Here is a 576,716-nt window from a genome sequence, read left to right as displayed (position 1 = left end):
CAACATGGCTGCTGGGAAAGTCTCTTGGTGGCTAAGGCTTCTCACCCAGCTGTTTCCTTCCTCCTCTGGTCTCTTCCCCAATGACGCTTAAAGACCAGAAGAAAGATAAGAGCAGCAAAACACTTCCTTTCCACGTCAGTGTGCCTGCACAATTACCCGCGGACCTTCTGAGGGGAGAGTTGTATCCCGGAGATCTGGCTTTTCATGAATCAGAGATTCCCACGTGTGAGAAAATGCAGTGGTAGCAGCAGACACCGCATCCGCGTCTCATATGTGGTGACTGCCGAGGAGGCTAGTCTCTGAGTGTCATGGGCAAAGACCACCTTCTGTGAACATGCAAGAAGATAAGGAAACTCTCTTGTCTAGATAGGAAGATAAAGCACATACACACACACTACATACACACATCATAGCACACAGACTATACAACATGCACCAGATACATTCACACACAAACATATACCATACCACACACACAGTATACACATACACACTATACCACACACACTGCATATACACACACACCACACCACACACTGTATATACACACATCACACCACACACACTGTATATACACACACACCACACCACATATACTGTATACACACACACCACACCACACACACTGTATATACACACACACTGCATATACACACACACCACACCACACACTGTATATACACACATCATACCACACACACTGTATACACACACACCACACCACACCACACACACTGCATACACACACACCACACCACACACACTGCATACACACACACCACACCACACACACTGCATATACAAACACACCACACACACTGCATACACACACACATCACACCACACACACTGCATACACACACACACCACACCGCACACACATATGCATAGCACAACTGTACATACACTTACGTTACTGTTTTCTTTTAAGTTTTTAATAGAAAACTAAAGAACAGAATACAAGATAAAAACCTGAGGTGGCTCGCAAGCTACCGTAAAAAAACTCCTCCACCGCTTCCTGGCTCAAAAGGACTTCTTCTCCTCCAGTCACCTCTATCGCCAATGAAAACCTTACTAATTGGATCAAAACACTCCTCTCGATTGACTAGGGAACTGGTGACAGAATTCCTATAACAAACATCATGCTTAACCGCACATGCATATGCGACTTCCTGCCCTGCAGAGCCCGGAGCATCTTCCAGAGCCTTCTGATTTTGATATTCAGTTTCTCTCTGCCTCTGTAGTCCACTATGACCAACCCATGCTCATGCTCACACTGAGTTTTCTGTAGCAAACCTGAGAAAACTCCCATGTCAAGTTCACTGACTAGAACCCGCCCCTCCCCATACATGCCACATCACACCATATACTACATACAGCAAACACACATATGGGCAAACCACACCTGTACATCTATCTGTACAAATGCCACAATATAGACATTCAGACACACACACACACACACACACACACACACACACACGCACTACACTCACCAACACATGCCTCCACACATCATCACAAATGCAGATTCTTTAGAAGGACACAGAAAGTGAGTGAAGAGTTTTAACCTTACATTCATGTGTAAAACTAATCAAATGGCTGGTTCAAAATCAGCCCAACTTTAAAGTTCACCTTTTATTGTGGACTATTCGCACAGCTTTGTAACAACATAATTCAGGGTAAGATTTACTTCACAGGAATTATCACAAATATCATGGGGGAAAACAATTTGAATTATAATTTCCATAAAAGGAGAGACCATCATCACTCCACAGAGCTTGTTTTGGTAAGGAAAAGAATGACTGTGACTGGGTATCTTTCTTGGCTGTGTACTAAAATATTTTCCTCTTTGAGACCTCATCCACTGATTAGTACCATAAATGTTATCTCTACTCTCTGTAAGTTTTATAAAAATGTTACAAGACAAACTCTTAACTCAGACCTTTTCACAGACAGAGAAAAGGAGGGCAGGAGGAATTCCAGAAATGCTATTTGGACAGGAAAGACTGAAGAAGACATGTTAAGCTGTATGTCTGACTCCACCCAAAGGTTGTAACTGCTTCAGAAACAGCACGGCAGTTCCTCAAAGCTCCAAAGTGGAGCCACAGTATGATACAGCAACCCTACATCAGAGCGCGTATTCAAAGAAAGTGGAAACAGTGTCTCAAGGAGACATCTGTTGCAGCAGGTGCTTACCGTGGCCAACAACTGAGAAAAGGCCCAGGTGCCATTTGGCAAATGAATTAACAAAGAAAATTAAAATTCTTAGGACAATGTGTTTTAAGAAGGTAAAGAAAATGTGGTGTGTACGTACAGTGGAGTATCACGCAGCTTCAAAAGAAATTCTACAGTGTGTGACAAAGTAACTCCCATACCAATTGGCTCCCGATTGGATAAAGAAAATGTGGCATGCACATAGAGTTAAATAGTAGGCTAGGATGAAAACATCCTGTCAACAGGGATGAGCCTGGGGGGTACGATGTTCAGCGAAACAAACCAGGCTTGTTTCCCTTCCTGTTAGTCATGAGCTGTGACCTTGCATAACCACTATTGGCCCCAGAGCTGTGTTTTCTTTATGGATAAGAAATAGGCATTTGCCTTTCAAGTCTTGCAGGTCTGCTAGAAAGAGTCTGACTGTCAATCCAACATTGCTTGGTGAAGCCTATCACGACAACAGGGATAGAGGAAAAATGACCAGTGAGGACATGTGCCCATGGATGGAGACAACATAGCTTCGCTGCATGTTCAGGCCACAAGACACTTCTTATGACAAGACACTTGAGATATCTGCATTTAAAAATATTACTGATGATTAAAAATATCTTCTAGTGTTTCTTTCCTTCTTTCCTTTTAAAGCAGAAAGAGAGATTACTTAATATGGCCACACTGGGAAGAGGGGAAAACATAACTGTCTCCCCTAAGTCCATCACTGGGACCCTAACATGAGGGGTTCAGCTGTGGGTCAAAGCCCCTATCACCCCGAGATCCAGTACCACCTACTGTATGCACTATATCAACATTATTTTTCCTTGTCTCTATAATGAAAACGAGAATGGTGGCATTTTTAAGATCTGTTTCCTGCATGTGCTTTGTGCCCACAAAACCTTTAACTCAACCAAAGTTTTGTTCTTGTGCATTCATCCATTCTCTGTGGCTTTAATGAGCTCGGTGTTAATGAGGTCTCACAGTCAAAACAGCCATGCAAGGCTGTGAACAGTGAGGGGTAAAGGTGGGAAATAATTAGTGTCTATTTTAGGTCTCTGGTCTGTCAGTGTCGGCAGGAAGAGAGGGGACAGGAACAGTGTGACGAAGGAAGGACACAGCCCGGCAGGGAGTGGGCTTAGTTAATTTACCCAAGCTAATCTGCAAAGGATGGAAAGTGGAGCCTGGAATAAAAGAACAAGCTTACACTCATGTGTCGGTGTTTTAACCACTGAGCCTATTTTATCAGAAGCTTGGCTTTCAGGCTTTAGAAAAGGAAGTCTGTTTGAAGATATTATTTATGCTCCATGTTGGAACTTTTTAAAAAAGGTATGAGATGATTTATTTGTTTCATAAACTCTTTTTCGCACTTAACCAAAACCAAAATGTTGATGCTACAAATAGAAAATTACAATAAAATAGGGAGGAAGATTGTAAAGGAACATTTATGAGGTGAGAGCAACATTAGCTTTTTACTCTTGATTTTTTTCCAAAAAAGTCCAATGTGGTCAAGTTTATTCACTCTTATTGTTTTTCCAGTGCTATACTTATGTACAGTTATAACTGTAAGCCTTACGTGATTTTGTTGTGGATAGCCTGACATCTTAACAACTGAATCTAGCTAATTAGCAAAAGTGTTATCTTACATGGTCATCATTGAACATGTGACATCTTGGCCTTACATTTTTTCAAGAATCCAGAGTATCCTCTGACCAATGGCTGTAACATTTATTTTTGAACTAACCATTTATATGACTTCTTAAAGTGGTACTATTTCCAGTTAAGACTACAGATAAGCAACCATATTTAAAATGGTGTATTTCAAATAACCCTGTGCACTAGAGATGAATATAAAAATCAATGTTTAGACTGAATCTAAAAGGAGAAATGCTAATCTAAACATCATGTGAGCATTGCATAGAGCAATAGCCTTCTGAACAAATCACAACCAAAGATAGTAGGAAGTGAGATAACTGTCACCACTGAAGTTTCTCAAGATTCATTTGAATTTGATTCCTAACCTCACTACACTCATTCCTTGAGGGTTGAACTCTTTTTTTTTTTTTTTTTTTTTTTTTTTAAAGACTGTTAGGGCACAATGAATGTGCCCTAACCTCCTGTAAAATGTATAAAAGCCCTTGTGCAAATGCATGATGGGAGTTGGAATGAAGCAACCTGGCAATCATGCCGACTGCTTTTAGAATGTATGACTTTAATGTTTCTGAGATAATTCTCCAGTCATAGTGGAAGATCCTAATTTCCTATGATAGTCACACAGGCAAATAGTTTCATACAGGACCCTATTTGGTTATGCATCCCCTCTTGCCATGCATTTGGCAGCCCAGGTCCCTTAACTGCATGCATACCCCTCCCTAAACAATGCACCTAGCAACCTCAGACTAGGTCACCCATCAGGCTAAAAATACCCAATCTCTGAACAATAGTACACAATTCCCTGTCCCTAGTAACAATCAAATGTAGATATTTTCTATCCAAGTATATTCCCAATATATCTGAGTGTGAAAAATAGGAATGCTAATCCAGTCTGAACTGGTTTTAAATGCATTTTCAGGCATTTAAGGCAAAACTGTCCTCCAATAAATATATAGGCAGAACTCTCTATTTACCATCTTATGCCTACATGTAAGTGGGTGTGCATATGATTAAAATCAGATACATTATGGGAAAGAACATGTGCATCAGAAAAATGATTGCATGACCTAATCTTTCAATAAAAAGGAAAGAACTACCCTCATTACAGTAACCAACCCTTCTTTATTGAATCCCATAGAAGAAAACCCTGGAAAATAGTTTGGTCCTTTGTGTCCTCTCACTCTGGGACCCACTGCCAATCTTGACTATGTATTCCTCTTTAATCTGCCCAATAACTTTGCTCTAAATAAAATTGCCTTGATTTTTGTCTTTTGTTTTTTGTTTTTTTTTTTTTTTCCTGGTAAATCTGTGTGAGCCTTTATTTTCAACTGTTTGTAGGTGATGTCAAGAGCCCAACCTGGGGCACCAGTAACAATAGGGTTTTTAATAAAACCTACTTAAGACTGTTCAGCAAGCTGTCGCCACCAGCAATTTTAACTTCCCTGTACGCGTGCCCACTGTGCTCTCTTCTCGTACCATGCACAAGACACCGGGGATGAATTTGCAGCCATTGCACGACAGTGTGCGACTGAGCCAGAATCCAGGGCACTGGGAGTCTTTGTCCCGTCTACCCAGCCTTCCCTGAGTTACACATTCACCTCCACCTAAGAACTGCTCCTACAGGAAGCTGCCTAGGAAGTAATGCCTTTATCAACACACGTCTCTGCATGTTTCAACAACTCCTTCTGTTTATAATCATAGAAACAGTTTAGGAACAAAATACAAGTTTCATTTCCAGTTCCTTTCTCCATGAACTGTTTTATAGCCCTTTAGATGTCTGCTCCCATAGCCAGCACCTCCCCTGGCTAATGATCTGTAGACACAGCTCATGTCTCGCTGGAGAGTCACAGTGAACTAACTGCCAGTGTCAGCCTGCTACTTCTCACACTAGGGTAGCGAGACAAGTGCGGGCAAGCACCCAGCATGTCTGACTGAAGTGAAGGATCGACTGTGCTCAACTCCTAAGGTGAGAACTCTCAATTAGCAAGAGAGGGGAGGGGAGGAGAGAAGAGAAGGAGAAGGGAAAGGAGAGGGGAGGGGAAGGAAGGGGGAGGGGATAGAGGAGAGAGTATGGCAGGGTAGGGGAGTGTAGCCTTAAGTTTCTCCAGTCCTACCAGGCCCATGGTCCCACAGCCGCTTATAAAATAATCACTCAGAGGCTTAATATTAATTGCAAATTATATGGCCTATGGCTGAGGTTCCTTACTAGCTAACTCTTATAACTCAACTCAACCCATAACTGTTAATCTATGTATTGCCATGTGTTTCGTGGCTTTACCTGTGTCCCATTACCTGTTGCTCCTTGGACAGAAGTTTGGTGTCTCCCCCACTCTTCTTTCTCCTCTCGTGATCTCTCTTGGAGTTTCCCACTGGCTCCACTCTACCCTGCCATAGGCCAATGCAGCTTTATTTATTAACCCATCAGAGCAACACATATGCACAGCATACAGAAAGACATCCTGTAGCATGGAATCTTAAAGAGTCTTACTAATAAAAACAAACCTGGGGCCAGGTGTTCCGGTGAACACTGAAAGATCAGAGAAACAGAACAGGCCACAGCCACCTCACCTCGCCAATTCCTCAGCTGATCCTGTTTCCTCAGACTGGAAGCCTCTGTGTCCTCATCCAATCCTCATCCAAATGGGTCTCAGCTGAACTGCTTCTCGAAAGTCTAAAGCTTAACCAGCTCTAGTTCCTGGTCCTCATGCCTTATATACCTTTCTGCCTCCTGTCATCACTTTCTGGGATTAAAGGCGTGTGTCACCATGCCTGGCTATTTCCAGTGTGGCTTTGAACTCACAGAGATTCGCATGGATCTCTGCCTCCCAAGTGATAGGATTAAAGGCGTGTGCACCACCATTTTCTAGCCTCTATATCTAGTGGCTGTTCTGCTCTCTGACCCCAGATAAGTTTATTAGGGTCACACAATATTTTAGGGAACACAATACCACCACAACATCCCTCAGTAGGGGAGGGGAGGAGGGGAGGATGGAGGGGAGGAGATTTACGTGTGTGTATGTGTGTGTGTGTGTGTGTGTGTGTGTGTGTGTGTGTGTGTGTGTGTAATTTCTGTATCTGAACTTCAGGACAGACTCCACACACAGTTTTCTACGTGCCTTCAAAGTGCCATGTCAGAAGGTTACTGTGTAAGAATCTGAATACATATGGATCCTCTTCACTCCATGGCAGCTCACAAAACAGCCACTTCGGCTTTTCTGAAAGGCTGAGGATTGTGTGTTTCTGTTGTGAAGTGGCCATGGGAGAACGCTTTCCCCTCTGCCACTTACCAAGGTACCATCTGTGTTGACTCCTTTCGGGGACCACTGATGGCTTGGGGGCTCCAGCCACACTTGCAGCCTGAGGGACTCTCTTCAGTTTTAAAGGAGAATCGTCACTGAAGGCCACAATTCTGCAGAATACTGTCTTTGCCTCAGCATCACTCACCATGGAATCTTCTTTAACCATTGACGCTGGCCAAGCCTTTCCAGTCCGGGGAAGATGGCGCCTGCGACTTAAGCAGTATTCCCCAGTGACTTGCTGCCCAGAGGTGCTGTGTCCTCCTTCAGACTCTGGGGATTTGCTAGCTCGCTGCTGCATTTTCCTGTTTGTGCTACATAGATTAAGAGAGCAACAACAACACAGAGCTCCTAGTTCAGCAAGCATGTCTCCTGTGCCTTCATTAATGAACTATATGGAGTCAAACAATTCGGTGTCATTATGTTACAGAGTTTGTAGCTACAGGAGTTCTTGGGGTTTCCAGGTGCTAACCTAGCTGAAGGCTGTTGTGTGAGCCCTGACTGAATTTTCAGGATGGTTTTTTGTGTCATACATCCCAGCTCCCCCAGATGTTGTTGTCTTGTCTCAGATGATTCTAACATGCTCATTCTTGCATGAATGTTCACACCACAGACACAAGGAAGCTAACCTCAGCTTGAAAAAGCAGGATTCCGGTCCTCCTGGTGTTTGCACAGCCCCCACTTTCTTCACACTCAGAATTGGCTAGTCTCTGGCGGTGAAGACATTTCCAAATGCAGGATAATTAGATGCACAAGTATTTCTTAGAGGGAACTTGAGAAGACAAGAATACACCATGGTAGAGAATCCCCTAGAGAAACCACTGTGATAACATCTAACAAAATCTGACATTCTACTGTTTCTATTAAAGCCAAACCCCCATAAATTTACATGCATATTTATAGCTTCTATGTGTTACAGAGAAAGCAATATTTCCTTTTCTTTGTGGACCTTCCACACTTCTGCCTCTGTAGCTGAGAACGAGATCAATACTAGGTTGCAATTTGTTACTGAAATTTTCTAGTCTCTAAATCAGCTAGCTAAACTTTGATTCATTCCACTCACTCTTACCTGGAAGGGGACCCCTGCTTTCCTTGTCAGGTGCAGAGTGCCTACCGTGGAACTTAAAACAACGGGGCAGTCAAAGCCGACGCCTCCCGTCCCTCCCTCCTTCCGGTGTCTGTTGTGCCTCCTCTCAAATGAGGGACCAAGCCAGCTCTTTCCATGTGAAAGAGTCTTCCTGATTTAAAAACAAAAAGTGAAAAAGTGAACGGAAATCCAAAATCCTTATGAGGTGAAATAATTACCATGAAGAAAGAAGTCATGTTCCTTGCCTGCAGTGAGGAGGGCTCCATTCAAGGTCCATGGAGAACCTGGTCGTGGAGAACCTCACTGGCCGGGAATAAGGTTCATTCATGTGTTCCATTCTGCAGTCAGAGCAGATTGGTACCCACGATCCAATGTCTGCCCACAGTTTGTTGCTGTGATGCTTGTGAGCTAAGAATGATTGTTACATTTTTAGTGGATTCTATAAGAAAGAAGAGAGCAAGTGTCCAAGCTCCTTATCACCTAAAAACTTGGTGAGTGTACCCTTGCGTCCTATCCAGTTTCTGGACTCCTGACTTAAGGATTGGTGTTGCTGCCTTCTACACAGTCTCTTCTCTTGGGCGCTCACAGTCTGGACATTCATTAACTTTTCACCTTTTGCTGAATCCAACTAGTAGCCCTAACATTTGTCAGCTGGAGGAAAGAATATGGACTGAAGAGTTTTCTTCACAAGATGTCCTATTAACCTGATGGTGTAGCTGAGTTGGAATACTCCTCCAGGGTTTGTTAACACAAAAGCAGTTCATGATCACTAGAGTAGTCTCAAAGGAGGGAACGTGGACTTGCATCTTGTAAGTGGCCACCCATAGGTTCTTTAGGCCTTGATTCCCAGTTTACAGGGAGGGGAGGAGGGAGGTAAAGGGGAGGTAAGGAGAGAGAGAGAGAGAGAGAGAGAGAGAGAGAGCACCCAAAGTCAAGTCTTTACCATTCTCACCCCAAAATTAGACCTACCACTTCTCACTGTAGCATTGGCAAGAGCTGGTCGTTGATCAAACTTCTGGATGCAAGGGGCTCTCGGTAGGGTATGTCTCTCTTTGACCTTTTGTGGGAAAAACGTAAGCAAGTACAAGTGCATAATGAAGTTTCAGATAGGAAGCCAAGCTTAGCATGTTAGGACAGGGATTATGAAAGCTGTCTGTGGTGGTTTGAATGAGATTGTCCCTCGTAGACCCAGATGCTTGAACCCTTGGTCCCCAGTTGGCGGCGCTGTTTGGGAAAGATTGGGTGGCGCAGCCTTGCTGGAGGAAGTACGTCACTGGGATGAGCTTTGAACGTCCATAGCCTCACCCTACTTCTAGCTTCCCCTTCCTCCTTCACGATCGTGTGGAGCTGTGACCTCTCAGCTTCGTCCCCTTACTGCTACGCCTCCCTGACATAATGTCCCTGACTCTTGTCCCTCTGAAACCATAAGCCAAAAATAAACTCTTACACAACACCTGCGGTCATCGAGTCTTAGCACAGCAGAGGAAGAGCAGCTAACATTGTGTCACCAAGAGAGGCTCAAGGTAGCGGGCTGGAGCTCCAGGGACAGTCTTCCTGAGAATCTGTGATCCAGGTGGCTGAGAACTTGAGGTCAGGTAGCCATGGTTAGGACTTTGAAGCAAGTGATCACTCATTACTTACTGTTCTGTTTTCCCTAAACTGCCTGATGAGTTCTGTGTGCAGGGAACTTAAACAACAGAAACGTATCTCCGCACAGTTTTTGAGACTAGCAGCCAGGATAACAGAACTTAGGGAGACTCTGAAGGAGAATCCCATCCTTTTGCAGTCCTTGCCTTGTGGTAGCATCACTGAGGTCTTGGCCTCATCTTTTGTCCTCTCCTCTTTTTATATGGACATGTAACTTTGGGTTTATGGCCCATCTTGTCAAATTCCATCCTCTCAAAATCTGTAAATTAGCTGCTTCTTCAAAGACCCCTTTCTCCAAATAGCTCACAAGTTTCAGGGATCTGTACTGGGGTGTCTCTTTTGGAGTGGCTCTCATGCAATCCAGTGTGATTACTGTTTTCAGGACCCCTCTACTGTTCTGAAGATGGCTTGATTTCATTTAATCTTATAACAGACCATTGAAGCATATTTTATTATCTTGTCCACTTTGTGAATAAGGAATCTGAAATGAGGAAAGATGAGGGAATGTCACTAGTACCTCATAATTTTTCAAGCACCTCATAGTATCCTGCACTGAGCTGCACTGGACCTGATAAACAACCCCCACCAGTTCCCCTACATAATCAGCAGGCTTTGCAAAGTGCTAGATATTTCTGAGCCTTGGTTTCCTCCTCAGTAAAACACATACAGAGGGGCTGGCAACTTAATGGCGTGAGATGGTGCTTTGTAGAGGCCCTGGCGGGTGGGGAGCAGCTGCGGTCCTCACCACCAGCATCAGTATCAGAGTGAAAAGGTCACTTTGAGAATGGCGCAGGCAGGCTTTGAAACATTCTGGGAATGTTTCTCTTCTACAGGCTCGTGACGGCAGTGTACGAAAGCGACTCCTCGGTGGCGTGGTGAAGCACCGGGCTGCAGGGGGTGGAGCTTGTTAAGCAGAGAAGCTGCTTGTCACACTCCTATCAGTGCCCCAAGCAAGACACTTGCTCAGTAAGCATGTACAGAGAGAAGAGTGAGGGGAAACCAGTGTTTCTGAAAGAGGACACTATGGCCAACACTCTTACATGCTCCCACCTCCTTACTGGTACATGATTCTCCAAAAGGGGAGACCCCAGTGATACACAAGGATTCAGTCAAGCTGATCCTTGACTTCTACACCACCAGTTCTTCCCAGGAAGGCCCAGATCCTTAGTAACTCAGCTCACCTGAAAGCCACTATGATTCTGTAAGGCTCTGTAGCCCATCATTGTCACTACCCTGCTCCTTCAAGGCCAAGGTCAGCTGAAATCAGTGGGGATTGTTACCTAAAGACCCCTGTTTCTTCAGAGCAAAGAAACAGTAATTCCATCATAGCCTTGACTTAGACAGGAAATCCATTAGTAAATGAAGAACCTGAGGCAAAAAAGAGTGAAGGAAGATTTTTGGAAAGCAGTATGAGTGAGGTATGAAGAATACGGACATTTGGGTGACTGTCAAAGTGTGGCCTGTTAACCACAATTCATGGAGCTGTGCCAAGCACAGCATAAGGTTATTGTGAAGCCTTGATAGGTGAAAAGGTGTGTGTAGGTGATAGATACTAGACAGATACATGATACAGAGATCGATAGATGATAGATAGGTGAATATATGTATATATATATGATAGATGAATGCTACAAGGATAGATAGATGCATGATATATAGATAAGTGATAGTTGATAGATGAACGATAGGCAGACAAATGATAAATAGAAGACTGACACACAAACAAGTGAATGCTAGAAAGATGGATGGACAGATAGATGATAGAAGAGAAACAGATAGTAACAGGCAGAGTTAATTCTCATTCTGCCACATTGTATCCGGGGAAGTTCCCATGAGCTGTAGCAGCATGCTAGGACTCCGTTTCTGGACAAAATTAAATTATTCAGTGCCTTATCTCATAAGATTTCTGTGAGAACTAAACAATAAGGCCTTCAAATTCACGTGTGTGTACGAATACACACATACACACACACACACACACACACACACACACACACACACACACGATGTACAAGTGAGCTTGGTGCAAGATTGATAAGTAATCTTCATAAAGTTCCTTTGCCTTGCCTTTCTCCTTGCTCTTTGGAAAATGATGTAATATAGTAGTGACTACTTTTTACCTCTTTGCTATGTTAACACCCGCTCATTCTCTCTCCTTCTCTCTCTTTCTGTCTCTGTCTCTCTCTTTCTGAGCCTCATGCACTCTTACAAACACCCTAACATTACCTTTATTTCTATTTTGAGACACAAAACTGTTCAGAGGCCTTGAATTTTTTCCTATACCCAAGACAAGTCTCGAGATTTCTGTCTTCCTGTCTCAGTGTCCCTAGTCATTGAGATTACAGTCCTAATATAGAACTGCATCACCAGTATGGGTTCCAGCTTTCTTTATTAAACCCAAACAAAACAACCTCGCAATACACAACGTCAGTTTTAGGATCAAGCTGTGGCCCCCTAATTGGCCTCTAATTGCTGTGGGATGTTCTGTATGGCAAATGTGTTGCTCTGATTGGTTAGTAAATAAAACACTGATTGGCCAGTAGTCAGGCAGGAGGAAGTATAGGTGGGACAAGGAGGAGAAGAATTCTGGGAAGTGGAAGGCTGAGTCAGAGACACTGCCAGCCGCCACCATGACAAGCCACATGTGAAGATGCCGGTAAGCCACGAGCCAAGTGGCAAGGTATAGATTTATAGAAATGGGTTAATTTAAGATATAAGAACAGTTAGCAAGAAGCCTGCCACGGCCATACAGTTTGTAAGCAATATAAGTCTCTGTGTTTACTTGGTTGGGTCTGAGCGGCTGTGGGACTGGCGGGTGACAAAGATTTGTCCTGACTGTGGGCCAGGCAGGAAAACTCTAGCTACATCTGATCATGTCCACCACCCACCATCCCCACCATGCAAAGAATCATCTGGTATCACTGTCAGTGCCTACCTCCTACTGGGCAGCACCAGGAATAAGCTCTGTTTCAGCTTTTCCAGCCCCCTTAGGGCATCCATGTAGCTACCTTCTGAGAGTAATTGTCCTTAGCTGCAGCCATAGTTACTTTAAAGACAGAGTCCTAAGCATGAAGGTCCTGGTTCTTATTTTAAATTTCTGCTTCAGGCATCAGCTCTGGGGCCTGTAGTTGTGACAGCCTCCTGCTGTCTCCATGACTTCAGGATGCTCGAGGAATCCGCGACTTGAATGCATTACTAACACACTCTTGAGGGGCACCAACACATTTCAGTTAGTGGAGCTCGTTTGCTAATTTGTACAGAAACAGAATTAATGGAATAAGTGAAGCGAATCTCATATTTTTGCAGGTTGAATTCTGAGATAATTGTTTTGACTGATCTGCTCTGAATTAAGCGAGGGAAGCAGTTCACACTGAACTAGTCATATACAAAGGTAATGCACATATGCTTCTCATTTTGAGCTTGAGAGAAAAACAAAAACAAACAGATTTGGCAAACCATAGCTTTGGACAACCACTCACAGGATAGCTCAGCTAAGAAATGAGCATATGGTTCAGGGAATAAGGAAACCAGCTCAGGGTGGGAATAAGACTTCCTGGCTCAGAGATTTGTGGCTGCAAAGTGTTCTTCCCCCCTGAAACCAGGCCAGTCCCTTGAGCTTTGCAACATCCCATGCATGTGGATTTTTCCCACCAGCATACCCACCCCACTGCCCACATAGGTCAGCTCTGCGTGGGAGGCAACAGGCTCGCTCTGTACATCACACTGCAGGTTGATGCAGTTCACAGGAGAGTATCTCTTTATCGGAATTTTCCCAGGTGCCTGCCCCGAGAAAATCCTTCCCAGAGTCCCAGGGAAGACCCTATGTCCAGCGTGTGGTTAGCTGAGGGAAAAGAATCTATGTACACCATATTCTTTTGTCCGTTTACTTTATTTCTCTATGACAAAATTCTATCTGTACAGCTTCAGTTCCACCCTGGCATTCAGTTCCTCTCTGTCCCTTCTTTTTCTGTCCCCTCATAGCCCTAGTAGTAACTAAGCCCTTACGCTTTCGATCTCATCTTTGTTCCCTGTTCCTTTGTCCTCCATCTCTTCTCCTCTCCTGACCTGATTCAAATCCACCTACAGTCTGCAGAACTTTTCCTTGCTCCTCACTCCTCAGCCTGAGCCAGTCTGCCTTACCATCTACAGAAACTCTGCCTTGTTCTCCTCTCCCTGGCCACGTGACTCTGCTTGGACCAGGAATTCTGCCTTAGCCTTCACTCACACCTGGCTATGCAAAAACCCTTTGTTCTGAGTCAAAAACAAACAAACAAACAAAAAACCTGGAGTGCATCGTGAAGAAGGAGCCCCACATGAGACACTGGCCCAGGTGCAAACCCAAACTTGGGGTGGGCCTAGAGGAAGATCTTGAGGTCTCTGTCTCCTCATCTCTGAACAAGTTGACTGGAAATAGTCATTGTAGGGACCCCTCTCAGTATAAGCCAGTTATGGGGGTTGATAAATGTGAAAAGTTAATGCCTATTTATTCCAAAGAGTCCTTTTGACTACTCAGCACATCGAAGTGGTTGGCTTCTACCAGAAGTACACATTTCAGCCAGAAAATCCAGGCCAGCTGACTCCAGAGAACACAGTCTAGGGGTTCCCTCACATTTAAAGGAGGGGCTAACCTGCTGTGGTAGGTGGGATATGGGTCCTCAGCTGCCTCGTCTCTCTCTCTCTCAGGCTCGGGAGAGAGTGGGCATCTAACCCACTCTTCTGTCTACACTGTCAGGCGGTGCATGCTTCTCTGTGGGTTCCGGCACAGGCCCGATTGGGGAACACAGCTTCCTGCCCCCGAAAGGTGAAGTAGAATGGCATTCACAGAGTATCTCAAGGACCACCCTTGTGGATACCATCTGGGTGCTTATGGAAATGCCCACCTAGTCTCTGTGGACTCGACCAGACCCTACATTTGTAAGATCCTCAAATGAGTCCTTTGCACATCCAAGTTCGATATCGCTGGAGGGACGGGAGGAGTAGATGGTGCAGCCCCTGAGCTTTCTGTCTAGCCGCTGGCAGTGACACGGAGCCGGGAGGGGAGCGCCAGAGCATTTTGCACATTCTTGTCTTAAGGAGTCCACCATGTTGTTTCGGACTTTAAAGAAGTGGTCCTAGATGTGGCGTGAGTAGCAGGAAGGAGAAAAGGCACAGGTGAGCCCACACAGCTGGAGAGTTTTGCTAAAGACTAACTCTAGATCCCGCCCCCCTGGTGCACGGACTCCTGCATTGGAGACTCCGACATTGCCGTGGGTGAGGAAGCTGCAGGCTGATTGTCTACTGCCTCCTTGGCTTTCCATTGCCACGTGGCCAGGGCAGTAACCTTACAGAGGGATTACAGCTCCCAAAACAAAAGATAAAACTGGTCTACTGCTGTGGGATGATTTGTATGTCCTGTGAGAGCCCTTCTTGGGTTCCTTGTGGCGTTACCCAGCAGGTCCGTATAGAGGATGATTAGGACCATGGGCCTGAGTGCAGGTGTTTGAGATGGTCTGCACTTGGCTGTGCTGGGGGATGGTCTGTATGTCAAGTTGTTCTGATTGGTTAATAAATAAAACCTGATCGGCCATGGCTAGGCAGGAAAGATAGGCGGGACTAGCAGAGAGGAGAAATAAAAAGGACAGGAAGGCAGAAGGACTTGCTGCAGCCGCCGCAATGACCAGAGATGCTGCAGCCGCCGCCATGACCAGCAGCCTGTGAAGATGCCGGTAGGCCACCAGCCACGTGGCGAGGTATAGATAAAAGGAAATGGTTAATCTAAGATAAAGGAACAGTTAGCAAGAAGCCTGCCACGGCCATACAGTTTGAAAGCAATATAAGTGTCTGTGTTTACTTGGTTGGGTCTGAGCGGCTGTGGGACTGGCGGGTGGCAGAGATTTGTCCTGACTGTGGGCCAGGCAGAAAAACCTCAAGCTACAGTCTACTATGGGACTGTCAGCCAAGCCTGGCACCACCTGGGACCCTGGGGTCTGAGTGTGTAAGTGTTTGCTCCCTCTGGGAGATGCTGAACGTACAATGGCCCAAATTGTGAACACAGAAATCCCTTTTCCTGGTTGGAACAACAGTTGAGATTTCATTTATAAAGCAATGCAAGCCATCTATTTCCCCAGAGCACAAAATTTGACTCACTGGCATCTGCCATGTGGAATGTACATTATCTGTAATCCCACCCTCTCAGATCTGCATTGCCTATCAGCTGGTGCCTGAGCTCCCTGTATCACTGGAAATTCCATGTGAGGTTTTTACATGGATCCTGTAACAGCTCTGAGTTCTCCCCCACTAAGTCTGCCCCTTCTGCTTGTCCCTTGGACCCCCTATTCTTTAAAAAGGTGAATTATTGACTACACATTGTTGAGCAAATTTTCCATAGTTCATATTGTCTAGAATGACTTACAATTCATCGATCAGTCCAGTCCTAGGGCTGGTCCATGATCAAGGGCTGGAACAAGCTTGTCTGTTGGAATCCTGACTCAATCCTCCACAGACTTCCTAACTATTTCCTTAGGAAGATCTTCACAGGAAATTGACACAGAAGGGAAATTAGATGCTCTATTGTCTTCCATTCCACCACCCCCAAGAAACCAGACTCCTTGTGGTATGCTGATGTTTGGTTTAAGAACCGCCACAGAGGTGACAGATCTGCCTCTTGGTGGGAGTCCAATCAGAGCAGAGCTCCAAGCACTGTTGTCATAAAGCTGCAAAGCAGGAAACCAAGTGAATGGATTCCAAAGCCATGACTTCCGCCAGCTGAGGGAACACATGCCCAGGAGGGGAGAGGCCCTATGGCACCAGGGGCAGGGATGATTGTGCAGCCCCGACAGACATCATGCTGCTTCTTTCTTCTGTGTTAGGAGTGAGGTGCAGCTCTTCCCCGGTGCGGATCTCAACAATTTAATGAAATAAAGCTTGTCTTTCATGACAGGTGTTCCTTATGGCAGCTCTCGGGACATTACTTCTGTAAAACAGTTGTAATGTTTGAGAAACAGCATTGCCTTTGGGCTCAGGCTGCCAATGAATTATAACTATAAGAATAAATTGTATCATTAGACTGAGTCTGTTTCATAATCTCATTTGTTAGCAGCAAGTGGGGCTCATAGTCATCTTGGAGACGAGAAACAGAAATGTGCTCTGTCTAATGCATTGAGTCTCAGTGATGGAGTTGGTGGTAGTTCATCCTAGGCAGCCTCTGAGAGGGTGAAGAAAATATTATCAATAACAGAGGTTAATTAATGTATCCAACCACACACACATCTGGATGTTAGGCCTTCAACATTGTGCTCAGATCCAGGGGTAAAAAATATGGGGGTTGGGGCTGGAGAGATGGCTCAGTGGTTAAGAACACTGGCTGCTCTTCCAGAGGACCAGGGTCCAATACCCAGCACCCACATGGCAGCTCACAACCATCTGTAATTCAGGTTCCTCTGGATCAAACTCCCTCACAAAGACATGCATGTCAAACACCAATGCATATAAAAAGAAAAAAAAAATACGAGAGTCATGATCACTGCATGGGGGAATTTAAGGACTTTAAAATATCCAGCTAGGGGTTGTACGTGTGGCAGTGATTCATTGTGTATAAGATACTCCTGTGTCAGAGCAATTGACTCCACTGCAGGGGGAGTCCAGACAGAGAAAACAGAAGAGCCAAGAGTGTTATGGTCATTTTATCAAGCAGAATATAGCTGAAAGGCTACTCATTGTCTGGTAGGCATTGAGACACATGTGGTGAGTTTTGGTAGAAGAAGCAATCATAAGCTTGTCATGTGGCTTCTGTGAGACTTATTTTTACAAGAAATTGGGAACGAATTTCCACAAAATACATGTTCTGTTTCTCTACAGTGTTGTCAAATGTATTATCAACATATTCACCTTTGTTCTCAGGTGTCTTGCAGGACTTCATCTGACTTCATCTTCTCAGTGGAGAATGCTGAAGCTTTGTCTTTAGAGTGTGGGTCCATTTCTGTATTCCTCATGGCAGGGCTCCTCAGCCTCAGTGTGATTGATATCTTAGACTGGAGGACTCTGCTGTGTGATATTTTGTTTGTGTTCTGACAAACAAAGCTTGCCTGGAGATCAGAGGGCGGAGCTAGTTACTAGTTAACCATGGAGGCCAGGTAGTCGTGGCACACACTTTTAATCCCAGCTCTTGGGAGGTTCACACCTTTGATCCCAGCACAATCAGGAGGTGGAGACAGGATCTCAGGCCCTTTCAGTCTGAGAATCTGGAGAGGTAAAAGTCACTAGCTCCTTTTCTTCTCTGATCTTTCAGGTTATTACCCCGATCTTTGACTCCTGGTTTTTATTGATAAGACGAATTAGATTCATGCTTCAGGACTCTTTGTGGTTGTGCAGAGCATGTGCTTTAGGACACAGAGAAGCATTGCCAGCGTCGACCAAGCGTATGCTGGGAGCTCACACATCCCTCCCATTCTCACCACCCAGAAAACACCGGTGTCTCATGGGTGCCGTTTTGCTTTGTGACAAGGTCTAACGTGTGACTCCGGTTAACCTTGAACTACAGTGAGGGACCCAAGGTGCGAAGGCTGTAGCAGGCCCAGTTCTGCCCTAACGGTCCAAGCCTGTTTCAGGGGCTCTGCAACTTTAAACAAATCGTTTCCAAGAAGTGGGGGCGTGCTGTGGCAGCAGAGGCGGCACCCAGCACAGCACGGCAGATTTTCATCAGGCGGGTGCTCACCGCGCTTCTGTGAACACCGCACTGGGGAGCAAGTCCCCGGACTCAGCACCTTGACCAGTCCTGCGCCTCTCCACTGCTGCCTGGTGAACAGAGAAGGAAGGTTCTCTCCCCAAGGCTGAGAGCAGCCCAGGGCTGTGGGTGTAAAGATAAGTATTTAAAAGGCAGCTGGAGAGCATGACCCTCGAGCAACAGAAAAACAGTAAGTACTAACCTAGGGCCTAGGATCCTCACAGCCATGAACTTCTGACCAGGATTACAGTACCAGACATGAATTTCCCTCTAACACAGCAAGCCTCAAAGCCCAAACGGAAAGTGACTAGTTGCCTCATGAGAGTCAGGCCACCATGCCACCAGTGTGTATAACCTCCCTGGCAGGTCCATCTTATGGTACGAAGAGTTGAGTGCTAGGTAAGATCACGGATATATTTTTCTTGTCCAGCAATCCCCACATCACCTTCAGGCACTAAAAAAGCTGCATCCGGGGCATTTTAGCTGCGGCCTAGTGGGCAGTACAAGGTGAACACTACCACGTATACCTGTTTGCTCTTATTGGCACTAAAAGACTCTTGGTGAAGGTGAAAAGCATTTATAGTGTTTAAAACTTTTATATCTTCAAAGGGAAAAGCTCCAGAGCCTAATAATTCTGTAGAATCTTCCTAACAGGTACCAAATGATATCAACATAGTAATTTTTCCTGTGTGACATGAGACAAAAAAGTGAGCATAATACTTAAAAGTTGGACAATTCTCCATTGGGAACACATGTTTGGTACGGAAAAGTGCTATAAATCTAACATTGTAAGTTTTATGTATTTCCTTCTCACTAAATAATTCAGGAAAGAGAGTTTCCAGGGAAAACTACTTTAAGGAACTTTCACTAAAAGATGAAAATAGCATTTCCAAAGCTTTTGAAAATATAAAAAAAAACTGTTTCCTTGAAGTAAAATATAATACAATGTTATATTAGGATACAAGACTCACTAAGCAATTTCTTATCCAACACAGGTGCTAAAGCCTGCACAGTTCAGCTGTCTTGGAAGACAGGTTTTATGTCTCAGGCTGTTTCCTTCCTTTAGAAGTCATGCCATGGTTCTCTGTCTCCTAGATGAACACTTTCAGTAGATACACAATGCTGTGTATTCAATGTACCCAGAAAACCTGGCGGCCTGTGGATGCCGCATGTCTATTACTGCCTGTCGGTGCATGCATCTGATGGCCATTCAGCCCACCTTGGTCCCTGTGATCACATTGGTCATGCTCACATGCTGGCATCCTCAAACCCTGAGACCAAGTTGCAAAAATTCTGCTGTTCAGTAGTTCAGAGTCACATATGTCTCAAAAGGCAAAAATGTATTGTTAATGCTTGCATTAACCACTCACAGAGGTTTTGTGGTATACTGAGTGTCTGAGGAGAAGAAATCAGAAACACTGGCTGACGAGTAATGAGAGGTTAAACATCACTGTGTGGGGCGAGTTCATTAATGCCAGAGGATCCTGGGGGTGGTAGTAGAAAAGGAAGCAGCCATGAATGAAAGTAGTGGCAGGCGAGGGTGGTGGGAGACTGCTCTTGCAGATCCTGACGTGGGTGGAGAGCTTCCGGAGGCGAGAAAGAGTGAAGGGGCTGGGTTAAAGGACCAAGACATGCTCCACTTCTTACGTCACGATCACCAACACGGTGCACATGTGCAGACAGGACAAATGAAGGAACACACAGGGGACAGTGGCTAAAGCTGATGGAGGAGACCCACAAGGAAACTGGGGAACCATCCATTCATGGCAGCCTCAGAAGAAACAGGCCTGATTGTGTTCTGTATTTACTGAAGGCAAATTTCCCAAGCTAGGGAGTCACTTAGAACACATGACAGCATTCATAATGAACTGCCTATATTAGAGCCAAAGCCAAGAAAAATATCTTCTCAAGAAGTAAAATGACCTTGTTTCTCCCTAGGACTTGATAATACATGCCAGTCACACTAATTTTAAGTTTCATGTATTTTCATATTTCTTAGCTCACACCCATGAGAAATGATGAACTACCTATCGCTGCCTACAACAGAAAGAATTAGCAACAGCGGCCTTTAAATTGTGTGAGAAACTTCTGGGGAACTTATTTGTTCATGAGAAATAATGCTGAATATTTTTATAGAGTTACTTTCATTAGGTATATATACTTTCAAATTTAATTATAACTTCAAAATTTCAATGTACTCCTGGGTAGTCAGCTTCTATGACTATGGCATATTACCCGAGGTAATCAATTTACGGGGAAGAAAGGTATTTTTGGGGGGGTCATGGTTTCAGAACTTCAGCCCATGGTCCCCTCATCCTGTTACATTGGTCCTGTGATGGTAGAGAATGACTGGAAGCTGGGAGTTAAGCAGACAGATAGAAGGGTCAATATCCCCTTCAAGGGCATGTCAATGGTGACTTAGTTTACTACCCTGGTCCTCACCTCTTGAAGGTTTCACTAGAGAGCCCTAAGGAATGTAATCCAACTCTTCAATAGTAGATGTAAACAAAGAGTTAACCCATGTTGTATAATGCCATCACTGAGTTATTTGATAGTTGATGATATTTTGGAATAATTATGAATTGTGATACTGGACTACTATTGCAAATATGACTTATACAATTACGTTTAGTCCAAACTGTTGTGGGCTGGGGAGATGACTCAGTAGATAAGGCATTTACTGTGCAAGCGTGAGAACTTGAGTTTGAATTCCCTGCATCCATATAAAATATGAGCCTAGCAGTGCAAGCCTACAATCACAGCACAGAGGAAAGGATACAGGTGGATCCTAGACCTCGCTGGCCAGCCAGCTCACCAAAATAGGGATTTTTTTTTTTTTTTTTTTAGAGGACTTGTTCAAAAAATAAGGTGGAAAGCAATGGAGAAAGATACTGGAAGCCAACTTCTGGCCTTTGAACATACATGCATGAAAGCACATATATGTCACTTTTACACACACACACACACACACACACACACACACACACACAACAAAAACAAAAACAAAAACAAACAAACAAACAAAAACCCCAAAAAACTGTTGACTATTTTTAGACCCCTGAATCATGCCTCATTAAGCTGGATTTTAATAATACTTGTGCAGACTAAACATACTGAGAGATAAATCAGATTAATAACCGTATCTTTTTATATGTAGTTCTAGTTATAATAAAAGCCATTACATTTTTTTTTCAAACAGAATGAAGAAACAGATGAGAGTATATAAGCACTTGATGACTCCTTAGGTATTGTAGCAGCATTTCTCTTACGCGTTGATTGACTGCCCCCTGCTGGCACCCTTTATGTTTTGTGTGATTATTTGTGACTTAATGTAATCCCTGGCATTGGTAATGAATGAGTCTCAATATCTTATGACACATAATTAACATTTCCCCATTGCAATAATTTGTCAAAATTCTTCAAATATTCATTTGAGAATCATTCATTTATGCATTTGACTGAATTAAACTTCTCATGAATCTATAAATACATTGAAATCTCACTGGTGACTTGCATCCAGAAATAGTTGCATAATGTTTATGAAAATACACCACACAACAGAGGCACCTGCGTGCCGGTGGTTACGGTATTCACGGTAGCTGAGTCTTTGAATCAACTTAGGTGTCCATCAGCAAAAGAGTGGATAGAGAAAATGTGATGTAGACACAACAGAATTTTGTTTATGCACAAAGAAACTGCAAGTTATGTCCTTTCCAGGGAAATGGATACAACTAGAGATTACTATGTTAATCAAATTAAGTCAAACTCAGGAAGACAAATTTTACATGTTTCCTCTCATCTATGGAAATTACACTGTAGTCAAAATACATATGATCACATGTGTGTATGTATGTGCTCAACATAAAAATGGAAGCAAGTCTATTGAGCAACAGAGTGGCTACTGAAAAGGGAGAGGAGTAGGAAGAGGAGGGAGACATGTGGAGAACACGGCCAAAGTACATTTTATACATGTATGAAAACTTCCTTATACAGCCTAGTAATACCTATAATGAATATATGCCAATAAAAGATTAACCACCACAGTGTCGCAGTGTATAAAAGAACAACAGAAAGACAGAAAACGTAAGCATGACCTACAAGATAGACTGTTAAAAAGCACATATTCAATAAATCACGTCTGATGTGAATTTTGGTGGCCAAATAGACCTATATTTAGGAACATGCCACCTTGTTGAGACAAATACTTATATAAATTCTGTCTGCTTTCTTTCTGTGTTTTTCTTTAAATTTCAGATGGGTAATATACAAAATGATAAATGATAAAGCAGCAGTTACTGTGTTTTGTGATGACATCTTTTTCAAACATGGCATTTTTTTGCTGTATTAAAACTCTTGAGTGAATACCATAGACAAGGAAAGGGAAGCCTACCCCCGAAACACCTTTGGCACTGTGCTGACATTACATGGAAAATCAGATTCAGATAACACAATCATGGTGAAAAATACTCATTTAACATTATTTGTGTTTTCTTATATTCCTCCACTATTCTCCAGATAGAAAGTATAGTATTTTTAAGGAACTGTTTTCCTTCCTTCTTTCCTTCCTTCTTTCCTCCCTCCCTCCCTCCCTTCCTCCCTCCCTCCCTCCCTCCTTCCCTCCCTCCCTTCCTCCCTTCCTTCCTTCCTTTGTGTGTGTGTGTGTGTGTGTGTGTGTGTGTGTGTGTGTGTGTGTGTGTGTGTGCTGCATTTATGTGGGTATTCAAAAGGCCAGAAGAGATCATCAGATTCCTCGGAGCTGAAGTGAAAGGTGGCCATTAGCCATCTGGGAACTGAACTCGAGTCCTCTGGAAGAACATCAAGTGCTCTTAGATGCTGAGCCAACTCTGCAGGCTGAAAAATTGTATCTTATATTTCAAATCTATATAGCTTAAGAAAAATTTCAACATATATGGTTCCCCTTGAAATTTCATTATAGTTCTGCGCACAGTTGCATTTATTTACTAGATGTCAGAAGAGAAAGATGAAGTATGGTCCTGTTGTACAAATGTTGACCAGGAAGAGCTGTTGATTGTTTTATGTGGAGTAAAGCTTAAAATACTCCAGAGACCTCAGAACATGTACTTGCACTTCCTTGATAGGAACCCTCTTTATTAGGGGGGTTTCTTGACTCATGGAGACATACACAGGCTCACATGAGTGTTCAGGGACAGCCTAGCGATGGCAAAGTTGGAATAGCACACCCTAAACCACAGAGTCATATACCTAGGAGTCAGAGAAAATTACAGAGACTTTGGAGCTCTCCACACTATGAGATTTGAGGCTTCAAGTATTCTTTTCTCATAGAAAGATGTGACATGCTAGCATCCAAAGATGCCTGGTCTTTCAATGTGGCATCACATTGATGGCGAATGTTGACCACACATCTCCAAAGGTATGGTCTCTACTATGGAGACTACCAGGACTAGACATTCAATAACATGTATATATTGTCTACATATGATCAGATACGTATGTTTTTAAGAGCCATCATGTAAAAGTAAGCGTTACCGGAATTAGCAATTCTGTTCATGTCTTCAGAGCATCACTTGACTAGAATTTGATAGAGCTGAGGAAGCTGTGAAGTATTTAAAATGCGACATGGCTTATGTTTTGTTTCATCTTCCCATATGCCCAGATATTGACAATCTGTCATACACACAGAAAATTTGTAATTAGCCAGATTTCCTATAACACGAGGAACACAAATCCCCCCAATATGTGAAAAGACAGCTAATCCAATTGACAACAAACAGAAGGGGTGTTGGGTATGGATTAAGGCGTCTTGTTTATTTAATGTGATTCCTTTACTTTTTTTTTTTTTTTTGAGGAGATCCCTGATGGTGAAACCATGATGACTCTGTGCTACTGGATCCTCTGGGACCCTCAGCGTGCCGTGGAGATGCAAAACTGGGAGAGAGGGGTGAGAATGGCGTGCTCTGTACAGAGAGAGGCTGGGCAAAGTGCTCTGGTTGAAGTACTAGAGCTGTGTCTCAGGGCCCGTGTTGCATGTGCTACAGGCAGAATTTAATAGAACTCCATCATTGGGGATCTTCAACCACTGTAACGGCCCCCCTGACAGGGTCTCATTTCCACTCCACAATGGAAGCACAAATGTTACTGAGTAGACGACTAGGACCAGCTCACTAACTTCTCCCTCCCTTCCACTTCAGTAATCTCATGTGGCAATAGTTGCAGTCCACTGAACATTAACCTCGTATCTAGATGGACATCTGCACGTGGACACCCCTGGAATCTCAGCCAGCTGCCCAGTGTCATTGCCCCTGATGCCATGACACAAACTTGCTTACAGCTCCAGCCCAAAGGACCTCCCAAAGGGTCCTCCTGTGGCCTCCAGATGTTCTCAGGTTACAGACTGGATACATAGCATCATCTCTTTTCTTCATTACACCTAGAGGATCATGAAGTAAGCATGTTTTAGCTAAGTAGCACATTTCCATGGTGACTACATTTTATACCGGTGTTCCTCTGTCAGCCTGTATTCCCTATTTCAGTGAAGTAAATTAAAACTTAAATTCTCTGTAAAGAACTTCCCAGTACAACTGTCACCACCACCACCACCCCCCAAAAAAAGAGAAAAGAGGGGCTAGAGAGATGGCTCGATGGTTAAGATCACTTGCTGTTCCTACAGAGAGCCCAGATTTGGTACCCAGCACACACATGGTAGCACAACCTCCTGTAGCTCCAGCTCTGGCAGATCTGATGCCTTCTTCTGGCATCTAGGGACACTACATGCACATGATGCACAGCCCATACATGCAGGTGAGGACTCATACACATACAACAAAAATAAATGAATCTTAAAAATAGAATAATAGGATTAAAATACATATATAAATATATATGCCAATAATATAAATATAGAGACATCTATTTTATATTTTATAATTACATTTTATATTTTATATTTTATAATTACATGCATATTTTTCTTCTGTGGCATTTTATTTCACAATTTCTTCTCATTTTGAAATGATTCATAAAAATACAAAATTAAATACATTTTGGTACACACTGCCTAAATTCTTTTAAAATTATTTGGTATTATCCTGATGAAATGCACTGGAAAACAGTAAAGGGAATAATTAAATAATTAAAATAGCAGACAGGACAGACACAGAAGGGATCTTAGTTACTGTTCTATTGCTGTGAAGAGACACCACGACCAAGGAAACTCATAGAAGAAAGCATTTAACTCGGGGATTTCTTGTAGTTTCAGAGGGTTAGTCCATGACCATCATGGTAGGGAGTGGCAGGCAGATAGCCATAATGCTAGAACAGCACCTGAGAGCTTACATCCCAATTCACAGGCAGCAGAGAAAACGAGTGAGCCGGGCCTGATGAGGGCCTTGGAAACCTCAGAGCCCACCACCAGCGACACACAAGGCCACAACTTCTCCAACAGGGCCACACTTCCTGATCCTTCCCAAAGAGTTCTACCATCTGAGGACCAAGGATTCAAATATAGGAGTCTGTGGGGGCCTCTCTCCTTTAAACCACCACAAAAGGTGGCCTAGGCAGCCATGTGTGCAAAACTTCAGATGTGGAAGAAAGAGAGATATGAGCACCAAAAATAAAAAAGAATGGATTTAAAATACCCTCAAATAAAGAAGACATGGATAAAGGAATTGTATTAGAAAGACCCGTTAGGGTCCAAGAGAAGCCCCTCAGAAAGACCAACAGTCACGTATGCAATTTAGCAAGAGCGTTTATTATTTCCAACAAGTTTGAGTGGCAAATAGTGACCCCCAAAGAAGGTCACAAGCTCCATTTAAGTGGAGTTGGGGCAATTCCAGGGAGGAGGGATTATTCCAGGGCTGATTGGTGGGAGGCTCTAGTGGTTAGGGGCTTATTGGTGGGAGAGGGGAGGGAATGCTATTTTTAGCTAGCAGAAGGCTGGAGGGCGCCCGCTAAGCCAGCAGAAGGGGCTGTGGAGCGCCTGCTGATAGGTTGCCCTTAAATTGTCGTTTTTTTCCTGAGAACTGCTTGCTCAGCTCTAGCCCATTCTAGTGAACCGAAACTAAGGCCTGGTCTGTGTCAGGGCTGCTAGGGGATCTGTCATGGCCCTGGAGTGACCCCCAGGTCCTCTTAGACCCTGAATAGTAAAGGGGACATACATACGTGGTGTGTATGTATATATAGAGGGATGGATTAAGGTTTTTAGTTGGGGTGCTAAATAAAAATTAGTTCAAACCAAGTTCTTCTTGTGATGCCACACATCCCCAGCTGGAATAGAAAACAATCTTGCATTAAGCTTTTGGTATGCTTTAAATCTGACATTTTTGCAGTTGGTGCCATCATATTGGGAATTGTGAAAACTTTGGGAGGCAGGGTCTGGCTGGTTGAAGTACTGTGCTGGGTGTGGGTCCGTAGGGACATATTACTTCTTGAAACTTTCTGGCTTCAGCCCTCTGAATCCATGAACCAAATAAATCATCTTCCTTAAAGTTGTTTCTGTCAGATATTTTGTATATTTTGTCCAAAGCCAAATAGGTAACGAATACAGTCTCCCAGGGTTGCCAAACAAGCCAAACAAAGTAAGGGCAACTAGACAGATTAAGACAACTTTCTTTTCCTTCTCACAGTTCTGGAAGCAAGGAACTCCAAGCCAGGGGTGACAATATGCACTCTGAAAACTTCAAAGAACTCTTTCTTCCTCTTGCTAGCTTGTGGTGGTGGCTGGGAGTTCCAGGTCCTCCTCAGGTTTCCCTGCATCACTTTGCTGTCTGCATTCCTTGTCACAAGGGTATCTGACTTCTTCTGAGGACATTAGCAGTATTAATTTATGAGCCCACCCTGCTCCAGTATGACATCATCTGAACCAGTTGTATATGCAGCGACCCTATTAACAAATGAGATTCTAGGTGTTAAGACACCATCATATCTTTGAGGGCTTCCCTTTAGCACATGTAAACTATATACTGCCTATAAGAAGCAGTGAAGAAAGGTCAGAATTGCCCCCTCTCCCTCACCCTTCTCTTCTATGATACTATCACTTGCTCTCTTGCAAGGTAAACTCCTGCCTCATGGCCAGACATCTGACGGAGGAATGGAAATACTGCAGAAATATAACAAATGTCGCTTAAAACAATATCTCATTGTGAGCACAGAAAACTTCCTCACAAAGATATGAGAAATTAAATAAATTTATTAACGAATACACATTAAATCAGAATGTGACTAGCATCACAGGATCTCAGCTAAAACAACTAAAAAAACAGAATGAAATTTTGCATTTTCCTACAGACAAGCAGACACAACCCACTTCTTTCATGTTCTCAAAAATAAACAATAATGATTCCTCAAGTAAGAAGATTTGAAAACACCATTTGTCAGCTGTAATGTATTATAAATATGCTCAGTAATTGGGCTGGCCATCTGGATAGACTAATTGGCTCTTACCCAAATGAAAAATGATCTTCTTATATCTTTATGGCAAAAGAATGTTTGGGAGCAAGGTACCCACTAAAGTCAAGATCCCATCCTCCTAAAGATAATTTCAAGCAGTGTTCTAGCTTCTTTGATGATTCCATTTCAAACAAACAACTTCGTGGCCCTAAAGTTCTTCAGAAAGACTTGCCTACACTTCAAAGCTGTGGAGAAGTTTGTTTACCTTCTCAAAAGAGTTACAAATACATCAAATAGAGAAAATGTTTTCTAATGTAAACTCAGTGAGAAAAAGGATAGAGTAAGTTTCTAGCCTTATTTTCAGCAGGGAGAGTGAACTTCATAGTCTAATTTGCATTTGCCTTTCTAGAGGTACTCCAAGAGTGGCCTCGTGTGAAGACTGCAGCTTCCACGAGTCTCATTAGTGCCACAAGGGAAAGTGTGTGGCTCCTTCCCAAGGACAGGAACTCGCCATTTTCACCCACTCACTCACCTTCACATACATTTTACGAAAAGCACATTCCCTGTCTTCTAGAGGGATATCTCTTTCTCACGAAGAACAATGAGTAAGTTGTTTGTGTAGTGATCCAGTGTCAGATCACTGATGCTGCCTCCATATCAGTCTTTGGTGAAGGTATTGGCCAGCTGATATTTTGGAAGACAGCCCCATGTGCTATGTGCACCAGGGTAGATGTCGTTAAGTCTGTATTTTCCCCAGAAAGTTGTGTGTTTTCTTTAAAGGTTGTTTTAGTTGGGGTTTCTATTACTGTAACCACAGCAACTTATAAAGGAAAACATTTAATTGGGGCTGGCTTACAGTTTCAGAGGTTTAGTCCATTATCATCATGGTGGGACATGATGGCATACAGGCAGACATGGTGCTGGAGAAGGAGCCGAGAATCCTACATATTGATCTGCAGCTAACAGGAAGTGAACTGTCAACCACACTAAACATAGTTGAGCAAAGGAGACCTTCAAAGTCCATCTCCACAGTAACATACTTCCTCCAATAAGGCCATAACTACTCAAACAAAGCGACACTTCCTAAAATTGCCACTCCATTTGGGGCCATTTTCTTTCAAACCACCACATTCCACTCCCTGGCCCCATATGCTTGTAACATATCATAATGCCAAAATGCATTCAGTCCAACTTCAAAAGCCCCACAGTCTATACTAGTCTCAAATTTATTTAAAAAAATCTAAAGTCCAAAGTCACTTCTGAGATCCATGCAATATCGTAGCTATAATCCCCTGTAAAATCAAGATCAAAAAGCTGATCACATACGTCTAACATAGAGTGGCACAAGATATACATTACTGTTCCAAAATATAAGGGAGGGAACATCGTGAGGAAATAGTGGAACAAAACAAGACTGAAAACCACCTGGGCAAACTCCTGAACTCTGCATCTCTATGTCTGATGTCAAAACGCTCCTCAGCTCTCCAGCTCCTTTCAGCTTTTTGACTGCAGCAGACTTCTTTCTCTTGGGCTCTTTCCACTCCCTGTTAGCAGCTTTCCTTAGCTCTGGCATCTCCAACATGTTATAAGAATTCTGCCACCAGTCCACTAGCCAATTGAGAGGAGAATTTTGGTCCAAGAGGTGGGGCTTTCATTGGGATGGATGTGACCAAGGGAAGAGGCAGAGCAGAGGCGTGTGCAGGCCTTCTGAGCAATGGTGGTTGTTAGCCGTGGCTTGTGATTCAGATCAGGTTCCCCTTTTGTTCTTTAATATTTAATATTTCACAGATTTTTTGATGATAAATAAGTTATACAACACCAACATCTTGGGGTCTCCAAGGCAATCCAGGCTTCATCTTCACAGATTCATGCAATGGTCTCTCAAAGCCTCCATTCAGGGACACTCCTGACACATGCCTGGCCTCAGTGGATTTCCTTAGTTGTAGAAAGAAAAACCCTTTCTTCTCTCCTTAACTCCAAAACCACATGGCCAAACCTGACAAGTTCTGCTGCTTACTGGGGCTGGAACATGGCCCCCTCATTCAATTACATCTTCATCAACTTTCTGCTCTTGATGGTTTCCTTCATTGCCTAAGCTTGGATGTCCTGAAACTGGATTCATAGACCAGGCTTGCCTCAAACTCAGAGGTCTACCAGTCTCTGCCTCTGGAGTGCTGGGATTAAAGGTATGCACCACCACACCTGGAGCTAAGCTTTTCATTAATTCATTTTCACAAGTTAGATACTTAGCTGGGTGGGATCCTGCCCTGAGGTCACCACTCCCTTTATTCCATTTCTGAATCTGTTTACCTCCTTGACACAGGACTTAGCTCTATTCTACTTCCTGGTGCTCCTTTTCTCTTCAAATTGTATATTTTGTATCTTTCCTTGCTCAGCTTGCTCTTTGTCATTATAGATCTTCATTAGAGTTAATATTAGTAACTACATAACAAAGTCTATACTGGGCTGTTTTGAAATTTCCTTTGCCAATGAGTTAATCCAAAACTCTTCACTTTAGCCCCAGGCTGACTTTTCAGACAAGGGTAAAAAGCGGCCACATTCTTCACCAAAATATCTCAAGAATGATCACTAGGCAACTTACTAAAATTCTTCTCCTCTGAAACATCTTGAACCAGGCCCCCACAGTTCATTAAATCATACTCAGCACCAATGTCTTCCATCCCCCTAATAGGGTGACCCATTAAAGAGCACTTAAATCCTTCAACTGCTTTTCTAATCTACGGTTTCAAGGTCCATATTTCTTCAAAAATGGTCTGGCCTATCACAGTAATACCTGATTCCTGATAACACTTCTGTCCTAGTTAGGGTTTCTATTGCTGTGAAGAGACACCATGACCACAGCAACTCTTATAAATACATTTAATTGGGGTGGCTTACAGTTTCAGAGGTTTAGCCCATTATCATGGAAGGACATGGCAGCATGCAGGTAGACACGGTGCTGGAGAAGGAATGAGAGTCCTACATCTTGATATGGAGGCAGCAGAAAGTTAGTTGTATCACTGGGTGAAGCTTGAGGACAGGAGACCTCAAAGCCCACCTCCACAGTGACTCACTTCTTCCAATAAGGTCTTACTTACTCCAACAAAGCCACACCTCCTAATAGTGCTACTTCCTATGGAAGCCATTTTCTTTTAAACCACCACAAATGTCAATGTGAAAATTTCTTTTCTTTTTAAGTTTAAGTTATTGATTTAAGCCATCTCTTCTTTATTTCTTTATTTCTTTATTTTACAATACTATTCAGTTCTACATAATAGCCACAGATTCCCTTGTTCTCTCCCTTCCTGCCCCCTCCCTTCCCCCAGCTACCCCGTTCCCACGCCTCCAGATCAAGTCTCCCCAAGACTGGATTGCCCTGATAGACTCAGTCCAGGCAGGTCATCCCCTCCTCCCAGATTGAGCAAGAGTCCTGCATAAGTCCAGGTCTCAAACAGCTAACTCATGTGCATAAACCCATCCAAGGACTGAGGAATCTGGATGCAGACATCACGGCTAGGCCCTGGTGAGTGCTGGAGTCTAATTAGTGAGAAAGAGGAGGGTCTATATGAGCGAGAATTGTTGAAACCAAGGTTGGATAAAGCACAGGGACAAATAACCAAATGAATGGAAACACATGAACTATGAACCAAAGACTGAGGGGCACCCAACTGGATCAGGCCCTCTGAATAGGTGAGACAGTCGATTGGCTTGATCTGTTTGGGAGGCATCTAGGCAGTGGTACCAGGTCCTGGGCTCGTTGCATAAGCCATCTCTTCTTATGAACAAAGGGATGGAAGATTGGTGTAATGGTCACCATTTGATACAAAAGAAGATGCGCTTTCATGGTTCACACACAGAGTAATGGTCCAAACAAGTGCTGTGGTGCCTTGCTGTCTGGGGGAAGGTCCAGGTTCTCTTTACTCGTCTTCCTAGCCAGTCAGAAGTCGGTTTACATGAGGGTTGTAGAACAGGGTATGGTTACCATCTCTCCAGGGGAAGGGCTTGGTCCTGATGTGGAGATGGAGGTAGGCGACGAACTCAGCTCTCTCGTGTTCTCCGTGCTGCAACTTCAGGAAGGTGTTGAGCATGCTCACTCCCATCCCCGGCAGTGCCACAAAGTAGGTGAGGGCCTTCCACATGCGAGCTGACGCCCCCCCTCTTCGCGGTGGGCGCCACTCGACATGGACTGCCCCACCAGTGGGAGGGCCCGGCCCAGCGGCCCAGACACCCAAGACGCACACACCACGGCCACCAGCTTGGAACTCAATGTAAAAATTTCTTGCACTCAAGCCGGGCGGTGGTGGCGCACGCCTTAATCCCAGTACTCGGGAGGCAGAGGCAGGCGGATTCTGTGAGTTCGAGGCAGCCTGGCTACAAGTGAGTCCAGAAAGCGCAAAGCTACACAGAGAAACCTGTTCGAAAAAATCAAAAAAAAAAAAAAAAAAAAAAAATTTCTTGCACTCATAGAAACCTATGTAAGGATTTAACTATATGTTTATCTATGACAAGGTATTATGTGTGGAGTAGCAGAGGCACCCAGAAAACACTAACATCAGCACTGTCAACATTCTATTCTTGTCCTACTCATGAACTCTGTCTTAGTCACTGTTCTATCACTGTGAGGAGATATCATCAGTAAAGCAACTTATAAAAGAAAACATTGAATTAGGAGCTACCTTACAGTTTCAGAGGGTTAGTCCATTGTCATCATGTAGGACGCAGACAGGCATGGTGCTGGGGCAGTAGCTGAGAGTTTTACATCTTATCCACAGGGGCAGGCAGAAAGAGAGAGGGAGGTGGGCTGGTGTGGGGTTTTGAAACCTCCAAGTCCATCCCTAGTTACACACCTTGTCCAACCAGGCCACACCTCCTAATCCTTCTCAGACAGTTCCACCAACTGGTGACCAAGTCTTCAAACATGAGTCTATGGGAGCCACTCTCATTCAAACCACAGATCCCCTCTATGATCTTACTTATTTAGTGTATGTATTCAGCATATGCAATGTGTATTTATGTTTACAAGATGGTGTCACACACACACACACACATGTACACATGTGTGCCCATGCATATGGAGGCCCAAGGTTGTTAGCAGGTGTCCTTAATCACTCTCCACTGCATAGACTGAAGCAGACTCTCTTAAATGAGCACAGAGCTCACTGATTTGAATAGTCTAGCTAGACAGCTTACTCCCAAAATTCTTGACTCTGCTTCCCATGCATTGGGATTGCAAGGGGTCGCCACACCCATTGGGCATTTAAATGGGTGCTGGGGATCTAAAGTCTGGTCCTTGAACTTACATAGAAGCTATTTACCCATAAGCCATCTCTGCAGGCCTGGAACCATATTTTAAGCATTATTTTCAAAATTCAAATCATGCTTCCAATTGAAATGTTTTGACCTTGTTTCTTTAGTAGATTTTAACTACACAGCAGAACATCACCATTAGAACTTATACTTTAACCCACACAAGCTTTCAGAAACAGCTCAATTATTTAAAGTCTTCCCTGAGGACAATTACAGGCCAGCGTCAAAGGGACTTGGATTAAACTCACGTGTGTAGACTCTGTATTATCTGTGACACTGAATTATCCACAGAACCCACAGCATGCATTTGTTGTACTGTGACCATCAGGTTTTAAAGAACTTCAAGTTAGGGGTCAAAGAGAAATCTACATTATTCTGCATAGCATTTGTTTATGTAGAACAAGTATCCAACAGTGATTGCAGTAGCTTGGTTTTGTCAGTAATGTGCCTGGATGAATTACCTAAAATGCTTCAAAATTGTAGAAGTCTTTCCTCTGGACAGCTGTGCTTGACAAACTAGTCACAAAGCCGGGTGAATAACAGAGTCCATACACTCTCCCTTGTATTTCGATCAGACTTTCCACTAAATTACAATTCCCCTGGGGTCTATCACAAGCACTGTAATATGAATCAATGTTACTACATTGCTATATTAAGGGATATCTCGCTTTGTGGAAATTTTCTTTGTTTGGTCTTACATGTTTCTATTACTCTTACTGAGAATTCATAACTTATTCAATTAAAATTACCCACTGTTGAGGTTTATGTTTTAGTTAGAATTTTCTCTATAGAAGCCAGGCTTGGCAAAGGACTGGCATGCATAATCTGAGACGGTTTCCAGTTGAAGGAAGATTTTAATGGACTCTGCTACGTCACATTTGCTGATTTGGTTTCAAAACTTAATATACAGTGAAAGTGGATAAAGAATGTTGGAATTATGCTAATAGGGCTATAACAGCACGTTTCCTAAATGAGATGAGGACTTGTAATTAGCCAAACATCTAATCTGTGATAGCAAGCTCAGGAATTTATCAGCTGGACCTGAAATTACTAAAATCTGAGATCAACCAGTGTTTCCTTTCTTCCCCAACAATTCCATGGGGGAAAAAAAATACATACATAGAAAAAACAACCCAGACAATATGTATTAGATTAACATTGTGCAGTGAGTTGTTAAGTTAGTAATAAAGGCATCATCCATTCCATATCTATTTGCAAACAAAGAAGGAAAGCTTGTGCCTTCCCTGGCCCTGTCTACATATGTGTTCAGATGGCATAAGACTAAAACTTTCAAAGTATTTTGAGAAAAGCAATTTCTTGGATTTCTATCATTACATCTCATGTCATGTCATAACAACATCACCAGTGTCTGCTGAAGTAGTTACTACATCTTTGAAGTGTGACGACTGTTAAAGACTCATCAGAGAGTCTGCACTGCAACTCGGCTTGCTGCTCAGCTCACGCCCATCCACCTCTTCAGAAGTTCAAATGGGAAAGTGAGCCCATTAACATTTTGTATTTCTCGGTTAAAGTCCTAAAAGCCCTTCTTTGTGCAGTCTAGATCTATTCTTTCTTCTTATGTCCCAGTTGAAAATAGAATTATAGAAATTCTTTAGTTGAAAATAGAATTATAGACATTCTTTAAAGTGTATCTCATATCGTTCTCTTTCATTGAGAAACTAGTTTTGAATATCTAATGTATGTGAAACTCATTAGAATTGCGTATTTGATATAATAATGTTTTCAAAAGGCTATAAAATGTGTAAATTTATATTTGATGAAAATAAGCTTTTGCCTCAAGAAGATTAATTTCAAATACAAGTTCACTTTTTCATTCCAAAATAATTGAAAGAAAAATTAATTTGTTATTGTTTAATTCTGTTCCATAAAATTTAATGTGCTGCTGTTAAAACCAACTCCATTAGAGTTATTTCTGCCAGGGGTGAAATGACGAATACTGAACAATGGACAGGTAGGAATGTGTGCCCGCTGCTGCTGTGGTAGAGCGCACCACTGCCCAGCTGGGGTGGCAGACAGCACTTCGGGGTTTCCCTGCTGTGCTGAAAGCCATTCATCCCAGAACCAATGTCAGCAACTCACAGTCTACGAAACAGCTCTCGTCAAGGTGAAACTCTCAGGAAAAGGATTAACAACAACAAATTCGTGTCCTTTCTATAAGCTTGGAAAACATAGGGCTTCAGAAATAAGGCAATAGCAAAGAGAGCAGAGAGGGGACAGGAGAGCAGAGAGAGAAGAGGAAGGAGAGGAGGAGGAAGTAGGGAGGAAGGAAGAGGGCAAGAAGCTGGGGGGAGAGGGAAGGAAGGAGAGAATGTTGGGTTTTTTTCTTTGTCATCAAGATGACATTGCTGGAGCATCAAAATGCAAAATATTTTGTTTCATTTTTAGCTATGCCTTTCTATTATACATAGTTAAAATTTCAATTTTTCTGAAAGAAAAAGGAATCATAGCAAATATTAAAAGTAAAAATACAAAACCCCAAATACGCCTTATATTTAAAAACACTGTCTTTATAAAACCCGAACAATGTGAGCTACACACGTGCCGACAGGAAGCCAACAGTAGCCGTCGGCCAGCCTGAGTTCCTTCCTCACACTTGAACAAGTTGGCCTTGCCCAGTCTCTGTTGTCCCAGATCTGTCTGACCCATGCAACCAATTTTAGGGCAGGGACGGAATGGAAAGGACTCCAGCAACGCACCCAACAGTAAGAAAGTCGCATCCAGATGTGTTGCATCATCGCATGCTGCCATTACTTAATAAATCGGCCTGCAGTTTGGATTCTTTTTGAGTTGCTTGAGTCTGCAATGTTCTTCATATTCTCAAATAAATTTTTCACAGGGAAGCAACACAGTAAACAACATCTCCTTACTCAGTCTTCACACCCTGTAGGGACCCACCAGCTCAGGAAACAAGGCAGAGATTGTGCAAAATGACCACAGTGGGAGAGTTACCATGGTCTGGTACTAATACTGGAAAACTAAAAAAAAATCTAAAAACATTATTTTTAATTAATTTCTGGATTTTGACCTTGAGAATCAGCCTTCAAAGTCTTAGAATTTTTATCTACTTTGTATTACTAAATTTTAATTGCCAGGTTGTCTTTTTTAAAACAGATTTATATTGAGTATATATGTGCATATGTGTGTGGGTATGTGCAGATGTGTGTATATGTACATGTGTTTAGGTGTGTGCACAAGTGTGTACCAGTATGTGATGAGGCCAGAGGCATCAGATCCCCTAGAGCTGAAGTTCCAGGCCATTGTGAGTCAGCTGACATGGGTGTTGGGAACTGAACTCAGGTCCTCTGTAAGAGCACAAAGTGCTCTCAGCCACGAGCCACCTCTCCAGTTCCCCGAACCACACTGTCTTGAAAAGCAGAAAGAAGTTGAAAATGTATCAATTAATGTGTGTCTAACTTTACCACCGATTTCTAAGGTATCAAACATACTCATCAAGACCAATGTAGTATCTCAAATGGGCAAAGACACTCCCACCAAGCCTGATCGCCCGAGTCCAAGCCTTGGGACCCACATGGAGGAAAGAGAGAATCAATTCACACAAGTTGGTCTCTGACCTCTACATGTCCATGGGACAACCCCAAAATAAATAGATGAATCTAATAAAAAATCCCACATACTCCTCCACAACTTCATAACAATTACCATCTGTGCTTAATTTAATGTGGAAGGTGTTGCTGGAGGGCTTCTCTCCAGGTTCCACCAAACCCCGCAGTCCCACAATCCACGTATAAAATAATCACTCAGACGCTTATATTGCTTACAAACTGTATGGCCGTGGCAGGCTTCTTGCTAACTGTTCTTATAGCTTAAATTAACCCATTTCTATAAATCTATACCTTGCCACGTGGCTGGTGGCTTACCGGTGTCTTCACATGCTGCTTGTCATGGCGGTGGCTGCAGTGTCTCTCCCTCCTTCTTCCTGTTTCCCCAGTTCTCCTCTCTCTTTGTCCCGCCTATACTTCCTGTCTGGTCACTGGCCATCAGTGTTTTATTTATATAGAGTGATATCCACAGCAGGAAGGACAAAAGTTCTTTAAAGTATTAATGAGTAAATAAGTACAATAAACATCTATACTCAGAGTACAAAAAAAGTATTTTCAATATTTTAACACATTCAGTGAATTTTTGGAAGCTATAAAGTTTCATTGCATTTTATTTTGTAATTAAAATTTATTTTATTATCTTTTTATTATTAAACGTTATTTTATTTTTAGTATGTGTGTGTGCGTGAGAGAGAAGGGGGGAGAGAGGGGGGAGAGAGAGACAGAGAGAGAGAGAGAGAGAGAGAGAGAGAGAGAACATGTACCACAGCATCCATACAGCAGTCAGAAGACAACTTTCAAGAGTCAATTTCTCCTTCCATCATGGAGTCTAAGGTTCAAACTCCAGCTGTCAGCCTGCACTTCAAGTGCCTTTTCCTGCTCCGCTGTCTTCCTGGCCCTAACTTTTTATAGATTCATGATTGTTCATCTTAAAGCATTCAAAGGTGTAGCAATACATAAGGCAGAAATGAGGAATTCTTAGCATGTATTATCTTACCATAGAAAACAAACATTCCAGAATTTATTTACATGTGTTAGAATTCTTCACATATGCTATGTGGTAAGTTCTGTGTTTTTTGGCATGCTCCATATATAATATATTTACCAAAAAGAAGTGGTTTAGTGTACATTTTACATTTTTTGTCTTAATGTATTATTTACAATCCGATTATTCTGAGTACAAATCTGATGCTGAGGTACAATTTCTAATGGGCATAACTGGGCATTTGAAAGTATTCATTGAGTTTTCATGCAGTTAGCCCTCTTGGGAGGCTCAGAGAACTTGTGGGTTGCAGTGAACTCTGGTCAACCTCCATCACCCACGCTTCCATTCACTCCACATACAGACCGTGATGTATTCCCAAAAGTCAGTAGCGAGAGCAGGGACAAAGAATGCCTTAGTTCATAGGAGCTTACGCCATGGAGCCTCCTGTCTCCTACATCTCTGGATCTGTCTACTCATTCCCAACCATAGTAAAAGGATTAGGTCATTCTCTCACCTCCCACATGTGCAGACTTCCCTGCTGTTCATACAGGAGAGAAAACCTCCTGCTCGGCAGGATCAGACACAACAGCAGCCCTGCAGAATGGTGATCCAGGATCCCCTTAAAGGAACACTGACTGTGAGGTCTCCGAGTGGCCAGGCAGTCTCTTAGAGAATGTGGTTCTAACTAACACGCCACACGTAAGACAGCTCAGTTTCTTCCGTAAGCTGCAAAGCCTGGCTTACCACCCTTCCTCTGCATCATGACTCAGAAGTCTGCTTTGCCCCCTCTGAACACCTTTCTTTTTATCCTCTCAAATGTTGGCTTGCTGGCAATCTTCTGTTTAATGTTGCTAGTTTAAGAAGCAGTTCGCTGTGGTCCTCAGTGTGGGGTAGAGACGGTGACTAAGTTTCATAAAGCTTTCTGACAGTTTTGGAAGTTGTGTGCAAAAGCAAACAGGGATTTTAAGCAACCTCCATGATGAAAAACAGAAAAATAAGAATGTATAGAGGCGGCGCGGACGGTAGGGGGCGCGCGCGCCGCCGGGCTCCAGCTCCGCTTTGTCGCGGCGGAGAAGAAGCGGAGAGGCGGGGTGGGGCCCTCCGCGGCCCCCGGAGGGAAGCCGAGGGACGGCCGCGCTCTGAGTCAAGGGCCGCCGTCGCTCGAGCTCCGGAGCGAAATGGTCGCCCGGGCCCAGGCCCAGGCCCAGGTCCAGGCCGCGGGGCCGCCGCGTGTCCCGTGAAGGGTCGGGCCGGGCCGGGTCGGGAGCCACGCGGGGGAGAAGCAGCAGCAGCTGGGGTGCCGGCGAGCCGGAGACGGGGACACCTGTGGCCTCCCCCACCCCAACGACGGCTCCTCTCCGGTCTGCAATCCAGGCCAATGTGCAATACCAACATGTCTGTGTCTACTGACGGTGCAGTAAGCACCTCACAGATTCCAGCTTCGGAACAAGAGACTCTGGTGAGACCGAAACCATTGCTTTTGAAGTTGTTACAGTCTGTCGGTGCCCAAAAGGATATTTATACTATGAAAGAGATTATATTTTATCTTGGCCAGTATATTATGACTAAACGATTATATGATGAGAAGCAGCAACATATTGTGTATTGTTCAAATGATCTTCTAGGAGATTTGTTTGGAGTGCCGAGCTTCTCTGTGAAAGAGCACAGGAAAATATATACAATGATCTACAGAAACTTGGTGGTTGTAAGTCAGCAAGAGCCCTCAGACTCCGCACATCCATGAGTGAGAGCAGGTGTCAACCTGAAGGTGGCAGTGATCGGAAGGACCCTGTGCAGGAGCCACCAGAAGAGAAGCCTTCCTCTTCAGATCCAGTTTCCAGACCGTCTACCTCATCCAGAAGGAGAGCAGTTAGTGAGACAGAAAACGCAGATGAACTGCCTGGTGAGCGACAGAGGAAGCGCCACAGGTCCCTCTCCTTTGATGAAAGCCTGGCTCTGTGTGTGTTACGGGAGATATGCTGTGAAAGAAGCAGCAGCAGTGAGTCCACAGAGACTCCTCAAACCAGGACCTTGATGATGGTGTAAGTGAACATTCCGGTGATTGGTTGGATCAGGATTCGGGTTCCGATCAATTTAGTGTAGAATTTGAAGTTGAGTCTCTTGACTCAGAAGATTATAGCCTGAGTGAAGAAGGGCATGAGCTCTCAGATGAGGATGATGAGGTCTATCGAGTCACGGTGTATCAGACAGGAGAAAGTGATGCAGACTCCTTTGAGGGAGATCCTGAAATTTCTTTAGCTGACTATTGGAAATGCACCTCCTGCGGTGAAATGAATCCCCCGCTTCCACCCCACTGCAACAGATGTTGGACCCTTCGTGAGAATTGGCTTCCCGAAGGGAAAGGGAAAGATAACAGAGAGATCGCCGAAAAAGAAGGCTTAGATGTGCCTGATGGAAAAAAAACTACAGTGAGTGACTCTCAGGAGCCGTGCCTTGAGGAGAGTGATGATAAAGAAGGACATACCTTCCAGTCACAGGACAGCGAGGACTGCTCCCAGCCCTCCACCTCCAGCAGCATTGTGTACAGCAGCCAAGAAGATGTCAGAGAGTCGGAGAAGGAGGAGACACAGAACAGAGGAGAAAGCATGGAATCCGGCTTCTCTCTCAATGCCACTGAACCATGTGTGATTTGCCAAGGGCGGCCTAAAAACGGCTGCATCGTTCATGGCAAAACCGGACATCTCATGTCATGTTTCACATGTGCAAAGAAGCTAAAAAAAAAGAAATAAGCCCTGCCCAGTGTGCAGACAACCAATTCAAATGATTGTGCTAACTTATTTCAACTAGCCCTGCCCATAAAAATAGAATTATATATTTCTAACTATATAACCCCCCAAATTAGACAACATGCGTTTTATTTTTATTTGCATTTATTTTTATCTACACTAAACTGAGAAAAGTGTCTTCGTCCACTTAAACTTTGTTGTATAATTGATCTCCTTGAGGGTATGAATAGTGACTTTCCTTCTTTCAGGAAAAGTTCACTTGATTATATTTACATTTGGGTTTTGATGTACTCTGCGTTGGCTGTGTGGCTCCTTTTTTATTTTCCTTATGTTTTAAGTAATTTCCACTTGGAAGGACGGTTGGAAGTGAAATGTGTCCTCTCCAGCTGCAAATGATGATGGGCCCTTTCTGAGGATCGACTGCATGAGAAGCATTTGATTTCCTTTTTTCCCTCTGTTAATAAAGAACATTTAATTTATTTAGTACCTCTCACGTAAGGAGTTAGAAGCTGTGTGAAGGATTGAATATTTAAGTTTTTGAAATTCTGAAACTCCTTAGTTCTCTAGTGGCTGTAGGCTGGAGAGATGACTTGGTAAGGCACTTGCTTGTATAAGCCTGATGATGTAAATTTGATCTCTGGAGCCCCTAAAAAGGGGAAGAAGGGAACCAGTTCCACAAGTTGTCCTCCGATAACCACACGTGCCCCATGTGCACACAATTTTTTTTTAAAGGTACGAGTTGTATCTGGTGGTATGTAAGTAAAAAACATGCACCGTATTTTCAAGTGTGTTGTCATACGGAGTGGAGCAGATGATGATGCACTGATCTCTCAGGTGGAGAATTCTGAGGCCCTTAGAAGCACCTCCTTGGACTTAGCCCCATAGTTCCCGATGTTGCCTAAGTTTCAGGCTGTACTTAGGCTAGGTGTAGAAACCATTCAGCAGAGAGACTAATTCAGAACATGGATAAAGAGAACTCATTTTAAAACATGCGTAGTATTTTAAAATGAATTCTCCATGTAGATTAACCTCTTGAATCATAAGAAGAATCTTTCCCTTTGCTTGAAGGGCCATGTATAGAAGGGGCTCAAGTATAGGAAAATAAAATCCTCCGGACTATAAGTTTAGAGTAACCAAAGGACAGTTTTGTGCTAACCTTGTTGATGTAAGCATCAAAAACAGAAAACACTCCTTGATGAAGTATCTATCACATAAGTAGGAGAATGGCAGGAGTGACTGCTTCAGTTTTGGCTCCTGTGACTCAGTGAAGCTTCACTCTACCAACTTGTAATTCAGAAATGATATCCTTGGGGATTACCAGTTTGCAAATGTTTATTTAGGTGTGGTATACATTATTTATTTGCAAATAAATGATTTATTAAATATTTAAAAAAAAAAAAAAAAGAATGTATAGAGGCATCTGTCTGCATGTCAAAACAAACAGATTGAATCCTTTGTAATTTTCACAAGAAAGGATATTTTAAAAACTATCATAGACATAAAAAAAACATAGACAGTTGCTTACTGAAATTTTTGCTTATCTCAAAATAAAAGACATAGGGTTTTTCCTGTCTGTGCTCTTGAAAGAACAAAATCTGATTAAAACAAATGAGGCATTTCATAGGCAGATGAAACATGTGGTGTTATCTTTTGAAATGTGTGTCATTATCGTCTTTTTAGGGTTGTCGCATAATGCTTGTGTTCATGGTGGTAAGCAATAGATTTGAGCAGATGCTTCTTCTGGAGTAAAAGCAGAGATTTGAGATAATGTCCCTCTGAGATAAATAATTAGCACATTTGTCTAAACCTGAATTTCTTCTCCAGATCATCCGATTTAAATTAAGATTTTTACAGCTATGTACAGCAATAGACATAGTAGAGAGAAATAAATCCCCAGTAATTATTACTATGATGTATGGGACAGGCACAGAGTTACACGGACATAATCGTATCACGAAATTGTTTCTAGAATCAATCATAAATTTCAATCTGTATCAGGCCTGCATCTCAGAGAATGGCCACTCCTTTCAGTGAATAGCATATATAGACACAGGGCTGGGAAATGATGGACCAATCAAAATCTGCTTAGCATCTTCCCAGTGGTTAATGAATCACATTCTTGACCCTCCCCCAGTCTTCCCACTGGATTCTAAAACAATGCAATTGTCCCAGAGAGAACACAGGACTGCCAGGTACCATTCTCTGTGTCGTTCTGTTGTTAACTAAGTGATCTTAAAAATAAAAATGTACTGATGGGCCCTGAGATGGCTCAGGAGGTAAAGATTCTTACCACTGAGTGACAGGAGCCTTACAACCTGAATTTAATCCCAGGGTCCCACATAAAACTGCAAGGCAAGAACTAACCCTACACAGTGATGTTCTCTCACCTCCACATGCACACTGTGACATACACAACCTCCTGTGACCCATAAACACACCACACACACACACACACACACACACACACACACACACACACACCACAATATACAACAAAATAAAGGTAACATAAGGTGGTAATAATGAGTGAATCTATGAATCATGAATGAGTGAGTCATTAAGTTTGAAACTAAACTGTAAACCTGGATTAAAAAATGATAGTTTTTAAAGGCTGGCATTTAAGGCTCAAAGACATATAAATCAGTGTGTTCCAAAGAAAAGAGGGGATTATGTATACATGGTGTTTCGCTTTCATTCCATAACAAGAAAATTACTAAAAGGTCAATTATTATATATTGTTAACCTTTGTTACTACCAGAGGCATGATATGTTTCTCTCCTTAAAAAACGAGAGCCTCTCACTTGCTTTCTTGTTAGGATCTGCATGAACACCTGTAGCTATTACTATTGTGAAATACGTATTACAGGCTAACTTCAACTTACCTTTTGAAGTAATACAATTTGTTTTGTCTCCACCTTTTGGAGGGCTTTGGACTTTAGACTACATAGATGCTTGAGGTTTTTTTATTCTTACAAGCCCTTCCCAAAGCACACTACGCGCGCGCGCACGCACACACACACACACACACACACACATTTTGTCTAACTCCCACATCTAACTGTATGCAGGGGAAGGCATGTGCAGGACAGAATGATGATTTCACAAGTCAGCAAGGCTAGGCTGTTAGACCTGTTAATGTAACCAAACAGAGAGGTAGGTATGCTGTGAACAACACAACAGATACCGTTGATCAAATCTTTGTCTCGGCTGAGCTTATGATGGATCCATCCCTCAAGTGAGTGTTATCCAATCTGCTGCAGGCATAAAGAACAGCACAGAGACATTTCTGAAGACTGCGCATCAGGTGGGTTTGTTTTGTTTTCCTCTGTGGATTTTACACCACCACTCTCCAGTGCTGCATTGGCAATTTACGGAAGGCATGCGTACACATGAGATCTGGCCTTTCACATCTGTAGGTTTCCCCTCCATGCATTTAACCAACTTTAGGTTTTGTGCATACTATATACATTTGCATGAATATCTGTGTGTGGCATGAATGTGAATATACATGTTCTCATGTAGGTGAGTTTATATGCATGTGTGGAGGCCCACGGTTGACATCAGGTGTCATTTTCATTTGCTCTTCCTTGATTTACGAAGGCAGAATCTCCCGATGACTCCAGAGCTGGCCATTTCCAGTGAGTCTAAATAGCCAGCTTCCCTTGTCTGTTTCTCTGCCTACCAGTCATTCTGGTTTTACAGAAAGAGGATTTTGCAGGTCAGGGTCTAAGATTGACTTGTTGGGTCTTCTGCTTCCTGTGTCACAGGCTATAGTCAAGATGTCTGCTGATGTCCCTCATCTGAAAGCTCATCTGGAGAAGAAATTTTATGTCATCAGCAACACTCAGTTCCCGGTGAACTAACTGCTGGGGGCATGTCTGACTTTCCATGTGTCCCCCACAGGCCACTCATGACAGATAGCTCACTTCTGGAAAGCTGACAAGATTCTCTCAGCAGACAGATATTACAGCCTTTGGAAATGTGCGTATGGGTGTGCATATCTCAGCATCCTTTCTACTAGTAGTGTCTGCCCAACTCCTGGACAGACAACTGGACCGGTAGCATACACTAGGGGTGAGGAAGTGAGGGATCATCTTAACAGTATGGCAACTACAAAAAGAACAGCATCTCCTTTTCCTAAAGTACCCTTGTTGGATTCAAATAAAAATTGTAATTGGGCTTGAAACACTAAAAAAAAAACTGTAAAGGATTTTCATAGTGTGTTTTTACTCAGTATTTGTCACAAATGTATCCCTGTACCAAAATAAGCTAAAAGACACAGGATAGAAACATGTCTGAGTGTAGAAATGATTTCTAACTGACTCATCGGGAAAGTTGTTATAGTTGTCTTGAATGGTTCCTAGACTGACTTCTATATCATCACAGACATCAGGGGAGCAGCCAGTGCAAGAGAGAAAAGTCCTGCCTTCCCTCTCTGGTGCAGTACACATCTTCTGGGCCTAGTTTTGACTGCAATCAGAGGAGGCAGAGCAGATATCTAAACTGATGTAGTTCTTGTACTTGCTGACACAGCAAGCTGAGCCTGAACTAAGCCAAGAAGGGACCACGTGGATGAGTCTTTGGGATCAAAGCCTATTCCAATTTGACCAAGACTATGAATTGGCATGACGATCTCAAGGTCAAGAAGAGAAATCACGGTCAGAGTGGGGTGAAATGTGATCCTAATTAGTCTTATTAAATAAAAACCCAGAGTCAGATATGGGGGGTGAAAGCTGAAAGATCAGAGAAGAGGAGCAGCAGCCACTAGAAACTTCTTACCCTTACGAATCCTCAGACTGAATGAGGGGCTGGGGGCTGGGATCCTATCTCCACCTGCTGCATTATATTCCTGTCTCCACCTCTCTAGTACTGGGATTAAAGGCATGCCACCCAGCTCTGTTTCTCTTTTAGACTGGTTCAATCTCTTGTAACCCAGAATGTCCTTGAATTCCTGATCTTCCTGCTTCCTCCTCCCAAGTGCTGGGATTAAAAGTGTGCACCACCACTTCCTGGCATCTATGGTTAACTAGTGGCTGGCTCCACCCTCTAATCTTCAGATAAACTTTACTTGTCAGAACACAAAATATCATTACAACAGTGGAGATCATCTGGGGTACCAGGCAGTATCCTCACAAATCCTCAGATGTTGATTTTAGGAACACAAACCTGATTGTCACTTAATTCGCCAAGGTCTAAGAACTTCCAGAACTGAAGGCCGTGTCTGAGTCAGCCAGTGTTTGAGGATTCTCTTGACTATTAGAGCTAATTCTGGAAACCATGTTCATGGATGTATCAGTGTTAGTTACATCACCTGACTAAAGATTGGTGTGTCATACAGAAGGACCAGGAAATGAAGTGAATAATGAGCTCTGAGCAGTGCAGGTTTTGACTTTTAATGTTTCTTACCGATACAGGGAGGGGATTGCTTTGTGAGGTATCATGGGACACTTGGCCTCGTTTGTCTGCCATTTTCTGTAGCTGATACAAATCACTTGGAACTGCTATAAGCTAACTTGTGCTTCTTAGAATAGGGCTGTGGGCTGCATGCTGAAGTTTTTGTTTTTCCAAGCTGGTTTCTTCCATTTCCTCTTACAGATCTTGTGTTCTCCATTTTCTGTTCCACTCTACTTGTAAACTAGCTAGTCCCCCCATGAGTTCATCTCTTTTCTCTAGTGTTAATTACATTCATAATGTAATTATTGATCTCACAATGAGGGGATGAGGGTACGAATGAGGGAAGCTTACATCTCCCTGGGCACCTGGCAGATGTTCAGCGCTGTTAAAATGGTGGTTAGAGTTGTGATAAACTCTTGAACCATATCTTGTACACACCCTTCAGATGTGTATAAGCTAAGGTATTGGGGGTGTCATCCTTTGTTTCCCCAGTTAGCAGCTGTTAGAGTCGCCATTGCTGCCTTGACTACTTAGAACCAGAAGACTATCAGTCTAACAGCCAATCAGACTACACACTTTTATGCCAGCACCGGCCATCTGGAGCACTCCTCGGATGGCTTGAGACAGGTGCACAAATGGCAGCTGATTGTCCTTGCTCCAGAAGCCTGGAGCCCTCCAGCCAGGGCTTCGCTATTCCAAGCCCAGATGAACTCTCGATGAGCCTGCGACCATTTCTTCCTTGGCAGTCATTGCACTTCCTTCAGCGGTCTCCAAAGCGTCTGCTCGACAAGCCTCAGTGAGTGCGATTTGTGCCAAGAGGCAAGGATGTGCTTGTCTCCAATCAATTACAGTGATTGCTCCAAGATCCCCTTCTGGATATATAAATAGGCTCTCTGGCTCACTCAGGGACTCAGAGGAAGACACTCGCCTGTATTGTCACCACGGTCTCATGGCAAGCTCAGCAAAGGCTTCCCTCAGTGGCGTTTGCTCGGCTCCTCTCAAAAGTATAGGCTGAGCTGGCGACAAGAGGAAAGCAGCAGGCGAGGCAGCTCAGGGAGCAGGGCGGCAATGGCAGAGGTGGCTGAGCTGTTGGGTCAGTGGTGCCCTCAGCTGGCCTGGCAGTGCGTCCTCACTGAAGTAGAGGGCAGGTGGTGACCATGACGGCAGGCACCCACCTAGGTAGCAGTCCACAGTGTCCACTTCCGGAGCATCCCACCAGCTGCTCTGTCTTCCATGCAAAATCCCTGCAGAGGCAAGCACCTACAATAGTCCCGGTAGCAGATGAGTTGTGGGAAAAGGCAGGCAGTCAACAGCCCCAAGGTGGAAGAAACAGAGAGCGGCCAGCACAGGAAGAAGAAAGGGCACAGACGAAGGAGAGAACAGGAGAAAAGCGTAACTCTGAGATTAAGGAGCATTAACAACTTTGTCTTGTTGGCTCCTGTACCAGCAACTGGTTATCCATCATCATGAGAGTATCAGCAACATCCCTGAGTCGGGGTCCGGGCTACATGGAAGTGGGAAGAAAGAACTCCATCCTTCCTCAGGAAGAATGTATCCTGGGTACATGTGGGTCCCTTGAGCTTCCCAGGGGATGTACCTGCTCCACTCTCAGAACTCCCTTGTCTAAGTGCTGGCTGCACTTTGTCACCTCCTTAATAAGGATGCTCTATGGGAGAAGAGAAAAGAGCATCGTATCAGAGAGCCGGAGTGAACACCACAGCAGTCAGCCGATCCAGGTCAGTATCAGCCGTGGTGAGTCATGATGATAGCGTGTACCTCTGACACAGCAGGATGAGCATGGCAGTTCATTTCTCTAGTCTCCCCAGGGGACTTAACCCATGACCAAATCAGAGTCAAGCAGCGAATCATTCACAGTGAATGGCTTTCTATGAAACACAGGTAGGTTCTCCCCCAAGATGAAGTGCTTCTTACAAAACATCAGGTAGGTCTATCCTCCAAACTCTCCGCATTTATCAAAAGATAATCTTGCAAAACAACTAGTAAGCATAGAGTTAAATAAAAATCAAGAGGGACCATTGCTGCAGTGGCCCTCTCAGTGCCCAGTCAAGATGTTTTACAGTAATCATCCACTGCTTTTGTCTTTTACAGTCTTTTGTTTTTTTGTTTGTTTTTGGTTTTTTGAGACAGGGTTTCTCTGTGTAGCTTTGCGCCTTCCTGAACTCCTTGGTGCCCAGGTTGGCCTCAACTCATAGAGATCCACCTGCTCTGCCTCCGGAGTGCTGGATAAAGCTGCGCCACCACCGCCCGGCTGTCTTTACAATCTTACTGCCTCCTCTTCCTCAATGATCCCTGAGCCTTTGGAGGGGAGTGTGGGTCTGCCCGTGGTCCAGGGGATGGCCCTACACCCATGTGTACAGGCAGCACTAAGTGGACTCAGCAGGCTTGTTAGGAGGAGAAACTGTCGGGAGTATAGGGGAAGAGGTGAAGGAGAGAGTGGGTGTGCATTTGATCAAATCTCTTACATTCATGTATGAAATTCTAAAACAGACATTAAAAAAGAGGGATGTTAGCTCTGGATTCCAGCCTTTTAGATGTACCCTCTTTGTGTGGAATCAAGTTAGGTAAATTATCTCCACTGGGATAATCTTGACCTTGGAGATGTTTATACATAAGCAACTGTGAGCATCTATCTCTACCCAAGCCCAGAGTGAAGCTAGATGTATAAGATATCCTTTGCACATTTGGCTTCTCTGAAGAGAGGCTTGGAATGCCTATTAATTGGCATTCTATCAAAAGCTAGAATCAATTGAGGTAAATAAATAAGCTTTGTAAGTGTAATAAAAGTCAGAAAATGCCTCTCACTAGACTCTTCCACTGTCGGGAATTTTTTTTTGTGCACCAAATTGAGTTAATGTAAACTATTTAGCCAGGATGCTGAGTTCATCTTGAGAACATTAATCTTGAATGTGATAAGAGAGAACAATGAGCCAGGATGCAGGACCCCTTGTAGCACATCCAGGCATGCAATGGCAGCCCAGCTTCCAGTCTGCTCCATCAACACCATCCTTTCTGGCATTGTGACATGTGACACTGAATTGCATCTTGCTTGTCAATAGAATATGTCACAGAGTGGGGTGGCAACAAAAGCAGGCAGCTACTTAAAATTTGGTGGGTTTTCTATGTGGATCCTGTACCATCTTACTGTTTAGCCTTCGAGGGGTTAGTGTGAGCTCTCTGTCAGTCATGCCAGGCTTCTTCAGCTGGGCCCTCTCATATCCACATTGTTGTTGTGGCCATGGCTTTGCCTAATTTGAAAACTGTGAAGGATGCTGGTCTTACTACAGGCCACTCGTTAACAGATGTAAGGACAAGCCAAGTCACCAGTTGTGGGGAGTGGAGCAAGGTTCCAAGACTGCTGTTGGACAGCTGTTAAGTTAAGCGCAGAACTAACTTAAGCTTCTTCTTTTGTATTTTCAGAGAGATGGTGCCCAGATACATAGTTTCTAATAGTCAAATCATTAACTTTGTTCAAAGAGTTTTGGATAATCTCTCTGACTTTCTAGAAGACTTTGCAGGTTTTGTTTTGTTCAGGTTCACAACAAGAATACAAGCTGCATTTTCCAAGAAAGAGAAGGAATGAAGTCTTCATCTGGCCTGGCTGATCTCCTGTGGTACTCTTGGTGAATTCCACTTTTATGGACCTAACTAGGTCGTTGGAGTGCTCCAAGAGAGCTGCTGGGCCATTTCCCACTCTCTAAATTTATACTGCTGAGTCAATACTTACCTGTTTGCCTTTGTCAAAGCCAGTTTTTCCTGTGTTCCAGAAGCCAAACTGGAACCCAATTCTAAAAACCAAATCTTACTTTGGAAATTAGGGAAAGTTGATTTTTAGACGTAAATTATATTAAAAGACCATTAAGATGATCATTATAAATAAGTGTGGTAACCTCAAATTACAAGCTCCTTGAATAAGATTTTTATTTATTTATCTTTTTGCTTATTTCTTTTTAACCAAACACGTGACTCTACTTCATGTCCTGGCAATAAGGGGAATTGAAGATGTTGTCTTTATTTGGTAATTACTGAGGCATAGACATTTTTTTCTTTTATTGTTTGAGAATTTTATACATGCATGTAACCAACCCACCTCTTCAATTCCCTACCTTCTAATTCCACTGCCATTCCCTCAGAGTTCATGTGTCTGAGTCATACCACATTGTCTGTCTGTATTGAGTGAGTACCCACTTTGTAATGTGAGTTCACCTGTCAGGATCACTGTTGTCTGTCAGGATCACTATTTAGTGTTGTCTGTCTGTATGTGAGTGAAGGATCACTATTTAGTGTTGTCTGTCATCACTATTTAGTGTTGTCAGGATCTCTGTCCCTGTCTCACTCCCCAGGATCACTATTTAGTCTCACTATTTAGTGTTGTCTTCTCACTATTTACGGATCACTATTTACTGATCGATCACTATTTAGTGTTGTCCGATCACTATTTAGTGTTTCAGTCTGTCCTATTTAGTTTGTCTGTCTGTCTGTCTGGTGTTGTCGACATCACTCATCCTATTTAGTGTTGTCAGTCTGTCTGTCTGCCTGTATGTGTGGGTAAAGGATCACCGACTGGTGCTTGGCAGCCTCTGGGGGGGTCACATCCCTAAAGAAAACTCACCCTCCTTTCTCAGCAGCCATCATTTGCCAATATCTTCTTAGATATGGGTGGAATTTCACGAACCCCTCTGTTATCCACACTTGGATTTTGGTTGACTTGATCTTGTGTAGGTCTTGTTCACACAGTCACAGCCACTGTGAGTTCATGTGTGCCACAGTCTCGTCATCTCCTTAAAGTACTGTTTTGTAAAGACATCTATTCCCCCTGGTCCTACAATCCTTCCACTCTGTCTTCTATGATGATCCCTGGGCCTTGGGGGAGGGGATGTGATATAGCTACCCCATTTAGAGCTGAGAACTCTACAGTCTCTTCTCTTCATGTTGACCATTGTGGGTCACTGTATTAATTGCCATCTACTGCAAAATGAATATTCTCTGATGACAGTTGAGATATGCACTAATCTAAGGGCATCAAGACAAGAACTCAGGGGACAGTATATTACTATGTCCATTTATCAGAATAATAGAATTAAGTTCTCTCCTGAGGCCTATGACCTAGAGAGCCATGGGATTTTTAGGCCCAGTTAATGGTAACAGACATGAGTTACATATTGTGCAGTGGGCTATAAATCCAACCAGAGAGGAGTTGTTTTCTCACAACATTCATACCACTGCTGCACCAGCTGTCGTATTTTGCTAGGCCAGTTGTTGTTTTGGCTTACAGAGTTCATGGCTGTGTAGATTGTTGGTGCATTTCTCCTTCAGTAATATACATAGACTCTTTAGCACTATGAAAACTAGCCAGTACAGATAAGCTACCAAGTAAGTACCATCTTAATGTCTCCTTGTCCTGTAACTCAGATAATGTGGTGTCTTCATCAATATGTTCTTGTCATTAAGTTCTGGAGGGCAACCAAGATCAGTGTCAATACTTGCAGGGTTTAGGGGTGCCTGGGAACTCCAGTTACCAGCAACTTATAGAAAAATAACCCCTTCCTGACACTGGGTTTTTTGTTTGTCAGTTTATGGTGTCTGAGGGAGGTATAGTCCCCTTGGTATAGACTAACTCTATTTAAACCTCTTTTACATATGTATATGTGTAAATTTTAGTAAGCTCCAAAATAGTAAGTAATTGACAAATAAATTAGCAGGGTATAAAAACAGCACACAAGAAATCACTAGTCTTCCTGGACACCACCAACAAACACATTGAGAAAGAAACCAGGGAACCGATCTCATTCACTATAGACTCCAAAAATAAGCTGGGATAAAACCAACCAAGGGAGACTTTTACAGTTAAAACTTTCAGATCTTTTTTCTTCATTCCTACAAAACCTTCCCAGTAACACTTGCACTGCCTAATAGGTCATTAGGATTTAGCCATTTCTTACATCTTGGATTGAACCTGGGGGTTAATAACGTAGGAACCTGGTGTAGAACATTCCCACATCTCCATCAGGCACACTGGATAACAGTATGTCCGTCTCAGGACCATCTTCATTGCCACTTGAATCACGTGTCAACCATATACTCCATCTCTGACATGTATGTGATGGTGTTTCTTGGCTTTTCTTAAAATCAGCGGTCTTCACTAACTGTTTCTATCCTTTCCCCTCAACACCTCCAACTCCTCTGGTGAAGGGAGAGGAAGTAAATGTGCTCAATACTGAGGTCATTGTTATTCAGGCAGCATCCCCAACTGCTTAGGAAGCTGAGGCTTCCTTACAGCTCTGTGCAGATGAAGTGCGGTCCACTGTGCTTCTCATACCTTAATATTCAGTTGTGGTTATCTAGGATGTCAGCAAAAACCACAGTAACAGCCCTTTAGTGACCACAGTCTCTGAAGGACGCTGTAATGTGGTTTTAACAGCTGTATCACACACTCTAGAAGCAATATCTTCACTCAGTGATAATATTCACTTTTCATCACTAGGAAACACTGCTCTGAAATTAGGCCATCGTCCCTTGGAATGGAGTATTTGCAGACTGCTGGGCTTCTTGCGGCACTGGAAGCCTTATCCCGTTGGCTCACTCACGTGGACTGTTCAGACCAGAAGCAACTCTAGCTGAACATGAAGAGGCCGCTCTGCGTGGGGACATGAGATTGACTGGAAATGCTTTGCCTGGGTCTTTTCTCATTTACGTCTTAGACATTTATGACTTAGTTGCATTTGTGAGTAAAACAATTTTTAACCATTTTCAGAGGAACAGCTTAATAGTTTCAAGTGTTTTCAGCTACCGTCAAGGATTTTCTTCTGAGATGCAGGGCCAGTGAATAAAACCTCCATTCTGCTTACAAGGTACAAGGCAGCGATCTCTGAAAGGAAATCACACACAGAAATGAACCAGCAGCTGCATAGGAACTGCAAGATGTCCTCCTGAAGCCCAGTAGCCCCGACTCACATTCAGAACAGTTTTAGTCTGCAACCCAGATTAAATTTTCACAGACGCCTCATGCCCAGCACGTGAGCAGAGGGCTTCTGTTGTTTGGGCCCGGCTTATACCCCTCTACTCTGAACTGGACAGACTCCAATCTCATTTGGCATTATCTTTTGGGAATAATTCTTTCTTGAAAAGATCCTTTCACCTTCCTTTTTATTTGAAATAGTCAGCCCTTTTCTGTCACAGTCCCGTGCGTTGGGACCTGCTGTTTGCTTTTGTTCTCATCTGTTTCAACCAAGTACTAGAGCCTCACGTGTAGTTCTGGGCATCCTGATTGTGAATATGTTTTACTTGTCCCTACAAGGATAGAAGGGATATAAAAAATGAGCCTCCATCTCTTTATCTGGGTTTCCTATCACATACACTTCTCCAGTTGTTTAGGCTTACCTTTAAAAAATGTCATTAACACTTCCGTAAGTTGTAACCTTTTTCTTGCTCTGAGTAAATGCTCCTGTCCTCTACTTGAAGTCTATCTTTTTTTTAAAAAATTTATTTATAATTATAAATATAATGAGAGAAGAAAAATGTCATTAACACTTCCGTTAGTTGTGAGACCATGTGGTTGCTGGAATTGACTCAGACTCTGAAGAGCAGTCAGTGCTTACCTCTGAGCATCTCTCACCCCGAAGGCTTCTATCTTATTAATGACTAGAGAGGCCATCCCCATCTCAAAAGTATTTGCTAATTCTATCATCACCTCGATATTTAAGGAAAAATCAACAGTCTCAGGATTGGCATACATCACTGTCTCAGAATTCCTCAATATAATAAGTGTGATACTTTAACTTTTAAAGTATTATATTTTTAATACAATTTTAATCTTTAAAGTATTATATTCTATGCTTTGCATGTACTGAAATTTTGTTCAAGACAAAAATATTAACACAAGAAGTCCCTCCTCCTTTTACTGTTGCCTGCTGACTTGCCTTGCTGTTCTTCACATTGCTCCTTAGATTATAAGGAATTATCTTATTTTTTTTTTCTGGAGCTTTTGGAGAGTTTGAATTCACAAAAAGAGATGAAAAGGCTTTGAGGTCCCTGTGAAATATGATTATGCTAAAGCCAAATAGATATTTTTAAATTCTACACATCACATATAGCAATATTTACTGAAATTTCTCCAGGTATGTCTAACTTCTCTTTCTGGCTTGAGCTCTCACAGCAGACAGATCTTGGTGTGCACTACTTGAAGTAGTGTTTGCTTACTTGATATTCTCCTGAGACTGTTTGGTTATCAAGGAGAAAATAAGCAAATCCCTTTCTGGACCAACTCTTATTAAGGTCAGGTAGTTCAGAGACTGTGAAGCATTGACTAAAGCTAGAAAAATGATACAGCTTATCACCTATAGCAGTTTAATTGAATAATAAATGAATATGTTTGTTTCTGGCCTGTGGTCTAGAGGCTTCCAAAGCTGGTTATTTTTATCCTTTGCACTGAACATCTACCATGTTTTATTTCAATGAATGAATCACATACCGTGAAGGGTTTTTTATAGTGGAAATGCTGATCTAAATTCATGATCAAAGAAATATTAAGTGGACAGTTCCCATAACAGCATATGTGTGTTTTCTTAGCCCTTTACATTCCAAAATTCTACCCAGATTCACTGCACACCTACACACAAAATGGATTTTAATTTACTAAATTTGAAAATCACATGGATTTCACAGTATAAAAATGAATGTTAAAATTCATCCATGTAGTATGTTTTCCCCTGAGGAGCCATCACTGGTTAAAGGCTTTTATTATAATAATCTCTTGTTTTTTTGGGGGTGGGTGGTTCCAATTTTTCATGACAAGGTTTCTCTGTACAACAGTCCTGGCTGTCCTGGAACTCACTCTGTAGATCAGTCTGGACTCACAGAAGGATCTGCCTGCTTCTGCCTCCCGAGGGCTAGGATTAAAGGTGTGCACCACCACTGCCCGACTATAATATCTGGTTGTGTTGAGCCTTTACCTACATATTTACCTCTGGAAGCTGCTACACTCCGTGTGCCCCTTGACCGGCCTCAAAGTGTCTGAGCTTCGAACAACTCCAGCTGGAGCTCCAGCACTGAGGAAAGCCAGCAGGTATACCTAGGCAGAGATACTTTATAAATCACATATCCTCATATAATTTTATACTCTGAAGTAAGATTGGTACAAAGGGGCTCATGATATAAAACAGCATGACCATACAATTTTAGACAGAAAGTACTTAAAAGTTTGTTAAACATGCTGATGATAATAACTACACATCTTCACTTAGTTAGAAATGTGCTGTGGGATTATAATCTAATTTTCACAAAGCAACATTTCATACACAATGTCCTTGGGCATGGGATTGTGAAAGGTAAAGGTTACATGGGCATGGTGCATACAGGATTTTTGAATAGTCATGTCAGGCACAATACGAGATGACAAGAAATTGGGAAGCCTTGTTGCCACTGGCTCTGTCTCTCTGAGGAAGGCCAGAGTGATAAAGGAAGCCACAGAATCGGTGTGAGCTCCTGAGGTGGGAATCTGGACCGCCCTGAGGTACGTTCCTGTATGCACATGGACTCGATGCCAGGGTATAATGTTGCTTGTGTCACTGGGCACTAACAGACCCTCAAAGATCTACAACCAGTTCCCCAATTACTACTTCTAATCTTTGTCTGCAACAAAACCAACTGTTCAAAACATAGTGCACGAATCCTGCTTTTAGGGTTTGAATGGTATTGGATTCCTTCCAAATTCATGTCCAAGTCTAAAGACTAACCCTAACCCAACCCCAGCCCTAACCCTCAGAATAGGACTTTATTTGGAAAAACAGCCATATAAAATAATAAGATATCATGACAGAATATCAGGCCCCTAATCTAATGAACCTGTTCTTCACCAAAAGGAGTATTTGGAAAGACACTCACACATGCATACCTGTCCTGTGAACATAAAGAGGGTTCAGGTGATGCTGTCAAAACCCCGTCTTCAAAGATCACTAATAAACCAAGAGTGAGGGTCAGCTTGTGTGTTGGCACACAGCGGTGTCTCTAAGGCACAGTCCTCCTCCACACTGTGATGCCTTCATGTCTCCTGGACCTGACTCAGATAATCTGGAGAGAGTGTTGCATCTGTGTATGAGGGAAGTTTCCTTTTGTTTAATTTGGAAACACCTCACGCTGCAGTGGTTCTGTTCAGATCATTAAAAGCAGAGTGCCGTGAAGCGTGAGTTCCTCTCCCAATTCATCACCGGCTTTCACGTCTGTCACTCTCTGACAGGGAGCATCTGTTTTGGAGCCTTGGGGTCCCACCTCCCCCAGAGCCTCCTGGCTGGAGGGCAGCAAGTCTCTGCAGACACCAAATGAAGCCAGGGAGCTGCTTCCTCAGCAGCTTCTGCCTGAGCACCCTGAAAACTGAGATGGAAGGAAAAGCAACCAAGGGAGAGAAAGGGAGGCCGCTGAGTCTGCTGGAACCCACACAGCACAACCCCTGAGGAGCATGTTAACCGGAAGTGGCGGGGGTGGGGTGGGGTGGGGGTGGGGGGGGTGCTAACTGGTGGCGGCTCTGACCATATTCAAGTCCATGATTTCCTTGAGAATGATGTGTTATGTCCACTAATTAACCAAAGGTTTTATACATCAGCATGAAAAGTAATTCACAGATGACAGAAAATGTTGAAACATCCAAGTGACTAGCCTATAAACCACCACCTCTGATCCCTGGAAGCTTCAAATGATAAAACAACAAAAAAACAAAACAAAACAAAAACATAGGATCCTGCACATGCTGCAAAATATTCCTGTGGTGGGTGCCCAGTTTGAGAAGCTCTCTTGCCACAGCAGCTGCAGATTCTTAATGAGCACAGATGCATTCTCCTGTAGTTAATACCACTGGGCCTGAGGTGAGCCGCATCCTGGCTTCTAATTACATAGACACACATATTGTTTTATAAAATTTTCTGAGCTCACAGATGGAACCAAATTGTACTTTCTTGTGTTTGTTTTCAAGTTTGTTTAATTTTGACTGTGAGATGTGCACCTACTTAATTGTGGTGTTTCTGTTACCAATACTGTAAACTGCTCAGAAATATGAATGTGCCACCATTTAAATATGTATTCCATTACAGACTGTCACTTCAGTCCCACCCCCTATAACCTTGGGGTAGTTATGGGAAAGACTATAGCTTTCTATTATGTCTTTTGGTGAATAAATGGACTCATCTTCCTTGGAAATCAAAGTCCTAATAAGAGAATCGCTTTTCATGCTCATGTTCTAGAGCTAAATTCTGCACAAAGTACAACATATGGAGAGAATAGGAACAAGACTAAGGCCACCTTTTCCCTGCTGGAGTCTGCATCTTGTTGCCATAACAACCCAATCTATAAATTAGTGCCTAGACAACTGGTCAAAATAGGAGTGTCCTTAATAAAAATGGAAAATAAATCCTCAAAAATGCAATGTAAATGTTAATCCATTATCTAAAAGAGCTTTTAAAAAAAGAAATTGGACTGCTTCACCCATTGGTGAAATATAACTCCTGCATAAAATTTTTTAAAAATTATTTTTTGAGCCAGGTGGTGGTGCACATCTCGAATCCCAGCACTTGGGAGGCAGAGGCAGGTGGATCTCTGAGCTTGAGGCCTGCCTGGTCTACAAAGTGAGTTCCAGGACAGCCAGGGCTGTTATGTAGAGAAACCCTGACTAGAAAAATACACACACACACACACACACACACACACACACACACACACACACACACACACACACACACACACAATGAAACTGCTGTGGGATGTCTTTCTGTATGCTGTAAATGTGTGTTGCTCTGGTTGGTTGATAAATAAAGCTGTTTGGCCAATCACTAGGCAGGATAAGGTTAAGCAGTGCTTTCGAACTGGAGAGAGGAGAGAAGAAAGGAGAATATGGGAGACACCAGCCACAGACTGGTCACCAGATGCCCACAGACTGGTAACACCATGGCCACGTGACAACATATAAATTAATAGAAATCGGTTAAGTTATAAGAGCTAGCTAGCAAGAAGCCTGGCCTTTAGGCCATACAGTTTGTAAGTAATATAAGATTCAGTGTGTTTACTTGGGACCAAGCAGCTGCCAGACGCAGGTGGAAGAGATTTGTCCCAACCATGGGGCCAGGCAGGACTGGAGAAACTTCCGGCTACACAAATCTATTTTTTGAGATTATCATATAATCAGACCCTTCCCCCTTCTCCAAGCTCTTTTTTAAATGCATGGCCTCTTTTTAAATTAATTCCTGCTACATACATATATGAATGTGCACATGTGTTTCTAAATACATAAATATAAGCGGCTCAGTCTATATAATGTTATCTGTATGTGTGTTTTCGGGGTTGACCACAGGCAGGTAAGGGGTGCTGAGAGCAGGAGAAACCGTCTTCCCGATGGAGGAACACACAAGCTGGTTATCCAACACCAATGGTCAATCCTGAAAACTTTCTAAAACACTTACAAGCAAATGTTGAAAATATAAATCGTTTACAAATGCAAAACCAATCCAGGCATGGTGCCCAATGGCTGTAAATCTGGCACCTGGGAGGCTGAAGCAGAGGCTTGAAATGAGTCTGAAAATACCATAGACTACATAATGAGTTCTGGGCCAGGCTAGGCTTCACTGTGAGATCCTGTCTCAAAATGTAAAGAAAAGCATATGTTAATAACAAATAGTTTTAATGTGTACAATTAATATCTTCAGGCTTTAGAGTGTATTCGTGTTTTATTTTACTTACAGAATAACATGTAATATCTTCCTACTTATAATGCAATAGAAGCACCCAGAGATGAAGGGAGACCAAGTTTATCATTTACTCTTTCTACTTCACCTCATTAGTAAATTAAAATCTTTCTCTAATGGAACCACATGTAACAGCTAGTGTGACTTTCCAGGGGACTGGGTTCAAGTCCCAGCACTTACTCCCAACTGTCTGTAACTCCAGTTTCAGGGGATCCGATGCCTTTCTGCTCTCCATGTACACAGGTATACATGTGGGCAAAACACCCGAGCACATGAAATAAAAATAAATATTTAAAAAGGACATATAAAAGAGATGAACATCATATATATGCTTATTTTTATGTATCATATATATGCTTATCTTTAATAACAAAATAACTTTGCAGTTCTCTTAGTGGATTGTAGAGCATTCAGCTACACTTCATCCTGTTTAACACCTGCATAACGAAACAGAATATCAATTATCTCAAATTTCAATTATTTATTTATCAATCTAAATTCAATTTTACCTAGTTTGTGATTATACAAATGGAATAAAAAGACTTGGAGTACATATGCCTCAGCCACACGTTTTATCTGCCCTGCGCACAGCTGCGCCTGTCTGTGCACACACACTCACAGAGAAGTAACTAGAAAGAAAACCGTATCATTTCCACGGCTGATGTAGCAAACTGCAGGGTGGCTTTGAGCACTCAGGAAATGTTGCCTTCCCAAGAAAGAGACTGTGCTGTTACCAAACTCCAGACTCTGGTGAAGATTCCAGACGCACCAAGACAACAACTGCTAACCTTTATTGTAAGACAAAAAGTCATTTTTTTTCCTATTCATTTAACAGAGATGCTTCCTTTTTAGCAAGGGGACCATGAGCGGAGGAGGCATCTGAGTCTGGACCTTCAGCTTCAGAGGGGAAAATGTTCAAAAGAGAAGGATGGGGTGGTTTCCCAGGACTGGCATTGGGAAAGCTGTCAGACACAAAGGAGACCCCCTCACACAAGCGGCTCCATTCTGTCCCCTGTGCTGTGCACTTCCCACAGGCAGTGAAGCTTTCGTGAATGTCTTCTGACTCTCCGCTTGAATGAAGACTCCCTAACCTTTGCACTGCCAGAGTTCCCTTTTTCTGCAGCAGATAGATTGTGACATGTCTACAAATGAAGAGAGAAAATTGAAGTTCTGTTCTTGTCTGTGAGGTTCAACAGACCCTGAACTCTTCAGCTAAAAAAGAAAAGAAATAGCTCACAAACACCTAGACACACACAAAAACAATCACTCCAAGAAGATATTTTGGATTGCCAGCAAATTCTCAGCCTGGTCATCGCACCAAACTGCTCTCAACAAATGTACAAGTGTCTGCACTTGGGATGTGTGGAGCACTCTAATTAACCCCGACCACTCAGAAATAGTTGAGTTCTTTAAAGTCTGCTTGCAACCTTGTATTTGTGGTTTCTTTTTTTTTTTTTTTTTTTTTTTTTTTTTTTTGGTTTTTTCGAGACAGGTTTTCTGTGTACTTTGCGCTTTCCTGAGCTCACTTGTAGCCCAGGCTGGCTCGAACTCACAAAGATCCACCTGCTCTGCCTCCCAAGTGCTGGGATTAAAGGCGTGCGCCACCACGCCCGGCGTATTTGTGGTTTCTTAAAGGTAGAGGGGGAAGGAGGGAAGGAGTCTGTTGCTGGTTATCTGAGGTCAAGAATCCTAAACTTACCTAGTGGCTCACTGACCAGATCACCAGAGGGAGCAGCTTGAGGGCATTCTCCAAGAGGTTAAAACAACAGCACTTTAAGAAACAGGTGAAGAGCTGTGAATGAGGGCATGGAGCGAGAGACCACCATGAAGATGACATTCTCCCTCTGAGCCAGCCTTCTGTTGGAGGCACGGCGAGGTGTGGAGAAAGTCCTAATCCACTAAGAGAACTGCAAAGTTATTTTGTTATTAAAGATAAGCGAATTTGGCTCATAGAATTCTGGGTGAAGTGCTCTTTCCTTTGGCCCACTGCTGAGTCAGGGCAGGAAATCTGATGGGGTACATGGGCTGCAGGCATCATAATGACAATCAAACCTATGTCGGCGTCATGAAGAAGCCACAGGACGGGCACTCACATTAGCACATGCTATCTAAAGGTGACCATGGAACTCTGTAATATAGGATGTCCTTCTGTACATTGCAAATATGTGTTGCTTTTATTGGATGATGAACAAAGCTGCTTTGGCCTATGCAAGACAGAATATAGCTAGGCAGGAAAGCCAAACTGAATACAGGGAGAAAGAAAGGCGGAGTCAAGGAGACGCCATCCAGCCTCCCAAGGTGCAAGATGCCAGCAGACCGTAATACCATGACCGTGTGGCAATACATAGATTAGTAAGAACTGGTTAATTTAAGCTATAAGAGCTAGTTAGTAGTAAGCCTGAGCCAGGCCAAACATTTATAATTAAGTCTCCAAATGGTTATCGGGAATTGGCGGGCAGAGGAGAAACTTCCGATTGCAACTCTGTCTCGGTTAGTTTTTTTGTTGTTGTGATAAAATGCCACGACCAAGTCACCTTAGAGAAGCAAGGGTTTAATTTTCCTTGTGGTTCCAGAGCAATGAGTCCATCATGGTGAGGAGGTGCGGCAGCAGAAGTGGGAAGCCGAGAGCTCACATTTCAACCGCAAACAAAGCAGAGAGAACAAACTGGTACAGTCTTTAAACTCTCAAGGCTCACCTCGAGGACATACTGCTTCCAGCAAGGCCACACCTCCCTAACCTCCCAAATAGCACCACCAACAGGGGACTAAATGACCAAACATCTAAAACGTGTGTGCGTGCGTGCGTGCATGCGTGCGTGTGTGTGTGTGCGTGTGTGTGTGTGTGTGTGTGTGTGTGTGTGTGTGTGTGTGTAAAAAAAAATCAGATCCTGAAAGTTCTAACAGAAAAAACAAAATATAGATAGTGATTTGAAGTAATTTGAAGAACAATTAGTTCAACTGAGTGCCTGTGTTTCTCTTCCCCTTTCACGTCCTCAGTGGAGTGATAGTTCCACAAACAAAACTTCCCTTGCACAAGGTAACAATCTTGTTTTCGTAGGCAGTATGAAGATTTCTGGCTCCACTTAAAGAGTAAACTCCTGTGAATTTTTAATTCTTCAAAATACATGTTGTGATCAAATTCAAATCCTGTGTACACGTAAAAAGTGTCTAAGCTAGAAAAGAAATGAATTTTACTATTTATTCATATATGTATATTTCAGATACATGGATTTGAATGAATACCATTTTTTTGGAAGTTACATCTTCCAAAAATATCCAGTGGGTGCTCAAACCTTGCTCTCAAACACCTCCTTTGATTTTGGAAGAGGACCTGGCTCTAGATTACATCTTCTCACCCATCTAGGTTCCTGATCAAGACATCACACCACTGAGCTTGGACATAAGGTAGTGGCTCTCTGTTTGTTATTTTTTTCCAGATCATGTCCTTCTTCCCAGGTTCACTGAACTCTGACCCTGTGCTATTTCCTACTAATCCCAGAACAGTACCTTCATTTCTTGAGGATTTAAAACTCACACTTATTCTCCTGAGGAAGTCTGGGAGTTTCTGCATGTCAGGAGCAGAAGGTCAATTGCGGAGGCAAAGGGTAATAAATAATAAACATGGTTCTGATGGCACATCTCCACCCCGTTCAGCCACAGCCAGGAGAAGGCAAGCGCCAGCAGCTGCGTGCCCCCCAAAAGCTCCTGCACTGAGGTGTAGTGATTCCTACAGCATTTGTTACCCTTGTGTGTCTGTCCTCACTGCAGCTTCTTTTCCTGAGTCTTCTGTGTGACTTTGCAAATTCAGGGTGGTGTTGACACAGGCAAACCTGCAAGCCCTAGGCTCTCCCAACTGACAAGGGGATGAGTCAGCACATCTGCATTAGTTTGCAATTGTTGTACACACTGCTGGAAGCAGCAAGATAACCCTGTAGGGAGACCTGATTTAAAATTCACTGCATCCTGGTTTGTTGATTTTTCTCTAATTTACTGAATATTTCCAAGAGTGGAAATGAATGTAAATCTGGTTGTTGCTCACAATAACCCACAGGCCACCAGAGCACCCTGCTTTATTTTAAGTTTGACTACAGTTGAAACTGCACCCCACGTCTTTTGTTAAATGCAAATATATGAAGGGGAGAAAAAAAAGGATCATAGATTGAAAGAATTCTATGTGGATTGTTCGGAATCTCAGTGATGCTAGGTCAGAAAACCCCCAAAGGACGCTGAAAGTAGAGATGGAGAGCGGGGAGGGGGTGGATTTGGACATAACATTTTACATCTGACTTAGTATCTGTGCCTTCTCTTTTCATGTATGTTTGGTCTGTTGAGTAAGATATTCATAGAATACAGCTTTATTATATGAATAAAGATATATGAATAAAATACCATATCATAAAGATATTATATGAATAAAAATATATAATAAAAGATATAACCGGGTAAAATAATCCAGACTAGCATTTCTCTTTAAAATTAGTATTTTTTTTTTTATTTTTGACAGTACCATACTTGCATATGACCTGCTGTGATCCATTCACTCCCATTGCCCTCTCTCACCCTCCCGCTCCCACCAACATCCTTCTTCTTCCGGTTGTCCTCTCATCCTCATGCCTCTCCTTTCCCCCCCCTTTTTTTTAATAATCTTGCTTTGAAGAAGTTTATATTCTAAAAAACAAACAAAAAACTAAGAAGATGTTCAAAGCAAACTTCCCAAGATCTTCACCAAGAATACAAAGGCCACAGAGCTCGGAGGGACTGGGCAGTGAAAAACTCTGCCTTCCAAATGACAGATGCATATGACGATGGGACAAAAGGCCCAAAGGTGCCAGGATGCCAGGAGACCAACAGTCGTTGCAGAAGATCACTAGACACAGGGCATGGACAGACATGGAAGAGACATGTAACCCCGCAGCCCAGACCAGAGAGTTCAGGGTCTCATGGAAGTGAAGTAAGTAGTTCTGGGCATCCTCAAAACTACATACTAGACTTAACTTTGATTGAGTAATTTAAACAAGCATACATTTTAAGATTATTAAACAGCCGCGAGGTTGTATTTTGCATTGGCCTCTCTTTTACCACCCCCATCACGATGACAGAAGCCAAGTGTAGAAATGTCTTCTAACCCCACCAGGAACACTGAAAGCCATGCCTTTCCCTGCTGAGGTGGGCTCAGGGTATGCCTACTAAAATAGAATTTTAGGGCTAGAGAGATGGCTTAGCGGTTAAGAGCACTGGCTGTTCTTCCAGAGGTCCTGAGTTCAATTCCCAGCAACCACATGGTGGCTTACAACCATCTGTAATGAGATCTGGTGCCCTCTTCTGGCCTGTAAGCATGCATATAGGCAGAACACTGTATACATAGTAAATAAATAAATCTTTAAAAAAAAAAAGAATTTTAATATGGCCCAAATCCTTACAATGTAATATTTATAGTGTTAAACCACTTAAACATCCACGAATAAGCTAGAGGCATGAATAGTATCTCTGAGTACTTGTCGGAATGACCAAACAGAAAAGAGACCCAGAGGAGCAGACAGTCTTCCATCAAAGAGCAGAGCAAACACAGCTTATTCCACACCAAACAACAGCACTCATTCTCCCTGAACTCTAAATGTCATTACTTAGCTTAAATCCTACGCAGTAAACAGCCTTCAACAAAGGCAAAAAAAAAAAAAAAAAAAAAAAAAAAAAAGGAATCGTCTAATGTGTTCTATGACCAAAATAGAATCAAACTACAGTCAACAACAGAAAAACAAGAATCTCTCTCACAGTGGGAAATTGGCTGCATGGGGGTGGGGAGGGAAGGGGAGGGGATGGGGACACATTACTAAACCATTCATATCTAAAACGAAAAGTCACAAGGGGGATTAAAATACATTGAAATGAAAGTAAAAATGCAGCATACCAAAAGTCCTCAGGAGCAGCCAGGACAGAGCTGAGAGCTCTGTCCAAATCAATCCTGTATCAGAAGAGAATGGAATTCTTAGTAATCTTAGGTGCTGATTTAAGAAAGAGAGGAGTATAATGATCCCAAAAGTAATCCTACATAAAGAGGAATGAACAGAGTAACAAACAGCAAAGCTCTAGACAAAACCAGAGCAGTAAAGAAAGATTGCCTTTGAACAGAAATATAAACTGAGCTGTAAAGCAACATGGACATTAAAAAAAAAAAAAACCGTAAGGGAAAGACAGACCCGCAATGTCAGGAGTGTCCACAATCCATGCAAACCCTGCATCTAACTGCAGAGTAAGGAGATGCTTTAAGCAGCTCCACTTACACAGCGTTGGCAATGTGTTAATCAGCCCAAGTTCTCTAAAAGAATGAATAACTGAAACTCAAGGAATATGAAGTATGTACTTTGAGTTGCCATACAACTACTAAGGATACTCAACTCAGAACTTCGGATGTTGCACAAAAACAAGACCCAGGCTTCTAGATCTTGACAAGTGAGTTCTACCAGTCCTATGCCACCTCCAGGAAACAGAAGAGCAAACACGATCCAAAGCCAAACTTACCTTCACACCAAAACCAAAAAGTTACCATACAAGAAGAATAGCAAAAGCCCCACTCATGAACAAAGAGGCAAAGTTTAACTGGATGAATCTAGCAGTGTAAGAATAATTGTACAGCATAAAAAGTGTGGTTTATTCTAGGGATTCAAGATTGTAGATTACTTAAAAATCAATCAAGGACCAGAACTTCTAGGGCAGTGTCAGAACACTTAGGAGCTACTGATTTCATTCAAATCCCTGGAATTATCTGAGACTCAGAGGCCTCCACCTCTGGCCACACAGAGACTTTAAGCTTATAAACTGAAGGGGTTTAATTTGGCTTTCCCCAAATTCCTCTCCAATCCTACATTCTACACAACCAGATTAGTTCTGTGATCCATGAACATGCATCTTTGACACCTTCTTTCTAGAACCCATGTGACTCGAGTTTCCTCTATTTATAAAGTAGATACAGTGTGTGGTTTGCTGTGGTCATTGGTCCTTGGAGGAAAGCAAGTGTGTTACTGTAGGTCATAACATTTCACAGACTATGCCTCATTCACTGGTACATGGCCCACTGACTTCAGAGCCCATCTGTGAATTGCCTTGCCCCTTCTTGCCTACCATGTCAACTGCAGAGATGGGTGCAGGTGTGATGACTTTGTCTGTCCTCCTGGTGAAAATGGAGGACAGAGTGTCTGTCATGCCTCATCTTGGGCAAGTGGTGCCAACAAGTGTGGTGGTATTGTGTTCCCCAAAATATTGTGCATGCTAATAAACTTATCTGGGGTCAGAGAACAGGACAGCCACAATATTAAACATAGAGGAGAGGCAGTGGTAGCACATGCCTTTAATTCCAGCATTCCAGAGGCAGAAATCCCTCTGGATCTCTGTGAGTTCAAGGCCATGTTGGAAACAGCCAGATATTGTGACTCACGCCTTTAATCCCAGAAAGTGAGCCTTTAATGCCAGGGATGTGGGAGCCCGTTCTTGGGTTCCTCGTGGCTTTACCCAGCAGGTCTGAATAGAGGATGATCAGGACCACAGGCCTGAGTGCAGGTGTCTGAGATGGTCTGCACTTGGCTGTGCTGGGAGAGGAGGTCTTTTGCTCCACCCCTTGGTGTCTCTATAAAAACCCTGGGCCAGAGACAGTCGGGGCCCGTTGGAATAGGTTCCAGGCCATCTTGAGGCTATCCTTTATTTTCTATCTGTTTATCTCCACGATATTCTCCGCAATAAATCCTTCTATCTAATATTTCCTGCTGATCGCACTCAAGAAAACTCTGGGGAACTGTGGGGGTGGTGGGTAAACGCCCCACACAGGAAGTGATGGCAGAAAGCAGAAAGATATATAAGGCGTGAGGACCAGAAACTAGAAGCATTTGGCTGGTTAATTTTTTAGGCTTTTACCAGCAGTTCAGCTGAGATTCATTCGGGATGAGGACTGAGAGGCTTCCAGTCTGAGGAAACAGGATCAGCTGAGGAATTGGTGAGGTGAGGAAGCTGTGGCTTGTTCTGCTTTTCTCATCTTCCAGCATTCACCCCAATAACTGGCCTCAGGTTTGATTTATTAATAAGACCTTCTAAGATTCTTGCCACAAGCAAGAAATAGATTTAGCTATCTGGAGCCTTTGTTGGTCTTCTTGGTGAAGAAGGAGGGCAGAGCATCTGTGATGCCCCATCTTGGACAAGTGGGGGAAATCAAGAAGAATAAGAAATAAGTTTAGTTATCTGGAACCAATAAGACTTTTAGGATTACCAGTGCTGCAGGCCTACTTTATTCTCCCTGGTACTAGACAGCCAGCTTCTGAATGCTTCTCCTGGTTTGAGCCTGACTGAGAGTGTTTTAGGGTAGTGGATGATGATGGTGGCAGTAACTCTGGGGGGATAAGTCTGTTTGATTTATGAAGAATGGTTTTTAATATATGACAACTCTAGGCATGTTTATGACCTCATTTGGTCACTGTGTTCCTGATTTTCCAGTTTTGAGCCTGAGAACTGACAACATTAGGTTTTTTCTTAGAAATATGACCTTCTACTGATAGTCTACAAATCTGGAGTGAAAGCTGATTTTGCAATTCAATGCTTGGTGAATTAGGCTTGAAGGGGATAATTCAAGGAGAAGTTTCACAAAATAGAAGTCTCCTGACTCTTTGAGGATTTTATAGCATTAAGTTTAGTGTTTTGTATTCAAGGCTTTTGATTATTCAGCATGTATAGCAGTGAACAAGGCAGATAACTGGGATAATATGCAAAAATACATGAAAAATTAAGGCAGTATTGTAGTTTGGAGAGCTGCTAACAGAAATTCATTACTAACAAAGAGGGTTGTCATAAAAGTTCAAAGATAAGGTAGCCTTCAAAGAGATGAGGGTAAACAAAGATGGATGAAATGAAACCATCTCTGAAGTTGCCTGAGCTGCTGAGTCAGAACTGGGAGGTTCTTCCACCCTTTTTGGAGAGCCAAAGGCCATCCATCCTCAGGACATTGTCTACTGATGTCATCCTGGACATATTCAGTGTGAAGTCACAAGTGTCCTCTTCAGAGCAAAGCCCTATCTAGTGCTCCTGCCATTTCTAGCACAACTATTTTGTCCTATTGTCTCTGGTTCATGCACAGCCAAGTCCTCCACTGAGCACTGGGATGACAGCAGTGGCCCTGAAGGCCGTCCTGCCTCACGACACCTCCTGTGCAGAAGATAGAAAGATAACACTAACTACCAGTGGGCTGTGAGTTGTGCTTCTGTGATTGTTTTTTCACTGTGAACTGTATGTATTGAAATGAGAAGTAACATGGTAAAACAGATGGAAAAATCATCTTTATAATGTTGAAAAGCATTCAAGGGCAGCAAGGGAGGACGCAAGGGTAGGGATAAAGATGTCAAGTTCACTTGGTAAGTAAGGTCAGATAGACACTGTGTCCACAGAACAGTCTAGCAAAAGCATTGTCATTTTCTTTTTTTTCTTTCTTTTTTTTTTTTTTTTTTTTTTTTTTGCAAACTTTCAGACATATATAGAGTCAGTAACACATCCTTCTCTCTATATTGGCATGTGTTATTAACATTCCAGATCTTGCAGTGCATCTGCATCCCCTGTGTACTAAGACTTAGGATGAGAAAAGTCAACAAGACATAAGCCTTGCTGTCACCTTATTATGAAGAGACTCAAATTCGTAAGACCTTTGTTGTGGTTTAAATAGGAAATGACCCCAATAGGACCATGTTTTGAATGTTTCTTCCCTAACCTATGGCATCTGGGGACAGATTATTGATTGAGTATATAGAAGGTGGGACCTGGCTGGTGGAAGGGGGTCACCAAGGAGAGCCTTTGAGAATAATACGGGGCCCTGGTTCCAGTCACTCAGTTTCCTGATCCACCATGATGCGAACAATCTCCAGCTCACATTCCCACCACCATACACGGCCATTTTGCCATGCTTTCACACTCCAATGAACTAAACCATGTATAAAAATAAACTGTTCCTCCCTTTGGTTGTTTTAGTCCAGAATTTGGTCCTGTCAATAGAAAAGTAACTAAGAACGAAGACTAGCACTGGAGGACTAGTCACTGCTGTGATAACCTGACTAGGCATAAAGATTGTACACGAGTCAAGGCCCTGAGATCAATGCCCAGTGCTGTCAATCAGCCAATAAATAAATAAATAAATATCAAAAGGATAAATAAACAGCGGTTTTTAGGGCTTTGGAACTAGTTTGCAGAAGGGATGAGGGAGAGTTTGGGAGTGTGGCCTAGAGAAAGGCAGGATGCTGTAATCTCCACTCAGCGGATGGTTCTGATAGGAGTTTGGAAGACCAGAATGCCCACAGAAGTGTGGGCAGAAAGACTGTGCCCACAAAGGTCCAGATTAAGCAAGGACTCTACTGGGAGTTGGACTGAGGCCGTTCACGTTCATCTGGCAAAGAATCCGTCTACATTTTGCCCATGCACTGAATATTTAAGAGAGGCTGAATTCAGCAAAAATGGACCAACTAACTTGGCAGGGGAAATGTGAAGACAGCATAGCATTAGGCTGAGGCACGGTTAGTGCTGGCTGATTATAGTCTGGTTTGTAGTGAGAATCAAGAGCAAACAGTAGAGTACAAAGTCGTGACAACCATACAGGGTGGCCAGGAGAGTAGAATAAATACAATTAAAGTCGTGACCAAAGCAGTTATGACTGCTAAAGAGAAGTTGGAGTCTTTGTAGAGACAACAGGGAAGGTGTTTGAGAACAAGACCCCAGGATGTAAAACTGAAAACTTTCCTTTGAAAAGAGGGATGCACGGGCTTTGCTGTGTGAGCAAACCCACCCCGGGAAGGCATTTCCAGGTTCAGCTGTGCAGTCACTCAGAAGCCGCTGCAGTTGTGGCCTTGGGAAGAACAGCTGCCTCTCAGCTGTACCATCCATCTGGCATGGATTTTGAAAACACACGGTAATGCAAGAGTTGTGGGTCATGCAGGCTTACATCAAGATTTTCATGAGAAGCCGGGCGGTGGTGGCGCATGCCTTTAATCCCAGCACTTGGGAGCAGAGCCAGGCGGATCTCTGTGAGTTCGAGGCCAGCCTGGTCTCCAAAGTGAGTTCCAGGAAAGGCACAAAGCTACACAGAGAAACCCTGTCTCGAAAAAAAAAAAAAAAAAAAAAAAAAAAGATTTTCACGGGAGCCTGGGAGTCCAAACAGTGTGCAGCAGAGTTGGGTTCTTGGCACGTAGCCCTTGAGGGGCTGATTTAGGAAGCTGTGAATGTGAAGCCTAAGTTGTAATGGAGACGCTAGGGTATTGGATGTGCCAGGATGTAGGATGTCTGCTGAAGAAAACTGCAGGCGATGAGTGTAGCTAGCCTGAGAGAGAGGTTATGTGAGTTGCAGTTTGTAGGGTCCTAAGCATGGAGCTGGCCAAGACCACTAGAAAGAACATTGTGATACCATGTGCCCTGCATGTTGGAAATGAAACATAGAACTTAATATTTTTACTGCTGGGTTTTGGTTTTGCTTTGGTCAAATCTGTTCCTGTTATCTGCCCTCGTATCTCCTTTGGGGATCGTAATACTTATGCTGTGCTGCTGTACACTGTAAGTAAGTTTCTTTTGTAGTTTATAGGATCTCCCAGCTAAGAGTTTGCCTTGGGTTTCAGCAAAGCCTTTGGGCTTTTGAACAGTGTTGGAACCTTAAGACTTTGGGGACTCATGAAGGTGGACTGAGTGCATTGTGCATTATGAGATGTCCGCAGGAGTTTGTGGGCCGGAAGCAGAAGTTGATAGTTTGAACCTGGAATACTCCCTGCAGGCTCATGTCTTGAATGATTCTTTCTCTGCGTGGCTGTGATGTTTTGGGAGACCCTTTGTGAGATGAGGTTTGGCTGACAGAGCAGATCACTGAGGGAGAGCTTGGAAGGTGGTAGCCTATTCCTTGCTCTCAGCTCTTCCCTGCCTTCTACTACTACAATAATAGACTCCAGCTCACATGTCCACCAGCATGAAGGAAGGAAGGCATGCTGCTGTGCCTTCCTTCAGAATGCAGGACAGAACTCCCTCCAAACCATGAGTTAATACAACTGCTTCCTTCTTTAAGTAGTTTTTCTAGGAGTTTGGTCACAGTAATGCAAAACTAACTGACATAGCCTTGAAATAAAAAAAAATTAAACAATATACAGCTAAGCTGAGAGGTGGCTCAGCAGGCGTCAGTTTTCTTCAGTTGATTAGGCACTACTCATCCTTCTCAACAGGGTCGTTTCTCAAGCCAGGGAGTCCACACTGGAGCTCTTCTGCCATGCAAGGACACCTAGGCAAAATCATCTGTGGGGAACATTCCCGTACCAGAAACCAGCCCAGACTCACACCTGATCTTGAACTTCCTAGTCTCAAAGTCTGTAAGAAATAGACTTCCATTTTTTAAGAATGACCCTGTAAAATCCATGGCCTGTTTGAAGGAAAGTGGATGGGGGTATACAGGAAGGTTTTAAGAGAGGAATCAGAAAGGAGAAATGTAACTACACCATAATCTCAAAAATAAAATAAAAATAAAAATAAAATATACCAGAAAAAAAAGGAATTACTGTGGTGGTATTGTGTTCCCCAAAATATTGTGTACTTAATAAATTATCTGGGTCAGAGAACAGACAGCCACTAGATACAAAGCTAGAAAATGGTGCACTCACACCTTTAATCCTAGCATTCCAGAGATAGAAATCCTCTGATCTCTGTGAGTTAACCACATTGAAATAGCAAGCATGTGACACACGCCTTAATCCAGAAAGCCAGCCTTTAATCAGGAGTGGTAGACAGCAGAAAGATATATAAGGTGAGACCAGAAACTAAAGCATTTGCTGGTTAAGATTTTGCTGGTAAGATTCAGGTTTGAGCAGTAGTTCAGCTGAGATTCATTCGGATGAGGACTCAGAGCATCCAGTCTGAGGAGACAAGACCAGCTGAGGATCCGGTGAGGTGAGATAGCTGTGGCTTGTTCTGTCTCTCTGATCTACCAGCATTGACCCAATAACTCGCCTCGGTTTGATTTTATTAATAAGAATCCTGCTACAATTACCCCTTCTGAGATGTTCAGTCACAAATAACTAAAGCAGCTAATAAGACTCGCGGATCTCAGAAGAAATAGCATTCCCGGCAGATCACATCTTGGAGGTTAGCAAAAGACATTCAAAGTGAGCCTGTATTTGTTTATGCCACACACTTTCTAATAATACCCACATCGACAGACAGACATCAGCAGAGAACTGAGCACAGGGATGGAAGGGCTCAGACGGGTCTAGGTTCCATTAGAACAATCTCCTTGGAATGGATTTCTTCCTCTGTGTCAGGTGTAGCCTACTCTGAAGAGACTGCCGTGAGTGTTTACCTCTAGGAAGTACTTTGCAAATCAAGCACTCATTCGAATAGACACATTGTGCTGCTCATTTGTTATAATTGCATTTGGTACTCGACTGTGTTAAACACCCTACCTCCCTTCTGTGACCAGGATTTGCATTATGACTTCTGCTAAGTTCCTGTGTTTGCGTGTCGATGAAATAAGTCTGAAATCCTCATATGGAAGATGGTCTCCTTTAAATTTCTAAGGCAGCATTTGTGCTCAAGCACTAAGCAATGAATCATCTCTCTATGACATCCCATAAAGAGCGGCAATGTTCTGTAAATTTATTGATGTTGCTGTTCATAGCATCAGTAGTGGGATCAGACTGACCGTCAACTCACTGCTTTTGTGTTTTTATTACCCAAAAATACATAATCCATTGACATAAATTAGAAATTTAAGTTTAACAAAAATTTCCAATAACCAGGTGTTCGTAGCTATAGATGTTCACAAAAAGAGATCTTAAATATCTGAGATCAGGGCAAAAATATAAATTTTATAGGAGACATCAAGTTGTGTTATTACAGTCTTGGCAAGTAGAGCATGCATTGATAAGAAGGTCAGCGCTGGCACGCTAAACTAAAGGTGGATGTAAAGTTCCTTTTCACCACGCATTCCAAATGCCTGTTTTCTTAGTAGACAGCTAACTTTGACCCTTTCTAGTATCTAGGCCGGGAGGGTAAGGTAATTAGATTTTCTGATGAGGACTAGTGAAGACAGGGAGCGGTGTTTCAGTGATCACCACTGATTATAAAACTCAAAATAAAAGATTTGTTTTATTTATAATGTATGTGGAGCGGTGAGGGGTGAAGGGGTAGGGGGTGAAGGGGTAGGGGGTGAAGAGTTAGGGGTAGGGGGGTGAAGGGTAGGGGGTGAAGGGTAGGGGGTGAAGGGGTGGGGGGGTAGGGGGTGAAGGGGTAGGGGTGAAGGGGGAGGGGTGAAGGGTAGGGGTGAAGGGTAGGGGGTGAAGGGGTGGAGGGGTGAGGGGTGAAGGGTAGGGGTGAAGGGGTAGGGGTGAAGGGGTGGGGGTGAAGGGGTAGGGGTGAAGGGGTGAAGGGGTGAGGGGTGAAGGGGTGAGGGGTGAAGGGGAGGGGTGAAGGGTAGGGGTGAAGGGTTAGGGGGTGAAGGGGTAGGGGGTGAAGGGGTGAAGGGTAGGGGGTGAAGGGGTAGGGGTGAAGGGGTAGGGGGTGAAGGGGTGAGGGGTGAAGGGTGAGGGGTGAAGGGTGGGGTGAAGGGGTGAGGGTGAAGGGTAGGGGTGAAGGGGTAGGGGTGAAGGGGTATATGCACACAAGCACAGGAACATATGCAGAAGCCAGAAGAGAGCTAGATCTTCTCTACACACACACACACACACACACACACACACACACACACACACACACACACACAGACAGACAGGCAGAAAGCTTTTTAATAACTTGAAAATAAAGGCGTGCATGTGTACTTATGTATGTGCAGGCCAGAAGTCAATGTCAATCACTCTCTGTTTTACTGTTTGAAGCAAGGTCTTCTCTTCTGAGACATATAGAACATTACTATTTATACACTGTCCTACTGTGCGACTGCACACCAGAATGCCTTGCTTGTGTCCAATCATAACTTAGGACCCAACCTTTCCCAAACCTCCTCTTCCAGCCTCATCAGCATCTGGTGAATGTCATCTCACCCTCAGGTTCTGTGGGATCAACTCTTCAGGTTCTGTACGAGTGAGACCATGAGGTTCTCTGTCTGCTCCTAGCTTATTGCACTCAATGTAGTGATCTCCAGCCGTTTTGTCACAAAGAACAGACTTCATCCTTTTAGATGGCTGGGTAGTAGTTCATTATGTTATAAACAACATTCTCCTTACCCATTCATCACTTTTTGGAAATTGAGATTGTTTTCATTTTGGACTGAATAATGCCGCACTAGGTTTGGGGATAGAGTCATGTCTTGGGCATGCCGATTTCATTAGCTTTGGATATATGTGCGGAAGTGGTGTTGCTAGATCAAAACACATCTTTTACTAATTTAAAAGAATAGCATTATATGCTGTACAATTACTGACCACAACAGTATTAAATTAGAAAAAACAAAACAAAACTTCTTGATAATATCCCAACTCCAGATATTTGTTGACCAGACACAATTCCAAGTTACATGTGGGTCAAAGATGAAGTCACAGGAAACATTCAGTTTAATAAATAACAACAAAACAGAACTTTAGCTGTTTTATGCCTTTAAAGCAGAACATGGAAGAAAACTTCAATCTTCACTTTCTTATGTGAGGGAAAAATAAAATATTCAAAGAAGTAGGCTAAGATAATGCCTTACAAGTCCAGACAAGACAGAGAAAATTGAGAGCCGAGTTCACAGATGGAAGAAAATGAGAAACATGAGCAGAAAACACAAAGTAAAAACTAAACTCGATGGAACCAGCTCTGGCATGTAAACACAGTGTAAGCAAGTTATCACCTCACATGAAAAGTGGGACAGCTGAAGAGACTACAGAAGAATGATGGTTCTCAGATCCATCGCAGGAGTGAGGTCACAAAGACATTTCTGTACCCCAACTTGGCGAAAGATATTTGGGTACATGAAGAAAACATGCCAGAAATAAGCAGACGCTCCCAGAGGGCCCAGGACCAGGTGAGAAACACCTACACTGTGGCTGAAGGTGAGTGAGCCTGGGAGAGAAAAACTCCACAGGGAGCCAGGCATGAGGAGGCCACAGTTTAGTGTCCTTCCTGGAGCAGTTCCACATTCTCATAGTGAAGATGTCAGGAAATGCTCACTCACAAGCTTAGCAGCAGAAGGTGACAGGAAGTTCTCTTCTATTTAACAAGCCCAACCCCAAAGATTCCCCCGTTCATCAGAACCTAATCCACAGCATCTCATAATTAGTCTGGCGAAGGGAGAGTCCCAGCTCTGAGTCCTCTCAGCCCTCCTAGGCCTCGTAAAGGTGGAAAGCTGTTGGAGAGGCAGTGGTGAAGTTCACAGCCCAGAGCCACAGCTTAGCAAGAGATACAGACCCCGAGACACCAAGACAGAGATGGAAATATGCCTTTCAATTGTTACCTAGCCGATATCTCATCCTTGTTCCTCATCAACACAGTCCCATTTTACTAGGCAAGCTCTCCCCATGCAGTGTCTAATTTGTCTGGAGCAGATTCCACTCTTCCTTCGTCCTTCTCACTCCTTAGAGCCTTCCCAGACACCAGTGCGCTCACTCAGTAACATCTCCTAACTTCAGTATGGCCCACTAGCATTTCAACAAGTCAGATTCGGCTTGGCCCCGGTGCTAGTGGTGAGCTACAGAGTGGATGCAGTGAAGCTTTGGCCAGTGGAATCACACAGAAAACCTTTCTCATTCTCACAGGAACTGTCCTTCTGGGGTGGAGTGTGAATGATGAACGCTAGAACTGCAGCTCCCAGCAGCCTCTGTCTCCAGGAACACAGCCCTCAGAAGACCTGAACTGTGTATTACAGGGCCTGGAAGCCAAGCTCTCCCATAATTCCACAAAGCAGGAGCAGCCATTGATACCACCAGAGTGTGGGTGGTGGATTTTGCCATTGCTCAAGGCACTTAGGGCCAGCTGTCAGGAACTGAAAATACCACGGAGGAGAAACAGGTTGCTGGTCATAGCTGCACAAGGTCACTTATAATTAAGTTTATCATGCTCCCAGCTAGATCTGATTCATTATAAGGAAACAAATTATGCTGGAATATATCAGTCTCCAGTTCCTCCTTTGTGAAGAAAAACAGCCAGAGTGGTGTTGAAAACACTCCATTTGGAAGTCAGCCGAGGAAGGCCCTCCAGAAATAAAGGGAAGTGAAATGACTTTGATAGAGTGTGGTATCATTTTAAATTGCATACAGTGAGTTCCTACAAGTAGCCATTTATAACAGCACACAAAAATATGCTGATTCAAGTTTGCTCAGGGTTCTGAGAATCTTTTGCGCATCTTCCCAAAGACTGCACTAAAAACACTACACGTGGATGGAGTGGTGTGTTATAAGTTGCTGATCTTCTGGCAATGTGCCCTGAGCCTAAGGTACAGCAGTTGTAGTACAGATGTATTGGCTGATGCCGAGCGCCCAACAATTCATTGTCCATTATTCTGGGGGCTTCAAATGCAAGCTCAGGATCCCAGCATGGTCAGGTTCTGATGAGAGCTCTCCCTCAGGCTGGGGTATGCAGATTTCAGGTTGGTTTTTACATGGTAGAAAGAGTGGTGTGCTAATGACTCTCTATGGTCTCTTGAATCAATCTGTCCTGCCTACATTGGGGAGAGGTACAAACACCAAGAACAGAGAGGAAGTGCTAAGCTTCTGTGGCTATTTGTGTGACAGCCTTATCCTAAGCCTCCTTAATGAACGAGAGTGCTGATCTCACTGGGTGATGCAGAAGTCCAGGTGGACAGGTAAACTGGAGGAAGGCCTGAGACTGGGGAATGTGCTGCTCCTGGAGCCAGAAGCTAGGACTGCAATCCTTTTCCAGGAGGATGCCAGTTCCAGCAAAGGCCAGGTGGTTCTGTGTGCTTTTTAGAATTGGAAGATACATAAATAGTCCCAAGAAGTGAGCCAGGGCAAAGAAGAATCAGCCACCAAGCTCAGCTTCCTCGACAGGTATAGGAAAGCGGCTCGTGGTGTTCCTCCCAGTACTACCATCCTACAGAGCACTCCCTTCCCCAATTGATCGCAGTCAACACAAGCATATACCTTTGTTTCATATATTCTTATTCATTATGTGGAAGGAACACACAAAATGGCTATAAAGAAATACAAAAAAATGTACACAATGGAAAGCAATGGCCCAATCTGATGAAACTTTGACATTTATTACAGCACAAAATACATTTATTCTCACTGCATCAACAGCACAGAATTATAGAAAAATTCTTTAGTGACCATTATTATTTACAGAGCTGCACATGTTCAGAAAAAGATCTGAAAAATCAAGAATGTAATGATTTGTAAGAGCCGAATTGGCGTGCTCTGGTTTAATGTAATGCAGTCTGAGTCAGCACCATCAGACACGACCTACAGACAGCTTACAGACTAAAACTGACAAGCAACTCTTTCAACTATATACATTGCTCTGATTAGATATTTAAAATGAATTCCCCAGTTTAAATGCATCCCAGATGCAAGATATTGAAGGACACTTCTCATCACTAAGGAACAATGAATGCAGCACAATTAGATGCTTTGGCAAGAAAGTTTTAATAGATTGCTCAGATTCTATGGTTTCATAGAAATGATATTTGTAGTTTAGAGTAAATTCTGAACATAATACAATCAGTTGTGATATTGAGATTTTATGCTTAAATATTGATCTAAGACATATGATGCTAGTTGGAAGAATAACTGAGAAAAGTATGTCTTTGAGTGCACAGCTGTGGCATAGCAAACATGAAATCATTTCCCTGAGAAGCTGGCAGGAATCCTGCAGATTCCATTAAAGAACACAGAATGGCAACCTTTTCATTTTGATAAAGAGGATGTTGCAGTATCATGTGACTACATTACATTAGCAGGTGCTAGAACTGGTACAAGGCTGTCATGTGCTCTGTAAGAAGAAACCTACACATATCCCCTGACCCCTGTCAAGATGAAATTTTGCCTGGCAAAAGGAACTGTACAAATGTGGCTAAAGTGAGCATTCTGTTACTCTGGATTGTCCAGATAGGCCCAAGGTAATCATGGGAGTTCTTGTTAGAAAGACGTCAGGTTGAGCATTGCAAGATGATGACAGCATGGGACTTTCCAGGGCTTGGTCTACTGTAGAAACACCAGTTTGAACTACTGCAGTTTTCCACGTGTATTTGTTACTTTTGTAGAGCTGTGAACAAAATACAAATAAAACAGCACAAAACACAAAGACGAACAGATGGAACTAGGGGCCATGGAGGTTTAATAGCTTGCTTAAGATATTAATGTAGTGAAATGAAGCTTGTTTCTAGCCCACCTTTTCAGACCACAGACTTCGGCTCTGACTGAGACAGTAGCAGCACACTGCCTGCATCGCAGTCCCTGAATCCAAGACCAGCAGTGACGCACAGGACAAAAATCCCAGCCTGTGCAGCAGAGGCTGCCTCTGCCACCGCGAGAGTCAAATGTGTGACAACTTATCAAAATGTCATACTATCTCAAGACAAGGCAATTTAGATCAGTTTGGGTAATTTTGGGTGGGGGAGATAATGTTATTGCCACATTTTTAAAAATATTTTTCAGCTCAATATGTGGTTCTTTGATATATAGCACTCCTTCCCGCATGGGTTCAGCACTGGGGACCCTTTTACCTTGGGGCTCACAATTCCCAAGTGTCCCACCTGCAGCAGTGTCTACCTACCGGAAGAGTGAAGTAAAAAGGTTACCTACACATCCCAGAAGCCTTAGCGTGAGTTATTTCCTACAGCCTATTGCTCAACACCAGCACAGGAAGTTGTAGCCTGGTCTGTTGTGGCTGCAATCTCATTTCCATAGGAGGGGAGAAAGCATTTCAGTGGCTGCCTGGTAAGTTCAAACACAGACTACAGTAGGAGAAAAGGTAAAGGGCAGTGGGAGCTGCCGTCAGTCTCAGAGTGTTGCCGAACTGTCCATCCACTCATGGCCAGGTGTCTGGGCATTGATGCACCCGCCCAGGTAAAGTACAGACTGCAACAGGCAGCATAGAACTGTTTGTCCAACTATGGTAATGATACAGTGGGAAGAATTGCTTCCTGCAGGAATCTTTCTCACAAGAGAAAAATGGTGGATATTCTTCCTTTTTCCTTACTTCAGAAAGGAAAAGAATAATTCTGCCCTGACATTTTCCTTTAAGGAAGAAGTCAATTTCTCCTAGTTCTAAAGACAGCCAACCCTGAAGACAGTGGCAAGCTGCCTACCAGCTTCTCATACTTCTATCTATTAAGGATCAGAAATCTGGTTTTGTAATAGGGACAAACATGAGTTAAACTTTGAACAGTGTTTATATAACAGGTCATTGTTATGGGAACCATCTCTACTTTCGATTCCAAAAGAACTACGCTTGATACAAAACTCTACCACACTTTACTTAACTCCTGACAAGTTATTTTGTCTCTGACTTCAGGTTCCAATCTTCACAACAAACATCATCATCTCAACAGCCTTCACATGTCTTTGGGATTCAAAAGCAGCAAGCAGTGCATTTTTCAATTTGTCTACAGAGAAATTAGGTCTTGACATAGGGAATGCTGCATTTCCATGGACCTCCTATTCTGTAATGGATTGGACTCCACATCGTGGATTCATTCAAATGACGTTTAGAGGACTGGAGCAGAGCCCTGTGCCGAATCCAAGCCAAATTCTTAAGAACCAGGATGACTGTATTATTGGTTTCTAAGAACATCCACCGGACAGGGACGACAAAACTAAACACAAGGGGCCAAAAGATCAGATCAGATCAGCCTGCAGCATATGTTGTGCTGGGTGCATCATCTCGCTTAACCCGAAAGGGCAGGTCTCCAGGAATCAGAGAAACATGGCTGTAGCATGGGGACAGGATTCTGAAGCATGATGCCCACCAAGAAGACAGAAGCAGAGGAATTAGGAGATGGAGGAGCCCCCAGGGTCTGAGCTGCAGTGTCCAGCTGTGTCTGAAGCTAGGGTCTTCTGTTCCATGCCTCTGTGCGTTCTGCTACCTCACGCTAGCTTGAGCTACATTTCTGGTGGGAAAAGGACCCTTTCACTCCATCTATCTCCTCCTCTGTCCTGATTCAAAAAGTACCTTTGCACAGTCCTCCTTAAACTGCTAATGAGTCTGCCTGCCATCCCTGGTGTGGGGAAAGTAGGCCGAGTGCAACTCACATAAAAGTATCATGTGTAGCACACTGGACCATGGCTTCCAGCAGAAGAAGTCTCACCCTGCCCTGGGTTGTACATAGATTCGAAGTCTGCACTTAAACATATGAATGATCACTCCTCTTAGAAGTAAAATTAATTCACTCATGTCTTCTTCAAGGCATTTGTTGTCTCGTGTTTTCATTCATGAAAAATAAATCTGTGATTCTAGGAGAAGGCTCCAAGTCCCACAATGTGGTTTTATATCAGGGAAGCAGATATATCTTGTCTTTAATGGCAAAAAAATTGTCTTCCGTGAGACGTTCCAGTGAGAGTGCACCTTGATCCTGTCCTGTGGGCGAGGGTAGAGATGAGACCCCAGAAAACAGACACTTTCCCCGGTGTGCAGAAGGTTTCTGGCTTCCCACTGCAAAGCCCCGCGCCCCCCCATTCCTGTCCCAAGGGTCACATGGGCACGGCTTCCTCTGGGTCCTCTCACACAGCCATTTGTTAGAGTCAATTGACTCTCCCTTTACACTATCAATTTAGAAACACTGATTACGTCTGAGCCTCCCAGACGGGAGATGGTTTCATGTTGGTAAGAAAGTCACCTGGTTTATAGGTGCTGCCTGTATTCCAGACACACATGACAGCCGGTGTCGGGCTCCCAGGGGTGATTTAGTAGCACATCGAGGCTAAGTGGGTCCACACAGAAATTCACGCTGTGCTCTTTCATTTCAGGACTGCTCCTCTGGTATTACTTTCCTCACATTAAAGAACCTTAAATCTAATGAAATGGGCCTCCTTCTCCCTCCTTTCCACACCCGTATTTATGATCATATTACACGCAGCATCAGTACTCCTTATGCCTCTAAAATATGACCCTGCCTTTCCTGGTGGCGGGAATATATAATTTCTCCCTCTGCTAGGACCTAGCATTTCAAGTTGAAATGAATTGAATATTTATAGGCTGCATTATTTTCACTCACAACCAGCTCTGTGCCAGACCACCTACTGGTAAGAACAACAACTTAATTAAATTACTGTTGTAAATTATAACTACTTATGAACACTATTAAAGCCACATTCTGTGATGTGTTTTGCTTTCTTTTATTTTTCTCCCAGCCTGGGATGAAGAGGATTGAGTAAATAGATTTCAGGATAATCAAATTGTTCTTTACTTTTCTATCCCATAGTGGCCTCTCTTAGTCTGTGGAGTGGTACTGTTAACGGCAATACCTTGGCTAAGTAATTTATACAGCTCTGTGAGCTAACTTTTCTCAGACATGGAGACAGGGAAGTCCACTGCCATCTGGTGTCCCTTTGAGGGTTGTTAGATCCTCATCTGGTGGAAAGTGGGAAGTTGAACCCCTCCATCTCCCCTTTATGAGGCTATGGAATCCCCTTACCTAGGAGTCTGCCTCCAATACTCTCAACAGCTACAGCTCCTAATACTGTTACTTAGATGATTACATTTCTGCATAAATCCTGGAGAGGCCAAAGGCATTATGCCTGCTGATCAGTTAAGCCAGAGGCCTAGCCATAACCACCTCTGCATTTTTTTTTTTTTTGAGCTGTTGGAAGAATAAAAAGGAAACACACTTGGGACAGAAAGTGCCAGTCATTTGTGATCATCCTGAACTTGTGATGTCCTGTTTCACCTGCACGTGACCAATGATTAGCCTCGGGTAGAGGATTCACAGTGTCTCCTAAGAACTGCGAGCATGGTAATCATTGCATCTGGCAGTTAATGATGCCAGCAATCAACAGAGCATGCAGTCATGCATTTTCTTCCTATAAGAGAAGAAATACAACAAAAAGAAATCTAGACTTGCATAGCACAAATTCAATACACATTCCAAATACTGAAACAAATCCCATACTCTACTATGGGAACTAATCAAAGAAAGTCATAGGGCTTTGTGAGGGATACATTCAAGAGCCCAGAACAGTTTTTTTTTTTTTTCTGTTGTTATGGGTCTTCAGTCACTACTAGGTAAAAAATTAGGGATGCCAAGATGGGATTGCCCAACTATGCAAATTTCTTAAACATTGGCTTCTACTTTTCTGTGTGTTTAAAAAATAAAATTAAAATTTCTTTTAAATTGGGTAACATTCTGGGGTATATTAAAGACAGCTAATAGTCACATTTAATAGTGTAGAGGGGAAACCAGGTTTGACAGAAGCATAAATCTACAGCAAGAGAGGCAGGCTCATCAGGATGACACATGGCAGTGTCCTCTGTGACTCTTGAGGACAACGGCTTCAAGGTTTGCTATATGTGCTTCTGGTGTGTTTATTTTTATACTGTGGTAAAGCATTAATGCATATCAAGTGTCCATAAGAAATAACCAAGAAACCATTTTTAAAAGCTAAAATTACAATGGACTCAGCTTTCAGACTCCTTGGTGCCAAAGTCCAGTAAGACATGCTGGAAGAAATTTTTGTTGGCTTGGAGAGAAAAGTGTAGGTAAGAGGACCTAGGTCTCCCCTGACCCCAGATCCCCAAGGGCCATCCCTAGGAACTGTGGGAGACTGAATGTCTTTTCACCACACCCAATTTCTATTATCACAGTTTGCCAAAGTGTACTTACTCAGCCATAAAGGCCAGGTGGCTAAGGACTAAGAGTCTCTGTTCTCTCCACTGGTCCATCCTAAAATCATCATAGTTCTCAGTGTCTGGCTTCCTAAGGTGGTGTGTCTAAGTGTGGAATGCCATGTTAACTAAGGTAGAACTAAAAATACCCCCAAGTAGAAATATAGATATTTTTTCCAGTCTGAGCACAGCTAGTATTCTTGGGGAGGGCTGACCTTCAAAACTATCTGTCTGTGCTCCTGGGAGATGTGAGGTAAGAGCAGGCATACCACCCTGAGAGCTGATTCTCCCACATTTAGGGGATGTCTCCACCACTTCATTGTCAGGTCCATAAATATTCTAAATGTAAACAAATCTTCCCATGTGGTCTCTTCCCTAAGGGCCCATGGGGAATGTTTTCTTGTTCTAAACTTTGCTCCTAACAGAACAATATCCCAGAAACATAAGAGTCCATGTGAATGGTATACATATTCAGTACATAGACGCCATCTCCATTTAGGGAGAAAAAAGATATCTCCTCCCTCCCCACCAATGGACCTCTTAGTGTGGATGCTGATGAGACTGTTTTGCTTTGGCTCATCTCTGCTGCTGGCCAAGTACTTTATGGTAGACCAGTTCTCCTAAGGATGACCATATAAACCTTAGACAGAATGTAAAATATGACTCTACAAAGAGACTGGAGGATGTCAAGAGGGCAAGTACTAGAAAGGATGCACAGAACAAGAAATGGTTCTGCACATGGTTCCGTTTTCTCCTTTCCTGACCAAAAGAGCCTGCAGGCTGCAGGAGTGGCTATCGACACACTAGGGTGGGTTAAGATGTGAAGCGCTGCCACAAAAGGCCCGTATATTGAACTAATTGTATCATGAGGGCTCTGACTTCATCAGTGAACTATCCCACTGATGGATTAATAATTGGGTGACATTTTAATGGCATTATTGAGCTGTGGTTAAAATTTTAGGAAGTGAGGGCTGCCATGAGGAACTAAGTCCCTGTGGTGCGCCTTTGGAAGTTATCTGGGGTCCACCCCGCTTCACTTGAGATTCTCAGGACAAATTGTCATGGATGACATCATGAGAGAGACTGCTGCAGAGTAGACTGCCAGCAATAAATTTATTGCACTGGGTTAAAATTGTGATTCCTGTATGGTGTGCTAAGGCCATGTTGTTTTTACCGCACGATAACTTACCAGAAAGGATGATATGGGAGAGGATCTGGCTGAAGGAATGCCTACCCAGGGAGATGAAGATAGACAGTGTGAGCACAGCATGGTCATCACTCCCCCAAATCAGAAGTGGCACTTCTAATGTCCTTCCTGATGTGACAAGACTCACTTTCCCCTTCAGGAAGGGAGAAGCATGAAGTACTGAGCACATCACTGCTGTCAACTAGTGTGGAGCTAGCTCATTCTAAAAAGCCATTTGTACTTTGTTAAACACACAATATGCAAAGAGGCAAGGCAGTTCAGTGGTTATAGGCACTTGTTTCATGATCCTGGAGACCTGAGTTCAATTCCCAGGACACATGTTAAGGTGAAAGGAGGGAGCCAATTCAACAAGGCTGTCCAATGATCTCCGTGTGTACTCTGGCATGTGCACACCCCAACACACACAATAGCATTCAAATTGTTTTAAATGTGAAGAAAGAGCTCCATTCTATGCTCTTAACAGGAAATAGAATCTTACTCATCACGACATTACCATTTTTGGTGCTTTCTAGAATCCATGAAATGTATCCTTGCATCCTTAGGTTTACACAATGAACCATGAGTTCCGGGAGGGCAGAACTTGCTGCCATCATTGAATCTGCCAACACTCAGGAGATGATGCTTTTCTAGGAAAGGTCTCATATGGAGGCTTCTGCATGTAAAGTATTTGCTTTGGATCCCCACCTGTCTTCAGCAGGGCAACAAACAACCATTTAAAGAGAAAATTCTTCCAGAACTTTTGAAGAAAAACTGTACATGTTTGCTCAAATACACAATTGTACATTGCAGATCTTCTTTCCGAATTGTTGATAACATGTACTTGGCCCAGCCCACCACTGTTAATGGATAGTCCCATTGTTATAGCACTCCTGGTCCTCTGCAGTACCCATACAACCCCAACCCCAACTGTGACAGAACTCACTTTGATGTCTTATACACAACCCAAGGAGTTGGGTGAACTGATTGATCTTTTGTAACTCAGCTGGAAGCCCCAGCTTGTCAGTGAGATCCAGCTACTAGAACGAAGACAATAATGAACAGACATAACAGCAACAGACACATCAGCTTCTCCGTCGTACCTGTCAGTGCAGAACCCAGGCCATCGTCCGCTTCGCTTGGCTGAAATGAGATGGGGATTTAAGGACACGAGTGGCCATGGCAGAAAAGGAATCCGTACGGCTCCTCACACATAGGCTTATATGTTAAAATAAATGCACATCTAGGAGACCCCTCCAGGACACACACTTTACTGGAGAGAAAAGGACTCTAAATCAAGCTCAAGATGGCCAGGTGTCATCCCTGCCCCTGCCTCAGCAAGGTTGCTGACCTAGACATTTTCTATGCCACTTCCTCCCCTTCTTCTCTAGTTTCCCCAAGGATGGACTGAGAGGGGCCACTAGACCAGCTCCAAAGACAACCAGATTTTGGTATTATGTTTATGAACCAGGCCAGGGCCAAGTGAAGGTCCTGTTGAGATTAACATAAACAAGACATTGATATCTTCGCTACTTTCTTACTGCTATGAAGAGACACCAAGGCAACTTGTAAAAGAAAGCATCTAGTTGGGCACTTGCTCACAGTTTCAGAGGGTGAGTTCTCATGCCATGGGAACATGGCAGCAGGCAGGCAGGCATGGCGCTAGAGCAATAGCTGAGAGCTGTAAGTTGGAGACAGAGATCAGGAAAGACTGGTCTTGCTGTGGGTTTTTGAAACCCCAAGGCCGGCCCTCAGTGCCACACCTCCTCCACCAAGGCCACACCCCTAAAGCTTCTTCAAAGCAATGAGACTGTGAGGGCCATTCTCATTCAAACCATCACGACTGGTGAACTGCCCAACACGGTAAAGGAGATGCTTTTATCTAGCAAAGTAGTTAAAATGAGGGTCATCAGTTTGGCTTAGCAGGTAAAGCCCTTTCAGGCCAAGCCTGACAAACTGAGTCCTGGTAGAGCTGACTCCTGAAAGTTGTCCTCTGGCTGTGATATGCATGCATGAACACACACACACACACACACACACACACACACACACACACACATACATCCATTGATTCCTTGGTGTTTATTCTGTCTACAGAGTTGCAAATTGTCTCATTAGGTGAAAGCCCTGCTGGACTTCCTTTGGGCTTTATTCTTCTGTTGGTTTCTTTGTTTAGTATCACTTCTATTTCTAAAACTCAGGACTCTCTAAATCCCAGGACAGGTTGCCTTTAAGAACAAAAATCATTTTTGCCATCAAATCCATTTCCCCACAATTCTCCTCTGGCTCCTATCACTTCCTTGTCAGCCACCAACAGATCTCTCTGTCCCAAAGAGGGACCGAAGAGATAAATCTTCACTTTGAGCAAATGTCATCATTAGCCTTTTTCAAAAGGCAAAAACATAGGAAGCCACGTTGTGTCTGAAATTGGCTAGTGGGCCGTGTCTATTAGTCAGACACATTCCCACTGGACAAAGCATGCAGCCAGCCCTCCATTCAGCTCGGAGCTCAGAACTGAAGGAAATGAAGCTGGAAGCTTCCCTTTTCCCTTCCCTCTCTTCAAATATCAGAGCATAGCACTGCTTTTTAAATTTGATTTTAGTTTTCCTGGGGGCTAAGGGGCAGAGCCAAATACAAATGGGCTGCCCCAAAAGAGCTGAAGATGTTTTAAGAGCAAAAGTCAAAACTGAGAGGGAATCTGATCTCTGCAACCTTGAGGTGACAGATTAGCCAGGAAAGCAACCAGACATGTGGTGCTTAAAAACACACCTTTGCTGTGTCTTAAATACTTAAAAACACACCTTTGCTATGTCTTAAATACTTAAAAACATACCTTTGCTGTGTCTTAAATACTTAAAACATGGTTACACATTTTTCCCACATCTATTAGAAATATAGAATTCAATTTTTGTTTTTGTTTTTGTTTTTTGTTTTTCGAGATAGGGTTTCTCTGTGTAGCTTTGCGCCTTTCCTGGAACTCACTTGGTAGCCCAGGCTGGCCTCGAACTCACAAAGATCTGCCTGCCTCTGCCTCCCGAGTGCTGGGATTAAAGGCATGCGCCACCACCGCCCGGCAGAATTCAATATATTTTAATTATATCTATTCCAATAAATTTCTCCTGTTACTTCAACCAAACAGTCTATAATTGTATCAACCATATCAACCATTTTTTTCTTCATTATCATTTCTGCTCGGTGATATCTCTGGGCATAGTTAATTGCCTATGTTTATCTTATCTGTCCCATCCACCTCTCAACACCTGGAACTAGCGTGAATTCAGCTTATCCTTCCTTCACTCTTGAATTTCTGAACAGCCTGCCGCCCAGACTTCCTCAAACACATCAAGAAATGCTTGGCAAGTAGAAAATGAATATGATATTTGCAAACAATAATATCGTCTACTTGTGTGCTTACATATGGGTTGCAGGCAGGCACTTTTCAGTACATGTCCACTACATGGCTTGTGCCTGAAGTCAGTACACTAAAGACCAATATTCTAAAGAGTCTTTGAACTCTTATTTGTCTATCTGAAGTTTGGGGTCAGTCACAAGACAGAAATAGTTCTACTATATTCCTGTCGCTTCCATGAACAAAGCAGCTTTATTTACTGGTTTTTGGTTTTTTTGTACTATAAAGAAGAAAAGAAAATACTACTACAACAAGTAATTGGGAAGTTATTTTGAAATTAGAAAAAAAAAAGGCATATGAGGATCTCAATAAAACTTGAATCTTCAGGCACATGTGAAATAGGATGACTCCAATCTTCTCTGCTTTATTTTTTTCTTTCTTTGTACATGTTCCTTGTGTCCAACAGAAGGGTCAAACACAAGGACACGGTCCAAACAAACCCCAATACACGTGCTTGGAACAGCAGCCTAAGGAGCAGTTTTCACCAGAGCTGTATCTTCACGAAGAAGAAAGCGCGTTTGCAAGAGTCAAGCCTTTGATTGCTTTGTGTTTATTCTGAGATAGGGCCTGGCTATGTAGCTGAGGCTAGCCTTGAATTTGCCCAGAGTGCCCTTAAAATCCAGATCCTCTTATCTCAGTCTCTAAAGGTGCTGGGATTTTGGGTGTGTGGCAGCTCACCTGGCCTTTTCCTACCTTTTCTCTGGCAGCTTCTCCTGCCCTCCCTGTTTCCTGACACCAGTGCTAATTTCTCCACTGACCGCTGAGCAGAAAATAGGGATCAACCCAATGGTTTGGGGGTGGGATGAGCATATTCCTCTAGTAGTGCCAAGAAAGAGGTGGCTGTCAGGACTGCATAATTCTAGAGTCCCCGAGGAGGAAGAGGAGACGGATGGACGGCTGTAAGCAGGCACAGAAGTAATGCAGAGGAAGACAGTGTGACATGGACAGAGGCAGGCACGTGGGCACGCGATGGGGGCGGAAGCTTCCGGAACTGATAAATCTCTTCTACACCCCTCCCCGCTAGGCTGAGATAGCCATCCTACAACTTTCAAGGTGTTCTGAGGTGGGGTGCAGTGGGAGTGGGGGGGGTATTCCTATTTAACAGGCATTGGGAGACAGCATTTTAAACAATAATATCCTGTTACTAGGATATGATAAAGCCATTAATATATGATAAAAGACTCCCAAATAAAACACTGCATACAGGTCTTGTGAAGATGTGACTGACTGGCAAAATGATGTCCCCGGTTACAAAAACCAGGATGACCTAAGTGACCCTAAAGGGAAATTTTCAGTGAAAAAGCTTTGCTCTGTTCTTCTAGTTTCTAAGAACAAGTCACAAGTCAACATATAAACGGACAAAGTACCCAGAAGGTCTCTTGGAGTTCGGAGGACAGGAAGGAGGATGGTTCAATTCATTTCCCTGAATTAGCCAGCCACTGTTAGGTTTCAGACACAAATACCATATGTAGAGGAGTTAGACCCTTCCTACTTGGAATGAAATAAAATCACAAACAAAGCTAACTCCATAGATTCCCCCTCCCGTGTTCACACTGAGGATGTCTATGTAGCTAACACGTGATTCAAGGAGGTGCCCCATCTATTCATGTTGCAGCCTGTCTATTGCTCAACCTGCCTGCTGGTCCCAGGCAATGAAGAGGAACGCTCTGATAACGGGCAGTGATGTGGCTAGCAGCTGCTGCGAACTCCATGTTTTACCTGGGGGGGATTTATGGATGTTTGACAGGTATCAGTGCAAGTTTGAACAAATGGGTTATGAGCAGATAACTTGTGTACTTCTGCCTGACTTGAAACATCAGCACTCAGACCTGGGAACATTTTGAATCTAATGAAATGATTTGAATGGCTCTAATTTTCTCAGAGTAATACAAATCCCTCCAGCAGTCCATTAAACGCAACAAGGAAAGCCATTATTCTCTTTTATATTCAATGCGACACGTTGAAACTTCTAATGTCTCTCCTCAGTTTAGAACATTTATTATCTTTCTTTGACTCATAAATTTGTTTCCTAAATTAACATTGCTTTCATTTTCTAAGTTTTCATTTTTTTTTTTTTTTTTAAGAAATGGCCTTATTTTTCTGGCTGAGTAGTCACTTCAGTAAGTTCTGGGCTTGACTGAGAGACCCTGCTTTAAAGAATAAAGTGGAAGAGTCACTGAAGATGATTCCCAACACCACTCTCTGCCCTCCATATGCACAGACATGCACACACACACACACACACACACACACACACACACACACACACACACACACACACACACACACGCATGAAAGCACAAGAGTGCAAGTGGGTGTGAAATGAAAAAATGAAAAAAAAAAAACTTTAAAGAAAGTAGAAGCAAATGAAAAAATTCTATATATTAACGTGTAGGTCATTTCAGTTCGCTATTCTTCCTGAATTTTGAAAAACATGAAAGGCAAACACTGCCAAGCCCAAGGGGAAGATGGGATGATTCTATAATCAGGGAACAGATTCCCAGCTAACTATCCACAACAAGAGGTCTTGACACCACTGTGCCCATGGCCACCAAACTCCTCAGAATGGCTCACTCTTAGATATCAAGAGACAAACCGCAAAGATACATGATGAAGGTGATGGACGGGAGTCTACCAGGAAACAACAAATAAAACCAGGAAGCAGGAAGACAGCTTGGGGAACAAGCAGGTGGAGTTGTGTAAAAATAACTGCCTCAGAGAGATAAGGAAAGATAAGGTATCCTAAAACAAAAATAAAATGTTTGGAGACGAAAATATTTTCAAGGAAAAACAGAGTTTCCAAAAATCAAAAAGAGAAACTATCATATTAGTCTGGGATCTCAACATACCCTGCCTGCTGGACACAGCCAGATCAGATCCAAAGGGCTGCTGAAAATGGCTTACTCCAAACGGTGCTTTTCATTCCTTCTGTATTTATTTTAATTGAATAATTTAATGTAGCCTTACTAAACGAATGTCAGGAAACTATCCTTACATTTGCTACATTTTAACATTTCCCACACTCGGAAGTCGGGCCTTTCCACCAATGTGGGGTTGCGGGGTACAGCTTCACCTCGCCCTGTTTTGTTTGAACTGGAGGAGGTCTCTAAGACACTGGACTGAAAACGTGGGGTTTAGTAGTCTATGTAGGGGTAAGAAATTCGTGTTTATGATCTCTAAATCATGGCTTCAATCTCAGAAGTTTTTTTTTTTTTTAACATTTATTTGATAGAAAGGGGCACAGCACACACACAGTGTGTGCACAGAGGTCAGAGGACAACTTGCAGGGGTCAGTTCTCAAACTCAGGTTATCAGGACTGATGGCAGGTACCTTTACCCTCTGAACCATCTCAGTGTCCTTACTTAACATTTGTGTGTGTGTGGCATGTGTGTGTGGCATGTGTGTGGTGTGTATGTGTTTGTGTATGTGTGGTATGTGTGTGGTGTGTATGTGTTTGTGTGTGTGTGTGAGTGATGTGTTTGTGTGTGTGTTATGTGTGTTTGATGTGTATGTGTGTGTGTTATGTATGTGTGTGTGTGTGTGTATGTGTGTGTGTGGTATGTATATGTGTGTGTGTATGTGGTATGTATGTGTGTGCATTTGTTTGTGTATGTGTGTAGTGTGTGTGTGTGATGTGTTTGTGTGTGTGTATGTGTGTGTGGTGTATGGGATATGTGATGTGTATGTGTTTGTGTGTATGTGTGTATGAAGGTGTAACCCAATCTGAACTCGTTTATGGTGCTCTGTTCTCCCCCTCTTCAGCATATTCAGCCAGCATTTATGACTATAACTGGCTTCAGAAGGTTTTGGTCCTTGGGTATATTTAGGAAATATTCTGAAATCTTTTATTTTTTCATTTCACTAATACAAATTTCTTATGAATCAGAAATTTCATAATTTCTATGAATGCAAGAGTGATTTCCATAAGGGGTTCACAGTAAAGGTACTGTATTCTTCTTGGACCCTGTGGCCTTGAGAGGTCAGAATAATATAGTATGGTAGTCTCAATTCAGACATAACACATTTTGTCTTTTCTTATTAAAAACACTGTTGGAAAACTAGATTTCCAAGCTCAAAGTCTATAAAAGTCAACGTGGTAACTTGAATGAGAATGGCCCCCTTAGGCTCATATGTTTGAGTACTTGGTCCCCATTTGGTGGAACTGTTTGGGAAGGATTAGGAAGCATGGCCTTGTTGAAGGAAGTGTGTCAATGGAGGTTGGCTTTGAGATTTCAAAAAGATCATGACATCCCATTGTGTGCCTCTCTCTGGCTCCTGCTTATGGATCAAGATGTGAGCTCTCAGCTATTTTTGTCACCCTGCTTTTGCTCTGCCACCATGGACTCTGACTCTCTGAAACCACAAGCTCAACTAAACACATTGGCTTGGTCATGCTGTTGCGTCACCACAACAGAAAAGTAATTGAAATAGTCAACAGGTTTTGATGTTATACATCCAGCCCTGTTGACATATAAAAGAGTTTGTAGGACTACAGGTGTCGGTCAGGGTTACAACTCCAACACTGCATGCTCAAGTTCCACCCGAAACATCACTTACTGAATGAGCACCAGGAGGGCTCAAACAGTGAAAGGTTTCCTTGAAAATCAATCATTTTTTCAATCCTAGCTGTCACATAAGCTTATATAGAGCTATAAAAATGTAAGTGACATATCAGGGTCTCCTTTAAGGAGACCAACTGTTTCATAAACAGCCCAGATGTGTGGTTTCAGACAGTACTTTGAAGGCTACACAAAAGCAGCGTAGAGCAACTTTCTCCCTTTGGAACCCATCTGAGCACAAAAGGAAAATTCCAGTGTAACTTAGCAGATATAATAATCGTCCCCCATGTTACAGGCTACCCTTCCATTCTGGTGCTTTTACCTTCAGTGGAAACAAGTGTCTGTCTTACTTTGATGCACACCACTTTTCTACTTTGGCTTTTGTTAACTGTGATTTTGGTGTCAAATCTGTTGAGCCATCTCCATACCCATATGTATGCATGCATGTATTAAATAGATATGTACACAGTTTATATAACATGCACACACTTTTTCATTATCTACACACACCTCTGTATGTGCTAACGCCACTGTCTTTCATTTCTGCTTATTGCTCTTTTTCTTGGTTCAGGTCATGTTTTCCTGCTTATTTTCATTTTAACAGATGTGAGTGCATTGCAGAAACTGACTTTTAAATTGACTGGCATAGTATTTTTATAGAGTGGTGAACTTTGCCTCAGTACTTGGCCAAGTGACTTTAGATCAGTCTGGTTCTTCTTGGGCTGCTCTTGAGCCTTATTTTCATGCATCTCTGATGACATTTGAGCTATAGGGATTAACTTTTAATGTTAGCGTTCAGTCAGAGTTGTATCAGATGAATGTGCTTTCTTGTAAGCCTTACATCTCTGATAATAACGGCTGTACCTCCTGTTTTAAGAAAAGTTAATAGATAGTAAACTCAAAATTTCCTATTCTTCAGTGTTAATTACCACCCTCCTGAAGGTCGCCCTCCTTAGTCTTGGCTCACTCTTCATTCAATTATGTAAGTCAACAAAGCATACCAAATTAAACATGGGAAACAAAATGTTTCCTCAGCATGACCTCTCTGCCTTTATTCCAATTAGCAATACTTCCTGTTTCAATAAAAAAAAAAAATCCGTTAAAAGAATTTAGGCTTTTTTAGTAATAGAAATATGTGACCATATCTTTTCTGTGTTTTTATCCCCTGGGTATGTACTGTAGTGTTACCAGAGTGAACTGCACAGGAACAGTACTTTGAAGGCTACACAAAAGCAGCGTAGAGCAACTTTCTCCCTTTGGAACCCATCTGAGCACAAAAGGAAAATTCCAGTGTAACTTAGCAGATATAATAATCTCCCCTGTCAACCCCCTTCCTGATGCATCTGTCTAATGGTAGACATGGTGACATGGTATCCACTTCAGACTGTCAATGTTTGTAAGCATCAGTGTCAGAGTCTGCCAGGATAATGGCAGGACTGAGTATGTCTTCCATCCATCCCCTCAGTCCTTTCCTCTCCATTATTCCAAAAATCCAATTTGTTCTTTTGGGGAATTAAAAGGCGCAAGATCCAATCTCCACTTGGACTGGGTAATATTGTTGATTCCTAATGCCTTGGTATTTTCACAAAAGGTAACTTTCTCAGGCTCAAACCCTTCTACAGAACAACAATAGGTGAGTCTTTACTTCTATCACTCTGCTGCTGAAACCCATTTTCTGAAAAGCTCCCAGAAAACAGCCTGACTAAATTGTGAAGTGAACAGTGATGGGATTGAGATAAAAGTGAAGTCAGGGAAGACTCACCCCATGTCCTCATTTCTGGGTCAGCAGTTGATCCTGGCTGACCCTGTCAACACAAGCCTGTCCAGAGGCAATGCCCAGGCTCCTGACCAGTCCAGAGGCAATGTTCCAGGCTCCTGAACAAGCCCTCCTCTCCTGCTTCCTTTTTCCTTTCATGTAATGAGTGATATGTCTCCTCTGGACTTGCGAGTGGACACAAGTGGACACTTGCTGGATGCAGATTCCCCAGGAGTGTGAATGGATTTGGAGGTTATGTGGATGCTGTCAGTCCCTGTCTAGGGTCATTGAAACAGCTCATCTCTGTACCCCATAGCCAGCCAGCTCCCCTGGGAACCGCTCCATGTAACTACGCTCCACAGAGTCTCCATTGCAAAGGAAAGGGCGATCCACAACATGACAAGGATGGGCAGCCAGCGGTGAGGGATGTTTGTTGCAACAGAGATGCCCAAGCCCTTACAGGGTTCTTCTTGACCCTTCTGGATTCTGTCCTCTCGCTCTCCATGGACATGCTCAGCTCCTATACACCTTCTCTCTTTATGACCTTCCTCTTTGTAAATGGCATCAGTATCCCACTTCTGGTCTCTAAGTGACACTTTGTCTGAATTGCGCTGCTCCTGGGTGTGAACATCTTCCCTTCTGCACATGCTCAGTTCTTTCCTTAGCTGGTGAGTGACCAACTGTTCCCACATCCTGGGTGGTCGGAATCCATAAGAAGTGCACAGCAGAGTCTCAGCATGCCCTTCTGTGTTTTCCTGCTGGGCTGTACAGAGAGGAGCCAGCTCTCCCCACCACATGCGGACTCACCCTGCTCTGCACATCTGAGGACATTCAGCACAGGGTTGTGGTGCCTATCCAGTCAAAAAGCTTGTTCAAAATTTGAAAGTACTTACTTTTAGATGAGTATGACTGTGGCATGAATCTTAAAACATCTTATAATAAAATCAAACCCGAGGCCAGTTATGGGGTGAATGCTGGAAGATCAGAGAAGCAGAACAAGCCACAGCTACCTCACCTGACCAGTTCCTCAGCTGATCCTGTTTCCTCAGACTGGGAGCTTCTGAGTTCTCATCCAAATGGATCTCAGCTGAACTCAAAAGCCTGAAAGCTTAACCAGCCAAAAGCTTCTAGTTTCTGGTCCTCATGCCTCATATATCTTTCTGCTTTCTACCATTACTCCCTGGGATTAAAGGCTCACTTTTTGGGATTAAAGGTGTGTGGCACCATGCTTGACTGTTTCCAATGTGGCCTTGAACTCACAGAGATCCAGAGGGATTTCTACCTCTGGAATGCTAGGATTAAGGCATGAGTGCCACTATTTTCTAGCCTCTGTATCTAGTGGCTGTTCCGTTCTCTGACCCTAGATAAGTTTATTAGGGTGCACAATATTTTGGGGAACACAATACCACCACATATGACTTTTAGATAAGTATTGCTTATTAGGTGAATTATCATAAATATATCTTCCTTAGACGTTACCCATCAAAAGATGCATACTTAGAGAAAGGTACTCTATAAGGTTTTATTTTGCTAAATTATGTTTATCTAAGTAACTACTACCAGTTCCACCACAGGGATACCTTTGGATGCCATCAGCCAACATTATAGGACAAATGGCCTCCACTTTGAGAGGACAAGAAGATGTCCTCTCAAGATGGGCACAAAGAAGAGAAAGAAAGAAGGAAGCATTCTTCAGTGAATTGGATTCAGTGAATTGATCTTGGATTTTGTAAAGGGGTTTCTGGAACTCTCTATGTGCACTAATTCCCCCTCCCACTAAAAAACAAATCTCCGTTCATTCATTTCATAGGCTGCACTATAGGATGCTGTTCGTCCCCACACCCACAGATTACTAATCTCATTTAAATTTTATCTCCAGTACATTCGCCAGCATCCTTTGACCCAGTTTTGAAGGAGCACTAGAGTGTGGTGCACCACAGGGTGTCCTCTTTTGCCTCACAGACATTTTTGTGTGCACCATACATCCATTGACACGTAATGTGTCTTTGTAGGATCCTGACACACAGCCATATCACCAGAGGATGCTGCTCTTCTTGCTTGGTTCTATTTTCCTCCATCCATAGGTCTGGGCTTCACAGAAGTAAGAACAAAATCATCGCCAAGTTTTATTACTCCTCACTACCATACCAAACCCTTTCTGCTTCTACTGAGACAATCTCTCGTGCAGAAAAGTTCCTTCTACATGCTGCCTGGAAGCCTCAGGTCATCCCAGGTCTTGTTTCTAGGATTGCATGGGAAAGAGACTGTCCATGGTGCCAGATGTTATTGGTGGCATCTTCATATTCATTGTTTTTCATCTCCCCCCAATTCCCTACACTCTATAACTTCATCTTGAAAAACATAAAGACAATATGAACATACTTTAAAACTTTTGGTAAGAACGTGCATTAAAACTCATTTCCAACTGATAAAAGAGCTGTGAAGTTTATCTTGTATGAGTTCACTCCACATGGAATTCAGTAATGACACTTGAAACATCATCACCAGCACCTTAACACTCCAGAGGGGCTGGGATGACATACCTCATACATGGTTTTCAAAAGAAATAAGGGAGATTACCAGCAGGCTATGTAATTGGTTGCGTTATAATTTTGAAGCAGATAATACGAACACTTTGGCTTAGTGTTTATTGAATTAAAACACAACTTTGATCAATTTAAGTAATTATTAGTGACACCAACAGGGAAAAACAGCATAAGTAAATTTCAAAGTGGCAATGGGTCTGAGAATATTTTATCTCACGTGGAATCCACTGTGTAAATATTTGGTTTTACTGCCTACGCATTTTCTAGGTCTGTTTGCCCATCTTACAGCAACTGTGTCTCCACAGCGGGGATGCCTTTAATCCCCTTAGTATCTTTAGCATCATTTCTCACTACCCCATGGATACAAGAATTGCCCCCCTCCCGCCCCCCGTTTTCCTCTAATGTTAATGCTAATTGCAGTGAGAATCTAACTGAACAGGTTAGTGGAACATCTGGGCAGGAACAGAGATGCTCAAATGTGCATTTCAAGGGTCAGAGGCATAGAAGATGGCCCAGAGGAAAGTGGGAAATCTTGAAGGGGTAGCTCAGGGTCCTGGTAACAGTTGATGTCTTTCTGGCAGAGCCTGACTCACTGCCCCAGGATTTTGTAGAATCCAGAGCTCCTATCATTTAGGTGTGACAAAGCCCTCAGTTTCCATCACAGCTCCAGGAGGTATTTGCAAAACTTCTTGTGAAGTTCTCTTCCCACAGAAGTACCTGTGTGCTGTAAGAACTACTGGGTAGTGATTAGTCTAGTAGGAAAAAAACGACCCTGAACAACACAGGGGATTCAATTATGAAGATTTTTAAATGTCAGTCTAGAGTCAGATTCCTAATGAAAACCTGGCAAACTGTAACCAGAAATAACACAGAAATTAAACTGTAATTGATGTCATTTAATACCATGTTCCTCACAGAGCAATTAAATTACTTGGCGCAGCTTAGGAGTATTAGTCTTTAGTTGTCTTTCTGCTAGCAAAAGGAAATGCAAAGAATCAGAGCCCTGCAGAAATGAGAGCTACAACCAGTGTTCCCAGAGGTTTCAGCAGGAGTCTCAAACATTTCAGTAAGGCAGGGCATCTCTAGGACAGAGGTACTAGTGAAGGCGGCAGACTGAATTTGGGGACGAATAAGTCACCACAGAAGGCCTGGGTGAGAGCACCCCAGCACACATGGGCAGCGGCGGCACAGTGATGGGGCAGCAAACAGTTCCACAGATGGTGGAGACACTTAGAGCTCACGTTACCCTAAACCAATCACACACAGTGGAGACACTTAGAGCACAGCTCACGTTACCGTAAACCAATCACACACACTGTAGAGACACTTAAAGCACAGCTCATGTTATCTTAAACCAATTGCTCTCTGTAAAACAACAAACTGAAACATCAATTACATACCGTCACATACCTGTGAAGATGAGGGAAATCCAAAATACCAAGGCTACCATGGTTCCAAAGATGTGTGGCAAGAGAAATTTTTGCTCACTGTTGGTTGTGAAACAAAAAGCAAACAGCCACTTTTGGGAGATAATTCAGTGCTTTCTTCTAAAGCAGAAAAAGAAGATGATCATGTGATCTATAGATAATATTGGGTTTTACCCAACTGATTTTAGCATATCTGGTCTTACCAAAACTAGTACAGGTACAAAAGCTCATACTATCATTTTCACAACTATCCAGATCTGGAAGTGACCGAGATATATTTCAATAGATTTAGGAATGAAAATAACCAATTCCACACGATGGGATATTGATCCACAATAACAGGAAATGGGCTATGAAGCAATGCAAAGGCAAATCGTTAAGTGAACAAACTGATACACAGCCCTCACTCAAGCAAATAACCCCCTTTCACGCTGTCTTAATTAGGGTTTCCACTGCTGGGACAAAACACCATGACCAAAAGTGAGTTGGGGAGGAAGGAATTTATGTGGCTTACACTTCCACATTGCTGCTCATCACTGTGGGAAGTTGTCGAGGCATCTAGGTATGATTGTCTTCCTCTTGAGTGGACTTTACATCCAATTAGACAGCTGTTGGTTACCACCAACATGTAAATGCCAACATGTTATTGAACCTTCACAGATATCTTGCTGTGCTGGTCATTGTTGTGGTTTGTTATTAACGGACATGATATCACGGGAGGGCGAAAACTTCACAGGGCCCCACCCCTAGACAAAGAACTATATAGGCAACTAATGACTGCTGGGAGAGGAAGAAGTTCGCCTCTCCCAGGGACAGCGATGAGCCCTATCTTAGTTAAGGTTGTGTTGCTGTGAAGAGACACCATGACCATGGCTACTCTTACAGAAGAAAACATTTAATTGGGGCTGGCTTACAGTTCAGAAGTTTAGCCATCATGGAGGGAAGCGTGGTGGCATTCAGGCAGACACGGTGCTGGATAGGTAGCTGGGAGTTGTACAGCAGGATTGGCAGGCAGCAGGAAGAGCAAGTATTCCACTGGTCCTGGCTTGGGTTTCTGAAACTGCAAAGCCCCCTCCCAGTATCACACGTCCTCCAACAAGGCCACACGTCCTCCAACAAGGCCACACCTCCTCCAACAAGGCCACACCTCCTCCAACAAGGCCACCTCCTAATAGTGCCACTGCCTATGAGTCTATGGGATCCATTTTCATTCAAACAATCACAGCCTCATTACTGGTTATTCCATACAAAGTTGTCAGCTCTGAAACCATATACACACAAATAACAAAGAGTCTCAGCACATTGTATTTACATATTTGTGTGTACATACATGCACAGTTATACAGATGTAACAATAATCAAAGAAAAAGAGGCCATCAGTTTGAGGGTGAGGGGGATGGTAGGGATTGGATGAAGGGTACCTAGGAGGGGCTGGAGGAAGGAAGGAAAGGGGGGGAAAGTGATGTAATTCTCTTTTAATTGGAAATATATTTTTTCAAAATTTATACATATGTAACAGTGGAGACTGGAGAACATCCTCCTGGACCTTGCACCTTGGTCCACAGAGCTTTACCCTTGAGTCATCTCTCTTGTCATGAGTTTTGCTTTTTGATGTAATTTTTAATTGAGCTGATACTCTTCTTGACATCATATGACATGTCAAGTGAGAGTTATGTTACATTGTGGGGGACTGAGTTATCTTTCCCCAATGTAGTTAATTCTTGTGTCTATTTTTATGGCATTTTTCTGCCAGTGTGTCTGTGGGGGCATCTACATCAGTACCTGCCTATGTGTTTTCTCTACCTGATAACTAAGAAAACAAGCATATTGATAGAAGAAAATAGCTTTCAGTTACCTATAGATGGTATTTTTATAACTGGTTTTAATAAATAAAGTAATAGAAAACAGTATTCTAATTTTTTCTTTCATCCAAAAATAATATAAAAATTAATGGATTTAATTTTGATATTAGCCTAATGTTTACAGAAAAAAATTGGGCTGAAAACATAGTTACCATATATTATTTCTTCCCAGAACAATTTTTTCTATTATAAGTCTTTTCTTAATGTGGAATTTTTGTTATAAATGGTCAAATAATATCAGTACATTGTAACTTACCAAAGTATCTAATACATTATTTTGATTCCTTATGCCGTACAGTCCCCAGGGTTTTGAGAAATGTGCAATGTCATGCATCTTTAATTACAGCATCAGATACAATACTATAAGTCACCTGGAAGAAAAGCGATGCAATGTAGCTCTCTCGTCTAGGAAGACTTTGATCAGTCACCTTGTGCCTAGTGGACAACTCTGCATCTACCACCTACTTTCGTTTTAACTTCAGTACAGTGTTATTTCTGTGAAGTTGAACATGTGAAATCTGCCATGTTCACTGAAAGACATGAGATACATGCATCATCCAAATTCATTTCTTCACATTGTATGGAGCAGAAACACGTGTGCCAATCAAAGTCTATTTCTCAAGGGAAATAGTTCAGTAAGTGAGATCCTCGCCACACAAGCATGAGGACCTGAGTTTAGATCTGCAGAACTCTGATAAAGAGTCAGGTGACATGCAGCTGTAATCTCAGTGCTGGGGAAGCAGAGGCAGGAGGATTCCTGGGGCTCAGGGCTGTCCAGTCAGCCTATCTCAATCAGTGAGCTTCAGTTCAGTGAGAGACCCTGCCTCAAAACATACGGTGAAGAGCGAAAGACAAAGACACCAGATGTCAGCGCGCGCGCGCACACACACACACACACACACACACACACACACAAGTCTGTTTCTCAATGTCTACATATTTACAGAATCAGAAGGTCAAGTCATCAACAAGAACATGCATTAAGGCCTATTCTTAACTTTTGTCACATATCCAGAAATGAGTAACAATTTTCTTTTGTGTTTATTTACAACAATTATCCAACAAACTGCCACATGTCGATATCAATTGTTAATGAATAATATATTTTTCTCCTGGGCACCTACAAATGATCTGATGTCACTCTGCAGCTAACCAATGATCAAGACTCAAACAACAGAGATCTCAAATCTCAACCCTTTCTTTTTTTTTTTTTTCCTAGACAGGGTTTCTCTGTGTAGCTTTGCACTTTTCCTGGAACTCACTCTGTAGCCCAGGCTGGCCTTGAACTCACAGAGATCTGCCTGCCTCTGCCTCCTGAGTGCTGGGATTAAAGGTGTGCGCCACCACCGCCCGGCCTCAACCCTTTCTTTAAGTCCCTGATCTCTTAAGATAGACCTTGAAACTCTTTTGCCTTGGGCAGGAAGAAGTAGGACGAGGTGGGGCTGGTTGTTAGGGCTGGTGAGGGACAGCTTTCTTACCTTTCCACTTGGTCGGAACCCTTTGCTGTACACCAGGGAGACAGAATTCAAGAAAAGGCTTGCCAGTTAACATTAAATTGCATAACACATACAGCTTTCAATTGGTTTGGTACTTTCAATACTTTGCATAATCAGCATTATAAATATTCAAGATTTTTCTCTGCAGTAAGGAAGGGATGTGGAGTCTACCTACCCACATGCTAAGACTGGCTCTTCAGCACATTCCTACTGTGCAGGAGGGCCATGTTCCAGGCCCACATCATGGCAAGTGTTGGTTATGCTGCAGCGCTGCCCCTCGTGGCTGGTCACCACCCGCGGCGACCATGCTGGTAGAGCAGCGTGCTGATTAAAAGAATCATAGCCATGGTTACCTTTTTAGAGCTTTATTGGGGTGGGGGAGAGAGAGAAACAGAGACAGAGAGACACAAAAGGGGGGGAGGGAGAGGCGGCACCGACGGGAGGAAGGAGCAGAGAGGAGAGGGGACAGAGAGCCCACAAAGGGCTCACCCTGTTTTTAGGCTGGGAAGCTGGCGAAGGCTGATGACGTAATTAAGGATCAAATCCTTACAGCAAGGAGCTGCATCGAATGTCATGGAGTCTGGAAGTCAGAGTAAGGCCGGTTTCAATGAAGGCTGCAGAACATGGTTGCATCTCTCATTGTCTGCTCTCTGTTCTCGGTGTTCACCTCACAGTGATGACAGTCACTGTCCCAGACCACAGCAAAGGGTCTCAGTGGATCAATGGGCAGGTTCAGGGCAGGTGGAATCCCTGGGCAGAAAGTAATCCAAGTATAAGCAAGCTGTTTCGAAGAACCCAAGTCACCCAAATTGTGGAAGTTGGGAGATTGGCAGCAGTCATTTTCTTCATTCTACGAGTTACTATGGACATTGTGTGAGTGGGGTCTCAATAGAGTATGACCGGATACATCCAAAGAACAAAGGTGCTCAACTATCCAGAAACATTTACATTGTGAGTAAATTATAATTGCAAATAAAGAAAGGGGAAAGAGGAAAGGAGAGGAGAGGAGAATAGAAAGGAGAAGAAAGGAGAGAGAGATGTTGGGAGGGAGGAAGGAAGAGAGAAAAGAAAACAAGACAAAGAGAAATGGAAGAGAATCCACTTGTCAGAGTTGGCTGGTCACAGTTATAAATGCCACACCATGACCAGCGATGCTTCTCAGGCCACTCCAGCCGTGGTCTTGAACTGCACACTGAGTTTTAACCCTGCGCTCTACAGATTTTTGTTTTAATGGATGTGAGTTCTTGCAAGCATGGGCACTGCTGACTTCAAGTGTGCCTGCAATGCATCATGCCTCATTGTGAGACCCGGAAGCGTGGAGAGTCATGAAGCTCAGGCCTATCAGACCAGGGGAAGAATGAGAACAAAAATACAAAAGCCGCTGGAATTCATTGGTGTGATCAAGGCCTACCAACCGACACTGGGATGGGCCTTCTTCTGAGACACAGATAAGTATTTCTTTCATTCCTGTAAAATCATGTTGCACTGTCAAATTCCTGGGGAGGCACAGGAAAGATATCACCTAGTAGATTATACCCAGCACTGACTACAAAAGTCTTATCAGGGGAAATATATCTCTCTTTCCCTCCCTCTCTGTCTCTGTCTCTCTGTGTCTCTGTCTCTGTCTCTGTCTCTCTCTGTCTCTCTCTCTCTCTCTCTCTCTCTCTCTCTCTCTCTCTCTCTCTCTCTCGTCTTTCAAGACAGAGATTCTTTATGTAGTCTTGGCTGTCCTGGAACTCACTCTGTAGACCAGGCTGGCTGTGAACTCAGAGATGTGTCTGCCTCTACCTCCCCAGTGCTGGGATTAAAGGCATGTACCACCACTGCCTGGCTGTATTTCTCATTTTATAGCATTCCAAATTCTCACTTCTCTTTGGGCTTATTTCGTTACTAAATTGGAGACCATTTATCTATTTTCCAAGTCTCTTCCTACACATTAGGTTCCCAAGAGAAGAATGGCACATATTATAACAGCAAACAGAAAATAACTCACAAAACTGTTGATTTCAAACCACAAGACAGAGAATGTCAGCCATGTCATCAATGGAGGTGAATAGACATACAAGTAGAATTCATTTCCCACCGAGGGCCACATCACAATACCTCTGAATTTTTTTTTTTAGGTAATTCATCACATTTCAGGTGGTCAGACTCCCTTCTGTGTGTTGCATGTGTGCACATGGCTGGTACACTAGCTGCTGCACCTGCTTCTGTCTAGAGCATTCTTCTTGCGTGGCCCTGACAGTAGTTGAGATTTCACACTACAACATGTTCACCAGCTGAAGGTTTGTGCTGAGAGAGCTTGGAACATAAGAAATTATGCCTGGCACAGACTTCTATCCAGATCTGACCCAAGTCCCATGGCAGAGACCATCCTGAGAGGGTCTTTAGCCACACCACCCTGAATACACCCAATCTCACCTACTCTCAGAAGCTGCACCGGGAGGGTCTGGCCTGGTTAGTATTTGGATGAATTAATTTCTGAGGGTTATGAATGATTGGGGGATGAGTTGGCGCCACCAATGTCTTCTGCCCGTGTGGCAGCAACATTTCTCTTTGCCCAAGATGTTTCTGTTCCCCAGAGTGTACTGAAGGATGAACTGAGTGAGAGCCAGAGGTCTGAAATAGCTGTAAGACCACAGCTCGCCTGCTGAAATGACATTTAGACAGATCCTGACTGTACTGTTCCAGAAACTCTTTTCTGTCACGTTTTAGAAATGTTCAGGAGAAAAAGCGGAGAGGTCTGTGTACACATAGTTGATTTTCCTCTTCATCCACTGAGAACCCATTCTGAGAGGACTACAAGTGGTATGCTTTTAATTCAAGATGCTTCAAACCCTGGCTTTCACTCAAAGCATAAGAAAGGCTGATGGATTCTGGATCCAAGCTTAGTCAGACCCAAGAGGCAGAGGCAGATATATTGGGAGAATCGCTAATGTGTATGATGAATGATATAGGCAGAACACAGGAGACAGCAACACATTCTCTAAGGATTTAAAGATATAAGTCATCCAATACTTTTTTCCGTATCCCACTTACCCGGTGTTGGTGTATCATGGTGGAGATAGGATGCTTTTCTGGGAGTCTACACCCTCCTGGGTGGGCACTAAGTGAACACCAGCTACTCTGTTGGACATGGCTTCATGCGCCCTTAAAGCTTTACTCGGCTTAGAGCACTGTAGAAAAAGTGTTATATCCCTGCACACATGAAGAGGCTGAGATACAAAGAAACTAAGGGGTTACAAAGGCCACTGCAGGCTGACTTGCTTCTAAGACTTCTGCTCTAACCATCTACCCATCCCCCAGACTGCAGCTTAACAGGCACTTGCAAGCTTCATGCTGCTAGCTGCATTACATAGATGACCTCATTTAATTGCTGCAACAGCATTAGAGTGCTGGTATCATTATCTTCAGCTCATAAAGGAATAAATGTAGGTTATTGGGGTGACTAGCTGGCCCCATTAACCCTAACCCTGAGTCCAAACCTGATGGTTGTCCCATTTTTTTTCATCTTAGGGACTTTGGGAACACAAAATGTCTGCTTTGAAAACTAGTGCTTTAAGTGACCGGTGGGAAAAATAAAAACACTCTAGCTCACAACAGCAGTGTGAAATGCCACCTTAGATTACTAAAAAAAAAAAAACAAACAAACCAAAAAAAAACCATTTTCTGTGCTTGCGGAAGAAAGGGGGTGGGAGTTGAAATTGAAAATCGGGCAAAAGTTGTCCCAGGCTGCCATCTAGAGGCATTTTTCTCAAGTGACAGCCTTCCTCCCAATCGGAAGACGAGACAAAGCTGGACACCAGACATCTATCTCTCCAGCCCTCATTTATTGCTTTTGTCCTATTTTATGGTCTAGGTACCCAAAGGGATACGCCACCGTCTCTCAGGCAACACTCAGACAGGAAGCTAGAAGCGGCTCACCACAGGAAGGCTCCCCTTTCCGATGCCCAGTGCCATTGCCATAGCCATCACCACCACACCGAGCCTTGCTAGCAGCTCCAGCGTCACCTGCCTTTGTGGCCCACCTGGCTGAAGCTGTCACTGCTGATTACTTCCTGTGCTGGCCTTCACCGAGTTGTACTTGTCCGGTGTGTTTATATGGTTAGTGATGCTGCTGTTGAGAGCGGCGGGAGAGACAGGGTGGATAACAGTTGCATCATGGGACTGTTGCTGGTACCGCTGGCAGTCTGTGTAGACAAACAGGGTGAGGAGGCCGCCGAGGATGGAACTGCTGAGCCCCACGGCCATCATGTGGAACAGGACAAAGAGTGCCAGCTCCTGCCAGAGCAAAGCCTCCCTGTAGCTCTGGGACATCAGAGTGTGCAGGTCCGTCCCCTGCACCCGGGGCCTGCAGAGTTTACACTCTGACTCTCTGACCTGGTTTCCAGGGGTATGCAGAGCCCTGATAGCCATGATGAGTCACTCATTGCTCCCCACTGGTGCCCAAGATACACTGTGATGCCATGGCTCTTGCTGTGGATGTCGATCTGTATAAATAAAACACTGATGGCCAGTGGCCAGACAAAAAGTAGGACAAAAAAAAAAAAAAAAAAAAAACTGAAATAAATCAGTAAGCAGACAAAGAACAGATAAGCTAGCAGGGACAAGGAGAGAGGAGAATTCTGGGAAGTGGAAGGCTGAGTCAGGGAGACACTGCCAGCCGCCACTGCCATGACAAGCAGCATGTGAAGACACCTGTAAGCCATGAACGTGGCAAGATATAGATTTATAGAAATGGATTAATTTAAGATATAAGAACAGTTAGCAAGAAGCCTGCCATGGCCATACAGTTTGTAAATAATATAAGCGTCTGTGTGTTTATTTTATGAGTGGGCTGTCGGACTGCCGGGGCTTGGCGGGACCTGGAGAGAAAACTCCAGCTACAGGCTCTGTTGAGTCCCGCCTGCTTCCCATGCACCCCGAGGTGACTGGGAGGCCCAGGAGGAATCTGATGCCCCAGAGATAGGAGATTCCCTTGGTGCCTAACCTGCAATGCATTATACACTGAAGGTCCTTCACATGCCCCCAAACCCTGAGCCTTTCCTTATGCTGTGCTCCTTTCTGCTCCCGGAGACTGTATTCTGAGAACCCACAGCCCTCAGAGGCTGACCCCCCTCCTGGGCTAGCACAGTGAGCCAATGCTATGCTCTCTCGGGTTCGGTCAACAGTGATCAACACACATACCTAAACACACTGGAACTACAAACAAAATAGCTTATAACACAGGAGTCGAGGGCATTCTGTGCTGATGGTTGGACCATCCAGGGGTCATCGCTAGAACTGTCCGAAAGTATTCACTACTCTCTGACAATGGCTTCGGTTTTTACTCCTCGCTCGTTCACTGCATCTAAGTCCATAAAAGGAGTTTCGGAACCTTGGGCATTTCCTGCTTTCTCAGGAGACTGTGATGGAGCAGGGCTCTCAGTCCACGGTCACTGCATAATGCATCCTGCAGCCCTTTCATCAACAGCTGCTAGAACCGTGTTGTTTTTACTGAAGACTGTGACTGTAGTGAAGATAAGCAAGGCTGATTTTACATGAGGTCTTTTTTCTCCCCTCTCTTTAAGCTCTTAGGACTCCCCTGCGTCCGTGCCACATACTGCTAAAAATACTTTCTACTGCACTGATAACTCATACTCCATTGCTTCATATGGAAGATGAATGGTGGTCTCCGTATGCAGATGTGCATCATCAGTCATGTAAATTATTCCTGCAGGTGCCTGGGGAAGCTGCAGCCAGCTGACATCTTTATTCCGTCTTTGTGTTTCACACCACTAAAAATAGCTAAGATGAAAGATCTCCATAGGAGCACATTTTCTACAGAGCGAACGGCGCCTGTTCAATCTCGTTTGAATTCATGTCCTGTGACTCTCCACTGAGAACAAGGTTTTCTGTGGAGATTGGTCATTAGCTGGAATGCAGACCACTCACTTGGCTTCCATGGTAGAAATTCTATGCAAAATTTGATGGGTTTCTCAACAATGCATTTACCTTGTCTCTTCCTAAGCATTCTAAAGCACTGTTCTTGAATTCATTTCTGCTTGTGTCTATTGGCTCTAGAATGAGATCCATCCCATCTCTGCGCCCAGGTTGGTGTCAATACCGGCGCCTGAAAGACCTTGTGTCTGAGGATGGTGGAGATGGTGGAATTTCTGTATGTCTAACTCGTACCTCCACAGCCTACTCGGGCATTCGCACATCTGTCTCAGACAGAGCAGCATTTTAGGGCAGTGTCAGGTTTAATTTCACCTTCTCCTGTTGTTCTTTCCAGGTCCTTGAAGGACTCCCACAAGCTAGCTTAGAAACAGCCACCCAGGAGAAACCATGTTGCCTAAGGCATGTCTGCAATATTGATAAGCACTTTCCCAGCACTTAGAGGGCATGGACTGAAAAGCCCAAATTCATCATGTATTTGAACCGCAGAATGTGGCCTCTGCCACCCACTGTTATAGAAACCCTCTCAGATTGGAGTAAACTTCAAAGTTGCATGTAACATGTCAGCCCGGAGAACTGGAGACTTGGCACTGGCTGCCACGGACTTGCCGGGGGATGCTCACAGCTGCTCCGGTGCCACTGTGCTCCTGGGATAGCTGAATCGGGTACCAGCCAGACATCTGTTAATTAACGTCACCTGTACAAAATGAGTACATGATGCTTGAGACCCAAGACTGTCCCCAGCTTATCAGTCTCAGGCAATAGAAGAGAACTCGATTCATAAAATAAGGAGGAATGATCATAAACCTTATTTGAGGGGAAATGTTAGTTACCCCCATCTCTCCTCTTCTGCATCTTGGGCCTGACTGAGGAGCAAGGTGATGAAGGGACAAAGAAATTAATGCTTCTCTTCTAAAAGGCCTGACGAGAGTTTGTGTCTGCTGGCTTGAAGTTCCAGCAGCTTGTCCTGTCATCCAGAGGAATCATCTACAGGTGATGCTTTTCTTTTCTTCCCTGTTTTATGCTTTGTTTATACAGTTGCTTTTGAGAATGGAGACCTTGAAGGGAGCATAAGGATGCTGCCTAGCCCTGAGGCTCAGGCTAAAACTGAACCACCGTCCTGGGGCCATCCACACTAGCATAGTGCACAGTAGTAGCCGTGGGTCACAGCTACATCTGGGGACCACCATGCCATATATGAAGAGTCTGGACACACCGTGCTTCTGTCTGTACAGCAATCTTAAGTTTTACAGTGAGATAGCAGTGAAGCTCCTTCAGAAGAAGCCAGGTTTCTGATGCTGAGTATTGACTTTTTCCTGGGTTAGTAGCACATGGCACACTCCTATGATGACGGTGTGAACAGGTTGCTGGAGCTCCCAGAAAGCACAGCTGCCAAGGAACTTTCTAAAACTCGGTGGTGCAGCTACTTGACTAGAACTTGTCATTTTGGAAGTCTCCCATTCTCTTTCCTGTCATAGTGGACATCTTCTGGTATGTAATGTTTTCTCTGTCTATCACATTAAAATTTGCCTAACCCATATGCTAATGAACGAAAGGCATAGAGTTTGTTACAGGTGGGAACCCTGGGCATCAATGGTGGCGCTCACCTGCCCAAAACACAGATGTAGAGAAGCTCTGAACTTTGAACCAAACCGTGGGGTCTTGGCTGCCTTAGCTATTAGATCTCACGAAGTCTCTAAAGACCTATGCTAAGTGAGTGCAGCCATTCTATAGGCACACACACTAAGAATGCCTCGCCAGAAGTCCGCTACAGGCAGTGTTCCCTGTGGATTTCAAGCAGTATTTATTTCAACCCATTACCCTACATTCTCATCAATCTGTAAGCGATCCAACCTAATAGGTCCCATCCCCCGAATCTGTCCTTTTAGACCCATAATAAATCCCCCTACAGCAAGCAACTTTGCAGGGACATGGGGAGAATAAAGACTCTTCAGTGTGGACAGTGTGAGGGGACTTGGGGGTTACAGGCACGTGTAACCCGACCCACTTCCCAAACTGTTCTCAGATGTGAAGTTCAAGGTGAGCGTTGCCCTGTACTGCTGCTGTTTTCCTGCCCCCTACTACAGGGCCCGGTTCTAAAAGCTAAGGAAGCACTTGCTTCCACTATAAAGTGACCTTCAAATATGGTGTCAATGTCACCTTTGCTCTTCCGCAAAGCTGCCTTGGGCTCATTCTCACGTGTCCCAGCCTCTGTCTGAAGGCTGGTCCTTCACTCTGCCGGGATCCCAGACATTCGCAAAGCAATTAAAACCAGGGAGAGGAATTTTCTCCCACCTCCTAGATGGACTTCTGTGATGGATCTGTGTGTGGTCATGTCACCCTCATGATTTCCGCCTTTTCCCTGTCACAGGCTCTTTAACCTGATGCCTCATAGACACCTAGTCCAGGTCTTTCCCTGGAGAGTCCACCTTCAATGAGTGTCTGAGTTCAGGCCCCAGGAGAGTGGGAGCTCCTGGGATGGCCTCACATGCTGCAGTATGTTCAACGTTTGTAGCTCTGACATACCTCGACATACATATGGGTAATTATTGGGTGAGAAGGAAACACAGTGTTAGCTAATGGATCGTCCTTACTAACGAGGCCTATACGAGGCCAGGCACTCCATTTCCAGCCAATGTTTCTGGGGACCTCAGTGTGTGTTATTCACACCTGTGGAAAGATGCAGTGGTGTGGTCCAGGTCAGCCCCAGGTTCAGAGAGAAGGCATCCTGTGATTAATGTCAACTTGGTATGGCCACTAACTGTTGGGATGGTGACAAAATACAGTGTCTATGTGAGTCAAGAACCTGTGAAATCAGAACTATGACAGCTGTAAACAAGCAGGTTGTTTTTGAGCTGAGTTTCAGAGCATAGGAGTTTGCCAAAGAGACCAGCAGAGATGGGGGAATTGGAATTGTGTACACACTGTGTATAGCTCGCTTCTGGTTACAGATTGTGTCAGGACAGCATGGTTTTAGTAATCAAGAGTTTTCATTGCTGGTGTCTACATAAATCGGATATGGTTGGAACTAAAGAGACGAAGAAGATCAAACATTTTTTGATACAGCTACATTGTGGCTTCTGAAGTTATTTAGCAACCTGTACGCCAGTGCTCAATACTTGAGGTAAGGGGTGGGGGTGGGGGAGATGCAATTGAAAATCAGGCAAAAGTTGTCCCAGGCTGCCATCTAGAGGCATTATTCTGAAGTGGACTGTAAGTTCCTTGAGGAGCATCCTGCAAGGAGCTGATCTCTAGCAGGTACCCAGGGAGAATATGTTGAATGGATGCCTTTGTGGGTGGGTAGGTTGGTGGATGGATGGACAGAGATGAGTGGGGAGGGGGTGGGTGGAGGAGGCAGGGAGGGAGGAGTGAATAGAAAGAGGGTTATGGGACACTGGGAACATGGCAGATGGATGACAGGTAGGCATGCAGATAACGCTCTCCATGATGCCCCTGTTCCTCCTATAGCCGCGATGCTCTCCTTGGGCCTCTTTGTCTAAAATCCTCCAGCCTCGGGAAGCTCTTCCTCTGACTCTCAGCTTTCCCAGCAAAGCCAGTGCTGATCATCTGGGTAAGGTCACAGAATTGTTCTTCCCCACAGACCACACGGAAAGGTTCCTTTCCTGGATGGTGGGAGGCAGCCCATGGGTGATATTGCTAGATTGGAGTTAATACTATAAACCAGAGCCAGGGAGGGTGTTATGGGAATACCAGGGTCTCTCTTTCATTCTCTCCTCCCTAGGATCCAGTCTCCTGGTCTCCTGGTCATTAGTAAAATGCTGAATTCTTTCAGAAGCTTGGCTATGGCTCTGGACCAGGAAAAAAGTATCCCTGGTCATCTCAGAGACACTCCATGAACATCATCTGCTAGTCTTTATGGTGGTTTTCACATAGTCTTGATAGCCTGCTGTCCCGGCCAGTGGGATCTTCAGCAGAGACCCTAGAAGGGGGGATGGTGAATGAAGGGACAAGAGACACAAAGAATTGACAGCAAGACAGTATTTTGATCAAGCTGCAAAATTTTATTTTTCTCAGGTGGGTTTTATAGTAAGGAGACCAGGAAACTTTCTTTGGGAAAAGATCAGGGGACTGTTGAGTTGCCAAGCAACCCAACCAAGCAACCTAACCACAAAACAGTATTACTAATGGTCACTGTAGCAGAAAGATAAGGAAATGTTAAGTTATTTTCTAATGACTCAGGACTTGTCCACGCATGTCCAAAGTTTCTGGTTAGTGGCTCAATACTGGGCAACAGAAACTTAACTCAGGCAGGCAATATGGCATGGCTCTTGAAATTGCCCTCAACAGCCTGCTACCACCCAACTTTCTAAATCCAAATTCTTTAATTTAAAAAAAAAAAAAGGCCGATGGACTCTAGAATTCTTTTTGTTGTTGTTGTTGTTGTTGTTTGTTTGTTTGTTTTTTGTTTTTTCGAGACAGGGTTTCTCTGTGTAGCTTTACGCCTTTCCTGGAACTCACTCTGTAGCCCAGGCTGGCCTCGAACTCACAGAGATCCTCTTGCCTCTACCTTCCAAGTGCTGGGATTTAAGGAGTGTGCCACCACTGCCCCGTGACTCTAGAATTCTTCAAGGATACTCTTTGATTATTCTAGGAACTCAATGACTCCCGTAGGCTGACCTGCTTGTGAGGGCTCTGTAAGAACACTCCTGGAATGCGGTCTCCAGCTGTGACATCCTAGTTACCAGTCTCTTCTGCTGATTCTCTCACACCAAGCCTGGGGCTGTCCAGGCAGCAGGGTTTCTTCAGGGTCCCTGGTTCAAGCTTCGACCTTGAGTTCCTGCTTTGGTAATCTTGGAAATAAACCCTCTCCTCCACAAGTTGCTTCTGGTCATGGTTTTACCACAGCAACAGACAGCAGGCTGGAACGCGGTGCCTCTGAGGGTCTCAGCTGTCACGCTGTATTTGGCCTGCAAGCACACTGCAGACCTGCTGTTGTGGGGGACAGGGAAGGTCGGGAGGTATCTCCTACTCATCGTCCTCTTACCTTTTGCATTAATACTGTGCCTCTTTGTTCCATAGAATTGTGGCACATGCGCTCAATTGGGGTTACAATTATAAAAGCTTTCCAGTGTAACTCTGAAGGACTCTACCCTTAAACCCTGTCACTCAACTCTAGACTCCACCCTTAAACCCTGTCAATCAACTCTAGACTCCACCCTTAAACCCTGTCACTCAACTCTAGACTCCACCCTTAACTCCTGTCAATCAACTCTAGACTCCATCCTTAAACCTGGAAACTTGTTATCAACTCTGCTATCTTCTAGTCTAGCTCCATGTGAATCCCTCCTTAGTCAATCTTTTGACTATAAGTGTAGGTCAAGGAGAAAGTAAGGGAGAGTGAAAAGCTGCTACAAAGCTATTTATATGTAGCTACTTTAAAAAAAAGGCACAAGTATATAATTGCACAAGATGTATGCATGTGGCAGCATCCCTCAGCTGCAGTAGGTCATGAGATAGAAGGTCACATATTGCCTTGAGAAAACACTCAATAAAAAGAAAACCTACTCTTTTTATTTCCCCTTGAAAATACAGAAACAAAAAGTTCTTAATAACATATAGATATGCTCCAAATAAAGGCAGGGTTTAAGTGTTCTTATCCACAGTGGAGTCAAGGCCTTTGGCAAAGCCATCCACCTGGAAAAATAGAAACCGTCGGTTTTTTATCTGTGGCACAGTGGCTGCGACTGATCTTATCATGGCCTCAGCTGCTGACTGTGTCTCTGCAGCTCTTGGCGCCTTGCAGTTAGTCTCTTGCCACGGCCACCTCAGTTGCCCCCAGGTAGGGAGGCAAATGTCTAAGTCTCTTTTTATTTTACAAAAAAAAAAAAAAAAAAAAAAGACTCTGGAGTCAAACGCTGGGATGAAAGCCTTCTAGCTCAGAGAAGTAGAGAAAGCAGCAGGCTGACCTTCCTCCTCGGCTGTGGTTGTCTTAGAAAGAGGATTCTCGACTTCACCATTCTGAAACAAAACTCTTCCAACTCTCTCTCTCTCTCTCTCTCTCTCTCTCTCTCTCTCTCTCTCTCTCTCTCTCTCTCTCTCTCTTCCTCTTCCTGACCTCCCAGCTTCCCCTCTTCCCCTCACTCTCTATGGTTACTTCCAGTCAACACCTCTCGACCTACGGTTGATTTTATTTAAAATAATGCAATCTCGGGTTTCACCGTGCGGTCAAATACCCCAAAAGAAGAAACATGAGTTTGTCCCCTTTAGAATGTATTCTTTTCCATGGTAACCTTTGGAAAGTGGATTAAAGCTGAGACACATGCTGAATTAAGTGCTGGTGAGTCAAGGACCCTGAGGCAGGTACCCGTGAGGGAGCCACACTACAGAATATGTACCAAAATGGAGACCAATACCATTTTTATAGGTATTGGGGGACAATATGGTGAAGACCCTTACACAATCCATTACACAATCCATTGATTCCAGGACATTCAGGTTTTAAATTCCACAGGCGTGTATGGTGAACTTGTAAGTCTGGTTTTAAGATTCCAACCTTCTTGATGAAGAAGGTGTCAACCTTCCCAGAAGGAAAAAAAAGGCAAGACGAGTCAGCCAGGTCCACTTCACCGATTGTGCACAAATTAACACACTTGCATACAATGTTTGTGAGTGGAAATCTTGTAACAAACATCTTTTTTTTTTTCCATAAAAAAAAACTTGGAGCCCAACAGCCCGGCACTGAGGCTGGTTGATCCTGTTGCCTCCAAAGTCTTGGAGAAGATGGTCAGACTTTGTAAGTCACAATATGAGTGACAACTGGTATCTCAGAGTTTCAGTGGACCCTTAAAAGTTCCTGACACTGTGCTAGACACACAGGAGTCCAGCAACACTCTCGTGTTCTTTGGAGGAAGGAAGAGAAGGTGGGCAGCCCGTGGGAACCTCCTGCTCTGAGCTGAACTTCCTCTTCTCTGCCTTTGACGTTGCTGAGACCAGTGGGGGCATACATCCTGGAACCCCAATGTAATAAATAAATGCCGAAAGAGACAGCGTTAGACACAGTAAGATGCATCCAACTACTTCAGCCAACTCTAGCTTAACATTCTCACACACTTTAAGATGGAAATGGCCCTAACTTATGAAAACATATTAAACCCACTCGTCATGAAAATTTAATAGGTGTCAAAAGCAGACTTTGGATTTCCATGCAATGTCAACCAACCACATTTAAGAAGAAGAATGCTAGCATTAAATGAAACATAAAGCAGAGGAGAGCTGATTTATGGCCATATAAGTAACAGTGCTTCTATTAGCTATGAGTTGATACCCCTTTCCAAACACAGGAGGCTCACCCAGTCATCTGCATACTACAAATATGTTTAAAGTATCTCCCTTTTCAACTTTGTTGAGAACCACTCACTCTGATGTCCATATGAGACAAAGTATACCTCGTGAGTGAGGCTGACTGTGACTTAAAAGATGGGAGAGAAAGCAGAATGGACCAGATCTCGGCACTAGGGTCTACAAGGCTGTCAAGGCATATGCCAGGGTATTCATTATGCCGCCATATTTAATTTATCTTTTCTGGTTTTGACTAGACATGCTTAAAATCAGATTCATGAATGTTTATTTTATATTTGAACCTTTAAAGTATTTACCATTAATACTGGAGAAGCAAAATAAAAATAACAAGACAGGGCTCCAAGTGATCCTATTTTATATCTTAGTTGTGATTTATAGAAGAAAGAAAATATATAATATGCATGAAACAAAACCTATGTATGTGAAAGACCCTAACCCTTCAGGCTTACACGCCCCCAAGCTCCAGGAGAATGAGAAACTAAAAATCTAGTTCCAAGGGCAAGCTGACTCAGCCATTACTTACCCACCCCTGCCACAATGTAACAATGTAAAGAGATTTCTGTTAAGAGATGGGCTCTAGTGTGACTGGGATAATTGCAAGTGTTCCAGGAAGACCACTGTAACCTTTGTGTAACCTTCACTCCCACCCTGATACCCCCCTTGAGGTTTCTGGAAGAATGTGCATGCAGATGTGATTGTACCCACCCCGTGATCAGGCCATGATCTTGTGAAATTAGCCTCTAGACATAAATCAAACAGAACGAAATTGTATGGGAATTGTAATCGTATGGCTTTTGTGGGTTTTTTTCCCTTTAAAAGTACCCATGTGGCTGCAGTAGGCGCGACTCTTGCTCTCAGGACAAGAGGAGCCGACTGTACAGCCGCATCAATAAACCTCTTGCTGTTTTCATCAACTGACCAGAGTCTGGGTTCTTAGGGCGCCCACCTGAGAAGGTAGTACCCTAGGTCTGAGGTCTATCAGTATGAAGTTCTAATTAATAGGAATGGTAGTTTATGTGTGTGATTTGCCAGGGACTATCCTAAGTGATTTTTTTTTTTTTACAAGTTAACTCATTTGATTTGCATACTACCCATGAGGTAGATACATTCACCATTTAACAGCCTGGGACACAAGGTTAAGCAGCTCGTCCATGGGTGGGAGCTGGCTATGATAAGCGGGTCTTGAACACATAGCTGGGCACTCGCCATGGTTCCAGCTTCTGTGTCCTCTGCTCTCCAAGGAGCTGCAGTTCCCGACTTCAAACACTCTTTACTTTCATTCTCACCACAGCGCTTTTTAACTACGTCCTGAAGCAGAATGGCACAGGTTATGACCCGAACCCCAAAACGAAGGAAAGGAGAAGAGGGGGGAGAAAGCAAAGTCAAGTCTATGTAAGTGGGAACAGACAAAACCCTTAAATAGATGGGTGGTAGAAAGATAGAGATAGTGATAGGTAATAGGTAGGTAAGTAGATGATAGATTGATAATAAGTAGGGAAAATTGATAATAGATAGATTGATAAATAGGTAGGGAAATAGATAACGGATAGATGATAGGCAGGTAGATAATTGATTGATAGGTAAAGAACTCACTTACGGTCAAACTGCAAGTCCAAGAAGATAATTTAACAGTGTAAAGAACCGCTGTGATTATGGAGTTTAAAGCCTAAATTTATTAACACGGACATCCTCAGTATTTCACTTTGTCCATTGAAGTGATTCAAGATTAAAAGGAAGGGCAATTCATATGGTGAGAGCAATTTTGGAAAATTTTATTAAAGCCAAGTCATATTTTTAGTGAAACACATTCCTGGAACGAAGAACCAGGGTTCTACATTAGGTAAGATATTAAGCACCTCTTAGAAGGCCCAGCTGAACAGGGGAGGGGACACTGAGGTCAGGAAGTACTCAGCTAATGTACCTGGAGACAATGACAAGTAAAAGAAAGGCTCTGAAGTTCAGTCAGAAAGTCCAGGTTGAAGTCTTATGTAAGGTTCTTTACATTGCAACTTATAAATTTATAGTCACAAGTGGGTGTGCAAAAATGCAACTCTCCATTTGGTTGTAAGTCCCTTAATTAAGGATTGATAAGTAAGCCAGGCTTATTTGTAACCCACCTGGCACTAAATGTGAAAGTTTTTTTCCTCAGTAATTATCAGTTCTCCAGACACCAAAACAATGCCCTAAAATTCAATTACAGGTTGACTCTGACCAGCAATAATGTGGAAACCACAGGCTCCCGGCTCGGACCAACAGACTCTCTCTACTTTATACACCAACTGCAAGTCTCCGGCTGTCATATGCATGTCTGAGCCATGTTATAAATGAGTGGTGCCCACAGTCTCTCTTCATGCCCGAATTTTGTCAGAACAGTTCACAGGATGCAGGAAAGCCCATAACCACAGATGGCCTTCTAGAAAGATACAGCTCAGGCACAGACTACAGAAAGAGCTGCATGAGTTGGGGGGTAAGATGGGGAGGACCAGCTCAGCCGTTCCAGGTTTTCTCTGGCTACATTACTGTCCACCACTAAGGTATGCCACCAACCCAGAAGCTCCTCAAAACCTGGCTTTCATTATGTGGACTTGACTGATGACTGGTGGCTGATGACTAGGGTCTCCAGCCTTTTTCCCTCTAGAAGTTGGGCACAGGCTGAAAATCCTGACCATGGAACCATGTCCTAGTCCTTCTGAAGGCCATTTCTCATCTCAAAGCTACAGAGGACCAAAAGTTTTATGTACTGACCCTATACATTCGTTCCAAATTTACTGATTGAGAAGAGTAGTTTGTAACAGACTTTTAAAAACAATTGACAATTATATAAATGATAGCATGAATGACCATTATACTTTCTATTTTGAGAGTATTTTTTCTTCCTTTTTCTTGACATATTCCTCTCGTCAAGATTCTTGCTTCAATAAGGGAAGCCAGGATGGGAGATATTTTTGTTTTTTTTTTTTTTTTTTCCCCACATCTTAGAGACAGGTGGATCCTAAGCCAGACTAAGGCAGTTCCTAATTTACTGATGATTTCAGTTTAGAATAGATATTGAATTTTATTTAAAAATGTTCTGTATCTATTTGAAGGGTCCTGCAAAATATGGCTCTTGGTAAGAAACATTTTATGGAAACACAATTCTATCCCTTTATGTGTTTTCTTATGGTTGCCTTCTTGCTAGACTAGCATTGGGATGGCTGTGGCAGAGACCCCAGGGCATGCAGAGGCAAGGTATATCCTCAGTCACTTGACTAAGAGAACCATGTCCCCTCCTTGTAAACACATGTTACACTGGTTTGTGTATGTGCATGTGTGCATGCATGTGTGCTGTATGTATGTGTGCACGTGTACATGTGTTAAGTCAGCCTTGCATTCCAAAAAATATGAAGTCATATGAATCTTCTTACATTTTATCTTTACCTCAGCAAGTTAAATGTATACATTGAACAATGTCCAAATTAAGCTATTGAACATACATACTATTTCATGTACAAATCCCAGTGCCTTCATTCAATGTATTTGAGAATGTTGTTTCAGGGACGAGAGTTTGCCAAGGCCAATCTTTAAATTCCATGGCTCCCTTGGGGTTGCAGGTGGCTGTAAGCAGCCTGACATGGGTGATGGGAACCAAACTTGAGTCCTCTGCAAGAGCAAGTTCCTCTTGAGGATGCCCTGGGTCTTCTCTCCAGCCACCGCTCTTCTTTTCAAAATATGTAAGATCAGCACTAAAGCCAGGTATTCTGGAGTTTTGTTAGGTTTCTAATCAGAAATTTCCTTCTTAGGGAGACACAGGAACCCAAGTGCTGTAACTTGTATGTTGTGATGTCCCACAAATGATTGTATGTTAAAAGTTTTGGGGAGGTGACAGACCTTTTAATCCGTGAGCTTCATGGGAGGTCTTCAGATTGCTGAGGAATGTCCTCCAAGGTGACTGTGGGACTCTCATCTTCTCCTTTCTGTCCCAATGTGCTGAGTCCCCACAGGCTTAAAATAACCGGCCCAGTTCCTCACGGGCTGTCCTATAGGCTGATTTTCACAGGTGCTTGTTACAGAAACAGAAAGCTAATTACTTTCTATATTTTTTACTTTTGTTTTGGTGAGTTGCATTTTTTTAGGGAATATTTCTGATTTATCTAAAATTTAAAGTTATGGGCATAAGAATGTTGTTTTTCTAATGATTTTAATGCATTTGCAGGATATATAGTGACAATTTGCATTTTTAATAGGGAAAATTTGCTTTAACTATTGTGAAACTTGATTAACTGCATTCATATTAATAAGCCATGTTCTCTCACTGACTCTTAAATTCTTGAGATAATATCTCCAGTAGGATTTCTGCTTTGAGTTGCCCTTTATCTCACAGAAATCTGATTTCTTTTGGTTAGCATGAGGTAGCCTTTTTGCAGTTTTAAACTATGTGTTAGGACTCTGAACAGCAAGCTGGTAAGTCTGGTGAACAATCTGTCACTTGAATTGCTTATTACAATTACATTTTATACAAATACTGATACCAGGGCAGATTTGGTGACACACCCCTGTAATCCCATGACCAGGGAGGCTGAGACTGGAGCATGACCAGTTTAAGCTCTTTCCATCCATGCTGGGATTAATGGGTTAGAAAAGATCCCTCACTAACACCAGTGATATCTAAAAAGTGGAAACTGCATTGAAGCGTTTACAACATGCCTCACCCTTACCTAGAGGTCTAAGACTATCTATCCAGTGAGGCTTGGGGATGTGCTGAAGGCTGACCTCTAAAATGGCACTGTCAGCCCTCTGGCCCAGAGGACCACTCATACAGGAAGCCCAACCCCAACTTCAGAAGGGGCTCACACTGGAACACATTTCTTACAAGGTGGGTCATTTAGAGCAAGTGCTGGGATTCCATTGAGCTCACACAGCTGGTTGCTGGAAGCTTATCCCTCATTGTTCATGGTTTTAATACAAATCTTGTGTGGTTGCATTTCATTATCACCAGCCAGTAAGGCTGTGGGGAGCATCTGGTAACAGGGAAAACCCAGATCTAACACCTCACAGGAACAGAAGGAACCTGCACGTCCTGTGCAGAGACCTAGATTTGACTGTTTTCAACAGAACTACAGCAAACTGTTCAGCAGTTTTGCCTTTTGGATCTGTCAGTTTGCGGTCATGCCCTGTACAGCAGAGGGGCAGGAGGGCACCTCACCTACACCGAGGGGCGCTGTTCTGTCTTCCTGTTTGGCTCAGTCTACTGTGGCTGACGCATACAACTCCCACATGTCACAGGGTACGTGACAGGATTTGGTGGTGTGTTTCCCAACCCCTGTTTTGTTTACTGCACATAAAATACGCAACAGTGAAAACACACCATGGAAGACGAGGAAAGCAGAGCAAAAAGGCACAAATCCTCACCAAGGTGGAGATTATCGGACTACTTTTTCCAGATCTTTAATTCTCATGACTGAGGAGCACTTCACAGGTATGGATTTGTTTTAAATGCTGAACAATTAAACAAGACAATACACCAGACAGAGGAAGTTTGATTAGACCTGCCGTAGTTATAGTCAGTTGACAGGTCTAGAATCACCTCAGACACGTCTCTGGGCAAGCCTGGGCTGAGGTGGGAAGACCCACACTCAATGTCGGAGACACGTCTCTGGGCAAGCCTGGGCTGAGGTGGAAAGACCACACTCAATGTTGGCAGACTCACGCCGTGGGTGGGGCTCTAGTGTATGAAAAGGAGGAAGCTAGCTGGGCACAGGCAGTCTTCTTCTCCTTGACTGTGGACGTGATGTGACCACTGCCACCAAGACCTCCCGACCATCGTGGACTGCACAGGGGAACCCTGAGCTTCAACACCCACTCCTGGAGTTGCTTTGTCTCAGCAACAACATGCATAACTAATGCAGAAGCCTTTCATATACTTTACTTTCATAACTTTCGTAGAATTTTGGAATCAGAAATCTAACTATAGTATTTTAAGGCTTGACATAACCGAGTGGTACACAGAAATAAATCAGTATTGGAAAAACCATCTCTATTAGTGAGGAGCAGAGATGAAAGGCGTCCATGAGAAGAACAGTGTAACAAGACTGGAATGTGCACATGGTATCTCCTGTGAGGGGATGTAAATGCCCCTGCGCTACAGAATTGTGACATTACAAAATGTCAGGATGAAAAAGGCAGAGGAAGATTTCAAGTATATTTCTAGTAGCATAAAAACCTTTATAAGGATTACCTCAAAATTAAAATATTTTATCAGAAATATAATTTTGATAATAAATCACATCAATTATATAATTATATAAACATCCAAAAAGTATGGCTTACACATGATTTAAATATTACTGTTATGAATATTCTTTGTGTATACTTCATAGAAAGATAATATGTCCACAAGTTTTCCATAATGTGCACAGGCACAGGAAAGCCATTGACTACCTGTCCCCTGGGGTGGGGGGTGGTGTGCGGGGCATGTGCAATTCAAGCTGCCTCTACACCACCACACAGTTCGGCTCTTGGTGGGCGGGGCCCAGGCTAGAAGTGGGCGGGGCCCAGGCGAGGAGTGGGCAGGGCCGCAGACGAGGAGGGGCGGGGCCCAGGTGAGGAGTGGGAGACCTCCTGTGAGGTTGCTTCAGACTCAGTGATTGTTTTCTACATGACCTCTTCCAAGAAATTTTCGAAAAATTTTAAACTCAGCTTCAGCAAAATTGTCTTTTGGCATTTTAAGAGGGAAAAAAATGTCCTCCTTCCAGTCTATGACCAAATATCCTGAAGATAGCGCTTCTCTTGTTTGAACGCTGCCAGTGTTTTCACGGCTTCTAGTCTGTCAACGCCAGCCTCTCTGCTTATGATTTCCACCAGGGCGTCATTCACATCTTTCGCCATGTTCTTGGCATCTCTAGAAAACAACAGCATGCTTTACAAAACAGGAATTTGTTTTAAACACATCCTCTTTATTCATGAGCCACATACCCAGTTCCCTCTGACCCTGCCATCTTTGCCGTGTCCTCATTTCTCAGACGCTCTCCACAGACAGCCAGCTTCCCTCAGCCCAGGCCACGTCCTCACCCACGGTGCCCACATGGCCCCACGGCTCACCACCCTCCGTAGAGCAGCCCTGGGAGGGAAGCTGGGCTCTGGCTCACCTGCCTGGCCGCTTCCCTCTCCCGGCAGCACGCAGACCTGCACGCTCCCATCCTCCCAAGGCTCGGTGCACACAAGTGACAGACCCCTCTCTGAGGACAGGTCTGGGCTCCTGAAGGCAGGGGCACCACCCCGTGCGTCACACCCCGTGTGTCACACCCCACGTCACCGTCCCTTGCTAACTCCATGTTAAGCACCTTCCGGGGCTTTCCCACAGTGGCTGTGAGGTCAGGGAGCGGACCTCACTTCTTGTACCTCCCACTGTCTGAACAGTGTAAGGCACTCAGCATGTGCTCCGGAGCCGGATGAAGATTGTAGACAGCACTGGGGTGTCTGGAACACAGCCTGGCCTGTCGCGGTTCGCCCCCGGAGGCAGACTGTCATCTTTCTCACTCCTCATCTTTGCCTCAAGCACCGCAGGGCATCGATCCCATGGCCTGACCGCTGCCAATCTCCAGGTCCTCTCTCCTCCACCTCACTTGACTGGCTTTGGACACTTTCTCCTCCTCGGTGTCCTTGGCTGCCACCTGCCCACTCCATTTGACTAGTGAGGGACTCTGAACCTTCATCTCTGAAGTCACCAGTGCTCTCTAGGAAAGCTAAGACTCGGACTGGGAGGGGCTTCGGCAGGAGTCGGGAGATACCCGGACATCTCCATGTTCGCAACCACCAGTCACTGGCACATCTGTGTACTCAGCTGCTTCTGCTACTCAGAGGTCAAACACTTCAGTCTCTCTGTGACCAAAAGGCAACCACGGAGATCAAGAACGTCAACAAAAGCTAATGGAAACATGAACCAACACAGCGTGTGGGTTCTGTGGCGCTCTTCAGCGGACAGCCAGAAACTATCAGGGTCAGGAAATCATCCAGACAGCCAAAAATACCCTTGAAAACTTCAATCACAGCCAGGGGTTCATGTCTGGCTTCACAGTTAAAAGGCCAGAGAAAAGCTTGGCTGACTGAAGACAGTAAATGTTTTAGGAGAAAAGTAAAATTTCTTATTTCAAAATTTCCTTTTATCTAGCTGAAAGTTTTAGAGTCAGGTTTTACAATTTGTATTTTCCACATGGTGCCTTTGAGTTTCCGTGACAGATACTGCCACAGAACATACATAAAGCTTAGTTATGTAAGAGTGACTGGGTGTGTGCCACCACCACCTGGTGTGATTGAGGTTTTAACAGGAATTTTCAGATGCTAAATGTATTAAAATAAGTACTCATCATTGCTTCCCTGAAATGAAATTCTGGCTATTCAGTGTATGCTACAATTACTCACTATGCGCTTCTGCATGAGGTATGTGAGAACCTAATGACGCCTGCACTCCTTACTGGACCCTCAATCATCTCAAGCACAGCCACTGTGTTCTCTGTCTGGCCACATACCCACACACGTAAATGTGGCCCTTCTCCTGAAGGAGGATCCTGGCCACCTGCTGGCTGTGACGCTGGAGGTTGTCCTGCACATACTCTGCTGGGACGTCTCTGGAGAAGGAGACCTTCAGGTGAGTCAAGACCCCAGTCTTGACGAAACGCCTGAGCTCCTCTCTGTAACATAGTACAGCACGGTCACGGAACGGTGGTGGTTTAAAGACGACAAAATCTACATGTTACAACAGACACACTCCGTACCTGAACAGATAGTCTCTGTCCTTATGTCTGCAGCCAAAAAACAGCCACATTGCTCCAAAATTCCCATTTGGGTGTTGTTCTTGGAGCTTCTCTCTAAGACGAAAGAGGAAACGTCGAGAGAATGAGCAGAGGAACACATATCTCATCAGGAAATACACCACAAACAGGTCTGTAAGACCCACCTTCAGACTGTCCCATGTGACTCACTAAAATATCAGCATTTGCCATGTCTGGATACTATCCGGGTTTTTATGCTACAGCACTAAGGACTGATCCCGGCTCTTGCTCACACTAAGCAGACGTTCTGTGCGGATTATACAGCAGCCCTCTTTCCGACAGTGACTTTCTCTCAGCAGTCCACATGCTAAAGGCTTGGTTCTGAGAGAGGACCAAGCATGTGGTAGAATGTTTAGAGGTAGAGCATATCGGGCAGCCTGGGTTAGCCAGGGATGGCCCCCAAAGGAGGTCATGGGGCGCTTGCCATGTCCTCTCTTTGGCTCCTGGCCATGAAGGGGTGACTGCTTCAGCATTGTGCTGTCTCCGCATAAGCCCTGACGGAGGAGTCGGTGGACAGGTGAAGGACTGGAGCCCCACGGCAGACCCGGGAGAAACAGTCTCGAGAGAGAGCTGACCGCAGCCTGACCGTCCCCACGGGCGGTGAGTCGGGGCCTGGAGAGCAGTGCCGGAGCAGAGGAGGGTCGACAGCCACCGACGTATACACCACTCTTCTAGAACACCCACCAGGCCCTCTCCTCAGGGCTCCCGTGTCTGGGGCTCGCTTCAGATACCCGGTACAAGTGTGTCTGTGACAGACACCACCTGACTCGGTCAGGAGAGGGACAGCTGCCCGCCAGAGCAGCATGGAGGCGTGCCTTAACGTCCTCCCTACGTGCACGTGCTGTAACCCACAGTGCAGGGGCAGAGGGCCGACAGGGAGTGCTCAGGACAAAGCGAGGCTCCAGACCTGGAGCAGAGACTGACAAACACTCCCCATGGTGACGAACCACTCCAGCACCTGACTGCCACGAGGTAAGAACTTTGTAAAGTACAAGTTTCATGAGCAACACCCCATTACTCTAAAATGACCGAAGAACACAACGTGTGACGTTCCACCCCTGATGACAAGGAGCGCATCCCACGAGCCGCAGTGAACACACACCTGTGCTGGAGGAAGCCAATGAAGGGGGCCACGCCAGTGCCTGGACCCACCATTATGACGGGGGCCGAAGGGTCATCGGGTAAGTGGAAAGACTGTGTCGCTCGAGGAGAGATGGATATCTGCAATAGTGAACCAGCTTTGGTGAGTGGGACGAGAACCGAGGCAAGCACGTGAGGGCACCTAACAGATGTGAGGATGCCAAGTGTTAGTTCCTCTCAGGGAAGCCTCACTAAGTTACACAGCAGTGTCCGACCTCACTAAGGCCGTGAACACATCTGTTACACAGGAAGATGGAAGTTTGTTTTGCAAACACTTTCTTTTCTACTCATACCCAAAGTGTTTTTACTTAGCATACTTCTTTTTACATGTGAGTTAAAAACGTGACCCAAGGAACAGGCGAATACTGATACGTCTCCGTGCCCCAGTGGACAGCTCCACACTCATGAGCACATGGACAGCAGTAACTGAACTCACTAAGTTAAAATGAATGAATGAACGAGGACATGAGCTGGGATGGAGATGTGACTGGGGGTGTCCTGGGGGGAGCTGGAGTCAAGGGAGGGGAGTGGACAGGATCCAGATACACCGCATATATGTAGGAAATAGTCAAGGAATAAATGTCGCCAAGCATTTTAAATGACGGACACGGTAAGATCACACAACTACCCGGGTGGGACACAGGAAGAGGCGACACCACTACACACACACACACACACACACACACACACACGCACCCGCCCCAGTCAAGAGCAGTCACAGAAAACACATTCTTTTCTACAAACACGACGAGCAACAACAGACAGACAGACGCCTGGGTGTCTAAGATGTGAGCCCGGTGTTCTAGTCAGGTGAGAGCTGAGCTCTAGCAGAGTCGAGGTCACGTGATCCCAGTACCTTAGGAGCCAGGCCATCAGGACCGCCTGCCTGCGAAGCCTCCGTGTTTGGCTGAAGAAATGGAGCAACCAGTGTGGCCAGCCAGCCTGTGCACACCCCCTTCCGCGGTGTGGCCGCCGCGGTGTTAGACGGACACTCTACGACGTTAAAGACGAAGTGAAGCTTGTCTGGATGGAGTAGGCGCGAGCTGCAGAGACACAGGCACGTTCCGAGGATTCCGCGGGGACGGACGGAGCTGTCACTGTTCGAGCCCCCTTGCCGCTGCTCTAACAAGAGCCCCCCTAACTAACCTCGCCTCCCCACAGTGAGGGCTTTCAGGAAAGGCTCCGGTTCTAGCCACTCATCCTCACCATTTCAGCAAGGTTTGTGAAAGTGAGATGCCCCAAGGGCTCTTCCTGCCAGACTCCCCACTCGGTAGGTATTGACCTGATTGATGTGACTGCTGTGTAAGGACAAGGGGCCGAGGCACTGGGTATTGTTTATAGAGCTGACAGACTGGAAAGTGAAGAACCCACCTAGTTCAGAATCGCCAGGAGACACGCTCACCAACCTCATCCACGTTGTATTATGAGAAATGGAGGGGGAACTCTCCCACAAGCCCACCCGGTGGCAGGGGCGGGGCATTGGGCAGGGGCGGCCAGGCCAGCACTTGCCTACCCGTGTTCCATAGCCGAACCTCCATGCCAGTTCCTCAGCTGCCCAGGGGGTGAGACCTGAGCCTACTGCTTCACAGGGGCACACTGGATCGTCAGGCCCAAGCTGTGACTTCCCAGGGCACAGAAGCCCTGGGCTCTTCAGATCCCAGGGTGCCATCGCACTGCGCTCTACAAAGCAGCCGAGTGAGCAGCAACTGGCCTGCTCACGAGAGCTGGGAGTTCAGAGTCACAGGACTCAGGAACTCTGTGGCATCTGTCAGTCAGCAGTCATACCTTGCACATGAGTATGGTCGAGGCTGGAGTTTGGGAAGGTGCTCTAAAAAATAAAAACAGGCAACTGACTCAGACCCTCTGAAACAGGAACAAAAGAAAATCCAGGCCTGTATTTACCTCTCATATTTAGAATATCTAAAATGACATGTTCTCATTTAAAATATTGTATAGTAAGGACCCAGTGATGTACTGCTCACTCAACTCTAAAATAGGATCCCTTCCCCCAGGCTGGTCACAGCTGTAAGCGGCCTGCGGTCAACAGACTCACCGCTTCCACGTGCTCACAGATCATCTGGAGCGACATGCCCAGAGTTTGCAGATGGGAAATAAAATTAAAGCCTCACAAATATCAAAGTCAGCTATTTTAGAAAACGTTTAGGAGCATAAGTATTTTTACTTCTCGTGTTTATATAATTAATAAAAACCTATGCATCTGGTGAGAGACTTTCTCAGAAGCCCAGTGGCTTCAAGATGCGCAGGGACTTGTGGGAAAGCAACATAAATGATCTATATTTGAATTATCTGCTTACGAATTTTGTAATTTTTATGAATAACACACTTTATTTTTAGTTTATTTGGGCAAAACTTTGAAATATTCCTTCTAAAATGGCTTAGTCTTAATAAAGCAGGAAAACAAATTTTAATAAAGAGTTCATCTTATGTTTTAGATGTGTTAATTTTTCTTTAAAAAACTGGAAAATGTCAATTTTTAGTTCCCAATGACTCTCTTTCTCTGTGGCTTCTACCTGTATTCTGGCCATGTACTAGCCTCTGCCACCTCCATAACACTGCTAGCTAGAAAGCACCTGACAGCTGGCTTAGAAAAATGGGGAGACTACCCTCCCCCAGTGAGGGTCAGAAAGTTAGACAGGCCACTCCCTGCATAGGCCTGCAAACGCCCTCCGATGGCTTAACAGGACGACTATACATGCGCACGTTAACATGCCCTGCGCCACTACAGGAAGCAAAGGCTGGCAAGCAAGACAGGCTACAGGACTCCAGGGAGGGTGCACAGCCATGGGTCCAGGAAACAGTCCCAGCCCCTTGTGAGCCAGTTGTCAGCTCTGGGGGTGTCGGCCTGTGCTACAGAGACCCTCTTTCTCTTGAACACCTTGCTTCTGAATGCACTGGATGGAAGTATTTCTGCATTCTACAGAGCACATGCTTCATTCAATGACACCACACACTGATCAGCTGTGATGAAAATCATCCTTTCCCTCTGAATAGTCAGTCAGATAAAACTCAGCTAAATAACATCACTGAAAAAAAAAAAAACTAGAAAAGATGCTAAATTCTAAGTAAAAAATACTATTGGATAAATTAACAGGGAAAATGACAGTGACATTAATAGAAGGAAAAAAATGAAAAAAAAAATCAGAAAGTGTGGAAGAGGGAGGGACTCTGGCTTCCGAGGGAGCCCAGATGTCACATAAGCAGTCACCCCCCCCCACACACACACACACATTCAGATGTGGCCACACTGTGTCTGCACACGATGCACAGCGAGACATAAACAGCCAGCCTCCTCCACGGTGAGGAGGTTCACCTGACAGTGTGAAGGGCTGGCGCTTGGAGAGGAGGACTCACCGAGCAGGAGGCTGAGAGGAGGATGGCAGGACGGGAAGGCGAGGAGCAGGTCCAGCAGGCAGACGCCGGCGTCGCGGACGAAGCGGCTGTAGTCAGCTGCCCCCTGTCTACTGCACAGCTCCTGCAGTCTCCGCTTCTCGGTGGCACTGCTGCTCCAGTCGGCCAGGGCGCGCAGAAACGCCTGAGGAGAGAGGCCGGCTATGAGCTACTCTGTGGTCGGGTGAGCTCCGAGCTCCAGGCCAGCCAGCTACACAGTGAGACCTGGCCTCAAACAAACGGACAAATAACTAAACGATCTAAGAAGTGGAAGAGAGGATGAACTTAGCAGGAAAAAACACTGCAAGGTTTTAAAATATGACCTTTAAAATAGCAATTTTACTCGGTCTGTCCGCTTCAGACAATTCAAGTCCAGCACGGCTGTAGCTAGTCAAAGAATGCCTAGAAAAAAATCAGCTGCATGCATTTTTCAATACAGCTCCTAATGCACTACTGATCTCTAGAGGCTCAGTCTATCAAAACTCTAAACACACCAGACGCTGACAACCACGTCCCACCCAGCAGCAGCCGAGCTGCACGATGCAGCTGAAGGAGACCCATGATCACGACATCAGAACCCCGCATCTTTTATACTCCAGGGGCGGGTATGGGGCTTATCTAAAAGTCTTATACAGAGCTCTGTCCATCTTCTGAGTGACTCACAGAAGACAAGGAGAAATACCTTTTTAGGGACTGCTCGTATTTCCAGACACCAGGTGAGGATGAACTGCAGAGACGCGCCCTCGGGCACATGCTGGGGCACAGCAGCTCCTTGCAGATGAGGCAGGAAGAGTCATGCCGGAGAAAAGACACAACCCACAAACACAGTTTTAGAACATGCTTTGCAGTCACCAAAATCGACAGCTAGCTGAGACACTACAATGCTCCAAGTGTGATGACTTCCGGTAATGCTCACACAGCAACTGGCAGAAATAAATATGCCAGGGAAAAACAGCCACTTCACAACAATGTACGAACGATAAATTCAAAATGTACCAAATGAAATCAAATAATCTAAACAAAATGGAAATAGATGACGATGTTCCGTTAAAATAAAAGTCACTTCAGCGGCTGGAGGGACGGACGGCTCAGTTACGAAGCATGCCAGCTGTTCTAGAGGACCTCCGTCAGTTCCCAGCATCCACATGTCTATAACTCTAGTTCCAGGGGATCCTGCACCCCTTTCTGCCATCAACCAGGCACCAGCGCAATGTGGTACACACACACACACACACACACACACACACACAGACACACACAGACACAAAAATAAAAACATCTCTTTTTGAAAAACAGGAACTGTAGGACCGATAAGTTCAAGATTATATGCAAGTAATATTAATATTTTAAGTACTAAAACAGCTTATTTTATGTACAGAAACATTATTTTTACATACTAAAAGATTACTATGGGAAGTAAACATAATGGGAAGTTTACATAAAGGCTCCTTTCACGCCCAAGTGTACATTACTGCACTACTCACTACAAATCAGAATACCATCAAGACCCGACAGCACCAGTTTGCTTGTGGTTATCTGTGTGTGTGTGTGTGTGTGTGTGTGTGTGTGTGTGTGGCCATGTCCAGCATCCACCCTACCTTTCTTCTTGGTGTCCGTCTTAATCTTCAAGCTGACACGGTGTGCTCGCTTATCAGCCAGCTGCAGCCTCTGAAGCAGGGTTTCTACCTCAGCATCGCTGTTTGGACAGATCACATTGAAGGAATCTCCAGGTTGATGGGAAAACTCGATTTTCTAGAGAAGGACCAAGGTGAAAGAAACTGAGTAAGTCCAGTCATCAAACATACACACCTTCACTGGGAGTTACTCTAGGAAGACCAAGGGGCAGTGTGCTGGGTGGTGTGCTGGTGTGCTGGTGTGCTGGTGTGCTGGTGTGTGGTGGTGTGTGGTGTGCTGGTGTGCTGGTGTGCTGGGTGGTGTGCTGGTGTGCTGGGTGTGGTGTGCTGGTGTGCTGGTGTGCTGGGTGGTGTGCTGGTGTGTGCTGGGTGGTGTGCTGGTGTGCTGGTGTGCTGGTGTGCTGGTGTGCTGGTGTGCTGGGTGTGTGCTGGTGTGCTGGTGTGGTGTGCTGGTGTGTGTGCTGGTGTGCTGGTGTGTGGTGTGCTGGTGTGCTGGTGTGCTGGGTGGTGTGCTGGGTGGTGTGCTGGTGTGGGGTGGTGTGCTGGTGTGCTGGTGTGCTGGTGTGCTGGTGTGCTGGTGTGCTGGGTGGTGTGCTGGTGTGCTGGTGTGCTGGTGTGCTGGGTGGTGTGCTGGTGTGCTGGGTGGTGTGCTGGGTGTGCTGGGTGGTGTGCTGGTGTGCTGGGGTGGTGTGCTGGGGTGTGCTGGTGTGTGGTGTGCTGGTGTGCTGGGTGTGTGCTGGTGTGCTGGTGGTGGTGCTGGTGTGCTGGTGTGGTGTGCTGGTGTGTGGTGTGCTGGGTGTGGTGGTGTGCTGGTGTGCTGGTGTGTGTGGTGTGCTGGTGTGCTGGTGTGCTGGTGGTGTGCTGGTGTGTGTGCTGGTGTGCTGGTGTGCTGGTGTGCTGGTGTGCTGGTGTGCTGGTGGTGTGCTGGGTGGTGTGCTGGTGTGCTGGTGTGGTGTGCTGGTGGTGTGCTGGTGTGCTGGTGTGCTGGTGTGTGGGTGGTGTGCTGGTGTGCTGGTGTGCTGGTGTGCTGGGTGGTGTGCTGGTGTGCTGGGTGGTGTGCTGGTGTGCTGGGTGGTGTGCTGGTGTGCTGGTGTGGTGTGGTGGTGTGCTGGTGTGCTGGTGTGCTGGTGTGCTGGTGTGCTGGTGTGCTGGGTGGTGTGCTGGTGTGCTGGTGTGGTGTGCTGGTGTGCTGGTGTGCTGGTGTGGTGGTGTGGTGGTGTGCTGGGTGGTATGCTGGTGTGCTGGGTGGTGGTGTGCTGGTGTGCACCCTTGATCCCACCACTGGGAGCCGGAGGCTGGCAGAGCTCCTGAATTCAGAGGCCAGCCTGGTCTTCAGAGTACGGCACATCTTAAAAAACAGAACAAACAAAGCCATTCAAGGAGGGCATAAAGCTCTAGCCAGTGACTTTGCAGAACAAAGTTCAGATTCCCAGGATCCACACAAACGATGGTTGGGCAGGCGCCCACCTGTAAATCCAGCCTTGGAAGGTGGAGACCGGGCATGCACACCCCACAGCCCACAACCAGCCATACTGGAGAGCTCTGGGTTTGACTGAGAGACACCGCCTCAGTGAATGAGATGGGAGAGGATTCCAGGAAAATTCCTAACGTTACCTTCCAGCCTTCCCAGGCGCGTGTGCCTACACACACACACACACACACACACACACACACACACACACACACTGCATTTAATAGATACGGGGACTTTCTCATTAGTATAGACAAAACAGAAGGGTTGATGCCGTCGTTTCTTTTCTATCAGGAACTTGCAGAGACAACCCAAAATGCTCCGATTTTCTGAAAACCAGCCCACTTTATTTCTCGGGACGTTGTTCTTTAAGATAAAGGGCTGACTTAATGACTGCAGCATTCCTCAGAGTAAGCAGATGCAGGTGGACCCACGGATGGGGTTCAAATGACCACATACAGCTCCCTGACACCACAGGCAAATGCTCTCTAGTATCACCTCTCTGGAGGAGGTTCCCGAATGTTTTCAGAGTCTCCAAAGCCTCGGAAGTACTGCTCTGAGAAGTTGGCCCTTGACTCACTATGTAGCCTGAACTTTATTTCTGCTCGCTGGCTGATCTTAAGTCACCGGCTTCCCTCGGCTGGCCTGTCACAGGTCAAAGTGTCTGGACGCCACTGTTACAGTCAGGGCAGCAGCGCTGTGCTCTGTCAGGACTGGTCTGACCTCACCTCACCTCTTCTCTCAGGTAGAAAGGAAAGAGACCTGGAGAAAACGCCAGGCGCCCTGCCAGACACTTCCTCCTGGTGTGGTAACCCAGCACACAAAGGGCCCACACACCTTCACGATTCGACCATGCTGAGAACAAACTCCTCAACAACTTACTGAAATGTCCAATTCCAACAGCAGCGCGGTCTTTATGGCATCATTTGTAGTCAGCTGAACAGCTTTTGAAATTGGAACTTGAAAAACTGGATCCACTGAAGTCACAGAGGCCGGGATTTCCTCCTTGAGAAACAAACGGAATGAAATATAACAAAACGCAACCTCCAGAAGCACATTAAAAAGTCCAGGCATGGTGGCATGCATCTGTCATCCCAGCACCAAAGATCCCAGGCGGAGCGCCAGGACAGGCCGGCAGCCAGCCAAGCCCAGAGGTGAGTACACCTGACGAGGAAGGGCGTTTACACTTGTAGTGACTTCAGAGCTATTTGGAACCAGTGGCCCTGTAAGGATAGCACAGGTCTTAGGAAATTACACAAAAACCTAGTTTTTTGTGACATCTTCTAATTCCTCTAACTTGATTTTATTATATTTGCAAATAGAAAACAGTTTAACAAATGAAAGCCAACTTACTTTGGACAACTGGCCATATGGGAAAGCTGGGGGCAAGTCAGTGCTGGATGCCGGAGCCCCAATGGGGGATCTAGAATGTAACCCTCAGAAGAACCGCCACAGCATAGCTCAGCCCTCAGCTAGCTCTGCAGGAAGCGCTCAGCATTTCGAGTTCACACCCTACCTCAGCTACCTCCTCTTTCAGTGCAGCCCAAATCCAGGGACTGTGACTATAACCAGCCTGTGGCCCAATTCTAGACAACCACAAAGAACCAGTCCTCTCAGGCCTCTGCTGAGAATGTACCACAGCTCAGTTTCTCGTAGTGTTTAATCCTGCTCTTACCGCTCCAGCCCCACACAACTGCCAAGAAGATCATCTCACAGTCTGACTCCTGGGGACCAGTGACATTTAGTGCTAGAGCACTCTAAGCAGGCTGCTGAGACGGGAGTCTGCTGGCCACCCATCCGGGTGAGGAGACCTTCCCACTGCCAAGATGGAAGGCAGAGGCGCAGCACAGACGGCAAGGTGCGGAGTGGGGGAGTCCAGCAACAAGAGCTGGGGGAGTGTGGACAGGATGGGGTGCTGAGGTTCTGTGCCACGGGACTGGACGAACTCAGAGCACCCGAGGGAGGACGTGAGCAGGCGGAGGGCTCAGCAGCCGAGTGAAGACAGAGCGGCACCGTGAAAAGGCTACGTCAGAGATGGAGAAAGGACTCCCGCACATCAGGCCACTCGGAACACAGAGATGGACACTGCTTTTCTGGAAGGGTCAGAGGGTAAGTGCTGTCTTCTTTGGGGCCTCTGGTGAGCATTCCCACAAAAGCAGCTGCAGGCACTGCACAGCATAACAGGCGCAGCTGCTGCAGGAACTGCAGTTACAGCTGGAGATGCTGCACTCGGTCCCCATGTGACGAACAAGCACAAGCTAGCACTCACATTAGAGCGTGAAGGCATCTCTCACCTGGCCCAGAGACTCCTGAAGATGGACCTCCAGATATTCAGGGGGCAGAGCAGGAATACTTAGAGAGTCTTGTGAGAGTGGAGGAACTGAGCGGACGAGCGAGGACTGAAGGTCTTCAATCAAGTCACCCGTCTGACTCCTGTTTGTATCATTTGGTTCCCAAACCTCAGAATCCCTTTTTCCCACATCCTCTAATCTCAGAAGTTCAACTTGTGACTGGATGTGCAACAATTCCGGCTTCCCAGGGGTGTTCAAGGGGGCGGCTGATGCCTTTGGGAGTGCGTCATTCATTTCTTCTTGTCCTCCGAGTGACTTAAAGTGCTTTGTGAGGGCAGCCCAGAGTCCAGCAATCCACGGCTCTACCACGAGCTCTAGACTGGTGTGTAACGAAAGGGGAAAAACCAAATGCTAAGTTGTCCATTTGAGCACAACAATGAAAGAAGAGGAGTCCGTTCACTCAGCAGAGTACTATATGTGCTGTTAGATGCACTAAATAGACTATTCAAAAAAAATACAAATAATTAATTTTCAAAAGCATAGCATTGTGTTGATTAGCACTGTACTACTGAACATGCACACAGAGCAAATGAGCTGAGAGATGAAGCTATTTTTCCCTGATAATGGGAATCTAATTACCCTCATAGCCATCTTTAGGGAACTAACATTTTACAGATCTCTTCAAACCTGGTGACACTAACAGAGCTTAGCAACACTCGTGTTACAAATGGTCACTGTATCAGTAGAGGGCACCACCTCATTCTGTCTGTTGAATTTATTCATTTTTCTTCTATAGATATCACCAATAAATCATTCTCAATTAAAACTTAATGTCTGACTAAATAAGCTCCCTTCCCTATCTACCAATCTATGAATGTGTCTTTTAAAATGTTTTAATTAATTACTCTATCTATCTATCTATCTATCTATCTAATATTTTTTTGAGATGTCTAGAAAGGCTAATCTCAGGGAAATAATTTATTTCCTTCCTTCCTTCTTTTCTTTCTGGAAAGCTAAATTAATTTGCAGAAGTCCAGTTAGGACTAACAAGCACAGCATGGCCACAGTGCTCCTGCCAGGCCAGCAGCAGCAGTAGCTCAAGAGAGGGCACGGGTAAGACGGTGTCAGACAGACCACTGAAGAAAATCAAATGGTCACTTTTCATCTCAACTGAAAGGCTGTGTCAAATCCTAACCACTGCAACGGGTGACTCAGAGGGACCTACACTTCTTAGGACTCAGAGTGTAGGTCCATTGTGTTCATTAGGAGTTCATGTACTACAGACTACATTCATCCTGAGAAGTCTTCACACAAGCAAGTTCAACAGCAAGTTACATGTAAAGCATCACTCTTGTAACTGAGAAAGAGTAAGACAACGTGACCAGTAATTGTGAAGGGCGCTGACTCAGAGCCCACTGTGAAGAGGCATGGTCCTAGGCCATGAGCATCCCTGTCTGACTATGCCTGAACCTTCACAGTGCATCCTGCTATTTTCTATCTTAGGCACAGAAAGATGAGTGACCAAGATTTTGGTCAAGTGGGGATGGATGATTTCAACTCAGGCATGTAAGTGCAAGTGCATTCTCAACTTCAGCGTGGAGGGACTTCAGACAAGAACGTCTTTGGCAAGGCACCTTTACTCTGGACACATAAAGCAGTTAGGCTGAACATTTTAGATGTACAAACTGCTGAAACATACTCAGGAATTTTAATACTTGATCAAATAACCCAGAACCCTTCTAAGAGATCTATGTGCAGTAGCACAGGCAATGAGTCTGCTAGACTGATACAAGCATCATCCTACAATTAAACACAGCTCACAAAAAGATAGTTCAGCCGGGCGGTGGTGGCGCACGCCTTTAATCCAGCATCGGAGGCAGAGCCAGGCGGATCTCTGTGAGTTCGAGGCCAGCCTGGGCTACCAAGTGAGTTCCAGGAAAGGCGCAAAGCTACACAGAGAAACCCTGTCTCGAAAAACAAAAAACAAAAACAAAAAAAAAGATAGTTCAAAATAAAGCCACAGAGTGAGTAGGTGACATGGAGAATGTCAGACCTTGGTCAAAGTAGGAAAAACATGCACCAGAGACAGAACCTTTCCCAGCACTGCAGCTGAAGGAAATCATGGCAAGCTCGGGCACCATGCAGGAGGAGAGGAAACATGAGGAGTTCCTACCACACTCAGAAAAGGGAGAAGGAAAAGAGCAGGGCATTGCTGATGTCATTATTTCATAAGCAGGTTATTTACTAACACACTGAATGGAAATTCATTCAGTATTTTCACCTAATTGAAAACAAACACAAAAACAAAACAAAAATGTGTACTGTTGTCTGGCTACAATAATGATAGTTAAAGGCTAAACAGTAGACTGTGACAGGACAATGATGAACTCCTGGAGAACATGTTAGGAGGATGTGGAAGGCTGTGCACAGCCTCAAATACTGAGCTACAAAAACTAAGATGAGAAAAGGGTAATAGTGCACGCCATTAAAATGGTAAGAGACAGCCAAGACATGCCGTGGTCAGTGATGCTCAGCCTGAGGGCTCCTTCCACTGGAGGCCATGCTAACAGGGCCCTGTGTGCAGGGCGGAGAGAAGACACACAGGCAATTCCAATGCTGCCAGAAACGCTCACTCTTACAAATACGTCCATACTGTGATGCAGGTCATGGTGCTGGATGCTCCTCTTTCCATTAATAGACACTGGGGGTGGGGGTTGGGACATGACAACACAGGCCCAGCATGCTCCAGTCATCGGACCCGGGTTCTGGCCAAATGCTGAGCTTATAATGAACTCAGATGACTGGCAATGCTAAGCCAAGCCAAACATCTCTATTAGCTCACAACTTCCACCATGGTAAGCGTTAACTGGAAACAGACATGCACTGCCCTTACCCTACACAGTCGTCGGCATGTCCAGTGTCATAGAAATGCTGGGCTCCAAGCTCCTGAAGTCGTTTATCAATTATCTTCCCTCCATTGCAGAAGTATGTGTATTCTGAGTCACCCAAACCTAGAGAACCCAAAGAGATACTCAGTGTGTACAAAAGCTCAAAGATGTAACAGATGGAAAAATAAAATGTCTAAAAACCATCCCATACTCTTACATACACAGCAAGAAATAACGTATATATCCACACTTCCTTATTTTTTCAACAATGCTGAATACGCAATGTTCCTCTGTTGTACACCATGAAAGCTCCAGGTAGTAACAAAACAAATACTGGCTACTGGCCGAAGAAATACACATACTTAACACTTCTGTTTCCATGAGTCAACGTAACAATGCAGGGGTCTGCAGACACAGGTCAAGCTGGCTTTGAAACCCACTGTGTACTTTACACGTTCCCAACCCTGGACCCACGGCCAGGGACCACCGCCATGCTTGTTCGGAAGGCTTCTCTGTTTGCTTACATGGCATGGTGGTTTTGAAGCCACAACAGCCATGCCCCGCAGCCATGAGAGACTGTAACCCACAAAGCCTCAAATACCTATCTGCCCAACAGCATTTGCCTTGTCTACCTGCACACCCAGGTGCACCGGCAAGACAAGCAGAGGCTGTTTATGTTTCTGTCATGCAATTTAAAGAACTGCCCCAGCCTCAAATGCTGAGAAAGCTGATGCTTCGCATCTGCTTGAAGTTTCAAAACTGAAGCTTAAATTCTCAGTTTAATTATCCCCATGTCTCCTCCCCATAACTGAACGAGCATGTGATGGGTCCACATATGGGCCCAGCCCCACACTGACTAGAGTGGCTGGATTAGGCTTCAGCATGATCTTTGCAGAAAAACTTAGAGAAAATCTGAAGCACTGCTTAAATCTTTTCTCAAACACGTGCAGCCGGGGTTAGAATGGACTATCTAAGCAGCATAGGCTAAACGTGCTAGACACTCTCCCAAGCATATCCTTCAGAGATGAATCACACAGACCACAGGCCAGGAATATGGACCCACACTGGCTCTTTCACGCCACAGTTTTCTATGCTGGCCCTTCTATTTTTAAAATTTACTTTACACACACGCACACACGCACACCACGCACGCACACACACACACACAACGCGCATACATACCATGGTATAATGTGAAGGTTAGAGGGTAACTTGCAGGATTCTGTCATGTGGGTCTTGAAGACTGAAATCAGGCCATCATGCTTGGTGGTGGCAAGCTGCTTTACCTGCTGAGTCATCTTGTTGGCCCCACGCTGGCCCTTCTGATCCTCACCATAACCTGTTTAAGTTATGCTTTACAAAGCCCTAGGCCATTTTCTTAACATGTGATCATGGAAATGACCATCGGCAAAGAGCTATTACTATGGACAACAGAGTCTCACCTCTGAATATCAGAGTCACTGCTAGCAGACCAACTGAATATAAAGGAATTATTAAGACTCCCCAGCTGGTTCCAATGGACTAGGGCTGAAAACCACAATTCTGAAGTTATGTTCTTAGGGAAACATAACTTTGTTTTCGTGACCTGCTGTTATCTTTTTTTTTTTTTTTTTTTTTTTTCGAGACTTTTTTTTTTTGCGCTTTTGTCATTGTACCAGCTGACTCGAATCACAGAGATCCATGTCTGTCGTGCTGGGATTAGGCGTGCGCACCACGCCGCACCTGCTGTTATCTTAAACAATTAAATATTCAAGAATTCTGTTTTAGTAGGTTTGAAGTGAGGCCTGGACACTAATATTCTGAAAATGTTCCCTGATACTCGAGAGCTTCTGCAGAGTGCTGGAGGTGGAGCTGAGTGTAAAGTGCTCCCCTAGGATGTAAGGCCCTGGGCTTGATATCGAGATACACCCAGACAGGAGGAAGGGAGGACCAAAGCATTGCTTTGAAGTATAAACTGGACAATCATTGACATGTCTATATTTTATATAGATATATTTATATAAAAATAAGTCATTATATTTCATGATTTGGAAAGATAAATTCATATATCAAGCAATAACTGCATATATTAAAAACAAAATACAGTCCATTACCCAATAATCCATACCGCAGGTGAGCAAAGAAGTCTGTGGGTAGTGTCTTGTCACGTATTTCTTTAACAAACTTGAGGGCTGTGTCGGGGGGATCTCCAGTACCCGTGGTGGATACAACCATTACCAGAGGAGCAGTTTCAGTTTTCAGATCATACTACAAAACAAGGAGAGCAAATCAGGATGGAGGATTGCATGAATTTGTGAATTAACACATCAGCAAGAGCAAGACAAAGCAAACGGAAGCCATCAGCCCTGTTTCCTGTCTTGCATGCTTCTTTTAATTTCCTTCTTGCCAAGTTATTTTAACAAACGCTAGTGACCAGTCCTGTGACCAGGTGCAAAGGAACACTGCCTTTTTAGTTCACTTTTGCTGATGTTCCCCAGGAGGCTAGCAGAGTTGAACACATCTTTCCTCTATGTGCTTCACTAAGAAAAGGTCTGGGGTTCCCCCCACACTGCCATTGATTCTTTAGTTAGGAAAACATGAGAGCAAACAGGCTCATCAGGAGGACAGGCAAGAAGCAAGAGAAGCAAGGCAGGAAAATCAGTACAAGAATATGTGCGCGCGTGCGTGCGTGCGTGCGTGCGTGTATGCATGTATATGAAAGTAAAAAGAGCAAAGGGGTTTTGTGGGGTCGAGGTGAGTCAGAAGCAAAGAGGACAGACACTGAGTACCAGGGTTAAGTCAGAACAGGGCCAGGTGTGGTGGTGCACACCTTTAGTCCCATTATTTAAGAGGCAGAGGCAGGCGGCTCTATGAATTCCAGTTCAGGCTGGTCTACATGGTGACCTCCAGGTCAGCCAATGCTGCACAGTGAGCCCTGCCTCAACAAACAAACCTTTTAAAAAATGCAGAACACGGGAGCAACACAGGCTGTCCTGGTGAAGACAGACTGCTGTGTAAGCCGCAGCTCTGGAATCCTCACCAAATCTGAACACACCCATGTGTATTACAAATGAAACAGAGGCAATGGTCCACAGACGGACAGAGGATTGTTTTAAAGGCAAAAATTAAGTGCTGCCCTTTGCTATCAGATGCCTGTCAAAACCAACACATTTCCTTCATGTTTGGAATACAATGGAAGGCAAAGAGATATGGTCCATGCTAATTTTTGCTAGGTTTCTTTTTTACTGCTCATGAACATAACCTAGTTTAGGTTCAAAGAATGCACTGTACATTTTTTTTTTGACAGAGTCTCATTCATTTTAGGCTGGCCTTAAAATTGCTATGCCTCCAAGGCTGGTTTTGAACTTCTGATCCTCCTGCCTCTGTAGTCCTACTGGACTATAGGTGTATGCCACTGCACCCAGACCATATGCAGGGCTAAGGATCAAACCCAAGACTTTGTGCATGCTAGCAAGCATTCTGTGAACTGAATTACACCCCCAACCCTATTTTACTTTTCTGTGGCTCCTGATTTAACGCAGAGCCTACCACTTAGCCATAACCAGCCTGCACTTTCTTTTCCATGCCTACGGCTAAGGATTTGGGATGACTTTCTACCAGGCTGTTAAATGCTCACAAGGCAGTATGAACAGGACTACTGTGAAGTAGGGAACAGAGGGCTCTCTTTTCCACGTAGATCATGCTCAACTGGAGAAACTGCTCAGCCAGGGGAGCCAACAGCCCAGTTCAAATGGCACTAGAAGAAAAACCACCATTCACCTTCCCGCCAAACAGATGCCGGCCCGGCTGGTGCTGTCAACTGTAAGGCCCAATAGGGGCTAGTTTTATGACAACATCTGCCTGTTATTACAGGTTCAGCGTACAGTCCAGCATGAGCACCATGGTATGCTTACTTTGAATTACTGCTTATTAATGACAGGGCTGTCTGACTGGTGGTGACCTTGGAAGCTCAGCTACAGCTGAGGTGCATGAAGGGGATGTCTCCTTTGATAAGCATAATTCATAATTCACCATACCTCAGATGGTCTAGCCTTCTGAAACTGTGGTTTGTGAAAGGCCAGGGGAGACTGAGCTGGAGAGAGAGAACACTGTTCAGATAGCTTCTGAGGTACTGAAGTCAATCTGAGGGCTAGGAGCCAGCTCAAGCATTTAGCTGTACCATGTCTTCTCACGTGAACTACTGTGAACACTATATTCTGGATCCCTCAGACTGAGAACAGGGCACAGAACGGTCAAGTGCTTATCAACTCTGCCTAATGCAGGGACTTCTCAGAGAAACTGTAACTACACAGACTAGCAGTCCCTGACTTGAGCAGGCTTACTGATCGAAAGTTGCGGAATCTATCATAAATATGTTATGAAATAATAAATAAATTTAGAAAGCAAATAAAGTTTTGGTTTATTTTTATATATAGTTATTTTTATGAAAATCATGTGACTTCATAGTTTCCCATTGACTTTTCCTAAGAACTAAGTGTAGCTGATATCTTGAATACAATCGTTTGGAGAGCCTCAGGGAAAGGCTTTCTCTGGAATCAGATATCTCCCCTAGCCACTTTCAAGGACTACAGGAAACACCACCCAGGTGGGCGCCCATTGTTAGTCCAAGTGGACTAACAATGATAACAGCCCACATGCAAGTCTCCTGATTTACGGTAAATTCCACAAGGAGACACCGCCTAGGAGAGGTGGACGTTAAGTAATAGCTTTACACAATTTAGCTCAGACCCTCCCTTTATATACCGAGACTTCCAGGAGGCAGAGGGGAAGAGAAAAGAGAATGGAAGAACTAGATGGGTAAGAACTTGAGAGGAACAAAATGAGATGGGGAAGAACTAGAATGGAGGGCTAAAAGAGAGGACTAGAGGAACGAGATGGAAAATGAGGAAGAGGCCAGATGGGGAAGAACAAGATGAGGAAGAGCCAGATGAGAGAGGAGATGTGAGAGGAGCTGATAGGGGAAAGAACTAGATAGATGAGAACCTAGAAGGGACAGAACTAGATGAAGGAATTAAGATAGAACCTAGAGGGGACAGTAGATAAATACAGAGAAATCAGGCAGCTACGCTAGACATAAATCCAGTTTATGGATGGGAGAATAAAGCAAGTGGACTATGATTTGTGTGAGTTATTTTTGATAATAGCTCGCGAGTAGCTCTCCTACCATGTATAATATTGAGCAGGATCTCTAATATTAAGACAAGCACTGTAATCCGTTCAGGGAAGCCAGTGGTTTATTTGAGAATCTACAATAATGAAGGATTTTAGGAATGAGGTAGGTATAGAAAAAAACATAACTGTGCAAAAAGCCATACAAAAACATCATATTTGTTCTCACAGCTGTCGGAGATAAATGAAACACACATTACTGCTTCCATTTACAGGTAGATAGTATGTGTTTCAGTTTCTAAGATTTTTTTTTAACCTAATTCAAATATACACCTCTACATTTAATCTCAACGAGTTGGCAGGATGACCCCAAGTTCCAGTTTTGCCTGGGCTACAGTGTGAGTTCAAGGCTGGCTTGGGTGAGCCCCCATAATAACAAAAAAAGTGGACAGGGACGGATACAGAGCTTCATTTCACAAGCGACCATTTCATAGCACAAGGTGCAGGAAAACCCACAAGAACAGCTGCCCTTACCTTTTCCGACTCGCTAATACAGTGAAGATCTGCACAAAACCCATGCGACACAGCCTGCTCGCTTATTTCCTCGGCTATGGCCTTCGCCTGTCCTCGCTGTGTAGCATACAGCAACAGAAATCTTCTCATCACCTCAGGTCATCGGCTGCAACTCTAACAGTGAGACTGAAAAAACACAAAGGGGAGAAGGGAATATTGTTTAATGAGGCAGGTGACCCGCAGGTATTAATTTTACAGCAATCTTTAAACTTGTTTCTTAGCACTGATTTTAAGTATGAGAGAATTAAGACAGGAAGCATACAGAAGCGAGATTCTTAATCCCATTGCTCAGAAATCCACTCCTGATTTCCAGCTGCATTCGAATCTTGCAAGTGCCTTTCAGAGTGCATACTTGTAGGAGGGTGATCTGACCCTCAACTCTGCTCATTCCTATGCAGGATTAGGCTTGTAAAACTTCATGATTAGGGATGACAAGGCGAAGGGCCTGAGCAAAGCTCAAACACAGTTTCACTTACCTTTAATGGTCTTTCTGTTTCTTCCTTTTTAAAAACTGTAAGTGTACAACATTCCCCCTAAAATTGGGAGTTCCTGTTTCCTGCTGGAGCTTATTCAAAGTACTGACCGTCCTCAGAGTCCCCACCGTTACATTAAATCAGTAATTAGTGTACATGGACTTGCACACAGGGACGGTATTTCTTTGATTATTATTAAGAAATTTTCTGCAAAAAAAAAAAAAAAAAAAAAAAAAAAAGTAGCTACCTGTCACCCTTTATCCACCTCCACATTTTTTGATTGACCATATAAAATAAAAAAAAAAAAAATTAAAAAAAAAAAAAAAGAAATTTTCTGTTCATTTTACATACCAACCACAGATGCCCCTCTCCTCCCTCCTCTTGCCCAGGCCCCGCCCCGCCTTCCCCTCCAACCCACCCCCCATTCCCACCTCCCCCAAGGCAAGGACTCCCATGGGGAGTCAGCAGAGCCTGGTACATTCAGTTGATGCAGGTCCAAGCCCCTCTTCCCTGAATCAAGGCTGTGTAAGGTGTCCCACCATAGGCACTGGGCTCCAAAAAGCCGGCTCATGCACCAGGAATCCCACTGCCAGGGGCCCCTTAAACAGATCAAGCTAAACAACTGCAGGGACGGTATTTCTAAGCCACGCACCACCTCGGAGATAACCAAGGTCAAATGAGGTTCCACGCACCTCCTCCGCTCTATCTAGTGGCTAACCCTGAAAAGTTGTCAACGTGCAGGAAACTGACTGACTTGGGGTGAGTGAAGCCACTACAGTTGGATGCTCTTGCGGCTTATCAGCGGGCGAACCAGGACACGAAAACTTGCAGGTTCACAACGAAGCACTGCTAAGGACCAGACGACAGCTGGGATACAGAGTTGACAGGACCCCTGGGTGACTCGCAACGCGACACGTGCCGGACTTGGCGGGGGAAAGGTGGCCAAGAAGCCTCCTCCCCACAGCACCCTGTCAGCCTCCCTCCCCGCGGCCCCGGAGACCCAGACACGTCACCTCCACCACGCAGGCGCCAGCCCCAGCTCCCTGTCGGTCCCCCGCCACCCCCGGGGCCGCGTACCCCCCGGAGCCGCCACCTCCTGCGCGCGACACGGCGTTTCCTCCCCTAAGCCGGGCGCCGCCTGGGCACACCGCGCACGCGCGCACGGACGTCTACCGCGCATGCTCCTGACGCACCGCCAATAGAAACGGCCGGAGGGCCTGGGCCAATCGCTGAGCGCCGGATGTGGGCGGGGCCTCAGTGCCGCGCGCGTGCGCCGGGATGTCCTCCAGGTGAGGGACGCTGGTAAGTGTGCGGGCGTTCGCCGGGCTCGGGAGCTGCGCGTCCGCCCGGGCGCCGCTCGGATCCGCCGCTCGGTAGGTTCCGTGGGGCGAGGTTCCCACCTCCGGCTCTCCGGTCACGGTCGCCGCCTGCAGTCTCCCCCCGCCCCCGATACTCGCGTGCTCCGTGGGCTCCGGTGTGGCCGCGCGGCTCCTGCCTCTGCCGTTGCCTCTGCTCCGTCTGCTTTCCAGGTGTTGCTTGAACCTGTGCGGAGGAGCCGCAGCCCCAGCCGCCGCCTCCCTCCCTGGCTCCTCAGCGCCTCTTAGCACCACGCTTTGCCCGGCTCGTACTCCGAGTTTGAATTTTGCCGCCGGCTTCTCCCCTCTCTTAAAAAAAAAAAACTATCATCTATCTATCTATCTATCTATCTATCTATCTATCTATCTATCTACCTACCTACCTATCCATCATTTATCAATCATCTCTATCTATCTCTCTGTCTCTCTACCTACCTACCTATCTATCATCTATCAATCATCTCTATCATCTATCTATCAATCATCTATATCTATCTATCTATCTATCTATCAATCATCTATATCTATCTGTCTCTCTACCTATCTATCTGTCTGTCTGTCTATCTATCTATCTATCTATCTATCTATCTATCTATCTATCGACTTTTCCTTCTGCCAACATGCGCGCCTCGAGATTTAGAGGTAGAATTTGAATTCCTGCTCGCTCTTTGGCTCGCAGCGTAACTGGGCACGCAGATTCCCTGTCTTGCAGTTTCATGGCTGGGAAAGCGTCTGCTCAAACGAACTGAATTGCTGTTAAGCCAGTTCATAGATAGGACTTACAGCAGGGCCTGGGCAGTGACCGTGGTTATGATTAGGAAGGATAGCAAGGCCACAGGAAGTCAGCCCTAGGATGCTACAGTGCACCTGACGATCCTCAAGAGCTCCAGAGGGGCTCCATTAAAGTGTCCACGGGCCACAGAAAAGAATTTCGGGATGAGCCAGAATGAAGCAGAGTCAGTGAGTTCATGGATGAAACAGAAAGACAGGATCTCTTGAAGACTGTTAGGAGACATTTGGGCCTGAAAGCCCCAGCATGGAATGATGTATGTGGTTGTGGGGGTTTTGGAACTATTTAATCTGCAACCAACTTTACATATTAAGGGAGGCGTGTGTTGGTATACTCCCTTTTTATCCATAGAACTTGGGCCTTGAAGAGGAAACCTTTGTGTGGTACAATTGTGTGGCCCGGAGAAGGGCATGCTACTAGATGTAAAATATTAATCAGATCCTTAGTACACATATGACACAAGGATTTAAGGCATAGTTCATTTTTAAAAAAATCTTTGTGACACTGCCAGAAAGGGGTGTGCAGGTCTTTTGCAGGGAGCCTAGCTAGTTATGGAGAAATTGTTGGGTGTCAGCCAATTAGATATGGAGGTCAGGACCAGGAGAAGGGGTGGGGGCTTCCCAGGTCGTCTCTATTTCCTGGCTTGTAGAAACCTTGCTTTTCTTTTTTTAATATATATATTTAGCATTGTGTTTTAGCGTTGTCATGGTATACTCATTCCTAGTTTTGTAAATGTTGATGTTAAATCATCTTTCTCAATATATAATTGACCTTTTTTTAAATTTTGTTTTTATGCTAAGTCAAGAGCTGTGAATCTGATGGCATGGCGTTGATCACCCTGCGGAGAAACTTTTGTCATATGTCTGATTTTTGGATACCTGGAGCTGTGGCTGCTTTGAAAATTCACCCTGCCAGTCACGTCCAAAAAGTAGTCAAAGATCGTCTCTGTGTTTGGTTCTGTTCCCTACAACCTGAACTGTTGAGGGTCAGATTCCATCACTCCTACTGTAAAAACTTCCACTCAGAAAACGGCAATGACCTTCATCCAGCTGCTGAGCCCTGGTTCTCTCAAGTACAGGAATGGAACCTGCCGGAACAAGGTCTTAAAAACGAGGATGAAGAGACGCTTTACAGGAGGAGACTCAACAGCTTCCTCTCCCCGGAAGAAGTGCTGAGTTTCCTAAGTACACTGGACACTCTGCCTGTCTCTTTGGCGTCAGCAGCCTTACACAGGATCTGTGAGGTGGGGAAAAGAGATGGTGAGCCAAGGCTGCCACAAGGAGTACTAGACAAGCAGCACCTTCCGAGCTTTATGCCTTCAGTGTGAGCGGGACCCCTCACATCTGACCAATGCTGGTTTGGTGACGGCTTTTGCAGGCTCTGGTTATGGTGCCTGTGGATCCTCAAAGTAGCCTGATGCTGAGCCTCAGGGCAGAATGCGAGAGCCGTCTCCGGAGAGGCGGCCTGGAAGCTCACCATCTTTGTCTTCTTGGGGAGACTCTGGTTAGATGTCAAGGTTCAGGCTGTGAGACACTAGAACTGGTTATCTGTCAACTGCAAAGTGAAAATTTGGAGACATTTGCCCCAGAGGATATTGTGGCCATTTATAGAATTCTGCAGGCGTGCCCTGAAAAGGTGGACAAACACCAGACCTTTTTAAACTCAGTAAATAGCTTTGCCCTTTCAGTGGTTTCCTACCTGAGTCCTAAATCCATCAGCCATGTGCTCTCTGCTTGGTGGCTCTTGACCAGACTCACGCACTGCCACTGGTTATAAAATTGGGCAAGTGTGCTGTGAGATACATTCCTCGTTTTACTAATGAAGAGCTCAGGAAGGTCTTGGAGGCATTCGTGTATTTCGGACACAGCGACAGGTTTTTCACGGAGGCGTTAGAGCAGCACGTAGCTGCCCTGTGCCTCTCCTTGGACCCTGAGGTCACCAGCACCGTGATGGAGTACTGCGGTAGAAAGCGAATTCTTTCCAAGCCCATCCTCGACGCAGTTGCAGAGACTTTTGTCTTCCAGTCAGAAAAATTTTCACCTAGTCAGATTTCCGAATTAATTGAACCATTTGGGAAACTAAATTATTTGCCACCGAATGCCCCTGTTCTATTTAGGAAGCTAGAAAGTGTGCTGTTTGCTCATTTCCACCGTTTTCCACCAAAAATGCTGTTGAGGCTTCTTCACTCATGTTCGCTGATTGAGTGCCATCCAGTCAATTTTATGTCAAAAATATTCAGCCCCTTTTTCCTTCAACGGCTGCAAGGTGAGGTGGTTAAAAAGTTAACCATTGTAACTTGGGATGTACTTGGGTACTGTGTACATTGACTCATAATTCTAGTGTCATTTAAAAGTGCGTTCCTTAGGAGCGAATGAATTGTTTTATGATCATAAGCCCTCATTTTGCATGCCAGAATTCAAACTCAGTTTATTTTTTTCAGGTAAAGAGTCATATTTGGACAGAGTGAGCCTGGCTCAGCTGACCCAGCTTTTCATGACCTCGGTCCTAGAGTGTGCATTCTATAAGGTCAGATACAGACATGGGTGGTGTGGCTTTATGTCCCCCAGGGATGCTTATTTTTTGTTCTCTCTGAATCTTTAGTTTCTTTCGATTTTGGTCTCAAACAGCAGACCTTTGACTTGAGCTGGAATGGTCCTGGGTATGGCCTTGTCTTTGGAAAATGTCCCTTTTCCGTATTCTTATCTCAGCCAATGGGTTTCCTGCACGTAGTTCCGTAGATCTCATCAAACATGAGAGGTTCACCACTCCAGACTCCCGGCAGGCTCTCACCCTCCAGGTAGCTGTTGTATGGAGTGTCAGTCTTTGGACTGAACAGGCACAGGATCATTCCTGAGAGTCTTCTTGAGCCATACCCACACAGCACCGTCCTCATAACAAACACCATGTGTAGAACCAGAAATGGCGTCCCCAGGCCTGGCTGTCACATCTGCCCCTCTACACTCCGCACAGCTAAGAGCGACTGATTCGAAGAATAACATTTATGACTAGAAATCACCACTCTGGTCTTTGAAGTAGCTTGGGTTGCTCTAATGTCTGTGGGGATGGAAATTCCCTCAACCTCTCCCGCCCTTGAAAGAGTAGTGTGAGCTGCAGTTTCTCCGCCCAGATCTAGGTAAACAAGTGTGTGCCCCGTCTGCTTGTTTCCCATCTGAAGCGATGGGGTAGACCAAAGGAAGCACAGTTTGTTTTTCTTTCTTTTTTTTTCTTTCATTTTTCTTTATTAAGAAATTTTCTACTCCACATACTATCCACAGATTCCCCCTCCACCCTCCTTCCACCCCCAGCCCTCTTTCCCAAGCTACCCCACATCCCCACATCCCCCAAATTGAGGTCTCCCATGGGGAGTAATCACAGTTTGTTTTTCTGTCCAGCATCCTGCAGCCATTCCCGAGTCCTGGATACAGAGCTTAAGCCATGCTTTTGATTTTTGTGGCCTTTGCCATCCACTTTCAAAGTATTCCAGTTTTCTCGGTTTGTCTCTGTCAACAATGCGAATAAACCTTCTCCAATGGCTTATCATCCTAGATGCTTTTAAAAACCACTTAACTCAAAAGCGGGGTTCCTGAGCCCGTTTTGGATGAAGGCCGACATTTCCCCCTAGCAGGGATAGATGTCCTCTTTATGGACAGTAAATGAAGGTGACAGCCACAACTGTGATGTGGTCTCAGCAGCAGTGCTGTTGGTCCTGAGGAGGGCTGCCACGTGCCATGTTTAAATTTTGTTCTAAGGAGCAGTGATGGTGTTGAGTATGTTTTCAGATGTTTATTGTTCATTTGTATTTCCTACAAATTGTCTTTCAGTGTGAGACAAGTTAATAGGAATATCGTATGTGTTTTCTTTTTGTCTTTAATTTTTATTATTTTTTAAAACAATATTGATGATTTTGCTATGCAGAAGTTTTTGAATTTTTTGTAGACATATTTCTTTGTGACTTTTGAGTTTCTTATCTCTTAAGAATACCTCATTTCTGTTATGCCACACAGTTGACTGACTTCTAAAATGACATTTCCTATCCTAACATACTTATAATTTAGGTATTTGTGTGTGTGTGCTGTACTTTTAAAAATTAAGTTGTTTGTGTTGGAATCTGTACATACTTGGCCACCCACGGTATGTACCAATAGTCTCCTGTGTGCACGTATGTGTGCGGTGAGCACATTGAACAGGGTGAACAGGATGCTATGTCCACTGTGGCCATCTTTACCACCGGGACTTGTATTCTGCCATGGACGGTAAGAGAGAGGCTAACTTGCTTTCCAGATGAATGGCTGGTTCGCTGGTGCCATTGGTTTTATCACGTTCCCTTTCCTTTAGAGATCGAAACGTCGCTTTTCCCACACTTCCTACTCACCATGGGTAGTGCTTATCAGTTTGACACAGCCTGGAGTCACCTGGGAAGAGGCAGCCTCAATTGAAGAATTGCTTCAATATGATTTGCCATACCTATGGAGAGTCCCTTGATGATTGATGGGGGAAGGGCTGGTCCACTGTCGGCAGCTCTGTCCCTAGGCAGGTAGTGGACTGTATAATAAAGCTGGCTGAGCGTGAGCCACTGAGTGAGCCAGTAAGCAGCATTCCTCGGTGCTTTCTGATTCAGTTCCTGGCTGACTTCACTCAGTAATGTCCTGGGGACAGGAAGTGTAAGCTCAGATAACCCGTTTCTTCCCCAAAGCTGCTTTTGGTCGTGGTGTTTATCACAGCAAAAGAGGAGCACCCTGGAACACCACTGTTGAAAACTTTAGTTGAGAGCCAAGTGGTGGTGGTACATGCCTCATCCCAGCACTCAGGAGGCAGAGGCAGCCCGAGGTACACTGAGAAACCCTGTCTTGAAAAACACACAAACAGATACCCTAGTAGAGAATGATTATGACCTTGAAGCAGCTCCAAGCATTCCAAAGAAGCTTTTAAACTGAGCATTCTTTTGTGTTTTATTTATTTAAAGATGTGAGCTGTAGCAGCCTTCTCGTGTATTGTCATTTTTAGAAAAAGGCGTGCCCATGTCCTAGAAACATACCTTGTATATAAAGTAATCTTGTGTCAGTCTTTTATCTGAGTAGCCTTCAGCTCACTCTCTGCTCTTACATTTGATTTCTCTTTCTTGTGTTTGCATGTATGAATTTAGGGCCCCAAACTCCTTCCTCAGTATCACGTGACATCGTTCCTTACTCCATGCTGCTCCCTGGAGACCCCTGTGGATCTCCATCTTTACAAGTCTGTGGTGATTGGACTGATTGATCTTTTAGGATCAAGATTGTATTTTGCGTCGAAAGTGTTGACCCCCTATTGTTACACCATAGGTAAGTGGCTCAGGGGTCTCGGCTAGGTCGGAGCATCCTGTCCTTGTTGAGCTGTAGGTGGGCCTAGTAGCCAGAGGTGTGAGATGCAGGAGGGAGCTCCCCTCACCTGAAGGCGAGAAGAAGGAGGGTTGGCAGAGTTGTGTAGAGGCAAGACTGTGAGTTCCCGTTTCACACATTAGCCCCAGAGAAGCCGAATGCCCTGGGCAGAGGATCTTAACCTTTTTCTGCTTGCTCCCTCACCTGCAAACTGAGAGAAGGAACAGTGAGCTGTGACAGGGACTGACGGACGGACAGACGGACGAAGTAAGATAGTAAGTGCTCGGTGGTGTCCGTAGTGGCTTTGTCATTTAGGCCTTTGCTCTCTGCGGTTCCTGTAGTCTACGAAGCCATTTAGATACGAGTTCCTCAGCACACGGTCACTGGCCACATTTCAGGTGGCCGTAGACAGACTTGGCTTCTAGATGACGACATAGATGGTGTTGGTGTGGATCCTCGTCTGCTGCAGTCCTGGGGGACAGTGCTTGTGGAGGAGCCCTTGGCCCTCTGCCCCAGCTGTTCCTTCAGGTTGTTGAGAAAAAGAAAACAGTCACACAAAAGACAGCAGTTCGCGGACACATCTCGTGTCCTTTGGCTGGGCTCTTTTTACAGAACGGATGCTAGTGTCTGAGAGGGGAGGAAGGGGATGTGCACATGCGTGTGAGCCACGTGTCACGGGTGGGGTGCTTTGCGTACACGGGAGGAGAGCGGGCCTGTAGGTGCAGGCGAGGGCTGCCGCTGCCTGGTGCCAGCTTCACTAGAGGGTTCTCTTCACTCGGGACTGAAAGGTTCAGGCCTTTGTTACATGAGGAAGAGAGCATGTACGTGGTTCTCAGCATGCTGTAGAGCTCTTGAAACACCACTCTGTTTCAGAGTAATTGAGACTTCTTAGTTCACAGCTGGCTTGCTTAGTCTCTAGGGCCAATGAAATTACTGTTCTCACGGTTGGTTGTGGCCATTACTTTGCAGCCTCGGCCCTCTGATAAAGGCAATATGGAAGAAATGAAACCAGCACAAGGAACGCAGGAAGATAATGTTGTTGAGGGTATCACACGAGGAATTTTTCCTTTCTTCTTTTGCCAGATGTTGAAATTAAATTAGATGAAGATGGATTTGTATTACCATTTACAGTGGATGAGGATGTCCATAAAAGGTAAAGAAAATTGTGGGTATAAAGCTTAAGAGTTAATAGCCAGGCGGTGGTGGCGCACGCCTTTAATCCCAGCACTCGGGAGGCAGAGGCAGGCAGATCTCTGTGAGTTCGAGGCCAGCCTGGTCTACAGAGTGAGTTCCAGGAAAGGCGCAAAGCTACACAGGGAAAGCCTGTCTCGAAAAACCAAAAATAAATAAATAAATAAAGTTGAAGAGTTAAGTTAGCAAATGGATGCTTTTCTTAAGATAGAGAAGAATGGTTCTGGAAATTAAAATACTGGACTTCACAGGATTGAAGCAACAGGCACAGGGCCGGCACGGGTCTGCACCGGCTCCTCTGTGTGTAGAGTGCAGCTCTTAGTTTAGGATTCTTATGAGACCCCCAACTGTGAGAACAGGTGGGCTCCGACTCTTTTGCCTGCTCTTGGGACTCTTTTCCTTCTGTTGGGTTGCTGTGTCCAACTTTGATGTGATATTTTGCTCCATCTTATTTTATTTTGTTATGCTTGGTTGTTAGCCTTAGAAGCCTGTTCTTTTCTGATGAGAGACAGAAAGGGGGTGGACTGGAGGGGGGACAGGGGAGGTTGGGAAGGAACTGAGAGGAATGGAGGGAGGGGAAGCTGTAATCAGGATGTGTTGTGAGAAAAGAATTTATTTTCAATAAAAGGAACAAAAAACTGAGCTTATGTTTGGAAAATCCCTTTCACTTGGTAAACAGTAATAGTGTTAAATGTTTTACCAACAGACTAAGGACAGTCTATTCATGATTCCTTAGATAATAACACTGACACAGGAACAGACAAGTTCCAAGGATCCCTGACAACTAAAGCCAGATACTTGACGTGATTCCTGAGTCACAGTTGCTTTTGCTCTCTCAGGGTGGCGCTGTGCATCGACGGGCCGCAGCGCTTCTGCTCCAACAGTAACCGCCTGCTGGGGAGAGAGGCCATTAAGCAGAGGCACCTGCGCTTGCTCGGCTACCAGGTTGTTCAGGTATGGCACCGCCCTCTGTTTTTTCCCTTCCCTCGTAAAGCAGCCTCCCTGACAAGTTGGCGTTTGCAGTTCTCTACACTGACACACAGCACCGCTCTGGAGGGAACGGCAACCCAGGGAAGATGGGGAGCCCCCAGATGAGCGTGGGCAGGGGCGTGGACAGGGTGGCCCACTCAGGACGGCTGCCCTGTTGTCTGGTCACAGTCTTGTGGGACGCCCCAGTTACAGTTGTGCACTGCCAGCCTACGCGCTCTTCTGTCAGTTCCGCGGACAAGCAAAAGCCCGAGCTGGGTATGGATCGCACTGCGGTCTAAGCAAGGGTGGGATTCGTTCCCGAGCCCTGTGCATCAGTGTCCGCTCGTGGGTGTTACAGGCCCAGCCTCCACTTTAACTTGCTCCGACAGTACGTGGGCTGACATTCAGGCAGACCGCCATGATCTGTCTGGTTTCTGTCTTAGGTTTAAATTACTTGACTCGAATTTTGGTTCTTGGTTTCTCTGTGTAGTTTTGATGCACGTCCTGGATCTCGTTCTGTAGACCAGGCTGGTCTCGAACTTACAGAGATCCGCCTGGCTCTGCCTCCCAAGTGCTGAGATCAAAGGTGTGTGCCACCACCACCCGGCCTTGACTCGCATTTTGTAGAGTTTTCAAAGCTTGGTGTTTTCCCAAGTGGTACACACCTGTTTCCCTATCACCGCTTAACTCTGCCTGGAATCGCTAAGTTCCTGGGACAGGTTCTGCTTCTGTTTCTGTCTGATTTAGTGGGTAAGTCAAGGGAGGTGGTTCCAGGGTCCTCATCTACCCTAGTGTTTGCAACATTGTGTTTTCAGTAGGGACTTCGGAAGGTCTGCTGGGGGGTTGCAGTAAACATGATGTGCATGTCCCCGATGCAGTAAACATGAAGTGCATGTCCCCGATGCAGTAAACATGATGTGCATGTCCCTGGTGCAGTAAACATGGGCAAGCAGGTCCCCCGTTGTCTTAGTACTTATTAACTCCTCTCTAGCTTGCTTTCTGGTGCTTTTCCATGGTATCCTGCTCATTCCCAAATTCATTTTCTGAAAGTTGCCATGCAGTGTGTGTTCAGAGACCACTGTATCTTTATTGCTTTTACCGAAACTAGAGACTTCTGTCTTAGTATTTGGGACCATTCACTATCCAGTCTGCACACAGCGGACCCTTCAGACACATGGCCTGCTATCTGGCTCGTGCTCCAAACTCTGGTGCTTACCCCCATACCTCTTTATTCCCTCTTTCCCCATCCTTCTTTCTTCTCTTGCCCTGCCCCATCCCTTTCCACTTTCCCCATCTCAAGCCCTCCATTTTTCTCCGCTGTCTTCCTCTGCCCTTGGTGTTCCATAGCCAGGCCTGTCTCGGGTTTTTTGTAAACTCTAGTGGTTCATTGGCCCTCAGCTCAGGTTCACGGCTTGTCTCTCTCAAGTGAGCACAGACTTCACGAGTTTCCTTGGCCCTCTCCTCCTGTCCCCTGAGCTGCCCTCTGCCAGTATTGCCCAGCTGGGAGCTCCAGCTGCAGGAGTCAGGTGTGACTGTGGCCCCTCTGCTGGAGGATGCGGTAAGACGTGAGGTAGAGGAACAGCGGAGCTGCCTGGGATGGTGGCAGGTTTCAATGGTTGCTTTTCCCCAACAGGTTCCCTATCATGAGCTGGAGCTGCTTACATCAAGATTTGAATTGGTGGAATATTTACAAAGAAAACTATTTTCTCAAAACTCTCCTGTCCATTGGTAACAAAGGAAACTGGCTTCAGGATGCAGAGTGAGAAACTCACATTTGGAAGAGACAGATCAGTCTGTGAATTAGCTGCTGTATGGAAATGTGTTTACAGACTTGGGATCTGAAAAGGGTCTGTGGCTGTTCTATACCGTGTATATGTGCGTTGGTGGTAAAGTTAAAGTCAACTCAGTACCGATGTTGTAGATGCCTTGACTGCATCGAGCAGGATCGTTCAAATACAGTAAAGCAGTGTAATGAGTAAATGTGAAATGTATGTCTTGTTATTAACAGCTGTCTGCTAATAAAGACATGCTCTTTAGATGTGTGTGCTTTCTAATAAGGGTCAGAAAGACATTTTATCTTTTTCTTCCTGTATGGGTGGGAGTGATACTTGGTAAGAAGGATGGAAGTGGAAAAACAGCTGTTTAGGTTGGCTTAGGGGATGCCTGGAGGGAGTGAGGAATGAGCTGCATTATTCTGTGCATCGGCGGCCCCGCTTTGTCTGGGTGCAGATTCAGGGAACATGTGTGGGAGGCAACTAGAAACCTAGCTTCTCCCACAGCCGCTCTGTGGCCTTGCAGAGGACAGGGCCAGCTGACCAATCACCGCTCTGCCGAGGACTTCGCACCACACTCCTGTGTCTCTGGTGCCTTCCGGTTTAGGTAGTCTCCCGTCTTGCCGTGCAGTGGGCTGCCTCAGAGAGGATGCATGCACTAGTGATGAGTACCCTGTCATGTGGTCTTGAGAAGCAGCAGCACAGGAAGAACAGCCTGGGTTCATTTTGGCTTCCTCACTTGCTCATTTTGGCCTTGGGCTTCAATGCCCGAGAAGGAGTCCTGTGATTGTGGGACATCCCTCCGGTCTGCAGGATCGGAGCCATGTGGAGCACCGACAGAGGAGCAGCCCCAGTTGACAAACCCAGAGTTCCATGGGAAGAGGGAGCCTCGATTGCGCAGGTCAGACTGCCTGTGGGGTATTTTCTTAGTTACTAGTTTGATGCAGAAGGGCCCAGCCCACTGTGGGTGTTGTCAGGGAGCAAGCCAGTGAGCATCCTCGTTCACGGTCTCTGCTTCCCTTCTTGCCTCTAGGTTCCTGCCCTGGCTTCGCTGTGCACTGTAACCCATAAACTTAAATGTCCCAGTTGCTTTGCGTCATGGGTTTATTACTTCCATAGAAAGCAAATTTGGGCAGGTTTTGTTTTACACTCTGAGGGGTACTGTAACAGTTGTGTGGGTCCCAGCAGTCCTCACAGTTTGGAGGCTAGAGATCCAGAGTCATGGTGTCAGCAAGATAGACAGACACCTTTGAAGATTTTCAGTCTTTAGTGTGTACTGGCATCTACACATGACCTATTTCCCATTGGTTGTGTGTGTTTGGTTGCCTTTTCAAATGGCTGTCTTCCCATTGGGGTATGACTGGGTCCTTGCCTCTTCACATGGACATCTTCTCACAGAGGTCTGTGTTTCTGCTTCCGTGAATGACCCTACAATCTAGTCTTCACTTGGCATTCTCCTTGTATGGCTCTGTCTACCAGCCATACAAGGATCCCAGCCATGTTAAGGCTTACCCCAAGGAAAGTTACATCTGCAAAGACTACACTAGTAAAATGATGTTCACACAGAGCAGGAGTGAGCAGTGACTCCCTGAAGCACACGTAGAGCCTGTCTGCAAAGGTCTCAGTGATTTGTCAGCTGCTTTAGATCAATGCGGGGATGGGACACAGGGACCCTGGCTGCTGTGCTTGGGACAAAGCCCAGGGATAGTCGCTGGAAAGGAGGCTACAATTAACTCTGGATCTGTTTAAAAAAAAATTAATCCTGAAAGTGTTTGTGTATGTCATAACAATAGGCTGGTTAGTACAGTTTTTGGCTTCACCAAGCAGCATAAATTTGGCAAACTGTTGTAGCTAGGTTTCTATAAATTGAATCTTGGTGCCTCTGATCTTTATGTCTGTTTGCTGTGGCAGCAGACATATCCAGGTGTTCGCTCTAAGCACCACGTATTTCACAATTTTAAATAGGGTCTATCTGATCTTGCTATATTTACAAAGTACAGTGGAAAAGGAAAATGGGTGAGAGTCGTCAGCAAGTGGACTCTGGAGGCTGTAGTGGTATTCTCTTGGGCTGCCACTAGGGGGCAGCAAAGTTTATGGCATTGATTGAACTACAGGGGAAACGGATGAAAGCAGATGGTGTGTGTGTGTGTGTGTGTGTGTGTGTGTGTGTGTGTGTGTGTGTGTGTGTGTGTGTGTGTGTGTGTGTGTGTGTGTCACTGCGGGAGGATAGAAGTGGAAAGGCAATGACAACTAAAGACACTTTTCCTTATGTCTGCTGCCTTCTTTTCACCTGAACCATGCCCAGATAGGCGGGAACAGGAACCACACTGGAGAAGAAGGCGGTATCTGATGGATGGGGGATCTTTGAATACAGGAATCCTTCCTTCCAAACTTTGCTGGTTGATTCATTTGTGGGCATGTGTTTTTCAGAAGGGAGAAAAAAAATAGGAAGGAGAAAAATTCAGATTTGGGTGAATTTTAGGGAAACAAAGAAGCAATCAGGTTCCTATGTAAAAAAAAAAAAACTCACTCGCTGGAGGACAGCACGTGGAGGGGAAGACCTTGGCTTCGTGGGAGGGAACTAGGAACACTGGCTCACTTAGTGAACAAAGGCTCAGATTTTCCCAAACTGGAGTTCATCAGAGGCACGTGGAGTCAACAGCTGGTGGTGAGTTGAGGCATGCACATCGCCGTAGCCCAGTGCCTAGAAAGTAGCAAGTACCCAGTGGACACTGGGTGCTGTTGCTGTCGATGGTATACAGGGCAACTTCCTCGGGGAAAGCTGTGTCCTACAGCTGATAGTGAGGGTTCACGAAGGAATGCCCTTGAGTGGTGAACACAGCGGCTTGCAGCTTACGCTATGCAGGGTACCACTGTAAACCTCTGATAACTGCCTTTTTGACTAGCACTGAGGACACGGTCTCAAAACACCTGTGCTGTTTGAAACCAAATGGATGAAGCGGGACGTTCTTCAATGACCTGCAGGATCTGAGCCTCGTGGGATGTCCCACTGTGGCCTGCAGGATCTGAGCCACGTGGGATGTTCCTCTGTGGCCTGCAGGATCTGAGCCACGTGGGATGTCCCTATGTGGCCTGCAGGATCTGAGCCACGTGGGATGTTCTGTGTGCAGGATCTGAGCCACGTGGGATGTCCCTCTGTGTCCTGCAGGATCTGAGCCACGTGGGACATCCCTCTGTGTCCTGCAGAGATCTGAGCCACGTGGGACGTCCCTCTGTGGCATGCAGGATCTGAGCCACGTGGGATGTTCCTCTGTGGCCTGCAGGATCTGACCCATGTGGAACGTCCCTCTGTGGCCTGCAGGATCTGAGCCACGTGGGATGTTCCTCTGTGGCCTGCAGGATCTGAGCCACGTGGGACGTCCCTCTGTGGCCTGCAGGATCTGAGCCACGTGGGACGTCCCTCTGTGGCCTACAGGATCTGAGCCACGTGGGACGTCCCTCTGTGGCCTGCAGGATCTGAGCCACGTGGGACGTCCCTCTGTGGCCTGCAGGATCTGAGCCACGTGGGACTGTTCCTCTGTGGCCTGCAGGATCTGAGCCACGTGGGACGTCCCTCTGTGGCCTGCAGAATCTGAGTTAAATGGGTCACTCTGACACAGACATGGCCTCAATTTTCTGACACTGAACAAGGAAGATTAGGGTGGAACCTTCACAGGCTGTAGCACCATCTGAGGAGACTGAGTATTTATTATTCACTCCCACATGTTCTATATCACTCCCACATGTTCTCACTGGGTTGTATGACCTGCTGCCAGTTCCCAGATCCCACAAGAACTCGCTTGTCTGTTTCTTGCTTGGCCAACGACTCTGCTTCCTCCAGTGCGCAGCTTCCTCTGCTCCCCCAGTCAGAACAGTCTAACTTTACACTAATGTCCTTGGCTGTTGGGGTCCAGCAAAAGAAACTTTTGTGCCTCTGTGCACTTGGAATCTCATCTCTCAGAAAACAAACACCTCTTCCCAATGGCTCCCACAGGCTCAGGCACCTAACAAACACTGTCTGTGGGCTGAACTGATATTTTGGGCTCTGCGTTTGCAAGAAACAATAGCTCTTGGTAACCCCACTGTGATTATGGAAAAATTTTGAATATCTATAAGAGATGAAACAATTGTACAATGGATCCATGAGTCCCTTTATTCTGCATGAGAAATTACCATAATTTTCCAGTCATGTTCATCTATTTTCTTTTTTTATTGGAGTGCTTCTAGAAAAACCAAGCTATTAAATCATTTTGCCCTAAATATTTCAGTGCACATTTATGACCATTTTTCTAACCATTCTGCCACTATTTGAACTAACAGAATTACTAATTACTGTAGCATGAATCTTCAAAGTTCTTATTAATAAAATCAAACCCGAGGCCAGTTATTGGGGTGAATACTGGAAGGTCAGAGAGACAGAACAAGCCACAGCTATCTCACCTCTCCAGATCCTCAGCTGTCTTGTCTCCTCAACTGAGGCCTCGAGTCCTCATCCGGAATGGGTCTCAGCTGAATTACTGCTCAAAAGCCTGAATGCTTAACCAGCCAAAAGCTTAACCAGCCAAAAGCTTCTAGTTTCTGGTCCTCACGCCTTATATATATCTTTCTGCTATCTACCACCACTCCCTGGATTAAGGCTGCTTTCTGGGATTAAAGGTGTGAGTCACCATGCTTGGCTATTTCCAATGTGGCCTTGAACTCACAGAGATCCAGGGGGATTTCTATCTCTGGAATGCTAGGATTAAAGGTGTGAGTGCACCATTTTCTAGCCTTTGTGTCTAGTGGCTGTCTGTTCTCTGACCCCAGATAAATTTATTAGAGTACACAATATTTTGGGGAACACAATACCACCGCAAATTACTTTCTGCAGTTGCACACCAAACAGTGCCATAGTTCTGGTACTGTCTCGATGCTTTCTTGAGCTTGAATCAGGATGCAAAGTCCTCATATTGTTTATGACTATGAAGCACTTCAGTCTTCGGTAACTACAGCTGCCCTTCCTCCACTTGGCCTGCAGAACATTAATTTATTGGAGAAGTTAACCAGTTACCCTGCAGAATGGCCAAAGTTGTCGATTTCCTGTCGTCCAACTTGTCCCTATGTCTGCTCTAATTCCCATTGAGCTGAAAGTGACACCCAGGGTCTAGTTTAAGGCCAGTTTCAGTCAGTTCTCTCCTCTCCCCACCTTCCCCCTCCTCTCCCCCCCTCCCTCTCCCCTTCTCTCCCTCTCTCCCTCTCTCCCTAATGGTTTTAGCCTATGTTGATTGTGGCTTAGACCCATTACTTGACTAGCTGTTGCCAAGAAATATTTTTTTTAAAGTTTCCTAATTCCATCATTCCTCTTGATTACCTTACATTTGTCTATAAAGCAAAAAGACATTTGATGCTTAAGGTTACCGTAGGGACTCGATCAGTTCAGTGAGTCAGCCTACTGTAAAAGCCAGCGACACTCATGCTTTCTACACCACTGACAATATTAAACCCAGGACAAGAAATCCAGTGAGGGAGAAGCTTGTTCAGCCTCACCATGGACCCTGGCCCATGTCCTGATTTAGCTAAGATGGTTTTGGTGGACAACGGTCTTCTTCTCACTCATTACCTCCTTTTTCCACAGCCTTGGCACAGAGTTAGAGACCAGTGTGGACATGTGATTGTGCCTGGATACTTGACTTCGTGATGCTCTTTAAATTTACAGGGAAACACAGCTGGGCAGCACCCCCCCCCCCCCCCCCCAGCCACAAGCCTGAGTGCATATCAGTCCGTCCCTTAAGACTGCCAGGAAACAGACCAAATGCGGAGGCATGCTTACGCCAATTAACTTTAAGATATGTTAGATGCTGTGAATTAGAGTCCAGTTATATTGGGCAACTTAAATGAGTTTATGTTGCTATTTTAAAACAGTAATTATCTGTGCCCAGTTATGTAGCTTCCCCCACCTCTTGGTTTTGTCATCAATCTAATGAGCAGGATGGGTTTTCCTGGCCTTAGCGAGGGTGGGTGAGAATTCAGTATAAATATAGAATGCATGCCACTCAAGATGTGCTGAAGGTGCAGCTAATGTGACCAGACGGCGGCCTCCTCTCATGTCTCCTTCCCTGCCTTGGGTTAGCAGAGAGGCTTCTAACCAAGTCTCTCAAGAGACACAGCACAGGCTTTCCACTGCTGTGTGGACCCCATCCCCTGACTTCCCTGGACTGGCCTGTTTCCCCAATTCATGGAGCCTCTGAAATACTGGCTCACACCTCTCTGGAGACATGCAGACAGCAGTGTCCTGCGCACAGCACTTCAGTGTGGGCCGTGCACACAGCCACCGTGCACACAGCACTTCAGTGTGGTCCGTGCACACAGCCATTCCTCTGCAGTTTCTATGTAGGTCAGCAGTGTAGAAGGAGGTACAGGATGACAGCCCCGAGCAAGACAGGTAAGTGATAACCAGGTACAAGCTGCGGCTCTGAGAGGGACGTTCGTGCTGTTGGATCCTGTAACACTGAGACTGGCTTTTGAAGTGCAGGCTGATCTGATCCCTGTGTATTCACAAATACCCACTTTGTCCCTATTCTAGTAACTTTCCTTTAGAGGAGGGTTTTCATGCCCCACCTCACCCCGCTTCCTGGCAAGGAGCTTTGCAAGTTAAGATGTGAGGTACTTAAACACATAGACACATGGAACTTGTTTGCTTTTCCTTGAGTTCCATTCAGGTACTGGAATACACAATGGGGTCACACATACATAATTTTTTTTTTTTTTTTGGTTTTTTTTCGAGACAGGGTTTCTCTGTGTAGCTTTGCGCCTTTCCTGGAACTCACTTGGTAGCAGGCTGCTCGAACTCACAGAGATCCGCCTGCTCTGCTCCGAGTGCTGGGATTAAAGGCGTGCACCACAACCGCTGGCCATAATTTTTTTTTTTAAGGAATTAAAACTTCAATAAAGTTCTGTTTGTCTTGCTGCTGTTCTGTCCACCTCTCACAGCCTCCCTTGCATCCTCAGCCTCACATTGGATTCAAGGGCTGGTTCATTCTCATGGAAAGATTGGAGCAGGCACAACAAAAGTCTGTGCTGGCCACATGCAACCTCTGAAGTGCTCTCTGGGCATGACCAGGCTCCACATGCTTGCAGCAGTGATGTGGGTCTGATTGGCCTGCATTTCAAATGCCAATCTCAGTGTTACGGGATATGTGCAATTTCCAGGTCCCAGACCAACATCCGGGTTTGATATGGCCTCTCCCACTTCTCAGTCCTCCTGACCACACACTCCTGCTCCCTGGAATTACCTCCCAAATAATTCCTGAGCATATGATCTCAGGTTAGATTCCTTTTAGAGGAAACTCAAGCTAAATCAACAATTTTTATCTGTCATTAAATACTTGCTGAGTATCTACTCAACCATCCAAGATTTAAAAAAAAAAAAAAGAAAGAAAGAAAAAAAATGTGAGTAGCCTGGCCCTAATGAGCTTTCAGTCTAGTAAAATTCACAAAATCGTTGCTTGGTCAGTCAACTTTGGCCATAGCTCTGAATCTTTTTCCATTGTTTAGCAATTTCTTGTGGGTTCAAACATTCCACTCTGGAGAGGTCTCTTTAAGACATGAAAGTTCTAAGTTGAAATATTCCCACCAGGAAAGTAGGGAAAATGCTCATGAGCTAAGAGGATAAACAACTCACAAGTCTCACAATGTTCCTGAAACTAACGAGATATACAGGGCATCTCCCCAAGGCTATGGGAGCAGTGGAAAGAGGGAAGAAAAGAGTAAGCTGAGCTGCCTGGAGAAGGCTCTCTAACCTGTGGAGATGTCTAAATCATATGGAGATCTCCAGAGTTTGAGCTTTTTGAGTTGTCACATGTGTTGAGGTAGACTTTTCTGGTGATGTCTTTAGTTGTGTCTGCTTCTGTAGGTAACCCATTCGCGTACACTCCTGTAAGTAACCCCAATAAACTCAGTTATTCCCCACGTTGTGCTTTGATGTCCTTGTCACTTTGGTCCACAACTGAGGTGAGTAGCAGTCTTCTGTCTTACATGTCATCTCCTCAGGCCATCTGTGCATTTCCCTAGCACAATTTAGATTTAGCAAAAGAACCCAAAGACAGTGTAGCAAGAACCCACCCCCTCCCATCCCTTCCTTGCACACTAGATCCGCATCATCCACAATCCTCCAGGGGATACCTGATCTCTGGTTTGTATTCAGCAGGTATTCATTCTCCTACATCAGTTTAGCCAGATTTTCCCCATGCCTCACATTTCCTCTCTGTAGATTCCTATCCACATCACCAACCTTGCTCCTTGGTTCCAAGGTCTCACTTGCCCAGGTTGATTGGATCTGGAGCTGAGACCGACCTTAATCTCAGGCTGAAAGAACCCAGAGCAATGGTCCCTACATCTCCAGTCAGAGCCCTGAATAAAACCTCCTTCCTGTGCATGCTAGGTCCCCTCTGATGCTGTGAAAAAATACTCCAAACAAGGCAGTTTAGGGGAGGAAAGGTTTCATTCGGTCTATACTTCCAGGCCACAGTCCATCCTTGAGGGAATTCAGGGTAGGAGCTCAAAGTAGAAATCATAGAGGGATGCTGCTTGCTGGCTGGCTTGTAGATTCATGCTTAGCCGTAAGAAGAAATACAGTCCAGGGCTACCTTCCCAGGAAATGGTGCACATACAATAGGCTGGATCTGCCTGCATCCATTAACAGTCGAGATGATCCCCTACAGACATGCCAGTAGGCCAATCTGATGGGGTAATCCTTGGACTGAGATTACTGTCTCAGGTGACTCCAGGCTACGTGGCACTAACAGTTAAAGCTAACTAGACTGTGTTTAACTAAACTGTTATTGGTAAAGTTTTACTAATAAAATGTCACCAACTAAAACTGCAGCTAGCAGAGTTACCTTTGAATGGTTTTGAATAGAATTTTGATAAAGGAATTATTTCAGTCTGGGCTATGCTGGAGCTGAGTTCTCATCATAATTGCTATCAGCCACTTCCACCTTCCCAGGTGTGTATATCCTGTCATTTTTACAAGGCTTGCAAAATCTCATGGGCCTCAGCTAGCCCCTCTCTGTTTTTGGAAAGGTGGGAAAGGTTGAGAGCAGATTACAGAGGTTTTTTTGTTTTGTTTTATTTTGTTTTGTTAATATTTTCATGAGGGGCGGGGACAGAAATCTTATCAGGCATGCTTTCATGTCTGCTCATGGGAGAAGGGAGATGGCCCCCTTTTCTTCACATATCTCCAAGCTCCAGGGAGACATCCACCCCATAAGTGGTTCCCAGCAAGACTAAAGCCCTGGAGACTTTGGCTCTTGGTGGGAAAGGTCCTGGCCTTTTTCCTGACTCATTCTTCACTCAGGCCATCTGCCAGGGGAGGAAAGGAGGAAGTGGGATTCCTGCAGCTGAGGAGGGAGAGGGATCAGAGCTGCCTTACACCCTAAGGACATTCTTTCTCCTCTGCTCCTGTGACTCGCCCAGCCCACATTTGAAATGCAGCGACCACCGCATGTCGAGGCGCACGTGTGCCGCGCGCTCCTCTGGCCTTTAACCTTTCCGTTATGGAAAGTTGCACCTGTGGCTCTCAGGTGTCTGCTGGATCGCGCTGTCCTGAACCTCGCAGCCTTCTCCAGGCTGTAAGCTCTCCGGGACCAAGGGCTGTTGGTTTCAGGGCTGCGCCGTCAGATCCCGAGGCATTTAGTAGCTTTCTGTTGTGATCTGCAAAGCTAAAAAGTGCCGGGAGACTTAGTACAAACTGCGCGGGGGGGGGAAAACAGATGGAACGAGCGGAATGGGTGTGGTTCCTTAGGTTGCTGCTACCTGGAAAGCCACACACAACCGCTGGTAGGTCTCTCCCAGGGTGTGGCGAGAAGGACCTGGAAGGAGGTGGCAAGGAACGCAACCTCCGTCACTTAGCAGATGCTGAGGCCAAGACTCAGTTGCCAGGCAACGGCTGAGCGCCGACGCCGGGAGGGACGCAGAAACCCCACAAGCTGATGCTCGAGGCCCGGGCTCCCTAGGCAGAGGGACCGGCCAAGACTGAGTAGCGGGGGAATGGACCCCGGCCACGTGAAAGAAAAGGAGGAAGAGGAGGAAGAGGAGGAGAGAGTATGGGAGGGAGAGGAGGAGGAGGAGGAGGAGGAAATCACTGCCTCCACTCTGCGGGCCAAGCCCCGATGTCTGCCCATCTCAGCGGTGCCAGCTTTCAGCTACATCCCGCCACGGCGCCAGGACCCCAAGGAGCACAGTTACTTTCAGCGGGAGAGCCAGGTGAGCGAGTCCCCCCAGAAAGAGGGGAAGGGCGGGGACCTCACTACCCGGGAGGGCCTGGAGGCTGGAAGGGGCCGTGATGGAGGCGGGGCTTCAGGGCTAGGGAGAGGCCTGGGGCGGGGCCGCATTGCTGGAGTTGTTCAGATAGTGATGGGACCGGGCTTCAGGGATAGTGTAACCCTGTGGCCAGAGGGCTGGGACTGAGCCCTTAGGATGGTGCCAGGGGCAACCTGCCAAGGGTCGGGGACAAGGTACATGGCAAGCGGCGTCAGAGATGGTGTGACCGCAGGGCAGAGGGTGGTTCCAAGGACAAGCTGTACTGAGCTGCAGGGACCAGAGGAGTTGTGTAGGAGAGTGGTGTGCGCAACACTGTGCAGTGCACGGAAGCGTCCCGGCCTACAGGGCTTTACGTTGAAAGACCCTAGCCTTTCAGGCTTACACCTCCAAGCCTCAGGAAAAAAAACTTCAAGCACCAGGAAATGAGAAACTAAAAATCTAGTTCCAAGGGCAACCTGACTTAGCCATTATTCAATCTCCCCTGCAACCATATAACAATGTAAAAAGATTTCTGTTGAGAGATGTGCTCAACTGTGACTGGGATGGTTGCAGGTGTTCCAGGAAGGACTGTTGCTGGAGGGCTTCTCTCCAGGTTCCCCAAGCCCCGCAGTCCCACAATCCACTTATAAAATAACCACTCAGATGCTTATATTACTTATAAACTGTATGGCCGTGGCAGGCTTCTTGCTAACTGTTCTTATATCTTAAATTAACCCATTTCTATAAATCTATACCTTGCCACGTGGCTGGTGGCTTACCGGCGTCTTTACATGTTGCTTGTCCTGGCGGTGGCTGCAGTGTCTCCCCATCTTCTTCCTGTTTCCCCAATTCTCCTCTCTCTTTGTCCCACCTATACTTCCTGCCTGGTCACTGGCTATCAGTGTTTTATTTATATAGAGTGATATCCACAGCAAAGGACCACTGTGACCTTTCTGTAAACTCCACTCCCGCCCTGATATCCCCCCTTGAGGTTTCAGGAAGAATGTACCTGTTGAATGTAACTGTACCCCCTCTGTGATCACTCTGTAACTTCTCCTGCTATTGCATCAACTGGACTGGAGTATGGGTTCTTGGGGCACCCTCTTGAGACCCTAAATTTTAGGGTCCAACAACGTAAGTTTGATCGTTGCTAGGGCTGAATACCGGAGTCCTGGGCAGGGCCCCATGTGACTGCTTATGAAGGGCTAGAATGTGATATGGGGACACTGGAGGGCCAGGCATGGTTAGCAGGCAAGAGAGACCTTCAGCTGAGGGACAACGACCCCAAGAATAGGGACACCACAACCGGGTGTAGGCCTGCCTCTCAGGAAGTGAGGGTGGGCAGGGTGAGCCTGATCCAAGTGAAATGTGCAGTGAAAACAAGTCTTAGCCCCAGTAAAGATGCCCATAAGGTCCAGGGTGCGGGAAACATCTGTCCTCTAAATGGCAGAAACAAGAAGGAGAGTGTCTTAGTTACTGCTGCTGTGATGAAACACCATGACCAAAAGCAAGTTGGGGAGGAAGGGGCATATTTGGCTTACATTTCCACTTCACTGTTCATCATCAAAGAAAGTCAGGACAGGAACTCCGACAGGGCAGGAACCTGGAGACAGGAGCTGATGCTGAGGCCGTGAAGGAGTTGCTGCTCAGTGGCTTGCTCATCAGTCTGCTTCCTTGTAGAACCCAGGACCACCAGCCCAGGGATAGCCCCGCTCACCAGGGACTGGGCCCTCCCCCATCCATCACTAATTAAGAAAATGCCCTCCAGGCCTGCCCACAGCCCCATCTTGCCGAGGCACTCTTTTAACTGAGGTTCCCCTCTTCTCAAATGACTTCAGTTTGCTTCAGGTTGAAGTTAAGCTATCCATCACAAAGAGTGTGAGCGGTGAGTGCTGAGAGAGCTGGGCTGGGCTGGGAGCTGCGGTCTGATTCTGGCTTAGGGACACTGGGCACTTGCTGGTGCTGGACGTGACTCTGTGGTCCGAGGCAGGCGCGGTGCTCTGTCCACCAGGCACTAATACAGAAGAAGCAAATTTAGGCTCCATGGGGTCATTTGTTCCTACTTTTCACTATTGTGACTAAATATCACCAGTGCATCCTGCTGAGGATGCCTGATTCAGGAAGACATTGAGGAAAAGAGACATTAAATATGGATGATTGGCTGCTTGGCCCCAAGAAGTAATTCAGGACCTGATCACCCATGTTTATTATTGTTGTTGTTATTATTGTTATTATTTTGCTGTGGCACTGTATGAGTTGCCCAGAAGAGGGATATGGATTAATCAAGTGCCTGGGATGAAGGAGGCCATTTATTCCTTCATAGTGTCTAAGGTGTTCCCACATGATGTAGTCTTCCTATCCTCCCACTGGCAATCCCAGAGCTCAAGTGAATCCTCTTCCTTTGCAACAGGCCAGCACACATGGAGTATCAGGCATACATCATGTAGCTCAGGCACCCCAGCAACAGGGACCATTCTTGGTGTAGTCAACTTTAGTGTTCGAACTCTGAAAATTCCTGGTGTAGAGTCCTGATTCCAATACCACAGAATGCAAACTGACCCAGAGGCATAATTCTAAAGTGGCAATCAAACTGAGGTGACCTGTGGGGGTAGCCCCTAACTCGATGTACCTGAACAGGGAAGCTTGCAGAGACAGGCATGCATAGAAGGAAAAAGATGCGAAAATGTAGAACGAAAACTTCTGAAGAAGGGATATGAAGAATGCAGCCAGGAGCATAGTCTCCCCTAACAGTCCCCTGTAGGAACAACCCGAGAACTACTGACTCCATGCTGCTGGCTGCCAGCACCAGGAGACAATTACCGATTGTCGTTTAAGCCCTTTGTCCGTGGGACTAGTCTAGCAGCTCCAGCACACCAAGTTAGCAGCCATAAGCCCCAGTCCACTCCCAGAAGGGTCTCTTATCTAACAACAGCGCGTCTGTTGATGGTTGAGCAATGTGGAAAGACAGAAGGAACAGGTTTGTGTGTGTGGGGGGGGGGGGCTTCTGTCATCAGATCTGTCTACCCAAGCCTTGGAAATGTGCTGGGATTTTTAGAAGGGACTGGGGTGTATAGCTATGGTTTTTAACCTCACTGCTGCCATGGACCCCATTCTTGTTTCTGTGTCCAATATCCTTAAACTGGCTGGCCAGGCATCGAGGTACATGTTTGTTCCCAGCACTTATGAGTCTGAGGCAGGAGGATTGAGAGTTCAAGGCCAATTTGGGCTACGTCGTAAGACCCTGTCTACAAAACTAACCAAATATATAAATAAACTCTTATCTATAAATAAGTTTATATATTGAATGAACTTCACATAAGTGTGCAGTGCCTATAACATCGCCAATTTTATGATTAAAACTGTGTTGAGCCACAGAATGTGACAAAGAGCCAAGAAGTCTGTGCTGACATAATGAAAACTTTCATAACACATCACCTTGAGGGGTTCGGTGAAATACTGCCCTGGTGTCTCCAAAGAACTGGGATTTCAAAAGTTGGCAGATGGGAGCAAGATAAATATGCATCAAAGACAGAGGCTGCCTTGCAGGATGATGGAGCTAACGATTCTGGGTACATGAATATGAAACTATTTATTGACCACTGTTTCATTATCTACAATAAATAGGCAATGTTCAGCTAGATAACATTCTGAACACTACAGAATTATTTTCCCAGCTCCAGCTGAACCACTAACCCAATACTGAACAGCTTAGATTTACACCAAAGGGACTCTTAGGGAGGCAGTTAGGTATCACATGATTAGAGGGCGCTGGTGCTGGACCCATCTCTCATAACAGCTTCTACATCTGGAAGTGCAGGACTCTGACATCTGCTGGGAGGGATGGGAGGGACACGCACTGACGCTCTGGCCCTGAGAGGAGACTACATCTTCAGCCTGCCTAGAAGGCCATTGATAGATGATTATCTAAGCCTGATTCCAGAAGTCCTAAAGTTTATATAATTACTACAAAGCAGGCGACTTTCTGATGAAAACCCAGGACATACCCCACCCCCACCCCGAAGTCAAATTGAATAGGCTGCCAACCATTTGGACAGAAAGGCTTCTGGGAAAGGTGTTTGTTCCAGAGCCTTCGGAAAGTGCAGACCAGGGCAATGTTCTCTGGCCACCGTCCACTGTCCCTCCCCAAGAATGTGCTCTCCTTTCTCCTGTCTGTCTCCCACACTGTGCGCTGTGTGTCTTGTCTGAGTTATTTCAGTGGAAGTCACAAAGACCAGACATCTGCAGGGAGACCAGAGCAAGGTTCCTGAGACAGAATGAGTTGGGTCAAGGAAAAATTATGCAAGCTAATAACTGCAAATGTAAAATTTTGTTCCCCCATTTATACTAGTGGGTCCTAACTGGCAGTTCATCTGGTCACACGAACTACATTTCCATGAGCACTCTCAGCTATTCAGTACTCAGATTTCAACTGTGCATAAAAGAGTGGTTCCTAGAGGACCCTTCAAATCCCCGCTTAAGCCTTGCTTAGCTTATTAAACCAGGATCTGTCTGGCTCACTTGTCTGGGTGGGGAGTTGCTGGTACTGGCAAAACCTTGTCTTTAAAGAATTTTGTGCATAAATAGTCAAATATATGTGATGGTGCAGATGTGAAATCTGACACAGCTGTTTTTGAGTCACTGCCTGGGTAAGGACCAGAGAATCAACCATAGAATTTGAAAGTTTATGCTTCAGGTACATTTTGAACTGAACCTGAATGCTTCCTTGGGTTGGTTAGAATGGAATCTGAGGAATATGGGCATGGTTTTGTTTCCGTGGACATTTAAGAACAAAAACTACTTATATAGATATCTTATGTATACACACATGGACAAAAATCATGGCAGGTTCTTTCTTGTACTAGTTAAAAATAAGTTCTGGCTGAGTGATGGCTAGAAAACTTCTCATCACTGAGGAAAAGCTGTCCTCCAGGGAAAACGAACTAAGCTGGGATGCCAGGTACTCTGCCTGATAAGGGACAGCTCCAGGAAGCTCTCCTTTATGGAAAGGCAGGGTGCCTTTTGATACAAAACACAAACACATCCCAGCAACTGTTACTACTTTCAAAACCTACTAATCAAACCAGATTTCCATTAGAATGTAGCTGTGCTTTTCACACTAGCAATTCAAAAACTAAGGTATCTCACACGCACACACATACATGCACTCATGCATGCACACACACACACACACACACACATACATACACACACACACACACACACACACACACAACACACACACACACACACGCACATAGTTATTGAGCCTCCTCTTCTGGACAAGCATGCCAAGTCAGTCCCTCCTCATGAAAAGCAATTATAATCTGAGGACACTTCTTGTCTACCTGCCTCTTCTGCCAGCACCACGCCTGCCCCCGAGCCCTTCTGTTTTGGAGATGATCACTTCTCACCGCTGTCCGTGGCGCCCCTCGCTCCTTGTGCACTGGGACCCCGGGACAGCCTCTTACTTCCTCGGCAGTGCCTCTTTTCTCCCTGTGTTTGTCAGCATCAGATCCACTTCAGATCAACATTTTCTTTTTGTATCAACTTTTCCTTGAACATTGGCTTGAGGATTAAGAAACAGTTCTGTTCGTTCTGGATACTATAAATTATTTTCAGGCTCCCACACTGTCAGCATCTGTCTATCTCCTCCACTCTGTCAAGGCTCCACCTTTTCATTACTCCATGCCGGCCCAGCTCTTTTTCCAATACGGATTCTTCAGGCTCTGCAACGTTAGCCTTCTTCTTCTTCCCATTTTGTTTCTTTCCCACTTTTTTATTTTTATTTTTATTTATTTATTTTTTTTTGTATTACACCTCTAGCTCTAATCACATTCCGCTCACTTCCTTTGAAATAAAGTTTGGTTAGAACACAGCTCCACTGCCATTAACTTCCCACCGTTCACGATGACCTCACCTGAGCAGTTTTGACAGAGACTAGGTCCCCGGCAACCTTCAAAGACGACTGTCCTGTCCCTTACAGAGAACAGATTCCCACAGCCTGCCCCACTGCATTCATGTGGTACAACTTCGGTAACCAGAGTCACAGACGAGGTTAACACCCGAAGCCTTACTAGTAATGAAGGGAAAAGAGGCAAACCAAACCACCGACGTCAAGACCCTCTCGGGAGCATCGAGGACAACAAAACACATCTTCTAGTTCTCCTGACCGGTTAGCTGCCTGTGGCACTAATGAAGAGAACACGGGCTGCTTTTTAACCAGGAGCAACACTGAAGAAGTGAACTCCCTGAGCTTTTGGTTATTTAGAAAAATGAGGGTGAATCTTGAAGAAGGTTTGCTGACAAGTCAGTCAACCATACAGACACCCACAGGGTTTACTCAAGCCGAACGGCAGTGTTACAGTGGTCCTGATGTCAGCGCTGTGCTCTGAGCGTCTGCTCTCAATCCCCAAGTTTGCATTCGGGAACCCTCTTCCCCTAAGGTGACGGCTTTAGGAGTGGGTGCTTCTGGCCGTGCTTAGGTCACGAGGTGGGGCTTCTATAAATAGAATCACACCTTTATGAGACGGCTCAAAGGGACATCTCACTCTTCCTCCCGTGAGAACACACAACAAGAAGGTACCATCTGCAAAGCTGGAAACAGGCCCTTACCAGACACTAACTTTGGGCATCCCAGGCTCACCCCCTCTCCCGCCCCAATGATCTATCTCATGTCCATCTTCCTACAATTCCTCCACCGCCCAACAGAGACATCATCTAGGGACTTAGCCTGCAACACAGGAGCTTTGTGGGACATTTAAGATCAAAACCATAGGAATTAACTAAAAATTAAAAAAAAAAAAACCCACCATAACTGGATCAGAAGTCCTGCACAGAAATATTGCCTCCATGTTTTAGCTTTGTGCTCTGGCCCAAGATAGAAGCCCTCCATGTCAGTCTAGCCATCTATGAGATAAGCAGATGCAACTGTATAGAGCTCATGTAAGAACTGATGTGACTGGAGCCGAGAAGACAGTCCAGTTGCAAAAGAGCTAATTGCATAAGCGTAAGGACCCTTGTGTGCTGTGCTGCTGTCCTTGTAATCCCAAGCTTCATGCTGGAATGATAGAGACAGGAAGATCTCAGAGGTCACTGGCCAGCCGCCCTAGCAGAATCAGTGAGTTCCAGGTTCAGTGACAGACCCGGCTTCATGAAAAAAAAAATGAGGTGGAGAGCAATTGAGGAAGGTACTGTATATCAACTTCTGGACTGTACACACACACACACACACACACACACACACACACACACACACACACACGATTTAATTAACCAGCGTGACACGAGATGCCACAAGCCCTGTGTAAATATAGCCATTGTTCTTTCGCTGTAGTTACTAACGATTAGTTTCTTTTCACTAGGTGCCCATTCCCAGCAGCCAGTCTCTTACACACCTGACCCTCCTCGCTGTAGGAGATTAATTCATAGGACCACAGTAAAGATGAGCATCCATCCATTGCCCCTGGTCTTTTAACGCATACACCCCAGGGAGCCCACCACACTCACACTTTTCAGGCTACAAAGTTATTTAAAGCTCTGGTAATGCCCCTGAATAGGATGACAAATTTGTCCTCTCAAGCTACCATCTAAAATGTGACCAGCTCTGGTACTGCTCCCTAGGGGGCTCTAGCAGCCTGTGTTTCCCTAAGACATACGGTTCCAGAGGCAGCAAAGCAGATTCAGTTCAATGGCATTTTTAAATTACTTTTCTTCTTCTTCTGTTGTGCACAGCACTTCTGCCCCTGAAATGGAAAAACCGAGCTGGAAGAGAATGCCCTTTTATGAAGGTTTTGATTAAATCCCTCAAAGTCTAACTTACATTAAAAAGAAATCGCCTAAGTGGCTTTAGAATGTGTTTTCCAGTGTGCTAGGGTGGATTGTGGAAAGCTGTTTTGAGAAAAGCTGTGTTCCACAGGCCCCACTCTGGCTTTGCTGGGATTAGTGGGAATCCCTTCTGCATGTGCAGAATCTCAGACGTGGAGGCGAGGGCTGATGGTGACCTTATGTGCCATGAGCTCTCCTTCCCTGACTGTGGAATGTTCTTGGTCCAGGGTAGTAAGTAACCTTCCTGTGTATGAAAGCTCATGCAGTCTGTCCAGAGCTACAAAGCAGAGAGTCCCAAGGACCACAGCCAGTATCCAGTCCACACAGGTGTCCTCCACGGTCCCTCATGTATGGTGCCCTGTCACTTCAGACATCAATCATATTTGACCATGTGTGTTTGAGCACTCTTAAGCAGCTGAGGAGGAAGGAAAAAGCATTCTGTGGCCAGTGTCCCTGGTGGGATCTAAGGGTCTTGTCTTAGCTGCCCAGTAGACTCTTACACTCCAGCCTTGCTAGGAGAATGCAGGGCGCCCCTCTGGATGCCCACTCCCTCTCCCTCTCCACACTCCTGTTTTCCTTTGCCCCTGTTCTCATCAAGCCCACTAAATATTCCACTTGCTTATCTTACTGTCTTGTTTCCCCTGGTGAAGTTATCGGCCGGCCCGTGGCAAGGATTAATTTCTGTCATGCTATCTCCTAACCAATCAAAACAGGGATTGGCTCAGCCTGAAACTCCATAAACACCTGCTGCATAGATGGATAAAGGAGGGATGAATACATGAAATGGGAAGTTTTAAAAACAAAGGCCTAAGTCACCTTTTTTTGAAGAAGATGCACTTAGCAAACCAGGGGTTTCTGTTTGGAGTACGTGTGGTTTAGGACTCCACCCATGCTGGTGATTGGTGTGGATCACAGATGTCCTCTTGCCTGTGCTAGCTGCAAGTCTGTTGTTCAGTGACCTGTCCCCGGGAACAGCAAGTCCCAGAGTGTAGGGCAGAATGTCTTCCTCAAAGGCAGGTGGGATCTTCCAAAGGGAGAGGCCCAGCTCCCCTCGGGAACTCAGCAGTGAGAGGGGAATGAAGGAAGGAGGAGGTGAGTATGTCTTTCCACACGGAGAATGTTCCTACCAATGGCAACACCGCCCGTAAACCGGTGTGGCATGTCTCTTTGCCATGTGCCTCTATGTGCAGAGATATGGGTCTGATGATGTGTTCACACACAGAGGATCACACAAATATGTACACGTTTTTCAGTTGTCTCGTTTGCATGTAAGCAGGGAGTACACGCCTCTGTATGTGTATGCATATGGAGACCGGAGGATGGCTGTGGATGTTGACAGGGTCTCTCGTTGATCTGGAGATTGCCAAGGAAGCTAGAGTGGCTGGTCAGTGAACCCCAGGGGCCTGTCTGTCTCCATCTTCCAACTCTGAATCATAAGTGTGAGCCACTGCACCTGGCTTGTTTTTAGTTTTAGATTTTTTTTTTTTTTTTTTTTTTTTTTTTTTAAATGTGGGGTCTGGGTATTCCATTCAGGTCCTCAAGCCTATGAGGAGAGCATTTCCGTCACCAAAGCTCCTCCTCCCTCTCCCTTCCCCCACCCCCCCACTCCCATTCTTTCCCTTTTTCTATTTCTTCTTTCAAGACAGGATTTGATAACATCATCCAAGCTAGCCTGGGACTCTCAAAGTAGATGAGGGTGAACCCAAACCTGTGATGGAAGTGTCTCTGCTTCAGGTATTGTAGGCATGCGCTACTGTACCCAGCTCGGCTTGCTTTGGTCACGCAGCAGCGTCTGCTGATGTTTTTATTCCATAGTTTGATGAGGTAATATTAAACCAGCTTTCCCACACTCTAGTAAGACCCCAAGGTTCTCAACATGCCACAAGTGATGAATGAAGAAAGTAAGGTTTTTTTTGTTTTGTTTTGTGTCTTTTGTTTATTTATGGTTTTTTTAAAAAAACTTTTTGGTGGGGGAAGAGTGAAAATTAAAAGAAAACAGTTTATTTAGCTCAAACTCTTGCAGACTAAAATTATCAGCGGCAGACCTTGGTCTGCGCCAAGTCTCTGCCATTTGGCTGTACTGTGGCGGGGCCTGGGTGCCGGTGGAACACGTGACAGGATGAGTAGTCGCACCTGCAGCCAGGAGGCAGCTACCTGCAGCCAGGAGGCAGATACCTGCATCCTCCCAATCCCTTCCAGCTGTGCTTTCAGTGACCTAAAGAACCCCCTGACCGGGGGGAGGGAGATCCTTAAATGTGTGGCCCCAACTTACATTACTGCCACCCTGGGGACCAAGTTCCAACACATGAACTTTTAGGGGTCACAAAGCATAGTCTAGCCACAGCAGAAGTTTGAAACATTGCAAGCAGAAGACACAAGAAAACAACGGAGTTTTCAGCCTCTGGGGATCATCCCTACCTGCCATGTTGTGAGCTTCTGGATGCCTAGCCAGTGAGGAGCTAGTGTCAGTGGAGAGGGGCCGCGGCTGGCACTGCAGTCACACCGTCTCCCCATGGTGGTGATGAGGCAGAACCCATGGAGTCCAAGCACTCCTCCGGTGTGAGACAGACGTGAGTCAGCCACGAGGAATTCTGCTGACTTCACTTCAAGAGGAAAATGTTCTCAGATTATCTGAGAAGTTGTAAAAATTGTCAGAGCTTATGATCCCAATGTGCCGGGAGAGGGAACAGGGTCTCGTCTGCAGGCAAGCCACAAAGAGCAGTTAAGCAGTCCTCAAAGGTTCTGACTCCCGTTCCTTGACAAGCTGCAGCCCTCTAAACCACAGGCTTGCAGGCTGTGAAAAGTCTCTTAGTTCAGCACGCTGCCTGACTCCCACGGAGACGCTCTGGGTTTATCAGAAGTCAAAGGGGGCCCTTACAGAATCAGTGACCTTGGGGATTTTCAGTTGTGAAAATAGGTCGTACGTTTGTGGGCAAGTGGAGGTCTGAGTGCTATGGCTTTGAAGAGAGGAACAGCAGCCATTCCCAGGGGATTGCCACTGGAGTCAGCATGGGCCAGGATGTGCTTCGGCGGCCCAGACACTTCGTCGGGGGCAGTTTGTTCTTTCTAACTCACGAGACTCATCACAAGCATCATTTCTGAACTCCGCACTCGGTTGGCTGCCCTCAGATGGCCGCAGCGGGAACATTTTCTTTTTTATGTGTATGGGTCTTTTGTGTGCATGTATGTCTGTGCATGCCTCGTGCCCACAGAGGCCAGAAGAGGGCACGATATCCCCTGGAATTAGATTACAGGAGGGTGCGAGCCAAATTCAAATCCTTTGCCAGTATAAATGTTTTTAACCACTGAGCCATCTCTCCAGACCCCACAGTGGGAACGTTTACACCAAAGGAAGCGGCAGTCACTAACAGTGAGGTAGAGTTTTGCAGCAGTGAGTGCTCAGTTTCACCTAAGGGCAACGCTGGGCTGAAGACAATGGTGTAATATGACAGACACTGATTCATTTCCCACGCTTTGCCCAATGTGAGTGCTGCAGAGCTCTTGATGTGACAACCCACTGTCCCTCTTGACAAAATAATATAAACTGTAATGATGGTGATTTATATATTTCAATCTTATTTCTTAATTTATATATCCTGACCAGTTTCCCCTCCCTCATTCCCTCCCAACCCCCCTCCCCCCATCCACGTCTCCATTTCTATTCAGAACAGGGCAGGCCTCCAGTGGATATCAACAAAGCCTGTCATATCAAGTGGCAGTAAGACTAAGCACCTCCCATGTATCAAGGCTGGGCAAGGCAACCCAGTATGAGGAGTAGGGTCCCCAAAGCCGGCAAAATAGTCAGAGACAGTTCTGTTCCCACTGTTAGGAGTCCCACAAGCTACACAACTGTAACAAATACATGTACAGAGTTCTTAGATCAGTCCCATGCAGGCTCCCTGGTTGCCGGTTCAATCTCTGTGAGCCCCAATTAGCCCAGGTTAGTTGATTCTGTGGGTTTTCCTGTCCTTGACCCGTTATTTATATTTTTACGGAAAAATTCCATGATTTTTTATTACCTATCCCTTGATGGTTATATGTATGGATGCAATATGTTTATGTCACCTTCACCTCCCTCCTGCCTGCAGCCCCTCTAGGACACCTCCCTCTCCTCCTCCCTGTCTTCCTCCTCTCCATCCTCCCCCTTTCTGCCTCATCCTCCTCATCACTCCATCCTTGTCCTCTTCCTCCCCCTCCTTCTCCTCCCTCCTCCTCCCCTTCTCCCCCCTCATCTCTGTCATCATCCCTTCTTTCTCTTCCTCATCCCCACTTTCATCCTCCCCCATCCTGGTCCTTCTCCTTTTCCACTTCTTCTTTATCCTCCTCTCCCCTTCCTTCTTCTCTCCCTCCTCCCCTTCTCTTCCCCCTACTCCTTTCTTCCTCCGTGTCCTCCTCCTCTTTCTCCTGTTCCTCACCCTCCTCCACCTCCTCCTTCACATCCCCCACCCCTTTCTCTTCCTCCACCACCACCTTCTCCTCCTCCTCCTCTTCCTCCTCTTCCTCATAGTTCACCCAAGTCAAATCAGTGCTGCCATATGCACATGGGTGTGGGGAGCACTGGGATAACTCCTAGAGTCCACACTCCTAAAAAAACCGACTCTCCACCCTCAGCAGCCGCCATCTGCTGAAATCTCTTCAGTTAGGGGTGGGACCTCATAGGCTCTTTTCCTGTCCATGTCAGAGTGTTGACTGGCTTGGTTGTAAGCACGCCTGGTCCCTCTTTTTAGTGGTTCATTCCACTGTTACCATGTAGTCTCCTAAACATTGAGTCATTTACTGGGTCCTCTGATTTCTCCCTACACAGACAGAGATTGAGTCTGTGCACCTAGAGATGGCATGCCTTGGCACCACCCATGTTCCTAGCCCAGACTCCTGTAGGAAAATAAAGAATTGCCTCTTTAATTTGTTCTCAAATAGAAATGTGTTTGGTGAGCAAGTACTATCACTCTCATTGCAATTGCATAGAAATATGCACACACAAGCCTCCTTAACTAAATCCAGTGGGACACACACACACACACACACACACACACACACACACACACGCGCGCGCGCGCGCGCGCGCGCGTACAAGGGGGTCATCAGGAGTGAGAGAGAGATAAGAAAGGGTAGTGGAGGTGAATATGATCACAATGCCTTGTAATTTATATTTATATATAAGCATGTATCAAATTGTCAAAAAGATTATGAAAATACGAGCATCTCTTTAATGTTTGTTTCTCACAGCATTCAAGTGGTTTAATCTGACAGGAAAGTGTATTCCTATATTTAGTGTCATATGAAAAGGAGGAAGAGAGAAAGGACCCGTGTCCCAGTTTATTCTAAAACTCACACCCATTGTTCCTGTGAGAGCGTGTGGAACCTCCGGGAGTAGGAGAGCTTCAAAGGTGGGAGAGGAGATGCAGGATGTAATAAGAACCTGCAGCCTCAGGGTGGAGGTTGGCCTTGTAGCCCACAGGTGTAGACGCATTCCTCAGTCACCCACTCACATGGGTCAGGACAAAGCCAGTTATGCCGCGGCGACAAAGGACTCCACGGAGCTCAGCGCTTCACTTCTCACGCTAAGTTTCCAGTGGTGGTGGCAGTGTGTCCCTGCTCAGCCGAGTCACTCAGCAGCCTGCTCACAGGCTGCTCCCACGTCATGCTGCCTGGGACCCTGGGCACGGCTCTTCAGTACTTGTGTCTAAGGAGTCCCATGCCACTCCAGCTGACAGTCCATTGGATAGAGCTGGTCAAGTGCCTAGACGGGCAAGCCCTTGGGCCATCAGGAGTAGAGTGTGGTTGTGTATTAGTGTTGCGTGCTGGGGGGGCGGTCAGCAATCTCAGTTTATCCAGAGGAGGGTGCTCCTCAGGCTTCCGGCCCCACTGCAGAACCCCAATTTAACCCGTCCTGCCCTCCCGACTGCTCCAGACAGCCGCTTTAACCAAGTGTGCTCGCCAACAGCATGGCACAAAGTGCCGCAGGCTTAAAACAAAGAAACTCACCTTTCACAGTCCTGGAGGGTGAAAGTCTCGTCCCTTGTGCGGGCTCAGAGTAACGCTCAGCTCTGATCCCTTTGTTTCTCTTGATGGTCATCTTCCTGTCCCGTTCACACCGTCCTTCCTGATACATGTCTCTATGTCCAAATTCCTCCTCCAGAAGAACACCAGTTACGCTGAGGAGTACTGCCTTACCCTAGTATGACCTCATCTTGACTAAGCGCATCTTCAGCAACCCTGCTTCTGAGCAGGGTAGCGATCTCCATTCCCCGGTGTTAGACATCAGCCTGTGAGTGTCTGGATGTCACGGCTCAGTCCACAGCAGCTGAGAGGTTTCTCTGCACAGCTGGGCCCGCAGCGCTGTCCCGTGACTGCCTGTGATGCCCAGGCATGTCCACGAGCTCCGAGCCAACGAGAACTCAGCATCCTTCTTCTGTGCCACTTTCCCATGTCCTCTCAATTCATCTGGGAAACTTTAGAGTTTTTTGATTTTATTTTATATATTTTAGTGTGGAGGTTGATTCCCCTGCTCAGACTGTAGTCTCATTTAAGGTAAGGTTCCCCAGTTTCTGTCCTGGAGTCTAAAATGGCACCTTGCAGTTGTTTCTAGCTCATTTCCCATCCCTGTAATGAAATACCCGAGGCTGTGTGTCTCATAAAGAAAATGTTTACTTAGGTCACAGTTCTGAGGTTTCCGGGAACCATGTGGGCTAATGGTCTCACTGGCTGATGTCCAGGAGCAGCGCAGGGCACGCTCAGAGTCAGGAGTGTGCGCACATGTGCTTCCTGCAGTAGTCATAATCAGGTCCATGCTGCTCAGAGTCAGAGAACAAAATGTGCAGTAGAGGCAGCTCAGAGTCAAGACAGAGGCGATGCTGAAACAAGAATGTGGTGATTTTAATTGTGCAGCACCAAGTCTGTGTTGTGATAGAATCTCAATCCCAATTGGCTTTTATTAAAATCATTTTTGCTTCAAGCCACAAAGGAACGCAAGAACAAAAGATGGAAGATCAGTAATAGAAGACATGCTTTGGTTTTGCTTAGGTGCTGACGGATGGATAAGAGCTTCGCTCAGTGAGGCTGCCCATCTGCCATTATTTTGTTCTTTTTATTCCTATTATTCGATGATGGAAAAATTCATTTATTCCTCTGGATGTTATGAAAATGCAGCACACATACACACAACAGGTGGCACTATCTACGATTCTCATCAGTCCATGCCCAGAAACAGTGACCTTCCTAATCCAGATCAACATGTCCTAGGCGCTTGCGACACCCTGGAATTTGGGGCAGCATGGGCTCTCAGCTGCTCCTCCTTCCAGAATTTTAGACCACCTCATTAAAACGAAAAGCAATAGACTTTTTCTCTTTTTCCTCTGAGGTTGCATATCCATAGCTTCCTGTGGTGTGGAGCGTTTGGGTAACAGCGGTCACACCTCTTTTTCTTCTGGAATCTGTTCTTCTGCCTTCAGGTCTTCTGAGATCAGCTCAGGGCTCCAGCAGAACCCACACCACTGAGGAGGGTTGGCCTGATTGAGAGCATGGGAGAAGTACACCCCGGGCAGATACCAGCGATTTATTTCCTTACTCCTGGTGCTCGCCCTCTTCCCATGCAGGTTCCCCTTACCTGAGCAGGCTAGTTAGCCAGTGGGGAGCACTGTTGGGCATGGCATGGGGAACACCACTCACTTCCACTTTCACATATGGTTTTCAGGGTGCAGAAGGGAACTACTTGGTCACAACATGAGTGATCATGTTGTGAAGTGTGGCTGATCTCCTCCAAGCCCACAGACAGCACAGAGTTAGCCAGGGTTTCCAGAGGGGCAGCAGAAAACGGGGAGTATACCAGCAGTCTAACTACCACCCGATTAAGTCACCACAAGAGCCGGCTCAGCAGTTAGAAGTGCTTGCTGCTCTTCCAAGGGACCTGAATTCAGTTTCTGCCACTCCCGTTCAGTGGTTCACAGCTGCCTAGAACTCCAACTGAAAGGGATCCAATGCCCTCGAGTGGCCTCTGCAGCCACCTTCATGTACATGGGTTCACCTAGGCAGCTGCACACACATACACACAAATAAAAATAAAAAGTGTAAAAATGTTCTTCTGTGTGTGTATGGTGTGGGGGGGGACCAGCACGATGTGATGGGGTCTCAGATTACTATTCTTGTCTTGCTGCAAGTCTGGCTTAGGCTTGACCAATAGCTCTGGGCTTGGATGTGGATAATTCTCCCTTGAGGAAGGGCAGGCCTGGCCCCGGGAGAATTTACACCCGCCATCCCTGCAGAGTGGATGCCATGCTTGGACTTCCTCTGTGCTGCTGAAGGGGGGCGGGACTTGCTGTTTCTCTCAGAAAGCTCTGCTCAGCCTGTGAGGGCTGGTGGCCCACCAGCTTCTGCAGCAACAGATCCGCACTGGATGTTCAAGACACTGAGATTTCCCTGTCATGTCTTAAAATGGGTTTTTAAAGAAACTTAGATTTATTTGATAAGCAAATGTCTAATTTTACAGAGTCAAAGTGATTGATGTTTTCTTTGTGACATTTTCCTTATTGCTTTTCTGTGTAGGAGGCCCCTTATGGGTTTTCTTTTTCTCTTATTTTCCTATTTCATCTAGAATTTACTTTTGTCTACAGCGTGATGTGAAGACACAAGGAACTAGCCAATTTTACAGCACTCAATGCCGACAATTTACCCATTCATTCTCCATTGACTTAGTTTTTAAAACACCTTCCTCTAGATCATGTGTTACCTTCAGGAGACACAACACCCGGGCAGTTGGAGTAAACACACGAACGTCCAGCAGTGGTGCAGACAGAAAGCACAGTCCCTAGTGGCGGACATGGACTGTCTGAGTTCAGTCCAGCTGGGACCCTCCCAGTGGGTGAGAGCTCCTTCCCTGCATAGCACACCGCTGGTAAAATTCTCACACATCTGGAACAGAGATTCTTAAAAACCACGTTGCCTCCCTCACTGGATGGTAGTCACATCAGGGCTCCACCGGGTGTGAGCTGCCTCCCGGATCTACTTGGTGTGTGGTCCATGAGTGCCCTGATTGCTGGAAGCCCGCGCTGCTAGTCATTCCCATCAGTGCCAGCACCTCTGGTTCCTGCGCTCTGTCAACAGGGTCACCGTGTATCCCAGGCCACTCAATGTGTGTGTGCGTCCTTTCTTTCCACTGCCCAGTTTGTCTCTGTCCCACAGAGGAAATCATTCTAGCATCATTATCAGGAACAAACACACACCTAAACCAAACCATCTCAGGATAAGTAAGACAGCTGGTGCGCAATTCGAACCCCACAGATAAGCCAAGTCGGGTTTTGTCGCTGAAGGAATCAGGGCATCTAGAGCAACAAACCCAAGCATGATGTGTGAGATGAAGATTAAACACCTAACACATGATTTATTTATTTTACTAGATACCACACAAGCTGATTGACTAAGAAAGTCTGAAGAGGAAAGCCAGAGATATTTAGAGAATGGTTGTATTAACAGGTCATCTTGTTGTATTAACAGAACATCTAAGCTGTGTGCAGGCACATCTATCTGTCTGTCTGTGTATCTATCACCTATTTCTCTCTCTCTCTCTCTCTCTCTCTCTCTCTCTCTCTCTCTCTCTCAAATGCATGTTTATGTTATATATGTAGACATATTATATATATTCATGGGTATCAATTACCAAGTGCTATAGCTATCCATGGAATTTAAGAAAAAATATTTTTGTCTCTCAAAGGGTGGGATTACATATAGACAGTTTGGCAATTGTCCAGCAGTTTGAAGTATAACTTCTGCTAGGTCATGTTGTCACGGCATGCAGTTAGTTACTGATGATTTTTCATAGCAGAATAAGGTTGTATTAGATACTTTGAGAAATAAAAAAGTAGAAATGAAGGCAAACACATACATGAGAACACACATCCATGCACACACTCACACATACACATGCACACACACTCTCACAAACACACACACACACACACACACACACACACACACACACACACCCCTCCTTAGTCAGATAGAGGAGATTTACTCTGGTCTGAATATTTTCATCCCTTGTAAGAAACCTAGCCATCAGACAATCAGACATGTGGTCAGTTAGTGTGTCTCTGGGGATCAGGCCTCGAGGGTGGGGTCCTCATGAATGAGAGGCCTGAGTGAGCCTTCATGCTTTCTCCCTTGGGATGATGCAGAGAGAAGGTGCCATGTGTAAAGCAGAAAGCTGCCCTCCCCAGGTGGGAATCTGAACACACCTTGAACTTCCAGCCTCTAAACTGAGAAACACGTTTTGTTCATGAACCACTTGGTCCACATTATTTCTGCACAGCAGCCTTGGAGGAGAAGCACCAGTGAGCCCAGGAGAGATGCCGTGGAATGCCTGCACCCAGACTCAGTCCTCACAACATTGCTCTTTTCTTTTAATTATTAATTATAATAGCTGAGCCAATAGCATAGGCTTGTTATTAACTAGCTCTTACAACTTTAACCCATTTTTTATCAATCTACATGTTGCCACATGACTCATGACATTTACCTGTCCTCCTGCATGTCTTGGTCCCTCTCCATCTGACTGGTGACTCCGCCTTTCTTCTTCCCAGAGTTATCTGTCTGGCTTTCCTGCCTATACCTCCTCCTGCCTAGCTATTGGCCATTTAGCTCTTTATTCAACGGATGAGAGCAACACATCTTCACAGACAACACTGCTCTTGCCAGAGGGGTCTGAGCTCCTCTCCAGTCACAGCCGGGTCTGCCGTGTGTGTGGACCCTCCTCCACTGAGTGTGGGTTTCAGTGCAGGATCGGAGACCAGTGGCTCATCCTTCAAGCACACCCATGACTGTCTCTGTTATTCTCAGACAGGGATCATCTCCCTCTACGACTGTGTTTTTAAGAGGAGACTAGATTATAACCAGCAATTACATCGAGATGACAGAGAACACGCCAAAAGCCTAGGGCTTCATGTTAATGACGAGGTAAGATATATTAATGATGTTAATAGACCATTAAAACTATGCACATGTGTAAGTGCCCATGCATACATGTGTGTACACATACAGCGTGTTATATGTGCATGGATACATACATATCTATATGTGTGTATATGCATTTACATGTATATTGGGTACACACTTGTATTATGTCTATGTGACCCTGAGCATGTGTATATATTGAACACTTGAATATATATGTGTATGTGCATGCCTGTGCACACATTTTCATACACATTTATCTGTATGCATGTGAGAACATGCAGATATCTATGCATATACACACGTATGTTGTATATGTACATGCACATGTTTGAACATGTGTGCTTATATGTTTATCTTTGCATGTATATATGGGCTTAGGCATGTATATGTGACCATATGCAAATTTTTGATAATGTGTTCTGTTGCTTTATGTAGCGTTATTTGTGTGGTTTGCATCTATTTTATGATGCTGAGAAGTTAAGATCCTTCTGTTCTGCGATGCCAGTTTTGCATTATTTTTTCTGATTGGTTCTAGGCAACTGAACAATGTGGGAAGAATAAAGTTAGGAGGTGCTTTCAACAGACGAGAGTCCTTGCTTGCTTGCACACTGAGCCCTGTTACTTCCACTTAGATACACTGGCCTTTGTCTTCCCCAAGTCCCCTCCCTGTGGCACACAGCTTTGCTGGGATCTCCCCAGTGTTCTCCAAAGGGAGGAATTTTCTGGAATCAGCTGCAAAGGGAGGTAACTGGCTGAAGTGGCTCCCGTCAGGGTCACAGCGAGAGGACAGGTGATGGCGTGCCCTCTCCCCTCCAGGCTGTGCCTGTCCTGGTCTGCGTCAGATCCTGCCTTTTGACATGATCCCCCATTCTGCATGAGGGTACGTGGCAGCTTTTTCAAGGTCGGGGCTGAGCACACACAGACTGTTAGACCGCACACCACCCGGACATCACAGTACACAAGCTTTGGGTGGGATTGCTACTGAGCCCCTGGGTTCTTTCCTGTGGCTGTTATTCAGATTGCCAAGTCTGGAGATGCGGTACAGCAGCCGGGTGCTTACTTCCCGTGTGTGAGGCCAGTGGTTCCGGGCAGCATGCCACTCTTTACTCTCTGGGGGTTGGAGTGAAGTGATCAAGGCACCATGGAATCACTTTTTCAAGGACATACTCATGTCAGATGCACTCTGAGTTGGTATTGAAGTTCCTATTTTCTGATGAGAAGAAGGTGGCTCAGACGACCTATTGTTTGGTGCTCTCCTCTCTACTATGAACCATAAAGGGACCAAGAAACACACTCCTGTCCTCTTATAGCTGAATTCTGGCGAAGAAACAACTGGTTCCACATTGACGGACACCACGCACAGAAAACCCTTTAAATTGTGGGCATAGTGAAAGGGATGAGAGGTTCTGGGGAGGGGAGTGGTCAGGAAAGACTCCCGGTGAGGCCCGGAGACTTGGGGGGTTGGAGATTTCTGGCAGCAAAATGACCAAGCACAGGCGCTAAGTGGGAAGAAGAAAGCCTGGAGGCTCAAGGCTCCTGGGGCTCCGGCTCCGTGTGCCGGGGTAAAGAGGGACTGGCAGGGGAGTGGGCTGGGGGAGGGCAGGAGAGGGGACAGAAGGAGGAGGAACAGCATCCGAAGGAAGTCAGGCCACAACGGGTGCCTAGTCCGGGGCTCCCTGTCTCTTCTGAAGAGCAGAATGACAGCAGAGGGTCTGGGGTCCCCGGCTCTGCAGCTGCAGGTGGGCAGGAGACGCCACCTGGGCGGGATGCAGCAGAAAGGACGGGCCACTGTGCTGACGTACCGTGGGCAGAAAGGTTTCTGTGCTCAGGGCCGTGACTGCGTATTTCATCTTCCCAGGAACAGGAAAGGACCGTGCCAGTGCTGATGTCCTCGGTCTACGGGAAACGCATCAACCAGCCCATCGAGCCCCTCAACAGAGGCTACGGCCGTGTGAACCACGTGCAGACCGACTTCTACAGGAAGAACGACATCCCCAGCATCAAGGTGCCCGGCTTCGGGCACATCACTCCAGCCTGAAGCGGTCTCGCGGTTTGCAGGGCACTTGGAGGTGCGCTGCCCGCAAGCGAGGCCCTACAGGAAGGGCGCACCCTCCACCCTCACGGCCACGTCAACCGTAGCTGTAAGGATGCACCTGGACCACCGGGGGAGTAAGCACATGCACATCTAAGGTGGCTTTGGCTCAGGACTCGGCCAAGCACTTTCCCTCATGTTCAAAAGCTCCAGTGTGAGAGTTTTCACTGGATTTATTTACAGTGACACCAACTGATTCGTTCTGAGAACCCGAATAAAAGAAAAGCTCGCCTCCCTGTGGTAGCAGCCCTGTCGGTTTTGTGTGCTGGCTTGGGGCGGGGTTGACAGGAGCATCATCTGGGTCCTCCTCCTTCACGCAGGAAAACCTCCCCGCCCACACCACAACAAACAACCCTTCTGTGTTTCTCTGAGAGGAGGCGTAAGAGAATGGCCCTTGACACGACCCAACTCTAGACAGGACATTTTGTTTTCTCGAGGTCACAGATAAATTGAATTTTGCACCACTGATTACTGAGTGGGTGGCACAGCCACACCTCCAGGGAGAAGCTGTCACAGGCGCAGGGCGACTCGTGTCGGACAGACTTAGCCAAGAGTCTGCCTGCCGCACTTTCTATTCGATCGGTTATTTTATCTGTAAGTGAGATTTCCAAACTCAGCCAAGTTTTCTCATGAATCAGAGCACTACCAGAGTGGAGCCATGTGCAGCGTGCACAGTCCCGAGCCCTGGAGCCATGCGTACCTATGCTATTGTTACCGATGCTGAGGACTGAACCCAGGCCCTGCACTGTGCCGCTGAGACTCATCTCCAGCCCATGGTTTTTATTTTGGATAGTTTCCTCCTTTGGAAGCAGCTGATTGTTAACCCATGTTGGAAGTGTTTATTTTACAAGAGAATTTGACATGCACTAAGATATATTTTTAATGAATGGATCTTTTGGAAGAGGTCATCTCTCATCTAAGCATGGTTGGATTTCCCACAGTTGAGCGTTAGTGGGCAGGTGATCTAATTAATTTTGGTACTCAATCGCTAGTTTCATTGTTTTGAAATTGCAAGGTGATTTCTCTAAGGACACAGGATCCTGGATTGCTGGCAGTTTCAAGGCTGGGTAACTCCTAAATAATAAAATTCTTCTGAAATTCTTTCAGTGTTGCTGCTCTTTTCCTCCCAAATAAACCACAATAGTGTCAGTGAGGTGTTCTTGGGTACACTATAACGCATTTGTAATAATATAAAAACACATGAGAAAATCTGGGTTACAGAAGTTTGTGCAAATTATCTTTTACTCATTCATTCTTATAACTAAAATCTGTAAGTAGATGAGATAAATCAATGTCAAACTAAGTTATTTTCATTACTTCAGAGTGGATCCTACACCCTTAACCTACTGCTTGCTTTCTTTTCTTTTGTCTGTCCTTCCTTCCTTCCTTCCTTTCCTTCCTTTCTTTCGAGAATTGGAGACAGGGTCTTGCAGGGCTCAGGTTGGCCTCAAATTCATGGTGTAGATGAGGGTGGCTTTGAGCTTCTGATCCGCCAGCCTCCCTCTCTCAAGTGCTGGGGTCAAAGGTGTGCATAAATCCACCCAGCATGCTGCTTGCTTTTAAAAAGGGATGGAATCAATCAAGGTTTCAAAAGGTCTCACATTTAGTAGGTAGTAAAGGGAAATTAAATGGATTTCTGTTGGCTTCCAACATTTACAGCCAATACAGGAGTACCAGTTGCTGTGGGGTGTCTTTCTGTATGCTTTGAATATGTGTTGCTAATTGGCTAATAAATAAAGCTGTTTTGGTTTATGGCAAGGCAGCTGGGAAGCAGGCAGGAAATCCAAGCAGAGATACGGAGAGAAGAAAGGAGAATAGGGAGAGATGCCTAGCCATTGCCCAAAGAGAAGCAAAGAGCTGGCTAGCAGGAAGCCTGCCATAAAGCCACACAGTTTATAAGTAATATTAAGCCTCTGAATGATTATTTTATAAGTGGCTACAGGACTGCCGGGCCGGGTGGGACCTGAGAAACTTACCATTACAGCCAGTTACAGACATCTTAAGGGAAGACATTATTTTTTTTAAAATTTCTTTTAAATTATGAGCATGTGTGTATGTGAATGATGTGCGCAGTATCTAGGGGCTGCTGAGGACAGAAGAGAAGGTCACATCTCCTGAAGCTGGACTTACAAGCAGCTGTGAGCACCAGACATGGATGCTGGGAAATGAACTCGGGGGCTGGACACGAGCAGCGAGCGGTGTCAACCGCTGAGCCATGTCTCTAGCCTGGAGAGTACACACCCATGTTAATAGAACATGTTTCCACTTATCAAATCCCTACCGCTGTCGGAGGTTGGTTCCTGCATGTGTGTGTGGATGAAGAAGCAAAGGAAGGCAGAGGAGATGTGATGGCTGCTGCCTTCCGGCAGCTCATTAAGGAGGCAAAGAGAACACCGGGGGATTGACTGACAGCACACCTCAGCCATCTCCAGCCAGCCACATTAAAGCGCGAGAGTTAGGAACTAGGCTTCCCACAGGACTAAAAGGTGAGGGGTGTGGGTGGTGCTTGAGAAAGGGCTTCACATGGCCGGTGCTGGTCTCTGTAATCCCTCGGATTTGCATGGTTCTAAGGATATTCTTGTTTCTCAGCGGTCAAGAAGCTCGCATCAGGACTGGCTGCTTCCGATTTGATGAGACAGGCAGTTTTCCCACCTCAGAGCGGTGCTGTGGCCATGGAGCAGCCTTCAGACTGAGAGCCACAGGCTGCGTGTGTCTGCACCTATCTCCACATTTCTAATTGAAATGGAGGGAGTCTCGAATTGGGAAGGTGATCCGAATCACCTGGGAAGTGTTTTAATACCACACGTGGAAGGAAGTCACTGGGGAATCTGTAAATGTGGGCTGGGCCAGAATTGTTCTTCAGCGGTTCAGGTTTGGGTTGAGAGTATGCTGGCGGAGATCCCACCCTGAGAGGCCAGGGTGAGCCCAGAGCTGTGCAAGGCACACGTTGACAATGACCTCGGCTGCTGTCAAAATTTTATTGATGCTCCAAACAGGTCTCTTAGCTCTGGCTTCTACCCTCCCAGGTTCTTTTCTCCACAATGCCCTGTCCACTGTCTCTGGTGGTGGTGGTGGAGTTTGAGGAAACTTGATGAATCACACAAGTGGCTGTTTACCCGGGCATGGTGGCCTAGAACAGCCCGGGGTCCGAGACGCAAAGGAGCGAAGACACAACACACACCTCTGCGGATGGCTGAACTCACCGGCACCCCCGGCATGCCAGCCTAGGTTTTGGTTAGAGGGAAGAGGAATGCCCCAACATCACGTCTCCCTTCAAGTACCATCCAGAGCTTTATCTGTAGTGAAACCAACGCCGTGTGTGATTACAGGATCCCAAGATGCCTGACTGAGGCAGAAAATTGAAAGGCCGGCCAGGCTGTATTCACACTTGTGTGGTGAAGGAGAGTTCTGGGTCGCGGTCCTGGCACGGCAGCCCTGTGCGTGCTGTGAACACGCTGGCGGGAGCACGCCGGGTACTGCCAAGCTCTCTCACAGTCATTAGCTCATTTAATCACAACCAGATCCCATGAGCTTGCAAGGAGGAAAATACTCCTAAGAGGAATTAAGAGATGCGCTCCCAGGCATGCAGCTAGTAAAAATCCGAGCCAGGAGTCGAACTGGAGGTTTGTTTGCACTTCACATCTGGGTGTCCACTAATCAACTGGTTCCTGGTAGCCTGTGTGGCCTCTGCCCCCTCCAGACACCTGCTCTGAACTAAAGGAGGAGACCCAAGTTTGCTCAACCAGCCTGTTATTTGCAGTTTTTTTAAAATTCTTTTAAACATTTTTTTTTAATGCACGATGGCTCTCTTTTTCATCATTTGACAAAGTATGATTTTTTTTTTGTTAAAAGAAAAAATAGCCAAGCCCAAGCAACTTCAGAGTTGTGTCCGTGTCTTCTTAAGCTTCCTCAGACATAACAGGCAGCCTGTAAGCTTAGCAAAGCCCCTCGGCTAGTTCAGGCTGTCGTGGCGCCTGATTTACACAGCTGGTTCCCCAAAACTGCTGCTGCTTGACTCTGCAAGCCCTGGCCAGGCACTGCTGGACCCTTGTGGAGGGCCCCAGGTACTGCCCTCCACAAGGGTCCAGCAGGCACAAAGGGCTCCGAGGCTTGTACTGACCTTTTACTGTTTAAATGGTTCTCGAAAGAGAGCAAAATTAAAACCAGACCATCAAGAGAGGCTGAGCACGGATTCTTTCCTCCCAGACAACCACTTCACTATTTCCTGCATCACAAACTTTGTCTCTGTCTCCATCACACAGGGTATATCTTAGTCCTACCATCTAGGCTGTTTCTGAAAAGGGCGAGAGATGGAAAACAAACTTTCATTCTGGACCGTATCACGGGAGGAGAAAAAAGGAAAAGAAAAGATGCGGCACTATAAACCAAAGTACATAAAACTTTAATGAATTAACCTTACAAAAGACAAATGGCATCAAAACATCAGACGAGTTTGGTACAAAACTGGTCCTAGGCTGTGAGGACTAATTCTGGTGATGGATGGCAATGTGCCGCTGCCACAAGACAACAGAGCAAGGCGACAAAGGCCGTGAGTCCTAGCTGAGGCCCACGGATGACCACTGGCAACAAGACATGTGGGTGGGTGAGCACAGACTCCATGGTGGGGACAGGGTCAACTTATTCACAAATACTGTGTGTTTGAATATCAGACTAGGGATGCAGTTACGAGCCTACCATATTTTTTTTTTCAGAGAAGAACATGCACCAGAAGATAATATACACCCCCCAGTTTTATTGCCTTAAGAATTTGTGTTCATTTCACCTCTCTCCTCCTCGCTTCTTTGAATGCTCTCCTTCTAGGACACGTTCTCTCCTCCTCTTGCTTAGGAGTATGCACAGTGCGAGTGGCAGGACGATCCGGGCGCACGCAGACACCAAACAGTGTGCCACTGGGTCACAGGAACTAGTCTGCAAGGGCTCCGGAGGGTGGGACGGGGCACGTACATCAAAACGAGGGACAAAGGCTGTAGCCGGAAAGTGCGTGGTACCTCCCGCAAGCACGCTCTTCTTGCCGGGAAGGGATAGCTTCTCAGGATGCCAGGTTGCTCTGAGAAAGGGACCTTGACATCTCCGTGTTTACAAAGTACGTCTTCAGGTCCCCCTTTCCCTTCACATTGATGATGCCCCGACACGTGCACGTGTAGCCGAGTGTCTGCAGGATGAGGCTTGTCTCCTCGGTCACCTGTAGGCCACAGGAACAGACATAAAGGGATTACCCCCCAGTCAGTGCAACCCACTTCAAATAGAGTCAAAGAGCCTTCCAGCTTCCTGCCTCAAGAATTCCATTCCTGAAAAATTAATAGAAAAAGAAATCTACCAGAAAATGTTGAAGTCAATAATGTTTAATTTACTGCTGGTGTGAAAAAAAAAGTAGAAAGAGCCTAAACTGCTAAGTAATATCCAAAGTTAAGACACCTATGGGTATGAGGGAGGGGTAAACTAACACAAAACACTCTGGAAAAACCATATGGAGACACACTACTGTAGACTCCTCCTAGAACATATACGTCCTTTGGAGTTTAAATGGAGTTACTCTGTAATGATGGGGGGGGGGTGACAATACTTCTCCCAGACACTGTGGACTATCAACTAAAGGCCTGATGCCAGGTAGGGTCATGTCTTTTAGAGTTGGTGGTCAGTGGGGCCCTGTAGAAAAACATTACAGGCCATTGTCACTGCTCTTAGTTATCGTCCAGAACTTCATCCAGACCTGGAAACCTCATCCCTACGGGTTAGCTAGGCATGATACTAGTGGAGAAAAACCAATCAGCAATCTTACTAAGAAATGAACAGTGCAATCTACAATGACTGACCTGGCAAGGTATGCCTACTCGTACATGAACCACAAGGCAGAATTCACACGTGGTACCATTAAACTGTGCCAAATACCCGTGGTTGACTAGGTCATAGATCCAGGGGAGACCTAATACTATTGTTCTGCTAAATGGAAGTAGTATAAATTGCTCCCCAGGTTTTTATCATTCAACCAATAAATTAATGCCTCTCTCAACCTTCATCACTGAAGTTTCTTTTTTAAGTAGACGACAATTAGCGCAGAGACTTGCACCTGGGAGACATGCAGAGGTTAAGAGACCATGAACTGCTCGGCTCTGTATCATCATACCTCCTGCCCCAAGGCTCAGGGATCACCACAGAGGAGTAGAGGGAAAGACCGCACTGGCAAGGGGCAGTAGATGAGTGCAGCAAGAGACAGTGTTCTCTGGACACGAGGGGGCAGCTGCGCATACGAATGTGGGGGTGCCGTGTCTGCGTGTATGGGGCGTGCACGGGATCAAGGCACCCAACATTTCAGAATGGAGAAGGGAAACAGGGTGTGTGTTCCACCCCTTAGCTGAGGAGATATTGGCAACGGAGGCTGCTAGGGAATGGAGAGTCAGATTCCTGTAGGTGTATGGCCTGGGAGAGAGGAGAGTCAGGTTCCTGTAAGTATATGGTCCTGGAGAGGGAAGAGTCAGGTTCCTGTAGGTGTATGGCCTGGGAGAGGGGAGAGTCAGATTCCTGTAGGTGTATGGCCCGGGAGAGGGAGAGTCAGATTCCTGTAGGTGTATGGCCTGGGAGAGAGGAGAGTCAGGTTCCTGTAAGTATATGGTCCTGGAGAGGGGAGAGTCAGATTCCTTTAGGTGTATGGCCCCGGAGAGGGAGAGTCAGATTCCTGTAGGTGTATGGCCCGGGAGAGGGGAGAGTCAGATTCCTGTAGGTGTATGGCCTGGGAGAGGGGAGAGTCAGATTCCTGTAGGTGTATGGCCAGGAGAGGGGAGAGTCAGATTCCTGTAGGTGTATGGCCCAGGAGAGGTCACCTGTGCTCCAGCAGGTGACCATGCGCTCATGCATACATTGGCAGCATGACTGGATTCCATGGGTTTTAAAAAAAGAAGAGAATGTGAAACTGGAAGGTAATAATGTATGAAAATTTCAATCATAACATTCCTCTCTGTCGCATTCGGAACCTAAGTAGAGAGGAGCGGCTTTTGGATGAGAGCAAGCTGCATCCCCAGAAGGAAGCCTGCCTGGCACTCACATCAGTTTCTGAGTCAGCACAAGCAGCAGGCTGCAAACTTTCTGTTTCTACAGGGACCTGAGTTCCTCCTCAGTCAGTCTGTGGAGATGTACTGGACCACATGGAGTGTGAGTACCAAAGTCCTGCAGTCACACAGGACACTGACATGTCCACAATGACTGACTGGTGGGGACTTACAGCCTATTGCTCTTGAGGACTACACCGAGGACTTTAAAATTTCCAGGAGACTAGTAAAGCACATTTTAAGGAACCATCCAGTTCTGAACATCCCGGGAACGGAGAGAGAACACAGGTTTTCCAGAAGTGGGAAAGGTGTCCTTGGTAGGGGTGTGGTGTTCCTTCTTCACCTAAAAGGAAGCCCCCTGCTGTCCAAGATTGCCAGCATCCCTTGGCATTGGCTAACAGCACTCATGCAGAAAGCACTAGAAGCCTTGGTGCTATGGACGGATAGCTGGACTCTGCTGCTCAGATATTGGACCACTCCTCTCTTGGTGATCAGCCCCAGCATCCATCAGAGGAGCCAGTCTCAGCCTCTCAGGAAGAGGGGGTGTGACACGACTTGGATCTTGTGAGTGTGGCCAGCTGCCTCAGTTGCCGTGGCTGTGACCAGCTGGAGGACTTGGTTTTTTCATCTCATCACTACCCTTCTTCACCTCTGCCTTCTCTCCATTGGACTGTTGCTCAATTGACAAGAACTAGCATCCAGCCGATTGAATCAAGGGCAAGGAGGGGAGCCCTGAAACGCAGTATTTGCTCCATTTATTACACACCAAAGTCAAAGCTATCCTTCAGAATGGCCATGGAAATCGACTCAGGTTGGGCTGAACAGGACAGAATGCTATGCCAGGCAGGCGAGTGAGAACAGGGTGAATGAAAACCCTCTTCTTGACGACAGAAGAATGTTTTTCTTCCTTTTCTGGCAGTGCTGAGTTCAAATCTAGGGCTTTGCACATGCAAGGCAACACTATAAAATTCTAGCAGGCAGGGTCATTTGAGGACCTTGTCCCAGCTGAGGCACACAGCATAGGGAGTTATCAAATCTTCCAAGGGACAAACACGAAAATGCCTACTACATATGTCTAGTGATTTTCATGCAAATTTGCCGTGTAGCTGGAATTACCCTTCATAACAAGACATAACTGGAATGAGATGTGAGACCGCTTATTTTTGAGAATGAGGTGTAGGGGAAGCAGAACATGAATATGCTCATGTATGGACACACACTCATGAAAAACACAGATGATGCACACACACACACACAGACTCATGTTAGACACACATATACACATACATGCAAGCCATATGAACATGTATATACACACATACATTTAAAACACATGTGAATGCATACATATGCAAACACACACAGATGCAAACTTGTACAAATACATATGCGTGCACATACACAGAAGCACACATGCACAAGAACACACGCACACACACACATGCAAACACACAGACACACATTCATGTGTGTACACACTTCTTTGTCAGCCAGGGAGCTTAGCACCTCATCTCAGATGCTGAACACTATGCTTGAGCAGGCATATGCATTCTGGGGACTGGTTGAATCATTTGAAGACAGAAGGCTCTCACTAATCTCTAGTAGTGAAACAAATTCTGAAGAAGGCAAGTAAGAACCATAAGGCATAGGTGTCCTAACTCTTGAGGAAATCTATCTCTCTGTGAGGGACAAACAGTAATTGTGGTGTGACTTGCCACTGTGATGGAAGGCTTCAGAGGAGCTTTCTCTAGTATAAAATACATAAAATAAAACTGTACTATAGTTTAATCAAAAGACACGAAGTGATCTGGACATGGGGTTGATGATGGGAATAAAGAAGATATTCTCCATGTACAATTTAAACAAAATTTCCCTATCGTGGCACAAAACTAACTGTAATTTTGCTATAAATACATTCAAACCTGCATCTAAACCTTGGGAACACGCTTCCCATTCTACAGGCATTGTGTGAAGGTGTAAAAGGATGTAGGTTAAAAACATAATGCCAGGGCTGAAGAGATCGCTCCACGGTTAACAGCACACGCTGCTCTTACAGAACACAGCTTTGATTCCCGGCATCCCCACCACGTGGCTCACAATCACCTGTGACTCCAGGTGCAGGGGAATCAGGCATCTCTGGCCTCTGCCGGCACTTTCACTTACAAGGTCATATCCACATTGCCCCACCCCCATCCCACATATTCACATGTATATAATTAAAAAAATAACAATATATAGGCAGCCTTGTCTTCCTTTGTTGTATTACACTGTTTCTTAGATCTCCCTTATTTTGAATACTAGAATGGACAGCAGCCCCCTGGGTTCCCTTCTGCACAGGCCTGTGCCATTAATTTTCTTCCAAAAACGACAAAGGACTGCCTTCCTCCTCCATGGGCCACTCTCTATCCATGCCCACACCTGCTTTTCCTTCTCTCCCCTCAGTGACTCCATATCTTTTCTCCACTGCCTCCGTCTTGTGGGCGTTGCCCCCTTTCACAAAGGCCAGCAGCCAAAGTGGGGATAAAGAAAAGGAGGAGTGGAAGGTGTGTGGCAGATCAGGCAGGCCAGCACCAGCACGCTCTCTGCAAGTGGCTGCAAGTACCTGCTCTGAGGGCCTCCTGAGAGGGAAGAGCCCACGGTCTCATCAAAGGACTAACAACCCCTCCCGTCTCTTTTGGGTAACCTGGGACCAAGGTCTCCACACAAGGCTAGAATGTAGAACAAAGTTCTTAACCTCTGTATATCATCATTCAAATGATGTTTGCATTTCTGGTGTTGCTTGGGAAAGCGGAAGTGCAGGTCCAAAGCACCTAGAGCCTGAAGCTATTACAGCATCCCAGCCCTCCATTGCAGAGGCAATGTTAAAATCATTTAGGAACCAGACTTGGGATCAGCACCCCCAAACAGTGTTTGAACGTGACCTTGAATCACCTTCCCTTTCTGACGTCTGCTCACTTTCCATCCTGCCAAAGTCATCATGGTTCAAAACATGTCCTCTTTCATGATACTGTCACACGCGGGACCACAGAGCTGTGATGACCACTGTGTGCCTGTTGTCTCCCGAGCGACGCTGTTCCACAGTGTGAGGGCGCTTGGTGGCAAACGTGTTCCCCACTCCAGCCATAGCTCAGCACATGAGCGGAGCCAGGAACTGAATGAGCTAAAATGCCAGTTCTCGGCGACACGCCCGGCTTCTCGAAAGCCTCCACCCATCTTTTGTGCTCTCTGTCTTGACTGGGTTGCCCTTCCACCCCACGCTGACTGCTGCTCAGCTACACAACTGGAGACATTTCATCACATTTCCTATAACAGGTTTTTTTCCCCCTCATTATCTTTCCAGCAATTTATACTCCCCCCCAGAATATGATTAGTGCTCTTCTAATTAGAGTTACTTTAACCACGGCTGAAATTGATTTAATGAGCAGCGGGAATATTAACATGAAATGATTTTATTTTTTCCAGTTGTTCCTTTAATTTGCTAGATGTTGTCTTTCTCTCCCTTGGGTGGATTGTAGAGATCTGGGGTCCTTTAGAGCTCTTGGAATACCATGCTAGGCTGGTTTCATCCGGTCCTTTCATGTCAATCCTGCTCTCACCTCTTCCCACCTCCCAGTCTTCAGCTTTCTTTCTTTATTGTTTCTATCTCTACACTCTCTTCCAGGAAGTCAGGGTTACCTGAGCTTTGAGCTGCAGACCTCCCTACAAAGTCTTCATGTGTGTGAAGGGGTCAGAAAAGGGAATAGTTCAGGAAGGCACCTCTCAGGCACCCAGAGCTCTGGGCTGCCACCACCCTGACATGCAGGTCACCTCTGGTCAGAGGATAGTCTTTGTAAGGCCCATGGTCATCGCATCATAAGAATCTGGTTGGTGTCGTTCCTAACAGTTAATGCAAAAACTAACATTTTCCCTATAAAGGGTTTAAGTGAACTCAAAATTTACCTATCTAATTTTTTTTTTTTTTGGTTTTTTGAGACAGGGTTTCTCTGTGTAGCTTTGTGCCTTTCCTGGGACTCACTTGGTAGTCCAGGCTGGCCTCGAACTCACAGAGATCCGCCTGGCTCTGCCTCCCGAGTGCTGGGATTAAAGGCGTGTGCCACCACCGCCCGGCTTAAATTTTTGTTTTAATTTATGATTATTATACTCATTGACAGTTCCCAAGAGAACCAAGGGTGGCTGAGAAGAGACTGATTACCTGTATTTTGTCCAGGACCCCGGTGCTGTCCATCCTGCTGGCAACATTGACAGTGTTGCCCCAGATGTCGTATTGTGGCTTCTGAGCGCCTATGACACCGGCTATTACAGGTCCATGATTGATACCTGCGACACGTCAGAGCTAGGTTAGCAGGATTCTGATTGCAGCAAGTGTCCTAAAGTTAGAAAGCTTTCCAAATCATGCTTGGGACATCATTATTAAACAGATCTTAACCAAGCCCATGGACTCTACACATCAGAGCTCAGAGCAGCTCCACCTTTACCATCTCAAGATGCTACAGTGCCTGTGTCCTTAGGGTTCCTTTCAGATCTCCATCCATGTGTGCAATGATGTTGTCCCTCCTCTGTTATAAGAGGGCAGGCCACAAAGAACTAAGTATCATGACAAATTGTTTTTCTTGATGATTCAAAACAATCTTAGGTGAGAGGTCATCACGAGACTCTTCCAAAGTTCCTAATTAATGTAGTTTTGTCTTGTTTTTGTTTTCTTTTGGAGACCGGATCTTGTCTTGTAGTTCAGGCTGACTTCAAATTTCAAATTCTCCTGTCAAGTTCTTGTATTAAAGGTGTGAGCTACCATGCCCAATAGAGTTAATGTTAATTTCCAAATACTCACATTTTAGCTGTGTATCCTGAGTGGATGAACTCAGTGTACCTTACCACCCTTTTGCCAACACGATAAGCACAGTGGCCACCAGAGCCACGCTGATGCAGTATCTGCCGCTTCCAGGAAATACCCCTAGTGCTTCCCACATAAACGCTCCTCCAGCTGTCATGGCAACCCCAGCAGGTGGGTCAGGCCGCTATCCTTGCCGTTTTGTGGGTGAGGAAGCAGAGGCAGGTGCCATCATAGAGGCAGAAGGCAGAGTGCAAGCCAGGTGTGGCTTCTGGGGCCCCTAACAACTCATCTCTTTTGTCTCTACCACAAGTTTCCTATGCATGCGGTTTTTACCCACATGGGCTCTTTGCTTCTGAACATGTTCTTGACGGTGATTTATTTTGCTACACTCTTTGCCAATGGATTCTCTTCATTGGCACTACTTCTGGAACTCAAATTTGGGGATTTAAAAAATTATTGGAGCTTAATATATACAACTGGATATATATATGTGCATGTATGTATGTATGTATATGTATATGTATACTGGCATTTAGAAGTAGATGGGATTCTGTGAACTCTGAGACTGTAGGAGAGCGGGGCTGCTAAGGTTGTCCTATTCGAGGAAGTGACACAAATGGCCGACCTCCAAGCCATTTGGGTTCTGGTTCTGTTGAAGCGAAACCCTCCGTTTCTTTGCTCATCAGAGTGAGGAATTTCATTCTGCTTCAGTGGAAGACTCCCCTCTAACTGAGTCTCTAAGAAGACAAAACACAAATGATGTGGAGAATTTCATAGTGTTCTCTTTCTGATCCAGCTGGCCCAGTCCTTGCTGAGGCACAAAGGATTGTGGGAATCTTGGAGTATATGGGCTTTATGCATTGCTTCCCCAGATAATAAGGCATTCTTGGACACCACTATCAATGAAGGTGACAGTGACTTCTACTGTGGTCCCTTTTTGATCAGCTGCAATTATAAACTCTGGCTAATGCTTGATTGGGGTCAGAGTGTGTCTTGGCTAGGGGTGGACCATGCCCATGGCACCTACTATCAGAAGCCCGTGGGTCAAGACGCAGACCAATGTCTGTAACTGACAGGAGCCCTGCGATCTTCTCAGTGCACTTGCAGGTATACGCTGACTTCTTGCTAGGAAACTCAGTTCAAACACACAGACCCTTACGTGTTTGGGTGGAGTAGGGGAGAGCAGTGGAACAGCTGCTAGGAATCTATGATCACTCACTTACATTAGCTCCTGCATCCAACACCCTCACCATTTCTGAAAGATATCATTTCCGACTACAGACCTGCCTACTGATGGATTTTTAGTGATAGATTTTTGCAGTGGGAATCTAGGCTCAGAAACAAAATCCGAATGCTATTCCATTAAACCCTGCAGATACAAGAGGTGAGAAATAATTCCTCTTTGCTTTCGTGGTGTATTCAACAAAACTTGCTTCTGTAGCTCAAACAATACATCTGTCTCTGTCACAAGGGTCAGAGCATCCAGGAGTCAGGTCAGGTAGTATCTGACCTGAGGTACTCTCTCTCATCTACCAGTGTTTCTTCCAGCTATTGTAGACTTCTGCTTGGACAGCAGCTCGTGAGGATGGGCAAAGCCTGAACTGGTTATGTCTAGCAAAAGGTTATTTATAATTGGTGCAAGACAAGTGTGCATGATTTAGGATTTTGATTCTATGGCACGTCATGCAGAAGAAGCTACATCTATAGTGTATCTAGCTCTTGCTGGAACTATTGTTTTTTGTGGTAGTTTTATTCTGTGTTCCCGCTGTGAACTGCCATTTGATAGTATTCTGTGCTGAGTTAGGCAAGGGACACCTGTTAGGGGAGCCTGAGGACATGGGTAAGGGGGATTCAAAGGCAAGTGGAACTCAGGTTAAGAGACTATAGGGTTGATGTGTACGTTGAATGGAGAGATGTAAGTTATCCAATAATCAAAAGGAAGGAATTCAACAAATTCCCATTGAGGGAGGTCATTCACTGCTGAAAATAATTCAGAAAGTTTCTGTCTAGACCAATCATTACTTTTCCCAAGACTAATCTGCACCAACTGGTCTCAAATCACATCCTCACTCCCCTCACTAGTCCACACTGGTTTACTGGGTGATCTCTAGATTTACTAGTGGAAGATGGAAGGCCTGTGTGGCTGGAAGACATAACAGTGCAGGGTCTTCTCCTCTGCCTACGGAGATACTTGGCTGCAAAGCATGGGCCAGGATGGCTTCGCTTCACTACACCAGTGAGCAAGCGCAGGAAACACCAAGGTCCTGTCTGACTTCTGTGCTTTAGCTCAGCATGCAAGGCTGTGGTCTAATGCTGTTTCTGTGGAGCTCAGCTTCTGCTCCTGTGCATTTCCCTGAGCTTCTGCTTCTGTTCCTCAAGGCTCCAAGGGGGTAGACACTCTCTTCTTGGCCATTGTGCTCAAAGCTCTGTGTTGGGGTTGGCTAGTTCTTTTGTGATCCCAAAGTTCATTATCCATGGATTTCACCTAGTCTTTAGCTTCCAGTGTTTACTGTGGCCCTCCTGGCCTTCCTGTGTGAGCCACATCTTGCTATAGCCATGAACCTGCTGCTTTTTTTTCCAGATTTGTGAAGATGCAGAAAAGTTCTTGGTGTCTCTAATCCACCACCCTATCCTTTTCACCACTAAGACCACTCTGGATGTAGCACTTGTGAGAGACGCAGAATCATCCTGTTTCCCATGTCACATGGCTGGGTTATTTTTGTTCATGTATGTTTGGAAAAGTTACTCTGTCATGTAGAAAGCTCGGTGTTGAGGTGATGATGTTAAGGTGTTGGGACCTTCAAGAGGACAGACTTAGTGAATATGTCACCATGCAGGTAGACTCAGCTCTCATGAGTGTGGGCTATTGCAAAGGGTAAGCCCAATCCTCCAGTCTCTCTCTGGCTTTCTGTTTTGCCATGTGATATCTCTTACATATACAACTACCATGATGTCATTGCCTCATGCTGTGATGTAACCATGAGACCTCACAATGGGCCACATGGATGGGTAGCCCCCGATCTTGCACTATCAGCTTGCAAAACTGTGAGCTGCAGAAACCTTATATCTTCATAAAAGTATCCAGGGATTTTGTTATAGCCACAGGGCAGTAGCATCAACGCTCGAGGACATCATTTTCCAGGCTGTCAAGAACATCTACAAAGAAGGCTTTGACCTAGGGTTCAAGAGACATGTTTGGTATGGACTGTTGGCTGACAGGACAGTGTCCTGGTCCCTTTGCCCCTGACTCTGGTGTTTGCAGAGTCTAGATAAAAGCTCACCCAGACAGAAGTGACACAGTGTAAGGGACAGCCTGCTCAGATGCTGACAGCGAACAGTATGTGTAAAGACGAGTGTCTCATTCGCCATCAGGAGTTTTTAAAATTCAGGTCACATGTACAGAGAAGGAAGAAAATAGCTTCAAATATCCAGATACCATCCCCCCTCCAAAAGTAGAAATCTAAATTCAAAGAAAAGTTATAAAGCACACAGATGGATCTTGACACAAGAACTGCTTGTCTGTGGACTAACGGAAGAAGCAAAATGTGTTGCCAAGAAAGCAAGAAAAAAAAATTGTCAAAGAAGTTCTTACACATCATGGATTCCTGCAGACACTGCGCATATATTACGGGCCAGCTGTGTGCTAAGGTAATGGATACAAACACTGATTTTTAAAAGTAAGACTTGGGAAAAGGCAAGTCATCATGGAACATGCTAAATATCAACTTAAAGTTTGTTAAAAAAAAAAAACTTTCAGAAACCAAGAAGTTTTTTTTCCCCAGTCAATTAGAAGTTATGATTTTTTTTTAACTCCTAAAAATTTCCCCAAGATTGAAGAAAATTGGAAAAACTACCTGGGACACACATTTTGTGTTCTTGAAGACTGTGACCCTATGAATTTGGGACTGGATTTCAGTAATTCTAGCATGTATACTTTGTTGGGGGGGGAGTGTTTCCTGAGACAGAGTCCCATGTAGCTTAGGCTGTCCTTGAATTGCTATGTAGCTGCCGATGGTCTTGAACCTTATGCTTGAATCCTCCTGCATCTAACCCTCAGTGCTGGAACTGCATGGCCATGCCACCACCCTCGGTACTAAGATGCACCATTCAATGACATCGCTGTGCTGGATAAACCCTCATCTGGCTGGCTGGAAGCTCTGGGGACTGAGAACCAGCTCCAACTCCACCTGACGAACCTTGAGTTCAGCCAAAGGGAATGTCTCTTCTCAAACTACACAAAAGTCATTCTGGGCCTCATAGCCTCCCCACACCCTTCCATATGCAGCCAGCCTCACTGTGCTAACACATTTGTGAGTGTTCAGCTTGACCAGGACCAGCATCCCCACTGATTCCTGGAGCTTTATTCTTTATCCCAGGCCTTTGTGGTTGCTCAGATCACTTTGCACAACATACCCACTCGCAGTTTGAAGTCGTTGAAGGAGTGTTTATTGATGGCATCCAGCTTCCCCACTAGGGCATATGCAAACTCCACCATGGTGCCTATGTGCATATACTGACGCTCAGGCTCCTGAAAGAGAGCAAAGACATCCAGACAGTGTTAGAACCACAGAACGATGTCATCACTCAGCCATGAGCTGGGACCCATCCCGAAGGGAGGACTCACATCTTTAAGAGGCATGGCAGAAAAATTAAATCTCATCTCAAGGAAATATTTTGTCTGAGTCCACTGTTGGGGCCAAAGCATGACAGGAACTCCTGGAACCCATTGTCCCAGCATCCCAGGCACCTTCAGGAGAAGGTACCATGGCTGAGAGACACTGTCCCTTCAGCTCTGTATTGTTCTATCCACTAGGCACTAGTAGCAGCAAGCTTTGAAGATCACAGTCTCCTCATTGTCCACACACTCAACCTTATCCAGTCTGGCTCACCCAAGGGCTCCTCCCTCCTTGCTTTCCTCTGGTTCCCAGCTGGGAATGACGACTGGGAGCTGCTGGAAGATGAGAGGGGCCACTTGGATGACAGAGGTCTGTTCTCATCATCACGAGTACATGCACCCTTCCCTGACGGCAGCTGTCATCCCACAGCAGCTTTCCCCAGCCTTGGTAACACGTTCCTTACTTTTGTCTGTTCAGGACTTGAGGTGGGCATGCTGTGGGCTGAGTCTTGTGTGGGAGTCCTAACCTCAGTCCTTCAGAGTGTGACTCCTTATCTTTGGAAATAAACCTTTAAGCAAGCCATTCAGCAAGGTTACTAGATTGAGCCTTAACCTACAGAATGGACACGCCTGTAAGAGTAGATTGACATCAGAGGCATACAGAGGGGCAGCCATGTGACGACTCAGGAAGAAGCCACCACCTACAAGCCCAGGACAGAAGCCTCAGGAGAAAGCAGCCTCAGCAACACCTTGATTTTGAACTTCCAGCTCCAGATAAGGCAGCAAGGACACACAGCCACCAGTCTGTGGTGTCTGTTAGGAGCCCATGCAGACTAACACGGGGCCTCCTGCCTTCACTCACTCCTGAGTTTTTTATGAAACACTTTATAAGAAGTCATGTCTATTTTTCACTTTTTCTTGTTGTCTATTTAATAAAGTTACTTATTTAAAAACCCAAACCATCATTATGGCAGATCACTCTCTGTATCATACATAACATGGCCTTGGGTATCTCTCCATGGATGAGAGAGATGAACTGACTCTCAGAGGTTCTAGGGGAATGAGGGAGAACACAGAGACAGGGAACATAAATGAGCATCATAGCCACCAGAGGGAGGACCATGACAAGAGGGTCATTTGACGAATCAGCACAGCAGTTCAACTTGGAAAAATGGAGAGGTGCCTCAGTAAAGCAGGCTCTCACCTGGGTGAAGCATGATCCTGATTAGTCTTATCAACAAAAACCCAGAGTCAGATACCCAGGGTGAAAGAAAGATCAGAGAAGCAGAGCAGCAGCCACCAGAGACTTCTTACCTCTACAAATTCTCAGACCGGATATGTGGGGAAAGCCTGTCTCAACCAGCCTTATATTCCTGTCTCCACCTCCCTAGTGCTGAGATTAAAGGCCTGCACCACCACCGCCTGGCTTTGTTTCTCTTTTAGACTGGTTCAATCTTGTGTAGCTCAGGATGGCCTTGAACTCCTGATCTTCCTGCTTCCTCCTCCCTAGTGCTGGGATTAAAGGTGTGTGCCACCACTGCCTGGCCTCTATGGTTAACTAGTGGCTGGCTCCGCCCTCTGACCTTCAGGCAAGCTTTGTCAGAACACAGACAAAATATCATAAACACCTGGGCTCTGTTGACTGGGCTGAAGGACCCCTTGTTCTGGGGCTTCCTGGGCACCACACAGTGTTTGTTTCTATTGCTGCCTCCACCCACTGATGCTTATGGCATTCTCTACCTCTAGTTGAAATGACCAAAAAAACTGTCTCTGGATATTGGTAAATGTCTCCTGGGGGAAGGGGTGGTGGGCCAGAGAGAGGATTATTCTAAGTTGAGAATAACCGTAGTCAATGTTATAAATGTGAATGGACAAGAGGGTTTAAGTTTCCCATTAAGAAAGATTTTAGTTCCTCAGTTGAAAATTATTCCAGAAAAAACACACAAATGAAACAATACTATCACCATTGTCTTAGTCGGGGTAACTATTGCTGTGATGAAACACCATGACCATAGCAAATTGGGGAGGAAAGGTTTTATTTGGCTTATACTTCAACATCACCATTCATCATTGAAGGGAGTCAGGACAGAAACTCAACCAGGCCAGGAACCTGGAGGCAGGAGCTGATGCAGAGACCGTGGAGAGGTGCTACTTATGGGTTTGTTCAGCATGCTTTCTCATAGCTCCCAGGACCACCAGCCCAGAAATGGCACCAGCCTTAGTGGTCTGGGCCCTCCTCCCATTAGTTACTAGTTAAGAAATGTCTTACAGCCAAAACCTATGGAGGCATTTTCTCGATTGTTCCCTCCTGTCTGTGCCAAGTTGATACAAAGCCAGCCAGAACAACCTTAAATCCTTATAAACAATTCTGAATGAATAATCACAGTGTCAATTAGACCCAAGAAATAGCTTGTCAGTTAACTTGGTGACAATGTAGTGTTTTTCTTCCTCCTTCTCCTCCTCCTCATTATCCTCACCTCCATCCTCCTCATCATCTGTGTATGATGTGCATGTAGGAGAATGTGTGGAGAACTCAATGGAGTTGGTCCTTTCCTTCCACGTTTATACAAATTCTGGGGATTGAACCCATGTGGCCAGGCTTGCAGAAGCACTTTCACCCAATGAACTACGTCACCAGCTCACAATGCTATTTTTTAAGTACAGTGAGATTTTGTAGCAAAGATTGCTAATACATTTTGTCTCCATGGTTCACGAGGAACTAGGGGTCAAAGCTTGTGTTGTGAGGTGAGCACACTTTGCCTTTTAACAGGACAACACATCATGGACTCCACAAGCAAGATCTCCAGTGGTAAAAATAAATTGTCTACTGAGGAGGACATAGGTTTTGGTTGTTTTTTTTTTTTTTTTTTTTTTTTTTTTTTTTTTTTAAGAAATGGATTGTGTTCTCCTGAATCAAGGTACAGACACATCCTTCATCCCCACATCCATCCCTTGATATATTCTTATGCATTGGGGAAAGCTGGAGGTTTTAAGCGACCCCAGTAGTAAGGCAAGTTGAGGTCTGGAAGTAGGGTTCAAACCCAATATCAACAGCTCATGTGGGCTCATCGAAACCTAGAAAAAAATGTATGTAGTCTGGAGAAAGAAATCAATTCTTTTTGAAAGCTCTTGATAACTGAGCCCTTGATACATACTTGATGGCAGGATGAAGCAGCCATTTCTCCTATGACTGAAATAATTTCTGTCAGATGCCTCCAGATACTGAAGTAGCTTCCCAATGCCTAGCTACCCAGAGAAGACACATTTGGTTTCTGGAGCACATACTTTTAAGCTGGATGTTTTGGAAACGTCACTGACAAGGGACACTGAAAAGCCATGCCTACTGAGATTTTAAATATGCAAGTGACTTAAAATGACCTTCCTCCCCGTTCCCCATCAGTCACTTGCTGTGCAACTATGTTCTATGTTTGGAGACTTCTGGTGATCGGATTCCAACTTCCTTGGTTTTGCAGGGACTCAGGATGTTACCTAAGGAGGAATTGCTCTCTACTTGGCATTCTCAGGAAGTCTGACCCTACCTCTCAGTGTTCTGCAGTGACATCTACCTACCTCCCCAGTAAGCAGAGAGTGTTGTGTGCTGTTACCCCAGCTTTTGCAGAAGATGCTCTGTGAATACCGTCTGAGTCAGACCAAAGCAGACTCAACTCCAGGTTCTCCAGTCACCGGATATGTAATTTCTGGGTGAGTCACTTAACTTCTCTGAGCTTTGATTTTTCTCACTTATAAAGTAAGACAAAAACCTAAGCATCTCATAGGGTTTCAGTTAAGATGAAACAGCTGTCTAATTGGACACATGACAGATTGGAAATCATGCCTCGTACTGAGAGCTCAGCCAACTATCGATGGCTAGTGATGTCATGGATCTTAGGGGACAACTTATGACCATAACATCACTAGACCAGAAAAATTCCTAACTGCATTACAGTCATCCTTATATCCATGGCTATGCATGGCTGTCACCTCTCATCAAAGGAACTTCTCTTTGTAGTAGAGATCATCACAGAAAACCACAACTGATCAAAATACAGAAAAGAGCTGACCCTGTGGTGCCCAGTCCAGTGGATGCATCTACCACACAACGCCCGCACGGAAGACTCAGGGACCATCGAAGAAGATGGGAAGGAAATACTGTGGCCAAGAAACCACTTGGAGGTTGTACTTCCTAGAAATGACAGGGAGGCTTTGACCATGATACCTCGACAATATGGCTGCCTCAATGAGACCTGAACAATGACATCACCCAAGACATGTGAATGTGGGAGGGGAAATCTCATGGGGCCTCCCCCTAAACAAGGAAATACAGGCAACCGATGACTTCTGAGAGGAGGAATTAGTCCCCTGCAGGATGAGGACCCTAACTGGTTCTCCAATATGAGTGGTCTGCTCTGAAATCATATGCATGCAAGCAACACTAAACAGACTCAGCAGGTTATATTTAAAAATTTATGTGTATGTGTGTGTGTGCGTGTGTGTGTGTGTGTGTGTGTGTGTGTAAAACAGTAATAATTAAAGAAAAACATGGCCATAAATTTGAGACGGTGTAAGTGGATAACATGGGGAGGAATGGAGAGGGAGAGGGAAGGGAGAAATCATGTTATATTTTAATTAAAATAATTTAAAAAGGAAGCGAAAGGATATACACACTGATATAGGTGATACACTCAGCATGCATCCCTGGAGTTTAGTTAGGGTTTGTCTAGTTTCCTTAGTGATAGTGGAGAGGAGCCCATCACCTCACCTGAGGAGAGCAACACCAAGGAGGGATCTGTAGAAGTGTTACCTTTCCAACATGGCGACAAATACTTGGGACAAACAATGTGATGGTCAGTTATAACTGTCAACTTGACACAATCTAAAATCAGGAAGGGAGTCTCCATGGGGGTTGTCCAGATTAGGCTGGCCTAAAGGGAACTGTCTTGGTTATCAGGAAAACCTGTCCACTGTGGGGGGCGTCATTCCCTGTACAAGAGTGGAGAAAGCGCGAGGAATGTTAGCATGCAGGTATGAATTCACTGCTCTCTGCTGTTGACTGTGGGTGCAATGTGACCACAGCGGTGGTCTGCAACCTGGAAATGTGAGCAGGGAGTGTTGAGCTATTCCTAATTACGAATCAAAGCTGGAGGCATCGTTCATTACAACAGGAGGTCACAGGCATGAGATTAAATGAGTTTTCTTCCTTGTGCATTGTCTTTAAGTTCCTGGTAGAATCGGCGGGGGAAGAGATTAAAATTGGTCAAGTAATTGCCACCAGTGATAATACTGAGGGTCAGTGACTAAGGATAAAGTGGGGCCTGCAGAGCCAGTCAGAGGCAGAGCAAGGGAGGCTGTACTGAGCAGCAGAGGGCCACACGGGAGAACAAAGTACTTCTGCTCCTGCTGTTCACTGTCATTGGAAACGACAATGGGTGGGAACGATCACTCTTCAGTGAAATGGTCTCTAAAAGGGCAACACTGCAAGTCAAGAAAATCAGCCCTGAACTGCCAGTTGGCTACTGCAGGTTGAGGTGTTGAAGTCAGGGAAAGGAGTCAACATGGCTTGCAAGGATGGGCTTTGGGGAGTCTGAGGTCACGAGGGTAAAACTAAGGGCCGTGGAGATGAGCCAGCTCCCGATCTGAACACCCTGAGAGGCTCTGTCAGGGGACATTGGGTCATCAGGGCACGAGTCACGGAATGATGGAGCTGGCTGAAATTCAAGCCTGTTCTTCGTAGTGTTTGCTCTCTTGACAAACCGCCTGCTTCTCTTGAAAAACTACAACCAGCTCTTAGAGGTGATGCAATCTTCTAGTCACATTGTCTTAGTGCTTAAAATTAGAATTCGTCATTCCATTTTAAAAACACAAACAAAGCCGAGCAGAGGCTGGTACTACAGCCTGGCCCGGCTGAGTGCTGACAGGCCTCTTTACATGTAATTGGTGGGTAGATAAGGACGTAGTTCTGCAAATAGACAATGCCAAGCCCATTTTAAATAAAAGCCACATTCCAAACGGCCATAATTTAGGTAATTTTGCTTCTTTTTGGATTTAAGAAAATCCAATTAATTCTTGAAAAAGTCTACATATTTTGCAAATCGAATGTTTGGCTGTGAAAACTAAATATTTGGTCACATAAATATATTTTGTTTGTAACTTTAGAAACAGTATTAAGCACATTTTAGAGCATAGCATTCATTTTTTTTAAGAAAAAAACTAACATTAGTATTTACATTTACCAAGAATGCCATATTTTACCTCACAAAATGCAATAAAGTCTGCTTTTCAGAAAGCCATCCTTGTATGGCCTGCTGAGATTGAAATTTATAATCACAAATGGCTGGTATTGGGTAGAAACTTCCTGTATGGCTAGGATGGCATATAATATTTCATTTTTGCTGTAAGAGCTCTTATCTCAGTTCTACCAGAGAGGACAGTGGCATCATTATGGGAAAGAGTCGGCACTACCATTATTAGCCCTTTTATTGCCCATGAAGACCATGGAGTCTATGAAATATTTTGAATAGTAAATGTCATCTTCCTAAGAGCCTTACGAAGAAAGGTGATCGGTGTATACACAAGGAGACAGATGCAGAAGGCCAGCTGTTTTCTGTGCACGATGAACTGGTAAACTGCAGTGCTGCTCAGAAGGCAGACTCCAGATCAGGTACAAGAGGACATGTTTAGGGATACAGTTCATGAAGGTAGAGGGACAGGGCTCTGAGCAGAGAGTGAGCGACCGAGGCTAGCAAGGAGCAGAGAGATGCCTGATGGCGCTCACACTCAGATGTGAACACAGCAGGTGAGGAGCATCAGACGAGAACAGAAGAGGAGTGGAGGGTAAGGCAGCGTTAGGGGCAGCTGTACAGAATTCCAGACAGACAGACAGGAGGCCCACAAGCCTGTTTTTTTGATACTGGTCTGCAACCTGCTCTATGTCTACTGTTCTCTTTACAATCCTGGTCAGGTCTGTGGCTGCTCTTTGCCTGTTTCTCTATCTGTGGAATGTTCCAGAGAGTTTATCATTTAATCGTTGGATTGTGACAGCCCTCATCAGATATCCAAAACCTCCGTTTTTTGATTTCTGGCCTCCATCTGTGGTGCTCAGTTGTGTCAGGCCATGAGGACCAAGACAGATGGGTTCTGACAGCGCTATGCCGGGCATCTTATTGCCTGGGGCAAAGGAAGAACGCCTGTCCACACATGAGGATTTTCACATTACGTTTAGTAGCTAAGGTTTTCCAGGTCATTAAAGGCATTGACAAAGTCGGTTTGTTTCTATTAAAACAGAAAGTCAAAACTTTAATAATGAGTTCTGCTTTAGTTATAAATGACATACTTACATTTAAGCAATGCTACATTTTAAAGCCCCTACTTTACATTTTTCACTTCAACACATTACTGTTATGTGGGAAGATACAAACTATTAAAAATTCACAAGACCATGCACAGGGCAACACTGTTTCTTTTGCCTCAGGCTGTAAGCTGGCTTGGGAGGTTACCACTGAGAGTCCAAGGGTAGGCATTTATTCAGTTTCTTTTCCTGCTTCTCTTCCTTCTTTTCCCCATTGATCAATTAGTACAGCCATTAGAATAATTCTCTGAAAGAAATAAACTGAAGTGGAGGACACAGGACCCACCCAGTCAGAACAATTTGAGAGTTATCTCTCATGCTAGTGTGGTGGTTTGAATGAGAACAGCCCCTGCAAGTCATGTTTGAATGCACGGTCCCCAGTTGGAAATGTTTGAGGAGGATTAGGAATAAGGCCTTGATGGAGTACACATGGGTGTAGGCTTTGAGGTTTCAAAGGCCCATGCCAGTCCAGTTGGTTTCTTTCTCTGCCTCATGCTTGTTGTTTCAACATGTAAGCTCTCAGCTCCTGCTCCAGCCCCAGGGCTGCTGGCTTGTAGCCATGCTCTCTGCCATGATGGTCCTGGACTTACCTTCTAAAGCTGTAAGCAAGCTCCTAGTTGAATGCTTTCTTTTATAAGAAAAGAAAGTGTCTATTCACAGCAACAGAAAAGTAATACAGCTGGTTAGTTTTGTTTTGTCAATGTGACTCTTCATCTGGGAAGAGGAACTCTCAATTAAGAAGATGCCTCCATCAGATTGGCCTGTAGACAAGCATGTGGGGGCATTTCCTTGATTGATGATTGATATGGGAAGATCCAGACCACTGTGGATGGTGTCATCCCTGAGCAGGTGGTCCCGGATGGTATAAGAAAGTGGGTGAAGTAAGCAAGTAAACAGAACTCCATTTTGGTCTGCGCATCAGCTACTGCCTCCCGGTTCCTGGATGAAGGGTTATAAACTTTAAGATGAGACAAGCCATTTCCTCCCTCAAGTTACTTTTAGTCATGGTATTTCATCACAGCAACAGAAATCCTAGGATATGCCGGGCGGTGGTGGTACACACCTTTAATCCCAGCACTCAGGAGGCAGAGGCAGGAGGATCTCAGTGAGTTCAAGGCCAGCCTGGGCTACAGAGTGAGTTCCAGGAAAGGCGTGAAGCTACACAGAGAAACCCTGTCTCGAAAAACAAAAACAAAAACAAAAACAAACAAAAAAAGATTTACTGAAAAAAAAAAAAAAAAGAAACCCGAGGATACCTCTTAAGTCAGAACCCCTCTTCCCATTCTTTACTCATGAATGTTAGGATGGGAGCAGACCTCCTGAATACTTCTGGAAGATTTGTTTGATCAGGGCCCAGGTTGTCTCTCAGTTCTTCCAATGGAGGTGGGGGTGGACTGGGAACGAGGAACTCAGCCCTTCATATCCCTGAATTCCCCTGCTTTCAGGAAACTGTGTTCTGGTGAGTCCTGTTCCTCTGTGCAACAGCCTCCAAGAAGCAATCTGTGTGTAAAACTATGCTGAGTGCTTCTCAGGATGACTACTCTCCAGATAAGGTGGGAATCTTCCTTAGTGATCCCTTCTAGTAACCAACAAGTTACACAAACATGCCTCCATTAACACAGAAACAGAACACTGCAAGAGAGAAATCTCAACTCTTGGTTGACTGAAAATACTCAAAGCTCTAGGGGAAAACTTATTACTATTATTCTGCTAAGGGAACATAGCAATAAAGTGACTCCTAATGACATACTGCTCTGCTCATAGGCTGAGAATTTCTTAACCCTTATCAGAGAAGCTTCTTTTGGTAGTAGATAGAATTAACAAAGAGACCCAGAACTGGACAACGTGCAGAGTAAGAGACTTTGGAGGACTCAGCCTTAAACATGTCTATTTATCTGGTATCAATCAACTATTCATTGTTTCGTATTTTCTTCATAATCAGAGTTTAGAGAACTCTAAGAAGTCTCCAGAACTCCTTTTTTTATTCTCCTGGGACTATGAACAGTCAACTTTGAGTAGTATACACAGTAGAATTGTGGGTCCCTGCCTAGCTGTTCTGGTTACTGGATGACTCCTGTACACAGTCATGAATCACTAGGTAGTTGACAAGTGTGTACCTACCTGGGCGTGCTCCTGGCTGGGTACAGCACTCAGACCCGTGGCTGCCATGTATGTGCTACCGATGGTCTTGATCTTTTCAACACCACTGAACTTAGGTTTGGAAAGCAGCTGCAGAGCAATGACAGTCATCGTTACTCAGCCAGGCGTGGACCTGAATCCTGGGCTCTACAGAGCCATTTTTGCATCCCAGGCCACAACAAAGGGCATGTCACCCTCCCACCTGAGCACGCTAGGAGCAGACATTTTATGCATTTCATAAACGGGTCACCTTGGAGGGGAAGGGAACACAATGATGTGCTTGTGATGCACACAGATTGCCTGTTAAACTTAGGGAAGGAACCAGCATAAATTATGATGCAAGAAACAGGCTGCAAATAAATCCCCAGCCCCACATGTAAAGGGCACCAATACAACACTGATTCAGTGTATAAGGTCTTTCCTGCAGGGCCTGCAAGTTTTTGACAGCCGAGGACTTGAGTGAGGAGAATAAAGACCCCAGTAAAGACCCCATCCTTCCATCAGCCCCAATCTAGTATTTCTGTCTCAGTACCAGTTACAGGCTTCTGCATTCACCTCATTCTGATATGGTAGGAAGGATGAAGCTAGACAGAAACTGTGGGAAGCCTAGTGATGGGAGGAGACTCAGGAGGGCCTGTATCAGGAGGGCAGGCTGAAATGAACAGCATCCACCAAGGACCGGGGGCATTTTCTTGCTGTTGCTTAGTACACTGCTATTCAGAGAATATCCTTCCAGGCTTAATGACAGAAAACTTAAAGTATGTGAGAAAATCCTTGTGTCACATACCCACATAGCTACTGTCACTCACTTGTCAACACTGGGAAGCCTGTATCTTGCTGCAGGCAAGCTGGAGCTAACATGCCACTGCCTTTCACTATACACATGGTAGAAGAGCAGGAGTCTTTGATTGTCATGACTCCTCCATGGACATCCAGAGGGAACTCACAGTGGAGATGGGGTAGGATAAACACACAGGATCCAGAAGATACGAGCAACTGCACACCTCTGAAACCATCATGCTATACAATATCCTCATGTATTTCAAAGCTTCGTGATTCAGGATGAGCACACACTCACAGAAGATAAATGTCTTCTATTTTGTATAATATTGATAAGAATAGTGTAGCTGCAGTGGCCTTGAAATCACAGGTGTGGGTTTTTCTTTCTTACCAGAAAATAGGACATATTATTCTCTAATAGACAGAATATTACAAGTTGAAAAATGATACCTATTTCTAAGCCTAAAATATATGCCATGTCCCCTCTGGAAAATGATATATTAACCACACATGTATTGCTTTGTCAACAATAAAGTATGTCATTCATATACAGCTCAATTTGGTGTCTGCCAGAAACCTTGAAATAGGAAGTGATGCCAATAATCTACTGTAATAAATAGATTGATTATATTTTAATATATAAAGGGCTCAGTAAATATTTTTCCTGGAGGGTAAGTCCTTCTAGAAAGTCTTACTAATGAATTAGATGCAGATTTTAGTAGCTGTCCCTTGCAGTTACATTAGCTTTACAATAAAATCTTTTTCTCCTCCAAATTATCCAGTGAGCATGGTACAGAATATGACCTGAGCTCAAACTACCAAGAGTTAGGTGATCCCAAAAGCCTGTAAAAGAGTTGGAGACAGCCCTCGTTCCCACTGTTTGGAGTCCCACAAGAAGACCAAGCTACACGACTGTAACTAACATCTATGCAGAGAGCCTAGGTCAGTCCCATGGAGGCTCCCTAGTTGTCAGTTCAGGCTCTGTGAGATCCGATGAGTCTAGGTTAGTTACTCCTCATACTGGGTCACCTTGTCCAACCTTAATACATGGGAGGTGCTTAGTCTTACTGCAACTTGATACGCCATGTTTTGTTGATACTCATGGGAGACCTGCCCTTTCCTAAACAGAAATGGAGGAGGAGTGGATTGGGGATGGGAACAGAGGGGGGTGGGGTGGGGAAGGACTGGGAGGAGAGGAGGGAAGAGAAACTAAAAAAAAAAAAAAGAAAGAAAGTTAAAAAAAAAACAAGTTAAGTGGAAGGGCAAGTCTGAAGGCATGCCACTGTACTGAACTAATTTCAACAGTCTAGGAAGCCCACTGCGGGCTGAGACATCCCTGTTCTTCAGGTAAGTCCCAGCACTTACATCATCAAAGTCCGCAATGATCTCATTCAGGAGCCGAAGGCATTCCAGGCCTTCCTTGTTCACGTCTGATTCTGTGTAGAATTCCTTGAAGTCTGGGATGGAGGCGAACATGACACACACACAGTCGTAGGACTGGTGGTACAGCTCCTGAAAGAAGGACAGTCTGTGAGCATTCCCTGGCCTTCCCACCCAACGGCCCTTCAGATGTGGAGATGGCGGTGTTCATGAGGAGCGGGACCCTCTCCTTGCCAGACACACAGGCAGCACCAGCAACACGAGGCTGCTTCCACTCAAGGCTATCCATCTGCTTTCATGGAACCCTCTCCATCCTTCCTGAAAGATGCTATTGGTACACATGCCATATTGACCTTCAGTAACCCAAGTTCTGGCCCTTCCACAGCTGCCATTGAGACAGACACACGTTCCATTGGCCACCAGCTATTAGTAGGAGTCCTTGAGTGAAACCTGTCCTTTCTACTTCAGACCGATGTAATCTACCAGAGGCTGAGTTAGGACAACACGCCCTTCAGCCAACTGAAGGAAAGTAAGGTCCATTCCTCAAAGAACAATACTGTATTAAAATAGTGTGTTATGGCCTCATCCTTTGGATGTAAGTCTGTTTTTTTCCTTTTTATTGGGTCCTGCAAAGAAGATAAAACTATTCAAGTGATTCCTTCAATTGCACCAGAAAGAATGAAGCCCCTCAGGCCACTTATTCCCATGGTATGAGATCCCAGATGCATCTAGCTGAAATATCTTTTCACTTCAAGCAGAGAGAGAGTCCAGTCCTTTGTATAATGACAGTAAAGCTGCAGCATCCCGATGGACAGTTTCAAGTCCTTTCCATCGTTCCCCATTGCAGAGTGATACCTTCCCGTCCAATGGTTTCAGAAAGGAAGGGCTCTGGGTGGGTTCCTCCCAAGTGTGGAGAACCTGTCTGCAGCACAGGCCGAACAGCTGGTACCACGGGGTTTACAGGTACAGCACGGGAAAGGCTCACTTGGCCAGGACGTGTGAGGAGCGTCCAGTTAAACCAGATAGACAGCCTCTGAGTGGGAACAGCACTCGGGTGGCTGGTGCTGCCCTTGTGCCTGAGTCGGGGGAGAGAGTGCCACTCTCCGTGAACGATGCCAGTGAGCTCTGCTCCCACAGCAGCTAGGCCAATCCTCCGGCAGGGTGCACACTTGAATCGCACTGTAACTCCAGGTTTAGGTACCTCTCACAGGGACTATTTTGTATCCAGAGTAGCCTCATCATACACACTCCAGGGCACGGCAACACAAAGGAAGGTCACAACAGCTTCAAGGAAAATCAGATTCATGCCAAGATCCTATTCCCAGGACCTTTCATTTTGTAGTGCATTCAGCCGCTGTCTTCAAATCTGTGAATGCTGTAAGAACAATAGCATCAAGGATCTCTTTCTTGTCTTCACTCAGTGTGGTTGAGTTGGCGTGCGGTGCGGATCTCTTTGCAGAGCTGTTTTCTGAACTAAACTTCATATCCTTTGTAGACAATAGGAGACTGCCAAGGCCAGGTTCCAGTAACGCTCGCTACTGCTTGGGAGTCAGGGCACCAGGGAAGGGATAACAGAAAGGAGCCCGTTTTGATTAATACCATTTAATACAAGTCATAAAAGATGCACGGATTCTCTGCTTAAGGCTGAGGATACATTCAGCAACACTAGGAACCATTTTATGTACATTGCACCCTCTGCTGACATTGGCAGCAGTCAGTGACCCTGGGAATGAAGCAGAGGTGGGCTAGCAGCCATCACACACTGAGCGCCCATCTCATGATAGGATGTACTCGTCTACAAACACAGTATCTTTATTGATACACATGACTGCAATCTTACGAAGCCGATGCTATTGCTTTCTTCCTACAGGTAAGGAAACTGAGGTACAGAGCAATTGCATCAGTTGTCCAAAGCTGAAATATCAACTCAGGTTGACCTTGGGGCCTACCCTCATTAAGGTTTAAGTGATACTTTATGTACAGTCTGCCAGACGACTACGGGCTGGCTATGTTCTCTGCAGTCAGGCACCTGCCACTGTGGATCCTGTGACTTCATTCTTCTCTCTTCCCCTGGAGTCTTGAAGATGTTTGGGAGTGGGACTAGATGGAACGTATGATTGTTTTGACTTCCCGTCATCTCTTGTGGTGGCTGTCAGATAGGCATGCGTAAGAAAACAGGCCATGAGGCTTCTCAGAAGGTGAGTGTCTGGGCCTCCTCATGACCAAATGAGCTTCATCCTTAAGGATGGGTTCTGAGTAACCACATCACTTTGGAAAGCTCCAGGGGTGTGCTGCTGTGTGACTCCAATGGACAGCTGAGCTCAGGAGGAAGTGGGACTCGGAAGAGTTGAGGGACCCAATGAGGCTTTCAGCTGGCTTGGCAGATGAGTTAGGACCAATCACTGCATTTGTGGCAGACCACACAAGCTAGTCGACCCCACGAACCGCATACTGTTCACCCTCTCCGCTGAAAAAGTAGTCATCTGGAATCTTTAGAGAAATGTTCGGGGTAAGCTGGGACCATTGTACTTGAAACCAAGGAAACGCCAGTGCTTTCCAGATTCTTTGTCACTGATGAAACCTGCAGGCTTGAAAGTATAATCTGAATTTATGGACAGCCCTCAGCCTTGGGATTGAGTATGGAGCCAGAGAAGACCACATTCTGACCAGTGGGTAGCCTAAATTTGGGCATACTCCAGAGGATCTGGGGACTGGATGGAGACATGCAGGTAACCCTTGAGAAGATTCTGTGGTTCCACTGGGAATGAGTGACTCATACAACTACCAACCTCTCACCAAACTCAGATGCATACATGTGATGGCATTGTTGAACAAATGCGAAGAATGAAAGGGTCATTACCAAGACATCACCTCTGTGTCCACTGCCCCTGTTTATTTGTAAATGTACCAAGTTCTCCCCCTGTGCTCAACAAAAAACAAATCCCAAGGGTTTTCTTATCAGCCGGGGTAATATAAAGTCCTTTCATCAATAATTAAAATACCCAGTCCAATTAGTAATCAAACCCTGGACCTGCTGACTGTGTGTGGTGAGGAAGGGGATACAGCAGGACTTCACTCACTCTACCTGGTACTTCTTTGACAAGCCTTAGTCTTCTAGCCATGTTCTTTCCCAAACCACCCAGGATGGAGAGCCAGGGGAGAGCAGGTGGTTGGTGTCCAGGTCAACTTTGCTGCATTACCCACCGACACTGCATTACCCTCCCTGGGCAGTGGCACCTGGCTTTTCTCCCGTGGATGTTTTTGAGGGTTTATTGATGACTCCTTCCTGCATGCCCTTCACTGGACATTTACTGTCTCCTGTGGTGAACACTATGCATGGACCTGGTTGCCATCATTCTCCTAGTCTTGTGCCCTCAGCCTATTCTTCCTGGTTCTCTGGTGGAGTCTGTTTATCTATCGAGGGAGTTTTGTGAAACAGGGTCTAGAACAAGCCCTTGTCAGTGCTCATCCTTGGTCCCCGAGAAACATCTAGCCTCTTTACTTTCCTAAATCCTGGCTGTCTAGTTATCGTCCGAATCTCCCAGCCCCGTGGACCTGGACACCCAGTCATACCTTCTTGGCATTTTTGAATGTCAGGACTCATTATCTCTATCTTGAGTTTCAGGACTTTCCCAGGACTACTCAGAGCTCTAACTCAGTTAGTACTAGGCTATAGGTGATGGGAGGGGCCCACGATGCCCCCTAGAATGAGTCTCATTTTCACAACGTTCTCTCCCTTCTGGTGTCTAGTTTCCTAGTCACTTCTATACAGGCTAAAACCTAAAACTGGGCTTCAAGGAGAACCTTCCAAGGCTCTGCCCACTTTTTGGTGCTTTCTTTGGAATACAAGAGCTAATGTCTGTAGTGTCACAACCCAAGAGTCACTTTAATGCCCTGTTACACAAACATGCACACACATACGAACTCATACACGCGCTGTAGAGAAATGGCCAGGTTTCAGCAGTTAGGGACAAAGATAAACCAACCAAATATATCCTTCCCCCAAGGGACTGAGGATTGGAGAACATAAAAATAACTGTGATGGAGGCTGCTTATACTCAGGAATGCTTGGGGCATCTCACCAGGCTGGAAGGAGTTTGGTGTGTTCTAGAAAGTATCTGGAGTTATGTTGGTATTATCTCTTCCTGATCTAAGCTACTTTACCAGGACTTCTGGTCTTGCCCATTACTCTACTGACGTGTGTGTAGATTGTTTATCACCATGATCTTAAACTGTCAGGCAATGACTAATTTGTTAGGGGCTCATGTAATTAGTACAGAGAAAGTACAGTGCAAACCTATCTATTGCTCTCATAGATAAGGAATGCTGTGGGCATTGGGCTGGAAGTACTCGAAAGGCTCTCATTTATAAAGTATATCCCCAGAATGTCTGTTGATCAACACTTGGTTCCCCGAAGGGATGACTGGCTAAATTTACAGATAATCCCCCTTCACCTGGTTCTGCAGAAAAGGGTCAGCTAGGTAACAATGCAGTCTTCTCATCTAATGATGAGAGTGAGCTCTGATGTGCATATAACGGGCTTCCAAGAAACATCCCAGCCATGCACAGTGGAGAGGACCTGCCCCTAGGTGCCCATCATGAGCTCTGCTTCTATAGGGCAGGTATGTGGGATGACCAGAGGAGGGGCAAGGGTGTGCCTGTGAAGCTGGATTCAGAGCAATGCATTCCATGCCAGGCTCTGAGCAGAGGCACAGCGAGTGATTTCATTAAAACAAAAGTTCCAGGGAATTCCTAAAGTGATTAAATAATTCTTGAGTCCTAGTTTCTGAGGGCAGGTTAATTCCTGCTTTTTGCAGATGCAATGGGTAGGGATTAAATAGGACAAACTGCAAGGACCTTTGTTGATGTAGGTGATGACAAGCCATGCCATTTTACCAGGATGTTTTCTCCAGAAAATTCTTACATAGTGGAGGATGTCCAAAGCACCAGTGCTTGCCCCAAATGCAACTGTCATCCACACACCATGACACAGAGGCAAGGGGAAGCTGCTTCCTGTTTTTGGTCTTATGTGGGTGGATGAAGGACCCCATGGGATACTCTGTGAAATGCCTGCCCTCCCTGTACACAGTACCATCTAAGTATCCCATGACATATCTACCCAGCACAACTGCAAAGCGAGTCAACCCTTTCTCCCTTTATAAACGATAAGACCAAGGCTTAGATGTGGAAAGCACCCAGATGAGAAGGCTGCAGAAGTAGGCAACATTGGGGCTGAGATGTGAGGCCATGCTGCACGGCTCCAGGCTCCTTCCCTTCTCTTCTCTTCCTCTTCTCGATTACTGCCGAGACAGTGCTGGCCTGTCAACTTGGCTGCGTTAAGAAATGCCCGGGAAAGCAGGCCAGCACCCCTCGGGCTGTGTCTATAAAAGATGCTTTCAGAGATGACCAGACCATGAGGGCTCTGACCTAGCAGATGATTTAATCCCTCGATGGACCATTCTCGTATTACTGGAAGGCAGTGAAGATGACGGGTAGGGCCACTGCAGCCACTGGAGGAAGCATGTCATCGGGAGCGACTCCTACAGCGTGTTCTGGCTCCACATTTTACCCTTTCCTTCTTCTTGGGCACTACAATGGACTGACGCTTTCAGAACCATGAACCAAAATGAATCTTTCTTCCCTTGAACTCGTTCTCCAGCATTTCGCTCATAGTGACACAAAAGACAGCCATGTTATTGAAGAAGGAAAGAAACCACGCTTGGATGCTTGCGTGGAATAGAGAGACAAGACAGATAAAGGGAAGGGACTGAACTGCTGCCCTGGCCCCGGACACTTCAGGTGGGGACAGGCCTGTGCTGTGGCGCTTCCATCTGGGCCCCCTTCCTGCAGGCACCATGGCTCTCCCACGTCTCAGTCCTTGGCTCTCTCCCCTCCAGTCCTTCCACGCAGCCCGGAATCTTCTTCCCTGCCCCTTGACACTTCCACCTCCCAGCTCGTTTCTAATGCTTTCTCTTCAGATTCAGGGATCCTTTCCTTACCGTGGCCTCCCCAGATCCTGAAAGGCACACTCCTGATATGTGTTGACAGACTGCTGTCCCCAAGAGGAGCCGAGAGTGGCCGTTCTGTCCCGCCTACTTCTGTATTTAGGACAGCACCTGCTGGCTCATCTGGCTGTAGTAGAATCAGGCTAAACTTAGGATTGAATGAGCAGGACCAGCTCCTGAGGTGGTCGGTGGGTAACAGCGCTTGGTGTGCAAGCCTGCGCACGTGAGTCTGGTTTGTAGAAGACACGCAGGTGGAGAGAACCAGCTTCCCAAAGCTGACCTCTGACCTCCACATGCACACACGACACACGTACACCTTTACTCACACACATAGCAGTCACATAAAGCACAATAATAAATAAATAAAACCTGGGAACAGCTAAAGGTCTAGGAGGCTCCAGTACCACTAATAAAAACAATTTCTTAATATGTACAGTGACTTAATCACTTGTGATCAATTATAAATGGGTCTCTGAGAAAGCTGCTTAGGTCAGAGAACACAGGTGATGAGGGGGAACACATGCTTTGAGAGGATTGCTATGCCCTGCACCCTGGACTCCTCAGCTGCCATATGTGTGTGTGTGTGTGTGTGTGTGTGTGTGTGTGTGTGTGTGTGTGTATTTGGCTCTCCACATAAAATCTTATCTTATTTGTAAATTATAAGTTCATTTTACTAAAGATACATCTCTCAGGGTATAAATGTAATACATTAAACATCATTAAATCTGTAGTAAAATTGACACGAATTACAGCATCAGTGGAAAAAAAAGTAAGGAAAGAGCAGTGGATGGAGTCATGAAATGTCTGTTCCTAAAACCTACACTCCATTCTCAGCACGAGTGCCAGCTGCTCCAAGCCTCCTCACAAGAGGGTGCATGGCAGCCTGTTCACCCAGGTTGAGTTCATCTGGTAATGAGTTCATCTGTCCAGTTTCCCTCTGCTGCCTTCATAATCCTCTCCCGAACCCCAGCACAAATCTCCCATGGAGAGGCCCGCTCAGCCGGCTCGGAAAGCGCAGGGCATCACGCCGGCAGTGCTAACCTACCGTTTTAAATTATGTCCAATTGTAGATCTGTCTGCTTCCTCTTGCTTTTCAGCAGTATTAAAGAAAACACAAACACCAGGACATTTCATTGCCCAAGCCACCTCTACATTTCAACAACCCAGTCTTTTCAAGACTGCTAAGTCTCCTCAATGTCTGTTTCTCTCCACTTAAGATGGGCAGACTCAGGTCTCTGTGTGCTTCTATGGAAAGCTCTTAAATCTACCAGTCTCATAACTTATCTCATTGTCTTCGAAATTCTAAGGCTTTGGAAGTCTCCCAAGGAACCTGACGGCATAGAAACACTGCCATGTTCAATTCTGGCTTATTTGGGCCTCCTGACTTGGACTCTGTCACATGTGCTGATGAGGAAAGTGTCCTTCATGGTTGGGGAGAGAGAAGTAGTCCATTAGGGGGCTTATTTGGGAATATCAAGCCTCTTAATACACTTTCAGAACTTTACATGATTCAGGAAGAAATTTTAAATTGTATTTATGTTTGCCCATGAGTGTGCCTGTGTGCACGCCACAGTGTGAGCATATGGAGGACTCAGGACAGCTAGTGGAGCTGGTTTTCTCCTTCCACCGTGTGAACTCAAGTCATCAGGTTTGGAAGCAACAACCTTTACCCATGAGTCATCTCACCAGTCTGGAAGCAATTCTTAGTAACAAATTATTTATTGCTTAGATATTAGAAAACTTTTTTTTTCTGAGACACTGTCTTACACAGTCCTTTCCTTAGTCAAGGCTAGCCTTGAATTTGTTGTGTAGGCGAAGATGGCTTTCAAATTCTAACCCCCCGGCCTCCACTTCTCACAAGCTGAGATCACAGGTATGAGTCATCACATCTATGAACTCAGGACCTCCAAGAATGCTAGGCAAGTATTCTAGCAACAAAGATACATCTCTTAGCTTCCCCTGATGTCTCTAGGAAGAGTCAATAATCTCTTGAAATAGCCAGGCTGACTATGGACACACTGCATATTCAATGTATAGCACATGGTGGCCCCTCCAGAGGCCTCCAGCCTCCAAGCCCCCCCTCACACCCCCCCCCCCCCCCCCCCCGCCCCGTGACCCCGACCAGCCCCAGCTGGCCCATCTGACCTCGTTTTTCAGGCTCCTGGCCAGGAAGTGTTCAGCCACGTGTGCAGGAAGCACGTTCTCCAGCAGCACTCGGTTTAGGTTCTCCATGGTTTCTATCTCCTCCCGCTCTTTTTTGAACTTGTTCTTCCACAAGAAGTCTAACCTACAGTAATATTCACTCTGTTACAAGAGGACACAGAGGTGAAGAAACAATAGGCATCTTGTCCTGCCAGAGTGGAGGTCATAAAGAGAAAACAAAACAAGAAGAACAAAGCGGCACAAAACAGAACTGGCGCCCTCCCCGCAGAGCCCTCCATCCCACCCAAACATCTGCCAATCACCGTATAACACAGATTTGCAAAGACCGGACGGACGGAGGAGAGAGTGAGCCTTCACAACAAGGCGCTAGGGGCTCTGGGGGCTTGCAAGTCAGTCTGGTGGCAAGCTCCCCCAGATTGCCAATAGTCAGCTCCAATTACTTTCTAAAGCAGCGTAGGAGCATGAAAATAATGAACAAGTAAGAAATTCAGGATGCTTGCTAGACAATGATTTTTTTGTATCACCTAAGAAACACTTTAAATTTGTGGTAATTGGTCCTTAGACTTTGCAAACAGTCTCTCCTACCACAATTACACAGTTGTTCAGTATAAAATATGGATTTTTTTAAAATTTAGCACTGCAGTGTGTGTTAAGAATGACAGTATATTGTAGACAAGAGTGTATGTTGGTATTATTGACGTAGAAAAGGGGCCGCCAGTAAAACATACATGTTCATGACATACAGTGTACTAAAATATAATATAAAATACACGAGCCAGTCGTCATTAATTCTGATGACATGGAGACACTATTAGCCAACAAAGGCCCTCTCGGTCCTTGCCATCATCTTGTGTCTGCTGTGAGACCAGTAACTGAGTGTGATGAAACAGTCTGCAGTGAAACCTCCCGTCCAGGACGGGCTCCATGGAGAGGGCGGCTTGCAGGCCAGAGAAGGGCTACTGACACATGAGTGCAAAGGAGAGCGAAACTAAGCATTCGCTGTTCTACTGGTTTGATTAATTATAAAAATTACAACACACACACACACACACACACACACACACACACACATACACACGCGCCTCTTAAGCACAAGTAGGGATTCTAGAAAAAAAAAAAACAACACACTTCAGCCGAACACAACAATGATCCTTCATTAAGCAGTTTGATCCAAACCCCACACGATACATTAAGAAGCATCTCCTCCTTCTTTGCTGTAGCATCTATTTTCACGTCACACAATGAGACAATTTAAAAAACCAAACTATTCAAGGCTTTACATTTAAAGTCAAATTCTCACACACTGTATTAATAGAATTGTGTCAATTCACTGATGAGAAAAGCCCTTTATCTTGGAGAATGCCTTTGGAATTGGGGGGCAAAGAGGTGGTGTAGCTGTTTTTAAATAGAATAGAAGCAGCAGGGCATGGTGGAGTATTAAGAAGACACAGGTGAATATCCAAAGGCAGGCACAAATGAAAGCAATGTAAATGAGACCACCTCCTAACAGCCAGCTCAGGCAGTAAGCCTGCTCCATGTAAGTCTCATGGTTCCCATGAGCCATAGCACGAGGCTGCTCGGGTGTTCTTAGGGCATCACAGGCAAACATTTTGTTAGTCTCCTATTGGAAGGAAATCAATAATTTGGAAATAGCTGCGCTGCATGAAAGTGATGATTTGCTCATCTTTCTATGTATCTATGCATCATATATATGTCTGTCATCTACAATCTACATACCTATGTGTCCACTTACATACCTTCCTGCTACAGCTTGGGAATGATTTACATGAATCCCTGAGAGGTTCACGTGTTAGGAATTTGGCCTTCAGTGTGGTGATGATGGCATGGAACCTGTAAGAGGTGAGGGGCAGTTTGATGGGAGGTCCTTTAGTTACTGGAGGTATCTCCTTGGAAGAAACTGTGAGATTCGGAGGACTATCTAGCTTTCTGTTTTGTGCTATCACCTTTCTTACCACACATTTGCAGGACAATGTGATATAACCAAGATGGCCTTCACTACAGCTGAGAGAGTGCCAGGGCCTTGCCCTTGAATGTCTAAAACTTTGAGATGTATAATAAACTTCTTTTGTTTACAAATGTAACTTATCTATCACCTTTACCTATCTATCTATCTATCTATCTATCTATCTATCTATCTATCTATCTATCTATCTATCTACCGTGTCTCTAGATCTTTTTGCACATGTTTATTATTTAATCTACCTACATTATCAATTATCATCTATATCTATCTGTCTATCTATCTATCTATCTATCTATCTATCTATCTATCTATCTTGTCTCTAGATCTTTTTGCACATGTTAATTATTTAATCTACCTATATTATCAATTATCAATCAATCATCTATATCTATTTATGTATCCATAGACTCTCTAGCATTCCTATCAAACCATCTATCCACTGTACCACTTTCTCAAAACCTGCCTTAGATTCTCTCTTCTATGTATAAGCACTGTCCATAAGAGAAACTCACATTGAAGGCCATAAAAGGAAAACAAATGTATCTCTTTCAAACCACCTGTAATGAATTGAACAGTGTCTCAGGAGGCAGTCTCAAGCCCTAGATCCTGATAGCCATGACTATGGTCTTACTTGGACACAGAGTATATGTCTGATGTATTTGATCTTGGAGTTAGGTTGGACCCTAAATTCAATGGCTGTTATCTATGTAAGATAACATCGGAATGTTATCTTTTACCTGAGAGTGGATGTTTGATGCACAGACATGGGGAAGGCCATGTGAGACACCCAGCAGAGATCTAGGACTAAGGCATGGCCTAGGTGACTATGGGGAGGGCAGAGCTGATAAGAAGAGTGGAAGCGCTTGTTTGTCACTTTGTGGAGAACAGTGGGAGTTCCACCCAGCCTGCCTGAGCCACAGTTTTGCTCTGCAAACCTTTAGTTCCTCAGAGCGCCACCATCTCACCAATTGTGTCGGGCAGGGGGTATGTCACAAGTGTTTGTGACCCTCAGTGCAGGGTCACACTCAGCACAGCCTCAAGGCAGTTTCATGCATTGCCTATTTCCAAAACTCACCCCAAGAAATGAGAGAGCTTCCTATCTGTCTGCATGGACAAAATCAGGGGTCACAGGGCTGAGTGGCCAAGCAAGATGTGACTTGGCCATCTTTGGGTTCCAGATACCCCAACAAAATGTCATCAGCCTCACTGTGGGATTATGAAGACTGCCCTGTTTTATGCTAGGAATGCACCTCACTTGGAACACAGACTTGACATGCAGCATGCTGCAGTTTAAACTAGAGGAAACATGGGCTTCTTCCATTTCTTAGTGAGACCCTTCATTGCTTAAATTACACTCATAAAGTAGATTTTTAAAACAGAAAGTGTTACTGTAGATTTTGTACAAGAGATTTGATATTTTTTCTTTACTTTTCTTAGATTATTTGTTTTATGTGTATGTGTGCCTATATATATGTACGTGTACTATGTGTGTGCCTATATATATGTGTGTACTATGTATGTGCCTATATATATGTATGTGTACTATGTGTGTGCCTATATATATATGTATGTGTACTATGTGTGTGCCTATATATATGTATGTGTACTATGTGTGTGCCTATATATGTATGTATGTTTATGTGTTGTATATATATGTATGTGTACTATGTGTGTGCCTATATATGTATGTGTACTATGTGTGTGCCTATATATATGTATGTGTACTATGTGTGTGCCTATATATATGTATGTGTACTATGTATGTGCCTATATATATGTATGTGTACTACGTGTGTGCCTATATATATATGTATGTGTACTATGTGTGTGCCAATATATATGTATGTGTACTATGTGTGTGCCTGATGTTCATAGAAGCCAGAAGAGCCACTGCATCCCCTGTAGTCAGAGGTATGGATGACTCTGAACTACCACATACATGTTGGAAACTAAACCTGGATCCCCTATAAGAGCAAAAGTATCCTTAACTCCTGAGCCAACTTTCTAGCCTGGTCTATGTTTTTCTTAAGCTTATATAACTAGAGTGATCTTTAGGCTGCTAATTTGCTCAGAAAGCAAACACATCTCTACTGCTACAAGAAAAGGTGGTCATGGGCAAAGGAGACCACACAACAATGAAAGTAGCTTTCAAAATGCCCACACTTCCATGTAATAAACAAGCTAGGAAGTAGGCACTCCAGGGCCATGGATGCCACAGCCCTTAGAGACCTCTAAGTAGAGGTGACTTTTGTAATGTATTTGTGGTTTGGAAAGGGTGCAGAAGCACAGCTTTTCCTATCCCAGAAGACTCTTCTGTAGCGAATCACCCCTGTGATGGTTCTAGATTGAGGCTGGGCTTCTGGCCCACCATGGTACTTCCCATGTGCCTCATGCAGATGTGTGATTCATAGTCAGAGGCCATAAAAGTGACCACAAAGAATCATTCCACTCCTGTAGGAAGCAATGGCTTTTCCAGGTGTCTAGATATAGAGAGTATGTATCATTACATTAAGGAGAAAAGAGGAATAGCTTCCTATAAAGACTCCTGAGCACAGTTGTGCCAGTGGCTGACCATAATATTGAACACTTACTTACTTACTTTAATTCTATTAAAGAGTAATGAATCAACTGTCAATTAGCAATCAAGTGACCACAATCACAGAGTGGGATTGAATGCTGGCTATTCCCATGGCTATTAAAAATTGGGGAGTGGTGGGATCCAATTTGGTTCTAGCATCTTAAAATACTCTGTGATGGGAGGTGATCTGAGTGGTGATTATTAAAAAGAGACTTTAGACATAGCATCAATGGCATGACATGGAGAAGCAGGTAATTCACAGAAGGGTTGCTATTTCCTAAAGAATGACCGCCTGGGGTTGTTGTATAAGGAAGCTTGGTTCTTTTCTCTGTGATTTATTGGGTAACCTGGGAAGCGTAGGGGTATGGCTGCTCCATGAATGAAGGCAGCAAGCTGGTCAGTAGTGAGAAACAAGCAACAGACAGATGATCAAGCCACAGGAGAAGCAGGGAAGGAATGAACTCCCAAAGCAGACAGGGCATTACAAGGGCAAGCCAGAGAATGCAGAATGGAGAGATGCAGACACCGAGAGGCTGAGGTGGCAGGAAAAGGCTCACACAGGGTTTGGGGGGCCTGACTAGCTGAGCCCAGGGGGGCTGCTACACTGCTAGCTCCCAGGAAACATGCAGCTCATACTGCTTAGGTATTAGTGGACAGTTCCAGATGTGGCATGCCAGCCAATGAAACAGACTCTGTCCAACTGTACAATTGTTAATAGCTCCGTAGCAGGGAGACTGGAAGACAGACTGAAAGTCATTAAGTCTATAGGTATTTGTCACAGAGTTCATGTGCTTTTTTAGTAATGCACCCATGCTAAGGTTCAGTGGCTTTTAATCCAAATCATCCATTTGTTTTCACAGTACCAATATCATAGACTTTAAAACAGATATTGGGGACAGAGCTGCCTGGCTTCTGATGTCTTACAGTCACTAATGGCTGACTTTGTGCACAGGCATCAGCATGGTAATCCTTAAACTCCAGTATTCACAGCCTCTCCTGGGAGACGAGGAGCAGGCAGAGGCCTAAGAATGAGCAATAGTTTCATTTGCACCACAAAATACAATTTTTAGCAGAGAACCATGTGTTGAGGAATGGCTGAAAATGAAGCAAAGGTACCATACCAACTCTCGGAAGAAGTGTGCCATTCACTGTGGCAGATCCATGCATGGGTAATTCCCTACAGTTCCAGCTGTTTGCAAACTACTTGCAGTTTGAGATTTAACAGAAAATTAATTGGTTCATATCCCTGGTGCTCTGAAGTTTACCCTGGTCATAAAAACCACCATTTCCTTCGTATCTGGCCCACACCTTGGGTGCCTTTTCTCTTAAGTGATTAGATGATCCTGCCTCTCAATCATTTTCTTTTTAACACAGACATGGCCCCAGCACAGATCTGCACCTCAGGGGATGACAGAAAGAACATCTTACCTGTCTACCCAGAACGAGCAGTGTGATGAAGAATATAGAGAGGGACACGGAGCCCATGGTCTTCAGGTCTTTCCAAATGCCTGGTCTATTGAAAAGAACAAACCAACAGGCAGACAGACGGATGGACAGACAGATCACAACACAGTGACACAACATGCACACAAGACTTAGAATCCCAGTACTGACAAACTCCAGAGCCCCCACTGCATTTCCAGATTCCGTCCCAGCCAAATACACATTTCAAATATATCACAAAACCCAATTTGCATAAAAACAACAAAAAATTGAAGTCCACAATATTGAGGACATATTAAAGGAAAATATGTGCAAATTAATACAGACTTTTACTTTGCACTGAGCTGTAACAGATACTGCAGGAGGGACTTGAAGAATACTAATCTATTTTGTTAATGCTTGTGGGATTGAGATCGATAATTGGATACATGTTTTCTTTAATGTTTCCATTATTGCTCTCAGAATGAGAGAGTGTGCTGGAAATTGTTGACTGTGTGAGGTATAAAAATGAAATAAGGAAATTAGTTTCTTCAAGGCCCTCCGGCTTGCAACTGACAGGTGCAGTTTCATATAACATTCTAGCTGATGCATATTCTTAATAAGTTTGTGTAATTCTGCATCACAGAGATAGGAATCCTATTCATTGCCAATCTGCCCTCAAATCCAGGTGAACACTGGCAATTGGTGGTTAGCTGGGCTGGGCCTTCCCTGCTCACGACAGCAGTCAAGGCACATCTGCATTAATGCAAGGAGACATCTATTGCAGTTCTTGGCAGTGTTCTGCATTTTCTAGCAAGCAGCTTTCCCACATTCAAGTATAAGGAAGACCTGAAAAATAATGGGTAATTTGCGCAGACACTATCACACAACATGGTGACGGGCAATCGCTTTCCTCACTTGCTTGGTGAGTTTCCAGTTTTGCCATTGACGGTTCAGGGGCAAGTGAGATACCAACAAGATCTGAAGTAGCTCGGTGGGCTCTGAAGAAAGGGAGCCAGGACTGGCACTGTGAGCTGGGGGACTTTGGAGCAGCCCTTGGGAATATCATCCTCATCTATCAGAGGGGACACAAATGCCAAGCTCATGGGCCCTTCTGGATACATCAGTTATACACCTGGACACAGACTGACCTGCAGCAGTCTTTGTAAACGGCACTGGTGATTTCAGCCTTAAGTGTACTGTGACAATAGAAGAAATGTGTAGAACACTAGAGGAAAGGGAGGCAGCAAATTCCACAGGCAGAATGTTACGTGAGAAAAGGAAGGGAGAGCAGATTTCTGCAAGAATCACTCATTCCCGGAGGTTGAAGCTCTGGGCATCTCAGAACTCTCCAGAAGGACAGTATGTGCATTTGTGCTCTTCCCTCTGGATCACACCTGCTGTGGCTGTTAAGGCCTGAGCTCATTTGCCACGAGGAGGTCCCTATTTCTCCAAGAATTATGGGGAGGGCGCAGGGCAGCTTTCCTATTTCGCTGGAGCTGATTTTACGACCCGGAGTCCTTCTTGGCCTCAGGCAAATGTGTCTAATGACACAGTTTAAATGGCTGGGGGAAGCAGATAGCTAATGACAATGTTGACGTCAGGGAATTTTAAACTCATTTTTCTTTTCCTCCACATTAACCACACAGACACCATGATGACTGGTTAGGAAGGGTGGCATGGCACAGCTTCACCCCGGAAGGTACAGGCTGGGCTTTGCACGCTCGCTCATGTTACCCAGCTTTGCAGGCCAGGGGACAGAGACAGAAATGACAGTTCCTCACTTCCAGCTACCACTCCTTCAGCACCAACCGAGGAGTAAAAAGCTAAGCACGTAGGTCAGAGTTTAGTGGTAGGCTTGTCAGCGACTCAAAATGGACTCAATTCCCTTTTGATTTCCAGTTAAGAGACAAGAGGCCAGGCAGGGTCTTCTTATGAAGTCAGAGCCTGGCCAGGATTCCATTTAACGCATAGAAAGTGTACATGAGTGAGCCATTGGTATGTCGTTCTGGGGATGCCTCACGCTAAGGCCTCATGAGTGAGGTGTCAGGGGAAGGAGTTGACACCAGAGTTCCGCCTGTCTTTCAGTTCGTCTAGATGACTTAAGACAGCAGTGAACTGCTGGCAGGCTCTTGGGAAAGCAGCAAAGGAAAGTCTTCCTCATGAGTCCTGGAGATTACAAATCATAGACCTCAGCGAATCTTACAAAAAGTGCGACACAGAGAGCCTGGAGAACACTGGGTGCCAGGAAGTGGACGCCACTCTCTGCTGTGAAACTCCCTGTCCACCAGGAGGACTGCATTTTCTCAAAATGTTCTCTCAAAAATACCTTTTACCAAGAAAGCAGAATGAACTGTCAACTGTTGGCTGCCTCTCCTCACCAGAAGACATTTGCAGACAAATGATGCTGGGAGCCTTGAAATCTGAAAGCTGGATTCACACATGAAGATCCATTCTTGGGTTACTCTACTGTTCAAGAGCATGTGGTGGACGGGGTGGGCAGGAAGGGCATCGATAAAGTCCTGGATACATTCCTGAGTCTAGCCCACTGTTCTGATCACTGCATCAGCTTCCTACCTGCAGCAGCAACAAAGGTACTGTCACCAAGTAGCTCCAAACCATAGGAATGTTTTGTTTCGTAGTGTTTGGAGGCTGGGAGTCTGAGGCCAAGTTGAGTTTAGAGTCAGTCTCCTCTGAAACCCAGCTTCTGAGGTGTCTTTCCAGCTTCTGAGGGCTTGCTGGCTACCTCTGACACTTTCTGGCTTGCTTCCGTGTGTATCATCCAGGGTCCGACTTCACCATCACTGGACAGCCTCAAGTGCCTCTGTCTTTTCACAAGGTCAAAGTCTTAGAGGACTGCAGTCAATCTAGGCAAAAGACCCACCTTCCTCATATTTAATCTCATCTTAATTTAATTTTATCTTCAACTATCTTATTTTCTCATAAGCTCACAGTGTAAAGTCCTGGGAATTAAAATGTCAATGTATCTTTTATCTTTTTTTGAAGGGGGGGTGTCATAATTTGAATTGTTGAATGGGTTTAGACATGTATATAAAATGATAATTCTCACTCTTTCAACTCATTGCTTTGCTCTGTTCCACAAATCAGTCTCAATCTCTCTCTCTCTCTCTCTCTCTCTCTCTCTCTCTCTCTCTCTCTCTCTCCCTCTCTCTCTCCCTCCCCCTCTCCCTCCCTCCCTCTCCCCTCTCCTCCTCACATACACACCATCAGGATTAAGCCTTTTTGATCTCTTTTGGTGGGGTGGTGGGTGTCAGACGGCAACATCACTGAGTTTCGAAGCCAGGAGATGCAGCCAGTGTAACTGTGAACGCTTCTGACAGTGATTTCTAGCAGGACGGTGACTATGCTCTCTCTCTATGCAGAGGTTGGACTCTGGGGACTTGGGCCCCACACATGCCTGTAGTCACACACTAATGTGCAGCTGGCTGGCCCTCTGCCTGAAGCAGCTAATGTGTAACCACCCCAACCGTCAGGATTCAGGAATCCAAATGAAAGATACCCTGATGAATGGGGTGAGAGAGATGGAGGAATCACTCAGTGCGCCAGTCTCTATCCTGTAGGCGAACTGATCTCATGAGGTACACAGGACATTTTCAATATTCTGGGGGAAAAAGTAACCTGGGAATATGGACACAAGCATGATCTCATGAATGCAGAAGATGCTCCTGAGATGTTGGGGGAAAAGAGCCCTTGCTGAAGGTCTCCCAGATCTTGCAGTGAAAACAGAGGCTAGGGTTAAAGGGAATATTAAGGGTTAACATGACAGGATCTGGAAGCTGAATAAGGAAGCTTATTGCTAGGTGTGAGAGAAGAGAATGAGATGGATAAGGGGAGGGACACAGCTTTGGGGCTGTGGCCACAAGCTTTCTATCCACCTCCACCCGAAACCCTTGAGTGACATACGTAAGACACTGTCTTTATAGTCTTGCTTCTAACGTAACTGATTGTAACAGACCAAATTGTAAAGCTGGTTTGAGCTAGAAGCTTCTGGATATGCAACCACACCATAGACAAGGATCTAAAAATGGGGGAACCAAGAAAGACTGTGGCTACCTCTGGGTGGCTGCGTTAACTCTCTGACATGATACAGCTATGAGTTAATCAAGTATGTACGAGAACAGAGAGAGATTAGTACAACTGACATCCACTTTAGACACCTGTGAGGCTGGTTGGCAGTGACACTGGCCAAGGGACTAGCAGCTAGCTGACAGTCAAGGTCGACCACGAACAAAACACAAATCAGAGATGGATAGACAGGGGCTCCGATCACCCCTAACTGGTGAACAAGTGCATGATCATTTCCCTGGTGGTCTAGGGGTTATTGGACCCTCCTTTCCTATGATGCCCAGTAAACTAAGCAGCCTTAACGGAGCTCACATTAGCCTTTGTCCAGGTTCTATCCATGGCCCTGTAACCCTATACAAAGTAGGTCATTGGCTTTTCCTTTCTCAGAAACCCTTCCATTCTGGGAAGTTCCTTTCACTTCTCCTTCATTTCTCATTTTTTCTATTATTCTACTTAATAAAGTTTGCTTCCACTTTGCAATTCCCACAGGAGTCCCTGTCTTTAATTTTCATTTCGGTGAGACATGAACTCAGCCACTATCTCAGGTTGGTCTTTGTGGTCTTTGTGTGTTTGGCACTTTAGGAGCCTGGGTGAAGCACAGTCACTAAAAAACTACTCAACATCATCACCTCTAAAGGCTTTATAGTTTGGGGACTGGAGAGCTGGCTCAGCAGCTGAGAGCATGTACCCCTCTCAGAGGACCTGGGCACAGTTCTTGGCACCCACACAGCAGCTCACAATTGTCTGGAACTCTAATTCCAGACGATCTGTCTGACACTTTCTTCTGGCCTTCATGGGCACCAGGCACACACACACACACACACACACACACACACACACACACACACACACACACACGTAGGAAAACTACTCATACACATAAAAATAAAAAAATCATTTTAAAAAACTTGATCTATTTCTTAGATGACACATCTATTTTTTAAATACCTCCAAGGATCTCAGTTCCTGCTGGGCTGTGAACTACAGACTAGCTATGATAACATATTCTCAGGTTACTAATGTCTGGATAACCCCTAGGGTTCTGATCTGGAGCCTACAACTCACAAAGAAGAGGCCAGTGGGCTAAGGGTGTAGCTCAGTGGTAGAGAGCTTAGTAACTGCAAGGTCCTACATTTCTGTCCAGCAACACACACAGACACAGATGACACACATCCACATATGTACACACACACACTTGCACGTATACATATACATGTAACATACACACATGCATGTATCACACATGTAAACATACTCACACACACACACACACACACACACACACACACACACACACAAAGCAGCACCAGTAAAGAGATAACACCTCTGCCCACACAGCACTCACCTACCCACTCAGCACTCCTGGCCTCAGCTGACTTACTGTTGGGCATTTAGTTCATTGGCTCTCTCTTTACTACACCACTGCGTCAGGACATACCTACCTGGCTTTGGCAACAAGAGGCTCTCGACTCGGCAGGAAGCTTTAATGCCTAATTAGACAAAAGGTAAAAGTTTGGACAGCCGACGTCGTGAGGGTGAATCCGCTCACGGCCCCATACTCAGCACAGGCCACGAAGCAAGTGACAGTGTCAGAAGCCAACATCACCCAGGGCCAAATATCAAACAAGCAGCTCAGAAGACATGCTGGGCTCATGTTAAGGCAGCCCTGTGCCCTGTTAGAGCACCTTCATGCCAGTCCTTTACAGTGTCCTGCCAGCTCTCTCTGTGAGGTGCGGTACTGGCTACATATGACCATGATTGCCTTCTTTGGAGTATCTTCCCTACCCGGAGCCACCCAATGACTCCACAAAGGTGTGCCAATGGCTAGTATGAGGCATGATGACAGCCCAGTAATAGTCCTGATGTTTTCCAGGGATAGGTGGGGTCATCTAATGCCTACTGCTCTCAGTGATGCTTGCTGGTTTGGTCTCTCCACTGGGATCCTGGAGAGGGAGCTGATGCTGAGGTTGGGAAGGTGAACCTACACAGCCATGTCTAGAGAGCAGTCCAAACTTCCAGAAGATGCTAAGCTCCAGACGTGTCTGCTGCTTATGCACTCATGCGCTGTGCTACCCACAAAGCACTTGTTTTACCTCACTATAGTTCTGTCACAGTGCTTAGTCTACAGACTCCTTCTTGGCTCCTACATTGGAACTCCTCACCCTCCACGCCTCTCCAGAAATAAAGGCACATGTCTGGCCTTCCAGTGGGGTCACCTAATGGCTACTGTCCATGAAATGATAATTCTTGTCTCTGGAGACTTGTCAATTTTTCAAGAGAAGATGTTCGTAAAAAAAATCCGACAGCACTTTGGAGATTCTGCAGTCAGCCTGCATCAGGAGGTCATGAGGCAAAGGCACTTCCATCAGCTGTCAGTGCCCTCAACGTCATCTTCAAGAACACCCAGAGGCCCAACAGCATTGGCCAAGAACTGTGGGAGAAGGTGCCCTGCGTTCTTGTCTAGGAACTGGTGTGGACATGGTCTCACAGACAATATGTAGGCCTGTTGAATAAACTCAGAACAACTCATTCTGCACCTTGCAAACGGATCCTTCCCATGAAATGACACAGAAGAAGCACACGTCACAGGCCCTGGGATGCTGCCGACCTGCCACGGATGGACTATCAACAGCACGCTCACCCCATGCAGTCTTATTTTCCTCCTGAAAACCTCACCACATTCATGAATTGGTAATGACACCTTTGATGTCATCTTATGAATTATTCAATGAATAATTTCTAGTGTGGATTCCTTCCTTTGCTGGCCCTCTTGGAAAAGGAGAACTCAGAAGAAGAGGGGGAAAATACCATCCATTTGTACAGCCTTGTACAGACCTCCTCTTTATACTGTATTATCACGATCAGTGTCAAGTTTGGCTTAGAAAGGCCCCTTACCAGGCCATGATGAACCATGCTGGTCAGCCTCACTGTGCAAACGGCATCCATTCATTGACACTATCTTTGAACAGAGATGGCCTTTCTTCAACCTTTCTTTTGAATGACCTGGCCTCAAAGGAGCTGTAGAGGCAGGAAGTAGCTGAGGGGAAGATTTCATCATTGCCAGTGTTTGGGGCCTTTATATTGCTTGGAACACATCCTGATTGTATTTATTTACTGTGTTATTTATTCAGAACCAAGAAGATGCCAGGCACAGTTGTAGGCACAACAGTACTCCTGGGTTCTGTTTTACTAGATTTGAGAGAATTAAACTCCTCAAGACTCTCTCTCTCTCTCTCTCTCTCTCTCTCTCTCTCTCTCTCTCTCTCTCTGTGTGTGTGTGTGTGTGTGTTTCTGTGTGGTGTATGTGTGTGTGACAGAGAGACAAAGAGACAGAAAGACAGACACAGAAACATACACACACACACACACACACACACATACACACACACACACACACAGAGAGAGAGAGAGAGAGAGAGAGAGAGAGAGAGAGAGAGAGAGAGAGAGAGAGAGAGCGAGCACCAACAAATCAAACAGGTCATGTTCGATTTGTTGAGGATATAAATGGTCAATATTTATTTCCAGGATAGGAACAAGACAGAAGATACCTGGCATATCTCAGGAGAGAGAGCTAGAACTGGGAGGCAGGTCCCCTGAGAACATTCAAGAACAGTGAAGTGCAAGCCCAGAAGCCTCCTTGGAGAGGAAGGATGCTGATTTATGACAGCCAAGATTTGATATCAAGCCAATATGGGCAAGGAAATCTGGAATGAGGTGGGGATGAGGACACAATGCCTAAAATGGGCAAGGCAAGGGACATGACCAGATGGACTTTGGCAGCATCCGGGCTCCAGCAGAATGCCTATGCTCCCTGGCCATCTCTAAGCCAGTTACCTCCTGGAAGGGCACTTCAGGTTCTGGGATTTGCAGACACTCACTCTCCAGGCACCAGGACTGGACAGTATGCTTGCAAACACATCACACTTTCACATCAGCATTAATAATAGGCAAAGTGTGGAGAAATCTTTATCACCCAGACCAAGCTTTAGAAGCACAGGAAAATGTCTAAGTAAATTAGAGATGCTAAGCTACTCTTAGGGCCTGACATTTGGGGTTCCCTTTGGCCTGTGATAGAGGAGACTTGCTGGAGGTGGTGCATTCTTCTGTCCCTCTTGATAACACTCCTCCTTCAGCAGAGGAATGATTTTGGGAGTGAAAGAGTCCCCAGGTCCTACAGGTCTCTGTTGGAGAAGGGTAGAACCCTCTGGAGGAGATTCTGAACTGTGGCAGATGCAGCCCCTGCAAAGGATGCTGGCTTCCACCAGTCATCACTGTAGGTGTGAGGTCATTGGAATTCCCAAGCAAGAGTGCGAGGTTTTTTTTTTTTTTTGGCTTTTTCGAGACAGGGTTTCTCTGTATAGCTTTGTGCCTTTCTTGGAACTCGTTTTGGAGACCAGGCTGGCTCGACTCACAAGATCGCCTGCCTCTGCTCCGAGTGCTGGGATTAAAGGCGTGCGCCACCACCGCCCGGCCAAGTGCGAGGTTTTGGACAAAGCAAAGATACCCAACAAGTACCTAGCAACCACTTTGCTTCTGCTGGGGCCTCTTTGAGATTGTGTCTCTTCATGGGCTTATTCCCAGGAACAATAACATCCCCATCCAAAGCTTTATAATCTGATTTCTCCTTTTGCTTCAAATGTGTAACATATCTCAGCACTTTAAATTTAATAAAGGGAAATTTAATAGGTCCATCAGTGGTATGCAAAAATCAGCAATGCTACATTTATTTAGGAAAGTGATGAAGGCTTGCTGGATTTAGTAGAGAGATAATAAAGCATGCTTGGCTGGGGATTTTAAGAATTTATAGGAGAATTAACTTCTGGTTTCATCTCATCTTGGCTAAGGAATAATAATAACATTCCCTTAATACAGTTATGCATTTCTGCAGCTTCATGCCCTCAGCTTGATTACAGATGATCAGGTTTCCCAGCATGGAGGATGGTGAAAATTAAATTAGGTGACGAGAACTGTTGCTGTCATGTTTCTGAAAGTGTTCGTGTTGATGAGAAATGTTCAGTGAGGTGGCCATCTTGTACACCTGGAGAAGTGGCCACATATTATCAGCACAAACCATCTTTCTGGGACAACATTTCTATGTACATATTTGACAACCCTTTATATTAAAAACTGGAAAGGGTAGAAAGGGCTGGAGCAACAGAACACTTTCTTGGAATGTACAAGGCTCTGGTTTAGACACTCCAGCACTGAAAAAAAAACCCAACCAAACAAAAAATCAAAATAAAAAAAGAACAAAAATAGAGGAGTGATATAAAGGAAAAGGCAAAGAATTCATAGAAAATTCCTGATATGTATAAAAACCAGCACTTGACAGGAAACATTTTGCTATTGAGATGTGAAATGGATAATATGATAATTAAAATATTCTCTTTCAAGTACAGATCAAATATTCTTTAGAACTTTCTGGAAGTAATCTGATAATAGAAAACTGCCCAAACGTGACTGTCAACCAACAGATGCTTTTGTGTGATAACTGTGATAAGATCCTTCGGATGGGATGCTTTTCTGCATCTTGTCCTGAGGCTGGGAAAGTCAACAAGATTCTATTTGTCTTGGAAGTCCGATTTTTCACAGTGCAAAAAAGTTTCTAAGTTTGACCTTTTCCCTTTACGCAGTGGTATTTAGGAAAACTCTACAAAGAATCTTCACACCATGACTTGTGAAAGTCACTACTTTTTCCCTTTAGTACTTTTTCTTCTGAACTGAATGACATTTTGCCTTCAAATCTCTCTCCTGGGGAGCTCTGGTGATTTCTGGGCGCGTTTGGCTGCTGTCGGCTCCTCTGGAAAGACTGTGACTGGTATGCAGAGGGATGGGGGATGCAGAAATGCCACTGTAAACCTTCCACCATATACTGGACAACTCTGCAGCGGAGAACTGCTCAGGGCAAAACGTTAACCCCCAGACTGCTGCTAGCACACAGTCTGCATTAAGATGGGCATGGTGCTCCATATCTGTCATGCTGTGCTAGCCACTGAAATGGCTGAAGTGTGATCATTATTTTATCTCAGGAGCTCAAGTCCAGCCTGGGCAGCACAGGGAGTCCTGAGAGGGGTAGGGTGGGGTGGTTTCATATACAAACCCTCTCTCTAAACTATGCCAGATTCTCTACACGAATTTCTCAATACATATTCTATGTTACGAATAATGAAAACACACCTCATATCCCTGAACCTTCATTTCAAAGAAACTCACTGTGATTATTGACAGTGGCAGCTTTGATAATTTTCACTGAACATACGATCATAAGATCAACATCGCCATGAAGGAGCTAAGAAAAAACAGACAGAGTGGGCACACTCACCTCTGAAACAGGACCTGGCTGTATGCATCCAGGACATGGGCATGCGTGTGGAGAAGAATGGTGTTGTAACCCACTAGTGCTAGCATCATGATCAACATCTTTAACTCGTAGTTCACCCTCAGGAAGACGGAGCAGGAGATCAAGCCCAGAATGCAGCTGTAGATGAAGTACTGGGGCAGGAAAGCAGGACAAGCATTTAGGATCACGAAGAAACCCTGACCAGTTAAATCAAACAGGTTTGGTCAACATGAAAGCTGCCTAAGGAGGCAGGCACACTTCTCCGCCCTCTGATGGTTCATGCCTGAGTGTGTTTTTCATGAGGTTCTGAAATAACCTGGCATAACAAAAGGAAATAATAATAATTAAAAAAAACTACATAGGCCAAACGCTTTGGGAAAAGTCAAAACTACCAAAACTGAAGATGTGTTATACACAAATGCCATTTATTTTTGAAAATGAAAATAGTGTGACACTGTGTACATTTATGGAATTTTTAGAAACGATATTAGGCAGAATCTTTCTTGGGCTTGTCAGCTTGTTAATTCATGAAAGGATTTAAGTCACTAGAGATAACTCCATTAAAAACACCAGACTGCCAGATATTTTATTAAAAGAGAACTTATATGTCACAGTGGACCCTCTTTTGATCAGGATTTAGGTTGAGCACTTTGACCAAGGTGAGCCATGGGGACACTTGGAACTGGACAAGTACCATAAGGATGCTGGTACACTGCATCTCAGACCACAGGAAGCTGTAGGCCCGCCCACTTCCCCTCCCCTCTGTCCATCATAGGCAGGTGTCAGAGAGCTCTGAATTCAGCCCTGTTTCCATCACTCATTATCAGCTCAGTGATGTTTGGCTAGTGACGTAACTGTCAATGTCTCAGCATCTTCATTTTACAATGAGGGCCATGATCCCATTCTTACAAATCACAGCAAAGAACAGACAGAGAAGCTCAGAGTCCGGCAGCTAAGACAGACTTGCCGAAGAGGGTCAGCTGCCATTTCTGAATGCTTTCTGTTGCCGCATCATGGTGATTTTAAGGACAAGGAGCTGGATTTCTATTCTGGCATTCCCAGGACAGAAAGAGCATGGAAGAAAGGGCAAGCACCTCAGTTCAGTGCCTTGGACTGGTTCATAAGGCATCCAGTTGGGTTTTTATCACAGTGATGCGCCACTCATGAACTCATGCCTCGCGCTAAGCCATTCCCCTCGGGCTAAATGTTCTCATGGGAGAAGAAAAGTTGGAAAGAGACGTTGTAGTGGCCACAGAGCAACACTCCCCTTTACAGGGGTACTCAGTTGAGGAGAGGCACTGTGCGGGCCTGAGTGCAAACCCTTTACTGAGGAGAATTGCATCTCTGGCACATTACTGTTTTCAAAGGAGCCAGCAACGGCAATCGGATGATACAACTGGGTCACTCTAGCGGAAGCTACAGTTTTCCTAGTGTGGATGCGTGGCAGCCACTCCCACTGAGGGTGGCAGCATCTTAGGAGATAATGAGTAATTATCTGTAATCATAAACTGTTTCCCAAAGATTACTCCATGTTGGTTCTCCACTGCTCTGACCCACCACAGAAAACAGAAAGAGACAAAGGGCCATGATGAGACGATTCAGGCCGGTGTGGCCAAGTGAAGTAAAAGAAATGTGGACACTTAAGTACTGCAGCCTCTCTCTCCTCATGGTGGGTTTCTCAGAATCATCCCTGGTGACATCCTGAGTAAGTAGTTAAGTAAACCATAGGTGGCTTCTGAGGACTCAATGCGTTTGCACTGTCTTTCCCAGGTTAGCTCCTGGGTGGGCCAACATCTCTGTAGTGAGGACCAGGAGACTCGATCAGAAGGTTGATAGTAATTTGATAGAATTAATTCGGTCCATTAGAATCTAACAGAATGCGGGCTTGCACTTAGTGTGTGTTTGTTTGTGTGTTCTTTTTAATTGGCTCTTTTTAGATTTGGGAATCCACCACTGTATTTTTTCAAACATATTAAAGCATAATAGATTGGAAATTAAATAAAGCAAACAAAATGAAAATACTGGGCTTTACAAAAAGAGTGCACGAGGAACTGACTTGCAGCCTAGTGGGTCCCTGCTCAGGGGACACAGGACCCCAGCTGCTCTTCAGAGCTGTGAGGCTGCCCCAAGAGCTGAACACGGTGGGGCATCCAGCTGGGCCTCTGTCCTGTCTGATCCCACAGCAGCTCACTTCATCAAGGAAGGAAGTCCTACACCTTCCCTCTGCCACTCAAAGAAGTGATGGAAATAATGCTAACCTGTGGTGGTGACACACTTCTAATTGTACTGAAATGTGATTTTGATTGTATGTTAATAAATAAAGTTGCTCGGGGGTCAGAGCTATTAGAGCCATAGCAAGAGTGTGGCGGTGGTGGCACACGCCTTTAATCCTAGCATTCCAGAGATAGAAATCCCTCTGGATCTCTGTGAGTTCAAGGCCACATTGGAAATAGCCAAGCATGGTGGTGACACACTCCTTTAATCCCAGAGGGCCAGCCTTTGATCCCAGGGAGTGGTGGTAGAAAGCAAAAAGATATATAAGGCGTGAGACCCAGAAACTAGAAGCATTTGGCTGGTTAAGCTTTCAGGCTTTGGAGCAACACAGTTCAGCTGAGAGCTATTGGGATGAGGACACAGAAGCTTCCAGTCTGAGGAAACAGGACCAGCTGAGGATCCGGCGAGGTGAGATAGCTGTGGCTTATTCTGTCTCTCTGATCTACCAGCATGGACCCCAATAACTGGCCTCAGGTTTGATTTTATTAATAAGAACTTTGAAGATTCCTGCTACACTAACCACCTCAGAGAACTCACGTGCAGACTACATACATCCCGAGTTCAGAACAGAGCCTGGCCAAGCAAAGCTATGTAACATTTACGGTTTTGGTATAGGGATATTACAATTTTGTCATTGTTTGTAAAAACTTGGAGTCTTCACAAGTTGTAATTTTTAAAAGAGGGCTTATTGCGATCTTATGAAAGTTATCAGCTATCAGCATATGATGTTAAAGCTAGAAGTATACAAAACAACACACATAAAAATTCAAGTGTCTAATGGTTCCTAGCATCCACAGTTAGCCAATACTAACAATCAACTCTGTGTGTTTATATGCTCCCTATGTATTTACTACAGATATTATTAAAAATTATGTTCATCTCTCTTGGGATGGTTTTAAGTAATACTTTTTAGCAATTTACTATGAATGTATGTTACTGTATATTTTTAAAACATCTTATTTAAAGGCTGAGTTTAATTTTATTATGTGGTTGTAACAAAATAAAATTTTAAGAATTCTATTTTTCTACTTTTAGTTTATTTTTCTTTCTTATTATGTAAACACTTAGACCAAAACCTTTGTGGGTAAACTGTTCAATCTTTAAAATTAATTCACAACCGTAGGCTTTCAGTGTAAAGAGTTTATGTGTTTTTATATTTAAAACAGAAGATATTTTAACAAAAGAATTTGTTAATATTGTAATTTTTATAACTATTATAGTTACTATTAAGAAGAGTTATGTCATGACCAGTAGAAAGTGGGACCTTCTTCCCCAGACTGTCCCCATTCATTTTCAGTCTTAGATGTCCTGTCCTATGGGGTTAGAGATGGTCATGAATACCCACAAAAATTCTCTGAATGTTTCATTGGGTGGATCTGCTAAGCATGGCATTTCCTGGATCTTCAGGGGCTCTTGAGCTCCCAAGTTCATCATGTAGTTTGTATATAGGTGGGACATGCCCATGTGGGTCTCCTTGACCAGAATCTGCTTCCTGAGGACTGATGATTGGCATGAAAGGCTATGTAGAGGTCATATCTGAGACCGAGGATCTTGCACTGCTTAGGCTGACATCACAGGCAAACAGCAAAGCATCACTGGGTGTGATTTTCTTACCGGGAGGAAAAACAATTTTCGTGCATGGAGAATAGCTGCCTGGTTTTCCGGGACAGAGAAGTTTGCATTTGATGTATTGGCAGTCGGAAGAGTTGTCTCGTCAGAGTCACTCAGGAAAAACTGGAAAGAAAAATTGTAGGTTTTTTCAGTGAATTATTACAGATTGGATGGAATAAGTGGAAGGTGGAAGTAGCATTTATTAATGACCATGTTTCTTATGTGCAGTCAGTGGATGGTCTAGTGTCTCTATGCTGCCATTGGTTACAGCTCTCAATTCCTCCTTCTTGACATTTTGGGGTGTTCTATGCAATAAATAAATAACTATTACAACACCACACCTTCAATACAGAAACTCCAAGGCTTCAAGATTGCTGTTGATGAAAACAGAAGCAACTGAACCAAATGTTAAGTTGAAATGCGCGCAGCACAGGAAGACTTGCTAAGATGACATCATCACATACACAGTTATTCGACCCTCACTCACAAAATGAGAGACACAAACTGTCTTCAGTCTGCTATCTTGGTTCAAACATTCAATGAATCAACAGACTAAAAAAAGACAATTGCTTACAGCCACATTTGCATATAGCCACATTTGCCTACAACCATATTTGCCTACAGCCACATTTGCATATAACCATATTTGCATATAGCCACATTTGCCTACAACCATATTTGCATTCAGCCATATTTGCCTACAAATACATTTGCATGCAGCCACATTTGCATACATTATTTGTGAGCATTTGGCCTCACAAATGATGGGTAAGGGGTTACAAACTCGAAGGGATGGATATTCTCATGACTCTTGGAAAGACAGGTGGATTACCAATGAGCATCCAGATCAGCATCTGGAAGCAAAGGGCTGACTTCTTTGACAGGCAGGACAAAACCAACCCCTCTCTCTCCCCTAGACAAGCTGTAGCCCAGACTGTTACAGTAACCACTGATCAGTTTTCTGCCATGTGACTCTGGTAAGGTAAACTAGAAAATCATGACTCTTACAAGCTTCTCTTTCCAGAAAGAAATCAATCTATAAATCTAGGTGTGTGCTCATTATAGGGATAAGTAATAGTATTCAAGGTTGACATATAAATCTTTCCTGTACTTTTTCCCTGGTTGCTGTGTTTGTGTTTACAAGTTTATATTCTTTGAAGGTATAGTTCTTGTCAGTTCTCTAGATTAGTTCACTCAAGTAGGTAAGATGTATATTTATTATAATTTGAGTGGTATGTCTCCCCCCACAACAATGGTGCTAGACATAGTATTTTTAATCTATTATAAATAAAATATATATTTAAAAGTCAGTGAAGCATAGATGTCTTTGTCTGCTACTAAATAATTTGTATCAATACCCAAACCTCTAACTGACCTATAGTTTTGCTAATTCTTTGGAAAAATTATAACAGGAAGAAAACTGAATGAAGGAATTATGTGGCATACACTTTGCTCTAAAACATTGCATACTTTGACTCAACCAATCCTAAGTACAATTAATTTAAACACTAAAGAGTGCAGAAAGGATAAAAAAGGAGCCTTTCTGGCTTGGCAAGATACTGCCATGTATAGTTACAGGAACCCAGGATTTTAAATAATTAACAAAAACTTGATTATGTCACCATGGAGACCAAGAATAAGAAAGATGAGGTTCTATGTTGTGTGGGTAGCAGCAGTCTTATGAAGCAAGCCCATGTCCTTGCCAGGATGCTATACTTAAGTACAATGCTGTGAATTTGAAAATCAGTAGAAAGCACGGGGGCTTTGGAGCTGGCTTAGCAGTTAAGAGCACTAGCTGCTCTTGCAGAGGACCTAGGCTTTGTTTTCAGAGACATACAACTGTCCATAATTCCAGTTCCAGGGAATCTGATGCCCTCTTCTGGCCTCAGTGAGCACTGCATGCAGGTGGTACACATATACACATGTAGACACTCATACACATAAAATAAAAATACATCTTTAAAAAAAGCAGTAGAAAACGTCAATCACTGTGCGCAAGAAAGCTTCCTGAGTCCACTTCTGTTAACTTCCTAGCATTTACACATCTCCACAGCAAGATGTTTTCCTGGTCCGCTTTCCCATTCTTCCATGTTAAGTCACCTCACTTCTCTTGGGAGAATGAATTTCCAGTACCATGATTATTTAGGGCACTCCTTGTTGGAGCCATTTTAATTTCTAAAGTCTTGGTGACAACTGTAAAATTTATATTGCCTTGAAAAAGATAGTTTCATTGAGTGTTAATAATATCATGAATATTGGACTTTTCTTCCAAATTTTATACTTCCCAGCAATTTCATCTCAATCAGAAGCATGTTTTCCAAGTACCGTGAACTGTGAACACAGGATTTGACATGGGGATTTGTGCCTGGTGATGTCGTTAGAAATCTGGGTTGTTTACTGCTTGACTTCAGTTAACTCTTGCCTGTGTGAGTCACAAGTTTATTCTTGATTTATTCATAACAGATCTCCTGAAAGTTTCTCAAAAATGTGGGTTAGCACCTGATGACATCACCACAGGGTCAGCATCAATGGTGGCAGGCTATCCAGCTTTCTGTTAAAAATGGTTCCTTTTATTTTTTGAGATTATAATATAATCACATTATTTCCTCCTTCCCTTTCCGCTCCCCAAGCACCCCTCCTTCCTATATTTCAAAATTCATGGCCTCTTTTTTTCATTAATTATCCAGTGTTTTTACATGGGACTCTAAACAGCCAGCTGGAAACTCAGGCAGAACAAAACAAGGCTGATTATAATTAAATACTGAAACCTTATATTTGAAAAAGTATAGTAAAGTAATATTTCCTCCAATTTTTACTGAGATTTTGCATCACATAGATGAATATGGAATACTTAAGATCCTGGTGATATCTCTGAGGTCATTTCATATACAACTCATCTGGACATTCTCAGAGCTATTTAAATACAGGCTTGGAAAAGCCATGTGTAAAGTGAAATCTGGGCAAAGCTCCCACGTAACCTGCCCATTTCCACAGTCAGTGGCACAGGGAGGCTACCCACAGCCTCTACCTTTCGAAGATTGCCCTGAAGATTTGTCCCATCTTAGGTATACAGGACAATGGCAGTGGAGCATAGAGAAGTTTCAGAAAGGGGCTGCTGGCTGTTGGCTGGGAAGATGGGACACACTGAAGCTCATCTGTCACAGAAGGGCATCAGTAAGAAAACAAGAGTGGTGAACACAGCATACTCTGTGAGACAAGACAGATACAAAAGGACATTCCTGTGGGATTTCACTCACTAGAGCATCTACCACAAACAAATCTGTAAGGGCCGGAGGGGAAAATGTGAGCAGGGGCTGGAGAGGGAGGAACAGACAGCAGCAACAACTCCCTTACTTTGCAAGTGTAATTAATGCCATGGGATTGTATAAGGCAAAGAGGTTATAACTGGACATTTTAAAGGGGTTAAATTGGATTTTATGTGACATTTTATTCAATAATAAATGCATCTTGAAAAGATTTATTTTTTATTTTACACTTGTGAGTTGGTTTTTTTTATTTTTATTTTTATTTTTTTTTTGCCTATGTGTATATACATGCATCACATGTATGCCTGGTCCCCGCAGGAGGCAGGAGATGTGTCAGATGTCCTGGAGATGGAGTTATGATGATTGCGAATTGCCACGTGAGTTCAAAGAGTTGAAACTAGGTCCTCTACAAGAGCAGCATATACTCTTAACAAATGAGCCATCACTCCATCCCTGACGATAAATATTTTAAAAAGGGAATAGAATAAAAAGGTCTCTGATACACACGCAGGAGACATGGAAGGAGTCAGAGGGAGGAGAGGGAAGCGGGGAAGTGATATAATTACAGTTTAATTAAAAAAAAAAAAAGAAAAGACACCTTTGCTTTGTCCCAAAGCTGACTATACTTGAGGAGCTGACTATGACTTTTTAACAAATGAAAATTTCTGGCAGGAAACTACTTCGATTTTCCCCAGTGACTTCAGCAAACGTACACACACACACACACACACACACACACACACACACACACACACACACTTAACACCTTCCCTCTCGACAAACACAAGAGCTACCGTTCTTGTTATGATATGTGAGCCCATTCCTGGATCAGCCTCCTTGGGCTAAATGCAGAGAAGCAGACACACAGCTTGGGAGGGTGGGTTCAACTTGTTTGTCCAGTGTGTTCCAAAGGCACTGTGTTGTGTAGGGAGCTCAGCAGGATGGACATCTGGGAGGAGGGTCAGGAAGGAAGACACAGACACAATGGCGTGAGCAGGTAACAGTATGGAGGGAGAATGGTTTTTGCCTGTATCCCAGTGGAAGGGTAGCATCTTCCCCAAGTGACAGCAAGGACAAGGGAGCCCATTTCCAATGACCACACCCTCTGGGATCTGTTGTATTCTGTCCACTCTGCTCCAAGGAGCCCAGGGCTACCTGAGCACCACCTGCTGAGGAGAGCCAGGAGGCTGGGTCTAGGGGTTAGTGTGCATGGAAAGCATGTCTCTATGAATCCAGGTGCAATCACAGGCAAGGCCCATAGCACAAGTCCTATGATTAATCAAAACTCATGGGAAAGTTCTATACCTACAAAGGAAAAGCTGCTGCCTTTCAGTACACAATGTCAGCTTTTATACCACTTTATGATCTTGCTATGACATAACCACAAGAAACCCTGCATGTAAAGAGCCAGTAGAGGGCCAATAAATGATGTCCATCCCACCTGGGAGAAAGGAGTAGTACTGTCCCCCCTCTCTGTGATGGACAGTAGAGGCAAGGAAGCTATTCAGCTCCAGCCTTATCTTCCCAAAGGTTGCCTGGCTTGGGTATAGGATTGTATTTCTTTCTTACAATCCTTCTTCTCCATCAGCTTTGCGTGTGTCTCCTGATACTATCCCTACCTGACAGTATGCTCCTTTGTGGTGGTATATTGTGTACTCTAATAAAATTTGCCAGAAGATCAGAGGACAGAAAAAGTCACTAGATAAAACATAGAAGCCAGGGAGTGGTGGCACTCACCTTTAGTCATAGAACAGAGATCTGTCTGGATCTCTGTGAGTTGAAAGCCACCCTAGACTACATGAGATTGACTCAGTCTAGGAGAGAAGCAGAGCTAGGCAGTGGTGGCACACACCTTTAATCCCAGTACTTGGGAATCACACGCCTTTAATCCCAGCACTTGAGATCTCATGCCTTTGCTTGGGAAGCACACATCCCTTTAATCCCAGGAAGTGATGGCTGGGTGGAGGAAGGTATATAAGGCGTGAGGAGACAGGAACTAGAAGGCCTTTCAGTCTGAGGAGTCCTAGAGGTGAGACGTGGCAGTGGCTTGTTCCTTTGTCTCTCTGATCTTCAGGCAAATTTTATTAGGGTGCACAATATATCACCACATTTCTTTCTTGTTAAGAAAGAAGAAAAACACTGCAAGATGCATTTCTGGTACTGAAGGCAGATTTGTTCTCTCTAAATGGATCATAGTCATGGTGGAGAAATGTTTCTCCCCCAAAATGCTCAACTTGTCAAACATGTCTACTTGGTGATTAAACTGCCTGTCAATCATTACCAGTTACCTGCTTGGGACACAGGTAGTTTCCAGATCAAATGTCCCAGTTACATTCTTTTACAAAACAGTAGTTGATAAATCTTGGTTGAGTAAGGTCAAACTGGATTTTACAAGAAGAAATGGTTTGTTTTATAAAGCGTTGTATACTTATCTCATTATTAATTACCTATACATGCATTCATTAAGAACTAATAAATGGCTACTCCTTATGAAGAATACTCCAGTGAAGACCTCATCAAAGAGATATCAGTTCCACGTTAATTGTGGCATCAATCACAACCACCACCTTGAGAAAGAACCTTGACTTGTTATTACTGGTGGATGAATACAAAAATGCAGCATGTAACACAAAGATATTACATAGTCTTAGGGAATCCTGTCATGGACAAATCTGGAGGACATTATACTAAATGAAACAAGTCAATCACAGATAGAAAACTACTTCATAGCCGGGTGGTGTTGGTGCACACCTTCAATCCCAGCACTCAGGAGGCAGAGGCAGGTGGATCTCTGTGAATTCTAGGCCAGCCTGGTCTACAAAGCATGTTCCAGGAAAGGCACAAAGTTACACAGAGAAACCCTGTCTCAAAAAACAAAAAAAAAAAAAAAAAAAAAAAAAAAAAAAAAAAAAAAAGAAAACTACTTCATGATCTTACTTGGGTGTGACCTGATACAGACAGAATAGTGGTTACCAAGGGCAAGAAGGCCTGGAAATGGTTGAAGGATAAAAATCACAGTTGTATAGGATGTTTAAATCTGGAATTCCAATTCATGGTAGGAGAACATAGTATTGTGTATATTGAAAATTTGCTAAGAGTAGAATCTAGTCTATACATAACACACACACACACACACACACACACACACACACACACACACTCACACTCGCACGCAGTAAGCAGAGAGGTGATGGACACCCTAAGCTGTTTACTCATAGTAATTATTTTACTGTATATCTGCACACCAAAATATCACGTTCCACACTTCAATTTTTATGTAATAAAGAAAAGAACTTACATCTTTTTCTTTGCTCCTTTAAGACAGTGTCTTGTGTAGCCAAGGACGACCTTGAGCTTCTGATCCTCCTGTCTCCATACCACACTAGAGGCGTTTATCATCATGCTTGGATCATGCAGTTCTGGGGATTGACTCCAGGGCCTTCTGAATGCTAGGTACGCACTCTAGCTTGAAACTCACTATTGAGTGTGTGGACAGCCTATTGTTGAGTTTCTATAGTTGGTATGTGGTGCTGTTGGCCAGTGAAGGTCAGCTTTGTGAGAATGTGTCAACTCACTGATTCTCTAACCATACAGGCGAACACAGATGCAGGGTGAGGAGGACCTCACCTTCTTAGGGTGACTGAGCACACCCCTGTGACCACACAAACAACCCAGAACTACAGCCCCAGCAGCCTGCTGTCTTCCCTAGGCTATTCCTCGCCCATGCCTCCATTGTAGACTTTGCTTCTGATGTTGCTGCTCTTACAGATTTATTCCACCAAGATGCTTTGAGCTCTCTATGGTATGCTCTCCCAGGGCGGTTGATGCTGGTCAGTAGGACTAAAGCACAGATACAGGCTCCAAGTGGAACCCGAGGAGCCGATTTTAAGAATCACAGCTACTCCTACAGTTCCCAGGCAGTGACCCTTGATTGCCTGTCTGCCATTTGCCCTCAGAAGTCTTCTGGGTGGAGGAAGGGGAAGACAAGCAGGCAGAGCTGGTTTAGCGGGGCTCCAAGATCATTTCTGGCAGCTAAAAACAGCTAGTGAAGTCATGTCACCCTCGCAGCTGGATACCGTCCTGTCTAGACTCCAGCTGTGGTAGCCGCCTGGAATTTCCAGGGCTCTGGGAGTAACTAGGATCTTTATGTCATGGGGTGCTAATATCAGCATTCAAGGTGTTTATTTGCTTCCTTGTCTTTCATTACTCAGCAACTTTCTGCCCTTAGGTTCAAAGGCCATCTATCTTAATCTTTCCCCCCTTTTCTCTTTTATCTCAATTCCTTTCTGGGGTAAACTCCACTCTAGTATTAAAAACTCAGGTTCACCCCACCTCCTTCTGACCCTCTCCATGCTCTACTCTCTCCCAGTGTGTCTCCCCACCTGCTCCTGACCCCCCACGCTGTCCTGCCCTCCCCACTGTACTTTAGGACGATTTTCTGATTGCTCTACCCAGCTGGCAGCCTCCCACTTTCCACTGTGAGCTCCTCAGAGCCAGAGCACGCCCTGGCTTCTCAGCATCTAACAAGGCTTGAGGCATACTTAGACATTTATATACATCATTTTTGTTGTTGTTTTGAATGAATGCTTTCTACCTTGTGGGGGCATTAAATCATTTATTATTAATACCTTATGTCTAATCTGTCACCATATCCCTAATCTATTCTTCTGGGGAGAAAGAACTGTTCAAGGTACTGCCATTTTTTTCCCCCAGCCACTAGAAATGTCTGTAATATATACTGGGCAAAGTACCTTCTGATGATGATTATCCTGGCTAGTTTTTAAGATAAATTGAAACAAGCTAGAGTCATCAGAGAGGAGGGTGCCTCAATAGAAAGAAATGTCTCCATAAGATTGGGCAATAGGTAAGCATGTATGCATTTTCTTAATTAGTGATTTATTGATGGAGGAGGGCCCAGCCCATTGTGGGTGGTGCCATCCCTGGGTTAGTGGTCCTGGATTCTGTAAGAAAGCAGGCTGAATAAGCAGTGAAAAGCAAGCCAGTAAGCAGCACCCCTCCACAGCCACTAAATCAGCTCCCACCTCCAGGTTCCTGGTCTGTTTGAGTTCTTTCCCTGACTTCCTTCTGTGATGAACTGTGATGTGGAAATGCAAGCAAAATACACCCTTTCATTCCCAAGATGGGTTTGGTCATGGTGTTTGATTGCAGCAACAGTAACCCTAACTCTGATGATGATGATGATGATGATGATGATGATGATGATGATGATGGTGTCAGGGTACTAATAAGGATGCACCCCAAGCACAATGATGGCCCAAGTGTTCTTTTGGAGGTAAAACAAGTAATGATAATATGGAAATGAAAAGAGTGACCATTGGTTCCATGGCTCCATAACCAGGGTACTAACTCAGGCTTGGTGAGAACATGGGCTTACATTTGGTTCTCAGACCCACTATGACAGAGGTCTTAGTACTCAACTCTGAGGCGTGGAGCTGGAACCTGTGATGTGTAATGAGAATCTATCCGGCCATCACAGTCTAGGAAGAACTGGGGTTTGCAATCAGGCCTCTTAGCCTGCAGGGCAGTACCTTCAGCCGGCTGTCCTGACTTGGATGCTATCTTTCTTGGTGCTACCCTGATTGCCTGCCTTGTTACTCCAGTAGCTGCTGAGCAGCCACCAAAAGACAAGACATAGAAAACTATTCCCCAAAGACATCTTCCTCACACAGTGGCCTATGCAAAGCATCTCTGTTCTCAGATGGACCGCAGCAATCGTGAGAGGCTGGGTTCCATAGGCAGGAGGCAACTGGTGTCACAAAGACGTTATGGGTACATTCCCAAACTGCAAGACTCAAGGCTGGAGAGGTGGCTCAGCAGTTGAGCGTGCTGGCTGTTCTCCAGAGGGTCCACACTGTAGCTAACAACCATCCCTCTGTAACTCCAGTTCCAAGGGATCTGATGCTCTCTTCTGGCCTCAGCTGGCACCAGGCATGCATGTGGTGGGTAGACACACACACAAGCCAAAACATCCATACACATAACCATTCAAAAACCAAACCAAACCAGATGAAGCCAACCAACCAACCAACCAGCCAGCCAGCCAGCCAGCCAACCAACCAACCAACCAACTGTTCAACGCACCAACCCATCCACCCACCCCACGAGGCAGACCACAGAAGAAAGGCTCTGTGTAGTGTGAACCCTGACCCAGCCCAGGAGCTCACCATGTTGAAGACAGCCATGATTAATATGATGGCAGTGGTGACAATCGTGAGAGAGATCCGTGGCCATGGGCGGTTGGCGATGATGCCTGATGACTTTAAAAGCCACATGAGAGAAGCAGAGGCTTTCTTGCTGCATTGCTGTGGGGAAAGAGAAAGAGAATCATACTGCTGTTTAGTGTACTCTCTGAAGCAGAAAATGACGGTGTTTAAAACACCAACACTTTTCAGAGATTAAACAAATGGATTCTGTCCCTCCCTGCGGGCCCATACCAAGTCACAAACCTTATTAAAATTACATTGGCTGGGCTGTCAAATTAAGAACAAATTTAGCATCTATGACAAAGGTATGATATGATTGCGTGTCTTTTCGGACAGACCTGAAATTATGATTTTAGGTAATTTTGGCAGAGGGAAAATTTCAGTTAATTAAGTCACTCTGGGGGATGTACTGAATGGATGTCTCATCTGAAACAATAACGATAAATTTAGTTGATTTATGGAGAAGACAGATCAACAAATCTCCCATTTCTCTTCCTGCAGCAGCGGCTGGTCATAAGAACTGACCAAGAGAGCAGTCTTAGTTTGCTGACTGACTGAATCTACAGATAAGATATACAACGACAGGTGGTTTCCTCTCATGCTATTGGTGATTCATTCTTCTACAGAGTTCTCTCTCTCTCTCTTTGCCCCCCCCAGGTAAAATATAAGCATTTATTCAGAAATAATATATATTCTAAAGTTTTAGAAAAATAATAACCTGTCTGTTAAACATAATCATGATTGCTTAAAAATAGTTTGGCCAATATGTATAAAAGTAATGTATTATTTATTCATCAAGGATTATTTATTAAGATGACTATACAAAAGTTTCTTAGTCTCTTTTGCACTTTTCCTATACTTTTTTATTTATTTTTTTCTTTGTTTTCACACCCCAACCAAAGTTTCTCACCCCTCCTCTCTTCACCGTCCCTCTTCCCCACCTCTGCTCCCACATCTACCCCTCCTCCTCTCCATTTCTCTTCAGATATGGACGTGCCTCCCATGGATGTCAGCCAGCTGTGGTATATCAAGTTGCAGTGAGACTAGGCACCTCCTCTTCTACTAAGGCTGGATGAGGCAATCCAGTAGAGGAAAGGGTACCAGAAGCAGGCAACAGAGTCAGAGGGCCCCTGCTCCCACTGTTAGGAGTCCCACAAGAAGACCAAGCTACACAGCTGTAACATACATGCAGAGTACCTACGTCAGTCCCATGCAAGGCTCCCTGGTTGTTGGTTCAGTTTCTGTGAGGCCCTGTGAGTCCAGGTTAGTTGGTTCTGTGAGTTTTCTTGTGATACCTTTGACTCCACTGGCTCCTACACCCTTCCTCCCACTCTTCTGCAGGTCTTCCTGAGCTCTGTCTAATATTTGGCTGTGGATCTCTGCATCTGTTTCCATTAGTTGCTGGGTAAAGCCTCTCTGACGACAATTGTGCTGGGATTGGTGCCTAGCCCAACTGTCATCAGAGAAGTTCTCTTTTAAAGTTTTATTTCAAATGTTCCTCTTTCTTTGAGATCCACTGAATTTCACCGTATGACCTATGTGTCCATGGACTAGGAACTATCCACTGGAGCCTGCTGGGTATCTCAGTGAGTATACAACTAAATAACGCCAGTGACTTCCTCCCCTAGAATCCATCAGTAGTCAACACTCCCTCTCCGTCTGTGACTGGCTGTTGGTAGAGCTGGTCACTTGAGAGTCAGTGTATGCAGCCACAGCTTCTCAAAGACATGACTGCCCCAAAGTCAGCATTCCACACCACCTCTCCTCATCTTCTGGCTCTTACATTCTTTCTTTCCTCTCTTCCACAATGATCCCTATACTTTATCAGCAGTGGTATAAATGGGCTGTTCAGGGCTGAGCACCAAGAGTAGCCATTTGGCTCTTCATGGATGTTTGAAAGGCAACAGTCGGGAGGAGGGGAGGAAGAAGAGGGGTGGAGGAAGGCTAGACAGGGTGGGGCTCCAGTAATCAGAATAACTTATATTTCTTAAATTATATTCATTTATTTGATGTGTGTTATGTGGAGGTCAGAGGTCAAAGGACAACTTATAAGAGAGAGTTAATTCCCACCTACCACCATGTGGGTTCTGGGGGACTGAATTTATGCATCAGGCTTGGTGGCAGGCACCTTTACCAAGTGCCTTTACTTACTAAGCCATCTTCTTGCCCTCCAGTTTCCACGATTTTGATTATTCTAAACACCTTGAATATGTGGAATCATACATTTTCCCTGGTGACTGGTTTATTTCACTCATAATTATTCTCTATAGCTCATCAGGCTGTAGATGTTCCCTCTTCGTAAAAGCAGAGTAAAGTCCCATTGTAAGTACACTGTATACTGCTGTGAGATTCTCCTTCTCTATGTTGTGAATTTGTGTTGCTCTCATTGGATGATAAATAAAGCTGCTCTGGCCAATAGCCAGGCAGAATAAGGTTAGGTGGTACAATCAAACTGAAGATGAAGAAGGGTGGAGTCAGGAGTTGCCAGCCAGACACAGAGGAAGCAAGACAAGACTGTCATACTGAGAAAAAGTACCAAGCCATGTGGCTAAACATAGATAAGAATTATGGGTTAATTTAAGTGTAAGAACTAGTTAGTAATAAGCCTGAGCTACTGGCTGAGCATTTATAACTTATATTAAGCCTCCAAGTCAGTTATTTGAGAAGTGGCTGCCAGATATTTGGGAGTTGCTGAGGGGTATTTGGGAGTTGCTGGTGGTACAGAAACTTCCACCTACAGTATACTTTCTTTATTGAAGTAGATGTGGGATGCTTCCACCTCATTGTACAGAGAGCATGGCAACTGAAGCTCTTTTGCTACAAGAAGGAATCACAATTGTCATAAAATGGGAGCTGAGGTTCCCTCACCATTTTCCATGGGCTCTGCACTGCACTATGGTGCCTCGTGGCTGCTCTTACATCCACTTCTCAATGGAGGTGCCACTGAGTCTGATTTCAGTGTAGGTCAGAGGGTAGAGAACAGAGAGCTCCATCTAGGAGTGAGTCATATGGTCACATGAGGAGAGTGCACTTTATCTACTATGACAGTCAGCATCTGAGGAATTCTCCAGGGAATCTCTAGGGAGATGGGTTTCAACCTTCCTAATAGAGACTACTTCCAAGTTTATAGAGTGGTAGTCCTGGTAGACCTAACTAAAACTCAATGTGGGATAACCCCCTATGGCATTGATAAGCAGCATTTAGATTTCTTTACCTATTTCATATGTTGTTTTTGAATTACTCCTAAAATACTGTTGGCATAAGCAGTGTGATATGTAAAATGTCAACACAACTATCAAACAAGTTTGATGCTGAATAAATAAGAGGCTGTTAGAGGGTAAAAGACCAGTCAGCAACTCGTATGCAATTTCCCACAGCTGCAAGACTTTCTGTCAGTCAATTTACTCTCTTGTCTCAGTTTGTTTATCCACCTCCTTGTCCTTTCAGAGACTTAAACGTGAGGCTCTGGCAAGGAACTCGCAAGTGTGGGCTTTTCTCATTATTTCAACGAAGAAAGCATTGATATCTCTCAACAGCATCTTTGTGACTTGGAGTCTATTTCAGTTTTCTTCAAATGACATCATTTGAAGCAATCAATTCTTTCTTTTCCCTCTTAGTCTATACTATGGCACCCCCCTCACCTACAGTCTCTGATACCAAAAATGAAGAATGTGGGTCTTAACTCTTCATGAGGACTCACGTTTTGAGCTCAATCCTTGGGTAGAGGATTTTTTTTTTCCTCAGGCAATTTCCCGAGAGGCTGGTGCAGAGCTCGAGTCAGTGCTGTTTGGCTCCAGGAGCTGAACCTCTGGCTGGTGCAGGAGCCACATTAACTGGCTCTCCAAGGCCTGCAAGGCCTCCTCCCACCAGCATACAGGGAACCAGATGTGCATCTCACATGTTGATCAAACAACAGGGCTTAAACAGGGGTTGGCAATATCTTTGAATCTGTTACCCAGTGTGATGGCCCTTAACTCTCAGAACGTACAAGATCTTAAAGGGTCAAGGGTTAAAGGGAGTGCATCATTATTGTGTAATGAATACTATATCTAGTGGTGTTGACGATTCAAAACACACTCAGACCTGTGTTCTGTAGAAGCAGGGATGAAGTACGAAGATCCAGATCCAAGAAATCATATCATTCTTATCTAGCTCAGACTCTGGCATACAATAATATCTGGCTGGACTCCGGTCAATTAAAACATTACTTCTATGTTTGCAGCCTATGGAGTAGGATTGGTATTTTTCTGAAGATAAAAATGATTCTAATCAATGATTTCCTCTCTGTATTGAGAGTGATAAATACCCATGACACTGAAGATTTAGAATAGAAAACATAAATCCTTATCACTTCAAGGAAAACACATATCCATCTCAGATTCCATATCATAACCAATTAGGTATTATCTAGTTTCTGCAAGACACTTTTGAAATTATAAAATTAAAAATTCTGAAGTTTAGAATAAATTATGACAATGTATTTTAAATATACCATCTAATAAGAATCTGTTATATTCCACCCCTAGGCCTGTTGTTCACTGAAATAGATATGGACAAACTGACGGGAACTTCATCTCTATTCATGCAGCAGAATCAAGTGACAAATAGAACTTGGAGAGACTCTTAGGCACAGGAGTTTAGTGTGCATGGGCTCAGAAACACAGATTCAAGATGCACCTGGCTTCATTCCGTCTCCCACACAGCTTAGACCCTCAAAGCTGTGCTATGAGATCATTTATAAACATATCAAGCCACATGCTCATTGTTTTAAAGGTCAAGGAGGCAGGCATCTCTGTTTCTGCCTACATTGCCAACAAGAGTCAGAGTTAAAAGCAAATGTTGATAGCTGGTCATCAGTGCTAGTATCTAGGAAGAGGAAGCAGAAGGGCTTGGTGGGCAAACAGAGAAACCAATGGCGGGAAAAGGAAGAACCAAAAGACTGGGATTTTAAAATGAAAGGAAAATGATCAAAGTATAATGAAGAACCCAAGCAGGGGGACACATGCCACAAACCCAGTACTCTGGAGGAGGCAGGGAGATCAGAAGTTCAGGGTCATCCTTGGTTTCACAATGAGTTCGAGGTCAGCCTGGGCTAACAAAGACCCTGCCTCTAGTAGAAATGGGAGTATGAAAATGTGACACTAAAATCCATGACTTTGTACTTTAATTTATTATTAAAAGGTCAACACTGATTCTGTTTGCAGTTCTCTACACAGCTCAGAATATTCAATTTTCAGTACTTGAGTAACACCCCTGATAGAAAAGGAGGCTTATTAAAACCCCTCCTATTAGCGGGGGTGGCGACGCTTTCCAGCACTCGGAGCGAGCCAGGGATCTCTGGAGCGAGCAGCCGGGCTACCAAGTGAGCCCAGAAAGCGCAAAGCTAACAAAGAACCTGTCTCGAAAAACCAAAAAAAAAAAAAAAACCCCTCCTATTTCGATTTAACATTACCAATAGAAAGTTGACCTGTCCTCAGAAGGTGTCACTCAATTGAAGAGGAGGTGCTTCCTGAGCCCAGGGCAGTGTAGCCTTTGACTTAACTACCATCAGCATTCCACCAAATCTACTTCCTCATACTCTTGCTCATCACTGGGCCACTGTGTCCAAGGATTGACTCTTCCTTACACTGAGACAGGACCACGTTCACCACCAACAAACAGGATTGGTTAGAGATATATAGGAGATATATATATATAGGAGAGATATAGAAAGAACGAATATACACTTACAGGGAAATCTTACCCTAGATGTTAAGATGGGACCCACGAGACCCGTAGGGTGGTGAAAAGGCACATGATGAACGCTCAAGTCCTTGAACCCAAACATACTCTCCACAAGAGAGTTAATGCTGATACAACACACTCGGATTTCAAATAGCTGAAAAGATAGCTCAACCCAAACTATTGCCTTCACTGAGGCAGGAGACTTGGCTCAGTTGATAAAGCACTAGCTGTGAAAATGTGAGAACCTGAGTTCAGATCCCCAGATCCACACAGAACCCAGTGTAACAAAACATGCCTGTAAACCCATTGCTCTTATGCTGCGGTGGGAGACAGAGACAGGGGAATCTCTGGAAACTTGTAGGCTGGCTAGCTAGCCTTGTGTATGCAGGACTGAAAAATGGGAAACCTGGTCTCAAGCAAGGTGAAAGGTGAGGACCAACACTTAAATCTTATCTTCTGACTTCCATATGCCGTGCTTGGACAGAGATGGGGAGGAGGGGGAAAGGGAGGGGGAGACAGAGGGGGTAGGGGGAAGAAGGAGGGACAGAGGGAGGGGGAGAGGGAGAGTTCTCAGTACTATACAGACCAGGAGAATATGGAATTGTTAGAACAACACTTTAAAAAATGATGATAAAGGATCACAATGAAGAAACATGTATTTATAAAATAAAAAAGCTGTCATGCAAACTCTCATGGGAAGGGTCAGGAAGGCAGGTGTTTTTTACTGAGAAAACTGAATTCAGAGGAAGATAACATGTTCAGAAAGGGATAGTCAGAAAAATCACTAACCAACAAGAATAATGATAAAGCGAATAATCTGAGAATATTAAATATACAAAGATTAAACAATACTAGCCTGGAAGATGAGATTGGTAATGAGATTAGAGTATGGTCCCTGCATTGTTCAAGATGCAGTTATAACAGAATTTGAGAATCAGGTGCACAGCACAAGTTTTAAAGTAAACTAAAACCTAACCCCAAAAAAACAGCCAGGCTGCAGTGCATCACATCCAAGTTACTGGTGCGAAAAAAGTACAATTGTTTTTTTAAAAAAAGCAGAAGAGAGGAACAATAGACAAAAGCAAAGAGACATGGCGAATTAAAAAAAAAATCACATCAGATTGTAGCAGCAATTATAATGTCCATATACACTGCACGTCAAATGAAGGACGGGACTTCTGGATCTCAGGAAGCAGCATGCAGCCACATGCTGTTTACCAGCTGTATTACCACATTATTACTAATTTTCCAAACAGACAAAGGGAAGCTGAGGGAAAGATGGAAAAGGGGTCACCAGCAAGTTCAGCCCGAGAAGGCGGCGAGTGCCGCAGTGCCATTAGAGAAGCCGGACTTCAATGGACAAGCACTCCTGAGGAGGAGAGAGCTTTGTGTTAGCTGGGGTGCGACCTACTTTCCCTCTCCTAGCGTGAACTCGGCATCTGTGCTTTCATTATCATCCTCAAAGGAGGTGGTGGCAGGGCGGCATCAGACTCACGTCTACTGCACAAGGCAGGGGGTAACAACACTGGAGGAAAATGGCTTCTGACATTTTCTAGCATTTTCAAAGGTAAGCTTTGTTTGGGGGATTCTCTCTGTGTGTTTGTGTGTGTGTGTGTGTGTGCGCGCGCACGCGTGCGCTATTTCTGATCAGAGTGACTGTTTTGTACCATAGAGAGCTAAGTCCCTTCCACACAGCTCAGAAGCCGTCCAGCAATATCTGTGCTCATTATTAACATTGCCATCACTGTAATTTTTCTTTTATTGGCTCTGAGCATCTGTGAGGAGATAGACGGGCTTCCTCGAGCAGAAGAGGGGAAGTAAGGATGTCTGTGTGTAGGCAGTGTCTACTTACAAAACAGTTCATGTGGACAGGATTATACAGGGTCTAGTGGGAGCCTGCCTGGGTGTTGAGAAGCCATTCTTGTCTTAAGGGACTAACTATATGTCAGGGGAAGCAATGACAAGATAAAAAAGGTCACAGGGCACATTATAAAGTTGAGGCTTAACTATGTAGCACACGTCTGGAGTCCCATGGTGCTCATCACAAACTGGTGTAGATTCCAAGGTCTCTGGGAATGGGACTGTCTGCTGAGCCCCTTCCATGGGCAGGAACTTGGCAGTGAGTGCCGTGGTGGTTCGGAGGGAGCACTCCCTGGGGAGGCAGTGGCACGCTGCAGGGGCGAGGGAAAGGCAGGGAGGAGCTGCTCAGTGGACCATTGTAAAAGAAAGGAATTCCCGACAAGGTTCAGAACAAGTTACGAATAAACCCCTTCACGTTTGGGGGTCAACAAGAAGAAGCTGGGACCCGCGTGTCATTATCGCTCCAGGGTTTGCACACGGCCCGCGTTCCTACCTTTGGCCAAGCCAGCTATGAAATGCCAACCATGATGGCTTCCTTGTGCTGCACATTTTGTGCAGAAGACTGCTACAAGGACCAAGTTTGGAAGGACAAGTATCGACCAGATTGACAGGATTAGTGACTTCTCTCATTGCTGTGACCAAAAATCTGACCAAAGCAACTTAAGCCAGGGTTCACTTTGAATCCTAGCTTAGCAGAATGCAGTCGGTCCATCATGGCAGGGGAAGCATGGCGGTGGGAGCCGCATGCCAGGAAGCAGAGAAAGGGGAAACACACCTAACTGGCCTTTTCCTTCTCCCCTTGTAGTTCAGTCCAGCTCATGTGATGGTATGATACACATTTGAGATGGGGTTTTTCTCCTCTATTAAACAGCCCTGGAAACACCTTTACAGATACACCCATCATCTATATGCCTCATCTGTGCCTCAATGTTTCTTATTCCAATCATGTTGAAAGTCAAAACTCTAAAACTAGCCATCACACTTGCCTCTGCGTGACTTCCTTTTGAAAGAGCAGCTTTACTTTAATTCTTCACAGAGAGAATTTCACACTGGCATCTCTAGCATCAATACTGCCCTTGGCATTTATGTTTGCAGGTTAACAGTTGGCGGCATTCTGTACATTTTCAGAAGTTCGGTATTTAATTAACAAGTAAATGCTAATCCCACCAGCTCTTATGCAACTGGTAAGTTTCCCAGGGCCCAGAGAATGAGCAGCCAGGTGGCTGAACCATCTTTCCATGACCACCATTGAGGATCTGTGATATACACAACTTTCCATTCTATTTGCAATAACACTTAACACTCTCTAAACCAGTTACTCATTAATACCCTCGCTGTTGACAGTTAAACAATCATTACAGAATCCTACAAACACCAAAAGAATCCATTCCTGGAATGAGAATTTCTTCCTGAAGTTACAACTGGCCACTGGGGAGCCTTATTCAAGGATCCTTTTATTGAATGTTCAAGAGAAATGTCCTAATTTGCTTTTACCTGGAGGGGAGGCTGTCGAACACCTTTGAAAATATTTATTAGCCATTTGTGTTTAGTTTTCTGAGAACTATCTGTTCAGTTCATTGGCTCATTTATTGATTAGCAGGTTTATGCTTTTTTGTGTGTTCAATTTGTACATATTTATACATTCTGGATATTAATTTTCTATCTGAACCACAACTGATAAGGATTTGATTCTGCAGGCTCTTTTCTCTGCCAAGAGTTTCCTTTCATGTAACAACACCATTTGTCAGTTCTTGGGTTACTTCCTGTACTACTGGAGTCCTGTTTCACAAGGTTGTGTCTATGCCTATAGCTTGAAGTGTTTTCTTTCTCCCTAGCAGTTTCAGCACTTCAGTTTTTGACTTAAGAGCACAGATCCATTTTGACTCAATTTTTGTCAAAAGAGAGATCTTACTCTAGTGGGTGTCTTACTCTAGTTAGAGTGGACATCAAGAAAATGAATGACAACACATGCTACAGAGGACGTTGGGAAAGAGGAACTCTTATTCACTGCTAGTGGGATTGTAAACTGGTATGGGCAATACAGAAATCAAGGTTTTTGATTTTGATTTTTTGATTTGTATTGCCCAAGGTGGAGGTTTTTCAAAACACTAAAAAGAGAACTACCATGTGATCCAGATATACCACTCCTGGGCATACATTCAAGGGACTCTGTAGCTTACCGCAGAGATATTTGCATAATGTTTGTTGCTGTGGTATTCACAACAGCAAGGAAATTAAATCGGTTTAGGAATCCATAAATGTAGAAGTGAACGGCAAAAATGGGATACACACACAATGACATTTTATTCAGCTCTAAAAAATTATGAAATTTGAAGGAAATATGATGTGCCTGAAAATTGTATTAAGGTATCCCAGACTCAGTGTCAGGGACAAGGACAGAATCTCTAGTTAGTGGAAAAATACAGACCCCCAATAAGACAGGGAACTAGATCATCTTACAGTCACCACATGATTTCTCTCACATGAAGATTAGAGATCCTAATTTACTTTTTGAGACAGTGTCTTACTCTGAGCCCCAACTGTCCTGGAACTCACTATGTTGACCAAGCTGGCCTTGAACTTGTAGTGATCTCTCTCTCTCAGATTATAGGATTGCTGGTGTGTATTTATGTGGGAGTGAGTACAGGGATAGGCCTCTAAACTGTGAAGGGAGTATGAGTTGGGAAGGGAATCTCTCAGGAATGGGCTAGGAGCAGGTGACAAAATATAGGAGACATGAACATGGAAAGGATAGTACTGGGGATGGGAGGATTCAAGTGAGGGGAGAGAAGAGGGAGAGGAGCAGGGGGAGGAGGAGAATCCAAAACAATTCATGCATAAAAATGTACTAAGGAAACTCATTCCTTTCTGTATGCTAATTTGAAAGGTAAATAAAAAGACAAATATCTTCAAGTTTAGCCTTTGCAATCCATGGCATGTTATAGTCTTCTGAGGGGGAGGTAGACACTGGTTCATTTGTAGGTTCAAGATTTTCTCAGAGACACCGAGAACTTGTACTAGGGTTTGGGAAGCCCCTGGGAAGGGTGGTAGTGATGGGGAACTATTAATTTCATCTTGATAGAACTTGGGAGTCCACAGTCTAAGAACAGGGGGTCTCAAGAGCTATGTGATTAATGATAAAGTGGCTGGAGTCGGGCAATGCCAAAAGGGAGGCATGAGAAAGATCATAGCATTTCCTTGAAAGTAACAGAGCCAATATCCTCCATGCCCCATCTCCACGTCAATGACAAACACAGCTGCTTAGGCACAGAGGTGTAAAATATTATTTTTCGAACAGGGCTGGATTTATAATGGAGCCACAGTGATGGTTCTTGTGCTGAAGGCCTGAGAAGGGGGCTGAAGAGGAGGACAAGGAAGAGAGAGTGAGTCTGTGTGCTTTTCCACACAGGGAAGACTGTAGATCATGGAAAAACACGTGCATTCTCATTGTAAGTATTTTATGTGCATGAATGCGTTGTATATGTCTGTGCACCCCATGCATGCTGGGTGCTCAGTTTAGGTAGTGTCTCCTGTTTTCACTTGTGTCCAGCGAAATGAAACATTGGCTTACTGTATGTCTCCTTGTTGGCTTTCTAAGATAGCTCTCATAGTGCTCTGGCCATCCAGTGACATTTGCTTAACATGCAAACAATAAATGAAGAGATAATTTTTATATCCCAAATTAGTGCTTAGCTCGCATGTAAACTATGAAACTGTGCAAGGGTTGGCTTCACATGCAAATAAATGGTATTTTTCCATCTGTTAAATTCCAAATTTTTATATCTTCAAACTAGAATTAAAAGGTGTTGTTAAAACTATCTAATTGCCCTTTACAGGAAAAGCTTCTCATGCTTGCATTCACTGCTGCAAGTAGTCCAAAACTCAGAGATGAATTTAAAACAGCTGACAATCAGATGAGAAAAAGCATGCGTCTTATGAAGTGACACCCAACATTTTTGCTGGGTGCAGTGGTACATATCCATTTCCCCAGCTGTTTGGAAGGCAGAGGTAATAGGATTGTAAGTTGGAGGCCAGTCTGGGCTACAGAGTGAGTCCTCATCTCCAGGAGAAAAAAAAAGCCATGTAACATCGTAATAGCTATTAAATGAGGGTCTTTGTTGTCCCTGAGACACTTCAGTTTGTACCTGAGGGTCTCTCTCCCACTGGCCTGAAGGATGCTAGAAACATCTACCGCTCTTCAAATAGTCAACAATTCCCTTGCTTCTGAGAAATGAAAGTAAGCCATTTCAATACAATAAACACACTTTCCAAAGAAGTTCTATGTTTGAAGCACCTACCAAAAGCTGTCCAGCGAAGCAGACAAAGAGGATGAAGGTGAGGGAGAAAAACGCAGCTCCAAAGGAGAAGCCAAGGATGGATGTTCTACCAGGAGACAAAAAGCAACAGGTTAGTGTGGAGGTCATGTCTGTCACTCTGGAAATCACCAATAACACTTTTTACTTAATTAGAAGGTAACTAAATCAGGACTTCAAACCTCAATATATATATAAAATTTTTGGAGAAAAGAAAAAAATGAAGCAAAGCCAAATTAAGTGTCCTTGGAAAAGTGTTGATAGCCATGGTGGAACACCGCCCTGCGACTGAACGAAACAGCACTATAACACTGGTATTTTATGGATGAAAGGACCGTTTTTATGGGGCTCCCATTTTGTTTCACTATTTTATGCTCCATTTGTCCATCCCATCACCCAAGTCACCTCTCTCCTGCTGCTGGTGTCTTAGAAGCTGCTGTGAATCCATTCTATGGAGGCCACCATGACCACCTTGAGCATCTCATCCTACCCTTATCACTGGTGTCCTGGAGACAGTGAATCTCCACTTTCCTCCATACCTTCCACTCAGATTCAACTTTATTCAACACAGACATGGTTAAGTGTCTCCTGAATTTCTTGCAGGATTTTATAGCACAGGCTATACATAGGCTTGATCATGTCAACAAACATGAAAGTATCCTGTGATCACATGAAAAGCATGTTCATTGGGTTAAATCTGCCCAGACAGCTTTCAGGCTCACATATAAAAACTGTATGTCAGGGCTGTGGAGAAAGCTCAGTGGATAAAAGCACTTTCTTATAAGGACGAAGAGTTTTCATCCTTAGTACCCAATAATAAACCAAGTGAGTGTGGAAGGCCATGTTCCTAGCACTCAAAAGGGAGAGACAGTGGATCCCCAGGGCAAATTGGCTTGTTGGGCTAGCTGCATGATCTTCAGGTTCAACAAGAGATTGCTTCTCAGTGAATAAAGGTGGAGAGTGACAGAAAACACCTTATGTTAACATCTGACCCTCACATGCATATTCATGTATCCATAGGTGATTGCACACACACACACACACTCTACACACTACACACATACACACTATACACAAATACACATGAGAAAAAGGAATTTTATGTATTTCTGAGTGGTACTTTAAATTACTAAAGAATTCATAATCTTCAAAATGCCATTTAATCCCATGCTAGAAGAATTCAGGACTAAGTAAAGGGCCAAAGCACTATGAACAATTGAAGATGAAATTCAAATGGAACATCCAAGGAAAGGTCGGATGTAATCTGAGGCCACCATGGAAGCTTATGCCAATGCAACGGGCTAGAAACCGAGAAGAAACAGATGAAGCAGCACTGAAGAGGAGAGAGAGCCCTCCTGATGACAAGGACGTGAGTAGAAAAACCAGACACAAATGAATAAGTACAAGTGCAATCAGTCATCCTGCAAGAACACACCCTGAGCCCCAGGAAGAGCAACAAAGCAAGCGGATGATGTACTGAGCAACACCTGAGGTCCTCCTCACAATGGGGCACGATCTCTCAACCCCCTGTCACGCACACCTACACTATTTCAGGAGATGATTTTGGTGGCCTCAGCAAGACTGTAAACTTCACTTCAATTCAATGCTTGGGCACCGAGTCAAGGTGGGTCAGATAAGACCCTACACGATGGTGTACACAGAGCAAATCTAGATTGTTGACGGGCATCATGGGTCCTCAAGCTGCTATTACACAAAAAGGGGTGAGATGGGATCTCAGGGCTACTTAGAGTCTAGCTGAGGTAAATATTATGTGCTCCCTAAACTCCCCTATCCGGAACATTATCCCCCCAGAGAACAATCCAGTTCTTATGCCGTGGTCAGAAGACAGCAAAGATCCTGTTTGCCAGCCTCTGCCCTAGGCTTATAACCTCCTTACTTGCACACCACAGAAATTCCTCTTAGGGGAGGGAGTGTGTGTAGTCTAAAGTAGCAAGCAACCATAGTTAAGTACCAGTGGGTTTCCTCCACAAAACAGACATGAAAGTAGGTGGGAGTCTTGTTTGGCAGATGAAGGTTATATCTCCGTTACATAATATGCACACAATGCCTATGTGGTTGAATTTTAAATCCAAAACAGATTTATTCCTTTTATGTGTATAAACCTTTTACCTGCATGTATGTATGTATGTATGTATGTATGTATACTATGTATATGCTTACTGTCAGTGGAAGTCAGAAGAGGGCATTGGATCCCTGTAACTGCAGTTATCCATGGTTGTGTGCCACCACGCTTGTCCTGGGAACCTGGATCCTCTGCAAGAGCAATCTGTGATCTCAACCAATGAGCAATCTCTTCAGCCACAGTGTAATTATACTTTTGACGGAGATCTGTTTTTACTCATAGGCACTACATAATTCTGCCATGTTTATTGGTTCTGTTTCTTGGATCAATCTTGATAATGCCACTAGGAATTATCTATTTTATTTGGATTTTCAAATGTGAAAATTCTACGTAACATCTACAGCACGATCTGTGTACCTAAGGCTCAGGGATCATAGCAGAAAAGAGGGCGGTAAGATTGTGTGAACCAGGGAAGAGCCATCTCCCTCCAGAACTGGTGATCCAGTGCCGCATGGTCAGCCCTGAGATCATATACACGCAGAAAACATTATGTGGGTTGAGCGAGTTGTATTTATATATTTAGGAGTTTATCTATATGCACAGTAGCACTTAAGGAAAAAGAAGTCATGAAGTTGAGTGAGAACAAGGGGAATACATGGGAGGAGATGGAGGAAGAAAGTGGAAAGAGGAAAATAATGTAATTATAATTTAAAATTATAAAAAATCCTATGTAAATTTTTCCTATAATTTAAAAAAAATCCTCATATTTAAGTAATTTATTTTTGTGCTTAATATTATTTTTTTCTAAAATCCAGATGAGTCTTGAAACCACATATTTTGCCAAACTCAAAACTTGAGTTTTTGTTTCTTATTAAGTACTATGATTTCTGTTAATTTTCTACATTATTAGCTTCCAATTCAAATTAAAATAACCTTATTGAAACTTATACTCTTCTCTTCCTTAATTGTTATTATCAATATTTTATATTTCCCAATAAATATATTTAAGAACACAAATATTCCAACAATTATTCTTTTAGTCAAACTATAGCTTTTGATTTATAGCTACTCATTGTTACTCTTTTCTATAAAGTCTATAATTTCAATTTCCATCTCCTTATAATATGAGAATAATTAAAAACATGATTATCAGATTCTGCAGAGTGGCTATTTTTGGTTGGCCCTTGTTATTTCTAATTTCATTATATCTGAGCAGAAACTGAAGATTCTGTTTTTCCCATTATGGTAATTTACTTTTGCTCTGGGTATGATAAATACATCACATTTCTACTATGTCTTATGCAGTTTGAAAATGCTATATATTTTACTTATTGTTGGTAACAAAGTGTGTTATCTAAGAACTTTGAGAGAGCCAGAGGAGTTAGACTTTCACTTGACCTGTGAATGTTAGGGAGTGTAAAAGTATTTCCCATCAGGACTCTGAGTTTGTCAATATATCTGAACATTCCAATAAATCTTGTTCTTTTCCTTCAAAGAGAAGCTGGAGTACACAGGAAGTTATGATTGCTAAATTCTCTTGGAGATTACATCATAATAAAACTCAAGGTTCCAAAGGAGGGAAGCGAAAAGCAGTCCTACGCAGCCGTGATACCTGTGAACCACAAGGACCAGCATGGTAGGGTGACCCTAAGGGTGCAGTGGAGGCATAAACAAGGTAGTGGCAACTCTGGTTGCATAAAGATACACTGGATAATGGTGAAATCATGTCTGATACCAAGAACATGGCCAACTAACCAGGGCTAGTGAAATCCTGAGTCTATTTGGTGCACCTACAACCACCACTTTACAAATCAAACATAATCTCCTCCTGAACATTTGTCCTTATACCCACAGATAAGTGTCCTCATCTGACATCAAGGAAAATTCTTTTTTGCAAGAAATAAAAAACCATTTCAGAAAACAAAACCAATCAAAATGCAGACTTGTGGAGCCCAGTCCCAACAGAAACATCGATGACACAACTCCTGCACCCAAAGCTCAGGAAATATTGCAGAAAAGGCAGTAGAAAGGTTGTTAAAAGCCCGAGAAACAGGACGTTCGCTGTGAGATCGTGTCTCTTAGTAACATCAGAAGCGACACCCATAAAGTCTCACCAACAGGACTGTCCAAGCGTGAGTTGAACAGGGACAACAGACATGCTAATGTGGACCTGGGAAAGCACATCTCAACCCTCCATAAGGGCAACTGAGAAATACTCAGACTGTGATAAACAGTCCTCCTCAGGGAAGAACGCGCCCATTAGTTATCCAACACCAAATAGTCATCTCTGAAAACATCTACATACAAGAAGCATTATATAGACTAAGCGTGTCATATTTATATAGTTAGGAATATATGTGTATATACACATATGTACATAACAACAATTAATGAAAAAAGGGGCCATGAATTTGAAAGAGAGCAAGGGGTTTATGGGAGGGTTTAGAGGGAGGAATGATGTGATTATATTATAATCTTAAAAAATAAAAGAGATAATTTAAAAGCTCTTTATTCATACATAATGCCTTTCATTTGAATTCTCTCATGCCAAGAATTTATATCACTACAGATAGCTCTTCTGTGATCTGCTTCCTGTAACAGTTCTTTATATTTTATGTCCTACCTTTGACTTCCTGTTTCTGATCTCCAGGACACAGAGAAACGTGACCTTGGATTTGTAGCCTGGGGTTTCTATGCTCTATTTTTTGGATAGTATGTTTTTATTCATTTACATTTATAAGATTTGTTAATATTTGATCAATTCTTTCCTCTTGTTTTCTTAAAACGTTTGGTGAGATTCACATATAAATATTCAGATGTAGACTTTCTCTTGTGGGAAGAATTTTAAAGCAAATTTAAGTAAATCAATAGATACAAAATCACTTAAAGTTTTGTTTTTCTAAGGAATACTATTTTTATCATTATATAAATACTTTCGGCCTCAGGTAATTATAAAATTCCTAATGTATCCAGTTGATGTCTGTAAGTACATAGTGAATCATTTTCTCCCTAACTGTTAGAGAACCTCATGTTAATCTCTTCTATGTTTTTCATTAGTCTTGCTGCTGGCTTAGAAATTTTTAAACTACTTCTGCCCCCAATCCATGTTTTAGCTTTATTAATTTTTCTTAATTATTTTCTATTTTACTGACTTTAAAAAGCATTATCTATTTTGACTTGCTTGTTTGATTCTAATTTGTTCATTAGAATTCCTGCCTCCCTAAGTTAGAAACAGTTAAATGATTAGTTTTCCTCTGTTCTAATACAAGCATTTTATTTTATTTTAAAATATTACTTAATAAGAGTTATATATTCTGGACAAAACTGACAAAAATAATAGAGTTCATAAAATTCCACTATTTTACACACTATACTATATTGTAATGCACGAAGATTTATATGAAAAAGAGCTTAGGAACATTTAATCATGGAGTAAGATGAATACAGTAAGATAATAGACCTGAAAATTCAATGCATAATTATTTCCAATATTTTTGATAGTATCACATCAATCTTGTTTATATGAAATATGTTATTGGCATATACTTGCATGCTTTGCTGTACTATGGCCACAAAACGAGCAATACACAATGCAACTCAGTTCACTACAAAGACGTGGGTACTGAATATGCATTGGGGCTGACTACCTCTACCTTTAAAAGCACATCTAAGGTCTCATGTATATTCCCAGGAGATGTTTTACAGAAGATTTGCTGTATTTTATAAATGCACCTGCGCCCTTTATAGATAAGCAGTTAATTAAATGTATGTGAAAAATTCTTTGTATAGAACTGCATCTTAAATTCTTTTTGTGACCACAGATTTTACAGTATCCCCTCCCTCCTCTCTTCCCAATCCCCTAATGCTTTAAAGCAAGAATCTCTACCATTCACATACTTCATTTACTATATTTCGCATATTTTAATATATGACCTGTTACTATTTAAACATTTAAGAATTTCTCTTATGATTTTTCAGTAGACTTCCAGCTTATTCAAAGGCAAATAGCCTAGGATCAAAATACACAGGGATATTTTAGATATTTAGATAATGTTGGTTATTTATTATTTGATTTTGGTATGCTTATATATCTGACTCTAGGATTTTAACGTTTTCTAATTTATTTCAATCTTTATCAAACCTGTTGGGGGCTTTTCTGAGTTTGTACAAGTTATATATTGGTCAATATTTCATGTAAAGTTGGAGAAAATATGTAGTTTGGTTTATTGTTTCATGAAATGGTAATCAGGAAGATGATAATTTTCCTCCAATACCATCCTTGTCTGTAGAGCAAGGAGTGGACCAGCTCTCAAAGTGTCCAAAGGTGCCATGCAAGCTGCCAAGGAAGAAAAACAATCCTACCCAGTTGTCAAACCTACACACCACAATAATGACCAGCACTGAAAGATACCCTCAGTTTTACAATAGTGGCATGTTTATCTCTGGGGTAATCAATAGCTGTTAATTGGACTTTAGGCCCACTCAATAGGAGGGAAATCATGCCTAGTACTAAAACCTAGCCAACTTCCTGTTTACTGGAGAGGTCACAGACCCTCGAGAGAACCTACTAATGTAATTTTCCTAAATCCTTAAAGCAGAAAACATTGTCACAGCTGTCATTATTGTTCATATAGACATCTGTCTCTTCTAAGGTTGTTTATGTACTGAATGCTTGTGTGGGATGTGAGTAGATCATCAGAATGGAGTGAGTCTCCAACCATAAGAAGTTCCTTATCAGACTTATCCATGCTGCCACCCTGAAAACAGACTTCTGCTTCCTAAAATACTTTGAGATAAATTCCTGTTGTTTACAAACTATGAATTCAATGGTACTTTGTAATAGAAGACACCAGGGAACAAGAAATAGCACAAGTCAAAGTAGTGGTTGGCCAAAAGCTCTTAATTACCACCATTTATCCAGCTTGTTCTTTCAAAAGCATGCTCTGGCCCATTAAGTGTACCAAGATGTTTGTGCAACTTAATCAATTTCAATTAACATTCTTGTTGCAAAGGCTGTTTCTTTTAAACACATGAGTATAATTGATTTATATACTTACTGAAAAGTAAGTTTGACTCTTCCTTGCCATGAAGCAAGAAAAATTACAGCTTTTAGTGATGATGTTTGACTTTGGCACTTTAATCAGGTATATTGTTACATTCATGGAAAAGGCTGATTGGAGACAAAGGCCTTTCCCTTCTATGATTTTGCCTTCATGAAATAAAGGTGGCCCTAACAAAGGCAGAGCCACTCATTTTGGGGGAGAATAACTCAGCAGAAGCACGCTCTCTCTCAAAGCCTACAATTCATACTTATCATAAGCCATTGCATTGGATAGACACGGATGCCTTCCTCTGGAATTTAACTCAAGGCGATAAGACATGTGCCCTCTTTTCCTCACCACCCTGACATGTCCCTCCAAGGAAGGCTGTTCTACTCTATTCAGAACTTCTGAATGGCATTCATCAAGGGGAATGGTGGAGGGGAAAGAACGCTTAACTATAAGTCCTCATGAAACAATTGGAAGTCTCCTTTATAGATAAATGATACAACTTCAAAATGAAAGGGACTTCAGCAACAACCAAAACCAGAAAAGAAGTGTAAGTTCAGGAAAGGGAAAGGAATTCATATGGTTGTTGCCACAGTAGCTGGCTTCCTGATGACTAGACTCAGCTTTGAGGTGTTCAGACCACCTGGATGTCCTCAAATATGGAGAGAGAAAAAAGCTTATTATTGGCTAGCAAAGTTTCCCTTCATGGCTATAATACAGACCAAAGGTTTGAACTTCCCAACATGTTTGATCCTATGAAAGCGCACACTCTTTCTCACTGTCTAACTCCATGAATTCAAACCCTTTCCCTAGACTTAAAGTCTACCTGAGTAATAAATTTTCCAGATTGTACCTCAATGCAGCTTCTTCCATCATCCCAAAATTCACAAACTTTCTTCCTTCCTGAAACACAAGCACCTGGTGTCTAATGCATGCACACATCCTTAGTGTAAAACATGAGCCCTGGGATCCACATTTTCCCTCAAATCTGTCCCTTCCACGGGATGCTTTCTTTCTGTAGAATGGTAGGCTATTCTAGCTTCTCAAATGAAGCACACAAACAGAGCTCGGATAATCTTCATATCCACATAACAGTCATCTGATAATTTTTATTTCTAATGAAGCAGCAAGACCCATCTGCATCACTATACTGCAGCTCAGAACTTGTCCATTTTCATCCTGTTCAGTGCCATCTCCATGCAAGCCACATCGTACTCAGTCCCGTTTCTTTCCTGCTCCAGAAAAGCAAACACATCACTGCAAAGCACATCCAGATCATGACGTCTGCTTCAACTCCTCCATGGCTTATCAGAGCACTATTCATCAATAGCTCTTACGGTGGGCCACAGTACAGGAGTCCGCACAACCTGCCTCGACACTGCTTCTTGTAACTCATCATATGCCTGCTCTTCTGAGGTGTATTCTAAAAGCAAACGGCCTCTACTGTAGTTATTTCCTACTGTCACAGCCAAAGGAATCAAGTCTATTTCTACTGGGTATGAATGATAATACTTTCACATTCTTTCCTGTTATTTTCCTCTTTTGGGATAATGCTAAAAAATGGCCTTTTGAAAAAGTATTAAAGAATTACTGAAAATAAATTTTTAAATGAATAAGGAAATTGACAGAGTCTATGTAGAAACAATCGTTCTGAGGTTGTAATTTTGCTATTAAATTTTCTTAAGTGAAGTATCATTGTTATTAGCTTAGCTTGGGATAATGAAGCACAAGATATCTAACTAAACATTATTAGAAAAACTTATCCTTGCTTCAACAATTTTCACAATGCCTGGATTAACACAGTCATTGAATTTGACAGATAATTTGAATAAAATAATGAAACATGCAAAAGTGCTCTGTGTTTGAATATTATTTGGTTTTGAAAGAAGTGTGTATCTGCAGTAAAATTATACATATGCAGTGCAGGAAGAACAACCTGCAAAGAGGAGCCAATTAAGTCTACTCAGTCCTGAAACCAGAGGAGGTTCCAAAGATTTTGGCTAGGTAAAGAAGGTTCCAGAATCTCTTTCCAGAAAATGCTTTCCTCCACTGACCATTTCCAAGTAAAAACAAAATTCCTCTGTTAGTCATTCATTATATGCTCACTCACTCATTCCTAATCACTGCTTGCCTTTCTTGATTTAGAAAAAATTTATCAGGTAATAGATATAACTACCTTCATTTTTAATTTATCCCCTACCTATAATTATCAAAATATCACACCATGTGCCATATATACATACAATGATCACTTATTAATTAAAATTCAAAAATCACAAATTCACAGACATGCATGCACTATGAGGGTGGGTGCTGAAGAAGACACAGCCTTGCTAGAAGATGACCAAGTCAGAAATCAAGTACGGGTGTGTCAGCAGAGGTGAGATGTATGAGTTTCAGTGAAAATGCTTCAAACAATGCAACCAATTATTTTTTTCATACAAATTAGGTAAGAAATAAAATTCTTAGCTCCAAGAATGGCATTAAACACTGAGGGGCACTGACGCCTGATAGGCCCAAGGGAACCCAGGGCTGGTGGGGTCTGTATAGTCTGAGATTTAACATCTACCAGAGTAAGGGATGCATCCAGAAATTTGATTAATTGTGAACTGGAGTTGAGCTACTTCAGTGAAGTCAGGGCTATGAAGTACTGTACCTACCAGAGTAGAAAGCAGGCCTGGAAATCTCGAGGGAAGAATACTATCTGGGGCCCTAAGTAGAAAAGGCATCATAGACATTCAAGATCCCCAGTCTCATTCCATGCCAAGGACACAAAGTACAGCCATCTCCATCTAGGGATGTAACCAAAGGTGGCACCTCGAACAAGTGAATCCCAGAGGTAGTTGGCACCAAAAACCACCTCATGATGATGCCTTTATAACAAAGAATGGATGGGGTGACTGAGAGCCAGAGTCCTTGCAATGAAATCATGTCTAAATTAGAAATAGTGAAGGGAACACCTCCATGAGATAGTCAACAGACCAAATGGCACAACCCATGTATTTATGAGCCATAAGTAATGGAACAAAACCAACAATATTGTTGCAGCAGATGAAAGAAATGTTCAAAATCCATACACAAACTATAACTGTCATACCATAACTATAAATGTCATACTTTCACAAGAACCCAGTAGATACACATTGGAATTATGAAAGATGGATATGGAATCTAAATGAAACACAAACACTCACATCAGTGGAACCTGAAGGAAAAACCATATAGCTTGCAGCTCAGATTGGAAACAATGTACAGTCAGGAAGCGCTGGGATTGACGGGAAGCAATGTGTATGGAGACAAAAAGCGGGCATCTCAGAAACTCAGCAAAAACAGGAGAGGCTACACTGGTCACTCAGGTGTACAGGAACAGATGTACACCTATACTAAGACACCAGAAGAGATGAAAGCCCTTCAAGGACTCCGAGAAGGCAGACTTCCTACAAAGGCACGCAGTGAGATGGCAACAACAGGGAACAGGATGCATTCCAATGAACTGTGTCTGCCGACATCCATGCTTCAGAACCAGTCAAGAGTCACAGAATCAATTAATCCTTTAAAAGTTAGGAATATGGATCCAAATACAGTCAGCACAAGGTAAGATGGCAGAGATGAAAGCATTCTCAAGCAAATACAATAAAAATATCAACTGAACAAAATCACGTTCATATGAAGTAAGACTGAGCACGTTAGAAAGACGATTAAGGAAACACACCTAAATCCAAACAGTACCCAGAGGAAGGACCACATCTGCACCATACAGGACACAGGTTTAGCATTTGAAAGGTCTGTGCTGGGAACACTGGGGTGCTTGTGACATTACTCTTTGTCCTTTTCTGTGTCTTTGAAACATTTCAAAGCAAACGCCATTTAAATAGAAAGAGACAGGGCTCCTATGAAAGAGAAGTGAAGGGAGAAAGGCAATACACCAAGACTTTTGAGAAAGGCATGGCCCTGAGCCTGGGCAGCAGGAGCCTTGCTCTGGGCTTGCATCTGCCAGCACCCATAGGGAAGGTGGCCTGTGTGGACTCATGGTCAGTGGTCAACCTATGTTTTCAATGTAAAAACAAGTATGTGATGAAATTTGAGAGAATGGACTTTCCTTGGGTCCATCAAGATGTAGCAGAATACCAGAGACAAGAAAATCAAATCCAACACTGCAAGATGACAGGGTGTGATATAATGTCATATTTTTTCCTTTTTAATTTTTAAGAATTCTTATTTGCAATGCCTCTCTTAACACTGAGAACTGTGAAGTGTTTTTCCCCCTCAGTCTTTGCATTCTTTAGGGATGTTTTCAAAATAGCCATTTATGTTTCCAGCTCCTTCCAGAGAGTGACAGCCCCTACATCACTTTGGTTGTGGGTAATGTAGAGACTCACATAATGGGCAGATGCAGGAAAATGAATGAACTTATGTCCTCAACAGTAGCAGTGAGGCTCCAGCTCCCTGGGCGATCGTGAGTCCACCAACATGTCTCTGCTCCCTGGCATTCTGTGGAGAGGGCGAACATTTCTCTCATGTACCAGCTGGTGCAGGCCTGGTACTAGAAAGGAATTTAATTTGTTGGCATATTTGAATGGAAGGCTGATCAGCTGACAGTGGGGAATTTCACTGACGATTTTTTTTCAAGCGGAGAAGGGTGCCTTTGGCTCATGCCTGCCGACGCTAATTTGTGGGAAAAGAGGAAATCTGGCGGGAACCCCTCCAAAACTGGGGAGATAGCTGAGGAAACTGTACACATAAATAATGCCTTGCCTTGCTATTTCTCCTATAAATGGCATTGTTTTGGCTCAGCGCCCGGGATAAAACCCTTTGCAGTATAGAGAGAAAGACAGCATTTGCTTCTAATTGTTAAGCATCTTCATCTGAAAAAAGCCGCCACTCAATCTAAGCAGTTCAGCTGCCCACAAATCCTCGCTGCACTACACAGGATAAGTTGCAGCACACCGTTGAATTCTGGTAGATTGAAAATGGCTTTTGGGCTCCTACAGAATAGGCAGCGACAAGAGAAAAACCTATTTCAGAAAATTTTCTCTATATCCATTTATTATAAGAATGATGAGTTTCTGAAGATTTCATTTAAAATATAAAGAGAGTCATCTTCTCTGGAGACAACCATGTTAAGAAAGTGTGTGAGGAAGGGTCCTTTAGGAATCAGGGTGGCGAAGGCTGTAGAGCAAAACTGGACAGGCAGCTTAGGCTAGAGACCCCACAGGCGGGAGGGGATCGGGGTCCTGAGCAACGCCCCGCTTTGGCTCCATGTGCGGACATGATCAGAACGCTGGTCCAGACTCTGCTCCTGTCTGGTGAACAGCTTTGGAACTGGATCTCGGGTTTTCATGGTGGAGATGGACTGCATCTAGCCCTGGTTTCAACACATCTCCTAAATGATGCCAGGCTACTTCTTTGTAGGAAGGGTTGTTATAGAAACCTTTAGCAGTGAGCTGTTGATGACCGTTAGGAATGACCAATAGCTATTTTCCCTTTCAAGAGCCTGGAATCTGTCCTGTTCGTGGATGGAGACCTAACATTTTAAGATACCCCAGACCACAAGTGTTAATCCAGCCGGGCCTGTCAATCACCTGAACAGCCAAGAGAAAGAGATGGGAGGACTAACATGCTTTTCCTTCTCAGAAACTCAGCCCTCGGGACAGTCACTCGGTGAGCGCTGGGTTAAGCATACCTGATTTTTATGAATTACTTAGAAAAATGTAACTTTTCCTTCTCTCCACCTCCTTTTTTTTTAGATACTGGCCAAAGCCCAGGTACTTAAGGCATCCTCATTTTCCCTAAAGTCCCACCCCACCCCAACATTTCTATCCCCCAAGTTGCTAACAAATGGCATGGGTTTCTCTCTTCTTCTTTTCTATCCTTTTCCTCCAGGAATTCTCCTGCTTTTTTTTTCTTTCAAACTCAAATAAAACTGTCTTCAAGCTTTCTTCCGAGTCTTTTCTCAAATTCTTTTATTAACGAGACTAATAACTCTAAGATGAGACACCAATTTCCCCAGTTACAATCGAATGTTTTCTGAGAGTGGGTGGAGCCGGAAGGAATCCAACCTAGAGTATGGGGCAGATTTCCTGCTTGGCTCCGATTCTCCACCCTGTGTCTATGTCTCTCTTAAGACCAGCTGGACTCTGACCTATCACAGAGGGTAGATTTAAGACAAAAGGAGGGTGCATGACTCAGAGAATGTACAAATAATAGAGGAGTGGACATGCCCAGAGCAGGTGTTGCCCTTTCGTCCAATAATGGCACTGTGTGCGCACATACATGCACATATGCACGTGTGCTCTTTCATGCTGTGTGCTGTGAAGGCCAGAAGTCTACACCAGTAACCTTCCTCTACTGCTCGCTACATTATCATTTCGACACAGAGCTTCTCACTGAACCCGAAGCTTGTCATTTTGGCTAGAATAGCTACCCCAAAGATCCTAAGATTCCTTTGTCTCCGACCCCTGCAGCCAGGGCTGGGGTTGAAGATCCCAGGATCCACTTGTCTCTGAGCACCCCCACTTAGCGCCTGGGGATGCAGGACTTGTTTTCAGAGTGAGCTTTTACTGTGGGTGTTTTGGGATCCAAAGTCAGCTCCTCATGGTTGCCCAGAGAGCACTTTCCCACCAAGTCATCTCTTCAGCCCCAACAATGGCATTAAAAACATTAGAAATGGCACCAGTTTTGGTCTGGGGATTCGGCATCATGGTAGAGCACTCAAATCACATACTTATGGTCTGGTCCCTGGTATTGCAAGAAATCAAAATACCTTGCAATCAAGCTCTTTGTAGATAAAATATATTGGTCTAATTTTTTTTTAGACTGGGCATCAGAGTAATACCCAGATCAAAAAAAATAAAGGTCAAATTTATTTACAAAAAATTATATAATGAAAGTCAGAATAGCCATATATGAAAATCTAGTATTATTATCACTAAGCCTTAGCCTCACCAGTGCTGTGATGTGGTTAATGGCCCCTCCGTTTGTAAATTAGTATTCTTGCATATCCTTTAGATGAACGCAGACTCCCACGGAGAGCTGCCCCCGCTGAGCATCCCCAGCGGGTGGGCTGATGGACTTACTTTGGCAGTACAAGAATCTGCACGATGAAGATGCAGAGGAAGATGAGGCAGGCACAGGTCACGTAGTACTTGAAGGCGGGCAATGCAGTGGCTCGGTACTGAAGAGGAAAGGGACACAGTGAGAAACGGTGGAGGGGCGCCGTGGAGAGGAGCTGCACCCAGCCACCCAGCCTCTTCACTGCATCTGGGACGAGGGACGCTTGGAAGTCGCAGATTTCAGCAGAAACAAGCTGTGGCTTCCACCTCAGGCAGGGCGTCCTCCCTCCAGACGAACTGTGAGTGTCTTACGCAGGCTGCCATATTTGAGTGTAAGAGCTGGGAACCTACTTATATGCGATAGAGTCAAGCCAGTAAAGGAAGGAAACACCCCAGAAGAAGCTGAGTGGAAGGGCTCAGTGGATCTCACCTGGGCCCCAGTTCCCCTACTCTGGCATTATTTGGGGAAAAGAAATGACTTTCCAAATAATAACACTTTAAAACACCACCAAGAAAATGACAGACATATGCATTTTACTTCCTTATTTATCTCAATGCTACTTAGAGTTTGGATGAAGGTAGAAGACAAAAGGTGTGTAGGACTGGTTCCGAGGGTGGCCCAGTGGGTCTCCTTTCTCTTGTCCAGCACCTTCAGTAGGGGTTCTGTCTACCATGCAGGACCACAGACTGACCACGCTGGCTGTCTCTCCAGGACTGCTCCTGGTTGATTAGTCAGGAACACAAAGCCAGACACCACTGTATCAAGGATGATGGTGGCGGGTGGTGGTGACGACGGCCTCTGTTTCTAATTGACAACTCTGAGTGCTTTAGGTCCTAAATGCACAACCCTGCTAACAGACCCACAGGGAGGCAGAAACTATTTCTGTCCCTGTTTCTGGTTGAAGGAACTGCAGACCGGAGTTCACATTAATATTGATGATTAATGTGCTAAGGGACTCACTTAATATGAAGCCCTAGGATCTGCAGCAGGAAGACGGAAGGCAGCCTTCTACATAGGAAGCTACACTGATTTCCCAAACCGAGTTCATAACAAGATTAAGGGAGGCAAAGCTTTGTGAAATGGCACTGTAACTTCTTGCAAATGCTCCCAGGTTCTATCGTCTATGTCGGCCTAGCCTGTTTCCCAAGTTAGGAAGAATCGGATGCAGTTCTTGGGTTTCAGCCGCTCAGGTTTTGGTGTTAGAAGACACCTCTCCCTCAGGTCTCTTGATGATTCTTTGTCCACATGTCTTGCTGTATTCTCTCCCCCTTTACAAGGAGTGCATGCTGTGGGTAGGTGGATGAGCGAGTCCTTCAATCCTAGCGTTCTCTTGACTTTGCCTGAGTGTTGGCATCTGTGGATACGTACACACGGGGAGTGTGTGTACAGTTGCTCAAAAGCTGCATTCCTAATGATGATTACCTTCTCCTTAGGAGAATGTCTCTCCTCCTGAATTTTGTGACTTAATAGCCAGGACGATTTGCATGCTGATGAAGGCTCTGTATTAGCATAATTGCTGGAATGTGATTAGATCTCAGGCATTCCATTCCTTCCTTATCTTTGAACTTCTCCAGGGCTTTGTGTTGAGATGGAACTGCTTTTTGGTATTAACCAAGGGCTTCTAGCAGGAAGGAATAGTGTGACAGCTGAAGAATAAACAGCCTTCAGTATCTTCATAGTGTGACAGTTTTAAGTAATAAACAGCCTTCTGTATCTGTTAGCATCACTCAGGGGTAAGAGTGTATTAAGTATTAATTTGGCAACAATTTGTAGACAAAGTATTTAACTGAGAAGGTGGCAACTGACCTTCTTGACCAGTTGCATGTGCCTATAAAATCCAACTTTCATGGACTTTGGAAAGACTTTTAATGTTTTGATGTTTTCATTCAGTTTTTATGAAACAATGAACTGAGTGTTTCGAGCAGAATTTTCCTAACAGTTGAGCATGCTGCCAGTAACCTAAGCATTTTGCTCAAACTGAGCTTGTAATTACGTGGTTGGGTGATGGACATGACCTCTGACTCCTGTTCTTTCTCTGATCAACACAAAATCAGAGGTGAGTGGGTGCAGGTGGCTAACAGAACCACGCATCCTTCCTGGATGATTTTTTTAACCTGTGCTTAACAAATCTGTAAAAATCAAACACCTGCTGCTTATTTGAGCCTAAACCGGTTCACTAAGAATCATGGTGCCAAAATATTTAGATGCAGCAAACTTAAATGTTCGAGTTTTCTAATATCCTTAACACAGTGGCCAGATGTCAACATTAGAACAATTTGTGTAATGACATTGCCAGTTTATTAGGAACATTTTTTTTTTCTTTTAAATCAGTGATTCTCAACCTATGGGTCTCAATGCCTTTGGGGTTGAATGAGTCCCTTTCACAGGGTCACCTAAGACCATCAGAAAATACCGATGTTTCTATTACGACTCACTACAGTGGCAAAATTACAGTTATGAAGTAGCAATGAAAACAATTTTATGGTTGGGGGTCAGCACAACATGAGGAAATGTTAAATTAAAGGGTTGCAGCATCAGGAAGGTTGAGAACCATGGTTTTAAAGGCTTTTCTGAGAAAATTTCACACTAAAACCAGTCAGACATTAGCTATTAGCTCTTCCCGTTCTTTCTGAATTTCAGCCATGCATCATTTACTACTAGGACTGCAGAAAATACCAGAGGGCCAAAAAAAAAAAAAAAAAAGAGTTTGGAAAAAAGAAATGTGCTGAAAGCGTGCCTGGGAGCAGCAGAGTTGGTCCAGGTATTCCCGGCCCAGTTAGATGCAGTGCAGTTTGGGGGTTGCAGAAATCAGAATGCCCTGTGTATAAGTCTGAAATTGTCAAAGAACAAATCCAATAAAAGTTTCAAACACAGATATTAGTAAAGTATTTAACTGAAAACTATATTAAAAATATCCACTCAGTTTCATGAATGAAATCAAAACTACTATTTCAGAAAGAAAATCATATAATTTTAGGAGGAAAAAATGGCTTACTTCTTTTTCTATATTCTTGTTATAGAAAAGCAGGGAAATTCTTTGAATGTCTTCAGACTTGAGCCATTGCCTGGAAATGAGAAAGACAGATGACATCAAACATCTAACCAAGAATCTGAAAGTATTTACAAAAATAAAAAAAAAAATCCAGTGTTGTTCTTTCTTGAATGTAAACCATGCTAAACTGAGTATCTTTTTAGTATATAATGCTAACTTATTTGGTTTGCAAACTACAAATGGCTACAAATATAGCAGGATCTGTAAGTGTAACATGCCTAGCCACACAATGGCCTTTTGGGAAAATCATATATTATAATTGTCATATTAAATTGAAACTAAATTTAACCAAATTAAATAGCTAAAAAGAAGTCATTCCAAGGATACAACCATGTCCACACTTCATCCACACTAACCCCAAAATCCTTCTATTATCATCTTTCCCATCTCAAGAGAGTAAAAACCATGTTGGAATGAAGTTTTCAAAAGAAATGCTAAAAATAGAGATTTATGTGCAAGCATTGCCGTGATCTGTTGACTTAAGAGTCCTTTGGGTATATTCCTAGGAATGTCATAATCAGGTTGTATGTAGACATAGGCGGTCCTGGAGCCCAATGGTGGCTGCCTCTGCTGGAGGACTCAGGGCCTAGAGAGGCCCCTTCTCCTTCGCCATGGGAAGCGCTGTATGCAGCACTCAGTGCTCAGATTATGGCAAGCACTCAACAAAAATCCTTTAATGTCATTTTGATAGTAAAAACCATGTCAGAAGAAAGTTTTCAAAAAGTTGCTGAAAATAAAGATTTATGTGCAAGCATGATCTGTTGACTTAAGAGTCCCTTGGGTATATTCCGAGGAATGGCATAATCAGGTCATATATAGACATATCATATTTTTAGTTTTTTTCAGGGACCTCCATTCTGATTTCCATAGTTACTGGACTCATTAAAATAGAAATTTGTTTATAGGAATCAAGGAAGAGGGGGCTGAGGAAGGAAGAAAAAAGCGAGAATAAAGGATCACAGGGGTAGAGGGAAATACGGTCAAAATATATTATATACTGGTATGACAATGTCTTAGTGGAACCCCGTCCTATGTACAATGAATATACCCAACTAACAATTACTAAAAATACCAATATCAAGATCCATTGGTTTATAATGTTGACCTAAACCTATAACATTACAAATTAAGCACATAAACCTGATACTGAAAAATAAATAAAAATTATATGGGTGTGTGCACCCTGTCACACCATCAACTTTCATAAATCTGCTTCAGGTAGCTATAGTGAGGGTAGTATAAGGATAAAGTCTCTCACTGGAATGCTTACTGTAACCCCAGGCAACAGCAACACTGGGCCCAGAGCACAGGAACAGAACATAAGATATTGATACGGCCATGCATTTGACAATAAAACGAGATAAAGGTGAGACAGAAGGACACACTTTCTCACATTTGTGATTACAGAAACACAAGCCACAGTCCAGATCTGATCAAGAAAAGTACCTGGAAATGCCAAGAAGAAATCATTACTGATAGGTTCGCCCCACTAGTCATTGAAGGAGGCACATGTCTACTTTCCTAAGCTTCCTTAAGTAAAACTTTCTCTAATTGAAAAATCTAATAGTCTCAAATATGTGGAACTGTATATGTTTATATATTCATATGTTTATAACTATACATATTTACATAGACATCTAGATGTGGCTGTTTGGCATTTTTATTATATCTATCTATCTATCTATCTATCTATCTATCTATCTATCTATCTACCCATCTGTCTATCCTTATATTTAGGTGTCTATGTACCTACCTATCTATCTGAGCACAAGCATTAGGAATCTTAGATAAATATGTTTTACATAAATTTCCAAAAATATTATATAACTATTTCAACAATTACCAAATCACAAAAATGTCTTTTTAAAAATGACATTTATTTATTTGTTTATTATTTATTTGGGGGGCACATGTGCCCACAGCACATATATGGAGGGCAGAGGACAACTTGAGGGAGCTGGTTCTCGCTTTCTATTGTGTGGGTCCCAGGGATCAAACTCAGGCCTTCAGGCCTGGCAGCAAGCTCATTTATCCACTTAGCCATCTTACTGGCCCCGAATTTCTTTTTTCTTTTTTTTTTTTTTTTTAAAGATTTATTTATTTACTATGTATACAGAGGAGGGTGCCAGATCTCATTACAGATGGTAGTGAGCCACCATGTGGTTGCTGGGAATTGAACTCAGGACCTCTGGAAGAGCAGCCAGTGCTCTTAACCTCTGAGCCATCTCTCCAGCCCCCTGAATTTCTTAATACAGCACATTTGCAATACACTGAATTAGGTAGATACAGGATAGAGATTTGTGAGTAATCGTGGAACAAGAAGAAGTGAAATGGTGTGTCGGCCAAGCACTCAACAAGAGTCCGGATTAGGCCTCTGGGAGTGGGCTTGCATGTTTGACAATGGTTAATGACATGGCAGCCAGGAGAGGAGCAAGCCTGAGGTGGGATTTCCTCCAGGGTCTTAGACACCTTTGCTGTTCTAACTATCAGACTTTCACCTAGTCACCTTGACTGACGCAGAAGACAGAGCTATCAAGCGCCTGTTTCTAGCTGAGCTGCAGAGTCAATGGCGTATTCTGGGAGAGCTACTCTCCAAAGTTCAATTGTCAACCATGCTGCTTCACCGAAGGCCGAGCTACAGGCTTCAAAAACACCACCTCGTCGGTATTTCTTATTACTGCAGCTGATGTAGACTTTCCTTTAGTTTATGAGACTATTGCAGGACTCAACTCGTGATTTTATTTCCACTTTTTAAGGTTCACTCTTATTTTATTAACACATTTTTATTTTCTGGAAGCAGTTTGTACATTTTTAAATTAGGAATCAAGAGTTAATTTCTATTAAAATACCCAGAAAATAAAAAGTAAAATAATAATGAAATTTTATGTGACTTCTAATTTTTATTATGTTTTAATGGATTTTGTGTGCATGTGTGCACATGTGCGCTTAGGCACATACACGCCACTGCTGATGTATGGAAGTTAGAGAATACCTTGGGGGAATCAGTTCTTTCTGGTCCTGGGGATTGAACTTAGGTAGTCAGGCTTGGTGGCAAGCTCCTTTACCCATTGTTCTATCTTACTGGCCCCTGAATAAATTTTATTATACTCACTGTTACAACTGTATTTATCAGAACATGTGTAGCACATGCAGTTAAATTACCCCAAATGTTTCCCCCTTTATCAAAACAGCAGAATATAATTTTAAAGATGCTTCCAGAAAATAGAAAATTATAAATAAAATAAGAATGAACTTGAAAAACTGGAAATAAAATCCGTTTCCCTTTGTCATCAGGGTGTGGCCTCCATGTCTAAGTTTACAGCCCCTGTGTCTTGCAGGCGAACAGGAAGGCCCCAGGACCAGGACTCACCTGCCTAGCATTGCCCAAGCCCAGCACAGTACCCCACAAGCCAGGAGTCCCCGAGGAAACAACTAATCCCAACAAATCCACATGCTCACTTCCCTTTCCCCACAGCAAGGCTTGTCTGACCTGTGGCTTGCCTGAAGCAGTACGCAGTGAACAAATCTGACTTTGGTGTCTTTGGATTAAGAGACTACGTTGTTTCCACAGATTCAGTCTCTGTGAAGCCCCCGAAGGGCTCTGCATTCCCTCTAATGACTTGTAAGACATTCACATTTAATATTATGACCTGTCTGTTTGATATGCTAGACCTGCAGTATTCCCACCGAGTTTTCTTCACAGAACTTATTGGGCTAAGTGAACAAACAAACAAACAAAAAAAATTTATGTGGGCTGAGAAGGTCAGATACTCTTTTTGGAAATTGGAGCTATAGAGCAAGAGAGGACAGGAATCAAAAGGATATTGAGGGAGGAAAAGAGGGGAAGAGAGAATAGAAGGAGAGAGGAAGGGAGGAGAGAGGAGGAAGGGGCAGACAGTTGCAACAGAGAGAACAGGAAACGTATGTGTGGTATCCATGGTCTCCCGATGTTTCCCATCTGATGTAACGTATGGCAGAAAGAAACCGCAACTATGCCCAGCCTACACTGTCCATGCTTCCCTGTTAGTTTATGGTGGTTTTGCTTCTGTGATTTATCTTTCTAGGTCTAGGGAAAATAAAAGATTACAAGAGCCTGTGTGAAGAAGGCAGAAGCAGCTCCCCTATCCTCACTGAGAATACTGTGCACTAGAAGGCAAGTTCTGAAACAACTGAAGCCATGAGGCAGAGAGGCAGCCATTCTATCGTGTATTAACTGTTCGTGTCTTCCTCCATTCTATATGTTGAGGCCCTGACCTCTAAGACAGCTGCACTGGGATGTGGGGGCCTCCTGGGTATTGTTAAGGTTAATGAGGTCATAGGAGCAGGGCTGGACTTGATAGGACTGGCCATCTCAGATCAGACAGAAGCAATTGACCCTGAGCTCTGTGCACGTATCCAGGAAAGAAAGGTTGGTGTGTGAGTCTGTTGCTCTGATTCTGAATTGAATACATGCCAATCTGCAGAGAAATCACTGTTTTATATAAAGGACAAGAAACACTAATTGTTAATCCAATCCCAGTGGCATCCTTAGGTGGAAACCAGAAGATCATTATACCAAAACCAACAGGAGTTAACGGTTAGGGCACAAGAACACATAATCAATGCCAACCCAACCCAAAGGCCAAAGAGCTTCCCTTTAAACAGTTCCCTTTTCTATTTCAAGAACAGCACAGAGTTCTTCTCTATTTCGGTTGGGAAACTTATGACAGAAGCAGTTAAGACATCAGGAAGCATTCCTTAGGCAAAAATCTGCATGGGAACCTGCCATTTTTAAGTGCATGTGTCTGAATTATAACGATGCAGAGAAAATCAAGAGTTCAAAGTTAACCTTAACAATGAAGCAAGGCCACCATAGCACTGGCTACCCGTCCCTTGGGAGGACAGAAGTGGCCTGGAAGGTAGGGGTCCTGCCTGAGCACACACTGAGCCTGGGTCAGAGCTTGGAATTTTAGTGTTACTATTGCTATTATTGCTGGTGCTAAACTCTGTCAATGGACACTTGGTCCTCTTTCTCCTAATGTGTGTTATTCTGGGGGGAACAGAGCATCCCCTGCTGTTCTCTCTAGTTGGACGACTCTCCATGTTCCTCGGTTTTGGCTGCTGGTAGCTTGCAGGTCATGGTTTGCTTCTTTATGGAATGCTGAAGTGTGTCCGCTGGAGCAGAAGTCAAGCCAGAGTCAGGCTTCTACCAGGCACTGCTCATGAGCCCTCAGCACGCAGGCTGATGGAAGGCTTTGCCACCTTGGACAGGCGAAGGAGCTCTGACAGGTGATGACAACTGTACTCTGCATATCTTTCTTGCAGCTCACCTGATCAAGTTGCCTCACTGCACAGACATTGATACTCCTCCCATCCAGTGCATTTGAGTAGGAATCACTGAGTGTGCTTCTTTTCTATTGTCAGCATATAGGAGAATTAATAATGCATTTTAGCTGTGATGTCCATTTTTATGAAATTTCTACTAAAAGCTATGTTAAAAGTAAAGGATGGTGGTGGTTTTATTAACTACATACCTGTTTAGGCCATTCTGCCTGTGGTATTTTTAGACAGGTCAGCATCCCTAAGACTGTCAGTTTTATATTAGAGTGCAGAGTGAACTAGGCAACTAGATCAAGAGGTATAACTATTAAATGCCAGTTTGGGCTGAGGACTTCTTCATCTTCCTTTAACTGTCTTGTGCCTAGGGAGTGTTTACCATTTGTGAGGCAGCTGTGCCTGACACCCATGCTGTACAACACACATCTGTGGCTCTTTCATAAACACTGTGCATAGTCTGAATATCTATACGGGACAGTCTAGAACAAACATGCATTCTGCAAAGATAGGCAACTGAGGTCTTGCAACTTTACACGATGCTATATTAATTGAAGGTGAAAGTCATTTTATTTGTCAAAAAATCAACTTTGATGTAGTATGTGAAGTAGATTACTTTAAAGATGGAAAATTTTCTGTAAACCTTTTCTCATGTAGATCTTCCATTGCTCATTATAATTGAATATTTAAAAAGTACCAATTGTCTAAGCATGCTGGATATTCCACCTGCTTTTGGCTTGTTTTTAGATCTTCTGAGACATAGGTGAGGTCCTCTATGGCACAGCTGAGTCCTATTATACAGGTGAGTCCCCCCACCCCATGACACAGGTAAGTCTTCTATGACATAGGTGAGTCTCTCTACAGCACAGTTAAGTCCTCTCTAACTCAAGTGAGGTCCTCTATGACACAGGCCAGTCTCTCCATGGCACAGGCGACTTTCTCTATGACCCAAGTGAGTTCTCGATGAAACAGGAAATAGTCTCTTTAACACAGATGAGGTCCTATGTCATAGCTGACTTTATGTGACATAGCCGAGTCCTCCCATGGCACAGGTGAGTTCCTTTATGACAGAGATGAGTTTCACGACAAATCTAGGTTTCTCCATGCTTATTAATTTTAAACTATGTAACAACAAACAACGTGGGCCAACAAATATGGGCCATGGATTTGAGCAAGAGGATACATGAGAAAGACTGGGGGGAAGAAAGGGAATCATGTAATTGAAAAAATAAAAGCAAAGCACATGACCTGTCACATAATTCTTCTCTGTATAACTGCTTGCCATGCTGTTTGTTACTAAGTGACCAGGTGGCTGTTTTCTAGGCAGAACTTACTTGTTTTTTACATTGTATGAGAGAAATCCTACTAACAGGAGCTACTACAAAGGGCACTGGGAAGAAATTGATGAATGAAGGGTCTGAGACACTTGGGTTTGCCATGGTAAGGATGGCAGTGCTGGCTAGGAGACACTTGGAAAATGTTACACTGAATTAACACATTAGACTTTGAAATAAGCTGGTTGAGGATAAAAACACTCACTTTTGTGCATTGATCCCGTCAATTGCCTGGATCATCCTTTCATTCAATTCTTCTTCAAATCTCTTTTTCTGTGACTTAGTTCTATATAAAAACAGAAACATTATGAGTGAGAATGTTAGTGGGAAGATAAACATTAGGCCAGTTCTCATGGTAACAAAGCATATACCACACCATGGACTGAAGAAGTTGACGATAATGCTTACTGTGGTAAATACATTGACTTACTATTCTGTGAAACTCACTGGACTTTCAAATCACTACTGAGAGTACCTGGTGATTGATTTGAAAGGACCTTTCTTGCCAACTCGGGATGTGCAGCTCCAGTAAACTGCATTTTATGATTAAATCACACTGGCTATAGAAATAACCCTAGAGAAATTTGATTATGTTAGTCATTCCTATATTTGATGTATTTTTCGACCAGTTTCCAAAAATTTGCAAAGCTACAGTCTTTGTTTATACATTTTAAAGTTTCATTTCATATATAATATATTTAGTATAATTGTTGGGCTTAAATGTAAGTATTCTGAGGTTGGCAAAAGTCACACTCATAGACAGCCTGCTTCTGTTTGTAGACTTACAGATTACCATACTTGGTCTTGGGGAAGGTGATCTTCAGTCATCATGAGACAGTTCCTAAGTGAACTATGCCAATTAAAAGTGCCCCCCCCCCAAAGATGGATAATTCACATGAGAATGGCATGAAGGAGACAGTGAGGTTGGCATCTATTTTAAAAGTTAAGTATCTACTGGAAAGATTAAAGGCACAGGTTGGCCCTTGCTAGCCAGTCTAAACAAAGGCCATGCCTGTCTCCACACACAGGAATCTAGATGGTTCAAAACTAAATGGGTATATTTAATCTGGAATAACACTGGCACTCTCCTGAGGTCCTATTTGCCTAAACACACAGATAAGACCACTAACAAACATATCAGGTCACACTTATCATTTATCTGTAATTAAATCTCAAAGAACTGTCAGTAAGACACAGTGATGTTTGTATTCCCACAGTCTATATTTTGACTTTGTGTCTGTCATTCTCTAAAAGGTCAAGGGCGCTGGAGAGATGGCTTAGAGGTTAAGAGCAGTAGCTGCTCTTCCAAAGGTCCTGAGTTCAATTCCCAGCAACCACATGGTGGCTCACAACCATCTGTAATGAAATCTGATATCCTCTTCTGGCATGCAGGCATACATGCAGATAGAGCACTCATACATAAATTATTTAAATAAATAAATCTTTAAAAAAAATTCATTCGAAAACAAAAATGACACGAAGTAAGCCAACTGTACACATCAAGCCAAATCAATTATGAGGTTTAAGTACACCAAATTCAAATCCATTTGAAGAAGGCACATTGGTTTAGGGCCCATTTTGTTTGGGTTTGGTCCTGGGAACTCACAGTGCCTTATGCAGGATCATCCTGTGCTCTACCACCAAGTCTTGCCTCCATCCCCTTTACATATTTTTTTTTTTTTAAATAAAGACCTTTAGCAATCATTTGGTGTGGACATGCACCCTCATTTGCAGACTCCAAGTGATGTATTTAGACCCTCATTTAAAATTTCCATTTCCACGATGAGGCTGGAGTTTCTGGACTTCAGTGGTTTTCTTTTTCATAGTCTGGCTATGTCTAAGGAAATGCATGGTTAACTTGGGGCTCACAGGCAAATGTACCTATTTCCTGAGAGGTCAAGCTAAGGTATTAGCTCCATTAATCTGCTCAGTGTTAGTAAATACTGCCCATGCAGGGCTCACCATTTTAAATGTAACGTGAAGTAGCCACAAAGTACATGTTATGATGAGTCATTTGAATTGACTATCTCCATGATGATTCTGATGTAGACACAGATTTCTCATTTGTGCGACCTCCACTGTGGAGAGGATAAGGCACCTATACACCTGTTGTCCCAATCACCAAGACATCTTGATTGACTAGGTCCCTCTGATTCAGCACCGCTGATTTCTCTGACCTTCCGCTAGGCCCTGAATCTGAGCTCAGTTTCCCCACTGCTCAGTGCTCTAATCCTGCTTTCCAATGTGTCAACACCCATCTAGATTGTTTTCCTCCTCAGATCTGTCCAACCCTACATCCTGTGCAAGTCCACTTAAAGAGGCACAGAAGATGTCATGAGAAATCAGGGTCCTAGTCAGACAAAAATCTCAGAAAAGGGTCCAGGTTACAGAGCCCAGAAGTGGGAGGAAGCCCGTTGAGCCTGACTCAAAAGCTGAGTTCTCTCCATATGCTTAGAGGCCACTAAATTCACCTCTTTGCCCCATGCTGGGTTCCTATGAAGCATTTCCCACTGTATCTTGTCCATTGAAACTGAGCTGCAAGGTGATGAATACAGATAGCAGAAGTTCCTGAGGGGAGCTGTTTACACATGTGTGAGCATCCTACCAGCCTCAGGCAGGTGATGCCTTCTCAAGGTATCTTAGGGATAAAGAGATATTGTACGATCTTCTTAAGATTACTTGAAGTTCTCTTTAATATGGTATCCATCATGGGAAAATAATATGTTTAAAAAAAAATCCCAAGAGCCTTATCATCTTTATAACATAAGGATGAAAGTATTATATTTCAATGCTAAAATTTCAAATTCGCAAAAATACAAATTAGAGTTAATTGCAACAGTCATATGGAAGGGAAAACAAACAGGCTGGACACGTGTGTTTACTTTTCAGTTGGATACGTTGCATATTCTATAAGGAAATATGTTGGATCTTATATTTTTCTTCCATTTCTGTAAACCTCAAAGGCAGCTTTGTAAGGAACGGAAAGTTGCCTTAACTTTTGTGCTAACACCTTACATTAATTATTCCAGTATTACAGTAAAATGAAAGATAGAGGGGATGGGATTAAAATTGTAGTGGGGCCCAAAGTGATAGCTCCATGGTTAACAACACCTGTTACCACTGCAGAGGACCTCGGTTCAGTTCCCAGCACTCATGTGATAGTTTCCAATCATCTGAACCCCCAGCTCCAGGGACTCAGTCACCCTCTTTTGGCCTCTGTGGATACTACATGAATGTGGTGCACATAAATACATGCACAAAAACACTCAAACACATAAAATTAAACAAAAAAGACAGCACAGCAATATGATTTTATTGTGGACAGTGGCAGGGCACACGAGGAAACTCTTGAAAAGATTTTCCTTTTTGAGCACGGTGGGCAGTTTGGGTCAACTTTGGGATTCAAAACGAATATAGAATCTAAGTAGCAATTGAAAAAATATAAAACCATTCAGGTTTTTAGGAACTCTGTATCTGTAATCAGAAGAGTGATTTTAAGAAAACATTTAACGCGCAGAGTCGAGCAGGTGGTGTTTTGCTTTTCTCAAGCCTAATAACAAGACACTAATATTCTTATTTTTAGAAGCTGGGAGTAATTTGATAGGGCTCTTCATGGTAGCTGCTCTTTTGGAAGACACCTCTGAAATGGCTCTAACTGATGATAATTACTCTCAGAAATAAATAACAAGCAATATGCCTGTAGAAATTAATAGTCAAAGACAAGCCATACCTTAAGGTGCGATTTTGAAAATTATGTTGACCCATTGGCACATCCTGCAATTAAAAAAAAAAAAAAAGAAAGAAACTCAATTAGTGTCAAAAACATCTTTCAGGAAGAACATGGCAATGATTCTGAGATAGCACATATTTCTTCTTTTATCATGGTGAATATAGTTTAAATAACTGTGATAACCCATCTGAAGAAAAAGGGCTTATCATGAACACTTAAAATGTTGGTGTAATTCATAAACATTGGACATGGGGATCCTGGGAGTAACAGCACAATTTTTTTTTTAAGTTTACAATCTTGAAATGTTCAGATCTGGCTTTAAATGGTGGCCTCCAGAAGTCCTCAATGGAGTTGTTAGAGACTTGCAGTCATCTGAAAATCAACCGTGGTGTCACACACACATTAGACGGTCTTTAAAAAATACAAGGAACTGCAAACGTGTGTGGCCCATCCAAGGGCTGACCACTAATCCAGGCTGTAAGAAATGGCATCACCAGTTAAATGTGTAGACTCAAGAGACAACCGTCAGAAAAAAGAAATGTCACATGATCAATGGAAGTTCCAGAAAGAGTGAAAGGGAGACACAGGTCAGGGCTGACAGGTAGATATCTCACTTCATAATAACAGCAAGAGTTTAAAAAAGAAAAAGAAAGACAGAAAGATAGACCGACCAACCACAGGGTCACGTTTGTACACTTGTAGTGGAATTAAAAGTAAAAGCTATGAGCTGGAGAGATGGCTCAGAGGTTAAGAGCACTGACTGCTCTTCCAGAGGTCCTGAGTTCAATTCTCAGCAACCACATGGTGGCTCACAACCATCTGTAATGAGATCTGGCGCCCTCTTCTGTATACATAATAAATAAATTTAAAAAAAAAAGTAAAAGCTAGAAGAGTAAATTCAAAGGAACTTCTGCTTAATGCTTTTTGTGCCTGGGAATATTGATTTTAATTGGCAACTGGACACTAGAGTTCTGGGATGTCTTTTCTAAGTGTCCTGAGTGCTGGAAGACCCAGGATACCTCAGGCCTCCCATAACAGATCCCTCTCTCCTGATGACTTCACCCTGCCCCTCAGCCCCACCGCCAGCTACAACCACAGCCTCATGGTGGTACCTCCAGTTTCAACCTCCCTCATAAGTTTCAGGCTTGCAAAATCACCCATGTTCTCCCTTGTTGGAGTTGGATACATGGAAGACAAGTCAATTTGATGATGGTTACTAGAAAGGTCGTGGTTTTTCCGTTTTAAGTAATCCACTTCCTTTGCATTGGTCAGCTCAGTTAATCATCATTTTTCCAGCTGTGGGACCTGCTGGTGGTATGGATCCATTTCACCATCAAGTTTCATTTACTCCACTTTCCAAGGAGACCATGAATGTGCTTTCACAGTGTCTGCTGCTGCATTCTTAGCAGGAGAGGTCATTGTTCTCCCCTGGAAACTCTGTAGTCATGCGCCATCACTCCAAAGCATACATTTGTCACATTCCTCCCTTGTAGCACGAATCTTAAAAGGTCTTATTAATAAAATCAAACCTGGAGTCAGGTGTTGGGGTGAATGCTGGAAGATCAGAGAAGCAGAACAAGCCACAGCTAACCTCACCTTGCCACTTCCACAGCTGATCCTGTTTCCTCAGACTGGAAGCCTCTCAGTCCTCATCCGAATGGATCTCAGCTGAACTGTTGCTCAAAAGCCTGAATGCTTAACCAGGCTCTAGTTCCTGGTTTTCACACCTTATATACCTTTCTGCTTCCTGCCATCACTTCCTGGGATTAAAGGCATGAGTCACCATGCCAGGCTGTTTCCAGTGTGGCTTTGAACTCACAGAGATCTAGATGGATCTCTGCCTCTGGAATGCTAGGATTAAAGGCATGTGCTACCACTGCCTAACCTCTATGTTTAATATTATGGCTGCCCTGCTCTCTGATCCCCAGATAAGTTTATTGGGGTGTACAATATATCAACCATACTCCCTAGTTTAAGATACCCCAAAAGGTTCATATGAACTCTTAACCCTGTCACCTGACCTTAGACACCTTCCTTTTGCTTGTTGTTGATGACTTCCTAGCCACCCCCACCTCCCCTCTGCCCCCACCAGACACCACACTCACTCCTCTGAAGGACTCGACCTTGCTCTCATGACGGCTCCTTTCAGTTTGTTTTGCTCTTCCCCTGAGACTTTCCACCCAGGGCAGACACCATTCACTCCCTGATACACTTAAATGTACCTTCCTCATGGGGTTTATTGTACTTGAAGTAACCTTATTCATTTGTCTTACTCCACTGTGATCTCCCACTGCCCATTAGAACGTAAACTCCAGGTACCTGCCCCACCATGGACCTCTGATGATGGATCACTCGCAACCTTGTCTTGGTTTCCATCAATTTTTAAGTTAAGTATGTGACAACAATTAATGAAAAAGGAGTATGAATTTGAAAGAGAGCAAGCAGGGATACAGGGGAGGGTTTTGAGGGCAGAAAGCGAAGGGGGAAATGATGTAGTTATAGGATAATCTCAAAAATAACTAAATTATTCAAAAACTGTGGAGAAGTTGTAAAAGCAGATAGAATTAATCCATAGCCTCCACCTGCTGGACTTAAGGATTTGTGGCCAGACTCTGAGGCAGGGGGAGGAGGAACTTGACTTTCACCTGACAGGCTGCCATGCTCATTCTCAGCCAGTGAGAGTCACAGAACATCACATCTCAACTGCATCCTAATTCACTCACTGCATTACACGTGAAACTGGACTCAGTCTCAAGACTGAAGTCTACTGTTGGGATTATGTCAATCATCGAACCGTGTTTCTACTCCCTCTAGATCGATTTTCCGTATTCTTTCCTGCATCGTACTGCACCAGTCTCCATTGTTAGGACCTTTGGTGTTTCTGGCTGGAACCAGAACAGGGACCCACAGTGATGGGGCAGGCACTGTTGTTACAGAGGCAGCGCATCCGGGCTTTGAATTGTCTTGGTAATGCCCATGAGCAGGACATCTGCCTTTACCTCTACTCCCATTAATATGCTCATGGTATTCTACTTTGTAAGATAAAGAAGGGCTCGGTTAAATAGTTTTGTCACAATCAGTAGGGTAAATAATGATATGCTGGGTTATGGAGTTCAAGAGCCTCTGTGTTAGATTCCATGGCCCCATGGACTCAGGTAACCACCACTGCGGACAAGCGCGTTCTGGCTGGAGATACACAGTCTTTTGCGACAGCAGGAGCTCCCGGCCCTCCCACCATGCCCATGGCTCTGAGGCTGACATACCGTGGTGCTAATCTTCCCATTCTCGGTGGTCATGCTATCCCTGTGGTGCAGATGTGCGAAGGGCTTGGCTGCCCCCCAGGACTCCAAGTACCGTGTCATGCGGACAGATGCCCTCATCTTGGCCCCATCCAGAGTGTGGCGAGGTCTGAAGAGGTGCTGGGGACTCCGTCGCTCTCCCTTGGGAGGAGAAACAGCATGAAGACTGGTATCCTCCAACCTCCCTGCTCCCTCCCCTGGTCCTGCTCCAGCCTCATTTGGCCGAGTCGATTGCTTTTTCTTTAGACAGTAAAACTCACCTGCAATAGACACTCAGTAGAAGTGCTAGATATAATAATGGATGATAATGCAAAAGTGAACCCTTCAGAGGAACTAGGGATCTGCTCTAGTTTGATCGGATGGTCTGATAACTAGGTTTGGCTGTGTTGGTCACACGAGGTGTTTTGGTGCTCTTGGCCTGAATACAGGTTCTTGCCCACATCTTCCTGTCGCTTACTCAGTGCTTGCGTCTCATGATCCTCATCAGACATTTGCCTCCAGATCAACAGTGAAGCTAATTAGAAGTGTGTCCCTGAAAGGTGAGACCCAGGCTACAGGGAAGCCATCGTAGACCAGTGGTCATGGATTTGATCTTGATTTTGTGAACTCGGTTGGCATGGCCCAGAAGCCCATATTCCTGCTTTCTGTGCCATTTACCAGCTGTGCCACTCGGAGAGTGTTAGACAACTGCCCAGCGCTTCAGGGTCTTGTGATGATGCCCATTCGGCAGGGATCTGAGAGAAGGGAGCAGCGTTGAAAGCTCTGAGTTCCTTGATCTTATCTTAGAGGCAGTGTGGACACAAGAAGAGACAGTGTCCTCCTGTCTGCCTATTTCCAGAGTGATGGCTCTCTTGGTACACAAGGGGAGCAGGTCTATTGGTACCTAAGTTTTCACACAAATGGACTGTGAGATTACTTGTTAATTGTGAACATTTCTCTCTCTCTCTTTTCCAAACACTTATCTTATTATATCTCACTAGATTTTTATGTTTTGATGGCTTCAGTAAAAATCTCTATTTCTTCTCAACTCACTGGTTTCAAAGCTATGCACACTGAAAGCCTTTCATAGGCAGCATTATGCAACAAAACACACCAACACAACAGACCTCTCCAATAATCCTAACCAGCATCCTTCATCCATCCCCTCAGCATACAGACAGCCAATACATTTCAACTATTTTCTGAATAAATATTTGAATTCATCATTACAAAATGTCTTCTATAATCAAGCCATTGCATTTAAAATAGTTTTTTTAAAAGTAGTTTTAAGAGTGAAGATTTAGCCATTTCTTAGCTAAAAGCATTACCTGCAACAATACTTCCACTACCTGCTTCCCAATCACAGAAATAATGAGCTCATTATCTACACTGTACAGTGGTACTGACCTTGGGGTTGATTACAAAGTAGGTTTTCACCAAGTGCTGTTTTAAATATGGATCTCTTATTTCACCATCTCCTTCCTCCACTTTGTAAGCCCCGTTCAAGTGCTCCAGAGTGACTGAAGAAATGTGAACACGTCTGAAATTGAATTTTAAACATGTAAAGGGATAAATATAAAGAAAGGTGTTCTATTTGTTTGTGGTTTGGGGAATCATTTCTCTTCCAGGTGAAGGAAAACCAGTGTGTCCTCGGAGATACTGACTTCAATGGAAGTTCATATTATACTGGCCATTACTTTGCAGAATGGCATGTAGAGGTCACCAGTGACTCACACTTGCAGATTCTTTGTGCTCACAGAAACCTGCACAGTAGGTGTGGTGAACCTCATCAGAAAACATTGGATTATACCAAAGGTTCATGTGAGAGCATCTGTTAACATCTGCACCCAGGATGTGCTAGCAGAAGTGCTCAGCTGTATGAGAGCACGGACTTCCTCTACCATGCTTGCTCTTGTGCTGCTTAGCACCACGGCCCTCACATTTGATAGTCACATGACTGACATCTAACCACAGTGGATTCTATGGCTGCTTATGGTCCTTGCTCTCCTCCTACTTGTAGATACACCACTTCTAGAGTGATGCCATTCCTGTGCTAAATCATGCAATGGCAATCCAGGTCAATATCCGTCAATTTGCAAACAAATAAAGGTTTAGAATTTACTATGCGATATCCATAATGCTTGACAACAGGCTAAAAGACTTGTAGAACTGGGGCTTGAGCCTGTGTATGTGTGTATGTGTGTATGTGTGTGTGTGTGTGTGTGTGTGTGTGTGTGTGTGTGTGTGTATGTGTGTTGCTAGGGAATACATCTAGAGTTTTTTACATTCTGAGTACACACTCTACCCCTAACCTGAGAGCAGGGCCAAATGATTTTTGTAAGAGGCCACTCGACACGGGTATCATGAGACCAACACAGGCGAGAGTAGCCATCTAAAACTCGGCAATCCAGGATCATCTGGTTGGCCTGCATGTCTAATTGAGCCACCAGCTTAAAGAGAAAAATTCAAGGTTTGTCTTACCCAGGGACTCCTCCAGCTTCCATGTGGTTGGCCAAAGTGACGTCATGAGACCACACATCATATTGCCACTTCTGGAGACCAATCACTCCACACAGGACATTCCCAGAATGCACTCCTACACGCATGTTGATGTCAACCCCTGTAGCATCCCTCACTTTCCTAAAGAGAAGAGAAATGTTCACATTTCAGTAGTGCCCTTTTGTTCATGTAGTGCATGGCCAACCTCACTGCATTTTGTTATCCAGAGCCTCGCAGACTTTGGGCAATGCCACCAGAGACCCTCCCACGGCAGAGGACCATTTGTTGTTTCGGATCGAGAGGAAGGGTATTATCTCCCAACCACTCCAGAAGTAGAGCCAAAGCTCCAGGATCTGCTTGGAGTTGTCAGTGGTGACAAAGCATCTGGGCCACTGTCTTCATATTTCCCACTGACATGTATCAAGAACTGGCCCATTGTGTGTGACTTCCTGCTATGTGTTCAAGCCCAAATGTCTGAAGTATCAGACCCCATTTCAAATACCATTTCAATTCTAGTGCTTCTTAGGGTGTATGTACCTGATAAACGATAGCAAACCAACAATATAACTTATTGAGATGCTTAATAACTTCAGCACACATATGAATCTTTAAAATGTAATCATAAGGTTAGATCTTATCAATTGAACACATTCTTTAATTAAAAAGGAAAACAATTTTAAATGCTTTAATAATATATTATGAAAAGGAATGTAATTAAAAATTGTCTCTAATATTTCATGACTATTGATAACCATTAACAGAGGCCAACAGAGAATTTCACTGAAGTGGAGATAGAAATGTTGGGCAATGCTTACTTATTCATAACTGAAGATATTATTACAAAAGGAGTGTCCCAGAAGATGGTCCTAGCACTTGGGGCGAATTCCTCAAGGGGAAACAAGGAAGGAAACACAGATTGACAGCATCACATTGAGAAGAACAGATGATTGTCATCGTACATCCAGGAAAGCAAACCATTAGCATCTCACAATAGCCTGGGGTGTGGCATAATGATGGCACTGGAGCATGTTAAAATTGCCCCCAAATGGGCTACTGATGTAAAAAACAAGTGGCTTCCCCCAAAGGATATCCCTTCACTAGACTTCCTGACTCATCTTATGCTTCAATAATGGGAATACAAACGCTGTCCCTTCAGGTGAGAAAGAGAAAGAGAACAAAGAATTCCCAGAATGGAGGAGAGTCTGTCACCCATTATTTGGGGTGTAAGAAAGCAAACCACTTTTTATCAGCTCAGGAATCATTCCAGAGGTCAACAAGCAACACAGAATGTGGAACCAGTAAGTGAAGTTTGTTTGAGTCAGCTTTGAAACAAACTTTATTAACTCAGTGTCTCTGAAATCAGTGGTTGATAACAATGACCCTAAACACGGGTGCCAGTCTTTCTCTGGACTGAGGAACTCTCAGAGTGTCCATAGATCTATTTCCTCATATTTATCCTTAAGTGTACAGTTAGTGCCAGAACACAGAAAATAGAAAGAGCTGCAGTGAGAAATACAACTCAAAATTGTTCTGCCCTAAAACAGTATTTCTGAGTGATACACTTACTTTATGGCTTCACACATATCCAATCCCATTTTCACACAGTTCTTGGCGTGGTTAGGGAGAGATATAGGGAGTCCGGAAACACAGTAATAGCAGTCTCCTAAAATTTTAATTCTCATGCATTCATTCTCCTGGAAGAAGAAATCAGAAGACCTCATTTGCATGGAGCTCTTACAGTGATTCATATTTGCTTAACAGCATCCATTGCCGGATCTGCTGACTCAGCTCCCATGGACAGGGCATATGGAGAGAGGGAATAAGAGCATGGGTTTCATTCACTGCCCACCGAGAACAAGCCAACCCTCTCCACAAGCCCATTTCCAAAACAGGAAGAATTATGGGAAGGGCAAGACATGGGGCACACAGAGAATGTTCTGGAACAGTTTCCCCCTAAAAGCAGAGGGGGATTGTTCTCGGTAGGAATAAATGAGCATTCTATGTAGATTGGAATCATTCAGACCAGAACGGGACAGTTAGACTTAATGTGAGTCAGAGTCTTATGCCATTCTCTACTATGCTTGGGGTTTTCTCATTTACCTTTAACCTGCAAAAGACTCCTACTTACAGGCACACATTGTCTGATAAATGTTTTCACATGCCAACAAGCTACCAGGTAACACAGCTAAACCATTTAGAATCCAGTTGTGGTATTAGGATAAATTTTTTTCTAATACAAAGTTTGACCAACTTAAGGATCAATGGATAAGAGCAAGTACTGTTCTTGCAGAGGGCCCAGGTTCAGTTCCCAGCATTTGCTTCTGGTCCTCACAATCTCCTGGAACTCCAGCTTCAGGAAATCTGATGCCCTCCCTCTTACCCACCCAGAGACACACATGTATATATAATTCAAAAAATACTCCTAAAAAATTAAAAAGAAACAAAGTTTGACCAAATCATTTTGCTTGTTTACATTAAATATTATAATTTTCATTAAAATATTTAAATCATTCATTCATATGCATCACCCCCCACACTCCTTTTTTTTCATAATTTATTTTTGGTTTTTTGAGATAGGGTTTTTCCGTGTAGTTTTGGTGCCTGTCCTGGATCTTGCTCTATAGACGAGGCTTGCCTCTGCCTTCCAAGTGCTGGGATTAAAGGCGTGCTCCACCGCCACCCCGCTCATAATTTTTTTATTAAGAAATTTTTTATTCATTTTACATACCAACCACAGATCCTCCTCTCTTCCCACCTCCTGCTCCCTGCCAGCCTTCTCTCCCATCCCACCTTTCATCCCCTCCTCTGAAAAGGTAAGGCCTCCCAATGGGAAGTCAGCAAAGCCTGATACATTCAGTTGACACAGGTCCAAGCCCTCCCTCCTGACCCCTGCATCAAGGCTGTGCAAGGTGTCCCACCATAGGTAACTGCTCCAAAAAGCCAGTTCATGCACCAGGGGTAGATCCTGATCCCACTGTAGGGGCCTCTTAAACAGACCAAACTACACAAGTGTCTTGCTTATGCAGAAGGCCTAGTCCAGTCCCATGTAGGCTCCACAGTTGTTGGTCTAAAGTTCATGAGTTTCCACTAGCTTGGTTTGGTTGTCTCTGTAGGTTTCCCCATCATGATCTTGATGCCCCTTGTTCATAGAATCCCTCTTCCCTCTCTTCAACTGGACTCATGGTGCTCAGCCCAGTGCTTGGCTGTGGATCTCTTCATTTGCTTCCATCAGTTACTGGATGAAGGCTTTATGATGACAGTTAGGGTATTCACCAATCTGATTACTAGGGTAGGCCAGCTCAAGTACCCTCTCCACTATTGCTAGTAGTCTAAGCTGGGGTCATCCTTGTGGATTTCTGGGAACTTCCTTAGCACCAGGTTTCTCCCAATCCCCATTATATTTCCCTCTATCAAAGTATCTCTTTCCTTGCTCTCCTACTCTGTCCCTATTCCAGCTCAAATATCTCATTCCCTTATGTTCTCATGCCCCATCCCCTACCCTCTATTGCCTGCCCCCTTACCCTCAGTTTACATATGGAGATCTCATCTATTTCCCCTTCCCAGGGAAATCTCTCTTAGGATCTTCCTTCTTAGCTAGCTTCTCTTGAGCTGTGGGTTGTAGTCTGGTTATCCTTTGCTTTACATTCTAGTATCAACTTATGAGTGAATACATACCATGTTTATCTTTCTGAGTCTGGGTTACCTCACTCAGAATGATATTTTCTAGTTTCATCCATTTGCCTGCAAATTTCATGATGACATTGTTTTTTTTTACTGCTGAGTAGTATTCCATTGGGTGTATGTACCACATTTTCTTTATTCATTATTCAGCTGAGGAGCATCTAGGTTGTTTCCAGGTTCTGACTATTACGAATAATGCTGCTATCAACACAGTTTAGCAAATGTTCCTGTGGTATGATTGAGCATTCCTTGGATATGTGCCCAATTGTGGTATCATTGGGTCTTGAGGTAAACTGATCCCCAATTTTCTAAGAAACTGCCATACTGATTTCCAAAGTGGTTGTACAAGTTTTCACTCTCACCAACAGTGGAGGAGTATTCCCCTCGTTCCATATCCTCTCCAACATAAGCTGTCATCAGTGTTTTTGATCTTAGCCATTCTGAGAGGTATAAGATGGTATCTTAGAGTCATTTTGATTTACATTTCCCTGATGACTAAGGATGTTGAGCAATTACTTAAATGTCTTTTGGCCATTTGAGATTCTTCTGTTGAGAATTCTGTTTCGCTCTGTAGCCCACTTTTAAAAATTGGATTGTTTGGTATTTTGATGTCTAGTTTCTTGAGTTCATCATATAATTTGGAGATCAGCTCTTTGTCAGATGTGGGGTTGGTGAAGATCTTTTCCCATTCTGTAGGCTGTCATTTTGTCTTATTTACCATGTCCTTTGAATTACAGAAGCTTCTCAGTTTCCGGAGGTCCCATTTATTAATTGTTGCTCTCAATATCTCTGCTACTGGTGTTATATTTAGGAAGTGATCTCCTGTGCCAATGCATTTGAGGTTACTTCCTACTTTCTCTTCTATCAAGTTCAGTGTAACAGGATTTATGTTGAGGCCTTTGATCCACTTGGACTTGAGTTTTCTGCATGGAGATAGATGTGGATCTATTTGTAATCTTCTACATGTTGACATCCAGTTATGCCAGCACCATTTGTTGAAGATGTTTTCTTTTTCCATTGTACAGTTTTGGCTTCTTCCTACTTTCCCTTTTAACCTTTCAAGCAGCTCTTTGGTGAAATAAAACAAAACCAAAAGTGTTCTAAACACAAATTACTTCCTCTGAGAATAACATGGGGTTATGACGTCTTTGTAAGCATGTGTTCAGTTTGTTGGATGTTTGGGCATGTGTCTTTTCCTGACTAATAGCTTATGAGCTAGGACATACTTTTATGCTTATTTATAGTACTGTTGATGATGTATTAAGTAATTTCAGTGTAGTATTATAAACAAGAAAAAAAATCAAATTACTCATTAGTGAGGCTCCTTGCACACTTCTTAAATGGATATTTTACATCTACAGAATGTGGAGGTTCACAACAGTGCTTGGCTATGACCTTGAGTTGCTTGGCTTAAGTGATGTACTTTACCTAGTATTCACTCAGTGGGCTGGACTGGTTGCTTGCTTATGATGCTCCATTTGTGTTATTTAACTGTTATCCAGAATGGATCCTCTCTCTCAGACCACATCACCTGAGCTGGGCTCAGACGAAGCCCAGACAATCTGAGAGGAAGTCACATATGTCCATCTATTCTGAGTGGTGAAGTGTGTCATTCTAGATTCTTTTGCCAACATACCCTGTCACTCATATCTGTCATATGTCAATATAATCACTGCACATATAATTAGTTACAATGAAATCACACTGGAAGAGACTACGTCCTACTCCAATCCCTATGAGAGGAGAAATGAGGGTCCTGAGAGGCGCACACAGAGTAGAGATCATCATGTAGACATGAGTTATGCTGCTACCAGCCATGTTTGTCGACCTAACATCACCAGGTAACACAATAAAAATGGGAAAATTCAAGTAATTGAGTTTCATCCTTTATTTTTTCCCTAAATATTAACTTACAAAACTTAACACTTTCTTTTGAAAAAGAGGAAGGCAGAGCTATTCTCTCACTGAAAGTTTAACCTCATTTTCCATTAGGAGCTGATACACAGAATAAGATAGCATCCCTGGTGAGATGAACCCACAAAGGACCATGCTCTCATCTGTAGATAAAATTTCTTCCTAAGACATTGGCAGTTGTTTAAAAATGAACTAACCCATGCAGAGCAACTCTTCTATATATAAGTAACTTATATTAATAGGTATAATGAAGGGTGATGGGGAACCATTCAAAGACAAAAGTAGGTTGAAAAGAAGTATACAATGAAAAGCAAGGAGCTGACAACAAGAAATGTTTTTCATCCATATTTCTTCAGAAGTTCTATAAGTTTCTGTAAGTAAGGTCAGTGTGATCTTATTAGGCAGCTTGAGATCAAGTTTTTGTGAGATTTCCCATAGATGAGCATACACATGATGATCCTGAACTGACATGCCTATTTAAGTGGCATAAAAGCTACAAGATAAAAACTGAGACAATAGTAATTAAAGGGCTTGTACAAAAGGCACACCGTATACCTTAGGGTTTTTTCCAGAATCTTACTTAACTGTATGAAGACAGGATGACTAAACCTTCACATGGGAAATGCCTACAGGAAATGCCAAATAGCACAAGATGGACACTGTTGCCAAGAGAATCTCACATCACTTTGAGTCTAGAATTATATGTAAGCAGACTGCTAAAAATAGATAAAAACCTGCAGAACTTATATGCTAGGGTACTCCTCATCCTGAATATAGCAAAAAAAAAAAAAATCAAGTTTTGCAAACATTCTTGAAGGAGGGAAAATTTGCTGAGATGTACATCTTCACATTGAAAGGAATGCTGTGAAACCCACCTTTGCGATTTGATCAAACTTCCCAAAGAGTTCATTCAGCATGTGGACCAGTTCCCCAGGGGAGCAGTCACTTGCAAGACGGGTGAACCCAACAATGTCAGCGTATAAGATGCTGTGGAAACAGGTGGCGTAAGACAGTTTAAAAGTCTATATTACATCGTAAAGACGAGTCATGACAATTTCCTATTGGAATAGTGTAAATATTTTGTACTTAGTGTTCTCATGAGAAACATGCTATTTCCTGGACAGGAAATACATAAGCCATAATACTTAAATCACCATTTAAATATTTTTCTAGTCTTGCATTTAAAATTTATTTATTTATTTTATTCTTTTCTCATACATCATATCCCAACCACAATTTCCCCAAGGAGTTAGTGGGAAGAGGCAAACTGCCACATCATACTGGTCCAACTCTAGGCCTTTCTTTTCCTCCTCCCTCTCTCCTCCTGGTGCACATCTGCCTTCCCACTCATGTAACCCAGGTGACCAGTGGAATGTAGGCCCTCCTTGAACATCATGTGGCTCATATTGTACAAACTCCTACAGTAGAAGCAGCAGATAATAAAGCCCAACCTTGTGTACACCAATTCAAATGAAAAAACAAAAAGCAAAATCAAAGCAATACTCTTCCTTTGTAAAACGGAATAACAATTAACTGAACTTGCATAATTTACTTCATTTACATTCAGACTTCAGTTGGAGTGATGCGTTAAACACATCAAGACACCAGTCGGTATTCAAATGCAACTCGTGGTATATGCTGCAAAAGGAAACAGCAGAGTGCTAGGAGAGAGGGGACACATGTGGGTGGGGAGGTGAGTGCCCGGGGGAACTTCACTCTTTGGATGTGACAGCTCCGTTCACACACTTGCAGATGAGTGGAGGCGACTGTGGGTTGCTGCCAAGATGAACCAGTGAGATGAACCAGTATGTGCACTGGCCTTTTCCCATACAATAGTGCAGTCCAGATTCTCATGAAGGCTTTATAAGGAAGCCTGGATTCCTGCCTTTAGAATGAACAGTCACACAGTGAAGATGTTATGGCTTGAGATGGACCATGAAATAGAAATAGTCATGAGCAAGGCTATGAAAACAAACAAACAAACAAACACAAAACCCCAAAAAGCAGAATGTAGAGATTGGCAGGCAAGTGGAGACTTGGACTCATTGTGCATTGCTGGCTGGGATGTAGGGGGCATACCCACTATGGAAGACACTATGATAGTGCCTAAAAAATTTAACCCTGAAAACAACAGGATTTAGAATTGAGATTAGAGACTCAAGCAGATGTTTATATGAGAATGTCCAAGCCTTATTCCACAGACAGGGGGTAAAAAAAAATCCAAAAGTCCATCTGTGGATGTTTGGGAAGAGAAACTGTGATCTATACATACACTGGAATATTAGTCAGTCTTGGAAAGAAATGAAATTCCAAGATATGCTGGACTTGAAGGCGCAAAACGGCAAATGCTGTATGACTCCATCACACCTTGCCTTAGACTAAGAAGCCTTTGGGGGTAGAAAGCAGAATGGTGGATGCTGGGTTGTGGAGAGTAAGTGGGGGGCTGTTGTTTAATGGGGATGGGAACCCTGTGTACCATGAAGAAAAGGTTATGGAAATGATCATGACAGCTGGAAAGCACTGTGAATACACTTAAACTGTCAAACATTGGGCCTATTTTACCACAGTAAAAAACCAAAATATGTGGTGCCAGTCATCTTTGTTGCAGCCAGATCAGGACAGGACTCTGTAGCAAAGCACAGGCTGTGGCTTTATCCAGAGGAGAGATGTGGTCCTCTGTTGGGGGACAGGTGACTTCATCAGGCTTCTGGAGACGCTGGCCTTTCGGTTCTCTTCACATGAGCTCTCAAACCAATCCTACTTCCCTCCACCATCCCTTTAGAGGATGGCAGGGGCTGAGCCATGTTCAGAGGAAGGATTGAGTTTGCTCACTCAGAGAAGGAGCACCTGATACAAAGAACTCTGGAAACAGAACGTGTGAGGGCAGGTGATGGCACTTCCTTTTTGTCTATAACATCCACAGCTTTCCTGATGATTTAGAATCTGAACTGGGCAAAGCAGCCCCATATTACGCTGACAGTAGATATCATAAGCTGACTCCGAGATTATTTTTTCAATAGAGAAATGAAAAGAGTAAGCAGCGATTGTGATGCAATGTCTGAAATTATGTAAAAGGAACCATGAGGCTTTAAGGCAGCAGTTCTCACCCTTATGGGTTGCAAGCCCTTTGGGAGTCAAATGATCCCTTCACAGGGGTTGCTTAAGACCATCAGAAAACACAGATATTTACATTATGATTCATAACAGTAGTAAAATTACAATTACGAAGTAGTAAAGAAAATAATTTTATGGTTGGAGATCACCACAACATGAGGAACTGTATTAAAGGGTCACAACATTAGGAAGGCTGGGAACCACTGCTCTAAAGGCTCACACAGAGATAGGGTGAGAGAGGATTTTGGATGATCAAAGAATCATTATTACACAGATCACCCTAGCGGTGCACCTTGGAAAGCAGGCAAGTCAATGGAGCCTGAGCAAAGTCTGTGATGGGGGCAATGGAGAGACATGATCAGACGCAGAAGGAAAATGAGCCACCACTGCAACCAATTAGATTCTGGCAGGCAGTGTCCAGGAAAAGAAATTGAAGTTGAAGAGCAGCTCCTGGGTGAACTATGTTTAGGAATCTAGGTTCAGACAGATCATGGGCTTATACAGGAAGAAGATCACTTTATCTTTGCCAGTTTTGTTGTTACCTAAATTTAGGGGCGATCTCCTATACAGAAATTGACAGCTAATACATGTAGTACAGGGGCTTCATTAACTGCCTGAGGTTGCCATGTTGTCCATCAAGATGTCCAGTGATGGCTTACACACACCACATTTTTCTTTGCAGGTTTTGATTACCCAATAAATGACTCAAAATTAGCTCCTGCAATGGGAGGGGGATTGTAGTAGTTTGTATGGTGGAAGGCTGGAAAGAGGAATCATTTGAATGACACTTCCCCAGATGCCAGAAATGTTATCTTCTTGCTTTTTTAACTTTATAGATGAAATGCTTACACAGCCAAAGGCAAACAAGGCTTTTAAATAATTTTATTGCTTAATGTGCTATAACTTTCTTTAAATAGGCTTAGTTTCCCCCATCACCCACTTGATGTTTTTCATCACCATTCCCATCCCATCACCAATTTTCTCTTTTAACTCTTGTTTGGTGAAATAAGTTTCTTAGTGCTCACTTATTTATGAATATTTGGGTCACGCATGTCACTGGGTCCTCTGTGCACCTTTCTGTAAGATCTGATGCCAAATGAGCTATGTTTCTAAGTTTCAGCAAAGTGTGTGTTTCATCTCAGAGTTTCAAAATTTTGATTTAAAATAGATGGCCCAGGAGACAGTAGCCTGTGATGAGAGTCCAGACTTGGAGGACAGACTGGGTCCCAGGTCTAGCAGATGTTCAATAGCCTATGGCAGAGAGCCAAGATTTGGGGAATAGTCTACGGGCCACTTCTAGCAGATATTCAATTAGAGGTATCTGTGGTCCTGGATATAATGAAGTATGATTCAAGAATCTACCTTGACAACCAAAGAATACCACCAAAGCATAATAGATGTAGCCAGGTATATGTGGAGAGGATTATGGGGATTGCCCATATGAACAGAAAGCTTGGCATCAACACAATGGATGGATGAGAGAACAAACTCCTGAAAGAGGTATCTGGGATGGATAGGACATGAAAAGAACACCAGCTATGTGGGGTCTTGCAGACGGGGATAAAGGAATGAGTCTCCTTTCCAGCCCAAAGTGAGGGCCCTTATAGTTCCCCTTCTACATCCAGGGGCAATAGATGTTCATACATCTTGCTTCTTGGTTAGAATCCCATAGTGTTAGCTTGCTGGTTTCTGAGCACTATAATTCTAGGAATGACTCTCTGGGGGATATACTTATGACAATGTCTGTCTTGACAGAGCAGTTATGCTATGGGATGTCTTTCTGTATGCTGTGAATATGTGTTGCTCTCATTGGTTAATAAATAAGCTACTTTGGCTTATGGCAAAGCAGCTGAGAGGTAGGTAGAAAATCCAAGTAGAGAGACAAGGAGAAGAAGGCAGAATCCGGGAAGATGCTGAGCACTGCAAGATGTAATAGAAGCCACATGGCAAAACTTAGATGAATAGAAATGGGTTGAATTAAGTTGTAATAGCTAGTTAATGGGAATCCTGAGCCATAGGCCAAATATTTTGCAATTAATATAAGCCTCTGAGTGTTTACTTGGGACTGAGCAGCTGCAGGACATAGGAAAACTTCTAGCACACCAGTTACTGCCATGAGAAATACAAAGATCTACATCAGGCCCCTGTGGCTGCTGTCACTGGTTGGTAACACACACTAAAACCCAGTATTCCAGCCTCCCATGGAGGCCCTGTTGCCAGGAAACAAATCTGGAAGGATTGACCACTGTGTCTAAAAATGTCATGGACACTCAGCTTTATACTGTGATCTGACTGTGAGGGTTCTCAGAAACAGACCCCACTATCCAACTCTTTTCCTCTGCTCCTATCAGTCACAGACAGCAAGTCTACAAACTACATATCTGCCTAATGAATGAAGGAGACAGAATGATATCATCTTAATGTGATGGTTCTAAGCAGCATCAGAAGGGTAAGAGGAGTGGGCCCCGCTCTCCCATCAAAGGATAGGTAGTTACTGTATGACGTGACTCCCGGGGAAAATGCTCCCAGGCAGGCACACTGACTCCAAGTGCATACCTCACGTTGGTGTGCCGTTTGACGTATAGGTTGTGAAAGTTGTTTGTGTTTTCCATCTGGCCTGCTTTGGGGCCCTGCAGCCTCTGGATGATCTCAGCCTTCATCTCCATGGCTATGTGTGCCGGCAGCAAGGAAAGCAGAAGCCGCTCCTGCAGGGGAGGGGAGAAAGGGCAATGCATTTCAAACAGCGATGGGAAAGGCCGCCTGGCTGGGGAGCCAATGCTGCGCTGGAGAAACAAAATTTCCTGAGGCTAGGCCATCTTATTATATCCTTATTTACCGACTTCTAAGTAAGAGTTCTTCACGTGGATAATAAAAGAAGTGTAGTTATTTCCCCGAGGATATTATTCATCTATTTTGATTCTAAAATAGAAAAGCAGGAATAATATTAAAAACCCAAAATACCAACGGACAGTGTGAGATGAAAACGTTCATTTCACCTTCTCGCTCACGCATGTGATAAAGTACAAGCTATATTGCACTTGGGAAAGGCAGCTGGTATTCCACACTCCCTAAAAAAGGAAGTCAAATATTGCCCAATATTTCATTTCCTCCGTGATAAATACTGTCTCCTCCAGTGATTATAGACTATTATGAAAAGAGAGTTGGAAGTATGAGTTTCTGCTAAGCACCATCCAGAAGAAGCCATGGAGCACAAAAACACCACAACACACGAGCTTCCCGTGTATTTCTGGGTTCTGCATCCAGTGAGCACAGCAGAAGTGAACACTAGCATGCTATCCACACTGATTTCAGCACATACCTATTTTAATCACTGTCATCTTCCCACCCTCTGCAAGGAAGACAATTATTTCTGGGGAGATAATCACAGAAGGGCAATCAGCAAAGTTTAAAGTCAACATGGAATAACTTAAACGTTAATCTATGCGTTTAAAACCACGGGTAGACTCCCCTATGTATGTATCAGCTCCTAGCGGTGGCTCTTCACAGCTGATGCTTCTTGGCACCTTGAAGGCTCCAGGGTGGGCCCTCTGCTCTTGGTGAACCGGACCCTCCTGGTGATCACAGTGTTGGGTCTTAGCAAAAGTGAGTTTCTAATAAAAGCTTGAGTCTAACACACATGAATTTCCTTTAAATTTATCTTTTTCTCCTTTTAAAGGCCAAGTGCTAAGTGCTCAAGACTGCCCCATCTACTTCCTGGGTTGCCAAGTAGCTTGTTCCTTTCCACATGCAGTTTTTTTGGTCTTAGTGAGTTTCTGTGTCCACCTGCTTCTGTTTCCATGTATCCTCTAGAGGGCCTCAGATCAGCTCATTCTGTCACTCATAGGCAATGTTTTCTCTGCCATCCCAGTCCCTCTTCCTGCTTTCTGAGATCACCTCCAAATCGAACTCAGATTCTTATGTGGGGCCCAATTGACATTGCCCTTCTCTTCTTCTCTTCATATTTTGTAATGAAGTGTGTTATACCCCAAGCCTGTCCCTCCTGGGAACACAGATTTCATGAGCAAAAATGGAGAATCAAATATAGTGATTTTTCTCTCCCACTCCCAGCCTTATTTAACAACCAAATGTAAGTTACAATCTCTATTTTTAAATCCAAAATGTAGACGAATGACCAACTTTTTAAAAAATGGGACTGAAAAATACAGAAGATAAAATTCCTGTTATGTAAAACAAATATGTCTCTCTTGTTGTGTTAAAGCATCACTGTGAATTTAGAACGCAGTGAAATGTTTGGGAATGGGATGTTGAGACAGCTCTGGGTGTGAAGGCGCTTGCCAACCAGCTTGACGACTGGAGTCTGGTCCCCGAGACCCCATGGTGGCAGGGAAGAACAGGTTCTCTGGTTTTCACAGATGTGCAATGGCATATCTCCCTCCTCCAAATAAAATTTAAAGAATGCAGTTAAAATACATTTAAAAGTCAGTGGGTTTCAGTGCCATTTCTCAGCGGTGTAGCATGAATCTTAAAAGGTCTTATTAATAAAAAACAGATCTGGGAGCCAGGAATTGGGGTGGTCACTGAAAGATCAGAGAAGCAGAACAAACCACAGCCTCACCTTGCCAATTTTCCTGGTTCCTCAGACTGGAAGCCTCTGTGTCCTCATCCAGAATGAATCTCAGCTGAAATGCTGCTCAAAAGCCTAAAAGCTTAACCAGCATTATTTCCTGGTCCTCACGCCTTATATACCTTTCTGCTTCACTTGTCATCACTGTCTGGGATTAAAGGCGTGAGTCACCATGCCTGGCTGTTTCCAGTGTGGCTTTGAACTCAGAGAGCCAGATGGATCTCTGCCTCTGGAATGCTAGGATTAAAGAGTGCCACCATTTTCTGGCCTCTGTATCTAGTGGTTGTTCTGTTCTCTGACCCTAGATAAGTTTATTAGGGTGCACAATATTTTGGGGAACAAAATATTACCACACAGTGGGTCAAGTACTTGTACATAAGCCTGACCCTCTGATTTCCACATGCTCGCTCCTGCATATTGTGCATGCACCCCCCCACGCAAACACACACACACACACACACACACACACACACACACACACACACACACACACCAGTAAATGAAAATTTACTAAAATTACAGATTTAGGAGGTACAGCCAATGAGCTACACAAAAGCTTGTCCATGACCTGGGCATTCCAGGACTGCTGGCGCACAGTACCTGTCCTTCTGAGATAGTTCACAGACAGGATCTGGCCTGGGAGAGGTGTGGGGCCACAGAGCAAGCCACCCATGCAAACCTGAGTGCAAGGTGATGAAATTGAGGCACTTTGCTTACAAAAGTGTTCTTATTTGAAAGAAAGCTCAATATATAAGCTTATGAGTGTCCAACGGTCCCTCTGCCTCTCTGGGAGCTCACCGCAGAAGGAAAAGCCCTAATGTTTTGGCACAGCAGATAAATTTCAAGGCTATTGTCTACATTGCATTTCAGCTCTCTCTATGTAGGTGCAGGCTCAGAAAGCCAGACTCAGGCCCAAGTGTCCCCTACATCAGGCATCACTTAGCCATACTGTCTGCCCAAGTATGGTGGATACACTCATTCCTTAAGGATGGCTTTGGAAAACCAAAATCAAGTTGCACATTAAGCTCAATGATTCCTCTTTCTCTTGGGAATCTTCATATTATCTCAGAGAGCTCAGAGAACTTGGGCATCTTCCATGACGATCCAGAGACAACACAGCTTCATCTGGGAGCCATTCAAGCCATCTTTTGGCCCCAGATCTAATGCAACGGCAACACATTTCTCCTAAAGTATATTTGTCCTTTTAAAGAGTGCTCTATGTCAGAGCTCCAGAGTTCATTCAGTAAATTTTGGTGTTCTTCCAATCAAACTATGGCATTCTGAGCCCCAGTGTTCCTATCATAACAATATGAAGAAGTTTTGGTTATATTTTATGTCACTTTTCTGATGGAGGGTCCATGAGAATTTTTTTTTTTCTGAGGCAGGGTTTCTCTGTGTAGCCTTGGCTGTCCTGAAACTCACTCTGTAGAACAGGCTGGCCTGGAACTCATAGAGATCTGCCTGTCTCTGCCTCCCAAAAGCTGGGATTAAAGGCGTGCACCACCCAGCAAGAAAATCAAATTTAAACAGATTTAAGTAGATCAGATATATGTTTAAAATTTGAACTTATTTATAGTTATGTGTGAGCCTCCTGTTGAGTGAACTGGACAAACAGTAAAAACATTTAAAGCTAATTCATTTCTCAGACAAAGAATAAAATACTTTCATAAAAATTTTTAGGGTTGGGGATTTAGCTCAGTGGTAGAGCACTTGCCTAGCAAGCACAAGGCCCTGGGTTTGGTCCTCAGCTTTGAAAAAAAAAAGAAGAAAAAAATTTTAAATTTTCATCTATGTGAGAATTTCATACATTTTAACCATTTTTTCAATCATGTATAACCCACTCTGCCCCTCCAAGTTCTCTAAGACCGTCCCATATCCTCCTCCCAAATTCCTATCCTTTTCGTTTCTTTTCCTGTTATAGTCCCCTGAGTCCCATCAGTGCCGTCTGTATGCGTCCACATGTAGAGCCATCCATCGGCGCGTGGACAACCTCGCAGAGGCCACACCTCCAAAGACAGCGACTCTCGAACTGTCAACTTCGAAAAGCCCTCAGATGGGGCGAGACCTCAGGAGCCCCTCTCCTGTCCATGCTGGGTTGCTGGATTTTAAACTTTGCTATTTCAGATTTCTTACAGCTAATAATTATTTTAAATGCAACGGGACCCCATCAGGACCCCGAGCCAGTGTGATGAGCAGGAGGGATGTTGAGTACTAACTCCCCTTCTCCCAGCTGAAAGAGGTTGTCAGAAACCGGGGTTCCTGAGCAGCGCAGACCACAGGCGGCTCCATCACGCACCGTGCCGAGGGCGATCTTGTCTCACCTAACATCGCCCTGCAACAAGAAAGAGCTCCGGTCTCACCCAGCCCTTGGCCTTTAGAAGACACCCACTTGGGGTGTGAAAAGGAGCTACCATGTCCTCCCTCTAGTTCACACTAGCTCACGCCCCGTCCTGCAGCCAGGGTCATGTCTGCCCATCTGAGAGAACGGACATCTTCCGCCGCTTCCCACCACCACCAGCATGTCCCTGGAGTTGTGTTCTAGCCACAGGGCTATTGTTGCTGTTTCTATCTGTCTCGCAAAGCTCGCCTCTCGGGGGTCCCTTACAAGGATTGCTTCCAACCGGTTAATTAAAAGACACCACACTGAATAATTATTTGAGAAGTCTTATTGCATGCTTATTTGACTACCATCTTAATAAAGCAGGTATAGTTTTTATGTATGACAGAGCGCAGCCCTTTGTGGCAGAAGCAGCCCTGAGACGGGGGAATTTATGGGTTCCAGTCTTTTTGCTGCCATTAACAGATGGCATGGGCAGCTGAGTCCCAATTTCTTTGTCTAGAGACAGATTCTACTGTGCCAGGGGAGTTGTCCATGTCCACGCAGGATCTGAGCACTTCCTAGGACTGTGTTGGGCTCTTTGTAGAAGTTACCTTTTCCAATTCTGGAGATGACTATGTCTTGCCCATGGGCTCCATGGTGTGTGTCCCCCGTGACTTGTCTCCACCCGCCAGGCTCTGATTCCATCTCCCCAAGTTTCTATAACCTCCCCAAATAGTGCTGCCGGTCAAGAGACTGCGAGCACAATGTTGCTTTGGGTGGGTTCTTGAGGAGCGACTGCCGAAATGTGAGAAGGACAAGGAAAGCCTGACGTAGGAGTTCCGGCCAGCACGTCCACATCTGTGTGTGAGGAAGGTGCGGTTCTTACTCAGGGTTACTCCTGTTATGATAGAATGCCATGACCAAAAGCAACTTGGGGAAGAATGGATTTTATCTAGCATGGCAGGCTTGTTTACCTCACAGTCTAGAGGACTGGAGTGCCCTGTCCAAATTAAAATCAGTGTATACTTCAGGAAATCACAATTCCCTGTCACCAGACGTTAAGTCTTTTACTTGCATGTGGAACATATTTTCTTATTAAAAACCCCGATTACATACAATTTCATTCAATTTAACTATTTTGTCAACAGAAAAAAAATCAAGATATCTGTGACTCAGGGAAATCCTGGGCATAATTTGGGTCTTCCAACCTGGACTGCGGGTGGCTGTTCCACTCACTCTGATTTGTAAAGAGGTGACCAGAAGGCTTTTTGGAGAACACATTGTGAAAAGATGTAGAAAGAATGAAATTACCACTCGTATACAATCACTCTCCAGCCAAATGAAGTTAGAGAAGAAAGTACTCATCAAGTCAAATTGTAAATTATGTCTATAGTCACTGCTGACAGTAAATGGGTATTTCTAAGCTTGAACTGTTTACCATCAACTGTCAATTCAATTCTCTAAATTAGAGCCTCTGGGGAATCGGAAATCACTCATCAGGTGGATAAATGCTCAATCTTTACTGGGAGACTGTGGAGGCCTCTTGGGGAAGGCCACAGCTGTGTCCTCTAGAGCAGGGACAAAGGATACTTGAGTTCCAGCACTCAGAGAAAGATGGCAGGCGGTCTTGGGTGGGGCCTTGTACTGAGTTTGAGCCTAATGGAACATGGTATCAGTGTAGAGGACTCTTCACACAGCATCAAGATCTCACTTGGCATAAAGTCCAGCAGTGAAATGCTCCAGAGGGAAGCTGATTCTGGTTGACTCATCTCTCAAGGTCATCTATCCACAGACCAAGTGTAGTACCAGCCATGAACAATCTGTGACAGCTAAATAGCCCTGTGGAGAAAATGTGTGAGGACTGACCACACTCCTGGACCCTGGACAATAAAATGCAAAGCATCATACCTGGGTTGTCAGGTAGGTCAGGACACTAGGTTCTGATTTCCTCTGGGGAGAAAGGACAGGTGAGGATGCCCACAGTATCATCAACTCAAGAAGAAGTGAAAAGAAATGGGTTTTAATGAAGAGTTTCCAAGAGCAGGACTGAATATTTTAATAATGGAATGTAATACCCCAGTGCAAGTATTACACTCTAGATAACTAACATGAGCGTAGTTACAGAGGTACAGTGTCTAGCAGTAGCCTGGGTCACGGCTCTGAAACATCCTGACCCTCTCTCTATGCTCCACTGATCAGGCCATGACCAATGGCCTGAACATCTGTGACAAGGGCTTGAATTTGGTTTCCGCCCCCCCCCCCCACATATTGCTGCAATGCTGCAACAGAATACCTGATAAAAGCAGTTTGAGGAAAGACACGTTTATTTTGTCTCCCAGTTTGAGGGAACTTCCATCATGGTGATGAAGAGATGGGAGCAGGAGTGGAGGCAGCTGGTCCCATGGTGGTCTCAGTCAGGAGGCGGAGAAAGATGAGTGATTGTGTCTCATGTGCCTAAGGGATGGTGAGGTTCACATTTAGGGTGAGCCTTCCTACTCCAATGAATACAATCCAGGAACATCTTAACAGCCATGCCAGAGTGTTTATTAGGGGATTCCATATTATGCAAGGTTAACAATAAAAATTCACCACCACATTTCTCCTTCACGTGTAGCATCTGGGGCCAGCAAGCTCACCATGCTTTTGGTTTGTTCCCTCTTGAGGGCAAACGTTAGTGTGATAGACAGAGGCTTTGTAAGTCTGGGAGCTGTGCATGGTATAGCAAGCATGCAAACCCCTCTGTGCCCAGTGAGTCCAAGTGGGAGACCATGATGCCTGGAGATCACTTTGATTTGAGGACAGTTCTACCACACTATGCCCTAGCTATAGAAAAGCGTGTAACACCATAAAGACTGTGCACACTAACCCCTATCATTTGCTAGGAGATGTTCCCAGTTGTTCTGACTTGGTGAGATTTCATGTACCTAGTCACGTAGGTAACCTCTCTGCTCTAAGTGTGACTTCAAGGTGAAAACTTTGGGACACACCTCTCTGAGATTCCGATTTTTTCTCTTTTCCTCATTTAGACCAGAGGCTCATCAAGGTTGTTGGCCTCTGAGGAACTCACAAGCTCTAGGTAACCTTGAAGTTCTACCCTTTTAACTCTATGGGTCCCATCAAGCACAGGGGTGATGGTGTATTAATCTGCATCTCTTCTATCACACTAAAAAGCAAGGGCAGTTTATCTAAAAGATTTGCTCCAACAAAAAGCTGAAGTCATGAGAATTTATCCAATTCTACCTGATCTTAGGGGTCATCCTACATTCAGATTTTTAGTGACTATTTTCTCTTAGCTAGTGTTAATTCACACAGTAAACAAAGCAAAGGGACTGCCCAATAGCTCTTTCTCCCCTGTTGAAACATTACTCCATAAAAGAAGGAAGGGAAAAAAAATGGGGCTGGAGAGATGGCTCAGAGGTTAAGAGCACTGACTGTTCTTCCAGAGGTCCTGAGTTCAATTCCCAGCACCCACATGGTGGCTCACTACCATCTGTAATGAGATCTGGCACCCTCCTCTGTATATATAATAAATAAATAAATCTTTAAAAAAAAAAAAAGAAGGAAGGGAACTCTTAAGTCTCAGGAAATAAGTGAATCTTACAGGGCTCAGAAAGGAAACAAAACACCAAGATTTACAAGGCTCCACCTCAAGGCTACATAAACAGTAGTAACTGCTGAGGAGAAGAGAATCTCCTACAGGCCCAGCTGAATGCAAGTGTGCAGGCTGCAGCTTTTGTTAGTCAACACCCATGCTGAGGTAGGTGTTTCTATGATACATCTGCCTTTGAGTCACCCATGTTCCTATAAGTAGGTCCTTACCAAAATTCTTGTAAGTAGCTCCAATAAACCCATTGGTTCACTAAAGCCACACTGTGTGGGCTTATTTCTTTATTCTGTCATCGGTACACTTTATTCGAGGCCAACAGACTCACAGGAAAAGTCATACAATGGGAGTGTAATCAGCCAGCCTTGAGCCCCAGACTTCAGAATGTTGACATCACAGTGCAGCTACCCTACCCTTAAGGTAGCCCAGTGAAAAGCACAGAAAGAGACCCCCAGCACCTGTACAGTAGGGCACACTGTCCAGTCTCCTGTGGCACCATGGTGCCTGTCCTCCCAGCCCGAGGAGGCCTGGGTTCTTGTCCATGGTGGGCCACACTGCCAAGTCTGGGAGTACAAAGCCAATGCAGCAGCTGAAGAGTTTGAAGCTCAGAAGTGAAATGAGGCCTTTAAGTACCAAAACTAACTTTGGTTTCAAAAAAATGTCCGTGATGTCAGAGGAGATAACTCACTAGCTAAACTCCTTGCCACACAAGTATGGGGGTCACAGTTTGGATTCCTAAAACCCACATCAAAGCCAGGAGGGAGAGTAGCTGCCAATACTTCTACAGTGCTTGAGGCAGAGACAAGGAATCTCCGAAGCAGGCTGGCTAGTCAGATTAGTCCAAATGGCAAGCTCCAGGTTCACCAAGAGACCCTGACTCAGTTTGTAAAGTGAAAAGAGATGAAAGAAGCTACTGGATGCCAACCTTGGGCTCCAGCACACGTGTGTACTTGCCTTCACACACACACACACACACACACACACACACACACACACACACACACACACACACACACGCACGCACGCACGCACGCACGCACGCACACACACACACACACACACACACACACAGACTCCATACATGCTCAAAAAAGTGGGTCATCTGTGAATTCACGTGGAGATTGTCTGCAATGGACATTGAAAAAAAGACTGACTGTTTTCATGTACACTAGCCCCTGTAGTTCCTGGTGGATTTCTGATCCATATTTCTTGAGGTCAGTTGCTGTACTTGATTCAAGATTCTTCCTCCATCCAACAACATTTAAAGACACTTTCCATGGACCACTTCCAGGTCCAGACAATTTGTACGTATTAGCCCATTGAATTCTCTGCACAACCCAGAGAAGCAGGTACTGCTGTTCGTCCCATGTCTTGTAGGAAGAAAACAAGGAGCAACTCTGTGTAGCACAACTCACTGAATTCACAGAGATAGTTAGTGGTTAATGCTTCTAACCAGTACCCAGGAAACAAAACATGAGTAGGTAGAGGAGTGAATGATGCTGCTTTAGCTTGTGACCCGACTGTCCCATACAAGTATAAAGTATGCTGGAATCAGAGACTGGAATACCACACCAAGCAAAGCTGCTTCTGAGTGCACATCAGAAGCTTCATAACCATTTCAGTCTCCAGTTGTTTCTTATCAAGCCAGCCTAGCCCAGGCTAGCAGCCCTTCTGTGCCGATGCTGGATCGTCCTTAATGTAAACCTGTTTTGGAACATCACCTTGCGCTATGAATGTGTACATCTGTCACTTTCTAGTCAAAGTGAAATAAAAACATTGGATGCAGAGCACGACACCAGAATCAGTTCTTTGGGAAGAACAGGTGTCTGGAAGAGAGAGCTTCACAGTCCTCTCACGAGCACATGTCTAACTCCTGAAATGGGTGCACGTATTTTCTGTTATGGATTCAGAACTGAGCTACTGATTGCAGAGATAAGCAGGGCCTCTTTAGCACTGGGACACGTGTTCAAATCTTTGCTTCTTTGTCCTGATGTTGCCTCATGGCATCCTCCTGAGACTCAGTCAAGGAGGGAACAGCCTTCAGTGCTGCACCTGTCCCCGACACTGGCTGTCCCCCAACACTGGCTGTCCCCCGACACTGGCTGTCCCTGACACTGGCTGTCTCACAACACTGGCTGTCCCCCAACACTGGCTGTCCCTGACACTGGCTGTCCCCCACCCAAAACTGGCTGTCCCTGACACTGGCTGTCCCCCAACACTGGCTGTCCCTGACACTGGCTGTCCCTGACACCGGCTGTCCCCGACACCGGCTGTCCCCGACACCGGCTGTCCCCGACACCTGGCTGTCCCCGACACCGGCTGTCCCCGACACCGGCTGTCCCTGACACTGGCTGTCCCCGACACTGGCTGTCCCTGACACTGGCTGTCCCCCGACACTGGCTGTCCCCCGACACTGGCTGTCCCTGACACTGGCTGTCCCTGACACCGGCTGTCCCCGACACTGGCTGTCCCTGACACCGGCTGTCCCCAACACTGGCTGTCCCTGACACTGGCTGTCTCCTGGGCAATAAATGGATCTACCACTTCTGCACAAAAGCAACTTTTCAGAGGAAGAATAAATGAGAAAAGGGAGGCTACGGAAGTGCAGGGACTCACCCTCTGCTAATCAGGCCAAGTCCTTTGCTTCCTCAGAGAACAGACACAAGCAACTATGCAGATAGACCTATTGCAGCCAAAACCAGAAAGGAGCAAGCTGCATTCCTCAAATTTTATTTTAAGGCCATTCTACTGCAGGCTGAGTACACACCCTAGACCTGTTACTGGCATAATCTGCACACAAGGTGTTTTGTGTTTCATATATTTGTCCTTACAGAACACATTGTCATAATCAGACCACAGGTAACTCCCAGGGACACTGCCTCTATGTTTTGCTAATAGCTTTGCCTTTGGATAAAATCATACTACGTGCTAGCTCGCAATGCCCCTTTACCTGATATAGAAAAGAAAGCATAGCTAGTTAAGAGCTCGCAATGCCCCTTTACCTGATATAGAAAAGAAAGCATAGCTCAGAGCTCACAGACTTTGAGGCTTCTGGTGGTGGATTCCCTGTAGATGTGGAGACTCGAGTTCAGATCGCACAGATGACAGAGGCAGGAATTTGCTTTAGTGAGTCTAATGCTGAGGACACAAGCTCTTGATGCTAAAATAGCAGTGAAGACTCATTAAGGGAAAAATCCATCTGATTAAAGAATAGAATCTGACCTGAGTGGAGACTTAACATTCTAAATGGGCTATGTCAATCATTGGCAAAGGAACCAACTCCTATGAAGATGGGCTCACTTTACGCTATGCTAAAGAGATGGGCAGAATAATCAGTCCTTTAATGATATATTGTACTTTTCCCTCCTGGAAAAACAGCCCCTATGCTCTAGCTCAGTTTTGTAAGTTGACCTGCTTTTCTGAATTATTCAGAAAAGTGTAACTTCTCTCTTTTTCTCCCTTTTAAGCATGCTTTCCTCAACAGTTTGGTTTTCCCAACATTTCAGGCTGTCTTACTCATTCACTATGTGTCTGACCTTCATGCCAGATTAAATGGCATGACTTTTTTCTTTACTCTTTGGGCACTACTGAGGATTTTATAGCTTGCATGCCCTGCAGTTTTTCTTTCAAATGCTAATAAAATTGCCTTTGCTCTTCCATTGGATTCCATTCTTGAATTATTTTATTAGGGAGACTAAGAACTCCAAGAGGAGACCCTGATCTCTCCTGTATCATCTGGAAACTAAAAGGATCCTACAATTCCAGTAACATTAACACTGATCAAGAAATTCTCATCCAAAGGAAAACAATTACCTGGTAGTCTGTGAGCTGAGCCTGGCTGGGCAGCTATGGCTTGATTGGCTCACAGAGGGCACATGTATGTCAGGTTAGGGGTGTGGTTAAGAATCTAATCATGGTCTGTTCATGTAGGCACCATGGAGCTGAGCTTAGTCCTAACCACAACCTAACATCTGCATCTGTGCTTTACATAGTCACATCATCTGCTGGTCCTCTAAGTCATCAGCTATCACAGTATGCTGTTGGCACTTGTGCTCTTCTTGTGGAGACCTTTCTGCATGCTGTGAAGGGTTTGCAGCTTTGAAGGCTAAGACTTAGATTAGACTTCAATGGCTTCACGTCACCAGATGCCAGTAGAAATACCAGTGTCCAGGGAGAGAACATAGGCTGCCTAACACATTGCCACATGTTTTCTGGGGTTAAACCAGCTGACAATCACTGCTCTGAATGTCAGACACATTTGGTTTTCCCTTCCTTTACTTCATTTACTTTCCAGTCTGGGCTCTATGGTCTAATGCTGCAATGATTTCACTGCCCCCTTACTCCACTATGGAAGAACACATCTCTCCAGGGCCTCGCTGGGAAATACTTCATTATGTTTTTCTTTAATGTGCTATACAAGACATCAGAAGACTATGTACCCAGCCTAAGAGAGGCTGTGGTATGTCTGTAGTCTGGGTGGGATGTGTCTGTCTGGAAAGATGATCCTGTTTTTAAGAAAGGAAAGAGTAGGTACTGGAGACAAACCAGGGTTCTTTGGGTTCCTTGACACATACAGAAGATTCGAAAGGAGCATTTTCAAGTGGATGCCATTATCTTCCTGCTCAGGCCATGCCTTTGTCATCACAGTTTAATAAATGTCTGACCAGCTTCCAGCTGCCTAAATATAAACCGTAGTCATCTGGACCACACCTTCCTTCTTATGAGTTTTCATGACACAGAACTCCCTTGGCATTGACCTAATCCTCTTCTCTAGGTACCAGCCATGTATCTGATGAATGAATCTCTTTCCAAATTGGCTTTCTGCTACTTGCCCCTCTTTGCTCCCTTTTTCTCCCAAAATCAAAGGTCTCTCTGAGATAGAAAGCAGCCAAATTAGGTTAGCACCAGCTCTGGGTGCCTCTAATGCCTAGGAAACTATAGACCGCCCAACATGTTCTAGGGTATGGTGTTCTGTATGTACCTTGCTTCCTTTATTTCCTCTTCCTCCCAGATCTTCTGGGTCACATGCTATATAAGCATGCTCTGAAGAGCATCCTTCCTCTGGGACCTGGATGACTGATACCTTCATGCTGTTCCCATCCACTGCCCTTGATCAAACCTATTTTTTTTTTAAACAATTGTTCAGACAGGCTTACAATGTCTTTACTCCTTCATCTCTCCATGCCCAACTGTTGCCATTCTTTCTAAGCCCAACTGATCTGGCATCCCATGTTTACCCAAACAACGGAACAAAGGCCCTTGAATCCTGCAGGGATCACCTATTTATTTCTGGTATACATGTGTCCAGACTGGGTCTCTTCAATATTGTGTGCCTGGCATAAAATACAGGTCCCAGTGCCTGGCATGTGACAGGATTTGCTGAATGAAAACAGCAGCAAGTGCCTGAGGGAAGGACCACAGGCCTCACGACGCTCTGAACAGAGTTTCCAGCATACTCATTACTTTGTCTAATTCTTTAATGACAGATATCAGGGGAATATCCTGGCCTCGGCTCTGTCACTCGTCACATGCAGGCAGCATGTCAAGTACAGCCCCCTCTTGACCCTCAGAGTCCTGGGGAGCTGAGAGCTACTAAAGTAAATTCCTGCAATCAGTTCCGGGCACTTTGCCGTCAAGTGTCAGGAGCAAATGGGAAGGCATCCTTTGAATATGGTAACAGAAATAGGAATACATCCTGAATTTCATTTCTGGTCATTCTTGACATCATCTGATTTTCTCTAAAGAAGAAATTATGGGGAAAATATGATGTACTTATACATATGTAACCTTCATGCATGTGTGGTCTATATAGTTACATGCACAAACTGAAAAGATCTGTTGTATATTACGTTGGTTGTTAGTTATATGTAAATTTGTGGGGAACTGTAGATGCATTAAGATTTCATATTCTTTCAAACGTCTCCTCAGAGGGCTTCTGATTTCTGACCCTTTAAAGCTTAAGAAGTAGCATGGACCCTTTTTTCCGCAGGTTCAAGCCCGAGTGCTCATGTATACCATGCCTGCAGGCCAAGCTCTTCTGTGGCAGACTCCAGCTGCTGACAGGATGGAGTGTGCTCAGCCCAGGATGCAGTGGAAAGGGAAGGAGGGGGGAATGAGTAACTTATGAGCTGAAGGCTGCCAAAGTAAAAAAGAAGGCAAAGTTTCTGCCAGGAAACAAAAATTCAGATCAGCATGGGAATAATGAAAGACGTGGCTAGTGAGAAAATTCAATTAAAAACCCTATTTATTGAATAACTATATTAGCATACTATAGAAACTTGGTGATTCTCATTCCAATTTGTCAATCAGCACAAAGGTTTTAAGAGTATTGACTTGATATGTGCTGGGCTGAAATATGATAAAATGTTGAATCCTATGCAGTGGTTTCTGAGGGAGAAGTGTGTGATTTTCACACTATGCACCCACACTGGCTGAGCCTGTTTCATGTGGGAATGCATTTTCATCAGCTATTGCTGAAAAAAAAAATCACCTAAAAACAGTAGGGTAGAGAACAATGCAGCCTTCATTCTCGTGACCTGCGATGTGGCAGGTGTGGGGCAGTGCCATGTTGGTTGTAGCTAAGTCAGATGACTGGATTCAATCAGCGTCCTGGCCAGGCCCTGTGGGTGGCTCTAGTTAGAGGTCTGTGTGGCAGTGGCTTCTGGCAATCTCAGAGACTTTGATTCTGTTTTTCAAGTTTGGCCATGTGTCCTCCTCCCCTAGGCCATGTGGCCTCCATGCTGCTTGCCTCAAAGTAGCAGTCTCAGAAGTCAGGAGACTGTCACGTTCTCATGCAGTCTGGACTGCAGACCTGCATGGGCTCATTTCCCGTTTGTCAAAGCAACTCACAAGCCCTTCCTGCTTCAAGAATGGAAAAGAAGCTGGCCACATCATTGGACTCTCCACATTTGGATAGCACTCTTCCGACATTCATGGGTCTAAAATGTAGGTGGAGCCAAGGGTGGTTGTCTCTGCAGGAAATCTGGCATCTTGACTTGTGAGCGATCCCAGGAACTCAGAAGCTACAGCTTTAAAGTGCTCTCTGAGTTACTTTGGACTCCAACTTGATTCTGTGAGTTCCTCTTGTTTCTAATTCTATACTCACAGGCTGTCTGCATTTTCATCTGAACCCTGGCTCCCGGCTAAGCTTAAACTGCACAGGATAAGATAGAGAAGGGCTGGATCTCACGGGGACTGGGGTGACTGTAATGTTGCTCTATACTGTTTTCTCCTATCAAAACTTAATACCTGGCAAGCCATTCTTAAAACAAGTGGGATAGAGAATAAAACCAGGCAGCTGCCAACAGATATGATGGGTCACTTTAAATTTATTATAAGATTATTTAGGCATGAATCTACAGGAATTAAAACGATTTTTACAAATTCCTATTGATTTTCTCAGTTCTACGCTTGACCCCCAATACATAGGGCAATGAATGGGTTCCTACTGGAGGGTTGCTGTGTGATTAAAAGAATTGCTGCTTATAATGATTTTAAGACAGCACCTATCATAAAGAAATTCCAAATGCATTAGTTGCAATGTAGTCCCTTCTTGAGTAGTGAGTAGACACACATCATTCTCTTCTCTAGAGTAAGGCAAGTGTGTAATTGGAAGTACCCATTTGATATTTAACTTTGTGCTCACTTTTTCACTTATGTTGGTTCTCCCAGCTGTTCAAAACCTGCAGAAATGATGAATTTCCTTCACACATTCTTTGTGTTTCTTGGTGTTTATTAAAGCTATTTAATGGTTAATAATTATGGTTCAATTTGTTGGTAGCCATGAGGATATGAACAAGATACATGCCCAAATTTAAATCACATTAAAACTGCAAGGTAGAATTCCACTCTGCCACTCTCTAATCCAGTAGGCCAACCTTGACAAAAGGCAACAAAGAAATCCCAATAGAATAAACAACGGGTATAATTGGCACTGACCCAACAACGTCAGGGGATTCTCACTAGTGTCGACAAATTTCGAGGGAAACAAATGAGAAGGTGTTTTCGGTTTCTGACTGAGAGATGAAGGAGATCCATGCATGGTGGGAAAAGACAAGGAGCAGGTAATGGAGAAAATAGAACTCCTTGTCTTGGTTAAGAAGGAAGGCCTCCCTCCTACCCCCAGCCTCCAGGCAAAGGAATGAATTTAACTTCATTTGCCCTCAGTGAAGACACTGGGTGCTTGCTTCTGTTGGCTGTGAATACTAGAAAGAGGAAGTGGGATCAATGTGAGAAAGTCAGCTAGACCATCCCCAGGGAGTATGCCTATGTCCCCTGCAGCGAGGCAGATCAGGTCCTAGGTATCCATTCCCCCCACAAACTAAAAAAAAAAAAAAAAAAAAAATAAATAAAAAAAAAAAAAAAAATCTATATTAGAGGTAGCTAGCTTGTCAAGGGCCAATATTCCATAACTCCCACACACATTGTAAAACCTTCATGTTAATCTTTTCATCTTCCCCAGCTAGTAAGACTAAGTTTCCTCATTTCTCTTTTCTGGAACTTGGTGGACTAGAACAGCCCATCCACTTCCCTTTTTCCTTCACTTTCTTTGCGCCAATTCTTTTTAAAACTAGTCAATTGCAAGACTGTGATTTTGATCCCAGTTAATGGGGTAAAACCCACAGTCACCACATGAGTTAGAGTAAAACGCAAGTGAACTTCCTGTCCCAGTGTGCTTGTGAGCCTGGCTAGGGTCTTGAGTACCCTGTTTGCATAAAGAAATCGCCTTGCTGGGCTACTCCGCCATTGTTTGTTTGCTCCATTCTGCCCCACAAGGATTCTTCTTTGTTTCTCATAGCAAAGACAGAACCCACAGGAGAGTCCTTCCTTAGACTTTGTCCTAGTTTTCCCACAATGGGCAAAGGTACAAAGCAGCAGGAATCCTGCACATCACTGGTGTTAGCCAGTCTAGATGGGAATCCCAGCTTCGCCTGATGCTCATGTCTTCATGGGTTCTACATGTAAAGGACTGAAGTGTCTGGCTGCCGTCAAGATAACTAAAAGTAGCCAGGGCATCAGGGTCACTATATTCTACCAAAGATCTAAATTCTAGCTGAGATTAGCGACTAATTTGAATGGGAATTTAGGTCATTCCTACCTGCTATGGTTTCATTTCCTCTAGCTTAACATGAAGGAGGAGGTCAGAATAAACTGCTTGTCATACCTGTGGTAGAGGCTGGAGAATCAAGACTTCTCTAACCCTTACTTTTAGACACAGAAAATGGGGGTAGTCAACCTCAGTGTAACTGCAAACAAAAGTATCTCATTTCCCCACTCAGTAGCTAATTCTCCAGCAGTCAGAATTCAGAACACATGTTGCTTGATCTACAGCGGCAACCTATAATTTGTGTGAGAAAGACTTAATTTAGAAGAACGCACATGTCATTTTTTTTCATAACCAAGTAAGAGTTACAATTAGTTTGATTCATAAGCTGTCAGGGATGTCTCCAGAAGACGTGCAGCCAACAATGAGTGTGAAGCTTTTGAGGCAGCTCTGTGATAGGAGAGGGAACTGATCTTCAGTTGTATAATTAATATGAAACATAAACCCTCCTCCATTTTTCCTTCTTTAATATCCACTGCTCACTGGAGCATCGTCTTCCAGGAGTGCATCATTAGGGAAGAAAGGCAACAATTTTATTCACTTTCTACTGAGCTCTTTCCTGCAGCATCCCACCTCTGGGAAACGGCCAGAATACATAGTATTGAAATGCTCAAAAATAACTGATGAAATAAGAAATGCTTTTCAACATTTTCTCCATTGCCACAGACATATTCATGTGTTGCAAAAGTTTTAGTAATGTTATTTTATGAGGGCCAGTGAGGTAGCTTGGAGAATAAAGATGTATCGTGGTTTGAACTGGAAATGTTCCAATAGACACATGGATTGAAGAGTTGGTCTCTGGCCCGTGATGATGTTTGGACAAGTTATGGAACCTTTAGGGGATGGAGCCTTGTTAGAGGAACACAAAATAAATGTTACTAAAAATGATGCCAAAAGAGTTGAGTCAAATGGTTTCCAATGTATAGAGTTGCATACATGATACATAAAGCTGGGAGGTAACCCTGGCCTAACAATAGGGGTGGTGTGCTCTTTGACATCCCAAGTTTCCAGTGTTTATGACCACGTCAGTTATAGCTGCCACATCTATCCCTGGCCTTATCTGAATTATTACAATGCTTATAATTAAATATCTCCTAAGATTTGGATAGATATGGAAAAATATTAGTTGGGAGGAAGCAAAGGGAAAGGAGTGGGTGCTGGCTGCAGTCCCAGAGACCCTCAGCATTTTGTTGGTGGCATGGCACACACTGGGGCCCAGCCACCTGAGTTCCCTTGCCTGTCCATGCCTCATAGCCTCCAAGGCCTATCTATGGGCTAGCTGTGGCTGAACATTATTATTTTTTCAGGTACTGAGTGAATGAAGATACATGAAAAATAAAGATAGTACACACATATAAAAAGCAATACCAGCGACAAATCTTCTGTCTTGAGTGGATAGCAGAGGCCAGGCATGATGTGTGGAGCTAATGAGCACTTATGTTAATATTTTAGTCACAGACACATTTATAATTGTGTGTTACAATAAGAAAGAGAGAGAGAAAAAGAGGGCGAGGGAGAGAGGGAGAGAGACCACAGAGAAGGGAGAGAAGTGGAAGGTTATCCCCACCCTGGAGAAAATTTACATGAAGTACACTAACACTTCTGTCTCTCTTACTCCTTTGAGATGTCACCTGCAGTCCACGATCTGACTTCATAATCCACCATCCAGTGCCACAGGATGGGCAACCATCCCTCCAGAAGGTAAACCAGGACTCCTGACACGGAGGTGGTGTCACCCCTGACCTGGGTGGGAGTCCATCTCCCAGCACACAGGATGCACCCAGAACTTCCTTAACTCCATCACGTCTTCAGCACCCCCGAGGGATTGTCTCCTGACTGTGGTGTGCCAATGCTTCCCTCTGACTTCACCTGGGAACTCTGGCAAAGGGGATGCCCATTTGCTTCCTTGTTTAAATGGCAGTGTACACTGAACTTTGCCGTCTATTCACCTCATTAGGATTAGGACTTGACCCATCTACCCCTTCCTCCCTTTAGCTCCTTCTAGATCCACACCACTAATTCCTTTCCATGGCTTCACTTTAGGAAACAGCACTAATCCAGAAGAGCCCCACAAAGATCAAGAGATGCAGGGTTTCCTACACTGATGCCATTTACTTCCTCCCCCTCCTCCAGCCAGATACCGGCACCTTTGGACGGAAATAGCGTAGGAAGTGAAGGAGCGGAGTAGACGTGGGCGTGGGCGTGGGTGTGGGCGTGGACGTGGGCGTGGACTATGGTGAGAGTGACATGAGCTGCGACGATTCTGAGGTAACACCCCAAACCTGGCAAGAACCGAACAGCTGTTAGTCAACAGCACATCTCTCACACGTCGTATCTTTGGGTCAGAATTTCAGAACAGTTACCATCTTGTGACGTTAACTTCATCATAAATAACTGTACAAAACACAGGATGAGAAAATCTTTCAGTGTGAATTTCTGAACCACAGTGAGATGCAGGGGTGCTGTCTTTCTACAGTAAAAATAGGCTTTCTATTTGCTCCCCAAAGATCCTAGGTATGTTGTAAAGAGAAATCTTTATTATTTTTATTGTCAAGTGTACTCTTATTGCTTTTAATTTCTGTATTCTTTTCCTGATTTCTAGTTATATTTCAAGGAACCACTTATATAAGTCTGGGTTCCCCATAACAAAACAGAAAATTATAGGATGCTTGGGTATTTTTCTATCTGTCTGTATATCTATATATCTATCTACCTTTCTACCAATTATCTATCTACATATCTATCATCTATCATCTATCTATCTATCTATCTATCTATCTATCTATCTATCTATCATCTATCCATCTGTCTACATCTATCTACTCATATACCTGTCACCTACTTCTTAAAATTTATTTAAAGAATCAATTCACGAGATTGCAGAATCTGACAAATTTAAAGTGTGCAGTTCAGGCTAGCTGGCTGGAGACTTACAAAGAGTTAATGCTTCAGCTAGAGGCCAAGATCATCTCTCTTCAGGAATTCATTCTTTTTTAATTTTTGAAGACAATTGGCTGATTGGATAAGTCTCACTGACATTAAGGATAGCAATCTGCTTTACTGAAAATATACTGATTGAAATATTAATCACATTTAGCAGATAACAAAAATTCTACACTAGCACTTGGCCAAAGTATGGATACCGACAACTTTTCAGATTAACACATTAACCACTGCAATACAATGAAACACATATGCTATACTGTTTCAACTTCTGATAGAAAGAGGATTTTCTGAAAGAAAGTCTTTCTCCAACATCCTTCAGATCTATGGAATTCTTTATTTAGCTAAAGACAATCAGAACTTCACTAATTTTATTTAATGGATGGTAACAACACATAAAATTACTGTGTGCAGAAGACAAATCCTTCCTTGTACTTCCAACATTGGTGTAGGATATACTCATTCCTATCAGAACAACAGAATCTTGACCCTAAACAAGATGTGACATGTTATTTTAGTATCATAGGTAGTAACACTATTGTGTTATAAGAAAATTCAACGAATCCCACATTACATACTGAGAAACAGGGAGTCAGATACAAAAGTCTCTTTATTTGATTTATTTGATTTATTCTTTTTTATTTTTTTTTTTAAATTTTTTTTTTATTTATTTTTTTTTATTTTTTTATATTTTTTTTTGGTCTTTTTAGGTAAGAAGTTGATATCAGATCTTAATTACTTAAGTGTTTTTGATCTAAGTGACTTTTTTTTTTTATTTTTGCTCTTTTTTTTTTCTTGAGAACAATTCAGGATGATAAAAAAAACAATTTAATATGTAAAAATGAAGAAAGAATAGACTTATAGATTTAAATATATAAATCAAAAAAAAAAAAAAGTAAATAACAAAAAAGATAAAAAAAAAAAAAAAAAAAAGAAAAAAAACAAAAAAGTTAAAAAAAAAAAAATATGAAATGATAATAATAAGTATAAAAAATAAACAAAAAAAACAGAAAAAAAAATATAAAAAAAAAAAAAAGAAAAAAAAAAAAAAAAAAAAAAAAAATTCACAGTACAGAGATGAAGACAAGGGATTATGGTCTGAGCATCTTACATATGTTATGTTTTGGAGTTTGTTTTGTGAACTAAGTGGAGTGCTGTTACTTTTTGTGTGTTTTTTTTTTTTGTTGTTCGTTATATGAATATGTGCTTATTGCTTGTATGCTTGTTTGTTATATCCTGGAAGATGCTCTTCTGAGGATGGGGAGGGATTGGGGAGGGGGGGGGGGGAGGGGGGAGGAGGGGGGGAAATGAGGTGGAAGAAGAGAGAGTCAGAGGTGGAAAAGGGGGGGGGGGGAGGTTTGTGAGTTTGGGAAGAAGGTGGAGACTGATTAACCAAGTGACCTCTATCAGTCCTTCCTGCTGTGCCCGGGGCACTCATGAATGTTACCAGCTCCAACACACACAGCAAAACCCATCAAATACATCTTGTTTATGTGAGAGGTACTTCTCATGCATGAATGGTTTGCTGTCTGATTTCCATGCTCCTCACTCTGAACCCAGAGCAAGTGAAATTGTTTTCATGAATAGAGTGTATGTTGAGAGTGCTAGAAAATCAAGCCTCTGAGCTTACAAAGTGAAAGATCAAACTTGGCTGTGTGGGAAGGGTTGACCATGAGATATGTGATGACATTCAGAAGAAAAACTAGGACATCCAAGGGTCACTAAGTTATCTCCTGGTGCCTTTTGATGCAACACAAGAGCAGAAAGCAAAAAGGACAGACAGGCAGTCCAGCCAGAGTGCCTTGGTATAGAGTCTCACTACAGTTTGAAAGAAAAAAGTCTTTCTTTACCATCTTGCTTTGCAAGTGAAAATCTTATTGGAGAACAGAAATAGCTTTGTGCAATTTAAGCAAAATTTTAAAATGAGTTTTCAATTCAGCAGTGAGGGGAAAAACACCTCACATGATTTTTCTTAGATTGAATGAACTATGGTTGTGTCCTCTGGGCAATTTCGTCCCATCTTTTGTTGTTAAATGTTTTTATTATAAAGCTTTGTGAGAGATCCTTTTAAAATGCTCAGATAGCTCTCAATTTTGATGGTGCCTATAAACATAAAACGTTAGCATCACCGTGAAAACAAACTTCCAGTTTTACCTTGACTCACTTTGAAAAGTTCCAGCTTAATCTCAAAGGCGTGGTCGGGCTGTTTTAGACACCAAGGACACCTTCTGGACCCACTTGCTGAGTTGCTTCTGGTGCGTCTCCTACCTCACAGTCCTCAGTTCAGAGTAAACAATTCCCTAACGGCCTAGAGTTCTCACCTCCTTTCTAGGTAGAGCTACAGATATATTAGATTCTGTGGAAGGGTTTCTGTTTGTGCTGTTTGGTTTTGTTTTAACCCAAGGATGCTTTCTTTTCAGGGTCTTGACCTCCAAGGTTCTTGACCTGTCTAGAGTTGCTCTCTCCACAAGCCCCATGTGGCATCTTATCCATGTTCATCTTTCAGAAGAACCAGCATGCAAGGATGGGGTAATACTCCTGTGTCTTAAGGCCCAAGAAGGAACACCCATATTTCTCTAACATAGGATATCTGTGAAGAAATGGATGCTTTTAGAGTTTCATATTAAAAACCCTTGGGCATTGGTCTAGAGGCTCAGCAGAATGAGGTACCATAACAGGCAGGATGCAAATGCCATTAGAGACATAGGCTGATTTTTATACTGAGTCTCAGTGGGGCAGTGTCTGGGTCTCTGAGGTCTAGAAGCACTTCACTTTCATTGGTGAGATCTGTCAACCTAAAAGAGGCTATTAACTTGGGAGGGTTTTGAGGAATGGTAACTGGAAAAAGGCTAGAGTGAGTAAAGAGAAGGGGTAAGTGATGTAATCCTATTTTGGTTAAAAAAAGCATTAAATATTTTTTTTTTAAAAAATGATATATACATAAATCTTTCAACTAATATATTTAACTAATATATATAACTAATATATATAACTAATAACTAATATATATATAATAATAATAATATATATATATATATATATATATATATATATATATATATAAAGAACATGTCTTCTTAGCAATAAAAAGTCTGCTGGTGACAAAAAAAAAAAACATAAGAGAAAATTTCATAGATTCATTCCTGGATTATCTGATTTCTCAGGAGTCCCAACAGCCATGCAGTATGAAAAACCCTGAAGAAAGTGTGGTTGCCTGTTTCTAATCTGATCTGGTTGCCTCTTTCCATCATTCTGCTGCAGACTAACGCAGTGGGCGAGGGACACACAGATGTGGACAAATTGTGGTGGGCTAGCCAATTTCTTGCCTCTTACTAAAATTCTGCCCTGCTCCCAGGAATGGCTTTTCTGTGCTCTGGTTGCCTTCTGCAAAGCCCTCACATTACTACCTTCTCTCCCAAGATTTTATTTCTGATGTTGATGGCCAGGAAACCTCTAGTGGCCTATGAGTAGTGCCATCCTGGTATGTGGGACCTAGGATGGTCTCTCCAGCCATGGTGGCTTTTGGAGATTAGCTAACATCCTTCTTCATAATGCTTTTTCCTAGACCTCACTAGAAATACATCTTAAGGCAGATGAGATGCTAGTAAAACACCTACAATTCTGTAATGCAAATTAAAATTAGAAGAAGAGTGCCAGGCAGTGGTGGCGCACGCCTTTAATCCCAGCACTCGAGAGGCAGAGCCAGGTGGATCTCTGAATTCGAGGCCAGCCTTGGCTACCAAGTGAGTTCCAAGAAAGGCACAAAGCTCCTTAGAAGAGGAGCCATTGCCAGTGCAGAATGGCCAACAGTTCTGGGCACCGAGAGATAAGGGTATCTGTTGACTGGCAGGGCTGGAAAAATACTGGCGAGGCTTTTTTTGAGCCCAGTAGCAAGTACGCCACGTGGTGTGTCTGAGTGTGCAGGAGAGCCATACCGATGGTCAGCAGCTGCTGTGCCTACTCACAAGAGCTGGTGGAACCATCATTGTTGCATTTCTGCCTCTGAACTTGAACAGGAGAGGTTCAGCAACCCTCCTCTTGCCTTCAAACACTGATCAGTGCTAAACTTCGAATAATTGCTTGACCTAAGGATGTATATTGCCTTTTGAATCCTATCATATTCTATCTGGAATCAGTAATATCTCCCACTGTGGAGTTTGTGTGCATGAGAAAACAACTTTTATATTGCCAATAAATGGGCAGTTATTCACAAAAATGCCCAGAGTGCATGTGGTCAATGGCACAGGGGTCTCTCCGTTCTCCCACTCCCAGGGTGTGAATATCCATATTCCATAGTATCCCACCGATATGCGGATATGACCAAGAGAAGTAAGTATCTTTGATGAGGAAAGGATCCAGGGCTGCTCAAGTGGGGCCAAGAAATACAGACAGACAGTTTCATAAGAGGGAAGCAAAGAGGAAGATAAGAGGTGGTGGGGGTGGTGATGATGATGATGATGATGATGATGATGATGAGAAGAAAGACAAAGAGCATAGAAGGCACAAGAGAGAGACAGAGACAGACAGTTTCATAAGAGGGAAGCAAAGAGGAAGATAAAAGGTGGTGGTGGTGGTGGTGATGATGATGATGATGATGATGATGATGATGAGAGAAAGACATAAAGAGTCATAGAGAGGCACACAGAGAGAGACAGCGACAGACAGTTTCATAAGAGGGAAGCAAAGAGGAAGATAAAAGGTGGTGGTGGGGTGGTGATGATGATGATGATGATGATGATGTTGATGATGATGATGATGAGAGAAAGACATAAAGAGTCATAGAGAGGCACACAGAGAGAGACAGAGACAGACAGAGACACACAGAGAAAATGAATACATTATGCTCCTGGCTTTGGAGATGGAGGATGGAGCGTGAGCCCAGAATGTGGGAAGCCTCTGGAATCTTGGAAAGTCAAGGAAACACATTTTCCTCTAGAACTCTCAGAGGGAAGGGCACCATGGATCCATTTTAAGCTTTGCTTTCAGAATTGGAGGAAAGCACTTTGTGTGGTGAGAAGAATTCACATTTGGGGAAATTATTACAGGATACCTAGGAATGAATGGCCTCTTTACGGAGAAGGGCCCATGGTACAAGTGGAACCAATATTTCTTGTAAAGAAAACAAATTGAAGCATGTATTTACTTGGTCCTGGAGGAATCTGGGTGATGACAGGGCCAGTGGATACAGCAGGTATATGGTTGTGACACCTCAGACAAGAGCACCCCATCAGTGTGATGTGGTGATATAGTGTGTACACCAATAATGATTTTTCTCTATTAACGAGATACGCAGCACTCTTCAGTGAGACACATGGCGTTTTACCAGCGGCATGTGTGCCACTCGATCGGTGTGATGCAGGGCACTGTCAGTGAGGTGTGGCAGGCAATGTGGCTTCTCATCCGTGTCTCACTACAGGCATGCTCTCACCATCAGGTTCAGGAGAAGTTTCCATGAGACTTTTTTTTTTTTTTTTTTTTTTTTTTTTGCGTGAGGTCTTCTAATGACTGCTTCTGCCAACACCCTTTCTGTGATCAGTGAGTGAAATTCACCAAAAGACAAAAGAGGGATGTAACTGGAGTAGTCCTGTGTCTACCTGGCTCCTGTAGCCACTCAGGCCCAATTAAACACACAGAGACTTGTATTACTGATAAACTGTATGGCCATGGAAGGCTTCTTGCTCTCTATTCTTATATCTTAAATTAACCCATTTCTATTAATCTATAAGTTGCCACATGGCTCGTGGCTTGCTGGTATCTTAACATCTCCTTCCCATTGTGGCAACTGGCAGCATCTCCCTGCCTCATCCTTCCACTTCCCAGAATTTTCCTCTCTTTGTCCCACCTATACTTTCTGCCTGGCTACTGGACAATCAGCATTTTATTTATCAATCAATCATAGCACCATATATTCACAGCACACAGGACATCCCACAGCAGAGGGGCACACTATGTTTCCTCTAAAAAGGACTTGGGTGATTCCTGGGGAAGTTTGGGGAGAAGACTGTCTCTAGAATGGGATACATTATCTTTTAAAATGGACAGAGAGCCATCTAGATATTTCATATTGCAATCAACAGACACATATTCTGTGGGTAACTGCCTGGTCATTGGGTGTCACTTACAATAAAGGGTGCACAGGGAAGGGGGGACCCATGGGCAGAGGGCTCGTTTGTGTAGGAGCCGCTCTAGTGTGAACTGACAGTACACTGTAACATGTGCTGGGTGACGCTTGTCTGAATGTGCTCATGAGAGAATTAACTGCTGCACACACTGTAGTCACTGGGTTCCTGTATGCATGGTATTAAAATAATCATCAAACCTAAGAAGGATTTTTTTTCTAAAAGAGTACAAATCTGCCTTGACCTCTCCTGTCTTCACAGACAATCTCAATATCTAGAGGATGTTTTTGAACACATAATAGTAAAGATGTAAAATTATTCTTTCTGAGAACAAATGCCATTACCGATGATAATGTGTAAAATGATCATTCTCTCTCACTTTTAAAGTAAGAATGCATACTATGAAGAAACAGTTTGAGAAACATTTATCACAAAATGTCTCTTCACATGATTTTATTCAAAACAATGTAAAAACTCATACCTGTATAGCTATATATCTTTGAAATAGAATTCTTAATTTGAGTAAACATCTAAAAAAAACTTTTAAAAACATCTAAAAAACCAAAAACAAAAAAAAAAACCAAACAGTGCCCTATGGCTAAATTGCTGAGTGGGTTAAGATGAGGGAAATGACAATAAAGAACAGAATTCCACAAAAGCCTCAGACTGTGAAGCTAGTGCCCTCAACTGCTTCTTGTTTTTGTTTTTTAATCAAGTAGATCACTTGTTCATGAAAACCAATTGTCCATATAAATGGAACTAAACAGACCGCACTAGGGACTCTCTTGCCAGCTTCACCAGTGGTTCCTTAGATGTTTGAGATGAGTAGTTAATCCACTTAGAGGTAACATAATTACTGGCATGGAAGGAGCCACACTCACTGTCCTGTTAATTGCGTCCTGTTCTGAATCACAATCCTTTAGTGCCTGCTTTCCTTTCTCGTTAATGATGTGTATTTCATCAGGATGCTCTTGCAGAAAACTCAGAAAGAAGGATATTTACACTATTAAAATATAAGTCATTTAGAGGCTGGACAAATGGCTCCATGAGTCTGATGATCTGAGTTTGATCCTTGGGATCCACACCGTGGGAGCAGAGAATTAACTTCCCTATGCTGTCTTCTGCCCATGGCATGCATGGCTCTCCAATAAATATAACAAAAAGTAAATAATTTAGAAGGATTTCTATCTTTGTCCAGCTTTAATATTAAGCTGTGGGTTATAACGTATAGTTTGTCCCTCTGTGGGTCTCACAATCTCAGACTGAACCAATTTCAGATCAAATACATACTAAACATGCAGAGTTTTGTGCCACTATTTCCTAAATAATGAATTTCCTCACGTGGAATTAACATTACATTATGTGTATTAAAGCATGCAGGAAAAGGTGAATGGTTTTCTGGAAGAATACCATTTTATATGAGGAATTTGGTATCTATCATGATCCAGTTCTTCATGGACACTAACGGACAACTGTCCTCGAACACTAGGTTTATGTTCTAAGAATAGACAGATATAAATGTATGAATGATCGGTAACTTTTACCCTCAAGTGAATTGGCAAGAAATAATTTTATGCCCCAAGTCTTAAAGCTTGGTCTCTTGGACCAAATCAATCACAATGACTCCCAGTAACCAAGAAAAGCATAGGAGTAGCAGTCAATAACCAAACCCTTCCACAGGCCTCAAAAAAGCCAATCCATGCAGTGCGCATCACAGGATTTCTGGTGCTGAGTGTGAGATGTGTCTCTAAGAACACTCAGAAGGCATCTCCTGCCCTGGATGCTGCCCCTTTCCATTCCTATGGTGGTTGGTATGAGCTCTCAGTGTGGCTAGGCTATCCTGCCTAGTTGTTTGGGCACACACTAGTTGTTACTATGGGTGTATTTTGTTCTACCTGTAATGAATCTTGAAATCATTATGTGGGCAGGCCTAATTTACTCATCAGAAGGATTTTGGAGCAAAGATTTAGTTCTCTGAAGAAGAAATCCCTCCTCTAAACTATAAAGTAGAAATGTGTCTGAGTTTCTGGTCTTCTGACTCAGGGCCACAGTTCTTGCCTGAATCTCCAACCAGTTACCTTGCCTCAAAGATTTTAGATTTGTCAGCTTTTGGAATTGTATGTGTCAATTTGATCAAATACATTTCTGACATTACATATACATGTGTGCTGTCTGTTCTGCTTCTTTGGAGAAACCTGATAAAAAAAAAAAGCCTGGGTAACCCATCTGTTGAAGAAGTGAACAGTAGTTCACAGCCCTGCCTCATCTGTGCCTGTCTCCTTCCTTCCAGGCATCTTCTAGAACTCACAGCTTGGTACAAGGCCTCCTTCCCTTTCCCATCTGTCAGCAGATTCTTACCTGCTTCTCTGCCTTAGTCTTCTAAGGAGAGTCTTGAGGGAGAATGCCTGTGTCTGCCCAACTCTACCATGGAAGAAGACAGACTGGCTTCAACCATTTGGGGGCATACCTACTCCAAGATTTCCACAGCAGAAGTGAAATCCTGATCCACCTTTGTCTGACTCCTGTTTATGTCCTGCTGCTTTCATTCAGGGCAAGGAGGGAGCTGTTGAATAGATTGCTCTTATTCCACACATTATTTGGGCACCACGCATGGCGGAGAGTTGACATGTTGCAAGTCACCATGGGGGTTTCACTAGCATGCTACGCATGTGAGGTGCATGCTGCTGCTTCTCCAATGCTGCAGTCTGCTATTCTCTTCAGAGGGCTTCACTCGGTAACACTCCAGCTGAGACTAACATTGTCATCCAGCTGGAGGGGAAGTCATGGAGGGTTAGCAAGAAAGGGAGGTGAAGGGGCAGAACTGAGAGTTCTGCCCTTGGCTGCAGATAGATGGCCTGTGTGAGTCGTAGTGGAGACCCAAGGACTGTGCTCCTCTTACAAATCCACGTAACCTGCATTTGCATTCTCACAGCTATTTAATCCGATTTGGGAATATAAGAGCAAATAATTATACGGCCACTGAGACATGAAGGTTAAATGTCCTCATTCATATAAGTTGTTCCAGTTTTGATGACCATATTTACCTAGTCCTCCTGTCATAGCCAACAAATCAACCACATAGTTTGGAAATCTGGGAGTGTATAAGTAATAGCTCTCTGTGTGTCTCTGACCTGCCAACTGTGGCTGATCCATGGCAGCAATTTGGAAATTGACTTCTAACCTCTCCTGGGAAGTTTTATTTATATAAGTTGTCTGAAATTGATGAAACTTGTTCCTGTAATCTGGGCCATGGCTGTAGATCTTGATCACAGCAGAGTCATTGTCTATCCTTAGGGACTCAATGTTCTGGCCCCACGAGTGTCCTGTTACAAGCTGTGGACATTTGAGGATTGACTGGTGAGTATAACTCAGAAACCACAGAGCTGTGGGTTTCCACATGGCTACAGAGAGACAATGATTGTGGTATCAACTTTACCATACTGTTTTCATTTTCATTCTGATACTGGCAAGAGACAATGAAGCAGCCAACAAAGAGCAGTGGTCTGGGTATCATGATGTTCTAAAGTACATGTGTGCATTACCCTTACCACCCTAACCCCACGAAGAAGACACTTTGGTTTATGCCAACTCTCATCTCAAATTACATTGCATTGGAAACTACGTGTAATTATTTAAATTACACATTATTAAACTAGAACTGGATTGAATAGTGTGAACAGCTGCAGAACAAGAAAGCTACCTATGTTGAAAGTGAAGTCCAATAAAGTCATAGCCAATGGCAATTCTTTCATCTCAGATTATGAATATTAGCATGATGAATTTTATAGCTTTCCAAAGACTCAGAATGGAATATATTTTAGTTTTTTTAATATAGTGCTAAGAACAAAACTGAAGCCTTGTACATGCTAGGCAACTGCTCTACCACTGAGTCACAACCTTGGCCCCCATTTTAGTGTTTAAAACCTAAGCATTCAAGTGCCAGGTTCCTTGGATACAGTGCCCAATATATGATTAGATATTCTTCTGGATCTTTCTGTGAAGTTTGTTTCAGACTAACTTGATAAACTTTGGGGAAAGCAAGTTGCCCATTTCAAGGTGCTCAAGGTCTCCCCTGGGAAAGGATGAGATACCCCAAGCTAGGAGAGATGGACAGTCCACGGTCTCTGAATTTAAACTGGTTCACAACCACACTGACTCTAGCCTGTCCTCAGTCTGGGGATTTGAACCTGCTAGATTCCATATTTGTATGAAATAACTTCTTAAATCTAGTCTTATTATCACCCCACTGGTTCCGTTTCTCCTGTTCTATTCCCATTGGTTAAGACTTATTAATACACTGAAGAATGGCAGCTAAAGCTTCTGTCTCCTTAGCCTTGTGTGTTCAAAGAAGCAATGCATTGTGTACCATTGTCTACTCTTGATAAACGGTGAAAATAAGAACTTGCAGGAAAAACATTCCACTGGCTGGGCTTGAAAGCTGCCCCTTGGAACCTAGCCCTCATGTAGAAGCACAGGAGAGACTCCCGGCTCCACCACTGACAATCTGAGGAAGGAGGGTGTCATTTTCCACAGAGACCAGAGGCCCTGTGCACACTGAGCACGTATTTTCAATGTGTGGTTCTTCCCAGTGACTTCAGCAACTGAGCAGCTGCTATAATTCAGGCATAACTGCCTTTGCATGGGTGTGGTTGATGTATTGCGTACCTTAATAAACTTATCTGGGGTTCAGGGAACAGAACATCCACTAGATCAGACATAGAGGCCAGACAGTGATTGCACACACTCCTTTAATCCTATCACTCGGGAAGCAGAGAGCCATCTGCATCTCTGTGAGTTCAAGGCCACACTGGGAACAGAGCCAAGCATGGTGACACACACCTTTAATCCCAGCACTTGAGATCTCATGTCTTGCTTGGGAAAGACACACATCTTTAATCCCAGGAAGTGGTAGCAGGAAGCAGAAAGGTATATAAGGTGTGAGGAAACAGCAACTAGAGGCTTCTAAGTAGCAGTTCAGCTGAGATCTATTCGGATGAGGACTCAGAGGCTTTCAGTCTGAGAAAATAAGATCATCTGAGGAGTTGGCAAGGTGAAGTTGGCTGTGGCTTATTCTGTTTCTCTGATCTTTTAGAAATTACCCAATATCTGGCTCTGGATTTTTTTTTTTTATTAATAAGACCGTTTAGTAATTCACACATGGGTTGTATGGCTCATCAGGAAGATTAATTGCTAAGAACTTTGGCATCTGACTTTTAGCCAAGAGGAAAGAAAAGGTCCAGAGTGTGCATATCTGAACATTCATGGCCACTGTCTGATTACCTCATGCCAGAAAGTCCATGGCAAAGCCTTGGGTGGGTACTGCTTTTCGTGTTGATTGAAGAACTTGGGCTAACCTGTTAATCACTTTGCTTTCTGTATACAGAAGCCATGTCCAGAAATAAGCAAAGGATAACTATTTCCACTTCCCCCTTAAATATTTCCACCATTTCAAAACAGTTTATACCTGCTACTGAGGTATGCCTGGATATTCATTCCAGGGACCCCAATGTCTATCAACTTGCCATATTTCACAGCCCTCTGTGTTTGTGTGACAAGATAGAATGTGAAGCCATAAAAAGAGAGCACGAGGAAAGCACAACTTCTGTGTGAGAAGGCAGGTACTCAACAGTAAAAACAAAGGAAGAGAAGGACCCCATCTCGACCAGCCAGCACGTCCTCCTGCACACCTGCACCCCACTCCACCAGCACGTCCTCCTGCACACCTGCACCCCATCTCCACCAGCACACTCTCCTGCACACCTGCATCCCACTTGGAAGATCAGGCTCTCTGCTCTCTCCTCTGTATTCCACTCCTTCCTATGTGCAAGGAAACCCATCACCTCTTTCCTGCTCAAGCCCATGGCTTCACTACTTTCTCTGACACTCATATATCTATTTCCCTCTCTTGGGTCATTCAATAGCATATATACGTTCTATTCTTCTCCCAAATTTAATTAAAGAATGAATTTCAGGAAGGGTCTGCATACGTTGCCTAGGCTGCCCGTTAACTCGCAGGATTGAGTAATCTCCCTACCTCAGCCTGCTTTCTCCTTTTCCTACGACCACCGCAGGAATATCTGAGCACCACACTTGCCAGCTGTCTTCTTACTACCTGGGAATCTCCTCTGATTCCCCTTTCTCCTCAGTGTCCCAATGTGAGGGTTGTGACCACTGCTCCTGTTTTGATCTCTCCCATGTGGGTCTTGTCCAGACCTCCACGAACTTCAATTTCATTCTCAACAGTTCTCCTTGGATTTCTAATAAACTTTTCCCCCTGAAGTCCAGAAAAGGAAATTATTCCCTGCTCCCAAGATGGCCCTACTCCAAGCAGTCCAGGCTCACACATGAGTGATGGCGAGAACCCTGAAGTTTCAGGCCTCTTGTGATAGTTAGACTTACACTCAATGGTATTATATGCTCATAAAATATCGAGAAGGTTGCTTTACTTTCAGAAGGTTATCTGAGGAAGGTTTTGTTTTGATCCCATTCCATTGCTCCAACACCAATGCAGAGAGAGGGGTTGTCATAGTCAATCCAATTATCTACTGAATTTTGCTGCCAGGAAAACAGTTAACACCTTCCATTTTCCCACCATTTAATTTTCTTGAAATGCTGCAGCTTGGGAGTGATTATTATCCTCAAATTGCCATGCTTTGTCCTAGCCAAGGAGAAACTTGTCCAAACCAAGCCCCATCGATCCCCCATGACCCTTCTGATGGCTCTACAGACCATCCTCAGATCTGGGTCTAAGCGCTGCCATGAGAAAAGGAAAGGAACACAAAAGGAAGTATTTTGAAATACAAATTTCTTAGTAATGACACCCAGTATAAAAAAATATCTCCTGTTGATGTGAACCCTACCCCGTCATCAGCCCTGGCACTGCTGGGCTCATGGGAATGATGATACAAGTTCCAACACAGAGTTGTGTGGGAAAAGTCAGAGTCATGAAGGACACTCATTTTAAACACTCCACAACTATGTTCCCCGTTTATTTTTTCTTTTTTATGTGTGTAATATTTTATTGTTTATCTACAGAGTTCACTAAAAAAAAAACTGATGTGCAATTAAGCCCTACCACATCAAGGCCAAGGCTGTTCAAAGAGTGAAAAAGGTGACTGAACAGAATAGGAAAGATCACTCCACAGTATTGGAAATGACGACCCTATGGTGTGAGACAGAAACATTCCAGAAGGTGGGAAGGGAGCACCCCACATGGTGGGAAGGGAGCACCCCATAGAGCTGGAAAGGAGCACTCACAGAAAGGGAAGGGTATTTTCAAGGCTCCTATAAAGAAAGGATGGTACAGAGGGAGAATGGGAGAGAGGATATCTCATGCATATACAAAGATTCATAATGAAACCCAGATTTTTTCAATTGACATATGCTAATAATAAAATTCACCCACAGGCCTGTAGTCAAAAGTTTTCTCTGGTCCCACCCGGCCCCTCCTGGCCTGACAGTCCTGCAACCATTTATAAAATAAAATAATCGCTCAGAGGCTTAACATTATTTACCAACTCTATGACCTATGGCAGGCTTCTTGCTAGCTAGCTCTTACAACTTAACCCATTTTTATTAATCTGTACGTTTCCACGAGGCCATGTCTTACCAGTACTTTGATACCTTGCTTCTCCTGGTGATGGCTGGTGTCTCCTCCCTTTCCTTTTCTCCTATCACTGTCTCTCTTGGATTTTCCCACCTGGTTCCATCCTGCCCTGCATGGGCCAATGCAGCTTTATTTATCAACCAATCAGAGCAACACATATACACAGCATACCAAAAGACGTCTCCCAGCACAGGTCTATTAGCTTGGTTTAGTAGTCATGCCTAAAAATGAAAGAGGCATTCCCCTCACTTCAAGATGGTCACACAACATCTTTGAGATGTATACTCATCATGTATTAAGCCAAATCAGTCTAATGAAAAGAGTTATACAGGACAGCTAAAATTATTAAGTTTCACTGTCTGAAGGTTTCCTTCACTGAAAACAATTTCAAGGAAAATAAAATTCCTGTTTAAAAATAGCAAATCTGAAGCTTTAAGGCTAGTAAAAGGACTACCTGTATGCATTATTACAGGTTTATCACATCACATTTTAAAAATGACCAATGGCAACATATTTTACAGTTAATACTTGAAACTAGGTTATCCTTTTGACAAGAAAAATTAGCAATTTCAACCAAATCTTCCTGCCAATCTATTTATTTCTGTTTTATTTCTTCTTGCTCTTTTTCCCATAGTATAAAAAGCTCAGTAATTGTATAACTGTCACCACTTAATGAGAAAGGCAAAGGAAATGCCAACAGCAATGACCACAGATTGATTTAAAACTCTCACCTTTTATAGTTACATTGATCAGCTTTTATATGAATGATAAATTTTGGTATATATCCTGCCAGGGACTGAAATCTCTGTTGGTTAAAATTACTTTCAAAGGAGGTAGTGGAGGGAGGAAGTATTTCCAATGAATATCTGATCTATCTACTAGAAGAGGGTATCACTAAACACACTGTACTCTTCTCTCTATATCTGGGCTGTATAAAAAGCCTTTGAGAAGAACCTTTCCTGATGGGCTTTGAACCACAGCTCCAGGCCCTGCGCTGAAAGCCTGGTTACAGATCACCCATTCATGTAACTTACAATCCAGAATGGCTGGTAGGGAACCCATGCATCATGTTTCTCTGCACACTTTATTTTGCCAAATCACCAAGGAGTGGTAACTTAACCACTGTGCAATATCTCGTCAGTGAATTGTCCTTCAGCATCTTTTTATGCAAACAATACTCCCTAGGCAACTGTCCTACAAACAGACAATTCTGTTCCAGGAACCACAGCATCTTGCTCAACTCCCTTTTATTAGGATGTGGGAAAAAAGTATCTCTATTCAGCTCTATTTTCTTTTTAAATTGGCTCTTACTCCATAAGACTCCACAGAAGTGAATTATTTTTAGAGCCATCACATTTTCAAACTCATTATTTTATCAACATCATCAGCAGTGCTGGGGTATACACAAGGGGGTGATCTCTCTCTAGGGTGCAGGAGCCAAGAATGTTTTGGAGGTATTCACAGAGGTGCACAGTGGAAGATTCCATGCCCTTTGAGCCTTCTATGCCACTCAAATCTAGCTTTGAGTTTTGTAGTTATGACTGTGGAATGTGTTTTATGTAATTATTATTTCAGAATTTCTCTTAATCAACTCAACGTCATTAGCATTCAGTACAAATAATCAAAGAAGACAAATAGACGGCAGCTGTCATTTACTGAGGGTCTCACTGAGGCAGCCATTGTTGTAGACGTTTGTTATTGGTAAGCCAGCAAACTCGGGAGAATGGAGAGGGGAAGATGGTATACTTGTGTTTGTGTGTCTGGGTAAATGTGTCTATTTCTGTCCAACATTTTATCCTGTGTTTTGCTGTGAGTATAAGCAAAGCTGAATATTTACAATTAAAATAATAGCCATGCTGGGCAATGATAGTGCACACCTTTAGTCCCAGCACTTGGGAGGCACAGGCAGGCAGATCTCTGTGAGTTCAAGGCCAGCCTGATTGACAGAGCAAGTTCTAGAATAGCCAGTACTACACAGAGAAGCCCTGTCTAGAAAAACAAGAATAAAATAAAATAAAGGCCTCAATGTGACATAAAAAAATGAGCATTGTGACATCCAGGCTAGAACAAATGTCTACAGATTGGAAGAATGAAAGTCTGAGAAAAAGAACAGAATCATCAAAAGCAGGATTCAATTTACAGTAAAAAAAAAAAAAATATGAAGAAAAAGCAACCAGTCATACATACTTTTCTTTGAAGGTTCATGAGAAATTGAAAATAATATTAGAAAAATGTAAACTCATGGATGGTTGGGCAGGAAGGAACTTACTCATGATAGAGTCTAGAGGCCTCATTTTACACATGAGGGAACTGAACCTAGACAGCATTTAAATTGGTCTCGGGCATTCTGACATTTCCCCTGTCTCCTTTAGCAGAAAGGAGGAGGGGAAGGGGGACCTACTTCTTTGTACTACGTGACTGAAATGCTGCAGTGGAGAAGGAAATAGACATCGGCAAATATGAGGAACTATCGAGGACAGCCCGTCCACAGCAACTGCGCAAAATAAGCACACTCTACCTGGCCTGAAGCTGAGATGTTACCACATACAGACAGAAGGAAAGTATCAGTGACTTGGCACATTGGATTCATAATTCAAGAGAATGTCGTCTTCTTAGACAAGCCAAGTCTCTGATCTCTTTTTGTAACAAAAATCTAAATTACCACAGGTGACCTTTTCAAATTTAGGAACTCAGGGTCCACTTTGATGAATATAAAAATCTATTTTCTTCTTTAAAACTGTATGAAATTAAGAGGTAGACATTAAATATGACTTAAACCAACCGAATAAACTATTTAGATGTGCTTGCATGGATAGAGCATTCATATTTAAAGCAAGAAGATACATTATTTACATACATATTTTGTAGTTAAAAATTTATTGACATATAAATATGTATGTACATACATATAGTCAGGTCTACTAGATGAGATACCCATCAGTTCAATAATTCTGAGGGTGAAATCATCCATTAAAAAATCAGATTTATATTTCTCATTGTTTAGTGCTAGTTTTACATTAAGTAATTGTAGCTGAAGTTTTTCTGTGTCCACCCGGCTCCTGGAGCTGCCCAGACCCAGGTAAACACACAGAGGCTTATATTACTTATAAACTGTATGGCCATGGCAGGCTTCTTGCTATCTAGTTCTTACATCTTAAATTAACCCATTTCTATAACTCTATATGGACATGTCTCATGGATTGTGGCTTACTGGTATCTTTACATCTTACTTCTCATGGTGGCAGTGGCTGGCACCATCTCGTGACTCAGCCTTCCACTTCCCAGAATTCTCTTCTCTGCTTGTCTCGCCTATACTTCCTGTCTGGCTACTGGCCAATCAGCACTTTATTTATTAACCACTCAGAGCAACACATTCACAGCATACAGAGTGATATGTATATTTATTAGTATAAATTTATTATTATATTATTAGTATATAATAATTTATATAATTATATAAGTTATATAACAAGTAATAATAATTTAGCCTCAATTATTAAGTTTTAATAGCTTTCTTCCTTACAATGCTTATTTTATCCCCAGATTTCCCTGTCTTTTATTTGAATTGATATTGGTCTTATTTAAGTAAATCTTAAAATAATCCCAGTTAGCGTAACTTGTGGATGTTGGATTTCTTAAATCCATGTGCATCCCACTGCCTTGGTTTGAACCTTATCTACAAATGTTGATATGACTTGGCATAGATGTTGAAGTGAAACACTAGATTCCAGTAGTTTTAAGACTCATGCTCTGCCAGTTTCTAACATCAACTGGTGCTGATCAAAGATGCAAATCTGAGTTGCCTCCCAGCAGTTAGCAAGTTAATTCCTCCCTCCCCTCCCCTTTCAGTTTTTATGATCTCTTGTACCTTCATATTAAAGTGAATTGAATCTGCTGTGGGGATTTAGGTGCCTGTTGAATAAATGAAGGTTCAGGCTCTTCAACAGAGAATCTTATCATTTATCCATGATTTTTTTTTCTAGTCTAAAGACATGTCTCTCAGTAATGACTTTTATTCCCTTCTTACTAGGAAGAGACATTGAGATTTAGGAGCTTACTGTTAACTCTCAGAGAACCTGGTTCACACCCATGTCATCTTCCTGGATACAGTCCTTACACAACTTGTTGACTTTCTCATTGGTAATGAGAATACAGCACCCTTTAATCTCCAGCATGTCCTTCTTCAGAGGATGGTTGCCAATGAATTCTACTCCAGCCTTTTGAGGTTATTTAGTTTGAAGACACCAAAGTTGTGCACATTTATTATAATCCTGGATGATTTTCCCATGAAGCCAGCCAATGGCACAGTATAAGGTCTCAGCTATGCCACTACCCACGTTTGTTGTGATAAGACACTATGACCAAAAGTAACCTGGGGGGGGGGATGGCTTAATTGGGTTGTATATTTCAATCCTAGCCCTTCATGAAGGGATGTCAGGGCAGGACTTAAGCAGGAACCTGGAAGAAGGAACAGAAGCAGAGACCATGGAGGAGTGTATCTTACTGGATTGTTTCCAATGGCTCGCTCAGGCAGCTTTATTTTATCACCCAGAACCACCTGTCCATGGCTGGCACCACCTACAGTGGGTTAGGCTCTCCCACATCGATTATCAATCTAGAAAATGCCCCACAGACTTGGCTACAGGAATCTGATAGAGGTGTTTCCTTAACTGAGTTTCCTCTTCTCAGATTACTCCTGTTTGTATCAAGATGACACAGACTATCCAGGGCAGCTTCTGTCCTGACATAACATACTGCATGATTCTGCTATGATTATTCTCTGTTGTCAGTTTAATATGACCCATAATTAGCTGGGAGATGGGACTCTGGGCATTCCTGCTGGGGGTTATCTTTATTGTGTTAAATGAGATGGGAACATCTGCCCACTGTGGGTGGCATTATTCCCTAGGCTGGAATCCTGAACTGTATAAAAATGAGAAAGTGAGCTGTGTAGATGTAACCAACCATCTTATTAAATAAGAAACACAGAACCAATACAGAGATGAAAGCCAAGAGGTCAGAGCAATAGCTAAGAGCTAAAAACCTTACCCTTCACTCTCGCGGTGGTCCTACCTCTCCAAAAAAGACCTACTTCCTGTGTGTCTGTCTTTTTATAGTGTTTCTGTTCTGCCTTCTCATTGGTTGTAAACCCAACCACATGACCTCCTAGTCACTGCCTGTCTATACAGATCTCCAGGTCTTCTTTTGTTGGTATTGAGATTAAAAGCGTGTGTCTCCAATGCTGGCTGTATCCTTGAACACACAGAGATCTACCTAGCTCTGCCTACCAAATGCTGGGATTAAAGGCATGCACCAACACTGCCCGGTTTCTGCTATGGTTTGTTAATAGCTCTGACCCCCAGGCAATTTTATTTATTAACATACAAATCACATTTTAGTACAAATAAAATATCACCATAGAGCTGAGCATAGGCATTCATTGTTCCTTTTTTTCCTGACTGGGTACAAGGTCACCAACTGCTTCAAGTACTTGTTGCCTTGATCTCCCTGCTATGAATGGTGAGACAAACAAACCCTTTAAGTTGCCTTTGTCAGGGTATTTCCTCACAGCAGCAGAGAAGTAACAGAGACACTTAACATCACCTTCGGACACATAGAGTTCAAATATAATATGTTTGGTGGAAATATATCCTTTGATATAACCTTTGAGTTTTGATAAAGTATATAAATACTGCATCCCCCAAATGAGATTTTTACAGATTATAAAATTAGGGGTTAAAAAGTTGAAGTAATTTTTCCAGTGTTATTTGGGTGCCACAGGATTCAAACTTAAGCAATGTGGACCCAGTGCCAGGCTCATAACAATTACATAATATCACTTCTCAATCATAAGTCAGGGGACATCTGTTGGGGACACTGCATTATTAACTAGGCCAAGCTGTTAACAGGCTCAGCCTCGCCTGGTATTAACTGTGCCTTGGGTGGATTAATAGGATGCTCCTATGTGGTACGAATCTGACTGCTCTGGGGGCACAGAAGCTAAACTACACAAAAAAACTGCGACTAAGAGGACGCCACACACACAGCAATTATGACTACGGGGGGGGACACAAAACAATGACAGCAGAGGTAAGGACAGAGAGGTTAGGGTCAGGGTTGGGTAAAAGGAGGAAATAGATGGAAACAGTGACAGAAGCATGTGGTTCAGTCAAAGGTGGAATGTGGACCATTTGTGTCTATTACATGGATGGCAAAATGTCTAACCAAACAAATAAACAAAACACAGTACAGAGTTACAGCTGATTTGAAAGCCAGTAATACATTTAAACAGAATGACTAGAAACGTGTGACCTAGGAAAGCTCACTAACACAGATATTGAGACAAAACATCCCTGTATATGTCCTAAAGAATGCATATGATGGGTGGGAAGAAATAGGAATAATGCCCTTAAAGGATGTGTCCAAGGGAAAAAGGGTCAAAGAAAAAGAGAGGGTACCCTTGACACTCCAATAATGTCTTCTTCATATATGCAAAGAGTGGAGGGAAGGGAAACTGGTCAGGATGGATTGTATGAGAGGAGAATTTGTTGTCAATAAAAAACAAACAAAACAACCTTCACCAAACACACCAGAACCCCAGAAACAAGCCATTAGACATATAGGCTAGGATGTTTTCAATTGAGCAGTGCATTTAGATGCTAGCTGAGCACAGACATTAGGAAGTGTTGAGTACTGAGTAAAAGAAATAGTCACTTTTTTCAAGAAAGAAAGTGGTGAGCTGGAGAAAGGAAGAAGGAAAATACTATTGACCGGAAAGATCAGAAAAAAAAATCTTTCTTAGGTTATTTAGTTGATTGTTACATAAAATAAATTACATTGTTTAAGCAGCAAAAAAGACCGTAAGCAGGCACTATTGGGTCACTCAGATAAATGATAATTACAATGTCAAAAATTGGCAAGAATATTCCAAGATGTAGCAAATAAAAAGCCCAGTGCTAGAAATGGCTTTGGTCTTTTAGAGTTGCTGGCCAGTGGTCCCATAGACCCCCAAACATTACAGGCTATTGTCAATGCTATCAATTACACTCTAGATATACTCTATTGAAAATTAGACCCTATTGCTTGCTGAAGATACCATGCATTTTGATCAAAGAACATGAAAATATTAAGCTGTGCTTAGTACTTCCTTGGAAGTTTCATCTGCACTAGCTAACTTTCAAAGTGCTAGAAAGTACTATGCATACTACCAGAGAAGAAAAATAACCAGCTATGAACCCTGTGAGTTATGGTGATGACTGGCCTGGCAAGACATGTCCACTGGTACAACAGTGACATAAAAATCATGTGCATAACCACTCATTTCCTGATTGGATTTCAGTCATAGCCCACAGGAGAAACCCCTACCTGGGATCATTCTTGGACTAAGAATCCATAACTAGGCTGGTCACAGGGCCTAGGGGAGAACCTACTGCTATTATTGTGCTAAATGGACATAATATTAAACTGACTTCTAATGACTTATTTTTATACTCATAGATTAAGATATTATTCCACCTTCTATTTGTAGTAGATGATGATCAACACAGAGATCTACAACCAGACAAAGAGCAGAGAATAAGTGACTACAGAGTGCTGAGTCCTTAATGGACCATCTCTATTGTATGCTCTACTCTCAAGACTCAGGGGTCATTGCAGAAAAGGGAGCAGAAGGACTGTCAGAGCCAGCAGCAGTGAATGAATCCAGGGGGCGGTATCCTCTGATTACAGCAGGGCAGTCGCACTCAGGAACTCACAGCAGTCAATACATGGCAAAAGCCCTCTGCAAGTTCATGCATAACCAAATCTCAGCACAGAGAGCAGAGGTAGACATGCCCTCCTACCCGTCTGAGAAGCTACTGGCAGGTGATAAGTGCTGTGAGAAAGACAATCCATTTTCTTTAACAATGTTGCCATTCATAGGTTTAACACACCAGAGTGGAAGGTCCCACACTCATGAATATATGTGCAGCACTGATTGGACTTAATAGATGGGGAAAAAGGGACAACCTCATCCCATTCTCATATAGGCAACTCCAATGGAACAATGTAGGTCTCAAATAAAGTAGACTAACAGTGTTGTTTGAAAATGTTTGGTTTATGTACATGCTGACTTAGTGTTTGTTCAACTTGTTTTATCTATCTATCTATCTATCTATCTATCTATCTATCTATCTATCTATCTATCTATCTATCTATCTATTTATTTTTACCTTCCAAAGGTATGAAAGCACAGTCATGCAACCGCTCTGTTTTTCACTGTTTAGCAGAGCATGCAATAGACTATACAACAGAGGGAATGCTCAAGGTCAGTTTTTATGTTAGAGGATTCTGCCCAACTGTAAGCGAATGCAAGTATTCTGAGAGAGCATTTAACTAGCCAGCTGTGGTGACACACATCTTTAATCTCAACCTATGATAATATAATGGTTAACCATTTTTATTCTTTTTCTTTTTTTTTTTTTTTTTTTTTTTTTTTGGACTGGGGATTGAATTTAGGCCTGGAGCTTGCTAGACAAGAACTGTATTGATGACCTATTACCCAAGCAAATGATAACTAATTTTAATTGTCACCTTGATGGGAACTGGGAATATCTAAAAGACACAGCTCTGGGTGTTGCCATAGGGGATGAATTGAGTCAAGATGACTTGTCCTCAGAATAAGAAGCACTTATTATCTGGGGGTCTGGATACAAAAAGGGTCCATGGAAAGAGCAGGAATGCATATTTGCTTCACCTCCTCTTGGAGCAATATGCTTGCTGCTGCTGTTGTTGGCACCAGACTCATGTCTTCAGATTTCCAGTACAGACTGAAGGTCAACGTCTCTTTAGGAATCTTCTGAGTTTTCAGCACCAGCTCTGTGGATTAGCAACTGCTGGGTTCTCAGCCTCTCCAGTGTGCGGACAACCATGTTGGACTATTTATGCATTTAATTATGTACACACACGAATAGTTGAGGTTTTGAGGTTAAAAGTAAGATGTGACCCCTGGAACCTCTTAACTTAGCACAGGGCAGAAAGATAACTCACCCACAATGGAAAACAGAACAGATTCACATCTAGCCCGATGACCATCTATGCTAGTCTTTACATTGAGAATTTTGGGTAATCTGTATTTTGTTTCTTCATTTTGTACAGCTTCAGTTTTATCACAAGTTGAATAAAGCTTTAGACAGAGGTTTATAGAGTCTGAGGGTTGTGGGGCAGATGAAATGGGTAGCTTGATTCCACATGACACAAAACCCCCTTTGCCTTCACTCTGTCCAATGCTGGACTCTTCACTGGGACACCTGTAATAGTCAGTGGCTTCAAAGAGATGAGTAGGTTCCATGGAAATTTACTGAGGAAGAGATGGATGAAGGATGTGAGTCAACAATGGAGCTTACATTCCTCATCTTTCTGTTCATGGTCACCTCAAATGAGGAAAAGAACATCCAATAAGTACAAAACTTTTTTTGACCTATGAGAAGAGTGAGTTTCCTAACTCCATTCTTAGCTTGGGGATTCATTAGCCATGATTTCTTTAGACTCAGACAACATAGCCCACCATACTCTATTCCATAGGTAAAGAAAGATAACAAGAAATAGAATGATTAAACTCATTTTATTCAGAAAACAGCTAAACCACCACAAAATTTGTATATTTCTCTTTTTCTGCACAATAATATATATTATATAATAATTATTATATAATTATATAATATATGCCTCAAAATACCAACATATATTATATATATTATATAAATATTATATATATTATATATATATAAGCAAAAATATTATATATATTTTGGTTTTTCGAGACAGGGTTTCTCTGTGTAGCTTTGTGCCTTTCCTGGAACTCGCTTTGTAGACCAGGCTGCCTCGAACTCACAGAGATCCTCCTGCCTCTGCCTCCCGAGTGCTGGGATTAAAGGTGTGTGCCACCACTGCCCGGCTGGCAATAATATTCTTGATCTGGCCTATTTCATGCTGCCTTCTGATAATGCTCCCTTCCCAGTCAAATCAAATAAAACCGTGAGGTCCCAGAAAGCAAAATGCTAATGTGCAGTCATGAAATGAACATTTTTTTCTTGAGGACATTAAACCTCAAATTTGAATTAAAGACAAGTTTAGCTTTTTCCCATTATTCATCTGCAACTTTGAGAGATCCATCAATTTTCTCTGGGGTGAAATTTCCAACACTTAGTATTCACTCATATCAGCTGATGAAGTATTAATCTTTGATGAAAGGTTTTTCCCGTTTTTCAACAAAGCCTTCAAATTTTAGTCATTATTTCGCAGGACACACATTCCCCAAGAAATTATCTTGTCACCAGAGCCTGGGTTCTCAGTCTTCCTGGATCTACCTTTGTGATGGTAAGCCAGTCGTCCATGTTTCCCCTGTGTCCTGGAGTACCACTGTGATGTCCACTGCTGTACAGTCTACCACGTCTTACTTTAGTGAGGTTCAACAGGACAGATATGAAAAGCATTCAGCAGTGAGCTCAAGATATGACATTCAGTGATATGTGCAGATTTTTTTTTTTTAAATGTGGGTGAATTGATTTCTTTTGTTGTTTTTGAAATAGGGTCTTACCATGCATCCCTGGCCAGTCTGGAACTCACTATGTAGACCAGGATGGTCTGGAATCCACAGAGATCTGCCTGCTTCTCTCCCCGATGTGATGAGACTGAAGGCCTGTCCCATCAAGCCTGGCTTGAATGGATGTTTTCAGCACTGTCTTTGTGATGTAACTTCACTGGCTTCTAAAGCAAAGCTCTAAACTTCATGGATGCTTAAGTTTTTGTTGTAACTACTCTTTATTTCCCTCAGTCTCATTAATGCTGATTTTTATTGTGAAGCCATAAATTTATTTATTTTAAAATAACTTTTTATTTGTTTCTATCTGGCCCCAAACCCTTGTTAGTAGCTAACAGCAGAGTGAATCAAATATGTAGAGTAGATTAAACACAGCAGTATTTAATAATATAGGAAATATATACAAAACAACCAATATTATTCCCTATCCCTTCCGTGAAATGGATGTTCTAAAAAACCAGATGGAAAAAAACGTAGAAGACAACAATACATCAGAAAACACATACACTGGGAACAGCCAGTACATAATTTAAATAGTGTTGCCAGAGATGATAAAGCGCACCCCTGGTTCCTGTGGGGTGCAGAGAACCCCGAACAAACACTACTCTACATTCTCTTGTCCTTCTCAGTGCCAGGTATAAACAAAGAGCTGCCTCTCGAGGGCACCAACTGTCTGTGGTGCATAGCTGTGTCTTCATGCCATTTATCTCCATGGTATAGATGCCCCAGTTCTGTATGAGAGAACAGGAGAGGGAGAGAGGGAAAAGAAGGAGGAGCAACACTCATGGCCTTCTGAACCTCCATTTTCTTTCCACAAAACCTCAGCCACTTTATCATCTTTTCATGTCTTACACTATCGGTCCAGGCTCCTGGGAAACACTCTCTGTGATGATTGGAGGCTGCTGCTAGCCATTCTTCCCATCATGACTCTTTAGCCTTGGACTTAGCTGGATGATAGACCCTACAAGCCTTATTATCTTGGCTCTCACTAAAACACACAATCTGGATTTTCTTTCAATACTGGATTTGCATAATTTTATGCTGCCCTTATTTTAAATGTAAGCTTGCCCTTCTCATTTTAGAAGCAGGACTGGTTCACCTTGGACACAGTTTCTACTTCCCCATCTTTTTCCTTGAGGTGATTAATGCAGATATCTGCCTGGTGCGGCCTTCTCAATGCCCATCTCTCCCGCTTCCCCAAGAGACATTTAGATACTCTGTATTTTATTCACCTCAATGACTCTGTATCCATACAGACTATGCAGATGTGTCACACCGCTGGCTGTCTCACACAGCACCCAGCCATGGTCTCAGTAACTGGAGACAGTGTCTGTTTGCTCCAAACCCTCCAAGTGAGTCTCTCTCTTCAGGAAAGCTGCCTGAGTGGCTCTCAGACTCAGTGAAGACCATGTCTCACAACACTAATATTCACTTCCTCTCCAGAGTCCCACGCCTGTGTGTTGTCCTCTTTCTTCTGGGACCTATGAGGAAACTGTTCTGCTATTTCCTATGCTTGGTCATTAGATTCTCCCTGCCTTCCAGGTCAGATGTCTCCTACAGTTACTGTCTTATAGGAATGAATGGGATTTACAAAAGACGAGGAGCACACTTGGTCACATCCAACAAGTAAAGAAATCCGTGATAAAAGGTGGCATTGAAGCATCCACAGAATATTTACATTAGCCCTACTCCCAATCTGTGGAAATGCAACAGTATTGATTCAGTGAGCCCACAATGGATGGAACGAGAGGGTTTGTGCTCATGTTAACTGACCATTAAATATGTGGGATTAGTAGCTTCACAATGTGAGTGAGGCCCTTGTGAGTAGTTTTCCCAATGTAGAGTGAATCTATAACGATAAATCCAAATATCCCCTATGATATTACTATAATATCATAGGTATGATATTATAGTAAAAACTATAATATCATACCTATGATTGATTAAGACTCAGCAAAAAATAAAAGCAAAACAAAACTAAAACATCATGGTGGTCTCAGAAGACTTTGAAATGGGGCCACACTTTCTGCTGTAAGTGACAAACATCAGAAGAATGGATGATGAAACCATAATGGGAGAGTTTCAAACTGCTTTCTAAGTTCTAATTATTTTATAATTCCTTTTTATTGCTTTTTTTACTCATATTAACTGATGCAGAACACTCTTGACTCTTCCCATTTGTTTATGCTTTTCCTATTATGCATCTTGAAAGTGTCAAGATGCCTCATCATAAAGAATAAAAAGTCTTCACCCTAAAATATTGGAAGCATCCAGGGTGTCAGCAAATCCCATGTCCTTCATAGGACACCATCCTGGGCTCTAAGCCTTTCTGCTATGATCCAGTGTTAGCTTGTCGTAGTCTGGAGTAATAGAACTGCTTTCCAGGTGCTTCTTTTGTTAGATTGGTGTGTTTCAACTGGCAGAAGGTGTTGCTGAAGTTTCTCACACAGAGGAAACTTCTATAGTTTTACCATTAGACATTTATGTGGTCATAGAAGAAAGAGACATTCGAGTACCCCTGATCATTAAGAGACTCTCTTCTTGTTTTATTTTTTCTCTAGAGAAACATCAATCTCTTTAAAGAATGAACACATTGTTGCCCTCTGAACTTCTAGAATCTTCTGCACTTATTCCTTTCCTTAGACAATAAGATGAGGTGATGATTTTTCGTAGCTTCTCTCCATTTTCCTTGATCTTTCACTGGATGTTTTTGTTCCTTTTTAAAAAGAATGCTCACAGCACAACCTTATGGCAATCTATAAAAATGTGTAATGTCTAAATTTTTTCAACTAAAGGTTTGTTTTGAAGATTGTTGAGTAATTTCCCCCTAAATTGACTCTATCTCTCATCTGAAAGCACCCAGATGGTTTAACACTTCAGTACAGTTCTCCTGAAGTTTCTCCATGAGTCCTGCCGTCCCAGCCGCCTGAGCATACAACGCCAGGCACTGTAGTGCAAACTACTCGCGCCATCCTTGCATTTTATTCTGGTGGGTTGGAACTGCAGAGACAGGAAAGAGTTCTGCTGGGAAGTCTCCACCTCTTTCGTCCCAACTTTGAAACAAAGTCTGTGTTGTCACCTGCACTGCTCCGTCGTCCACTAAAGAGTGCTGCATGAGCTGCATGAGCAGCTCCTGTCCGTTGTCCACTAAAGAGTGCTGCATGACCAGAATGAGCAGCTCCTGTCCGTCGTCCACTAAAGAGTGCTGCATGAGCAGAATGAGCAGCTCCTGTCTGGAGAGCTGGGGCCTCTCTGGAAGGAGACACACGAAAGGGAAAGGCACACCGCGGTCATTTTCTGAAGTGGATAACAGTAACACAAAGCACAGAAAGAGCTCCTCTGAGCAGAGGAGAGAGCTGCACTGACTCATGGGTAGAAAGGTCAGGACTCAGGGAGCAGTTTAATTCTATGCCCATTGAGCAGAGCAGGAATACCAAGTTCTCCTCTATGGCTGATGGGCCCATTTAATAGCACCAGGCTTGAGTTCTGTGTTGTAAAGCAGAGCTTCAATCTGACCAGAAAGCAGTTGGTCACTCCTGAAACTACAACACCAGTTGTAGGGAAGCTATTCGCAGTGGGTGGAGATTAATACAGAGACATAACTGGCTAAAGTGCAGAGAATATGAGACTGTGGAGTGCTCATCCCTCACTTGGGTGTCTATAGAGTATCCCTTCTCCAAGGCTCAGAGGTCACTGCAGAAGAAGGGGCACAAAGAGTGTAAGAGTCAGAGGTGGTGCAGGACTTCTGCCGAAGAGCTTTCTGGATATGTCAAGCCAGAGCACGCATGAACTCAGTGCTCTGCCTACACACACAAGATCAAGGCATCCAAAACCCCAGTGTGGCTGGGAGAGGAGCTCACCAAGTCCCAAGACTAACTGAGGAGCTACTAGCAACTGATAGCTGCTGGGAGACAGACTGTCAATTGCCTTCAAATGTGACCCTGTAGGCTGCCTATGCTCCAGCAGATGGCCCTACATCCAAGTTTACACCAGCAGCATTAAGTGGACTCAGTGATCTTAAAAACAGAATAAATGAAGTCGTAAGGGAATCCTGGTGGAAGACTTTAGGAGGAATCTGAGGGGTGTGGGGTGTGGATTTGATCAAAAGACATATTCACATATGAAATTCCCAAGCCATAAATAAACAGAAAGTTGTGCCACAAAGGACGGATGTTGGCCCTCCTTGTCAGGGAAGAGACATCAAAGACAGCAGTGGACATTTCCTAAAGTAGAAGGAGGCAGGCACATCAGGAACAGCTCCCAGGACCAGAGTTACTTCAGTTACTTGTTTCTAAGGGTGCAGGAGTTGGGCAAAGCCAGCATATCTGAGCCAAACTATGAAGATGAAGCAAACTGACATGGGTTGCTCACATTCTGCTGACTCTGCTGGGTGCACCATCTGATCAAGTTTATGGAAAGACTTTGCAAGGAAATCTGCTACTTTGGTCCTCCAGAAGCTACAGTGTGTGTGTGTGTGTGTGTGTGTGTGTGTGTGTGTGTGTGTGTGTTCGTGTGTTCCCTGGCTCCAGCTCTTCCTGCTTTCCCATGCCAAATTTGGCTTCATGAGGAGGGGACCACTATCAAGATGCCACCTTGGCTTCTAACTGTCAATGCCCAGAAAGAGCCTGGGGGGCAATGATGCATCTTCTCATCAGTGTATCCCGCTCCCCCTGCCACGCTGGCACTGTCCACTCTGCTGATAAAAAGCAAACTTTAACATGGAGAGATGGGGCTGGCAAAGACTTTGCAACAACTTCCCACCAGAAGTCCACAGAGAGGAAACAGAAGAAGTATTTCTTTTGCTCATTTTATTTATGTGTATGGGTGCTTTGCTTGCACATTATGCATTTGTACCACATGGAGGCCAAAAGAGGGTGTTGGATCCTTGGAACTGGAGTTACACATGGTTGTGAGCTGCCACATGGGTGCTGGGAATCAAACCCAGGTCCTCTGGAAGAGTAGTCGCTGATGTCTTAACCACTGAGCCATTACTCCCGCCACAGAAGCAGAATTACTGGCTAAAGTCCTTTTGTTTTAACAAAAATGAAACTTGCGCTGTGAAAATTTAACATTCAACACATGGATTTTGCCATCAAGCACCACACTGGATCAGTAGTCACATAAACACGGACCGGGTGGTGGGTGACCTTTATCACTTAATGCTGACACGTGGAGTGTAAGGACCAGGCCAGTTCTACGCTGGTCATTGGAAGGCAGTTGAATGCTGACAAGTGATCAAGTAGGACTTCCATCTAGAAGTCCTCCATGACTAGGAACCTCTTCTGCTACACCCCCAGTGATTGCTCCAGGAAACCCACACCGAGCCACCACAAGAGACAGAGGCCACAGAAATACCACACTTACAAACTGTGGATTTATATCAAATAACTCACACAGCTTCTACACTTGTGGGGGAAAAGGTCATACATGGTGTATGAAGAGTTGCTATAGGAATAAACAGAAAAGTGGCCAGATTCCCCAAAGACATCACTATCCAAACCCATGGGATGTGTCACCTTACACACCAAACGAGGAGTTTTCTGTTTGTTCTTGAAGCAGGGTTTCATGCATGTCAGGCTGGCCTAGAACTAGCTATGTAGCTGAGTGTGACCTTGAACACTGGATTCCCCCTGCTTCCACCTCCTGGGTGCTGGGATCACAAGTGTGTGCCAGTACACTTGGTTTTGTGCAACGGTAGGAAACAAAACCAGAGTTTCATATCCATGGAGCTACACTGCCAGTGACTGGAAGGATTTCCTGGTGTGGGTCAATCTAGGAGGAGTACTCTGGGTTATCTAAGTGAATCCAATGTCATTAGAGGGGTCATCAGAAGGAGGTAGTAGGGCCAGTCAGAGCAGGAAGCAGGTGGCACAGAAGAACCAGAAGGTGGAGAGAAGGGAACAGAGTTTGATTAGAAGAATCTGTCCTGCAGTCTGTGAGGTGGGAGGCAGGGGTTGACAGCTAATGATGGTCGAAGCATCTAGAAGGTTGGTGAGGTAAGGACATTTTCCCTTTAGTCTGAAGAAGGAGCCAGGCCTGTTCGTGTGTTTCGATTTCTCACCTCTATAACCACGAGATCACAAACCTATTTTGTATTCAGCTGTCAAGTACACAATTTGTTACATCAGCAGCAGGAATCGGACACAACGGTGCATCTAAAACCAAGCACACCACTAGCACTTCACGAGAACTCAGGGAAATGTTTGTTACTCTGCTCTCCTTTCCTCTCTTGAAAAAGGACCAAAGTTTACGAGAGCAACTTCATCCGGGGCCATTTCATGTCTCATTCCGTGCATTCTTAGTCTCCGTTGTCCTGTCTGTTTACAGGTGGTTCACTTGTGTCTGCCAGTCAGGGTCGCACAGATGCTGTGCGCTTATTCCTTTGAGTTTTGCAAGGAGGAAAGCAAGTCTGAATAAAACAGTGGAAAAGAACCCCATTCTACTGCTGTTCCAACAAAGCTCCGAACCCAGGTGTCTTGGCCTCACTTGGTCAGTGATTCACTGAATGTGTGTACTGTCTCTGGAACCCACACCAAAATAAATCACGTAAAAAAGAAAAAAAAAAAACCACTTCTAATGTCTTTAAAACGCTGACAACATATGAACTAATGAGGACTAATTTTCCCTCTCCTTTCTGTCTTCCCCTTTCTCTTGCTCTCTCTCCTTGTCGCTGGTTTCATGAGACAAGGTCTTACTCTAGAGCCAGGCTCTCCTGGAACAAACTCGTGATGTAGCCTGAGTTGTCCTTGAACTTACGGCAATCCTCTTGTTTTGCCTTCCACACTGCTTGGATTGCAGGTGTGAGTTACTATGCCCAATAGGCTTATTCTCTCTACACTGAAAAGAAATCCGCTGTTACTCCCACAGAGGCAACATCGATTTCAATTGTTGTAGCAGTTAGGAGACAGGGTTCTTGCTTTGCTCTGCAGCCAGCTCTCCACAACTCCTCAGAGTCTGTTACATACTCCAGAGAGAAGCCATTCCCAGGTCTGACGGAGAAGCATCTGCTATGTCAGGTGGTGATGCTCAAGTGACTGTGGCTTTTCCAATAGAAGCTGAAGCAGCCAACAAAACAGTCAAAACACAGAGGTGAACTCTGAAGCCCCCAGAGGCAGCCTTAGTTCTGTTAGTGCTCCTACCTAACACAAAATAGTGACTGTTGTTGTTCCTACATGAGGGCCCTTTTAGGGCAAAGATGCAACTCTGAGAATGTTCCTATCAAAAATTTTCTTCTTCCTCAAAATCTTATAGTACAAATATTTACCTTCTTCAAGTGTTAATAGTAATATCTAGAATGACTTCTCATTGGTATCTAGGGAAAGCATCACAGACATTTGAACCAAGTGCATCTAGAATTGGGCAGTTCTTTACGCATGTCCCAAGAGCAACAGCTGCTTACAGCTCTCTTCTGGGTTGAAGAGGGTTGTCTCATGGACACCTGCCCTCTGCTTTCCTCTCTTAGGCATAAGGTGAATTCATGAAGCTAATCAAAATTATGTTCTCTCAAATGTGTGGGTTATCAGCTCACTTTGAGGTACCTGCCATGTAGCACTAGGTTGCAGTATTTATCATCTAAGGAACGACTACAAAAATAATTTCCTAGCTACAAAGCACACATCTTCCTTGATAAAGGAGTTATGAGGGTATTACTACTTACTATAGTGACTACACAAATCAATAGACACTAGTGGTCCAGGGTGAGAGAAAGTGAGCAGGACCCAAGGCAGGAAATTTGGTACTTGAGACCTCAGTCCCATTTGTGGCACCATGTAGGCCTCGTGGACTAACCCTTTCTATGAAGGCTATGCAGACTGTCATTTTCTACTCTTATTTATTCTCTTCAATCTATCAGATCAACATTTTGGTGTGTGTGTGTGTGTGTGTGTGTGTGTGTGTGTGTGTGTGTGTGTGTTGTACATGTACAGATACACGGATTCTTGTGTGTGACTGTAGGCATGCACATGTGAACCACAGCAAAGTGTGAAGAGAAGAGGACAACCCAAGCGGCAGAACCCACCTTCCGCCTTGTCTGAGAGAAGGTCTACTTGTTGTCCTTTAGATGTTTAAGCAGGCTGGCTGCCCGTGAGCTTTCAGGGTTTCCCCTGTCTTTACTTCCCACCTCCCCAGAGGGGCACTGAGATTAAAGACTCTTTCTCTGTGTGTCTGGATGGCACACAGGTGGCAGGAATTCCAACTCAGGTCCTCCTGGCTGAAGGGCAGTGCCTTTGCCACTGAGCCATCTCGCCGAGTTCTATTTTAAGCAAGATGATTTCTTTGTCTTATTTAGTAAACTGTTTTGGAAAAAGAAAACCCACCACACATTTTCATTCTAGAAATACACTTTCTGAATCCCCAACAGGAAAGGTCTATTCCAGGAATCCATCTCTGTAGATGGACTCCCAGCTTTTGAGACCATTAACAATTGATAGACCAAACTCTGTTTTATTAAGCATCAAGAACAGAAATTCTTGTTTCTGCTCCCTTGGCCTTTCCTCTTCATGTTAGGAAGGATCTCTGGCCTCTCTTATAAGATAACTAATGAATTCATCTCCTTCTACTACCTCCCAAGAGGGTCCCATATTCTCTGGGCCCTGAGGACCCATGACCCAAGAGCTGACTGTGGTGGACGTGACCACATGGACTGCCAGAGTACTTAGGCTTCTTGGCTCAGAGAGACAAGAATATTATGTTCTTCCAAAGCTCTGGGCCATGCCAAGGAAATATGATGTGTTGGTGATGTCAGTAGCCTGAATCACTGCTTTTGTCAAAGCTGTGATGATCAACATTAGCTTCTGTAATCTGTCTACTTGGAATGTCAGCTCCCTGTAGCCTTAGTGCTATTTTCAAATAGAGCCTGGAGGTGATGGAAAATAAAGTTAGCTGCTTCTATCTGGACCAATCTCATGTATCTCTCTCCTTTTGATCTTTTTTAAATTACACTTTTCAAAATTATGTGTTTATGCATATGTGTGAGGTATGTGAACACGACATGGTTGCCCATGGAGGCCTGAAAAGGACACCAGAGCTGGAGTTACAGATCATTGTGAGCTATTCTCTATTGGTGCTGGGACAGAACTTGGGTTCTTGCAAGAGCAGCAAGTGCTTTAACAGCCAAGCCATCTGGCTGGCTTTCTTTTCTAAGAGGAGCTTTCTACTCTAAAGCATTTGAATTCTGGACTGTGCAGTTGTAGACATGACCATAGGACATCCAGGGAGTACGGTGGTGACCTCTGAGGTATGCTGGCTCTGCAGTTATTACAATGAAATAAGCATTACTATACAGTGGCACCAGGTGTACAGTAATGGACTTAAGTGTCCTAGCACAGGGGTGGGGGAGTGGTTAGACCCTTAGGACTCCATCTTCACCTCCTGAGTGCTTGGGTGGTGCTGGCCCATGTAAGAGGTAAAAAGTTGAGCGGGGCTTGGACTCAGCTTGCACGATCTGAAAGTCAGGCTGGATGAGCTTCTCAGTAGTGAGGATGTTTTTGAGTCATCTACAATCCTGAAAACAACCCCAATAAATTCACCTGTCCATGAATTCTGATATTGGACGGAATTATTTCCTTGGTCTGTTGGCGATCTGTTTTTGTCAACACATGTTCTCTATGTCTCCCAGGACAACTCAACACAACATGTTATATCAGACCCACCTGTGAACGAGGAGGGCTGCTTACTGACATTGCAGAATTTTCTAGAACCCAGAAATTAAATACAACTGGGCACAAGTATCTAATGAAAAACTGAATAGCTATTTAAGTAAACAATGGTCTATGGTTTTGATCTATCTAATAAATAGTTAAGCAAGCTATTAGCAGACTTGAAGGTTGTTGGGAATGGACTCTCTCATTCATAACCAGCAGCTTGTAGAACCAAGAATGGAGACAGTAGGACTCTAATTAGGCTAAAAGGGGACGGGGTCTGAGTCTTTCTCTGGTCCTGGTGGAAACATGACATTCTAAATTTCCCAGAAGGTTGTAAGATTTATTTGCTAAGTGGATACTTGCTGGTAAAGGAAAAGAGCATTTCACTGTCCTTCTCATGTCAGCCCAAGTGACCTGTCACTAACCTAGACAGGACAATATTCCTCAGTACAGCCAGCCAGTTCTAGAGATGTCAGAAGTGACGGTATAAAGCCCACCCTTGATGGGGCCAGCCCAGTGCTGTCTGTGACATTGTCCACTCACCCGGGACAGTGCTCTGCTCTGCAGTGGTCCCGCTGGCCACTCTCACCCCTTGAGAATTCTCCAGTTTACTCTACAGTAACCTGTCTTCATATGCTATGATGTATCTCATCTGAATTCTTTCAAAAGAGATTACATGGATTACGGAGCTGGGGGAACTTCATCATGAATTTAACATTAGTTGTACCGGAGGTTAAAAAAAAGTAATTTAAAAAAATCTGCAAGATTTGACAATGATACCAGTGAGAAACTGATGTTCTCACTTAGACATCCAGATGCCTAGAACCATGCCCACCACAAATGCTGTTCAGTAAATATTTGCTAAACAAATGAGCTGATGTTCCCATTTTGAAAAAAAAAACCTGATCATTATTCTCAAATCTGTACACAAACAGAAATTCAGTGCCAACACTTGTGATCAACCCCCCCACCCACCAGAATACACTTGGACGAAATTTATAGACTAGACTAATTAATGACTGTCATTTCCATTGCCACATGGCCCTTGTGATGGTGAATTTTCAAAGTCCACTTGACTGGACATAGACTCAAGATGGAAACACACATCTGGGGTGTCTATGCAGGGTTTCCAGTGAGGTTTAACTCACGAGGGAAGACTCGGTATGAATGTCGGTGGCATCACCCTGTGGACTTGGGCCCCAGAAAGAATAAAAAGAGAGAAAGTGGAGCGTCAGCATTCATCTCTCTCTGCTTCCTGACTGTGTACACAGTGTAAGCGGCAGCCTCACACTCCTGCTGCCATGCCTCCCCTGACATGACAGACAGAGCCTCCAAACCTTAAGGGCTAAAGAAACCCATCTTTCCTTATATCGCCTATGACAAAAATGTCCTCACAACAACGAGAAAAGTCATGGACATAATATCACGCCACCACCTAAAATAAAGGATGTCCATCACAAGACCTCAGGTGATTTCTTCCTCCGGTGTGTCTGTTTCATGTCTTTTTGCCACTCTGGAGGACACTGCATGCTTTGCCTCCACACACCTCCCAATGTTCCCATCAGTTTTGCTTTGCCCTGTTTCAATACAGTCAATGTAACTCTCTATGCACACTTCTATACATCACTCTACCCATCACCATAGGACAGCTGCAGACAACGGCAGCCACCACCTCCTCATTAAACTCCTTCCTGATGCTAAAACGATTCTGGATGATGTCCATGTTCAACTGAGTGGAAGACAGCTACTCCACACACTGCTGTGATGTCACAGTCCTGTTTACACCAGGAAAGACGCTTGCCACTAATGTTAACTAATTGCCACTATCCTGGAAATGCCCAACATAGTACAGACACAGGATTAAAAACACGTCTTACCTGCTGCCGCTTTTCAAACTCCAGCTTGATCCGGGACTTGATGCAATTGCACGTGTCGCGGTAGGTCTGCTGCAGGGCGAGTTCCATGAGGTGCTTGTGGTAGGCTCCTGCCAAGTTCCCACAGATGAAAATGATCACATTGGCCAGTATCTAAAGAGACAAAAGAGGTCATTTGCTATGGTGAGGGTCTCTTCCTTGTGGACCCAACAGAAGCAGACTGCAGGTCAGGAATAATAATAATAATAATAATAATAATAATAATAATAATAATAAAAAACTCAGGAAATAGTTTCTACTCCTGTTTCTCAACTGATGTTTGTAATGTGGTTTACCTAAAATAAGGCATTCATTACCACCTGGGATCCAACCCCTGCTGCCATGCTGCCTTTTAGAGCGCCCTCTTGACTTGGGACTGGACCCCTTTTTTTTTCCTGATGCAATATGGACTGAACTGCACCCAGCCCAGGGCTTGGAGTCATAGGTGTTTAACCCCACTCTCTTATCTGCGATCAGGAGATGCTTACGTGCTTGCTATCTATCACATTTGTTCCAAGATGAGAGATGTGCAGAGGAGAGCCTCCCCAGCCATCTGCAGTCTACTGTCCTATGGCAGAAATTTCAATTACGGCCCCGCTGTGATATGCCGAGTGACACACACTGTGTCCACGCTGAAATGTGTTCACTAAACCTTGATAGGTGGGTCCTGTTTATAGACGAAGGAATGCGCCTTTAAACAAAAACAACTGTGATTCTTTTGATGAATAAAAATATGTTTATAACTTAAGATGGAAAACACAAAAATATAAAAGAAATCTGAAAACAACTCTGACTTCCCATCCCAGGAAAAAGCCTGCTACCCCTAGGGCCATGTTCATCTACTACACATTCCTATTTTAAAATTTTGTTCTAAATTTATTTGGTCATGATGTCCATCTTGTTCATTAAGGCTAGACTCCATGTTTATTGTAGCTGCATGCTCTGTTTATGTGACAAAGAATAAAAGGTATCTGAGATCACAGAAATTATGTGTGGGCAGGTTTCCAAATTCTTAGTTAGTATTCAGCTCTATGACTCATTTAGCTATGGCTATATAAGTCTATATCGTTCGATACTACTGTTAATATTCCATGTGTTTGCATCATGTTACAGATGTCACCCTCATGTACAAAACCGTGACTTCCTCTCTCATCACTGCTTTAGACTCAGTTACTAATAATATAAGAAGTCAAAAGTCACGCATAATTTAAGTGTTTGATTTATGCGTTAAATTTGCTCTCCAGACACGTCCCCGTCATATTCCCATCAGCAGGGGGTGACAATGGCCCCTTCAGTGTGTCCTCTTGTTACCTGACACCTAATGCACACACTGCAAGCTCCTTAGTGGTCAGGGTTGAATTGGAAGGTCTACCTAGGATATGGCCAGACACACCATACAACTGTTTAAGTCTAACATGACAAGTCTCTTTTGGCTTCAGCGGCATCCAAAAGTCATCATTCCCAAAGGCCTCGTGTTCCCCCAGCAATGATAACTTCATGTGTCACTTGATAGAGTGGGTGGGTGGGGGGGGGAGCGGAGCTTGATTCCCACGCCTTCCAAGTTCTCTCAGATTCAAGCTCCACAGAATCATGGGTGATGTCACTTCATTCTCTCTGACCAACAGGTTTGTAATCTGATTGTCTCACTGGAGTTCCCACGGGTGAAACAGAGATGCCAGGCAGCTTGCTTGGCTGCCCCCAATCTAAAGAGGGTGACTGACCACCAGTGTGTGTTACGTCCCCAGCTGTGGTATATCTAATGGGCCCTCTCAACAAGGCTGTGGAAGACCTTCATCTGGGGGTGGGCAGGGGGCATACTTAACTGTGTTTCTAAAGTTACATTGATAGTAAAGGTGGCTATGTTTCCTTCTTTCCATCTGCCTAATGCCTTTTCTTATCTCTCAATAGACTGTGGAGACCAAAGGAAAAGGTGGTGATTCTAAGGACCCTAAAGTCCTGGGGCATGCAGGAGAACTGAGTTAAGGTGGGAAGAACGGGGTGATAAACTTATCTCTGGGTTGCTGCTGGAATCCATAGGCTCCACAAAGAGCCCTACAGACTGGGAGGGGCCTTTGGTGCTGCCCCACGTAACGCAGGTGGCCATAGTTACTGGATGGGGTAGCCTCTCCATCTCAGTCTCACAGCTCACCTCTGAGACGTTCTTTCACACATCCATGTTTTATCTCGACTCCGTCAGGACAGATAGTTAAAATACTAAGCTTTTCTTGTGTGCTGTATGCATGAGGAATACATGTGATTAATGTAGCATACATGTACAGTGTGTGTGTGTGTGTGTGTGTGTGTGCTGGTATCTCTAAACGACCCACACATGTGACCCATATACACAAGTGTTTCATATGATTTTCCCATGTAAAATACATATGCTGTGTGGATGGCATATGTATTAATAATCCATGAGTGTGTATACCAGGTCAGAGGTCACTGAGAGCAATATGACGATTTCTATGTTATTTCCACACATTTGCTAGCCTGGAGGGCTTTCATTCTCACCATTGTTGTATATAGTAATACACAGCCTCTGTGAGTTCCAATCCTAGAACAGGAGAAGTCTTGAGGACATTCTTTTTTTTTTTTTTTTTGTTGTTGTTGTTGTTTGTTTTTCAAGACAGGGTCTTACTATGTAGCTAGGGCTCTCCTGGAACTCACTTTGTAGAGACCAGGCTGGCCTCAAACTTACAAAGATCTGCCTGCCTCTGCCTCCTAAGTGCTGGGACTAAAGGTGTGATCTACTATGCTTAATTAGAAGACATTCTTAATGTTCTACTTGAGGGGATCCACTTGCAGCTGAACAAGACTGACTTGGGATTCATGTACAGTTGCACACCATTCATAAACCCCTGATATATTTAGCCTCTGTGAGATGACCATCTGGTTCGCTGAAGATTACTCAGACCTCATCATCACTGGAACATCTTTGAGGAATGGAGCTCCAAGAAACGCAGGAAACAAGAAAAGCCACAGCAAGCCCTGCTGCTCACTTGGAAAATGCTAACTCTTTCTCTATTAAGTACAGCTGAGATAATAACAAAGCAACTTAGTTATTATCTGTGAGAGCTGATTCCTGTCTTCCTCAGAAAGTGCCTTCAAAGCAAATGGCAAGATTTGGGGAGTTAACGCCCTCCGGAAGATGAGCCTCAGGTAAGAGATAGAACTGAGCAAAGCCATCTGCTGTGCCTCAGTCTTCCCAGCAGGGGGCGTGAGTGCAGCCTGTCAACCCAGCATCCCAGGGCAGAGCCTCAGCCACTGCCATGGCAAGGGCTCCTTTCTGTCTTCTCCTCAGGTGACACTGTCCACTTACTTCCTGTTTGTCGGAAGGGAGGTCGTCTTTTCCGGTGGGTGGTACACCTGTCACACAGTCCCCAGGACAATTGTTGACAAGTGACATCGCTGTCAGGCTCCACTCTGGGCTCAAACCCAAGGCCTGCAGAACCAGCTCTGCTGGAGGACCCTGCCATCCCAGACCTGTGGGTCAGAGGCCTGTTCCTTTCTTCACTACGATAGCCATCTTCTACCCTGAGCCTGGGGGCTGGCTATTTTAGGAATGCTAACTTTTGATCAGACCCCTAATTGCAGACTGAAGTTGGGGTGTGCCCTGAGAACTTTCGGGCCCATCCACATTGCCTATGTGGCTGACCAGTCAAGTGATTCTTGTCAAGTAAAAAATTATGGGGCAGGAGATATGGTTCTGTGGTTGGTTGTTTTTGCTCTTATGGGGGGCTTAACATCCAGCTCCCAAATAAATCACACAGAGTGGCTTATTCTTAATTATAAATGCCCGGCCTTAGCTTGGCTTGTTTCTTGCTAGCTTTTCTTAACTTTAAATTATCCCATCTGTCTTTTGCCCCTTAAAAAAGGGCTTTTACCTTTCTCTATTTCTGTATTCCTTTCATTCTTTCTTGGTTGCTGGTTGTGTGGCTGGGTGGCTGGCCCCTGGAGTCCTCTTCTTTCTCTTGCTCCTAGATCTCTCCTCTCCCAGATTTTCTCCTTCTCTATATTCTCTCTGCCTGCCAACCCCACCTATCCTTTCTCCTGCCTAGCTATTGGCCATTCAGCTCTTTATTAGACCATCAGGTGTTTTAGACAGGCACAGTAACACGGCTTCACAGAGTTAAGCAAATGCAACATAAACAAAAGTAACACACCTCAAAATAAATATTCCCCAACATGGTTCAGTTGTAAAGTGTTTTTAGTGCAAGGAAGAAGACCCGAGTGTGATCCCCAGAAAATGGGGTACAGTGGCACACTTCTGTAATCACAGCACCAGGGCAGAGGAGACAAGAGGGTTTCTGGAGTTCACCTGCCAGCCAGTCCAGTCTAATAAACAACATTCAGGTTCAGTGGAGGATATGAAAAATAAGGTAAGGTGCAATTGTGGGGGGGACACTTGAACTTGTTGACCTCTAGTCTCCACACAGGCACATACATGTGCACACACATGCACATAATGCACTGCACACAACACACACGTACAAACATGTACACACATATGTACATGCATAATGCACACACAATACACATACACATATACAATGCATATACATAATACACACACATATACACACATATACATACACACAAACACACATGCACACATGCCTTTACACATACACAAGCACATATATAAGCACACATACACAGGTGCACACACATGACCACACATATATACATGCATGCACACATGCACACATGCATGTACACACACATACACACACTCACACACAAAGTTAAGAACTTTCCCTAGTATTCATCAATGGAAGCCTGTCTGCCCATGGTAAGTGGGACTTGTGAGGCAGCAGTATGTGCCTGTCTAGCCATGAACTTCCTTCAAGGTATTAATTCTTTTTTTCTTTAAGACTTATTTTATCTCTCTCTGTGTGTGTGTGTGTGTGTGTGTGTGTGTGTGTGTGTGTGTGTGTGTATGCGCACGTGCTATGGGTACCAGTGTCCCAGGAGGCCATAGGTGCTGGATCCCCTATACAGTCTGCCTTAAGCTGCTCAATGCAGGGTCTGCCATCAGAACTTGGGTCCTCTGCAGCAGCTCTTAACTTCTGATCCCTCTCTCCAGACCCCATCATTCATTCTCAATGCCTTTCAACACTTTCTGAGCACCAATAATTAGAAGGAGGGCACCTACTGTGTTTTATTTGCATTTTACACAAAGAAAAATGTCCAAGAAGTAAATGTCTAAGACTTAATGCCAAATAAAATATGATGGGATTTTTTTTGATGGTAAACTTATGAAATATCTTTTCTGATACATGGTTTCATCTTGGTAGGCTGTATTCTATGGTCAACACCATGCATTTACAAATATGACTAGCATGCTGAACCAGTTTTCTTTCAAACTGATACAGTCATATGACTTTATATCAAACCTGAGGTGTGGAAGAAATGATTAGGTTAAGATTTTGCTTTTCAAAATAACATCAAAGCTTTTTATTTTCCAGAAGGCTGCCAAACAGAACACGTAACAAAAAGTCTTTTTTTTCACAATGTTTGATTTTATTTTTTTGATAGCATCATGCTGTCTCTGCGTCTCTTTTGTCTTGTTTCACTTAGCTACCATCACCCCTGTCAGAAAACAGGACAGGGAACTCAGCCTCCTCTGAAATGGTTTGGAAGAAAACAAATTGTTTCAGAAAATAACACCAGGCCAGGTTTACCCTGCAGATTAAAACCAAGTCTTCAAATTGTGTGAGGTTCAGGTCTCAGATCTGTGCAAATTGCACTGCACCAGGAGAACCCCCTGAAGCTGTGTCCACAGCTCTTTCAATTCCTGTCTTTGTTTGATATAAATGTGGGAGATCTGTCAAACCTCCTCATTGATTCTTCGAGATGCACATTAATATACCACAGGCTTGGAGAAGACCAGAATCGCCAGTGTTCATCAGTAAGCAATGATTTTGCTTCCTTCCAGGGGGCCATCACCTTCATTCCAAACACTTTCTACTCTCCAAGCTTTCAAGAGTCTAGAAGTAAACCCATGCTTTATTGCTCCTCTTACAGTGGAGGAGACAAAATTAACGGATAAGTGAACACAGTCCCTGGGCTGTAGTGTTTCCCCAAGATTGATGCTTTGGGCCAACTCATGTCCCCACCCTTCACCTCCAGGACAAATATCTTTGCTAGGGCATAGAGGACTTCTGAGGAATTCAGAAGAGGTGCCCATTTCCTCATAAGAAGCCGGCACTTTTTTTTTTTTTAAAGATTTATTTATTTATGCATATGAGTGCTCTATTTGTATCTATGCCTGCATGGCAGAAGAAGGCAACAGACAGGATAGGGCACCAGATCCCATTACGGATGGTTGTGAGCCACCATGTGTTTTCTGGGATTTGAACTCAGGGCCTCTGGAAGAGCAGAGTCAATGCTTTTAACCACTGAGCCATCTCTCTAGCCCCTCTTTTCTTTACAAGGCATTCGTATCCTATGCTATAAGAGGTTTCCATCACTTAAAGTTATTTCAAGTGGTTACATTTTGGAGACCACATGTGCTTGGAGCCACATGCCTGGGCATGTTCAGAGAGGAATGTAAGAATGTCAAGTCTCTTTCAACCAGACCATGTGGCCCAAAGAGTGACCCATCTGAGAAAATGTCACCTGGGAAGAAAACGTTTAAGGGTGCTGTTTAGTTAGTTTACTGACTCCAGGCACCACAGAAATTTACTAAATGGTTTAGGTGGCAGCTCAGATATCTTAGGACCCTCGGGTGCTATGCATTAAAAGGAGGCTAATATTCCGTTTCTTTACCATATATTGGGGGCATGAAATTAAAGGGGACACAGTACACAGAAAGAGGCACTCATATATGATGAAGGCAAGGCAAAGTACCTGCCATCACGGAATGGTAATTTCTCACCAGCAAGAAAACAACACAGTGTCAGGAAGGAAAAGAATATTATATTTGAAACAGATCATCAAAATGTATCAGTCCTAGAAAAATAAAAGGCAGACAGTCCATGAAGAGCGGCCAGTGAGTACCCAGAAGCTCTGTGCATCTCCAAAGGGACAATGTTCTTGAGGCAGAGAATGATCACCTGGAATGCTCCTTCACACAGATCACAATCGTGGCCATGGGGTGATCTTAAGCCCACCTCCTTAGCATTTATAAGAATTAAATTAGCTGTATTCAAGGGCTCAGTATTCTGTTTTACCTGCCCTTTGGGCAAGGTGAGAAGCACTGTGCTTTGATTAGCCATCTCCATAGGTACTTGACTGGGTGCTAGAATCTTACTCTAATTTAAAATCCTTCCAAATGAAGAAGGAAGAAAACAAAGATCAACAGCCCCAACAGGGGCTGCTGTCAGGGCCTCCCTCGGTTAAAAGACTGAGACTGAAAATGAGGAGTCAAATGCAATCTGATTTCCTAAGGCAATTACCACTGCACAGTAGACAGTACTATGATGATTATTTCATTACACTCTTTCATACTTTTTGGTATGTCTTTTTGAGTCCACTGGGCTATTTTCTAGATCTGTTTAGGCTCTAGTGCTAGCTCACAGGGCTAGTGCTCAGTTCCGGGGCAGTGAGTAGGCAGCAGGGGAGAGGGTGGCCTTCAGAGCCATTTGCTCCTCTCTGAAGTGACCTGGAAGGCTATTTAAAGGAATAATGGAGTCTAGAAGATCAACAAGATCTTGATAGTCAGTTCTTCCTATTAATAATGTCACTGAGAACACAGCTTCCTTCAAAACGGGAATACTGACTTAACCACACAGAAACCCAATGCATTTCACTTCTCAGCGGCTGCCAACCTGAACCAACTGAGAGCAGGTCACTCTGATCGACAGATCAGAATATGCAGAGAGATATGCCCCAGTATTCAGAGCGGGGACAAAGTGGAGGAAAAGTATACAAAGCTCCCTCATGACCCCTGGCTCCTACTTTCTGCAGAGGAGGGACTGCATTTCTGGTGATGTCCATCCAGTGCATTCTATCTAGATCTGACCTCAAGCTAACAGGACCATCTCAGCAACAGGCTGCACTATGGGAAGGGGAGGATGTAACAGAATGCCTTTTTAAAGTCAAATCACACTTTATGCGCATTTTGCAGGCTTTTGTGGTAAGCTAAAAGAGAAGGAACTGCCAGGAGCACAGCCCATATTTTCCACATCTTGTATCCAAAAGTGGGGCTAGTTGTTTCCTTTTAGCAGATGACCTATTTTGCAAAGCAGTACTAGCAGACACTTCTCCTCTCCTGACTCCTCTATTCTCCAGCCCAGTTCCAGGCCCCCAACTCAGAGCACCTGAGAGCACATGGTGCACACAGCCCTTCTGTGAGAGTTGGTCTTTGTTGAGGTGGGACCCTGTCTCCTCACAATGCCTTATGGCGCGCACACACACATACACACACACATTCACAACATGTGGATGATCACATCAGATATGGTATGATCTAGTAATGGTTGCCTGAACTTCACATCCCCACTGACAGCCAAAAGAAGCCCCCATGTCATTAGACTTTGAAAGCCTAGTGGTACCCAATGTTGTCCCAGCTCCTGTTTGAGAGACCCAGGGGCCCAGTGGTCTTCAGAACACTAAGAAGGTTCCTGATGCTGGTCTCTGCATCTTACTAAATTCTCTCTCCTATGGGAATGGCATATTGTCTGAGCAGGATACATTTTAACCGATACATCTCAATGGTCTTCAAATGTATATGAGCATGTAAGTGTATTGTTCTTACAATTCCAATTTGTCTAGTCTTTGAAAAGCTTTCCTAAGGAACAATATATAATTTGTCTTGTTCTGAAAATTTTGGCAGAATCAATTTTTTTTCAAGAAAATCTAAAAACATTTTTTTCATTAATTAGGCTCTAATTAATCTGAATCAACCAAGGTTAGTTTCATTTAAATACCACCCATAATTCACTTTATTCATTACCACGTAATAGATAATGCAGTGTGTCCCACCATGACTAAGAAAAACCTTAAGACTTTACAATGTACGCTTTGTAGATGGATCTAACTATATGGGCATTGAAGGTCACAGAACAATGGAGGGTTGTGCCTACACACAAGCACATGAACAACAATGAATGTATAGCCTGGTCAATCTTCATGGTGAAAATGATGGTATTAGTAATCACACTCCCCAGAAAGTGATATGATTACATTGTCACTGACTCCCAAGGAAGGGGAAAGACAAGGAGTGCTCTGGTTCCTTACGTTGACTTTGAATTGGAATGATCTCACTCTGATCAAAACAGGCAGCACACAGCCACACAGGAATTAAAAGCAAACAAATAGCAGATGTTTTGATCTATAACTGAAAGCATTTGTGGGTAGAAAAACAGAACAGTTAACAATGGTACTTATGAAAGGGGATGCCTTCTAAGCAGTTTCCTCCATGGGACGAAAGGCTGAAGTGTATGTACTAAGCATTCTATCTCCCCAGAAGGTTCTTTCTGAGTTACCTCCAGTACTTGCCTTCCCCTTCTGTCTATCCATTTCTGTGAGTATGTAAAACCCACTGATGCTTCCCTCTGCCATCTGGGTAATTTCTACCAGAGAATATGCATCTGCTTTACCTAGAGAACCATCCAACTTCTCCTGTGCTACTACCATGATGTGGCTACAGCTGCATCTCAAGTCAACAATGACCCAAAGCAGGGCACAACCCCAAACATACCTTTCAACACAGTTTTTATCTACCTACCTACGTACATAACTACCTACCTACCTACCTACCCACCCACCCACCCACCCACCCATCCACACATCCATCCATCCACCCAACCACCCATCCATCCATCTATTTATCTACCTATCTATCAAGACTCTAAAGCCACCATCATGGCCTGAGCAGGCTGAGCTGAGGGGTCTCTCTAGCCTGCACATGGCTGCTGTCTTCTTATTGCACTTCTGTGCGTGTTTCATTATATATTCACACTGACAATGGCAGAATACATGACTCTACATAATTTATAGTCCAAACGAAGCCACCAGGTCCCAGCAATACAGGCTAGAAAGTCCAAGTCAAGGTGCCAATGAGTTTGGTGATTTTGGAGTCCAGTGTGGAAACCTGACTGCCACATCCTTCCTAGGGTCGTGCTGTGCCTGCACAAAGTAGAAGATAGGTAGTGATGTGGCAAAAGGAGGCTTCATTTGCAGTTTTAAAATGGCACAGAGGAACCCACTAAGATGGATCCACCATGGCCTCATCACTTCATGTACATCCCACTGACCACTATTTAAAAGGAGATTAAGTTCCACTCTACTTTTTGAAGGGGACATTCATACCATGACATCTTGCATGGCCTTGTATCTGCAAGTGTCCTGCAAGTATCAGTGTTCTGACCTCTTCCTCCTCAAACATCCAGCATTAGAGCTAACTCTATCAACTGATTTTACCCTAAACATCATTCAAAGACCTTGTGTCCAAGAGGAGTCACGTTCTCAGTGGCTACTTCAATGCAAGAAGTCTGAGTTGATATAATCATTCCATATCACCATGACAATGTATTTTATTTTTCTTAAATTTATTTATTTGTTTATTTATTTATGTTGTGTGTAGGTCCACATGTGCATGTGGAGGTCATAGGACAACCTTTGGGAGTTGGTTCTCTCCTTCTAACTGAAGACCCAAGAATTGAACTCAGATCTTCAGGCTTGCACAATAAACACATTTGGCCACTGAGCTATCTTACGGGGCCATAAAATAAGTTGAAGAAGAAAACAATTTATTTACACATCACCAGCAAACATACTCAATGATTAAAACTTAGATGTTTTAGAATGTGGGACTGGCACTGCTTTCTGAGAAATGTCACTTATTGCTAAAGATGACCTAATAGGGCCCGGGATGAGACATTCGTTAAAAGCCCCCTGATCCACACTGGAATGTTTTGTCTGGTTGATCTTGTACAGGTCCTATGCATGCATTCCTAGTCACTGTGAATTCCTGTATGCCAGAACCCTGAAGTGCTCAGCCCTAAATGGGGATATCTACATCACACCTCCCCACAAGGCTCACAGATCAATGCAGAAGGGGAAGCGGAAAGCTTGTAAGATCCTGAGGTAGTGGATGACTGCCACAGAGCAGTGTTTTCATGAGAGACAAGATTCTAATCTTAGTCACTGTGTTTCCGCGATGATTGTCCCACAATCTGCCACTGGAGAGTCTCTTCAATGATCTGTCTCTCTGAGTATGTGTAGGATAAACATAGCTGAAGGAAGGTTCATGACAAGCATAGCATACTTCCTCAAACACTACAAAGTTTTACTAGGAGAAATAAAAGTACTAATACAGATTTTCTTGATCCATGATGCCTGCAGTGTGTCATTAATTTCTGATAGTGCTCCAAGGCCCCAAGAACCTAGTGATTTTTATTAAGTTACCAGGAAGGTCAAAACAACTTACACATTATGTTCTAGAAACTGAATAGTTTCAATCAGCACTCACCATGATATGATGAAATCAAAGTATTTTATGTCATTCTTAGGTAACCACAGTGACTTACTACTGGATGTCAGTAGCCACCATGCATGTTGAGTGCTACACAACTTCACAATCTTGGGTTCCAATTCAAAATTGCAACCTAAATTCCCTGTCCAATCTTGATTTCTGAATGGTGACATTGTTGGGGTTATTTTAAATGGGGGGGGGTGGCTCTCAGCAACAACTAAAACCCAGATTTGCAAATGAGGTCAACAGTAGAACAAACTGCAATTTAATGCAGGAACCAGGAGTTCCTTCAAGATAGCCTTCAAGAGAGCTGGAGATTTGGCAGGTGTCAAGCATTGCTGTATTTAACTTGAAATTTTACAGTATCTTCTTGAGTACTGGGCTCATAGCCTAGAAACCACATCACTAAGCAAACAGAGTTCCAACAAAGTGAATATATCAATTAATTTAATTAAACAAAATATGCAATGAGAGGATGTGGACTTGCTATGTAGATTGTCCTGAGAAATTGTCAAGAAGGAACACTGCATTTGGTGGCAGAAATGACCTCATGTGTGCATTTGTTTTGCATTGACACATGAAGCAATAATCCGTCCTCTTAATGATTCCAGAAAAATCTCAGCCCCAGAAAATGGCATGTGCAAAAGAGATAACCCCATCAAGTGTCAATTTACAAAGGTGTTACCAAAGATAAGGAAAATCAACATGGAATTTAGAAGCGTCCAGCCCTCAACAGCAAATGCTCTGTTATCATACCATCCAGAGATCAAAAGGGAGAAGATGTAGCTATGACTGGAGATCTGTTCTGTATACTGGGCTGCCCAGTAGGGCTTGGGACAGAGCAGTGTCACTGCCAACCTGAGTCCTGGCAGAGAGGTCATCAGCCTTTCTGAATGAACCTAGGAGTCGAGGCATCAAGAGAAAGACGATGTAGATTCCCATTAAGGCCTTTGGAAGGTCTGTGATGGAAGACTGTATATACGAAAGATGAACCAAGAAGCCACTCTTTGGGAAGGGAAAAACAGAGCAGGTGAAGTGAGAGAGGGACGTGAGAGATTCGCGTTGTGCTTAACATTTTGAAACATGGATATGTGGTATTTCTACATAAACATCTTCTACAAATTTACAAAAATCTATTTTCTCGGTGGCCTACCACCTCTGTTGGCTTTACTAGACTCACAGCTCATCTTACCTGCGTTTAACTGTGGCTTTGTTAACTATGGAAGATGTCAAGTAAGATGAAGATGTATTAATACTGCTCCAGCTGGTCATAGAAACTTCAGTCCTCCCAGGCTCACCTTCTGTGTGCTCACTGGGTCAGCTGCTCAAGTCTCCTCTTTGGATATTACTTAAGGCTCCACCTGTTATCTAGGCAGGACTGGCTTTAGTTCCTGGCTTTGTGAAGAGAGACCAAGTCCCTGGATCTTGCAGTAGGAGTGCTTCTGTCCTGCCTGGGCCCCTTTGATTACACTTGATGTGACTCAGGCAGAGGCTGGTTATCTGAAGCCTCAGACCTGCAGTTAGAGGGCAGAAGCACAGAGGTGACGGAGCTGGAGACTGGACTCAGTCATGTGGAAGATCGTTTGTCAGTCGTGACTATAAATAAACAATCATTTTGCACCCTTCGGATCATCAGAGCTTCTTGGTTGATGAGTTCACTGATGTACCAGGAGAAACCCTAGGTACCTGAAACTGGTGGGTGGTTTTCATAAGTACAAGTGGCCATAGTCATGAAAATATAAACACGGCTTGCATCTGAAGGACAGGAGGCTTATGTGTGGAGGCCCACAAAGGTTTCCTAGGGAGATCTGAGCTTGCTTTACCCAGCAAGGCTGCATTAGAAGATTGCTCGACCATGTGCATGGCTACTAGGTAACTGGTAAAGGGTCTGCACTTGGCTGTGCTGGGTGAGTTCTTTTGCTCCACCCAATAAAAATCCATTTAGAAGAGACAGAAGGGCCTGGTGGATATTGATCCAGGCCATCCAGAGGCCATTCTATGTTTCTGTCTCTCTCCCCTCTATCCTTCTATCTAAATAGTTCTCCCTCCTCCCTCCTCAGAGTACCCTGGGGGAAAAGTGGGAGTGGGCCTCCCACCTTTATGGGAGCCCGCACCCCCAGCTAACAGGGTCTGTCCTAATGCTGGGTGGGCAGCGGTGAAATGGGACTGCATCAGACCAGGAAAGGTCAGTAAACCTTCCTCTCAGGGCACAGCTGCCTTAGCCTAGACTCTGATGGCAGGACCCCGCCCGATTCCTTCAGCTGAGCAGTGGGCTCTCCTCCACCCTACTTTCCTGCCCTGTCTCACAGTTCCCGTTGCAGCTTCTCCAGTGATTGCCCACAGGGACTGGGAACATCTTCATTTTCTGGTTCTTTTTTTCCATCGCTCATTCCCATCTTCCCTTCTATTTCCCAGAGCTGTTAGTACAGTGACCAATAAATACAGGGGCCAGAAGTCCAGTGTGTTTCCCTCAGTTGAATCAACTGTGATGGCTATCCTACTTTGTGGTGATATTGTGTCCCCCAATATATTGTGCACACTAATAAACTTATCTGGGATCAGAGACAGAACAGCCACTAGACAGACATAGAGGCCAGAAAATGGTGGCACATACACCTTTAATCCTAGCATTCTCGAGGCAGAGATCCATCTAGATTTCCGTGAGATCAAGGACACACTGGAAACAGCCAGGCATGGTGACTCATGCCTTTAATCCCAGGAAGTGATATCAGGAAGCATAAAAGTATATAAGGTGTGAAGACCAGGAACTAGAGCCTAGTTAAGCTTTTAGGCTTTTGAGCAGCAGTTCAGCTGAGATCCATCTGGGTAAGGACACAGAGGCTTCCAGTTTGAGGAAACGAGATTAGCTGAGGAATTGGCGAGGTAAGATTAGCTGTGGCTTGTTCTGTTTCTCTGATCTTTCAGCGTTCACCCCAATACCTGGCCCCAGGTTTGTTTTTTTATTAATAAGACCTTCTAACAATTTGTGCTATACTACTTTAATCATTCTGTGACTTGGCTTGACTGCACACCTCCATAGCTGTCCACACTTCTGCTCTGTGCTCTCTTGTTCTTCTCACCCCCATGAAGGCTTTACTCAAGAGTACCCACTTAATTTATCACATCACAACCTCCATATCTTAGCTAGGGTTTCCACTGATGTGAAGAGACACCATGACCACAGCAGCTCTTATAAGGAAAACATTTAACTGAGGGGGCTCGCTTAGAGTTTCAGAGGTTCAGTCCATTATCATCATGGTAGGGAGCATGGTGGCATGCAGGCAGACATGGTGCTGGAGGAGTAACTGAGAGTCTGACATCTTGCAAGCAACAGGAAGTCAATTGAGACACTGGGTGGTGTCCTGAGCATAGGAACCCTCAAAGCCCACTTCCACAGTGACACACTTCCTCCAAAAGTTCATACCCTTTCCAACAAAGCCACACCTCCTAATAGTCTCATTCCTTATGAGATTATGGGGCCAACTACTTTCAAATTACCACAGTCTGCTTCTTGGAAAACCCCTCAGAGACACCCATTGTACCAGTGTAGCCTAAAGACCCCAAGCTATGCATTTGACTGTCATTTTTTTTTTTTGATTCACATGAATACTGGTTTTTCCTGAAGAAGTAACATGTGGTTTACATTTATATATATATCACCTGGTGTTCTCAATATCCAATCAGATGAGTGCCAAGAGAAAATGGATTCCTTTGGTGAGACCCAATTTCTCTTGTTCTTGCTACTACCCAACCTGATGCTTTCAATATGGTGGACCTCATCCACACCTTTCCAGATGACAAAGAAAATAAGACCAAAGATTTCAATTTCATTTGAGACTCTCAATGATAAAAGTAAGTAACTTAGAGTTCCCAATATGACTTCATTCTGAAACAAACTAACACAGTTACTAATGTTCTGAGGGCTTTATAGGCCATCTAGAAAATAGCAATCTATCCAAAGCCACTAAAATTCTGAAGCACGAATATATGAAGAAAAACATACCACCAAAGTGGACATAGACCACAATAAATCTGATCACTAGAATCACTAAGAGGAGAACCAGCAGATGTTTGAAAATCAAGACTAACATGAATTAGTCTAGAGGCAATGTTGTTTTAAGAATCATGAAGAGTAGATTCTCTATTTGGCAACTAATGAAGATTTTCCTAAATTTTTACATTTTTTTATGGTACTATGAGGAAAAGGGAACTCAAAATCATCTTTGCCCTGGGAAGGAGAGGAGCTAGAAATGCTGGGCTTCCTGTAGTCAGGTGGTCTTGAGAGCCACTTTCCTGACAGGAACATTGAAATTCTGTAATTGTTACAAAGACTGGTTTCCACAACTCGAGGATTCCTACGGCAATTCGCTACAATGAAGGGTGCTGAGGAGAAAAAGATGTGCCAGGCATCAAAATCATTTGGGGAGTAGAACAGGACTAGACGGACCAGAATCACTTTAAATTATGTATTTGAAATGTTCTCTGATCAAATTTGAAAGGCAAATTCCACCGCTTACAAGGAAAACACATTTTTAAGTCTACAAGCAACTTCAGAAAACCACATAGACCTGGACCATCACCTTGCTTCTCAATTCTCGCTGGCAAGAGGATTCCAGGCCACTGCATCATAGCTCAGTCTGCATGACTCGATGCCGCAGTTCTCTCCCCACAGTAAAGCTCTTACCAGCAAATAAGTCTACTCCCAGCCTGACAGACACCTCCATCTTCTCATTTCCATTTTCCCATAAACACAAACCTCTAAGACGTGTTGGCAGGTCTCTGTGTTGCTTTTGTCTCTCAGCTGCTTGATGAAGCAACCGCAACCCATCACCAAACACCCCTTTAGGGACACTAATGACTTTCGGGTTGCCCACCCAATGGTCCCTCTGTGCCTCCCTCACTCGGTTTCTGAGTGTTCTCCGCAGTTGGTTTCCCTTCTTTACTGATGACCCCAATTCCCTCCACTCCTTGAGTCTCTATTCTCCTAGCTTCGTCACTGATATCTGCGAGACACCAATGTCAAAAGGACATACGAGAGCCTCCCTGCTCCTGTGAGGTCTAGCTTGTAAAAATGGATCCCTGCATTACCTGTACCCTGCGCTGAACACCCTCCACGGACCATCCTGCTGCACCTTCCTTGCTCTGTCCCATAGCTCTACCCTAGATGCCAAGCTTCTGGTAAAATCCTCCAAGTTACGATGATTTCTCGCTCAGGCCCTTTGCCCATGTGTTTTCTAAACCCAATCCTACCACAGCTGCGCCCTGCCCACAACTGTTCCTCACGCGCCTGTTGTGTGTGTCAGGTGACTTCTCTTCACTCACCGCACTCCCTGAACTTCCGAACAGTCACTGGCGACGGTGATGTTCGTCTGCCTGCCTTCCTGTTCTCCTCACACTCCACAGTGGTCACACCTGTTACATTCCCATTTTCAGACAACTGAATAGCTCGTATAGCATCCCTCATGACTAGAAAGGATTCCAATTTTTTAATTGAATAAATGAAATCTCCCATGTCTGTATGATCTACTCTGTCAGAGCTGGAGACATCCAACCTCATTTACTGAATAATAGATATTTATTTATTTTACCAATGCTGCTGAAAACTATGATATGTCAGAACTGCTCAAAGTGCAGATTATAATCTTATTTGAACAAAAAACATAATATCCTGCCTTCCTGGACTTATATTAAAATGACATTTTTGTTCCTAAGTCAATGACTCATTATTCTGCCTTTCACATGTACTGAGGAAGCTCCATAGCTGCTTTACATTATTTTTGGATATCAGGGTTGATGTCCCTTCTTCATTCCACCCATGCAAGTGACACCTTGAAAACCCATCATGAGTTTGAACATGAAGCTGCCCAGTAAGAGTGAGTCCAATGAGGACACAGGTACATATTTTGTCATCTAAAAGGAAATGAAACCCTTCCAGGCCTGACAGCTCAGACTCTGACCTGCTGGGCAGAAGAAAGAATTTGTGTCTGGAAAGGTGGTAACGAGTGAGTGGTGAATGTCTCAAATACAGAGAAATGGGAAAAGGCCCATCTCTGGAGGAATAGTCCCGTATGGAGGAGGGTTGTCTTGTTGGCAGTTTTAGCACCTGGCTAGTATGTCCCTCTCCACAGATACTCTATAGGGCAGTGGTCTCAAGCTCCCTGATGCTGTGACCTTTTAATACCGCTCCTATTGTCATGGTGTCACCCAGCCATAAAATTATTTCTGTTGAACTTCATAACTGAAATTTTGCTACTGTTATGAATCATAACATACACATCTGTGTTTTCTGATGGGCTTAGGCAACCCCCATGAAAGGGTCGAGGTGACCCCCGTGAAAGGGTCGGGGTAACCCCTGTGAAGGGGTTGTGACCCACGGGTTGTGACCCACTGGCTTGGGGAGTCTAAGCCTTCGGGTTCCATATCCCAAACTATACACTCTTCATTGTAACCATGTAGTCCTCGGGCCAGACCTTGGTTCTTGGTAAGGTGTTAAATTTATACACATATACACATCACATGTGCAGAATCTAATATACCTCTGGTATTAAAATTTCACAAGAGTGGCTTGTGAATTTTTTTTAAGCACCCAGGAGAGTGATAATGCAAAAAAAAAAAAAAAAAAAAAAAAAAAAAAAATTCCAGAAGCATGGCCATTTTCTCGGTGGTGGAGCTGAGGGCTAAGTCTGTGGTCTTAAGAACACCAGGCCAGAATTGTACCTCCAATTGTAACTTCCCAGACTGAAATGTGACTTTAGCACAGGATCAGCACTTCCAGCTGTGTGAAAGCCACACTCACAACTGATTCTCACACAAATGGCTTTTTTTTTTTCTCCAGAAAGGGAAGGTAAGAGGTAGTACCACACAACTCTCCGGTCCACTTGAAAGCCTCGTTCCTTGTGATAAATACCACATCAATGCTCATTTTTTTCTGCCTCTTTAAAGAGAAAGTCAGCAATGCATGTCTCCTGGCTTGGATAATTCCAGAATCCTACTTCAGACCTCCTGCGGAGGAAGCTGATGCTCAGCTGAGGAACATAGGCTTCCAGGTAGCTCCCTGTGGGAGTAGGCTCCCCCCCCCAAACCCTCCAGGGCCTGCTTTCTGCTTGATGACATCATTCCTTAAATGGAGGCCAACTTGCTCACAAGTCCATCAGCACAGATTTAAGTGTGCCCATCCAAGAAGGTGCCTGGCTCTCATCTGATAAAGCAAATCATACCCGACTTTGTATGTGACTCTCACTATGATTTATGGTCATAAGGAACCCAATGAGGACATCCCATTAAACATGTGGGAAAGGATGGTGTGCAAAGCTACAGCTTTGAAATGCTTCAAGGCATGCTGTTAAGAGGAGGTACAACACAGAAGCATCCTCTAGCTCAGGGGTAGTGTCTGGATAGACAAAAAGAAGCATCTCTGGGTCTTTTCCTCTCGAGAGTCAGGGCACTAGGCTCTGAATCAGGGTGCACAACAGAGGTGCCTGGCATGTTGAAAGGACAGGCACATGCCTGGAACCCACTCCAGGAGGCAATTAATTTTAAACATAAATATCACCATGTGAATATGCTGTGCAGGACCAAAGGAGAAACTTAATGTCAGGTAAAAAGCAGATGACTCAACTTTAATACTTCCAGAACAAAGGAACAGTTCATGTGGAGAAAAGGGCTGAGAATTTAATCAGGGATTGAATAATGGTTAATGCTAATGAGGATATGTGATGGTTTCGCTATTAAAACAAGAAATGGGAGGCCTGGATTAATGCTTTAAACCAAAGGAAAGATCATACTCTTCCACCCATTTAGGGGGCTTCTACATTGACCTGGGAGAGAAGGGAACACCAGTGAGAAGGATTAGGTATCTCCAGGATGGAGTAGGAAAGAAGGCAGAAGGCAGAGGTAAGAGATGAGCCGAGACGCGATCTCAGATGTCACAACTGTCCTGGGAAGGTGGCATTTCAGGAGACCCAAGTCAGAGTACAGAGAGTGCCTAGGGAGGAAAGAGGGTGAGCACAGTACACTATTGAGGCTTAGGTTCCTGGGAGGACTGGTTCCCTTATGATTTATGAAGGAATGTTTTGAAATGTGCCCTCTCAGAATGATGGAGCATACACTTGTGTGTACAGATAAATTGCACCTCTAAAGCACAGAGCAAATATCCTGAAGTTTTCTAAGGAAGCAGAAACCATCGCATTAAAACTGGATAATAAATCAGCATTCTGAAATTATCACTCCTGTGTTCTTCCGTTGGAGCATGTCAGTATTCTAAATATGCTAGTCTGGGTGAGCAAGTGTGATAAATTTAAAATTAATAAGAAGGACCACACTCCAGAGCCTGCAAGAAGGCACCCAGAGAGAACCCGACTAACCACCAATGCTGCATTTACATGATCATGAGTCAGGTTCAGATTCAAATGTAAAATTGCCTTTCATAAGTAATATTAATTTTTCCATAAACTGACTTTGCATTAATAACATAGATGAGATTCTATTCGTGTTATTTTTCAGTTTTTCCTCCCTTCATTTCTACCACCACATTCCACTGGTTGGAGACCTGAAGGAGCATACTGAGAGTATGGAATGAATTTCCCCTCCAAGGGAGGGACAAGCCAAGCCATACCCTACCCAGGCCCCCAGCGTGAGGTTTCCTTCATGCTGTATCAAGTCTGGCATCAAAATGTCTGCTAGCATCCCCTTCAAAACAAGGCATTTCCCCATCTAATTAACAGCCCTCTCTAAGGTTGACCGCAGTCTTCGGACGACAGTATCGGAGCTCTGTGCCCACAGAGGTGCCCACAGCACTGCATTCCAAGAAGGTTCACCCCTATATTTAAATGGGGGAAACTACAGTTTACGGCTCATCTACTTTAGAGCTAATGACTGCCTACTAAGCTAATAGCTATTTTCATGGAGTCAAGTAAGATGCCTGTGTGTGGCGGTAGAGCGAAGGCCCCTAAGACCTGGAAAAAAGCTGGTGGAATATGCTGGGCTGATCTGTTAGTCAAGACAATCCTACCCGTCTCCATGGGTGCCTGCACTACACCCCCCCCCCCCCACCCCCCCCACCACACACACACACACAGAAGGGGCGGGGTAAAAACCCATATGTTTGTTTCCCAGGCTCTCTTGTGATTGGATGTGGCAAGGAGCCATATGAGTGGTTTGTGGGAGGAAGGGCCCCTTGAAACTTAATTTCCTAAGAAAGAACAGCAGGTGCAGTTCTTGGGACACTTCTAACTTCCTGCTCCCTAGGCTCCACTTTGTTCCAGATGAAGTCGTGGGATCTGCAGTCCTCTTTCTCAACGGCTGTGTGGAAAGCCAGCAGGCTCCTAGAGGTGCCAACCCCAAGCCACTCAGACGCCAGGCCATGGACAGGATCCCCCTTCTCTTGAATTTTTTTTTTTAATGTAAAGCAAACAAATTCCCGTTTGTTCGAGCCTCTGTCTTCCGGCTCTCTTTCTCCCAGCCAAGTTTAAGGCTGACTCATCTATCTGAGTCAGCAAACAGCCTCGTCTGTGTTACAGCAGGAGCACCCATTGAGTTTTCTGGGGATGTTTTGTAAATTAAATCAGCAAGTTGAGACCACATATAAAAGAAATGTATATGGCGTACCTTAAAATAGTCTGGCAAACCAATAAGAAAAGGAATTCAGAGCAATAAAAAAAATCAACCTTCTAAAGGCAGAGATACTAGGAAAGATTTAAGTGGAAGATGTATTTGATTGTGGCACAAGACCAACCAAAAGCGAGTTCTTGAGGGTAGCTCTAGAGAAGCACAAAAGGGTCACTGTGAGGTGACCCAGTGTCTGAAGCTCTGAACGATGAGAAGTAGCAGGTCCAGAGGAAGTGAAGATGACATCAGGAACTGACCACTTGGAACAGATGGCTGTGGACATACCTCAATGGCAGAGTACTTGGCTACCACGTGGGAGGTCCTGGCTTCAACTCCCAGCACTGCTGAAACCAGACCAAGTCAAACCAAAGAGCTAAACAATCAAAGATGCACTCTTCTTCAAGGAGCATTTGGATAATCATGGGTTACAAGCCATGATGGTGGATCTGGACGGAGCTCAGTGTGGAAATACCTGCCTGGTACCTGACATGTCTCTTGTTCATTTACCATTGCTTTATTTTAATGGCTTGTTATTTTTGAGATTATACTATAATTGTACCATTTACTCCCTCCCTTTCCTCTCTCCAAAGCCTCCAATTTACCCCTCCTTGCTCTTTCAAATTCAAAGCTTCTTTTTTCTCATTGTTGTTACATACATATATGTATATGAACATATGTTCCTAAGTATATAAATACAGTTGCTTAGTCTGTCTAATGTTACTTGTATGTATATTTTTAGGGATGTCCATTTGGTACCAGATAACCAATCAGTGTGCTCTTCCCTGAGGAAGAATATTTTCTTGCTCCCTGAATACCTTAAGGACCAAAGGATCATGGAGATTGCAGTGAGATTGTGTTCCCTAAAAATGTCAGAAGTGGCACCCAATCATTTATTGTAACTACTCAATGGTGGCCTTTCACCCACTGGAGACCCATGACTGGAACTTCATTATGTCACAACTGGTGTGATCAAATTTAGGATTTTAACATGAGATTATCATGAATGAGGGTAACCACTAAATGCATTGGCAAGTGTCATGAGGAGAGAAGACAGGGTGGAGACATCCTTGCTGAGATGGGGCCTAGACTATTGGGAGGAATCCACGAGCTAAGGAGCATCTGAAGTCACTAGAACCTAGACAAGGGAAAATGAGAACCTCCTCTGGGGTGTCTGGAGGGAAAGTTCACTGACCCTGACCTTGGCTTTGACCTTTACTATGAGGGGAGACGTGCCTTTGCCACCAAATTGCAGCAAGTGTCACTGATGCCTGTTCTACACTATTCCTGGGTCAAGACAGAGAACCTGAGGATGGAAGGCGAGGAGAAAACAGGATCTCAAACAGAGGAAAGACAAGCAAGTGGTCTGGAAGAGTCAAGGAGAGCTAATAGGTATGTGTTTGTGTGTGTGTGTGTGTGCACGCATGCGTGTGTGTTTGTCTGTCATGGTGCTGGCTGCCATAGTCATTACATGAATGCTTTTGTCTTGTTTCTCAAACAGGAATGGACTAAAGTTGGGAGTTTGGAACGGAAGACGATTAGCAAATGCAGAATTCCCTTCTGACATAAGGTTTGCAGCTGAACTTTTCAAATTACCCTGTAGCTGATTTCTGCACACTTCAGAGGGCTGAGGTGCAAACATCTTTGCTGGATTTGACCTTATCTGAATGTTTTCCATGGTCATTCCTCTGTTCATTTAAAAGGAAACCATTGATTCTGCCATAAAATTAAACTGGTCTAAAAACTATTGTCAAAATGAAACCAAAAGGAGCCAGATGTGAAGGACTGGGTCCCTAAGCAAAGCTCTGACCACCAGGCTCCATCCTTAATCTTAGCAGAAGCAGGGCTAGGCATCTCCATCAGCATAACTGTGGGCATCAGAACCTGTCCCGGAGCCCTCCCTGGTACCTAGCTTTATCTCTGATTTTAAAAGATCTCAAGATCTGTAACCCAACATGACCCCTAGCTCTTGGACACCTGCTAAATTGTTGAGTCTACCACAACCACAGCTGGACTCCTGAGCACATGGGAATGTCTGTCTTGGCAGTCTCAAATTGCTGAATGACCCTTCCCTTCCAGATACCCCAAATTCACCCTGGCCCTTCCCTTCCAGCACCCTCAAATTCACCCTGGCACATCTACATGGTCAGGCATGCTTGCTTGCCAAGCTCTGCAATCTACCAGCCCGCCTCCTGGCATCTTTCTATGTCCTACTTCACTGTCTTCCTTCACTGAGCACCCCTGTGACTCTTCAGTCCCCCATCTCCACATCTTGGCTTCTCTAGATTTGCTTTACTCTTCTAGAATTCCAGCTAAGTGATTATGACAGCAACGATGGTTGACACAATGCCATTAGTCAAATGCCCCTCCCCCAACCTGTGCTCCAATCCTAGACATCCCTTTCTTTAAGAATTCACTCATAGCCAGCTTCTTGGCATAAATCTCTACCCAGTGGCTTTTTCCAGATATTCTACAACATGGCCAAAAGGAATGTCCCATTTATTCTCTGCATAAAATTATCATTTTTATTGCACTATCATTTGGTTCTGAAATATATACAAAAGCCATGAGTTGAAGGCTTGGTTCCTGGCCATGACTCTATGGGAGGTGGGATCTTTTAGGTCAAGCCTGGTGGTGGTAAGGTAGGTGACTGTGATGCAATCTTGAAAGTGATATCGGTACTCCATTTTTCCTCCCCAACTCCTGTGAAGTAAGGAACTCCCTTGTCACACGCTTCTGCGCTGCTGTTCCACCTCATCACAGACTCCAAAGCAATGGGCCCAGCCATCTATGAACCAAAACATACAAAACAGCGAGTCAAAGAAACCTTCACTCCTTCCTCATGAGTCGGTTCTGGCAGGTAACTTGTCAGAGTGACAGGAAGCTGACTCCACCTTCCCTACACCTTCAGTGTTACCCTTGCTGTCCCGTTACTCAGACTCACAGCAGGACACGCCCCTGGTTACAGCTTTCTCCCACACCACCCATCTGCCATCAGCAAGTTCTGCCAACTTTATTTGCCACATGTCTCTGAACGTGTGATCTGTCCCAACCCCAGCTTCTCTTCTGCTTCTCAGTCATCTCCAGATCGTCCTAACACAAACCTGCTGCTCCTGCCCATGTCTCCACTCCACAAATCCATCTAGAGCAGTTACTCCAGCAATGCAGCTGAGTGGACAACTCCCTGCTCAGTGTAGCACGGAAGCCGACACTGTAACAGGGACAGCTCCCAGGTCTCCACAGCTCCCCATTCCTGCCAGGACCCCTTTCTTGCCTGAAGCATGAAGTCGTCCAAGGTTTAGGAGGGGATGGGAAGAGTACTGCTCAATGGGACACTTAGGGACTCAGGTGGACATGGGTTTCATCTCCTCATAGAGACCCAAAATTCTCATGCCAGAGGGAAATCAGCAGTACAGTGACTCCTCAAGGAGGTACCTCACATCACCATTGCCTGTCATTGGAAGCCAGTCTCTCAAACTCTAAGAGCAGAGTACTACAAGCCTGGCAGGTAGCGACTGGCCTGCAGCTCAAGCCACAGCCACCGTGCCTTGTAGCTATCTGCTCAGAATTCCCCTCCCCACATTCCTCCACAGCTTCCAGCTCTGATCTCCGAGTTTCACAATCCATAATAAAGATCAAGAGTCCAAAACACCAGGAGCCACGTCCAGAAAATTCTGACTGGATTAGGATACAGCTCAACAACCTACACTTTAAACAACCACCAATGAGGTTATGCTACTGTGGTCATGAGCCAGTTTTTAAGAAATACTGGCCATGGTCCTAGGTAGCAGCTTCTTAAACTACCATGGTGTCCCAACACTGCCTCTGCCTCTATGTAAGTCTGTTTGTGTTCACTCCTTAGAGAGAACTTGCCCCTGAGGATGTGGCTGCAGCTCTCTGTGGGATGTGCTTCCTTCATATGTGAGCACAACCCCTCCTCGGCCTCCTCTTTACACCCTGTCCCTTTTCTGGTTCAGCCTGGACACAGCCTGAGGGTACTAAGAAGTGATCAGCACCCACCAAACACTGGTGGGACTTTGGGGCTAGGGATTATCTTTTCTGTTTTTCAAATGTATAACTTTTAATTAATTAATTTGTGTGTGTGTGTGTGTGTGTGTGTGTGTGTGTATGTTTGAGTGTGTGTACATGCATTTACATGTCATGATGTCATGCAACATGTAGCCATCAGAGGAAAACTTGTCAGAGTTTGTTCTCTCTTTCTGTCACATGGGTCCTGGCAATGGAACTCGGGCCATCTGGCTTGGTCCCAAGTGTGTATTTTTGGAGTAGAATGTGATGTTCTGATGTATGTAAACATCGTACTTGGCCTGAAGCCTGATTGTCAAGTCAAAGGATATCTCCTTCACTGGACTTGGCAATTAAGTTCAGGAAGAAAGCTCCTTTGCTAGACATCACAGTTAAGAGCAGGGGCGTTTCCATCTCCACATACAGTAAAAGGTATACAGAAGGCGTTCATCGTGTGTTAGTGACGCGAGGGGATGAACAGAGAGTGGTCACTGCAACCCACACCATCCTCCCGCTCTCGAAGGAAGTCGTCTTGAACAGCACGGCCGAGCCCAGGCGGCAGCAGGGCCAGACATGGAGCGTTCTCTGTGGTTTTGCGGCCGGGTGCTCCGCGGTCGGATGCTCCGCGGCCCGGTGCTCCGCGGCCCGGTGCTCCGCAGCCCGGTGCTCCCGAAGGCCCGTGCAGTCTGAGAGCTCAGCCTGCTCAAAGACGGCCCTGTGAAAGCTCCCACGAGTCGCCTCCTGAACATTTGCTTTGAATCTAGCCCAAACCACAGCCCCAGCCTCACCCTGGCCCCTCACTCCTTTTCCAGTGCCTTCAGGCACAAACCAGAAATAGCACTTGGCAGAGGAAGGGAGGAACCAACAAAAGCCTAATGCTTCCTTGACCTTCAAATACTTTTTAAAAAAAAACGAAAGAAAAACAGACCAACAGGTTTCTGGCTTTCTTGCTTCTTGCACAGATTCTACCTGAGACATATTACGGGCTGGGCTTTTAGGAGAACTGAAGACATTGCTGATGAGTTATTCTCCTGGTGTTTGTTTCCTTTGTAAGCACTCCCCTTGCTTGTGTGAAACCTGAAGATCATGGTATTACTAGCGCGCTGCCCATATTAACTTTTTGTGATGGGGTGTGTGTCTAGTGGTGTATTCCATGTTGGCTTTCAGCTCAAGATCTCCCTGCCCAGTCTCACAGGTGGTGTGGATTACAGGCATGCATCTGGGTTAATTCCTACTTCAAAGTAGAGGATACATTTTAAAAAGACTCCAGTTCACTGACTCAATATAGGCCCCACTCTGGGGCATGAAGCATTGTCTGTGACATTTAATTCTGAGCACTAACTAATATTAATAGCAGCAGCAGGAGCAGCAGTTCCATGTGCTGGGCACTGCTGGACTCCTGAATGTGTTACAGTGTATACACTGGAGATGTGAGGGTGTGAGAAAGAAGGTGACTGATCACTCACCCTCTGGGAAGCCAGGAGTCTGACTCCAGAGCTCCCAGCTCATCTGCCCACTCACTAGCCCTGGATAAGGAAATTACACAATTCATTTTGAGAAAAACATTTTGGATCTGTTGTTGTTGTTGACATTCTCTCAAGGAATGAGAGGTTCTTCTTGTGAATGAACTTAGCAAGTCATCAGATGGCTCTGCCCCACAGAGCAGCCAGGGAGGGACAGGGATGGTCCTCATGAGCAGGGTCTGGAGTTGTGTGCACACGGCTGTTGGGTTCTTATCCCTTCACTAGGCTCAGTGGATGGATCTTGGTCAACACAGCTCTGGAGGGGCACCACATCTGCACAGAGCCATGCCTGCCAACAAGGAAGTTCCCACTTGTTGACCCCAGGTCTCCAGGGAAGAAACGGACACTTAAAAACAAAATTATACTTGTTCCTTGTGAAAGACATACTATAATATACAGTTCTTCCAACCTCTGAAGGATATAGAGGAAGGAAGCTTTCCACTCTTCAATAGGCAAAGGAGTACTTGACTACAAAACAGCACCTAACTGGGATTTCAATAACACATGAAGGGGGCTGGAGAGACACCACAGTGGTTAAAAGCACTTCCTGTTCTTTCAGAGGATCTCAGTTTGCTTCCCAGCATCCACATCAGGTGGCTTACAACCACCTATAACTCCAGGTCCGGCAGATCTGACCCTCTCTTCTGGCCTTTGTGAGCATCTGTACACAGGCACGCACGTGTGCGCGCGCGCGCACACACACACACACACACACACACACACACACACACACACAATCTTTAAGTAAATAAATTACACCTAACAAGGATTTTATAAACCTATATGGATTAAAAATATTTTCTGAGAGTCATTAGAGTGAGAAGGATCTAGGTTTCTGTGACAGCAAACCAAAGCCCAGGAAAGAAGAAAGTGAAACTATAGACTTCTCCATGAGAAACCACAACCTAAAGCTTCTCTAGGGTTTGCCATGCACAGTGAGCTGGCTTCTGCATTCTGCCTAGGAATTCTTTAAATGAAATGTTTAAGATTTGTTTTATTTTATGTGTATGAGTGTTTTGCTTGCATTTATGTATGTGTACTACATTCATGCTTGATGCCCTTGGAGGTCAGAAAAAGTCATCAGATGCCCTGGAACTAGCGTTAGGGATGGTTGCGAACCACCATGTTGGTGCTGGGAATCAAAACTGGGTCCTCTGCACAAGCAACAAGTGCTCTTAATCACTGAGCAATCTTGCGAGCTCCTTTAAAAGCTCTTGCTGCCCAGCTGGGGTCCAGCTCAAAGCCACCCTCATGCTGTGTTGCCTGGTTCATGCATCCTTTGATGCTCAAATGAATACTCATTATATCTAAAGCCTTTCTTTTAACAATATAAAAAGCATGTCCCAGTATTAGGAGATACATAGATACCCAAGGGAGCTGTTAAGTGACACAAGGTAGAGACACACAGCAAGGTGGAGTGGGGATGGCCCCCTGGAACGTGAAGGGGTGCTGCCGGAGTAAGGGGTGGATATGAGATGTCCTTACAGGTACTGTCAGAGCAAGGAGTAGGTGAGAGATGCCCTGTAAGAAGCCCTCTGCAGGGAATGTGCTTGCAGAACTGAAAAAGTTGAGAAAGGACTGTTTATTAAATATCACACATAAAATTTTTGGTATGCTTATGTAATTTTCTAATATTTAAACATTATATAACTTGTAACTTGGAGATACTTGCTCGGGAGGTGGTAGACATTGATTCTTGTTTTTTAATATTAGAGAGGGATTTTTCTTTAACCAACAGACATGTGGGAAAAGCTAACAGAATGACAATTTTATACCATTTCTTCCCCTAATTTTATACCATTCTTTCCTTAAAAACCAAACTAAGGACTACAAAACACTGTGTATGTTTGAAAACAGCATATTTAAATACCTCTGCTTTGAAGGCTTGGAAGATTAGTATAAACAACATGAAACTATATAGGAACTGACGTTAAGTTTAAGGTAAACAAATGCTCCAAGATTAGCAATAGCCACGGACAAGGAACGTGTTGTTGGTTTTGTTTTTTTTGGAGTTTGGCTACTTCTGATCCACCCTCCCAACTCCACTGTGTTTGTTTCCTTTCCTCCCACCTCACTCCCATCCCAGAGCTGGCACGGAGGTGTGACCAGGTGTTTGGATGCCTGCCGCCATGCACTCATCGATGGAACAATTATAATTAGATAATGAATAACAGCACTATTCCCCTGAAAATCACTCTGCCTTGAAGGACAGAGAAAACAGATCAAAAGGAAGGGTAGAGGAAGGCAAACTAATTTAAAATGATACACCAGTGTCCCTAATAATTGGCTTAGAGCCATGCAGACAGAGAGCATGTATAAGTAGGCTCTGGATTCCCTCCGTTGGAACCAGCCTTGAGGCTGGTCTCTTCCTGGGACACAATCTTTCTGTTTGCTCTAAAATAAGGTTCATAATATTGGCTTAAGAAGGTAAAGGAAATAGCTCTTTATGTAAGAGCTTGGGGTCATTTTCTTTAATAAATTTTAAATCGCATCTCTGAGGCAAATGCCCCCCCCCCCAATATACAAAGAACACCTAGTGTGTTGGTGAAATTTTGTTCCTTTGGGCATTTATTCACCAGACATTTTATTGAAGACAAGACAGGCAAACCCCATGCAAATGTTCATGTGTGGTTGGTTATAACTGATGAGATGCATGTAAGGTCATTATTAAGTCAATTAATTAAAGACTGTTATATGCAAAAAAGCTACCATGCGAGAATTACACAAGCGTCCCTGGCTATTTGCAGAGATTGGGGCATCCAGGGAAAACAGTGAGTCTTGTTATTAAAATCTCGGAGTTGTTTGTTTGTTTGTTTGTTTTTTTTTTCAGCTCTGTTCATCACAATGTTGAGACATCTCAACTGTACCTTCAGAGGGCAACCTGGTGCCTATCTGCACACTATCCCTCCATACTTGAGAGTCTTAGGTACAGTCTGTGCTGTTCATCCTCTGTCTGACTGGCAGGAAAAGTGAAACAGTTCAGCCTTCTTGTGTACTCCACATAGAATACCTCTTCCCATGTCCATCACTGACACCCAGGCCCAAACTGCTGTTGTCACATCTCATCTACATCAGCGATGACCTCAAAGCCCATCTGGGCCCTCTGCCTTTTCTTTCTCACAGCACTGTAGCCAGTGACAGTAGCAACCAAGCAAAAGTCATTGACAATGATGGCCAGCTGCTCCAGTCAATGCAGACCAAAGTCAATGCTCTCCCACGGGACCACAACCACCTCTTCAATCTCTTGGCTTACCCTTCTCTTCTGTATACTCGCTTCCTTGTAAATATTCATAATTGGAATTCTTTTGCTGTGGATAATGCCATCCTTTAGCTATCAGATCCTCATAGAGCACTGTCAGGGAAGTCTTCCATGGTAAACTCCTTCTAGATACCAGCATCCTTTGCCACCAACCCTGTGTAGCCTCACTTTCTAGCCAGTAGCCATTCCCTACCTCCTCCACAGTGCAATGTCCTAGAGACAGAGATTTATCATCACATGTGCTGTTCTCCCCGGCTTTGAGAAAAAGACTGCAGGGTTATTAAAACCTGTGCATCTTTAATGGGCATTTTAGATACATATATCTGTGGGCTGCCATTGCATAGGAAGGACATTTTGGTTCTTCTTTCCAGTGGGTTTTCACTATTTTGCTTTGCCTTCATCCTATCCCACCCACCCCCCTGCACTCTACTCATGTTCATAACCCAAAATGCTGTGATATCAAATCAGGCAGGAGGGAGATGACACTGTGCTTGCTTATCAGGCCAGCAGCAAAAGAATTCATCCTCCATGCATGAGTGAGCCTGGCCAAGGACAAGCCAGTCACACACTCAGCTGAAAACCCCACAGGACAAATGCATTTAGTTGGAACAGTTTCTGTGCATGAGCCAGATTCCCACATCATACGAAAATCATGAGATTCCCGCATCATCAAAAATCATGAAATCATTTCTGCTGAACTCACACAAGAAAAAAAATGTCTTTTGGCTGAAAATGAAAACACTCAGCCTAGAAACATTGTGCTAATGAAAAGTAACATTCTATCATATTCCAAAGTATCTGGGAGATCGCTGATGGGAACACTGCTGTCTTGTAAAACTTAGCCCTAACATCAGCACTCTGTTTTAAAGACCAGAGAGGGGGGAAAACAAATGGGATGGATCTGAGAACTCTCAATGACTGTATACAATGGTGATTCAACTTTCAGTTTTTTAAATGTAAATTTAGCATTTTATCAAACTAAGAAAATCTTAGAAGTTCCCTCCATTGGTGACAGGAGAAGCAACAGCTCTCCCACGCTGATGCATCCCGGAGCTCTTGGGACAATAAGGCTGACAGTACCACTTGGTATTGCTGCTTCTTCTAGGCTTGTTGGGTAGTAGTCCCTCACCCTGGAGACCACATCCCGTGTGCAGTCACAAGACGCAACTTCGTGCACGCCTGCCTCCCTGGTATCTCTGGAGCTGGCTAGTCTTGCTACAATGTAGAGATGCTTTCCCACATGTTATGAAGAGGGGATAGTGGATGAATTAGTGTGTGTGTGTGTGTGTGTGTGTGTGTGTGTGTGTGTGTGTGTGTATGTGTGTGTGTGTGTGAATTTAAAAGCCTTCGAGTTTAGGATTTGCAAGCAAGAAAAAGCATTTATGTCACCACACAATGTAATAAATAAGTGAGGCTGCCTCTCTCTGGGGAGAGCTGGACAGATGTCCCCACTGCTCTCCCATATGTTCTGGGGGCTGCCTCAGGTCCTCAAGTCTGCCTCCAATCCCAACCAATCTGTATGTTATTTCCCTGTGCAGAGGGCTGGGAGTCAACAATAGCAACAGAATGTAAAACCAAACTTCAAAAATCTGTGTTCTATCTTATATAACATGGTCAACCCCACCCCACTGAGGAGTCCTCATGGTTCTTTAGCTTTGGTTTGTGAAGGCCATGAGTCCTATCCCATTACTTAGTGAATCTTTCACCAGCTCTGCACTCTCCTGCTGCCCCCACCCCATTCAATGTTCTACTCAGTTAAGATTCTTTTTCTCCACAGTCTAGCCTCTAGAATTTTTGCTCAACTTTACTTCATTCTGAAGCCTTCCCTCCCTCAGGATTTTTCTCTGTGTATCTGCTGTAGGTGCCTTTATTTTGGTTGCTGATCTGTGTATTTCTGCATCAAAACCAACTTCAGCCTGACATGAATAACAACATGTAAGCAAGGACTCCTTATAATTTTACTTATTTTTCTGTTTCCTTGTAAGTTCCTAAGATTCTTCTTTTTCTATAAATTTTATTCCCTTTTTCCAAATTCCAGATAAAGGTCCCCATGAGGCCGACAGGTCCTGTGTGTTAGGTTGGAGGGGACCAGCAGGCTGGGGCTCTGTATCCCCACCAGGAGCTCCATTTCCTTCAGCATTTCTTCAAATACTGTTTCCTTTTTCTGTTTTAAAAACTTTTTCCCAGACAATATATTTGTCATGTTTTTTCCTCTCCCAATTCCTCCCACATCCGTATCCACCCAATTTCATGTTCCTTTTATTTTTCTCTCTTTAAAACAAACAAAACTCAAACAACAAAAATATCTTATCTTCATGTAAGTGCTGAGACATCCTTTTATCCTCACACCTGCACTTTGATTAGCTTGCTGATCATCAGCAGTAGTAAACATTTTCTATCTAAATTATGTTAGCTTTTAGTTATCTGAGGATGCCACCTTCTACTTGGAAGGAATCATCCATCAAGCCTGGTTCCATAACACTGAAAAATGATTTCCAGGTGAAAAATCTAGGGTACCATCTTGTAATACCAGAGTGGAAGTCTTTCAAAACAAGGCTAAAACCTGGAAGAAGAGAAGACAGAGTCGTGGCCAAGCATATACACTTTATATTGAGGACTAAAGAGCCACTGTGGACTGAAGCCAAGTCCCCCATTGGCTCATTTATTTGAACAATGGTCCCCCATTGATGGTGCTGTTAGGGGAGGTTTAGGAGGTTTGGCCTTGTTGGTGTATGTCAGTTTGGAGTGGGCTTTGAGAGTTTAACCTTTCACCCTACTCCAAATTTACTCTCTCTGCTTTGTGTTTGTAGTTCAAGATGTGATCTCTCTGCTTGCTGCTCCAGCCATGGCCTGCCTGCTGCCATGGCTCTTCACCATGGTGGACTCCTTTCCCTCTGGAATCATGACTGCAAATAAACCCTTCATTCTATAAGATGTCTTGGTCATGGTGTTTTATCACAGCAGTAGAAAAGTCACTAATACATAGGTCTGGGTAAATATTCTCAAAATATATACTAAAAATGAAGCAGGGGCTGAGACAGAGACTCAGTGGCAGTCGGCTTGCCTAGCCTAAGTGAGACCCTGTTTTAATGCCCAGAACAACAAAAGCATAGAAAAATTAATATACAAACAATCCTGTATCTATATGTACATATATATATATAGATAGATTTATTGTGCCTAACTGAAAATTCTATTTTAAAAAATATTATATATCATATATATTTTAAATATATAATAAAATACATATATATTTTTAAATAGAATTTTCAGTTAGGCACAATTTAAATATCCAATTTTGCAGCACTATGTGTATAATTTAGAGTGTTCACTGGTGCATGGCAGGGATGATTAAAAGAAATTAAATGACCAAAGTAAAAGATTCCAAATATCAATTAGTCATCCCTACAGGCTACCATCGCTGCAAGTGCTCCAAACATAACTTCTGCCACCTCTTGTTAAGGTATCGGCCCTGCTTGTCCTTTGCACTTGGCTGAAGAACTGTGACTCCCGAGTGACTCATTTCCTTCTATCATTTTCCAGCAGCTCCTGTCATCTCTGACTTTTAGTTTTCATAGATGGAGTCTAAATACCTGTGTGGCTGTGGCACCGGGTACCCAAAGCAGTCATGCCTGGGTCAGCTGAGTGCACCACCCACAGCCAACACTTGTGTGCACAGCTACAGACCGAGACCATACAGTGACAAGATAATTTAGTATCAGTTACTACAGGTCTGTGTAGAAATCTCGGTCCACATGAGCTTTGCCACACAAGCATAGAGACTCAAGTTCAATCGCCAGAACCACGTTAAAGTGCCAGGTATGGCTGTGTCCACTTGTAATTTCTGCCCAGAGATGGAGACAGGTGTATTCCTGGGGCCCACTGGCCATCCAGTCTAGCCTACTCAGCAAGTTCTAGGGCAGTGGATGGCATCAAGGTTGATGGGATGACATCAAGGTTGTCCTTTGGCTCCCACGTCCATGCACACACAGAAACACACGTGTACACACAAAAGAATAAGTTAATCATTCCCATTTGATGTTGTCTATCTCAGGCTTTTCTTCACATGGTCCGATTTTGTGGAAGGACCATTTTGAAATTGTTTCCTCCAGGTAGCAGAAGGTGAGTGATGCTGAGAGACCCACAGGCAGTGTTGCTCTGCAGGACATCACGGGGTTCATCTTCGCAATGTTTCCATCCCTGGCCCTGCTTTCTCAGGAAAACCAACAGTGACCAACAGGGCATTGGGCAGCGTTTAAAATCACAAGGACTCCTTGAGCATTTGATGCTATTTCCAGATTACAAAATTAGCTATTCAATTATATTTTCCTTTTATTTTTTTGATAACACATATTGGTTTTTATTTCTTTCTGGTCTTTTTTCTTGGTCTGTGCATTTGGTAAGAGCAAAGCTGGAAACCTAACAGTTTGGTGACAGTGTATGCTTTCCATCTATTCGCTGTAAGTCTTTACTAAACTATTTTATAAAATAATGAGACAACAGCAGGAAAATACTTAAAAAATAAATTGGGGTTAGCTGGAAGATAGAGGTCATGAGGCAATCTTTTGCCATTTGCTTTCTGTAAATGTCGAGGCAACTGTACAATCATTGAATAGCTTTCATCAATGACTGTAACAGTGTTCTGCAAGTCAGTTTGACTTGCTGCATTTATCCTTAATTTGAATGACTTAAATGCTTTCACTTTTCAGTTTCATTTAGAGTATTTTTTTTTATTGTGTGTGTGCACGGCATTTGGGTCTGTGTGGGTGCTACACCATAGGTGTGGAGGTCAGAGGGCAACCCCGAGGAGTCAGTTCTCCCTGTCCATCTTCACCCGAGTCCCAGGGATCAGACTCCGGCGATGAGGTTTGCAGTGAAGTCTCTCTACTCTCTCAACAGCCTTACCGGCCTTTCATTAGGAATTTCCCTTTGATGCGGAGTGATGAGCAAGTGAGAGGACCTTTATGTTGTGGGGTATTTGTACACTGTGGGGAGGTGTATGTGCTGTGATTGGTGTAATAAAAAGCTAAGTGGCCAATAGCTAGGCAGGAGGTATATGCAGGATTTCTGGGGAGAGAAAGGAAGAGGAGGAGATGAATCTAGGTGTGTGAGGACCCCAGGAGACATGGAAAGGAAACAGGAAGTGCAAGATGAAAGAAAGATAAAAAAAAAAAGTAGGTTAATTTAAGTTATAAGAGCTAGTGGGATAAGTCTAAGCTGAGGTTGAGCTTTCATAATCAATAAGAAATCTCCATGTCATTATTTGGTAGCTGGCTGGTGGGACAGAAAAATGCCCACTACATCTGTGTCCTCTGGAAGGTAGCCAAATGCTTACAATATTTCCCAAAAACCTGACTGGCTAGTGATGCCCCATTTACAACATAAAATCACTCACCAGTCTTATGTCTGTTTCCTTGCTCTTCAATCTGGTTCATGGTTGGAGAGCTATACCTACTCAACTCAGGCCTGCAGCTGGTTTATATTGCTGATAAATAAAAGTGTTGTGCATATTACTAAATTATGATAGAAGATAAGATGCACGAAATTGAAAAAGATGTCAGTTGTGTGTGTATTATCGTATACAAAAGTTATACGCATTTCAAAATTTAAGGCAAATGGAGTTTTATTGAGACAGAGCATGCTTGTTTGCTTGAATGTTTTCTGTGGTTTCTTTTGTGGAGAGCATTGACGAGTGCAGATAAGCATCAACTGGGGGCTTGTTAGCAAAGCCCTGCCAACCATGGGGACACCAAGGTGTTGTGCTGCACTGTCCTGGCTGGTTTCATCCCCTCAAAAAGCAGAGACTGTGGGTGCACACGATGTCCAGCTGTCTACTGATTCTCAGTGACACTACATTTTCTTAGGTATTGCTTTTTTAAATTAAATTGTCAATTAATTTTATCAACTTAACAAAAATAAGTCCAGTGAGATATTAGTTGAGCATGTCAACCTAATAGATGAATTTGGCAAAGACTGGCCCAGTTGTAATACAATTTTCACCCAATAATATGGTATTATTATATATACCCTGTGGGAAAATTCATTTTTTTTTTCTAAATTTCTTTTACTTTTCTTAGGACAATTGAGACATGTAAGTAATAAAGATACCAGAATTTCATTAGTCAGTGGAAACATGAAGTTTGCTCAGTAAATAGTGTTAAAATTGGCTGAAACTCAGTGGAAAAAGTCCTTGCATCATCCGACATCTAAAGCAAATTCCTACGCAGAGGTTAAAGTCTAAAAAAGTCTCTATGGGTGGGTAAGGAGTGGGTGCTATCTAGAGACAGATATCTGCGGAGACAGAAAGATCAACAGATGGATATGTGGACACAGAGACACAGAATCTGAATTTCTGCCCATGCATGGGTAAAGTTTTGCCATAATTTCAAGATGACTCTTCCCTCACATACACAGTGAGAAAACATATTGCCCATCAGTCTATAGACTTATAGGGCTACTGGCAACAGGCCTCTCTCTAGAAATTCTGCACACAGAGCACTATAAACATGCCTGGGTAATTTAAAGGCAGTTAGCTCATTAACTGGACACACACCCAGGGAAGGTTAAAAACTCAAGGTCCCTGTCCACCTGTGTATTCAATTAGCTTGTCTTCTATTCTGATATGAAGCCTTCCACAAGCATGACAGAATTTAATTAACTGTACATTCTCTCTCCATCACATTTGTCAGAATTCATAAATTGATCAGGAATAGTCTACTCAGATGTATTCCTGGGAAAGTGAGAGCCTGGGAAGCCAGGAACTGAGGGAGAAAAGCACCAGGGGGTACAGGGCACACAGACAGAAAGAGCGGCAGGCGATCAGTTTTGAGACCTTGAAGCTGGTTCTTTTAAAACATTATTATTGTGGCTAGACTTTTTTGCATCAATATTTCACAAAAATTATCAATAGTTTAAGAAACCTAAATGGGATTTTCATCCCCCTCTAAACTGCTTCTTTGAACCTTTCAAGGATTAATTCAAACTTACAATGCACATTGGCCTCCAAAAAGTGAAACAGATAAATAAAATCAGAACATCAATTTTTCTTTCCAAATATACTCACTATTGTATGTATCAGTATAACACAGGGAGAAATGTACAATTAAATGCTTATTTATTTATTTATTTATTTATTTATTTATTTATTTATTTATTTATTTATTACCCTGCCTAGGTTGAAGCACACTATTCTTCTTTGATAACGACAGCTGTGTTTTCTTGCACTGTCTATAAAGCCTGCATTTGCACTCAATGCTCTGTTCAGCAGTTACCGGAATGCAAGGCGGATGTTAAGGAAACAATGGAATGAATAATATTTTTGGTCTGCAAGAAGTGGAGTTGAAGACTCTGTGATAATAAGCACAAAACAGCTGTGCGTTTAAAACATAAAGCTCCCCTACTTAGTGTTATCAAAAGAAAATGTTGTTTTGGTTTGGGTTGCTTTGAAAAGAACTCAAACCAAGAAAACTTAATAGTTGACAAGTACAGTTGGGGGTTCTCGGCTCATAGCATGGTAACGACTACAAACCAGAGAGCAGAAAGAGCCACGCACATTTCCAGTGACTCACCCTCCTCTGCACCGGTGGGTTTAGTATGTTTGCCAATGCCTAGGCTACCATCTAGGACGCCACCTTCCCTTAACCACTGGCCTCCTCCCCAATAATAAATCTGGATCTTTGAGGTCTACCAAGAACATCCCCTGTGCCTTCTTTTGATAGAATAAGTTCCATGAGGATGAGGAGGGAAGAGCCAATACATTCATCACCTGATCTGTGGAAGGGGTCGAAAGGAAAGAACTGAAAGCGTTCCTACACACAGGGCAAAGGACTCAACGCCATGTCACAGTTTCTCAGAGCCTCCATGCGAAGTGGGGGCACCGTCTACATCACAGAGCTGGCTGGTGGATCTTAGGAGATAAAGGACAGAGCCCAGGGGTGCATGGATTACCCTGGGCTGCTTCCCTAGCACCCATCTCCACACCCAGATCATGGCTGCCAGCCCACTCAAGAACAACTGCCACACATGTAGATGATAACAACGATGACCATGAGAGGGCTAAGGGCACCTCGGAGTCATTCCTGCTTTAACCGATTCAGTTCCCACCAAATGTACATGAGACAGTCACCCATTTCCTTACCGAGGCTCCTCCCTGTTGTTATACTGACAAGAGTAAAGCTGCTGGTAGAGAGGGCTCTCCAATGAGCTGTCCGCAAGTTACGCAGTGAACTGCCAAGGAAGCAGCTTCCATGATGTCACCCATGTTGGGGGCATGGGGAGATTTCAGTGACACAATTGTCTCTGTGTCACTCACGGTCCTGTAAATAACCTGCCATTTACACTCTTATAAGTGACCCCAATAAAGCGCACTGGCTCACTGAGCAAGACTTAAGTGCAATAATTTTTTTTTTTTGTCTGTTGCTGGTGCTCTAATTGGGGTAAAAATACACTTGCTTGTATTTCTCTAGAAAAGTCACAACAGCAGAGAACATTTACTTACTTTGCTAAATGTCCTCTCTATTTACCCACCCACCAGTGCACTTCAGTTTGTATGTATCTCAAAGTACTTTTTATAGATCTGTCTGTCTGTCTGTCTTATATAATTTTATATATAAGCACCCTGTCCTGCTTACTAAAGCTAATCAAAGAAATGATTTTAATTGTGATCTTTCACATGATTCCTCAGACTATCCAAAGTCCTTTGCCTTTCTGTAAAAACTACAATCAGATCTATAATTCTACAAAAACCACGAATGGATTTATCTGCGAGTTTAACTGAATATGTGCAATGACCTTGAGAAAGTTTCTAACTTAATACCTGCGAGTTTCATTTCCGTCAATGATATTGAATGTACTTTTCTTTGGTTTTTAGCCAAATGCCTTTTAGATCCTATGTAATGTCAAATATAGAAATCTAACTCGTGATTTCATTTACTATCAACTTTAACTATTTTGGTGTTTGACAAAATTATGAAATAAATTATATCTCTACTTTTCAATTTTTCCGGTCACCATGTATCAAAGCAAAACTGATTTTTTTTTGTATGCTGGGCTTGTGGCACAAACTCTGCTCCTGCTTGAGTCTGACTCTGAAACCCGCACATGAATACTGTACCCACGAGAAGAGTTGGCTGCTTCCTTTCAGGTTCAGTGCCATTTTTTCTTGCCTCATTTCACTTCCAGCCCTACAATGAAATGGAACAGAAGCGTCTTCATTCCTACATTTCAGAGGGAAAGTGTACAAGACATGATCACAGAGCCAACATGAGCTGTATGTTTCTCAGACATGCCATTTATTGATTTAAAACTGCCTTGTTCTAAACGGCTGGGTTTTTTTAAAGGTCATAGATGGGAGCTAAATTTTTGACAAATTTGTACAGTTATTACAATTTTCATACTCATTTTCTCTTTTATTCTGTGTATGCAGAGAATGAAATGGTTTAAGTTGAAAGTATTCAATTCTCCATGTAAAGGGGAAATTAACACACTTAAGGTAGATTTTCTGGTGTGTGTATTGGTAGATGGTATTGCTAAAATATTTTGCATATATATTTATTAGGAATGCAGTATGATCATCTCAATCATCTTAACTTGGTCTGATAACTGAGTTATGTTGGCCCTATGGACTCAGCTGAGGTGTCTTCCTGTTTTCTCTTTCTGAACTGGTTTGAGAAAGGTTGATCTTGTTATATCTCTTGATTATAGAATCATTTCAAGGACTTCTTAGCCAGGTGTGATGAAGCATTTCTGTAATCTTGCTTGCACTCAGGACACAGAGGCAGGAGGATCATGTTTTCCAGGCTAACCTGGGCTACACAGTGAATTCTAGGCCAGCTTAGGCTACACAGCAATCCCTCTGTGCAAAATCAACCCCCGCCCTCTTGGGGCTGATGGTTTACTGGTCAACGCACCACCACACAATCAGGAAGTTATTTCGTAGTACTTAGTCTTCTGACCTATAGTTATGGATATTCACAGAGCCTCTGAAAGCTCTTGGCTGAATATTTCACTGATATTCTAACAAGAATGCCTTTATATTTAAAGTGATTTTTAAAAATTGCATAGGACTGTGGTGATATTGCATCCCCCAATATATTGTGCACCCCAATAAATTTATCTGGTGTCAGAGAACAGAACAGCCACTAGATAGACAAAGATACCAGAAAATGGTGGCACACATGCCTTTAATCCTATCACTTGGGAGGCAGAGATCCATCTGGAATCTCTGTGAGTTCAAAGCCACACTGGAAACAGCCAGGCATGGTGACACACACCTTTAATCCCAGGAAGTGATGGCAGGAAGCAGAAAGGTATGTAAGGTGTGAGGACCAGGAACTAGAGCCTGGTTAAGCTTTTAGGCCTTTATCAGCAGTTCAGCTGAGATCTCTTTGGATGAGGACTTACAGGCTTCCAGTTTGAGGAAACAGGATCAGCTGAGAAGTTGTCGAGGTGAGGTTAGCTGTGGCTTGTTCTGCTTCTCTGATCATTCAGAATTTACCCCAATTTCTGGCTCCAGGTTTTTTTTTTTATTAATAAAATATTTAAGTTTCATGTTACATAGGAACTGTGTTATGGATGTCCCCAACTCCCTCAACATTTCACATAATTCTCAATACAGTTGGATTGAGTCTAATATTCACTAGTAACTCATGCTTGCCCAACATGTTTGTGATTTGTTTGTTTGTTTGTTTGTTTGTTTCACAGATTTTCTTCTTTGGCTAGTTCTATTTGAATTCTACTTCAATCCATGTTTTATTCTTAGCTGTGTACACTTTTCATTGGTGCACTGCTGTAGCTGTTACAATGAGTCTCACTAACTTTTCAAAGTTGACTTAGCCTGAGCATGCACCACCTGCACAGTATGAGTCTCAGACAAGGCACTATGTTATATGTGAACCAGACCTTTCTCCGTCATGTGTGTTACAAGGTAAACATTAAACATTCACCAACAGAAAGCCCATATACATGTTTTAATTAAAAGAGGACTTGCCGGGCGGTGGTGGCGCACGCCTTTAATCCCAGCACTCGGGAGGCAGAGCCAGGCGGATCTCTGTGAGTCGAGCAGCTGGGCTACCAAGTGAGTTCCAGGAAAGGCGCAAAGCTACACAGAGAAACCCTGTCTCGAAAAACCAAAAAAAAAAAAAAAAAAGAGGACTGAAGAATTATGAGCATATTTGTAATTTCCAAGGCTCATCCTTGTTCCTAGCCACCCACATCTACATCATTTTAAGTCAGTTGAAAGGAATCCTACTCTGTTCCTTGAAGCGCCTCCTGGTGACCAGTGAAGATCTATCCTCTGGAGAAGAGCTTTGCTTGTCCTTGGTCATGATGAATGCCATATCTGGATTCAGATTTGTGGTCTAATGTGTGTTTATCATTGAGGACCTTCACAAGATCAGACTCCCTGAGCTCTCTGGCTTCCAATGGATTTCTGAGGTGCCTGTAGTCTGCAGTTACTGCTGACCCCTGATGAGGTGTCATTTCTATTATTTATTTGCCATTTGAGAGAAAACATGAGGTACCACAAAACCCACTACAAGAGTTTTATTAGGGGAGGGAAAGAGGGAATGTGAATGGACCTTCTGGAAATTAGGGGTGCAGAGAGAGAGAGGAGGGGAATGGGTGGAATCTGCTTTTATAGTTCCCCCCCAAATCCCACACTCCCCAACCCCCAACCCCGGCATATGTGCACAGATTACATGATCACGTGATCACGATGCTCAAAGATTACATAGGACGTAAGGCCCTAGGGTGACTAAGCATCTTGCCTGACTGCTGGACAACACATGCTTGGTCATGTAGCTAGGGAGTGGCTACGAATCATAACAACATCGGTTTCCTGGCAGTTTCTCTTTATCATGGTTTGTTTCAATTTGACCATGATGTGCCCCTTGCCAGAGCTCTTTGTGTTTGGCTTGTGAAGGGTTCACTGAACGTGAATCTGTGCATAGAGATTTGCCCCCAAATCTGCCTGACTTTGTTCCCACCTCTCAGGGGAGCCCAGGACAGACAGTGTTTAGTCTGAGGATTTTAATTTGGCTTACAGTTCCAAAGGGCTGCTGTCCACCTGACAGGGAAGCCATGTCAACAGGCAGAGCAGTACAAGAGGAGGAACAGGAGCTTGGGCCGTAAAACCACACCCACACCAGGAAACAGAGAGTGATTAGGAATCGAGGCAGGGCTGTCAAGGCCCGCCCCACAGTGGTCCACTTTTCCCACGTAGACTCTCCCCTGTGAAGGTCCCACTACCTTTTCAAACAGCACCACCAGCCAGAAGTCAACTACTCAATCATGCCAGCCTATGGGTGACATTTCACCATCACAGCAGCTGGCCTTGAACGACACCATGGAAGACCTTCTACACATTACAGACTTCTACCCGGCCGGCCTGTTACATGAAGAAGCTACAGGCTTGTGGGCCGTGAGGGAGCTGTTAGCACACTGACTGTTTACACATGGAAACTGGCAATGAGAGGGGCCCACCAGCTTTAACATGGATCCTACCTTAGAGCCAGATAAAAGCAAACCCTAAAATAAAATGCCCCCAATTACAAAACATTTGCTCACTACAGAGAAACCAGATGCACGCACAGCCAATGTGTTGCAAAAGCACCTAAAATGAAAAGCATATATGCAAACAAAGACTTGCCAAAGAAAACAATTTCTCCTTTAAAAATATCCAGACAGCAAATGGAAACCGAAGGGAGACATTTTTTTTCAGAGTAGGGGAAAAGGTGATGGTAATTTAAAAAAAAAAATGTTTACAGCAGGGATAACTCAGTAATTTATTTCTGTAATTTTCTGAGTTAAAAAAAAAAAAAACATGGGGAACACATTCCAGTTTCAGTGTGGCCCCTGGCACCATGTCAATACGGCCCCTGGCACTGTATCAGTGTTCACACCCACATTTCAAGGCCTTGCTGAAAACTCTCAAAGTATTCTCTGATAAATTATATTTTAAGAAATCACATAAAATGTATTCTCCCTTGTGTAATTTCAGTCAATGAACACTACATCCACAGATTTCACAGAACTGGAAAATGTATAGCAGGGAGCCCCCAGTCTGGTTCCTTTGACTCGAGGCCCCTGGAGGGAGGGCTCTTGGGAGCAGAGGAACTTGCCATTTGTTTGGGTCCAACACTTTGCTTTGCCCTGCTACAGGAGACAGGAAACGAACTCACAGATTTCCATTCCTTTGGTTTTTGAAACAAACCACCTCTTTTCTATTTTATTGTACTTGTTATCATTTTATTCACATTGGCAGTTACAAGAAAGCAGCAGCCACACACACAGCGAGTCTTCCTCCGCTGTCTGTGACACCATGGGGCTGCTCTCTCCAAAGCTTCTCCTGATGCTCAGAGCTGTGACCCAAGCAACAGGCTCAACACGTTCCCAGCTGTTGTCTCCAGCCTCACAGCGCCATATCCACCAGCAGCTATCTGGGTGTAAACCACCAGGACTTTTAGAAAAATCTGACTGCAACTGAGTATCAAAGTGGCATATATGCATGGTAACTGCAGATTTGGCAGAAGGTATAATTGTTTTCACAATATTGCAAACACAGGAATCATGCAGCTTTGAAGGTGTGCACAGAATGCGAAGTAGCTTCACACACATGTTCTGTGCACTCTTGCTTTGGGATCATGTATCTGATATCAAGCAGAGACACGCCTTTATTTTATTAGTTCTAAACCTGCAGGCTGGAATGAGTTGTGAGTAAGATGTTTGCCTCTTCTTAGGAGTCTCCTCTACCTCGTTGAAATCATGTAATAATCCTACTAAATGACTAGCTGAGCCTGACTGATACATCACATGGTCTATGAAAAATAGGAAAAAAAAAAAAACTATCCAATTCTCCATCACAAACTCACGGACATAAAATAGCATTCAATGCAAATTAATGAGGAAGGAATGGGCATCGGAGACATTGAGATTGCTTCATTAACACACACATACTGAGTTTCCACATTAAAAGTTATCTTCCTAGTAAAGATAAATCTCCTTGGTGAACTTGCACATAAATTTTCTTAAAAATACCCTGCCAACTTTAAATAAGTTGCTTGCTTTACTTGTTAATCAGATATATTTAATGTCTGAGGATGTGTCTAGAATAAATACCTTAGTTAGGAAAGCTCTTAATGATGTTGAAGAAGGGTATTGATAAAGGGTTCAGTTTCTGTCTCCATTTGTAAGCTGTGTGACCTTTAATAACTTGCTTAAAGTATATCCTGTTCTATGTTTAAAACCAAAGAACATATTGAAGCATGTTACTTTGTAACATGTTACTTTGTAACATGTAGCATGTTACTTTCTAACACCAGCTGTTACACAAGCTATGGTAATTTTGAAATCCTGTTTTCCTACACCATCTAGTACCTTGCTATCTTGTGATTTCAATGGCCAACCTGAAAAGCCAAGAGCCTGGGAGTGGGGGTGGGTGGGTATCTGCAGTCTGTAACTAATGGGCTGGCCTCTACATGCTAACCACAGGGGCATCTCTGCAGAGCATGAGTTCTCTCCAGCCAGCCCATCCCTCCCCCAGGGAGTCATAAACTGAGGCTGCAGATTTAGTACAGAACCATCTGTGGCAGCCTGGTGACAGCTCTGTTAGTGCCGCCCCCCTCCTGGGAGGGCCTGTATGCAGCACAGGGAGCCAGAAAGAAAACATTTTTGCCTCCACTCTGGGGGTGGGGAGAAGCTGGGAGGCAGAGGGCACACAAATGCATGGGTTTCTGGTAAAGAAGTCAAAAACCCAGAATACTAATTCCAGGGGCCTGTTTCAAAATAGTTTATTCGGAATAATACTTCCTTGTTGCTTTAGAAGATAAAAAAAAAATGATCACAGTCATTTGCCAAAACATCTCCCCCCCTACACATAGGTACACATACACACTAACAGGGTCATTTATTAAGTATTGAAAAGCCTACAATGTTGTTCAAAGGTAGTATGCTTTAGATAATTTCAATTTGCTTCCCCATAGGCTGGATTATTTATAATAAATTACCATTTTAGCACTGGCCTTGGACTAGAACATCCTCGTAAACAGGAGACATTGCACATGTTTCATTGTAAAAACCAGTTTGTTTTTAATAGATCTAGAATTGGGATACTAAATTACTCCCACTTCCAATATTCAATGATATATCTGTATGAAGATCCCATAATGAAACACGTTAATGTGTATGTGAACTAAAACACATAAAGTATTTAAAAATAAAGCAAAACAAATGGGTTTTTCAAAGGCAAACAGATCCACAGAAAATCCATTAGCTTGACTCCAGAAACCTAGTTTGAGAAATATTTTTGTAATATGAAACAAACAAATTAGCTTAACAATGAGTGCTTAAACAGTAAATTAACTGATGAATGAAGGAATACCTATAGACTGCACATTCCAAAATTCTACACAGCTATCTTTATTAAACTATGATTTTTGCACCATTTTACACTTAAATTATGGAAAACACACAGGTAATTTACAGAATAATATTAAAATCACCTATAAGCTCCATAGCCCTAAATAAACACTTAGGGATTGTTCCGTATTACCCTCCCACAGTTTGTGTTCATATACAGGGTTTCCAGCCAAAGACAGGGCTAGTATGTTGCCATAACTTTGAAGCCTGTTTCCATACAAAACTGTAAACGCCTGTTTCTCATAGTTATTCTCTTTGACACATTTCTATGACTCTGGTTGGTTGTAACAACATGCAGTGATTTCATCTCTATCAGACAGAAGGTTCTTCCACCTTCAAAAACCAATAACAACCAAAAAAGCAAACATTCTTAGAAGCTAACATTTTGCAAATATCTCTCAGAACTTCCTTTGGATCCAAGGTTTCAAGCTTCACTTGTGATCCAAGGGTAGTCTACACTTGAAGGTCAGAGCTAGGTTTGACTAGCATGTCACTCTAATGAGATATAAAGTCATGAGATATTAAAAGTCATGAGTAGAGGATGAGAAGGTCCATTTGTGTGGATATCACAACCCTGTGTGTTACATACTGTGTGGGCAGCTGATAGCATTTCAGTCAGCCATGGACTCATATACCATAGTGGTCTCATACAATCATGGTGAAGTTGAATGTTCCTGTCATCTAGTGACATGTGGCTTTCATCATGTCCCATAATACATTTTGTGGTGATACTAATGGTAAAAAAAATCTACTGTGCAGGTGGTGGTATATAACATACCATACTCCACTACAGAAGATGAATTATGCACGGTCAATAATATCTCTTGATAATAAACGACTGTTACTGAATTAGATATTCACTATACTTTCTGTTAATGTGTGGTATATTCCTACTACTTACTAGAAAAGCCTGTTAACTGTAAAATGGTACTGTGTTCCCTGGCAGCAACCTCATGCATACATTTCCCATGCCTACTGATCACATCACAAAGAGATACCTGGAGACTAGAGGAAGCCACTGGAGACCTCTGCAAAACAACTCTGTGATGACCATATAGCATATCAAAGAGCCCAGTGACGCATTTCTCTGAGTGAGTCCTTGTGAAGTGTGGGGATTAGGCTGCATACTATTAGCACTGTTTAGCCCAGAGAACCCTTACAAACACAGATCTCATATGGCTCGACTTTACGATAGTTTGGAAGTTTGGAAGCAGAAGCTGTACTTTGAACTTGGGTGTTATTCCAAGCAGGCGAGATGATGCCAGGTCACAGCAGTAAGTTGGAGTGGAGGCTCTGGCCAGCCGTGTGGTGATGAGAAGAGCAGATGCTGTTCAACAGTGTCCCATGATGCCAAGCGGCAACACTCAGTAGGTCAGCTGTGCCTAGTGCACCACTGGAATAAGATGTTTTCAGCTTACGATGGGTTTATTGAGAGGTAGCCCTGCTGTCAGTGAAGGAGCATCTAAATATATTTAAATTAACTTGTGGTTCTTCATAACAAATTTCCTGTGCAATCTTAGCAACGCCCATGTCTGTAGAATCAACCATCAGTGGACAAACAAGGAGAGTTCCCACAACTCCAAACACCCGAAGCCCAGGGATTGATAATGAAGTGAAACTGAAAAGGCTCCAGGACAGATACATGGTCCCCACCAATGTTCCTCTATCTAACAAAGTAAATAGGAGCTCTGTTAAAATAATACTGTATTTGAATTGTGGCAAACTTCTTGTGGCTTAAGAGGAAGTCTCCAGGTGCCACGCTCTAGGGTGAGACTCTTGAGTTTGGTGTCCTCGTATATTTAGCTCCCATTTGTGGCTTTGTTGTTGTCTGCCTTGGAAAGTCCTTAACTTACAAAGCTAAGTATTGTCTTCTTTCCTTCTATGCCTCTTCGTCCCTCATCTCTTTTCTGACTCATTTTCAAAGGCCTCTACCTATATTCAGGCTTAATCCAACAACTCACCTTCTCATACTCTGAGTCAGGACAGAATATCCACCCTCTTTCCTGTTCTCACAAGAATCTAATATATGTTTTCTACTTCACATTTTCATTCAAGATTTTCCTTGTAAGGCACATTCCAAACAGGATCACATCTGTGATGTATTAAGGAGCTGTGCCCGCAATGTCTAGCAGCTGCATATTTTTTAAAGGACAACATGAAAAAGAGAAACTTAGAGTAAAACTGGTTGGTTTCTTTATATTTTGACCAGAGTAGTATAGGAACTACATAAGCCAGCATCGGTCACTTATCATTATCTACAGTGAGTATGCAGGACAGTAATTCACATATGGTAGTTCCATTTGCTGTAGTTGTTCATAACTAGCAGCCCATCAGGCTTGTCTGCATCCTCAGTATCCTCATGAACAAGAGAGCCATCCATTGTGCTTGGACTCTGGACTGAATTCAAACAAGAAAGGGAGCTGAACAGCAATATTTCTCTCTGTGTGTCTCTGCCTCTTTTCTGCTTCCTGACAATGGACAAAATGATGCTCCATGCCTTCCCCACCCTGATAGACTGTATTCTCAACCTGTGAGCCCAAGTAAAACTTTCTCAAGTAGTTTTCATCAAGGATTTTGTCCAAACAACAAGAAGTGTAACACACACACACACACACACACACACACACACACACACACACACACACACGCCACAGCCAGGCCAAATCATTTTTATTCTTCATGTTTCTGTAGTCACTTGGACTTTGTGCTATAATGTCACCCTCTTTGGTGCCCCACCCCTGCTGGTTGCAGGCATTGAGAAGCTCTTTCTGGTGCTACCTATCACCATGTGAATATCACCACATGACCTGGAATTGCCTGTTTCTAGGTTCATCCCTTGATGAGAACATGCAGACTCCATGCGATTCACACTCATCCCCAGCGACTAAGTAGACCCAACGTGTCAGCTGAATAGTATTCACTGAGAGTTCACCTTGACCAAGGCCTTGCTGTACAATTGGAAGCAGGTGCTCTCTGATTTACTTAGAAAACACCGAAGTCTCATGTTTCATCTTAATAAAGAGAAAATTCTAGTTTTGGCATGCCCTCAGCATAAAATACAGGCCTTCTTCGTGATGAGCTCTTTCAAGAATTTTTAGACACAAAAGCCATGGCCACATTCCAACACGTCCAGTGAGGTCTTTTTATGCTTATGAGAAATGCTACTGGGAAACCCTTGAACTCCTCAGGAGGGAGACTGGGCTTTCAGATGAGAAACTTGCTGTCTCCTGAGACATGACTCTCCTCCCCTAAAAACAAGCTACCAACATTTTAATTATTGTACCAAGCTTGAGGGTAACAGTATGCATACTGTTGCAACTTTCTCTTATATTGATGTAACTAATGGTTGTTGAAGAGGCAGATCTGCCACTAATTACCCTCAGACTGAGAGACTGGAGAGTCAAAAGACCAGAGCCTGAGCTGGGTATAAGTAAACAGATGATAGAGATACTGTGACAATGTGAGAGCATGTAGGCATGTCATAAATGATGCTGGAGGCCAGCAATAAAGAAAATGCACATTGATTCTGCACTCTCATATCTTAGCACAATAAAGAATAAATTGTCAAAAGACCATAAACCATTCCTAAAACCAGATCACAAATACTGAAAATGAAAATCTAGAATATTCCCCTTAGAGGAATGTACTGGAATAGGTGGATACCAGAAAGGAAAACCATTCCTTTAAAAGAAAGACAGCAAGAGAGAGGCATGTGCACAAATACCATTCTCCAAACTCGGTTCCTCCAATGTCTTTTAGGTCAGATGAGGGCCATGCTTTTCCTTGTGGTTCTGTGGTGTGAGCAGGTGAACCAAGAGATTTTCTAGTATGATGCGATAAACTGAATAACTATAGACATCAAGCAGCTAAATAATTCTGCATAACAAACTCCAATAGAATGAAGATTGATGTGACAATTGGGAAATTCTAGAAATAGCACTGATGGAGTTTGGGTTTCTAAGGTGACTTAAGAGCTAGCCTCGACATCATGCCCCTGAAAGTCAAGAAGTTCAAAATTTACACAACATGGGCAGTAAAGAGAGGGACCACCCATCAAAGGATATCCCAGCTCATCAATAGCTAAGATAAAATGGAAACAGACTCCAAACGTATTAGCTGTTACCTTAGTAGTAGGGAAAAGAAAATAGGAAATGCTCAGATACTATTGGAAAGACAGAAACCAGAAAGGAGTCTTACAGAGACAGTCTTCCTTATTCCAGAGCAGTGGTTCTCACCCCTTCTAATGCTGTGACCCTTCAACACAGCTGCTCATGGTGTGGTGACCCCCAACCATGGCATTATTTTCATAGCCACAGTTTTGCTACTGTTATGAATTGTAATGTAAACGATTTGGGAGACAGAATTTTGTCGAAGAGGTCTCGAACCACAGGATGAGAACCACTGCACTAGAGAGTAAGTAAAAGGAATGCCAGCATGATTTTCACTTTTAGGGAAGATGTTATACCCAGAGACTATCATATTAAACAAAACGATTCAGACCCAGAAAGTCAAGTATCACTTGCTTTCTCATTTGTGGAACCTAAACTCCAATAGATACATAAAACTGTGTGTTTGGGGGCAGGGAGACATATACACACACACACACACACACACACACACACACACACACACACACACACACACACGGGGTGGGGTAGGGATTAAAGTAGCAGTGAGACTGAACGGAAGTCCCAGCAGTGGGGAAGTGTACATTTCTCCGGTCCTGCCTTGCCCAGCGGTCTGGACAGATCTCTCCCACCTGCGGGTCCCACAGTCACTTATAAAATAATCATGCAGAGGCTTATATTAATTACAAACGGTATGGCCTATGGCAGGCCTCTTGCTAGCCAGCTCCTATATCTTAAATTAACCCATTTCTGTAAATCTATGTTTTACCACGTGTTCCGTGGCTTTACCAGTCTGTGGCATGTTGCTTCTTGGATGGCAGGCTGGCATCTCTCCAGACTCCGCCTTTCTCTTCCTGTCTCTCTCCTTGGATTTCCCTCCTGCCTCTAAAGCCAAAGCAGCTTATTTATTGACTAATAGGAACAACATATATTCACAGCATACAGAAAGACATCCATCAGCACATCCCCTTTCCTGTCTAATCAAAAAGGAAGGTTTTAGCTTTAATATAGTAAAATTATATAAAACAATCAGTTTTATCAAGCAAGAATTACAGTTTTAAAATCTGGTCTATTTGTATTTGGCAAAATTAAAGAAAATATTTAAAGAAGAGGGTCTCAGCATTCCACTCACTCTGCACTTGATTAAAAAATGTCTTTAGAAACCCACCACTATACACAATAATATTGGTCAATAAAACACAAAGATCTTATCTAGTGGGGGAAAGGCTTAGCAATCAAAGCCTGGGGCTGGAGGATGACTGCCTAGAATGTGCAGTGCCATCAGATCAGCAGAGAGGCAAACAGAAAGTGAGGAGGAGGGGGAAGGAGGGAGGAAGGGAGGCAGAGGAAAGAAATCAAAGCCCTAAAACGGCACACAGAAAACACTCAGGCAAAGATGTGTCTATCTTCATTTCTGAAGAGTAGAAAGCACATTTTTATACTTTTATTAGCCCTGAGAAACATTCCAACGATGGGATGCATAAAGATTGAAAGGACGTTTATAAATATAACATCAGGTAAATTCTAGAATTATTGATGCAATCCATTTAGAATTATTTAAAATGTCTTTTGCATGAAAGTCACTTGAAATTATTTCCACATATCCTTGAAACAGTAGAAAAGAATGGAGCAGCCAGAGCGCTGTGCAATGCCATCTTCTGGCCATGGCATGGCTACTGGAATGACCTCCCAGCAGGACTGATACCTGCACCGACCTTCCTAACACAGAACCAGCTAAAATCCCAGCCTGGATGGGGCAGGAGACCTGCAGGCCTACCCTGTACTGAGGAGCTACCAGCAGTGGAGAGTTGCTGGGATGGGGAATCATTCTTTACTGAGGCTGGGGCCCCTGGTTTCACATGCTCCAGTGTATGCCCCCCACCCATGCACGTATAAGCAGCACTAACTAGACTCAGTGGATTCTCAGAAACAACAATCATGACATTGGGAGGGGAGTGTTGAGGGGATATAGAGGAGTTGACAGGGAAACAGTGGGTAGACAGGTATGAAATTCTCAAAAAGAAATAAGCAGCAATGAAAAGTTGCTGACTGACTTAATGGTGTTCACGCCCCTCTCCCATGCTGGAATACTATAATACCTGCAAACTATAAACATAGTAACTTTACCCAGAAACTCAGAGAGCGTAAGATGAGGCACATGCAGTGGCCAATTCTGCCGTGTTGCCATGAAGAATCTGAGTTTCCGGTGTGACTCAGCTCCTGACCGAGTGAGAACTATGCCTCTCCTATCCTGCATGCTCCCATCCTCATCATACTTCCCGGGTACACAGATTTGACACTTACAAAGTGGTGGTCATTTATGCAGACTGAGAATAAGATGGAGTTTGTGTTGTTCATAAACGTGTAAGAATGTGGAGTGCTCCTCAGTGCTGAAGCAGACAGCATGGCAGACTCACAGCTGCCTTCGGAATGTGCTGACCCAGATAGGGGTCCTATTTTACCAAGCCCAAGGCTCTTGCCTTGATGCGCACTTGTGCTATTACTGCCCTCACTCCAGGAGAGAAGTCTTTTTAATAAAAAAATATCTACCTCATTATTGGAAGCATAAGGCTAGATTGATTTTTCTTTCCAATTGGAGAAAGCCAGATGAAGTTCTTCATAGTGTGTCTCTAAGAACTGGGGATGGTATTAGGTATTAAATGGAAAAAGTTTCAAGATGAAACCAATTCAATCTTGTGCTTTCTCAAATCTACCACCACTCGCGGGATCAGGCAATGCTTATTGGTTGCCTCTGGGTAACAGTCTGGAGACACTGGGGCTGCCTAGGTCTTCCAAAAGTTGTCAGCAATTCCGTGACGATGGAGTTTCAGAGGGAGCAGTCTGTGTGGCCAACTCACAACCCCTTTCTTTCTTCAGGGACATTCTGGAGGGAGGTCCTGTGGACAGAAGTGCCAGCCCCCATCCTTTGGGCTAAGAAAGCCACCAGTCTGAGCTGGGTGTTCTCTGACGCTCAGATGACAATCCTCCATGCATCACTCTTGGATCTCTGTGCTTGGGTTCTCCAGGCTTTCTTCCCGAATTTTTGAAGCCAACTGATATTGAACAAATGAAGTGCCCCCAACAGTGATCACAGAGGCATGATTCCTTCCCTTAGCCTTGGCACTGTGGCTGTTATAAAGAACAGATCACAACCGAGGGAGTCCATGTGCTGTGCTGGAGTTACTTTAACACACAGGAAAGATGCTTGATGAACACATCTCACATCTGTCCTTAGTACCCCAGCCTTGAAAAGAAACTAAAAAGTATTTCTGGTAAACATCCTAATGAATGGTTCAGCATTTCATTTGTGTGTTTGAAAGGTTCTTGAATAATGCCAAGTGGACCCACAATTAACATCACAGGGTCAGAGACCAGTCTAAAAGGAACCAAGAAGTCAGTTTTTCTGGCAGAGCCTGTATGGAGTGAGCTGGGTTCTAACTGGGCACCGGGAGCTGGGTACTGACATATGGATTAATATGGACACAGTCACATGTGTTAACTGTCTTCTCTGAGTGTTGGGGCTGGAATGTAAATGCATTTCTATCTACTTCTGTAAATGGCTTGAAACAGTATTCATGGAGGCACAAATCTTTATCTTTATTATGATGGCTGGCTTAAAGAGCAGATCACAACCAAGGGATTGTGTGCTGCTCTGTGGTTATTTTAGTACACAGGAAAGATGCTTGATAGACACACCCCACTTCTACAATGAGAGCACTTCTGGTAAATGTCTTAATGAACAGTTTGCTGAGTGGAAGGAGGGAAATGAAGTCACAGACTGATTGCACTTGAATGGCCGCTGGGAAATTTTACATGCTTAAAGCCCAGCCATTGATTTGCTACAGTACATTCTTAACTTCCCACCTTTTCTGGTACCAGTTAAAGCTTTGTGATTGTCAACTGGGCATAGTCCTGACCATCAAAACATTGTGAATCCTGACAAGTAGAATGAAACAAAATTGGGGTGGGGCACCTGACCGCCACCATGGGTTGTCTGGACTCTTTGGGGCAACTATAGTGTCTGGATCTCAACAAAGTGACATGTGATACAGTTACAGTTTCTTCAAAACCCAGGACTCCAGCAGGTGGCCTGGCTCAGGGGACACTTGTGGGGCAGGATAAACAGATCCTTATCCAAACAATCTTTGACTGTTACCATAGCCAGAAAATGAATAACATTTGCAGAGACAGGGGAGTGCACACAGTGAGAAAATGAAGCAGAACGACAGCTGTGTGTTCTTGGTAACACAATCACCCTGTCTGTACCTCCCAGGGACTTTGTGAGGGAGAAACGAATTGATATACCACAGGGGTTTCCAGTGACCCCCACACATGGAAGCATTACTACCATGCTATTGTTTCTAACCGAATCACAGTGAGCCCCTGAGTTCATCATGCATCCTTCCTACCCCAGCACAGTAAGTGACTCTGCAGCTCCTCTTCTCCTTCATGTGCCCAGAAGGGCAGCCTCATGCAGTGTGCTTGTGATAACTCATGGAACAGGAAGTGCTGGCACTCAGTCAGGAACTCAGCAGAATTTAAACAAAACCATCACATAATGGGGGAGACGGTACCCCAACTAAACATACCATCAAGTGAAACATTCAGTGCCAGGAACTGGTTATATCTTGTTAAGTCATTGACCAAAGAGGCTCCATAGGTCACCCAAAACATCACAGGCTATTACTAAGGCTATAGGTTGCTCTCCATAACCCAATGGTAAGGCCCCCTTGCTGCACACACAGTATTTCATTATGTCATCGAACATGGAGAAATTGAGCTGGTACCCAAATGAAAGCTTCACCCCTATGGACTAGCATTCATGGGACTATAAGTTTTTGCATGCTACTGGAGCAGAAAAGTCATCCTCAGTTTCACTCAGCTGCAAACCTTGTGATCTACAACAGAGACTAGTCTGCAAGACACACTGATGTAGTTTTAGGACAAATGTTATGGGAGCAACCAATCACTTTTTCCTGCTGTATTTAAGGTCTACTTTAGGAGATGGAGCACATACCTGGCACTGTTAAAGTGGTTAAGAAACTGAGACTACTCAGGTAATGGGCCCATGGGAAAACAGTACAATTATTCTGTTGAAGGAACATAGCAATACAATGACCACTAATGACATATTGCTGTACTGAAGAGCGGAACATTGTTCAACCCTCATCAGAGAAGCTTCTTCTTAGAATAGATGGTAATTAACAATGGGATCCACAGCTGGAATAATGTGCAAAGAGTGAGAGACTTTGGAGTATTCGGCCCTAAGCAGGTTATTTTTATCAACGTTATCCCCTCAAGACTCAGAAATATGCAGAAGAGGAGGAGGGAAGAATATAAGAGCCAGAGGTGATGGATGACTTCAAGGAAACACTGTCTTCCACACACAACAGGATTGATGCACACATGGACTCACAGAGACTGTGACAATATACATAAGACACACACAGGTTTAAATGAGACAAAAATCCCAGTATTGAGAAGGGAAAGTGGACAAAATGTCCCTCCCCTAACCAAGGAGGTATTTGCATCTGACACCTTCTGGAAAAAGGAGAACAAGTTTTCTTCACTGTAGTGTACTGAGTATATCAACCACACTCTGATGCAGGCCCCATGCCCAGGAGTAGTTAGCGAACACAAAACAGACTCCAATTTTTTTTTGTGGGCTTTTTGTTTTGTTTTATTATTTCCTGTTCCATTTCCTTTCTTCTGTGTTAAGTTTGTCTGCTTTGATTTTTGTCTTGGTTTTGTTGTTGGTTTTTCTGTTTTGAGAGGAGGAAGAAAAAGAATATGCACTTGGGTGGGTAGTGGTGTGGGATGACTCTGAGAGATGTTGGGGGAGAGAAAAGGGAAAAAGAAGAAATTAAAAAAAAAAAAAAACGGCAGTGAACTTAGAGACCATTATTGTCATAATTGCTTTGCAAAAGGAATACAATTGAATACCTTCATTCAGGCTCATGCAGAAGTCTCAAGGCCACAGATTTCAAAACAGCCCTCATGAAGACATCTGAATGTTGAGCGTGTGCATAAAGGGATAAAGTCATTCAAAGAAACTCAGGAACTTTTACACATGTGTGAGAGAAAGATTTTTAAGTAGCATTTTCCTCTTTATGATAAGAACTAGTTACATTTTTTTTTTAACTACTTTAGAAATGAAAACATTGGAAACTCCAAAAGTCAGAAAAATAATATAACATTTGTTTGTGAGTCTGGCATGAATTTCAGTGAAGAAGACATAACCGTTACTGAGCTGAAAAATGCTTCCTTTCCTTCTAGAGAATTCCTGATGTCCAGGTTTGTCCTACACATTACCTCAACACAGACACCACAGCAGAGGCAGGTGAGCTGCTTCTGCTGAACAATGGAGTGTCCCACTGATCTGCCCAAGATCCAGTAGCTTGATTTTTCTTTACTCAGTTCAGGTTTGGTGCTGTTGATCTCTGGAGAATAGAGACCCAGAAGTCCAGCTCCCAGCTTCCACATCTGACTATCACTTTGCATTGAATACAAGGTAGCTGAGTATGTTTCCTCTGGTGACACTAAGTTGTTCCCGAGGGCTTGCTAACACAAGCAAAAAGGAATGGAATATTTTGGAAACTGTCCTTTTGGAAATATCCAGAGAGATTTTCCAGGAGTCAAGCGAGTATTATTTATGCTTTATAGGTGAGCAAAATTTGGGTGTTAAAAATAAATTTGCTAGCTATATCCTATGCCCATGCTAATTTTTTTCATATGCAATTCTGTTTAAGGCATGTGGTGCTTCATGGATTCCAGGCAAACACACGACCAATTGTGCCACATCACCAGCTGGAACAATGTGTCTTTCACGAAATATGTTAATAAATGCACACAAAATGCACACATGTGAATAAGATGCACAACTACACTTTTAGGGACAGGCATGACCTTTGACCCGAGAGTGTAGTGATTATAAAAGCACCATTTCCTCCACATCTCTAGGGGATGGGAGATATATCTCAGAAGGCCTCTGACAAGCTGAGAAAGAACCAGGTCAGAAAGAAACGGCTTGGTGATTTTTAGGCACATTTGCTTTACATTTGTGGGGAGTCACTGACTTCTTGGAATATCTAGTGAGAACTGCCGTACAGAATGCAGATGTGCAGAAGTACTTCACAGAGACACAGGTCCCTGAGGCCCTGTGGGGTTCAAGCTGTCCTGTGTGCTCCAGGTCCTCTGTCCAGTCACACTCTGAAACCTGAAGGATGTGTTTGCCCACATTAGCTCTATCAGCGCTTTCAAAAACTCAGTGACCAGGGCAGTTGGGCTGCCTGCCCGGCTGGCCTACTTTTGTGTAAAGATCATATCTGGAATCTACATGAGCTTACAGAGTTTAGCATAATCTATTTTTCCCCAAACTCCACCTTATGGCAACACAGGTGTTACTCAAGTCCCATCTAGACAGTTATTTACATCAAGTAAACAGTTGGAGGTTATAATTATAATCAAATGTGTATTTCCTCTCCTTACACAACTACTTCCTTATTAAAAATAGCATATTTTCTTTATTATGGTTAAAAGCAAAATTTACTTTTCAAAATGCCACTGGAACCCTCAACTTTTCCCAGGAAAGACAAAAGTGCTCAGATCAACACTTAACTTAAAAAAAAACAAGACAAACCCTGTCTCTTTAATTTGCAAGAAAAAAAGTATAAAATTAAACACATTTGAATTTGGCTAATCATTTGGGAGACATGGGACAGTGTGTTTATGTGCAGATGGGTGTGCTGTGTGCTGGTGACCGTGGAGGCCGGAGGTCAATCTTGGGCCCTGCTCTTTGGTCATCGCTCTCCTTATTTTTTTTATTTTATTTTATTTTATTTTTCAGAGGGCTTAGTCTCTCACTGGCCTGCATCTCATCATTTCAGCTAGTCTAGGTGGCCAGAAAGCCAAGGGGATCGATCCTCTGTCTCTATCCCAACACCAGAATTACAATCATATTACAAGCACAGTGACTGTTTACATGGATGTTGGGAATCAAGCCCGGGTCCTCCTGCTTGAGAAGCCAGCCCCTAGCAACGCAGCCAACTCCCTAACCTTATCATGTCGTTTCTTATTCACTAACTTCAGGCACTGAATCATGAAGAAATGAGTTGATATCTACTTGTTTACTTAACTCATCATTCACATGCATCTTTTGCTCTGTGACCTTTTAAACAGACAGATCTTTATTGTCATGTGGAACTTTCATAGTAACGCAGGGGAGAGCATCAGCGGTGATCAAGTCTTACCGTGTTTTGCCATTTCCCTACAGATCCCTTTACATTTTGAGAAGCAAATCACCAATGTTCAGATGCTTCTATTTCTTAGCACCCCAAGAAATACTTTGGCAAGAAGGTTCTGGAAATCAGGGGGTCCGTGGTGCTTTATAAGCTCTACCCTGGAGAAGCCTCCACATTTGTCTTTCTAACAACAATTGCTTTGTGCAGCAGAGTGAGGCCATCTTTCAAGTTCCAGGCCACCCCATTGTTAATGCCTGCGGTGTTCTCTCTGGCCTATCCTCTTAGCCTATATGAAGGCATGTGCCACTTGTCTATGAGTCTTTATGTCTCCTGAAGTCCTTATCATAGGGCACACCCCGTGAGGCCATTGGTGCACACTTGCAGACAGAAGGCACCACAATCTGTCCTTGTCAGGATGCCCTGGAGGAGCAGATTGATAGAATGAATCTGGCCCTCCTGGGTTCAGCTCCCTTAGAGGAAGACCAGGCAGAGAGAGAGGTGGGATGAGCGTGCCCTGCGGTCTGTGACCACTTCCTCCTTCTGCTCTCTCCCTCGCTTTTGAGGACTCCAGCAATAAGATATGGATTTCCTGAAAGTTGAGGCTACTTCACAAATGATTATACCCAAGTATGTAGAATGAAGGCAAGACTCTAGGAAAGCCTACTGCATGTTTTTGGTGGTCCATGATATGGAAATCACAAGGGGTAATTATAGCCCTCCATCTTGACTTCTCTGGTGCCAACTTAGAACCACAGATTTGCCAAAAGTTATCAAGACATATATGTCAGACAGTGCATCTTAGGGTAGATAAGCCCTACCCTGGGAAGTTCTTCCAAGGCCTGTAGAAGACTACAGGCTTTGATGATCTCATGGGCTCCCCTGGGAATTCTCTTCTCAGTTTCTGCCTGGCACTAAGTCCACATCTAGGACTGGCCTTTGTCTCCACAAGTGTGGTGAAGACTAGGCCGCAGAGTCATCCTAAGCTTTAAAAGCAATTAAAAAATACTGTGTTGTCAGTGGAGTCTTTTTAAATGCTCCACGATAGTTTTAAATCTTACAAAAGAGCAATTTAAAGAAACAAACAGCCTCAACAGAAACCCTAAAGTCTCCTAAAAGTTAATAGGACACTTGTACTCTGGTACATGTAGGGTAAAAAAAAACCCAAACCAAAACAAAAAACGATAAAGGTTTATGCAAAGATGTGGTTTTAGAACTTCTGGGTCAGGCTGGTGTGTCCTGTCTGCAGTGCTGAAGAGCCTGGGTAGCAAGTGTGTAGGCCTGGGTTTGATCACCAATACTGGAAGAAAGAAAGACAAGAAGTAGAGAGGAGGGAGGGGAGGAGGGAGAGAGGGAGGGAGTGCGGGACCAAGAGAAGGGGGAAGGGTCGGGGGGTCGAGGGAAGATTCATACAGCAGAAAGACTGGGGGAAGTTGGAGGAGGCAGGAGGCAGGGAGGGAAAATCACCTTACAGAGTCCCTTCTATGATCTTAGCTGCAGGTCCAGACCAAAGATATCAAAAGAAATCACAGAAAATGTATCTAATGTACTACATTTAGTAAATACTTTCAACAAAGACCATTGCATTTTATTCAAAGGCTTCCAGGACTATAAGGAAGCTCCAACTCCTGAAAGTCTGTGTATGTGCATGTACAGGTTCATGTGTGTAAGTGCACACACGTGGATATATATTCAGAGGCCAGAGGCCAGTCAGTGTTGGTGTCTTCCTTCAGTAGTTTCTACCTGATTTTTTTTCTGATCTCTCGCTGAACCTGGAGCTCATCACTGTGGTGGTATTGTGTTCCCCAAAATATTGTGTACTCTAATAAATTTATCTGGGGTCAGAGAACAGACAGCCACTAGATACAAAGGCTAGAAAATGGTGGCACTCACACCTTTAATCCTAGCATTCCAGAGATAGAAATCCCTCTGGATCTCTGTGAGTTCAAGGCCACATTGGAAATAGCCAAGCATGGTGACACACGCCTTTAATCCCAGAAATCCAGCCTTTAATCCCAGAGAGTGGTGGTAGAAAGCAGGAAGATATATAAGGCGTGAGGACCAGAAACTAGAAGCATTTGGCTGGTTAAGCATTCAGGCTTTTAAGCAGCAGTTCAGCTGAGAGCCATTGGGATGAGGACACAGAAGCTTCCAGTCTGAGGAAACAGGACCAGCTGAGGAATTGGCAAGGTGAGATAGCTGTGGCTTGTTCTGTCTCTCTGATCTACCAGCATTGACCCCAATAACTGGCTTCGGGTTTGATTTTATGAATAAGAACTTTTAAAATTCCTGCTACACATCACCTTGAATAGACCAGCACAGTGACCCCTTGTCTCCACCTCCCCGTCCCTGGGATTATAAGCATGTGCTGCCACATCTGGCTCTTTGCTTGACTGCCACAGTTCCAGTCTCAGGCCACTAGGCCTGCGTGGTTAGCACTCACTGACTGAGCCATCTCCCTTGTCCTTGTCTAATATTTTTTAATATGAGATTGAGATTTTTTTTTCTTCTCCAGAAATAAAAAAGGACTTAAGATTTGCAATACATGAAGACCCCCTTTCCTTAGTGTTATCAAGGATGACGACATGGGAGCAAGTCTGCCAGCCATCAAAACGCTGCTTCTGACTAATCAAAGGCCCTAGTTTTCAGATGATCTCTTATCAACAATGTAATTAAAATATGGAGTAAGAAAAAATTTCACTTTCTTTGCCTTAACAATCAGTTTCTCTGAAGGTTTATGTCACTATTCCAGCTCTTCATGAGTCTTTTCTTAGTCTAATGAAAAGCTCTATTCATTGAAAGCAATTACAATGGATTTACTGCTCTTCCCAATCAATAGTGCTATTAAAATCTACCCCCAAATATTACAGGATTCGCATTAAGCCATTAATAGCAATTTTAACTGAATGATGCAACTCTGTACTGATTTCATTATTTTCTGCTAACAGATTATTCAGGTAATAAAATTAAGTTTATAAAGCAAAAACAAATAATACCTCTCCCACAGGCTTATTCAAATGGGGAATAATAAAAAGCAGAAGGCATAACCTTAGAAATAGTTTTGCCATTCGGTAGCTTTCCCAGGCATCCCATATGGGCACACAAAAGCACAGGCATATGGGAAGTTTCCATGGGCTCTTATGTCTTTTGAAACATGTGTCCTCCAAAAATTCCATTCCCCAGAATTAGTGAGAAGATGGGCCCCATCTGTGTTCAGATACCAGTGACAGCTACTCATAGTGGTCACTGCCTCCTAGGTAGACCAGATGTATGTCCCACTATGGATCTCCTTACATATTCTGAATAAGTAAAGACACCCATGAAGAAACACACTCCTTGCTATGTTCTTAAAAGGAGACCATATACCCTGTCCTTTCCAAAGTTGTGTTTTTTGAGTCTCTGCAGGAATCTTGATGCACTGGGAGTCCACACAATGTAGAATTGGGAACTAGATCCCAGGACTTCCTGCAAGTAGAACGTGCTTTGGATCATTTCAACTCCTGAGACCTCAGTTCACAGTATTTAAGATGAGATACTGGTATGGGCCTCAGGAACCTGTCAGCAAGGTCTGTGCTGACTCTGAGTCCTAAGTGTCATAAGCCTAGAGACTCCCACTTTGCTCCCGAACCCCAAATGATGTTCTCAGAGCCACTCACACAGGGAAGCCTGACTAAGTGACACCTAATCCTCCCAGACAAGGTCAGAAAGCAGGAGTCTTTGCTAAAGCTGGGAACGTGGTTACTCTCCCAGAGAGGAGTCAACACTATGAAGCTGATTTTTCAAAGATGAACAAGAATTCTGAAAGCAGAGACATGAGCTACTGTTCACCACTGTTGACCATGATGTTGCAGAGGCCCCAGGGAACTGGATGTCTCTGGAATTTTTAAGCACAGGGGGTGAAAGGCTGGGTGTGCATAACCGGCCAGAGGCAACACTCTGAATGCTATATGGTGATAAGTGTGGTCACAGGTATATGAGGTTTGAGGTGGGCTGGATCTGGAATCAGGGAGAGAGAGACAAATGATGCTACTTATGTGGGATTCTTACCAAGGATAGCAGAGGGCACAGGATTAAACTGAGGCTCAGAAGGGCCTGGATCTTTCCTGGGCTCCTGTCAACAAACAGGTTTAGCAATCATGAGGTCAATAGGGATGTCTAAGAAGAACCATGCATTCCAGGTAGCACACAGGCATGGGATTTGCTTTTGGAAGTCACAAAAGTGGGCGGAAGCCACAGCACTAGTTTTATTTTTTCCAAGCAAGGTGCACATCGTCCTTCACTGCCCATTAGAACCCTGGTCTCACGTTTCTTAGTTGATGACATTCCTAGAGATGGATGTTTGAACCCAGCAGACTGCTACTCACAATGATAGATAAAAGTACAAGGTTATTTTTTAAACTAATATATTATTTCTATGATTTAAAGAATAATGTTTTTATAAATTTCACAGAAATTGGGTTATATTTTTAGTAACCAGAAAGATAATAGTGTGGGTTTTTTGTTTGTTTATTTGTGTTTTTTGTTTTTTCTGACCAGGTCTTACTGTGTAGTTTTGGCTGGCCTTTAATTTGCTATGTAGACCAAGCTGGCCTGGAATCCACAGAGGTCTGCCTTCCTCCGTCTCTGGAGTGCTAGAATTAAAGGTATGTTCCACCATATCTGGCCTTCATAATGGTTATTTGAAGAGAAAGTAACTGACCCAGCTTCAAGAAATTTTAGATCAGACCACCAAGGCAGAGTCCTCAGGCCCTTGGGATGGTGTTTATAATCAGAAAGGATTGATGTCACCTTCACTGGTCATGATTTGACCAAACCTTGTACTAATTGGGCAGAAAAAAAATGAATTTTTCTAACAGAAGTGGGGCCACGCATAATAAAATCAGGTTTGAGTGTAAGGGACAGAAAGATCCTGTTCTTTACGGGATGGTCCAGTGAATATCGGTGCACCTTGACACATCCTGCCTGTGGATCCCAAAGCTTTCTTGAGTTGCTTTGTTTTTCTAAAACAAAGCCTTTTGTATTTGTATTCTCACTGCTGAAATTCTAGAATGTCCAGAAAGAAACCCCAGTACTGAGGAAAATAAAGATGAAGTGGTCCAGGTAGATGTCTCTGAATTAGGGCACTGGCTGGAGACACATCTATGCATTGGGACTTTTCTTCTACTAAGTGCAGAGGCAGGATGCACTGCTCAGGCCCAGGGCTTCGGGGTGGATGAACATTCACAGCCTCCTCCTTCTACCACTAGAGCGAGGAACAAAGGCAGGCAAGTAAATATTATGGTTACGTGTTTATTTTTAATTCTACAAAGTTCATGCATATGTAAATCACAGATGGCATTGGGTCTTTGGGCAAGTTGCCAGGGAGGTTCTGTGGGGCCTCAATATGGGCACATTGTCCTGACTTCACGGCGCTAGCAGCCCTCGGCAAGCACAATGCCAGAGCCTCAAGAAAAAGTTCTGATTTGCTTCTATTAAGAAATTATTAAAAACACCGGCAAAGCTGAGATGGCGGTAGATTATCCTGGGAGGGACAGAGTAATTAGGGGCCATTGATGCAAAACTGAAATAAAAATTGCTTCTGCAAACACAGGCACTAGTCACAGTCATGGACTCGAAGCCAGCAACTCTGCTGGCTGTCCTTAAAGATACCCATGGCGACTCCTCAGTCCAGACATAATTGCTTTCTACAGGGCATTTCATTTCTGTTTCAAATAACTGGATTTTACATTGTGCAATATGAGCAGCTATTCAATTTATAATACATAAATTTTATGTTCACTTCAATATATAAAAGTATATGTATATATGTACTTACCAAAGAGGATCATTATGGTCATTGTAAGTTAATAACTTTTTTTAATCAATCAGGGAGAAAAATCAACTAAAGAATCAATCACTGGGAGCTAGAAAGATGGATCAGTGGTTAAGAGTGTGTACTTCTCTTGTGGAGGACCCAAATTAAGTTCTCAGAACCCATGGTAGGTGGCTCACAACCACACCAAACTTTGGTTTCATGGAATCTAGTGCCCTCTCTGGCCTCTGCAGGTATTGCACTCATTTATGTACATACCCACACATAGACAAACACACATATAAACACATAATTTAAAAAAATCTTTAAAATATTAAACATGCAATAAATAATTGGCTAAATAAAAATTTCCTCTTAATTTAACAATACTGTTTTGCTGTCTGTCAGACTTGATGAGTCATTAAATTTGTCTTTGTAAAAAACAAAACAAAACAAAGTTTCACAATATTGCTTCCTTTTACTGGGCTTAGTCATGAGATACGACTATGTCTATAAAAGCAGCAATTGCTTCATGGAAGCTGTGTGTGTATTCCAGAGAAAGAACCCCCAAATCCAGAAACTCCCTCCTATGTAATTTATAGTCAGAGCAATTTAGTAGAAAGCATTCCTATAGCAATGGCTTTTCAAATCCGTTACCCAATGAAATGGCAAAAGGACCACGAGCTTCCTTGGTGAAAAGCAGTGAGCTGGATGAAAAGGACTTGGTCACCCAAAGCCTTGTGGATCCACATACAAAAAGTCAGCCTTGGCGAGCAGGAGTGGAGAGACACTCACATGCAGGACCAGCCTGCAAAAGCAGAAAGCCAGTTGGTGTCAGCTGTCATGGCTGCTTGGAGCCAAATTGAACATGAATTACAAAGAAGGGGTGACTTAAGTTTTCCTTCTTCAGGACACGGGACATCTGCCATCCATCAGGCGACTGACAGCAGAAAGAGCAAGTTGGGCAAGCTCAGACATGAACAGACTTCGGTGGTGTCTTGTTGGAAACAGCTGGGAATCTGACCCATGTGCTACCAGCCAAGAGCGCCCTGCTTACTGGCCTCCACCGACAAGCCCCTCCCTGCAGCATGTGCCCACACTCAAGAGAAACAAGGGAGTAAGACCCAGGCAGGAGTCCACATTAGTAACCTTTGCAAGACTTGCTAGACGGTAGTAGGGCCACCCCACTCCTTCCAGCCCACACCCTCCCCAGGCTCAGCAGCAGAGGCTCAGAAGGTGCCTGCCGAATAGCCATATATCTCCACCACTCAGTGACCAGATCTTGAGGAGAACGTTCCCTAACTTAAGTCACAGTCAAAGGCACAACAGTAAATGTGTGAAAAAAAATTCATAAAATGAGGAAGCCAGACATCTCTGTCCTGGGTCTTTCATTTATATGATTCTGGGTGTGACACCCTAAGTACTTCGCTCGGGTGATGAATTTCCATGTTTGCTCTTCATTAGTAGTGGTGACTTGGGGTGCTTACCATCTGGGAGTATGCAGACACAGCACCCTCAAAAAAACCTATGGAGCTTTGAGTCTACATGCCTGAACCTGAATGCCTGGTCTGTCACTCATATCCATCTGATCGAGACTGCTTATTCCCTCAAGGCTGTTTTCACCTCAGTGGAAGGAGATGGAGATCTTATTACAAGAGTTGGAAAATGGAGCTTGTTGTACACACTGGGTACTGCTTGTTCTTCATTGCAAGTGCCTAAGAAAGTTCATGGTCAGTCATGACCTCCATTATTTTTGACATATCTATTCAGGCACTTTCCTTCATTTAAAACCTTCTCTGGGCATGACATTAGGGACTTATAGACCTAGGAGGACGTGTTAGATGAAACAGATTTCTGATTTGTCTTGTACAAAAGGACCAGAGGATCAATACAGGAAAAACACGACCTCATCGGAGTGTTTCTGTGCAGGCTTTTCATGCTTGCTAATGGAAGGGCTGAGTGGTCTTTGTTTTCTAGGTATGAAGGAGCAGTGATAGGAAAGAGGAAGTTCTTCTCAGCAGAAAATTTTATAAGACAGAAAAGGTGCATTTCTTCCCATGGTTCTGGGAACTGATAATTCAGAAAGAGAAATTTCCCAAAATATCTGGGATGACCTCTCTAAAAGACCAAGCATAGTGCCTCTCCTGGAACAGCTGTGAAGGCTCTGATAACATCCCAGTCCTTAAGCCTTCCATCACCCAGGCTGAGCCGCTCAGAAGGTAGGGATTACTGGCAAAATGTAATTGCAGAGAAGAGCAAATGTGCAAAAAGATTGCTTATCGGCTGGAGAGGGCCATTCCAGTTGTGTGATGAAGGATTGCCATTCCACCCTCAGAATGACCTTCAGGGAGAAGCAACTACCCCTTCAAAGGCCAAGCACAATAAATACAGCAGATGGGCATCCCTTCTCTAAACTCTACCACTGCAGCTATTGGAGCTGAGATTGGATGCATCGTGACCCATGGCTGTCCGCTAGAAGTTTCTGCAGTCTACCAGCACAGAACAGACACAATTCTCTGCCTCCCAGGCATACAGGTACCAACTGGCACTGTATGAAGGAGTAAAACTTTGCCAAACACTTGCCAGGTGAACAGGCACTAATGTATCATTTCTCTTTCATTTGGGAAGAGAAGAGAACAGCCCAGGAAAGGGAATGAACTTAGAAAATTAATCCAGAATGACTCCAGGAAGCACCCTGAATCTGGATATGTGAGGACATCTGGCTTTGAGGTATGGGTCTTTAGTTACCTCATTTCTAGATGGCAGCCACATACCATGCCTGCTGATGCTCATGGCCTGGTGTTATCCTTTCCAGTGAATGTAGAGCCCAGTGTTCTACTTCCTATGACTAGAACACGGGAATGGGGGTGGTTAGGTGCCAACCCAAAACTAGATAATAGGCTTTGGCTTCCATTCTGATGTCACTCCACTTCCTCACCTTTGTCTGTAAAACAAAGGGAGGGGCATGGTGTAGACGCCCACACAAAGGGCCAGGTGGCAACTAGCCAAGAGAGGCTCTGGCCAAGAGCTCGTGAGAATCTGAGGCCCTTTGATAGACTACCCATGAAGAACTAAAGCCTGCCAACAACCATGAGAAGGAGCTCAGTTGTGATGCCTTCGGTAGAGCAGAGGGTTGCCAATGACACCAGTCTACAATCCTCTCCACACCCTTCAGAGAGACCCAGAGCGAAAGGGCCCCACTAAACACCATCTGGATCCCTGTACATGAAAACAAAGAGGAAATAAAGGCATCTATACAGACACACTCACACATATGCAAAGCAAATGTCTTTGCTTTCTTTCCTCTAACCATAATGTAACCAAGCTTATTCATAGCAGTTATTTTAATATCACAGAATTCAAGCAACAGGATGGGAAGGGGAAGAGTGCTGGTTACCCAAGGACTTCACACCCTCTTTTAGGTAAGTGTTGGTATATCTTCACTGCACGTAAGATGGCTGTGTCATGTTATGAGAAAATACGGCTGTCACTTATTTTTGGATTAAATATAGTGTTTGAAGATGCGTGCTGGTGCCAGGTAGATAAAAGCTGGTATCTATGAGCTGGTTTTATGTGCCAGCTTGGCCAGGCTTTAGCATTCTCTTATTAAATCAAACACCAATTCAGGTGTTGTAGTGAAGGTGTTTTTTGCAGACGTGGTAAACATATATAGTCTTTAAAACCCTTAAAGTAGTCAACTACAGAGAATAGACTAGGCCTCATCAAATCAGTTGAAGGTTTTATGAGTGACACAGAAATTTTTACAGAAAAGAAACAACCAATTTTTCTTAAGACTGCTCTTTCTCCAAAGTTCCCAGTCTACCAGGCTACCTTACCAATCTCAATTATCACCCCCACAATCATGTGAGCAATCCATTGAGATGTATCTCTTAGTGTGTATGTATGGGTGTGGGTGGATATATATCTGGTTCTGATTTCGTGGAGAATTCTGACTGACTCACCTGCTAACACTGATCAAACAAAGTTTGTTCAGTCACATGAAAATTTATATAAAGGAGACACTAGAATGAGAGAGATTTTCAAGGATAAAGATCAGTATTGCATAGAGATAAAAAGGTGAATTCTACAACAATGCAAAGAATTCTTAAATTTCTATGTTTCTAACAACACAAAGAAGGAACACGTAAGAACACACAAAAAGAGACAAATCTGTGAGGACTTAACATTCCACTTGCAATAAGTCACAGAGGAAGCAAGCAGAAAAGGAAGAGTATGAAGGACCTACACAGCATGTGTCAATCAACTCAACCTTGTTGGCATTTGCAGAACATTTCACCTCACAACAGAGAACAGGCATTCTCCTCAAAGATACATTTACTGTAACAGATGATGCTCTGGATCATAAAACAAACCTTAATAAACAAAAAGGAACAAAACCACATGAAACATGCTATCAGAACTGATGTTTCATGCTCATAATAGAGTTAAACTCAAACCCAATAAAGAAATACAGTTAGACTCATCTAAAATATGTGAAAATTAAATAATATATGTGTACATAACCCACCAGTCAAGGAAATATTAGGAGAAATTAAGAAAATATTTTGAATAATTGAATTTATCAACATTTATGGGATGCAACCCACCAGTCAAGGAAATATCAGGAGAAATTAAAAAAATATTTTGAATAATTGAATTTATCAAAATTTATGGGATGCAGATAATATATTTGCTTAAGGTCCATAACATTAAATTCACATATCAGAAAAGAAAGGTCTAAAGTAGGCAATAAAAATGTTCATCTTCCAGAAAGGGGAGAGCAAATTAGACCCAAAAAAATGTCATAGTAATTAGATCAGAAATTAATAAAAATGAAATCAGAAAAGTGGCAAAAAAATTTAAGAGTGTCCTTTGAAAAGACCAATAAAACGACACATTTCTATTGAGACTAAACAGTCTAACTAAACGGTGAAGTTTTGCTTCACAGAGTGGTTCCACATGCAGATGAATGAAGATCTGAGTGAATTTTATTTTCCTTACTGAACCAGATGGGTCTGAAGAAAGGGAAACAATGAAGCTGTCGGTGATGCTGGTAAGTGCCCCTGGACAATTCCAGGGGTAATTTCATGATGGGGTGACGAGATGGACCTCGATCCTGGGAGCCTGGGCTGCAGATGTCTGCTCCTCATGCACCAGTTAAATAGTTAGTCTGCTCACCCTGCTTCATGCGTATGGATTCTGCCTCTCAAGGAGTCCTTCAAGGTAAATAATTGTGACTCTAGTTTTATTTTGCTTTGGTTTTAATTACACAATACAAAAAGCAAGAAGACAAGCTGATAGACTTCTGTCTGAGTCTACAATACTGTGTTGATTTTCCCCCAGCTGGGGTCTCCCAGTACGTCCTTCATAACGAATGCTGCCACTCCACCATTCTTCAGCTCACACTATTGACGACCTCCTTTGGCTTTGTACTGGGTAAGGGTTCTTGTTGATGCTCCATTCTACTACGCAGGTTTTCAGCAGGTATGATGCCCTTTCTTGGCCTAATTATGAAAGGACAGAGCTGGGCAGAACTCAGGCTTACTGTCTTCACAATTCCCCTTTGCAGATGGGATACCTACACACGTGTCAGCCTCCTGGGATTGTTTGATCATGGTCCTTAATGACTCACTGTTTCTGTAATACATAAACTCTGTCTCTGCAAGTTAGAATACAGCATAGTAGTTGCAGGCAATGTGTCAAAACTTAACTCTTTGCCAGTCATTGAGTGAAGCCAAGGCAGCTCTCTAAAGTTCTGTTTTTATTGTACTGAGTCCTGCAATAGTAAACGGTTCTATTTAGCTACTGAAAGCAGGTAGCCATGGCATGCCACAGTGGTTTGGGTTGTGGGTTCTTAAATCAGACTGCTTATACCCACTTACACACTGAACCACCTCCTGGTAAGTTTCACTGTGGAGGAAGGGTGAGGAACCCTGCTGTCTAGATGAGGGATGAGCTGAAAAGTTATTTGTAAACATCAATCAATTCTATTCTAATTAACCACTAAATATTAAACCAGTAACAGTTATCAACCCATTTCCTAAAAATAATTGTATTTTATGTGGAGGGCAACAAGACAGGGGTATTTATGTTCTCCTTATTGTTTCATGCACACACACACATCACATGTTCCTACTTGTAACCTACAAAAGAATCCCCAGAATTCTTCCTCAAAGGGTGTTCTGTGGTGTCATATTTTCCTCTTCTTGTGTTTATTCAGTTTGTATTGTGACGTTTACCTGTTAGAAATGGAATCTAAAGCAATTCACTGCACATTCTAACTGTGCTTCTTGCAGGAGCTGGGTTAGTCAATTGCTTGCTGTGTAAGTGCAAAGACCAAAATTCAATCCCCATAACCAATGGAAAAAAAGAAAAGCAGGGCACATGCTTGTAATCCATGGGCTGGGGAGGCAGAGCCAGGCAGAGCTCTGAGGCTGGCTGGCTCGCCCAGTTCACCCTCTGGCCAAATTCTTGGTCAGTGAGAGATGCTGTGTCAAAAACCAAGGTGATGGCTTCTGAAAAAGAATAATGTCTGAGGTTGAACTCTGTCCTCCATACACATGTGCACAAATACTTTCATGTGTGTGCATAAATGTGTGCACATGCACACGCTTGTACAAACATATATACATACGTTCACACACACACACACACCTCCTTTGGGGTCTGTATTCTGTTTTAATTACTGTCAGCCTCTCTTCCACATTCATGTCATCACAAGTTTCTACAGGAATGTCTCATTATCACCTCTGTTGCCAATCGCACCTTTATAAAAATGTGGGCCAGGCAGGGTGAGGATGACCCCTGCATGGTGCATCTCAGATGCTTCACATGCCCACCGGTCCCCATGGAGCCAAATCCCCAGAAGGCTTGACCTTTACGTGGCATGACACACTCCAGGTGGGACTACTTTCCCAGTTATGCCTCTTGTCACCAAAGAACTCCGGCAGGAGCTTAGCAAGCTCAATACAGATGCCTTCCATTTCCGACATCCTGACAGCCCTTAAGTCTGCCGAGGACATGAGTTCCTAGCAGACCTTTAGTACAGGGAAGGGATGTGTATTTTCATGAATACATTTTCCTTTTACAAGTCTTGCATTTCACACCATCTGCTGATCTGGGCACTTCTCTTGCTGCCAGTCAGTTTACATTTTATTTTTAGATGCCAGCTTTGGGCAGAGCATGAAAAACCCTCCAGGCTACATTTTCAGACATTCTAAACAAAAAAATTCTCAAGAGCTTTTGAAGACCTAATAAGAGCGGATCATGTCAGAAGCCAAAGCCACTTAAAATCACTTGGTTGTTTCATAAAAGCAGAAATAAAATCCAGTGCAAATGGAGAAGGGTCCAATAACAGGGGACTCTGTGACAGGGCCATGCATGGACTCTGGGATGGGACCAGGCACACTGGTCAGGGAGGTTGGCTATAGCTAGGCAACTGTGAGGACAGAGTACCAGGGCAACAGTCTCACAAGAGACAGAAAGCTAAGAGTCGGTCCAGCAGGCAGCATGGGCAAACAAAGGGTAGGGTAGGCACCCCTCAGGAAGCTGTGTTTTCCTTAGTCTTCTCAGAAGATGGAATAAAAAACCCAACGAGCACAGAGGTAAGACTACAGGAAAGCTAGGAGTTAGTAGGCTTGGGTAAAATAAAAGTCTCTTTTCATGAACAGTGGTCTGTTATTACAGACTAGAGACCCCAGCCAGGCAGCCAGGATGCATGCTGTGGAGAATGCTGACCAGCATGTGCTGGAACATTTCCACAGGCATTCCTGGACACTCGTTGGGAAAATGCTTAGCAGACCGCACAAGCCAAGCCAGGGAACTGATGGCATGTGCGTGCGTCTGCATTTCCCAGACACTCACAGCATCAAAAGATGTGGGTGTGCTGCTTGAAATGGAAGCATCTGCTTGAATTCCAGAAGATGTTCAGACACATTTGGGCATCACCAGAATCAGAGATGGGAAAAATGATAACAGTTCCAACTCTCACTGTTAGAGGAGAGGTGTGGAGACCAATTAGGTAAAAACAAGCCTGACTTCCATGAGGGATTTCACAAGTGTGCTTATTCTAAGACTGGAGGAACATGGAGATGGGGTGCAGTTCCAAGAGGAAGCTTGCTTTGGAAGCTACATACTCTAAGTCTTGGAAGAAAACAAACATCTATGCTGAGTAGGAAGATGCTGTTGGTAGCTACTCAAGGACTGTGTAGGTGAGGCCCTGCTCTACTTGGGGTGAGAGTAAGATTGATAGTTGGTATTCTGGCACAGACCAGTGGCCACCTCTGTCCAGTGCTTGCTTCTATAAACAATTTTCTTGTAGCTCAGCCACACCTGCTGGCATACACATTCCCTGCCGGTGGCTGTTCTCAGAGCAGGGCCGACCAGGACTGTCACCAGATGGGCCCCTGATCTGAAAATATTTACTCCCCAGTCATCCCCAGAAAAACACAGAATCCCTGTTCTAGAGACACAGGGATCTGTCTTTGTGGCTGAGGATTCTCTTCATGAGCCCTGATGACAATTACCGTTCAGCAACTGGCAAGACCCAACATCGCTCTAGAGAACCATTGCAATTCTCAAACTGCAGCATGCACCATGTTAACGTGTCAGGAGATGCGTACATCATGAAGAGAATGGTCACCCCGTGAGCTGTTGGGTCTGCGTTCCTAGGTTTCAGCACTGTTTACAGGCCTCTGAGTGGACATTCAAATACTCGAGGATTCTTTTTTCTTTCTTAAAAATCCTATGCACAGAGCTGTGGATAAGTCCAGCTGCATAAGCCCAATGACCTGAGTTCAGATCCCCAGAACCCACCTAAGAGCCAGACACAGTAGCACATGCACATATAATCCAATTGTCCCTGTAGCAAGATGGGAAATAGAGACAGGAGAATCTCCAGAGCTCCTGGGCCGGGCAAGTGCGGCAGGGAATGACAGAACAGATCCTCTCTGAAACAAGGCAGAAGGCAAGGGCTGATACCTGAGGTTGTACTGCTGACTTCCACATGTGTGTCCTGGCACACGTGCCTGAACTCACATACAAATGTGCACACACAGCGCGCACACACACACACACACACACACACACACACACACACACACACCCTGCACACCACACACTAATTTTTATAGAAAGTGTTGGGATGTAGAAATTCTTGAACTAAGTCTGCTGGATGATGACCTAGCAAATTCACACCAAATTTTAACAAGTGTTTAAATCTGCAGTAAGAACAAAATTTAGTTAAAAATTTTATTTAAGGAATGAGTTTTGAAGCCACATAATGGTGGTGGAGCATTCCTGTAATCTCAGCATGTGGGGAGTAGAGGTAGGGGTCAGGAGTCTTAGGTCATCATTGACTACATGGGAATTTGAGGCCATCCTGGGGTATATGAGATACTGTCTCAAAACAAAACAAAACAAACAACAATTCAGTTTTATGGAGCAATTAAACTATTCTTTATGCTTACCTTTCAGACAATATAATCATTTTCCATAGCCGTGGTGGACACGTAACTGTAATTATTCTGTCTGATACAGAACAATACAGCTAAACATCATAGGATTCACCCCCTAACTGCTGTAGAAAACACTACATGATTGATGTGAAATATTTTCTCCCATTTAAAAATCTTTGGCAGTGGCTCTCTCCTAACTTTAAAAGATCAATGTTTGCATGCTCTTGAAAAACAATCCAGAGAAAGAGAGGGGGTGGGAAAGCTATACTCTGATAACGGGCTGCCACTTACAGGACATGTGACCACGCCATCAGGTAAGGTCGCATGAAGCCACATCCTCAGTCCAGTTCTGTTACTCCTCTTCTTCCACACTTAGGACAAGGGCCACGGAAGCTCAAACCTGAGCTGAGTTGCTCAGACTCATGTGACCCATTTATGCAGAACCAGCACCTGGGCTCACCTCTTCCCAACTTCAGGAGGAAGGCTCTCTCCAGGATGCACCATGCCACTCTAGTGAAGGGGAGCCATGGCTGCAGTGTCTGCTGGGAGCCCCAGATCTAAGGCAATGCTCCTCCTCTAAACAGGTTTCCAGGGTAACATGGGAGCCAGACAGAAGGAAATGGATCCACTGTTAGAGCTCACTCACAGACACCCAAATACGCAGGACATATACTTGTGGTCACTGAGGACTTCCTACATGTAAGATCCAGGCTTTCTGTCAAGTACTGGCTAGGTGTCAATGCCAGAATATTCCATAGAGCACAGAACAGCTGTAACAGATCTGAAAGGACCCACAAGGAGCTCGGAACCTATGCCAAGGAAGAGGGGGGGTGACAGTCTGTTGGAGAGCTGCGACTGTACTCTAGGGCTTGTTGCTATCTCAACAGTGACAGGCAGCCTATTCTTCCAGTGGTTAACATAGTAAACAGGCACTGGTTACAATGGTTACAACATGGTCTTCAGGTAGGTGTCCATGAGGCTGAGCTATTGCAAAGACCCAACAGAAAGGAAAGTACCCAGACCCAGAGGAAGAGTGAGAGGCAGAGAAGTGACCTGGGGACAGAAGAGAGGGGAGAAACCGAGTATAAGAGTTGGGAGGACGGACAGTGTGTTGGGAAAGGAGCAAAGTGAATCTCAAGTCGCAGGATGAGTCACCGAGGCAGCAGTGCCTGCCACAGACATGAAAGATTCATAAGCTGGGAAGTAATGACTGAGTTTGGGGACCCTTGCTGAAACTCCCATGGGGTACGAGCTCACGAGTACTGAAGATGCATGCTGAAATCTGGAAGTAGAGACCATGCAAATGATTGCAAAATGACATGGAAGTCAAAAGGTCAGCAGTGAAATAGGAATCTTTACTTTGAGACATTATAAATATTAGATTTTAAACCCTTTAAATAATAAATGAGAATCTCAATTTGGCCCCAAAATAAACTTGAGGTGGTTTGTAAGAAAGAGTCCCATAAAAATGTACTCTAACACCAGGATAAAATGCCTACCCACTCCCTGGCCCCTTTGCCAAAGCTCACACAAGCTTGAAATTCCCCACAAGAGAGAGAGGTGAAGGAAGGGAAGGAAGTCATTGCTGTTTACACGCTTACTTTCACCCCTACTTCCTTACAGGTAAGCTTTACTCTAAACGTCCAAGATGAATTTGAAAGTGCATTCGTAAGACAATCTATGGCTTACTGGCAGGTCACAAAAATCCTCGCAGCTGTTAAATGAACAGCAAAGCAGACACTGGATAAGAAGAGGACCCAGGAGGGATTCGGATGTCAGCAGATCATACAACAAGAACTAGAAATGCCATGCTCATGGCAGGGATGCCACTGGAGACCGCCTTGGGCCAGTGTTGGGTGGAGACATTGACCACTCTGGGAGTAGCTGGCCACATACTTGGAGGTAAAGTGCAGGGTCTCTGGCCCATGCTGGGAAAATTAGAAGTCAAACCTCCAAGGCAGACAAACAGGAGGGGAAGAGGAGGAGACGGAAAACGTGTTGAGCCATGCAGCAAATGCAGTTCAATTGGTGTCTTGTCAATGTGTCCACCTTTGGCAAGAAGGGTCCCCAATGATCACTCCTAAGTTCTGTGTGATCAAGGTTCTCACCAAAAAAGCCACTTTTTGCCCAGGCCAAAACCAAAACCAAACCAGACCAGCCATGAAACTTCAAGGCATTGGAGGCATGCACTGTGGTTCTTGGAAATGTCTGAAAAAGGTCCCCAGAGGAAGGCAATCAAAATGGGCACCATCACCTGTACTGTCTGCCACTAAACAAGCCTCACAGGATTTGCCGGGATGGTGGGGTTTCCACATACCTCACCTGCATAGGTATGGGTTTCCAAGTCACCTCAGTGTCTCCATTCAGATCCATTATTTTAATTCAACAATTGCCAGATGTTCTAGTCCCCTTAAGTGAGGTTTTGACACGGGAATACTGTTCACTGGGGGTGCCACCATGAGATAATCCACTCGACTGGAGTCTGGGTCATCTCCATGAGTGGAAGGTGAGAGGGATTCCCCATGAATGTTCTGGTCTGCCTCAGAGACTGCTCCACAACCACAAGAAACATTCCCTCCTTCCTTGTTAATAGATTTTAAATTTGAGCTACCCTCTACTGACAATATTTTGAGTAAAACATAAGGCAGTGTTCAATTGATTAGCGGGCCCAGTTTCTGCCGCAATATTCTGAAAATGCCCCCATGTATGTAGGGAATTAAGCCAGTGCTCTTTACTGCCTGGTTAAGTAGATAAAATAAGTCAGTCTTAACTGGTCCAGAGACAGAAGTTATAGAGGCTATATAAAAGCAAACATCTAGTCATTATTCTTCCTATTGGTCATGTGAACATTAATGAGGGTAGTTCAATTTTGGTTCACTTCTCTACCAATGAGGAGCAATCCTAGACCCTCATAATTCTACTTATAAATCCCATTTCTTCAGTAATATTTTGGGTCTTTCCTCTGGTTATTTTATAATATTGTAAGTCTGGGGAGTTCAGAAGATTATTTTAAATTCCATGTAAAGATCTGGGTTATCCTGAAGACAATAAGAGAATGACACAAACATTTTAGGAGCTTTTAGGATCGTTATCATCTTTTTTGTTATTGTTATTGTAGTGGTTAGGACACGAATGACCCTCAGAGTCTCCTATGTTGAATACTTGGTCCCCAGGTGGTGTAACTATTTGGAAAGTATTAAAAATTGCCGTCTTTTTGGCAGAGGTATGTCTTAGTTTACTTTTATATTGCTGTGAGAAAAACACAGGACCAAGGCAATTCATAAAAGAAAGAGTTTAAGGGCATGTGGTTTCAGAGGATTAGAGTCCAAAGCCATCATGACAGGGAGCATGGACAGTAGGAAAGCACACCGTTGGAGCTGTAGCTGAGATCTCTCATTTTAAGACACAACTACAAGACAGTGAGGACTCACTGGAAATGGCTTGGGCTTTTGAAACTCAAAGCCCACCCTGAGTGACACACCTCTTCCAACAAGGCCACACCTCCTAATACTTCCCAAACAGTTCCACCAGTTGGAGATCTTACTCAAACATATGAACCTATAGTGGCCATTCACATTCAAAGCTCCACAAGGTGTGTCAGGGGGCCCAGCTTTGATGCTTAAAAAGACTCTCACGCTTCCAAGTGTGGACCAAGATGCGACCACTCAGCTGCTGTTTCCTCCCTGCTGCCATGACTTAACTTTGCCATCACTGACACCAACCCCCTGGAACCATGATTCCCATTAAACTCTTTGTCGTAAGTGGCCTGGGTCATGGTGTTTTACCACAGCAATAGAAAGGTAACTAATACAACTTTCAAAATTACTTTTAATGGACACCAGACCTAATTGATCAACACTTAAGACCCAGTGGAGATGCTTAAGGAGGGTGAGGGCCACAAGAAGAGCTGTCCATTGATTCTCTTGGCTTGGTAAGAGTCAAGACACTTGGTACCTGCTGCGGGACTACATGTGGCACATGTGTGTTTGCTCCATTATCGCAGATCTCAGGGGCTCAGTCACGTGAGTACCCAGTTAACGCTGCTCACCTGCAGAGATGGGGCAAAACTGATTTTAAAAGTCCTCGGTGCTGCCACAGGGAATTCATCTCAAGGTCCATGGAATGTGTGGCAGGAAGAGGGGGCAAGAAGAACACAAAGACACATAAACATGCCGAGCTCTGATGTGATACATCCCATGAAAGGTGAGAATCAAAACACAGAACAAGTTTTACAGAAGCATGGAATATGGGTGCTTTATCCCCCACTTCCATCCCCATATCCACATGCCACCAATGGCCACTGAGGGCAGGGATGCTGACACTGCCCCCCACCTTATCTCTACTTCTTTTCTACCAAGAAGCATGCTTGTCTTTTGGAAGATGGAGTTATAAAAGGAAAGATGGACAAATAATGCTCAAAGATTACAAGGGAAGACTTCTCTGCATGGATGCCTTCAACAATCCAACTGAACTTCCCAGGCAAACCACTCTGGGGCTGGAAATACAAGAATAGTGTACCCTGTAAATGACTCCTTCAATCTCTTAGCATCTGCATTTTCTATCCCATCTTAGGTCACGGTCCTGATCTACAGTTTGAGTCTCAGACACAAAATACAAGGTAGGTCTTTAAGAAGTTTTTGAAAATTAAATATTTTCAGTTTACAACATGAAGATGGCATTTCATCTTCTCAGCCTGGGAACTGACTAGAACATCAAGGAGACGGAAAACACATAAGCCATTTATGTTTTCGATAAGAGACAACTGAGATGCCAATGTCTAACCTCCAATGTCAGTGTGATGAGTATCAAAGGTAAGCAGGTGACAGAGTGGAGATCAAAAAGAGACATTGTAAGGGACATTCATGGAGGAGATGGCATGCAGCACAAGGAAAAGGAGCTTTGCTTTTCAAGGGACCACTCTGATGTGGGCAAGGTGAACCAAGAGGCTCAACCCGATGAGATTAGGATATTCAAAAAGCCCAAATAGGGAAAGAAGTATATAAGCAATGCACCTTGATAGTGGGATTTTAATCCTCGTGCTGTGAGTGTCTCCACTGGCTATGGAGAACCACAACGATGAATGTGTGGTTGGTGGTCAGGAGCCAGCTCTCAGGAGTTGGTTCTCTCCTTCCACTATGGATTCTGGTGATGTAATTGAGGTCATCGTGATAGTAGTTCACCCAATGAAAGTGCCTCGGCATGTTTTAGTGGTTGTGAGGAGGGCCAGCAGCAGCATGGCCAGTGTGGAGCTCATGTGGAAAGACTACATTGGAAACAGGAAGAAAGCTGGGGGGGGGGGATGCTCACTGGGTCAAAAGTTACTTGCCATGTGTGGTGGTTGGAAAGAGAAGTGCATGGCACTCTCAGGAGGTATGGCCTTGTTTGAGTAGGTGTGGCTTTGTTGGGGGAAGTGTGTCACTGGGAACAGGCTATGAGGTCTTAGAAGCTCAAGCTCCACTTAGTGGCCCACTGTCTCTTCCTGTTGCTTGCTGATCTGGAGGAAGGGATCTCAGCTCCTTCTCCAGCACCAAGTCTTCCTGCAGGCCACCATGCTTCCTGACATGAAAATAATGGACTAAACCTCTGAACTGTAAGACAGCCCCAATTAAATGATTTTTCTTTATAAGAGTTGCCATAGTCATGGTGTCTCTTCACCGCAACAGAAACCCTAACACAGACACCATGCAAGCATGATGACCTGTGCTCCATCCCCAGACTCCAGAGTGGAAAGAAACAGTCAACTCCTGACCATCACACATGCACATAGCCCATGTATTCCTGCACTCAAATACCCATGCTATGTACACACATACTAAATAATAATCAATAAAATTAAATAAAATTATATTTCAAGAGAATACACAAAAAGCAAATAGGATACCATCTATAACCTTAATTCAATAAAACTATAATCAATCAAGGATAAATGTGAAAATTAAAAAATAGCCTAAAACAAAACCATCACCACCACCACCAACAAAAGTTTTCTACACCAAAAAGGAAACACAAACCAAGTTTAAAATATGTAGAAAATAATGGTAAGTGGTATATATATATGTAAGACTAAGAGTTTGGTACTTATATAGCTGAGAAAGAAAAAAGAACTATATGAATTATCTAACACAAAAAGCAAAATGAAGGGAAATTAAGATATGAGGGGAAAATTAAAATGAAGGGGAAAAAAACAAAAACTGAAAGTCATAAAAACAATGCATAGATCTAAAAGTCAGTATTTGTAGTAATAAAGTAAAATAAGGAAAATATTAGCTGGATGAAACTGAAGTTGGAATAAGGATATGACTCATGAATAAGCCTCTAACCAGAGAAAAGTAAATAGAAATACAGAAAAAATTGAAACTATGAATAGATTACTCAATTTTGAATGAGAAAGTCAGTATTTACAAGAGAATATATTTTACAAAAACAAACTCCTGCGGAGAAAGTAAATCTAAACAGAAACATTTTTTATGGGAAAAACAGAGGATAGTATCTACTCTAACTTAACCTAGTCTAAGCTAATACACTAAACACTACAGTTTAAAGTTTGTGACTAGCAAATCACTCAGTGTCATCGCTAGTGAGAGGGATGCTTGCTCTTACCATCCTCAAGACAAAAACAAATTCCTTAGTAAGTTACCAGCCAAAAATTTAAGCAGAAAATTAAGAAAAGTACTGCATACCTCCACCAAGATAATTACAGATTCTCAAGATTTCCTCAACATTATGTAAGCAGGGAACTGTACGGTCTTGTCCACACTGGATACACAAGTCTGTTTGTGACAGTTCAAGATCCCTTCTTTAAAGAAAAGGAAGAGAGATGAAGACTTCTGTAGATGAAAGTCAATGGTTCCTTCGTTCCAATTATAAACTTCATTTAGTTCAACCCCCAAGCTAGCCTGTTTAGAAAAAGATGGTCCTACTGAGCTAAAAGTTGTATCAGTGAAGTCTACCTCGCCATCTTCATGCTGGAAGTGTGTCTTGTAGAGGTAGCTTGAAAAACAACTGGAAAGGAAATGAGTTCTTTTTTTTTTTTTTTTTAATAAAGCGATCTACTTGACAATGCCACTACTGTTTGCCAGGAGAACAAAGATCAAAAGAGAAAGTATACAAACACCAAGAGAGCTTTGGAGTGGTGCTAAGAAGTGTGCTCACAGAAACCCATTGGGAGCGCTCTCTCTCTCTCTCTCTCTCTCTCTCTCTCTCTCTCTCTCTCTCTCTCTCTCTCTCTCTCTCTCTCTCTTCATCTCTCTCTGTCTTTCTGTCTCTCTCTTTCTCTCTCTCTCTCTCTCCTCTCTCCCCTCTCTCCCCTCTTTCTCTCTCTCCCCCTCTCTCTCTTTTCATCTCTCTCTGTCTTTCTGTCTGTCTGTCTCTTTCTCTCTCTCCTCTCCTTTCCCTTTTCTTTCCTCACTCCCCCTCTCTCTTACCAATCTCTCTCTCTAATCTATAAGATGGGCAAAGAGCCAAGGGCAGTTGTTTAGCTGTCTTAGCTATCTGAAATCATCTGGGAAAACAATCATTTTTACTTTCTTTATGAATGAGTTTTATTTTACAAGGGTTAAATCCCCAAACACTCTTAATTTGGTTAGCTTATCCTTATTTTCCTATGTTACCATAAATACTTTCCAAGAAGGTGTCTTCATATGCTATGCATCACTGAGCTTAACAAGCTCACTGGTGTCGGAGAACCAGGGAGCCAGGGAGCAGTCTACAATAACCATGAGGGAGAGAAGCGGACCTGCAGATAACTGTGGGTACGGGAAACCATGGTGAGGTCAACAGTAGATTCCCTCATTTTATGCCCACTAGGATTTTCAGTATATATTTTCTTGGGAATAAGAATTTGGCAAATTAAATCAGAGAAGTTGAAATTAGAACTTTCTGGATTTAGAATGGGTCTTATTACTAGAACTATTATCCCCACAAAAGGTAGAAGAAATGAAAATATGGAAACAAAGATTAGAAGATGCAGCATGTGAAGAGGCATAGAGTGATGGTATCTGAGTCCAGAGAACAAGATTCACTGGCCTACCAGAAGCAAGGACACTAGAGTAGCTGAAGTTTTCCTGTGTCCTGGCCTGCCGGCACTTGGGACAAATCTCTCCCACTCATGTCCCCCAAGTAAACACACAGAGACATATTACTTGCATGGCCGTGGCAGGCTTCTTGTTATCTGATTCTTATATCTTAAATTAACCCATTTCTATAAATCTATACCTTGCCCATGGCTCGTGGTTTACCGGTGTCTTAACATCTGCTTCTCATGGTGGCAGCTGGCAGCATCTGTCTGCCTCAGCCTTCCACTTCCCAGAATTCTCCTCTCTCCTCATCCTGCCTATACTTCCTGCCTGGCTACTGGCTAATCAGCACTTTATTTATCAATCAATCATCCACAGCAAAAACTTACAAGGTTCACAAGTCCCCTCCCTAAGGTTAGATGAGCAGTAAACAACTGCTACTGAGAAGAGACTCTTCTACAGTGCAGCTCCCTGAAAGACCCATAAGGAAGTCCGTCAATGCTATTTTTGTTGAGTCTTCATCTATATGCTTTTGAGTAACACAGTTGTTCCTGTACATAACTCCACATCCATGTTTCTGGGAGTAACCCTAATGAAGTCATTTGTTCACAAAGCTGGAATTGGGTGGTATTGCTCCTTTGGTATGTGATCAGTGCCCTATAGGGGACAAACAGGTATTTGTTTTTATTGCCACTGGTGTATACACACACACACACACACACACACACACACACACACACACACACACACATATATATATATATATATATAACATTCTGACACAGAGGCTTGGGTTAAGTAGGAGTGCCCTAGCACCAACACCCAAGGGGAGGGAAGGAAGTGGAATTGGATGGAAGGAGAATTTGTAGTTCAGGGATGTGCTTCAGAAAAAAACATGAATGTTCTGGGGCCGAAGAGACACATCACTGGGCCAACACTGGATGAATGTATACCCTTGATGTGGTCAGTCAAGGAGAGGGGCCACCCTCACAAGAGCCATATGGTCCTGGGCAGGCGGGTCTCTGTAGGCATTAGACAGCCCCTTGGGGGATGACAGCTGAAAGCCGCATCTGACAGCATCTTCAAGTGCTGGCAGCCCATATTGTCTGTGGGAGAAACTGGGAGTATCACCTCCGTGTCTACCACACACAGCTGTAAGGCAGAAGTGAGATCCAAACCCAGATCCTTCCTGATACTGAGAAGCTTCTGCCCACCTCCCTGTGCTCCTTGCTATATAACAATGCTAATGAACTTTGGAATTTCTGTTTACGGTGAGCCTGAGCCTTGAGTCTGTCCACGAAGGTCTCTCGTCTCTTAGGAGATGTGAAGTGAAGGCTCAGTGTTCTCATCCTCTGGTGACTTCTGAGCAAGCAGAAAGTGTGTTTCTCCCTCTGTCACCAGCCTAGTGAGGTTGCTGCACTCTGAAAATGTACTGGGAATGCTGTGCATCTAGCACGAAGCAGTCATCGCCAACACTTGATGCTCTGCGTGCTACATGCCTGGCCCAGTTAAGTCCTTTCCATTTATTTCCCCACTGCATCATTTCTGCTGCCCTTGGAATGAATGCCCTGGGCTGTCCACCCTGTCTTGCACTGAACAAAATAGGGTTACTGCACCGCTACAACATGATCAGTCAGCCACAAAGGCCACCATCATGCCAGGATAACTGTTCCCATTTTGTAGATCATTAGGCCCAGCCACAGCTCCGTCTTTCCTTGAACTATGCCCCAGAGTCATGTTGTACCTCTTCCCTCTACTTACTCATCTCAACATGATTCTTCTCTTAAAAAGGGACCCTCAGGAAAATGGCAGCTTTCTTCCAGAGGACAAATTACAGCTACACACAGCAGACGCTTCATTCTGTGGGCAGGGGCACAGGGAAAGGATGGGGGTGTGGGGTGCATGACTCCTCATTAGCAGCACTCATCTTCTCATGACCCTCTGTGCATTTCAAAGACTAATTATCAATGTTTTCATGAACATCGTGAATCAGTTTCCATCACAAACGACCTTCTAAAAAAAGCAAACATTTGTAATTATCAGAGCTCCCACTATTTATAAGTATCGAACCAAAGACACATGAATTAGTGAAGGTAGGAAGAAGATCCCTCTTGATTTGTCAAATAATATGCCAGCAAAAAGTGCAGAGAAAATGTTGATAAATCTGTAACAGTATAACTTGTGTGCAGAGAATGATTCCCTTTGAAGGAGGGAGGTCACACAGTTCGGATGATAAAATCAATAAGAGATAGACACGGTTCACAGACTACAATCCCTCTTAATTTTCAGGAAATCCTTCTTTTCATGCACCCTTTATCAAATCTTTCAGAACAGATCTGCGCTCTGATAGATCCATGGCCTTCACCTTTGTTCAATACCCCCAACACACACACACACACACACACACACACACACACACACACACACACACACACAGACACCTGATTCATAAAGGCCACAGAAAAATCTTAGACTACTCTCTACAGCAGATAGGCTGCTAACTGCAAACCTGAAATCCAGCCTCAAAATCCTGTGCTTTCACTCTAGAAACTGCCGGAATATTTCTAGTGTGATGTTATGTCCTGAAGTAGGATTTAATGCTGTTCACTTGTTCTCTCTCCCCTGGGGGCCAAGGAGGAAATTCTCTGCTTCAGATCAGACGATGGGAAGGCTGAGTGGGGAGGGCAGGCAGGGAGAGAGAGAGAAGCATGGGATGTTTTCCCCTTGGCTCTCAAGTTTGCTCACGTGACACACCTGTTCTCCCTTCCTTCCTGTCCCTGTCCACTTTCCTCCCAGAATCAAATGCTGTTAGAACATGTAATACTTTAATACAACAAAACATGAATTATACTCAAACCATAGCTTTGTGATATAAAGAATGAATTTTTTTTTCTTGTGGAAAAATAATAATATTCGGTGCTTCTCTGAAAACAAACAGGACAGTGTCCCAAATTCCTAGCAATTAGTCCCTTCCACACCAGAAACTGGGCAGCTGGCGACCTGCTGTTTTCCTTTGAGCTTTTCAGATTAGACCCCAAATGCAATTGAATTCCAGGCTCCGATGTACACTTCCTGAATTACATTTCATCTCAGTTACATAACAAACCTATGTCACCACTGATTACAAACTCACCATAGACAATCGTCTACATTAGGTACAACAAAGAGGCTCCACGTGTTGCACAACTTAAATGTGTTAAAGCTGTCACAGTGTCAAAGAATCCTGCACCAGCTTCCCTGACATCTGAGTAATCCTGTTAGAAAACCAATAAGGAGTCCTTAGCCCATCTTCTTTCATAAATATGGATTCTCATATAACCGACTGACTTAAATAAATCTATATTCAAATTCCCCCCTCTCCCAGGGGAAAAGAAAAAGATATAGGAAATGAAAATTCAGAACACGCTGTGAATTCCAAGGAAATAAAGATACAAGAAGAGTAACTACAATTCAAATGCAAACCGCAGCCACGGTGCACAGGCAGAAATGCCCGAACATTTCAAGTTGGTTAGGAATCATGAGAACAGTGATGAGGACATCTAAAAGTGAGGAAAACAGAAACCAGGCAAGATACATATTTAAGATGCAAGAGTGCTTGCCGACACAAGATTCAGGCTGAACCACTGCCCTTGGCTGTGAGGTAGGACTCCAGTCTTCCTGTCTCCTCCAATGGCTGCCTAACTGTCCACTCCCAGGCTCCAGCAGGATGCAGTCACCACCGTGGGGAGGGGTGTGTGTGTCTCACCTTGCCTACCCTGATCATACTTTCTTTGCTCCTTCTCTCCACAAACAATGATGCAATTCAAAATTTGTTCATTCGTTGTCCCATCTCTTCTGCCCATTGGCTTTCTTCCTTTGCCCTCAATAAAACAGTCATAGTGGCAGCCTCACATGGGTGGATCCTCAGATCCTGCAGAGCAAACAGGATTGCAGAGAGGAAGCTGGGCGTGGTGGGAAGACACCCATGATGCCTGACATGGGAGCCTGGTTTTACAAGGGGATTAAGAACCATAGCCGTAATTTATTTGCAACTGTTGGTCAAAGAACGTACATGTGTGCTGATAAAATGTGGTCTGCAGCTTCCTGACTGCCAAGCTGGCCTCATGCTCCTTCTGCTGTGTCTTCCCCACCACGATGGACCATATCTTCTTAGGGACTGTAAGCCAAAAGAAACCCTTTCTCTGCTAAGTTGGTTTAGTCCAGGTATTTTATTATAACAATGGAAAACCATCCAATACAAGGATGTACAACAACCAATGCAGCCACCAATATATGGGCCTCACATGGTACGATGACATCCCAATAGCAAAACCCAAAAATACCCAATGCCCAGATGTTACCTCTAAACCTTCTCCACTACAAGGAAGCAGAGGACAGAGGCTGCAGCTCACCTGGCAGAGCGCTGGCTGGGCATGCAATCAAGCTCTGTTTTATGTGGTGCACACCTCTAATCCCAACACTTAGGAAGCAGAGGTAGGAGAATCAGAAATTCAAGGTCATTCTTGGCTATAGAAAGTTCAAGACCAACCTGGACTACATTAAACCCTGCCTTGGTAAGTAAATCAATGAATAAATAAACATGTAAAGAAGCAGAAAGCCTTAATTTTAGGGGTTTGCCAGGGCAAAACAAGGTGAGCCTGAAACCTCTCATTCTATAAGACAGAAAAATTCCAACAAGATGAGGATGTGCCCAGAAGGCTAAAGTCAGCTTGGTGGGAACCCCTGGAAATGCTCCTGAGATAGACATAGTTCAACACACATCAAATAAAATAGAAAACATGGCACCATGTGTATATAAATAAAAAAAGAACTGAAAAGCTGAAAGACAGGATGCATACCTACCTTCAAGTTCCTTCCTACAAAGCAAGTGTCATCAACAAAGACGCCTGTAGCAATTTCACAGCAGTCAAGCTCAGTGTACTCAGACTAAGAAGACCACAGCACCCCTTCTAGAACTCCAGGACCTGTGGTCTTGATTCTTAACAAAGATGGAAACCTGAATCAATTCACCAGGAGACATCAAACTCAAGTTGAAAGACATTTCACGTTCAGTGGGCCTGTAATCTTCAAGAGTGTGACCTCCATGAGCACTGAAGAGAGAGCAAGGACGGCTTCAGACCGAAATACAGAGAATCGACAACATATTGCTGCAGAAGACTCTGAGCTGTACCCCTCAACTACAAAGTATAACAACGAAAAAGGAAGAGTGAATGGGGCAGTCATGTAAGAGTAATAGAGTGACATGGACTTTCAGACACTGACTGGTACTTTACGGTTACATAAGAGACTTGAACTGTGGGGGAAAAACACATTGGGATGATGGGCTCATTGTATTGGTTAATGGATCAGTAACGTGCCTTTAATTAGTTTAAGGAGAAAATAGTTCTCTGTATTGAACTTGTGACTTACTGATAAGTCTGTAATCATTTCAAAATAAACATTATAACATGCATTGAGGGGTTACACTTGAAGTTTCTTACGTGTTAGACAGGAGTTTCTATAAATATCAATCACTAACTAAATTTCCTCCACCATGGGATGGGAATGCTTTGAGATAAATGGTGGTTAAATGAATTTCCTAAGAACATTTAACTCTGGCACACAGCATTGAAGAGTGCTTTGCTCTTCAGTCAGTATTTCACTTCACAGACAAGGAAGACATGATCTCAGTAGATTCCCCATGCCACAGATGCAACGTAATAAAAAAAAATTCTTAGTGTGAATGTAGGCTAAGCAGGTTTCCTCCTTGGCTGATGGCTTAGAGGCGAACCAGTGCCATCATTGACACAAACCCTTTCTCCACACTTGATCAGTATCCTACACAACACGGTATTGTTCTGAATACTACACCACAGTGATCTAACAGCAGACCTACAGCATTCCAACTTACTACAAGTATTGTGAATCAAAAGAAGTCAAGGAAGTGTTTTCCCCATCCCAGTGGTATCTTTTAGGTTTCATTTCTAGCAGTGGTCAGGAATAATAAAACTCATTGCTTCATACTTGTTTACATATGAACCCTTCTTTTTAATAATATTTAATACACTGTATCTTTTTTTAATCCATCACTGTATTCTACCTTTTCAGTTCTTGGAGTCATAAAATTATTGAAGACATTAGAAACAGACCATGAGGTCTTCTTTTCTGTCCAATATTATCTTTATATGAAACAATAGAGCATTAAGCAATTGTTAAAATCTTTTATACAATTCCATAATTATCTTACCTCTGGCTGCCAGCCATCCTATTTTCCTATCAGTTTTGGGAAAAAAGTTTTAAAAAATGTACACTAGTTTTTTTCTAATTTCTTTCACCAACAGAGATAACAATGCATCAGAAAACAATTCAATTCAATATACAATGGCCTAAAACACACATTTCTTTGTAAAGCATTGAATTTCCCTATTTTTATAACTCTGATTTTTCTGACAGCTATTAAAGCTTTCTGCCCCAAGATGTAATACTTCAGGTCTTCATCAAGGAAGCAGGGAGATGGGTGCACTGTGACAGCATGTATCCAGTGGAGACCCCTACCACACAGCTACCACAAACCAGGAAAAACCTAAGGGAGCCACTGCCGGAGAGAGGGCAGCTTTTCCACAGTTGTGTCTGGAACGAAAACGGGCTGAGCAGATTCTGTAGTCGATACTGCACACGGCTACTCACCCAGGGCATGGAGCTCCAGGTGCCAACCGCAAACATGGCGCTACTATTGGTAGGAAAAGGGGGGAAATCATCCACAGGTATAGAGGGCTGCACCCAGCAAAGAACTGGGGAGCAAACCCTGGGAGGAACCTGCACACAGAAGTTTCTGGAACCTTTTCAGGCCGCCATGGGATCATCTTTCCCCCGAATGGCATGGGAGTCGCGTGGAGTTGGGGTTTGGGGAAAGTGGGGAGATGGGGGGTCAAAGGGCACACATACTAAGAGGAACAAGTTTTACACGTGACATCCAACATGCCTGGTGATGGGTATGTAACCTGGTCTGCTTAAGAATCCTTACACAGTGTGTTTGCATATCGGCTCCATGTGCTGTGAAGCTTGAATGTGTGTGGTCTTCATTTACTAATTAGATGCTCTACCGTGATGACGTCACATCCAGTCACCCATTTGAGGACGTGCTGTCTGACCTCATACACAGTGTCGCGAGAGACCATTGCCTCCGCTTTCAGTGCAGACAGAGGGTGCTATTACGCCTTGAGTTTCATAACGACCTCAAATGCTCTTGTGTTGAAGGCCGACCCCCTAAACAGCAGAGCATAGGTGAATGGGCAAAGCAGAGCATAGCCGAATGGTGAGAGGGATAGAGAGAGCTCTAACTTCACGAAGGGGTTAAACCATTGATGGGTTCTTGGGTGAAAGGGCTTTTAGGGGGTGTGGCCTCTTCGAGGAAGCGGGTCACTGAAGGTATGAGGGCATGAAGGCATGCCTCTGAAGATAAGTTTTGTTCCCAGGCCCTTCTTCGCTATCTCTCTCCTTCCTGGCAACCAGGAAGTAAGCCATATGCTTCCATCACATGAACACCTGGTTTCTCTCACTGCTGAGGTCAGGTTGCCATATCTAAAAACCCCCTTTGTGTAGTCAGGATGCAGCTCAGCACTAGAGGATTTACCTAACACATTCCAAGGCTCTGGTTCAATTCCATCACAACCAAAAATTAAACGCCCTTTCTACCAGCACAGTGCTCACCAGCACTGAAACTTGTATCCAGTAGTATATTTTATGCTATGGACGCATTTGTTGCAAGTACCCCCAGACATTAAAATAATACATTTTTTTTTTCAGGTAAAAAACAAAACAAAACAGTTGCTGTTAGGAATAACTCCAAATTACTGACCCTAATGTTTATGAATACACATAATAGAAAATCAAATAGCTTTTAAAATGCTTTTAACTAATTAAATAGAATGGCTTCTTGAAATGCCACTTATTAGCAATACACAAATTTGCTGCTACAGCATTTTAAAGAACTGCTTTTTAATGCTCATGGATCTTCCAGAAGACTGAGAAATAGAAGTGTTTTTTTATACTCTATAAAGAGACGGGTTGCAGAGACTTATGCTTCAAGTCACATGATGTTTCATCCTAAAAGTAAGAGCCCTAAAATTATAGCATATAGTAAGATGTTAATGTATACCTTTGCCTCCAAAATCATATCACCACTCAGCAATCAGCAGAAGGGTGTTCCCGTCCCCAATTATCCTCTGAACATTCATTTCATGGCTGCTAATGGCTAAGTGACTATTGACCCGACTAGTGGAGGAGGCCAGGGCTGAGCAGCCCTTGCAGACCATGTCAAGGAGCAGAAAAGGAGCAGCTGCTTGAAAGAAGTCAACAAGGGCACCCTGAGGGCAGCCGGCCTCTTCCACTGATGCTACGCAGGCCAGGGAAAGGCCACGGAAAGGCCACCGTTCCCCACTAGGAAGGGCACTCACCTGCCAGGAGAGATGCTCCTTGGCCCCTGGGACTGCAGACAGGTAGATGCTCAGCACTATGGTGTGGGAAGAGGAGGTGAGGACGCTGGCGATGATGGCATCTCGCATGTTGAAGGGAAGCATGGTGTACACCACGAAGATGATAAAGAGGAAGAAAGACACCTACAGAGGGAAGAAAAACAGTGTCAGAAAATCCCAGCTCCCTTACCATTAAAGGAGATGGACGACAACAACATGCTCATTTGAGAAACTGCATCACAAAATGGGGTGGAACAGACTCAGTGAGTTATAACTGAGAACCAAGCCTACCCAGTGGGTAAAGCACTTGCCCTGGAAGTGTGAGGACCTGAGATTGAATCCCAGGAACCATGTAAATCTATATAAATACAGTGAGAAAAGGACACAAGCAGAAAATAAATAAGCTGCTACACCATGCTGGGTAGTAAGCAACAGCTCTGTGACAGGTCGAGACAGTGAGTTGTTTGTTTACATCTGCAGCATGCATACAGGAAGCATAAAAAAAAAAAAAAAAAAAAAAAAAAAAAAAAAAAAAAAAAAAAAAAAAAAAAGAACAGTGAAAGAGAAGTATGGCACACTGGACAGCTTTGCAGTTACAAAGTGCACACAGGCATGGAGCAGGTGTCCAGCTGCATGGAACACGTTAGCACTCCTGGCAAGTGTTAAAGATAGAATGACCGTTGATCCAGTCACTCTGGTGCATGAAAAAAAAAAAAAACACACACATAACACAGAATGCATGTAATCAAAGATGAATATAAATGGAATCACTGCATACCAGCACAGAATGACAAATAACATGGATCAAGTCTTGACACAGGTACAGTACGGATGAACCTCAAAGGCTCTGTATTGCATGACTTCATTTATATAAACTATGCAAAAAATAAATAAATCCATGAGATAGGAAACAGATGTTGATAATCCAGTTGGCAAGGTCGTAGCAGCTGTATGGAGAAGTGTAGGCGCTAACAAGTACAGACTTCCTTGGGGGTGAGAGAAAAAGCTTTTGCATTGGACAGAGATGTTTAGTGCCCAATACTGGGAATGTACCAAATGCTCCCACATTCTTCATTTTAAAATGGCTAACTTATATTTCATGAATTTGACCTTTTTAATGACAATCGATATGAAACCACTTAGAGGAATTTTAGGATGGGAATCAAAATGCTTGCTAGGTAATAAAACTGGAACATTTTTATCGCAAAAGAGCCAGAGATGGAAGAATATCAGAGAGAGTAAGCGGGTAATAACTGCAGCAAGGGAGCCTGAAGTCACGGACCTCCGGGGACAGAGTGGCATGTGACTGCAGCATCCAGTGCCACCTGAAGAGGACACAGAGGCCCAGTCAGCGGGATGGACATGGACAGATCACCACAGCTTTCCTGGGTTCCCAAGTGTGACATGAGCACCAGGTTCTGAGGTTCTGCTCCCTGCAGACTCAAAGACAGTGCAGCCCAGAGAGTGCCGGTTCTTGCCCATTCTGCCCCACGGTTATAACTTAAAGGCCTTGTGTATCTCCACGCCATGGTTCCAGGATGGCACCTTATCCACTGTCTTTGTATTACTGTCACAGTTGAAAGAACACACAGAAGAGGAGAGGTTTACAGCCTAAAAATAAACATGAATTCCTAAAGCACATCCTTTCATTCTCTTCAGGGCATTCTAAGTGGGGCGTCCATTCATTCCACAAACATGCAGAAGCTCCTGGAGAGGGAGGAGAGGTGTCTCAATCATGGCTCTGAGCCGTTACAACCGAGGGGATGAGTCTGTCATGCATGCCAGCTGTCTTCACGGCTGAGAGAAGGGCCACCCTTCCCACCCAGCCCCACTCTGAGGAGACAATGAAATGGCCTCTAAATCATCTTCTCTATTTGCTGCGAGTTCTGTCATCATGGAATGACAGCCAAGGAGAAAGCCACCGTGGGTGGGCAAAGTGACCAGAAGTCCTCAGGAAGCCCGAGTTTAGTGTGGGCCATCTGCTTCAAGCCCCCGCTTCCTCCCCTTCAAGCTATATTTATATGGGCTGTCAGGATAAAAAATGTGGGTGAGCAGATTAACATAGCAATACTTTTTCTAGCAAATATTTTTTTCTTTTGCCTCTTCAAAATAAAAGACTATGGAGATGTTTTTCAGCAAAGCATTAGTAGTCAGCATGACACACATTCTGGCTTTCCTCTTCTGTACAGGGAACAAGAAACCAAGGCAGACACTTGATCTTAGGTAATTTACATATGAAGATGCAGAGTGTGGAGGAGACCCGGCACTGCTTTCAGGAGCATCTCATGGAGTGGGCAATGATCTGCTCAGACAGAGAGGGATTAGCTCCCTCATGACATCTTCTTGATGACAGAATGTGCAGAAAGTGTCAGGGAACCGATCGCCATCTTCCCAGTTCACTAACAACCTTTGCCAGCATTTGCTGAGGGCTAACCTAGCACAACTGCTTTTACAAAGACGAGGTGAAGCAATTGCACCAAGTGAAACCTGGGGTTCCAGTGAAGGTGCTTCAGGAGCTCAGGCAGAGATGCCCGTGCATGCAGAATCCACCAGTATGATCTTGGCTGATGGAAGTTAAGTTCAAGTCTTCTGGAGGAATTGTCCTTACACCTTATTAATCCCCAAAAGTTTCTCATATTGTGAGGTCTATTTTCTAACCCATCTTCAGTGAGCACCATATGTAAAACTTAAATGGATCTGGCACATCTTAAGAACATGTGGGTAAAATGCTCCAGAAACTTCTCTTGAAATCTCTAGGGTTTCCATGTTACCATGGGGACATAAGATTCCTTGTAGCTGTACTCTTGTCTCTCTGTGTGACAAGAGACTGAACATAAAAGCCAGACCATTGTTCTGGGGACTGCTGGAAACACCAGAAGTACAGTATCTGCAGTGGTCACGCTCACGTCAATAGAACCTCTGCAAGACACACACGTCTTCCTACACATCTTCTTGACCCTTAAGCTCCACAACTTTCTAGACTTCAGAGCTTTTCTCTGTACTCACTGACCCGTTCTGCTTGCAGTCAACTCACTTGTCTGGTGACGGCCCAGTCTCCAATCACTCAGGCATACACCACCAAAGCTTATACTTAGCTATGCTGTCTTCTGGCTTTGGACTTCCCCCACACGACATTTCTGGTGTCTGTCTATTGTTCTGTCCTTATATCCATGACACCATCTCAGGGTCTTTCCCCTTGGCAAGAATGTAGTCTATATAACCCGCTCTTCCTCGTCTGCCATCTGAACAAGGGAAGCAGAGTGAATCCTTTCTTGTTTGTATCCACTCCATTCCATGTTTCTGGGCATCTGGTTCAATGTACTATCACCATTTCTTCTCAGTTAAGGGAGGTTCCACAACTATCTTTGAAGTATAGCAGTAATGAGTGTGGATTCTCTGCATAGAAAAAAAAACACAGAGCACAATTTGTCATGTCCCCTTTTCTCCCTGACAGCCATGGAATGAGACATGTCAGGAAGCGGGGATAGAAGATCTCAGGTGACTCATAGTGACCTATAGTTATGTAAGCAATTGTTAGACATGTGTAGTGTTGTGCTCCCCAGACAATAAGCATGGCTCAGCTGATCTCAACCTGTACCAAGGCCATATATCCCTTACTCTGTCTTGCTAATATTATGTTTATAGAAGTGGGTTATTTCTATATACATTACTGATTAGTTTGATTTTTAAAACTGAAATCTTCCTGTGGCACAAGTCTATAGATGTGAATATATTACTTTTACTAGTTCAAAGCATTCTATAGCAATAAGTACATTGCCATTTATAGTATACTTTCCCCTAGTGCTTATCTTCCCTAGCAAGACCAATGTCCATGAGCTGACTTTAATATGTGTTCCCTGATCTACCTTGCTTCAACATTCTAGTTTTCTCTTATCCAGATAATACTGCAAAGTCTGTGCTTCTGACTGTAAAGACCTAAAGCTTTTCTTCCTTGGATGATGTCCTCCTCCGTCTCTGCATGACATAACAAGTTCTTGCTTTCCATAACTCTAGTCCTCTTCACCAACTTTACTTATCATGTTTATCTATTAATGATGTCCCACATAGTGAAGGATAATGACCCTTTAAGAGCAAAGGCTTGGTTTACTCAGGGCCAAACCCACAGTGCCAAGGGCTGTACCTGACATGGTAGTTGCTACATAAATTGCTGTCCTCACAAAAAGTCTATTACACATGCCAGTGTGATACACGATCATCTGCCCAGGAACATCAACTCAGAATGCATCTCTAAAACATCTCACTGTTCTCTTTGGTCTAATTGGCCTCACCATTAACTATCAACATGTTGATTTCTGAATTCACATTTTTCTATTTAATGGATCAATTACATGAAAAAAACCTCAACTCTCTATTTGGCAGACACTGGCCAGATGCCCATGGCAGGCAGCAGCAGATACTAATCAAGGAGCAAGCCCTGCTCAAAGGGAATTCAGGCTGCTAGCATGGCATTTTCTCTCCCACCCAATCCCTGCAGCTTCTCAATCCTACACAAAAGACTTCCCAAGACTAAAGTCAAGAAGGGAAGGAGTGCCCTAGACTTTGGGCAATAATCCTGGCAGCTGACGTTCCTTGGGTTGCTCATGCACTTTTGGATTGCCAGAAGTCAGGCTCAAAGATGCTGGTCACTTTCAATCTGCTTTTTGCTTGCATGGCACACCAGTGAGGAGAGTCAGGCTCATTCTGCCCAATGCCTTGTGCTTTTGACAACACAAGCTTACAAAAAAGAAGCCACTTTGGAAGAGTTCAGTATGATCAAAACTGAAAATCAGTGGCCTTCTGGATTTTGCCAGTTTGCAAGAAGCAAGAATCTGCCTCATGGTGTAAAGTCTCCTAGTGCTTAGGAGACCCTGAGCTGAAGGTTTGAAATGTCAAGATCAGAACTGTGCAATGAAATGATGGGTTAGGGATGCCACTGTGTCTATATGTACAGAGTGGGTTAACTCTTCCTTCTGTGGATTAAGACTGACTGTTGCAAGTCTGGAGAGATCTAGACTTGGGAGCATCACTGGCTTAGCCACTTACTGTTTATTAATAACCATTTATTAATTTATTTTATGTCATATGCTAAGTGTATCAGCTTCTGATATCTGTTATCACAAATTACCACATGTTCAGTGACAAAGAATGTCAACAAAAAAGTCACTCTCATTGTTGAAAAATGAAAAATTTTACATGCAGGTGCCAGCAGGGCTGGGTTCTTGCAGGGGGACTATGGAAGAAGCTACTGAATATTTGCTCTTCTGATTCTCACAGTACCAGGCAACCTGGGCATCCACTTGCTAGAAGACATGTGGCTCCATTCCTGTAGCACCATTCCAGGGTAACTCTCCTGCTATCTGTGGGTACCTTCGCCTGACATCTTCTCTGTGCATCTTTGCCAACATTTGCTAAGGACACCACCAACTGCTGGATTTTAGGATATACCCTAGCTCTAGGGTGAGCTCTCAACTTGGTTATATGTGCAAAGACTAGATTTACAAACAGGTGAGAGTCACAGATACTGAGGGTAGGAACTTTGGGGGACACAATTCAACCCATGGTATCAATTTGTGCTATAGAATAGACCAGTATTTAGATTTCAAATTCCTCTTCCATCCCCAAATCAGGCACTGAAGCCAAGTGTCTACAATATCAAGATTATTTACATTTAAGAAGCCAAGTTGATGGGGCTTAGAAATGTAATAACTCATAAAAATTGTATCATGAGATTTGACTCCCAGGTGTCAATATCCTGTGGTGGACCTTAGTCAATGGCTGGATCATGACCAATCATAAGTTCAGAGATGAACAATTAGGGTCTAGTCTTGTTTGCGGTTCACTGGGAGGCGTGTTCTAAGAGGTTATCTGTGGACCCCAGTTCCCTTCTCTCTTTGCTTGTCAGCTATTAGGGGAGCAGCCCCCTCTACCCATTCTCCCAGTTGCCAGGATGTTCACTTTCCCATAAGGTCCCAAACAATGGAAACAATTGACCATGGACTGAACCTTGGAAACCAGGAGGGAAAATCAGATATTCTACCTCCAAAGTTGATTTGCCTCGAATATTTTGATACAGTCATGGAACAATGACTAACACACAAGGTGACATGGCTGGTCGGCCTCTGCCGCAAAGCCTGCAGATTATAGCATATGGCTTAATACTCTATCAGAATTCCATGATGTGAAAAAAGCTTCACAACACTTCCATATTATCTGGGAAAATGGAGGTTTCTAAAAAATCAAGTCATACCTCAACTCTTTTGAAGCTCTGTTCTTCTGTGTTGTGTGAACCTACTAGTCCGCATGATAGTTCATTACAGTTGTGAATACAATGGGGTTCTCAAGGAAATACCACCAGAGATTGGTTTATATTTCTGTTATGTGAATAAAGTTATGGGGAAAATCCAATTTTGATTTTCTTGTAACCAGAAACAGAATTACTGAAATTATAATTTATTCAGATATTCTCTGAGACATTAGAAATACCATAGTATTTTGGTTTATTAATTTGTTTTTAGATTTATTAATGAATTTTATGCATGTAAGTGTTTTCTCTCTATATATATATGTATAGATATATATACCATATGCATGTCTGGTACCATCAGAGACTAGAAGATGGCATTGGATCCTATGGTGGTTTGTAGTTGTTGGTTTTTTTTTTCACCCTTTTGGCTCTTTTTCTCTTTGGGGGTCCACCACTCAGCTCCCAAATAAATCACACAGAGGCTTATTCTTCCTTATAAATGCCCAGTCTTAGCTTGTCTTATTTCTAGCCAGCTTTTCTTAAGTTATCCCATCTATCTTTTCCCTTTGGGCTTTTACCTTTTTCTATTTCTGTATATCTTTTCTTTACTTCTTACTCCACGTGTGGCTGTGTGGCTGTGTGACTAGGTGGCTGGCCCCTGGAGTGCTCCTCCTTCTCTCCTTCTCTCAATCCTAGATCTCCTCTCTTCCCAGATCTCTCCTCTTATTTACTCTCTGACTGCCAGTCCTGCCTATCCTTTCTCCTGTCTTGCTATTGACTGTTCAGTTCTTTATTAGACCATCAGGTGTTTTAGACAGGCAAAGTAATCCAGTTTCATAAAATTAAACAAATGCAGCATAAAAGAATGCAACAGATCTCTGCATCATTTAATAAACGATCCATAGCATAAACAAAGTAACACATCTTAAAATACTCCGCAAAAGTGGTTTGAATGAGAATGGCTGCCACAGGCTCATAAATTTGTACTCTTGGTCCTCAGTTGGTGGAACTGTTTGGGAAGAATTAGGAGGTGTGGTCTTGTTGGAGAAGGTGTGTCACTGGGGGTGGGCTTTGAGATTTCCAAAGCCCATACCATTCTGAGTTAGCTCTCTCTCCCTCCCAGTTGTGAACTGAGATGTGAGCTCTCAGCTGCTGCTCCAATGCCATAGTTGGTTTCCTGCTACCATACTCCTTGATCTGATGATTATGGATTCACCCTCTGAGACAGTAAACCCCGAATAAACACTTTCCTTCCGTTGTCTTAGTCATCCTGTGTTATCACAGCTATAGAAAAGTAACTAAGACAGATTCCCTGGAACTAGAATTATGGATGGTCTCAAACTACCATGTGGATGCTGGGCATCAAAGACATCCTCTGCAAAAGCAGTCAGTGCTCTTAACTGTTGAGCTATCTCTCCAACTCTCCATTTCCTATTTTAAAGGAACAAATTTTGAACCCAAACTATAGAATTATACCATTCTAAGTATGAATTTATAACACTGTATCTCATTGCTGTTGAAAATTCTACTACAAATAAAAAAAATAGCAAATTTCCCTCAAAGTAAAGGTAGAATTATTCAAACCAAAATATACAAATGGCCAATAGAGGTACAGAAAAAGTTCAACCTCACTGATCCTGAGGAAAATAAAAATAAAGAGTGCATGGAGACACTATCTTATATCTCATAGCTATGATCAAAAGACAGAAGGCAGCAAGCACCCTCCAGGATGAAGGAGACGAAAACACCATACATGATTGCTGGGAATGTAAATTAGCATAGCAATTATGAAATGTTATGATGATTTCTATTAAAGCCAGAGACAGGACAGCTGTGTCAATTCTATCATGTCTATGATCAAATATTTGACATAGGCAACTTGAGGGAGGAAGGGATTCTACATTGTGGCTCCAAGGGCATCAGTCTATTGTGGTGGGAGCAGGGTAGCTACATCACAGCTGCAAGGAATAGAGAGTCGGGGCGGGGGGACACAACAGGAGGGCTCAGGCCACCCCCTAGACCCAAGAGCATCCCTCAACGACCCACTTGTTTCAGTAAAGCCCACTTCCTATCTTTTACCATCCTGCAGTCATGCCACTTCTGACACTGTTAAGGGCTTAATCCATCACTCACTTGAGGCCCCGAAGGAAAATAGGTGGCTTCTATTCTGACTGGATTTAAGGCCTGCCTTCTGAGGGGAAACCCATGCCTGATACTGCATGCCTGACCCAGAACCCACAGCTGGAGAAGTCATAGGCCCTAGAGGAGCACCTACGTCAATCATTTGGCTGAATGTCAGTCATGTCAAACCACCTTTAAATATGTGTCTTTATACCTACAGGACACCACAGCCCTCATTAGAGGAGATTCCATTTGCAGTTAGTACGGAGACTCACAACTGGATGAAGTGAAGAGACTATGGGACAGGGGAGGAGCGCCCAGCCCTCAACGTAACACCTGTCACACACACTCTATCCTCAAAGCTCAGGGAACGCTGTGGAAGAGGGGGTGAGGAGATGCCAAGGCAGAGGGAGGGGTGCTATGAGGCGCCACCTTCTCACAAGGCGCGTCTTCTGCACTGATAACTCTTTACTTGGAGGGGTTTAGCTGTTCAGGTCATGCATATGAGAACAGCCAGTACTTCTCTTTCTATGCCTGACTAATTTCCCTTCACATAACATCCCCAACCCTCATCTGCCTTGTCCTAAGTGATAGGGCTTTCTTCTTTTCTAAGCTGTTACTCCAATGTATCACATTTTTCTTTTAAGACCAAATCTCCCTCTGTCGCTCAGGCTGGCTTATAACTCACTACATACCATAGGATGACCTTAACACTAGGCAATCCTTCTGACTCAGCTTCCTGAGTGCTAGAATTATAGGCATGAACCATCACAGCCAGGTCTTTTTTCTTTTTAACTGGCATATTCTTAATCTACTCCATTACTGATGGAAGTTCAAGTTGATCCACCTTAGTCATCAGCCTGAAAGGGGGAGGCTAGACATCTCTTCAGATCCTGGCTTCTTGTTCTTTGTGTGTACACAAGCATGGGATTATAGATCATTCTATTTTAATTTTTCAGTAATCCCCATGCTCGCTACAGTTACATTAATGTATGCAAACCTCCCTTATAATAGCAATACAAAACAAACCTAAGACAAATTGATGACCAGATAATTAATATAAGAGGATCTATTTCTTCCATACCTTCAACCAAGACTTTGGAACACCAACCTGCTAGGACTTGAAAACATTACTTTAAATGTTATATTATGAATCAAATGAACACGTTATCCTCCTTGACAGATATCCTGGTCTTTGAAATGGTAATGATGAAACCATGAATCACAGGGTGGCCTTCATCATTCTCTTTAAAATGGTATGCAGTATTAGAGAGACTGATGATGGGATCGGATGTAAAACAATGTAACTTCTCTGTGCCTTTTTAATTTGAAACAGGTAGGAAGTAGATCATGAATTTTTAAAAAGCTTAATAAAATAGAAGAGCAGGAGAGGCAGCCTTGCTGGGTCTGGTTACCCACCTAAGTGTGCTGTCTCTGTCCTGCTTTCACCATTCACATTTTCTATGTTATTTTCAGTGCTGGGATCAAATCTTGGGCTAGAGAAGTGTTCAACCACTGACTTATACCCCAAACCCCACATTCACACTTTCCTCTGCTGTATTTATATTAACGTTAAACCCCATAAGACATTCCATCATCCATGAAGGTACTATAGTCTGGTGTGTGAACATCCCTCATTTAAAGACTTGATCCAAAGCCCGTGTCACTGCTGAGAGGTGTTGGGAATTTCGGTGGTTGGGGCTGAGTTGAAGGAAGTTATCTTCCTGGACTGTGCCACTGGAAGGAATTTTGGGACACTAGATCCTTCCCTGTCTCTTTGCTTCTCTGCCACTGTAGGGTACGCACCTGCCCCATCTCCCATCCCCCTCCAAAAGGTGCTGCTTCCCACAGGCGAAGGAAGACCAATGACCATAGATGGGAACCTCGGAAACCAGGAGCTGAAAGGAATTCCTCTCCAAGCTGATGAGCAGAATTCCCACTGACACCTCGCATGATACAATGTTCCTGATCTTTTGATTCTCAAAAGGGTTTCACTTGATACAGTTTCCAAATAAACCCATACACTGCAAGTAGTTCAGTGCTCAGCTTCCACTACTGCCCCTTTTAGGGAGGGTAGAAGGGAAGGCTGGTCTTCAAAATTTACATAATTAAGATGCTAATCTGGCCTGCAGTGATTTCCCCAATTTGGTCTTACCATAAATATGTATGTGTGTATGTATATTACTTATACATATTACTTATACATACACACATATATAAGTATATATGTATATTTTACATGTGTACATATTATACATATATATGTATATTACCATTTATATGTATAATACCATACATATGCATACATATATATTACACAGACTTTTTAAAATTTCTTTTTAAATAGTTTTAATTAAAATAGAATTATATCATATTTTCCCTCCCCTTTTTTCCTGCAAGCTCCCACCACCTACTCTCAAGCTGATAATCATTATCTATAGCATATATATATATATATATATATATATATATATACACATGCACACACACATACATATATATCACTGAGTCCCTTTTTGGTGGCGGTGTGCATGTGGTTTCAAGACTGACCACACTTCACTGGATTGCCAACCAAGGGCCTCATCCCTGGGAGAGACAAATTCTCCTTCTCCCGGTATCTTAAGACCCATGAACCATCTCAGTGAACGCCAAGTTCTAAATCCGTCCATTTATTTTCCGTAACTCCTTCTGTCACTTTATTCCTTTTAGTTTTCTTTGCTTGTGTATGAGAGTGTGTCTACATGTTTATGGATTTACCTGTGTTGGTACATAGGCATATGCATGTGAATGCATGTGGAAGCCAGAGACCCATGCCCGGAACACCTTCCTCCATCGCTCTCCACTTTATATTTTGAGTGAGGTCTCTCACTGAGCCTGGAGCATATTCGTTTGGCGAGGTGAGCTAGCCAGCAGGCCGCAGCAATCCTCCTGCCTCCATCTCCCTGGTGGAAGCTGAGGTACAGGCGTGTGCTGCCACACCAGGGTTGTCATTTGATGCTCATGATGGGGTCCCCATGTTTGTGCAGCAAATTCACTAGCGACTAAGGTGCCTTCCCTATGTCTCTTTACACCTGGGCACAAACATCACGAATGTCGGGTCTGCGGAAGCCGGCTTGGAGAAGCAGAGATCTGAAGACTTTCCACAGACAATTAACCAATGACTGTCTTTGTCTGAAATCAGGCCACCGTGTCCATCCTCACTGCTAAAGTGTTTAAATTCTGTTCCTCATCTGGAAAGTGCACATCCTTTCCCCATCCTAAGGTCATTTCCTAAAATATCTATTCAGATCCTTAGAGACTCGCTTTGGACCTTGGTCTTTTGGCTATAATCCTTTATGAACACAAGACCCCTTTCCTTGAATTTTCCTCAGGTTCTTAATGGAAGATGAGGCAGAGTGTACTCTCTGGCCTCAGTCTGTCTTCTTCCCCAGCCCTGGCTTCACCACTCGAGGATAGACCCTCTGTGTTGGCTTTAGACATGGTCACATGACTTTCTCTGGTGCAATTTGAGTAGAAGTCATGGAATATCAGGGAGCTGGGGCTCCAGGAGGATTCCATTAGCATTTCCTCCAGCCCTCTTGGCATTTGAGCCTTCAGAGAGGTAGGTCTGGGTGAGACACGGGCCAAAGCCAGAGTCCAGGAAATACTGTTTAATAGAAAATGCCTATGCCTTACTTTGTCTAGTTGCATGGTTAAGAGAAAAACAATATTTGCTTTAGAGATATGTATTCATTCATTCTATGTGTATGGGTGTTTTGCCTACATGAATGTCTGTGCATCATATGTGTGCAGTGTCCACAGAGGCCAAAAGAAGACATAAGCTCTAGGACTAGGGTTATAGATGGCTATCATGCAATCGAAACTGTCTCTCAGCAAGAAAACTAACTCCTACCAAGAGCAGACAGCATTCTTAATCACTGAACCATCTCTCCAGCCTCCACTTTTAATTTACTTTTACCTATTATTTTAATGATTTAATTTTTTTTCATCTAGTAGATGACTTGCTATTTTCTGATCTTAATTTTTTGTAGAAGTAGCTGTATTTCCCCCTTCACCCCCTCCCTGGTCCTCACTGTGTATGCACCAAGGCAGCATGGACCAGAGTTTCCCATGCAGAACCGCAGCCTCTAGGATGGCATGTGGTAACCACACAGCAGGTGTGCTGTGCCGTAAGTTCAACCATTTCTGTTGTGACTGCATTAGCCTTCCTGTCATTAATGCTCGGACATGAATTCACGATTACTATTACGGGCCCAGGGTTCAAAGGCAGCAGAGGCAGCCCTTCCGACCAAAGGGCAGCAATGCTGCAGCTCGAGCCCTGAAGGCTCAGAAATCACCGACAGGGCTGCTTGGAGGAGCCTCGGCCCTCATCAGTAAACTGACTAGCACAGTAGCAATGGCCACTGAAGCTCTCGGTCTCCCTGTTTCACCTGCACCCACGAAGGAATCGCAGTAAAAAACTGTAGCTGTTCCTGCGCCTCGTATATAACATACACCATCTGCATCTATGAAGGTTTTTAAATTTTAAATCGTGGCCAATCCACGAAACCGCCGAGAAATTGTTTGCATATTTTGTGTGGATGAACTAGCTTTATACTTTCAGGATATGTAATCGTATTTTGTTTTTCCTTGTTGTTGGACATTCTTCCACTTGTTCAGACAAACGCTGTATTGAGTCCTTGGCACCAGGCTGGGCTGAATCTGCGGCTAATTGGTAGTGTTGCATAGCAGTGTTATCTGCTCTATGGATGTTTAGGAAAATGTCACTGTTTGAAATGATTTGACAAAGAGATGAGCACAATCTCATAATACCTGGGCTTTGTGGAAGAAACTGCCCTGGGAAATTACTCTGAAAAATACCACGTAAGAAGTAAAGAGGAAAAAGTAACTCACTTGCAAAACGAAATATAAAAATGTTATGCAAAAAGGCTTTTATTTATATTCACTGTTTTGGTTCTTATGAATATTCATGTCTATATTCTTTTGAAACACTATATTTACTTAATCTGAAAGGCCAGTGCTTCAGATGAGAAAAATCATGCTGGGAAAATGAGTGAATTATTCATCTAAAAACAAATATTGTTTTGGGATTCCAGTTTAAACTATATATCCAGCATCTCATAAATTAGCAGAGGCCAGCATGGCACATTCCACAGTGGGATCTCTCCAGAGAGACCCACCAAGCTCTGCATGCCTTGGTTTGCTTTTTCCTTTATGCCAAACAAGGAAAATCTTAGCAGACAGAACCCACATCTTTGAGCTGTAAGAAAGATTATTTTAGCATTGACTGGGCGACGCTTTCTTGAATGACACAGTTGTTTCCTACACAGCACTGGGATCTGACCAATCAGCATCGTGTGGAGGTGCCCAGACTCCTGTTCTCTCTCCTTAGGAGAACTGGCAGCCTTCAGAGCAGGCACCTTATACCAAGGAATCTGGCTATCACCCCACACACTACCAACAACCCTCATGTTTAGACCAAAGCCCACAACTCACATAAGATGGCAGCATCCTACTTACTACTTTATGCATTGAGTTTGAGATCTAAGTCATTGTTACGACACGTAACATGTCATTTAAAGAAATGAAGATCAGTAGCATGAAAACACATAACAAATGACATACTTCCACAGAGTTCGCACTAACTTATATTCACTTTTAGGAACAGAAAACACCACATTTATTTCTGGATAAATAATCCATATTATTAGCTAAATATTAATAAGTGCATATCAATTCATGTTTGCATAGGCAATTTGTTCTAGAGCAGTGTGGGTTTAACAAAATAGAAAGATTTCACACTCAAAATTTTGGCAATTCCATTTCTTTGAAAATACAGGTATTAAAAAGGGTTCAGTAAAGAAAGAATTCAACTTTAGAGCCTATAAAGTTTGATACTGGGCCTTCTGTTTATTTTTATGGCTCATATGTAATTTCAACTTTGTTATTTAATGAACAAATGGCTTCCTTTAAGAAGTGGCCCTGACACACCACACTTACACATACATTTGGCACTCCACTGGGTCCCAGGAGTTAGGGAAAACATCTAGTGAGAACAGGGTGAGTTGAGATGATCACACTAATGGAAATGAAATAATCTTTCCCTTTTATCACGAGCACAGTGCAGATGGCACCTGTACTTGGGGGGTGGTGAGGAAGGCCCCATCAGCCCTGAAGAGGAGGCACAGGACACTGCAAGCCTATGGCTCTTTCAAAAACCCATGTTTCCCCCTGTTCACTGTCATCTCCATCCTTGACTTGAAAAAAAAGAATCAGTTAAATAACATTCTGTCTTTAAGATTAGGCTTGCTTTCTTGGTTCACTGAGCAGGTAGCCTCCTCCTGGAGTGTGTGGTGCCCTCAGTTGATGAGCAGATCCCGGGACTGTGGAAACATCCCCACCCCACCACAGGCTCTCAGTACGCCTCCTTCCTCTGAATGTTACTAAGCATCCATGTAAATGGCTAACTGTGAGAGTCCAGAGTTCTGGTATTTGCTACATAAAGAGACTGAACCTGGAGATGAAGCACTTTGGGGGGATTAGCGCCCTGAGTCTCAACTCTTGCCTGTGAGCTCAGTCTGACCATGAGCCTAACAGGTCACTGAAGTGACAGGATTTTAGGCTCAGGTTGTCTTATCTAAAAGTCCATGTGTATTAATAATTATCAGAAATAATGAGCAGAAGCAAAGGATGTCCAGAGGTTGCTTTCTTGTTACCACTTACAAACTTTTATGTGTGCATCTGTTGTGGTGATGCATTTTAATTGCTAAGTATTTCACGACATAACTCACTGCACACTTTTCAGAATTTTTAAAATCTCGAGAGCAGAGCTTAAGGGCAAGGAAAGTGTCTGTAACACTATCATGAATACAGAGGGAAAGAAAACGTAAGTGCTGTCTGGAAAGACGCGGTCCAAGGAGCATCAGGTGTCTTTATTGAATAAGTCACTTGCTCTATGCCTGACTGCCCTCATGCTGGATGATAAAGGAGCAAAGAGAAAGACACCTCACTTCTAAATGGCTTGTGACCCAGAAGGGACCAGAGAGGCAGGAAGCTGTAAGAACCACCAAGCTTCACCTGCTGGCTTTACCCAGGTAGCCCTCAGAAACTCAAAAATGCAAATGCTATATTCACAAAGAGAATATCCCAGGGAAATAGGATGATGTAGATAGAATCCATTTTTCATGAAAACCGTCTTTGCTTCTCCGGATTCCAAGTACTGGGTTATTTTAACTGTGTTAACCATCACATTGGTAAAAGTGCACTAGAGCCAGGGCCATTTATACTTACCAAAAACTTCTAATAGTCTGCTAGATAAATCTATGGGTGAATCATGCCACAGGGGTAGTCTCAGCTATAAAGCCTCGGAGCAGAAAATTTCACAACAGGGTCTCTACTGAGTACACATTGAATCTCTGTCTTCCTTTGCTTTCTGTTGCTATGATAAGGACCATGACCAAAAGCAACTTGGAGAGGAAAGGGTTTATATCACCTCATAGCTCACACTCCAACATTGAAGGAAGTCGGGGCAGGAACTTAAGGTGGGAACCTGGAGGCAGGAACTGAGCAAAGGCTGTGGAGAAACATTGCTTTCCAGCTTGCTCAACCTCACAGTAGTGGCACCGTCCCTAGTGGGCTGGGCTTTCTCAGATCAATCATAATCAGGAAGGCGGCACACAGGCTTGCCTAGTGGCTGATCTGATGGAGGCATTTTCTCAACCGAGGGTCATCTTTCCAGGTGTCTCTGGCTTGTGTTAAGCTCACAAAAAAACTAACCAGGACAATGGCCAACCTAGGTCTCTTCCTATCCTCAAGCTGGACCCTTTCTATCTGACCGCCTTGTCCCTCAGGATCATGCTGTCAGACAGGGGGCTGCAAAGAGCGCTGCATGAGTCTGAGGGCGGAGGCAGCAAGCGTCCGGCCATCTACCCTGGGTCTCTATGAGAACGTGAGAAAGGTCGTGGGGGACAACAGGTCCTTGTTCCAGGCCTTCAAAGACTTGATTCTTACTGGCTGACAAGAACGTCCATAGCAGGCGCTGATACCCAGGCTCACGACTGGCTTTCTGCAGAAGATGGGCTCTCAGATGAGAGGCTGTTACTAAGCAAACAGCACAGTGAGGTTCCGCAGAGAGAGGCCTCTGCTGAATTTCTTCCTAGGTCTGTGGTCCTGGGCAGAGATTCCTTTCTTCCTTTTCTCTACTATTGACAGCTAACCAAAAGAATGTCTGCGGTCCCATCTACACACTGGGACTAGAGAACAGCTTTTGACTTTTCCCATCAGTCTTATCACTCCTGCTGTGGTGACTCCCTTCCCAGGTCCATCGGCCACGATGGAGGATGACCTAGCCCAGTTGAGGGATCCATAATGCAGACTGTTGACACCATTTAGTGTGAACCTTGAATTTAGGTTCATGAGTGTGGTGAGTATGATGTGGCCCTCTTCTGTGAACCTTCCTATGGTGGGGAGAACTTGATCCTGAAAGCAAGAGAAATAAGCCAATTTACCACAGCACTATGGTTTCCAGCTTGTCGGGGCCTTTATTTCTAGCCAAACCAGGCTTAAGTTCAGCATGGAATTAAAATCTCTTCCCTCTCCAGGTTCATACTCACCTTTCTCTATACTGTTTTCTTTCTATAGAGGAGTTGAAGTTATTTAATTTTTTGGTAAGGGGGGTCAAATCTCATTTTTTTTTTTTTTGGTAAAGAAAGTGTGTCTCTTACATAATTTCATTCTTCTATTTCTCTTACTAGCTACTAAGATTTTGAAGGGAAAAAACTTTCTTTATCCTTTTATTCTCTATCAAAACAATTTAATTTCTTCCCAAACCCTATAATACTATTTTAAAAAATGTAACTTTAAGTTGTTGGTTAAAAATATCAACAATTTTAATTGCAAAGTATCCACATCCTAATGAAATAATTTCTTCTGTTGAGGAGCAACACCCATCTTCCATGTTGGGTTGGAAACCCCCCTGCTCCTTTAAGGCTGTGTCACTTTGATGGAGATTGACAGATACAGGTGGGACCAGCCAGTCTGCTGCTGGCCTGTGTTCCCCCCTTCCTTCCTGTTTGGAAGCAGATGGTAACAGAAACACTAAATATCATGCAATAAAACTCAACAGAAAGTCCGGGAAGGGAAGGAAATGTAGATCATTAATGTTGGGGAGATTTAAATGTAATCATTATTTTTTAGAAAAAAGATGTAGGAAGCCGTCTGAAAGAATATATATTGGGTAAAATTTCCTAAACCCTGTAGCATCATTCTGACCTGTATATGTCTTGATGAACTCAGAGTCTAAACACACTTCATTTACCCACTAAGTACATGCAAATAATTTTCAAACTAGCCTTTTTTCCACCTGTGAATTAGGACTAAGAGTTCCCCAGGGACCCTCATTTCATCAAGGGATAGAATATTTAAAAACCAGGAGATGAGTGTTAAGTGTGACCATTATTTCAAAGTATCATTTTACTTCAAATGAACACATTTTCATTTCATTTCCAATGAACACACCATCTCTATTAATGGGTGTCACTTAATATGTAACTTATGTAACTAAGGCTGACATCATTGACGACTTGGCTTAGATTTCTTTTATTATCTTTAATTTTCCTTATGGACTTACTCATTGGCTTACTTATTTTTGGAGTCTTACCCTATCCTTATTAGTCCATATCTTCTCCTTCTCCTTCTCCTTCTCCTTCTCCTTCTCCTTCTCCTTCCTTCTCCTTCTTCTTCTTCTTCTTCTTCTTCTTCTTCTTGGTTTTTCGAGACAGGGTTTCTCTGCGTAGCTTTGCGCCTTTCCTGGAGCTCACTTGGTAGCCCAAGATGGCCTCGAACTCACAGAGATCCACCTGGCTCTGCCTCCCGAGTGCTGGGAATAAAGGCGTGCACCACTACCACCCAGCTTAGTCCATATCTTCTTATATCACCTTATCCTCTCTACTCATAAAAGTAGGCGTCTTACTTAGGGTTACTATTGCTGTGATAAAACACCACGACCAAAAGCAACTTGGAGAGGAAAGGGTGTACTTCAACCACATTTCCACAGGGTTTTCTACATTTTCTGATAGGATAACACCCTTTCATTTTTAACATTTGTGTTGAACTAAGGAAGCTCTGCTTCATTTCCTTTAAAAAAATTTTTTAAGCAAGTATTTTTTAATCATGTATTTTTAAAGTCATCTTTCTATTTACAGAATAAAAAGCGAAGGTAACACAGATGCACACACCCATCGCCCCCATTCTGTTAGCACTTTACACTAGCAGGTGCACCTGCCATGCTTGATGAGCCAGAGTTGATATGTCACCACTAATTAATGCTCATGCGTCACTCAGAGCTCCTTCTCACCTGGCATCCCTTTCTGTCAGAGAATGTTGTTCAGTCCTCAAACATCCTTAGGGCCTCCAGCTTAACTTGTCTTTGATCTTGACAATTTGAGGAACATCAATAACGCATTTGCTAGGATGTCCTTTCACTGAAATTTGTCTCCTGCATTCCTCATGATGTTGCTCCTTGGGGAGGAGAAGCCCCGAGGAAGACGGATCCTGTCAGCTCCTATCACAGCAGGAGCTGTCCGAGTGACCTATGCTGCTGTTAGTGGCCTTGGTGAAGGGGTCCCATCAGCCAGGATTCTCCTCCAACCTCCTCTTTTCTCAATTTCAACTCTGCAGTCCTCAGCAGGAGGATGTTTGTGCAGGACATGGAAGGAATGGAGACCAGCTCTCCTTTCATAAGAATAGAGATCTACATAGGCCATCCAGAATCCTAGTACAGGCAAGATCTGACCGTTTTCCCCTTACTTACCTATGGATACGTGTATATAATTGTGCAGATTTATGAACTGGTCCTTTGTGCTGCAGATTACAATCCAACCCTACCTTGCTTGGTGTGCAAATTCTCTCAGAATTGATTTTCTTCGTGGTGGAAGTGAGTGCTCAGAAATAAAGAAAACCAAATAGCATCTCACAGTGACAGCCATGTCAGAGGGATACGGCACCCAAATAAAATTGACCATGTCTGCTCTTCCAGTCTTTTAAATACCTTATCTTCACCTCTTGTTAAAAAAAAATCAAGGCTGGGTTTTCTTTTGTGATCCAGTAGAAAGAGTTCTTATCTTTTATGAATAGGTGAGGTCCATTCATATCTACTTCATATATTTATATGGACAAATATGTATTTGTGTGTGTACATGTGTGTGTTTGTGTGTGCATGTGTGTGTATGCATGTGCAGGTGTGAGCTGAAACCAGAGACTGATACCCGAAGCTCTTTCAATCACTCCCCATCTTATTTTTTATGAATCTCTTAGGCTCCCCGATTTTGCTGGACTGGCAGGCCCACAAGTCTCATGGAACCCCCTGCCTCTGTCTCCACCATGTCTAGTCATAACTTCTGGGGATGAAACTCCAGTCTGTGTTCTTGTACAGTGAGCATTTTACCCACTGAATGATCTACTGATGTGACTAAAAGATTACAGTTTATCAAACACTGCACAATGGTTTTACCAGGCATGTCAGATTGTGTTTATGTCTCTGTTTTATCTTGTGGAAAGTTGCCTTTACTTTCGTGTTATGTTTCTTTGCATTTAAAAAGATTTATGCTTCTGTATTTTTGGTTTAGTGGCAACACTGACTATACTGATATCACATAGACACGCACATTTAGTGTTCTTGTTCCTTCTGTAGTGGGCATGCTCTAACTGATTCCCATCTTCGATTTAGAGCTTCTGCCCTCTGCTCACTACCTACACAGCCATTAAAGCTCACCTTCCCTCCCCTCTCTATTTTCTTCCAAGCTATGGCCTCCATGAGAAAGATCAATAGCATTAGAAAAAGGTGCAAAACCTTTACCTGCACAGGAAAAGCAAATGCGGTTACAATCAAACCAACCAGTAAAATATTCCAGGCATCCCAGAACCTGTGCCGATTGCCCTTGTGAACCATCTCACAAATTGACTCCCAACTTCAATGCCATGGATGGATTTTGCATGCTTTTAATTTTTATGTGAACTAAGTCATGCCACGCGATCCTTTATTATCTGCTGTTTTCCTGTCTATGTGTTTCCTCTTTTGCGTTGGTGCCCAGTTTTTGTGAATGTACACAATGTGTGCAGCCGCTCCTCTAGTGACCCTATAAGTAGTCGACAGACTTGAGAGGCTATTTTACATGTTGCTGAGGATGCTCTTGCATATATAATATAGCTTGACAAGAGGCTGACAACCTCTGAAGAGGAAGCTCTGCATGTGCTGAACTGTGGCAGACACTCACACATTTTCTAAGTAGTTGAACCAATTTATATTATAAAATGTATTATATATTCTCTTGATTTGCTTCATATCCTTTTCAATGTGGCTTCCATTTTTTAAGTTTTATTATTTTGTCAGAGCATATAAGACTTGGAGGTACTGTTTTACCACATTGGTCAAGGTTAATTTTACTCAGAGGTATAGATAGTTATAAAGTTCAGAAGTTTATCACATTCTTCATTATTGTTTAAAAATTAATGATGGCCTGGGAAGCACTGTGGCTTCACTGTGCTTCCAGACTTCCCGAGCACTCTCCAAGATGCAATAGACTCTGGACAGATCCCATCGCTAGTTCTAAGTTTTCTGTCATCTCCTGGAAAAAAATCTTGTTCTTCAGTATGGTGTTTTTGAAGTAGGTTCTAGTGAAAATGTAAGACAAATTCAAAATTAAAGGGATCATTGCAAGAAAGACATCGTTTGGTTTAGGTTTTTTTTTTTTTTTTTTGTTTTTTTTTTGTTTTTTTTTTTTTGTTTTTTTGTTTTTCGAGACAGGGTTTCTCTGTGTAGCTTTGCGCCTTTCCTGGAACTCACTTGGTAGCCCAGGCTGGCCTCGAACTCACAGAGATCCACCTGGCTCTGCCTCCCGAGTGCTGGGATTAAAGGCGTGCGCCACCACCGCCCGGCTTGGTTTAGTTTTGTTGTTATTGTTGCTTTTCATTTTTGTTTGCTCATCTTTTTTTTTTTGTTGTTGTTGGTGTTATTTACCAGTGCAAACGGGATCTTGAGTACTTTCAAGAACAAGTTATCTCTTCAAACTCCTTAAAGAGCCACTGTGAAGACTGCTAGGGTGCTTATGTAAGTATGACATCCTTGAATTCTTGAAACAGTCTGGCTAAATATGAAATTATGAGATCATACAAGATAGCCCTTGCATGGGAGACTGTTGCCAATCATATTTCATTTCCTACATAATTAACGAGTTACTTTTTATTAAATCTGTGAAGACTTTTCTTATTTTTAACATCCTAGTAATTAGAAATGTCTTGGCATGGATACTTCAGGCCAATTTCCTCAGATACTCAATGGGAACTTAGATGTATAGATTAAAGGCTTAATTGGTTTTCTCCAAAATTCTCATATTGCATTTTTAAATGTTAGGACTGCTTCATTATTTTTGGGAATATGTTTCAACAGATACATAAATCCATAAAAATAAAAGCAGTATAATGAAATGTGTGTGTGTGTGTGTGTGTGTGTGTGTGTGTGTGTGTGTGTGTGTCTCCAATCCATTTGACCTCATTATCTTATTACCTTGGTTCTTGTGGCTAATGTTGAGTCCTCAGTGTCTTTCATCACATCTCTGTGAGGTGCATTCTGTCTTATGTACCTTTGTAGCTCTCTTCAAATTTTCCCTAAGATTAGTCAATATATCACTCATGTTTCTCTACTTTTTCATCTATTCTTATTCTGAGGTTTTAAATCACCAATATGACAGTTTCGTGTTGCCCAAGATGGCCTTAAAATCAATGTGGAGTCACAGATGACATTGAACACCTCATCTTATGCTTTGCTGGGGATGGATCCCATGGGCCTCTTGCAAAACAAATTGTCTTCCAACGGAGCTGTGTACTCAGCTGACTAATATCCACTTTCATAATTCATCTGAAAGAACTTCTTAAGATTGTGTTTTAGCTTGCTTAAGCATTCACTGCATTAGTTTTGTGCAGTTTTCCATTCATTCTTTCTGGTTTGCTCTTACAGGAGTTTTGCACAAATATCTGCCAAGCTCTGTCCATTTCAGGAAGAAACAACGCAAGCCTATGTATGCATGAATGAGGCACTCTCTAAGTCCAACAGGGTGCAGCACACACATGTGCAATCAATGGCTTCTTGGGAAGATGCAGAGTGAGTCTTGATTTTTTTTTAGTGTTGTTGTTGTTGTTGTTTTGTTTCAGTGTGACTAATTTCCCTTTTCATTCTTTTTGCATTTAGTGAGTTTGCTCTCCTCTCTTTTGTTCTCCCTTGCCAGGCATCAATGCTGAACACCTCCATCCTGGAACTGCTCAGTCACTTCCTGTAAATTCACTACAAGTCATTGTTCTGACATATGATGTTTATGGATTTTCCTGTTCAGATTGCTTTTCTCTTCCTCTCTGAAAATTTTATATATATATATATATATATATATATATATATATATATATATATGTGTGTGTGTGTGTGTGTGTGTGTGTATATGTATATATATGTGTGTGTGTATGCATGTATATATGTATGTATGTATATATGTATATTATATGTATGTACATATGTATATTATATATATATGTATGTATATATATATTCTCTGACAGTTTCATATACTACATAATAAATTTTAATCATGTCACCCTCACTGCCTTTTTTATCCCCCTCTTTTTTCTGCTGAGACCCTTCTCAAGTCCTCCCACCCCTAGTTTGTCTTCTTTTTGTGTGACTCCCTGATTTTAATTAGAGTGGCTTACCCCAGCATTGTGTGTGTGTGTGTGTGTGTGTGTGTGTGTGTGTGTGTGACGGGGAAGGGTACTTACTGGAGCAATGCAACTTACCCAATGGCTACATCACTTAATAAAACTGAACGCCCTGCCCTAGCAACCATTAACTAACCACAGTCTTTAGGGAAGATGTGGGGCCTTATATCACCCCCCCAAGCCCCATCCATCATGAAATGATGTGTTCAGTCTTGTGAAGCTCACCATGGCTGCAGCAAGTCCATTAGTGCAATGGCCGCGCCATGGCCAGAGGACTCTGGACTACATAGCTCTTTGTCATGTGACTCTTGCATCCCTTCAACCCCATCTTCCTCAGTGACACAGCTGTATCACTTAGGATGGTCCATCCCTTGATGGCCATTCTCTCTCCTCTGTTCTATGCAGTAGTTCCCTGATGCTATTCAGATTTGACTCCAAGTTTGGCTCTGTTAGTAGTTTGTATATAAAGGTTTATTTCTCACCCCAAACAACATCAACATTTATTAGTTTCTCTCTGCCATGTTTCTGGGATGGCTACACAGTTTCATTTGTTCTCCTTAAGGACATGAATGCATCTTTCAGGGGAGATATACTGAGATTATGAGGCCACCCAAGCAGGAATGTTAATACCAGAAACTGTAATATCTTGTCTTCATTCCCAAATAGATATACATCTAACTATTTCTGTCTGGTCATCTGCCTACTTTTATTCTGGAAGCCTAACCTCATCATTTGAACGTTCATATGTATATATAGTAGTTGTGTGTGGATCTGCTTCACATAATAATCTCCCCATACTTATATATTCACTTTGATTAATAAAGCATTCAATGTAGAAATTATAGATAGAAAATTTGACATACTGTCAAAGAATGTTGAATGTCCATATGTTAGAGTATGTTCTATCTCCTTAATATTAGTATTTCCTCTTACAAAACTCCTTTGCTAACCATCTTATTTCCAAGCAACTTTGAGTCCTTTTTGCTGTATTTTCTTTACTCCTGGATATATTATTGTGGAAAAATCTTGTTTCCTTCTAGCTTGTATACTGAAGTCAGTTCATATCAGCTCTCAGCACACTGATTCATGGAGTCTCTCTATTAATTCTAATGTTTTCATAAGAGCTTCTTTTTTTTTCAGGAAGGTATTACTTATTAAGTGTGTACTCACTGTCCACTACTCTAACAGAGGCAGCTCATGTGCATTATCTAATCTACTTTAACAAATATATAATGTACATTATATTAATATTCTCAATTGAGAGATTAAATATTAAATTTTACACAGGCTAAAGAACCTGGCCATTATTATATTTCTAGGTCAAGTATAATAGCCACGATTAAAGATGCCTCTTTCATATGCTCTTCCCTATAAATACTCATTTATTCCTATGGTTCAATCAGTTAGCGGAGGACAACAAAATCTAACAAGCTGATGGCTCACATTATTTTTTGATATTCATTTTAATGAGAATTCCAATTTGGAAGTAGTTATTTTTATAACACAGCTAACTCATACACTACATTTTTTTATAAAATGGGAAGGTCTTAAACAATTATTTGCTAAGAGTTCACCCTTAGGAATTGGACTTAAATTACAGGAATTAATTTGAGGGTCTATATCAAAATAACCTTTTAATTTTACCCTTTGAGATATAACTTTTTTAAAGAATATAACGATATTCTATTTTCAGCTGTTGAACTTTCTTTCCAGCCCAGAACATATTCTACATAGTTTCCGGAAAAATGTTTTAATCTCTATAGGCCTGTTACACATTCCTTTTTTTTTCTTTGAGATTATAATTACATCATTTTCCCCATCCCTTTCCCATTTGGAAACACTGGCAGTATCCACCTCATAGCTTTGGTGCAGACTTATTTATCTACCCCATCAATCCACCAAGTGGCTATTTTCTACCAGGCACTGATCCTACCAAGCAGCAGCACACACAAAGAACTTCTATTACAGTTAGGGAGGTAACAGGAACGAGGTATGTGTCACCATTGCTACATTTGTCATATCCGAGTGGGGTCAGGGGTCAGGGGTACTTCTGCTGCGTTGTTTTTATCTATTTGAAATATTAGGACGGTGTCAGAATCAAGAAATTCTGTTGAAGAGATTTTCCTCTCCTTATTTCTTAATACACACAACAGAAAGTACACAGAACCAGGGCAAACTCTTTGATCCTAAGGTCCTTTTAAATAAGTTCCTTATCATTGTTACATGAGTGTGTGTGTGTGTGTGTGTGTGTGTGTGTGTGTGTATTTGTGTGTGTGTGCACAAATGTATAGATACAGCCTGCTGAGTCCATTTGTGTTGCTTGTATGTACATAATCTCGGGACTGAACCCTTTGTACTGGATAACCACACAGAGGAGGCTGTGTAACCATAATAACAAGAGAAAAAGAGGCTGTCGGTTTGAGAGGAGGGTGTGGGAGGGTTGTACGGACTGTATCTGGGGAAGCGTGGAGGGAGAAAAGTGATGAGTTCTGTCTTAATTTAAAATGTATTTTTGAAAAGAAGAAAAGTTTCTTCTTTCTAGGTTTCTAAAAATAGTTATTTGCTATTTGTTTCCTTAATTCCTTTAAGTAATGTATATTCTATTAAAAATACTATCCATTTTGTTTATATCATCTGTATAGAGTCACAAACAGTAAGGATTTCTATCACATTTGTAAACTGCTATGATAGTGAAGAAAGCTTATACAGGAAGGGAACATCAAAAGAACAGGTCAAGACAATTAACTTTTTGCCTTCTTTTTAGTCACTTCAAATAAGGGTTTTTTTTTTAATTATGTACATTTAATTTTGAGATTAATATAATTACCTAATTTCCCCTTCCACTTCCTCCCACCAAACGATCCTATTTACTCCTCCTTCTCTTTTTCAAATTCATGGCCTCTTATTCTTTAGTTGTTGCTACATATGTATATTTGTGTATATGTGTATATACATGTATATTACCAAAGTACATAAATATAATATGTTTGGGCCATATAATATTACTTGTATGTATATTTTTAGCACTGACCATTAGATATTTGATAACCAAGAAGTCTCACCAAAGAAGTTTTGAAGCTGAGATCCAAATTGCCAACAGTAGGCACTCATTACGTACCATCTTAAGTGGCTGCAAATAAATTTAAGTGCAATTTTGCCACAAACCACGGCTACTTAAAGGAAAAAGAAGTGTATCAGTACTGTACCATTGTAGTCCTTGGTCCTCTAATCCATACTCAGACAGTGCAAGGTGGAAGCAGCATGTGTGTGTTCAGTCCACTAAGTTTATGTCCATCTGCTTACCCACCAACACTATTGGCCATGAACCTTCTTTCTAATAGTTCTGACCATGATCGTGAGTTTCAGCACATCAATGTATGAACACACTGAAAACAATGGCTTTCAAATGAAGTCATTGCTATGACTTTGCTTTATAGCCATTTCCTCCGAATTGAGACATCCCTGAGGTGATACTTCGTTTGTGTTCTAACAAATAAAGCTTGCCCGGAGATCAGAGTATAGAGCTAGCCACTGGTCAACCACAGAATCCAGGCAGTGGTGGCACACACCTTTAATCCCAGCACTTGGGATCTCATGCTTTTGATCACAGTACTTGGGAGGCATATGCCTTTAAATCCCAGCACCAGGGAGGTGAAGACAGGAAGTGATATGACTGGGCAGAGAGAGGAATATAAAGCAGGAGGAGACAAGAGCCCACCCCTTTCAGGTGAGGTAAAAGGTGGCTGCTTCTTTGTCTCTCTGATCTTTCAGCATTTACCCTGATATCTGGCTCTGAGTTTATATTATTAAGACCAATTAGAATCCATGCTACACATCCCATCATGGACAAAAGCTCATTAACGTTCAGGAAGTGAACAACTCACCAATCTCAGGAAGTCCCTTCAACTTTCAAAATTCACAAAGTCTCTTCCTCCCTCAAGGTTGTGATGGGCAGTGGCGAGAGTTTCAGACCTTGTCAAGCTACCTGCCCAGAGCTCCAGGGATGCAGTTTCCATGAGATGTCACCAAGGCCGGGGTGGGATTTTCAAGGATGCGGCTGTCTTTGTGTTGTCCTACTCTTGTGAGAAACCCCTTACCCATATGCTTGTAAGTAATCCCAAGAAACTCTGGGTCTCCAAGCTGAACTAATGGAACCATTACTTTGTTCTATCATTAGGTCTTTATACGGGAAGAATAAGAGTGTCTGTCATATAATGAATTTGAAAATGTTTTGAGTGTGTCCCCCAATGGCTCATGTGTTAGAACTTGGTCCTGAGTATGGTGATAATGAACAGTGGTCAAACCTTTAAGAGATGGGCTTTATCTTGAATTGTTCCTTCTTTGAGACATTTCTCCCCAAAAGACATTAAGGTCATGGTGGATCCACACTGGTTGTTGAGAGAAGGTTGCTATGAAAGAGAGTGACTAGCCCCTCATGAGTCTCCCTGCTTCTGGTTATTTCCATGTGACTTTGCAATGTCAGCCTCCATGTTGAGGTCCTTACCAGAGCTAAACTGGAGTCAGCATTACGTCCCAAACCTCTAACACTCGCCTCTCAATACTACTCCGTTCTGAATAAAATACCCAGCCTTGAGTACCTTGTGATTACAACATAAAATTGACCAATCTGGGCGGCATTTATGTTTCTTCTCTCAAAAGCATACTCTGCTGAATGGTTTTTAATGTTTATTTTTAACTATCTCATCCACATTTTCGTCTTGCCCCAAGTCTCTGACAACGGAAGACTACATTGTTTCATACTTCACTTTCCTTTCTTTTTCTATCTTCAGCGCCTAAGACTGAACCCAGGGCCATGTGTGTGCTCAGCAGAGTCTGCACCACAGAGCTATAGCCCAGCTCCCTCAGCAATTCTTGCCGAGTAATCGGCACTTACCATGCGCCACCACACACAGAATGAGCCCTCACATTTCGGTAGGCATGAAAGAACATTTTATAAATTCAGTTATCTTCATGATTGTGCCTTCTTCTGAAATGAGGGAAACCTCCACCGACTGGCTAAATAAGTCATCGAAACGGCCTCCAGACTACTCCCAAATAGAAGAAATGAAATGATTTTATGAACTGCATTTAGAAAAGAGATGTTAGAGCTTTAAGATTCTGCATGCTTTTGTAAATTCCTGGGGAACTTAAGGTGTATAACATGACTTTTGCCAGTTATTTATAAAAATAAGATGAACTGCTTTGGAAATTAGTATTATTTAAGAAGCTTTAATTAGAAGATAGATGATGAAATAAAATACACTCCTCAATCTTAAAAATTCCCAAATACATTCAGTTTAGGGCATTTCACATAAAATGTGTCATTGTTCCATTATAAATGTCATTGATTTTACATCCTGGGAACAAATCAGAATTTCAGGTCTTCAGAGCTGTTGATGTTGTACAATGACTCTATACTTTTTTCCCCCGATTAAAATTATAGTGTTAATTTCCCAAAGTGGTTAAACATACCCTATCTTCAGCATTCATGGGCACATACTAGGACCTTCCAAACAAACAAATTAGATGATGAAAACAGACGTTGATTTCCCGAGCATCACTGACGGGAGCTACAAGAACTCTATGGAGTACATTTAACTTAGTGAAGTCAAAACCATAACAGGACTCAGGGGTGGTTAAAGCTACAAGGCAAATGTGTATGGGTTTGTTCTAAATGAGGCCATGGGCCGAGCTAAAGCTAATTACCAGGAGCTAAATGTGGGCTTGAGTTGTTTTTTGTTTGTTTTGTTTTCCCTCAAAGATACAGAGGGTTTGAGCAAGAAACGGCACAAAGGAATTGACAATGGAGAGGAGGTCATCTGAATAACTCTTCAAAGGACATAGGCATTCCCCTAGAGCAACAGCCAATATCAAGAGGAGGTGACCCTGGTGTTCTCCCAGAAAGCATGGGATCAGAAGGACAGGCTCCTTGTTTCCACCTGACATCTTAAGTTCAGTCAAGGCTGCAAGCTCCTGTAGTAGACTTCTATTACTTCAATTCATGCCTGTCTGGAAATACATACAAGTGATTGCCAGCTCTATTGTAACAGTAAAATGGGACTTCAGATGATGTTCTTTGCCTTCTGAGCCCCCTGCAGGCTTACCTGAGTGTCTGCCAATGTGATCTAGCCCCAGTTCAACAGGACAGGCTAGTGATGGTAAAACCTGAGTATACGGGAGAGATATGTCTTTGATATAATTCATGGCCAATGCTATGAGAAGCTCAAAATCACATGCCAAGACTTAACAGTAATGGACAGGTGTGTGGAAGAATAGAAGGTAGAGACTTGAGGGCAAAAGGGCAGGAGGGGCCAAGCACTCTCACAGTTTTTTTTACTTTAACACACATCTAAAGATATGGGCAAAGGCTTGGAGGCCACAGAAGGATGCTAAGCTAGTCCATGACCTGGCCATCATGGATTTTACTAAGGTCACCATCTCCTGGACTGAAGGAACCCAAGATAGAGGAAAGATGGGGCAGGAAGGAAATGTCTCGCTAGAGTAGCCAGGTAAAGAGAAGGAACCTTTCCAGGAGGATTGTCAACGGAGTCAGGGTCAGTCCTTGGAAGTCAGAGAACTGGCTGCGGCAAACTGGTTTTCCTATTCTCCTCCTGTCCTGTGGCCCCATGCGCACTGCAGAGGCACAGACAACTGCACACATAGTCTGGGGAACCAGAAGAGCCTTCCTCTGAGCAAGCTGTCTTTTCCAGATGAGTCTCCTCCAATCTCTGGCCTAAGTGTGGAATGATCACTTAAAATTTGGCTGTACAGTTTACAAGCCTGACCAAGGTGTAGATTTGCACCAAGTTTACCAAATTTTCTTTTCACCTTAACCTGCCTCTCCCTAGAGAAGATGTTTCTGAGTTTGAAACATTGTCCTTTGGCTTTGCTAAAATCAGAAACATTCTTTGTACCTCAAAACTGTCCTTACAGTGTCCACTGAACTGAACCCTTATGTCCTCAATCCTTCCCTCACGTTATCCCTTCCCACTCGTGACTCAATACGTCTCTCCTAAGAAACAGAAGACAACACCAAATCCTTTGATGCCCTGTCCTCCCATCCTGCATGTATACACCCAGCATCTTCTCATGGTCACATGTGACCTAACACTGTAGACTAGATGGCACCCATTCCATACATGACTATCTTTTTTTTTTTTTCTTTGAGATGGTTTCTCTGTGTAGCCTTGGCTGTCCTGGAACTCCCTCTGTAGACCAGGCTGGTCTCAAACCTACAGATATCCACCTGCTTCTGCCTCCCACATGCTGGGATTAAAGTGGATTAAAGGGGTGTGCCACCACTACCTGGCACATGATTATCTTCTGATCCTTCCAGTCAGCTTACAAACGGAGTCATGAATGCACTCAACTACTTCGTCTTGCTCTTCTCTTTCCTCCAGCCTGTGGCATCTTCAAGGACTAACACACACCATCTCTCTTGCGGATTTCCTTCTGTTCCATTCCCACTTGTTGCCATCTAGTCTCTGCAGAAAGTTCTTGAAGACCACTCACTGGATTCTGCTTATGGGTGAGCTGGGCCCTGCTTGTCCCGAGTCTCTTTCCTCCTGACTACCTACCCCCTGGGGACAGCTCCTTGTTTTCACCGTCTGCAGCTTCACTGCTCTGTTAGTGCTTCTCCACTGACCATCACCCACACAAGTGGCTTGTTATCACCTTTGCTTTAAAAACTGAAAACGATCACTTCTTCCCCACAGTTATGGCTTGTCACAGAGCCCATGCCATGTATGGCCACCACGACCAGTATTGCTCTCAGCCCCTCACTGTGTCCTATTTATCAGTGGATTTTATCACCATACCTTGGCATCACTTCAAAGAACACACTGGTCCCTGATCTACATGTTGTTTTTTTTTTTTAACCTCACCTGTCTGTCCAGCTTCATGGTACCTCCCTAACTGTGCTGTGAAACCAGACCCTCAGGTGAAAATCCTAAACTGATGGTGTGAAGTCAGCAGGCATTCACAGAAATCACCCTTTCACTCTTGAATTCCGATCTTTTGCTGGGCTGCTGATCTGTGAGATGAGCCTCTCCTGGGATGCAGTCAGGAGAAGTAAGCGGCGGCGACATCCAGTAAACCAGCTCACAAGGCAAACACCCGACACCAACGTGCTCTGCTTCTAATCAAGGATGCCCCAGGTATTTCCATTTTGTAATCATGGCATTTCCAAGTTGCAATGGTTTTATCAGGAAGTGACCCCTCCAAACACTCTAAGACCATCTCTAAGTGCACATGTATGTGTCCACTCATGGTTAATCTCCACTTTCAAGATAACAGGACTTGGAAACACCCAGCAGACAAGCTTTGTATGTGTCTGTGAGGGATTAACTGAGAAGGGGTGCCAAACTGAATAAAAAGGGAGAAGTATGTAGAGTCTAAATTTCATCTCTGTCTGTCTGACTGTCTCTGTCTCTCTGTCTCTCTCTGTGCGTGTGCGTGTGTGATGTGCGCGCGTGTGCGTGAGTGTGTGTGTGTGTGTGTGTGTGTGTGTATGTGTGTGAACATGTCTACATATGGATGATGTATATGTTGTGAGTGAGTGTGTGTTCATGTGTATGTGTATGGATGAGCACATGCCATGGGACATGTCTGTCCTCACCTTCTATCCTGTTAGAGGCAGAGTCTCCTGTTCACCAAACCCAGCTGCCTGTAAGCTTTTGGAGAATCTCCATTCTCTCCTTCTCATCTCACCATAAAAGTGCTGAGATTACAGAACCACACCACCATGTCCATCCCTTTTTAATGTGAGTTTTGAAGAGCTGGACTCAGTTTCCACCCCCCTTGAATGACAACTGCTTTACCCAATGTGTCTTTACTTCCTCTCTACATACACAACATTAATGTTCCACCATGATGGACTCTATACCTCAAACTGTGAGCCAGGTTGAACCCTCCCTTTATTAGTCACTTCTGTCAAGAACAAGGAGATGAATCCAGACTATGCCAATGCGTTGCTGAGGACAGCTTTCCCAGGCATATATGACCTCACTCTAAAGCACATTTCCGTTCTTTCCTGGTTTACTTGGTTTTCAGACTGAGTCAGTAGATTCAGAGGAGAACTGCCTCCTCTGTCTATATTAAAGCCTCTCTCTGTTGCTTCATTGTTCCCTGCTGTCTAAGCTAAATCCCCCTAATCAAGGTCTTGTAGCCTCTGAGAAACAGCCTTTGCTTCCTATTCACTCTACAGCTGCGGCGTGGGTGGGGCAGGCAGGAGTCAGCTCACAGGAAACTGCGAACTGTTAAATATTCTCACTTAAAAACAGGGCCATTTAATATCAGAATTTCTGAGAGATATGAATAATGGCATTAGCAGAATAAAAGGACAGCTCTTATAGACGCTATTAATATTCTACAACTCCTACCAGTTGTAAGGAGGAGAGAGCTGACATCAATTGTGTATATATATTTCAGTCTATGAAAACTCCCACCTACTCTCATACTAAGAGTGAGTTTCCAATCACATATCCAATTTCCTTTTCTCGGAAGTAATATCCCCACTCACTAAAAATGATAAATTTTGCTACTATATCCTTCAAATCTTTATTTGAGCATTAAATGACATGTTAAACTTGTCTTCAGAATTCAATCAAAAAATGACTAAGGTGAAAGTAGCTGAAGGCCCGTGGCACACACCAGGGATCTCCACGTCAAGCCCTTTCAGACTCCATGAAGTTGCTTATGTCTGCTTACATGAGTTTCAAAAAGGGAGCATCCTGACGACCAACGCAAGAAACCCAGCTCTCTCCTTAAAATTAATGGACATAGTTTATTCTGAGCTAAACACAAGTGATCATAGCCCAGGAACATGAAATCAGGTTGCCCTGGATGGCATGCCTCAGCATGGACATAGTTATATGGACCTTTTATAGTCACATTGCAAAAGAAAGACATAAGTCATTGCATTTACCAATGCATCAGCAGGAAGATTAGGTTCGTCAGATTAGAGCAAAATGGATACATCTGCTACATTAGATGCTATCTGATAAGAGTCTTAGCTTTTTAGTTGGTAGGAGCTAATTAGGTATACAAATACAATACAAAGATTTTTCTCTAAGAGTGAAAAGGATGTGAGTTTAGATACAGAATGGACAATGAATGGCTATTAAGAGGGCTAAGATCAAGATAATGTTGGCTCTAGATGCGTACAGCTTGCAAATCTCTTTAATCAAGCAGCCTTGTAGAGTCTTCGACACATCCATCGTGGCACTTTTTCTTTTCTAGGAATTTCCATTCACACCACACATTCTGGCAGAGATGAGAACAGCATGGGTAGCTCCAGGGTCACTGCTTTAGAAGAATCCGCCTTACGTAGCAGCTCTCCTCGGTATTGACCACCATGCCCTGCACTAACTTCGCTTACACATAATATGGGTTTGGGGATCCAGGGCCAGGCATGGGAGTGGCACAGAATCATACCATGGTGACACTGATGTGACCCCAGGAGTAGCCTAAGGACAATTAAAGAAAGATTATGATTAAAGTCAGCTGGCAGATCTACTGAAGAAATACCCCCAAGGAAGAGCTAAGCAGAGGAGCAAATAATGTGTGGTCCACCCCAGAAAACCTTTGACATCAGAAGGGAAGTTACATTGGACAGTAGCCCTGTGCTGGACAGCTGCTGCTCCTGAGCAAAGGATTTTGTGCTCAGGTAACGCAGAGAAAACACATGTCAGGGAATAAAGGCGTCTGTGGGCTTTGGTCATCCTCATGCATGTCCTGTGAGGACTCTGAAGATCCAGGGCCCAAATGTGCAACTGTGGGAAGTTTGCTTCAAAGCAGAATGTCAAAGAAACCTAAATGTATGCATGGTCATAGACAAGAAGTTGTGAAATGTATGCATGGTTGTAGACAGGAAGTAGTGATATATATGTATGGTTCTAGACAGGAAGAGGTGAAATGAGCTCAGGCATGGCCATAGACAGGAAGCGGTGAGATGTATACATGGCCATAGACAGGAAGTGGTGAGATCTATGCATGGCCAGAGACAAGAAGTGGTGAGATGTATACAAGTCCATAGACAAGAAGTGGTGAAATGTATACAAGTCCATAGACAAGAAGTGGTGAAATGTATGCAAGTCCATAGACAGGAAGTGGTGAGATGTATGCATGGCCATAGACAGGAAGTGGTGAGATGTATGCAAGTCCATAGACAGGAAGTGGCAAGATGTATGCATGGCCATAGACAGGAAGTGGCAAGATGTATGCATGGCCATAGACAGGAAGTGGCAAAATGTATGCATGGCCATAGACAGGAAGTGGTGAGATGTATACATAGCCATAGACAGGAAGAGGTGATATGTATGCATGGCCATAGACAGGAAGTGGTGAGATGTATACATAGCCATAGGCAGGAAGTGGCAAAATGTATGCATGGCCATAGACAGGAAATGGGGAGATGTATGCATGACCATAGACAGGAAGTGGTAACATATGTGCATGGTTCTAGACAGGAAGGGGTGAGATGAGCTTAGGACTTCTCTCTGGTTTGGGGAGTCAGTTTCTTCTCCATTTTTATGGAAATTCTGGGATTAGGGAAAAAGTGGGTACTGGCTATTCAATCCATGAAGAACAATTTATTTTACTAAGCAAATGAATGATTTATTAAATATTTTATTCTTTCAGAATTTCAAGCAGTATTCAATGAAATACAGTAACAAGCACCCCATTCCCCCTTTCCAGTGCCCCCAGGATCTCCCACACCTCGCATTGGCTGGTTAGGGTAATAAGCTCAATTTTTGCCTCTTTTCCCTTTCTACCCTCCAGATCCTTCTATATATCCGTCCTTGATCTCTTTCAAATTCATGACCTCTTCTTTCATTAGTTGTTATTACATGCATATATGTATATGCATATATTATCCTAAATACATAAGAACAACCTGTTCAGTCTGTATACGCACGTTTTCAGGGCTGATCATGTGGTACTGAATAACCAGTTGGTGTGCTCTTCCCTGGGGAAGACTATTTCTTCTGCACCCCAGCCTTACTTAGTTGTAAGTAGTTCTTTGTGTAGGACATGCTGGAAAGCTCATTCTTTGCAGAAGGTCATAATGTGCCCTTCTGAAGCTACAGTAGCAGGTCTGTCCTCCAGATGAATTTTGGGAAGAGGTTAAGAGCTTTTGCCCTCCAATAATCTTTTTGTTAAAGACAGTTCCTGAAAAGGACAGTTACAGTTTGAATACGATGTTGAACAAGTGGTCCCTTAGATGTAGGATTTGTTTGGGAAAGTGGTGGAACCTTTGGGACACAGGACATGGCTGGTGATGGTAGATCATCAGCTTGAAGTGACAACCTAGCCCTGCTTCCTGTCCTAGTTCTCTGATTCTTATTGGCCGTCCTATGTGACAAATGGCCTCATGCTACCTTGAGCACCGGAGCCCATGCTGCTGCTGGGCCTTATGGGCCATGATGGAGTTGCATATACTATGAGCCGAAAAGAACCCTCCTCCCTCAAGTGGCTTCTATAAGGTATTTTGTCACAGCCGTGAGAACAGTGCCTAGCACAGAGCCTCTGTGGCTCTGAGTAACCAGATGAACTCCTGGCTTCTGAGGACGAGGCTTGAGAAGAAAAACCCTTCAGAAGGCTGGCCAGGGCAGAAACCTCACTTTCGGCATTATGCTCCTCTGTGCTCTGTGGAAAGTCCCTCCTTCGCTCTCCACAACAGTGAGTTTTTAAAAAAGGTTAGATTCAAAGCATGTTCGAGAGAGCAGAGTGAGATACAGAGTGGGGGCAGAAGTTCCAGAGCCAAGCTGAGCTGGAAAACACATGGCCACAATCAGGGGTGTGGGGGTACAATGCATTTCCCACAGGACAGTGGGAGGCACAGAATGGCCCTACATCACTCATACACCTTACAGAAATCCTGGCAAAGCCACCTACAGGCTAGCTTATTAATATCTCGATGTTGTTTTCAGGAGAAAATGAAACTCTAAAACACGTTTTTAATGATGTGTTTTGTATATACAAGTTTTCACCCACACCACTTGCAGTTTTCCAATAAAAGCCTATCTAAATAAACAGTCTAAATTTGTTACATGAGGATGCATATTTCAGTTCTGAAATCAAAGATGAAAATCAATTCAAATTATGACTAGAATCATCATTTGGGGAAAAAAAAAGGCCTCATGTCAGATGGGTTGTTCTCAGAAACAGAATAAGCTCTACCCCACCCCAGGAGGGTGACCTGGGGCCAGCCATGCCACATGTCCACTGGGAAAAAGAATGAAGATTCTGACTTCCTAGGGAACCAAAGGTTCTGGTTTGGACCTAAAGCAATGCGCTACTTAGGGGCTAGAAAAAGGCCCCCCATATGTCTCATCACGGTCCACCAAAAGTGATCCCTAAAGGTCAAACCCCATCTGGATCTGAGTGGCAAAGAGGAAGTCTCCCCATCTGAAAGGCTGATCTTCCTCTAAACCAGAGATCAGCAAAGACTTGGACTGTGGATCAATGAGGAGGCCGTGGGGGGAGCATGCACTCTAAGGATATCAAGCATGGGCCCTGAGTGACCTTCAGGCCCGTGTGTGTGTGTGGTGTGGTGTGACTGTAAAGGGTCATTTTAAAGTGAGTGTCTCTGAGAACACAGCCTGAAAGACCCACAGGATGAGAAGTAAGGCTCAGACTCACTGGGGCAGAGCAGAAGCAGAAGCTCCATTGGCACCAAACATGGTTTGCAAGAGAAGGAAGAAGCCTGGAAATAATGAGGAAGCCCCTGTGGGTGGATGCTGCTCATCTGCAGAACTGCAGCTTCAATGCCATGATGCTTTCTTTCCCAGGACCCGTATCCAGGTGGCCATCCACATCACAGCAGGGCATCCTGAGGGTCAGAACTTCCTTTGGCCACCATACACTAAACACTCCAAAACTATCTGGAAGAACCCTGTGCCCATGGCCACTGCCAACTTCTGTGTCTAATTCCCAGGGGCATGCCATTTTCCATACCACAAGGCCAAGACAGACCATTCTCTTCTAGGAACGACCCTTCCCAAGCAGTCCTTCCCTCCACACAGAGGCTGCTTTGCTGTGACTCGGCCCTCTTGGACCACACAGACATCACTTGGTATCATCTCCTTCTCTTAGATCAGGTTTGACATCTACGTTGTCAAGCCGGGTTGTTACAGGTTTTGTCTGTGCTCGAAGGCCAACTGGTTTTTTTATTTTCATATAAAGTGTCTTTAAAATGCCAGGACTCACAAAGGAAAAGGATCCGTGCTGCACTAAGGAAGGCAAAGCTGAGCATGGTTATGCAGGCCCGCTTCCCCCAACTTCACAGAGTGAGGTCTGTTCCCACAGTAACAATCTGCCTGGAGGTGTTAGAGACATTTGCAATTGCTCACATGGCTGCCAGCTGCTGCAGGAAGAGGGTGCTGCCCTTCCCCAAATATTGTCTGAAACTCTTGGCTTTTTCCATAGACCTCCCCCCGCCCCGTCCCCCACAACTTCTCTTACAGTTCTCTTTAAAAATATCACTGGAAAACTACACAGAGAGTTTGTAAGACAAATCTCAGGGAGACATCAGAGAACTCAGATGAGCATGTGTGCTCTGTCATGCCACGCTTAATGATGTGCTAAGCTCTGAGAAATGTGTGCGACCATCACAGGACGTGATGTTTGCCAAGCTAGATGTGCATGGCAATCACAGGGCATGGCCTGAGGGTTTGTCCCAGGCGGGGGCAGTAAACAGGAGACAAACTGGGCAGCTGCTTGAGCAAGAACACATTGCTTTCCACCAACTTTATCAGTAGGCATTCACTCTAAACAATGCAAACACACGGGATAGTGAGCACATAACCTAGTCATGGTCCTTTGTTTTCGCCGCCAAGCGTGATGTACTGTGATAATTACTGTGATTTTACAGGACAATCAGCATAGTAGCTCTGTGAACACTAGCAGCACCGGAAACATGTGACTACCACATGTGCTAGGAACCATAGTGGCATTGACATCATTGGGCAGGACGGATTCTTAGCTGAATTTTAATCTTATGGGACAACTGCCATACATATGATCTCTTGTTGACCGAAACATTGTTACACAGCACATGGCAATACATAGGTGGGTATATGTATGCTAAGTTTTGTACGTAGAAACATTCAAATATATTGGCATGAATGTGCATATTCAGACATGCATACACACATTTACATGCATGTATATACAGCCATAAAATTTTAGAATTAAAAAAATTAATATAGTCCTGTCTTAAGAGATAAAATCTAGGCATGCTCAGTTTCATAGAAAAAAATGGTACCCAATAACTCATTTAGATTCCACTTTCTTAGTGCATTCTTAAAGAAAAATCATGTATTTTCACCATGGTGATTCTACATTTAGAACATTAATTACATGGACACCCTGGTAGCTTACCCAATCCCAAGTTGTCAGCCCTAAATACATATGAGCAACCCTAAATTAGCTCAGTAGGTTTCAACTATATATAAACCATATATATATATATATATATATATATATATATATATATATATATATGTGTGTGTGTGTGTGTGTGTGTGTGTATGTATATTTCATGTAACAACAATAACTAAAGAAAAGGACGCTATGGTTTTGAGAGGAAGTGGTAGAGCATGGGAGCTGGAAGGGGGAAATAGAAATACTATAACTATGGCACTCATGTATAAAATTCTAAAATAAACAAAAACAACATTAATAATGTAGCTCCCTTAACAAATGAGACTGTTTCATTTCAATTCCATACTGATGAAGGTTTATTAGAGACATCATGAATGACTAAAACAGAGGACATGGCTGGCAGCCTCTCTGACAACCATATCCAGTCACTCTCCTGTCATCCTCTGGACGTTTACCCTTCTGTTTTCTATGACAACCAGAATGGAGTTCTGCTGTGCATACTATTTTTTATGATTTTTGTTATTATCATTGTCATTTTACATGCCAACCACCGTTTCCCCTCCGTCCCCTCCTCCCAGCCCTCCCCCTGCCTTTCTTCTCTCCCCTCCCCACCCCGCTCCCCATTCATCCACTCCTCCTCCATTTCATTCAGAAAAAGATAGGCCTCCCGTGGATATCAACCAAACATGGCATTCCAAGTTGCAGTAAGTCTAGGCACCTCCCCTCATATATTAAGGCTGGACAAAGCAACCCAGTATGAGAAATAAGGTCCCAAAAGCAGGAAAAAGAATCCGAGACAGCTCCTGCTCCCACTGTTAGGAGTTCCACAAGAGGACCAAGCTACTCAACCATAACCTATGTGCAGAGGGCCTGGGTCACTCCCATGCAGACTTCCTGGTTGTTGGTGATTCTCTAGAACTAAACACAACTAGCAAAAAAAGTCAATGAAATGATTCCTAATGATATTCTACTATACTCAGACTGGGGCCTGGCTCAATTGTCATCCGAGAGTCTTCATCCAGCAACTGATGGAAGCAGATGCAGAGACCCACAGCCAAACATGAGGCAGAGCTAGGGGAATACTGCAGAATAGTGTGTAGGGGGATTGTAGGAGCCAAAGGGGTCAAGGACACCAGAAGAAAATCCACAGAATCAACTAACTTGGGCACTTATTATTTTTAAGGATGTATCACAAGTAGGATAGTAATAAGTCTTCATATTCCAGCAATTGCTAACATACCACTGATTATTTTTAATCTGGCATTTCTGAACTGTGGAATGCTTCAGCGAAGACTCAGTGACACATCTTGCACATTTATGTAATTATGTTCTTCTTACAGTTCACCAGATGTGGAACTGATGTGTCAAAATAAATGCGCATTTTAAGACTGGAAGAAAAGTGGCGAAATCCCTTCTGTGGCGGTGTGCTCGCACATGGCCCAGGGACAGGACATGTGTGCACCTATCGGAACTCATTTGTTACTATCTAGACTGCTCTTAAGCTTTTCATGTATTATTTGTCCTGTGAGTTATACATTCATGACTGTCTCTTCCTCTTTGGGGGTTTTAATCTTTTTATCAAAGTGAATAAAAGCTCTCTATATATGTCAAGAATATTAATTTTTTGACATTCCTCTAACTTTTAAGTACTTTTTACCAACTGGTAGCTTACTTTAAAATTTCTTTATTGAATGTGCCTGTCTTTCTTTTAGACTTATGAAAGTTTTAAGTAGGTGTATAGTCACAGCTATCCAAGTTTCAGAAGGAGAAGGGGACCCAACATGCAGAATAGTAAAAGAAGGGATGACGAGGGCCATCTGTTCCAGCAGTATTGGAACCTGACAGTGACCTTGATGAGGTGACCTTGGGAAGTGCAGTATTCGCCCACAGGGACCAAGGTAGATCTCTGCTCTCCTCGGAGCATTCTTACTGCCTTAGAACCTCATTCACTCTGAATCAACATTGGGCCAAGGACAAACTGAGACCAGGGTGAAGACAGCTTTTTCAAGGTCTATTGTGAATTAAAAGACAAAGGGGAGGGTGATTTATGGGAAATGAGATTAGAAGCATGATGTCTTAAAGTGTAAAAACCATAGGTAGCATGCTAATAGATAAATAAATATAAATCTGTATTGAAAAATTCTTTTCATGTAGTATGTTCTGATCAGTACTTTCACTCCCTCAATACCTCTCAGATCCTCCCCACCTAGCCACCCACCCAAGGCCACATTGTTCTCTGTTCTTTCTCTCTCTCCTTAGAAAATAGGGAAACAAACCAGAATTTTTTAAAATTCAGAAAACCACAAGAAACACACACACACACACACACACACACACACACACACACACACACACATACACATAAAAACACAAAGCTATAAGCTATAAGCAAAGGAACAGTAAGACCAAAAATTAAAAAAAAAAAAAAAGACAAAACAAAGCAATATGTTACAAAAAGTCCACAAAGAGTTCGTGTTGTTGGCCACCTACTGCTGGGCAGGCAGCCTGAACCTCAGTGAGAGACTCTGTTGGAGACAGCCATTTTTCCTGTCCAAGCTGATGACAATTGTGGACGGATTCTTGGTTAAGGATGGCTCAGAAGGCTGTGGCTTTGGAATGCCAGCCTCTTGCAACCTCTCCCAGGCCACAGCATCCTTTCGGATTGCAAAGGTACCTAAATTTGAGGTGATGTCAGGAGTGGTCCACACCACCTCACTGTGAAGGAGCTTTGTCAACTCATTATCTTGCATGGCTAATGCAGTCTTACACTCTGCATGACCCTCACAGAATGAAATGTTTTCGGTGTTCTGGTTGGGGATAACCTAAAGAAAAAAAAAATGCAACTGGTCTTCCTAGGGTGGGATGGAGTGTTCCCTCCTACATAAGGCAGTCTTCAGTCACTGGGGTGTTCTCTTGAGGATTAACCCTAACTGTTGATTCTTCATTCTCAGCCTTCTGGTATACCAGCATTTTCTACATCACTGATTAGGAAGGAACAAGCACTCACTGATAGATTCAGAAACATAATTCCCCTTAAAGCATGACTCAGAACCTTTAAAACTAACTTCCTAGAGTGATTACATCATCCCAGAAGCAAGGAGGACAAGATGGAGGCCATTGATGGAACAGATTTGGTGGGTTGGGACATGGTTGCTAACATTAGATGGCTCTTAAAGTCATAAGTGGGCTTCTTTTGACACCTAAGGAAATAGCTGAAAAATCCAGGTGCCTTAGTGATAAGGAATATGCCAATCCAGTGTACCTACAATTCCATGTAGTGGTTCACAGACAACCTCACTTCTTTTCTTAATATGTGTACCTTTTTGTTCTGTGTATCACTGTATTGAATTTGAACACCTAAAATCACTAATGCCTGAAATATGCTAGTGAGAAAAAAATAGAACAACCTACTTTAGAACCCAGAGGAAACTCAAGCAGTTCTTTCTAAGTCTTATGACCATTTCTGCTATGTTTTAAACAGCTAATCCCTGGAAATTCCATAGCATAGAAACAACAGAACACAAATATTGAATTCCATAAAGTCTTATTAATCATAAATTCAGGCATCATTTCACTATTATAATATCAAGTTAAAAACAATGACTCCCCCATAGTAGATAGCAGAGTGCTAACAGGCCCCCTGGCTACTTGAGAAGCAGCACTTGTCACACAGAAGGTTCCCTCTAAACCCTCACACTTAACACAAAGTCCACCATCCTTTGTGCCTCTCTCATGTGTCATCAGGGCAAAGCGCACACAGCTTTGATACCAAATTAATTTAGGCCAGGGATTTCTTTTGGGATACCTCACCAATGTGTGCTCGGCTTAATAAGCCTCTGCAAACAGAGGTGGTTCTGTATGCTTTTGAGGCTCAGGCTTGCATAAACCATTAGCTGACAAAAGAGTATTACCATATCAAATGTGTTTCCTTTTTCAACTAAAGAGTTCAGCAAATGCTAATTGAGAAACAAAGGCTCACCTTTCATGCAACAGATATTTGAGTTTCTGTTAGGTTTAAATATATTCTGAAACTATTGAAATTATATATTATACATTCATTTATGCATGAGCATATATGTACATAAATATAAATAAATAATGCTGAACAGGGCCTGCACAAGACTAGGCCCACCAACACTTATTCACAGATGAGGAAGAAGCTCATGGAGCTCAAACTTTTCCCAGTTGACAGCTGCTGAGAGAGGAGGAATGGGCAGCCATCAGTGGTTGCCTAGGCTCAGTGAACAGGGTCACACTTACTCCTATAGGAGTAGTCCTGGTTAAACTTATTGGGCACAAAGCAGAAACAAAACTCCTTCGGTGACGTGTGCTATACATGTATGAAATCATCAAACAAAAAAAAATAAATAAAAAGCTAAAGTAGCAAACAACTGATCGGCAAGGTGGCTCTGCTTTCCTGTGGATCTCTGTATCCTTCCTGCTTCCTCCGATAACACATGGCTGTTTATGGACTGAGTTCACACTAGCTTTTGTTTGTTCAAAAATCGTCTGTTATTGTAGGGCCCAAATCTGTGTTAATTATTTTAAGATCAGTTCACCAACATGGAGCGTACCCACCGTTGACAGAGCAAGAAGACATTCCTACCTACCCCATCTCACTAGAATAACTGCTCAGGGACCCTGACTGAGAAATAGAAAGAGAATCTTGGTCCGCAATGCTGACAATAGCATACAAAGGTAGAGACACACTATCCCACTGTCATTTATATTTCAGTCAAGGAACTCTTAGACACCATGTGGAGTGAGACATTGAGTGGCTGAGGTGAGTACCCTTCATTTCACACTGTGCCCACTCACAACATATCACTGCCTCCTGGGGTTTGTACATATAATTAATGCCAGTAAATATTTGTGTTTATATATTGGAATCATTGGGTATAAGAGTGAGACATTGATATGACAAAGATAATGAGTCTGTTCCTTGCAGGTTAGTGAATTCCAGAGATTAGCTCCAATTCAATACTTTATGCAGAAACATGTCATCTAGAAAACAAAGAAAGACCGAAACTAAAGACAAGTAAGAGCCATCTCTAAAATGGTCTAAAGGGAAAATTGCCCTGCATTTGCCAATAGTCTCCATTGTCTCTGGCACATGGCTAAGGACCTGGGATGAGTCTGGGAGGTCAGAGGTCAGCTGTAATGTGGGTGCTTCTAGCCTTTCCTTTATGAATGACATAAGACCCAGAGCAAACAGCCTTCATTTCTAGATGAACCCCAGCTAAGGGATGTCTTTCTGTATGTTGTGAATATGTGTTGCTCTGATTGGTTGATAAATAAAGCCGTTTGGCCTATGGCAAGGCAGCTTAGAGGCAGGTGGAAATCCAGGCAGAGAGACAGGAAGAAGAAAGACAGAGGCAGGAGAGACACCAGCCACCACCGAAAGAGAAGTAATATGCCAGCAGACCAGTAAAGCCACAGAACACGTGGCAAAACATAGATTAATAGAAATGGGTTAATTTGAGATATAAGATCTAGCTAGCAAGAGGCCTGCCATAGTCCATAAAGTTCGTAAGTAATACAGCCTCTATGTGTTCAATTGGGTCCAAGGGGCTGCAGGACCAGGCAGGACACAGGAGAACTTCTGACTACAAACCCCATTCTCAAGGGGAAAATCCAGTAAGTAGAAAGTAAATAAATGTTTCATCCTGTATCTTCAGTTTTTTTTTATCATTGCTGATTCCAGAATCATGCAGAAAAGCCTGCTGAAGTAAACAGTGATGCTTCTCAAGAAACTGGGCTGGCAGTAAGGGCATCAGGATTGATAGTTTCCTCCAGAAATGTCACAGAATGCACAAAGCCCTAGGTTCAATGCCCAAAACAGCAAAAACAAAAGAAAACCAGAAGATTCATTCATAGCAGAGAATGTATTCATTCATACAACCAAGTGAAGAACTCAAAAATAAATGTAAAACATATGTTTTACTAAAAAAATCCCATCAGTGCTTATTTTATCAAAGAAAATAGTGGCCATACACTGGGCATCAGTAACATATGCAATATAAGACAAATGGAAAATAAGAGTGCCACATGTAAATATGTGCATGACTTCAAAACATGGGGTACTTGATTGTATTATTTAAAGGCAATTTTAATCAAGGGTTTAAGTTTTTAAGAGTGGGAATAATATGACAATAAGAAAAGTAAATGCTGAAACATGATATGTGCTCAATCAAAAGTTTTGGTGGTAAAAATTTTATCTGTATTTATTTAGTTTCATAAGATATGAGGACTCACTGTGTTTTCCAGATTGGCCATGAACTCAAGAAGCCCTTGCCTCAGCCTCTCAAATAGCTGAGATTATAAGCATATACCAACATGTCCTATACATAAGTATTTCTCTATTTTTTAAATATTTGTTTTATGTATATGAGTATTTTACCTGCCTTTATATCTATGCACATTGTGTGTGCCTGGTGCCTGCGGAGGTCAGAAGAGACACTAGATTCCCTGAACCTGAACTTACAGATGACTGTGAACTGCCATGTGGGCACTAGGAATGTATTCCAGGGTATCTCAAAGAGTAGCCACTGGTCTTAAGCACTGAGTCATCTCTTCAGCTTTAGATAAATATTTTAAGATGTTGAAATAACATAAACAACAAACAAAAAATATACAGCAAGGTAGCAGGCATTCACCTAAACTTAGTATGCCAAAAGGTAAGTGATTGGACAGACCAACTACAGGACAGAGCCATACTATATAAAAAGGAAGCTCAATGCTTTGCTGTCTATAAGATATCTAATTTAAATATAAAGACATGCAGGCTAAAGTTAAGAAGAGGAAAAACACACCATATTATCCACTAACTGAGAAAAAACTACATTGTCAGCATTTTATCAGACAAAATGTACATCAGAATAAGTGATTTTATTAGCAACAAAGAACAGGGCACTAGGCATATGGTTAGAAGCACTTGCTTCTTGGATCCAGAGTACCCAGATCGATCTCTAGAACCCACATCTAGTGGCTCACAACGGTCTGTGACTTCAGCTCCCAGGGATCCAACACCCTCTTCTGGTTTTCATGGGCACGAAACTCATGTAGGTATACACACACACACACACACACACACACACACACACACACACACACACACACACATGTACACACCCAAGATAAATAAAATATTTTTAAAAGAATAAAGAACAGCATGTGAGGAGGAGGACAATTCATGAAGCCAAAAAGCTGAAAATACAAGCACTTAGCACAGAGTACCTGAAGCAAAATTACCAAACTTCGCCAAATAAACCCAAATTTATTGTTCAAAACTGCAGTGTCATTCTCATAATTAATACATAATTAATATGAACACAGAAAATCAATAATCAGAAAAAAATCCCCAAAGATACCACCAACCTTTTCTTCCCAGTTGATCTTTGTAGGACACCCTACCCAACTATGGACATCATCAGTCAGCCATGGAATGCTGTCAAAGCAGAACATGCTCTGAATCAAGGAACAAACCTCAGACAAGACATGTAAAGAGTGTTTTCTGATCATAACCAAACCAATTTTGAAATCGAAAACAAAGTATAGGAAATGATCGTGTAGCTTCTGAAAGCTGTTCAGGCAATACACGCAACACTGAACATCCATGGAGAAACCAGTTTTCAAAACTATGCTATGCAACAAGAAACACCCAAATGGTGAAAACACCCAAATGCAATATTAAAAGATGCTAAGAAGTGTGCAAAATTAAAGCAGGGCACAAGGAGAGAAACACACTTCCTAGAACACTGCACTGAACTACTGACCCACAGCCATCCACCCTCCCCACACTCCTTGGAATTCCAAGTGTGCATCCACTGAAGTTAGCACATGCCATCAATACCACAGGAGGGACGTCATTTATTATTCTCCAAGGTCTAGTCACTGTAATAAGCTGAGCAAAAGGTGCCAAATATAACCATGTGAAGGGGAATGGGTATCAGGCTTGTTTCCAGAAGACCAATCAAAATAAGAAAACATGTTTTTAAAATCAATAGTTAATTTGGTTTGAAATGTACACACTTGAAATGTGCACATCCACAACATGCACACACAGAGAAGTCGACAAGATTCTTCATGCAAATTTTATGAATAAGATGGATTTAGACATAAACAGAATATAGCCGAATATAAATGTGCAGAATGCACTGCGAAGAGGAACTCTTTACCTTACCAAGTCAGCGGAAACGAATGTGATGAAGGAGAGGCTGCCCTGAGTTACCCAGGAAGCATCAGGACTGTGAGTCTGTTGCTATCTGAAATTAACTGACAGAGGTGATACAAGGCAATGGGATTCATAGAAAAATTTAGGGGGGATCAGAAGACTCGAAGTTCACTGTCACAGACAGGCAAATAATCAGAACAAGGAGAAAGAAGTTGAATAAATGAACATCAAAACACGGTGAATGCAATCAAACCAAAACCAAAAGCCTCCAAAACTGCCCCTTGCTTCTTCTAGAATTAGCACTTCAAGAATTCTATTCCACGAGACAGATGCTCAAGGGCCAGCTTACAATAATAAGAGTAAAAAATGTACAGGGCCTGTGCAGGCTGTTACGGCTGCTGTGAATTCATACATGACGCAGCCCCGATGTCTCAGAGAAAGTCTTCCCACAAAATCCCAGCATGGGTGGGGGAGGGGAGCCGAGGTAATGGACAGCTTCTGGAAGAGAATCTGTTTTCTTTAAGAGTGTGCCCCTGGTAGGCTGACCACACTCCAGGAGGAGGACACCCACCCAAGAGGACATGGGCAACACAAACTGGACACAACGGGTTAATAAATAAAAGAGGAGACAATGTTGCACAGGTCGGTAATGGGTGGATCTGGAAGGATTTGGTAGCCGTGTGTGGTGATATATTGTGTACCCTAATAAAATTTGCCTGAAGATCAGAGGACAGAACAAGTCACTAGATTAAACATAGATGCCAGGCAGTGGTGGCACACACCTTTAATCCTAGCACTCAGGAGGCAGAGATCCGTCTAGATCTCTGTGAGTTCAAAGCCACCCTGCTCTACATGTTATTGGCTCAGTCTAGGAGAGAAAACAGAGCCAGGCAGTGGTGACACACGCCTTTAATCCCAGTACTGGGAAGCACACACGCCTTTAATCCCAGGAAGTGATGGCTGGGCTGGGAAAGGTAGATAAGGCGTGAGGAGACAGGAACTAAAGGCTCTTTGGCAGAAGCATCCCTTTCAGCTAGAGGCTCTTTGGCTTGAGAGCTTTCAACCGAGGACTCAGAGACAGTCAATCAGAGGATTCATGGAGTTGGCGAGGTAGGATGTGGAAGTGGTTTGTTCCTTTGTCTCTCTGATCTTTCAGCATTTACCCCAATATCTGGTTCTGAGTTTTTTTTTTTTTTTTTTTTTTTTTTTTTTTTTATTAAAAAGACTGTTTAGATTTTGAACAGAAGTGAGTGAGTATGATCATTATACAATGTACAAAATTATCTAAGAATGAAATGAAAATATTAAAAATTTAAAAATACAGACTGTAAATTACTCAAATCATCCATAGTAACCAACCTTTAATTTTAACACACATGATAAGCAGTATGGATCTATCAATGTTGATATTTATATCAAGAGCTAGTCACATATTACAAATAATTTTTTATATTCTGTAAATACATGAAAATAAGTGTTTATACCTCCAAATATAAGGCAGAAACGTCCAGGTATCAACACAGGAAAATCCACAGTATTTATGAACAGTTGATTGGCTGTCTATGTAACTTTTTTAATATATATCTTTTGTATGTTCTAATTTTTCTTCAAAATACAGATTACTTTTATAATCATGAAAAATATGAGATTATTTGCCAAAATTCTCTAAAAATACAAATTCAGGCCATGGAAGTGGCCACTCCTGCTGGCCCAGCCTGCTTTAGCAGTAGAATGAGGAGCATGTGGATGGCTTGATCTGCTGCCCTTCCCCTCTGGAAACAACGTGGGCTGGTTAAGCACTGAAGGCTGACAGGCTTTGCCATGCACATACGTGGCTGACGATAAATTACATGACTGTCTTGGACATGAAATACCCAGACATTTCTTGAAGGTGTTATTTAGATAAGCACCCATTAAATGTCTGGTTTCCAGTGTTTTTCATGCCTGTGACATAAGAGAGTTCGAATGTGTGGTCTGAAGTCACATCCTATAAAGAGTCTGAAGTGGCTCTGGGTCCTCCCCTCCTGAGCTAATTTCTAGAGCTGACAGACAAATAGAAGATTTTTTTTTTTTGAGTCAAGCAAAAACGTACAGTGCTAAAAGCTATAATTCTTCAACCACTAATCCACGAACTTCTTCCTCTTGTCAAATAAAACACTTGTTACTGGTGACATAATAATGTTTTTCAAAAACAGCTTAAGTTTTAACAACCAAAAAAGAAAAATAATAATCCTTTAAAAATGTGAAAAGCAACTGCAAACTTGCTTTCAAGCTTGCAAAAGTATATGTCTGATTTCTCATCTGGCTGTCAAACTGAGATGAAATCTGACAGCATTGCTTGAGAATGTTTGGTTTCTCTGCTGCTGCTTTGGCTTGGGTGTGACTTGCCCAGTCTTTGTATGGTAATGCTACTGGGTAGTAATTAAATCCTATCAAAACATTTAGGGACACTTAAGGAGCAAATGGATCAGATAAAGTTAGCAAATCCTGGTGTCTTTATATGAAAACTGAGAGAAACTACATACATACACACATGTTCCCAGCAGGATGTGATACACAAAGTGACCCTCGTCAGAGGCTGCACCATGCTGCTTGCTCTTCTAACCTCAAACACTGTGAGCGGGATTCAGCATGTTTCTCTATAATTTAGCTTGCCTTTGGTATTTTTTTTTTATAGTAATGCAAAGCTGTGTAATATGTCCATGAAGCATCCTTCTTTTGGGGATTCTCTCATTGCCTTACTTCTCTAAAATGAACCTCACAATAGGTCCTTGATTCAGACTTCTACACCACAGCTCCTATCATTGTCATGCCTTCTCTCAGCTCCTCAGTCCAGCACTAGCCTATCTTCTGAAACTAGAGATTTTCTAGCATATTCTTCAGAAGACTGATTTTTGTTTTTGTGTTTGTTTTTTAATTTAGGTACAGGCATATTCCTGATTAAATGGAGATCAGGCAAAATTACAAACCCCACACCCAGATCACCAGAGTCAATATGTTATTTTGTAATATTTAAATACAGCAGTAAGCATGGTTGATTCTCCTTCATTGAGAACTGTCATTTACACATTGGTTCCCTTTGCCTTTCCATCTCACAATGTGGCAATATACTGATTCATCCTCTGCTGCCTAACCTGCTTTCACAAGGCATCTTCTAGAAATTGCAGCTACTGAAACAACTAAAATATCAAGACATTTCCCAACACCTATAAGAATTTACCACTCAAGAAATATCCGTAAGGAATGACTTTACCACAAGCTCTGAGTGACTGGAGAGCCAGGAAGGAGATACAGTCATCTCAAAGTTTTAATCCAGTATGATGTAAGGATAAAACCACTACTTTGAACTCAAGTTACTTGTGTGGGGAAGACCCTATAAGTTACTTCTTCTTTCTCTTGGAAAAATAAAATTCACTTATCGAGAAACTGCCAAATAACAGGAATCCGAGGATGACTTGAGACTGGGTGAGTTCACAGCCAGGCATTTGAGAACCAATTTGCATTTGAGTTTTGCTTTGATAAAATGGCACGCCAATCATAGCTAAAAGACACTTTTCCATGACAAACATGGCCAGATGTAACCCAAGCTCCTGAGAACATGGCACCTGAAAGGAGGAATGCATTCTGAGCCATGGTGATTGTCAGGAAGTATTGATGCAAAAGAGGCTTTGGCAGAGCTGAGAACATTTCAAGGGCAGTGTATACTCCAGGTTTCTGCTTCCTTGAAAGCTCAATGACGTTTGTGGTTTCAAGAGGCACACTGCTGCATGATGCCAACCTCATCTCTCAGAGTCCATCTGGCTCGCTAATCTGATCCTATCACTTACTGGCTGGTCTTTGGGCAGCTGACTTGAGTGACCTCTGACCTCCAAAACAAGAGTTTCCCTGGTTGGCTGAGCAGGAGATCCAATGGTGTGAAGAGATTGATGGACCAGCGCATGATATAGCAAGTGCTACAGAAGTTTATTGCTCTTACTTTCCCATTTCTTAAATGTGACTGGTTCCAGAGTCAACTCTAAATGATGGAGATTCCATTGTTTACATTCTTGCCTGGGAAATATATTCAGAGAAACTGCCATCATTAAAATCAGCTTCTTCCGTCTCCTCAAGTAATGGGTGCCAGCAGCCAGACCTCTACTGGGAAAACTACGACTCTGTGAATAAACCACCATAACATGCTATACCATAAGTGACCACAGGAGGTGAAAAAAATCTTGGAGCAATTTTTGAGTACTTGCTCAGAAAAACATAAAATTGGGCTGAAGTGAACATTCAAAGGCATCAGAAATAAACATCTGTTGGACGTCACAGGCCTAACAGAGAAAAACTTCATAATAGGCATACATTCCATGCCTATTATGTGTGTATAATGGGAATTCTTACACTTTAGATAAGAAACTATTTTAAAGGGGTAACCCTTCTTTCTTGATACTTTCTGAGGCTAGACAATAAGTGTGCACATGCTAATATTTTCTTCAGGGGATGCTAATGAGGACTGCCTAGGTGCCTTCTTCCCCTTATTTCCAGGTCTCTCCAACTGCATGGATTAAAACTGTGATCTGGCACCCCTTTAGAGCAACTCTCTGAGCAACTTAGCTGTTCCCATCGCACAACACACACACACACACACACACACACACACACACACACACACAGGCACTCACATACATACACATAAAAATACACACTCACATATACATACTTACATTCTCACATGTACTCACATACACACATAAACACATACACACGCATTCACATGTAGCAGGCTTTTTCTTTTGGGCCACCAACCAGCTCCCAAATTATGACATGGAGACTTACTATTAGTTATGCATGCTCAGCCTTAGCTTAGGCTTGTTTCTGGCTAGCTATTTTTCTTTAACTTAAATTAACCTGTTTCTCCTCATCTACATTTTGCCTCAGGGCTTTTTACCCCTCTTTCATTCTGTCTGTCCTGCTCCATGACTGGCTGGCAGCTGCAGCTGCTTGGCTTCTGGCCCAGAGCATATCCCTCACTTTCTCTTCTCTTCTCCATATTCTCTCTGCCCACCAGCTCCAACTATCACTCTATTAGCTTGCTATTGGCTGTTCAGCTTTTTATTAGGCCAATTAGGTGCCTTAGGCAGCAAGATGAAACACATGCAACACATCTTTACATTACTAAAAAAATGCAGCATTCAAAAATGCAACACACCTTTACATAATTAAAGTAATATTCCACAAAATACACAAATGTAACAGATCTTTACATAGTTAAAGTAATATTTCACAACACTCACATATACATACATACACACACATACACTCATATACACTCACACACACATACATATACACACTTACACACACACACACAGCCCATGCTAAGAGAAAGAGGACACTTTCTAAAATAATTTAGAATAGGCACATGTCTACCCCTCTATACCTATAAATACACATACACAGAATGTAATTAAGTTGTTAAACTGTCATCCTAACATTTGTCCATCTTCATCATGTCATTTACACCTCATAAATAGACATCAAAGAAAATGCATTAACAAACCATCCATCACTTCCCTCTGAGAATCACAGGTGTCTACATTCCCAGGGACTTTATTCCTAGCAGTGCCTGAGCTATACAGTGGCCCCAGCAGCTGGTGACACCCATGAACTCACTGGTACACAGGGGACATGAAAGCGGGGGTGGGACTCCCTGGGGAGGGGTTGGAGCATGTGGTCTGGAAAAGTCAGCTTTCTAGAAAAGTTTCAAAGCCAGATGCAGCCGTGCTGAATGTAGAACTTGGAAGAAGCGTCTTACAAGGGATAAGATAAAAAGATCCATCCTGGCCAGGCCGTGGTGGCACACACCTTTAATCCAAACACTCAGAGGCAGAGACAGGCAGATCTCTAGGAGTTCGAGGCCAGCCTGGTCTACAGAGCTGGTTCCAAGACAAGACAGCTAGGGCTCTTACACAGAGAAATTCTGTCTTGAAAAACAAAACAAACAAATCAACAAAGATCCATCGTGGGGGACTTCAGGGAGGTCACACAGACACCTGGACACATGGATCTGACAGTATATGAGCTGGAGAAGGAAGTGGGAAAGAAGTTTAATCTTGGCGGAGAGATCCTAAACTCAGTGTTGGCATAGTAGCTGGACATCCAGACAGATCTAAAATTCTAGATGCAATTAGTTTTGCTAACTCAACATTCCTCAATTTCTTACATTCCACACCTCCCCCAATGCCACCTACGCATGTTATTTGGAGGTGGTTATTTTGACTTCATTCTGTCAAATGTTAAAGCAGCTACTTTTTATTTTTACTGTGTATTAAGTGACAGAGCTCATATCTCATTCCAGCTCATGCATGCCCCCAAGCTAACGTGACTGATATTCCAGATCTAACACACCCTCCCGGGACTCAGTGACTTCAAACACCAATGATTTATTTATAGGGTGCGTTAGGAAAGGAGCAGGGCCACATGGGAAGTGTTTTCATTCCATGTGACACTGCTGGAAGTCAGTCGGTGGTCGTCGCACTGGGATAGAAGCTGGGCTGCTGTCGTGAGCCAAGAGGCTTCCGTGTCAGGTGGCTGGGGACACAGCAAGGACCCTGGATGAGAGCTGTGGTGTGCACTCTCAGGGTAGACTGACAACTTACAGAAGAGTTCATCATGCACAAGGAGAGCCCTGGAGAGGCAGGAGGAGCTGCCCAGTCGGTCCGCCCAGCCTCAGCTCTCAAACAGCGTTGACTGCCTTGAGGAAGATGGACAGCACATGCAATACTTATGTAGTAGATACCCGGGAAGTAACAAGTTAGGCTGAGCACCCCTTGCCTGAGCATCAGAAATCAGACTCATTTGAGCATTTGCCACACCTGGGTTGAGTGATGGGCTACGGCCAAAAGGCAGATGCACTAAAAAATAAAAAAATAAAAATTATAAAAGTACCTTCAGGCTATGTGTGCTATGTAAGTTATATGTGAAAAATAATGTGTTTAATTTGGTTATGTCCTTAAGATTGCACCTTCCCCTTTTGGGAGCCTGGTGCCTGTGGTGTGGCACCTTGCACAGCCTTGGTGCAGCTGGGAGGGGCCTGGATCTGCCTTGGCTGGGTGTGCCAGGCTCTGCTGACTCCCCATGGGAGACCTTGATTTGGAGGATATGGGGATAAGGGGTGGCTTGGGAGGGAGGGCTAGGAGTGGGAGGAGGGAGGAGGGAGGAGGGGGGATCTGTGGGTGGTATGCACGGTGAGTAGAAGATTTTTTAATAAAAACAAACAAAAAGATTGCTCCATCTCTCATACATGTATGGATGTGTGCGTGCATGTGTGCGTGCGTGCGTGCGTGCATGCATGCATGCGTGCATGTGTTGTGTGTGTTGTTGTGTGTGTGTGTGTGTGTGTAAATATTCCAAAAATCTGTAAAATCTGACTCTGAAACACTTCTGGCCCAATTCTGTAGAAAGATCAAGATGTCCATACCAGTTCTCTATTCCAAGTCTCACACACTTATGTCGGCCTTGTATAAGACACATGCACATGCAGACTCTCCATGGAGGCTTTGTTCTGCTGCTGTTAGCTTCCTCCAACATTCGTCTTTCCTCCTGGCCAGCCTGCCCTGCCCACAAAGGCACCATCTACACAGACTGTTTTCAGTCCTTCCACTGAATGCCGTCTCTACCTCCTGCCAACCCCCCCCCCCCACGGCCTTTTCTGGGGTGTGAGCAGAATATACTGCCTTTTCTTCCCTTTCTGTAGACACTCCCATGGGATACCACAGGACTAACAGTATACCCACTCTTTCCCCGAGCTGACTCATTTATCTGTCTCTCCACACTCCCAGACAGTCACCCATAAGGGATGAAGAACGACAAAAGAGCATCACATTACATTGTGTCGGTTTGGGAAGTGAACTGACTTGTGCCTGAAATCCCAGCAAAAGGAAGCTTTGTGTTTTGGGAACATCACACAACTCTGGGTGAGTCCCCTGCATAAATACTTGAGGACACAGGAAAAAACCGCCCCAGGCATACAGAAGAGCTCGCTAGAGCACTTACATCATGGAACACACTTTCCTCTGCCATTTACACTAGGGTAGAAGGGATGGATGGTGATACCACTGATTTGACGGGAAACACCAGGAGGAACACAGTGATGGTGTCTCGGCTTTCATAGTTCAGACGATGGGAGACAACAGCAGGCAAGAATCACCCACGCTACTTGTGGTTTCACAAGCCAACTATATAGTCATATTATCTCATTTTTCTTTTAAAACCCATCTTTATTGATCCTAACAGAAACACAAGTTAAGTTAAAAGAAAATAAATGAGTGGAAATCTCAAGGCCATGAGCTGCCCAATCAGGTCTACAAAGTCTCCCGAGATATCTATCCCTTCCCAACAGTGTGTGAGATCCACCCTCCCCTTCCATTTGAATTGTTTGAGTTGATAAGTCTTTTATGACCTAGATCACCAGAGTGGCCTCTCCCCACACATCCACTGTGCCAATGAGAAGAGCCACAGAAACAAACTGATGTCTAGGAATGTCTATGTTCTAATCCAAACCACACATTTGACAAAGAGAAAGATTTGCTCAGTAGTTAAATGCCATGGACACAACCAATGAGTATGTGATACAAAAAGAACGAAAATAGTCCAGTGAGGTCTACAGCTACAGTGAATGCAGGATCACCCACTTGATTCAAACTCATCTCAGCAACTGAGGTATTATTAATAAATGTCTGCTCTCAGTTATTATCATCTCAAAGCTCCCCACCAATATAATGCCAAATACTTGAACTCTCAGTAGCTACACAACAATATGCACTTTTTTGTAAGGAAAAGAAATACTTTCTATGTGACTGAAATATTGACTTATTTCCTATTGGCTTCAGTGAGTGTGAGCAAAGCAGCAACACTACAAATGCCATTTAATCAGGGAAGGAAAACTTGGCGACTGACCTATTATTATCAATCAGTAGCTGAAAAACACAATTTGGGGACTGACATATTTGTGACTCTCATCTGCCAGTATTTTAATAACATTTCCATTAATTAGTCTGAGAGATCGATGACTCTCTTCCAAGTGTTAATCAGCTGCTACTTTCCAATCACAAGGTCAGACGAGCTGAGGCACAGCATTGGGCTCTTACACTGTGGGTGATTAAGGCACATTTATCCTAATCGAATTCTCAATCTGCCTTCTGTAGACAGTCCCATGCTGCCCCATCCATTCTACAGTTTGCTCTGTTTAAAGGGGATTGCAGGGATAGCAATGGTGTGTGCCCCAATCATGCAGATGCCACAAACCCACTACTAGAAATGAGACCCAATCAAGTATTAAAAGAGGGTCTAAGGAAAAGGCAAAGGCCACGTGTCACATGAACGCAGCAAGGAGAATGGAAGGGAAGTGTATATAAGGGGGGGGAGGGAGATGGGAAGAGGATGTATTACAACATACTTTGTCTGAAAAAACATCTAATGATGTATAATACTTTTGTAGGAAGTTACAGTTAAATAAAAAAACAATTATTTTTGAGACAGGTTTTCTCTGTGTAGTGCAGTTGGTAGCAATTCCAACCTTGATCTGGAAGTTCCAACCCCCATTGAGGATTCGGTAACTGTCACACCTACAAGGCAGGGCCAAGAGAGGACCCTGAAGACCCAAGATCTGGATTCGCCATCTCTCTTGGTTCCTGGACCCTGGATGCTGGAGGTAGACAGAACAGAGTTCTCTAGAGAACACCGTCAGACTGCGACACACCTTTCCCAGACCCTGCAACCCACCTATCCCTTCTTTTGTAAGTTACGCCAACTCCCTTTTAACTACGTGGAGTGGCCTTAATACTTTCATCAATAGTGGTGTAGTTTTGGTGCCTGTCCTGGATCTCCATCTGTAGACCAAGCTGGCCTGGAACTTACAGAGATCCGCCTGGCTCTGCCTCCTGAGTGCTGGGATTAAAGGTGTGTGCTACTGCTACACAGCTTAAACCAAAAATTTTAAACCTGAAGGTTTTTTGTTTTGTTTTTTATAACTTTCAAGCTTCATTTGTCCACAAACACCATGACACCCGCAAGTAGACAGCACAGCTAGGTTTGCAGTTCTTTGCAGTTCCTTGGGGTCTGGTGACCTTGGAAGCTACATCCAAATCTAAGATGTGCCAAAGGCACACATGCAGCCAATAAAAGCTACAAGAAAGCAGAAATCTATACTCACTAAGTCATTCTGGTTTTGTTTGTTTGTTTGGTTTTTTTTACTCTTTTGCTTTTTTGGGGGGCCTACCACCCAGCTCCCAAATAAATCACACACGGGGGTTCATTCTTGATTATTAATGCCCAGCCTTAGCTTGGCTTAGTTTCTTGCCAGCTTTTCTTTGAATTATTCCATCTACCTCTGGGCTTTTATGTCTTTCTTCTGTAAATCTTACTTTCACTCTTACCCCAGTGGCTGGCTGGGTAGCTGGGTGGCTGAACCCTGGCATCCTCGTCCTTCTCTCCCTTCTTCTTTTTCCCAGATTCTCCAGTTTCTTCTCTCTGCCTGCCAGCCCCACCCACCCTTTCTCCTGCCTCAGTGTTGGCCATTTAGCTCTTCATTAGACCATCAGGTGTTTTTTTAGACAGTCACAGTAACACAGCCTCGGAGAGTTAAACAAATGCAACATAAAAGAATACAACACATCTTTGCATCATTGAAACAAATGTCCCGCAGCACAAACAAATGTAACACATCTTAAAATAATAGTCTATAACAATTCTGAACATCTCTGACATGCCCAGGTGTACACACATCACATTGGGTTCCCTGACTGCTTAGCTGCAATGTCTGTGACAAGCAAATGAGCAACGTGCTCCAAGGCAGCTCCTCCAGCACCAGACCTCTGTCAATCACTGTGTGTATCACACATCATGGCAGAGGTTTTCTTTCATTGATGTGTTTGTAATGCCAGCACTTCATGGTTTATCTTTAGTTTCCCAAATAAGCACAGAGTAACTGCAGTCTATTATATTTGGGCTAATGTAAGGACAGACACCAATCTCAACCACTTTCCAAGCTCTCATTCCTAGGCTTAGAAAAAATTAGCAATATTGAATTGTTGCTACTAAAAAGGGCTCCCGGCTTGAACTGTGCTTGGAAAAGCAAGTCTCACACAGTCTTTGAAATGTGGGTGTGGATTTGAGGTGATGGTCAGAAGGAGAGGTGACAGTCGCTGGCATGAGCATGTGCACATCTGTGTGGTGGTAAGGTGTCCCCCAATATATTGTGCACCCTAATAAACTTATCTGGGGTCAGAGACAGAACAGTCACTAGATATAAAGGCTAGAAAATGGTGGCACTCACACCTTTAATCCTAGCATTCTAGAGGCAGAGATCCATCCGGATCTCTGTGAGTTCAAGGCCACATTGGAAATAGCCAGGCACAGTGATACACGCCTTTAATCCCAGGAAGTGATGGCAGGAAGCTGAAAGGTATATAAGGCATGAGGACCAGGAACTAGAACTGAAAAAGCTTTCAGGCTTTCCAGCAGCAATTCAGCTGAGATTCATTCTGGATGAGGACTCAAAGGCTTTCACTCTGAGGAAACAGGATCAGCTGAGGAAATGGTGAGGCGAGGTGGCTGTGGCTGGTTCTGTTTCTCTGACCTTTCAGAATTCACCCCAATACCTTGCTCCCGGGTTTGTTTTTATTAATAAGACCATCTAACAATCGTGCTATACATCTGTGAAATTATCTTCAGGTTCAAGGCTTCCCTGCTTACTTGGAATCTTGGACTCTGATTGTCCAAGCAAACAGCACTCATGTCCTACCGTGATGGTGTTGGCCCATGGCTTGCTCTGACCACTGATAGTGAGTGGACATAGTGGAGCTGTGCTGCCAACTGCTGGAGCACCTGGTTTGGTTTTTGTGCTGTGGTGACACCCAGTGAGAAATATGTGTCACTTCTAATCGTGGACTTTGGGAGAGATACCTAAACCAACCTGCAGCCTGGAGAGAGGTCCAGCTGAAACACACGAGCTCCCAGTTTGGATTTTGTGCTGTGGTGACACCCAGTGAGAAAATATGTGTCACTTCTAATCGTGGACTTTGGGAGAGATACCTAAACCCACCTGCAGCCTGGAGAGAGGTCCAGCTGAAACACACTAGCTCCCAGTGCACAGTCAGTGAGAAAGATAGACTCTCAGGAAGCAACCCACTTAGCCTGGCATGATTTCTTTTCCAGCATTATTACATCATGTGCTGATGGACACACTATTGGAAATCATTTTGGCCCATCTCTAGAGTAGCTATACTCTAGACATTTGGTCCCTGGTTGACTGTGCCATTTAAAAAAGTTATGGAGACCCTACAAGTGGAACCTTGCTGGAGAAAGTACTACATTGCTGGGGTGGGCTTTGAGAACGTCTAGCTTCACCCACTTCCTGTTCCCTGCTCCTACTGTCATGCACATCACGCCTTTCTGCCATGATGGACCGTATCCTTCTGGAATCAGAGCCAAAAATAAACTCTCTCCCTTTGAGTTGCTTTTGGTCATGGTATCTTATCACAGCCACAGAAAAGTAACCAATACACCATCCTAAGAAGTGGACTTCCATTAATCCTTTAGACACTTAGCATAATTTGTAAAACCTGAGCTCCTCCCTACAGGATGCTGCAAAGACAACTGACTCTTTCCCAAGTAGCTTACGTGTTATTTGCTTCATGCACCATCCAGTCTTAGGCAAATGTTCTTTTTTTCTTTGTTATTTCATTGTATGAAATTACTTGGCATTAGCTATAGTATATCTTATCAAACTCCTTGACAAAATAAACTTTGCTTTATCCCTTTTTCTAGATAAACCATATGAGACAGCAAAGGCATTACAATATGGTTGTACTTGGTTAGAACTTGTGAAATAAGGAACTGAAATCCAGAATTGATCAAGGGAATCCCAGAATAAACCTCATTTTCCTAAATATATATTGGGAAACAAATAAGAGGATACCTCCAGAAAGCATATGAATTATGTGTTAGTTGAGATTATATGAGCATGGCTTGCAAAACCTTGCTTTAGTTTTATATTAGCTCATTGTCTGAGACACAACTAAATATTGCTTCCCCACTGTATATTATTGTACAAAACTGTTCCTTGACATCATTACTAATTTAAAGTACAACATGAATAATTCAAAACAGCTACACTTATAAATAAGATAAAAGACTATATTAGTTTCTTTGGTCCAAAGCTCATTAATCAAAAACAGTATCATTTCCCATACCTTCTTATTCTTTTGTGAACCACCAGTACTCTTAGCATGTTAGAAACTGCAAAACCACATCAGAATTACCTAATCAGAGTCTAATCATGACTACTGCCATCATCAAGTCACTGTCCTTGAGGATTAGAATGGTAGGTCACAAGTTACAAGAACATGCTGTAGACCACACAGAAAAAAAAAATCCAGGCCTCAAGTGAGGAAACTGCTTGAAATAAAATGTGTATTTCACTTGTTTCTACTCAAGCTGTTTTGTATGGTATTAATATTAATTGATAGCTGGGGTTCGTTTGAATTTAGCAAACATATCATCCTCCTAGCTTAGTAACTGCAGAAAGTCTGAATTTCTTTTGTCTACAATGACTGACTTCTCACCCTCACGGGAACTCAGCCCCCTTCTCACCACCTGTGTTTGGAATGGACCAGTGGACACTGGATCAGAACTCCTCAACCCCGCATGTCAGTACTCTTGGCTCCAGGGCCCTGCCTGATGTGGTAGATGGTTTATTCTCTTCCCATATCTTCCCTTTGGGACTTGACTTTGTGAATTCTATGGAAGAGGCAAGCTCATTTTCTCCTCTTGAAACTGCTTTGGCTTTGTACCTTCTTGGAGAGATCAGGGAACAAGACAGAGGGAGCACAGTGCTGCTTCTGAGACCCTGAGCATTCCTTCCATTGTGCAGGAGCCCTCCAGTGGAACCTGGCGTCTCCTGCCAGAAAGACAAAACCCACAGGAGTGACGTACAAGGTTCCACAGCTGAGGATCCGACATCCTCTAGCACCCAGATGGCAAGTGGCCATGAATGAATTAGGGAGCCCAACCCAAACAGGGACACCCCTTAGAAAGAGGCATACGTTTGTTTCCAAGCAGGAAACTAGTGCTTGGCCACACTATCAGAAGTACCTACCAGCATGCTTTCATCGGAAACCTCATATGGAATTTATCTCACGAGCATGGAACAAGGATGCAGCGTACCGGGGGTTTCAAGTAGTGAGATCCATGGTTCTTACAATGTTACGAGTGTCAGAATCGCAGGCAAGCTTGCTAACTCAGATGGTTGGGCCACTTAGAATGCAGCTAACTCTGGGATGGAGTCTGAGAGCCTACACTCCAAAAGTGTATTGACTTCAATACTGTTTATCAGTGTGAAGCCCAGTCTTGAGAATTACTGCTGTCTAGGACCAAGTGGTCAGCAAAGAAGAGCAAATTAACCTTACTAAATTAAAGGAAGAAACACGTCTCTTTTAAAAATTCAGTTGGATGAGGGAGTCCTATCAAACCTCAGCAAAAGGAGAAATGGAATCATGTATCTTACGTTGACATGCTGTGCCACATAAATATTAAAATGGAAAACAATGGATTATTCTGCCTAGGCTACAAATGCTTCAGGAATTACCCCCATGCAACAATTTATGGTTATATTTTAAACTCTGTAAAAAAAAATAGAAGGCACATTAAGTGCAGGAATAAGCAGTATTTCCACAAACTATTAATATTTAAATTCTGAAAATCACAGCAAGCAGAATATTTGTGTATTTGAAACTGATTGCAATAAAAAAATTTTAGAGAATATTCATGTTGTTTATGGGGTGTGCAGTTCACGGAGTATATACATATCAACATGAGTGGCTTACTTTGGTAACTTAAGCATACTTGCATTAATTAAAGCTGTGAGTATACTGGCAGTGAGTCCTGATATCTGAGTCAATGAAAGGACCTCTGCCATCTCCTTCAAACAATGAATTTAACAGACCATTAATGAGCAAACCCTATCCCAAAAGACAGCTTGTCAAAGTGAATTCATTTTGCTCAAATCAACAGCATAACCTTTAATTCTGAAAACTGACTTTTATTTTTAAAATAACACTATTTTGTTCAATTTTCACATTGAATTAATAATTCATATTCCCAATTTAAAGCGACTTTAAATTTTATTATTGTTCTAAACTAGAGCTGTAACTGGTGAAGAATGTCAAAATGAAAATGATGCCCGTGCAGGAAAAGTTCCCTGTCTGCTTAAACTATAAATGTTTTATGTCACACCCTCCATTACATATGAGCATATCAGGTAACATTTTAATTTTAAATTTTATCCCCAGGCTGCAGAAATGGCTCAGCAGTTAAGAGTGAGTAGTGCTCTTCCAGAAGTCCTGGGTTCAATTCTTCTGCCCACATGGCATCGTATTTTCTCTTCTGACCTCTGCAGACATCAGACATGCATGTGGCACACATACATATATACATTCATGCAGGTATTCACATATACACATAAAAATATATCCAAAAATAAATTTTCCCTAATAAATCTATCACTTATATAACTAATTTTAAGGAAAATATAATATTAATGTAAATTTTCATCATGTAATTATATAGCAGCATATGATTATAACACATATATGAGTAAAATAATACTTGAAGTTAGGTTAAATAAGTTATATAGTTTTTCAAATCACATATTATAGGAGTGCTGTGGGATGGTTTTCTGTATACTCTGAATATGTTTTATTACCATCCATTAACAAAGAAGCTGCTATGGCTTATAGCAAGGTAGGATAGAGCCAGGCAGGAAATCCAAGCAGAGATACAGAGTAAAGAAGGGCAGAGCCAGGGGCAGACACCAGCCAGCCACCAGAGGAGTAAGGTGTATTAGAACACAGATAACACCATGAAGCCATGTGGCAAAATATAGGTTAATAGAAATGGGTTAATTTAAGTTGTAAGAGCTAGTTATTAATAAGTCTGAGCAATAGGCCAAATGTTTATAGTTAATATTAAGCCTCTGAGTGATTATTTTAAAAGTGGCTGTGGGATCAGGTGGGACAGAAAAAGCCTCCCTTTACGTATGGTGGCCCAATATTGGCCAGGAATTTCCACATCAGACCTGAGAAAGCTTAAAAAAGGTTCTAAATGCACAGAAATGTAGCCAAACCAGCTTCCTAGTTGTGTCTCTCATGCGGGCCAAGGTACAGAGACACCTGACTTGAGCTACAGCATGGCAGGTTCCTGCTGCGGTACACAGAGGTGTCTCCAAGCCATGCAACATGCAGCATAGTGGATTTAGCTTCTGCTCATACAGACAAAAAGGGTTAAGAAACACAGTAAAAGCAGATGTAGACAGAAAAAAATCGCTAAATGAACTACAGTGTGTTTAAAATATACATAGGCTTCAGAGAGAAAAAGAAAAAGGGTAGAGAAATTCCTTAAAAAAAAAAAACAGAGTAATAAAAGAAATAATGAGCCACATAAAGGTGGAATATACACAAAGAGTCGGGATACTATATGTTATTGTGTTGTCTTTGAATTTTTTGACTGCAGAGGAAAGAGCAAGAGTTGCTAAGAGATATTTGATTATAAATGCTGCTGGATTAATCCAACCTATATATTTTGAAAATGCCTTGACTTCAAAATTTATGTCAAAAGATATGTTACTTTGGAGAAGAGGTTCTGCTTTTGTTTCCACAGAAGGTGAGAGCCTATGGATTCATTCTATGTTGGAAGAGATCAGGTTTAATTGAGGAAGACCCCCTGAAAATCCTGACTACAAACATGGAAAAATAAACCTAAATTATCTACAAGTCACGTGATGTACATTTTATCTGCTCAAATATAAAATAAAAAAATATTTGGCTGGCTTATATACAATGCACAGTATATATTTATATTAATACAGATATATATGTTACCTTTAAGGGTTTTTATGTATTTGCAGAACAAAAGGGCCTGACACCAATAAAAATGGATGGCCCAGGTGATCCAATGTTTCAATACACCTCTGTTAACAGTTTCCTCTGAGTTCTGCATTCATAACAGTTTCAAGGCTGCTCTCTGAGATGGACCAGCTACACAAAATAGTCATGACTTGACCATAATTCTAAACTTTCTCAGGGTCCCCATAAGATTACTAGTGCCCCCAATCAACAGGTAGCCTAGAGAACTATGCCCAAATTCCCAAAATATTGTTTATGAAGTTTGTTTTCATTTAAAGGGGTTTGTTTATAAATTGTTATTGGTCATAGTCAATCCCTTTCTAAAGAAGAAAGGGCAATATGATATAGAAATGATGGGGCAAAGATATTATGATAGAAAAAAGGGCAGATTATTGAATCTACTTTAATCCAAAAAACTGTTAATCTAAAAATATTTTACAATGTTATGGATTTTAGTTTATTGATACAAATTTAAAGTTAATTTTGTTATACTGTATGTATATTTCTACTCTGCTTAAGGTATTATTATTGTATTTATGCAGCTCAATTAAAAATGGAATATATAATTAAGAAATATAGATTAATACTCATCTATAATAGCAAACTTACAGTCATGTTAGGTAGGTTTTCAAGGTCATACAGAGATATACTTCAGATAGGCAATCTTCAAACACTTCAAAGACCTACAGAATGTGGCATTTAAAATGTTTTAAGAATTTAGACTTTTCTAGACAGTGAGACACATCTGCTCCTGGCAGCACCAAATACTTCAAAGAAGATGATGGGCATCAAAGAAACTACATATGGAGTTTGTTTTCTTTATGGCAAAGACTAGCCATTTGGGCAAGGAACTGCTCTTTCCTGGACTGCTTGACAATATGCTGTATAAACTGGACATGCAGGACCCACAGGAAAGTGATCACTAAACTTTGCCAAAACAAGGCAGGATGGTCCTTCAAGTTACTGCTTCACAGAAGGAACTGCCAGACATTCTGCAGGACACAGAGGAAAGCAACTGACAAACTTTGCCAATATAGGCTGGACAGTCCTTCAAATTTCCTGCAAAAGTCTGCCAGATATTCTAGGCCGGTAGGCTGAAGATGGATGCCCCAACATTAAAGAAGAACTTTGGTGACTGTCCAGGCAACCAGCTGCCTTGTCATTTTAGAGTTTTGGAAGTTGCTTACAATGCACTTCCTGTTTATGCAGGTAATATTATATCCTTCTGGGATCTTTGATGGAATTGAAGACTAGATAGTTATAAATATAGTTTTCCTTAGTTATGATAAAAGATAATTAGATAAGAAACTTTAGACTCATAAAGATAGGATAGATGATAGAGTGTTTTCTTTGATTTTGCCAAACAAAATAAACTAGATATTGTAATTCATTCTTACTTGATAATTGTTTTTGTTGTATATAATTTTACTATTTAAGGTTAAAACCTTCCTTTTTAATTACACAAAAAGGATGAAATGCTGTGGGATGGTCTTTCTGTACGCTGTGAATATGTTTTTTTACCATTGGTTAATAAAGAAGCTGCTTTGGCCTATAGCAAGGCAGGATAGAGCCAGTCAGGAAATCCAAGCAGAAATATGGGGAAAAGAAGGGCAGAGCCAGGAGCAGACAACAGCCAGCTGCCAGAGGAACAAGATGTATTAGAATACAGGTAACACCACAAAGCCACATGGCAAAATATAGATTAATAGAAATGGGTTAATTTAAGTTTAAGAGCTAGTTAGTAATAAGCCTGAGCAATAGGCCAAATGGTTTGTAATTGATATTAAGCCTCTGAGTGATTAAAAGCACCTGTGCAACCGGGCAGAACAGAAAAGCCTCCATTTACAATACAATACATCCAAAGAAAATTCAAAAGACAAAAGGACAGATGAGAAACTCTTTGCAACTTAATCAAAGGCAAATGACAGATGTCTCAAGTGAGCAATGGACTCCCGAAAACAGAAGAAAACAAAACTGGGAGTCACAAAGAAAGACAGATTAAAACATGCTTTGAACATACGAACAACGGACAAAGTTCACTGATAACATAGCTGATGTACTGCTTATAAAAAGGAAAACAGTTTTGAAGTTTGGGGGACAATCTAAATACATGATAGTACAACAAGACTGCGAGAGAGCAGGATACTTCTGTTATATGTGACAATGCTGTATCAGTCAGAATTCTTTGACAAAAACCGAGTCGGAGAAATTAAACACGAGAAACAGATGTTTGAGGAGGTGACCTGGGCTCTGCAGAACTGGAATTCATAGGGAAGCTGGAAACCTACGGGAGCTGATGCTGCAGGCTTAAGACAAGAGTGTCCTCTGCCTCTGCAAAGCTCTGTTTGCACCAATCGCCTCCAGCTGAGTGGATTCTGCCCCAAATGTCAGGGGTCATCTTCTTGAAAGCAATTAACTATACACGCTTAACCGCATCTATAAAAATACCTCTAGGGCGGTATTCCGACTGGTGCCTGGTGGAATCACTGGTGCCATGGCTTAGCAAGGCAACACATCAAACAAGTCACCATGGGTTTCAGGGTGGTGCTGGGAGAACTGGATGATTGATAGGTGAGAACTCAGTACACTATTCAGTCTCCTTCTGGGTCCCTGAGAAGCTTTCATGTGACGCATTTACGACAGACACTAAGCTGGCTGTTGCAACATCTCGAGAGAGATGACTCAGCAGTTAAAAGCACTGACTGCTCTTCCCGAGGACACAGGTTCAATTCCTAGAACCTACAGGGTGGCTTACAACCATCTGTCACTCAGCCCCAGGGGATCCAATGCTTTCTTCCAGCCTCTGGAGCACCAGGCATGCACATGGTGTAGGCACACATATAGGCAAAACACCCACATACATAAGTAAATATTTTTAAATAACTCTAAAAACAAAGAAAAGAAAAAATGTAATTGTTATAGAAACATCTGGTCAGAACAGCATTTGCGCATCTGTGTCCTCCCTGTTGCTGGTATCGATGATGGGGAGATGATGCCAAGTACCTCTTGTTACATGTGCCTTCTCTTCTAACGCCACTTGCTATCTAGTGGTGTCATAGCTTCATCCTCGAAGCTTAGAATGTTGATTATTATGTTCTGGAAGGTGTACCAGCTTTCAATCAACCGTAGGGGCAACTTTTATTTGGGAAGTTGGAGTACTCTCCAATTTCCAAATGAAGGGGTTCCCCTGATAGCTGCTTTGCCAGAACATGATTGGTTTAGACACTCATCATCAGCTTCAAAGAATGGGTGATGAGACATTTCCATTAACCTATGAGTCAACTAATTATCTTTTTTTTAAAGCATTTAGGGTCATCAATGATTCATGCTGTAACATTCAACTTAGCCCCTCCTCACTGAGGCAGGAATAGATCCTCAGGACTCCCCAGGCTAGGAAGCTTGGCTACTAGCAAGCAGGCAGTAACCCCAAGAGGTGTGATGGCATCTCTGTACTCGCCATTACCAGCTGGCCAGTCAGGGCTAGATACCATGCCTACCTCTAAACCTTGTAATTTCTTAGGAGACAAGATTGAGTCTCTTGGCCACTTGATTCTTTCCAAGACATTCAGATTTCATCTGCTAGTAAAATTATATTCAAAAATGCTTTCCTCTTTTCTTATCAATCGAGACTCTGGCCAAGGTTACATGTACATACCCCCAAATGGAAAATCATGTTCATTCTCCAGTGGCTCCATCTCCAGGCATGTGGCCCAGGCTGACTCCTGAGACTCGGGCCCTTCATCAGTAATACAGAGACAGCAGCATCTTTCATCTTTGGTTAGAATCAAACAAAAGTTGATTTTATGACCCAGGACCCCCTAACTCTGAGTATGCATGCCTCATGGGCTCATGGGTTGAGAACCAATTGGCTCTTTTATGTCTTATCTGATATTTTCAAATTAGTATTGATTTTTTTCATCAGTTCATTTTTAAAATTTGGATAAACATTTATAGCTTATTTGATGTTTCTCCCCATCAGATTCCCCACAATGCAAGGTCATTAGAACCTTGGACCACTGCTGACAGAACCATCACTCTATTTTGTCAGACTTCGTATGTGCATGGATCTTCAGCATAGTGTTATCTTGGGTACCATGGAAAGGCCACTGAGAATATTACCTCCCTGAGACCAATGCTCCATGAAGCTCGTGTGGAAGGACAGGGCCCAAGCTGTCACAGTGAAAAAAAAAAAAAAAATCAGACGATTCTTTCTCAGACATGTATGCTTCAGTTCTGAAAACCTAAAAGAAAAGTTTTTTTGTTTTTTTTTTAATAAGTAACTCAGGGAAAAAAATACTTGAAAAGCTTCTGTAATTAAACATTTCAGGGCATAATCATTAAAGCGGAGCCCACAAAGTGCCTTTTCGCAGTGAATCATCTATCTCTCTGTGAAAGGAAATCAAGGACAACCTTTCCTAAATGATTTTAGTGCCGTCTCCGAGCAGGGCTTGTTTCTAAGTAAATGAAGGAGCAATGCATGACGGAGCTTCCTCTTGCCTGAGGAGACGTTAATTCCCTATCATTTCAAATTTAGCAGCCAAGCCTCAGTGGCCGACCTCAGCCTCTGCAGTGCCTGGCATCTGTCCTTGTCTCACCGTTTTCAAATTCTTCCTTCAACACTGTAATCACTGCACTGAACTGAGGTTTCTCTTATTTCTCTGACCGTTCTTAGGATGTTGTCACCGTCTACTGATGCTCCATCTACCTCCTTCCCATCTCGTTACACAGCTCTGAGCACACAGAGCTCTTTTTTTTTTTTTACACTGATTGATGGATGGACTGATTGATGGAATGATGGATTGATTGGTGTTTGCAATGCTATGGATGGAAGTCAGAGCCTTGCACAGGATAGGCAAACACTCTACCACTAGGATCAAAGGTTGTGTTTTTCAAAGAGCCTTTTTTTTTTCTTGATCTCTGAAATCTCAACTGACACCTAGATTCTCTCATCTGGACAGGGTACCTCCCTTCCCACTCACCTGTGTCCTGCTGTCCTAAAGCCCTAAACTCAAAATCCATGGGTATCCTAGCTTCTTCTTGACCTCAACCCTGATATGGGGCACCATTGTTCCTGGGAGAGCCTCCTGCTGTCCAGAAATCATCACCCATGGGCTCTGTCCATGACACATACAAGAAATAATAAAGGGTTTTGTAAAGGTTTATATCGTCAACTTGACAGGATGTAGAATCGCCCTGGAGATAAATCTCTGTACTTGTTTGTGAGGCATTTTCTAGATTAGGTTAATGGATGCAGGAAGAGCCACCCTAGCTGCTAGACTGAATACAAAGCAGAAACTGAGCTGAACACAAGCATTCATATCTCTGGGCTTCCTGACTGCAGATGCAATGTGATGAGCTGCCTCACACTCCTGCCTCCAGGACTCCCCTGCTGTGATGGATTGTCCATCAAACTATGAGCCAAAGTGAACACTTCCCTTCTTTGACTTGCTTTTGTTGGTGTTTGTCATAAATATCAAGTGTGTCATACAGCCTGGCAGAGGGTCCACACTGCTGTTGCCCAGTACAGTGGTTCTCAACTTGTAGATAACGACTCTCTGGGGGGTCATATCAGATCTCCTGCATAACAAACATTTACATTGTGATTAACAAGAGTAGCAAAATTAAAGTTATGAAGTAGCAATGAAATAATTTTACAACATGAGGAACTGTATTAAAGGGTCACAGTGTTAGGGAGGTTGAGAACCACTGCCCTAAGATGTCCTGTCTCCTTACACCACCTCGCTGTACTTTCCCTTCTGTGTTGGAGGTTATCTTTCCACTTGTCCCATAATATGTCCAGCTCTATTGTCTCCCTGGGCAGATTCTCCTGTTTTCTCACTGCCACCTGCCACCCTCCAGCAACTCAGAACCGATATATGCTGCATATCATAGAATTTGGCTTCACTCTGCCACTCCAGGGTGTGACATCCACATAAGGAAGGCAGTATGTGAACTCTAGTCCCAGGAGCAGCCTCTCCGACATCACTTGAACTGAATGGAAGCAGCAGTGAACATACATTCCTAAGGTAGATAAGAGGCAATACGATATTTTAAACTAGGTTAAAACCCTAGCTTTGTCTTACTAAGATTATATTAAAAAGTCTCCAGTACATCATGAGTTCTTCATAATTATCATGTTGAGTGCTCTTCCATTTTGAATCTGCCAGCGGGTCCTCTTGGATAAACTGGGTTTGACACAAAGGTGTATGAAAAGTTGCTAACCAACCAGGCTATGACACAAATGGATTCTAAACAGTAGGCTAGACTCCATGAGCTTCAACATGACTGCTTTGTTGCCATCAAGGTAACCTTGGCAAAGAGATTAGACTGGGAGAGTTTTGTGTCTGGACTCTGAACCACCCTTCATAGGCTTTGCACATTGCTGTGCCATTCTTAAAGCCTCTGTTACAATGCTGCCCGCAGAAACCTATGAGAGCTGGGGATGGAATGTCACCTGATCTGCCACCTGCCATCAGTCCCTTGCCAAACATACCAGCTGCTGGAAATGGAAGATGTCACCAAGCAAGCATACCAGGGATTGCTGAACAGGAACATGACCATTTAAAGATCCCTGGCAATCCTGTAATTCCTTACTCCATAGTTCGGGCACTTCCTCTAAGGTTATCCTTGGTCTACATTTCAAGGAAGGGATGATTTCTTTGGGTCAAAAACACAACTCATCGGCAGCAACACTAAAGCATGTGTTGTTTTACTTCATTAGCTACACAAACGCAGAGACTATGAGTGAGATCAGTCATCGCAACCCATCTTCCATTAATCACTCTGTTCATGAGGTCCCTGCTCACCTCCTAGGGATACACCATCAGTTCTTGCCTTTTGTGGTGCACATGTCCATAAAGTTGGTACAGATATGGAATTAAAGACTGCTAAACCATCAAATGTGGGGTTAGGTTCCTCTATAACCCCAGTTGCAGCACTTAACAACCTATCCACCCATAGTCTTATTTTGTGTGAAGGTTACTTTTAAAATTCTTATTTAATATGTGTCGTTGACTCACAGACCTTGAAGACACAGCAGTTTGGTCTGGATGAAGCTTATCTGACCCATGAATTTCCTCCCCAGGGCACTTCACAGCCTTGAGCTTCGAACACAGGACTTCCAAAGAACCAGTGCATCGATATAAAGTGCAATGGTACAAAAAAGACACCACTGGACAGAACACAGCAAAGACACTTCAGAGCTTCATGAGAGCTGAGTGTTGCCTTTTCCAGGGCGGATGGCAGAGGGAATCTCAGGGGACTGACAACTTGTCACACTCTGAACCTGCCTGTGAAAAACACCAAGAATTGATTTTTAGAGTTATCAAAAAGCGTCAGGATAGAAAAAAATTACAAATATGGAACCTATAGTTATATTTTAGTTGCATTCCATTCAAAACAGAGGTAGAGCTGTTGAGATTTAAAATATCTGACGTTTACCACCGGCTTCTGTCTCCAAAAGAACTTGGACACTAAGCCACCTGCTTATGCTTCAGGGGAAACAAAGGGCTCCACATTTCGGGGAATTTGTTCACGTCTAGTGGTTGGAAATGCCCACATCCACTGTCAAGTTATGCTGAAACATGAGTGAAGCCTGAGCCACGTCTGGCCTTGTGACTGACACTCAAAATAGAGTTTGACCTGGATGAGAATGAAACCTTAGCTGTTCTCTTGGTTATCAGCACCTTGTGCATTCACTCCTAAGGCCGTGATTTTTAATTATTTTTTCTCACTAAGAAATTTTACTGGACTCTTGAGGGAAAATATATCCTTGTAATTAATAGGTTTTATTCAACAGGAGGTTTTCTAGTGCTTTGAAATGAATGTCTTCCTATCAGAACTGTGTCTGTTAACTGACACCAGATGCTGGCTGGCTCTGCTGGTTACACAGATCATGTCACATGACCTAAGGAGACATAGTTCCTATACTGGCAGGTGTATTAAATCATGAGTAGATGGTATCTGGGAGAGAAGATGGCAGATAAACCAAGGTCTGCTTTTCACACAGACTGTAGAAACTGCTGGCATTCTGGAAACACCCATCCTCCTTGCTGGGCACCACTTTGCATAGGAGAGTGGAAGTCAGTTCACAGGAGTACCAGAGAGATGTTGAGAGGATACCTCAGAACCTACCAGGAAGACAGCAAAAACCTATCACCCAGTGTGACTAGTCAATGACAACAGGTTCACAAATAACAGAGAGGGAACAAATCTATAAACTATAATCAATATTTAAACTTCCATTTCAAGATAGCCCTACAGAAAAACAAAAATGCCAGACACTCAGATTTCAGAGAACTCCTAAATTTTGAGTGGCTTTTCTCAATGAAGTTCACCATCCCAATATCCCTTCATTATTTAATGGGGAGAAGGGCTGAGGAACTTTTTCATGTCTGATAGTTATTGGCATCTAAATCTGCTGTTAAATCATTGTGAACACCAAGGACCCTGGATCATGTAAAGCCAGAGATCCATGTCTAGCTTAAGAGTTAACACAGAATCCCAAAAGGAAGGTATTTTGGTTAGCAGACAGGAGCATTCTCTTAGCAGCAGCTAATCATAAATTAGCATTCTGGAGGAAAGTGCACCAATTCCCCACATTAGATCCTCCATGCACAGCTACAAAAGCCTTCTGGACCCACGCAGACCTCCCACAGGACAGGCGCCCAGAAAATCTTGGCTGAAATGACTGGCTCTTTATAACTTCAATGTGGGAGACACAACTTTTTAAGATCAAACTTCTACTTTGCTGATCTAGGGTCTTGTTCCACTCTGCAGAACTCACAACCAGACAGACTAAAGCTCACAGATGCCATTACACAAAGCAGCAGATGATGACAAAGGCCTGTTTCTGTGTCCAGTTTTGAAAACAGGACATAGAATGTGTTCACACCCCCGAAGCCTTTGGCATCCATGTGAGCCCCAGTAGGCAGGAGGTTTTGAATTCTTGATAAAGAAGGGAGTGTTCATTGCTATTCAAGGGCTCTGCATAAAATTATCCAAAGATGTGGATAAAGTGGAGGGGATCTAGAACGTGACAGAGTTTGACCAAAGCCCTCATGCGCCTACTCTATGCAGGTCCATGATGGTCTCTGACTAATGTAGCTTTAGTTAAGCAGCTGAACTTTACTTATTTCTCTGATCTTTCTACACCAACCCACGGGGCTCTTCCTGTGACAGACAACACAGGCACAAGCAAGCTCTTCCATGGGCCCTGTGCGCCCATGAAGATTTGAGTAAAGAAGTAAAGTAGATTGAGATGAATTTTATATGCTTCAATATTTTATCATATTTCTTCGGTTTATAAACTATTTTTGCTTTTCATTCTTATTTAAAGAGCCTCCCCTTCACTGTGGTCATGAAGAGATTCCCCTCTACATTCAATGAAAACCTTCATGAACTGTGTTCTTCATGTAGATTTTAATCCACATAGATCTTATATTTGTATCTGTAGTGAGTGTGTACATGCTATGTTTCAAAAGATACTCAGTTTTTAAAATATTCCATTTCTAACTCTGTGCCTGTGTATACTGAATAGCACACACCATCTCCACGCTACCTGCATTGAAAATGGTTCATGTTCCAAGCTCCCCGTTCGGTTCTCATGCCCTGGTTATCTCTATCAGAGCCAAGGTTGCGCTGTCTACTCTTATCATTTTGTCTTATTAAAGTAATTTCCCTCCTTGTTTTCCTTCACATGAGAGCCGGCCTTTCTGTCTCCAAAAGCAGAAGTTATCTGATGGTTACACAGTTTTGAAAGGATATATTCTGTGCTTCCTGGAATACCTAATTGTTTAGTTATATCCCCCAATCAGGAGGTCAAACAGTTCAATAAAGGAAGTTTTGTGTATGTGTACCGTGCACAATTTTTAAGTCATCATAAAAGATGCTGGACAGCGACTGACTTTAAAAGATTGAGCAGTTGATTTCCCAATCCTTTAAAGTTTTATTAGCTACTAAATCTTTCCTCACAGAATCATCTTCTCTGCAGACCCTAAAATAGGAGAGAGATATCACCAGCTTCTGTGAGCTTCCCAGTGACTCTGTTCTCCTTCCAGAGTCCTCAGTTCTTTACATCTTTGCCAGGACAAGGAGGGATGTGCCTGGGAGTCCCTAACTCACTGATGGGAACGGGTGGGGTGGGGGTGGCAGGGGAGCAGAGCACAGTGGGCTGGCCTAACTCACTGATGGGAACGGGTGGGGTGGGGGTGGCAGGGGAGCAGAGCAGTCCACCCCTGGGCTGGAGTCCCTAACTCACTGATGGGAAGTCAGGGGAGCAGAGCAGTCCATCCCTGGGCGGGTCTCTCCTGTCTGCAACATTTCACAACACTTCCCTTTGTATCATTGCTCAGTGAATAATGTGAAAACCACCCCCTTGTTGAGGTTATGTGTCATAATTCAAAATTAAAGAGATGAAAATTAACTTTGTGCTACAACAATGTACCCATAATTTTATACCTTTCTCACACACACACACACACACACACACACACACACACACACACACACACACAAACTACATATACTTAACAATTCACACTTTGATGAAAATTGACATCAGCAAATATCTGTGAAATGGTTACCATACCAAGATTACAAATGCCCCACCTCCCTTTGGGTCTTGTTCCATGGCCTGCCCCCATACCCACCATTAGCACATGGCAGAGTACACAGTAGCTTGAGACTAGGTTCTGAATTTGCATTCCCCAAGTGGCTGATAATTCTGAACACATTTTCATCAGAATGTCTGTCACTCATCTGTCCACTGAGTGATGTATGTTTTGAAGATAATAATAAGATTTTTATTCTTGTATACTCTACTTATCATTAAATTGTTAAATCCATGCATTCTAAGTACAGGCCCTTTGTTGGGTATATTTTTAGCTATTTTCCCTGCTTGCACCTTGCATTTTCTATTTCAAATCAAAATGTCAATAAAGTCAATTTTATGAGGAATTTTAGTGGTTGACTAATTTTCCTGTGTTCTTTTAAAATGTTTCTCAAAACCAACAGCAGCAAAGAAGCACCCTCACACTTTCTTTGAGATGTGAATATCTTCAGAGCTAACGTTTAAGTCTTTGGTACTTTTGTGTTACTTTTACACACTGAGTGAGTTAGTGGCAAAGGTTTACCTTAGTGCAAGTCTCTACAGTTTTTTCCCAGTGGCGATTTCTGTAAAGCTTATACTTTCTCCATTTAATTTTCTTGGAACGTTGTCAAAATATATTGAGCATGTATGCAGGGGGACTATTTCTAGACAGCCCACTGTGTCCCACTGCCCTAAATGTCTGCTTATATGAACACCACATTGTCTTGATTACTGCAGATTAACAGCAAAATTTCCAAATCTAATAGGGTAAGACCTCCATATTCTGTTTCTTCGGCCCCTTCCCTTCCCTTCTAACCAATCTCCCCAATCCTTTGATGAGAAAGGGAGAACTGGGAATCAGTCTTCTCCCTAAACACATGTGCAGAGGAACAGCAGACAATGGACTCATTAGGGCATGTATGTGTGTGATAGCCAGATAGACGGCAGACAGACAGACAAACAAGTAGATCAATAGTCAAGTATTTGGGAGGGAGTCGGGGGCACAGAAGGCACTGGATGAGGGTGGGTAGATATATAGATACCATGGCTTATATATGCAATTCTCTAAAAAAAAACAAAGGAAATTAAATTTCAAACTATTTTCAACATTATTTTACAGTTTTTAACACAGAGTGTTGTACCTGTTTATCCAAATTCATTGCCAGACACTATAATTTTGGTGCTACCTAAAGTGGTATTTTGACCTCGTGCTGGATACTTACAAATATAATAATATAGTTTACTTCTCTCTTTTGCCCTTGTCTACTACAAAGGCACAAACCTACTGCCCAGCTCTAAGCCTTTCAACTAGGTCCCACAGGATTTCCAACAAAGAGCAATATGGTTCCACACAATCATAACAGCAGACACAGGCATGATTCTAAATTTTCTAGCGGCTATATTGGAGGTAAATTTAATTGCTTCATTATGTAGTAATTGAAATTTATTAATGCAGTAGTTAACATTCTTTTTATCAGAGCCATCTTCAAGGGTCATCACTGACACTAGTGTACATCTCAAGCTTAAGTAGACACATCTGAAGTACTGTGAAGCCAGGGATCATGACCGTGCTGATATGACGGTACCGTTACTTTTTTCTAATCTGTATGTTCTTGAGTCCTTTTGTCCTCTTCCCTACTCAGGATGCTCAGTAAAACACTGAAGGGCAGAGGTGGGAAAGACCATCCTACTTGGTTCCTGATGGCAGGGGACTTTATTCAGAAGTTCAATGCTAAGCGTGACCCTGTAGTTTATAATGGCCTTATCAGTTAAAGGAAGCTCTTATTCCAGTTTGCTAGGGGACTTGTAATTTACCATAAACAAGTGTTGAATTTTGTCAAATAACTCTTCAGCATCTGATGAAAAGCTGATGTAGTAACTCCACTGAAATGATGATTAATGTGGCAAATCTCAAAAATAAATCTTTCAGTATTAAACCAACTTTGCATACTTAGGGTACATCATTTATCTGCCATCATTTATTTATATGTCTTTTGCATATATACCAATATTTCTGTCTTTATACACATGCACATATGTGCATATGAGTACTAAAATTGGATAAATTCATAGTTTAGCTTTTTTGTCTATAGTCCTGAAAAATACAGTGTATATTTTTCTTTCCATGATATGTCCTTGGTGAGGGTATCAGAACAACAATGATTTGATGATATGAGTTGGGAAATGTTATCTTTTCTATTTTGTGTAATTTTTAATACTGTGATTAATTTTTTCTTAAATCTTAGTATAACTTACCAGAAAGCCATTTGTTTTAGAGCTTTTATTTAAATTAAAATATCTTAAACGTCTATTCTAATTATTTTTATTCTTTTTTTCCCAGTTATTTTTAAATGTATAGATCTATTCTAATTTGATTGTCAAGGGACTCATCCCTTTTGATTGGGGTTGTAGAATTCACTGGGTAAAGTTGTACAAGTCAGTTTTCTGTTACTATAAAAACTATTTGAAATAATCAACTTTCAACAAAACAAAGGTTTATTTAGGATCATAATTTTGAAGGTTTTAATGCACAGGCAGTTGGCCTTGTTACTTTTAAGTACATCATGTCTGGAGAGTATGGTGGAGGGGGCTGCTCACCACATGGCACCCAGAAAGAAAAATAAAGAGACAAGGTCTGGGGTGTCAAGATCCCCTTTGAAGATATGCCCCCAATAGCTAAATTCACCCCACTGGGCTTCATCTACTAAAGATGCTACCATCCAGTAGAACCAATGGCTGGGGAGCAAGCCTTGAACACATGGGCCTTTGGGACATTCACATCCTAAACTGCAGTACTTGCTCACAATAGTGTCTGTCTTCTTATCCCTTCAAAGACTATAGAATCTATCAATAACCCCTCTCATATTCCCAATGCTGATAACCTACCCCCATCCTTGTTCCTGATCAATTGGCTAGAGTTGGATTGATTGTTCTGATCTTCTCAAAGAATCAGCTTTGATTTCATTGATTACCACTATGATTTTTCTGTATAAAATGTCAGTGTTAGCCGGGCGGTGGTGGTGCACGCCTTTAATCCCAGCACTTGGAGGCAGAGGCAGGCGGATCTCTGTGAGTTCGAGGCCAGCCTGGGCTACTAAGTGAGTCCCAGGAAAGGCGCAAAGCTACACAGAGAAACCCTGTCTCGAAAAACCAAAAAAAAAAAAAAGTCAGTGTTTACACTTCTTTTATTCTGATAGTTTACACTCCACTTTCTAGTTTCTTTCTTTTCTTTTCTTTTTTCTTTTTCTTTTTCTTTTTCTTTTTTTTTTTTTTTTTTTTTGTTGATTTTTTGAGACAGGGTTTCTCCTTGTAGTTCTCGCTCTGTAGACCAGGCTGGCCTTGAACTCACAGAGATCCGCCTGGCTCTCCCTTCCTTTCTAGTTTCTTAAGGTGGAAGCTGAAGTTACTAACTTGAGCCCTTTCCCCCTTCTGATAAACCGCAGATGTGATGCTCCCTCTGCACAATGCAATTCTGAATGTATTACACAAAGTGCAACACATGTTTTCATTTTATTGAGCTCAATATTCATTCTAATGTCCCTTGTAATTATTTCTTGGACTCATGGCTTATTCAGGAGTGGGTTGTTATTTTCCAAGTATGTATTGATTTTCTGGATTTCTCACGTTTTGTTATGACGGCAATCATTTCTAATTTAGTAGACTATTGCAGCCCAGACGTTCTTTCTTGGAAATTTCATACACATTTGGAAAAGTCAATGGGTTGCATTGTTGGAGGAATATTTTAGAAACCAGTTTGGTCAACTTGTTTAGTAGTGCTATTCAAACAGCTTGTATTCTTATGGTTTACTTTTTTGCTTGTCCATCGGTTATTAAGATAAAGGTGTCAAAATCTCCAAATGGATTTATGGATGTAGAAAACATGTATTTTGAATCTCTCTTCACTGGGGTATGAGCTTAAAACCCTTTGGTGGCCATGATAAGATGATCGCCCTGCCCCTATGAAATGTCCCTCTTTGCTGCTCTAGTTGAGTGAGCAGGTGTGTCCTGCCATGCTTCCTCTCTGATCTTGGTAAGTCCATCATCACATGCTCATCAGAGTTGTGCAGAAGAAAGGTGGTGGCACCCTCAAGTTTCTGGAGTGAGTCATACTCTCTTTCCCTCCCCCTCCACTTTCCTGGCCCCTAAGTGGCCTACCCTAGGAAGTCCAGCCAAAGAGCCCTTTGCTCTTTCAGATTCAGATCTCCTTCTGCTCCTCAGCATATTTGCTGGGCTCTGTTTACAGGCCCCCTCTGCTCTGCTCCTGGAGGGCATGGGACAGAAAGCTGGGCAATCCTAGAGCCCATCCCTTCCCCTTCTATTGCAAGTGTGTTTCCTGCAGTATATTTCCCACCATCTTAAAATTATTGTTTCATGCATTTTGTCCTTTTTTCGTTGTTCCAGGCAGGAAAGTAAATGGAGCTTCTGTTACCTCATCCTGCTTCAGTGTACACATCTATAGTACAGCCTACATCAGAATGAAATGGTCACGTCACTGGGTTTAAAATACTTATTCATGTTAACTTTAAATTTATTAGACAATAAAATTGCTAAAAAGCAACTTACTGTAGAATAAATATAACATAATCTGCACTGGTGCACAGAATGCCATATATTAATGGACCCTAGGGCAGCAAACCACCTCTGTAAAATAAAAGTTCGATTTAAGCAAGCAAACAAAAACAATCACAAATCATGTGTAGCAAAACCAAGACTTTTATTAGGCAAATCACTCTGCTCTCAGCCTATGTCAGCACCCACCCTCATTTTCTTCTAGCAGAAGCAACTACCCTCTCTTCATCATTCCCTTTCCCCAGGATCCAGGTGGCTGGAAGAGCCTTCCTCACAATAGGAACTTCTCTTCCTGAAGAAAAGTCACGGGCCAAGAATAAGTGGTCTTCAGACTCTTGGTCTTTAAAATGCAGCATCTTCCACACTGCCTTAAATTCCCCTCAGCATTACAGCGGACAGAGAGGTAGATAGATCCCCAGAGCAAATGAGGCCTGTGCTGCCCCGGGACCATGCTTTGAAGGGTCCACTTGGATGTAAGGCTTTATTATAGCTGGTTTGAAATGTTGAGTAAATTTTGAACCAGGAGACCCACAATGGCACTTTTTCTGGGGCCCACACAGCAGATTCTGGGCACAGACTACGTTTAGAGTTCCGTTTCATGTCTGAAGACCCTTGGAACATTTCCACATGTAAAAACAACGAAATATGACTCCCATGAACCGTATCTTACCAGATCCCTCCTTGGCGCATGCAGCGGGTTAAAGGATGCCCCACTCCCTTCAAATAGCCACGCTGGAGACCTAATCTAGGATCTCAGGCTATTGCCTGACTTAGAATAGGGTCAGCATAGCAATTCCTAGTGAAGATGAGGACATGCGTGACTGGGCTAGTGTGACGGATGTTCTAGAAGGAGGCTATCACATGACAACAAAGACACACAGGAACTTTGCCACACAATGGCAGAGACTGACTAGTCTGTCACAGCAGCAAGCTAACGGTGTCAACGACAACAGGCCAAGACAAGAGGCCGGGGACCGGCAGATTCCGAGCATGGCCCTGCACGGGTCTCTGACCACCACCTCCAGAACTGTGGTCTCTCCGGCAGCACCCCGGGCCTCTTTTGCCACGACTGTAAAGAGACATGTGAACTCAGGGCTCTAACCAGGGCCTCTCCTGGGGAAACACTACGAATTCCGCTCCTGGCAAGTTTCCAGTCGTTGTATCTAGGCTGATCTTCAGGCAGGTTAAGAGGACTCATGGTATTACAGAGGGTGGCCGTCAGTGCCAGCAGCTTCCAGGTCTCAGCAGGGAAATCCCAGCATGCCCCAAGAGTCCAGAGAAACAGCAGACTCTCTGGTGTTTCCCTTTAAAGATGGCAAGGCTGGGATGTTATCCCCAGGTGCTGTCATCAGAGCGTGTCCCTCTATGCTACAGACACGGTAGTATTGGCAGATGGGGCCTGTAGTGGGTGGCTGGGCCTCACTGGGAGCTAACACTTTGCAAAGAGTTTTCGGACAACTGTCAGGGCCATCCACCACTTCTCCCCCATTAGACTCAACAGCTGTACCCCTTTCCATTCTGTTTACCACCATGTGAAGATACCATAAGAAGACATGATATCAGAGATAGGAGCACAGCCCACCAGAAAAAAAAAAAATAACTGGCTGGCACAATGATCTTGGATTCCTCATGCTCCTGTAGAGAAAGAGAGATGCATCTCTGCCAGATAGAAATATCTCCACCTGTGGTATTTCACTACAGCAGGACAATCACTAAAACAAAAGCTGATCATGTTTAAATAATAAATGATGGGCACCTGGTATTCATTGCCATCTTAGGGAAGTAGTTTATCTGATTATAGCCTTACTAGGAGGCACAGCACTTTGTGTGGGGGTCAGAGCAGCATTTAAGGGATTAAACACATTTTTCTTAGGAGGTATGGTATGATAGTTGGTTTTATTTTTGTCTGTGAACTCATGTGTTTACTAGTGTACAGGGGCATGGGTGACTCAAAAATATTTACATCACTGAAAGTGTCACCCTGTGGTGACAGAGGACTCGGGAAAGCTTCGTCACTGGAGCCCCAACCTCCAGGTAACCTTACATGCTGACATACTCTACGGCCCCAAGACCACATGCAAGTGGAGCATGTGGTGTGTGTTGACTGTCCCCCACCTCTCTGAGGGGACGCTAACAGTCTTTTACTCTGACCATACACACCGCCACTGTCACTGTTGTGGTGATATTTTGTGTGTGCTCGAACATATGAAGCTTGCTTGGAGATCAGAGGGCAGAGCCAGCCACTAGTTAGCCATAGAGGTCAGGCAGTGGTGGCACACACCTTTGATCCCGGCACTTGGGAGGAGGAAGCAGGAAGATCATCGGGAGTTCAAGGCCACCCTGGGCTACACGAGATTGATCCAGTCTAAAGGAGAAACAGAGCCAGACAGTGGTGGAGGCTCGCGCCTTTAATCCCAGCACTAGGGAGGTGGAGACAGGAAGTGATATGGCTGGGCAGAGAGAGGAATATAAGGTTGGAGGAGACAGGTGCACACCCCCCTTTTCAGGCTAAGGAGTTGGCAAGGTAGGAAGTGGCTGTGGCTGGCTCCTTTGTCTCTCTAGTCTTTCAGCATTCACCCCTATATCTGACTCTGGGTTTTTATTATTAAAGACCAATCAGAACTCAGACTACACTGCATTGTTTGGCCTCCTTCACTGTCGTGGCTGTGTGAGGCAGGTACCTATGCAAGTTATCATAGCTAATGGCTTCACGGTGGCTGACGGTCACATCAGGTCTAGAGGAAACAGCCTCCCCGAGTTTGAAAGCAGCCCAGCTGGGTAAAGATAGAAGGAAGCTCTGTCTCAACGAGAACAAGAACAAGAGGAGGACAACCCACGGAACCTGGAATGGGACACTCTAGATGTGAGTCGTCTGCTCTTCGCCCCTTGTTTATTTACCCCTTGAGAGTTTCAAACTGCCATTCAGGCACGTTCATGAACCCATCCATGTATACAATGAACTTTAGTCGTCTCACTTTGCATTTTCCTCTCTTGTCCACCCCTCTCCTGTTAAAACCCTTCTTTCTGACAAGCCCCCTGCATTTCCCTGTTTTCTGTTGTGTGCTAACCACCTAGTTTAGTTATAAGGGTTGGTTAGTTTTGATTGTCTACCTAATAGGATTAAGAAATACCCAGAACATTAGCCAGGCACTCCTTTGGGAGTGTCTGTGACGGTGTTTCCAGAAAGGATGAAGGTGGAGAGGACACGCCCTCCATGTGACAACATCATACCATGCGCTGTGGTCCTGAGCTAAAAGGGCAAAGGACAAAAAGCTGAGCACTTCCTCTTCTCTCCGATCTTCCCAGCCATAATCAATCAGCCTCACACTCCTCCACCACAGCCGAGACCTGCTTCCAGTGCCATGCCTTGCCCACCATGATGGATGGTACCCTCAAGCTGGGACGGCATCCTGCGAGCATCCAGTCATAGCAACAATAAAAGTAAGTGATACAAATGCCATTCTCCACCTCCTCCAGCACCTTGTGCAGGGTGATGTCACATGTGCCTTTCTGTGTCCACAAAGCTTTCTGGGAGATGGGAGTTAGGAACAGGGACCATGAGCAAGATAACACAAAGCTCCAACCAGAGGAAAAGGAGAGCATGGCTAGTAGAAGAAACACAGTGAGGCAGTAATGCCTACCTGTCTGTTAATGCTTGTTCATCTACAAATGAGAAACTTGGGCTTGGCTGGGAATGAACCTTCGGTACTCATGGCCCTGTGGAATGGAATGTACATCAACTGGAGGCATAGCCTGGTTTGTTACCTTGGATCTACAAGATTGCCAGGCCTTTCTGTGAGAATGTAGCCACAGATCTGAGGTGTGTTCTCTGCTCCTTCCTGCCTGAGTCAGGGGAGGATGGTACCAGTGGCCACAGAGAAAAGGAAGCCTGAAATACAGAACACTGGAGGAGCTAAGTGAGATGTTGCTTAGCAACTCTTAATAGGAAATAATTTGAACTGGGAAGTTATTTTTTCCTGAGAACTTGCTGCTCCAGCCCAAAGATAAGGATTCACTCCCCTTTCTTCCGGCAGCTCCCCTGCACGTACGCCTGGGTGCCTGGATGCTTCTACAAGGCCCCATCCTGAGAGAAAAGAAGACCTGCTTCTAAGAAATCTGACACCGGGAAGGAGAACTTCAGTTTCAGTATAAAAACAACAAGTGATCCCCAAATGCCAGTGCTCCCTACAGTGTGTGGGAGAGGTGTGCAGTGCGCACACCCCATAGACACATGGGCTTGCTTGCCGTCAGGTCCCATTTACAGAAAATGGAGGAAGCCATCTCTAAATGAAAACCTCACCTAGCAAGTCAGAGCTATGTCAGCGCAAGGATTTGGCATCCCAGAAGTGCCCCCCACCGTGATGACTTTCTGAATCTCTAACATGGAAGTGGTCCAAGGAAAATAATCCGGAATTCCTGAAGGTGTCCCTTCAATGGCATGGAGTAAACTTGGGCACAAGTGGCCATGGGTGTGCAGAGACCAACGGGGCTGCTGCCGGGATGCCGGATGGAAACACTTTTTCTCTTCCTGCAGTTTAACTTCACGCAATTTGCTTAACCTCTCTGGAATTAAAATTCCCATCAGCCACATACAAGCAATAATAATACTGACTTCACGAGTTTGTACCAATACAGTCAGGGGTGTCAACTCAGAGTGTGGTATTGGAAGAAGCCTGAGAAGGTTTCCTAGAAGTCTTATGGTAGAGCTAAGTAGACCATTTATGTTCTTTGTATATTCATTCAGCCATTTCTCTAACTGTTTGCAATCTGGTAAGTGTGCATCTGTGTGTGTGTACATGTGTCTGTACATGTATGTGTGAATGTGTGAGTGAGCTTGTATGTGTATGAGTGTATATGTGTGAGTGTGTATGTGTGTGCATGAGGTGAGTGTATGTGTGTGTGTGTGTATGTGTGTGTGTGTGTGTCTGTGGTTCTGGGTCATATAGTCTTTAAAATACACTTTGGAGCTGGACATTTAGCTTGTTGATGAGAACACAGTATTAGTAAAATGCACTTTGGGCACTGGGTGGTGGCTCAGTGACTGAGATTCTGAGTTCTGATGTCCAGTACTCACTTGAGGCCAGCACAGCAGCACACATCTGTAAATCCCAGCACTCCTGTGGTGAAATGGCAGGATAAGACAAGAGACTGTCTGGAAGCTCCAGGGACCAGCCATGTAAGAGGCCCTGTCTCAAATGCGGTGGAAGGGGGGGCTGATACCTGAGGATGTACTCTGACCACCACATGTACAATGTGGCAATGCATATTATCACTCATTCACAAGTGCATAAAATATACACATCACACACACACACACACACACACACACACACACACGGATAAGATAAAATGCACATCAGACATGGAGTGGGGTTTGGGTCTCATGAAAGAACAGAGACATGACCCTAGTTAACTATGACACCAATCTCCAAGACCAGCCCCATGTTCCTCTGAAGAAAATCTCTGACAGGAGAAGGGGGAGGCTGAGAACACCAACAGAGGTAGCTACCCAATGAGACAAGGTCTGCCAGAGCCTGGTGAGGGACACAGCAAGGCATCACGGCAAGGCCGGGATGATTTCACCACATGCTGTTTAGGACCCAACAGGAGGGAGAATTCAGAAATGCTGCCTCCACTCCGAACAGCCAGTGTTGTGTGGGATCCCAAAATAACTGTACAGAGGCTTAGTCTACCCGGTATGTGTCCTTAAAACCCACATCCCAGCAGAGTGGGCTTTGCCACTTAAAAACAAACTCCTTCATCTTTGTTTTTAGATAAAACTACTTTTTAATTTTGCTTTTCAGATCTGTGCTTCATGCATAGTCCAAAATGCCTCCATGAGACACTGTCATGGCTTAGGAAGAATGGCTTCCTGAGCATCTGAGGAAGAACCCGAAGGGAAGGCAGGCTTTCTCCTGTCATCTGCATGTGGAGATCTGCAGGTGGGAATAGATTTACAGCAGTCCTAATGCCAGTAAGGCAGGGAACACAGGCTGATTTTGTGCCAATTCAAAGGCCACAGAAGGCTTCTACTTTCTTCAACTTACCAACTTTCAATGAGATGTCTGTCACTTATCTACTGGCTCTTGTTGTTGTTCTGTTTGTTTGTTTGTTTGTTTGTTTTGGGGACAGTGTTTTTCTGTGTAGCTCTGGCTGTCCTGGAACTCACTTTGTAGACCAGGCTGGCCTTGAACTCACAGAGAGCCATCTGCCTCCCTGAATGCTGGGATTAAAGGCACACGCCACCACTGCCCAGCTCTACAGGTTTTTGTGAGAAAGTATGTATACTCATCATGTAGCTGGCATCTTTTAAGGCAACAGAGCCAAGAAAGTCCCTTCTTTCTGAAAGCACAACGTCAACCCTCCCAAGTTGGCCATAGTGTTGCAAGTCTACACCATCGCAGTCCATGCTTTCTGCCACAGCTAAAACAAAGCTGTCAGGAGCAGGTTTGACTTTATTCATCCTATGGGGAAAATGCAGGGCAATAGGACTCATCTCCTTAACATGCAGGGAGGCATTTCTAAGTGGCTCCCAGTAGCTACATAAGCATCTGCCATTCTAGTCAATGGTCATCAATCCTGATCAGAACTTGCTTCCTCACTCCAGCATTCTGCAAGCCATTCCTACCTCAACAAATCAGAATGACCATCAGCTAGGGAGAGATGACTTGTTCTTGTCAGAAGTTCACCAAGCAAGACATCACTTAAAAACCTAAGTTTCACAGTGAAAACTGAAGACATTATTTTTTTTTCAAGAGTATCAAACAAGAAGGGTGAACCCAATACCCTTTTCATAGGAATAAAAAGGCAGCACTTTTATTCCTGGAACATATGCCGATGCCCCCATGACATATAAATGCTAAAGAGAATGTCCCCTGTGTAGCTAGAGTTTTCCTGGTCCTGCCTGGCCCATGGTCAGGACAAATCTCTCTCATCTGCCAGTCCCCCAGTCGCTGAGACCCAACCGAGTAAACACACAGAGACTTATATTGCTTACAAACTCTATGGCTGCAGCAGGCTTCTTGTTATCTAGTTTTATATCTTAAATTAACCCATTTCTATTAATCTATAGGTTTCCACATGGCTTGTGGCTTACCAGTATCTTAACATCTTCTCATGGCGACAGCTGGCAGCGTCTCTCTGGCTCAGCCTTCCACAGCCCAGCATTCTCCTCTCTGCTTGTCCCGCCTATACTTCCTGCCTGGCTACTGGCCAATCAGTATTTTCTTTATACAGAGTGATATTCATAGCACCCCTGTGTCTCTATAGCCACATAAGTAAGTGGGTGATTGTCTTCTTGTCCATCAGTGGAGACATACTTCAAACAGTTACACATGAGAACATCTCTAACATTCAACAGATAGTGTTTTATTCAGACAGGTTCACTTCTCCAGTGAATGTGCAGTCTAAGGGAAAGGCTAATAGTGGGAGAGTTCTCAAGTCTATGATGGGAGAGGAAGCAACAGAGCCTTGAGCCACAGGAGGGACATGTTGCCCTAGGGGCAACATATACTCTTCAGAAACAAAATCTGTCAAAGATTGAATACTGCAACCCAAAAGATTGTTCAATTCCTAAATCCTGGTGCAAGTTAATATAACCATTTAGAACCAGTCTAGAAACAGGATCTCTACAGGTTTCATTAAATGAAGAGGTCATTTAAGGGGTCAAATTCCAGTGTGATTGGTACTCTTCTAATAAAGGGAGAGGCATATGGCGACACACTGAGAAAACACCAAGTGAAGACACAGGCAGAGATGAAGGATATCCAGTTGTGATGGCCACGGCGGAAGCTGGAGGAGGTGAGGAAGGGGTTCCTTAAGAGCTTACAGAGAAAGCATGACCCAGCCCATAACCCAGGTTCAGGCTTCTGACTTCAGAGCTGAGGACAACACATCTAAGCCACCAAACACAACTCAGATAGTGTGGCTCTTGGTGAGAGCAATCCCAGAAATCTGGACCAGCATCCAGGGCAAGCACTGTTCTTTTCTATGAGTTCTTGCCTGTCAAGGTCTGTCTCTCTTGGTATGGCTGTGCCTCAGCAATTCTAAGCAGGGGATTCATGTTGACACCATTTGTGAGCCTTCATGGAACTTCTCCAGGGGGCTGACTCTTGGGACACTGGTAGCCCCACAGCTCAGTACCCCCACAGTACTTGCTCTACAGGCTCCTGGGCAGTGATTGATGCTCCATTGTGTGATATGTTAGGTAAAGGAGAGGCATTCATGCACATTTTTACTGAGTTCTTCAAAAACAAAATGTGTCCCATTTATGTCAGGACAGAAATTATGCCTCATATCTCCCTGTGCTGATTTCAGGCCCATAATGCTTCAAGTTCTTTTAATCCATAGATGACAGGCGAGCATGGCCACGTGGCCGCTCTATCAGTGGAGAAATGGTAGTGTAACCAGAAGCTCTCACAGAGCACAGGGCAAACATCAAGGACTTCCATGTGAAATGCAAATAAGAACGCTACAGTTCACCTCCCCAGCTTTACTCAGAGCTTCCAAACATCAAAAACACCACTGTAAAACTCTCTCTTTGCCTTTGCCAAGCAGCTACACAAAACAAATGTAAATCACATGCAATTACCGTAGAGTGTAATAACTTCCAGATAAGGCTGGCGTGTGCTAAACCAAAACAGCATTGGAAAGGCCCCATATACATCAACGGCCAATGTCTTGAACCCCACCCGTACCTTCCACTCCCCACCCCTCAGTTATTCTTTTGAAGCTATATGATTGACAAGGTTACCCCAAGCCTCCCACCCTTTGACATGCCCGCACTTTCCCAGAGTTGCTCAAATCCCCCATCTTTACCTTGCCAGAGCTGCTGGGTAACTTTATGTGGACACCTGCCCACATGCTGAGGCAGAACTTCTCAGACTTCATTTCCTTGATATTTGGCGACTGGGTCATTCTTTCAGTCCTCCACGATGGACAGCATTTAACATCATCCCTGGTTTCTGCCCACTACCAGCCAGTCACACTGGTTAGGATCACTGATGTCATGATTGAGAGCTGGTCTCTGAGGTCAGTCCTCTTGTGGGCAAATCTCTTCCCCTACCCTGCATCTCAGCATAAGCAAGATCCCTCACCAGCCACCTCCATACAAGCAGAGCAAGGCAAGACAGTGCATACTGTGTGAGAGGAAAGCACTCAGTAGGGCCTGGCCGAGTCTACATCATCTAAGTGCTAGCTATTCTCACTCCTGTCCTGTACTGGGGAGACTGAGGACTGCATTTTGCATGTAAGTTGCTGTAGGGTGAAGACGAGAACTCAACCTCAGCTGCTGGGAGGAGGTAAGCGAGGTTCTTAGGGTACACTGACTTCTTAAAGTGCCTTTGTTTACCTGGGCACTTTTCAGGAAAGTATAATGCGACATATATGACAGAGCTGAGGGTTATGCGGTATCGGAGACACCTCTTCGAAACTAGAAATGACAAAGTCAACCTTGTCTCTGGGAGGCTGGAAGGCTGTCAACTGACACTCGGCTCACTAGGCTGTGTGTACAACCCGATGGGCCCCTGGAGCAACTCCACACACCCCCTCATCAAACAGTTATCTGTGCACTGCCATGATACTGCCAGTGCCGCCCATGACCTCAGAGGAAGGGCACAGTAACTACACTGGGTTTTCCTCTGACTGTGATCTCTGTGCATCACTTCCAAGAGGACCTGTGAGCAGGAAGGGACAACTTTCATAGTTCAGTCACCTGTTCTAGAAAATTCTCCTGTGAGGTAGTCCTTCTCAACGTTAGTTTCACCACCATCAAGGGACCATGCTGTTCTAAAGGGCAGAGGTGGTTCTGCACTTTCTGAAGCGGGGTAAACTTACTGACACATTTTCAGATAGCCAGTGTTCAGAAGGAGCCCACATCTATGGCAGCTCAATTAAAGAACAACGTAGGATAAATTTGAATGACATAAGATGATGCTTGCACTTTAAATCTCCATCCCAACTGAATGTGTCAAGAGAACCCAGGAGAGTTGGGAAGGGCACCAGTTTTCTATGAAGGACTGGAACTTGAAACATCTCTGCTCCAGCATGGGAGCAAGCAGACCCAGAGCACAAGACATGCCTCCTGACTGCCTTGACAGCTATGACAATGAATCCCAGACACAGGCCTTTCCTGAGCATAGTGCCTTCTGTGAGAGGAAGGAGCAGGCGCAGATGTATCTGCAGAAACATGTCCAGCTCGGGGCTGGACACTCAGCCACAGTGCCAACACCAGATACCTGAACCTTCAGATGTAAATACCTCTTCCAGTGCCCAAACACTAGAAAAGGACAGCCATAAAGTAGTTAAGGTCAAGTGCAAAAATCTATTCAATGACAGCTAGGAAATAACAATGCTGAGGTACATGAGGACAGTTAATACCAACACTCTAGCTCCCAAGGGAAACCAGTCTTGAGAGAGCAGGGCACAGAGTGATGATGAAACCAGCATGTTTGAGATTTCTCCAGGGACGGTTTCAAAGCAGGTAGGAAACAAAGTAAGATATCATGTGCTATGAAAAAGGTAAGTAAAGGCAGAGCAAGTGGATGTAAACAACAGCGAACCTGGAGATGACAAAGCGGAGTGCGGCTGCCCATTAACCAAGAAGCAAGTCTCTCAACCCCGGCCTCTTTTCCTAGGGGGAGGACACCAAGCTGGGACACAGTCCCCTGCTCTCTACTCCTCAGCAGGAAGGTCAACAGTAAAGACAGGTGCTGAGAAGTGGAACACCACAGAAAACTCTGGGAGAATGTCAGAGGTGACGGGTGGACTGTCACACAGAGAATGGAAGGCTGTTCTCTGAAGAACTGTCGAACACATAGAAGAATCCTTCTTGATTAAAAAGTTCTACTATTAAGAATAATCACAAAGCGACTAATGAATCTGAAGTGTCTAATTAAGAAACAGGTCTGATGCCCCTGACGGGCTCTTATTCACCTGTATGCCACAAGCTCCAGCTAAAAATGAGTATGCTACGTAAGAGTGAGTGAATTAAGGGTTTGAAAGGAAAAATGGCAATTTTATGTCACCAACAGATGACAGTGCTGTGCATATACATAAATCAAAACCCCTAGGCAAAGAAACAGCAATAAATCTGCTGAGAACAGATCCGCAAAATTAAAATTAAAATAAAAACAAAAATAAAAAGCCCAGAATCTCATCAACATTAACAATTAGGTTAAGTAACTTTTTAAAGTTTGATTAACCTGTTTCTTTTTTTTTTTTTACTGATATGTAATTTTTTTGTTTGAGTTTTGAAATTACAACATAATTACATTGTTTCCCCCTCCCCTTTCCTTGCTCCAAACTCTCCCACACATCCCTCTGTGTTCCTTTTCAAATTCATGGTCTCTTTTTTCATTCACTGCTGTTACATGCATATGTGCATAGACACATATATTCTTACAGATAGCCTACTCAGTTTGTATAACGATAACTGCATGTATGTTACGAGCTGAGCAAGGACAACAACAATAGGCTGCCAAAAGGGGCAGGAGAAAGGCCATCTTAAAATTCCATTTACAAAGCAACAGAAATTTGCTAATTTTATGAAGAAGGGAAAGTCTTAGAGAGATATAAAAGCATCAGACATTTTAAGAGACACACCATCTCAGACAAGGAAAGACCAACAGAAAGTCTCTCGGTGTTCTTTTTTTTTTATTTTAATGCCCCCTGACACCCCCCCCCGCCCCGCACGCACTTAGATTCTTAAGATTTAAATCTTATGCCAAGAAAATGTCAATGACATAATAAACTATAACTCCAGACACCAACTGGATTTTCCATCGACTATGACAAACTGACTCTGAAATGTGTACAGACATGTAAGGCTGTGAACAAGGAGGGGACCCTGGCCTTCCAGACAGGACGCTTCCTATGCAGTGGCCTCACTAACTTAGAAAGTCCCACAGCCAGGAGATGCTGGGTTCGAGCCATCAGGCAGAAAGGTGCATTTGACTACCCTCGAGCCGATGTTAGCTCTGGACTGGCATGAATGCAGAGGTGGTCTGGTGCACCTGATTTCAGATGTGCAGAAGGACAGCAGTGGAGGACAGGGAGGATGCCGTCCAGAGCCCAGGGGTGCACGCCAAGCCCTCTCAGAAGCTTGAGGGGACAGTAGTGAAGAGGAGGTAGAGTCACCCACTTTTTCCTGTGTCTACTATCACAGTGCCATTTTAGAGTGAGACAAACTTGAATTCACTCTGCAGCAGAAAGTATCACCAAGGACAGTTTGATGGTGCTCACGTAAGCAGAGACCGGCAGATCCCTAGCATGCTTGACGTAGGGTTCCACTAGGGCTCTATAATAGACACACTAAGAATACTTTCTCCAATGTGTGTGTTCCACCCATCCACATCTTGACTTCGGGTCTCCATCAGCCTCTTTCTACTGCAGTTCTTCCTCTCTATTTTCATCAACCCAAAACTTTTATTCATTCTGTTTCTAGATCCTTCTTTTTTGCCTCCTGTGAGGCTGCTGAATCTCTCTGTGCTGCTGAATCTCTCGCTGCTGGATGTAAGACAAATTGCTAAATTGTCTTATTAATAAAAAACAGGGAGCCAGATATTGGGGTTAAAACTGAAAGATCAGAGAAACCTACTTCCTGCATACCCACGCTTATATGCCTTTCTGTTCTGCCGTCTCATTTCCTCTCTCTGCCCAGCTACATCACTTCCTGTTTGTTTGTTTAGACCTCCACACCTCCATGGTTAGTGCTTGGATTAAAGGTGTGTGTCACCATACCTGGCTCTGTTCCCAGTGTGACCTTGAACTCACAGAGATCCTCTCTGTCTCCCGAATGATAGGATTAAGGCATGTACTACCATTGCCTGACTTCTGTGTTTAATATAGTGGCTGGCTTCTTCGTCTGATCCTCAGATCAGCTTTATTAAGATGCACAATATATTGGGGGACACAATATATCACCACATTATTTTGAAAACAAAGCTAGCATCTTGTATAAGTATCCTCAACTCAAACCTTTTCCCTACGTGATACATCATTCCACCAAGCCATCAGACAGCTGCAGGAGAGGATCCTCTGAATAGCATCCCTGGCCAGACCATACTGTTAAGACATGACATCATCCAGATGTGGGCAGAGACTAAGTCAAGAGCCCCAGCAGGAGCAAAATGGGTATGGGTTTGCAACAAGAATAGGAAGCAAGCTTACTCACAGGATGTCACTAGAGTCTGTCTTTTACACAGAAAGCAAAGTGTAACTGAGGAGGAATGTATCTGCGAAACCGTCTTGGAGAGTCAGAGCACACTAAGTGATGGGGCTAAACTCCAGACTACACCAAGCAGTGGCTCCGCTATCCAAACAAAGGACCAGGGATCAGCCCAGCCCTACCCGCGGCAGGATTGATGAATTCCAACAGGCACTGTATGACCTCAGCTAGCAAGCACCTCTCCAGTAGATATTTCAAAGGATTTTCCTCTCTGTGTCTGGCTTATTTCACTTTCAACTAGACAGGAAGAATGAGATTTGGTGATTTATTGCTCAGTATGCTGACTTCAGTTGATAATAATAGATTAGATATTTCAAAAACTGCTAAAAAGAGCCAGGTGGGGTGGTGCATGCCTTTAATCCCTAAACTCAAAGAGTCAAAGGCAGAGGGACATGTGAATTTGAGGCTACCCTGGTCCATGTAGTACATTCTAAGCCAGCCATGGCTACATAGGGAGACGTTATCTCAAAAAAGGCTGTTAAGAATAGATTTTAAACATTCTCATTTCAAAAAGGATAATTCAGTCAGGTGTCTAGTATATTAATTACTGTGACTTCATCACCTTACAAATCATATATACATCAAAGTATCACACTATAATCCATAATATACAAATATTATGTCAATTAAAAGACAAGCATATTTGTAAACCTTATTTTCAGTCATGTCTTGCTCTCAGAGTCTAAAATAAAGTCTACATAATCAAGTAAGGCCTGACTCAAGGCATGGAGATGGAGTCCACAAAAGTATGCTGATGCCTTACCTGGTCCCAGGCAGATACGGTGCCTCCAAAGCACATGAACAGGTATCCCATGGCAACCAGACATATCCAAATCACCATCGAGAACACTCGGAGCAGCTTCTTAAACACAGACTCGATGCACACAAGGATGAATATGGCAAAGAAAATTGCCAGGGCAGTGGGAACTGTTATTAAAAATGCCACGTGGTCTTCCACTTCCTGGAGAGAGAAAGAGAAGAATGAGAAGTTGCAGTTAAGAAACAGAATGACAATAACTTATAAGGAAACATCACCTATGGCAATCAATGCCAAAGCTATATGGGTCTAGAAATCATTTCAAAAGTAGAACAGTTCAAAAGTTTAAAAAAAAATTCCAAGTTTTATATTGAATAACCATGGTTTTCAAACTAGATCATGCAATACTGACTACTTAAACTAGACAAAATAGCCAGACACTCACATTTACATTTTCCAGAAAAATGGAGAAATGATTTTATACAGAAGTGACTTCAAGAAAAGCAAATGAATGTAAGAACCCATTAACGCCAGGGGAAATTAAGGCCATCAACTTCACTGCCTGAATTAAAGGATCATAAATACCATGGTCTCAGGAAATTAAGTCACCAAATGGATTTGGAATGCTTTATTTTTTTTTAAAAAAAGAAACACATTTGAACTACTCCATGTCTACAATGATTAGCTTTTATTTTAATTCATGCCAATTATTGTTCTAAAGGGATCACAGGTTAATAGTGAAGGAATAGAGAGTGCTAAATATAGAAGTCTGAGGACAGGAAGAATATAAAAGAGTGCCCATAGCTGCTGTTACTCCCTCCATCACGCTGGTACCACTAAGTGAGAAGGAAATGGGCATTCATTTATTATTAGCTTCTTATTGGTGCCATTTTCTAAATCCATTTTTATATACTTATTTTGTTTCCATTTCTTTCTTTTCTTTATTTTTTTTTTTTGGCTCTTTATAACAGAGTTTCTCTGTGTTGCTCTGGCTGTCCTGGAATTCACTCTGTAGACCAGGTTGGTCTCGAACTCACAGAGTGCTGGGATTAAAGGCATGCACTACCACCGCCCAGCTTGTTTCTGTTTCTACACACACACACACACACACACACACACACACACACACACACACACACACTTCAATTGTATACAAGATCAGCATTATAACATAGATACCATAACCTTCAATTATACCAGGAAGGATTGAGATTGTATACCATCAACTGGTGTCCTGCTGTGGATGACACTTACTAGGGGACAGAACATAGTGTAAGTATCTTTAATCCTCACCCAAGGGTCTACAATCACTAACACATGACATGAACGTTCAGTCAAAAATCTCCGCATGGTCAAGACCGTAAGGACTCTAGTGAAGTTTTAACAACATAAAAGTAACAGTAAAGTAAGGTTTTCTGTAGCCAGGGGGTGCCTAAGGGGATCTGGGGCACACAGCCTCACTATCCCATTAGCAGCTTCACACCAAATCCCAGGCAACCAGCCACTGAGCAGAACAGAGCAGCCAAAACCTTTATGGAGGCCAAGCAGAACTGGGACTCAGACACCCTTCCAGCTCTCTTCGTTCCCTGTGCTCCCAGTGATGCGTGTGTCAAATGGTCTGTGCACAAAAGAGCAACCATAACGAGAGAAGTACACCGTATTCAACGGCCTTTCCATGTTTAACCCATTGATGTGCTTTAATTTCTCAGATCCTTACATGAGTCCGACGAGGAAGACCTCACTCCAGTGCTGAGTCCTAAAACTGAGAAAGTGGGGGCTCCGAGAAGTGCCCTAGGGAGCAGGGGAGCAGGACTCCAGCCTCAGGACGCACTGCAGGTATGCGCCATGGGGGCTCAGCCCTCTCCCTGAAGCAAACAGAAGTTTAAAAGGCAAGTCTTTGCGCAGGCCAGAAGAACCAGTGTTTGGAGAACTGACAAAAACTAGCAAATCCTTGAGATGCTCTAACTCTCTCGCTCCACTGATCTCTTCACCCACCATCGAGTCCCTGAATTACTCTGCTTACCCTCAGACACCACGACAGTCCTTGCAAAGGGGAATGAACAACCTCTAGGCTGTGACAGACAGCCTGGCCCTCAGATACTATAAGGAAACGTGCCCAGGGCCTGGCAGCATGACATCTGAAGGTACCCTTCTGGGGATTATGATTGCTTTACACGTGGGGCCATGAAAACTAACTTCATATTAGCCCTCTCACTATGAATTTAACTGAGCTGGGGACGAACAACTAACCCCACAGTAGCCTAAAGGCTATTTGTCCAGAACAAGTTTTCATCTGTCTCATTAATTCAGTGAAGAGGCAGTATTCAACTTTTCTGACTCCTACAGGCATAGCTTTAAAACAAAGGCCAGGAGCTGTAGGAAGTGGAAGACATAGAGGCGCTCCTTCGGGGAGCCATGCCAGAAGAGGGGTCCACAGGAGCTTTCCCAATGCCTTCTGGGAAGTCCTCTGCAAAGATGACTCAGACCTGCTATCTCATTTGTCTATAACACTAGGCTACTTTTTAAATGTAAGTATTAAGTCTCTCTTCTCTCGTTTTCTTATTGCTTGTTTTTAGCGTCTGATCACTAGATGGAAATTGCTTTCGGTGGCATTTCCATTAGTCACAGTGGCCAAGTGGCTGGTTTGCACAATCCTTTAGCTCCCCACAAAATATTTTAATCTCTTTTAAAATTAGAAAACAGGCAGTTTCCTCATTTTTACTAGTTCTTTGGGAATGTTGTACAAAGCATGTTGTTCACTTTCAGCCCCACCCCAATTCTCGTCAGGGCCACGCCTCTTTCCTTCCCATTCCAACTCTGCATCCATTGTTTTTCACTCCTTCATGTACAGTTTATTCTGGACACTTACTACTGGATATGTGGCCTTCACTGGAGGGAGCGAGGTCAACCCACCAGGGGGCACACCCTTAAAGAAAACTGACTCTCCCAGAAGCTATCAAACGCCCAGCAGCTCTTTCGCTAAGGGTAGGACTTTGTGCCCACCTCTCCTCTTCATGCTAGAACCTTCTCTGACCTGAACCCATGCAGGCCATGTGCATGCTGCCACAACTGTTGTTAATCCACATGTGCAACTACTCTACTTTGTCATCATTGACTGTCCATGGTTCTTACAATTTTCCTGCCCCATCTTCTGCCATGATCCCTAAGTATTGGGTGGAGGAATATCATATAGATGTACCATTCAGAGGTGTAACATATATATTACAAGGATATATCAAGGTTTCAGAGTTAGTGATTACAACCCAATGCACACTGTCATTTTTGAACATGTTTTTAATGGAGGCAAGGCCCCTGAGCCACAATGGGATCCTGGTGGCTGAGTACACTTTTACTCACGAGGTGGGTGACATTACCAGAAACATTATGCACACTAGCAGAGCAGCAGCAGCTTGGCCCAGTGAGACCTGCCTAGTAGAGAGCTGAGGCCCTTCATGGCCAGCAGGACAGGACAGTCAGCTGCTGCTCATGAGGCTGGGGACCTGACTCCTGGCCAAGCCTGAACCCACTGAAAAACAGGAAGAAGACAGCTGCCCACTTGTTCTGCATCTGCTGATGAGCTCCAGCTCTGAGTGAGGTTTAAAGGAGGCTTCTCCACAAAATAGAACCTTTTATACAGTGTCAAGGAAAACAGAGACCAGCATTCATTAGAGAATGTAAAAGCTTGTAAACTGCATTCTTCCCCAGGTCTCACCCAGTGCATCGTGCATTTTTCTTAAGGCTAAGTAAATGAAGTCAAGGAATTCCCTCAGACTGAAATTACATGGCTCTCCTTTCCCACACCATCCCCAATGGATGACAAGGATGCCATGGAGTTACCCCCAGGGCTATGTTTTAAGCAAGATGAAATTATAAAACTCTGTAACAGAAAAGAAATCAGTCACTTCTAATACAAAAATAAAAACATCAAAGCATTATCTACCTAAATAATTTTTATTTTCACTACCCCCTCCTCCTTTAGTGGAAAAAAAGTTACTATACACACCAAATGAAATAAAATGTACTAAATTAAATGCCTTTAGCAGTACTAAAATGCCTTTTAAAAGGGAGAGAGAGAGAGAGAGAGAGAGAGAGAGAGAGAGAGAGAGAGAATGCACAGAAAATGGGATGTACTAAAATGCTTTCCACAAAGGGAACTTTCTACAAGGTATTATCTATTATAATGATAATGGGCTCCTATCACTCTCTTTGAAAATTTTGTCCTTCATTTTTGATGCATTTTCTGGTAATTCTGTGTGGATTCTAATTGCTAGAACTATTACACACCCATCACTTTTATTTATTACATGACAACTCCCTGGCCTCTCTGAGGCCGCTCTGCAGAGCAGCAGTTTATCTGTCTTCAACGTTTATTTTCCATGTGCACTGGTATTTTTTTTTTCCTGTTAAAGGTGCTAGCTTCCACTGAGATGGTAACAGATGCCCTCGTGTAAAGCAGTACTTCTCTATTAAAAATACTTCCCCGGAGTGCTCTGAAGTCATCCTGAGAACAGCAATGCATTTGCACTGTATCCTGCAGCAGCGTACGAGGCGGGGCACCCCAGACACCTTCTGCACCGCACCCTGCCGCAGACTCTGGGTGGTCAGTGAACACTGCAGCACCCTGAGGGTAGTGCTGGGGGTGGGGCGTGAAAACCTGCACTTAGCCAGGCTCTCCATTTGATACAGGTGTGCGTCTGGAGACACCTGTTGTCATAGGTAATAGAAAAAAAAATCCACTTCCACTCCTATCTAGAGAGTTATATTTTAACACAGAATATAAAACAAATATGCAGTTGTGACCCCCTTAAACGTGCATAAAGCTAATAACCCTCCAAGTGTATAAAGCAGAAATGTACATAGAGAGAAAAGTAAACGCATCTCCTCAGAACAGAAGGTTCAAGCACCTCCCTCAAGCTGTTGACAGAGCAAGAAAGCAGGACAGAAGCAAAGCCAGGCAAGCAGCGTCAACAGCAGACCTAAGTAGAAAGCTTGACTTGACTACAAGGGAGGACAACAGCTCCCCAGGGCGCAGGGGCATGCAGAACAATCCCACACTGCACAGGGAGTGCAGTCTACGGGTGGAGCCCTTTGCCCAGCTTGTGCAGTGCCCTGGCTTCCATCACTAGCACATACAAAGTAATTTCGTGTCAGGTAACTTGCTGAAAAGTATCAAAACATTGAAGTTATCCGAAAAACCCATGTTCTTTGATCACAGTATAATGCAAATTGGAAACGTATACAAAAGCACACGTAAAGCACATTAAAACTCAGCTCATATGTGCAAGTTAACAATAAAAAAAAACCCTCTGATTGAGGGGGGAAAAAAGATCAACTGAACTTTGAAAGAATAATGAAACAGTGTATCAGTCGCATGGCAAGCAGTAACAGCACTGGGGGATGCCGGGACTGGGGGACTGAGAAGTCCTAAAGCCTGGATGGTTTGTTATGGTGTGGATTTGGTGTTTCTGGGGACCACATTTCCCAGACTCTCTGTAATTCTACCTTTCCTTGCTAGAGCTGAACCAAAGAGGAATCTGGGAGACACAAGTGCATCAAGTGAGTCCTCACCAAATGTCTTCAGTCAGAAGTGCCTGTGGATGGACAGTGTCCCTGAAAGCCTGGTCCTGATCTTTGCATTCATCTGACTGGGGGCTCTTTGTCTCCAACTGTGACTGCTGATGGCCAGCAGCTGAGCAGATGCTGGCTGCAGAAGGCAGGAGCCAAGAGAGTCCCACTGACCCTCTTCTACCTCCCATCCCCCAATCCTCTACCATTAAGTAAACAGCCATGTTAATCTTCACAGATTTCCTGGACGATCCAAGTTGGTGCTTTAAGGGTAATTCTTTTTTTTTTTTTTTTTTTTTTTTTTTTTTTTTTTTGAGACAGGGTTTCTCTGTATAGCTTTGCGCCTCTCTGAACTCACTTGTAGCCAGGCTGGCCTCGAACTCAGAGATCCACCTGGCTCTGCTTCCCAAGTGCTGGGATTAAAGGCGTGCGCCATCACCGCCCGGCTAAGGTAATTCTTAAACCCTGATTAAAAAAAAAAAAAAAATTACTCTCCTTTTGAGAACCAGTTGCTAATCTTCTACAAGACCTGAGAAGAGAATGAATACACTCTAAGATGCCCAGTACTACAAAAGGTCGTCTGTCATACAGACAATTGAGTGAATAAGGGTAGGTTAGAGATAAGGTCCAACTAAAAGTATGGGACCCGGGAGCTGGAAAGATGGTTCAGGTTAGGAGCACTGTTACTCTTCCACAGGAACTGGGTTCGATTCCCACCACGCACACAGTGGCTCACAGCCATCTGTAACTCCAGTTCCAGGGAATCCATCACCCTCTTCTTGCATCTGGCCTCTGGATTGTATTCCAGGCACACACACACCACCACCACCACCACCACACCACGATGTTTTAAAAAGTATGAGGCTAATAAACCCTTTCAGTTGGATTTTTCTCTTGGCGCAGTGGTGGGTGGCTGTTTTCTGTACATGACGTGGTTGCTAAAGAGTCAATAACATTTCTCTCCAGCCTACAGATATCCAGACCAAGGAAAACAAAACCAGCCACAGGTAATGACTTCCCATCCTTCCTTTGGGCACATGAATACCATTTACTAGAATACACTAGATTTTTCCTGAGCTTGATGCTATCAATGGATGGAATTTTTTTTGCAGGGGGGAGTGCTATCTTCTTGAAGGAATATACTATTTATGAAGGACCAGGAAGGTCATCTATATTAGCAATTAGAACTACCAGTCATTCCAGATCACCTCTGTTATGGCTTTGTTGTAGAGCTTGTTATGAAAATCCCCTTCCTTGATGGCACACACTTACAATTCTACCACCTGAGAGGAACAGGCAAGAGGATCAATGTAAATTCAACACATAGCAATTTTGAGGCCAGTGTGGAATATACAAGAACTTGTCTCAAAAATAACTAGTTGATTAATTAAGACATAATTTAAATCAATGATACCCAAAACAAGTAACTTTAACCAATTGTTCTTGTTTCCTTTCTACTGGTATGATAAAATACCCTTGTCAAAAATCAGCTGAGAGGAGACAGGGTCTATCTGGCTCAAAATGCCAGGTTATCCATTACAGCAGTAAGACAGCTGGTCATATCACAAGCGCTCAAGAGTAGAGAGACAGTGGACATGTGCGCACTCACTAGTTCTCAGCGCTTCTCTACTTGGAGAAGGATGCTGCCCACAGGGGGTGGGGTATACCCACCTCAGTTGAAGCAATCAAAATGACCCCACACAGACACACCCACAGGTCAGCCTGATCTGGACACCTTCCTTCATGGAGACAGTCTTCCCAGGTGTTTCTAAATGGGGCTAAGTTAACAATTAAAACCAATGGTGAAACAAGAACCAGTCATGTTAACCAATGGTGCAGGACGGTCTAGAACAGAATGCCCACGTGTGGGATTTTAATACATGGGAGGTATGTGAAGAATAACTACAGTCCATCAGTAGAAGTTGATTTTCTACCAGAAGGACAATGTGTTTGGATCTCCATCTTACAGTGCAGTTACACAGATTCTGCCTCTCGGCTTTCAGATGTGGTTACACCCCCAAGAATCCCACCATCAATGAAAATATGATTAAGTGTAAAATGTATTCAGAATACCTAAGCTGGAGAGCAGCTGGGCTTAGCCACAGCACCTCGGGTTCTGAAGCCTGGGAGGCTTTCCTTCATGATAATCTGACAAAGAGTGGGGTTTGGTACTGCTGCCCAGTGTACAGGAGAAGACTGCACTGAATCACTCTAAAGTAAGAAATGAGTCTGATTCAGAGCTGCAAGCACAGTGTCTACTGAGCGAATATCATCTTCACACTATCATTAAGTTGAAAAGTCTTACACTGAAATATCACTAAATTGGTGGTGACTGTCTGTATATGTACATTGTACGTGTACATGGGTATGATAAAGTGAAAAAAAAAATGGAAGTTTAGAAAAGACAAACACACTTCAATGTGAAGCAGATAAATCACTGGGCAGATGTAGCCCACCCTGGATTAGTGGCTGTTTATGAGTAAGCAAGTAATCCAGATGTAAATCAAGGAGGATTGGGCTCAGGAAGGGAAGATTAATCAAGCTAATCGAATGATTAATCCTACTCCGCACCTACTCCCAATTCCAAAGTGCATGGCTCTCAGGTCTGAATTAACTGCCGTCTACCATGGAGACGGATTAGTTGTGAGGTTTACCCTATGTCTGAGCTGTATTCACATCTCATTGTCCACTTCATTAGACCCAGGTGATCATATCTCAGTTGATCATAGCAGTGAGTTTGTAGTATTTGTAGCTTTTATTAATTCTACTAACAGAGTAGCCTAAAGTTTCCTTTCCTTAAAAATGTTTACAGGAGACTTTTAACCTGAAATCTTGAATGCTGTACCATATTCTTTTAAAATAACACAAGACACTAAAACATACACTGTACACCTTGGCATACATGCACCATACACAATAAGTCTTGTAGCTGTGATATCAAACCATGGAATAAAGGAAGGTAAAGGCTGTAAATGAGAAGCTTCATCCATGCTGATCCACTAATTTCTCTACCAAGGGCCTTTGGGAGGCAGAAGCAGGCAGATCTCTATGAGTTCAAGGCCAGCCTTGTCTACAGGTCCACACTGTGCACTCTTGACACCCAGAGCTATGTGGTAAGAGCCTGTCTCAACAAAACAAACAACCACAAACAAACAAAGGACCTTTGTGTTTGTATTCCTGCATGTTTCAACTCTATTACAGTATTCACTCCATATATTTCAATGTCCCTAATGATTTTCATCACTAGCTTTTTTTGATTGATTTTAAATACAGTGTCTTAAGACTGTAATGATCATAACTCTGATCTCTCTCTCCATCCCTCCCTCCCTCTCTCTCTCATTCTCCTCCTCTCTCTCTGCCTCTCCTCCCTCCCTCTCCCTCTTTCTCTCATCCTCTCTCTCTCTCCTCCTCTCTCTCTGCCCCTCTCCTCCCTCCCCCTCCCTCTCCCTCCCTCTCTCTCTCCTCCTCCTCCTCTCTCTCTGCCTCTCCTCCCTCCCCTCCCCCTCTCTCTCATCCTCTCTCTCTCTCTCTCTCTCTCTCTCTCTCTCTCTCTCTCTCTCTCTCTCTCTCTCTCTCTCTCTCTCTGTATTTGCACATGCACATGTGCATGCATGTCCCTCTCTGCTTGCCTCTTCTTTCTCTCCTTGTGCCTTCCTTCTCCTTATTCCTTTAGCACAGTTCACCCTAGAGTTCTGGGCGACTCTTAAGACCCAGCTGCCCAGTCAGCTCATAGTGGTTTTCCAGGTTGACATCTGTTCCTGTGTCCACTACTCTCACCTGATCCTGGGTTCTGGAGACAAAAGTATAGACCAAAGCAAAACTACAAAAGAAAAGAAAAAGAGTAGGGAGGTAGGGAGGCACAAGAGGAATAATTTGTAACACTGCCAATAAGGCTGCAGCAAAGCAGTCCCCCTTCTCCTGCCCTGCTGTACCCCTTCTCCTGACCCCCCTGTACCCCTTCTCCTGGATCCCTGTACCCCTTCTCCTGGCCCCCCAGCATACCTTCTCCTGGGCCCCCAGCATACCTTCTCCTGGCCCCCCAGCATACCTTCTCCTGGCCCCCCAGCACCCCTCTCCTGGCCTGTCATACCCCTTCTGTATGCTTTTGTTTTATCCTTACACAAAGAGGGCATTGATTTAGCACATGACTAATTTTGTCAAAGGAAACAAATATACAAAGTGACTCAATAACTCTTTTCTCTCTCCCAAGTGCACCTGGGATTTGCAAACCAGGTATGTGTGTATATTTCTTAGTCTTTTTACCATGTTATCACAGGGTAAACATTACTTTATTACTCTTGGTAATTTTATTTAAAATTACTCAAAGGTAAGAATTGAGAAGTCTGGGAGACAATATGAAGGTCGAGTTGGCAAGAATTTCTGTGTTGGGGAATGTTAAACTTTTGTCAAAATGTGACTTGTAACTAAAATATCCACACTTCTTCCTTAAAAAAAAAATAAATCAGTTCTATGCACATTTATCACATAAATGGAAGCACGTGCCTGGTCGTTCACATGCAAAATTTAACATTTCCAGTATTCGTTTTGTTTTCGTCCTGAAACACCTCTGTCGACACAAGCACTTGACAGGGAGATCCTTCTGTGGCATAAAAACAACCATGACAAGGACATACTTATTTTAGGCATAGTATATGTCTCGTCTTATCCTAACGAATCAGGGGATTTATCATACTTAAATCACAATCAAGTCCCATTCATGTGGTTCTGCTATTTATTGTACTTCTTGGAAGGAATTGAGGAAAGAACAAACAGTTTAACTCAAAAGGGTTACCTACCATCATCCAGGACTGGATGCAGGTGGATCAGCAATGCTATGCTTTCCACCAGTGGCCACATGTGGGAAATGCAGCTGTGAGGGGACTGCTGCCTGGTCAGCGCTGTGTGTCACCCACTGAGGACAGTGACTTCCTTTTTGATAGAGCTCACAATGAGTTGAGAGAATACATGCCCAGAGATAGATCTGTCTGAACTTCCCCAGCAATGCGAGGGTTAAACCGTTTTTGTACAATTCACGAGCATTCCAAGTATCAGAAGCAGAAATCAATAATGGTGGGGCGTTCAGCAAGGGCTAGACTCTCCAGGAACTTGGATGGGAACACACGACAGAGGAAGGAGTAGGAACCACAGTTAGACAGACAGCCTTCGCTGGGGGGCCCAGAATGACCAGCTACCCCCGAAATGAACAGTCACTGAAGAGATGGCTTCAGTGGGGTGCACCACTGCGTATGATGTCAGCACAGTGGCAGCCTCAGCAGGCACTCAGGGAGTATTCAGCAACATAAGAAATAGGGTAAGTTAAGTGATTTCCTCAGGGACAACAACCTGTCTAATAGACTAGTAGATTCTGCCTGAACACCTGCCAAAAACAATTACAGATCAAACGTGACTGTCATGGGGACCACCACCCAACACTATCTCAGCTCTATTGTTATTTTTCAATAGACTCCATGACTTCAAAATACCCGTAAGGAACCATAGCTTAAAGGAATGGCTATCATGGACCACATTGCTGTCAGGACCTCCTCAGACAACAGGGATGCCATGGGTGGATTCTCTGCTCAATGGGGCAAATCCCAGGAGGAGTTAGTATACCGAAAATGATGGATGTCACAAATTCAATGAACAAGTTATGAAGAAGGAAGAAGCATCTCTGCCATCCGTCATCACAGAGAGAGGGAAACAAGATGCAACCATCACAGAGTGAAGACTGGGACTGTTCGCAGCAGGAGAGATATCCACTATGAAAGTCAGAGATGGAAATTCCAGACCTGCTATGTTCTCCCACAGGACCATTCGGGGAAAGCCAAGTGCCCTGAGATCTGGTCCCATCTCTCCAAAACACACCACCTAGAAGAAATTAATTTAGCCCTCTGGGTATCAGTTTGTTCATGTGTTGAATGAGTCTCTCTCAATTCTCCTACTAGGCGGCTAACAGGACCACGAAAGTGCCTCTTCAGGGGGCCTTGGGATGTTAACAACCCCTGAGCTGTTTCTTGGCCACTTGGATCAGCTCCTCCTGAGCCTGGCCCCATTTTATTTGACAAACAAGGGAACCATAATGTGTGGTAAACGGTCTACCTAAGGTCACAGATGTCAGAACACCGACAGGAAGGAAATCAAAGTTCCAAGACAGAGCGATGCTCTTAACCATTTTACACGATTGCCAATTTTCTTCTTCATTCTCCCTAGACATGTTCTTAAGTAGTTCAGGCTGGCTTCAAACTTCAAAGTGTGTCTGAGGATGACCTTGAACGCTGATCCTCCTGCATCCACCCTTTAAGCACTGAGATTGTAGGTATGTGTGCGGCAAAGCCTAGTTCTCCACCGTCATGTTTAAACAGAGAAGGTAATATCCATGGAAGGCTTCCAATTTCCATGTGTACCTGCATACTTCTTTATGTTACAACCAACACGCCTGCACAAAATTAAGAGTTTTTCCTTGGCCCTTGTGTAGACCTCAGGTAAAATGTAACTGAAATGACTTAGTAACTGGCTGGCTGCAAATTACAAACACCTGCACAGGAACACAGTGCCTCTCTGCACGGAGACGCCTGAAAAGACGGCTCTTTCGCCACCTCTGCTCTGGTTCTGGGGAAATGCTCTGTTCCCTTCTCCTCCTATAATTGTGGAACTACAGAAAGCACACACTGAAACCCCCGTTCTTTAGAGAGGCAGGGCAGGTCTGTCTATCATCCCAGACTCAAAAGTGAGTGGTGCTCCCGTCAAGGGCAGGTGCTGAAGGACTGGATCCATCAAGACCTGTTCCCCCTGCGAATGCTTGTGCCTGTTTGTTCTGAAAGACGAGCATTCTTCGAAGTAGATAGAGATGAAAGAAATTGTCTGATACATTTGCCCTGAGGGGGAAAACCTAGTGATGGAAAAATTAATGTGTAGTGAAAAGTACTTACACTTACTGCTTCTAAAAGCTAGCTCACTGTATCACTGTAAAAGTGGGTGGGCCATATGCTCAGATGCACATACTGCATATTTATAGTTAATAAAAGTACATATTCTTACTTCAGGACATGATACAAAACCTACTTTATTGAAATATCTGACTAAATTTATGGGAATATAACTTTTCCATTCAAATACTGACTACTCCTAATCATAAATTTTAGTCAAAACAAACATGGCCAGAGCCACCTGGTATTTTGACACACAAAATTTATGTCAACCTTTCCTAACAATGAAGGCAATTTTTGAGCAAAGCTGGCAGATTTCTGACATAATAAATGAGAAGATTTTGTTCTGAAAGGAGGTTTTCATGCATTCAGTAATGAGAGCCAGCTCTAAAACTCAAAGTGACATGATACTATTTACAACTTAGTTTGGTCTCATTAGCTCTAAGTTTTCTGTTTCAGGGTCGCCCTGACAACCATCCAATGAGGCACTTGGTAGACACTCGGCAAACCAATGTCAAAAAATCATGAGTCAGCTTTGTATTGGAACTTCCCACAGCAAGCAAAGAAAACGTGTTCACCTTATCCACGGAGATACAAAAGCAGAGATACGAACTATCCCAACAACGGCAGCTATCTAAGTCTTCATCCTTTGATACTTTTAGCAAGTGTGAGACATTAGTCTTGTTTTTAGACTTTTAGATTGAAAACAATCAATTATACAAGACCAATGAATTTCAAGTTAGCCTTTATTTCTACAGAATAATGAAAATACGGCAAAGATCCATTTGACACTTTGGTCAGTATGGTAGAATCACGGACTGACTGTGGCTTGAGATTAAGTGATATAAAATGTTAACAACATCAGTTAGGATAATACCAAATCAAAACACAGGTTGCCATCCCCCACGCCCCTGCTTTTTTTCTTTTAATTTTCACTCATACCTCCATCAAGGTTTCATGTAGCCCAGGCTAGACTGGAACTCACAATGGCATGAGAATGACCTTGCATTTCCTAACACTCTTCCTCCCATCTACTGTGCTGGATTCCAGGAATGTTAACACCACGATGGTTGTATGTGGCGCTGTAGATGGAACCCAGGGCTTCCATGCTAAGCAAGTACTCTGCCCACTGAGTACATCTCCAGTCCCCCTTTATCCTTCTGAATACAAATTCAAAACCGATTTATATAAAGGCAGCAATAAATAGCAAAAAAAGATTTCTATGTACTTGGATTATCCTGGTATCATTTTGTGACCCAAAATACACTAGGAGGTAGGAGCTGTGTTCAAGAAAACTGCCACCCATTTGTTACTGTAAGAACTCATGAAGGACTAATGGAAATCAAAACCAGGCAGACGCATGGGAATGAAGGAAACTATCCAAGATTTTAGGCAGTAAAAACTAGATCTGTGTCACTGCTGAATTACATGAGGGCTCAGCCATTCCAGAGAGTGCGCTAAGGCAGAGAGATGGCAGACCCAGAGCTGAAGTGGCATTTCCATCCGCCAAGGTGGACCTCCCAGAAGTCACGGTCTGCTCAGTCGGAGACAAGAATGCATCTCCACCTATGTAAGCAAGAGTCTAACAGGACCCTATTGCATCTGCTGTGTTTCTACCTTAACTGTTTTATTATCATCATCATTATTATTATTATTATTGTTGTTATTGTTGTTATCATTATCTGGATGGGGGATTTCCTCTTTGAAAGTGGAGATAGTGGCTCCCATTGCTCTACAAGCAAAATAGAAAAGCGTCTTTGTGGAGTGAGGAGTCTCACAGTCTCTCCTCCTGTGGCATGGCTTTGAAGGACCGTCCCCTCATCTCTCGGGCTTTTCTCCCTTTAGAGAACCCTGGAGCCAGCGTCCCCACCTGAAGGTAAACTTTGGACCGCATCCAGGCATCCGCCCTGGAACAGGTCTTCTGTTTACACTAAAAATTTACATAGTAGACCTGAAGCCAGCCAGGGGCACTGAGGAACAGAATCCATTTCATGTCATATGTGGACCTTGGCCTGGGTGCCAGCCAAGTTACCAAAAACACCCACTCTGGTTAAAGTGATTTGGCATATTAAGAAACAGTAGTGATGCCCTTTAAAATGGCAGTGAGGCCCTACTTCTAGCTGAGGAGCTATAGGCAGCTGATGGCTGCGGCAAGAAGGAGGATCACTTTTCTTTGAGGGGTGGCCCCTGGCAGCTTTCCCTGCACCAGCGGATAACCCCACAGCCACGCATGTATGGGCAGCATTAAGGACTCGGAGTTATTTTTTTAAAAAGACTTGAAGAAGGAAGGGAGATAAACTCAGGAGGGGAGGGCTAGATTGTATATGTCTAGGGAATTTTCAAAGACTTTCTAAAAGATGCCATTCCAACATTTAAACCAACAGAACATAAAGGGAACTCTCTAAAGACAACTCAGAAGAGCCAGCCTTCAGTCTTCCGCGAATTTCTCACTGACCCATTCAAGAGCACCGAATTCAACATGGTTTATGTCAGAGCATTCTAACATGGAAAACAGAGTAGTGTGCCCGGGGAACAAGAAGTTCACACTTGTGTCCCTAGACTAAGGGCACTATAAATAGGCCATCACCTGCTCCTCTCCATTTAGGAAGGAACCAGCTAGAAGGATTTGAATTACACGTTCACACAGAGACACTTAGGAAGAACATGTTTCCAAAGGACAGCCGTGATGCGTTTTCTTGCCAGCAGTATGAGAATGAGGAGAGCACTTTAGAGACTGCTGGCCAGCAGTCCTGCCGGCCCCCACCCCCAAATCTCTCTTTCTTTTGGTCTTGTCAGTAGTGACAAGAAATAAATTTTGGTTACCTGGCAGGGGTGGAGGTTGCTCTCCTCTCACACCTAGACTACAAGGATCAAAGGGGCTCCCTTGCTTTGCCTGCTGCAGGAGAGGGCCAGTGACGTCATGGCCTGCCACGTTGGATTTTCTCTCCTTACCTTACGGAACTCAATCAGAAAACAGGACCCACACCGGTGGGGGCATTTAAAAAAAAAAAAAACAAAACTGAGCCATGATGGAAACTTTTCTATTGCTTCATAGTATGAACACCATATGGCTCAGTGTATCTAAAACAAATTGCCAAATACCTAACAGAGTTTCTGTGCCCTTGAGGCAGCATGAGCTGAATCTGCTAGTCTTGTTCCGGGAGACTGATGAATACAGGCGTGTATTTACACCCTAAGCTCAGGAAATATCATTCAGTGGAGACAGCCCCCGATCAACCACTGACCACACAACTCACGAGACTATCCAGGCCTCGCACACGCACACAGTCTGCACACACAAATCATGGGCAGGGGGAAAAGTTTGAACCACACTGAAGAGAGCGCTAAGAGGAAGTTACCTCCATCTACAGATTTCCTCTCAGGGCTCAAGGGAGCCAGCCCAAGATTCCTGACTGAAAATTATGAACCAGAAAACCTGGCATCAGCTTTTGGGCTGCGTTAAGGCCCCCAGTGATGAAAACACGCTTTAACCATCTTCAGGGAACCATGAGCCGGGTCATGCACTTCTCGAAAATGGGAAAAGCAGCGAGGGTCCCTCCAAATCTCAGCTCACTTGTAGTCTCTGGGGATGAGCCATGGGCATCTGCTCAACACTCCATCACTTTCTCTCTACAGGGCTAAGCACGGATAGATTCAAAAGCATAGATGCACATTATCTGGTTTTCATTTTCGCTGTCGTGAACCCCTTTCCCAAGTCAGCTTATACTAAGAGTTAAATAATGCCCAGACCGAACTCAAAGAGAGCTGGGGGCCATTCCACGGACCGAGATGGGAGGCAGCAGTCGCGCCCAGGAAGCCTGAGGACTGCCTCTGCTTGCTGCGGGCAGCGGCGCTGGGTGAACGCGCCGAGTTGGCCACGGGGCGCAGAGATGCTGAACCCGCACGCCCTGCCCGTCCACCTGGAGCACGCCCTGGCAACTTTATTTTGGGCAAAGCCTTCCAAGGAAACTTTTCCTCTGCCCACAGCTCTCGCCCGAGCCACGCCGGCCTCGGGCAGGACACAACGGGGTGAGGAGCAGCCCGGGGCGGGACACGGTCGCCAAAGAGGTCCCCACGGAGCCACGGGGAGGCCACTCACCAGCCCGAGCGCGAAGAAGACGGCTAGCAGGGCGAGGCAGGCGCCCATGACGATGAGCAGCAGGAAGACGATGAGCGGGTGCTGCTGGCTCATGCAGTAGTAGGACTCGTAGAGCCAGTCCCGGGACCGCTGCAGCCCCTCGCCGCCGCCCGCCGCCGCCGCCGCGGCCGCCTCGGCGCGGTCCCGCAGGTAGCGGCGCCGCCGCATCGCCTCCTGCCACATCGGGGCGGCTAGCTGAGCGCCCGCGGTGCGCGCCCGGCCCGGGCAGCGCCGCTCTGCGGTCGCCTACCGCCTGCCGCCCCCGCGCCCGCCGCAGCGACCCGCCGGCTGCCGCCGCCCGGAGCTGTGCGCAGGGGGGCCTCGGGCGCGGGCGGAGCTCGCAGCCCCGGGCTGGGCGCGCTGACGCGCGGGCGGGGGCCGGGGGCGGCCTCAGGGCAGCTCCCGGGCGCCGCCGCCGCCGCCGCCGCCGCCGCCACCGCCGCCGCCACCGCGCGCGAGGGCGGGAGCGCCACCCGGCCCCTCGGCCCGCCTCGCCCCACCCCGCGCGCGGCGCACGGGCCTCCGCGCAGGGGCGGCGCCCGGCCCGCGCCCACCACCGCCCCCCGACGGCCGGACGGCCGGGCCTAGCTGCGGGGAAAGCTGCTGCGGAGCGCGTCCTTGTCCTCCACCCTGCTACAGGCCACACCGTGGGGAGCCCCCTCCTCTCTCTGTTGGACCTCGGACAGGCAGAGTGGGGCTCCAGTCCTGCTCTCCACTATAACACAGCACAAGCCTGGGGCTACCCTCGGCCTCCTCGGGTCTCCCACCTGGCTGCCAGGGTCCCCATTGCCTCTGCATGATCTCTCGGGCATCCAGGAGGGACGCTGCCATGCTCCAATACCCCCAGCCTCTGGAGAGGGGTCCCGCATGCCTGACCAATGCCCCCTTTTAGTGTCCCTACTTAGCGGGATCTGGCTTCCTTTTCACCTTCTCCACAGTACCTTGTCTCCCAGAGCTAGACAGGGGTTAGGTCCCTGCAGGGGGCTTGTGGGAGTCCTCTTGAAAGAACAGCCCCAAGAGCTCAATCACACAGTGAGTAGTGACACTTGCAGTCCTTGGGTAGATGGCCTCACCTGTGCTCAGTGCTTTGCTCTTCACACTTTGCAAGTTCCTCATGAACCTTGGTGTCAGGTATCACAGGTGGCCCCAGATCCCCTTCAGTCTAGCAGGGATTGGCATGGAAGTTGTACTAAGGAGCAGGATTGGGTCTCTGTGTGGGCAAGCTTGGCCTGGGATTCAGTCACTCCACGCCACTTGCTACTTTGAGGGACCAGATGCACAAGGCATGGAAGACCTCGCTAGATCCTCTGTGGGCAGTCTCGGCTGGCATCTGGGGAGGCGGTGTCGCCTGCCTCCTTGTGCCTCCGACTTGAGGCCATTGTCGCTCTTTTCTAGTTTCTTGATGCCAGGTCTAACCACGGATCTTCGAAGGACTGCTTCTAGAGGGTTCCTATTCTACTGCCCTTCAATCCAAAGACGCTCAGAACCCATTTTCTCCCCAAGTCATTTTCTGAGTCCCAAACACAACAAAGGATCAACAGCTATTCCCCTGTCTCAGTGGGTGATCGGCCCCAGGAGTGCATTGCCTGAGACCCCTGCATCTTCTCTGGGTGGGGCCTGTCCACCTGAGCTGCAAACCAGCATGGGCTGGTGACTAGCTCCGTGACTGGCCACTGCTGGACCTAGGCCATGCGAAGGGACTCGGACCCAGAGATTCCCAGGGATTTTATTTTTGACCACAGTCCATGACAGCTGGATGCAGAGGGTGAAGACACAGCTGTGCTAACCTCTGCAGAGGCAGGGATGGGGTTAATGGGATAGTAGACTTGAAATCCAGGACATGTGATCCTCGGAAGGACTTCCTACCATCCTCCACACGCAGTCCTGTGCTTTTTCTATCCGAAGGGGGAAGCCAGGGACAGGAAGACCTCTCCTGTATCACCTGGTAGTGCTTTTTCACTGCCACGAAGGGTGCACTACCAGTGGAACCAAACGTGCCTCCCTGCTCTGCTAAACACAAGCTCACCCTTGGCCACACCTTCACGACCCAGCCTCGACCTCTCCTGCAGGCCCAAACCTTCTGATTGGCTGGGCCTTTCTTTTGAACCAGGAAATATGAATACTGTATTCTGAGGTTTTACGGGTGTTTAAACATTCTGAAAGCAAGCTCCAGCGGCCATAGTACTAATGCATAGAACTTAAAATAACCAGGGCTGACCCGCATGAAGGAATCACCGCCGAGTGGGCTGTGCAGATTCTGCGGGGAAAAGCTGCAAACCGTCCCAGTGCGGGACTGTCTGGGTTGGGCAGAACTGTGCATTTCCAGTCCTCCCTGCTAGCTAGCAATACGCTGTTACTCATCTCCTCTCCAGCTCGCATCTCCTCAGTGCAAGCACTAAAAAGCATCCTCCCTCACCCACACAAGAAGGAAGAAAAGATAATCTGGGATCTAAGTATAGGGGGTGGGGGGCTGTAAGACTTATGAGGGAGCAGTAAATGCTTAGATACTTTTTTTTTCCCTCTAGCAGCAAAAGGTATTTTAATACCCACTGTCCATGACGTACTATGGTAAAGAACCGTAACTCAGGAGATTTTGTTAAGATAATATTAAATTATTTTGTAAAAATAAAGGCAAATTTTAATTGGAACGATTCTGCATGGGCCTTTAGGAGATGTTTAGTTACCTACTTTCATTTAATTAAACAAATATTTATGTTGTGCCTCCCATCCAGTGCACTAAATGCTCAGTGTGTGTGTGGGGGGGGGGATATCCAATCTGAGACCCTTGGAGGAGTTTCCAGTGTGTTTACAAAGACAGAGCCCTGCAGAGCCACCAGGAACAAACGCCAACGTTCCCCTCTTTTTCTCTCCTTTCAGCTTCAACGGAGTCAACACAGACCAAGGTCTTAGAAAGGATGCCCCATAAAAATCAAGGCTGTGTCAGCCTCCTCTGCGATTTCATCAGGGTTTATTGTTTTGTTTTGTTTGGGGGCTTATTTTTATGGGCGCCTCTGTCAATGTTTTATATGCAATACTAAAAAAGTGAACTATTAAAATGATTAGTATTTTATCAGTGTTTTGGGACCCATGGAACCAAGAATCTTTTACAAAGTTCGCAACCAGTTTTATTTTGAAAGGGAGACAAAAGAAGAGGAACAATAACCCCTCAGCAGCATGAAACAAAATGGAAAATAACCTTCAGTAGAAAGCCAAGACATGAAATATAGGCTCATGACACTAAAGGGACCCCACGGAGTCTTCTGGCTCGTTTCTACGCCTTCAGGTATCAAGACGGCTGCACTGCAGCAAGGCATGGGGAGCAAGGGGGCTTGCCTGTGAATGTACCCCGCATCAATCTGCGACAAAATGCACAAGGAAATCGACGACAGAGGCTCTAACGGGGCCTGAGGGGGGAGAGGAAAAGCACATTTGAAAACTTCACCTCCTCGGCAACACTAGAGGGCAGCCTTCTATCTCGCTAGGGAGGAGCCGCAGGAAGGCTGTCTGGGGTATGACTCCTGAACTTGGTGCAAGGTTCTGCTAGCATTACCTTAAATTCTTAATTATTTTCAAAGAGGCGCCTTGCATTTCCATCTTGCTGCTGGCCCCGCAAATCAGAAAGCCGTTCTCCTAGCAAGCTGTATCCAACAGCATTCCCTTCTACTCCTGCATGTGGAACCTCTGGGTTGCCAGGCTGAAAACAAGGTCTTCTCTGTCCAAGCTCCGCCCCTACCTCCTGATCAGACTTCACACCGTATGCCTCATCTCACTGACTGAAAACTAAGTTATCACACTGCAGGACAGGTGTATGTACAAGTGAGTTTCACTTTAAAGTAACCGATCTCTTAGTTCCTATTTCAGATCCAGCTGGATTAGCTCAGTCAATAAGGGCCATGCCATACTCCCAATGTCCACAGTGTCCTCATTGATTAAATAAAAACAGGCCAATAAGCCTCATCAAAGGCAGAGGTGGACACATGCCAACCAACCCAGGAATACAGGTGAGCTGAGCATAGCACTTCCCTGCCTGTTCATGTTTCTCTCTGGCAAATATATTGCTAAAATTTATATAATAAAGAATGAATGGTCTGCCAACAGAATCATAATCACCGTAAAAGGTGTTCTGTGTACTCAGCTAACATTTACACTTTGATTGAAACAGACTCTTTTCTTTGCTATGGCAAAAATAGGTAAGACATCTTAAGGAAAGGATTGATTTGGGGGCGTGGCTTTAGAGATCTCAGTTCATGCATGTCACTTAGTTCTGTGATGGTCCAATAGCAAGAAGAACAGAGTAAAGAGGCTCACTTGATGCCAGACAAAGTGAGAGTGTGAGGGTGTGGGAGTGGAGAGATAGAGATGGAACTGAAGATGAGGAGAAAGAGATCAATGAATTAACTCACCAATGAAGTCAGAGCTCTGTGATGGTTAATATGGGTTGTCAATCTGACAGGATCCAGGGTCACCTGGGAGAGAAACCTCTAGGCATGACTGGAAAAGAGTCTCTAGATTGAGTTAGTTGAAGTGGACAGTATCATTTCATGGGCTGGGGTCCTGGGACAGATGAAAAAGAGAACTAGACCAGAATTGAATATCATCATTCATCACTCTGCTTCCTGACTGCAGCAGGACCGGAGCCGCCCCCTGCTCCAGCCACCATGGCCTCCCTGCCATGATAGACTCTGTCTTTAAACTGCAAGCCAACATGAACCCTTGTCTCTTAAATTGCTTCTCTTGGTTATTTTATTGTAGTGATAAGAAACGTAACTCATCTAAAAATATATCCAATGCTTCCTCCAGCTGGGAACCAAGACCCGAGACTTGGCAAAGGGGTATAGAGAACATGACCCTTCGTATCCAAACCATAGCAGTAAATGCCTTTAAAGATGTTAGGGAATAACCTAGATATACTTTAAGATTGAAGCATAATATTTTGAGAGAAACAAGAAATTCTCTCTGTGGCAAGTACTGCTATGACATTGTTCAAGGGTATTTCTGTCCAATTCCATCTCTTGTTTCATTCAGATAACACAGGTTGAGGTTTTAAACCACTGCACATGGTTTGATTCATGGCTTTATTTTTGAGTTTGAAAATAAATCAAACTTACTGCTAGTGTTATTTCATACTGTCTGATAATAACTCATCAGTGTTCAGATAATAACTTCCTTAAAGTACTAGATTTTGTTCTGTCTGTAATGTCTGTGTTTTTCTTTGGAAAAATCATGTAAAAACTCTGAGTTTTAGCTAATTTATCTTTGAAGTAATAAACTGGATTTATTTATTATAGGTGCTTTCAAACAAAATTATTATACTATGCTAAATAAAGGAACCCTCTTTAACCCTCTTTTTTAGATCAAGGAGAAAACTCTTTTATACCCAATTTAAAAATTAAAGGTAATATAAATTAAACTATTTTTTAAAGTGTGCTGAATTTTTTTTGTTTGTTAATAAGTGCTGTTTACTTCAAGCTATTTCTTTTAAGAAGGAAAATATATTATTTGCAGCATGCCAAGTCAACTTTGTGCACACAGAAGTCTTTTTTTTTTTTTTTTTTTTGGTTTTAATGCCCTTCTCTATCAGATGGTAAGTTCAGTAAGGATAGAAGGGTTTTGTGTCTTCTCTTCAATGGCCATAATTTACAAAATAGATGGATGGATGGATGGATGGATGGATGAATGGATGGATGAAGATAGGTGTGGGTGGGTGGGTGGATGGATGAATGGATAGATGGATGGATGGGTGTGTGTGTGGATGGATGGATGGATGGATGGATGGATGGATGGATGGATGGAGGGGTGGGTGGGTGGGTGGATGGATGAGTAGATGAGTGAATGAATAGAAAAATTAGTCTACTTCTTCTTTTTTTTTTTTTTTTTTTTTTTTTTTTTTTTTTTTTTTTTTTTGGTTTTTCGAGACAGGGTTTCTCGGTGTAGCTTTGCGCCCTTCCTGGAACTTGCTTTGGAGACCAGGCTCACCTCGAACTCACAGAGATCCGCCTGACTCTGCCTCCCGAGTGCTGGGATTAAAGGCGTGCACCACCACCGCCTGGCTCTAGTCTACTTCTTTTTAAAAGGTAGCACAATGCATGAGTGACAGCAGAACTCTCTAACCAGGATCTGCTCTGCCAGGTTTCAGATCCTAAGGGGGCTGGACTGATATGTGTGCATTTGCTACAAGATGAGACAGTGTCCTTCCTTTACCGTTTGCTTTGAACAGTTCAAACCTCATCATGCTTTGAACTGTCAAATGGCGAAATCTCCACAAAGACTGAATGCCCATTGCTGCGAATTCCACTGGACCAATCCAGCAAAGGGTTAGAGCCTGAAGAAATGTCAGTACAGTAGATGTGTTCATGAAAAGAGATTATCTAAAGAAATGACCACTTGAGTTAGTTTTATCAAGAGAAAATGGCATTTGGTACTGTGAGTTCCCAGTAACTCATCGTGGGGAAAAAAAAAAAAAAAACAATTGCAAGAGATATTGGTACAGCTTCACAGGATTTGTGAAGTATCCAGTGAGAAGCTTAAAGACATGAACTTGACAGGGGTAGAAACAAGCCAAACTCATAAACACCCTTGCTTAGTTGCAACCCACTGGGATGGTCCAACTTAGAGAGGTCAGATGAAGAAGACCACTCAGAATCAGCCAGCTAGGGCTGCTGGATTTTGCATTTGTTCTTGCTGGCTCTTTTAACATAAACAATCCATTTCTAAACTTAATTTCCATCACTATGATCCATGCATACAAATTGAGCTGCAGATTTCCAATTATGAATTAAGAAAATTTGCTATTAAGTAGAAGCAGTTACATTTTGGGGTGCTTTTGACCAGCGTACTGAATATCAAAACATAGGATACCTTCTCATCTCCTCAGACCTAAAGAATTAGGCACTTTTCCTTCCAGATGGAACCTGGCCACAGTCTGGATTCTCTCTCACAGATGGATGGATGTGAGTTGAATGTTGACTCCTGCCAAATCTCCTGCCAAGGCCAAGGTACTTGTAGCCCTGCGGAGCTAGACTCTAGTTTCTACCTCTTACTGGGGCAGCTGCCCACATCTCCCAAACCATGCAGCTTTGCCAGCTTCACAAGACTCTACTCAAGTCTCAGGCAGTCCCTTCTCCCATCGCCTGCTCCTGCTTGCAGCTGCCTTGCTCCGGTTCTAATGTTGTATAGTTTTATCCGGATCCAGGTCCCAGGAATGCAGAGCGGAAGGGAAGGCCCCGGTCCCTCTTATCACCCCTGCTTCAGCCCTCTCTCTAGACCCACACCCTGGCCTCTGCCTGTGTGCACACTTCACACTCTTTCTCACCATCTGCTTCCCTTGCCCGAAGTCATTTTCTGTGTGCTTGGGGTGGGGGTGGGGGCGGCCAGGAGGAATTTAATCTGACCCCCATCTTCTGTCTATTCTCAACACAAGTAGCTGGCTGTTAAGCGTCTTGATCCTGGCTTTATTCTGAAACAGTGAGACGCAGTTGTCAAACAATATTTTAGGAGCTCAGAGGCTTAAGGAACATATTTCATGAGAATGTGTGTTTAGAAACACATTGTTGTGGAAAACTAATATTCAGGCTTATCACATCATCCCCTATAATACTATAGTGATCATTTACACCAATGGAGGTAAAGATGTCTGGACACTGGGTTTCTACCAACAGAATATTTGAACACATAGATTCATAGTATTTAAGTGGTTGTATAAAACTAGACAAAGAAAATCTTGTCCCAGTATCCTAAAAGGACAGAATCCACCCTCTCCAGCACATGAGCCCATGGCCACCTGCTGTTCAGTTCGCACAGCTCTCTTGCACTTGATATGGATGGTGCCTGGGACAATGGTCAGAAGGTTGCTGGGTTCCTGTGGCCGGCCAACCGCCTGAGGTTAAATGAGCTCCAAATGGCCAGATACGGTTAATGTGCCAACTCTATCTAGACAGGCAGTGTTTACAGTGTTACTGGGGAACACTGAAGACATTTCATGCTCAGCAGGCTAAAGGAATAAAACAGCCATCTGAACCTAGACACTTGTTATTGCCTTACAATCCACTAACTAATACATGGTAAAAGGTCTGTCTCCCCGCTGAGGCCCTTACTTCTAAATGAATTCTTCCCGGGAGCCAACAAGTGGAGGGTTTATCTGAAAAAAATTGATAGATAAAAAAAAAAAAAAAAAGGAAAGAAAATGAGTAAAGACTCTAACGGTTAAAGTATCTTAAATGAAATACAGAAATGACATTAGGCTGTGAGTTGCACAACATTGGTTCAACTTGCTGAATGTGATGTTTTATTAGTGTGCTAATGCCTGTTCCTTGGGCACTGTTTGCAGAGTGCATCCTGTACAGTGCTCCATCACTTTTCTTACACCGAGGGTAAATTCTGCAGTAATATTTATTTTTATAACTTTGTAAATATGTACTACAATTATGCTTATTTCAGATAAAAATTTTACAAAATTTCACCACACTGGCATGTTGCAATATAATAACTACCAACTTTTTGTACTTCCTAAGAACAGTATTATAGGACAATTTAAGGGTAAATGATTATAGAGTGGGAAGTCAGAAATCACCAGTGATTGTGTGTAACAAGAGCAAATTAGTCTAATGATTCACACATCACCCATTGGAGCCCTTCTTTGGGTTAGACTATCCCAAATGATTTTCCTTCCTGGGTGCAATGTATTCCTTCTTCAAACAAAGGATCTACCAGGCAGTATTTGTGTGAAATGCAACAAAATGAACTCTAAAATGGAATTTGTAAAGTAATTTCTGTGCTTAGCCAGGGACTAAGACTTCTTTTCTAGATATCAACAGGAAGATAAGCCCCTAGATGTATAGGAAGGATGAGTTGTCCCCAGAGAGTCTTATCATAGAAGATTGCAACCCAAGCCCAAGGCAGGAGCTCTTACCCCACCCTGCCTTTCACCTGACTCTTCTAAATGAATAAATCTTGGGGATGTCTGATCCTTCCATTAACTGCTTAAAGAATGCTTATTGCAAATATTTATTTTCATTTGGTCATTAGTCCAGGATCATAAATTCTCAATAAAGACCTTTGGGAAGGGGTCTATTACCAGACTATCTATAGTGACAGTAATACTTTATTTCTGTTATTACTTCTTTATTTGTATCACAACACACAAGTCATCTTCTCATTCTCCAAGTCCCCTTTTTCCTCTTCTCAGGAAATTCCCATTTTTTACTAGCTGGTTGATTGACACCCCATCCACTTCCCAGGAAGGGTTAGCAGATTGATGACTGTCCTCTGATGGTTCAGTTTAAAACAGAGCCAAATTAGGATGATACTTCTAACAGTTTTGGAAATAGGTGGGATACAAATTTCAATTAAATAGTTACCTGGAGATAGGGATCAAAGATAATTAAAAATGAGCTAATTTTAAAGTGATTAATGGGCATATATGAAATCTAGACTCGATGATTTTAGAATGCTTATTTACCTGGGGGAATTAATGTGACACATTATTCCAAGGAGTCAATCATAGGATAAAGGCTGCAGACCAGAAACCAGGGCCCCATGCACACTTTGCATTATGGAGCCTTTTAGAGAAGCTTCCTTTGGTAACTCGTCTTCTCGATCTCACAGTGGTTCAAGGCCAGCCACTCAGATATGTGGAGAAACTGATTTCTTTGTGTCCCCATAAATATTTTGAGCTTTCTGTGAAGACTATCCTTCCTGGGTCAGGAGGTAAAAAGGTCTGTCCAGTGCAATATTTCAGCCTGATTCTGAGCCAGGCTGTCATTCACAGGAAGGAGCCCCAGTTCAAGGATCCGCCTGACTTTCACCAGCATCACCTCAGTGTCATTTAGAAGGGACAAGAGAGGGCTCCCATGATCCCCCAGTGTCAGAACTGCTCACTCTACTAACAGCCTCTGGGTGTACCCACCCTGACCGTCCATCTGCTGATGGAGTGGGTAACTTGCGGTCATGCTGGTCAGGGTTCAGTGATGCTCCAGACTAACACACCTCCTGGGATTCCCCACAGGCCTCAGCCTGGGCTGCCGGGACCCTGTTAGACCCCAGCAAAGTGGTGAATTCTCATCTCAGCTATCTTAGGGGCCTTCTTCTGGAATTGAGGGGCCTGAGAGGAATTTGGGATGCTGTTGATCATAAGTAATTAATGGTGAGGCCAGTAACACTAGGAAGCCTCCTCTTCCTTTGCTCTGCTGTCCTAACACAGTCGGTGTTATGAGTCACACATGCTTTGGGAGCTCTGGCATCACACACTATACTGATGTGACTATCCCATCTTCCTGGGCTTGAACACTTTGACTGCCATGCTGAACATCCCCAGAATCTACTTCCTACCAAGGGGTCATGGGAATCAGAGCACACATCCTCTCAGGACCCTTCTCTCTCTCTCTCTCTCTCTCTCTCTCTCTCTCTCTCTCTCTCTCTCTCTCTCTCTCTCTCTCACACACACACACACACACACACACACACACACACACTTTTGCTTCTTGCTGTTCAGTTTGGGGCCTTCTATTTTCTGTTCTTTATGTGCCCCTTTTCATCATGCTTGAAGCTAAATGCAGTCGTCTCAGATCTGGGTCCCCAGGCCCATCGTGTAGTACACTAAAAAACATCCTGGTACTTAAGCTTCAGATGAGAGGACTCCTGTGTAGTGGGCTTTTTCTTTGGGGCCACCAAACAGCTCCCAAGTCATGACAGGGAGACTTATCTAGTAATTATGAATATTTGACCTAGCTTATGCTAGTTTCTGGATAGTTCTTTTTAACTTAAATTGACCTGTTTCTCTTTATCGACCTTTTGCCTTGGGGCTTTTTACCTTTCTTTCCATCTGTCTTACTTTCCTGCTTCCTCCAGTGTCTGGCTGGCTGTCAGCTTCCTGGTTTCTGGGTCTGGGCATGTCCCTCTTCTTCTTCCTTGTTCTTTTCTACTTCTCCTCTCTTCTCCCTTTCTTGAGCTAGATTTCTCCTCCTATTTATTCTCTCTGCCCTCGAGCCCCACCTATCCTTTCTCTGACTAGCTAATGGCCATTCATTCACCTCTTTATTAGACCAATCAGGTGCCTTAGGCAGGCAAGGCGAAACAGATGCAACATATCTTTACATAATTAAACGCACATCCTTACATCGTTAAACAAATGCAGCATAAACAAAAGCAACACATCTTTGCCTAGTTAAAGTAATATTCCACAACTCTGCTGACTGTGACTCAATAATCCAGGTGATCACCTAGCCTGAGAGGAGATCTGTGGGAGGCTCCATGATGAGGTCCTTGGTTCTCCATGAGGTCCTCGGTTTCCAGAACCATCTCTCCCCATCCAGATGAGTATTCTCTGAACTTGCCACTTTTAATCCCAGTTTAACCACGGCTGGTGAATACCCCTACATTTGTGGGATAGCAGTCTGAATGAGAAGAGATTGAGAATAAAGGGACATTGCTTCTGGAACACTCTTTCCTCTATCAAGCTATGAGAACTATCACCTTCAAGCAGCAGAACTCCCTTCCCATGAACAGGGTATCAACCTGCCTTCAAACCAGTCACAGCAGAACAGAAGTCACCACCGTGGTGACATCCACTGGGATCCACTACTTCCCAGAACATGGGCCAAGCAGATGCCCAAACTAAACTGTTAACACTGGCAGAGTCAGCAAGGAAGAAAAGGTAGATCGCCGTTCCAGGCCTCCAGGTACTCATTCCAGGGAACTTGAAGAAATGCAGGCTGTGCGGCCTTGTTCTCTCGACAATGCCTTTCTTTCCCAAGGACTGCCTCCTTGAAAACTCAAGGCCACCGCTAAGACTAAAACATAATCAGCATTCTCTTGTTCTTAGCAAAGTTAGTCCTCACCTCTCCTGGGCGTACACTTTAGGAAGAGGGAAAAAAATCTTGATAGTGAAATTAAAGCATATGTCTGAAATGTTTCCAGGGTTGTGCTACCATCCTTCACTCAGGTGATGGTTGTAACATAGGAACAGCTACTCAGCACAGAGCTCACACATGAACAAAGCCACTGGAGATGCTTCAGGGGCACAATGTTAAAGACAACAGCATGAAATTGAAGGGGTACATTTTTGACTCAACACAAGGTGAGTCACTGAAAATGCCGTAGATTATCTAGTGAATTAGTAATGATTAAGGTTAAGATCTCCAGTGAATAGTTACAGATCAGGCAAGGGGAGTTCTGAGTCTAGTATTTCAAAGAGCTTGAATGGAAGCTGATAAGTGTAACTACAACAAATAGAGGAGTGATGAAGGAGTCATGTTTTAAATGACAATTGTATTTGTGTTAAAATTCTGCATGTGGGACAAGAAACTTAATATCCCTCATCTTTCAGAATTCAGAGCTGCCCAATGACAGCATGCCTAGGCTGGAGACTATTGATTCTCAGTAAATGTCACAGGCATAGCTCACAGCCTGACAACTAACCTTGGCTTGTTTCCATGGAATCTGTCCATTTCTCAGACCGAATGCATGTAACATTGCAAAACTGAGTCTAGAGTGAATGTTCTCTAACCCCACAAAATATTTTTAGAGACCATGAAACATCTGTCTTAAGTTTTACAGTTTGGACCACAGAAGCAAATGAGACTAGGAAAAGTGGTTAAATATTATTGCTTATACATTTTAAACTATCACGACATTGTTTTGCTTTAGCAGGTGCAAAAATGTTGAAGTAAAATAATTTTATTCAGTTACAACTAATTCATTGATGTTGTGAGATGCTGCACAGTAAAGCATGGGCCGGTGAGACGGGTCAGCGGGCAGATGTGCTTCCTGCCAAGCCTGACAGACCCGAGTTCAACATCCAGAAAACCCACAGTGGAAGGAGAGAACTGACCCCTGCAAGTTGTCCGATGACCTCTACACATGTGCCATGGTGTTCCCCCCTCTCTCACACACAACACACACACATACAGACACAGACACACAGACACACACAGTGAGATAGATAGATAGATAGATAGATAGATAGATAGATAGATAGAAATAAACAAATACAATTTAAATTAAAAAAATAAAGCTTACTTGTTCTAGGGAATTAGTCTTTCTGGGCTGGCTAACTTCCTCAACCACATAAGTACTGCTTTCAGAAATCCATGATTTCATTTTCAAAGCACAAAATTAATTTAGGTCAATATCATTATTGATAATAATTATTGTTACCTAGATACCAAATTATGAAGATTAATTAAATAAATCCTTTTAAAATATAATCACCATTATTATTGAATGTAATGATCTAGAAATACATTCTTACTTTAAATTTAAATTTAAATCTGTGGCTTACCATCTGCTTGCTTTATATTATTTCACATTCTGGTAAAATCGTACTCATTTACATAACTATGGGGTTTGTATATATTTTAATTATAACATAATTCATAAATACATTGGTAATCTTTTGAGATGGAGTCTTGCTATAATGGCTGGTCTGCAGACCCTGGGTTCAAGAAATCCTCAAGCTTTAACCACCCAGTGATGGGACTACAGGGACATGCTTCCATGCCAGGTTAGAATCAAATTTAAAATAGTAGTGTACGAGCAATGCTTTCCTCTTCTTTTTGATGTGTATAGACATGTATATGTGTGTATGTTAATGTCCACATACGTTTGTATGTGTGTGCACATTAAGGTGTGTGTTAATGTATGTATGTATATGTGTGTGCATATATGCATGTAAATGTGTGTGTGGACATGTGTATGGACTGGCCCCAGTTTCTATGAATGTGTGTGAGGTCAGAGAGAAGCCTAGGCTGTCATTCTTCAGAAGAGGACAGCCTCCCTAGGCACTCAATCTGACTAGACTGGCTGGCCAAGGAGCATCACGGATGTGCTCCTCTCCGCTTCCTTGGCAAAGGAGTTGCAAGCATGTGTCACCATGCCCAGGTTTTTGGTTTGTTGTTGTTGGTGTGTGTGTGTGTGTGTGTGTGTGTGTGTGTGTGTGTGTGTGTAGGGCAGTGGAACCCAACTCAGGGCCTTGTGCTGAAGGCACTGCATCACCAAGTGACTCATCTCCCCATTTCTGGAAAGTTCTGTTGTCTGTGAAAGAAGTGTGTCAGTGGAAAACCTGCTCAGCTAAAGTTGGAAAACTTTAGAGATAGGTGTGAGTATGTGAGCACACACACATACATATACACTTACACACACACACACACACACACACACACACACACACACACACACACATGGGAATCAGAACATACTGAAGCAATATCAACACAGTAAGCATGAACTTGTATGGGGAATTAATTCTGCACAGCTAGGACACGCACTGAGTCAAGCCGACCTGAGAGCATCCACATGGTCCTCATCAGGTGGGACTCCAGTGGGAAGCTGTGTGTCATTGGTTTGAGGTGTCAGGAAGTAGGTGTGAAGCTGCCACAATAGAAAGGAGACAAAGACCAGCTGAGTGTTGCCGTTACTGCCCACGTACAGACACAGGAGGAAGGGGGAGCTGAAAAGATAACAAGCTCTTAAGTCATTTAACTTCAGTCTGAAGGATGATTTCTCTCAATTTTGGTCCATTGTTTTTCCTTTCCATCTTATTACCATCTTCCAAGTCACACAAACCTACGTCTGGTGTGAAGCTCATCCCTTTCCAGAACCTTCCCCAGGAGCACAAGCTAGAGACAGGGTGGAAGAATATACCACATGGACCTTGGGTACCTGCTGACTCCAAAGGCCACAGCAAGCCACCACCGTCCTCGGTGACACCAAGTGTCATTTTGTATGGTAAACTGTATGAACACTGGGTTTATTTACTTATCCCATTTTTAAATTTATTCATCCAATATTATGTGCCGTGAATGATACTTTGGATGTATATACATGTGTTTGATAACATGTACCCGAGTCACACATGGAATATCTCCTACTTCTGTCATCATAGGGTGGGATAGCTTGATGGAAGTGTGGTGGTTGAAAGGCCAAGGAACTGGTCTTACAGTATAACAGCTGTATTCAACACATTTCCAAGGCATCCCAGTGGGCATACTCTTCTCATCATAATTCTCTTTCTTGACATTTCTTGATTTAGAGATCCTAAGTTCAGCATGTATTCCTTGGACATTAAAGTGACTGTAATGATTCTTTCTGGAGGGAAGTGTCTAGCTTTACAAGTTGACTTAGGAAAGGCTTAGAGAACCTAGAATATTTAAATAAAGCCATAAACATCATACAT

General features: G+C 43.7%; 4 protein-coding genes and 2 pseudogenes across 11 annotated transcripts; 3 read left to right on the top strand and 3 right to left on the bottom strand.

Annotated features, from left to right (window-relative positions):
• Positions 1-31,872: 31,872 nt before the first annotated feature.
• Positions 31,873-38,264, bottom strand: LOC114696083 (annotated as a pseudogene).
• A 632-nt stretch (positions 38,265-38,896) lies between these two features.
• Positions 38,897-41,698, top strand: LOC114696126 (annotated as a pseudogene).
• Positions 41,699-119,340: 77,642 nt separating this feature from the next.
• Mtrr (5-methyltetrahydrofolate-homocysteine methyltransferase reductase) lies at positions 119,341-142,905 on the bottom strand. Of its 7 annotated transcripts, XM_028873691.2 has the most exons (16): positions 142,819-142,867; positions 142,434-142,587; positions 141,230-141,394; positions 137,680-137,833; positions 135,592-135,709; positions 132,702-133,077; positions 131,290-131,412; positions 128,901-129,054; positions 127,985-128,073; positions 127,267-127,447; positions 125,680-125,722; positions 124,751-124,937; positions 123,857-123,975; positions 122,698-122,790; positions 122,452-122,613; positions 119,341-120,824 (listed from the first exon to the last, which is right to left on the bottom strand). In XM_028873691.2, the coding sequence occupies exons 3-16, from the start codon at positions 141,356-141,358 to the stop codon at positions 120,680-120,682; spliced, it is 2,073 nt and encodes a 690-aa protein (XP_028729524.1). In that variant the 5' UTR covers positions 141,359-141,394; positions 142,434-142,587; positions 142,819-142,867; the 3' UTR covers positions 119,341-120,679. The 7 variants fall into 7 exon arrangements, with proteins under 7 accessions (XP_028729524.1, XP_028729525.1, XP_037053153.1 ...); XM_028873692.2 differs by lacking the exon at positions 142,434-142,587 and having other exon boundaries at positions 142,819-142,905; XM_037197258.1 differs by lacking the exon at positions 142,434-142,587 and having other exon boundaries at positions 142,823-142,901.
• Positions 142,906-143,028: 123 nt separating this feature from the next.
• Fastkd3 (FAST kinase domains 3) lies at positions 143,029-153,529 on the top strand. The gene is given in 10 exon segments (XM_028873689.1): positions 143,029-143,114; positions 144,687-145,183; positions 145,185-145,256; positions 145,258-145,615; positions 145,618-146,151; positions 146,327-146,412; positions 149,030-149,204; positions 150,324-150,393; positions 151,271-151,385; positions 153,034-153,529. Coding segments are annotated over 9 exon segments (1,983 nt in total). The 5' UTR covers positions 143,029-143,114; positions 144,687-144,709; the 3' UTR covers positions 153,133-153,529.
• Positions 153,530-163,101: 9,572 nt separating this feature from the next.
• Positions 163,102-184,556, top strand: C19H5orf49 (chromosome 19 C5orf49 homolog). Its single transcript, XM_028873688.2, has 3 exons — positions 163,102-163,414; positions 182,102-182,218; positions 184,077-184,556. Exons 1-3 carry the CDS (start codon positions 163,199-163,201, stop codon positions 184,254-184,256), a joined length of 513 nt encoding a protein of 170 aa, XP_028729521.1. The 5' UTR covers positions 163,102-163,198; the 3' UTR covers positions 184,257-184,556.
• A 4,133-nt stretch (positions 184,557-188,689) lies between these two features.
• On the bottom strand, positions 188,690-561,967 carry Adcy2 (adenylate cyclase 2). 2 transcript variants are annotated; one of them, XM_028873686.1, is made up of 25 exons: positions 561,509-561,967; positions 544,925-545,122; positions 452,134-452,295; positions 362,791-362,940; positions 306,970-307,118; positions 302,175-302,286; positions 297,271-297,398; positions 295,687-295,845; positions 294,613-294,745; positions 293,191-293,367; positions 289,928-289,971; positions 286,403-286,483; positions 279,494-279,563; positions 276,522-276,619; positions 262,300-262,384; positions 250,379-250,516; positions 240,931-241,050; positions 237,025-237,194; positions 226,623-226,707; positions 220,615-220,773; positions 212,450-212,596; positions 210,287-210,394; positions 200,619-200,733; positions 195,567-195,691; positions 188,690-189,513 (listed from the first exon to the last, which is right to left on the bottom strand). In XM_028873686.1, exons 1-25 carry the CDS (start codon positions 561,728-561,730, stop codon positions 189,361-189,363), a joined length of 3,288 nt encoding a protein of 1,095 aa, XP_028729519.1. In that variant the 5' UTR covers positions 561,731-561,967; the 3' UTR covers positions 188,690-189,360. The 2 variants fall into 2 exon arrangements, with proteins under 2 accessions (XP_028729519.1, XP_028729520.1); XM_028873687.2 differs by lacking the exon at positions 226,623-226,707 and having other exon boundaries at positions 220,615-220,756; positions 561,509-561,901.
• Positions 561,968-576,716: the final 14,749 nt, after the last annotated feature.

This window comes from Peromyscus leucopus, chromosome 19 (assembly GCF_004664715.2).
Source record: "Peromyscus leucopus breed LL Stock chromosome 19, UCI_PerLeu_2.1, whole genome shotgun sequence".
Lineage (NCBI taxonomy): Eukaryota > Metazoa > Chordata > Mammalia > Rodentia > Cricetidae > Peromyscus > Peromyscus leucopus.
The sequence above is the reverse complement of the archived record's forward strand: the minus strand, read 5'-3'. Positions and strand labels throughout refer to the sequence as shown.

Excerpts from the sequence above, each read along its gene's own strand:
- Mtrr (XM_028873692.2), bottom strand. The coding sequence starts at position 141,358 with ATGAGAAGATTTCTGTTGCTGTATGCTACACAGCGAGGACAGGCGAAG. Across the intron at positions 133,078-135,591 it reads CATGCCGACGACTGTGTAGG|TCTAGAGCTCGTGGTAGAGC; the intron begins GTAAGGGCAGTG and ends GTTACACACCAG. Across the intron at positions 125,723-127,266 it reads TCCTCTCAGCCTCCTGCTCG|AGCACCTTCCCAAACTCCAG; the intron begins GTGAGTCCTCCT and ends TTTATTTTTTAG.
- C19H5orf49 (XM_028873688.2), top strand. The coding sequence starts at position 163,199 with ATGGACCCCGGCCACGTGAAAGAAAAGGAGGAAGAGGAGGAAGAGGAG. Across the intron at positions 163,415-182,101 it reads ACTTTCAGCGGGAGAGCCAG|ACAGGGATCATCTCCCTCTA; the intron begins GTGAGCGAGTCC and ends TGTTATTCTCAG. Across the intron at positions 182,219-184,076 it reads GGCTTCATGTTAATGACGAG|GAACAGGAAAGGACCGTGCC; the intron begins GTAAGATATATT and ends TCATCTTCCCAG.
- Adcy2 (XM_028873686.1), bottom strand. The coding sequence starts at position 561,730 with ATGTGGCAGGAGGCGATGCGGCGGCGCCGCTACCTGCGGGACCGCGCC. Across the intron at positions 302,287-306,969 it reads AAACGGCACACCAACGTGAG|CATCTTATACGCTGACATTG; the intron begins GTATGCACTTGG and ends CTGTTTCCACAG. Across the intron at positions 262,385-276,521 it reads CAGATTCTTGTACTGCCAAA|AACATCCATCCTTGGCTTCT; the intron begins GTAAGTCCATCA and ends GTCTCCTGGTAG.